The sequence below is a fragment of the Bos indicus genome, chromosome 27, assembly GCF_029378745.1.
Source record: "Bos indicus isolate NIAB-ARS_2022 breed Sahiwal x Tharparkar chromosome 27, NIAB-ARS_B.indTharparkar_mat_pri_1.0, whole genome shotgun sequence".
Taxonomy (NCBI): domain Eukaryota; kingdom Metazoa; phylum Chordata; class Mammalia; order Artiodactyla; family Bovidae; genus Bos; species Bos indicus.
Window position 1 is genome coordinate 42,335,243 of NC_091786.1, and position 576,716 is coordinate 42,911,958.

At 45.0% G+C, this 576,716-nt stretch overlaps 1 protein-coding gene across 2 annotated transcripts; it reads right to left on the reverse strand.

Moving 5' to 3' along the window:
• Positions 1-357: 357 nt before the first annotated feature.
• Positions 358-374,619, reverse strand: LOC109553440 (ubiquitin-conjugating enzyme E2 E2). 2 transcript variants are annotated; one of them, XM_070781549.1, is made up of 6 exons: positions 374,464-374,619; positions 368,942-369,125; positions 357,890-357,940; positions 85,696-85,828; positions 55,117-55,264; positions 358-1,125 (listed from the first exon to the last, which is right to left on the reverse strand). In XM_070781549.1, exons 2-6 carry the CDS (start codon positions 369,115-369,117, stop codon positions 1,028-1,030), a joined length of 606 nt encoding a protein of 201 aa, XP_070637650.1. In that variant the 5' UTR covers positions 369,118-369,125; positions 374,464-374,619; the 3' UTR covers positions 358-1,027. The 2 variants fall into 2 exon arrangements, with proteins under 2 accessions (XP_070637650.1, XP_070637651.1); XM_070781550.1 differs by lacking the exons at positions 357,890-357,940; positions 368,942-369,125; positions 374,464-374,619 and adding an exon at positions 207,391-207,425.
• Between the last annotated feature and the right edge of the window lie 202,097 nt (positions 374,620-576,716).

Below are 576,716 nucleotides of genomic sequence, written 5' to 3' on the forward strand. Positions count from 1 at the left end.
AAATAAAGTCAAAAGTGGTTTAACCCAATGATCAGCCCAGCCCTCAATTTCACTAGAAGCCTATTTTTGGAGTCACATATTTGAACTGTTGCGTCAAGAAGGTGGTAACAGAAAAGATGTCCGTACAAAAGTGACGTCCAGCCAATACGCAAAACAAGAGTGATCTGAGACAACCATAAAATCGTCAGGCCACTGACAGCTGGGGAACCTCCTCAGCTGGCAACTCAACTGCAAAGGGACCTCCCAGGTTTGAGATGAAAAAACACACTTGAACCTGTAATTGAATTAGGCAAGCCTCACTGCGCGGAGCGCTGTGTCGGTCACCAGGATACAAAGCAAATGCCGGGTTATCAGAAGTGCATTTATCAGCCACAGTGATTTATTGAGCGCTTTAATAATCCAAGTGTACATCAACTGATCCACAGTCAAAAGCGCCAGGTCCCTAAGAAATGTACAAGCACTTGCAGTAAATCAAAATACATATTATTTTGTTCAATCCAGCAGCCTTCGGTGTGGGGACAGAAGGCTAGTGATAAACAGAGTCTTCAGTAATGCACAGTGATTGTGATTGAAGCGTTTGTACAAAATCTGGTTCCCAGTAGCATGCACCCACCGATAAAGACTTCAGTACAAAAAACTTAATCCTAAGCGCTACATGGAAGTAGAAACGAGATAGAATTCTGAATTCGTGTCTTCCTGAAGATCACAGAAAAGGAAGAAGGGTCAAAAGAAAATGGACAGTAAGGAACAAAACCACACAGGAATACAAAGCTTGGTAAGAAAGCTCTTATTATTACAGATCCCACATTGTTCGCACTGAAAACCAAAGTTCCCATCCACGTGGAGGGGGGGATTAAAAAAAAAGACCAGATCTTTCAAGTTAATGGAAATTAAAAAGGGAATAAAACAGGAAGGGGTGGGAGCAAAGGAACAGGAGTGGGGCTGGATGACGCTCCATCGCAAGACGGTTCCAAAGGTAACAAGCCTGCGGGCAGCGCGGGCGGCCCGCGCGGAGCTGCCGCCGGCGCTATGTGGCGTACCGCTTGGTCCACTGTCTGGCCATCCGGTCGTGCTCCGCCCTGTTGGTCATGTACTGTGTGGCGATGCTGCCGACCAGCGGGTCAGCTGCAAAGGAAGCAGAGGCAGGTCAGTCGGGCCAGCGCTCGGCCCCCCGGAGCCGGGGACACGGGGTGTCGGGGCGCGGGCGGAAAAGCTGGAGGCTGCGTGCCGCCCGCCCGGGACCGCATCGCTGCAGCCCTGCCGCCTCGTCACGGTCCGGACAAGGCTCCCCGGGCCCCAGCAGGCAGACACCTGCCGCCGTCCCCCCTGGTTTTCAGGGAGCATTTCCTTCCCCGAGAAGATGCGAGTGGGCGGAGCCTGGTCTCCACCCTGATTACTGCTGGGGTTGGGGGCAGCAGCAAGTGAGTGAGTGGGTGACACAGTGTCTCTGTATTTGGGAATTACCAAGCCGGGTGTGTGTGTGTGTTTGAGTTGCTCAGCCATGTCCCACTCTGCAGCCTCATGGACTGTAACCCACCAGGTCCTCTGTCCATGGGATTCTCCAGACAAGAACACTGAAATGTGTTGCCATTTCTTCCTCCAGCAGATCTTCCTGACCCAGGGATCGAACCTGCATGAGCAGGTGGATTCTTTAAGGCCTGAGCCACCAGGGAAGCCCTTATCAAAGTCATAGGGTTCTCTGTTACAAAAGTAGTGAGGATGTTACTCACAGCTGACAACTCACTGACTTAACCACGTCCTCAAACTTGAACATACTGGAGCTGCCACGGGAGGAAGCTCAGCCTAAGGAGGGGGGCTCCAGGCCTGGAGCTGGAGCCCCCTTCTCCCTGCAGGCTCCCGGGACACTCCTCCACTCAGACAGGATCCAGGGCTAATGAAGACCATTCAGAGCAACTGAAAAAACGTCCTTTAGGTTTCTGGAGATCCCAGAAGGCACTGGTTTCCCTCCACTCTTTCATTTCCCTTCGAATTTTAGTTCCTGTACTTTTGGTGTTGAGAATTTGTGTGTATTAGAGCAAGTGGATAAGAAAGCACCAAAAGAGAAAAAAATGAGCAAAAGTTGGTAATAAATAAAAAAAAAATAAGCAAAGAAGATGGCAGGGTGCCTGCGGTCTGATAACCTTGTAACCTGAGGAAAATCCTGAGTAAGACTTTCAATGTCACAGCTTCTCAATAATCAGAGTGTAAGGGAAGCACCACCTTTTCAGAATCTGCGGAGGCTGACGATAACAGCCTCTGAAAGTCCTCCCAACAAACCCCTGCTTTTTAAAAACATTTTGTTACAGATCTAACATTACTAATACACCATTTTTAGGGGGCTGTTTTTCCCTTGGGGCCTCACCTAGTGAGTTGTGGGGTGTTAGTTCCCCGACCAGGGACTGAACCCGTGTCCCCTGCAACAGAAGCACAGTCCCAAGCACTGGGCCGCCAGGGAGCCCCAAGACTGCTTCAGCTTTCACGAACTTCCCTTAAGCTTGCTTGGGTTTGCCCTAAGCTTGTTAAGTTTCTTACACTGACTCGTTATCACGGGTCTGTTACAAACGTCTTGCCTCTCCGCCTGCTCTTTGTGACTCTGGACTTTCACCTGCCCAAAGGGTGAAACTTGTCACCTCAACCAGCCCAGCCAGGGTTCAAGATGACTCAGACCAGCAGTACCAAATGTAGACACAAATATCTGGGATTGGCAAGATATCTTCTTAAAAAATACTGTCTTTCAGTTCAGACTAAAGTAATGACTTTATATTAGAGTCTAAAAAGGGCCAAAGAGAGGTGTGAGTCCCATTTCTGTACCTTTGAAACAAATCATCCAGTTCCAGTTTCGGGAAGGCAAAGAACTTGGGCGCCCTGGACAGAGCTCAGGTCTACACCAGTCAAGTCGGCTGTTTGGTTAAATACACCCAACATGAGAGAGGTGCAAAAGGGCCATCTGAGCTTCCTCACTTAACCGGTCACGGTAAAGGACTGGCTTAAGTCAGAAGAATGAGCAGTGATTTTAATGTTCTAATGCACGGAGGGTGGGCTAACGGGGAACAAGAGTCCGCTGTTCCTTCACAAAGGGAGAGGCAGACAGGTGAAGGACGAGGAACAGGAAGCTCAGGGGTGAGGAAGAGCATTCAGACTATTTCAGCAGGGGCCGAGGAGGAAGAAACCTCACTCACACTGTGCAGACTTCTTTTTGTATATGCTTAAATAATTAGCAGTAAATTCCTTTCAGAGTTCCTTTCACCTTTTCGAGCTCAGTTTTTAAAACAGAAATATTTTTCCATCTGCAAAATTATACATACTAAATATAAAAATAATAATTTACAAAGCCACCTCACACAACACATAAGACAGAAAGTTGTAAGTGAAAACTGGCTGCAAATTCACTGAAAGAAGCACTGTTAACACGCTGACTTCCGTCTTCCAGACTTCTCTTCCAAACATACAAGGAAAAAAAAAAAGGTCAGTCTGCTTTTGCAACCTTTAAAAAAACTCATTATATGGTGAATAACTTTCTGTTTCAGGAATTACATCCTACCTCATCATTTTTATTTTTTTAAATTCAAGTGTAACTGACATGTCAATATTACTATGTTAGGTTCAGGTGTACAACATAGTAATTTAGTATTTTTATAGATTAGACTCCATACAAAGTTATTATATTCCCTGTGCATCATCTTATTTATTTACTTTTTGTAAACTTTTAAAAGGCATTAATTAATTGATTCCTTTTAGTTTTGGCTTCGCTGGGTCTTCACTGATTTCTCTAGCTGCAGAGAGCAGCAGCGTGCAGGCTTCGCACTGAGGTGGCTCCTCTTGTTGCTGAGCGCAGGTTCTAGCACTGGGCTCAGTAGTTACGCCCCCAGGCTCTAGAGCACAGGCTCAGGGGTTGTGGTGGCGGGTTTAGCTGCTCAGCAGCATGTGGATCCACCCAGACCAGGGATTGAACCTGTGTGTCTCCTCTATTGGCAGGCTGATTCTTAACCACTGAGCCACCAGGGAAGTCCGCAACATTTAAAATATTAATCTGAATTAAAAATCAATTTCCTGTTTAGAGATATATGGGTTCTTTCTACTTTTTTTTTTTTTTGCTTAATAAACAATGCTGTGAAGAATATTATTGTGTGTGCATCTTTGTAAATTTATGCAAATCTTAAAAGTATTAATGAAGGAATAAAAGTATAAAATGAAATTTTAAAATCATGTGTTATCAAACAGTTCAATGCTAAAATATTTTGCTGAACAGAAGACAGTTAAGACTACAAGTAACCAAATGAAACTAGGCAATAAATGTGTGTCCATGACAACTGCAGTGCATTTGGAGGAATCAGATACTCCTTGTACAGTATATTTATAATCATGACCTGAGGGAAGATTGACTCTTGCTGTAAGGTTTCATATTTCATGGACAGAGCTACACCAGGGATGAAATAACAGTCTCCAAACATAAATTACTCAACCTTGTTTCTCTATCAATTCCTTTTTACAACAGAAGGAAAATTTCCCCATCATTTTGGCTTCTAGACTGCTACTGCTTTCCCAAGTCTCTATCAATCTCTGAGATGATCACCTGTCAGTCTTCCTCTTTACTAAAGAAAACCCACAAAGTTCATCCATGAATGAGTAAAGTGAAATTTAAGTCTCCTGCATCGTCTGCTCTCTTTCATTCACCATTTGTCTGAATTTCTGAGAAGAGGAGTGTGTTCACACTTGGCTCGGCTCACAGCACAGGGTGAGGTGATGGTAAGCACTCGATTCTCCTAGCTGGCAGGGTGTTGTGTATGAGCGGGTCCCCGTACAGGATTCACGGTGTGGTCAACGGAAAAGCACGGGGGTGGGGGCAGGGAGCGCTTCTCCGCCATCCAGTTTAGGGACCGGATCCTAACCCGCGGCACCTCGCCTGTGTGTAAAAATCAGCCATCGCTTTTTTTGCTGGCACAATGGAAGCAATGAAACAGTACCTGAGTGGAGGCTTAAGTCAGCAAATCCCTCGTGATGGGAGCCCCACTTCTTTTTGCTCCTTCTCTACTTCCTGGGCTCACCTCCGCGTCCCCGCAGGGCCAGGCGCAGAGGGCGGCTCAGTGAAAGCTGGGGGCGCCTAAGGGGGCTGAGCGCGCCAACCCAGCCCTTTCCGGGGACTGCGATTCTGGAAGGGAGAGGCTCAGGGAACCCCTGGGACCCTGTCTGAAGGCCCCCCTCTGCGAGGAACCCCGGACACCGGGAGGCTTCACAGCCCGTCCAGGAGAGCGGGGAGACGCGGGTGCCGACTGCAGGAGGCGGCCTCCCGCTGGCTCGGCGGACTGAACCCGCTTACCAACTCGGGGGACGTGGCTTGCTTGACTCCTGGTCTGGGAAGGTCGAACATGCCCTGGAACAAGGAAGCCCGAGGGCCACAACCGCCGGGCCGGGCTCCGGAGCCGGAGCCGGAGCCGGAGCCGGAGCCTCCGGGCCCACGAGCTGCAGCCGCCGAAGCGCGCACCCAGAACCCGTGGGCCACGCCAGAGAGGCCACCGCGGGGGAGCCCCGCGCAGCACGGCTGGAGTCACCTGCACTCGCGCAACTAGAGAAACCCCGCAACGGCCACGAGGACCAGCACCACCAAAAGTAAACTTATACACACCTGGAAGAACAAAGCGGGCGGGAGGCAGCTGACCGCGAGCAGTGGAGGACGGGCGGCCGGCTGAGCCGCAGAGGGGTTCTACCCGCAAGGCCCCAAATCATTCTCTCCTGGATGGTAGGTGGTACAGGAGAAACCACGCGAAAAAGTTTTTTTGACTTTCTTTCCTTAAGAAAACATGTATGTCCTTAAAGAAACAAAGAAAAGCAGCCCAGGATAAGGGAAAAGGGGGTGGGCTCTGGGTCGAGGCTGCCTGCCTCTGTATCTGGGCTCCACCCATAGCAGCATCAGGTCAGAGAAGGGACTTGGTGCCTTGGTTTCCTCAACTGCAAGACGAAGGCAATGGCAGGAGCTGCCCCACAGCTGTTATAAGAAGCCAATGGACTGAAACATTGTCAGGCACATACAAAATTTCTATTGTTTTCAAAATAAGGACAGCAAATGAATATCCATGTGCATCTTTTAAAAAATATAAATAGGATTATTCTTGAAGACACTCTTCAGATAAAATCCAAAGTCCTTGGCATGTAATTACTGTTGTTGTTTTACTCACTAAGTCATGTCCAACTCCCTTGTGACCCCACGGATTATAGCCCACCAGGCTCCTCTGTCCATGGGATTTCATGTGATTATTAGAGAAATGCCAATCAAAACTGCAGTGAGGTACCACCTCACACCAGCCAGAATAGCCACTGTTGAAAGAACCTACAAACAATAAATGCTGGAGTGGCCCAGTGTTGGGACTCGACGCTTTCACTGACCATGGGTCTGGGTCCAATCCCTGGTGGGAGAACTAAGATTCCACATTCAGCACAGTGCGGTGTGGAATAATGAACGTGCTGGAGAGGGGGTGGAGACAAGGGAGCCCTCCTGCACTGCTGGTGGGAATTTAAATGGTGCGGAGGCTCCTCAAAAAACTAAAAATAGAGCTACCACGTGATCCAGCAGTCTCACTCCTGGGACGAAACTATAATTCCAAAAGATCCATGCACCCCAATGTTTATAGCAGCAATACTCAGAAAACTCAGGACATGGAAACAACCCAGATGTCCACTGAATAAAGAAGATGTGGCACATATATATAGTGGGATACTACTTAGTGAGGCAAAAGAATGAAATGTTGCAATCTGCAGCAACATGATGGGCATGAACGGGATTACGTTTAGTGAAATAAGTCAGAGAGAGACAAATACTGTGTGATATCCCTTACACATGGAATCTGAAATATGACACAATGAACTTAATAACAAAACTGACTCACAGATACCAAGAACAGACCTATGGTTGCCCAGGGGGAGGGGGAGGGGGAAGGATGGGGTGGGAGGCTGGGGTCAGCAGACGCAAAGTCCTGCAGAGAGAATGCACACAGAACAAGGTCCTTCTGTGCAGCACAGGGAGCCACATTCCATGTCCTGTGCCAAACCACAGAGGAAAAGAAGATGAGAAAGAATGTGCACACATAACTGAGGCGCTGCTATACTGCAGACATTAACAGAACACTGCACGTCAACTATACTTCAATAAAACAAATTACAAACCCAACCCAAACCAGCAAGGCCCTTAGCACGGCTCCTGAGAACGTCATGATCTAGACTAATCTTTCTGGCCTCCCCATCCCATGCTGTAACCCGCAATCAGCGGACTCGCAGCTTCTCCAATAGGCCCCGCTCGCTCATGGCTCTCTGCACTTTGCTTCTCTGACTTCCTCTGTCTGGTGGGCTTCTGTGAACGTCTCAAATTTTAGCTCAGACAGAGCCTGCTCAGGGATGTGTCTAGGGGCTTCGTAGCAGACGTCTGTGCCCCATTTCTGTCTGGTCCGTCCATACCTCTATCACTGCACTGAGAATACCACTTTTCAGTTGCTTGTTTGGCAAAGATCCACAATTCCCACTGGAGGGCAACCCACGCATTTGCTCCAGACAACTGTCACTGCTGAGGCCCTACTATGTTCCAGGTCCTAGGGAGGTTGCTAAGCAGACTGCTGCCCTCATGGGACCCTGCCCCGTTCCTCTGTCTCCGCTTCTCGCTTGTTAACACCGTGTCTCTGCGAGGATGTATGAATGGATAGAGGACAAGGAAAGAACACACAAAAATAACAGCCAGAAAGAGCAGTGACTCCGTGAGGCAGGTGTCCCCTTTGTCACACTGGCCTTATGTGCTGGCTCATCACAGAACGTTCTTCTCCACACATGGTTAGCAAGTCAGGAAAGGGGCCCTGGAGGACAGTCCAGCAGCTTTGCTTTCATCTTCTTCCTGGCTGTTTTGGTTTTAGTATGCAGTCATTTATTTTCCCTGGACTGGGTCTTCATCGCTGCTCGGGGGTGTCTCTAGTTGCTGCGAGCAGGGGCTGCCCTTCGTGGCCGTGCGTGGGCTCTGGAGCGCAGGCTCAGCTTAGCTGCTCCACGGCACATGGCCTCTTCCCAGACTAGGGATTGAACCCGTGTCCCCTCCATTGGCAGATGGATTCTTTACCACTGAGCCACCAGGGAAGCCCTGGTGGTTGTTTTCTTAAACTTTATTATTGAAATTTGTGGTTTGTGCTTTGCCATTTCTTGGATTCTTGCAGGCTACAAACTGCTGCTCCTCCAGCTGTTCCATGATCCCCAGGATGAACATTTATTCCTTCAGCTACTACTCACCAAGTCACTGGAGCCTTTCTGTAGGTCAGCATTACAATGAGGTCTAGCTCATTTTTGTGTCTTTCAGGGGACTTTTCTTCCATGGTTTGGTCTAGCCTGGATTTATTTAAATCTTTTATGAAATTAAAAAGTAACATGCTCATTTTAATATATTCAAGAAATAAAGAAACACATATGATGTAAAGCACACTCTCTTCTTCCCTTCACTTCCCCTCCATCTCTGTATCTTTCCCATCTCAAGGTGACCACTGTTAACAGTTGGATGCTCATTGCTCTAGACTTTTTTCTTTACTTATATTTAAACCCAGTGGGAATCACATGATTCTGCAGCTTGCATTCTCCTCTGGGCCAATACACAAGTTGTGTTTCTCTGATAGCACAAAGAGATTGAGCTGATTATTTTTAGTACCTACAGGGTATTCCTTGCATAGTTATTCAGCATTTATTTTTCTATCCCCTCCTGATGCACACTGAGACTAGGTTTGGTTTTTCACTATCAGGACTTTTACTATCTTGTACACATATTTTGAGCACACATTGGAGTCATTCTGGAGGGTGGGTTCTTCTAGGTGACAACATTGGAGAGGAGAGTACAGATTTTGAACTTTTGGTGAATACTACCAAAAGGTCCTTCAAAGAAGGGTGTACAGTCTACTCTGTTTCTGGATATTCTCACCAACACTGCATTACCAATCTTTAATATATATATATATATATTTTTTTTTGTCAAGGTAACAAACAAAAATCCCGTCACGGTTGCGCCTTGCTCTGATCTGATAGCTACTGAGGTTTTAACATGCTCTCATGTTTGCTCACCATTTCCATTTCTTCTCCTGTGATGTGCTTCTTCATGTTTTTTGTCCATTTTTTCTTTACTGATGTGAAGGCATATTTTATATATTATAAATATTAAGCATGCACTTAAGGTCAGCTTTGGCTTCAGTATTCAAAAGTCAAAACTGCTTTAGTTTTTGGAAGATTAAACCGACAAATGCCTCTTTGATGTTATTTTGAGATTTGCTGAACTTGTGGAGATCAAAGATCAGGTTGCTATCATACTTAGTAAACAAAACCATCATTTGGGCTTATTGCTAATATCTGAATACTGGTAATTAGAATACTGGTAAGCATGATGAATGTAACTTGGGACTGAAAATCTTTTTCAGTCAAAGACAAACCATGTGACATATAAGGAAAAGACCTGGAATTCTCTTCACATGTCCTCAGTACAAATGTTCCCAGTGAGATGGATGAGCAGTGATCTACGGAAAAGTCTCCTGGCACAGCAGACGCTGCACGATGGTGCCCGGCAGACTCCGCCACCGGGAGCAAAGGCTTGGCAACAACTGGTGGCTGCCGGCAGAGGAAGCCGCGCGTCCAGGGACTGTGGGAAGCAGGAAGTGAAGCAAGCAATAAGAAATACAAGTGCAAAAATCTTCTGGGGGCTTCTCAAATATTCAGGGGACACTGGCTTTAGACATGCTGCGCACGGCTTCAGTTTGTGGGGGGACTTCAAAGACACTTCACGGTGATCACCGTCAGCCAGATCTTTAGGTCTCTACCTTTGTGCTACTGTTAGAGAAAAAGGAAACTGCACCAATCTGATAGCAAAAGCCCCACTAACAGTAATCACACTGGAATAGACAGAAGAAGAAATCCATCCTTTTCGTCAGGCGAAAACATCGAAATCTTGTACACGTGCAGAAGAGTCGCCTAGAAGATGGTAGTGCCAAGAAATGACACAGTGACGTCGTTATGACAAACTTTAAAAACATATCCAATTTTCTATGGATTAAAACAAAAATTTCTTTTGGCCACGTCACGAGGCTTGTGGGATCATAGTTTCCTGACACGGGCCTCCAGCAGGGGAAGCACGGAGCCCTAACCATCCGACCGCTGGGGAATCCCCTCCAATTTTCAATAATAATACTGTAAGATTACTTAGATTCTTAAGATAAAATTTCATATTTATTCTTCTTTTTCAGAAGATCATTATATGGGGGGAACGTTCACCCTTGGCTTAAGCTGTTCATTGATTTTTTTAACATTGGTTATTTAGCATTCAGCCAAAATAAGTTCAGCCCACCTCTAAGGGAAATATTGTTTATCTATTACATGTGGAGGAAATACTTTCTCCAAAGCGTCTGTCCTCTAACCCGGTGCACAGTGTCTCTTGTCACACAAGGGTAAAGTCCTTCAGTACTTAAATAAGTCAGTCTTTCTTAAATATTTTTTAGAGTGATATCATGCGTACTAGCAGGCTTTCTCCACTCACTCCAGTATTCTAGAATATTCTCCTGTATTTACAGATAGTAGCTGTTTGTGTAATGCTGGTTTTATCACACACACGATTCCCATAAGTGTCCGGGCCTGCTTCTGTGCTCAATATTCCTTCATCCAATTAATCTGCCTCTTGCTTTATTTATTCCTGTTTTCCTTGTTACACTTTAATGGTATGCTTGATACCTGGCAGGATAACTTCCTAGCCTTCCTCATTTCTTTCCTTCACTTGCGTTTCATTTGGAGAACTATAATCTTGAGGTTAAGACTTGGAGCAATTAAAGCTATTTCCCCTGGGGGTACAGGAATTTTTCAGGTCTCTTTGAAGAATGTTATCAAGATTTAGGGCTATCTGAATTCCTCAGGGTCTACTAATTAAGCATCAAGTGAGTAGGGCAAAGTTAAAGTTTTCATACTTTAGAATGTGGGAAAACCAGACTATTAATTACAGGCCTAACTCAGACCAGAAGGTTGTTAAGATCCTTGGAAAGATACATAGATACATATATATATATTTAAAGAATATATATTTGTTGCTGCTGTTTACTTGCCAAGTCATGTCAGACTCTTTTGTGACCCCGTGGACTGTAGCCCGCCAGGCTCCTCTGCCCATGGGATTTTCCAGGCAAGAATACTGGAGTGGGTTGCCATTCCCTCTCCAGGGGATCTTCCCGACCCAGGCATTGAACTTGCATCTCTTGCACTGGCAGGCAGATTTTTTTACCACGGAGCCCCCAGGGAAGCCCATCTATCTGTCTACATATATGTATCTATAGATATGTATGTGCATATATCTGTATCATGTGTGTGGTGGGGCGGGGTTCATAAAATAATTTAGGGAGAAAATCATCATGGCTATGATTTGAACCAAGTGGTGGCTGCGATCCAACTAGATTTGACTTTGAGAATGCCACACAAAGCGTCATACAAGTCTAGCAAGATGTGTCATTACCCCAAAATTAGTACCCAGTGATCCTAAAAGAGGATCCAAGGGCCCCAGCTCCTAGAGGGACATGTGTCTTCACAGGACGTGCTCAGGGAAGACGAGCGGGCTCTGCAGGGCCCAGAAGTCTACCAGACAGTGCAGGAGAGAAGGAGGGGGTCTGCGGGAGGAGGAGGGGGTCTGCGGGAGGAGGAGGGGGTCTGCAAGAGAGGAGAGAAGGGGGTCTGCGGGAGGAGGAGGGGGTCTGCAGGAGGAGAGAAGGGGGTCTGCGGGAGAGGAGGAGGGGGTCTGCGGGAGAGGAGGAGGGGGTCTGCGGGAGGAGGAGGGGGTCTGCAGGAGGAGAGAAGGGGGTCTGTGGGAGAAGAAGGGGGTCTGTGGGAGAGGAGGAGAGGGTCTGCGGGAGAGGAGGAGGGGGTCTGCGGGAGGAGAAGGGGGCCTGCAGGAGAGGAGGGGGTCTGGGGGCACGCGACGCTAACCTGCCGGGAGTGCAGTGCAGGGTGCGGAGGTCAGCACCCCTGTGTCCCCTCCTCCCACCACCAAACTGGAAGAAGAAGGCTTTTTCCTCTTGAAGCCACTGCAATAGGGAAGAACAAATCCGACTCCATACTATATCTGTTCTTTTACTTTAACCTTTGTATTATTCTATTGCTTGTGTTTGAGTTAGGAATGTTGCGCAGAGCCTGAGGCAGAGCCCCTTCTCAAGGCTCTGACCTTGAAGGGTAACACTTCCATTCACACAGGGATAAAAGGCTACATTCATGACAGAGAATATCATCTGTCATGTGGGAGGTTTGTAGGGACACGGGACCTCACCGATGTGGACAGCTGCAAGAGCCAAGGACTCTGATACCAAGAAGTCTGCAACAATCAGCCCTGCGCCTCCCTCCCCTGGCCTTTGATACTTTGCTGAACCGCTTCTGGGAGCTCGGGGTCTGGGGGCATGAGCCACAGCTCCCCCGCATGGCCCTGCAGTAGATCTGTCTCTGCTGCAAACTCCGGTGTTTGCTGTTCGGTGTGTCTGACCCTCTCTCTCTGTCGGGCGCGTGAGCTTGTGCTCGGTACCACCATCGAGGAAGGTGCCGCCAGTGAAGCCGGGCGCCCGTGAGCAGGAGGCTCTGAAGCGCCGTCCCCGGCTGGGGGTTTACGTCGGCCGGCGGGTGTGAGGAGCACCCCCCGGAGCGCCGAGGTGGAGGTCTCCAGCATCCCTGCATCTGATCAGGGGTGTGCCCCCAGGAGAGGGGCCCAGAGCCCAGAGGCTTTTCGGAGGATGCTTTGTGGGAGGGCGGTGGGATTCTGGAGCCGGCTGGCCAGCCAGTGTTTAAATTTTTAGAAAATGAAACAGCCATTCTCAAAAATTAAGTGATATAAAGTTGCAATTAAATGACTTATCAGGGTAATCAATACTTAAAACTCATCATTTCTTAATTCTTTTACCGTTATCATTATTGGCCCCCAGAGTGTTTTCACAAGTCCCCTCCATCTGTCTGGCGGAAGAACAAGGCACGCTGCCGTGCGCCTTGCCCCCGTGAGGCACGCGGCAAGGCTAACAGGTGGGGCTCCGACACCTTCTTTGTCTAACTTTGGCCTTAGTTCCTAACTTAAAATATCACCCAACATCCATGTTAGAACTACTCTCTTTTGTCAGTTACAGCTGCAAAAACCAGGGACTCCCAGGTGGTACATTGGTGAAGAATTCACCTGCCAATGCAGGAGAGTAAGAGATGAGGCTTTGATCGATCCCTGGGTTGGGAAGATCCCCTGGAGAAGGAAATGGCCACCCACTCCCGTGTTCTTGCCTGGAGAATTCCAAAGACAGTGAAGCCTGGCGGGCTACAGTCCAGGGGTTGCAAAAGACCCCGGTCGCGACTGAGCACACACGCACGCTGTAAAAATCCCCAGAGGCCTTTGGCTACATGCGATTTGCACTAAAGAGTACTGTATTTTTTACTATCTGCGAATTGCGTCCACTTCACATTAGTGAGTGTATAATAAACAGGTATGTACTCAAGCATGTGACATCACTCCACTTCTGCCCCCCACCATTTTAAAAAGTCCCCAGTGCCCGTGGGGAAGGGCTTGGCCGGGGAAGCTGGGCTAGGGCAGCCAGTTTTCACACCAGGTGCCTGGAAACTGAGGCCTTCCACAACCCACAAGAAGCAGCATTTTGACATGTGTCATCCGAAGGTATGGACGGCAGGAGGCTGCTTGTCAAAGAAGCGTGGCCCTAGGTAAACAGACCTGTGCTCATCCTCTCTCTGCCCCACAGCCTAGGAGTCAGGCCTTGGGAAGGGAGAGAGGAGGGGTCAGAACCAGACCTGCTCCATCCTCACGGAGGGGAAATGGAATCAGATTTAAATCAGCAAGACAGGAGACTTTAAAGATGGACCAGACTGATGGTCTACTACCTGGAAGTGATCCGAATGCTGCTAAATACTGTTAAGGGATGCAAAAGCAAAATTCGACAAAACTTGGCCTAAGGCAGAGACTGCAGAAAATTAAAGCCATTCTGTATTGATGCCCCCTGAGTCGGCTCCACAAATACACCGCTATAACCTGAAGTATACTGTTGATAAAATGTTTCTCAATACAGCAAAACTTGTTCTCTCAGGCCACACAGCAGAGCCACGTACCCTAAATCAATGTGTGTTTTGAAATGGAAAGCATCTGTTAGCATAGGCTCATCCACCCGGCAGCACAGACGGTCCATTCCCACTGAGAAGCTATCGGATTGCAATTCCAGGCTTAGTTAGGCAATAATTCCTAATGAACTCTCAGAAAATATCCTTACAGTGCTGGACTTAAGACACCGGAGATTCACGTTACTTTCCCACCTCTGCAAAAGAGCTGTGGCTGCAACAAGTAGGAAGGAGTCCACGATGCTGAGATGTCAAAGCTAAATTTTTTAAAAAGCAGCTTTACTGACATGTAATTCACATACCATATAATCAACCCATTTCATGCGCACACTTCAGTGGCCGTTAGTACATTCACAGCGGGACACGACTGCAGCCATAACCCACTTTAGAACATTTTCATTTCCCAAAGATCCCAAAGGTACATCCTGTACCTCCATATCCTCCAGCCCGAGGGGTCCACTCCTCTTTCTGTCTCTACGTATTTGCCTATCCTGGACGTTTCACATAAATGGAATCATCCAACATGTGGTCTTTTGCGACTGGCTTCTTTCACAAAGCATGCATCACTGCTTCATTCTTTTTTACTGCCAAATAATATTCCACTGTATGCTCACACCATATTATATTTACCCATTCACTAGCTGATGGACACGTGGATGGTGCACGCTTTTTGGGCACTGTGAATGGTCTTGCTGTGAACATTTGTGTACAGGTTTTGCATGGACCTGGTTTCATTTCTCTTGGATAAATACGCAGCGGTGGAAGTACCTGGCCAAATGGTAACTCTGCACTTAATCACTCGCCGAACTGCCAAAATGTTGTCTGAAGAGGATTCACATCGCCACAGGCAATCTGTGAGGGTCCAGTTCTCATTCTCACCAACACTGTCAGTATCTGAGGATGCCAGATTTTAAAGACAGAATAGCTTACACCCACTGGACGCCTACCAGGTGTCCAGTTAGAAAAAAAAAAAAATATATATATATATATACACACACACACACACCATGTTCTCTACAAACGTGTTCCTGCCAACTATGGAAAATAAATCCTCTCCAACTGGAGTATTTTTCTCATGGCCTGTGTCTACAAGGGACCAAAGATTATCCCAATCCTGTCTTCCCTCTACTTCTAACCCTGATGGAAGTAAAAATGACAACAACACTCTTCAGTTCAGTTCAGTTCAGTCGCTCAGTCATGTCCGACTCTTTGCGACCTCATGAATCGCAGCACGCCAGGCCTCCCTGTCCATCACCAGCTCCCGGAGTTCACTCAGACTCACGTCCTTCAAGTCGGTGATGCCATCCAGCCATCTCATCCTCTGTCGTCCCCTTTTCCTCCTGCTCCCAATCCCTCCCAGCATCAGTCTTTTCCAGTGAGTCAACTCTTCGCATGAGGTGGCCAAACTACTGGAGTTTCAGCTTTAGCATCAGTATTTGTAACACACACCTTTTCTTCGACCTAAAAAAGTGCTTTTTCGTCCCACAGTCCTTACACGTAGTCCGCCCGCCAAAGACTGTACTCTAGTGCATCTCTTTCCCTCTCAAACCGTCTTTCCTGTCCGCACTGCAGTTCAGCACACAGAACAGGACAGGAGACGGCTGGAGAAGGATGTGAAGGCAGCAGGGCCCTGGGCCACCACACGCGCCCAGTCTGCACCGCCCTGGGGCGTCTGCGCTGGAGTCCACAGGCAGAAACCCCCCGCGCAGCGCCAAAGCCGGACCAGAACGTCAGTGGTTTCGGTGGACTGGATGCTTCTGCCTGTCGCTGAGGGCTGGCCGTGTGTAGCCAAGACAGCCCGGTGAGTCTCGTGGACGCTTCCGCCCTGGGCAGTGCCGCTCCCAGGAGGTGTGGGCTGAGGTCTTTGCTCCGTCTCCTCCTTTGGGGTGGGCAGGGCCTCTTGCGGTCTCAGTCACAAAGACAGCAGACAGTCTGGGGTACTGACGATGACCGTCCCATACGTGTCTGTTTGATGAATGAGTTAATGAGCAGTCCCACTGGTCAGGATGGAGGGAGCTGATTTCTGATAGACAGCCTTCCTCCTTCCCACACTTGAGCCTGAATGACTTTATCCCTATGGGATCAGCGGCTCCAAGTCACTCATATGAGTGAGGAAGCATCTGGGCAGCCCCAGTGTAAATCTCCTTTTGTGATTTAATATTTAGCTATCTCTGCTGCTGCTGCTGCTAAGTCGCTTCAGTTGTGTCCGATTCTGTGCGACCCCATAGATGGCAGCCCACCAGGCTCCCCCGTCCCTGGGATTCTCCAGGCAAGAATACTGGAGTGGGTTGCCATTTCCTTCTCCAATGCAGAAAAGTGAAAAGTGAAAGTGAAGTCGCTCAGTCGTGTCCAACTCTTAGCGACCCTGTGGACTACAGCCTACCAGGCTCCTCCGCCCATGGGATTTTCCAGGCAAGAGTACTGGAGTGGAGTGCCATTGTCTTCTCTCTCTGCTTTCGGTCTAAAGCACGCAGTATGATCGACTTCCTGTAAATGACCTCTTGCTTGACTTCGACTCCTTTTTGTCTCTTTCTGAAGGTTTCAATTCTTCTTTTGTTTAAACTGAGGCACGGCTGATGTACAATATTATAGATGTTTCAGTGTACAACATAGTGATTCGCAATTTTTAAAGGTTATCCTCCATTTTATAATTATTATAAAGTATTATATTCCTTGTGTTGTATAACATACTTTGTAGCTTATTTTATATGCAGTAGCTTGTATCTTTTAATCTCCCAACGTGCCCTTCCCTTCTTCCTTCTCCCCAGGGGTTCTCTGTACCCTTGAGTCTGCTTCTTTTTGTTACTTTCATTAATTTGTTGTATCTTTTTAAGATTCCAGTATAAGTATATCATACACTACCTGTCTTTCTGTCTTATTTCACTGTGTATAATACCCTTCCGGTATATTACCATTCTGTTGTGATTACTGTAGCTTTGTAATGTACTCTGAACTGGGATTCCCTGGTGGCTCAGATAGTAAAGAATCCACCTGCAGCGCAGGAGACCTGGGTTTGATCCATGAGTCGGGAAGATCCCCTGGGAGAGGGCATGGCAACCCACTCCAGTGTTCTTGCCTGGAGAATCCATGGACAGAGGAGCCTGGCGGGCTGCAGTCCATGGGGTCACACGGAGTCAGACACGACTGAGTGATTATGCACATATTAGTCTGTATTCAGTTGTTTTCTATTTTATTGGCATCTTGCCTGAACTTGAACCTCCTTTGTTGTAACCCCTTGGGCAACATGTTATACCAGTGGAGCAAACTTTGTCTATATATACAGCTCCTCTCCTACTTCTGCTTCAGCCAGGTGGGCAGACTGACTTCCAGGATTCAAACCCTTACTGTATCCTTCTTACATAGATAAAGAACCATGTCAAACAAATTCTAACACGTCATAAGTAGTAAATTGTGAATCTTGCTTTCCATTTTTCTACTAGCACAAAATGGGGGATGGATGACAGGTGGACTGATCCTCTGGGGACCGTGAACTGACTAAGTAATAGTCACTGATCTTGGAGTGTTCTTCTGGCACAGCAAGCCTGCCCTGGGCATTTGCGGGAGACCAGGCACAGCCAAGTGCACGCATTCACCAGTGACGCTGGCACAGTGGTGAGGAAACCAAGTCCTGGGGGCGCTGGTCCCCAAATATCTGTGGCCCTTGCCCCCTTCCACCTCTTCAGGGCCTCTGTCATCTCCTCCCGGCACCATCAAAATGCCCTTGAGCATCCCCGTTTTCAGTCTTTTCTCTCCCAAATGAAGTAACTTTATTCTGCAGAGACATGAACCTGGTCCCAAAGGCCCCTCTTTTCATACCCTCTGTTTTCCACTGTCCCTTCTCCCTTGCCATGAGATTCCCCAGGGCAGGGCCAACTATGCATAAAGATTCCTTTTGGCCAATAACCTGCATGATGTCCCAGATGGTTTTTACCCATTCAATTATTTTTCTATGTCTTAATCATATTTTATCTTCAACAGGGGCTGCTCTGATGCTCTGCACTCCTCCTTAGTTGTCAGGAGTCGCTGCTCGAGGAGCCTCACGAGCAGTGACTCCTGACAAGTGGGTGAGTCTGCATCAGAACCGTCGCTCTAGTCTTCCTTAGGAACACCCGTCTCTGAGGATGAAGACAGAGGTCTCAGGAAGGGGCTCTTAAAACACAGAGAGGAGGGAAGAAAAGTAACTGACACATTAAACCCTCCAAAACCATGCTGATTTAGGAGAATCACCTTATCCCATATGGGAGAGGGGTTCCATATGCCCATTGTGGGATTTTTCTAATCTGGATTTTAAACCCTCACAGAGTTAAGCCAACTTCTCTGGAGCCAGATGGGCCCTCTCACCCCCCCAGGGCAGAAAGCCCAGCCCTCTGCTTGTTGCTGCTCCCCTAAGTAGGCCTTGGGTGACCCTGAACAAGCCTTGCTGCACTGGCCACAGTAACACGCTGACCTTTCTTACCTTGACCCCTCTCAGGATGGCGGCCAGCTGCTCTCACTGTAAGGAAACTCCAGGCTACTTTGGGACAAAGCCACGCAGCAAAGCTCTGCAGCCCCTCACTCTTCGGGAGCGTACAGTAATGCAGAACGGGGTCTCTCTCAGTTGTGGAGAAAGAGGAGTCCTCTCACACTGTTGGCGAGAATGTGAGGTGGTGCCCCCACTGCGGAGAATAGTGTGGAGTTTCCTCAAAAAGCTAAAAACTGAACTATCCTGAAAGTCAAAGTGGGAAAACTGTTAGTCGCAGTTTTGTCTGCGTGTCTGACTCTTTGCAACCCCATGGACTCTAGTCTATCAGGCTCCTTGGTCCATGGGATTCTCCAGCCAAGAATACTGGAGTGGGGGTGCCATTTTCTTCTCTAAGAACTACCATAGGATCCAGAAATCCCACTTCTGGGCATATATCCAGACAAATCTAATCCAAAAGATACACCCTTGTTCATAGCAGCACTGCTCACAGCAGCCGAGACAAGGCGAACACGTAAATGTCCATGGACAGGAGCGGATAAAGACGAGGGTAAAGGCGTGGTCCATACACACAGTGGAACACCACCCAGCCATAAAAAGAGTGAAACAATGCCATCTGTAGCAACATGGGCAGACGCAGAGATGATCACACTAAGTGAAGTAAGGCAGAAAGAGAAAGACAAACACCGTAAGATGTTACTCACATGTAAATCTAAAACAGGACACAAATGAATCTGTCTACAAACAGAAAAAGACTCAGGCACATGAAGAGCAGACCAGTGGTCGCCTGGGGGAGGGGGTTGGCGGAGGAGGGAGTGGGGCCTGGGGTCAGCAGATGTGAGCCTTTATACACAGATGGATAGACACGGTCCTACCGCACAGCACAGGGAGCTACACTCCATATCCTGTCACCCTGATGGAAAGGAATACAAAACTTCTGTGTGTGTGTTCAGTCACTAAGTTGTGGCCGCATGGACCGCAGCATGCCAGGCTCTCCTGTCCTTCACTATCTCCTGGAGTTTGCTCAAACTCATGTTCGTTCATTGGGTCCACGATGCTATCTAATCATCTCAGAGATCCTCTGTCACCCCTTCACCCTTTGCCTTCAGCCACCCCTTCGCCCTTTGCCTTCAGTCTTTCCCAGCATCTTTTTCCATGAAGTGATGGGACCAGATGCCAAGATCTTAGTTTTCGAATGCTGAGCTGTACGCCAGCTTTTTCAGTCTCCTCTTTCACCCTAGTCAGGAGGCTCTTTAGTTCCCCTTCCCTTTCTGCCATCAGAGTGATATCATCTGCATATCTGAGGTTGCTGATATTTCTCCTGGCAATCGCTTGTGTTTCATCCGACCCAGCGTTTCACACAATGTACTGTGCGTGTAAGTTAACAAAAAGAGTGACAATACACAGCCTTGTCGCACCCCTTTCTGGAGTGTGAACCAGCGTGTTGTTGCGTGTAAGGATCTCATTACTGCTTCTAACCTGCATACAGGTTTCTCAGGAGACAGGTAAGGTGGTCTGGTATTCCCACCTCTCCCTATATATATCTTTATATATATATATATACACACACACATACATACACATGTATATACATACACACGTGTAACTTAATTACTTTGCTGTAGAGCGGAAATCAACACAACACTGTAAATCAACTATACTTCAAAAAAAAAGTTTTAAAAGACAAAACCAAAACAAACCCACAGAACTGGGCCTCTAGCTAACTGCAGTGCAACTCTGCAAAGCAGGGAAAATGCCCCTTGATCTGGCTGCCTCGTCCCCATCTGGCTAACTCCCTGCCGTAGCCACTTTCCCTTCTTGACACTCACAGATCTTCCTCTCCCAGAGGAAATGATCATATATTGGATCTCAATGCGACTGGCACCGAATAGGCCATCTTTTCCAGAGGTTTGTACCTTTTTAAAGAGAACTCCGGAGACCCCATTTAGCCCAGAGAAATGAAACTGACACAAAATAACTGGAGCAAAGGAGTAGGTGCGTAATTTGGCTTGGACTCAGAGGAACTTGGGGTTCTTCACGCCACAGAGCTGCGAGCCAGCCTGCACTCTGCCGCTGGAAGGGACGCAGTGCAGGCTGTGAGTCCAGCAGTGTCTCTGTCCTCGCTTCATAAGCCTGATTCGGACGATGACTCCTCAGGGAGCTGCCTCCACAAGTCATCACTCATGAGAATCTGACCCACGCTGAAGCTTAACTTTGCAAATAACACTGACGCCTGTGCGGTGTGCGTGCTCAGTTGCTCAGTCATGCCCAACTCTTTGCGGCCCCATGGGCTGTGGCCCGCAGGCTGCTTTGTCCATGGGATTCTCCAGGCAAGAACCCGCCGTAGTGGGTTCCCATTTCCTACTCCGGGGGATCGTTCCTATGACAGTACTTGAATTCTTCCTCCCAGATTCGTTATTAAAATGGAGGGAATGGGTTGGAGGAAGCTCGCTTCCTGCTCTGACCCTGCAGATCCTTTGATGGGTGGGAGACACTGCTCTCAACTCGGAGCCGGAGGCTGGCAGGAACCCCACTCTCAGGGGCCTTATCCCACCACTGTATTTAATCAAGACGGCTTAAACCGTTGGGGGTACTTTTTGGACTGGAAAGGCCACTCTTTTTTTTTTCCTTTTTGGTTGCATCTCATGGCATGCAGGATCTCCCGGACCAGGGACCAAACCTCAGCCCCCTCCAGGGGAAGCGTGGCATCTTAACCACAGGACCGCCAGGGAAGCCCAGAAGGGCCCCTCTTGATGCAGCGTGAAACGGGCCACACAGGGCCCTAATCTTTAAATGCTTGTGGGGGCATGGCTCCGGGTTTTCAGACGCAGCACTTCATTGGGAGTCTTTTTTTTGGAAGCTAAATTTTTCTGTTGAAATGGAATCTGGTAACCAGCAGTAAATTACACAACTGTACTTAAATTCTAAAGTAGTTATTTTTACAGCAGTTTTATGAAGTTTAGTTTATCCCATTGCCCTGAAAGAGGTAATGAATGCTTTGAATAGTTCCACCTATTTTTCTATAATTGGCTACATTTGTTTCCAGTGTAAATATGCTGACGAGATTTGCATGGAGATTACACATCTAGAGCTGTTTTCTTTTGGGGGAGGGTAAGCAGTGAATAGACCCACTGCCCCTAAATGAGGATGCACTCACATGTGCCTGAACAATTACAATTTCACTTGCAAATTAGTTTAAATAACTACTCTTCACATACTTCCCAGGTGGTAAAGAACATGCCTGCCAATGCAGGAGACATAAGAGATGCGGGTTCAGTTCCTGGGTTGGGAAGACTCCCTTGAAGGAGGGAATGGCAACCCACTCCAGTATTCCTGCCTGGAGAATCCATGGACAGAGGAGTCTGGTGGCTACAGTCCATGGGGTTGCACAGAGTTGGACATGACTGAAGCAACTTAGTACACTCATACACACACACCGTGATTGTTTTTAAGAATGATTCTTTTTTAAAATATACAGTTTTAAGATTCAATCAACTGTCTAGACCTGTTAAAATTTTCCCCATTTTGTATAAGACCAGTAAGCAAATTCTGGGCACTGACATATACCATACTGTCTTACTGAGGTTTAGAAAACCAAACAAAATATACAGCCCTGTGGAAAATATACCTCAATGACTATTTGTGGCAAATAAAATGAGTAGAATGGATCTTCTTTTAATTGCATCTACTTACCAACATTTCCCTTATAGAGTATATCTAGTGAGGATTCTTGCATATATTCCTAAATTATCAGTTTAAAATTTACTGAATTCTTCAAAAATGTTTATTTTTTCAGATAAAACATAAAGAGCTTCAAAGAGGAAATCATTAATAGAGGTAAATAATATGAAGTGCTCAGCACATCAGGAGAGACATCCAGTTCTTTATTAAGAGATACGAGGGTTGAGTATGTGTGTGTGTAAGGGTGTGTGTGTGTGGGTGTGTGTGTGGGTGTGTGTGTGAGTGTGAGGGTGTATGTGTGTGTAAGGGTGTGTGTATGTGTGTGTAAGGGTGCATGTGTGAGGGTGTGTGTGAATGTGAGGGTGTGTGTGTGAGTGTGTGTGAATGTGAGGGTGTGTGTATGTGTGTGTAAGGGTGCGTGCGTGTGTGTGACAGTGTGTGTGTGTGTGCATGTGTGTGTGAGGGTGTGTGTGTGTGTGTGTGAGGGTGTGTGTGTTAGGGTGTGTGTGAGTGTGAGGGTGTGTATATGTGTGTGAGAGGGTGTGTGTGTGTGTGAGGGTGTGTGAGTGTGAGGGTGTGTGTGTGTGTGTGTGTGAGGGTATGAGTTTTTGAGGGGGTGTGTGTGAGAATGTGTGTGTGTATGTTAGTGTGTGTGTGTGTGTGTGTGTGAGAGAGGGTGTGTGTATGTGTGAGTGTGAGGGTGTGCCTGTGTGTGTGTGTGAGGGTGGGTGTGTGTGTGTGTGAGGGTGTGTGTGTGTGAGGGTTTTCGTGTGTGTGCGAGGGTATGTGTGTGTGAGGGTGTGTGCATGTGTGTGAGGGTGGGTATGTGTGTATGTTAGTGTGTGTGTGAGGGTGTGTGTATGTGTGAGTGTGAGGGTGTGTGTAAGGGTGTGTGTGTGTGAGGGTATGAGTTTTTGAGGGTGTGTGTATATATGTTAGAGTGTGTGTGTGTGAGGGTGTGTGTATGTGTGAGTGTGAAGGGGTGTGTGTATGTGAGAGTGTGTGTATGTGAGGGTGTGTGTGTGTGTGTGTGAGGGTGTGTGTGTGTGTGTGTGTGTGAGGGTGTGCGTGTGTGTGAGGGTGTGTGAGTGTGAAGGGGTGTGTGTGTGTGAGGGTGGGTGTGTGTGTGTGTGAGGGTGTGTGTGAGGGTTTTTGTGTGTGTGTGAGGGTATGTGTGTGTGAGGGTGTGTGCATGTGTGTGAGGGTGTGTATGTGTGTATGTTAGTGTGTGTGTGAGGGTGTGTGTATGTGTGAGTGTGAGGGTGTGTGTGTGTGAGGGTATGAGTTTTTGAGGGTGTGTGTATGTATGTTAGAGTGTGTGTGTGTGAGGGTGTGTGTATGTGTGAGTGTGAAGGGGTGTGTGTATGTGAGAGTGTGTGTATGTGAGGGTGTGTGTGTGTGTGTGTGAGGGTGTGTGTGTGTGTGTGTGTGAGGGTGTGTGTGTGTGTGTGTGTGTGAGGGTGTGTGTGTGTGAGGGTGTGTGTGTCTGTGTGAGGGTGGGGTGGGAGGAAGGGATCCTGAGACTGAACTGCCTCTGGCCTCTGAGTGAGGACACAGCCACTTATCTGCGTGAACAATGACTGCATTTTCACTTGCAAATCAGGTCCAGCAGGTACCTATAGGGCTTTGCATACTTAAATTACTCAGTCTAGGATAATCCTAAAAAACCAGTAATAAATCAAAATAATCCTGGAGAACTATTCCCTGAAAAATAACAGAATTAACAAGCACTGGCATTGAGCTGAATTAGAGGTTATTTCTAAGGTCCGCGGTGCCAAGCCACTGTGGTGGCAACTCGCGCTAACTATTCTAACAGGCCTTAAAATTCGTATTAGAGTGACAAGTAGATGCTTGTGTCCTTAATTCAACACTGTTCGAAAAAGAAAAAGGGAAGGACGCATAACCGCCTCATGGCAGGACAGACAGCTGGTGTTGGGCAAACACGACCATCTCTTATTACAATGTTGTTTAAAATCGGAAATGAAAATTAGCCCAGTAACTTAATTCTCATTTGTACTAAGTTCAAGTCTCTGGTGCCCGATATCTGACACAGAGAGGCCTCCAGGTAATCCAGTGTGGGGCTGGCAGGTCATGGTGAAGGCTGATCACAGGGCAGGAAAACAGATGTTCCGTGCCTTCCACGTCCACTGGCTCTCTGGGACTCTGCCTGCCCCTGGGAGCGATGCTAAATGCTTAATCAAATGCACGTGGATTCCTCAGAAGGTGCAGGGCTGTACTAACAAGTACACCATCAATCTATAATCAAGTTACAAACCAAACTAAAAATAAGTAATTGTTTCTCTAGGGATGACACAAATACTTTCATTAGCTGGTTATGTTTAATGTCAGAACTGAAGTCTGTGGAGCTGAAAGAGGGTCAGCCGAGTCATCACATGATGCTTGTGCTCTGACTCCAGATGGTTTATCTGACCGATGCCATTTGAAGTTCTTAGGAAGTGGTACTTCACTTATCATGGGGACGGAGGTGTTTATAAACATTTGGTTTTAGCACTTGAACTAGTCAATAGTAATATGTAGATGAGCAGGCTTTAGCGGCCAGAAGTGCTGAAACAGGCAAAATAATATGTCCATCCTGGACAGGCAATATCCAGGTGATGGCTGCTGGGAAACAGCGTCAGGTCCCACAAGTGGGGGCGGCCACCCCCTCATCCACGACACTACCTTCCAAGTCAGATGAAGGACGATGGTCTGTGAGTTAAACACGATGAGTCCACTTCAGGGAGAAGCTGCTCATGAGCTGGTGCCCTGAACTGTCTCTTATTTGAGGTGGTTTGATTTCGGGATGGTCCACATCTCACAGTCTGGACTCACTGACCAGACTTGCCTTTAAATAAGCCTGAGACCCAGGCATCGAAACTGAAAACATGTATTTATAGATATGTCTGTGTGTGTGTCTGCTTAGGGGTGTAAAAGCGTGAGGCAGAGAAGTGGCAATAATAAAGCAAAATGCTGTTTGCATACTTGCATTTATCTGGCCTTTCATCCCAGACTGAGAGAATAAAAGCTGTTAGAGCAGTGTACTTCGGAGGGCGGAGGATGAATGTACAGATCTGACATGGTTTTTTTTGAGACGAACCTAACGTCACGGCGAAGTTTTGAGGCAACTGGGTTTTGTTAGGGCATCAAGCTGAGAGTGGCTTTGGAGGACATATCTCATTAGGTGGAACCAACTCTTGCCCGGCCACTATTGTTGACGCTCCTTTGATAAGACCTTCTATAATATGACCTTCAAGGGATATCACCCCAGAGAATAACAATAAGAAATGCAGTAAGACAGCCATTTTGACAGGTTCCTCTCAGAGACAGGCTGACCTTCTATGGCGATGTCAAGAGAAACAAAAAGCCAGATTGACTTTCTAATGGAATTTGTCAGATCCCTACAATCTCCAAGGAGGGCTGCTTAAGCCTTGTTTACAGACAAGAGCATAAGAGAAATACAGTGAGAGTAACTTGCTATTAGAGAACTGAAAACTTACCCTTGAAAAAAGCTATGGATCAGGCCTGCTACGTTCTTTATCTTTGGAAAACAGTGAATGATTAGAAGTTGAATCTCATCAGCTGTATGGACTACATAACTGATAGGCAAAGAAAGGAAACATTTTACAGAACATACTGATTCTGTTTGTGCTGTTTCAGAATCATAGAATGATAGCATTTGTTTTAAAATTGTGTAGGAGTCTTGGTACAGAGGAAGACTGGATTCTTGAGATATATATGGATTAAGCCACTTGACTAGCATAAAGGGTAACATTCTAAACGGTAAGTGTGCAATACATATTTTAAGGGTGAATCTTTCATTTCTTGTAAACAATGCATGTGTGTAATACTGGTTTCATCTTAAATCTGGAATCAGTTGGTTTTTAAACCCTGACACAATATCAACAATTCTAATCTGTTTTCTTTCCATGTTTATTTTTGAGGTAGCGTTGTTTTATATGGTACAGCTTTGAGAAAGCTAAAAGAATCCAAAGAACTATCGTCAATGACTGGGATTTTTTTAAAAAAGGAAGAGAACAGAGGCATTTAGAAAACTGAACCAATTGCTTCAGAAACAACTGTCAAATTCTGAATGGTGAATGCATGACCCACTTTAAGAGCTACGGCAGTTTGTACACGTAAACGGGAGATTAGCGATCGTGGACAAAAACAAAGGCCCCAGGGTTACGGCTACCGGCATACTGAAGTATTCTTCCAAGAAACTGCAGCTGTCCAGACACTGAGCTGCTGTGGGAGACTGCCCCACTCCTGACACTGAGCTGCTGTGGGAGACTGCCCCACTCCTGACACTGAGCCGCTGTGGGAGACTGCCCCACTCCTGACACTGAGCTGCTGTGGGAGACTGCCCCACTCCTGACACTGATCCGCTGTGGGAGACTGCTCCACTCCTGACACTGATCCGCTGTGGGAGACTGCCCCACTCCTGACACTGAGCTGCTGTGGGAGACTGCTCCACTCCTGACACTGATCCGCTGTGGGAGACTGCCCCACGCCTGACACTGAGCTGCTGTGGGAGACTGCCCCACTCCTGACACTGATCCGCTGTGGGAGACTGCCCCACGCCTGACACTGATCCGCTGTGGGAGACTGCCCCACGCCTGACACTGAGCCGCTGTGGGAGACTGCCCCACGCCTGACACTGAGCCGCTGTGGGAGACTGCCCCACGCCTGACACTGAGCCGCTGTGGGAGACTGCCCCACGCCTGACACTGAGCCGCTGTGGGAGACTGCCCCACGCCTGACACTGAGCCGCTGTGGGAGACTGCCCCACGCCTGACACTGAGCCGCTGTGGGAGACTGCCCCACGCCTGACACTGAGCCGCTGTGGGAGACTGCCCCACGCCTGACACTGAGCCGCTGTGGGAGACTGCCCCACGCCTGACACTGAGCCGCTGTGGGAGACTGCCCCACGCCTGACACTGAGCCGCTGTGGGAGACTGCCCCACTCCTGACACTGAGCCGCTGTGGGAGACTGCCCCACTCCTGACACTGAGCCGCTGTGGGAGACTGCCCCACTCCTGACACTGAGCCGCTGTGGGAGACTGCCCCACTCCTGACGCTGAGCCGCTGTGGGAGACTGCCCCACTCCTGACGCTGAGCCGCTGTGGGAGACTGCCCCACTCCTGACACTGAGCCGCTGTGGGAGACTGCCCCACTCCTGACACTGAGCCGCTGTGGGAGACTGCCCCACTCCTGACACTGAGCCGCTGTGGGAGACTGCCCCACTCCTGACACTGAGCCGCTGTGGGAGACTGCCCCACTCCTGACACTGAGCCGCTGTGGGAGACTGCCCCACTCCTGACACTGAGCCGCTGTGGGAGACTGCCCCACTCCTGACACTGAGCCGCTGTGGGAGACTGCCCCACTCCTGACACTGAGCCGCTGTGGGAGACTGCCCCACTCCTGACACTGAGCCGCTGTGGGAGACTGCCCCACTCCTGACACTGAGCCGCTGTGGGAGACTGCCCCACTCCTGACACTGAGCCGCTGTGGGAGACTGCCCCTCTCCTGACACTGAGCCGCTGTGGGAGACTGCCCCACTCCTGACACTGAGCCGCTGTGGGAGACTGCCCCACTCCTGACACTGAGCCGCTGTGGGAGACTGCCCCACTCCTGACACTGAGCCGCTGTGGGAGACTGCCCCACTCCTGACACTGAGCCGCTGTGGGAGACTGCCCCACTCCTGACACTGAGCCGCTGTGGGAGACTGCCCCACTCCTGACACTGAGCCGCTGTGGGAGACTGCCCCACTCCTGACACTGAGCCGCTGTGGGAGACTGCCCCACTCCTGACACTGAGCCGCTGTGGGAGACTGCCCCACTCCTGACACTGAGCCGCTGTGGGAGACTGCCCCACTCCTGACACTGAGCCGCTGTGGGAGACTGCCCCACTCCTGACACTGAGCCGCTGTGGGAGACTGCCCCACTCCTGACACTGAGCTGCTGTGGGAGACTGCCCCACTCCTGCCCACAAGCCACACTTCTGTGCCGCTATCCTTTCTGTTTCTCTGTAACGCTGTTATAAATACGTTCATAATATCGTTGCTTTTCCTTTCTGTCTACAGTTATCAGGCTCCATGTATTCCCTTTCTTTTCCTTCCAGGGGCCTCCCTAAAAGGAGAGTAAGGACCAGGATGAACACCACTGCTTCCTGACCTAGTGTTTGTTACACTTAAGTGTGACCAAACGGAGGAAAGAAGGCTTCTGAAATTTTAGTCACGCAACAGCTCAGTGTTCTCCTGGATGCCTGAGGGCCTCAGCTGCATGTTCAAGGCCTGGAGTGGAGCTGGGGAGCGTTCCAGACTGCGCTAGCATTCACATGGTAAGAACTGATGGGGAGATGAGGTCAGCTGATGGAGATGCCACAGAACCTTATGTTCTTAAAGTGTGAGAGTGCGATTTGCAAAGAAGTTATTATAAAAAAGAAACAGTGATCCAGACTCTTTGCATATGGAAGAGAACCCAAGCTCCTGGTCGTGCAGGCACCGAGCTGCAGAGTAGAATCATACAGGTGAGTGCAAGTTCTCCGTGTTACCTCTTGACAATCAAGTCCTTGGAAATGCAGACACATCCAAACCTCAAACCTCTCCTTGGTGACCTTCCTCGTTTAGACTGTCTTGACCTTGTGCTCAATAGCTGTGACATCTGAATTTAGTTAAACAGATGTTCACCATCAGCCTTTCCTAAAGCAGGGCATCCCATGATGAGTCAGAATAGGAGGAAGAAAGTCTAACATTTGAAGGAAAACAACACCAGATTCTCCTTCGAGGCCACTGGATACTGCTGTGTCCAGAAAATTGAGGGAATCTCCTCCAGTTAAGCTCCAAGGCCCCCTGGGAGCTGGTACCTGATGCAGAGTATTCTTACCAACATTCTGGCAGGAGCTTTGTGAATGTCCCATTCCAATCGGCTGGGACATAACAAAATGCTAACAACTGGGTGACTTCCACAACAGAAATTGAGCCCTCATAGTTCTGGAGGCTGAAGGTCCAGTTCAGTTTCCGGTGAGGGTTCTCCTCCTGGTGTGGGGACAGCCACCTTCCCTGGGTCCTCACAGGGCAGTGAGAGGAGAAACTAGCTCTCTGATGTCTCTTCCTATGAGGGCACTAATCCTACTGGGCCAGGGCCCCACCCTTATGACTTCATTTAGCCTTAATTACCTCCTTATAAACCCAGTCTACAAATACTGTCATGTCAGGAGTCAGGACTTCTGCACCTGAGTTTTGGGGGAACAGAGCTCAGTCCACGGCACACCCTTAGAGGCTGCTCTTCCTGTGTTGGGGGGTCTGTGATAGCAAGCCATCTTTCCCATCTCCAGCATCCTTTCCCACCACGCAAGGCCCCTGGTCAGTCATCCTTCTCACGTCCTCATCCCCACGTTTCCTTGTTCGAGAGTGTGTGACAGTCTCCCTGGGCGCCCCATCTCTTCAGTCATACCCTCCCCAGTCCAACAGTGTGGTCTGCTATTTCTGCACTTCCTGGATTTCTGACCCACCCTCTATTACAGTCTAAGTGGTTGGAAGAACATTCCTGTAGCTGTGATCTTAGCTCCCACAGAACCCCCTGCAGTGCCCAGCACAGAGCTTTCCAACTTTAGACACTAAAAATAAACGTGCTGAATCGAGGATTCTGTAAAATTAGAGTAACTGATAATAATTGCAATGGCTATTTACTACTAGGCAAATTTAAAATGACTAAAAGTGAACAGGAACATTATTTTATATTCGGAAATTTGTGTGAGGGACTTCCCTGGTGGTTCAGGGTTTAAGAATCCACCTTGCAATGCAGGGGACAGGGGGGTGTTCCCTGGTTGGGAACCAAGACCCCATATGCCCATGTGAGCAGCTAAGCTGCTGCGGAGCGAAGACGGCTGGGCACTGCAAGTAGAGAAACCTGCACACGCAGTGAAGAGCCTGAGTGCCTCAGCCAAGACCAGATGCAGCCGAAAATAAAAAAATTAGACAGAAAATATGAAAAGGAAATCTGTGCACATAGTTTGTGTGAAGGGGTGCATGTCAGGGATACTGGTAAGACTGGGGTGGATGAAGAGCACTCAGAAAAGATGCTGAGCCTGGGTGCCTGTTCACACAGAGGCGTGCAGAGTGCTGTTACGTGCCGAGAGCAGGTGCCCTGTAGCTGCAGGGACCTTGGGAAAGATACTGGAAACTCGGACTCAGCAGAGGTCAGTATCGGCAGATGGTCTTCTGAGGAAAACACGGACTCTGCACAGAATAGATGCAGGAGCATTTATACTTCGCTTGTGTGGGAGGTTCGGATATCCTCTACCTCACTCCAAGCTGGACAGTCCTGAGCCCACGATGAAAACCGTGCACCTGGAGAGTTAGAGTGTGCTGGGCCCCTTTTATACACGCGTGTGAGTGTGCTGCAGCGGGCTCCTGTGATGCACGTCAGACATTGTGACGACAGTGTCCTGTTGGACAGGGACTGGTCTCAGCCTAGCTTCTGGGATCTTGCCCCCAGAGTCCTCCTCCTTCTCATGATCTCTGTACAGATTGAGGGGGTCCTCTGAATTGGGGGGCGGTGAGGAGACAGGGGCCCTTTGTCTGGGGGACACGGATGGGCGGGGGATGAGCTGCCGAAGCTCACCTCTCAGGTCTAATGTGTTTGGCTGTCAAGGACGCAGCCTGCTGTGGGAGGCCGAGGACAGAGGAAGGGCTCAGTCACTGCACGCCACCCTGCCCCACTCCGAGTCAGCGGTGTGAGGCTCCTTCCCAGCCTGGGGGGCAGACACCCAGCAGAAAGGCTGAGGAAGGCCCTCGGGGCCCCCTGAAAGCACGCTGCGTACCCGGCACAGCACGGGCAGAGAGGGAGAGGCTTCTGCCCACGGGGCACCCTGGCGGAGTGGGTCCCGTGGCACACGGCCGGGGAACACACGTGCTGCTCCCAGCCTCTGGGTCACGGGGCTGGGTCACTCATGGTCCAGCTCTTGGACTTCAGTGTCCTTAAGGGCAGGGCCTTGAACCGAAGTGTTTTAACTACCCGCGTCCACCTGCTCTGGCCTAGGACCAGAACTGGAGCTTGGTACGTGTTGCTGGACGACCAAGTGACCAAGCATGGGGCACCCGCGTGGTGTCCGCGCAGAGAAGTGGCATCTCAGTGGTGTGACCCGGAGACCACGGCGGGGGCGCAGGACCGGCGGGGAGGGGCGCAGGCTCCCGTGGGAATTCCCAAACGGAAGCCCCAGTTCTGGCCTGCCCCGGACAAGCCCCCAGCCTCTCGGAGCCCGTGTCTTCATCTGCAAAAAGCAGGGAACACGAATACCCACCCCAGAGTGGTTAAGAGCATTAAATGAGGCAGTCATGCAGGCTGCTTCCCTATCTTGGTAACTGTAAACAGTGCTGCCATTAACTCCGGGGTGCATGTATCTTTCCAAATGAGTGGGTTTGTTTTGTTTTCAGGAACATACTCAGAAGTGGAAAAGAAACCAACTCTTTGGAAAAGACCCTGATGCTGGGAAAGATTGAAGGCAGGAGGAGAAGGGGACGACAGAGGATGAGATGGTTGGATGGCATCACTGACTCAATGGACCTGAGTTTGAGTAAACTCCGGGAGACGGTGAAGGACAGGGAGGCCTGGTGTGCTGCAGTCCGTGGGGTCGCACAGAACTGGACACGACTTGGCGACTGAACACCACCACCACCCAGGAGTGGAATCGCTGGGTCATACAGTAGTTCTGTTTTCAGTTTTCTGAGAAACCTCCATATTGTTTTCCACAGTAGCTACACGAAATTACCCCCCACCAACAGTGCATGAGGCCCCCTTTCTTCCCCACCCTTGCCAACACTTGCTGTTTGTAGACCCCTGATGACAGCCGTTCTGACAGGTGGGAGGTGTGTCCCACTGGGGTTCTGATTTGCACTTCTCTGATGATTAGTGATGTTGAGCATCTTTTCATGTGCCTCTTGGCCATCTGTATGTCCGCTTTGGAAAAATGTTTATTCAGGTCTCCTGCCCATTTTTTAATTGGGTTGTTTGTATTTTGCTGTTTAGTTGTATGAGCTATTTGTATTCAATATTTGTTGAATATTAATCCCTTCTCTGTCATACCATTTGCAGATATCTTTTCCCATTCCATAGGCTGACTCTTGATGGGCAATGTTTCCTGGCTTTCCCTGGGACAATCTGGAAGACACCTCTTTTCCCTGTTGAGTCCAGGGATGACCCTGGGAGATCCCTAAGGATCAGCTTTGGTTCAGAAACTCACCACGTGCAGCCTTCACACCCTGGTACTAAGCAAGACTTACCAAGACCCTGGTCTAAGTTTCTTCCCACCATAAAAACATTTATTTTCACTGGGAGTGAAGTCAGTCAAACAGTGGCTGGTGAAAAGCCAACTCTAGTCACGTGGGTGCATAATTAGGGCATGAAGTCAGATCTAAATTTTATCTCTTGGGCCACACACAGAGAATCTGAGCACAGATTTTCAGGGGGCAGACGAGGGCATGAGGGTCATAATGCCATCACTGATTCGATGATGCCACTGATTCGATGATGCACGGCGCCTCTATAAATGTTTAAAGAACGTTAGACTAAAGAACATTTAAGAAGAAAACCTCAAAATCGTTTAAGAATTTCCATCTTGGTGTAAAAAAACTCTCTGTCCTATCTTGTCGTTGATTCTATGATGGCAATGTATGCCACTGGGATGCCAGGTTAAAGGAAACATGTAACCTGCATTTTGAAAGTAAAAAGGAAAACTGCAAAAGCATTCTAATTATCTATGAGGAAGACCACAAGAGGAACAGGAGGTTACATTTCCTCCTGATACCCAGCAGAGGGAGGGTGATGTTGTCCCAGCGCTTCCTGTTCTCAAGAGGCAGCCGGAGGAGTCACCTTGCTGATGCCAAGGGTAGCAAAACCTCCTGAGGAAAATGGAAATGCTTCTCCTTTAATTCTGAACGGTGTTAGTATTCTTATTTCCTAATGAGTTTCTGACACTCTCTAAATTGAACACAGCACAGGTGAGCAGTAAACAGACACATTACCAATTATTTATAAAAAGAAGCTAGTTCCTCAAGACAAAGAGGGAAACCTCTTAATTTTAGGAATGAATCGTCAGTGACTGGAGTGAATGGAAAGAGACCAGCATTTTAAAACTAGGAAGGGTACAGAGAATGTTTACAAAGTGATCACACTTTACTGCGTCTGAATATTTGCACACTTCTACTACAGCCAACATGAATTTCTGACCAGTTTAACAGCTAATATTTTGGTTCTAATTAAGTAAAAGACATGCACGCTAGTCAATTCTTAAGCATTTACATATCAAGAAGAAAAGAGCTGAAAACATTTGAAAATATTGATTAAAAATTACAATAATGCTTCAGAAACTAACTGAAAAGACTCTATCAACTAAAATTTAATTTCAACTTTTCTCATTTTAATTTACCAATGCTTATTTAAAAATTTTTAGCTATATAAAATTTTAAATTATTTACTTAAAAAATTCAAACAATAAAACAAATGTAAAAGTAAATCCTCTCCGAACTTATACCTTCACATTCTAACCTCAAAGAACATGTTCTTTTTAACAGTTTGACGTGCATTTCCACATTCTCCTATGTGTTTACAGACAAACATGTATATCTCGGAGTGTTTGTGAGTGAGGTCAGCTTTTAAAAACAGATCAAAGTACATCATATTGTGAGTTTTCCTCTTTTATGACAGCTTTAAGCATCTATTTAACCATTCTGTAATGATGCATATTAAGAACTTTTCCAGATTTTTGCTTATAATCTCAAATGCTGTGGAGTATTCCCTGTATGTGTATCAGTGAGCACGTGTGAGTATTCATACAGGATGGACTCACTGAAGTGAGATTGCTGCTCAGAGTTTATGAGCATTTTACATTTTGACAGGTGCCTCCAAACTGTCCTTGAAAAATGCTGTACCAATCCATATACAACAAGCAGTGTATAAATGTGTCTTTCCCTATATACTCCCTGTATAGGATGTTATTAATCTTTCATTTCTGTCGATTGTGATTAAAGAGAAATCTCATTTTGGTCAGTATTTACAAGAGTTTGAATTGCTTGCTTAGGTCATTTTCCCATTTTTCCTACTGAGTCATTGGTTGTTTTACTTGTTGACTTACAGTTCTTCCTACACTAGGAACAGTACCTCTCTGCCCATGATATGTTGCAAGATTGGTATCTGCTAACCTTGTATGGCATTTCTGCCACATAGAATTTCAAAAACTTTTGTGTAGTCAAATCTGTTTGGTTGTTTTAGGTGGGAGGGCAAACCCATCCCTGTTAGTAGAAGTGGAAATTCCTCCATTATTTCTTCAAATATTTTTTATTTCCTGACTCCTTTTCCTGGGACTCCAATTACAAGCATGTTAGGCAGCTCCTGTTGCCACAGCTCACTGAAGCTCTAGTCATTTTCCTTCTTTTGGGCCTTTGCTTCTCTTCCTTTATTGTGAACAGCTTCTACTACTACCTTCAGTTTCACTGATCTTTTCTTCTGCTGCTGCTGCTGCTGCGTCGCTTCAGTCGTGTCCGACTCTGTGCGACCCCATAGACGGCAGCCCACCAGGCTCCCCCATCCCTGGGATTCTCCAGGCAAGAACACTGGAGTGGGTTGCCATTTCCTTCTCCTTTTCTTCTACTGTATCTAATTGCTGTGACTCCATCCAAGGTACTTTTTTAATGTCAGATACCACATTTTTTATCTCTGCAAGTTTCATTTACATCTTTTTTTTTTTTGGTTGCATGGCATGTGGGATCTAGTTCCCTGATCAGGGATGGAACCCACTTTCTTAGGCACACAGAATTCATTTATAATAGGTGTTAGTACCGTTCTTGCCTACTTAATTCCATCATCTCTGTCATTTCTGGGTTAGCCTATATGAATTAGTTTTTGTACTGATTTATGGGTTCCATTTCCCTGCTTTTAAAAAGCCCCGTCTTACTTTATTGGATATACAACACTGTAATTTTACGTTGTTGGGTGGTGGAATTTGTTGCATTCCCCTAAAGAATGTGGTACTTCATTCTAGTATGTATTTATTTAGGCAAAGTTCAATCCTTTTGAGCTTGCTTTCAAACTTCGTTAGGCCAGGTCCAGAGCAGTCTTTGGCACAAAGCTCATTTACCCTTATGTCATGAGACCTCTTCTGAGGACTGCATGCCTCCTGTGTATGGTGAGGTCTTCCTGCTCATGGGAGCCTTCTGTGAGCTAAGGATTACAGTCTACTGCTCTATGGAGGCTCTCCCCCAACCCCAGGTGGCTTCCGATACTAATAAATGCACAGATTCAAATCCCTGTTCGGTCTCTGGAGCTTCCTCTCTGTGAAGCCCCTCTTCCTGGGTCTCTGCCCCACAAGATAAGACATCTTGGTCTCCAAACCCCATCGCCGTCTCCTCCACTCAGGGGGACAGCTGGGCTCTCTCTGGATTCTCCCTCCCTGCCGTGCAGCCTCGACGCTCCTCTAGGCAGTAACTGGGAGCAGCTGTGGGCTTTACTTCGCTTGTTTCCCTGACTGTCGTCCACTGCCTAGTTTTCTAGTTGTTTAAGGCAGGAGTATAAATCTGGTTTCCATTATTTCTTCATGGCCAGAAGCAGAAGTCAACTTTGACGTATTTTAAAAACATTATAAACAGTCTGGACAATAAAGGCTATCTAGTTCAGTAATTAAATTTGTTCAAATCGCATTACAAATTAGATACATTTCACTCCTACCTTAACTAGACATAACCTCTGATCTTCAGGAGTCTGCCATCCAATATGATGTTCTGACATGTTTTAAGCTGTCTTTAGACCTACGACTTGTATTTGGGCTTCCCAGTGATAAAGAATCTACTGGCCAATGCAAGAGATGCAGGTTCCAACCCTAGATTGGGAAGATCCCCTGGAGGAGGGCATGGCAACCCTCTCCAGCATTCTGGCCTGGAGAATCCCATGCACAGAGGAGCCTGGTGGGCTACAGTCCATGGGGTTGCAAAGAGTTGGATACAACTGACCAGGCACACACACAAGAGCAAAGGAACTCAAGGGTGGCAGTAAAGATTAATAAAGGCTTGAACTTGGAATAGGCAACATTTCCTGGGGAGTTCTCTGATTGGATGGGGTTGCATGAGGGCATGCAGTTCGTGCCTTATGCATGCTGGGTATAAAGAGGCAGATTTAGGGCAGAGGATAGCACTGAATATTTGAATAATCTAATAAAGACAGGAGACTACTGCAAACTGAAGTCATTAAGTCAAGCTTGATGTACAATTCATTCTTCCTTTTAGTCTTCCTTCTAGAAAGTAGGTTCCGTCGCATGTGAAACTCCAAATGCACAGAACTAGAAGCCATTTAAAGATCTTATTCAAGAAACCAAAATGTGTTTTTGCCATCTTGAAGGTTATCACACCTTGCACAGCTAGCATGGGCCCATGGCCTTCAGTTTAATACAGTCCATACAATACGCACCACCTTCAAGGGGTTACAGATGCAGAGCCCCCGTGTCTTCACAGTTACTCTGGAAAGGTGGGTCAGAAACATGGTCTTACAAGTGAAGACGCTGACTGATCTAGTGAATGAGAGAGGGGGGCAACAGAACACGCTAGCTTTCCCGACATCGTCAGGCTCAGTGTGATCTGGTCCCCATGACCTGATATTTCATTTAACACGGCGAAGCACAACCTTCGCTGTAGTCATGGTCTGCCTGGCACTGGTGAGTCTGGCGAGGAGGTCAGCGGGAAAGATGCATGTGAAGGTATGTGACTGTGAGTCAGACTCGAGATCTTAGAGAACTCAGGCAAGAACACAGCAAAGATCAGGGCAACAGCTAAGAGCTGAACAACAGAAACCATCTTACACTATGCACTAACTCCAGTGTTTTCATTGTAAATCCTGCCACCAAGGACGTCCCTGGTGGTACAATGGATGACATCCCGCCTGCCAATGCAGGGGACATGGGTTTGATCCCTGGTCTGGGAAGATTCCACCTGCCTTGGAGCAACTAAGCCTGTGCACCACAGCAACTGAGCCCACACGCCCAGGGCCCAGGCTCTGCAACGAGCGCAGCTGCCGCCCTGGGAGGCCGAGACTGCAGCTGCAGAGGAGGTCCCGCTCGGCACAATGGAAGAGAGCCCGGGCACAGCTACGAGGACTCAGCGTGGCCAAAATAAATACCCAAACAAATAAAATCCAGGAAAATGCGGCCATCCATACACAGGGCAAGGACATTAAGAGCATCAAAATGAGATCATCGGGCTGTGTGCCTGACGCTGTTTTGGCAGTGGCACTTACAGAACACGGAGCTTTGCATTTAATATATTTTCCAAACTAGATTAGGAAAAGAAGCTGCTTAGCTGCAGAAAGAGGCCCCGGCATTAAGAAGGGAGGTCCTGGCTGAGAACAGCGCCAGCTCTGGCGCGGTGCTCCGCGCTCATCCACAGTGTCAGCGCTGACACCAGCCCCCTTTTGAGAGTTGGCGGGCCACTCCTGCCTTGGCACACCCGAAGAACAAGAGTCACCGCTTGGCACGTGGAGCAAAATGGAATATTCCAAGGTTGTCCTCGGCCAACAGACGCTACAGGCTAAGTCATCTGGTTATAGAGAGAATAATAAATAAAGCTCTTACAAAGTAAAAATAAATCAAAAAGATAGTTTATATTTACTTCTTTTAAAATTTTTCCTTCCTTTTTTTTAAAAAACATTTTTCTGGGTGAAAGAAAGGTTAAAAAAAGTTAAGGAGCAGCATGGGGAGAAGACAGTCCCTTCAACAAGGGTGCTGAGAAAACTGCACAGCTGTGTGTAAAAGAACGAACCTGGAGCATCGCCTCACAGCACACACAGAAACAAGCTCAATGGGGGTTTAAAGCCTAAACATAAGGCCTGAAACCATACAACTCCTAGAAGAAAACACAGGAATCCACTCTTTGACGTAAGTCTTGGCCATATTTTTTTGGATCTGTCTCCTCAAGCAAGGGAAATAAGAGCGAAAATAAACAAACGAGACCTAATTAAACTTATAAGCGTTTGCGCAGCAAAGGAAACCATCAACAAAATGAAAAGACAGTCTACTAAATGGGAGAAGATACTTGCAAATGATATGTCTGGTAAGGGGTTAACATCTAAAATATACAAAGGGTTCACACAATTCAACCCCAGAAAAACAAACAACCCAATTAAAAAAAAAAAAAGGGGGCAGAAGACCTGAACAGACATTTGTTTCAAAGAGGCCATACAGATAGTCAACAAGCAGATGAAAAGATGCCTGCACCATCACTCATTATCAGGGAAATAAATAGAAATCAAAACCATGAGGTATCAGCTCACACCTGTCAGAATGGCCACAATCAAAAAGACCACAAACGATAAATGTCGGCAAAGACGCGGAGAAAAGGGAACCTTAATTCACTGCTGGTGGGAACGTAAATCGGTGCAGCCACGACTGGAAACAATATGGAGATTTCTCAAAAAATTAAAACTAGACCTACCATGTGATCCAGCAATGCCACTCCCAGGTATATATTAGAAGAAAAGGAAAACACTACTTCAAAAAGGCATCTGCACCCCAGTGTTTATAAGAGCATTATTTACAGTAGGCAAGACAGGGAAGCAAGCTAAGTGGCCATCCACAGACTGAAGAAGATGAGATATTTACATATATACACAATAGAATGCAACTTAGCCATGAAAAGAACGAAATTCTGCCATCTGCAGCGACGCGTACGGACCTAGAGAACACACAGTCAGTAGCCTAAGTCAGAAAGAGAAGAGCAGACGCTGTGTGTGTTCATCGATACACGTGGAATCTAAAAAAATGAACAGATGAATATAACAAAACAGAAGCAGCCTCACAGATGTGGAGTGACTACCAGTAGAGGCGTAGGGGCAGACAGGAGAAGGGAAGGAGGTGAGAGCCAGACTGCTGTGTATGTAACAGACAGGCTGTGCTGTGCTGCGCTTAGCAGCTCAGCCGTGTCTGACTCTGCGACCCCACGGACTGCAGCCCACCAGGCTCCTCTGTCCACGGAATTCTCCAGGCAAGAACACTGGAGTGGGTAACCTTTCCCTTCTTCAGGGGATCTTCCCAACCCAGGGATGGAACCCAGGTCTCCCTCATTGCAGGCGGATTCTTTACCAGCTGAGCTACCAGGGAAGCCGACAGATAAGCTACAAGGAGCGTCGGTATAGCACAGGAAATACCAATATTTGGTAATAACTTTAAAGGGAGTATAACTTACAAAAATCTGAATCGCTATGTTGTACATCTGAAACAAATACCGGAAATTTACTATACTTTGACTGGAAAAAAAGAGAGGTAGGGCAGCAGGCAAACAATAAGGGTAAAAAGAAAGAAAAAGAGAAGACTCAGCAGAAAAACTAGGAGACTGGAAACACAAATAAAAGAGAAGAGTCCTGCTGGAGGGCAAAGGGAGAGAGGAGAAGGGACTGCCAAAGACAGATGCGCCCACTCAAGCTCTGCCCCACAGAAGCACACCGTCCCTGTGCCAGCTCGGTGGCACCTCTGCAGGACAGGGAGACCCTTCGGGCTCGAGGGAGCAGGCGAAGCAGAGCCCGGGCCAGGTGGGCTTTGTGCAGAGGGTCTCTGTTTTTAACAACAAAGCCCAGGGGGTGATGCGCAGCAGAGTCCCAGGGCTCAGGGCGGCAGGTCAGAGATGAGGAAGGAAGGGCTCCTGAAGCTCTAGCCACTCTTTCAGAAGACGGTGTGCGTTACACTACCTTGTGGATAACCTTGGCTGTGGCTCGCTGACTTCCTCGTGACTGCTCTTCCTATCAGGACTCCGGGAAGCGGGGGGTTGGGGGGTCTTTCGAAGGCAGTGATGGCCCGGCTGCTGTGGCCAGGCAGCGATGGAGTATGGCTCTCCCGGGATTGGCTGTTTCTATCCGCAAGAAGAGGAGCAAGTCCAGGGCTCCCCTCCGGAGAGGACCACTCTTCCCTCGGGTTTTCTCACAGAGCCGCTTCGTCAACAAATGCTCTGGGCACAGAGTGTTCACAGACAGTGAGGTCACAGGGGGGGCCTCCCACGGCTGCCCGGGCGAGGTCAGTGCTCTCAGAAGGTGGTCCTCCCTGCCCGCTCGGCTGAAAGGGGGACATGACAGCTACAAGGGGACTTGGACGGGGAGAAAAGCGATCGGGCGATTGGGGGGTCCGCGCCTCAGGCCGAGGGTCCTTCCGAGGCGGGTATTGCGTGCAAGTCACCATCCCGGAGGGCGTTTCATGCTGTGCTGTGCTGAGTTGCTCAGTCGTGTCCACCTCTGTGTGACCCCATGGACTGTGGCCCACCTGGCTCCTCTGCCCATGGGATTCTCCAGGCAAGAATGTGGGAGTGGGCTGCCCCGCTCTTTTCCAGGGGATCTTCCAAACCCACGGATCAAACCTGTGTTTCCTACATCAGCAGGCGAATTCTTTACCTGCTGAGCCATCACATTTTAAAAACATATTCACTTTTAAAATTTACATAAAGTAAAATCCATAAAGCAAATCCATTTACATAAAGTAAAAATCCACTTCCCAGGTGGCTCAGCGGTAAAGAATCCGCCTGCCAACGCAGGAGATGTGGGTTCGATTCCTGGGTTTGGAAGATCCCCTGGAGGAGAGCAGGGCAACCCACTCCAGTGTTCTTGCCTGGAGAATCCCATGGACAGAGGAGCCTGGAGGCCTACAGTCCATGGGGTCACAGAGAGTCAGACACGACTGAGCGGCTAAACAGCAGCAGCGAAATCCATGCTGTCTTTTGAAAAGCAGGCACAGGTGTTTCTGACAATAAATATCATTAGAATGATTCCATCTACTGACGAGTATTAACAGACCACGGCATTACAGATATGGACAGAGAAGGGGAGGGAAGTCTGAATTACAAAAGAAATCAACCAACCAAGAAATAGAACTTGGAGTTTCAGAAGTGGCATAGAGTGAAAATCGAAGAGAATTACACAGACAATTTTCAGTTACTTAACAATCTCATCATTTCCATTAAGACATATTCTAAATGTAGAAAAGACACCTGAAGCAAATCCCTGCCTTGGAATAACAGTGGGAACCTTTCCGTGTGTGTGGAGACCTGGAGACCACAGGGTAGCTGGACAACAGACAGGAAAAATACATCTTGTTGGAATGAAACTGCTGAGCAAAGCCTGACACAGTGATGTCTCTCCTGACACAGCTGTAAATAAACCCAGGCAGAGAATGCTGGGACGTTACGAAATGGTCCCCTTGGACCTACCACAAGAGAAACTTTAATCTCTTATTATATGCCTCACTCTGCCAAAGAGAGTCAAATGATGTGCAATAAAATAGTTATGCTCAATAAAATAATTACCACAGAAACAGAGTAAGTCATAATAAAGCGCGTGGACAGAGGTGTAGAAAAGCAGTGGGGATCATCACAAGGGTTAATGGAGCGACTGTGCCTGAGCATTAAATTAGTGCTGAACTACCTCAGGACCAGAGTGAAAATAAAGACGTGACGACAGAGGAAAGAGGACTCATTTAAAGAGTGAGACACTTATTACTGGCCCTAAACTTTAAAGACAAAACAAAACACCCACAGGAGAGGTTATCTAGGGGAACAGGAAAGACCTTTGACCTAAAAGATACAAGTCTTGCATAAATCTTTCCCTGTCATTTAAAACGAAACTTGCTTTACTCTGAACTGAGGGGCATTAACGAGTCCTTTTTCATCACTGCGATCTTTATCTTTAAATGATCTTAATTTAAGAAATAATTAAAGAGGACCTCCCTGGCGGTCCAGTGGTAAGGAATCCGCCTGCCAATGCAGGCTGGATCCCTGGTCTGGGAAGATCCCATGTGCGGCAGAGCAACTGAGCCCGTGGGCACCGCAAGTACTGAGGCCCATGCCCCTCAACCAGAGGGCAGCCCCTGCTTCCTGCAGCTAGAGAACACCTGAGCAGCAGCCAAGACCCGGCTCAGCCAAAAAGAAAAGTCAGTAAATAAATAAAACATTTTAAAAAAGAAATAATCAAGAAAAAGTTCATTAAAATCTAGCCTAAATGTTCTTGCTTCTTCAGAAATCTCTCAAGTAAGGGAAAGACAGTCTTTGAACCACGGGCTGGACAGAGAGTCCAAGTGAAAGTCACATTTCCATGTGAGGAAAGATGGTGTTTGTTTATATTAAGGGTCTGCTTCACTTTTCAATTTCTTATTTGTGTTTTCAGAGCCTTTCACTGACGAGGATGGAACAGGAATTTCAACAGCTTTAGCCAATATTCAAAAGAACATTAGACATCAGAGATCTGAAGATAATTTAGGGGGAGAAACACACCTCAAATACAGAAAATTTACTAAAGTTTACACGGAGAAATACATCCATTAACTGATTTTAGTGGAGGAAGACTTCAGTTTGGGGAGAGTGGAGAAACGGACAAGCGCTCGTTCCAACCACTCCACCATGCACTACATGCTTCTCTAAGGAAAAAACAGATGAGTGCTGATTTCTAAGTAGGAGAACCCCTGCGTGACACTCTCCAAACGTAAAACGAAGAGAATGTCCATCAGAAGTTGATATGTACAGCAGCTTTTTAATGAGATCGACTTCTACACAAATAAAATAAGAGGATTTTATTACAGAGACAGCAATAGACTTATAACAAAAACTGGTAGCAACTGCTGATCCACGTCTAGATTTATATTAAGGGACAAGAAAATCAGCACAGGGAGTGTTAAGGAGAAGTAGGTCAAAGCCAGGGCTAAGAGCTGAGGTCAGTGAGTCCAAATTTACACCAGATGAGACAAACTTAAAGAACAAATACACTTTGCTGAGTCCCACTGAACTGAATCTTCCCTTGTAGCTCAGACGGTAAAGCGTCTGCCTGCAATGCAGGAGACCTGGGTTCGATCCCGGGGTCGGGAAGATCCCCTGGAGAAGGAAATGGCAACCCACTGCAGTGTTCTTGCCTGGAGAATTCCATGGACAGAGGAGCCTGGCGGGCTACAGACATGGGGTCACAAAGAGTCAGACAGGACTTGGCAACTAAACCGCCAGCACCGCCACCACTGAACTGAAGTCTGCAGAGCCGCAAACGGAAATTAAATACTTCTCTTTAAATGACAGTTGATTTAAGAAAAATTTAGTAAGTATGTATTATTTTTATAAGAAAACACAAGAAAGATAATTCTACCTGAAAAAAGAAAAAGCCACTCCAGATATACAATCAAGGAGTATATACATCTAGAGCCCCTTTCTTTACCCAAGGTGTCCTCATCCACACTATGAAGACACACGTGGCCTGAACTGAGTTCCCCAAATGCAACTTCTGCATATAAGTCAAAGGCTTCTTTGCCTAGTTACAATAACTGTGCCTTTAAATCAGCTTTCCAGAGAACTGAACAGACAAGAAACAAACCCTCCCACAAACAGTCATCTTTCACTTAAAAACTTTTACCAGATTGGACACAGGCTACTTTGAACTCAGATGTGATTGTTGCTGTTGTTCAGTCGCCCAGTCATGTCAGACTCTTTGCGACCCCATGGACTGCAGCACGCCAGGCCTCCCTGTCCGTCAGCATCTCCTGGAGTTTGTCTAAGTTCATGTTGATTGCATCGGTGATGCTGTCCAGCCATCTCATCCTCTGACGCCCTCTTCTCCTGCCCTCAACTCTTTCCCAGCATCAGGGACTTTTCCAGTAAGTCAACTGTTCGCATCAGATGACCAAAATACTGCAGCTGCAGCTTCAACATCAGTCCTTCCAGTGAATATTCAGGACTGATTTCCTTTAGGACTGTCTGGTTTGGTCTCCTTGCAGTCCAAGGGACTCTCAGGAGTCTTCTCCAGCACCATGGTTTGAAGGCATCAATTCTTCGGCACTCTGCCTTCTTTATGGTCCAGCTCTCACATCCTACTGGCCCCTGGGAAGACCACAGCCTTGACTATATGGACCTCTGTTGGTAGAGTAATGTGTCTGATTCTCAACACACTGTCTAGGTTTGTCGTAGCTTTCCTGCCGAGAAGCAATCATCTCCTGATTTCATGGCTGCAGTCACCGTCTGCAGCGATTCTGAGCCCAAGAAGAGGATCTCTCACCGCTTCCACCACTTCCCCTTCTATTTGTCAAGAAGTGATGGGGCTGATGCCATGATCTTAGCTTTTTTAAAATATTTCATCTTAAGCCAGCTCTTTCACTCCCCTACTTCACCCTCATTAAGAGGCTCTTTAGTTCCTCTTTGTTTTCTGCCATTAGAGTGGTATCATCCGCGTATCTGAGGTTGCTGATGTTTCTCCCACCTATCTTAATTCCAGCGTGTAGCTCACCCAGCCCGGCATTTCTCGTGACGTGCTCAGCGTTTAGGTTAAACAATCAGGGTGACAGCAGACAGCCCCCTTTACTCTCCTCTCGATCTTGAACCAATCAGTTGTTCCATATGGGTTCTAACAGGTTGCTTCTTGACCCTCATACAGGTTTCTCAGGAGACGGGTAGGATGGTCTGGTATTCCCATCTCTCTAACAGCTCTCCACAGATTGCCATGATCCACACAAAGGCGTTGGTGCAGTCGATGAAACAGAGACAGATGTTTTTCTGAAATTCCCTTGCCTTCTCTGTAATCCAGCAAATGTTTGCAATTTGATCTCTAGTTCCTCTTCCTTTTCTAAACCCAGCTTGGACATCTGGAAGTTCTTAGTTTGCATAATATTGCAGATTAGCATGTAAGATTTTAAGTATGACCTTCCTAGCATGGGAGATGAGTATAACTGTCCGATGGCTAGCACATTCTTTGGTACCACGCTTCTTGGGAATTGGGATGAGGATTGACCTTTTCTAGTCCTGTGGCCACTGTTGGGTCTTCCAGATTTGTTGACATAATGAATGCAAAACCTTGACGGCATCATCCTTTAAGGATTTGAATAGTTCTGCTGGAATTTGATCACATCTACTAGCTTTACTAACAGCAGTGCTTCTTAATGCCCACTTGACTTCGCACTCCAGAATGTCTGGCTCTGGGTGACTAACCACACTATCACAGTAATCCGGTTTATTAAGATCTTTTTTTATACAGTTCTTCCATGTATTCTTTCCATCTCTTCTTGATCTCTTTAATGTCTACTAGGTCTCTACCATTTTTATCCTTCCCATCAGTCCTGGGTGTTCTTTGGAAGGAATGATGCTGAAGCTGAAACTCCAGTACTTTGGCCACCTCATGCGAAGAGTTGACTCATTGGAAAAGACTCTGATGCTGAGAGGGATTGGGGGCAGGAGGAGAAGGGGATGACAGAGGATGAGATGGCTGGATGGCATCACTGACTCGATGGACGTGGGTTTGGGTGAACTCTGGGAGTTGGTGATGGACAGGGAGGCCTGGCGTGCTGCGATTCATGGGGTTGCAAAGAGTTGGACACGACTGAGGGACTGAACTGAACTGAACTGAACAGAGGCTCAGATGTGATTAACCCTAAGTCTAAGCTAGCCATGGTATTTGGAATGTGACTCCACTGAAAAGACGCATTCTCTGCAGACGCAGAATTATACTGGACAAGGCTGAGGTCAGGGCTAGGGTTAACACACCAGCCTTATGTGACCTTTCCTTAGATAACATGTTCCTAGAGTAAATGCGTCCTCCTATGGAGGACCAGGGTGGCTGGCACTTTTGTGTGTCTTTGCCCCAGAGAAGCAGTGTTATTTGTTCATACACTGTAGCTGGGTGCTGTTTTCTAGAGTTCTTCTTCTGAAAACCCAGCGCTGACTTCCCTGGTGGCATGGTGGATAAGAATCCACGTGCCAATGCAGGGGACACGGGTTCAATCCCTGGTCTGGGAGAATCCCACAAGCCCGGGGGCTGAGAGCCTGGGCTCTGTAAGAGAGAAATCTCTGCTGTGAGAAGCCCCTTATCGCGATGAAGAGGAGCCCCACGTGCCACAACGAGAGGAAGCCCGTGCACAGCAACCAAGGCTCAGTGCGGCCAACAAAAGAGACTGTCCGGTTAAAAAAAAAGACCTCTCCGTTATACAAATTTCTCTCGTGGATCTGAATTAGAATGTGGATGACTGCGTTTCCACCGCGGGAGCTGGTCTGCACAGAAGTCAGGGGCTTGGGTCTGGGGTGATGGAGGGGCTCTCCAGGGACGTGATGTCACCCCACAAGGGCCCGCCTGCTCTCTTGCCCGCAGGCACACAGCAGCAGGCTGCTGTCAGTGGGCGCAGGCACCTCAGTGTCGCATGGGTGATGCGGGCGATGGGGGAGCTTCCCTGACAGCTCAGTTGGTAAAGAATCTGCCTGCAATGCAGGAGACTTGGGTTTGATCCCTGGGTTGGGAAGATACCCTGGAGAAGAGAAAGGCTACCCACTCCAGGATTCTTGCCTGGAGAATCCTATACAGTCCATGGGGTCACAAAGAGTCGGACACGACTGAGCGACTTTCACATCACTTTACCTCATAGGAAAGGCAGTGTTGAATTAGGGGGAAAAACTCTTGCACTTTTAAGAAAAAACAAATGGGGAAGTCATCATTCAAGTTTAAAAATGCTTCACTTGCCTTCTTCATGGAATGTTCTCCAGCAGAAGGTTCTTCAAATACACCTAAAATATGGTGATTTGTTATTTTCCGCCAGGAACACACCTGTCATTGAGAGACATGTGCCTGTGGTTTAAAGGAGCGCCTATACTGCTCGGTGTTCAAAGTCCTCACTAACATGACACAAACCAGAAATTCAACACCCATAACAAGCACTGGGCTCAAGGATCTCTTAAAGGACAAACAGACACAGGAGAAAAAGAGAAAGACGTTATTGCTGTTGGGTAGGAATAATTAGTCTTACATTTTAGAAGCATCTTCTTTTTACAATAAGAATACTGCATGTGCTATTACTGACGGCCCCTTACCCGGGTCAGATATTGACTGGAAGGTGAATTAGAAAGGAAGAAGTTGGGACTTCCTGGGTGGCCCAGTGGGCAAGGATCTGCCTTGCGGTCCCCGGTCATGGAACTGCGACCCTGCACGCCTTGGAGGGGCGGAACCTGCGAGCCGCAACCAGAGAGCCCGCGCACCTCAAGGACAGACCCTGCAGATCAGTGAGGATCTGAGTGCTGTAATGAACACTCGACGCGGCCACAAAGTCAATAAATACTGAAAGCAGCAAGCAAGGGGAAGCACGGACGGCTCCTGAGCTGTGAGGGGGCTGGGCGCTGGTGGGCTTCCGTGAAGTCTTCAGGCTTTCCTAACCACAATATTTTCCCAAGGTATCACAATCTCAAATACTCAAATTAAGAAGGCAAAACATTAAATCACCTAATGTTTCATCTACACACAAGTGAGTTTCTGGGCAATTAGAGGATTTTTATTAAACTTTTCAGAATTATAACATTTCCATATTAATAACAATAGGGTAGCATCAACAATTTGAAACGGGTGTCACTTAAATAGCTTATCTTCATTTCTCCTTATAAAAGAAGACTTTCTTCAGTGGCCTACCTTCCACATTCGTTTCTGAAGGGCGCAACACACGCTGCACCCTTCAGAAATGAGTATTAATCCTATTTATGCACGAAAACCTGTGCTGAAGCTGACGGTTTCCTTTTTTTTTAAAAAGAGTTACCATGAAAATGAATTGTAGAAAGCAGTACTATCTGAGACTACTCAGCCCGTCTAAAAACGTACTTGCTAACCTGTAAAGATACCCCAACCCCAATATAAAGGTACGTTTTGAATCTAGATTAGGTGAGGGATACATTAGGGTTCGTTATAATCATTTTCTCTATTTTTCTGAATGTGAAAAACTCACTTTCACTCCTTTCCTTGATAAAGCAGAGTCTCCAGGGTGCCCAGTCTAAACGTTTACCAATGTTTCCTATGAGTGCTTAGAAGGATTGGGTCTTCACTCCTGTAAAATTTCCACAGTTCATTAAAAAGGCCTGCTAATCAGGCTAACCTTCTTAACTGCACTGAAATGATGAGACTTTGACTGGACACGCTGTCCAAGGACACACCAATCAGACTCCTTACAGAGGATGAGGGGATGACCTCATAATGGTCGAGAAGAGAGTGGATTGGACTGCCCCCCGGGTCCGCCCCCCGCTTTAGGAACGCGGAGAGCAGCTCCTCCTGCTCAGAGAAGGAAGCGGAAGCCAGAGAAGCAGCCGATGCCAAACATAAGGATGTGTTCTCCTTGCTACCACTGGCAGCAGCTTCCCCGACCGCCCTTTGCTTACACTGAGAAGGTGAAACTTCACTGGCACATTCTAAGTTCAGCTCTTCCCATGTGTCAACAAATATGATAAAGCCTAGTTTTTGCCGTTTTAAAAGAACCAGACCTACTAAGGCAATGGATTTAACTAGGAAAGCAACACAGCTTTGGAAGGTTAGGATTTTTGGACAATGATCTATCAAAAAATAATAAACAGCCAATGTTCTTTTTAGCCTAGGCACTTTGGCTGTTCAGGAAAGACAGCAAAGAGATGGTTGTGTTAGAGAAACACTAACTTACACCAAGGAGAAACACTCAAGGTTAGCACACTGTGCCTTCACCTCTCACCTACACGCTGAAGCCCCCAGGCCTTTCCTGCCAACTCTGTCTCAAAGACGAATCTTTTTCACTTGTTTCACTGCACGGCAATCCGAAGTCTAAACCCATGGTTAGATAACTTAAACTCTCCTTTATCATCCTGTATTTCCTGGAAAGTCATTCAGCTGGATCTTTCAGTTTCATTGTTAAATACCAAAATACCTTGTAAAACAACTATAAAGCCTGCCTTTCTACAGAATGACAAAGTAGGAAAACAATCCGTCACATTTATAAATATATAGATCAAGGGGAATATCTCAGAATTGTTATTTTCTGTTTTTTTAAGCCTAATTTATGATGGTATAGAATAATTTCTGTGAAACTTCCTTAATTCACACAACTGAAATATTATTTTCTTTAATGATGCACACACCCCGATTTTATTCATCCTTCTCAATGAAGCCTCAGTTTTTCTAGAGCCTCCACACCCTACACGGCATGTTTCCAATCTGATCTGAGTAAGCCTATGGTCGCCACGGGAGCAGGGTCCCCAGGAGGCAGCAGCGACTCCTGAGCCAGAACCGAGGCCCTGCACACAGTACATTTTGTGGACTTTATTTACTCTCCTGGTATTTAAAATACCAGGTAGACTGATTTAACTACATACAACTACAGCTTTGTTTTTCTTGTATAAGGTGTCCGAGAAGATAAATGACTGCAAATTACAGACTATACCCATATTTGGAAGTCCTGATTAGAACGACTTTTGGAATTCAGCACGCAATATTCTCAGAGGGAAGCCAAAGTTTCACAAAGAAAATAGCTTGAAGTTAGTGTATGTTGTACCATCTCTGTCTACTTTTTAAGTTTCTCGCGTGAATAAAAAGTCAAAGGCATCAGAAGAAATCTGATGTCTACACAGCCATCTGTAATGTCTGTTTTAGAAAAATCAACGTTTCTTCTTGGCATTCCTGCTAAAATAGCCTGCTTTGAAAATAGGTAGGTTATCACTTTTGCAGTTTTCTCTAAATTTCAGTGAAATAAATTATTCTCTGCCAGTTCTCAAGTGCAGGAGTAGAAAGGTTTGTGTTGCTGTCGTAAGCAATGGAATCCTCTTAAATTCCATTTATGTAGCTTTCATCAGTCTAACAGCTCACCACCTTAGTGTAAATAATGACACAAACATCTCTGTGTTAAAATAATTAATCCTGTCTCCACCACTCAGCAGTCACTAGCAACTAAAATTTTTAAATATTTAATAGCAACACAATTTACTATGTAACCATAACCAGGTCAAAGACAAGCAATTAATAACGATCAAAGTTAAGATATCTGAGACGACTGGTGGATAAGGATTGTATTTGTTGTTTACATTGAACAGTCTGTAAGAGATGTGAAACCAAGCTCAGTGATGCTGGGGAAGGGGGGCGCTGGAACACCATGGCCAGGCCACGGGGAGAGGTTCCTTCCTCCACTGAATCCGTCTGCAAGGACCAGAGCTCCTACCAACGACACTGCACTTCGTGTACCCTCGGCTTCCTCACTGTGTTAAGACAGAGGGTTAATTCGCTGCTGTTCTTAGATCTACTTGTTCTAATGAAGATCTGCATAAATCAAAGACTGGGAGTAACCAACCCCAGATTCTTATTTGGGAGGTGATGGAGGGAGGGGGCGGGTGTGATGTTTGTGGGTGCACTCAGGGCACCTTCTGGCCTGGCCGGGGCAGCTCTGCCTGCTTGAGAAGTGGAGGACGAGGACCTCATGGCTGTTTACGGATGCAGGGCCCTACTGTCCAGGCTCTCCACAGGCAGCCTGTGGTCTGAAGCAGGTGACCGCGGATGAGATAAAGGGTGCATTTGCAAAGAACTCAGTATGGATCTTTAAAAGGAAAGCATGTATAGAAAATTCATAATTGCCATTTCATTTTCTTATGCCTAAAAATTTCTGGCAACAATTCCTCAATATCAAATACTCTGTTTTCCAACTTTTGATTATCTCCTAAGAGCCATGTCTTGGGGGGAATTTTTTTCACAATGCAGCATCAAAATCACATTATGAATCAAATAACTTCATCAGAGGACAAGAATCTCATGACATCTCCTGAGGCAGGCACTATCATTAAACCTGTTTTACAGACAAGAAGACTGAGGCAGAGAGGAGTCAGTAATCTGATGCTCACAGTCAGAATCACCAAGAAAGCTTAGCAGCTAAGCAGAAATTTAGAGCAACAAAAGGCCTGGATGGTTCTATTAAGAACATGCAACAGAGACAGAGGCTTAGGTACAAATGAACTCAGAGTGTGGAACAAAAAAGTTTATAACCACCAAGCTGTCTTTCCAAAATTTCCCCATATTATGAAATGCCAGCATCTCCCATTTCAGCACTTAGGGAAAAACAACAGCAACAATGGAAGAATCAAACAAGGTCATAACCCTTTCAAAAGCCGCAGGAGCGCAGCAGAAAGGAGAACTGAGATTAGTGAAGCGATGCCAGATGATACGAAGATTCATGAAAAAGAGATTAATATTTCTGGACACTACTCTGTGAATAAAGCCTCTGGGACAGGAAACTGCTGACCTTTTTTTATTTCATAATTGTCAGTATCCTCAGGATAGTTCGTTTTGTGTGAGGGAAAGCACCCATTATTAATAGTTATAGGCCTGAAGACCATTACGCAGGCAAATTTTAAATAACAGATTTTATATAAAGGATATGCTAAAACAGCTAAGCGTTTGAAAAAAGCCACAAAACAGCAAAAACAAACTTTAAAAGATGAAATTAAGTAGAAGAGAGCTTAAATGTTACATATGCTTGACAGAGTGTTTACAAATAGGAGCGTTCCATGAAAAAATGGAAATGTGTTTACAAGTGTAAACTTCAGCGACTCCTGGATGAAACCGTGCTCACTGTCAGGGGAGCCGGGAGGCTGCTGCTGACCTTTGTTTTTATCAAAAAAAACATTTATTTATTTCGGCTGCACTGGGTCTTAGCTGCAGCAGGAGGGATCTTTAGTCGCAGCAGGAGGAGCCGGTTCCTCAGTCAGGGATGGAAACCGAGCCCCCAACACTGGGAGCGCGGAGTCTCGCCCCGGACCGCCAGGGGAGTCCCTGGTGCGGAGCTTCGGGCTTCTCAGCCTCTACCGCTCCGGCTCTCTGTCCTGGCAGCGGTCACGGCCACCCGCCGGCGGCTAGGCCTGCGTGGGCAAGCAGGCGCCGCGTCGGGCCCAGGGGCCCCCTGCCAAGCGTGGCCAGCCCACGGAGGCCCGCAGGGAGACCCCCACCACGGCCCCGGGACCGAGCGCTCGGGGCACCCTCAACGGCCTGCGCGCTGTCGGACACCGCCCTCTGAGCGATCCTTCCCCAGAGATGAGAGGGTCTCAGCACTCCTAACACACAGCGTTACAGTTTATGGACGGAGGAATTCAGGGCTAGGCTTTCTTCAGATGAAAAGTCCCAACGTGTCAGTTGCCCAGGAGGTGGTGTGCGAGAGAGTCTTCAATTCTACCTTCTCTCCGTTAAATGCAGCCTCCTGGGCTTGGATCGCATCTCATGTTTGTACATCTGGAGTCCTAAATACTCTGGGAAATAACATCAAGAGCAACCCGTTACTGTTTATAATGGGTTTTCACATACATCATCTCCTTTTAAACTCTCAGGAATCCTGTGACTTAGGTACAGCTGAGGATAATCTCTGTTTTATACAAGAAATGGAGGCTGAGCAAAGTTAAACGGCTGGTACAAGGTCACACCGGTAATAAACAGTGGAGCTGGTTTTGAGATCTATATTTGCTGACTCTATCAAGCAAGACAGGGTGTGTAGCCTTACCCTGAAACATTTGCTTTGAATGGGCCAAATTCTTGGAAGAGATAAATATAAATTAAGAGAAAAGTATGAAAAAAGATGACACCCTCGCCCCAGTTTATGTAGGAACAAGAATGATAGCCCTCACAAAGTTGGTTAAACCTGTGTCTTTATTGCAAAACCTATGTCTGAGCTGACAGCATTTCTGGTGTGAAAACAGCTGCATGGATTCAGTGCAGGAAAGTCGTTATTCATATCCTATTAAACCTACATTTGTGATCACATGAAAATAGGCCAGATTGAAGTTCAACATAAATCTGGAGAAAAAAATTGACAGAGAATGGAGGGAAGGGTACCAGAAAACAATGTGAAATAAACCCACCGAACAAAACAATGGACATTTTGACTTGTTTGGGGTAATTTTTTTTTAAGACTCTAGAAGTGTGAACATAAATATACATATAATGATGTACAAATTAGAAATCTTTTTTATGTGTTAAACGATGAATATTTAGTTTGTTACCGTGTACTTTACAGATAAGATTCTATTATGATACCAGATAAGCCATCTCTAGTTGGTGAAACTTAAGGAACATTGTTAGCTTTAGGCTTTTTCTTAATATTCATAGCATGATCTTCAAAATCTGTTTATGTGATTTTGTTTCCATCAAGGATGATTTTTATAAATGCTTTTTTTTTTTCCCTGTGGAATGTATCTGTAATTTCCTGTGACACAGAAAAAGGAAACTAATTTATGGAACAGAAACCTTTCAAGTGCTGAGAGAAGGCTGTTCTGGAACGCAGGAGAACAGTCAGGGTGACGGGTCCATTTCTGTTAATGTGGTTCCCACTAGGGTAAGGCTGTCTCTTGGCACAAGTGTCCTAAGTGTGACCTGATGCCTTATTCTATGTATATTCCATGTATAAGAAATTTACCTTGTGGTCAAAACTGCCTCATAGATAGTAGAGTCTCAAAAATTTATTTTTCTTTCTTTCCCTGAGATACAATTGACACACAAAACTGAGTTTAAGGTGTACAGCATAATAACTTGACACCAAAAGTTTCTTGAATAAGTGACTTACCTCTCAAAATAAATTTTTTCTCTAAAAAACACTGCCCTCCAAGTAGCAGCAAATGCCAGAATTACTTTCTGGGAAGTGCGGAGGCAGACTGTAGTCCTGTGGTGCAACATTTCCCAAAGGAAATACCACATACAAGAAAAGTGTTTTGATGACACAACCTCCAAATGAGGTTACACACCATCATACCAACAAATGGGATTGAAACAGGAATAGTGAGATTGAAAGAACAAAGTGTATGTTCAGTTTTAAATTCGTGCATCACGGTTGAACTACACAATCTGGCATTTGGTATAAATTAACTAAAAAACATTTTATAATCTTGCACAATTATATTTTAGTTTCTTGGTGTTAAGAGCATTGATTTGTTATATATAGTTTACATGTATCACAATTTAACTAAATGTTTTTAAATGTCATTAAAAATAATTTTTTACTACTGAAAAACAGCAAACATACAAAGATGGAAAAGATGACAATTTCTACACGCTTTATTAATCAGCCCGGGTCCCAAGAGATCCTAGTTCCCACTTGCCATTTCTCTCTTGTCTGAAACTTCGCTTATCTAGTGAGTGCATTTCCTGAACTTGGAAGACGGAATCCCAAAAAGTATTAAGACTATTAATTAAACACTGAAAGAAGAACTTCTCACTGAGAATATCGATGAAAACCCCAATGAAAACCCTTTGGACTTCTGTTATTTCCCCCCCAAATCCCCAGATACGTAAACTATTGGCAGTTGGCTTGTCTTGGAGCTAGAAGCGGCTGGGCAGAGCCGCGCACTCACACACCCAGGAAGACCCGGAAGGAGAACTCGCGGCCGGAAGCACACCAGCAGGCAGGGCGTGGCCACGGCCCCGCTCGGGGCCCTGGGAGGCAGCGTTGCCCTGCGGCCTTGCCCGGCGTTTCCTAGCTCAGGAGCTTTTCGGCTCTTAACGGCTCGGCTCGTAAGGACGCACGGTTATGAAAATGCCAAATGGTGACCTCTCCGTGGTGCTGCCTGAGGGGCTGTCGGATTTTAATAGTCCTCATCTCTCAAACGAGCATCTTCTGGTGGGCATCTAATTAAAGATTGCCAAGTCGCTTCAGTCGTGTCCGACTCTGTGCGACCCCATGGACTGCAGCCTACCAGGCTTCTCCGTCCATGGGATTCTCCAGGCAAGAACACTGGAGTGGGTTGCCATTTCCTTCTCCAAATTAAAGATTAGGCTATTCAGTTTGAATTCCTATTTATGATTTGGCAGCAGAATGTGAGGCATTCTTTAAATGCACTTCCCCATATAAAATGATTTTTCATTCACTCTGATTACACACTGTGCTTTCTCCTTTTTGGCAAATAATGGGTTTTAAAAAGACTAATGACTGGACTACACTGAAAAAGAAAGGAGTTACAAATGATGGAAATTTAAAATCAATAATAATAAAAGTAACCGTGCCAGTGGTGGTCCTGGTGGTAAACAGCCGACCGAGGGCTGACGCTGCAGCCTGGCGCGGCTCCAGCCCTCCGCCGCTGGGAATCTTACCGGGGTTGCAGTCTGTCAGGAGGGAGCAGATGGACAGGAGCACTTTAGAGATGGTGAGGGCCGGGCTCCAGTTGTCCTTCAGGATGTCCAGGCAGATCACGCCTTGGCTGTTGATGTTACAGTGATAGATTCTGGTGCGGAAGGTGACCTAGAAGAGAACACACAGCTGCCGTGAACAGCCACGCCGCTGATGTACTTTCATCTTTAAAAAGTTTTGTTGGGAGTACAGCTGACTTATAAGATTGTGTTGGTTTCAGGGGTACAGTCAAGTCATTCAGTTATACATACACATACATTGATTCTCTTTCAGATTCTTTACTCATATAGGTTATCACAGAATATTGAGTTCCCTGTGCTATACAGTAGATCCTTGTTGGTGATCTACTTTATATATAGTAGTGTGTGTATGTTAATTTCAATCTCCTAATTTATGCTTCCCCCTCACCCCCAATCCACTTTGGCGGCCATAAGTTTGTTTTCTATGTCTGTAAGTCTATTTCTGTTTTGTAAGTAAGTTCATTTGTACAACTTTTTCTAGATTCTACATATAAGTGATATCATCTGATATGTCTCTGACTTACTTCATTTAATATGATACTCTCTACATCCATCTATATAGCTGCATGTGGCATTATTTCATTCTTTTATATGGCTGAAAAATATTCCAGTGTGTGTGTGTGTATATATATATATATATATTTAAAAACCACATCTTCTTTATCTCTTCCTCTGGGCATTTTGACAAAGGAAATGGCAACCTGTTCCATTATTCTTGCCTGGAAAATTCCATGGACAGAGGAGTCTGGTGGGCTGTAGTCTGTGGGATTGCAAACAGTTGGACACAACTGAGCACATACACACACACACACACAACACACACACACACATACACCACACACACACACCACACACACACACATACCACACACACACCACACACACACACACACCACACACAACGTACACACACACCACACACACACACACACAACGTACACACACACCACACACACACACACACCACACACACCACACACACACACACACACACACACACACACACTGGACACTGAGGTTGCTTCCATGTCTGGGTTATTGTAAATAGTGCTGCTATGAACACTGGGGGGCATGAATGTTTTCATATTATGGTTTTCTCCAGATATATACTCAGGAGTGGGATCCCTCTTTAAGAACCTCCACTGTATTCTCCATAGTGGTTGTATCAAACTGCATTGCCACCAACAGTGTAGGAGGGCTCCTTTTATCCACATCCTCTCCAGCATCCATTGCTTGGAGACTACTTGTTGATGGCCATCCTGACTTGTAGACACACCTTTTATTAGACAAAATAATCCAAGGGTCATTGGCTGGATCCTGGAGAAAGCAAGGGAATTCCAGAAAAATATCTATTTCTGCTTCACTGACTACTCTAAAGATTCTGACTGTGTGGATCACAACAAACTGTGAAAAATTTTTAAAGAGATGGGAATACCAAACCACTTTAACTGTCTTCTGAGAAACATGTATGCAGGTCAAGAAGCAACAATTAGAACCAGATATGGGACAACTGGCTGGTTCAAAATTGGGAAAGAAGTATGACAAGGCTGTATATTGTCACCCTGCTTATTTAACTTATATGCAGCATATGTCATGCAAAATGCCAGGCTGAATGATTCACAAGCTGGAATCACGATTGGCGGGAGAAATATCAATAACCTCAGATATGCAGATGACACCACTCTAAAAGCAGAGGAACTAAAGAGCCTCTTGACGAGGATGAAAGAGAAGGGTGAAAAAGTTGGCTTAAAACTCCACATTCAAAAACTAACTCATGGCATTCCGTCCCATCACTTCATGGCAAGTAGATCGAGAAACAATGGAAACAGTGAGAGACTTTGTTTTCTTGGGCTCCAAAATCACTGCAGATGGTGACTGCAGCCATGAAATTCAAAGACACTTGCTCTTTGGAAGGAAACTTGAGACCAACCTAGACAGTGTATTAAAAGTAATGTATGGATATGAGAGGAGGACCATAAAGAAGGCTGAATGCCAAAGAATTGATGCTTTTGAACTGTGGTTTTGGAGAAGACTCTTGAGAGTCCCTTGGACTGCAAGGAGACCAAACCAGTTAGTCCTAAAGGAAATCGACCCTGAATATACATTGGAAGGACTGATGCTGAAGCTGAAGCTCCAATACTTTGGTCACCTGATGCTTAGGGCCAATTCACTGGAAAAGACCTTGATGCCGGGAAGGATTAAAAGGCAAAAGGAGAAGAGGGTGACAGAGGATGAGATGGTTAGTTAGCATCACTGACTCAATGCATATGAATCTGAGCAACTCTGTGAGACGGTGGAGGACAAAGGAGCCTGGTGAGCTGCAGTCCACGGGGTCACAAAGAGGCAGATACGACTGAGCGACTGAACAACAACAAACACTTAATTGTTCCTTCGGCACACAAGAAGAATCAATAAACAAAATCTTTATTTCAGAACTTGTCATTCTGGGCACAGAGGACTAAACTCCAGTGGCAAGGTCATGACATTCTGCTTCTGATGAATTCTAATCATTTAACGAAAGTCTAATCATTTAACGAATGTTCTGGGGATTGAGTTTACTCTTGGTGCAACTGCAGGAATGCTTCTAAGGCGAAAACTGACTCAAGGCTCTAAAAAAAGTTCAAAGAAGGAAATGTTCAAAAGTAAAAACTTGAAAGGAAACTTTTCTTAGATTCCAATTATTTGAAGGATTTTGTACATTTAGAAAACTTAAAAAAACATGGCAATATTACAAAAAGGAAATGAATATTATGTACGTTACAATTTAAAAACATGAACTAGAGCACGTATGTAAATAATGCAATTAGTTTATGGAGAAGCTATACTAGTTACAATATACAGACGTCTTCCTCCTTCAATTCTGTATTTTGAATGTACTATTACTGCAGCCTATCTATAATAGCTAGATTACTGCTGTACTTTGCTTAGGCATAATTTTGAAACATGCTTAGAAACATTTTTAAAGAACTTCAGTTGGAAAACTTATCAGTTTTATAACTGGTAGAATTCTGTTTTACAAAAGTCTTATGTAAGCAACAATGAGATTTTAATGCTGTTTATTAACATCGTGTTAATAAATGGTCTCAAATTTATAAGCTGAAATATTAAAAAAAAATCTTGGTGTTCTCAAGACCAGTCCTTCTGGTACCCTAAGTTCAAAGTGACTCTGAACCAAGAAATACACACTGCAGGTCTTCGTAGGTGCTATCACTCCAGCAGAGCTTCCAGGGTCCAAAACATCAGATGTGCTGAATCCTTACGATGTCAAGGTCAGAAAGGACACATCCAGGCTTCTGCAACTGTTCAACATGACGCCTTTCTCAAGCTACATGAGCTTTCCTCGTGGGAACTGCCTGCTCTGTTAGCATCACCCCAGACCAGATAACTTGGCCATCCCCCGACCCCTACACATCCCAAACATGCAGAAATGCTGAAGAAAAAAACACATTCCTCAATGTAGTTTTATAACTATGTTTATAACTAACATTCCTTAAAATGCAAGTATGAAGTTACACGGGGCATCCCCAGATGCTGAAACGGAAACCCAAAAATCACAGCAGGCACAAGGGCCTGCAGTGTCGCTGTCTGGGGTGGGGCTTGGGTTTGATGCCCTCATGGAGGAAGGAGACGGAACCTTAGGTCTGTACGTGACGAGGATTCGGAGCTGAGCTGATTAGTTGCTCAGTCGTGTCCAAAGCTTTGCAACCCCATGGACTGTGGCCCTCCAGGCTCCTCTGTCCATGGGATTCTCCAGGCAAGAACACTGAAATGGGTTGCCATTCCCTTCCCGACCCAGGAATCAAACCTTGGCCTCCTACACTGCAGGCAGATTCTTTACCGTCTGAGCCACGAGCCCTATATAAAGTATGACACCTGAGCAGCCAGCCTTTTAGCAAACGTCTGAACCTGAAAAGGTAACACCTTATGGGAGAGAGCGAGCTAAGACACGTGCTGGGGAAGCCCTGGGGGTGGAATTATCGGCACCGTAACTGGGAGAAAAGTGTCTCCCCTGAGAATGCTCAATTCAGAGCACACAGGCTATGCAAACACTAACTAAAGAGGAGCTTAAATGACTCTATTACTATCAGATCAAATATATGATTAAGGCAAGCCATACAAATATATATTTAGGGCAAAAATGAATAAAGAGAACAACTGCATTATGATGAAATGAATAATTCATCAGGAAGATGGGACAATTCTGAATGTGCTCTACCTAACAACACAGCTGCTGCTGCTGCCGCTAAGTCGCTTCAGTCGTGTCCGACTCTGTGCGACCCCATAGACGGCAGCCCACCAGGCTCCCCCATCCCTGGGATTCTCCAGGCAAGAACACTGGAGTGGGTTGCCATTTCCTTCTCCAATGCATGAAAGTGAAAAGTCAAAGTGAAGTCGCTCAGTTGTGTCCGACTCTTCGAGACCCCATGGACTGCAGCCCACCAGGCTCCTCCGTCCATGGGATTTTCCAGGCAAGAGTACTGGAGTGGGGTGCCATTGCCTTCTCCGTAACAACACAGAGAAAAATATAAAAAGCAAAAGTTGGCAGAATTATACAGAGAAAATGATACATCTACAGTCACAGAGGGACATTTTCACTGAAGTAGGTTTGGTCAACAAGACCAAAACCTAGGAAGGATCCTGAAAATATGAAAAACCAAATTTAAAAAAATCAAGGGACTGAATGAAGATGAAATTCCATTCTCAGCAAATAATCACAAGAAAGTGTTCAACATCATTAGCAACTAAGGAAATGCAACTGAAAGGCTCAGGGAGGTGGCAGTACACCCTGCAGATGGTAAAGTAGAGCAGCAGTCAGTTCAGTTCAGTTGTTCAGTCGTGTCCGACTCTTTGCGACCCCATGAATCGCAGCACGCCAGGCCTCCCTGTCCATCACCATCTCCCGGAGTTCACTCAAATTCACGTTCATCAAGTCGGTGATGCCATCCAGCCATCTCATCCTCTGTCGTCCCCTTTTCTTCCTGCCCCCAAGCCCTCCCAGCATCAGAGTCTTTTCCAATGAGTCAACTCTTCACATGAGGTGGCCAAAGTACTGGAGTTTCAGCTTTAGCATCATTCCTTCCAAAGAAATCCCAGGGCTGATCTCCTTCAGAATGGACTGGTTGGATCTCCTTGCAGTCCAAGGGACTCTCAAGAGTCTTCTCCAAACACCACAGTTCAAAAGTATCAGTTCTTTGCCGCTCAGCTTTCTTCACAGTCCAACTCTTGCATCCATACATGACCACTGGAAAAACCATAGCCTTGACTAGACAGACCTTTGTTGGCAAAGTAATGCCTCTGTTTTTGCATATGCTATCTAGGTTCGTCATAACTTTCCTTCCAAGGAGTAAGCGTCTTTTAATTTCATGGCTGCAGTCACCATCTGCAGTGATTTTGGAGCCCAGAAAAATAAAGTCTGACACTGTTTCCACTGTTTTCCCATCTATTTCCCATGAAGTGATGGGACCGGATGCCATGATCTTCGTTTTCTGAACGTTGAGCTTTAAGCCAACTTTTTCACTCTCCTTTTTCACTTTCATCAAGAGGCTTTTCAGTTCCTCTTCACTTTCTGCCATAAGGGTGGTGTCATCTGCATATGTGAGGTTATTGTTATTTCTCCCGGCAATAATCTTGATTCCAGCTTGTGCTTCTTCCAGTCCAGCGTTTCTCATGATGTACTCCGCATTATAAGTTAAATAAGCAGGGTGACAATATACAGCCTTGACGAACTCCTTTTCCTATCTGGAACCAGTCTGTTGTTCCATGTCCAGTTCTAACTGTTGCTTCCTGACCTGCATACAAATTTCTCAAGAGGCAGGTCAGGTGGTCTGGTATTCTCATCTCTTTCAGAATTTTCCACAGTTTACTGTGATCCACACAGTCAAAGGTTTTGGCATAGTTAATAAAGCAGAAATAGATGTTTTTCTGGAACTCTCTTGCTTTTTCGATGATCCATCCGATGTTGGCAATTTGATCTCTGTTTCCTCTGCCTTTTCTAAAACCAGCTTGAACATCTGGAAATTCACAGTTCACATATTGCTTAAGCCTGGCTTGGAGAATTACTTGAGCATTACTTTACTAGCGTGTGAGATGAGTGCAATTGTGTGGCAGTTTGAGCATTCTCTGGCATTACCTTTGGGATTGGAATGAAAAGTAAAGCATGTTGATACACTAAATGTCAGCGAGGTGCATGCAGAGAAACCGGGTCACTGCTGGCACGGGTGTCAAATGGCACAGCTGCTCTGGAAAGAAGGCTGGCAACTTGTTACAGAGCTAAATATGAGCTCACCAGACATCCCAACAATTGCACTCTTGGGCGTTTATCCCCAAAAAATAAAAACTATGCTCACACAAATATACAGAAATGTTCATAGCAGCTTTATTTTTAATAAGTAAAAATGAGAAAGAACCCATTTGTCCTTCAATGGGTAAATGGTTAAACAAACTGGCACATCCATATCATGAAATACTATTGTTGTTCTTAGTCGCCCACTCATGTCTGACTCTTTGGTGACCCCATGGACTGTGGTCCACCAGGCTCCTCTGTCCATGGGATTTTCTAGGTGTGAATACTGGCATGGGTGCCATGCCCTCCTCCAGGGGATCTTCCCGACCCAGGGATCGAACCCGACTCTCCAGTGTCTCCTGCACTGGCAGGCGAGTTCTTTACCACTGAGCCACGTGGGAAGCCCTCGTGGAATGCTTACTACTCAACAATAAAAACCACCACTCACAACAACGTAGATGGATCGAAAGGGAATTACGCCGAGTGAAAAAAACCGAGTTTCAGAAAGTGACATCCTGTACGATTTCATTCAAAAGCACGTAAGAATATTTATTAAAAGCTGATCGCATGCTAAGCCACAAAGAAAGCGTAATACACTTCAAAGGATTCCTAAGTCCATACAGATCTCCCATCAGAGGACTGCGAACTAAAACACCTATTTTCAAATAATTCTTGGATCAAAGAAAAAAATCAGCTAAGATATAACTCAGTGACAATAAAAATGCTGGGTTGTCAGTACCAGAATTTGTGATTTGGCTAAAACAGTTGTAAAAGAGAAATCTACCGTTTTAAGTGCATATATTAAAAAGGAAGAAAGACATTAATGAGCTAAGTATACATCTAAGGAAGAAAAATGAATAGAGTAAATCCCATGAAAGTAGAAAGAAACGGGCAGAAGTTAATAAAAGAATACCTGTGATATCAAAATTCTGCAGAGAAGTGAGAGTACCTGGCCCTTAAAGTGCTAGATAAAAAGACAGTATTTCTATGATCCAGTGTAAACGATGAGTTGCGTTTGTATATAACACAGTATTTTAAAAACCTATCTGAGTAGAGTTTCCTGTGCTGTACAGTAGAGCCTTGTTGGTTACCTATTGTCTGTATCTAGGTGGGTAAATGTGAATCCCAAACTCCTACCGTATAGTACAGGGAGCTCACTCAATCCCATGTGGTTATTACAGAGTGAATGTATGTATGTGTACAATGGAACCACTGTGCTGTACACCTGAGACTAACACAACACTGAAAATCAATTAAACAAAAAGAAAAACCTATTAGATATTGACTGACTACCCTGGGCCAGCTAATCATCAAAACAACTAAAGGAGGGAAGTATTATTACTGTGCTCACTTTAAAAATAAACTGTGGGAGGTGACAGATGCTAATTAAACTTACTGTGATACTTACTAAAAATATAATCATATATCAAATTACTGCGCCATACACCTGAAACGAACACAATACTGTATGTCAGTGCTATCTGAATAAAATTTTAAAAACCTTTTTTAAATAAAGAAACTGAGGAATCCTTATACTGTTCGCCATTGTTGCTGCACTAATTTACGTTCTTATCATACGACCCAGCAATTCCATGCCTGGGTATTATCCGAAAAAGATGAACACATTGACCTGAAAAGACGCATGTACCCATATGCTCATGAAGGTGCTGCAGCGTCAAGATATGAAGCAGTGTACGTGTCCCTCAGTAAGTGAATGGATAAGGATGTAGCATATACACACACACGATGGATTATTGTTGTTCAGTTGCTCAGTCGTGTCCAACTCTTTGCAACCCCGTGGACTGCAGCACCCCAGGCTTCCCTGTCCTTCACCATCTCCCAGAGTTTGCTCAAATATTACTCAGCCATAAAAAAGAATGAAATCTTGCCATTTGCAACAACAGAAATGGACCTACAGGGTTTAATGCTAATTGAAGTCAGCCAGACAGAGAAAGATAAATCCTGTACGATTTTCCTTACATGTGGAATCTAAAAAACAAAACAAATGAAAAAACCAAGAAGAAATAGTCACAGAACAAACAGGTGGTTGCCACAGGGAGGTTGGTGGGGAGGGGAGAGAAATAGGTGATGGAGACTAAGAGGCCAAACTTGCAGTTACAGAATAAACGAGTCACAGGTGTGAAGCGCAGAGAGGGGGGAATACCGTCAAAACTAGGTAGTATCCTCGGAGGGTGAGAGGGGGGATACCGTCAAAACTAGGTAGTATCCTCGCAGGGTGAGAGTGGGGAATACCGTCAAAACTAGGTAGTATCCTCACAGGGTGAGAGTGGGGAATACCGTCAAAACTAGGTAGTATCCTCGCAGGGTGAGAGTGGGGAATACCGTCAAAACTAGGTAGTATCCTCGGAGGGTGAGAGTGGGGAATACCGTCAAAACTAGGTAGTATCCTCGGAGGGTGAGAGTGGGGAATACCGTCGAAACTAGGTAGTATCCTCGGAGGGTGAGAGTGGGGAATACCGTCGAAACTAGGTAGTATCCTCGCAGGGTGAGAGTGGGGAATACCGTCAAAACTAGGTAGTATCCTCGCAGGGTGAGAGGGGGGAATACCGTCAAAACTAGGTAGTATCCTCGCAGGGTGAGAGTGGGGATACCGTCGAAACTAGGTAGTATCCTCGCAGGGTGAGAGTGGGGAATACCGTCGAAACTAGGTAGTATCCTCGCAGGGTGAGAGTGGGGAATACCGTCGAAACTAGGTAGTATCCTCGCAGGGTGAGAGTGGGGAATACCGTCGAAACTAGGTAGTATCCTCGGAGGGTGAGAGTGGGGATACCGTCGAAACTAGGTAGTATCCTCGCAGGGTGAGAGGGGGGAATACCGTCGAAACTAGGTAGTATCCTCGCAGGGTGAGAGTGGGGAATACCGTCAAAACTAGGTAGTATCCTCGGAGGGTGAGAGTGGGGAATACCGTCGAAACTAGGTAGTATCCTCGGAGGGTGAGAGTGGGGAATACCGTCAAAAACTAGGTAGTATCCTCGCAGGGTGAGAGTGGGGAATACCGTCAAAACTAGGTAGTATCCTCGCAGGGTGAGAGTGGGGAATACCGTCAAAACTAGGTAGTATCCTCGGAGGGTGAGAGTGGGGAATACCGTCGAAACTAGGTAGTATCCTCGGAGGGTGAGAGTGGGGATACCGTCAAAAACTAGGTAGTATCCTCGCAGGGTGAGAGTGGGGAATACCGTCAAAACTAGGTAGTATCCTCGCAGGGTGAGAGTGGGGAATACCGTCGAAACTAGGTAGTATCCTCGCAGGGTGAGAGGGGGGAATACCGTCGAAACTAGGTAGTATCCTCGGAGGGTGAGAGGGGGGAATACCGTCGAAACTAGGTAGTATCCTCGCAGGGTGAGAGTGGGGAATACCGTCGAAACTAGGTAGTATCCTCGGAGGGTGAGAGTGGGGAATACCGTCAAAAACTAGGTAGTATCCTCGGAGGGTGAGAGTGGGGAATACCGTCAAAAACTAGGTAGTATCCTCGGAGGGTGAGAGTGGGGAATACCGTCAAAAACTAGGTAGTATCCTCGGAGGGTGACACTTGGTCACTGGACTAATCGTGGTGATCATTCTGAACTGTACAGAGATATCGAATCACTGTGTCGTGTGTTGGGAAGTAACACAGTGTTGTAGGTCCATTCTACTTCAGAACCAAACAGACTCAGAAAAAGGTCAGATTTGTGGGCAGAGAGGGGACAGGATGAAGGCAGTTAAAAGATACACAGTTTTAAGATAAACAAGCCGTGAAGGACAGGGCAGCCTGGCACGCTGCAGTCCTGGGGCTGCAAAGAACATGACATGACTCGGCAACCGAGCAACAGCAGCAAGGATGTGATGCTCAACGGGACAGGTACAAAGAGCAGGGCTTACGTCACATATGCAAGGATGTGATGCTCAACAGGACAGGTACAAAGAGCAGGGCTTACGTCACATCTGCAAGTGGCTAAGAGAGTAAATCCTAAGGGTTTATGGAAATAAAAACTTAATTTTTTAACAAAAAATGTTTCCTATTTAATTTTGGGTCTATATGAGATGATAAATATTCACTAAACTTACTGCGGTTAAAAAAAAAAAAAAAGAGGCAGGGACAGAGAGGTTAAAGAACTGGTAAGTGGTGGAGCCGGAATTTGAAAACTTTGTTGACCTAAAGTCCACGCTCTCCTGCTCAGCCTCAACACCTCTTTTATTATTTTTTAAACTTAATTCGGAGGCAACGACAGATTCACAGGCAGTTGTATGAAACAATACAGACAGATCACATACCTCCTCCCTACGTCCCCCCAGGGGTAACAATTCGCCTAAGGGCAGCGTCAAATCACAGGAAGCTGACCCCGACGCCGTCACTGACCTCCCCCAGGCATTCCAGCGTTACACGCACTCATGTAAATGTGTTTCTGTGGGCTTTATCACCTGTAGATTTGTGTGGCCGCCACCACCGTCAAGCAGAGAACAAACAGTCCATCACAAATGTCCTCTGTGAGACCCTTCAAGGTCCACGATCACCCCCGCGTCCCTCCCTTCTGAATTCTCAACAACACGACTCTGCCCCTCATCTCTACAAATCTGTCACTTCAAGAACGCGTGATGAACGGAATCACACAGGGTGCTGCGTTCTGAAGCGGGGTTTTTTCAGCATAATGCTCTTGTGACCCATCTAAGTTACTGCATGTATCAGAGCTGGTTGTTTTTACCTTTGAGTCTACTCAACACTGCAAAACAATTTTGAAAGAATATATAGTTTTGGGTGTGAGGACTCGGGCTGGAATCCTGACGTTGGACAGGTCAAGGTAGCATCTGGGGTTCAGTTTCCTCATGTGAAAAATGGGAAAATAACCAGCTACCCCCTTGGTCATCCTCTGTGATGACTGCGGTCTAAGGTGAGTCCTCCCCCGAGGCCAGGCCCCCGGCAGCAGGAGGGCCTGCTGCTCTGCACCCCTCCGGGATCTAAGGAGCATCGCAGCGTCGTGTGTTCGTGCAATAATCTCCCACCTCCTGAACTTTCAACATGTGGTCTCTGTCCCACCACAGACAACAGTCCACGCACAGACACACTGCTGTTCTGAACATGGCGGGAGGTCGTGTAGGAAAGAGTTGAGACAGAGAAGAAGCACTTCAGGAGGGTATTGAGTTGGCCAAAAAGTTAACTCAGGTTTCCGTGTGTGTGTGCACGCTCAGTTGCTTCAGTCGTGTCCACTCTTTTTGACCCCCGCCAGGCTCCTCTGTCCATGGATGCTCCAGGCAAGAATACTGGAGTGGGTCGCCACGCCGTCCTCCAGGGGATCTTTCTGACCCAGGGGTCGAACCTGCATCTCGTGCATTGCAGGTGGATTCTTTACTCACTGAGCCACCTGGGGAGCAGCAAATAAAAAAACCTGAACAAAGTTTTTGGCCAACCCACTATTTCTGACCAGCAGATTCTACACATAATTTAGAAAACTACTGTAAAGAAAATAAACACCTCAGAGCTGGAAAGCTGATAATGACAGTAAAAATGATCAATTCAAATAAGACTTCAGTAATAACCTCTATTTTTAGCTTCCACTTTTCAAACATTTTTTTTGATCAGGAGATAAATAGCACTGTGATTTTACTGAGGAAGTCTGAGATCAGTGAGAAGCACATTCCTCCTAAAAAGACTTTTCCATGGAGACCCAGAGAGGAAATATTTGGAGCCTCTGTGCCATAAATCAGTGAGCCATATGAGGAAGATCCAAAAATAGCAGGGTTACCATCATTCAAGTGGGTGTTGGCCAGAGGCTGACCACGAAAGTGTTTATTTGAACAGCTTGTTACAGTACATTAAAAAATGTCAGTTGTACCACCCTCCTTGACATCTCAAGTGCTCTTCTCTCAAAACCGACTCAAGAGCACTGTCCCAGCAATGAACACACCCTAAGACCAGAGTATCAGCGGCAACATCAAACCCGCAAAAACTCACTGTAAGTGAGGGGAACCACGTGTCGTTAAGACTAAAGTAATAAACAACAGCGAAACAAAACAAAAACCCTCCCACAGTTTAAAAAAGAACCTGGAAACAGATTCCACCTTGATAAGTGGCAGTAAGAGAATGAGAATGAAATATCAATTAGAAACCGCGTGAAGATGACACCCATGTGGCGAACGACGCCACAGAGCATGTTCCATTTGCTTGTGGACCAGAGCAACTTTCTGAGAGCTTCGAGTACAATTTAAATGATTGGGAAAAAAATAAGAAACTTCATAGCATAGACACTGAAGTTTAAGAAAGTCTTTCTCAGTCCCTTTTAAGTATAGACGTGGAAACACGCTCGACTAGACCCTTTTCCCTGGCCTGCTCAGCAAGCTGGGGCTCCCTGGTCAGTTCCCAGGGCCCATTCCAACCACACAGCGATCACCCACTCCAACCTCTGGCAAGACAGGATGCCCGTGAAGACTGGACTAGGGACCGGTCACTAGACTCCTTCTGATAAGCATCCAGTGTGCACAGGACATTCAGGAGCACACGCCGCATCAGGCTCAGCCTGGTTCTTCGCGCGTGCGTGCTCTTTTCTGTTCGTGGCTCTCTCTCTCTCTTGCTGTGCTTCCTTTCCCCCCTTGTGTGGCCTCAACAGTGACCGTGTCTCTCTCGACCCGTTCTGCTGCCTCAAGCTTCAATGATGGTCTCTAGTGGATCCCCCTTTATGGCAGGACTGCGTCACAGTGTAGACGGGGGTCACTGAGTGTGAGCTCATTCTCAGGATACAGGATTTTTCTGCAGAAATCTCACGTGCCTGGGCTGATGGAGTGTTTTGCATTTGCTTCTTCGTGGGCTTATGAACGCAACACTAGTTTGAGAGCAGACTGTGTCGGGTTGCCCACAAAGTTCATTCGGGATTTCCCGAACCTGAACAAAGTTTTTGGTCAACCCAATATTGTTATTGTTGTTCACTCACTAAGTTGAGTCTGAGTCTTGTCACCTCATGGGCTGTAACACTCCAGGCTCTTTTCTCCTCCAGTATCTCCCAGAGTTTGCTCAGATTCATGTCCATTGAGTTGGTGATGCCATCCAACCATCTCATCCTCTGTCCTCTTCTCCTCCTGCCCTCAATCTTGCCCAGCATCAGGGTCTTTTCCAGTGAGTCAGCTCTTCACATTGAGTGGTCAAAGTAATGGAGCTTCAGCTTCAGCAGAAGTCCTTCCAATGAATAATCAGGGTTGATTTCCATTAGAATCAACGGGTTTGATCTCCTTGCAGTCCCAAGGACTCGACTCAAAAGTCTTCTCTAGCACCCACAATTCAAAAGCATCAGTCCTTCGGTGCTCAGCCTTCTTTATGGTCTAACACTCACATCCATTCATGACTACTGGGATAAACGCAGCTTTGACTACAAGAACCTTTGTTGGCAAAGTGACGTCTTTGCTTTTGAAACCTCGTCTAGGTTTGTCATGGCTTTTTTTCCAAGGAGCAAGCACCTTAATTTCATGGCTGCAATCACCGTCCACAATGGTTTTGGAGCCTAAGAAAACAAAATCTGTCACCACCTCCACTGTTTCCCCATCTATTTCCCATGAAGTGATGGGACCAGATGCCATGATCTTAGTTTTCTGAATGTTGAACTTTAAGCCAGCTTTTTCACTCTCCTCTTTCATCAGGAGGCTCTTAGATTCTCTTCAGTTTCTGCCATTAGAGTGGTTTTATCTGCATATCTGAGGCTGTTGATATTTCTCTAAGCAATCTTGATTTCAGCTTGTGATTCATGCAGCCCACCATTTCGCACGATGTATTCTGCAAAGAAGTTAAACAAGCACGGTGACAATACACAGCCTTGAATACTCCTTTCCCAATTTGGAACCAGTCCATTGTTTCACGCTGGTTCTAACGGTTGCTTCTCGACCTGCATACAGATTTCTCAGGAGGCAGGTAAAGTGGTCTGGTATTCCCATCTCTTTAGGAGTTTTCCACAGTTTGTTGTGATCCACACAATCAAAGGTGTAAGTGTAGTCAATGAAGCAGAAGTAGATGTTTTTCTGGCATTTCCTTGCTTTCTCTACTGATGCTACTGCTAAGTCATTTCAGTCGTGTCTGACTCTGTGCGACCCCACAGACTGCAGCCCACCAGGCTCCCCCGTCTCTGGGATTCTCCAGGCAAGAACACTGGAGTGAGTTGCCATTTCCTTCTCCAATGCATGAAAGGGAAAAGTGAAAGTGAAGTCGCTCAGTCGTGTCTGACTCAGCGACTGCAGCCTACCAGGCTCCTCTGTCCATGGGATTTTCCAGGCAAGAGTACTGGAGTGGGGTGCCATTGCCTTCTCCATTGCTTTCTCTATAATCCAACAGATGTTGGCAATTTGATCTCTGGTTCCTCTGCCTTTTCTAAACCCAGATTGTACATCTGGAAGTTCTCAGTTCACATACTTGCTGAAGCCTAGTTTGAAGGATTTTGAGTATAGCCTTACTAGCATGTCAAATGAGTGCAACTGCACAGCAGTTTGCACATTCTTTGGCACTGCCCTTCTTTGGGATTGGAATGAAAACACTTACCTTTTCCAGTCCTGTGGCCACTACTGAGTTTTCGAAATTTGCTCACATACTGAGTGTAGCACTTTAACAGCACTGTCTTTTAGAACTTGAAACAGCTCAGCTGGAATTCCGTCACCGTCACCGGTTTTGCACACAGTAATGCTCATGAGGCCCACTTGACTTCATACTCCAGGATGTCTGGCCCTAAGTGAGTGACCACACCGTCGTGGTCATCCAGGTCATTGAGACCTTTTTCGTGCAGTTCTGTGCATTTCTGCCACCTCTTCTTACTCTCCACTGCTTCAGTTAGGTCCTTACCATTCCTGTCCTGTATCGTGCCCATCCTTCACGAAATGTTCCCCTGATATGTCCAGTTTGCTTGGAGAGATCTCTAGTCTTTCCCACTCTGTTGTTTTCCTCTATTTCTTTGCATTGGTCACTTAAGAAGGTCTTCTTATCTCTCCCTCCTATACTTTGGAACTCTGCATTCAGTTCGTATAACTTTCCCATTCTTCCTTGCCTTTCGCCTCTCTTCTTTTCTCAGCTATGTGTACAGTCTCCTCAGACGACCACTTTGCCTTCTTGCATTTTTTTTCCTTGGGATGGTTTCGGTCTCCGCCTCCTGTACAGTGTTGCACACCTCCATCTGTAGTTCTTCAGGTACTGTTGACCAGACCTAATCCCCTGAGTCTATTCATCGCTTCCACTGTATAATCATAAGGGATGTGAAGTAGGTCACACCTGAATGGCCTAGTGGTTTTCTGTACTTTTTTCAATTTAAGCCTGAATTTTGCAATAAAGAGCTGATTACCTGAGCTACAGTCATCAGATTTTGTTTTTGCTGACTGTATAGTTTCTCCATCTTTGGGTGCAAAGAATATAATCAATCTGATTTTGGTACTGACCATCTGGTGTGTCCATGTGTAGAGTCATCTCTTGTGTTGTTGGAAGATGGTATTTGCTATGACCAGTCATTCTCTTGGCAAAACACTGTGAGCCTTTTCTCTGCTTCATTTTGTACTCCAAGGCCAAACTTGCGTGTTATTCTGGGTATCTCTTGACTTTCTAGTTTTGCATTCATCCAATATTACATATACCAAAATATAAGGCAGGAAAGTTACCTCTTGGTCAACTTATGTTCAAATAGAGGTTTCCACCCTCAAATCAGTTTTTTATAAAAGGAAATACAGAAATTCAACAATACAGCAGCAATAGGATGCTTCGAGGAGTACGACTTAACCGTTCGAAGGCTTGAATTTGAATAGCCTTAGATGTCCACTGGCAGAAGAATGGATAAGGAAATTGTGGCACATATACATAATGGACTATTACTCAACTGTAAAAAGAACACATTTGAGTCAGTTCTAATGAGGTGGATGAAACAAGAGCCTATTATACAGAATGAAGGAAGTCAGAAAGAGAAATACCAAAACAGTATATTAATGCGTATATATGGCATTTAGAACGATGGTAATGATGACCCTATATGCAAGACAGCAAAGGAGACACAGATGCAGAGAACAGACTTTTGGACTCTGTGGGAGAAGGTGAGAAAATAGCATTGAAACATGTAAAATAGATGACCAGTGCAAGTTTGATGCATGAAGCAGGGCGCTCAAAGCTGGTGCTCTGGGACAACCCAGAGGGATGGGGTGGGAAGGGAAGTGGGAGGTGGGAGAGGGGTTCAAGACGGTAGGACACGTGTACACCCATGGCTGATTCATGTCAATGTACAGTAAAAACCACCACAATATTGTAAAGCAATTAGCCTCCAATTAAGTAAATTACTTAAATTAATTTAAATAAATTAATTAAATAAAATAAATTAATTAAAAAAGAGTATTGAAAAAAAGAAATACAGTCCTTTCAAACAGTTAGGAAAGTTTTTAAAAAGCTGAACACTTGAGTTTCCTACAAATGGGTTTTCATGGCTTGGACAATTTTCCAGTCATATAGTCATATATGGATTCAAAAACTGCTGAATCCCAAACAGTTGAGAGGGAAGTGAAGATGATCTAGTATCTAAACAGGAACTTATGCCCCAAATACCACTCACACATTCCCATGTTTTCATTCACTGAGCACATATGCAATACCTGAAGGTCCATTGAAAGCAGAACCTGAAGCTCTGAGTTAAATATTCCCACAAGGGGATCACCTCCCGCCTCCCAAATCAGAGAGTGGAACAGCTCTTCCTGGGGACCCTGAACTTAAAACCATTATGTGGGGCACTGTTGATCCAACAACACTTATTTATTAATTGGCACTGCAAAGAGAAGACATCATTTAACAAATGGCCAACGATCCTACACTTCTAAGACAAGATGATTCATTTCTGCTTTATAACTGCAGAAGTGTCTCATACATAATGACAGTTAATTGCGAAGCGTAACAGCTGAGATCCTTAATGGAGTCCACGTCGAGTGTGTCATCGATGACCGGCCATATGACAGTCGCTGTACAATTACAGTGACATAAACATAAACGTAAGGAGAATGCAGCGCTTTGTGTTTGCTTTGCATTTTTTACAGGTCTCACATTACCGGAGGCAACTCCGTAAGATGTAGCCTATTTACAGTTTTGCTAAGCGTAAAATGAAAGTGATATACAGACTTCTTTTATCCCTTGGAAAAGAAGTAATACATTTTATGTTTGCAGACATAGGAAGTGCCAGTTATTTATCTTAAGAGATTAATAATTCAACATTCATGCAACCAAAAACAAAGTATTCATCATCGCTAGCTGGAAGTGACAATTTGATTTTTCATATAGCCCACAACAGTCTAGAAGTGAACTGCATCTGAGCGCAGTCTAAACTGAAACAATGACTAATTCTGTTAATGATACAGTGAATTAACAGCAATTACAGAGTTGGCTGGATGCCTGAATGTTCAGCGAGTGCTACACGACAGACACTTTCCTCTGAAATCGGCAGAGTAGTCATAAATACCACAGAAGTTTCCAAAGTCTGTGTGTATTCTGGGGTGGGGTGGGGTAATGTTTGTGCCATAAAGTTAAAAAGCACAGCATGTATGTCACAGAAAATGCTGTCTACAGTTAGAATCATAAATTACAAGACGGCCAACGATGGGCCAGGCTCCACTGTAACCAGTGTGCACTCGTCACATAATGTGACCTTCATAATCACACTGTGAGGATGCTGTTACTATTATGGGCGGACACTGCAGCATCAGCCGCCCGAAACGGCTGAAAAACCGCGGCTGCCTCGGCCACCCCGGGGTCCTCCTGCCGACAGCTGGGGAAAGACTCCAAGGGCAACCATTCTTTTTTTTTTATTTTTAGTTTTTAAATTGATGTACAGTTGATTTCTACTGTGTTAATTACTGCATATAACAAAGTGATTCAGTTACAGAAACATACATGCGTATTCTTATAGTCTTTCCATTAAGGTTTATCACAGGGGAGAGTTCCCTGTGCTGTACAGTAGGGCCTGCGGCTGGTCAGTTCCATACAGAACAGATCACATCTACTAACCCCAACCTCCTGCTCCAAGAGGTGGTTCTTTAGTGACCTCTGTGTTGAGGCACCTCAGAAAGATGGAATATGCTTGTCCCCTTACCTCCTCACCCCCAAAAGAACACTGAGAACTGCCGCTTGTCGTAAATCATGTGCCTGCCGATGCAGGAGACGTGAGGGACCGTGGGTTCCATCCCTGGGTTGGGAGGATCCCCTGGAGGAGGGCATGGCAACCGACTCCAGTGTTCCTGCCTGGAGAATCCCGTGGACAGAGGGGCCTGGCGGGCTGCAGTCCGTGGGGTCACAGAGAGTGAGACACGACTGAGCGACTTAGTGCAGCACTGCGAGGCTATTAGCATAGCTCTGCTGGCCTCCCTGGCGAGCACTGAGGAACCACTTAGTTTTACCGAAGGAATGTTTCATATTATAAGGGATTCTTTACATCTCACTCTTATCTAATGGTAACTAGTTCCTTGGACTGCAAAGAGATCCAACCAGTCCATCCTAAAGGAAACCAGTCCTCACTATCCACTGGAAGGATCGATGCTGAAGCTGAAGCTCCAATACTTTAGTCACCTGATGTGAAGAGCTGACTCACTGGAAAAGAGCAGTCTCAAGACTAGCCAGGCCAGGGTCAGAATCTCCGTGTAGAAAGGCGGTCAGTCTACCGACGTACATGCCTATGTATCCACACACGCATGTCTAAGTATGTGCGTATCTATGTATCTATCTACCCTCGGACCTATCCGTAATCCATCCTCCCATCTCTTCACCTATCGGAATCAATTTGATGTGCAACACTGCGTGCGTTTAAAGTGTGCAAAGTGTTACTTTGATTAATTTGTGTTCTGTAACACGACTGCTGATGAAGTAATTATTTATCAGCTGTGTAATTACAGTACAATATTATTGTTTATATTCATCATGGAGATGCATTAGATTTCTGTGGCTTATTTAGTCCTCATTACAGGTTTGAACCTTTAAACACCATTACTCTTACCCCTCCCCTCCGTCCTCTGGTGATCACCATCTTTCTGTTTTTCACACATTTAGTGTTTTTAGATTCCACATAGAAGTACTACCGTCATACAGCACTTGGCTTTGTCTGTCTGACTCATCTCACTTAGGACGATGTGCTCAATACTGTCACACACGGGAGGATATTTTTTTTTTCTCATGGCTGAAAAATAGTCCACTGTGTACATGTATCATATCTTTTTTATCCATTCATCTGCTGATGGGCATTTGGGCTGTATCTGTGTCCTGGTAACTGTGAACAGTGCCACAATAAAAATGAGGGTGCGTGCACCTTGCTGAATTCCTGTTTTCATTTCCTGTCGGTATACACTCAGAAGTGGAATTGTTAGATCCTGTGGTAAGTAAACCCGTTTTTAATTTTTTCGAGGAGCCTCCACAGTAGCTGGACCCGTCTTCACTTCGACCAACAGGGGCTGGGTCTCCTTTCACCACGTCCTCACCAGCACTTGTCTTGTCTGTTTCGTGACAGCCATTCTGACAGGTGAGAGGGCAGCTCACTGTGGCTGTGACTTCCATCCCGATGGTGCGTGAGGCTGAGCATCTTCTCATGTCCTGTTGGCCACCTGTATGTCTTCTTTGGAGAAATGTCTGTTGAGCTCTTCTGCCATTTTTCTATCATTTTTGTCGTTGTTGTTGAACTGACTGAATGTCAATAAAGAATCTGCCTGCAACGCTGGAGACCTGGGTTCGATCCTCAGGTTGGGAAGATCCCCTGGAGAAGAGAATGGCTACCCACTGCAGGATTCTTGCCTGGAGAATTCCACAGACAGAGGAGGCTGGTGGGCTACAGTCCATGGGGTCACAAAGTCAGACACAACCGAGCAACTAACATTTTCACTTTCACTTTATACATTTTAGATACTAACCTCTTGCCAATGTATGCTTTGCAGAGACAGTTTTCATTTCGTAGGCTGTCTTTTCATTCTGTTACTTGTCTGCTGGGCTGGAGCTTGCGGATTTGATGTGCTGCCATTTTTTATTTTCGTTATTGTTTGTGGCTTTGGTGTCGTGCCCCTCCCCCCAAATTATTGCCAAAACAGAGCTTCTTCCCTGTTTTTTCTACAAGTACTAGGGTTGTTATAGTTCAGTTGCTGAGTCATGTCTGACTCTGATCCCATGGACTGCAGCACGCCAAGCTTCCCTGTCCTTCACGACCGCCCAAAATTTGCTCAAATTCATGTCCATTGAGTCGGTGATGCCATCCAACCATCTCATCCTCTGTCGTCCCCTTCTCCTCCTGCCTTCAATCTTTCCCAGCATCAGGGTCTTTTCCAATGAGTCAGCTCTTCGCATCAGGTGGCCGAAGCACTGGCGCTTCAGCTTCAGCATCAGTCCTTCCAATGAATATTCAGGGTTGATTTCCTTTAGGATGGACTGGTTGGATGTCCTTGCATTCCAAGGGACTCTCAAGTTTTAGGGTATCAGGTCTTATGTTTAAGTCTTTGATCCATTTTGAGTTGATTTTTCCCAGTGGTGTGAGATAGGGGTCTTATTTCATTGTTCCGTGTGAGTTTCTAGTTTTCCCAGCACCATTTGCTGAAGAGGTTTTCCTTTCCCTATTGGGTCTTCTTGGATCCCTTGTTGAAATGTCAGCGGATCATATAGTTCTGGGATCTCTAGTCTGTTCCGCTAGTAGATGTGCCTATTCTGCAGCAGTACCTGTTTTTATTACTATGACTTTATAGTATAGTTGGAAGTCCAGGAGCACAAGGACTCCAGTTTTGTTCTTTCTTGACTATTCAGGATCTTTCACGGTTCTGCCCAAATTTTAGGATTGTTCTTTCTATTTCTGTGAAGAATGTCTTTGTCATTTTAATGGGGATTGCACTGAATCTGCAGATGGCTTTGGGTAGTATGGGCATTTTATCAATATTATTTCTTCTGACCCACAAACACGAGACATCCTTCCAATTGTTTGTCTTCTACAATTTCTTTCAGCAGGTTCTGTAGTTTTCATTGTACTGATCTTTCATTCCTTGGATAAATTCATTCCAGTTATTTCACTGTTTTTTATGCTGTTGGGAATGGGATGGTTTTGTTTCTTTTTCAGATGCTTCATCGTTAGTGTGAAGGAATACAATTGATTTCTGTGTGTTGATTTTGTATCCTGCCACTTTACTGAAATCATTAATAAATTCCAACAGTTTTTTGACTAATTCTTTGGGGTTTTCTCTATACAGGTTCATATCATCAGAAAACAAAAGCTATACTTCTTCCATCCTGATCTGCACAGCTTTATCTCTTCGTGCTGCCTAACTGCTCTGGCTGGGACTTCTATTGGTGCCACGCTCAAGAAGAGCACTGAGGGTGGCCTCCTTGCCTTGTGCATGACCATAAAGGAGACACTCTCGGTTTCTCTCCATTGAGTATAATACTACCTGTGGGCCTGTGGTATACGGCCTTTATTGTGTTGAGGTATGTTCCGTCTGCATCCAGCAAACGACTTCTCCTTTAGCTTCAGTTCGGTTCAGTTCAGTCACTCAGTCGTGTCCGACTCTTTGTGACCCCATGAATCGCAGCATGCCAGGCCTCCCTGTCCATCACTAACTCCCGGAGTTCACCCAGACTCATGTCCATCGAGTCAGTGATGCCATCCAGCCATCTCATCCACTGTCTCCCCTTCTCCTCCTGCCCTCAGCATCCAGCCGTCTCACCCTCTGTCTCCCCTTCTCCTCCTGCCCTCAGCATCCAGCCATCTCACCCTGTCTCCCCTTCTCCTCTGCCCTCAGCATCCAGCCGTCTCATCCTCTGTCCCCTTCTCCTCCGCCCTCAGCATCAGAGATCAGTATTTACTGCTCAACACAGAATTATGACCTCAGGGCCTGCTGGTTAGGAACCCACTGGTGAAGAGCCTCCGGTGCCTTTGGCAAACTGGAACATGGGCGCTCAACACCTCTCCACAGTGCCCTTTCCTGCTTGTGTCGCTTCCTTCATCCCCCTCCCAGAACCCGATTTAGAGGATGATCTAATATCATGAATTTATACCACAGTGTGAATTCTAAGAGCAAGTGTTCCTTCTTGCAAGGATTTAGGCAATTAACATCTGTCTGTAATTGGGGAAAGTTCAGTTTGGAACTGGCTTTGGACTCCAGCTCCGCTGTCCACCTCCTGCGTGGCCTGTGTGCACGCGCTCTCCAAGGGCTGCAGCGTTCTGACCGATGAGAGTGGGGCGGGGCCGGGGCGAGTGCTGTCTCTGTGGCAAAGCTGCAAGGATTAGGTTAGGCATACGCTTTCACTGTATGTATGTATGTATGCATGTATACTGTATGTATGCATACGTTTTCACTGTATGTATGTATACATTTTCACTGTATGTATACTGTATGTATGCATGTATACTGTATGTATGTATACTGTATGTATGCATACGTTTTCACTATGTATGTATACTGTATGTATACTGTATGCGTGTATACTGTATGTATGTATACATACTGTATGTATACTATATGTGTGTGTACGTATGTATACTGTATGTATGCATACATTTTCACTATGTATGTATGTATGTATACTGTATGTATGTATGTACGTACGTATGTATACTGTGTGTATGTATACTGTATGTATGTATACGTTTTCACTGTATGCCTACTGCATCACCAGGCATTGCTCTGGATACTGGGAATACAGCTGTGTGCTGTGCTTATGTCTGACTCTTTGCAGCCCCATGGACCATAGCCCGCCAGGCTCCTCTGTCCATGGGATTCTCCAGGCAAGAAAACTGGAGGGGGTTGCCATGCCCTCCTCCAGGGGACTTTCCCAACCCAAGGATCAAACCCAGGTCTCCCACATTGCAGGCGGATTCTTTACCAGCTGAGCCACTAGGGAAGCCCCAGAATACTGGAGTGGGTAGTCTTTCTCTTCTCCAGGGGATCTTCCTGACCCCGGAATCAAACCCAGGTCTCCCGTATTGTAGGTGGATTCTTTTATCGTCTGAGCCACCAGAGAAGCAACATAAATATAGAGCTGACCCTGTGTCCATGGAGCTCACACGCTAACTAGAGAAAGGGAAGCATAACCAACTCAGAGAAATGCAGGATGCTGGGGGAAGAAGTGCTATGGAGAAAAGTCAAGTTTGGTGGTGGGGTGCTCAGGAGCGAAAGGTGCTCAGGAGTTGTCACTCGAGACTCCCCTGGAAAGGTGACACTTGAGCAGACGCCTGCAGGGAAGAAGGGAGTGGACCATGAGGATTTCTGGGCGGACAAAGCAGGCGGAAGGAAGGGCAAACGTCACCACTCCATGGAAGGAGACCGCTTGGAGTCTCTGAGTCAAGACAGACAGCTGGTGACTTCAGTGAGATTCTGGAAGGCTCGGCGTGCTTTTACTTGGTGAGGTGAGAATCACGGGAAGGTTTTAGGCGAAGAATGGACATCTTCTGACTTTCATTATAACAGGACCATGTGGTACCCGGGCAGGCACCAAGGAAGGGCAGGGCCGGACCAGGGGGATCAGACGGGAGCCTCCCCAGCGAGCCAGGCAGGGGAGCAGCTGGTGGCGGCCAAGGCTGGAGGACCACTGGAAAGCGTGTTCCTAGACGGGAGGAGTCTGGGTTTCTTGTGAGCATTTATTTTGAGCCGGTGAGACTGGATCTGGCTAGGCTGTGTGAGAGAGTCAAGGAGGACCTCAAGCTTTTTTGCTTTAGCAACTAGAAAAGTCGGTTTCCATTCATTGAGGGGAGGGCCCTGGGGGACCGGGCTGGGCAGGAGTGGGCAGGGCGTTTAATGATGAGCTTGCTGCGGGAGCTGACTGTTGGGTGCTCAACCGCACGTGTCAGACAGGCAGTGCAGTCTGGTTGCAAGCTCCTGACCCGTGTCTGGGCTTTACATGAACGTAGGAACTCAGTCAAAAACAGGTGCATTCAGAAAATCCTCCGAATAAACACAGGTGAGAAGAGAAATCACAAATTTTGTGATTTAAAAGTGGAAATTTAAAAGTCAGTAAACTGAATAATAAAAATAGGATGTACCAAAACATGTAAGATATAGAAAAGACCATGCTTACTGGGGATAATAGTCTTAAATATATATTGGTATATTGCTGAAAATAGCTTAAAAAACACCCATGGCTGATTCATGTCCATGTATGGCAAAAACCACCATAATATTGTAAAGCAATTAGTCTCCAATTAAAAAAAAATCAATAATCTATCCATTTTAAGAACTTAGGAAAAGACACAAATTAAATCCTTTCAAAAAGGAAAAGGAAAAAGATCATGAAAATGAAAGTAGAGAGCACAGACGAACGAAATAAAACATAAACATATAAAAGGAGAAACGAACACCTGTGCTTCTCCTGAAAGGTCTAAGAGAATCCCCAGTAATGCTGATCAAAAGACAAAGAGCGAAAAGAGCAGTTCTAATGTCGGAAAGTTTAAAAGGGGAAAAAGGTTTAAAAAATAAGATGGTATTATGATCTTCATGCCAAGCACTTGAAAGTATAAATAAAAGGACACATTTCTTTAAAAAAACAAGACTTAGAGAAACGAAATGAAGCAGACAGTCTGTTAGTGCCCCAGCGCGGGGAGCAGCGACCAGGGCGGGGCTAGTGGGGGACCTCCGACTTGCTGGTGGTGCTCAGTTTCTTGACTGGGGTTATAGTTACACAAATGCTTTTCTTTGTGAATATTTATCAGTTTCCACACCTATAATTTGTGCTGTTTGTGTACGTATATTGTATAGAATTAAACATTTCTCTAAAAATTATGTAAAACAAAACAAAACAAAACAAATGAGCACTTGCACGGCACTTCAAGGCAGCTGGGTGTCCTCTCTCTAAGATCACAGAGAGTGAGCAGGAGCGGTTTTACACAGTGAACCACAGCATCCTCTGAAGGTGCCGGGAGACGCTTGTCAGCTTTCTTCTTTGAGCACAGCAGCAATGACAATGAAAACAAGAGATAACGATACCCGGGTTAGAATAGAACTATGGGGAACTTCAGTTACAGAGCGCTCGCTGGCTTTCAGATGCTGGGTATTGCTGCTTCCTGGGTAACCAGTTAGCTACGTTATTCATCATTAGCCTTGACTTACAATTTAAGGTTGAAATATTAATATGATGAGGATAATAAAATGAAAATGTTGAAACTCTGATGGACCTAAATGATCTATTTCATTGTATGAAAGCAAGGAATACCTTTCCTATTAGCTGAGAAAAGTCAGCAAACCATAGTAAATTTTATAAAGCCAAAATCAAACCATAAAACAGACAAGACACTCTGAAATGATCTCTAAGTTAAGATTTATTTAAAAATGTATTTGATGCAATTTGTAATGGAAGAACAAACTATATTTAAAAGTTTTTAGATAGTATTAGTATTGAAGAGTTTTTTTCTCACACAGACAATGTATGCCTGTAGTTTTTCTGTTTATTCTTTTAAACATGCTAGGTACAAATTCTATCATTCCGTTCTGGAAAACATCCACCAACAGATACTGTGCTGCCCTTCCCAAGAGAACAGTGCTTTCCAGTAAGAGACAAGAGCATCAGACAGTGCATTTCCCTGGGGGACAGGTGGCCTGAGACACCCTGATGAAGAAACAGCGGGCGTGTCTGCGCCTCCTGTCGGCCCACTCTTAGGTCTGTATGGAAGGCCCACTTATTTTTTCAAAGGTCCACAGAGAGACAGAAAAAGCCAAATTATGAATAGGCTATGTCTGTGTGTTTCTCCTGTAAAACACAGACCTGAGCTGCTAAAGCGAGAAAGACTCCTCACCCTTAGGCTGCGCGTCACCGGCGTCTCCAAGGCAGGAGCCGCCAGACACAGTGTGCTGCGATCTTTCCAAGGGCTTTTCAGCAAAAAGAATGATGCACGCATATAATATATTCCGTTATTTCTCCTCTGAAATTTTCAAGTACACATTAAAATACTTACACATTAGACTATTCAGAAAGTGCTGGTTTTGAGCAGAGTAAAATTATCTATGACATGAATATTAAAAATGTTATCTCCAATAAGATATAAAACAGTTCCTACTTTACAAATAAGTAGATATCTGAATTATAACATTAAAATGTATGTCTACACTGAAGAAGAAATACAGTATTAAAAGATTGAGACATACTTGAGATTTATTATGCTTTTCTTTTTGGCTATATATACACTATTCCTGGATACAGTTTCACTAAGCAGATATTTTTTTCAGAGAAATAATCCTATCATTGGTGGTGAAGTATTCAGCTAAAGACTTGGCATTAGATACGGCTACTGGGGTCATGAAACAGACGCTGCAGATTTACGAAGAGAGGCATGAACATACTGATGAAAGAAAATCAGCGTGCTAAGACTTGTACTGAGACACAGCATTTGAAAGTACAACCAGGACTTGACTAATTTAAAACTGGTCACGTTTGCTGTTTAGTTGCGAGGTCATGTCTGACTCTTTTGCAACCCCATGGACTGTCTGAAGCCCACCAGGCTCCTCTGTCAATGGGATTTCCCAGGCAAGAATACTGCAGTGGGTTGCCATTTCCTTCTCCAAGTAAAACTAGAATATGAAGTGTAATAACATTACATACTTCATTAAACATTTGTTTTGCTTGCCTTATTAGAATTTTGGGGAATTCTGGAAGAAATGATTGGAATGATTCATCTGAAATCGTGAAAAATTAGGTACTAGAATGTGGGATGTTCAAACTGATGAAGCTCTACTCCCCAAACGTTCCCACGGCAAGAAGGTACATCCACGTCACCCCAGTGACCTTTAAGTGATAAAGTTGAGCACTGAAGTATTTACAAGTTCTCAGTAACGATTCCCAGTCTGAGAGTTTGGGAAAAGGGACCTCAGGGATTCTGTCATGCTACAGGCATAAAGGTTCATTTTACGGTAGATACCTGATAACAAATAGATAGCCAATCAACCCACTCCAGTATTCTTGCCTGGGGAATCCCCTGGACAGAGGAGCCTGGGGGGCTACAGTCCATAGGGCCATGGGGTTGTCCGCGACTCAAGCGACTTAGCATGCACGCAGATGGGCAGTCAGATTTATTCGTGAGCCTCTGCTCTCTCTCACCATTTTCTCTGACAAGTACAGCTACCCTGGTTCACTCTTGAGGGTATCAGAAAATGTTACATAAATCCAAGCGTGTGCCTAAGGTTGTTGGAAAAAGAAAAAAGGATGAAGGCAACAGAGAAATAAAAGCCAGTGCGTGAGTGCATGCTAAGTCACCTCAGTCCTGTCCGGCTTTCTGCAATCCAATGGACTAGAGCCTGCCAGGCTCCCCTGTCCGTGGGATTCTCCAGGAAGAAGACTGGAGTGGGCAGCCAAGCCCTCCTCCAGGGGATCTTCCCGACCCAGGTATCGAGCCCTCGTCTCTTATGTCTCCTGCACTGGCAGGCGGGTTCTTTACCACTAGCGCCACCTAAAGCAAGACTTAACCCCAGACATGGGCTGTTGAGAGCAACAGGAGACCTGAAAGGCCGGGCATGGCACTTCCGAATTATTAGTGAGTGAGTCTGTCTTAGTGAAAAGCTTTCAAGACACGTGCCAACTTTCCCCCTTCAAGTCATACTTCTGTCCACAAAATCTGACTTCTAAAACCGACAAATTAGCTGGTGACAATTTCTTTTAAAACTTCCTACAGGTTTCTAGTACCTGTGCACTTAAATGATGATCCAATACCCAAAGTTTGATTTTCCTTTGTCCTCATGGATTGTCTAAGCAGATTTATCCGCTGGAGGGATTTAATTTTTTTCTGGCAATCTTCTTGACAGGTTCCAGTTCAGCTGTTTGCTTTGAACACTCCCAGGAAAGGGAAGCCCTTTCTCAGAGGTAGAGCTATTCAGAAGCAGGCTGTCCCACGATGGGTCAGGTCTTCCCCCAAGGGAATCGAAATCTGCTTCCCTATGACTGATGCCCGCCCCTTCTATTTTTGTCCCATCCAGTCACCCAGAAGCCAGTCTAACACAACCCACGCCATGGACATCAAAGGACAGCTATCACATTCCTCCCAGGACCTATTTTTCCTAGTAAACATCTCCAGGGTAACTATGTATAATTCAGTGGAAAGGACATGGTCCCTGGAGGCCAAGTTCAGTAGATTCCTGGTTGCTTATTATTAGAAAACCTCTCTAAGCCTCATGTAAGTTCTCTCCTCTGTGAAAGGGAAAATCCCAGTCTTACTAGGGTATTTGGAGGAGGGACAGCTTGGCTCGCGGCTGCCCGATGCAGAGCTTGAGCCAGTGGAGAAACTGCAGACTGCTAACTCTTTCCTTCCCCAGCTTACTCCTGTGTGCCCTCCTAAAAACGAAGAGCTCGGAAGTGAATGAGGCGTTGTAGGCACTGCACGACGGGCTCAGAGTTCCAGAGACTGTGCTCCTAAGAGTATCTGCTTAAGGTCTCAGGACCTTGCAGTTCCCACAGAACTGTACTCAGTCAGAAGCCCACACATTATTACTTATATGGAAACAGAGCAAGTCTCCATTTCCTGTCCTGTATCAGGACCTCGCTCTGATTTTCAATGACATGCTCCCCACTGAGCTGTTTCCGTTCCATCCTGTTGGTTTTGGCCTTTCCTCCGAGCCCGTCAGAGACACCTTTTCAGAAATGGGACTGTCGGACCTACCTGCTTTCCCTCCTTGCTTTGTTTAATCGATGCACTTCTGTCCTGCAGAAGCTGGAAATGCCCACGCTTTTTCTGAGATGTATGTTTCATAGAACAGACTGTATCGGGCTCCCGAGCAGCACAACTGCCTCATCCGAGCCCCCGGCTCCCCTGCCCATCGGCATCTCTGTTACTGAAGGGACTGCCCGGAAAGGCCCGCACGTCCCTGGCAGAGCGACAGGTATGCAGACGACTCGGGGGCTGGTGCAAAGAAGAGAAGGCCGCGAGGTCCCCACCCATTCAAAGGAGGAAATAAAGGTCAGCAGTACTGTGGCTTCACCACTGAAATGGACCAAACGCAGCCCTGGGGGGCCAGGGGCCGCCGGCTGTGGCATCCTGGGTAAGATGTCCTGTGTGCCGTCCTGGCTTCAGTCCTGACAGTGTTAGGATATGCTGGGCAAGTTACCTAGTTTCTCTGCCTGCCTCTCCTATTTGGTAAAACGACAGTCATTACTTCTTGCATTGATACCAAAATAACAGCCAAGTCTCAGTGGAGAGGAAAGAAGAGAAGAAAAATAGAAAAGGGCATGGGAGGCAGGGAGGGGACCCTGGGACGTCACGGGGAAGGTGAAGGCCGAGCCTTGCTTTTTAAAGTGTTCACTCGAACCCACAACATTCAGAATTGAAGCCAGGTCAAATGAAAATTCTGTCTTGGTGGCCAACAGAGAGAGTCAGTGTTCTCTGGGTCTTTCCATTTCCAACGTGGAGAATGACTGCTATGCTTAGACCAGATAACCAGCAAGGACCCTCCTGTAGAGCACAGGGAGCTCTGCTCAACATTCTGTGACAACCTACATGGGACAAGAACTTGCAAACGAGTAGACACGAGTATGTGGATACCTGAATCGCCTCGCTGCACACCTGAAACCAACACAATGTTGTTCACCAGCTGAGCACCAGTCTAAGACAAAACATCTTCAGAACGGGGATGGATCTGAAGTCATCGCACGTCTGACTTACATGCAGCAGAAAGTAATGTGAAGATGCTTAAAGGGAATAATCGCATCCTAAGTGAATTCCATCACCCACCTCCTGACAAGGCTGGGCTCTCGGACTTTCTTTAGTCGTTTATGTATGACTTTTCATCAGCCCGTCATTTTTATTAATGGACAAACACACATTCTCCCTTACTGAATTTTCCTGACACGACTGTTCGGTCTCTTCGTCTAACGTGTGTGCACACGCCTTCGTCTGACATGTGTGCACTCCCTGTGGGCAGCTGAGCTGCGGCGGCCCCAGGGCTCGGGGCTCCCGGCCGGCGCCCAGGCCAGCTCCTGGAGGGGCTCCCTCAGCCCAGGCCACGCCTGGATCTCCAGGCCCCGGAGCTGGCACCAGCCCATCCTGTCTCCTGCTTCCACCCATTAACAGGCTGTCTGATGTTACCTTAAAACATACACCACAAAAAAAGGCAATACGAGAAAGGATGAGAAGGAACAATGAGTTGCGCGTCAAAGGTTGGGGTTAGGGAAGACACAATCATTTTTCCATTTACATACAATCAGTCCTGGGAAGTTGTCTATGCTAACAGAACAGACATGCATCCCTAGGTGTGCATCCTGAAGAATATGTATATATATATAAAAATAAGCGATAATACATATAGCTAAAAATGGATGAATACATCATACTGACCTTGGGGGGTTTAAACGGATAGTCAGGTGAAAAGGTTATGTCAAGAAAGAACACCCCGCCTTCATAGACAGATCCTGGGGGTCCCAATATAGTTGACCTCCATTCATAAATGTTGTCTCCTTTGGGTCCAGCACTGAAATAAGACATACAAATGAAATGTGCTTAGAGATGATAGAAAGCTTGGAATTGTAAAAATATCTATTTATGATAACAACAAATTGAGCCATTCCATAGAAAACACACCAAAGTTAATAGGTCAATTCCAAATGAGGATTCACTTGTCAATATTGTCAGTATTCTATAAATGAAATATGTTGGTATTACTAAGTAATACAGAACCAAGAAGTTCCGTTTTGCCATTCATAACCTCAAACCCATGAAACAAAGGATTCCAAGGACCACAGACCAGAAGCAAAATTTTTAAATTAATTTTTACTGGAGCAAAATGTTTAATAAAGCATAAAATTATTTCTGAGACCCTGAAAGGGTGGTATAAGGTCAAAGAGACAAATTTTCAAAGCTAGAAGGAACGCTAAAGAAAAAAAAAAAATAGTCTAATGCTTTTGTTAACGAAAAGCACCAATGAGGGTGCTGGAGATCAGGAAATGGTCATCATTCACAAGACTCAGCTCAAGCATCACATCTGAATCTTCTTTTCTCACTCCACCCGAAGACTCCCTGCTAAGGTACCCAGCGTCCCGCTAGGGTGGTCTGTGGAAGACAGGATTCGTCATTTTGTTTTATACCTGTGCTTTGAAACTGTTTGCTTTTCCGTCCCTCTCTGGAAGTCCTCCAAGAACAGGTTCTGCCTTGTTCTTGGTACTCAGTAAGTAAGAGTTTGTCAGATGCTGCTGCTGGAATAGCAGCCAAGCGAGGGAAGTTTGGCTACCAGCGGCACACCTTGCTCCCCAGCTGCAGAGGGACTCCGGACGAGAAGAAGACCCACACGAGCCAACTGAACTGTCCCCATTCTTCCCGAGTAACAGAAGGCAAAGCGAGATTATAATTAAGCCCTCTAGTGTTCTTCCTGTCACACCGACCTCACAGTACATCAGCCAGAAATCCCCTCACACCCTGCAGCAAAGTGGGCAACCCTGTTAAGGTGCTTGAGAAGATTTTATTGCCAACAAAGATATGTCTTCTTTCATATTGTGAAATTAGTTCAAATCTACAACAATTTCATTGTTGAGCAGGAGACCAAAAAAGCATGAATCATTATCTATGACAATGGAGGAAGAATACATCAATACACTAGGGAAAAGACAGCCCCTTTAATAAACGGTGTTGGAAAAACTGGACACCGACATGCAAGAATCAGACTGGACTTTCTCACACCACATATACCATTAAACTCACAATGGATTAAAGACTTAAATGTAAGCCCCAAGCCCATAAAACTCCGAGAAGAAAACAAATGCAGTACACTCTTTGACATCTGTCTTAGCAACAATTTTGGGGATGTGTCTCTCAGGCTAGGGGAACAAAAGCAAAAATGAACAAATGGGATTGCTGCTGCTGCTGCTAAGTCGATTCAGTCGTGTCCGACTCTGTGCGACCCACCAGGCTCCCCCGTCCCTGGGATTCTCCAGGCAAGAACACTGGAGTGGGCTGCCACTTCCTTCTCCAATGCATGAAAGTGAAAAGTGAAAGTGAAGTCACTCTACATCAAACTAAACGAAAGCTACATCAAACTAGTTTTTGCAAGTGAAGGAAACTATCTTTGAAATGAAATGGCAGCCTATTGAATGGGAGAAGGTATTTGCAAATGACAAATTCGTTAAGGGGATAATATCCAGAGAACATGAAGAACTCATACATCTCAACACAAAAAAACATACAACCTATTAAGAGGTGGGCAGGGGACCCAAACAGACATTTCTCCAAAGAAGACATCCCAAGGCCAACAAGCTCAGGAAAAGCCGCTCAACATCACTAATCACAAAATGCAAATCAAAACCAGAATGGCTATCGTCTCACACCCGTCAGAGCGGCAGTCATCAGAAAGACGGCAACTAACAGGTGTTGACAAGGACGTGAAGAGAGAAAGGGAACCTTCTGCACTCCTGGTGGGAATGTGAACTGGTGCGGCCACTGTGGAAAACTGTGGAGGCTCCTCAGAAAACTGAAAGTAGAGCTACCGCACAGTCCAACAATTTCACTTCTGGGTATGTATCCAAAGACATGGAGACAGTGATGTGAAAAGAATATGCATCCCAGCGTTCACTGCAGCGTTGCTCACAATGGCCAAGACACAAAAGCGACCTAAGTGCCCGTCAGTAGACGAATGGATGAAGAACATGTGGCGTCGTATTTTATATATATATATATATATGCATTATATCTATGACATATATATATGCATTATATCTATGATATACATATGTATATATTATATCTATGACATATATATGCATTATATGTATGACATATATATATGCATTACATTTATGATATACATATATACTATATCTATGACATATATGCATTATATCTATGACATGTATATATATGCATTACATCTATGATATACATACGTATGTATTGTATCTATGACATATATATGCATTATATCTATGACACATATACACGCATTGCATTGTGTCTATGACATGGGTTTCCCTGGCGGCTCAGGCTGTAAGGAATCTGCCTGCAATGCGGGAGACCCAGGTTTGGTCCCTGGGTTGGGAAAATCCCTTGGAGAAAGGAATGGCTCTCCACTCCAGTACTCCTGCCTGGAGAATTCCATGGACAGAGAAGCCTGGTGGGCTACAGTCCATGGGGTCCCAAAGAGTCAGACACGACTGAGCAACTAGCATTTCACTTCACTTCATCTACGGCATATATATATATACATATGTTGGCCACGTAAGCAATGTTGCAGTGAACACTGGGATGCATATTCTTCTCAAATTACGGTTTTCATTTCTTTGGACACATACCCAGAAGATGTGCATATATATAAGTAATAATATAGGGGCTTCCCAGGTGGTGCTAGTGCTAAAGAACCTGCCTGCAATGCATGAGACTAAGAGACATGGGTTGGATCCCTAGGTCAGGAAGATCTCCTGGAAGAAGGCATGGTGACCCACTCCAGTGTTCTTGCCTGGAGAATTCCAAGGACACAGGAGCCTGGCAGGGTATAGAGTCCATGGGTCACAAAGAGTCGGACAGGACTGAAACGAGCTAGTACACAGCACATACATAATACTATTATATATCACATAAAAATAAATGTATGTATTAAATATAGAAGAAGATACGGAATGTGTGTGTTTATATGTGTGTGTGTGTGTATAATATTACTGAGCCATATAGACGGCAATCTCGCCGTTTGGGACAGCACAGATGACCTCGAGGGCACGACGCTGAATGAAACAGGTCGGACGCAGAAAGACAAATGCCACAGGATCTCACCGACATGCAGCATCTCGAAAACAAAACCAAAGAACACGTGTTCGGAAACAGAACAGACTCACAGATACAGAGAGCAGACAGGTGGTTGCCAAATGGGAGGAAGGGTAGAGAGAGGGGCGGATGGTTAAGCGGGACAAAACTGCAGTGACAAGATAGATGAGTCACAGGTATGAGACGCACAGAGCGGGAAATACAGCCAGTAATCGCAGAATAGTTTCGTATGGTGACAGATGAAACGACGCCAAAAAGGCATGCACCTTAACCAATTTGGGATTATTCTGGGAATGCAAGGACAGTTTAATAACAGCAGATTATTAATGTAATGTACTTAACAACACATTAAAGTAGAAAAAAATCACAATCACAATAGGTGAAGAAAAAAGCACTCAATAAATTTTAATGATAGCTATTCATGAAAAAACTCCTAGCAAATTCAGAATAGTAAGAAACTTCTTTAACTTGATAAAAAGCATATACCAGAAACCTCATAGCAACTGAATATTCAATGGTAAAATATTAAAAGCAAATGCTTTAAAAATTGAGGCTCAAGACAAAGATGCCCACTAAATCCATTTCCAATCATGACTGTACTAGAGCTCATATCCATCAAGGTATGAAAGACATAAATTGAAAAACAAAGTATTTATGGACTGGGATGGAAGAAATAAAATGGTTGGCATTTATGGTATTTATGTACACAGGAGAAAGCTACCCAAATCTATGTGCAATTTACTAAATTTAATAAAAGTTTAACATAGTCGCAGGATATAAGATAAACAGACAAAAATCAACTGCATTTCAACACACCAACAATATTAGAAAATACATTTTAAAATACTTTTTACAATAGTATTAAAAATACAAGGAACCTATGAATAGAGTTCAGGGAAAATATATAAGATTTTTATGGAGAAAGCTATAAAACACATTGAAATACACTCAAGGAAATTGAATAAATGAAGACACCAAGTTTATAGGTAGGAAGACCCAGGACCCTGGGGATGTCAATTTTTCCTTGATTCAATGTAATTCTAATCAAAAGTCCAACAGATTTTAAAAAAACCAAACTGGACACATTGACTCCAGGACGCTTTTGGGACCTTAAGGAAGCTCTTTAAACTTTTCTACGCAGAATGAAAATCTGACAGATGTTGGAACTGATGGGGCTGAGAAAACAGTTTGGTCTTTGGACAACAGAGAAACTGAATTTCTACCTCACCCAGTTGACACTAGTGGTAAAAAACCTGCCTGCAAATGTAGGAGGCTTAAAGAGACGTGGGTTTGATCACCGGGTCGGGAAGACCCGCTGGAGGAGGGCAAGGCAACCCACTCCAGTATTCCTGCCTGGAGAATCCTATGCACAGAGGAGCCCGGCGGGCTGCAGTCCACGGGGTCGCTTTGAGTCAGACACGACTGAAGCGACTTGGCACGCAAACATATAAACCTCTGTTGTAGATGGATTAAGCACTTAAATGCAAGTCAAAAGCTTTACAGTTTGACTAAAGAGAGTGACACGGCAAGCCATAAACTGGGATCATATAAAATGGGCGAAATTCTCGTGTCCAGAATATACTTGCCTAAGTAAGTTATGAAACAGCAAAATCGTGCAGTGACAGAAGTGCCCACTGATAGAAAAAGGTGTAAATTCACCCAAAGGAACACTTCACAGCAGTGAAAACATATAAACCAACATTGAGAAACCTTAAGAATATCCTAACGAATACGAAAAGCAAGTATAAAAGGAATATGCACCAAACAACACTATTTCTACAAAGTATAAAAACAAACAAGAAAGGTAACTGGGGAGGGACAGACACTAAATGTTCCAGAGAGGCATCTCCTGGGGAGAACTGGAGGGCGGAGAGCAGAGCTCAGGAGGAGCTTCAGGGGTTCTGGGGGTGCTCTCCTTCTCAGGATGAGCTATCTGTTTACTACGAGGTTTCATAACTTCCTTAGGTATTAGACATTAACATATTCTTAGATCTGTATCAATTTTTCATATTAAGTATGCAGAAAAAGCCGACCAAGCTGCCACATGAGAACAGGAAGTTGCAGCACTGTGTGGTCCTACCCTAGGAACTAGACATAAAACAATACTTTGTATCATTTATGGATACATATCGGTGTCCATGCCTTCCAAGAAATGAACTGGAAAAACATACCTAAATTCAACAGGGCAGCTGTGCAAGGAACGTGGGAGAGTTGGACCAGGTGATGGGAGGAAACAGATCTGAAGAAGGGTTTAATTTTATTTCGAGGCTTTGATTTCTCTTATTTAAATACTAAAAATAAAATCACAGTTAGCCAAGTTCATCGCCAAGTACTGAAATAAAATTCCAAGGACTGGGGCCCAGCCTTCCCGCCCCATCTGACCACTGGCCTCCTCCCCTGAAGGGGGCAGTGAGGCGCAGACAGAATATTCAGGTCAGATGACAGTGAGGCTGTGCCAACACAGCATCTTGTTGCCAGACAAGCTCACTCATTCAGATAAATAATGCACATGGTTATGTCCCGAGCTATAATTAGACCCAAAGTGAACGGTAAGTTTATTACTAGGAAGGGCTTAAAAGTAAATTATGGGTTTGTAGTTACAACATTACTTCAAGGGACATGAAGAAATTTAATTAAAAAAATATGGGCTTCCCAGGTGGCTCAGACTATAAGAATCTGTCTGCAATGCAAGAGACGAGGGTTCGATCCCTGGGTTGGGAAGATACCCTGGAGAAGGGAATGGCAACCCACTCCAGTGTTCTGGCCTGGAGAATTCCATGGACAGAGGGGCCTGGCCGGCTACAGTCCATGGGGTTGCAAAGAGTCAAACACAACTGAGCGACTCACACTTTCTTAGACCCAACACAAACAGATAAAGTTTATTAGAAGGAAGGACTTAAAAGTCGAGTAAATTATAGGTTTGTATTTACAACACTACTTCAAGGTAAGTGAAGAAATTTAATTTAAAAAAAATGCAAAGAGGAGAGCACACAACTAGGAAACAAGGAGCAGAGACGCAGTTCCCAAATCCAAAGATGTAATTTAAGAATCCCTTTGAGACATTTAAAGATAATTTCCCAAGAATGGCCATCACAGTTAGTTATATAATGTAAGTAATTAAGGAGTCACCAAATTGTGCCTCCAAAGAAGGAACTCGAAAGCAGACGGCAGGAGGCACTCCAGAAAGTGGGCAGTGTCTGCAGATAATGCATATTCCAGTTACGCCTGATGCAAGTTTTATCTGGCTCTCAGTCAGAACTCCAAATTTTACTGCTTCTTCGAAGTCATTAACAGTGGATTAAACAACTCCATTAACAATATCACTCTGAGTTAGTTCATGCTGCCAAAATGTGCCTTTTTGAGAAAATACTAGCAGTGACAAACTATCTGAAAAGATCGGTGCTTTATTTCTAGTTTCTAAAGGTCTCACTGCAGTATAGGTGATGTACAATGCTGTGTCGGTTTCAGTGGACAGCAGCGTGGTTCAGTTATACATACGCACACGCTCATTCTTTCCCAGGTTCTTGCCCACACAGGTCATCACAGAAGACCGAACAGCGTTCGCTGTGCTACACAGTAGGTTTCTGCTGATTCTCTGTCTCATGTAGTGTGCGTGTGTAAACCCCAAGGAGAAATGCTGGGGAGGACAAGGATGAATCAAGAGCTTGACACTGGTGTTTTAAAATGTATTTAACACTAATATTATTTCCTTAATACACAGATTGAGCCTTGGCAACCTGGCCACCTCCATCATCTTAGAAATCGTCTATCTGCACCACGTATAATCCCAAAGCTTATAGCAGAGGTCCATGAACTACACAGCCCTCTGTCACACAATCATTTTAATACATCCCAGCTGAGAAACCTTAGCTTGAGTGTCTACAGTGGTGTTGGACAACATGGTGGCTATGCAGCCATGGAGGACTTGAACTGTAGCTGGCTCAAGGTAAGACGTACTCTCAGGAAAAGACGCTCAACACCCCAACCAGGAAATGCAAGTGAAAGCCGTACTGAGATACCTGTCAGGATGGCCATCATCAGAGGGAACACAGACAGCAAATGCAGGTGACGAAGCAGAACAAAGGGGATATCTGCACACTGCTGAGCGCAGCCACTGTGGAAAAACAGCACGTGGAGATTTCTCAAAAACTAGAACTACCCTTCCAGCCAGCAATCCTACTCCTGGGTATATAGCTGAAAAAACACAAAAACATTAGTTCAAAAAGATACACGCACCCCAGTATTCATCGTGTCATTATTTACAACTGCCAGGATAACAGGAGCAACCTAACTGTCCATCAACAGATGAATGGATAAAGACAACGCAGTACACAATGGATATTCCTCAGCCATAGAAGCGAGCGAAGTGTCGCCATTTGCAGCTACAAGGAAGGACTTAGAGGCATTAAGTGAATCAAGTCAGAGAGAGAGAGATGCTGTAGATCTCACATATATGTGGAATCTAAAAAATACTACAAAATGGCTAATATTACCAAACGGAAGCAGACTCACAGACATAGAGAACAAACTAGTTATACCAGCGGTCAGGGGGCACACAGGGGTGGGGGAGCAGGAGGTGCAAACTCTTTGGTGTAAGACAGGCTCAAGGGTTATAGTACAACATGCGGAACACAAGCCAACGCCTCGTAAAACTGTAATAACTGTGAATGGAAAGTAACCTTTAAAAATTGAATTTAAAATGAAAAAAACTTAAAAAGAATATATTGTACAGCACAGGAAATATAGCCAATATTTTATAAATTGTGAATCACTATGTTGTACATCTGAAATTTATGAAATATTATAAATCAGCTATACCTCAATAAAAATAAAGGAAAAAAGAATTCACAGTGCAAAAAAAAGTTTTTATAATACCAGTAAAAAATAAGATGTGTTGTGAAAATAAAATAAACACCAAACTTTGATGACAATGCAGAAGAAAGGGAACTGCATCATTACTATTCATTACATGCTGAAATGATACTTGGAGTATACCGGGCCAAGATATATTAAAATTAATTTCACCTACCTCTTTTTACTTTTTTAAGTGTGGCTGCTAGAAAATTTTAAATTACACACATGCTTCATATTATATTTCTATTCAACAGAACTGCCTTGAATCTACTTTCTGTGATGGTGGGAATGTTCACGTTTTCATCCTGAGCTGGTGCTGTAACCATCAGCTACACGTGGCCATTTGGCACCTGAAATGAGGCCAGTGAGGATGAGGAAGTGGATCTGAAACCTCGCTTAGTTTCAGTGAATTCAAATCCAAATAGGTCCACGTGGCTCGTGGTCAAACACACGCACAGCGCAGACCCACAGTGACTGGGGTGCGTTTAATATGTCAGGACCTATACGACGTGGAAGAACAGGCTTTTATACACTTTGGCTGGATCAGAAAGGTGAGCATCAGACGTTGCAGTATTTTATGCTTTTAATGATCCCTTCTTCCGTAAACTGGTCAGACAGAGGCTGGTGCCAGGAGACGCCTGTAGCACGGAGCAGCGCTGATGCTGGGGGGCAGGCTCCAAGCCACACGGCCTGTCTGCATCTCAGCCCCGCCCCTGCATGAGCACCTGTGTGTGCGCAGTCACAGCTGACTCTGTGTGACCCATGGACTGCAGCCCGCCAGGCTCCTCCATCCGTGGGATTCTCCAGACAGGAATACTGGAGTGGGTTGCCATTTCCTTCTCCAGGGGATCTTCCCAACCCAGGGATGCAACCCATGTCTCCTGTGTCTTATGCATTATGGGTGGGTTCTTTACTCACTGAGCCGTTGGGGAAGCCGGGATGCCTACTTGACTCTGGGAAAATATGTCATCTCTCTATGCCTTAGTTTTCTCATCTGTAAAATGGGGCCATCACAGCACCAACCTGAAATGTAAAATTTCAGTAGAACTGCACTCACAGAGCTTGGGAAATGGGCTGAGAAGGGCCCAAATAGTAAGTCTCCAAATGTGGGCTGCTGCTGAGGTTGCAGTTCCGCCTGTGGCCACCCACAGAAGCGCACCAGCTCACTCGAAAGGCTAACTGCCTGGTGGTTTCCTAACAAAGGTTTCAAGACCCTAGGACTAGAAAACAGGCTACTGAGACCATGTACACAGGACGGGCATCCTCCTCCTCCTCCTCAGTCTGCCTCCTTCGGGGCCCTACTCTCCACCGCCTTGTTTGCTCACCTCCCACATGCTGAGTCTGCCTCCTTCGGGGCCCTACCCTCCACCGCCTTGTTTGCTCACCTCCCACATGCTGAGTCTGCCTCCTTCGGGGCCCTACCCTCCACCGCCTTGTTTGCTCACCTCCCACATGCTGGTCTCATCGATCACCTTTGATAATCGACCTGCCAGACACTGATGGAATCTTTAACCTGATCAGAAACCTGAGAGTCAACCTGGCCAAGCTTTATTTTGTGTAGTTGATTTACAATGTATTAATTTTTGCTATCGTGAGAGTCCCTTGGACAGCAAGGAGATCCAACCAGTCCATCCTAAAATAAATCAGTCCTGAATATTCATTGGAAGGACTGATGCTGAAGCTGAAACTCCACTTTGGCCACCTGATGTGAAGACCTCACTCACTGGAAAAGACCCTGGTGCTGGGGAAGATTGAAGGCGGGAGGAGCAGGGGACGACAGAGGATGAGATGGTTGGATGGCATCACCGACCCAACGGACATGAGTTTGAGTGCGCTCTGGGAGCTGGTGATGCACAGGGAGGCCTGCTCCTTCCTTCGCCTCTAAGTTTCCACAGAGCCTGTCGAGCCCTACTTCCTAGTGTCTTTCTGACCTGTCTCCTGGCTGTGTCCTCTGTCACTTTCACGGCGGCAGCAGCATCCTCTGTGATTTCCTGCCTCCAGTCTTGCTTTCCTCCCATCCTTCCACTAAAGGGAAGAACAGACAGTCTCCAGAAAACCTTGTAAATGGGATTGTGTTTCCCTGTTTCTCTGGCTTCTCCATTCCTCAGGCACACACGAAGTCGTCCATAAAGATCTGGCTCTAGCTGATTTCTCTGACCTCATGCTTTGAACTTGCCCTCCTCCAACTTACCATCCTCCAATGGTACTGGAACCACCTACAGAAACTCCATGGGGCCTGGGCTCTTTTGGGAGCTTCTGGAGAAGATGTTCTGCAGGTCTGACCATCCTATTTGTCCTTTAGGTCTTAACTGCCTTCTCCTCCAGGGCATCTTCTACCCCTAAAGGCAGGAGTAACGTTCTATGCAAACATGGCATTATAAAAAGTTGTTTATGGGGCCTTTAATACTGGGCAAAGAAGAGTTAAGAAACAACATTATCTGGATCAGAGGAAAGAAGAACTTGCCCTGATGGTGAAGGGGCATCCCTGATCACCGAGAGGGTGCTGAGAGAATAAGCCAGGATGGCAGCTCTTGAGAGGCCCAACAGAGAAAGTCTCTCACAGACTCCCGAGGGTCCCGTGTTTGTTCAGTAATTTTTCCTACAAGACCGGTATCATCAACACCACTGTAACATCTCAGGAACTCAGAATGTCGCAGTACTGAATATATTTAACAAAATCACTCTGCTGTACACCCAAACCTAACACCACACTGTGAATCAACTACACTCATACCTAAAACAAGAAATTTTTAAAAAAAGAAAAGGGGAATCAGGCAAAAGGGTGAAATCCTAAAAGGAAAGACAATGAAAACAGGAAAGAAAAGATCCACTGTGTATTCTAAACTCCAAGCAGAGCTGGACGGTTTCCTCCCGTTACTATTTCACAGTTTCTTTCCAGCTCATAAGAGTCTGGGGCTTATTCTCAAGGTATCCCTAAAAATGAATTGTTACTTTTTGTGAAAAAGTGCTTTAAAAAACGGGAAGGATCTTTATCCTTAATCAGACTTTTCAGATTGGGATGCAAACATGGGGAAACATTCATTTGACTACAGTTGTCGTAGTTTAGTCGGTGACCCCATGGACTGGAAGCCCGCCAGGCTCCTCTGTCAATGGGATTGCCCAGGCAAGAATACTGGAGTGGGTTGCTTCTCTAGGGGATCTTCCTGACCCAGCAATCAAACCATGTATCCTGCATTGATGCTTTCAAACTGTGGTGTTGCAGAAGACTCTTGAGAGTCCCTTTGCCTGCAAGGAGATCAAACCAGTCAATCCTAAAGGAAATCAACCCTGAACATTCATTGGAAGGACTGATGCTGAAGATGAAACTTGAACACTTGACCATGTGATGCTAAGAGCCAACTCATTATTAAAGACCCTGATGCTGGGAAAGATTGAAGGCAGGAGGAGAAGGCGGCAAGAGAGGATGAGATGGTTGTATGGCATCACTGATTCAATGGACATGAGTTTGAGCAAGCTCCAGGGGATGGTGACGGACAGGGAAGCCTGGAGTGCTGAAGTCCATGGGGTTGCAGAGTCAGACACAACTAAGCGATAAAACACTCCCTGCGCTGGCAGGCAGATTCTTCACCACTGAGCCACCAGGGCAGCGCCTCTAACTTCTCTTTTTACCAAATCTTAGATGTCGCTGCTCATCTACCTTGGATCTTTTGTTAACTGTGCAAAATAATTACTGCTTAAGAATCACAGCATTTCCCAGGGCCTGCAGGAGCTAGCAAGATAGTATGCTAAGTCAAAAACTAACCTCCTAGAAGTTACCAAAGAAGGCACACTTTCAGGAGTGTGTGTGTGCGTTTATTTCTCCTAATATGTGATATATTACACTGAGTGCACAACTTTGTAACAGACGTAATTTTTTTTTTTCTTTCTAATTTTATTTTATTTTTAAACTTTACATAATTGTATTAGTTTTGCCAAATATCAAAATGAATCCGCCACAGGTATACATGTGTTCCCCATCCCGAACCCTCCTCCCTCCTCCCTCCCCATACCATCCCTCTGGGTTGTCCCAGTGCACTAGGCCCAAGCATCTAGTATCGTGCATCGAACCTGGACTGGCAACTCGTTTCTTACATGATATTTTACATGTTTCAATGCCATTCTCCCAAATCTTCCCACCCTCTCCCTCTCCCACAGAGTCCATAAGACTGTTCTATACATCAGTGTCTCTTTTGCTGTCTCGTACACAGGGTTATTGTTACCATCTTTCTAAATTCCATATATATGCGTTAGTATACTGTATTTATGTTTTTCCTTCTGGCTTACTTCACTCTGTATAATAGGCTCCAGTTTCATCCACCTCATTAGAACTGATTCAAATGTATTCTTTTTAATGGCTGAGTAATACTCCATTGTGTATATGTACCACTGCTTTCTTATCCATTCATCTGCTGATGGACATCTAGGTTGCTTCCATGTCCTGGCTATTATAAACAGTGCTGCGATGAACATTGGGGTACACGTGTCTCTTTCCCTTCTGGTTTCCTCAGTGTGTATGCCCAGCAGTGGGATTGCTGGATCATAAGGCAGTTCTATTTCCAGTTTTTTAAGGAATCTCCACACTGTTCTCCATAGTGGCTGTACTAGTTTGCATTCCCACCAACAGTGTAAGAGGGTTCCCTTTTCTCCACACCCTCTCCAGCATTTATTATTAACAGACCTAATTTTAAGAGACATAACTATGAAACAGCAGGTAAAAACAGAGAAACTGGGAAGCAGGAAGGAAGAGCTCAGAGAAAAAACTGTGTATCCTCCCTATATTCTTACTTTCTTTTCTAAGCTAATTTCCTTAAGAGGCTCTCACTTGTAAGCACAAAGATACATTACAGGGTCAAAAAAAACCTCATCTTATTTTACATATCTGCGTTGTTAGAAATAAGGTTAGAATTATAAAGACTTTGGAAACCATGTATCAATAATTCAACTTTTTCATCACACAGAAGCAAACACTAGAATGGGACTGGAATCCACCAACTGAGACAATTAGGCATAAAATCAATCAGCAGTAGTTAAAATACTGAATTACAGAATTTTTAATCCTACATGAGCTGAGAGGACTCTAGCAATAGGGTGATGGAGTCAGTCTCAATCTTTCTGAGTCTTTTTCCATGTACTCTTATCTCCTTGCAGAAGAAATGACCCATTGCAGCAGCGATTCTTAGCATTGCTAAGGGGGTGGGTGGGGGGACGAAATAATTTGAAAAATGAAAAAGCTCTTCTTCCACTGGGGACCACTTCAGATTCAAAGCCTTCATTTGAAAGGTGATAAAATGAAGGGTCAGCAGAGTGGATTGCTTCGCCCCAGCCCACACCTAGAGAAGAACAGTGAGCGTCTGACCCCAGCGAGAGCTCTTCCCACCTCACCACTGCCCGCCAGACAGCAGACTTGACCGGAAAAGCCACGTGGCCACTGCCCATGAACTGCTCTGCTCGACACAGCAGACCAGAGGGCAAGCCTGCCCTGGATTTTCCTTCTTTAAAAGGTGGATTTCTGTCTGTATTTCCTGGCTGTGGTGGGCCGTTCTCCCGCTGTGCTGCGCAGGCTTCTCACCGCGGCGGCCTCTCCTGCTGCGGAGCACGGGCTCTGGAGGCTCCAGCATCAGGAGCCGCGGCCCGCGGGCTCAGTGTCGTGGTGCGCGCGCTCAGCTGCCCCACAGCTTGTGGGACCTTCCTGCACCAGGGATGGAACCGCTGTCCCCCGCACTGCAAGGTGGATTCCTAACCACTAGACCACCAGGCAAGGCCTGGACTTTCTTGTACTTCACATCCTGGGCAGGTTTCAGGGCAGATCCAGGTCTGGTAAACAGCCATTTTTATTTCAGCTACCACATTCTCTCTCTCTTTAAATTTTTCAAAGGAGAAATAGTGATCCTTGAGGACTCACTTCATTTCTTTAGGGAAACTACCTTTCCTTGCCACCCTGCTTTTGTCCTGTGCATTTTCTCTCATCTGTGTGGGAACTGAGAGCTCTGAAGGTCCCCAGGCCTCCAGAATTAGCCTGTCTTATCTGCATTGTGAGAACAATTTAGGAGCTAGCCCATAGCCCAGGAGGCACGAACTGCGTCTTTATTGGGTAAGATCTCCAGCCCACCCCGAGAGTCAGACTGGAGGCTGGAGAGCTCTAACGTGCCTCCTGATCTTATCTGCAGGTTAAACAAGCCTGTGACAAGCAGACAAGCCACTGCTGCCCGGGTGCAGTTTACAGGGAGCCAAATCCTTCTCAAAACACTGCAATTCTCCAAAACGTTACCACTGAAGGTGACAGAATGCAAGATTCCCTGGTACCTTTTCAAAGGCAGCTTTATGACTTTCTGACATTTAAATGATACCAAAGTGAAAATTCTATTTGAACCTTCAGAAGGGGCAGAACTTGAGGACAGTTAATGATTCTTAGGGGAGCTAAGATTTATGTGTTTATTTGTATACAGAGTTCCCATCAAGGCAATTTTGTTTCTCAAGTAGGTTAGATACCTCCTATATACTGGACACATTTTCACTGGCTGAGATCGTCTTTGTTTCTTCCACAGGAAAATGGTGAGCAACAGCTCCTTCATGGAGCTGCCTAATTTACTCCAAAAAAGTAAACTGGCTTATTCAGTGTATCCTGCAACCTGCGTGCTTTTCTTTGCATCCCCGACGCTGCCATGTGCCCTAAGACCCGCCGTCACCGCTTTCTTTCACCCGCTGCCTGGAGGCCAAGGTTAGCCCAGAGGAGAGGAAACAAATCAACCCAAACGCTAATGGCAGGCTTCCCTGGTGGCTCAGTGGCAAAGAGGCCGCCTGCCAATGCAGGAGACATGGGTTTGATCCCTGGGCCCGGAAGACCCCACATGCTGTGGAGCAACTAAGCCCGTGCGCCCCAACTACTGACTCTGTGACCTACAGCCAGGGAGTCGCAACTACTGAAGCCTGCACACGCTAGAGCCTGTGCTCCGCAAGGAGCGAAACCACCGTAGGAGCGCCTCACAATGCGGAACTTAACCATTGCAACTAGAGTGGACACAGGAGGGGCTCACAACTCGGAACTTAACCAGCGCAACTAGAGCGATCACCCGCTGCAACTGGAGAAACCCTGTGTGCCGCAGCGAAGGCCAGCACTGCCAAAAATAAACTAAAAATTAAAAAAAAGACTCAAGGCAGAAGTAAACTGCACACACAGAGACTTAAGAAGTGTTTGCTGAAAAATAATACACACCTGGATAGAACACTAGGCTATTAAGACAGCACAGCAGTACAGCAGACGGCTTCAGAGGGACAGAGCCAGGTCTGAGTTCCGCCTCTGCCACGTATTGTGTGAAAGATAAAGTCGATTTCCACAGGCACGGACCTGACAAGTGAGGGGGCGGGAGGGGTAAAAAGCAGGGAGGGGAAAGCGGACTCCCTGTCGGGAGCACAGCAAACACGCCGGCCCGAGCCGAGGCAGGGCAGGGTCTTAAGGGCTGCGACAGCACCTGGGGTCTGGGGGGTTTTCTACTGTGACGCTCCCGGGAGCTGCAGGCTTCCATCACTAATCTCTCTGCCCCCTCCGGAGATTCAACCAAGAAACTCAACACACAGGCTTCCCAGGTGGTGAAGTGGTGAAGAGTCTGCCTGCCAAGGCAGGAGGTGCAAGAGATGTGGGTTCGATCCCTGGGTGGGGAAGATCCCGGAGAATCCCATGGTCAGAGGAGCCTGGGGGCTGCAGTCCATGGGGTCACAGAGAGTCAGACACGACAGCGACTGAACGCACACATATTCAGTGAATAAAGGGGGAATGAGGATAAGGGGAGTCTAGTGCTTTAAAAACAAGTTTGACCTGTTTCTGGAACTTAACAAAAAAAGCCTGGGTCCCACCCAAGACCAACTCAGTCAGAACTGAACGAGCACGTGGGGCTGAGAGCCACCGTCACAGGTTATGGAGCCACCGAGGGTCTCAAAGTGTGGTCCAGAGAGCAGCTTCCCTGGCGGCTCAGCTGGTAAAGAATCCGCCTGCAATGCGAGAGACCTGGGTTCGACCCCTGGGTTGGGAAGATTCCCTGGAGGAGGGAAAGGCTGCCCACTGCAGTGTTCTGGCCTGGAGAATCCCACGGAGTGTACAGCCCATGGGGTCACGGAGAGTCGGACACGACTGAGCGCCCTTCACTTCATGCCACCCCAGAAAGCAGCGACAGCACGCAGGTCCACTGGGCAGAACCTACGTTAGGAAAAGAGCTGTGGGGGGGTGGTGTGGACACCGGAGGCTGACATCGACGAAGTGTCTGAGTGGGGATCACACAGCGAAACCCTGGACAGAGTACGATCTCCGTACCCCAGACGCCGTGCAGGCCTGTTCCACGCCGCTCTACAGAAGGGAACGCCGTTTACCTGTGGGGCTGTCCTGAGGCTTAAATACACATAAGTGTCAAGTACAGCTCCTGGTAAAGAGCGGGTGGTAACTATTACCCTTAACATAAATTCCTTCAAATTACGGCCACTCTGTGAACTTACTCTTAACTGAAACTCAGGCTCAGAGGAGATCAGGGGCTCGCCCAAGGTTACACAGTAAATGCTGGAACTGAGTCTCACACCCTGGATGAAAGAAAGTGAAGTCGCTCAGTCGTGTCCAACTCTGTGCGACCCCAGAGACAGCAGCCCACCAGGCTCCCCAGTCCCTGGGATTCTCCAGGCAAGAACACTGGAGTGGGTTGCCATTTCCTTCTCCAATGCGTGAAAGTGAAAAGTGAAAGTAAAGTCACTCAGTCATGTCTGACTCTTTGTGACCCCATGGACTGTAGCCCACCAGGCTCCTCCATCCATGGGATTATCCAGGCAAGAGTACTGGCGTGGGGTACCATTTCCTTCTCCAGGGGATCTTTCCGACCCAGGGATCAAACCCAGGTCTCCTGCATTGCAGGCAGACGCTTTAACCTCTGAGCCACCAGGAACGTCCACACCCTGGATGGCCTGATTCAAAAGCTCGTCTCCTCCCACCCAGCGCTCTGACAGCCGGGCTCAGCGCCGAATGAATGCGGGATGGCGGCCCTGGTGATGAACTGAAAGGCACAGCAGAGCCCCGCACACTCGGGCGGGAGAGACGGGAACTGGCTACACGGACAGACAGAGACCAGTGAAAGCAGAAGAGCCACTACGCTCCCAGGAAACAAAAATCCAACCTGGACACACGCTTAGCAACTTAGTTAACAGTCTTCCGGTAGCAACATTCAGTTACGATTTAATACTCTTTCCCTCTGGAGGGCTTTAGGGAGTTCACAAAACCTTTCAGAAGCATCATCTTCTTTTAACCTTCACCACAGCTTGGTGCGATGGGATGATGAGCCTCAACTTAGATGATTCCACCTACTTCTTTCCTCCTTAAACCCCTATTAAATCTCATAAACCTGGATTTCCGACTACGCTACAATGGATTTCATGAAATAAAGCTTGTGCTTTAAAAAAATTTCAGATTTTCAGTGACCTGCACAGATTTCATCATCTGTCCTTCTTTCCTTTCATCCCATCAGTAGCAATGAGAAGATAGAGGAGGCTGTGGCCCCAGGAGTGAAGACAGGGAAGTGGCATGAGCCCACCCATCGCACCCGCACCGTGAGAGGAGACGGGCGCCTGACTGGGCCTTGGGGGATCCTGGGACCCATTGCACCTGCTCCGTGAGAGGAGACGGGGGCCTGACCGGGCCCTGGGGGCTCCTGGCACCTGTCATACCTGCTCCGTGAGAGGAGATGGGCACCTGACTGGGCCCTGGGGGCTCCTGGCACAGGTGCGTCCCAGCTGGACATGAAGGTCTTTTATACTTTTATCTGCATAGAGTTGATTTACAATGGTGTGCTGGTTTCAGGCATACGGCAAAGTGGTTCAGCTAAACATATATCAGTACCTATCTTTTTCAGAATGTTAGGCAGAGTTCCCTCTGCCACACAGTAGGTGCCCTCTGGTTATCTATTCTATACGTATGTGTAAATTCCAGCCCCGTTTACCACTTCCCTCACCTCCCCGCTTTGGTGACCACACAGTCGCTGTAAGTGTGTGTGAGTCTGTTTCTGTTTTGTAAAAAACGTTCATTTGTACCATTAAAAAAAAGTTAGATTCCACGTATGAGTGATAACACATGGTATTTGTCTTCTCTGATTTACTTTACTTAGTCTGGTCATCTCCAGTGAATTTAAGAGGTCAGCCCACACGCCAACAGCCTGGTGGAGGAGGGAGCATGGAGCAGCAACAGAAGACTCAGAAGCTCCTCTTTGACGGCTAGCGTGCTCACGAAACCTCACCCCTACGTCATCTGAGCCCTTATGGCGATCAGGCATCCTTAGAAGTCTATACAATTCTGATTCCGTAGCTGAAAAGAACACACATTCTTCAAAGGGAAGCAAATGAGAAGCTCTGGAAACACTTTGCTCCCTGCTTGGCTCCTGGGGTCAGGTTACAACATGTCCACACTGCTCAGCTGTCTAAGGTCAGTCCAGAATGCCCTCATTTTCATGGGAGACTCTGCCGTCAGCCCTTGTAAAACATTTACACAAGTGACTTCCAACACTCAGCTTGCTGATTTACTCTTTTTTTAAAGTGAATTCTTATTGGAGTGTAGTTGCTTTACAATGTTGGCTTAGTTTCTGCTGTACAGCAAGGTGAATCAGCTATGAAGTGAAGTGAAGTCGCTCAATCGTGTCCGACTCTTTGTGACCCCACGGATTGTAGCCTACAAGGCTCCTCCGTCCATGGGATTTTCCAGGCAAGAACACTGGAGTGGGGTGCCACTGCCTTCTCCAGGGGATCTCCCCAACCCAGGGATAGAACCTGGGTCTCCCGCATTGTAGGCAGACTCTTTACCATCTGAGCCACCAGAGAAGCCCTATGTTTCCCTCTTTTATGGATTTCCTTCCCATTTTGGTCATCACGGAGCAGAGTAGAGCTCTTGTGCTGCACAGGAGGTTCTCATTAGTTACCTGTTTCATACACAGTATCAACGGTGTAGAGATGTCAATCCCAAACTCCCAATTCATCCTGCCCTCCTTCCCTACTTGGTGTCCATATGTTTGTTCTCTACCCCGTGTCTCTATTTCCGTCTTGCAGATAAGATCATCTAAACCATCTTTGCCAACTTGCTGATTTACTCTTATACAAAGTTCATTAGTCATGGCATCTACATCCATTTAACAGAAGCTATGATTATCCTTCTGATTTCGGCCACTGCCTTCTCTCTTTGTAAGCAAAACACAGATTTTATTGAAGATGTGTACTTAAGAACCACCAATCTGCAGGGTCCCCGAATAGTTCCCGTCGATGTGGGCTGCCTTTGAGGGGTTTCGGGGCTCTGCTTTTGGCAGGGCTGCAGTGGGAGAAGTAACTTTCACTGCCCATCTCCATCTTCCAGGGGCTGCCGCCTCTGAGGGCTGCCGAGCCGATTTAATTTACCCACTTCTTGGTTTGCATTAACCTTTGAATAATAAAGCACAGCTGAGGCGGCTGTAAGAAACAAACGGAGGAATGAATAATTAAAAACACCTTCTCAGCCCTGGAAAGACCAATCCCTAACCATTAGGGGAGCTTTAATTGTGACTGAACTAAACATTAAAAAGGCTAATTGTATTCTTTATAAACGGAAACAAACGCTAAGGACAGTGTGCCTCCAATATATGTAGTACATAAAAGCAAAGCTCTGAAAGCACCAGTAATTAATTCCCATGGAAAAAAAGAGGAGTCTGAGTCTAGAGAAAAAACACTGCTCCTAAAGGTGGGCCACTCCTCTTATCTACATGCAGAAAAAAAACTGCTACTACTTATGAAAAGCTATTATTCGTTTGATGCAGGTGGACTGGCTGGAATAGCATTTAAAGAAATAGAAATGTTAAAGCTGAAACAAAGGTTCAGAACAGAATATATTACAGGAAAACCCTGTCTTATTTGAATCTGTCAAGTGCTGCTTCTGCCAGCTGGGATTCTTCGTTGCTTTTGATGGATTTAATTTCCCTTTGGGAACCCAAGTCCAAATCTACTGTCATATTTATATGTTAGGACCACAAAACAGTCACTGATATTTTATAGACTTGCTAAAATGCTGTTAGTATCTAATATCATATTCAAACCAAAGAGTACCCTATTTACCTGAACAGCTGGAAACAGTGATCTGTTTCTAGACTTCCAACAAAGGGCAGGACATCTGCCTAAATTAAAGAGGGCAGCTTCCTCCTATTACTGACTTTAAAGTCACTGTTTAATTTTTTTAACTAAAAGTTTGCTCTTGAGCTTAATTTTGCTAAATTTAAGGCTTTTCCTCTACTTCTGTTTATAAGACCATATCGGACCTCCCTGGTGGTGTGGTGGATAAGAATCTGCCTGCCAACGCAGGGGACACAGGTTCGATCCTTGGGCTGGGAAGATCCCACAAGCCGAGGAGCAACTGAGCCCATCCGCCACAACCACGGAGCCTGTGTGCCAAGGGCCTACGCTCGGAACAAGACAAGCCAGCACGACGAGAAACCTCACCCTGCAGGGAAGGGCAGCCCTCACCCACCGCAACCTGAGAAAGCCATGCACAGCAGTGAAGTCCCAGCGCAGCCAAAAATAACACAGCAAAAACAAAAATTATTAAAAACTGAAGTATGCAGAAGAAAAGAAATAAAAATTAGAGCAGAAATCATTAAGCAAACAAAAATAAGACCATATCACTGCCCTTTTGATGATAACCTTTCCCATTACTGGAAGGTTAGGAAGATATGATCTTTTCTTTGGTACTAAGCAATTTCATGGCTTTTACAATGGCATTTAGTTTCCATTTTTATGCCTCTTTTGGTTCATTGAATCTTCTCTAATTTTCTGTACCTCTAACTTAAAGACGATTCCCTGCATGTAGTAGGTAAAAGGATGACGAAATGAGAGCGGACCTGGATTTGCAATTTTAGTCCAGATCAGCTTCTCATCCAGGAGAACAGAAGTCCTCCGTTTGCTCTTGCAGCTTATATTTTCCCCTTGTTTTTAATTCTTTGGACAATTTTAAAGGCTACAGTCCACTTAGTTATCATAAAACACCAGCCGTGTTCCCCGTGTTGTAGGATATGTCTTAGCCTGTCTTACACCCCCGCTCCCCGACCCCCACGAGTAACCACCAGCTTGTTCTCTATTTCTTTGCGTCTGCTTCTTTCTTATTAAGCTCAATAGTTTGTGGGAATTTTAAGATTCCACGTATTAGTGACATCATACAGTATTTGTCTTTCTTGTTCTTATTTCACTTACCATAATACCCTCCATGTTGCTGTAAATAGCATTATTTCATTCTTTTTATGGCTGAGTAATATTCCACTATATATGTGAGCCACATCTTCCTTATCCATCGATTGGTACTGGGACACTTGGGTTGCTTCTGTGTCTTGGCTATTGTAAATAATACTGCTATGAACACTGGGATGTATGCATTTTTTTTTTTTCAAGTTAGTGCTTGTTTTTTTTCCGGATACACATCCAGGAGTAGAATTGCTGGATCATGTCACAGTTCTGTTTTCAATGTTCTGAGAAGCCTCCGTACTTTTTTCCCACAGTGGCTGCACCAATTTACACGCCCACCAACAGTGTACGAGGGTTCGTTTTTCCACATCCTCGCCAGCTTTTGCTTTCTGTGGACTTTCTGATGACGGCCATTCTGACGGGTGGGAGGTGTTATCTTACTGTGGTTTTGATTCGTATTTCCCTGACACCCAGTGATGCTGAGCATTTGTTCACTTGCCTGTTGGCCATCTGCATTTCCTCTTTGGCATGGTATCTACTCAGTTCTGCCTATTTTTAACCCAATTATTATTACTATTCTATATTGAGCTGCATGAGCTGTTTATATATCTTGGACATTAATCCCTTATGAGTCATATCATTTGTAGATACCTTTTCCCATTCAGTAGCTTGTCTTTTTGTCGATGTTTTCCTTCACTGTGCACAAGTTTTTAAGTTTAATTAGGTCTCATTTGTTAATTTTTGCTTTTATTTCCTTTACTTTAGGAGACAGATCAAAAAAAAATTCTGGGATTTATGTCAAAGGGCTTTCTGTCTATGTCACAGGTTACATTCTTAGTGTTTTCCTTTCTCACATCAGTTTTCTATGTAAGGACTTGACTTCCACTGGGACAGCAATCTTGCACTTTCTAGTCCTGCAGGTAACGAGTCACCGTTGGACACAGTTGTTCTCATGACTCTTCTTTCTTTTGAACATTGTACACCTTTGCCATTGCCTTCTAATTGTGTTTTTCATTGTTTACATTTCCTTTGCTTTTTGGTGCATTGCTTCCCTCTCAGAGTTAGTCATCTTGTACTAGTAACACTTGACATCAGTCCACGCCCGGCCCCTGGCTGCCTAAGCCCATGACTTCCATCTCTACTGCAGGCTTATCTCAGGCTGCGCTGTCTGCTGCCCTGAGCAGACCAGAGACCCCAGACACAGACACCGCGTCTACTGTAGGTGCAGCACGGTCAGGAACACAGCAGAAACTCCAAGAATGTTTTCTGATGTACCACGTGAACCCACAAAGAACTGACACTTGTAACACTGAGCAAAGTGCTGAGGGCAGAGTAGATACTGAATGAATATATATATTAAGTTTGTTTTGGGGGAAGGTGACACTTTTGAAACTAACCTTTTTATTTTAAAATTTTAGCTTTATAGAAACATGGCAAAGACAGTTCACAGTTCTCATATACTCAACAGCCGCTTTATTCTATTAATAAAATCTTATATTAGTTTACTCCATTTATTACAATTAATGAGTTCACACTGACTCATCACTGTTATGAACTACAGTCCACAGTATATTGTGAGTCCCTTAGTTTTAACCTAATGTCCTTTTTCTGTTCCAGGATTCCTTCCAGGATACCACATTATTTAGTAGTCATGTCTACTTAGGCTCCATTCTTTATAAAATGGAGCCTTTTTCTTATTATAAAAATTAATAAGATAAGAACTTAAGTTGAGAAATTGGGTGAAGTGTATCTGGAAAGACTCTGTACTATCTTTCCAACCTCCCTGTAAATCCAGAGTCATTCCAAAACAAACAGTTAATTTAAAATTCTGTTATGACAAAAAACAATGTCTTTCTTGGGTTTCCTTTAAAGAAAACTCCTCTGTGTACAAATGCTCAGCTTGAATATGTTAAAAATTTTAGTGCCAGCATATAACTCATTTCTCTACAGTGAGATCTTCCCCCAATACTGTCATATGTGTTACATTAGCTACATCCTAGTTTTACTAATGTTACTGGTAATATGATGCTGCTCTCAAATATTATTTATAAAATCAATACAGTTTTAAATTATTTTATTTTGGGGGAGTGGTGGGGAGATGTGAGGGTGGGGAGATTTCAACTGATCTGTTTTTATACACATTCAAGTTAAAATGTCCAATTTCAGTTTGCTTGATCCTTGGCTCCCTAGCCCCTCAACTCCTCTGTGCTACAAAATTTACAATTTTACTCAGCTCAGTGAAAATGAATATATAGTAAAAGAAAAGTGAGCTGGGATGCCAGTAGCTACTTTGCAGTGTTTAGATCACGGTTATCTTCAGTTCAGTTCAGTCACTCAGTCGTGTCCGACTCTTTGTAACCCCATGAATCTCAGCACGCTAGGCCTCCCTGTCCATCACCAACTCCCGGAGTTCACTCAGACTCATATCCATCGAGTCAGTGATGCCATCCAGCCATCTCATCCTCTGTCGTCCCCTTCTCCTCCTGTCCTCAATCCCTCCCAGCATCAGTCTTTTCCAATGAGTCAACTCTTCATATGAGGTGGCCAAAGTACTGGAGTTTCAGCTTTAGCATCATTCCTTCCAAAGAAATCCCAGGGCTGATCTCCTTCAGAATGGACTGGTTGGATCTCCTTGCAGTCCAAGGGACTCTCAAGAGTCTTCTCCAACACCACAGTTCAAAAGCATCAATTCTTCGGGTGCTCAGCCTTCTTCACAGTCCAACTCTCACATCCATACATGACCACTGGAAAAACCATAGCCTTGCCTAGACGGACCTTTGTTGGCAAAGTAATGTCTCCACTTTTCAATATGCTATCTAGGTTGGTTATAACTTTCCTTCCAAGGAGTAATTGTCTTTTAATTTCATGGCTGCAATCACCATCTGCAGTGATTTTGGAGCCCCCAGAAATAAAGTCTGACACTGTTTCCACTGTTTCCCTATCTATTTCCCATGAAGTGATGGGCCTGGATGCCATGATCTTCGTTTTCTGAATGTTGAGCTTTAAGCCAACCTTTTCACTCTCCTCTTTCACTTTCATCAAGAGGCTTTTTAGTTCCTCTTCACTTTCTGCCATAAGGGTGGTGTCATCTGCATATCTGAGGTTATTGATATTTCTCCCGGCAATCTTGATTCCAGCTTGTGCTTCTTCCAGTCCAGCGTTTCTCATGATGTACTCTGCACAGAAGATAAATACGCAGGGTGACAATATACAGCCTTGACGTACTCCTTTTCCTATTTGGAACCAGTCTGTTGTTCCATGTCCAGTTCTAACTGTTGCTTCCTGCTGCTGCTGCTGCTAAGTCACTTCAGTCGTGTCCGACTCTGTGCGACCCCATAGATGGCAGCCCACCAGGCTCCCCTGTCTCTGGGATTCTCCAGGCAAGAACACTGGAGTGGCTTGCCATTTCCTTCTCCAATGCATGAAAGTGAAAAGTGAAAGGGAAGTCGCTGAGTCGTGTCTGTTGCTTCCTGACCTGCATACAAATTTCTCAAGAGGCAGATCAGGTGGTCTGGTATTCCCATCTCTTTCAGAATTTTCCACAGTTTATTGTGATCCACACAGTCAAAGGCTTTGGCATAGTCAATAAAGCAGAAATAGATGTTTTTCTGGAACTCTTGCTTTTTCCATGATCCAGCAGATGTTGACAATTTGATCTCTGTTTCCTCTGCCTTTTCTAAAACCAGCTTGAACATCAGGAAGTTCATGGTTCACATATTGCTGAAGCCTGGCTTGGAGAATTTTGAGCATTACTTTACTAGCTTGTGAGATGAGTGCAATTGTGCGGTAGTTTGAGCATTCTTTGGCATTGCCTTTCTTTGGGATTGGAATGAAAACTGACCTTTTCCAGTCCTGTGGCTACTGCTGAGTTTTCCAAATTTGCTGGCATATTGAGTGTAGCAGTTTCATAGCATCATCCTTCAGGACTTGGAATAGCTCAACTGGAATTCCATCACCTCCACTAGCTTTGTTCGTAGTGATACTTTCTAAGGCCCACTTGACTTCACATTCCAGGATGTCTGGCTCTCGGTCAATGATCACACCATCGTGATTATCTGGGTTGTGAAGATCTTTTTTGTACAGTTCTTCTGTATATTCTTGCCATCTCTTCTTAATATCTTCTGCTTCTGTTAGGTCCATACCATTTCTGTCCTTTATCGAGCTCATCTTTGCATGAAATGTTTCCTTGGTATCTCTAATTTTCTTGAAGAGATCTCTAGTCTTTCCCATTCTGTTGTTTTCCTCTATTTCTTTGCATTGATCGCTGAAGAAGGCTTTCTTATCTCTTCTTGCTATTCTTTGGAACTCTGCATTCAGATGCTTATATCTTTCCTTTTCTCCTTTGCTTTTCGCTTCTCTTCTTTTCACAGTTATTTGTAAGGCCTCCCCAGACAGCCATCTTGCCTTTTCCCCTATTTTACACAGAGTATTACACAGTATACTACATACACACACACACACACACAGTCCGTGTGTGTGTGTGTCCATCCCAAACTCCTAACTGACCCCTCCTCCCTCCCATTTCCCCTTTGGTAATGCACGTTTATTTTCTAAGTCTGTGAGACCATTTCTGTTCTGTAAGTTCATTAGTATCAGTTTTTTGGATTCCACATGTAAGTGACATCAATGGTGTTTGTCTTTCTCTGTCCGACTTCACTTAGCATGACAGTCTCTCGGCCCATCCATGTTGTTGCAAATGGAATTATTTCACTCTTTAGAATAAATTTTACTGTAAAGCTTATGTCCTTTTATTTTTTTCCAAAAAAGGTGTGGTGATCAGAATACAGACTCTGTAAACTGTTGTTGACAATCTCTGTTTAACCAACGTGGAGTTACGAAAACACCTCTGCTGGATTTGATTTATATTTGACTGCTTTAATGGATCATGGCTTCATTTTTAAAAAGGTATTTTACTCTTTAATAAGGGTCTTCCCCGGTGGCTCAGAGGTTAAAGCGTCTGCCTGCAATGTGGGAGACCTGGGTTCGATCCCTGGGTGGGGAAGCTCCCCTGGAGAAGGAAATGGCAACCCACTCCAGTATTCTTGCCTGGAGAATCCCGGTCTGCTCCGCCCGGACAGAGGAGCCTGGTGGGCTACAGTCCACGGGGTCGCAAAGAGTCGGGCACGACTGAGCGACCTTACTTACTTACTCTTTAATAACATAAAGAAATATTCAAAACATGTTAAATAAAAGAAAAGTAAAACAAAATGAATTTATTGGTTCCTTTATTCAACAAATTTATTCCAAACTCCTTCATTGTGTCTGGTACTGGTCTAGGTAATACATTTAGCACTGAACAAATCCAAAGGCCTCGATTTCATAAAATCTGTATTCTAATGAGGGGAAGATAACAGTGAGCAAACAAGTAAATCTATCATTTGGCTGGTGATGAGAAATAATGGTGAACAAAACAGGTTTGGTGAAGGTAGTGATTCCTGATGACTCGAAACAAAACCAAACCTAAAAGACATATATGGAACATTTTGGTATCTGTGACATGTAGGTATCTATGTCTCTAAGTTACATTTTTTCCCAAACCAAAAAGAATCATATAAAAGCTCCTAAAAATACATTAGCACATAATGAACTGCTTCCTCTGTGAAGTGTAATATGATTTAGTTGTAAGTTCACAGCTGGCTAAGGATTTGCAAAATATCAAGAGAAACTCTCCTAATTCACGTAAGAATTGTTTCTATTTTAGGCTAAAAATTTATTCACTGAAAACACAATTATACTGTTTATGACCAGAGCATGCTAAGTATTCACAATGTGATTTTAAAAATTGTAGTTTTTAAAATGATTATATGTCTTTAGTTCAGCAGCATAACCTTAAGAAAAAGACAGAGAATGTTTTTAATAAAAGGAACAAAAAGGAATTAAATTTCCAGAGATCAATCAATGTTGCAATCGAAAACACTAAACTCTGGGGTTCATCAGTTATTGTTGTAACATTTCCAATGTGACTTTTCATGTAACTTTTAGTATCATGTGGGTAGCAGCAACTCATATGACAGCTTTTATACTACGCAGGATGGAAGTATCAAAGAATAGTTTATTAAACACTGGACAGAGAATGGGAAATCACACCATTTAGAGTCGTCACATTTAAACAGTGGGTGAATGTCTTGCAGTGATGTTCTGCTGCCACTTTCATAAATCTTAATGCATCTAGCATAATAATTATACTTAGTGTCTATACCCTCTGTCAGTGTTAAGAAAATATACCAAGTGAAGTAAAAGACAAATATCATATGATGTCATTTATATGCAGAATCTTAAGAAATAATACAAACAAACTTGATTACAAAATAGAAACAGATTCACAGACATATAAAACAAACTTACGGCGACCAAAGGGGAAGGGGGTGATAAATTAGGAGCTTGGGATTTACATACACACAACACCGTATATAAAACAGACAATTAACAAGGACCTACTGTGTAGCACAGGGGACTCTGCTCAAAACCCTTTAAGCTTCCCTGGTGGCTCTGATGGTAAAGAATTTGCTTGCAATGCAAGAGACCCACGTTCAATCCCTGGGTTGGGAAGATCCTCCTGGGGGAGGGCAGGGCAACCCACTCCAGTATTCTTGCCTGGAGAATCCCATGGACAGAAGAGCCTGGCGGGCTACAGTCCACGGGGTCGCAAAGAGTCGGACACGACTGATTCACTTTGCTGTACACCTGAAACTAACAGAACACTGTACATCAGCTATACTACACATGTACATATACAAGATAAAATTAAATAAAATACCCAAGCCATCAAAACACCAATACTATTTTCAAATTTCAAAAATATCACTAAATTTCAAAAACAACAGCAGTAAGAACACAGAGAAAAGGAAATCAATATTGATAAAACAATATGTTGGATAAGGGAAATCTACTTTACAAAGCATCTTTGTTGGTTGGGTTATTTAGGCAATGCTGAAAACAATGTGGAAAGGGAAGGTGAACTCCAAACACTAATAGAAGAGATTATAACTCACAGTGAACAGGAATTCTTGGGTGTCCCCTGCTTTTTCTTGGGTTTGTAGTGGTCCCTTTCCAAAGCGCAATAAGTTACCAGAGACTCAGTGACTTCTCTGTTCTTAAACTTAGAACCTTACTTAGACTGTGGATGACAGATCAAATCAGGCTTTTAATTCTCTTTAAAAAGGCTCAACTTGTAGACATATTATGAGTATTCATAGGCTCCCCTGTAAAGCTCAGGTTTCCAACCCAATGGCCTTGCATGGTGGTTAAACTAATTTCCATGAAGGTGAAAGATCTGTTTCAATAGTTATGACATTATCACATATTAGTATATTTCTCTTAGAATAAACAGCAATAAACATGCTGTTCCTTTTACTAGAACAGTCAAACGTCAGGAAAAAATGAAAGACTTGCTAATATGTCTGTGAACTTGGCTCAGGATTTCAAAGAGAGGTGTGTGTCTCCCTGAGAAATATAACCGAAACAAGTGAGATCTGCTTCTGTTTCCTGGTTAATCATCCTTAAAGAATAAACCCATAGGAAAGCTCACTCTCATCTCCTGGCAGGTTCCTGCTTCTCCATAAACCCTAACTGACTGACACTTTGACTTATTAAGAACTGCATTTTATTCAACTGCACTGTGCTACCTATTCCTAATAAAGTTATTACCCGTGCAGACCAAGAGAAAGACGTGAAGGAAGAGCTGAAAAGAGAACGGGACCCTCTTCCTAAGAATGTTGCTAAAAACTCCAATCAGGCTGAACCTAGAGCCTGCAAAGTAAGAGGGAAGTAAGTCAGAAAGAGAAAAAGAAGTATCATTTATCAACACATAGATAAGGAATCTAGAAAGATGGTGCTGGTGTTCCTGTCTGCAGGGCAGCGATGGAGGCACAGACACAGAGAACAGACTTTTGGACGCGGCGGGGGAAGGAGAGGGCACAGAGTTGCAAGGCTGGCATGGAAACATGCATCATTGCCCTGTGCAAAGCAGACGGCCAGTGGGGATTTGCTGTGTGATGCCAGGAGCTCAAAGCAGTGCTCTGTGGCAACCTTGGGGGGTGGGAGGGAGGTTCACGAGGGTGGGGACCCATGCAAACCTGTGGCTGATTCATCGTGATGCTGGCAGAAACCAACACAGCACTGTAAAGCGATTATTCTCCAGTTAGAAATAAATAAATTAGAAAAAAAGAAAACTGGTTCAGAGACAAAACCCTCTGAGAAACGCTTTCTCCCAGACAGTAGGAGCAGGGAGAAGAGAAACACCCCAAGAACAGAGACGCCTGCCTGAGGCTCTGTTCGGTCGGAGTAGCCTTTCTGACACTGTCACAGAAATACCAGAAGGGCCTGGAAAGCAGCGACCAGGGGGCTGGAAACACAGCCACCCCAGTGACGGAGGAAAGGGGGTAACAAAGATGACTCCTGCAGCCCATTCCTAGGAGGGGACCTCACGGGAAGGAGGGACCGGACACTGACATGCAGCAAAAACGCGCCAAAGGAGGACGCTAAGCAGGCGCCCAGGCACACTCTGCCGGGAGAGGCTGAGTGGGCACCAAGGCGCACTCTGTCGGGGGAGCCTGAGCGGGCACTGGGGGGCTGGGGGAGGCTGAGCGGGCACCCGGGGGCTGGGGGAGCCTGAGTGGGTACTCGGGGGCACTCTGCCGGGGGAGGCTGAGTGGGCGCCCAGGCGCACTCTGTGGGGGAGGCTGAGCGGGTGCCCAGGCGCACTCTGCAGGGAGCTGAGCGGGCGCCCGGGCACGCTCTGGCAAGAGAGGCTGAGCAGGCGCCCAGGTGCACTCTGCGGGGGAGCTGAGCGGGCACCTAGGCGCACTCTGCAGGGGAGCTGAGCGAGCACCCAGGGGCACTCTGCTGGGGGAGGCCCGTCAAGACGCTGCAGGAGAGCGCTCAGAGAACACACGGTCTGGGGGTCAGAGGTGTTCCATGTACCACCCTCTTCTCTCAAGACTGTCAGCTTCATGAACATAGAATCCTGTGTCGTACCCATTACTATACACAAACGAGAGAACCAAGAAGGACCTACTATATAGCACAGGGAACTCTGCTTAGTATTCTGTAATAAACTAAGTGGGAAAAGAATCTGAAAAAGAACAGATATATGGATATGGTGGCACTAGTGGTAAAGAACCCGTCTGTCAATGCAGGAGACGTAAGAGATGCAGGTTCCATCCCTGGGTCGGGAGGATCCGCTGCAGGAGGGCATGGCAACCCACTCCAGGGCTCTTGCCGGGAGAATCCCGGGGACAGAGGAGCCTGGCAGGCTACAGTCCATGGGGTCACAAAGAGTCGGACATGACTGAAGTGACTTAGCATGCACATGCACGCAGGCATAACTGAAATTAACACAACACTGTAATAAATCAATTATATTCCCATATAAAATAAAAATTAAATTAAAAAGTAAAAAAAAAAAATCCGTATTTCTCAACCTCTAAGTAACAGAGGAAGATTGAAAAGTCACCTGTATCAGCGCTAGAACAGTTAAAAATGATGCTAATTGGAATTTCAGGTATTGCATCGAGAAACAAGAAACGGTAAGAGAATGTTTTATATTCATAATTTGTCACCAGATAAATTTGGGTCTTCTGAAGTTTAATCACCTGTTTCCAGGCAATGCTGCTGCTGCTGCTAAGTCGCTTCAGTCATGTCCAACTCTGTGCGACCCCATAGACGGCAGCCCACCAGGCTCCCCCGTCCCTGGGATTCTCCAGGCAAGAACACTGGAGTGGGTTGCCATTTCTTTCTCCAGTGCATAAAAGTGAAAAGTGAAAGTGAAGTCGCTCTGTCGTACCCGACTCTTAGCGACCTCATGGACTGCAGCCTTCCAGGCTCCTCCATCCATGGGATTTTCCAGGCAAGAGTACTGGAGTGGGGTGATATTGCCTTCTCCTTTACAGGCAATATTTAAGGGCAAATGTATTTGAATAATAAAGGTCATTTGTTTTTATTTCTCATTTATTCATTTTAATTCATTCAAAGTCACAGTAACCAAATGCATGAGGGAAAGAAAAGAAATAAACAGCTTTAAGAAAGAAAGATGGAGAAAATCTTTTTCTGAGCTCGAGAAGAAAAAAAGCTAGCGAACTGGGAAAGTTTTCCCAGGAAGTTTTAGAGAATGACTGAAGGCAATCCCACCGGGATGTGAGGGAAGCAGGAAAGAAGGGTGAGGAGGGGAGACTGCGGCCAGGGGAACACAGTCCTGACGTCACACGTGGGCGGCGCGGCTGAGCCTCGTCCTGACATCACACGTGGGCAGCGTGGCTGAGCCTCGTCGGGCACCTGTGCTGAGCGACCAAGGGTGAACCTGACCACACCTGGTCCTCAGCTCACACTCACAAGGGTGTGGAAGGTGGGTGAGAGTCCCTCGGAAGCCCCCCTAGCAATCAAGTCCGTAATGAAAATTCTGTCTTAATCTCATGAGGCTGCTTGTGATAGACAACAATCAAAAGTATACTGAAGCATATCTGCTGGTGTCTGATACCCACACAGTGCCCGTGGAGAAGCATACTTTGAATCGAATTTTCTTTTTTAAAAAATTGGAGTATAGTTGATTTACAATGTGTTAGCTTCAGGTGTATAGCAAAATGATTTAGAACTAAAGAACATATATGTTCTTTCTCAGCTTCTTTTCCATTATGTAATTTGTTGTTGTTCAGTCACTCAGTTGTGTCAGACTCTTTGCGACCCCATGGACTGCAGCACACCAGGCTTCCCTGTCCATCACCAACTCCCGGAGTTTACTCAAACTCACGCCCATCGAGTCAGTGATGCCATCCAACCATCTCATCCTCTGTTGTCCCCTTCCCCTCCCGCCTTCAATCTTTCCCAGCAACGGGGTCTTTTCTAGTGAGTCATCAGGTGGCCAAAGTATTGGAGCTTCAGCTTCAGCATCCACTATATAATAATCTTCCATTATTACAAGATACTGAATATTGCTTCCTGTGCTATAGGGAAGGACCTTGCTGACTGTCTGTTTTACGTATAATAGTTTACCTATCTCATACTGAGCAGCTGCTAATCCCAAACTCCTGAGTTGCACTTTACAGTAAGAACCAGCACAGCCCTGCGGCTCAGGCAGGTAACAGAGGGTGCGTCTGGTCTGGAGGCCCAGCTGCAAAGCAGACAGGCTGGGGCTTCTGTTGACCTCTGGGGATGATCAGGAAAGACCATGCAAACTGACTGTGAAGAGCAGAGAGCTCCTCAACTCTCAGAAAAACTAATGCTCTTTCTACAAGAGCATTCGGATAAAATCCCGTAAGGACTTTCTTCCACACTGTTTCTTTTTTCCTTTATATAGTTTTCACTTAAACAGAAGTCTATTTCTTGCTCAAGTCGTTTTCACTGTGTGGTGACAGAGTGGAAAGAAGGCTCCTATGAATTTAGAGACCCGTGTCTCCTTCAGTCTAACTCGGGAGTTCTGAACCTCTTCTTTGCTCATGACTCATCCAGCAGGCTAGTAAAGCTATGGACCTCTTCTCAGAATAATGTTTTTAAATGCACAACATACAATGCATAGTATTATCAAGGACACAGATGATACTGAAGTATTTACAATTATTGTATTTCATTATATATTTATTCTATAATTAATTATAATAGTTACCAAAGTATTAAAATTGTTGCAGATGCATTTCCTCAATCAATTAAATGACAACTTTTAATCTAATCTAGTAAACCTAATAATTATTGCCATCTTGAAGTAGCAAAGCACAGATGCTACTTTGAGCTGTCTGGAATAACAGTAATGGGATTTCTACTGGTGTCCAAGAACACTTTGCTGAATCTTTGCACCCGGCCAGCCAGTCAGTGAAGACTGCGTGGAGGATGGGGCCTGGAGGTACCTTGCATTTCTGCCTCTCCATGTCAGGGGCCGGACTCAGTCACGAGGCCACGATGCAAGTTCTGGGAGAATTTCAACACTTCTCTGAGCTTCCTGGTGGTTTGGTTTTGGAGGGGGTTGTCTGAAGCTCATTCTCTACTGACTCCTCGGCAAGGACTCTCGAGAGCAGCAGCTCGCTTCTCACACTGTGTGTAACTCTGTCTGTGCTCAGTACACTTGCCAGTTAAGTTCGACTGGGTAGAAAACTGGCGGCTTACGTTTTCCAGCCTTGAGTACCTTAAATATGTTCCAGGATTCTTCTCCAATCACCTAATTCTGATCTAACTCTGATTTATATTTTCTTTCTCACCCTCTATCATTCAAAACATTTTTAAACCTTGTTTCAAAATAATGGTTTATTGTTTGCATCTGTTTTATAGGCTTTGTGGGGGGCATGTTTTCATGACAGGGATATTCAGATCAGATCAGATCAGATCAGTCGCTCAGTCGTGTCCGACTCTTTTCGACCCCATGAATCGCAGCACACCAGGCCTCCCTGTCCATCACCAACTCCCGGACTTCACTCAGACTCATGTCCATCAGGTCAGTGATGCCATCCAGCCATCTCATTCTCTGTCGTCCCCTTCTCCTCCTGCCCCCAATCCCTCCCAGCATCAGAGTCTTTTCCAATGAGTCAACTCTTCACATCAGGTGGCCAAAGGACTGGAGTTTCAGCTTTAGCATCATTCCTTCCAAAGAAATCCCAGGGCTGATCTCCTTCAGAATGGACTGGTTGGATCTCCTTGCAGTCCAAGGGACTCTCAAGAGTCTTCTCCAACACCACAGTTCAAAAGCATCAATTCTTCAGTGCTCAGCCTTCTTCACAGTCCAACTCTCACATCCATACATGACCACTGGAAAAACCATAGCCTTGACTAGATGGACCTTTGTTGGCAAAGTAATGTCTCTGCTTTTCAATATGCTATCTAGGTTGGTCATAATTTTCCTTCCAAGGAGTAAGCGTCTTTTAATTTCCTGGCTGCAGTCACCATCTGCAGTGATTTTGGAGCCCAGAAAAATAAAGTCTGACACTGTTTTCCCATCTATTTCCCATGAAGTGATGGGACCGGATGCCATGATCTTCGTTTTCTGAACGTTGAGCTTTAAGCCAACTTTTTCACTCTCCACTTTCACTTTTACCAAGAGGCTTTTTAGTTCCTCTTCACTTTCTGCCATAAGGGTGGTGTCATCTGCATATCTGAGGTTATTGAGATTTCTCCCAGCAATCTTGATTCCAGCTTGTGCTTCTTCCAGTCCAGCGTTTCTCATGATGTACTCTGCATAGAAGTTAAATACACAGGGTGACAATATACAGCCTTGACAAACTCCTTTTCCTATTTGGAACCAGTCTGTTGTTCCATGTCCAGTTCTAACTGATGCTTCCTGACCACTCTGCTCTGAATTTTATTTTGCTTGGTTTTTCGGGGTTTTGTTTTGTTTTTCATGAAATAAGTTCTCCTGTACTTTCAAAGGGAGAGACTAGGATAGTTTTTCCAACTTCACGATTCTTGAACTTTCCCTTTTGTTGTTTTCACAAAGTGACTTTTTAAAAAGCAGCCTTCCGCTCCGTGGAACTGTCTATGTTGTCATCAGCTGCTTTTTACCTGGACTTTTTCTGCCTTCTCCCATACTGCCGCATCCTGCTCAACTGGGACTGCTTTTCTCAGTGAGAGGACCTGTCTTGGAAGAGAGCTTTGGCTTGCTCGATTCAAGAGTTCAGAAGGCTCCGGCTGCTTTAGCATCATGTCCACACACCCAGTCTCACGGCTACCCCGCTGGCTCGGTGGACCTCTCGGCAGCCTGAGGGAACTCCTCTTCTCAGACCATCAGCGGCCTGTCTCCTGTGCTTCCTTCCACACGGTTACTGACTCTACAGGAATCTCACAGTTGTCAGCAATCTGCCCTTACCTTGCTAGTACAGGGGTTTGGGGGTCACTGGCTTGATGTGGCTGCTCTCTGAAGGTTGGGGTTTTGTATTCTAGCTGCTGCCTTTCTGGAGAGATTTGTCAACAATGCCACTGCTGCCACCATCTTCTAGGAATCTTTTCCCTTAAGTTTGTATTTTTTCAATTTAAACTAATTATTGCTCAAGGTCTACTTAAGAATACTATGAACCGAGGCTATTAGTCATAGGAAGTAAAACACCAGTGATCTTTGAACTGCAGTTTTGAGAAGCGTGGGCGATGTAGGTGTGTGCGCATCTGTGTGTACACACACCTCTGTTTTCCTTTCTGCGCCCCGCTTCAAACAGAGGGATCCAGTATAGACACTGGACTTCCATGAAATATTTCGTTTGAAGAAAGAATTATGCAGTTAAAACTATCTGAACGTCACTGTTCAGGAATCACCATTTAAAATCAGTACTTAAAGCAAAAGTGAAGTGAACCAACTCATAAAACAGAATTAGTCTTTGCAAAAATAAACTGATGCAAGAACCACATCCAGAGTTGAAGCAAAAAGCATACCTTTTAATAATCTGTCATGTTTTTCAAGGGCTTGTGGAGAAGGTCTATATTTCTTACACGCTTTTATGTTTCTGTTAACAGTTTTTATTGGTCTTATTTCTCCTCCAGTTTACTGCTACCTGAATATCAACTATGGTATCAAATGTGGTTCTTAAGTTGTGCAATTATTTAGAACAAATGTGAAAATTTAAAGTGACACATGCATCTCAGAAATCATTAACCAAGTTTGATTTTTTTCTACTTGGTCTTATATATTTAAAATTGCAATTTCCCCTACAACTTCAGAAAAAATAAAAACCAAACCCTATAGCCAGTATTTGTGGAGGAAGGTGTGATGCCTCCTGGGAAAGGCAAGCACCCTGGCGCATACCACCGAACACCATTTACCTGTGAAACTGGACCCCTGGGCCTGCCTGCCACCCCGGATCAGAGAGATCAGGGTCTGTCACCCTTCTGGAGGCAGAGACCTTCGTGTCCCTGGTGGCACAACCTCCAGAGGGTAAGCAGGGCAGCGCCACGGTGCCAGGCTGCAGTCTGGCACACCAGGTAACAGAGCCAGCTGCAGGGGAGTCATTTGGCCAGAGCCCTGCAAGGCCCACGCTGGATCTGCTGGTGGGCCCCAGTCTACTGGCCGGGACCTCCATGTGTGATGACTGGTTGGACATGGCCTTCCCAGGAAGCCTCTTGTTACTCTGATGTTCTTAAGTTCTCCAACCTGCCTGCCAGGGACCAGCTTCTTTAATCCGAAGACTCAGGTTGGTAGTACCTGGGCCTTGTAGCATTTGCCTACTGAGCAACATGCCAGCTCTGTAAAACCAGGCACCGTAAACCCTTATCCAGAAACCTGCCAGAAACGGCCATACTGAAGGACTGAGTGTGCAGAAAAGTTGTGAAAGAGAAGACTGTAATTTTGTGTCTATTTTAGAAATAGAGTACCTAAGTGAAAACACACAGATTGGCAGTGGTTTTCGTGTGTGTCTTCAGTCGGCAGAATCTCTCTCTGAAAAAGGAAGTGAACCAATGCTATGTTCTCTCAGAGCTTGTTTAATTATGTGTAATGTGAAGGAGAAGTCAAAGGTGACACACGAATGATAAAATATAGCTCTTCTTCTGCCAGCAAGTGCTCATCAACTCGATGGGCTCAACTCTGCTTTAAATTATTACCGAGGTACTCGACCATCCTAAGACTGCAAATATGGGCTTCCCTGGTGGCTGAGACAGTAAAGAATCTGCCTGCAGTGCAGGAGACCTGGGTTCGATCCCTGGGTTGGGAAGATCCTCTGGAGAAGGGAATGGCAACACACTCCAGTATTCTTGCCTGGAGCACCCCACGGATAGAGGAGCCTGGCAGGCTGCAGTCCGTGAGGTCATAAAGAGTTGGACACGACTGAGTGACTCCCACACACAGAATGCAAATACAGCCATTCTTAGTGGGCAGAATGGAACTCCAGAACTCAAGGGGGAGACGCCACAGGGGCCACCAGCATGATGTCAAAGGTGAAGCTGTACGGTAATGTCCATTCTAATTCAGCTGTATCCGTTTTCTTTTTGGTTTTGTTGCAACTGCTTCTATTAGGCAGAGAAAAGATTCCTAATGAGCTTTTAAAATATAATATTCTTAACCTATGATCTTCTCTCTGAGGTTCCTGACATAAGAAATTAAAACTCAAAGGGGTTTTGGTGATTCTCTAACTGAAGTCCATCATTTTATAACTGAGGCAACATATATCCACAGAGGTTTGTTCAAAAATAAACACATTTATGTACAACTGAGTCACTCTGCTGTAACCTGAAACCAACACATTGTTAATCAAGTATACTTCAATAGAAAATAAAGATATTAAAAAAAGATGAACACAACATTTAGTACCTGCCCACAAGACACCAGGCATCAACATGCACACGTTTCGATGTAACCCTAACAGCCCTGTGCCTTGGATCTCATCGGGCTCGGCTCAGAGCGAGGCGATCAGGACACGTATGACTTTATCGAGAACCCACGTGCAGCAGATCAGCTGCAGATACAAGACTTCAGCCTTCCGGCCCAAGTCTGTGTCCCTGTTTCAGCAGCTGTTTGCTTCCCCACTCCCCTCGATCCCCTCAGTTTCACACTAATGTTCAGGGAGCCGCCCAAGGTCATGTAGCCACAGCAATAAAATTTGGGTCCAGGTCCTCTTGACCTCAGGGATTCAGTGCATTCGCTCTTCTCCGTCTCGTTTCCATTACTGGGTGTGAGGCACCTCCCCCAGTGAAGCGGATGGCAACGCATTTCCTAGTGACTCCTATGAGCAGGGAAGGCACTATGGTAGACGTTTAATGAAGCATAACCATCCACGGAGTAAATGGATCAGAATGCGTTATGCCCTTGTTTTATTCTACGATTTTCCATTTTCTCAGTGGGTCTGATTTAATGTCCTCTTTCTTCATATTGTGGGTAATATGGGAAAAATGTGGGATACAGCGCTCCTTGCCTCTGAGCACTTGTAATTTGGCTGGAGAAAGTAAGACCTGAACAAAGGAAGTGGAGGGAAACATAACTGCTGAACTGTACTCTATCGGATAGAAATCCAGATAAAACAGAGTAAAGTGACATTCAAGGGCAATGTCACACAGGGCCAATGAAAAGGTCTGGGAAGAGAGAAGGCAGAGGCCTGGGCTGGGGAGGGCACGGAAGGTGAGCCGGGGGTCAGCATGTCCACGTGGAGCCAGGGAGCCTCTGCAGAAGCTGGTGGGGAGAATGTGGCCGGGAAGGGCAGTGAGGCCTGGAGTATCAGGGCTCCGGAACTGTGATCTAGGGAGTCACTGCCAGTGACAGAGAAGAAAACCCACCGTTACCATCTACCTACTCTGTCCCTCTGCAGCCCCCACATCCACCCGGGTCGCAGCTCCTTTAAGGAGGCGGGTTCGGCCCATTTCCAGTTGGGGGAACCGAGGCGTGTTGCCCAAAGCCACCGGAAAAGCAAGAGCAGGCTCAGGCATCCGAGCCACGTGCGCTGGGCGCCAAACCTCACGCTCCTTCTGCCGCTATTTCTCCATGAAAACCAACAGACCAAACAAACAAACGCTTCACCCAAGCACAAATCTTAGGCTTTCAAATCATTTTCAACCGTAACACCACAGAGGAAAAGCACACTTAAAAGATCAAACGCTGAGGAGAGAAAACCTTGACGCCAGAGGTTTCCCATGCAGGCCAAATCCAAACACTATAAGAACATGTAATGAAGTCTATTATATGACCAGTAGTTCCCATGAAATCCCAATGGAGCACACATTTCATGTTTAACAGAGCACTTATTATTCGTGGTAGCTGACTTTAGTGACGATCTAATTTTTTCAGGGGATAACTGCTTTGAAGTTTTATCTCAGACTTCTCCATAGTAAGATCTCATTTTAATTACCAAGAAAAATAATTGCTGTGTTGCATTCATTTTGCAAACACATCAGAGTAATAAACCCTATGGGGCCTCACTCATTGTGACAGAGCTAGCAAATAATAGATTGCTTATAAGAAAAATAAGGAAACAAGACTCAGAAGTTAACTGTGATTTTGAAACAAGACCAAACATCCTGTCAAGAGTTTACTAGAAGGCAAAGAAGACACAATCCAGCGTTTCCCTGAGAGACTGCCACAAGGCAGGAACCACCAAGATTCATTACACAGGAGGCGCTGCTAAAGGAAACTCGGTAACTGTGTGTGTCACGGACCAGTGCTCTGCACACATCATCTGTACGTGCACCTGTCTATTCAGGTACTAACTCTAGTAGACTTGCTTTAGAATTTTAACTTTTTTTTTTTAAAGCAAAATACCAGGCTTCCCTGGTGGCTCAGTGGTAAACTATCCGCCTGCCAATCCAGGAGACAAGGGTTCAGTCCCTGATAGAGGAAGATTCCACATGTCAGGGAGCAGCTAAGCCTGTGCGTCCCAACTACTGAGTCTTCGCTCTAGAGACCGGAAATCGCGCCTACCGAGCCCCCGGCGGAAAGAGCTGAAGCCTGCGCCCCCGACAGCCCCGCCCCGCAAGAAGGCAGCACCCTGGCAGCCCCGCCTGCAAGAGGGCAGCACCTCGAGAAGCACCACCCCACGAGAGGGCAGCACCCCAAGAAGCCCTGCCCACAAGAGTGCAGCACCCCGAGAAGCCCCGCCCCACAAGAGTGCAGCACCCCGAGAGGCCCCGCCCCACAAGAGGGCAGCACCTCGAGGAGCCCCACCCCACAAGAGGGCAGCACCCCACCAGCCCCGCCCACAAGAGGGCAGCACCCCGAGAAGCCCCACCCCACGAGAGGGCAGCACCCTGAGAAGCCCCGCCCACAAGAGGGAAGCACCCGGAGAAGCCCCGCCCACAAGAGGGAAGCACCCGGAGAAGCCCCGCCCACAAGAGGGCAGCACCTCGAGGAGCCCCACCCCACAAGAGGGCAGCACCCCACCAGCCCCGCCCACAAGAGAGAAGCACCCTGAGAAGCCCCCGCCCACAAGAGGGAAGCACCTCGAGAAGCCCACCCAGCACGGCTCCAGGGGCCTCCGCTTGACACCGCTGGAGGAGTGCCTGTGCCGCAATGAAGACCCAGCATGACAAAAAATGAACAAATTAAAAATAAAAGAGCAAAACATCCATTATTTACGCCCTTTCAAAAAAACACCTGCTGCTGCTGCTGCTAAGTCACGTCAGTCGCGTTTGGCTCTGTGCGACCCCATAGACAGCAGCCCACCAGGCTCCGCCGTGCCTGGGATTCTCCAGGCAAGAACACTGGAGTGGGTCAAAAAAATACCTAGTTTCACCTCAATTTAAAAATCAATAAGTCATGGCTTTGATGTACTCGTTAAATAGTTTTCCCAATAGAAATACTTTAAAATTAACATAGATGATTATACATTTAAAATATGCTTATTTTGTACTGCCAGTAATCATTCTGCACACCTCCATATTTGGTAAAGCACCATACTTCAGAAGGTCAGTTTACAGCTGTTTTCCTGATAAGAGGACAAGTTAAAGTACTCCTCTATCACTGTAAACTGTGGAAATTCACCCAACTCTAAACAGTGTGAGCCTATACACACAAATGCACACTCACGCACTGAAATGAGAAAACTGATCAAACCAGAGATTTTGTAAAAAATTGAGGCATGCTATGTAACTCTCAGTTATGGTTAAATAAGTACATTTTTCCTTTGATAGCTACTGCTCCAAAGAGCTTTTGTGTTAGAGCCAGGAAGCTGAAGGGAGACTGGGATTTGGGGGTGCGAAGGGCAGACAGAGCTCCAGAGGCCTGACCTGGGGGGCAACAGGAGCAAAGCCCACTTCTGTTCACCAGACTATTTCCAGTTTGGCCGCTGCATCAGCAGCAGTGGTCTCTGCGGGGCCAGCGTGTGTATGTGTGCGCTCAGTCGTGTCCGACTCCCTGCGACCCCGTGGGCTGTAGCCCGCTAGACTCCTCTGTCCCTGGGATTCTCCAGGCCAGAACACTGGGGAGGGTGCCTTTCCCTCCTCCAGGGCATCTTCCTGACCCACCGCAGGAAGCTGCACCTCCTGCATCGGCAGGTACCACTTACTGTGCCACCCGGGAAGCCCCCGGGGAGCCAGAGTCATCATTTTCATCTTACCGTCAGGTGCCCCTAACCAGCAAAATCTCAAGGGTCCTGCTGCAGGGCAAAGCCACGAAATCACCAGTTCTCAAATAACTTCAGGACAACAGGTCTTTTGGACCGTGCTGACTTTCAGGGGCGGGGTCTAACACGGGAGGAAGGGCAGTGTTTTCGGTGTGATTCAGAGGACCTGTTGCAGGGGGTCAGAGCAGCCTGGGTTCTGGAATCGCACAGACCTCAGTTCTGTCTCAGTCCTACCGCTCACCAGCTGTGTTACCTATTCTTTCAGAAATTCTGTCTCAGCTCCTTCGGTGGAGATGAGAACATTACCTCCATCGCAGGACTGCTGTGAGGATTCACATATGAAGCCCTAAAGCAGTTACACTCCAATTAAAACATAAAACAGAATGTGTCCAAAAAAGGCAAACTTCCATTATTAAAAAAAAAAAAAAAGAAAAGAAAAGGCAGGCTCTTTAGGAATGCAACATTTAGTGAATGCAACATTTATTGAGCCCCTTCTAGGTGTGCATACGGCACCTCCCCCATAGACAGCAATTGTCCACGTTGATATCTGGCCGAGAACCGGTCTCATTCTTTCCTTGACCTAGAAGGGCCCAGGTATCACTCAACTGCTGTCCTGTCTCCACTTCCGCTGCCTGCCTAGACTGGCGTGGGTGGACCTAGCACCCAGGGGTGCGGCTGGACGGTTAGTCTCCTGAGCTGGGGTGCAGAAACCCCAGGGCTCAGCCCAGGTCCTGCACAGCAGACACGAGCTGTGAGAAGCTGAGTTTTTTTTTTAATCACAGAGCATCACACACCTGTGTGGACAGATTAAAAACCATCAGAGGAGACTCACCGGTTTTTCAAAGTAAACCTAATCATCTCTGGCATTTGCTACCACATAAGGATGGGGGCAGGAGGAGAAGGGGACGACGGAGGATGAGATGGCTGGATGGCATCACCGACTCGATGGACATGAGTTTGAGTGAACTCCGGGAGTTGGTGATGGACAGGGAGGCCTGGCATGCTGCGATTCATGGGGTCGCAAAGAGTCGGACACGACTGAGCGACTGGACTGAACTGAACTGAAGGAGAATTAGATGGGACCGGATGCCATGATCTTTGTTTTTTGAATGCTGAGTTTTAAGCTAGCTGAAAGTATTACTCCTTCTCCAAAATGCTAACAGAAGTTCTTGATACACATTTGGTAACAAAGGCATATATTCATACACAATTCTTAGCAGTATGAAGAATAAGCAGCATATAAAGTAGAGAAAATGTTAAGACAATGAAGACATCCAGTTAAAATCAGTACAATACAGTGGGAGCAACAGGGAGACACTTCTGATTTACGCTGTACAATGATACAATATTTCACAGTGAATGATCCTAATCTTGTATTATTAGAAATGAAAAATATGTTACACTGTATTCCAAATAAATCCCATAGTGGGGTATTTATGACAAATCACTTCACTCCCAAGCTTACAATGCAACCAGAACTGGGTGAAATTACAGTTTATTATAATTTCAGAAAACCCTATATAGTAGATGAAAATCACATTTAATATAAATGTCACATCATATAGTCATTTTCCTCTTGAAGTAACAGTCTTATTGGAGTATTGTGAGCTTTCAGAATATGCAATGTAATCAAGACATTTCAAGTAGACGTGTGTTCACTTCATACTTAAAATGTAACAAATACGCAATAGCATATTCATGGAAATATGATGTATTCTTTTAATACTAGAAATATCTGTCTCAGAGATTTGATGGAAAGAGCACAGTCTTCTGTGGTTTACTGTGTCAGCTAAAAAAATAATAAATGCAAGTCATGCTATTTGATCCACATGACAATCCTTTTAAAAGGAAATAATACAAATGGGAAGAATACCATTGTTCAGAGTATTATGGTCTATGAATAGAGGACTATTTTAATTATTTGACTATTGTCAATTTGTGATTTCCTAATATCAATGTGTAATTTTTTACTTATTTTTATAAATATCTTTGAATCAAGAACACACTGAAGCACAGCTTAAGACCTGATATTCATTTATTGGTCAGTTTCAATTTAATAAAGACAATCATATCTGAATCATAACTACCTAGCAAACGGCAGCTAATTATGGCAAATCAGAGCAAGTATGTCACACAGAGTTAATCGGAACACTTGCTTTAGGTTGGTCCACGTCTCTACAAATGACCCAATTTCGTTACTTTCTATGGTTGAGTAATATTCCACTGTATTTATGTAGACATCTTCATACAGAGTAAAGTCAAGTCAGAAAAGAAGAAAAATACCATGTATTAATACACATATATGTGTAATCTGAACAAAATTGGTATAGACGATCTTGTTTACAAAGTAGGAAGAGAGATGCAGATGTGCAGGGCAGACACGTGGACACCAGGAGGGAAAGGGGAGGGCGGGATGAACGGGGAGGCTGCGTCTGACACACTCACATCATTGAAACGACATAAAACAGCCGACCAAGGACAACCCACCCCACTGCGCAGCTCAGGGGACTCTCCTTGATGCTCTGCGGCGACCTAAATGGGACGGAGATCCAAAAAAGGGGGATACGTGTGTACATATAGCTGATTCAACTCGTTGTATACAGCAGAAACTGACACAGCATCGAAAGCAACCACACTCCATGAAAACAACAAAAGGAACACTGGCTTTGAGGCTGCCTTAAGCTTTGTCAGCAGCCACTTGTGGGTCTGGGGTTCCATTTACAGTTCAGGGGTCATCCAGGTGGCTTCTCCAGCCCTTCTGAACATGGCACGCATTTTAAGAAAGCAATGTTGGGGTGATGGCCTTAAGACCGTTCCCGCTTACACTAACAGAGGCAGTAGGGCTGTGGACAGGCATGGAGTTTGGTGCTTGTCCAGCTGGTTCCCCTTCTACCAACCACTGCTGGGACAGCCTCCGTTTCCTTACCCAGAAAATGGAAATAACAAAACCTATCTTAGCAATTTCTGTGGAAATTAAAGCATTTTGTGAATAACAAAACACTGTGAGAATTTCCTGTGCCTAAAACAGGCTGTGTTCACACAGACACAGCACACGCCAACACACGCAAATGTGTCGCTTCTCTGAGATCAGGACGGTAACTTGGTAATAAATCATTTTTTTTTTTTCCAGATACTTGGTTTTCCTTGAATGCCCTTCACCACCGTCAGCACCTCCAGCCCAAGCTGCCCACATTTTCATGTTCCTTTAAGGCCAAGCTCAAAAACTACTGCTTCCAAGAACACTCCCATGATAACCTAGATGAAAAAAAAAAACAACTCTCCTTTCTGTAACTACCAAAGACCTTTATATTATTATCATTCTCCTTACATTACAGATATTTATCTACTTATTTAATCTCCTCTGATTATATATCATAAAGTTTATAGCATGCTGTCCAACATCTCATTAACCCTAATAATAGTAATAAAAATGGTAAGAAGAAGCTCTAGAAGGCTTGAGCGTGCATACTCAGTTGCTCAGTCATGTTCCACTCTTTGTGACCCCATAGACTGTAGGCTCCTCTGTCCATGGGATGCTCCAGGCAAGTATACTGGAGTGGGCTGCCATTTCCTCCTCCAGAGGATCTTCCTGACCTAGGAATCGAACCTGCATCTCCTGTGTCTTCTGCACTGGCCGGCAGGTTCTTTACCACTGCACCACCCGGGATTTACACACCAAAAATCATACAGATTTTGAGAGACTTTTATATTAACTTATGCAGGAGGTACCACAACCACTTTATGGATGAAGATACAGGAAACAGAGATGGAGAGCCAGGATAACAGTCTGAGCACCAAGCCAAACCCACCGCCCCCCCCCCCCCCCCCGCAAGAAAGCATCCTGCATGGCACATGCAACTGGCATGTCAGGGCCAAAAAAACCCAGGGACCACCAGGCCATTGAGGTGGTTGTGGTTTGGCAGAGATTTGAACCCAGGTCTTCTGAATGCAATTCTTGCATTTTCTGAAGTGCTTTACCTCGTATCTCTGGCTGGCACACCAACTCCAACCATGTGTTGAAGGACTTAACGAAAGGCAGCTCAATGCCTCAAAGTCCACCAATCGCATCTGGTCCAAACCCTAAAAAGACTCAGCAAGTGTCCGCCGCTGGGTGAGGCTGCCCGGCACAGCTGTGAACGTGAGAGCCAGCTTAGGAACCAGCTGGGAACCTTTTAGCTATTCAGAGTACACTTGTTCAGCACAAAATACATGTCATAGCTTTTTCTTTTCCTTGGAAACATTTAAAACTAACAAAATTATCTGATTCATTATATAGAAAGGATGCTGAAAGAAGGGGGCTTCACTCTGGTCTGTGGTTTTCCCAGATCACAGATGTTCTGAGGAATATGGGACAGAAAGTGAAAGTGAAAGTTAGTCGCTCAGTCATGTCTGACTCTTGCGACCCCATGGACTGCAGGCCACCAGGCTCCTCTGTCCATGGGATTCTCCAGGCAAGAATACTGGAGTGGGTTGCCATTTCCTTCCCAGATCACAGAAGTTCTGAGGAACATGGGACTAAGATGGGCAAAATCCCTCTCTATGAGGGCCAGCCCTTCCCCAGGAACAGCCCTGACAGCCTGCAGTGGCCTGAGGCGCAGACACTGCTCCTGTGCGGAGTCTGCGGCAGACCTCAGGGCCCCGGAAAGGCTCCTGCGGAGCTTGGGCTGTGTGTGTGGCTCCCCGCTGTAAAAGAACATTTGCAGTCTTCTTCCCTTCTCCTATTTTGGTTCATTTCTATGTTGCTTCATAATCACATCTGCATTTGTAAATATGTTATGGTTCTTTACCATGCATTCTCTCAAGATTAGAAGCTCAAGAAGAACTAAAATTTATCAGTTAGGCAGATTTTACTGACAATTGAGCTAATTTTGCATGGAATTCAACTATGTGCATTGGTTACAAGTTTCGCTGTCAATATTTCTCATCTTTCTTAGCCACATCTGCTTTGTCAATGAGCAGACTGCTTTTGAAAGAAAAAAAAAATTCATTCTGATGACCACCAACGGCACCTCCAGCAATGGAGCAGGTGACTTCCAGCTCAGATTATATCCCTGCTCCTTGATGCCAACAGCTTGCGACTGGCATCCATCCAAGCGAGAAACCAGTGGGTTGCCATGGAAACAATGGTGCAAACCCGGGCCCACCAGGGTCAGTCTGGGTTTCCTGGACTCTGTTTTCTTCTGGTAAAGGAACCCTGAGCACAGCTCCTGCAGGTCTAAAACCATGGCCGGTGGAACAACAACATTCAGGGATGTGGTCATCCAGTTCTTTCTGCATACAGAGTTCTTGACTCTCTTCAGAAGGAACTGGACTGCACTGTGATGGAGAACCATAGAAAGTTGGCCTCCACTTCTAAGCCAGACATAACTGTGTTACTGGAGCAAGGAAAAGACTGCTGGGTGATTGTGAGGGAAGAGACAAGAAGCTGGAATACAGATTTGGATTCAAGTTATAAAACAATCAGAGAAAGAAGAATGCTTGTATCTGGGAAACACTCATCTCTTTTTCTGCATTGGATAATTCAGAGTGGCGAGAAAGCCTAAGAAGAAGGTGGGAAGGAGGCCTCCCTGGTGCCTCACACCTCGCTCAGCACAGGAAAGCTCCTAGCAGACGGCCAGGTCTAAGAGGGCGCCGGGCGTGCGGCAGCTGTTCCCCTGAAGCAGGAGAAACCCCTGATGTCAAATGAAGGGGGCTGCGAAGCTGGAGGCTACAGTGGGGTCTCGGCCCTGAGGCACTGCCGGAGGGTCCCAGAGAGGCGGTTACCGGTGCTGCAGCTGGCATTTCGGCACGGAGCCCGGGAGCGTTGCGGGGCTCCCTATGGTGCCGGGGGCTCAAGCGCTGCCCAACTGTCACTGTTCTTACAAGACTCCTAAACAAGAGCAGCCGAGTAGGTGCCACGGAGGAGGGCGGACCCTGCATCCTGACCGTGACCTCTGCTGTGAAGCCCTGAATCCCTTCACAGCCCAGAGGAGAACCAACACCCAACAAAAGATGACTGGTTAAAAAAAATCTCTTTAAGCAACTTTCAAATCTAGTAACGTTAATTACAATCACCATTCTGTGTATTACATCCCCGTGAGTTGTTTATTTTATAATCAGAAACTTGCAGCTTTTGGCCTCCTTCAAATGTTTCACCCGCTGCCTCTGGCAACCATCAGTCTCTTCTCTGTATCAATGGTTTCAGTTTCATTTTTATGTTTTTTTTTTTTTTTTCAGATTTCATATGTGAGATCATGCAGTATTGGTATTTGTCTTGATATAATGCCCTCAAGGTCCATCCATATTGTGACAAACCTTAGGATTTTTTTTCTTTTTATTACTGAATAATATTCAATGGTAGACAGGCCACATTAATAATAAAAATTTTGATGATCTCTTGTTTCCATGTCTTGGGTACTGGAAATAATGCTGCACTGAACACTGGGGTGCAGATATATCTTCAAGATAGTGACGTTGTTTCCTTTGCATAAACACCAAGAAGTGGAACTGCTGGGTTATACGGTAGCTCTAGTTTTGATTTTTTGAGGATTCCCCACTGTTTTCCATAATAACTGCACTAATTGACATTCCCTCCAGCAGCAGGTAAGGGCTCCCGTTTCTCCACGTTCTTGCCAACACTTGCCATTTCTTGTTTTTTGGTAACAGCCATTCTTACAGGTGTGGGGTGATGCTTGATTGTAGTTCTGATCTGCATTTCCCTGCGGCTCGTGATGTCCAGAGTGTCTCCCTGAACCTGTTGGCCATCTGCGCGTCTTCCCTGGAAAAACATCTAGTTAGAGCCTCTCCTCCTTTTTTAACTGGGTTTTTTGTTTGCTTTTCTATTAAGCTGTGTAAGGTTTTTAAAAAAATGTATCGTGGATTATAAAGCCAGTGTACCCCAATATAGGACCTCCCAGGTGGCACAGTGGTGAAGAATCTGCCTGCCAATCAGGAGACGCATGATATGTGGGTTTGATCCCTGGGTCAGGAAGATCCCCTGGAGAAGGAAACGGCAACCCACTCCAGTATTTTTGCCTGAAGAATTCCATGGACAGAGGAGTCTGGTGGGCTAGAGCCCATGGGTTGCAAAGAGTCGGACACGACTGAGCATGCACGCATGTCATATACTCCAATATAAAATTTAAAAAAAATTGTTTTAATTTATTTTATTCTACCAGCTACAAGGCAACTGAAGGAGTGAAAAATACATTTCAAGAGCAACAGTCGCAGGGGTCCAGATCGGCCTTTATGGAACTTCTGGTGGGTAGATTTGCTTATTTAAAAAACCAAAAAGCAGGCTTTGAAAATGTAACAGGGGTAACTGATGAGCACAGACGATCTGGGTTTAGTTTCGTGTGTGTGGCCCCACTGCCCCCAACAGTTAGGGCAGAAGACGGAATCCGAAGAGAGCTCTAGTTCAAAGCACGACTTGCAAAAGATGAGGTGAAATCAGAGTTATCAAATCAGCACGTACATAAACTATAGGCAACTCATGATTACCTTACTTTTTGATCTAATACTTACTTGTCTTGTCTGGTAGACACAAAAGGTACTTCCTACTGGTGGCTAGGTTGGTGTTCACGGTTCAGTTAGAACACAGAACTGCTTACATTCGGTTCTGTGGACAATTCTGCCCCTGGACTGACTCCGCGTACCAAGAAGCCTTTGGAAGCCCACCTGTCCAGGTCGTCTTCCAGAAGGAGGCGAGAGCAGAACACACAGCCGGCTGTTCTCGGCGGGGCAGGCCTCGCCAGGGCAGCAAGACCGGCTACCCCATTGAGCTCGTCCTGGTCAAGGCCCCGCCCGTGGCCTCAGTGACTTGTGAGCATGTCTGACACATCCGTCAAGGAGCAAAGCGCACTGCCGAGTGGAACCCAGAGGACCAAAATGCCTCGAACACGCCCCGTGCAATGTGGAGAATCTGATCAAAGCCTAAGTTGACTAGTAAACACGCTGTACGGCTCGAAAGGAGGTCCAGGTTCCCTCCAGCGCTTGCATCTTTCGCAGTTTAAGAAGATCGGCCTCTTAAGACTGTCCCACAGGTCACATGCAGCTTCAACAGCGCTGCCGCTCCGGGTTTGTTTACGCGGCATCACTGCCTACGCACCGGACCACACGCGGCGCGGACGGGAGCCGTCAGGGACCCGCGCAGGCGGCCGGGCCGCGGCCCTGGTGGACGGGTCTCCCGTCCCGACGGCGGGGAAGCCGGCATTAATTAAGCAGGCTCACTCTGCTAATCGGCTTGCTAGCTTCCTCGAGCCTCCAGCTCTGTTGTCTTAAGCTTTCTGAGAATTTATCCCATAATTTCCGTCTTGAAGTTCTTTGAGGCTAAAGAAGACACGAGGTGGAACAGGAGGCTTAAATCGGATTTCAGAGGGAAGGTGGAAAGCTCTCGGAGAAGAGATGTCCTTGAAGGTCTAACCCAGTTCGAAGCTTTTAAAGCAGGGACTCCTTGCATGGGTAGCACCATTCAAAATAAAAATTCTTTTCCAAGGATTTTTGCTCTTCTAAAATAATAAGCTCTTACTAATAACCTGCTATTAATAAGCTATAATAATCTGATATAAATTAATAACTAATACACATATGTATGAAAGAAGTAAACCATATTTAAGTACTATAAAAATTTAAAACATCAGTTGCAAAGTATGAAAATCAATCACATTTAAGAGCGGCTAATGGGCATCAAAAAACTCAGTTGCGTATAAAAAATTCAAACAGAACAAAACCGAGTAAACACTCTGGCTCAGTCTGTGACTCTAACGAATGCCTGGACTTAGCACCAGACGTTTACAGAACCTGCAAATATCTCAGAAATGCTGCCTCCCTACTGTGAAGCTCAAGAGGACAGAAAACTGTACTTTTAGGTTATTTTACAGCAGACCTCTGAGCTACTGGCTTTCAGTCATTTATCTTCCATGAAAGCAGGCCTGTGGAAGCCCAGGAAGAGGGCCCTTAAGGCATTATCAACATCTTAAAACCTGAAAGGGGCTTCCTGCTCCAACGTGCAAACACATCCCGGAAAGAGCTGTGACTGACCCGGTACCCTGCAAGAAAGCTCTGTCAGTTGCTGACAATTAGGAACACCTGTAATAAAAATTCTATTTATTATCTGCTTTGTAAAGTGGCTTACATGCAGTATCTTGATTTATACTTTATTAGGATCTTCAACAATTCCCCTTCCTGACTCAGAAAGGCGTATAAATGGATTTTTTAAATCCCCAAACTACTGGTTCTAGTCATTTAATATTTGTATCATTTAAAAAAGTTATTTTTCTACTAGTTTTATTGAGATAATTGGCATACGGCACTGTATACAAGCTGACTTACATTCACCATGAAATGATGACCACAGTAAGTTTAGCAAACATCCATCACCTCTTACAATACAAAATTAAAGAAATAGCAAAAAATTATTTTCCAGGTGACAAGAACTCTTAGGATGTAGCAACTTTCACGATTGTACTGTTTTTAAGTGAGAAGTAAATATGTAGAAAGAAAAAGCAAGCTAACACTTTAATCATGGGGCTTTTTTTCTTTGAATGATATTTATTCTTTTGAACTTCCTTTAAACCATATTCATACCCATCCTCTCTTTAAAAATAGGTTAAAGACATATGTAAAACAGACAGCCAGTGGGAATTTGCCATAGGACTCAGGGAACTCAAACCGGGGCTCTGGGACAACCTAGGGGGGTGGGATGGGGTGGGAGGTGGGAGGGAGGCTCACGAGGGCGGGGACATGTGTACACCTGTGACTGATCCATGTCAGTGGACGGCAGACACCAACACAATAGTTTAATTATGCTTTAATTAAAAATAATTAAGAAAAAATAGATTAAAGATACAAAGTATTTTCTCTTTTGCTCACAATGAAAAGTAGAAACAAATTGAGAGCTCGAGAATATAGTTTCCAAAATAAATGGATGAATTTAAAACTCTCCATTCATTTTAACAAAAAAGGTATTATTTTTAATAACATGTAGCAAATACACCAACTAGGCTGATTGAACTGACACATTTAAATGTAGGCATTAAGCTAAGATGCTCCCCCAGAGTTGGCACTTACCTGTTACAGAATAGCAGATTCAAACTTAGCTACCTAAATCTTAAGTACACTTCAGTTACTTTTCAGATGCAAAACTGCTCCCCGAAACCTGACCTACCATTTATTTTGTACAGTAGTCATTTTTTCTAAATATGCTATTTTTGAAAAAAATAGGATTTATGGTCTAAGTCCTGTTAAAAAGTAGAGACATTGCCGCCAAAGGCCTGTATAGTCAAAGCTATGGTTTTCCCTGTGGTCATGTATGGATGTGAGAGTTGGACCATAAGGAAAGCTGAGCACCGAAGAATTGATGCTTTTGAACTGTGGTGTTGGAGAAGACTCTTGAGAGTCTCTTGGACTGCAAAGATCCAACCAGTCCATCCTAAAGGAGATCAGTCCTGAATATTCATTGGAAGGACTGATGCTGAAGCTGAAACTCCAACACTTTGACCACCAGATGAGAAGAAGTGACTCATTGGAAAAGGCCCTGATGCTGGGAAAGACTGAAGGCAGGAGGAGAAGGGGATGACAGAGGATGAGATGGTTGGATGGCATCACGGACTCAATGGACATGAGTTTGAGTAAACTCTGGGAGTTGGTGATGGACAGGGAGGGCTGGCATGCTGCGGTCCATGGGATCACAAAGAGTCAGACATGACTGAGTGATTGAACTGAACTGGTGGTCTAAGCAATAGTGCATTCATGTTAAAAAACAGGGTGGAATCTCAGTAAGCTGGCTTGTTCTGGGAAATCCAGGACACACAGTTGGTATCTGAGCAAAGGGGGTGCCCTGTGCTGTGGAGAACAGAATCCATTGGCGTACAACTTGTCTATCTTAGCTAACTGTTGAATCACAGGCATTTTGGAATAAATTGCAGTCCTCCAATTCTTTTCCTCCTTACTGGTCTTACCAGATCTCTCAGCACACACTGTCCTTTAAAAAATGTAAGCATTAAATGTCATTTTCCCATCAGAAACAAAGCTTCACTTCTCCTCTGCCCAACACACAATTAGGCAGCAGCAACTCAACAACCTTAGGGAACATGAATCTGCAAGATGATAGCTAGATCAAGTTAGGATGTCATTCTAAATCAATAATCTGAACCTAGATTTTAATTGGTCAGTGTGTACTTGAGCTTAAAATTTCCTTATTTTGCAAGCATGACCTTTCCCCTGAACCTTCTACATGTTCACAAAAATGTTAATAGAGACGGTAAACATACATTCTCAGCAAGAGAGCACCATGCTCAAATCCAAATAGTTTGCAAAAGACAACAGACGGTTGCCCAGCTGGTTCCAAAGTGTACGCACGCGTGCTAAGTCACTTCAGTCGTGTCTGACTCTTTGTGACCCTATGAACTAGGAGCCTGCCAGGCTCCTCTGTCCATGGGATTCCCCAGGCAAAAATACTGGAGTGGGTTGCAATGCCCTCCTCCAGGGGATCTTCCGGACTCATGGATCGAACCCAGGTCTCTTATGTCTCCTGCATTGGCAGAGGGGTTCTTTACCACTAGCATGACCTGGAAAGCCCTCCAAAGCGTATACACGAACAGAAAAGGAATGACCTGGTAAGAAAGGCAGCTGTTCATGATTCAAGTTCCTGTAAAACATTTCATATCATGTCTCATGCTGACAAGTAAATGCATGACCTTATATTCACACAAAGTTAGATATACCATGCTATTGAATATGTTAGTCCAACAATGGGTATACAATCATTAAACGAGTAGATGAACCCCTGTATTCCACCTGAAATCATTTCTGAACTATTAATATTTTTTCTTCCCTATTTTCAGCCAAAGAAAATATTTCCAAGGCCCACAAAAAACATCTCAAAGAAATGTTGCAGTTTCACTTGCAATTGTTTCCATTTTAAATTCTAACAAAGATCTCTATGATTTAATGTATAGGAATAATATACATTATTATTATCATTATCATACATGATAAAACAAAGCACTGTGATAGGAAAATGGTAAAATAACAGAGACAATAGAATGTTATGTCACAAATTACTCTAAGTTCCTTAAAACTGTAGTCTCATAAAAATGTTGTCTTTATGAGATAACCACCCACATCCCCCTTGCCCTTTAGGTGCTGGTCTCTCTTCCTTCTTTCATCTTTGGCCACCCTTAATGAACCACACATCAATCTTAAAAACCACACCAATAGACATTTCCTGGCAAGAATATGAACATGTTCCTCACTCATAAAAATAATGAACCACTGTACAAAGTCTGAATCAATGTAACACACATCGAGCCTGCTTCTGTGTTTTTTAGTTTAAAGGTAATTTATTACCAGGGCATTACTATATTTTAGATTTCTTACAGTGGAGAGTCTGCCTGCTACCTTGATAGCAGAGACAAGAAATCTTCTACTGCATGATCGAGATTCCTTAAGAGGTGACTCAGTGCAGTGGTTATAAACACTGACTTGCTGGCTTCAGATTCTTGTCCTGCCATGGACCAGCTAGTAACCCTGGCCGAATTACTGTGCATGTCACGCCTCTGCTGCCTCACCTGTAAAATTATGACACTGTTACCTCTCAGGGATATTCTGAAGTTGCCATGTTGTGAGACATACGTGCTATCCATGGCTGACCTGAGGAGTCTTGCTTGGGAGGCATACACAGCCATGTTAACAAATGTAAACAGACGGCATGAGAAAATATGATGTAGGCAATTAAAAAAATAAACTTTAAAAAAATTCAGAATAATTTTATATCTACAGAAAAACTGCATGGATAGCTTAAAAGTTCCCACATACCCCACACATAATTTCCCTTACATCTTATGATGTGAGCAATTTTTAATGATATCCCGATAGTGGAAGGACATTGACTCCAGCAGTTAAAACTACAGATTTAATTCATCTATAATTTCAATAACCTGCCTATCAGAACCAAACTTTGAAACTTCTAAGTACTGCATTTTAAAGAGTAAGTGCTGAATGTAATGTTTGGTAATAGCACTGCACATACTGTACTGATGTAGGCTATTTTATAGTCTCATTTAAAAAGGAATAATAAAATGGGAAAGTGAGTTTAATGTGTACAATTACTTCTGCATATACACTGAAGCTGAAATTAAAACATGTAAAGAAGAAAATAAAGCTGGGATATTTAAACAGATATTAAAACTACTTTATAATCTTAAAGACTGAATACCTTTTCTCAAGATCATAAAGTAATTAAAACTACCTAAGGGCAATATGGGTGAATATGTTTTGAGATGAGAATCTTTAACTTAAATATTTTCTATTAGAGAATCATATTTACAATAATGGATATAATACAAAGAAAATTTTGCTGGATTATGAAAGGAATAGCAGTCGAGGCATAAATGCTGTAGCCCTGGGGGCTTCCCTGGTGGCTCAGACGTTAAAGAATCTGCCTGCAGTGCAGGAGACCCGGTTTCAGTCCCTGGGTGGGGAAGATCCCCTGGAGCAGGGAATGGCAACCCACTCCAGTACTCCTGCCTGGAGAACCTCATGGACAGAGGTGCCTGGCGGGCTGCAGTCCATGGGGTCGCAAAGAGTCAGACACGACTGCGTGCCTAAGCACAGCACACAGCAGTGGAGAGGTACCTCTGTGGAAATGGCCAAAGAGGTGGGACAGCTCTGGCCCACAGACTAGACATGGGCATTCACTGTCCATTTTAGCAGCCACTAGTCGCCCGTTGGCAACCCACTCCAGTGTTCTTGCTTGGAGAATCCCAGGGACGGGGGAGCCTGGTGGGCTGCTGTCTATGGGGTCCCACAGAGTCGGACACGACTGAAGCGACTTAGTAGTAGTAGAAGTAGTAGTAGTAGTAGTCGCCCGTGGAGAGCTAAGTTAAAATTACATCCCTCAGTTGCACGACATCTCAAGCCCTCTGGAGCTGCCCGTGGTGAGCGGTTTACTGTGCTGGAAAGTGCGGGCGCGGAACATTTCCATTGCTGCAGAAAGTTCCATGGAACAGAACTGCTCAAGATGGCACAGAATGTTCCACTCCTGACACCTGACCTGAGCCTCGACCGAGAGCCCTCGCCTCCTGTCCGAACAATTTCTGTTAAACCTGCTGAAAGGAGGCTCCTTTTCTGAATGTTGAAGATGAAAAAGACGAGGGTCTGGCCAATTCTCCCGGCAGACAGACGGACACCGAGAGACCGAGCACGAGCTGAGGTCCCACTGCTGCTGCTGTACTCGCGTGGCGCGGCCGTGGCCGGGGGCTCCTCTTCGGGGGTACACTCCTCCCTAGGGGAGGGGCCCCTGCGTGGGGCCTTCGCACTGGTGGGACCTTCCCCATTATGGGGCTGGGGTTCCTGCCAGTGAAAAACAGGAAATTTCACTGTTAGCCAGTGTTGAGTCTTTCTCTCTATGAGATATTAAAAATGCTGCTTACTGGGTCACTCAGTTAATTCAAAACAGGGTTGGGTGAACTGATTAACCATGATGTGTGGTCATTTCTCCTGGCGCTCGGCCTCCCAGGAGAAATGACCACGACGGGACTGTTCGAATCTCAGATCTAGTCAAACTAGATCTGAGAAGATTACGGTGAACCGCACAAGGGTTTTCCCAATCAAGACAAAAAATAAGGGTTGCTGCTGCTGCTAAGTCACTTCGTCGTGTCTGACTCTGTGTGAGCCCATAGACGGCAGCCCACCGGCTCCCCCGTCCATGGGATTTTCCAGGCAGGAGTACTGGAGTGGGGTGCCATTGCCTTCTCCGAAAGATAAGGGTAAGTGCCTTTTAATTATCAGTCATGGGCAGTGGTGGAAGAGAGAAAATGTAATCAAGCACAAGAAAATCTCACAAATTTCCATGGCTCCTCATTCTCATGCCATCTGATTGTTTAAAATTAGAGTTAAAAATGAGCAAATGTCTGAATTCCATCCATTTACTTCTCCTGACCATTCTATGATTTGGTCGCAGTTAATGGTGACGAAATGGTCAAAGGAAACAAGGACCTGTCATTTCTTTCAAACAGATTTTAGGAAATCAGTGTAACAGCTTGTTGATCCCTCACAGCGTGGCTAGCTATAAACAGCCCCATGAAAGCCTCACGCACAGAATGTTCTCTATGGGTGATGAGCGTCTTCATGGTTTCAGCTGTACTATGCATCCTGACGGTGGCATCTTCCCACGGACATTCTGAAACTGGAAGAGTCACCCTACATCTCTCCGGTTCAAACTCTTTTTGCCAGTGTATTTTATGGGCAGTAAGGTCACAGGCCCAATTTAGTAAAATGCCATAGATTTCTCTGGATAATGGACAACATCACACTTCTAAAAAGCACTGAAACCAAGGCTGGCTGGGACCTGAGACCCTTCGCTGCAGTCTAGATAAACGTCTACGGCAGCAACAAAATACAGAGAAACTAGCAGGGGCCGCGAGCTACGGACACTAAGATACCAGGAGACCAACCCCCAGTGGCCACTTCTGAGGACCCAGGAACAAAAGTGAAGGGTAGCGCGTGGCCCCTGGAGTCGACACCACCATGGGGCGGGCGGGCCAGCTAAGACAGCCTCCAGCCTGAGCCCAGGGCACACCGCACCCTCGCCCCAGGTACGGAGGGTGGCGTCCCCGCCCCCAGGGAGTGACAAGGGGAGCTGGCGCTTGTCCCCTGCTCCTGTGCAGCAGGGGCCCAGTAGGGCCTGGCCTGAGCTCCTGTCTGGCCCCTAGTCGATGTCTGTGGATGAGGGAAGCCAGGAACCCTGGTTGGTAACAAAAAGATGAGAGAATTTCATTTTGCAGCGAACCGTGAGAAGCGGGGAGGAGTGCACAGGCCGTGTGTGCCGAAACCTGTGCTCTTCCCACCAGGCCCACCGGCCCCGGCGCTGTCTGACTGGCTCCTCATCCTCCGAGGGGCGGCCTCCCCCCAGGCTCTGTGATCGCCTGTGCTCCCACCGGGCCAGGAGGGGTCGGGGTGCTACAAAGGGACCTTCTCTGTGGGCCCCACAGTGCGCAGGGGGTGGACATGGGGTCCTAAGCGGGAAAGCCATTTTACATACATCAGATGATACATCTGAATATAAATTACAAACCCAAAATATAACTATAACCCTTTTCAATTCATGATAGAAATGCCTTTCCCATCACTGGAAGGAGTCTAGAATCTAAGTAGTTCATGTGAGCCTGAATGTTTCCCACAACAGGAGCTAACATCCTTCCTGATTAGCTTCTTATCAGTGCCCTCATGGCAGCCCTGCATCAAAACTACTCATTTAGTACACTGCTTTTTAATTCTACTGAAAATCTTAATTGTAGTGAGTAAATGAAGTTTAGCTGCTGTGGCCAGGTAAGGTTGTAAAAATTAAAATTTTGGCACAAGCAGTTTGAAAAGTGGCCCCAGAGTCTAGGTCAAACAAAAACCACGGACATAAACACCAAGATCCATATCAAACATCAAAGGCAGGCACGCCTTTCAGGAGCCGAGCAAAGTTCCCAGGAGTGGGATTGGAAAGCTTCAGAGCCCGAGCTTCATTCTCAAAAGATTATGAGGTTGCTGACCCGGACAGTCTCAATCAAAATTAAATTCTGCTAGACTTCCTGTCTACCCAGAAACACCCTGATATCCCCAGATCAAAACTTCACAACAGGCTTATCCGTTAGGGGAAAAAACTGCCTTAAAAAGAATGGCTTTTAAAGAGAAGCTTATCACAGGGAACTCTACTCAATACTCTGTAATAACATGGGAAAAGAATCTGAAAAAGAACAGACGTGTGTGTGTAACTGAATCACTTTGCTGCACTCCTGAAACCAACGCGACTCTGTGAGTGAACTGTGGGTGTGCTCTGTGAGTGATCTCTGTGAGTGTGCTCTGTAAGTGAACTGTGAGTGTGCTCTGTGTGTTCTGTAAGTGAGCTCTGTGAGTGTGCTCTGTGAGTGTGCTCTGTAAGTGAACTGTGAGTGTGCTCTGTAAGTGAACTGTGAGTGTGCTCTGTGAGTGTGCTCTGTGAGTGTGCTCTGTGAGTGAACTGTGAGTGTGTTCTGTGAGTGCTCTGCAAGTGAACTGTGAGTGTGCTGTGAGTGTGCCCTGTGAGTGTGCTCTACAAGTGAACTGTGAATGAGCTCTGTGAGTGTGCTCTGTGAGTGAACTGTGAGTGTGCCCTGTGAGTGTGCTCTGTAAGTGAACTGTGAGTGTGCCCTGTGAGTGTGCCCTGTGAGTGTGCTCTGTGAGTGTGCTCTGTGAGTGAACTGTGAGTGTGCTCTGTGAGTGTGCTCTGTGAGTGAACTGTGAGTGTGCCCTGTGAGTGTGCTCTGTAAGTGAACTGTGAGTGTGCCCTGTGAGTGTGCTCTGTGAGTGTGCCCTGTGAGTGTGCTCTGTGAGTGTGCTCTGTAAGTGAACTGTGAGTGTGCCCTGTGAGTGTGCTCTGTGAGTGTGCTCTGTAAGTGAACTGTGAGTGTGCCCTGTAAGCGTGCTCTGTGAGTGAACTGTGAGTGTGCTGTGAGTGTGCTCTGTGAGTGAACTGTGAGTGTGCTCTGTGAGTGAACTGTGAGTGTGCTCTGTGAGTGTGCTCTGTAAGTGAAATGTGAGTGTGCCCTGTGAGTGAACTGTGAGTGTGCTCTGAGTGAACTGTGAGTGTGCCCTGTGAGTATGCTCTGTAAGTGAACTGTGAGTGTGCTCTGTGAGTGTGTTCTGTAAGTGAACTGTGAGTGTGCTCTGTCAGTGTGCTTTGTGAGTGTGCTCAGTCGCCCAGCTATGTCTCTCTGAGACTCCAGGGTCTGTATCTGCCAGGCTCCTCTGTCTGTGGGATTCCCAGGCAAGAGTACTGGAGCGGGTTGCCATTTCCTCCTCCAGAGGGTCTTCCCGACCCAGGGATTGAACTCAGGTCTCCTGCATTGCAGGCGGATTCTTTACTGTGTGAGCCACCAGGGAAGCCCAAGTGAACTGTATATAGTCCAATATGAAATAAAAATTAAATAAAAAAAATAGAAACTCATTCTTCTGAATGACAGTCACCTTGCCATCTAGTCCAAGTTTTTCCTTATAACCTTTTTTTCCAAGTCACACCATTTAAAAGCAGGATCAGATCAGATCAGATCAGTCGCTCAGTCGTGTCCGACTCTTTTCAACCCCATGAATCGCAGCACGCCAGGCCTCCCTGTCCATCACCAACTCCTGGAGTTCACTCAGACTCACATCCATCGACTCAGTGATGCCATCCAGCCATCTCATCCTCTGTCGTCCCCTTCTCCTCTTGCCCCCAATCCCTCCCAGCATCAGAGTCTTTTCCAATGAGTCAACTCTTCACATGAGGTGGCCAAAGGACTGGAGTTTCAGCTTTAGCATCATTCCTTCCAAAGAAACCCCAGGGCTGATTTCCTTCATAATGGACTGGTTGGATCTCCTTGCAGTCCAAGGGACTCTCAAGAGTCTTCTCCAACACCACAGTTCAAAAGCATCAATTCTTCGGCGCTCAACCTTCATCACAGTCCAACTCTCACATCCATACATGACCACTGGAAAAACCATAGCCTTGACTAGACGGACCTTTGTTGGCAAAGTAATGTCTCTGCTTTTGAATATGCTATCTAGGTTGGTCATAACTTTCCTTCCAAGGAGTAAGCGTCTTTTAATTTCATGGCTGCAGTCACCATCTGCAGTGATTCTGGAGCCCAGAAAAATAAAGTCTGACACTGTTTCCACTGTTTCCCCATCTAGCAGTGCCTAAAACTGTGGAGAATGTTCTGTTCTCAACTGTAAGAGAAAATTATTTTTTATAAAACTTGGGCTAGCTGAAGCTGCCGCAGAGTCCTGCTGTTCCACTTCCCAAAGGCAGCTGGTGGAGAGGGGCTCACAGACCCACATCCAGCTGCGAGGCTGGCCTGGGGAAAGAGATGCCTCCGTAATTCCTACCAGCTACCATACATTTTAACAGAGGCCCAGAAGACGACTATATACAATATACAATCTGTATTATATACCGCTGTATATGATATTACATACTGCTGTATATAGGAGAAGGAAATGGCAACACACTCCAGTACTCTTGCCTGGAGAATTCCATGGACAGAGGAGCCGGGCAGGCTACAGCTTGTGGGAGGGCAGAGTCAGACATGACTGAGCGATTAACTTTCACTGCTGTATATAATATTTGCCAAATGTAAAATGATGATGAACTCTTGAGAAACACCAAGAAATTTCAGCACTGCCAAGCTGAACTATAACTAGGTGATTTCTCATCGCAGAGAAATCACACTCATTGACTGGGCTCTCCTAGTAGGTAGAACAGGATACATGCTCACCTTTTTATTTGTGCTCAAAAGTGATACTACGTGAGCCAAGAAAATGGATTCCTAGAACTTCTTCACGTTCAGATTTCAAATCTCCTGCACCACTTTTTAGCTCCGAGGTGACTGTTTTATTGCGAAATGTAGTCCTCTGTGTCATCCAGAGCCTTGTTGACAGTGTCTCTCTCATCTTATCTGCTGTTGCCCCTGTAATTTTGTTCCAAGCTGCTGATGCTGTTTACAAGTGTTTTGTTTGTTTTGTTTTTTTTTGTCTGGCTAGGCAATAACAACTAGATTCACAACAGCTACCTGGCCCAAAGCAACTGACATTAGAAATGTTAAAATACCGGGGCGGGGGAAGGACTTCTTAGACTTGCTGAGCCAGAGTAACAGGGCTCCTGAGACCGGGTGAAATTCATCTCCTCTGCTTTCTGCTTCCCAGGTAACAGGTCACTCATCCCTCCGATAGCTATCAACCTCCTGAATGTCATGCAGGCGCTAAGCCGGGGGCAGAGCGCAGAGCAGGGCGAGACACGACCCTCCAGGGCCTTCGAAGGGACTGCCCTTAATCAAGAAACACAGGGACGGCCCTTAATCGAGAAACACAGAGAACTCTTACAAAACCAGAGTTATTTAAGTATTACAGAGGAGACGCACACGGCGCAGAGTGCCAACCGCCTGATCTGCCCTGGCCAGGGAGGCCGGACACAAACACCCAAGGAAGACGTGCCCCAGGCCGAGGGTAGGGTGTGAGGCAGAAGAGGACGCCCTGGGGAGACTGCAGACCTCTGAGGACCGTGAGCGCAGGGCTCCGCACAGCAGCCGTGCTGGGGAACCTGAAACGCCATCGTGTCCGTCTGGTTGGAATGGGGGTCAGCGGGGCGGGGCAACAACGGGGTCACTGCTTGACTGCAAGCGTGTCTCCGGGAGACCCTCAGATGGTTCCCGGACGTGGAGAATGGGCATCATTTGCGTGAGAAGGGCCGAGACTACACCTCTGAGCCTGCCCCCCCAGGTCCATCCCCACTTGACACAGTAACCCAAGAGCAACGGCGCGTGGATGGGAAGACCTGAGATGAGAACGTCACCAAAGTCTTAAAGACCCGGAGCGAGGGCTCCTCACCACACCCCCTTTCTATACTTCCAGTGGCCCGGCAGAACAAAACAACAGCAAGGGACACGCGGACGGACCGCTGTCAGCTCACAGTGGCGCAGTCGGGCAGCAGTGCCTGTCACGCGGGCTGTGACCGCACGCGGCCCGGCTCGGGGGCCCAGCTTCTGTGTGCTGCGCGGCGTCACCTTCGGTGGGGACAGACAGGTTTCAGCCCTGCCCCGGCATGTGATGTGGACTCTCCCGACCTCCCTGAACACTCAGTCTGCAGGGGCCTGGACCATCTCCACCCTCCGCAGCGGCTGACCCAGCCCTCTCCACGGCTGACCGCACGGGAACTGCGGCAAGAGACGGAAAGCACTCCAGAGCGCCGCAGGGACACACGCTACAGCGAGGAGACACACAGCACTCTGCTCGTGTCGTCAAGAAGCCTGGGGCACGGGGACAGGCCGGGGACACGCTCTCAAAGGAAAAGAACAAGCTGCTTCTTTCAACACCGACCGTTAACCAAGGCCACGGGCTTGCTCCTCTCCCAAGGACTCTCTCCGGACACAAGGGTGGACGTCTCGGGCTGTGACTGCAGAGGACTGGGCAGTCCCAGCTGTGCACACGCGTGCGAGCTCTCCCTCCCGCCTGACCACACTCCCCAAGCTCCCGCCTCCTGGGGTGCTGGCCCCCGTTAAGGAACTGCACATAGCCTGCTCCTTCAGGCTCTTTTTCTGGGGCACCTGAGCTAAGATGAGCCTCACAGGAGCGGGGTCTTCACGATCCACGCACGAGCTCAGAGCTGGTGCGTGGGGTCACGGGTGGAGCCGGGGTCATCAGGGAGGAGGCGGGGTGAGAAGAAAAGCGGGCCTAACACGGGGGCCATGAGAAGGACAGTGACTGGAAAAGAAGAGGCACACTGGCCGGAGAGGGGGCGGAAAACTGGCAAGGACCGTATTCCCGGGAGGGAGTCCACCAGGGCAGAGAGTCCACATGTAAGGAGCTGTGGAAGACCCCCTGGAGGAGGAAACAGCACCCCCTCCAGTCTCCTGCCTGGAGAATCCCCTGGACCAAGGAGCCTGGGGGGCTACAGCCCACGGGGTCGCAAAGAGTCGGACGTGACTGAGCGTGAGTGCATGAAGGAGCTGATGCTTTTTGATTATGTCAGAGGCTGACTTCGGGGACCATTTGGTATGATGCATTGTCAAAGGAAATGAAATAATATGCAAATAGAAGCGTGTTGGATGTTAGTCTTCTTCAAACCACGTTCCTCTGGCAGGTGCGGAAACACCCCAGGCAAACTGTGGAAGGAGCCAGAAGCCAGGAAGCGGACCTCTGCCTCTCGGAGGGCAGGCTGGGGGGATCCGGGCTGAGGAGAGGGTGAACTCGTGGCTAAGCCATTCATTTACAAAATTCTGTCTTTGAATGATTTTTGTTTTTATAAAAAGCTTAGATATCAAAAAATAAGATAAAAGGCTTGTAACATAAGCTCCCATAAGGAGATGCTACAGAAGAAAAATGGAACGCTCAGCTCCCTGGGTAGGTATTTCACAGCAAAATTTCCCCTGTTACACACAGGAGAACAGGGGAGTTCATAGAAATGCTTCATATGCCTTCATGAACACCTAGGGTCAGAAAACAAATCTTTCTCTGAATACTCAGAATTAATCACAAAGGCCACAGGTATGGAACAATGTCAACTTCGGTTATAAGGAGCCGCACAGTCTGCCAGCCACAGAATTTAATTTTTTAAAGTTTAGGAAAGTTGTGGTATTCTTCTTTAGCTCATTAAACTTCTCTTTTATTTAATTCAATGTATATAAAAAAAAGAGCCCTGTCTGAATTTCACTCTAATTTCCTGTCCATTTTCAGTCAATACCCCTAATCCTACTATGATTAACGTTTAATGACTGTAACCACACTCCAGGGCTTTAGTGAAATATACTTATGCTGTTCTTCTAACTTCCAGACAGGTTTTATCTTCTGTTTTTACAGCGCTGTGTCGGTTTAGGTGCACAGCACAGCGGCTCAGTTATGCGTGCACACACACACTTGTTCTGTTTCGGGTTCTGGTTTCACACAGGTCGTGACAAAGCACTGAGCAGGGTTTTCTGCGCCACACGGCAGGCCCTCGCTGGCGACGCAGCCCACGCAGCAGGCGCTCGCCGGCAACCAGGCTCACGTGCCGCAGCGTCTGTATGGCGACCTTAAGCTCCTGACCGATCCCTCCGTTCTACATTTCCTTTTCCGTAATCATAGATTCATCTTCTCAGTTTGTGAGTCTGTTTCTCTTTTGTAGGAAGTTCATTTGTATCATTTAAAAAAAATCAGATTCCACATATGAGTGACATCATATGCTGTTGCCTTTCTCCAGAGAGTCTTTATTTTTACAGCATGTATAACACAGGCCACATTTAAATCTGAAGTTATAGTGGACAACAAAAAACTCAAGGAACCAAAATTTAAACCACAAAGCTTTGTAAAAACAGTCTTGAAGTTCTTAAATAAATGTGAAATGTTTTTGAACATGAGTGTCAGAGCAGTGTAAATACACACAAGAGTTTCAAAGCAGCCAACTGGAGAGTTTTATTTGCTGCCACTGCTTTTGGTAATTAAAAAATGCGTTTAAAATTTTTAGCTCATAATATTGGCTTAAGTATTATACAATTAACAACTGTCTTTCAAAAACAATGGCACAAAGCTATACCAAATACACTATAACTTAAAAATCTGGAAAAATGGTACAGCTGCCCTTATCTGCAAAGTGGGAATAGAGACCCAATAGAGAACAAATTATGGATAACAAGGGGGCCTGGGGGATGGGAGGGCCTGGGAGACTGGGATTGACACGCATATACTGTCGACGCTACGTATAAAACAAGTCACTGGGCTTCCCTGGTGGGTCAGTGGCAAGGAATCTGCCTGCAGTGCAGGAGACCAGGGTTCAGTCCCTGGGTGGGGAAGATCCCCTGGAGACCAGAATGGGTACCTGCTCCCGTATTCTTGCTGGAGAATCCCACACAGAGGCATGTGGCGGGCTACAGTCCATGGGGTCGCAGAGTTGGACTCGACTGAGTGACCAAGCGTGAGCATGGAAGAGAGGGCCAACGAGGACCTTCTGCACAGATCAAGGATCTGCACTCAAGGGCTCCGTGGGCCCCAGATGGGACGGAATCCAAACACAGACAAGCGGTGTGTCCACACACAGCGGAGTCACCGCTGCACAGCAGAGACTAACCCAGCAGTGCAAGGAGGCTATAGGCCAATACAAATCCATTAAAAAATCAGGCAGGATCAGAGACACCGGTCAGCAGAGCTGGGGCCTGCTCTGGTCACAGAGAAGACCACGTCAGTGGGCGTTTCTGCACAACACACCCTCTGGCCCCCTCCTGAGAGCTGGCGCACGGCCTCCACACTGAGCTCTCCTCCCCCAGTTTTCTGACTCAGGCTTAATCAGAGGGACGGTACTCCACTGATTCTCATCCTCCCACAGGCACAACGGCTGCGTGCCGACACCAGAGGGGACTGAGTCTTCATTAGAGGCTTCACAGCGTCAGGACGGGTGACTCCAGAGGCTTGAGAGCCGGCCCAGCATCCCTGACGGGTTTACACCAGAGCTCAGCCTCTCCAGGCCATCCTCTTTTTAGAATTCCAACTGAACTGTGAGCAGCAGAGGGTGCTCAATAACGCCTCTAGGCGTTTCAAGTTTCCTGGGCTTGTTTCAGCAGACCCCTGGCCTGTCTAACCAGAGACAAGCCTCGGAACTGAAACATCCAGCTGTCCCACTGGGGGTCACCAAGTGCCAACTCTAGGGAGAGCAGGGAAGGACCTGGGGGACAAAACAGTAGGCGACGTCTTCCCCCAAAATCCAAGTCAATAACTCAAGTCTTTACAGTTATTTAGTATCTGAAAACAATTCTCCTAAAGGCGAAGCTTACCAGTCGCACACAAATCAACCTAAACAGAGACAGGCTGGTGGTTCATCCTTCACCTCAGGGTCTTACCTACCGGCTCTGCATTTCAAAGCCCTGACAGATCTGTTTGGCTGGCACGCTCTGTGATCACTTCCTTTCTGTCAAGAAACATCCTTCTCTCTTTTGATGCTGAACTATTTCTGTTCACACCATATGAACCCTTGGTCTGTTTAGACTTTGAGGTACAGATGTTAACATGGAGATCACGCAGGTTCATCTGACATCTTGTTAGGTATTTACGTAAAACAAAAGAATGTCTGTGGTTAACGAATAGAGCTTTTTGGGCTCTGCAGGTGGCTCATTGGGATAAACTCTTCAGACCAGGGAGGCGTGCAGGCCGTGGATACTGAGACCAGGGGGCGCGGAGAGGGCCTCGGAACTGGAGCCGCAAACCCGCCCGACAAGGTGGCGGGGCCAGATGCATTCTGGCTGAAGATGTCAACCTACTACACGCGTTAAGCTAACAGACTGCCTTTCCCTCTTCAAAGATTGTCAAGGGATGGGGGCTGCGAACTTCTGGGGATGGGTGGTGAAGACAGTTGCTAAGAGGACAGGCCAGAGAGTCCTCCTGGACGGGGGGTGGAGAATCCTCCTGGAGAGAGGGGGGAGAATCCTCCTGGAGAGAGGGGGCAGAGTCCTCCTGGAGAGGGGGGAGAATCCTCCTGGAGAGAGGGGGGAGCGTCTTCCTAGAGAGGGGAGAGAGTCCTCCTGGAGCGAGGGGAGAGAGTCCTCCTGAAGAGGGGAGAGAGTCCTCCTGGAGCGAGGGGGGAGAGTCCTCCTGGAGAGGGGAGAGAGTCCTCCTGGAGAGGGGGGAGAGTCCTCCTGGAGAGGGGGAGAATCTTCCTGGAGAGAGGGAGAATCCTCCTGGAGAGAGGGGGGAAGAGTCCTCCTGGAAAGGTGGGGAGAGTCCTCCTGGAGATGGGGGGAAGAGTCCTGCTGGAGAGGGGGGAGAATCCTCCTGGAGAGGGCCGAGAATCCTCCTGGAGAGGGAAGAGAATACTCCTGGAGAGAGGGGGCAGAGTCCTCCTGGAGAGGTGGGGAGAGTCTTCCTAGAGAGGGGGGAGAGTCCTTCTGGAGCGAGGGGAGAGAGTCCTCCTGGAGAGGGGGGAGAGTCCTCCTGGAGAGGGGGAGAATCCTCCTGGAGAGAGGGCATACCATTCTCTCCAGCTCCCCCAGGATCCCCTCTCATGCTCTCTAGGGTGTCAGGGGCTTTGGGCAGCTGCCAGCACCAAGGCTCACCTGAAAGTCTCCTCTCATTCCCAGCTCTACCTGAATCCTAACACTGACCCGTGAGCACCCCTGGCCTAGCCCAGGGCACAGACCCAGGGAGAGGCCCGCAGGCTGGCAGTCTCTCCTGGCACAGGTTCAGACACATTCTGTTTCCCTTTGGTCCCTGGATCCCTGCATCTGACAAGTCACAATATGTGACAACAATTATGAAGGAATTCAGACACATGGCTTCCTTCTGGAATGTACACCAGGGGACAAGAGTCTTCATCTGCAGAAGGATCTTATAAACATAACAGGTCGTTTAAAAATCACATATAAAAGGTGAAACATCACAAACTCAATGTCAAGAAAGAGAAAATATTTCACTTCTCTGGATCAACCGATTTACAAGTGTTACTGAATTCCTGGAGCCTCCCAGGTGGCAGTAGTGGTAAAGAACCCGCCTGCCAGTGCAGGAGACATAAGAGATGCAGGTTCGAGCCCTGGGTCGGGAAGATCCCCTGGAGGAGGAAATGGCAGCCCGCTCCAGTCTTCTTGCCTGTGAATCCCATGGACAGAGGAGCCTGGCGGGCTACAGTCCATAGCACTGCATAGAGTCAGACATGACTGAGTGACTTAGCAGGCAGGTGGGCACTGAGTTCTTACTCCAAACTTTGTACTCTTATCAGATATACTTGTTGATGAAAATAATTTGACACTCAGTTATTTGGCCACAGTCCACGGGGTTGCAAAGAGTCGGACATAACTGAGCAACCAACACTTTCACTTCCACTTTCAGTCATTCGGGAATAAATCTAATAACATTCACGTTTGCCTTAAAATGAAGACAAGAATAGCTATCAATTGTGTAGTATGATGAATGTTCAAACAAGGATGCAAAGAAGATACAAACCTCATAAGAAGTTAGAAACTGTGGCGCTCTGGGGATGAGCCTGACGATCACAGAACGACAGTCATTCTGACTCTTTGCTGGTTTCAATCTGAGTACAGCTGAAACCAAATATTTCCATTTATGAACTACGTTAATTTTCTCTCTTCCATTTGCACATGGGATGGGCCACATGCACAGGAACTAATTTCATAAATATTTCAAGAAAATATCAAGGTTATGATACATACACTACAGTGAAAAGGACAACCTCAATTCTTTAAACATCACTCACTAAAGAGTAATTAATGACTCAGGGGTTAACGACTGCCCGACATCTGTTGCTGTGCTGTAAAATTTACTCAGCACCAAAATTGTACAAAGACTAAAAGAGCCTGACACAAGTTGAGATCTGTCCCTTTCCACTCAAACCTCCTCAAACAAGGAACCTGTGAACCCAGAGAAAAGACAGCGATGTATGCTCTAGTTTTGAGCACTACTCCTATCTTCTGCCCGCACCTCCACAGACTCCTTAACATCTACAGGACAAAGCCCACGCTCCATTTCTGGTACCCTAAACTCTCCACGACGTGGGGTCCCTCACGCATGCTCAGTCGTGTCTGACTGTGACCCCACGGGCTGTGCCCACCGGGCTCCCCATGCATGGGGACTGTCCAGGAAGGACCCCGGCTCGGCTGCCCCTTCCCGCAAGGACCAACCTTGCTGCCCCGCGCTCCAGACGAGGAGCCCTCTTCTGCAGGAGCCTGGGCCCCTGCCCGCCCCACTCCACACCCCTACCTGTGCTCTGTCTGGAGCTTGTGTGGATCGCCCGTCTCTTCTCTACACTCAAGTCTTGTCTGGATCCACTTTAAACGCTTTAAGGGAACCTATACAGAGTCTATCTGTGCTCCCAACCATCACTTTCAGTGGGTAAAAGAACCCGCCTGACGTGGGTTTGATCCCAGGGTCGGGAAGATCTCCTGGAGAAGGGTGTGGCAACCCACTCCAGTATTCCTGCCTGGAGAGTCCCATGGACAGAGGAGCTGGCGGGTACAGTCCATGGGTCACAAAGAGTTGGACATGTCTTAGCCCGGAGACTGGCATGAAATGACGCTCATCAAATGTCTGTTGAGTTAGACTGACTCCAGCACCAGCTGCACATGCATGAACAGCGTGTCTCCCGCAGCTCCAGCTGGACCACCTCCAGTAACTGGCGCTCAGAGGCACCCCGATCACCCCGCACCCACGTGCCCACACCGGGAGTTTTAATGGTGCTGATGTCACAGCGTCTCCCTGACTGTTCCTTATTGCGACTGAGTAGGTGGTCACCTGTCCAGAGTACAGAGCACAAGGGTGCCAGGAGGCAGAGCTGCAGGACTCCCATTTCCATGGGAGCAGACACACAGTGACGATACAAGCAAGACCAAGGTCAGTGTCGTGGGGGAGGACCCCGGGAGCTGCAAAGGAGGAGGTCGGGTGCTGTCTGCGGGCTACAATCGAGAGGCAGCAGAGACACAGGAATGCTCAAATCTGCCCGGGCGAGGAAGGGATCTGGTGATGCGGGACTCAAGGACTTTCCCCTTCTGATCTCCTGCACCTTACTGGGTTGGTACCTCTTTACTCTTCATGATAAAGATGATTAGAAACTGTTTACTGAGCACTCCCTCTCCACCAGCGACTCACAATCAGCACTTTACATGCTGTCAACTCTCACGACAACCTAATCCATTAAAATATCCCCATTTCATAGATTAGCAAACTGCGGCACAAAGAAATGAATTATCTTGGGGGGGAAAAATCACATGGACGGTAAGAGGTTGACCTGGCAACCACTTGGCGTGGAACAGCCAACAGGGTCAGCTTTGCAAAAGCACAGTCGAGGGATGTGTTCTTAAAGACGACAGCTGGGAAGAGGCCCCAAAGAAGAGGAGGAGTCAGACGTGGAGGAAAGAGTACTACAGGCCGAGGAAAGGCACGGAGAGGGCGTCCATGGTGGACAGGAATCCGCCTGCTAATGCAGGGGACGCCGGTTCGATCCCTGGTGTGGGAAGATCCCACATGCCTCAGGGCAACTAAACCCGGGCACGCCCCCCACCGAGCTCCAGAGCCTGAGCGCTGCGTCCGGGAGAGCCACTGCGACGAGAAGACTGAGGACTCACTGCAAACCAAGAAAAGCCCGCGCTGCGAGGAAGGCCCAGCACAGGCAGAAAAGGACAAACAAGTAAATAAACATGAGATGTAAACCACAGCATGGAAACTAGAAAGGCGAGACGCAGAACACAGGCCGCTGTGGCCAGAGCCAGTGGCAGAGCGGAGGCGCAGCAGAGGCGGGGCCGCCGGGCGGGCAGAGGCGGCTCGCGGCACCTCCGTGAGGACGTCCGCGCGCTCTGATTCGCCTCTCACCCTGCAAGCCTCGGGGCTTCCGAGGCGGCGCCAGTGGTAAACAACCTGCCTGCCGAGGCAGGAGATGGCAGAGACCTGTGATCCCCGGGTCAGGAAGATCCCCTGGAGAAGGAAACAGCAACCCACTCCAGCATTTTTGCCTGGAGAATCCTGGCAGGCTATGGTCCATGGGGTCACAAAGCCTTGGACATGACTGACGTGACCTAGCACGCACGCGCGTGCAATCCTCATTTCTTGTTCTCCACACTAAGAGTGTCAGTGTGTCAATGGCAGGAATCATCTCTCAGGTTTTGAGGTATTTCTTGCTGCATTCAGCCTACAGTGTAAGAATGGGGTGGACGTCACCGTGAGCAGGAGAAGCTGGAAAAGTCTAACACGGGAGATGTGACTGGAGACGCGGGCATTGCAGACCTGGGGGAAGCCAGCTGCACGAGTGTGAAGTGAGTGTGAGAAAGATCTAATAGCAACAACGACGCGAATGGGGAAACAGGAATTTGGGAAGGGAAGGTAGAATTCTTGAAAGAAAAAAAGTTGTCTCTGGGAAGAAGAACACTTGAAATCAAGATACAATTAGCACTTACACTCAAATTTCCTTTAAAAGGAAAAGCTAGTTCTCAAATTCTTTCCCAGATGAGCGTGCTCTAGTCTTCTGTGAGAATACAACAGATACTAATACTACAGTGTGTAAGTTCATAGGAAATGCCCAGAGAAAGGAAAATACTTAGCTCCTAACAAAATGACAACACGTGATTCTAGCCAGGGGAAGAAATGCCACACAGCAGGGGAATAAACGTGGGTGTAGACTGGAGACTCCACGTTACCATCCCGGTTTAGCTGTGAGGTAGACACCGGAAGACAAGGACCAAGGTCATCTGAAAAATCAGGAAGGCCTTGTGGGCTGCCCTCGCACCCCTGCCCTGAGCACACAGACCTCTAGCTCTCCTTCCTGAAGGGCTCAGGGGTCTTCCTGCCTGGCGCATGGGAGCAGGGCGCAGCTGCCTACCTGAACCATCCGAACAAGTCCATCACAGCCTCCTGGGGACCAGGGGCTGCCCCTCACTTCGTACCACAGAGCTGCCCCCTGCAGACAGATGCAGCTCGCCTCCAACCTTCAGGGCCTGCAGCGGCCCCTCCCTGAGCACCCGCCTCATCTCCCGGGGTCCCCTCCCCGGAGCCCCCGCCTCATCTCCCAGGGTCCACTCCCCGGAGCCCCCGCCTCATCTCCCGGGGTCCCCTCCCCGCAGCCCCCGCCTCATCTCCCGGGGTCCCCTCCCCGGAGCCCCTGCCTCATCTCCCGGGGTCCCCTCCCCGCAGCCCCCGCCTCTTCTTATCTTCCGGGGTTCCCTCCCCAGAGCTCCCACCTCATCTTATCTTCTGGGGTCCCCTCCCCGGAGACCCCGCCTCATCTCCCGGGGTCCCCTCCCCGCAGCCCCCGCCTCATCTCCCGGGGTCCCCTCCCTGGAGTCCCCACCTCATCTTATCTTCTGGGGTCCCCTCCCTGGAGCCCCCGCCTCATCTTATCTTCCGGGGTTCCCTCCCCAGAACCCCCACCTCATCTCCCGGGGTTCCCCTCCCTGGAGCCCCCGCCTCATCTTATCTCCCGGGGTTCCCTCCCTGGAGCCCCTGCCTCATCTCCTGGGGTTCCCTCCCCAGAGCCCCCACCTCATCTCCCAGGGTTCCCTCCCTGGAGCCCCTGCCTCATCTCCCAGGGTGCCCTCCCTGGAGCCCCCACCTCATCTTATCTCCCGGGGTTCCCTCCCCAGAGCCCCCACCTCAAATCCCGGGGTTCCCCTCCCTGGAGCCCCCGCCTCATCTTATCTTCCGGGGTTCCCTCCCCAGAGCCCCCACCTCATCTCCCGGGGTTCCCCTCCCCAGAGCCCCCGCCTCATCTTATCTCCCGGGGTTCCCTCCCCGGAGCCCCTGCCTCATCTCCCAGGGTTCCCTCCCCGGAGCCCCCACCTCATCTCCCAAGGTCCCCTCCCCGCAGCCCCCGCCTCATCTCCCAGTGGACTTCAGTGTGTTCAGACTTTCCTACAACCCCACGGTGGGCATCCCCTTCTCATCAAGGAGTGAGAAGGCCATCAAGGCAGCCACTCAGTGACAGAGAGCAAGCGTGCACTTACAACAGGGGCGGGACGGGGTGGGGGGCAAGTCAGGAGTCTGGGGTGCACAGACACACATGACTGTGTGTAAAACAGGTGAACAAGACCCCACCGCACAGCACAGGGAGCGACGCTCAATACCCTGTAATAACCTGTAACAGAAAAGAATCCAAAAAAGAATTCATATGAACATCATACATACATATATATAAAAACAACCATTTTGCTGTATACCTGGGAACACTGTAAATTAACTTTTCTTCAATTTAAAAAAAAAAGAAAAGGCAGGTCTGTCAGGAATGGAACATCTAGGAAATGCAACATTTACAAAGCCCCTTCTAGATGCATATATGGCACCTCCTCCGCTGACAGCCTTCACCATCTAATTTGGAATAACTTATTACACCGTCTCTTATGCGTCAGGCACTGTTATATGCCTTTACATCCCGATCAGGATGGGGTTCTATCACACACCATTCCAATTTTACAGACAAGGAAACTCAGGCCCACAAAGGTTCAGTAACCTGCTCAAGGCCACAGAGCTGATCACACACCATTCCAATTTTACAGACAAGGAAACTCAGGCCCACAAAGGTTCAGTAACCTGCTCAAGGCCACAGAGCTGCTAAGCGGCTCCCTGACTGCATAACTGAATCCTTTGCTGAAACTAAGACCACATCCTACACCAGCTACACTCCAATAAACAAACAAAACACCAGTCTCTCCCTGGATGTGTGACTCAGACCTCAGGCCTCAGGCCGCGGCATTAACCTTCACCGCCAAGCATTTCCTTTTGTGGACGAGGGTTGAGGAGGTTGACCCTGGGCGCTGCTGGGAGCTCTGCGTCCAGGGGTCGGTGCCAGACTCTTGGTCGGGTCTGAGACCACCCTACCCTGTCACCTCCTGCGTCACCACAACTAATTTAAAACCAATCGAAGGTACAATTAGTAATAGCTGACCTGGAAACCACAGGTGTGGATAAAAATGACAGACCGACCAGATTTGGTTAAAACACAATCTGCCTTATTAGAAATAAGAGCATTTCCATTGGGCTTCCCAGGAGGCAGAGAAGTAAAGAATCCACATCAGTGTGGATGTGATTGTGAGATGCGAGAGATATGGGTTCAATCCCTGGTCAGAAGACCCTTGGAGGAGGAGATGGCCATCCAACTCCAGTATTCCTGCCTGGAGAATCCCATGGACAGAGGAGCCTGGCGGGCTACAGCCCGTGGGGGCGCAGAGAGTCGGACACGCCTGAGCACACACGTATCCAGCATTTCAATGCCAGTCAACACCTAAAGGACTACTAAGAGAATTCATAAGGGTTTTGGGGCCAGTGACGAAAGTAAACCTGAAACCAAGACTGTTTTCGAGATACTGAATGGTACGTTCAGCCATGCTTAGTGAGAATCTTGATATGCAAATGTAGCAATTGATAGTGGTAAAAGGCTTCTGGACTAGCTAACACTGTGTGTGCCAATGCTTTAGTTTTAAACAAATGAAAAATCTGGTTGCCCAGATATGAGACAAGGGGGGAAAACGGAGCTAATAAAGCTTCGCTCTGGTGGAATTTCCTTCTCTTCAGAGTTTTTTCTCTTTATCACATCTCAACTTGTTTCAACACACATTCACACACACCCCAATGCATCTGTTTCCTGTCTTTCAATTGTTACATAATTACCTAATTTACACACATTTGTGTTTATGTATTTGAAAAGGAGGAGAATTATGAAATACGTTATCTTATATAGTCATGTTAAAATGAAATTTTAGAACTATACAAGAGGGAGGTGAGAGACTTCCATTAGTAAATATCCTTCTGGACACACAGTGGGTGATCACGTTGAGAGTCTTCCGTACTGAGAGGCTTTTGACTTTTTAGATTTCGGTTAGTTTAGTAGAGCTGATGTCTACTTGCCTCTTTGGGGGATACAAACTTTACCTTCTTCATAATTCTAGTGTAATTCTGAAACATTACTTATAAAGTCTGAGGTAAACCATAATCCAGGTTATGTTACTCAGTAAGCAACTGAATGCCATTTTCAGATACTTTTTAAGTATGCCTTTTTAATACAGCTCCTTGGCTACCACATTCAATATATATGTAAGCATGGCTTAAAGTGGATTACTGCTAACATGTTACAAGTAAATTGCACAGTGATAGAGTTTGTAATAAAAATAAGCAGGACACCCACTGCTCACACACTGTAGGTAAGTATATTGGCTGATCTCCATAAGATTAACTTTTACTCAAACAGGAGCAGTATTTTCCGTCTAATCTATTAGCTTCAGACAATGCATATTAGCTGCAGATTATTGGGAATCTTTATATGTTCAAAGGAAGTGTTTTTCACTATATTATAAATAATTAAATATAACAGTGAGGATTCATCTTTTTAAATGCAAATGAGAAAAAAAGGAAGTCTCTCATTTATCCATACTACAAAACAAGGTAGCTTAAAATTTTTTATCATTGCTTGTCTATATGTATTCCCATATTTTACATCCTGGAAAAAAACAAGACATGATGTGTTTCCATAATTAACTTTTATTTATTTATTTAGGCTGCACTGCGCTGACCTGCGGGATCTTAGTTCCCCAACCAAGGACTGAAGCCAGGCCACCGCAGTGAAAATCCTCAGCCCCAACCACTGGATTTCCAGGGGACTCCTCATAACTAACTTTTCTCAAGGGTTATAAACTGATAAAACAGAACCACTCATGGGTCAGATTTTTCATTTACACTCACTCTGTTAAGTCTACCTTCCCCTTGGGCTGAATAGTTTGTGGGTATAACTTAGCTCCGTATTTAAAATATTTTTTAAGCCATAAAGACAAGGCATTTTCTTGATTCCTTAATATTGCATGGTATTTTCAATATTCAGATATCACATATTCTGGTTAATTATAGCCAATAAGATGTCATCAGCTTATGCAAATCTGCATCACTTTGTTTTAAAAAAATTTAAACCAATTTATAGCGCCAAAAAATGCTCAAAAACCATCTGCATTTACTGTTGACATTAATCCAGAACATTTATCTGCATTAACTTTCTTTAAAACACATCAAGAACTCTACCACCATTTACCTAAAACCACACATCGCAGGACTCCAGCTTCACAGGGTTTAACCAGCTGACTTTCACAGGTACAAACTCACGATGTTTTTGTTTACTGTTGTGAAGCCAGTCTAGTTCTTCATGGGCAAAAAAACGATAATATAGCAATTCAGTTGGTGGAAAAGATACAGTCGTTGAGAACAAGATTTTGTTTGGTATGCTGCAGTAATCCAGGTGCCAGGCATATAGAAAGTGACATTCAGCAGTTGTTTGCTGAAGGAATAAACACGCGGGTACAAGTGTTCTACTATAAATTTTTACTTTTGCTTCCATTAACATCGCATCACACACATGCTTCCATTAACATCGAATCACACACATGCTTCCATTAACATCGCATCACACACATGCTTCCATTAACATCGCATCACATACATTATTCCATTAACATCGCATCACATACATGATTCCATTAACATCGCATCACACACATGCTTCCATTAACTTCGCATCACATACATGATTCCATTAACATCGCATCACATACATGAGTAGAGGACTTATTCACGGCATTGAAAGCTGAAAATAGAGTGTTTAGAATTTCCAGCTGCAGCATAATCAGGAATCTTTTTATCACAAAATCAAACAATCTCTATTCTCACAGGACCACATGTAGAGCTTATCAATTTCATTAGGAACAGTAAAAAAAAATAAAAGTAGCAGTCTGCATGTTACTGTTATCTCAAACGAATCCACATATAAACACATTACTCTAGGGAGGAGCGGGGGAACTTTCTAAAGTACTGAAGTTATCTTTAATTGAATATGAAATATTAAAAAACGAGAAAATTACTACTAAACGGGGACAGAACAGTAGGAAGCACTATTCTCTGACACTTGTCGGGAAAAGGAAGCAGAGAGGAAATGGGAACATGCTAGAGTTGTGTAGAGCTTTACGGCGGAAACTCAGCCACACACGGTAGAGCAGACACCCGGTGAGGGCGGTCATACGATACAAAGCCTGCTGAATACTCAAACCATTAAAATCATCTCACCCAACGAAAAAAAGGCTGTCTCCAGTCTAATGTGAGAATCATTTCTGGAAATTTGCATTTAAATGCTGGTACTATTTGTCACAAATTTTGGCTTTTCCTTTTATTCCACCTTTTACTTACTAAACACAAAGAGTGTTCAAACAAACAGTAATTGGCACTTTACGGCACCTTTCAGTCCACCATCTTAAAGCATTAATTAAGGAGGTATTATTTATCTTATTTATCCTAAATTAGGGTAATCAGAATTAAGAAAGGCAAAGACTCTTGCTTGTTTTCTTGATGCACCAGTTTGGAATTTGAAAGTGCTTGTGATATGATTATGGCATTTGATAAAACAGAGTATTTTATAGAGATGACCAAAACGCTGTTTTCTGGGTTTGGCTGCAGAACATTCATCCACATCTTCTGGAGGAATAGTTGTACATTTCCAAGTGATCATGATTAGTAGGGTTTACTTACATGCTTTTCAGTTTAAGGTATTAGATTTAAAGATGGTTTTACATGAACAGCTTGAAGAACTGTAAATAAGCAATTGTACATCAGAAGTTTCTGATTATCAGCTTCACTATAGTATGTGAGCCAATCTGGCCACATTCTTACTGAAAATATTTTGAATTAATTTTAATTCCCAAATATTGAGGCTTAAGCATCACATAAATGCATTTCTGTTATGCCATCATTTAGAACCAAACTCAGGCTCTTCACCTCCTGTTTGCAAGGCTTAGTACTTCAAACAAATGGAAATTACTTGAGAACAGGAAAGTTTTTCTTTATACAGTGGTTATTGCCAATAAAGTGGCTTTCAGAGAGTAAAATTCTGTTTATACTATTTTATTGTCACTTCAAAGCTCTGTTTTGTATTTAAGAGGCGATCCTCAGATACATCTGAATGGTGATAAATCTCTAAACCTCGCCATGCAGCTCATAAGATAGCTCTGTAATGTGTTACCTAAGAAAAGGACAATACAATTAACAGCTCAAGAAAAATCAGAGAGCTTTTAATGGTTGCAATCCATCTGTAGTAATCATACTATACTGTACTTGAACCATTTCCGAAGAGTAACAAAAATTGGAGACTACATCTCTTATTAAGAAAAGGGACAGTCTTAACAGGAAAATTACAAAAAGATAAACCAGCAGTCTGCTTATTCACATTATAAAATCTATGAAGGTATGCAATTCAATACCTTTCACACACTGAGCTCACACACAAAGCTTGCTGACTTCCTCTTAGGCAGTAAAATCCATCTTCCCCCTCTTTGGACTCAGTATACTCCAAAAAGCAGGGATCACTGTTGCAGAGCAGTAATTTTCAAATAGTGCCCTTGTACGTTGTTTAAAAGACTCCCCTTTGTCCCGTGCCCTTCTCAGAGGAGGAGGGGCCCGTGAGGAAGGATTCAGCTTTGTATGTCCACCCCTAGGGCAGCACTCCAGCTGTGACGTGGTCTAGAGTCTGGGGTCGAATTCTGTTTGAACAAAGAGTTCCTTATGGCCGAGTAATATTCCACTGTTCCTTAAAAACAAAACCCCCACCCAAACCAAGAACCACTGTAACCAGTTTACAAGCTGATTTCCTTCTCCTTCCTCCTGTTTGTTCTCTGACCCACCATTTCTTACACACTCACGTTTCCTACCCTTCAGATACGGGGGCGGGGGTGGGGGGGGAAGTGAACCACTGAGGGCAGGAGGGGAGGGGGGGTTAGGGAAATAAAAGGCGGAGACGGCGCTGCTGTGAAATTCACAGGAGATGCGCAGGAGGGGAGGGGGGTTAGGGAAATAAAAGGCAGAGATGGTGCTGCTGTGAAATTCACGGGAGAGCGTCTGCGAGCATTCTGCAGACGCTCTCAGTGCACCAACCCTTGTGAGACTGAGCGGGCTCAGTGCTCAGACCTGACGCTGCCCACTTCCAGGAGCCGCGTGTGCACGTCAGCGTCGTGTGAGCCCCGCTCCATCAACACGTGTGTGACAAGAGCACCATCAAGGACAGGACTCTGGTGGTTCTAGAAAGCCGGGCGGGTTACTGTGCTTACCAGGGTCACGTGCCAGAGCCGTCGTGAACTGATTAGAGTGACAGGGAAGCTGTATCACTATAGTGTGTTTTCTTGCAAACATTTTAAAGAAAACCTGATTCTATGAATGGGCTCCCCAGGTGGTGCAGTGGTTAAAGAATCCGTCCGCCAATGCAGGAGACGTAAGACACGCCGGTTCGATCCCTGAGTCGGGAAGATTCTCTGGTGAAGGAAACGGCAACCCACCCCAGGATTCCTGCCTGGGAAATCTCCTGGAGAGAGGAGTCTGGGTACAGTTCGTGGGGCCACAAAAGAGTGGACAGTGTTCTCAACTTGCTTTTTTGATGCCTCACAAGTTCCTAGAAATATATCAGTGCTCTACTAGCAGGGAAACTCTCCAATTAATTCACAAGGCTCTACTGAACATCTTTCCCACACTGTTTAGACAATATATTTGATTCCTATAATGATACAAAAAAGCTGGCTACTATGTTAAAACATCTGCTGAATATCTGGAATTCAGCTAGACATTTTCTGGATGATTCTCAAACTGTAGAGTATTCAGCTACTTTTCTTCCTATCTCCAAAAAAACCAGATTTTTTTTTTCCCAGACACAAAGGCATTTTTTTTTTCAGTTTTAATAGCCAAAGTTTCCTTTCCTATTCTTCACACAAAAAATAGGTTTATCCTTATGGTAATTTATTTGGACAGAGAGAGGAAGGAGAAATTGGAGCAATAATCCAGAGGCGAAAAGTACATCATTCACTAGAACAGGGTAAATAGATTTAATGTCTCGTATGAAAATATGATATATGGATGTGAAGGTTAAAATATCCAAATAATGATAGTTTCCTTCCTTAAAAGATAAACTAGGCACCTCAGGATCTATTTGCTCCTCACTATTCATCAGTAACACGACCTGCTCTATGCATCATTAAAAAGCAGACTGATAGCATCTCAATGAAAAGTCCCTTCAGAGATTTCAAACAAATGATTAAACACAGTTAAGCCTTCAGTGTTAGGCACACGACTGAAAACAGCAGGGGAAACCTTGGAGCAAGGACCTCCTGGACAGAAGTCAGTTTGAGTTCTCACTTAGCATGACTTGAGGTGGGTGATGTAACCTCTTTGAGCCTTACTTTTCTCCCCTACAAAGGAAATGTGTTTACCTTGCAAAGCTGCTGTGAGGATTATAAATAATGTGTGTGAAGTATCCAGTGTAGGGGCATGTTCTAGGATAGGTGACAAAACTCAGTCTTTAATCAACTGAATCTTAAACAAAAGAAGATAAAAAGAGAACTGTAAACTATGGAAAAGTTACCAAAACTACAGTAAACATAAAAAAGTAATTACAGCGATACAGAACCTGAAGCAACGTAATCCCGATGTTAGCGCCTCAGAAACTGAACGGAAGCGCATCCAGCCGCGCCCCGACGGCCGGCGGGCGGGACCCGCGCTCCCCAAGGCCTGTCCGGCTCCTTCAGAGACCCCTCCCGGCCCCTCCGGAGAACCACCCCCGACCGCGGCTCCTGCAGAGACCCCCCTTCCCGGCCCCTCCGGAGACCCCTTCAGCCCGCATCTCCTCACGGCCCGCAAGCACGGCCCCGGGGGCCCCAGCCTGTTGAACAGGATGGATTCCCGGCACACGTCCTCACCTTTCTGACAGTCTCTCGTCTTTTCGCTGGGACGTTTGCTCTTTGAGGGCCACAGGCTCAACACCGCAAAGTGCTGTTTTATACCAAAGTCTGACAAGACTACCTTTGCCGTATCTCATGCAACGTCTCATTTCGGTTCTTCAGCCTCCAGTTCCCAGCAAAGATACCCTAAAGACGAATTTCCCAGCAGACCTCGCTTCACAGCTGTAAGCCCCATCGTCTCTACGGGTTTCTGCGGTTTCTCTGCTGAGCTCTGGGGCGCGCTGCGGCAGACTCACCCGGACGGGGGCAGGTGCGCTGGCCCAATCCAGCCACCGGGGAAAACGCTCTGGCAATGGGACCCAGCATTCCACAAAGTTCCTAATGGGTTCTTATGGACAGATGCTTGTGGACTAACTTTAAAATATATTTCAGCACCATTAGGAATCATAGCCAACAAGCTTTCCATGGATGAAGTCGTTTACTCCTCAGAACAACCCTATGGGACAGGCATTACTGACGCAAAAGCACAAGGCAGCAAAAGGTTAAAGAACTCGCCCTAGGTCACACGGCCAGAAACTAATGGAAACAGTAAGTTCAGGCAGTCTGCACTCAGATTTTTTGTTCTTCAGCACCGTACAGACCACTTCCATCTATCATTCAAAGGCCTTGAGTCTCAAAACCTAACCTTTTCCCAATGAATTCCTTGCTGTTGTTCAGTTGCTAGATTGTCTGACTCTCTGACCCCACGGACTGCAGCACGCCAGGCTACCCTGTCCTTCACCGTCTCCCTGGGCTTGCTCAAACTCACGTCCATCAAGTCGGTGATGCCATCCAACCATCTCATCCTCTGTCGTCCCTTCTCGTCCTCCTTCAATCTCTCCCAGCATCAGGGTCTTCTCCAGTCAGCTCTCCGCATCAGGTGCCAAAGTACTCAGTTGAATGTGCTTCCTTCTCTACTGACATTTCCACTGTTTCAGTGAGGCCGTCAGACCCTCTAAACGAAGCTGAGCTGAGGAAAGTGGGCACCCACTGCATGCCTTACTGCAGATCCAGGAGAGAAACGCCCGAGCTGAGCTGAGGAAAGTGGGCACCCACTGCATGCCTTACTGCAGATCCAGGAAATGCCCGAGTGCAGAGACCGAGCGGAGCCCTAGCTCTGGTCCCTTCCTTCTCTGTGACGGCCTCCTCTCCCGTCGGGGAGCGAAACAGCTGCAGGAGCTCGGGCCCTCTGCTCTGGACAGGACCGCCTCCAAGGATGGGGAGGACACATCTCTTTCTGCCCGCTCCTTCACGGACGTGAGGAAAACATCCCCAGACCTTGCTCGGCCCAGTGCCCCTCAGGCCCATCCACACGAGGGAAACGATGAGTGGCTTGGACTAGTCCGTGGGGTGCAGCGGATGTCAGGGTCAGCCGTTATACCCGCTTCGCGCATTCCTCTACCTCTGTCCGTACTGCGCTCCTGTCTAGAAGATTCCCCTCCCCATTGCTTTCTTCCTGGTCTCCATTCCTCCTGACTTAGCCACGCTTTCCACACCTCCCTGCTGCCCTCACGGGTCCCCTCCTTCCCTCCCTCCATCCATCCATTCATCCACCCACCCACCAAGTATGTCTGGAGCATCAGGTATGTGGCGGCCTCTCCTGGAGAAGTCGCTCAGTTGTGTCCAACTCTTTGTGACCCCATGACTATAGCCTACCAGGCTCCTCTGTCTATGGGGTTTTCCAGGCAAGAACACTGGAGTAGGGTGCCATTTCCTTCTCCAGGAGATCTTCCAGACCCAGGGATTGAACCCGGGTCTCCTGCATTGTAGACAGATGCTTTACCGTCTGAGCCACCAGGGAAGTCTCCTGGAGACCAGGAGCTATAATGACGAGGTCGGCAGACACAGCCCTTCCCTGGGGGAGCTTGTGTCCCAGTGCGGCAGCAGACAAAACCCAAACAGCAGACCAAGCGAGAGTTGCTAGGAAGGTAACAAACATGGAGAGGGAGCTGTTGTGGTTACGTGGTGGTAAGAAAAGCCTCCCAAGTCAGGGGTACTGAAGCTGAGACCTACAGCATGAGAAGGTGGCGAGCAGGAGGTGGGAGGGAGGCAGAATGGACTGGGTCCGTGAGCGGGGAAAGACTGGGAGAGGTCCTCAGATAACAGGGAGGAGGTGGAGGGCGAGGGCGGCAGGGCCAGGCCATGTAGGGGCTTCGGGGCACCTTGGGAGCTCAGGGCTGGATTTTATTCCAAGCCTTATGGGATGTCCCTAGAGAGACGAAGTCCCCACCTCTATCTTATGAGAATTGCTTGGGCTACTCTGTAAAGACTGATGGGGGCAGGGCCAAGAGTGCAAGTGAGAACAGGATGCTATGGAGAGGATGCGCTGGCGGGCACTGCGGGCAGGACCCTGTGCTGAACAGCATGGGGGGATGACTGACAGGGAGCACCAATCTCTGGAGCTCTGGCCTCAGTTATTGGGTGGATGGTGTACCACGGAGAGCTGGGCAAAGATGGAGAGTAAATCAACTGCTCCCCTTTCACACATAAAGTTTGAGGTGTCCGTAAAGCATCCAAGTGAAAACGTCAAGTCGGCAGGGGTGCAGGTGGGTCTGGAGCTCTGGGGAGAGAACGGAGTTGGATGTACACGCATAGTAGGTGCACAGACATATCTGAGACCGTCAGCACAAGGACCTCGCCAGGACAGTCGCGGGGTGCGGTGTGAACATGGCATGCCGAGGTGCAGTTTAGGGGGCACTGGTCCTGCCCGGTGTTCTCTGAGCCCCCTGGATCTGTAGTTTCATGTTTGACATGAACTTGGGGGAATCTCAGTCTTCACTGCTTCACGTATTTCTTCCCTCTGTTCTCCTCAGTGGCATTTGCGTCCTGTGAACGCTATGGATATTCCTGGAGTGGTCCCGCAGTTCTTGGATGTTCAGTTTTTTCCGTCTTTGCTCTCTTTGCTTTTACTTTTTGGAAGGTTCACTGACATACCCTCCTGCTCGGAGACTCTCCCTTCAGCCGTGTCCAGTCTCCTGCTAAGCCCACTGAAGGCAGTCTTCATTTCTGTTACTGTTTCTGATCTCTGGGATTCCTTTTTGATTCCTCCATAGAGTTTCCACCCTCTGCTCACATGCCCATCTGTTCTTGCATCCTGTCTCTTTCAGTCATCAGAGTCCTTAGCATTTTAATCACAATTTGTTTTCAACTCCCAGTTTATCATTCCAACAACCCTGCCCTATTGGAGTCTGCTTCTGTTACTCGCCCTGTCTCTTCAACCCATGGTTTTGTCTTCTGGAATGCCTGGTGATTTCTTCTTGACAGATGGCTGTGACGTGCTGGGTAAAGGGAACTGCTTGAAGCAGGTACTGAGTGTGATGCAGTGTAAGGTACAGCAATAGAGGAAGCATTTTCGAGTCCTATGGTTAATTTTGGTTGTTCTGTTGCTCAGCTGTGTCCAACTCTTTGCGACCCTGTGGACTGCAGCAAGCCAGGCTTCCCTGCCCTTCACTATCTCCTTGTCCTTCATTATCTTGCGCAGTCTGCTCAAAATGAAATCATTCTTTCAGTGAGCCTTTGTCTCTGAAACGTGAGCTTCAGTGCGTCTCGGTTCCCCCACTTAGGTAGCACAGGATGACCGCAGCGGGCTGGGGTTGAGTACTTCCCTCCCCCGGGTCTCTTAGGCTCTGATCAATCCCCAGCAGTTTTGGCTCTGATAGTTTCTCTAAGGACATCCTTTGTGATGAAAAACAAAATGCCCAGGATAGTTCAACATGGTTCTTTCCTCTCCCGCTGCAGGAGGTTCACTGTCAGAACCTCGTCCAGTTCCTGGAGGAAACCTCCAAAACTGTGGAGCCTCTCCGACGGGGTCCCCCTGGGGTTCTGAACCCTCAGACTTGTCCCTGGGAACCTCCGGCAATTCATCACTTACGGTTCAGGGCTTCTTACCCCAGTGCTGGTCTCCCCGGACGTTTCTCCTCCAGTCGGTTGTGATTCTCTGTGTTTGTCGGTCTCGTCTCTTCAGAGTTGGGGCAGCAGTCTGCCCTGTGACCCCACGTCTCTGACAGATCTAAGGACAGCTGCGGACTTCTCAGTTTCTTCGACTTTTTACCTGCTAGCACACAGGGATGCCCTGCAGGCCCCGCACATGCTGGACCAGACACTGGAGGCGTCCTCATTTCTCCAATTACAAGTGCGAGGGACAGATGGGAGTTTGGAGACTACCTTGTTGAACTTTCTCTTTTTAAAGACAAGAAAGCATGGAAAGGGGAAGGTTTAATGGCTTGTCCAACTACCTAGAGCTACTTAAAGTCATGGGAACCTGGCTGGACTCCAGAATTTCTTACTTTCTGAAAGCAAAAGTGTTAGTCACCCAGTCCTGTCTGACTCTTTGCAACCCCATGGGCTGTAGCCTGCCAGGGTCCTCTGTCCATGGAATTCTCCAGAAAAGAATACTGGAGTGTGAAAACAGCTGTTTTTTTTTTTTTTTTCCAGTAGTATTATAGTTATGTTTCAAGATAAAAAGGTCCTTACTTACAGAGTCACATGCTGAAATATGTATAAGGAAATCACGTGACGCCTGGATTTGCTTTAAATGAGAAGTGAGGTGGGGGGAGGTGGGGGTACAGTGTGGCCACGTGTTGACGGAGGTGATGGGCAACAGCCTTCATTGTGCTAATCCTGTGCTCTGTATATGACTGAAATGCCCCACATGCACGTGTGTGTGCTGAGGGCTTCAGTCGTGTCTGGCTCTTGGTGACCCTGTGGACTACAGCCCGCCAGGCTCCTCTGTCCACGGGACTCTCCAGGCAAGAACACTGGAGTGGGCTGCCAGGCCCTCCTCCAGGGGACCTTCCCAACCCAGTGATCGAACCCGCGTCTCGTATGTCTCCTGCATTGGCAGGCACGTCATTTAACACTAACGCCACCAGGGAAGCCTGCAATGTCCCACAGTCAAATGGTAAAAACACAGTAAAGTATAAAAAGATTGAAGTAAATGTTGATTTTGATTTCATCATTCATACTACTAGCAGAATTGATGCTATTATTAGAAGGCTTGTGAGTAAACATGGCTTGAAAGCTGATACTTATTTGGCTGAGTACATCTACCAAATCATAGAGGTAAAATAAACTTCACCAACTATAAATCAGACTGAGTTACATAAATCAGTCCCACTTCTCTAAACTTCCCCATTACTTTACCATCTCACACCTATCAGAGTATCTTAGCCTCAGCTGAGATCAAGCTGACACAATACTTCATTCACTAAGAACCTCTTACACAATACTATATCTCAATTCACTTTTTCGTTCTCAAATAAAATATTTTGCCTGCAGCAGAACTTTCATTAATGGTACAATGTGCACAAGATGGTAAAAAGAATGCTCATTAATCCAAACAATAGGATTAAATGTTCCATACTTTATCCTTAGAAACTAGAAGCAGCAGTCATCAAATTCAGTATTAATTAAGGCAAACACAGGAAGAACAAAGGTATTCTCGTCCATTAATATCTGCTCTCCACAGAGAAACGCTGCCCGTTCCTCCATCAGAGGGGATCCGTCCACTGACTGCTGCTTTCGTGCCTGATTGTAGATAAATGGATTCAGTTAGGAAGTCATTTGTACCTTAATGTGATAACTGCAAGTCTTTGCTATCTTTTCATTAATACTGTATTACAAATTATTTATTTCTTAGACCTCTCTGGTTGACTACAGAAGATTTCCATCTTATTTAATTTGGTATCTCCTGTAGAGCTTGGCACAGTAAATAACCACTGAATTAAACAGAATTATCCAGTAGTACTTATCTTTGCAAACGAGTCAGGGAGGAAGAGCTTGAAGAGAAACTCTTAAGATATCCACTCATTCTCGAAATTCTCAGGAGTGCTCCCAACCACTCTTCAAAGAGGCCAACCCCCAGATTCAGGAACTAAGCTGGGCCAAAGGAGTCTTCCTGAGCACCACGAACCGAAGGCGGGTGGGGGGTGGTCCTTGCTTGTACAGATGGGCAGCACCAGGACCTCTGCACTCCCATCTTAAGGTTCAAGAAGGGATGTGAGGTTTACACTCTATTCCCACTGACAATATTCATGAGTGTCCTTATAAAGACTTCACACGTTTTGCAAAAGTGCAATGGCCCTTATTTCAGTTTAAGATATGTGTTTAAAGCACCTGGTACCTCTAACAATAACTGACTTAGAAACGAATGAACGCACTGGTCATGCAAACATTACTACAGGTTACAGTGTTAGTTTGTTATAAAGTAATAAAAAGCAGTTAAGCGAAAGAAGACCAGGAACTCTTATCTAGGCTGGCAATATACTAACTGCCATCCTGATAAGAGAAAAATAACTGTTAAACATTAAAATATGAGCTATGACCAGAAATAGACACTCGCTCCCATATTACATCTTCAGGAAAGATTATGTATATGGAGGAGAAAAATGAAAGTGCAGGGCTTTACTCTCAGATCCTCACTATTAAGATAATGAAAATGTAAGACAGTTCCAGGTAAGCGTTTTTTAAAATCATGTTTAGTTCACTTCCTGTTGCATTGCTAACGAACTATACTTATCTGGGGCGTGAGAACTGGAGGAAACTTCAGTTAGAGCACTAGGTGCACTCATCTAGACGTGCTCAGGAGAACAAAACGATCACAGCTTCAGAGACTGTCAAGCTTTCGCTGAACACTGCGATTCCTTAACATAGAAGGGACCTTTTAAGCAAGAACTGCAAACTCTTCATCATCTACTGTAAGTAGACAAGAAGGGAAAACCAATATTTAAGAGAAATGGACTCGCGACTTCTTGGGTGGTCTAGTAGTTAAGAATCCACCTTGCAACGTAGGGTATGTGGGTTAGATCCCAGGTTGGCGAGCGAAGATCCCAGCGTCACAAGGCGATTAAGCCCCGCCCACAACTGCTGCGCCTGTGTGCCAAAACCAGAGTTCCGGCGCTGCAAGGGAAGATACCAGTGCTGCGACTAAGGCCCGATGCAGCAGAGTAACTGTGTGTGTGTACTACTTTTCTTAACAGTAATGAACTCATTTGCCCAGTATGGGGGGTAGGGGGGAGGGCGGGTATTCACTCTCTGTGAAACATACACGTGAGAATTTGCAGAATAGCTAAGAAACAGGGACCTAGAACTTAGAGATTCAAGAATTTCAGGATAGGAAAAAACTTGAAATGTCATCTAGTCTAAAACCTTCGTTGTATCTTCCTGACAAATCATTCACCACTGGGTAGAACGCCAGCTTCTAGAAACAGTATTTTCCAAGCAAACAGCTGATATAGTCAGCCCTCCATATCCATGGGTTCTGCATCCATGGATTAACCTACCATGGATCAAAAATATTTGGAATTAAAAATTCTAAGAAGTTCCAAAGAGCAAAACTTGAATTTGTTGGGCCCAGCAACTATTTACATAGTATTTACACTGTATTTACCACTGATTACATAGCATCTGCAATATAGTAGGTATTGTATGTAATTTAGAGATGGTTTAAAGGATATAGGAGGCTATGCATAGATTATATGCAAATACCATGCCATTAATGTTCTGACTCACAGACCGACAAATCTGATCTTTTAGTCAACCCTGGTAAACAAACCTACCATCAAAGCCAAATTTTGTGACTGCATTTATTCCTGTTACCTTCCGTCTTTTGGATAAGCATAAGACCATCTCTCAGGCCAGGTTTTAATAGACTGTAATAGCATGCTGGTTACCTAATTACATAAGAATTTATGTCACCACAAACATGTATAAAATATCTGCTGCATTTCTGTCTAAATGGTCTGAGAATTATTCTTCAAGCTAACAGAGAAACGTCCCGTGGACAATCCTGTAGGATGCTCAGACACTACTGGTTTACACAGGATAAAGCAGACCGTGCCCTTTGGGAAAGTGTTACCTTTCAGGAAAGTTCTCCCTGATAAAACTAAACTCATGCTTCCTCATTTGAAAGAAAGCGACAGGAACAAGGACGCTACTGCTTGTATCTGACCCACATGACCTTCTCTTTCCACGTCTGAGAACAGTCCTTATCCTCTTCCTCTGTTCCTGAGTAGCCAGCACCGCGCCTGGAGCATCTGTGGGCCTAATAACACAGGCTGACAGATGCAGACTAAAGACCACTCCTTCCTGGAAAGAAGGGGAGTCTGGGAGACGTCACAGGAGGAGCAGGCTTTAAACTCAGCTGCCTATATACATACCAAGGGATATATCATGACTCAACACTTCGTGACGATTCTTGCCTCTTTGCAAGCGGTTCTGGTGCAGATGGTGAAGAGAACTGTAAAGCGCTGTCGGGGAAGTTAGAACGAGGAGCACGATTGTCCCCAGGCTGCAGATGCAGCGGGGGCCACAGACGGCACGGCCCTGCTTCTCAGAGCTGCCGGTCTCCTGCTCGGCTCTCCAAAGCCTGCACTTCCAGCACCCACATAGAAGAGCCTTGTCCACCCTTTACACACACGTCTCCAGAACAAGATGCGGCTCTGACCATGGAAAAGTAGATTAGAAAGATTTATCCAACTCACATAATCATAAAACTTTAAGGTTAGAAAGACCTCATATATAAGCTTTCTGGTCGGCTCCTTCATTTTATTCAAGAGTGGGGCTCAGTGGCAGTTCCAGCGTTCCTTCTGGGAAATCCATCCCACTCATCCTTACCTGTTTCCTGGGCTTGTGCTCGTAAATGCACTATGTGGGCGGCTGCAGAGGTTACAGGGCGAGTACTGACACTTAGGTACTTTAAATGGAAACAGTTTATCCAAAAACAGAAAAGTGGTTAAATAAATTATAATACTGTCAGAGAGCAGAATATGAAGTCTTTACAAATTATATGTTTGGAGACTTCTTTAATGATATGGGGAAACTGCTCAGTGGAAAATAAAAAGCAAACTACAGAATTAATTTTATCCAAGTTTTATAAAAATTATACACAGGCACAAATAGAATAAAAACTTGAAAAGATATCAACAAGTTGATATTGACCATCTCAGGATAGTGAGATCACAAATGGTTTTCATCACCTTTCTGCAGATTTTCTTATCTCCAAAGACTCTGTAAGGTGGCCCATTTTTCTTTTATAATGAAAGGAAAATTGTATTTAGAATATCACTGGCATTCTTATTGCAAAGTTATATCTTATTATATTCATAGGCATCAAATTAATGAATGATAAAAAATACGTATGGACAGACATATCTCATGTCCTCAATGAGCTCACGTTCAGTAGGCCATTGAACCTAACTTAAACCATAACTTGTTAGAAAATCCTGAGTTCTACAGCAGACGAGGGCTACCTGTTCTCATGACTGATCACGGACATCTGTCACCTCCTAAATGCCTCGTAAGTGCTCTGCTCATCTGTCCTTATGCCTACATGTTGAGACTCAGCAGACTATCAGCCAGCATTTTGTCAGCATCCATGCAAGTCTGACTGCCAGTTTTGAAACCTCTTCTTTGAGGAGTGAGGCTGAGTCTTCAGGGCTTCGAAGCCTGAGCAAGACTGGGGAGAAGGGAGTGTCCCCAGTCCACGGGGTGGGTGTCATGCAATTCAAACGGGCTGAGTGGGCCTCCAGAGAAGACGGCGTCAGTGAAATCAGTGCCCCATGCGGCCCCATGACCACTGTGTATGCGGCTGCTTCTGTCTGTGAGACGCTACACCAGGCACAGGGACCGCAAGGGGAAGGAAAGGGCTCCCCATCCAGCGCGGGTCTCTCTCAAGACCGTGCACACCCGGTGAGCGGGAATCCACTCTGCAGACCCCTGCAGAACGGAACACGAATCCTCCAGGCGCACCCACACCTGCCCTGGCGAGTCCGATGGGGCACCTCCCAGAGCCCCTGAAAGGCCTGAGCGGCTTCCGGAGGAAGATCTGGCAGGAGAACCATCTGCACACACAGAACAAGGAAAGCAGCTCACTGTGAGGGTGACGGGCCGGCAGCTCTATTTTTACATTGGAAGCCTCTGTGCAGCCAGAGATGGGGGAGCCCCAGCGTTAGACGGAACAGCTGGGAAGTACCATTTGTGAGAGAGGAGATGAGGAAGACTAGGGCAGGCGCTGAGGCCTCTAACCTGACGCCCTTCCCACCGAAGGGATTTTAACTGCATTAAAGTATCACCTGCAAAGCCACAGCAGGACTGAAGCACTGCAAAGAGCTGACTCATTGGAAGACTCTGATGCTGGGAGGGACTGGGGGCAGGAGGAGAAGGGGACGACAGAGGATGAGATGGCTGGATGGCATCACCGACTCGGACGTGAGTCTGAGTGAACTCCGGGAGTTGGTGATGGACAGGGAGGCCTGGCGTGCTGCGATTCATGGGGTTGCAAAGAGTCAGACAGGACTGAGCGACTGAACTGAACTGAACTGAGTGAGGCACTGAGCTCATCACCGCCGTGACCGCCCATCCCATCACGTCTTCTTCTACGGTCGTTCCGAAGATTCAGGGAGTCTGTCTATATGCTAACACGAAAGATCTATCCTAACAGTGATTTTAACGCCTCCAGAAAGAGTCTGTTGTTGATAGAATGCCTAGCATAAGATGTGCTTTTCAACAAAGAACACTGTTTTCTTTTTCAGTTACTATCTTAGCTGCCAGTTCTGTGTAAGAGTAACATTAACTTTGAAAATAGGGAAAGGCTTAGATTTTTAGTTACTAAAAAAACTCTCAAGAAGCCAGTAAATTCTATTCTCCTATAAATCTAGGATTGACAGAAGTTACGGTTGTATCTCACCTGTAATTTAAAACACTAACTGCTGATTTCAACCATTTTTGTCTGTGACTCACAGTAGGATACACATTTTCATCACCACCCAGTGGTATTTGCATCTGTAACTGAAAGAAAAGGCTCACAGAATAACACTGGTACATGCAGTGCACTTCTGCGCCATCTCATCCCAAATTACAGTGAAGCAAACTTGTTGAGCCCACTGATTTTTCACAGACCACTCACCGATCATATTTGAAACCTGAAGAATATCAATACGATCATACAACATGCATGCATTAACTGTATACGCAAGTTAACATGTGAAGGACCTAATCAGGAATTACCACTCTGAGAGTGCTTGGTTAGCTTGCTCGGGGACTTTAACTTCAGAGGCAGCTGGACCGAGCGTCTTTCCTCGCATCCAGTATCTCGCCTGCACCCCCCACTGGAGGCTCATCTCTGTGCACCACAGATGCCGGCAATAAATTTCACCAGGGAAATAAACAGTGTCCAAAACACGTGACTGTCAGAAGGAGCAGCCAGGCTTCTCCACCTCGGCCTGAATGGAGTGGCTCCTCAGGCGAGTCCCACAGTCTAACTCCTTCTGAGCTGCAAGCACGGCCATGATCACCTTGCTCCTGCACCAAACACCCTTCTCAACTCAGCACAGTTCGCTGAGGCCTGATCAGACCAGAAAGTTAGCTAATCCCACCATGAGAATGATATTTCCCTGCCTTCGGGCTGTCTGTGCATGTTTAAAACGACAAAGCGGGAACTTGACTTGAAAAAGGCTCTCTGATTGTTTCTGTGTCTGCCTGACAGCACGGGTTTGCACGCAGGGCAACATTTGGGCTGGTTTCTCAGTTCACCTGAAGCAAGGCTGTGACAATCACCCACAGAACCTGAAAAAACACGGACGGTCAAACTGACTTGGATAAATGCGTAACACAGAAAGGTCCCTCAGCGTTACCTGTTGCCGGTACAGCTCTCATACAATACACACATCATATTATTTCATCAAACACTTGACTTCTTTGCAACGTGTTTTAATTTATAGAAGATCTGTATCAAATAATCCTTAAGGAAGTAACATGTGATTTTACTATATTCTAAATAGTTTATACAAATTCGGTTTTTCAAACCACAGAGGTCAGATGCGTATTAAACTAAAATTTGACACAGAGAAGAGAAAAAAGGAGGATAGAAGAAACAGCCACTTAAGAGTCAGGAAAAGCTTCATGTTATCAAGGGCAAAAAACCTAATCTCAGTGGGAACTGTAATAAATTGGAGTCTTAAATAGCTTCCAGTTTGTCTAGTCAGAGTTTAGTATTTGTTTTATAACATGAATCAGGTGCATCCTTTATCACATTAGAATGAGGACTATTAAAGTGAGATATAACTTTGAACACCGCTTTTACCTTCTCATGGAATTAAACAGAATATATTCTACTTTATCTTTGTTTATTGCTCTATTGTTTTCAATATCTCTTTTTTTTCCCAGATAACAGAAGTCTTTATTCAAAAGAATCTAAACACCATGACTGAGTTTCTAACAGTTTATATCTGGCAGAAAATACGCATTGTGTCACTCCTAAAGCATACAGGGAGTCCTAGCATTCTCTGAGGCTAGGCCTTACATACACGTAAATACTTTTTAGTTATACGCACAACCATATATAACAATCACATGTGCTATTAATACTGTTCATGGGGTTCTCAAGGCAAGAATACTGAAGTGGTTTGCCAATCCCTTCTCCAGTGGACCACATTCTGTCAAAGAAAGGCAATGCCAAAGAATGCTCAAACTACCGTGCAATTGCATTCATCTCACATGCTGCTGCTAAGTCGCTTCAGGCGTGTCTGACTCTGTGCGACCCCATAGACGGCAGCCCACTAGACTCCCCCGTCCCTGGGATTCTCCAGGCAAGAACACTGGAGTGGGTTGCCATTTCCTCCTCCAATGCATGAAAGTCAAAAGTGAAAGTGAAGTCACTCAGACATGTCCGACTCTTAGCGACCCCATGGACTGCAGCCCACCAGGCTCCTCCGTCCATGGGATTTTCCAGGCAAGAGTACTGGAGTGGGGTGCCATTGCCTTCTCCAATGCATGAAAGTGAAAAGTGAAAGTGAAGTCACTCAGTCATGGCCGACTCTTCTCGACCCGATGGGACTGCAGCCTACCAGGCTCCTCCGTCCATGGGATTTTCCAGGCAAGTGTACTGGAGTGGGGTGCCATTGCCTTCTCCGGCTAGTAATGCTCAAAAGTCTCCAAGCCAGGCTTCAGCAATACGTGAACCGTGAACTTCCAGATGTTCAAGCTGGTTTTAGAAAAGGCAGAGGAACCAGAGATCAAATTGCCAACATCCGCTAGATCATGGAAAAAGCAAGAGAGTTCCAGAAAAACATCTATTTCTGGTTTACTGACTATGCCAAAGCCTTTGACTGTGTGGATCACAATAAACTGTGGAAAATTCTGAAAGAGATGGGAATACCAGACCACCTGACCTGCCTCTTGAGAAACCTGTATGCAGGTCAGGAAGCAACAGTTAGAACCGGACATGGAACAACAGATGGTTCCAAATAGGAAAAAGTGTATGACAAGGCTGTATATTGTCACCCTGCCTATTTAACTTATATGCAGAGTACATCATGAGAAATGCTGGGCTGGAAGAAGCACAAACTGGAATCAAGAATGCTGGGAGAAATATCAATAACCTCAGATATGCAGATGACACCACCATTATGGCAGAAAGTGAAGAAGAACTAAAGAGCTTCTTGATGAAAGTGAAAGAGGAGAGTGAAAAGGTTGGCTTAAAGCTCAACATTCAGAAAACTAAGGTCATGGCATCCTGTCTCATCACTTCATGGGAAATAGATGGGGAAACAGTGGAAACAGTGTCAGACTTTTATTTTTCTGGGCTCCAAAATCACTGCAGATGGTGATTGCAGCCAAGAAATGAAAAGACACTTACTCCTTGGAAGGAAAGTTATGACCAACGTAGACAGCATATTAAAAAGCAAAGACATAACTTTGTCAACAAAGGTCCGTCTAGTCAAGGTTATGGGTTTTCCAGTGGTCATGTATGGATGTGAGAGTTGGACTACAAAGAAAGCTGAGCGCTGAAGAATTGATGCTTTTGAACTATGGTGTTGGAGAAGACTCTTGAGAGTCCCTTGGATTGCAAGGAGATCCAATGAGTCCATCCTAAAGGATATCAGTCCTGAATATTCATTGGAAGGATTGATGCTGAAGCTGGAACTCCAATACTTTGGCCACCTGATGTGAAGAGCTGACTCATTTGAAAAGACACTGATGCTGGGAAAGATTGAGGGCAGGAGGAGGAGGGGACGACAGAGGATGAGATGGTTGGATGGCATCACTGACTCAATGGACATGGGTTTGGGTGGACTCCAGGAGTTGGTGATGGACAGGGAGGTCTGACATGCTGCGGTTCACAGGGTTGCAAAGAGTCGGACACAACTGAGTGACTGAACTGTGCTATTAATAATTTTCTAGTAGTATCATATATAGATGGTAGGAAGAGAAACTATACAACAAATCAGCAATGTTGCTGACAGTGTGGTTTCCAGACTCACACTAAGTTAGATTCTCTCTCTGACTTCACTCTGTGTGACAGGCTCTAGGTTCACCCCCTTCAGTTCAACTAACTCTCACTGGTTCCTCTTTATGGCTGAGTAATATTCCATTGCATATACGCACCACATCTTTAATCATCTGTCAGTGGACATAATGCATGTACATGGAATCTAGAAAAGGTACTGATGAATCTATTTGTGGAGCAGGAATAGAGACAGCTGAAGGGAACGGACTTGCGGACATGGTGGGGAAGGAGGGGGGATGAACTGAGAGAGAAGGACTGACACACGAACACTGCCACGTGTGAGACACACAGCGAGTGGGGTGGTGCCGCCACAGCGAGCCCAGCCCGGCGCCCGGCAACTGGAGCGGAGGGGTGGGGCGGGCTGGGGGCAGCATCAGGAGCGAGGGCACGCGTGTGTGCTACACATTCACGCTGCACAGCAGAAACCAACACAGCGCTGCAAAGCATTTCTCCTCCAGGGAAAAATTAAGTTAAAAAACATTTAAAAAATTAGGTTCTTTGGGATTGGGGCTATTAACGAATATATTTAACAAGAAGTCTGACAAGTTACTGAGTTACCAAAGTTTGAGAACCACTATACTAGAAGTCTGTGGAAAACACACACAAATTCAAAATATCTGAGTTTTACACTACTCCACAGGGCTTCCCTTATGGCTCAGCTCGTAAAGAATCTGCCTGCAAAGCAGAAGACATGGGTTCAATCCCTGGGTCAGGAAGATCCCCTGGAGAAGGGAAAGGCTACCCACTCCAGTATTCTGGCTTGGAGAATCCCATGGACTGTATAGTCCATGGGGTCGTAGAGTTGGACATGACTGAGTGACTTTCACATACTACTCCACACAATGACTTCCCAGAAATCTGTTGTTATTTTAATGTATTTCCTTCCGAAATGTTTCCTTTCCTTAAGTAATATATAGCTATGTAATCACTTCCCCCCATTTACTTAACACAGTAAGGAAATCCTTACACACACACACACACACACACACACCAGTCAGTTCAATTGCTCAGTAGTGTCCGACTGTTTGTGACGCCATGGACTGCAGCACACCAGGCTTCCCTGTCCATCACCAACTCACAGAGTTTACTCAAACTTATGTCCATTGAGTCGGTGATGCCATCCAACCGTCTCATCCTCTGTCGTCCCCTTTTCCTCCTGCCTTCAATCTTTCCAAGCATCAGGGTCTTTTCAAATGAGTCAGTTCTTTGCATCAGTGGTCAAGTATTGGAGTTTCAGCTTCAGCATCAGTCCTTCCAATGAATATTCAGGACTGATTTCCTTTAGAACTGACTGGTTTGATCTCCTTGCAGTCCAAGGGACTCTCAAGAGTCTTCTCAACAGTTCAAAAGCATCAATTCTTCAGCGCTCAGCTTTCTTTATTGTCCTACTCTCACATCCATACGTGACTACTGGAAAACCCACAGCTCTGACTGTACATACATATATACGTATATACACATACCTACATATATATGTGTGTGTGTATATATATATATAAAAATAAAAAATACACATTTACAGCTTCACCAACAGCTTATGACGCTGCCTATACCCCCACATCCCTGACAAGCTGCGTTTTGTCTTTTTAATCTTTGTCAATCCGACCAACCAGATATGGACGTTGGGGTTTTCTGGTTCTTCTGTCAGTAGTTACTTTGGTTAATTTAAAATATTTCAAGTTTAAAACACAAATAAACCAAATTTATGGTATAACAGCAGCAGAGGTGAAATACTATCCTTCCAAGACTAAATGCCAAATTCCTACAGGAATATATCCAATAATCATTATTTGTGTAAGAACAGTTACCTTTAGATCAGCTTTAATCATAACATAACAAGGTGATGAATGAATTCACCTGCCTATTTGGGTCATCTACCTGGATGCAGGTTTTTTTTTTTTTTTAATGGCTAATCCACTATTTCTTGAGCTACTGACACTGATTCATTGAACCCCTTTCTTTGGCCAAACACAATAAAAATAAATCCCCATTATGAAATTTAACTTGGAAAATACATGGTAACATCTAGCTCATAACCTTTGGAAGTTGAGCGCAAGTCTGTACTTGAGTACTTTCCTTGACAGGTATCACACTGATCCCCCTGCACTGAGTCAGCCTATCAGCACTGTTTTTCAAACCGCATTTGCTCACTTCATGTCTCTGTGGCACAGTTTGGTAATTCTTGTGATAAGTTTCTTATTATTATTTTGTGATAGTGATCTGTGGCAGAAGAAAAGTCTGAAGCTAGCAGATGTTGGTTCATGAGGTTGAAGGAAGGAAGCTGTCCCCTTAAAATTAAAGTACAGCGTGAAGCAGTAAATGCTGATACAGAAGCTGCAGCGAGTTATCCAGGATATCTAGCTGAGATAAACCATGAAGGTGACCACACTAAACAACAGATCTTTCAATGCAGATAAGACAGTCTTATATTTGAACAAGAAGCCATCTAGGACTTTCCTAGCTACAGAGGAGAAGTCAGTGTCCAGTTGCAAAGCTTCAAAGGACAGGCTGAGTCTCTTGTTAGGTGTTAATGCATCTGGTTAAGTTGAAGTTGAAGCCTGGGGCCCTCAAGAATGATGCTAAATCTGCTCTGCCTGTGCTCTAGAAATGGAACAACAAAGCCCGGTGACAGCACATACATCTGTTCACAAAATGGTTTACTGAATGTTTTAAGCCCACTGTTGAGACATACTGCTCAGAAAAAAGATTCCTTTCAAAACATCACTGCTCACTGACAATGTACCCGGTCACCCAAGAGTTCTGATGGAGATGTAGGATATGCAAGTTGTGTTCACACTGGCTGACAACTTCCATCCTGGAGCCCATGGATCAAGGAGTAGTTTGACCTTCAAATCTTATTATTTAAGAAATACATTTCATAAAGCTACGGCTGCCATAGACGGTGATTCCCCGGATGGATCTGAATAAAGTCAACTGAAAACCTCCAGAAAGGACTCGCCATCCTAGATGCTGTTAAGAACATTTGAGAACAGGTGCTTGGAAGCAGCTTACTCTAACCCTCATGGGTGGCTGTGAGGGGTACGAGACTGCAGTGGAGCAAGTGATGCTGCAGATGTGGAAACAGCACAACCGGAATGAGAAGTGGAGCCTGAAGATGGGACTGAGCTGCTGAAGTCTCAGGCTAGAACGGGAACTGATGAGGCACGGCTTCTTCTGGATGAGCAAACAAAAAGGTTTCCTGAGATGGAAACTATTGGTGAAGATGCGGTGAAGACTGTTGAAATGACGAAGGATTTAAACCACTGAACAAATTTAGGTGATAAGGCAGCAGCAGGGTTTGAGAGGATTGACTTCAATTTTGAAGGAAGTTCTACTGTGGGTAAAATGCGGTCAAGTAGCATTCTATGCTGCAGAGAGATCGTTCAGAAGACGAAGAGTAAATCGTCTCATTTTAAGAAATCGCCACAGCCACCTGAACCTTCAGAACAGCCTGATCAGCCAGCAACCGCTAACGTGGAGGCAAGACTTTCCACCAGCAAAAAGATTACACCTCCCTGAAGGCTCACGCCACTGAACATCATGTTCAGCATTTTCAGCAATAAAGTACTTTAAAATTAGGTACTCACATTTGTTTTTAAAGATATAAACTATTGCATACCTAACAGACTCCGTATCGTGTAAACGTAACTTTCATATGCACTCGGGAACCAAAAAATTCATGTGACTTGCTTTATTGTTACTGGCTTTACTGTGGGGGTCTGGAACCAGCCCGCATGATCTCCGAGGGGTGTGTGCACGGTGCATCACGGGCTACAGGGCGACACATGAGCCAGCACCGCCCGGCGTGCAGACCTCTGTGAGCAGAGGGAAGGCAAGCAGGGTCTGCCTCAGGAGACGTCTAAGCTCAACCTAAAGAATGAACAGGGCACGGTGAAGAGCTGGGCAAGAGGGTGCTTCCAGACAGAGGTAACTGCATCTCTTGTGCCCGAAGGTGAAGGAGGACCATTAGAAGTTGAGGAAAGTCAATCCATTCAGACTGACTGAGTCTCTGGGAGGTGAGGCAAGCGGGGGGCTGGGGGGCGCGGGGTGGGGCGTTACCAAATGATAAGGCTGGCCTGACCTTAATGACTACAGCTGGAACTTGAAATTTAAAACTTTCAGTCTTTTCCCTAAAGAAAGGTGGAGAGTTAAAACAGTGTCAGAAAAAGTTACAACCAAAGGGATATTAGCCATACTACTGCAGAAATCAGTATGATATGAACTTCGGATTAATGGCTTGAAACACTTACTTGTTTCTGTTACAAAGCTGAAGGGAAATTTTCGCTTAATGTTAATCACATGATGAGCGGAAGTCTATATTTTTTTCAGTAAGCATCTTGACAAGAGTTTCCCTTGTTTGTCAGGGATCCAGTGTGATAAAGAGCAATGATACTCAAGCTTCGCTTGCATCAGAATTACCTGGAAGGCCTGTTAAGCACAGGTTTCTGGGCTTCCAGAACAGAGTTTCTGATTCTCTAAGGGGCGCGACAGGAGGTCGAACATTCCTGACAAGTCCCCCAAGTGGTGCTGCTTCTGGGGACTGGACCACACCTTGAGAACCACTGCACCCGAATACCAGGTTCTAAGTCTACTTGAATGAAGGTACGAGGGGAAAGACGGTCTCTGGAGTCTTTCCTATCGTAGAAATAGGCATCTAAACTTAACTTAATTGAACCGCAGTTTCTAAACATCTTGAGGAATCGATATCCCAATCTTCCTGTTTCAATCAACTATTCACCCAGCAGGAATTCTACTAATCGTTTACCTCTAACTTTGCATAGAGTGGTTAGATACTTGAACCTTGTCAAAACTGTCCAGGAAAAAAATGTCAGCTAAGAGCATTCTGCCTTTGAAAGTTCTCTAAAACCACTTTAGTCTTGCTGCTGCCACTATTACTAAATAAAACTATATCCTTCCAAAATGAGCTAGTGTACAAATAAGCTGCTTTAGAAGGTAAAGGATTTTTAATAACAACAACAATCTTTAAAAACACTGAAAATAAATTTTATGATATAATGGAAATTATAAACAACTGCAATGCATTTTATTAACAAAGGCCATCTATCTACATTAGAAACAGTTACATATATTAGGGATATTCATATACATTAAAAGTTATCCCACTTAATTAGATATGTGATTATAATCATTGGTAATTCCACACTGTCTCTGGAGGGTCTGCCACTTCCGCGAATGTACGTTAACTACGTACGGGGTCCACAGTGTCACGAACATGTGCTGCTTGCTCAGTTTTAATTATTCATGCACAGAGAAAAACAACTGTGCTTTCACTTGGTTCTCATTAGAATTATTAATTTTAATAACGCGTGGTTAACAAAGATGCATTAAAGCTTTTTATAAACTAATACTAAAATTCTGCATTAATTATAACAGCAACTAACACTCACTGACTCCTTGGAAGGCAGCGTGCATGAACTAAGTGCCTAATCTTCATGCTCAGCCTGTCTTCCGGTGGAAGGAAGTATAATGGAGAACTTAACCTGCCTAAAAGAATACTGCTATTAAGGAGACAGCGAGGACAGTCCCACCATGCTTTTCAGACATTCATGTAGAAGAAACTACTGGCATACTTTTAAGTTGTAATATTGAAAATTTTAAATTTAATTTAGCAAATATAAATTTGACCTCAATCTTTTTTTGCTCCCAACTCTTCTTAGCGAAAGTCGCTCAGTTGTGTCCGACTCTTTGTGACCCCATGGACTATACAGTCCATGGAATTCTCCAGGCCAAAATACTGGAGTGGGTCGCCTTTCCCTTCTCCAGGGGATCTTCCCAACCCAGGGATCAAACCCAGGTTTCCCGCATTGCAGGCGGATTCTTTACCAGCTGACCCACCAGGGAAGCCCAAGAATACTGGAGTGGGCAGCCTATCCCTTCTCCAGCGGATCTTCCTGACCCAGGAATTGAACTGGGATCTCCTGCATTGCAGGCAGATTCTTTACCAGCTGAGCTACCAGGGAAGCCCCCAACTGTTCCTAGGATGCCCTCAGTAACCAACAGACATGCTGGTGAGGCCCAGGATCACTCCGAATCTCCAAGGGAGAAAACAGAAGAGCTTCACCTTCCTCCTCGAGAACAAGAGGGCAGAAGGCTCGCCTCCCCCAGGAGCGCTGGGCCAAAGACCAGCAGCCACGGTGCATCTGGAGCAGAGCCCGGGCCTGCTGGACCCCACTGGGCCCCGTCCTCCCAGCCGCAGGTGACGCCCCTCAGGGGGTGTGGACAGTGCTGACCGCACGCACCGTGTGCGGGGCAGAAGCTGAGGTGCCTTCTTCCGGGCTTCACCTGCAGGAAACACTCTGCTGCCTGACTCCTGGGTTTCCCTGAGCTGGGACAGTTTGCCTGCTCCTGAGTTTCTGGTCTGTGATGTAGCCGCACTTGATCCTGGAGAACACATTATTCTGCCGCAAGCATTCTCTTTAATTTTTCACCTAACTTATTAAAACTGAGAAACTGTATGCGAGTTCCAGGGGCGGTAAGAGGGGCGAGATGGGAAAAAAGGGGGGGCAACAGAAGGAAGGAATGGTCTGTTTGCCGTCTGTTTTTCCTTAAGAATTTTCGCTTCTTTTTTGCCACAGCTCACCACTTGCTGCCAAAGCAGCTTACAGACACCTCTAGCATGCACGCTAACATTAAACATAAATGCGTGTTGCTAGTCTACACTTCACACTAGATCTCACTGCCCCGAGAGCAGGGGACCTGTGATCTGCCCTGTGTTCGTGTTATCCACGCAGACCCCCTTCACTGGGTACACCACCAGGATTCACAGTAACTCTGTATACTTCCGTTTTCCCATCGTTTAAGTGTACGTAACACATATTCTAACTTACTTCATGGGACTTCTGTAAAGGTAAAATCAGTAGGAAAGAAAAACTGAGCGTCCTGCACATTTCCTCAATCATAGCAGTCTTCAACTCGAATCCCCACAATCGACTAGGCTTATTAGAACATTCAGAACACGCACGCCTCATTTTTATGTGTGTGCTAAACAAAAGAGGTGATACCTAGTTAACTCCCACCCTATATTTACTCTCTTGACACGTCTTTCTGAAATCTGTGTCGAGTACATGAGCAACTGAAAATAACAGGAAAAATCAAGAAATCATACCCTAAAGGTTAAAACTGTTATTTAAGGGCTATAGAGAGAAAATAAAACAAAAAAATGTAAGCAAACACTCTCTACAAAGCAAAATCATCTCTCACTTAACACGAGTTCCCACTGTGTCAGAAAACCACTGTCTACTTTTTAATTCTGCAATTAAAAATTTTATAATAGAACCGAGAGGAAATAAAACCACAACTCTGAATCTAACACTGAAAACTAACACTTCTGCTTACCCGTGGATCATGGACTGGGGTTAACTTGTCTCCTTGAAAAAGCTTATGTTCAAGTTGTAGCCCCTGGAACTCGTAGATGTGATCTTATTTTAACACAGCATCTTTGCACCTTTAGTTAAGCTCAAGATTCAGCCTGCAATGCAGGAGACCTGGGTTTGATCCCTGGGTCGGGAAGGTCCCCTGGAGGATGGCATGGCAACCCACTCCAGTATTCTTGCCTGGAGAACCTCCAAGGACAGAGGAGCCTGGCAGGCTACAGTTCCTGGGGTTGCAAAGAGTCGGACACGACTGAGACAACTGAGCACTCTGTCACAGCCCCAGAAGCCTCTCCTTCCGTGATCCACACTGGTTTCCAGTGGTCAGCCCCTGTAACTCTCTCTGCTGCGCTTTCCCCGCATCAGTGATGCTGCACTGAGTGTTTAAAGGTGCAGCAGATACGCGCGCCCTGGTCCCTGCACACTCATCGGCCTGCACTCTTCCTCAGGCGTGTGGCCGACACAGCAGGGGTACACATCTTCCATCACCCTTGAGAAAGCACAGCCAGCACTGGGAACAGCTGCCCAGCAGACAAACCTGTCAGAAACACCCTTCCTAACCAGGAGGCGCCATGAGGCCTGGTGAGGCCCACACTCAGGCTGGCGAGCCGCCCACTGCTCTGTCCCGGGACTGGGGCTCTCAGACCTAACAACTGCCTGCAAAGAGGAGACGAAGCACTGCCCCACCCACAGCGGCCTGCTCTCAGTCACGCTACCCACACTGATTGTTGAGAGCGTTACTTTACAATCCCTGGCAGTGGCCACAGGACTGGAAAAGGTCAGTTTTCATTCCAACCCCTAAGAAAGGCAATGCCAAAGAATGCTCAAACTACTGCACAATTGCACTCATCTCACACGCTAGTAAAGTAATGCTCAAAATTCTCCAAGCCAGGCTTCAGCAGTGCATGAACCATGAACTTCCAGATGTTCAAGTTGGTTTTAGAAAAGGCAGAGGAACCAGAAACCAAATTGCCAACATCCGCTGGATCATGGAAAAAGCAAGAGAGTTCCAGAAAAACATCTATTTCTGCTTTATTGACTATGCCAAAGCCTTTGACTGTGTGGATCACAATAAACTGTGGAAAATTCTGAAAGAGATGGGAATACCACACCACCTGACCTGCCTCTTGAGAAACCTGTATGCAGGTCAGGAAGCAATAGTTAGAACTGGACATGGAACATCAGACTGATTCCAAATAGGAAAAGGAGTTCATCAAGGCTGTACATTGTCACTCTGCTTATTTAACTTATATGCAGAGTACATCATGAGAAACGCTGGGCTGAAGGAAGCACAAGCTGGAATCAAGAATGCTGGGAGAAATATCAATAACCTCAGATATGCAGATGACACCACCCTTATGGCAGAAAGTGAAGAAGAACTAAAGAGCCTCTTGATGAAAGTGAAAGAGCAGAGTGCAAAAGTTGGCTTAAAGCTCAACATTCAGAAAACTAAGATCATGGCTTCTGGTCCCATCACTTCATGGCAAATAGATGGGGAAACAGTGGAAACAGTGGCTGACTTTATTTTTCTGGGCTCCAAAATCACTGCAGATGGTGATTGCAGCCATGAAATTAAAAAACGCTTACTCCTTGGAAAGAAAGTTATGACCAACCTAGACAGCATATTAAAAAGCAGAGACATTATTTTCTCAACAAAGGTCTGTCGAGTGAAGGCTATGGTTTTTCCAGTGGTCATTTATGGATGTGAGAGATGGACTACAAAGAAAGCTGAGTGCCAAAGAATTGATGATTTTGAACCGTGGTGTTGGAGAAGACTCTTGAGAGTCCCTTGGACTGTAAGGAGATCCAACCAGTCCATCCTAAAGGAGATCAACCCTGAATACTCATTGGAAGGACTGATGTTGAAGCTGAAACTCCAATACTTTGGCCACCTGATGCGAAGAGCTAACTCATTTCAAAAGACCCTGATGCTGGGAAAGTATGAGGACAGGAGGAGAAGGGGACGACAGAGGATGAGATGGTTGGATGGCATCACTGACTTAATGGACATGAGTTTGAGCAAGCTCCGGGAGTTGGTGATGGACAGGGAGGCCTGGCGTGCTGCGGTTCACGGGGTCACAAAGAGCCGGATACAACTGAACTGAAGGGAATCATCACGAACCAACACAACCCTACGCCTTCGCTCATGCTTGATTCTCCATCCAGGTAAAGCGAAACCACAAACCTGACAAGCGTATTCCAAGCAGCAAGTGTACCCTCAAAGGAAAAGAAGACAAAACTACAGTACTGTCAAAACTCGGGGCGTCTCTGTGAACCGTGGCCCGGAGACCAGGCTGGTCCTGCTTCAGTGGGCAGGTTTCACTGTCATCAAACACGCCTTCTGATTTCCAGTTCTGGGGTTCAACGGGGAGAACTGCATTTCTGATCCAGGTTCTGCACGTCACACCCTAAGGACACAGCCCCGGGGAGGCGGCCTCAGCTGAGGCCTCAGAGCTGAGCCTCCACCGTCCCTGGGCGAAGGGCGGAAGGGAGGTTCCAATGCCTGCGGCCACCCGGCAGGCGGGCTTCTCTTAAAGAACTGCACCCGTTTCCTAACAAACGACATGTCCAGCCCAAATCAATACTAAATGGCCTTCCTTCGAAAACACTTCATGGGCACAAAACGAAAAAACTGTATCTCCTTACAGACACCGGAGGAGACTGACAACTTGATCTTGGGGCCACAAACATATAACCTATCTAGCTTTAAATAATCCTTTTCCAAAAAATGTGTGGAAAGCATTTCTTTATAGTCTTTTCCTAATGGCTCTGTCTCCGTAAATACAGAATGGTAAGCAGAATTATTTCAGTGTTACCTTAGGAAGACAGCTTCATGCTGTGCTAGTGTGTTTAACAGATCCTCTATCAAGCTCAGACTGCAGAGCACTTCCACTGAGGCCGGGCCCCAAAATCAGGTGACGAGCTTACCTGTACACTTGCTACTCAGGCTCAAATCTCCCAGCCAGAGCCTGCTTCAAAACTTTAATGAAATATATCACCCGATTCCCCCTACCATGAAAAATAAAAAACCAAAACACTACAAATACCCATACATACAAATACCTGCATTAATTTCAGAAGCTTCCCATACCCACCTGGGGTTTTAAAAACTTCTAATAAAGCACTACTGAAGCAAGATTATTATAAAGTCAGAAATCTCTGGAAAACAATGTTTTACGTTTCTGTACTACCGGCAATTCTTTCCAAGGTGGGGAGGGGAGGTGAAGGGGGGGCATAAGTCAAAGACTTGAAAGTTTCAGGTTTTCTGTGGGAAAATGAAAACTTAAGAGTCTAATCATATGAGGACTGGCATTTTCTTCAAAAATACTCCACACACACACACACACACACAAACCCTCAACCGCAAAAGGTGGGAGAAGTGTAGGAGAGAGAGACACAATAGCCCAGCCGTTACTGAGGGTATCGGAAGTCACTTAGGTGCCTAGGGTCTTAATTCCCCACTTTTGTGTGTGTTTGAACATTTTCACAATTTCAAGTTTAAAATTTTTCAAAAAAGATCCCTGTAGCTAATCAAGACATCAAGACGTTAGAACATAATTTGACATCCGTGGACACTGAGACCCAAGCTGTGGTCACAGACACAGAGAAGACCCGCAGGGAATGCGGGCTGTCAGCGTGAGGCCAGACCGTCTCGGGCCTCACCGGGGCTTTAGCTTCTCTCCCCGGACGCCTGACAGGCGGTTCTGGACACAGGCTCCGGGGCGGGAGGAGCGTGTGAGGGAGCAGACGGGCCACGTGCACAGTGGCAAGTCCTCTTTTTGGGGCCATTCTGACAGCCAGGGCTATCCCGAGAAAAAGAAAGAATATGCCATCTTGATGACATCCTGTGGAGAATATCTTTAGCTTATGAAACTGAAGAAAACTATGGATCCAAAACGACTGAGGAGTTTGGGGAGAAAATAGCCTGTGAATTCAAAATATCACAAGTAGTGTTGCTTTAAGATTTAGAATGGGCTTTCCTGCTGACCTTTCTCCCCCTGTGAGGGCGCCGGCTTTGTAAGGAAGCTATGCCAAGAGAGATAAGTGAATTAAATGGAATGCTTGGTGGCAGAGTTTGGCAGGCAATCCATCACCAGGGAAGTCTCAAGCACTGCTGGCTGGGTTTTAAAGCATTGCCTCCAATAATGCCGGACAAGCCTGCCTCTGGGCACGCACATTTTCTCTAAGTTGGCAGGAGAACTTCTTCCTTATTCCGTCTTTCTTACAGTCAACTCAATTATCACAGTGTCAGAAGACAGGGTTAGTGGATAACTCCACAGATAATTTTTAGAAAACTCATTTTAATGGTTAGTTTCCACCTCCTCTTTAACCAAAATCTTTTATTAAGCAACCCAAGCACAGGTGCTAAGTCGCTTCAGTCGTGTCCGACTCTTTGTGACCCCATGGACTGTAGCCCACCAGGCTCCTCTGTCCGTGGGATTCTCCAGGCAAGAACACTGGAGTGGGCTGCCGTCTCCTCCTCCAGGGGATCTTCCCGACCCGGGGATCGAACCCTCATCTGTTGTATCTCCTGCCTTGGCAGGCAGGTGCTTTACCACTGGTGCCACCTGGGACCCTCTGAGCAACCCATGAGTCATCACATTTATTTGTCTGTGCTTTATTATGCCGTGTTACTCTGTAGTTTCAACCGGATGCCTAATAATAATATTAAAAACTCCTACTTCCTAAACGAGTTCCTGAAACCTGTTTCCTCGTTTTTTCCAGTAACCTCATAAATTAGGCATGATTCTCTCCAGTTTTCAGATATGGAAATGGACCCGTGCTCAGAGATGAACAAGATCAGTCTGAGATCAGACAAGGGGTGAGTGAATGAGCCGGGATACAAGCCTGGCGCAGGGCCTGTCCTTCCCAGGACGCCGCCTCACTGCGACAAAGAATGAGCCGGGATACGAACCTGGCGCAGGGCCTGTCCTTCCCAGGACGCCGCCTCACCGCGACAAAGAGGAAGAACACGGACGGAGATCAGGAAAGGGAGGTAGCAGAAGGAAGACAGGAGAAGGAAGGGATATGAACCTGGCGCAGGGCCTGCCCTTCCCAGGACGCCGCCTCACTGCGACAAAGAATGAGCCGGGATACGAACCTGGCGCAGGATCTGCCCTTCCCAGGACGCCGCCTCACTTCGACAAAGAATGAGCCGGGATATGAACCCGGCGCAGGACCTGTCCTTCCCAGGACGCCGCCTCACTGCGACAAAGAGGAAGAACAGGAAAGGGAGGTAGCAGAAGGAAGACAGGAGAAGGAAGCTGCAAAATAACCGCCAAACCCTCTATTTTATCCTGGACTGTAGTTGTTAACCCAGGAGAAGGCAATGGCACCCCACTCCAGTATGCTTGCCTGGAGAATCCCATGGATGGAGGAGCCTGGTGGGCTGCAGTCCATGGGGCCGCTGAGGGTCGGACATGACTGAGCAACTTAGCAGCAGCAGCAGTAGTCGTTAACAACACTGTTTATTTTTAGGTGTGCAGCAAAGTGAACCAGTTACACACCTGCATATCTCTGCTCTTTTCCAGTCTTTCCCCATTTAGGTTATCACAGAAGATTGGGCAGAATCCCTAGTGCTATTCAGCAGCTCCTCACTGGTTATCTATTTTCAATAGAGAAGTGTGTATCTGTTATCCCACCGTCCCCACCCTTTTCCCCTGGTAACCGTAAGCTCCTTCTCAGAGTCTGTGAGTTTGTTCTGTAATCAGTTCACTTGTGTCATTTATTTTGTAAGATTCCACACACAAGCAATATCACATGTACTGTCTTTCTCTGTCTGACTTACTCCACTTAGTGTGATAATCCCCAGGTCCATTCATGTTGCTGCAAGTGGTCTTAATTCATTCTTTTTTATGGCTCAGTAATAAGCCATGAAATTAAAAGACGCTTACTCCTTGGAAGGAAAGTTATGACCAACCTAGATAGCATATTCAAAAGCAGAGACATTACTTTGCCAACAAAGGTCCGTCTAGTCAGGGCTATAGTTTTTCCTGTGGTCATGTATGGATGTGAGAGTTGGACTGTGAAGAAAGATGAGTGTCAAAGAGTTGATGCTTTTGAACTGTGGTGTTGGAGGAGACTCTTGAGAGTCCCTGGGACTGCAAGGAGATCCAACCAGTCCATTCTAAAGGAGATCAGCCCTGGGTGTTCTTTGGAAGGAATGATGCTAAAGCTGAAACTCCAGTACTTTGGCCACTTCATTCGAAGAGCTGACTCATTGGAAAAGACTCTGATGCTGGGAGGGATTGGGGCCAGGAGGAGAAGGGGACGACAGAGGATGAGATGGCTGGATGGCATCACCGTCTCGATGGACGTGAGTCTGGGTGAACTCCGGGAGTTGGTGATGGACAGGGAGGCCTGGCGTGCTGCGATTCACAGGGTCGCAAAGAGTCAGACACGACTGAGCGACTGAACTGAACTGAACTGAATATCTCATTGTACACACGGGGCGCATTTTCTTTATCCACTCATCCTTTGTGTTTAGGTTACTTCCACATGTTGGCTGCTGTAACAGTGCTGCAGTGAACACTGGGCTGCAGGCACCCTTTGAACCATGTGTTTGTCCGGATATATGCTCAGGGTGGGATGCTGGATCACACCGTGGTTCTATTTTTAGATTCTTAAGGAACTTCCCCCCTGTTCTCTACATCGCCAGATCTTTATGAACGGCACAGCCTTGGAGAGATGAACACTGCTTTTACTTTCTGGTTCTACCTTCCGGCAGCTGATACGAAACTTCTAGGTGATCCCGTTTTATACTCAAGTTACTGTCATCGTTCATTTTTTAAAACAAGCATTAGTGATCTTCATGGACTAAAGTATCCTTTAGAAAGTTATTTTGAGTGACATCAGGAACAGTACCGTGATGATTTCTGTTATTTTGATCTAGATTTGAGTTGGGGATAAAGGGCTGCCTCCAACTGAGAGCTTTACGCAAATTTATGAATACCTAAAATGAGTAATGGGTTTGCCTGGTGGCTCAGCAGTGAGGAATCTGCCTGCCAGTGTAGGAGATGGGGGTTCGATCCCTGGTTTGGGAAGATCCCCTGGAGGAGGCCATGGCTACCCACTCCAATATTCTTGCCTGGAGAATTCCTTGGGTTAGAGGAGCCTGGCAGGCTCCGGTCCATGGGGTCGCAGAAGAGTCAGACATGACTTAGCAACAAAACAACAACAAAATGAGTCATCCTGGGAACTACAAATATTCTAAGCAAAGCCAAAACCAAACTAAAGGTGTCTGCCCAGCTCAGTCTCTCTCAGACCGCCCGGTTCTCCTCGTCCGTCCTGCATCTCACCAAAGGCCTGTTCTCAACACCCCCCGGGGCGAGGCCCTGCACATCTCTCAGCGCCTCTCCTTCCTTTTCAGCCAATTCTTACTGATGTTTAGAATTCTTGAGAAAAGTCCTTAACAGAATTTTACAGGGAAATACTAGCCAAAAATGTTAGATCGATCTACATGACCATCTGCCAGAACCCAGACTTTCTACCAGCTGGTAACACATGCTGTGACTGAAAACCCGTTTCTGTCCGAGGACCTGACTTTTGACTGATACGCGCCACTTACAAGCGCTGAAACTTCAGAACTCTAAGAAAGACACCAGCCACTGTGCTGGACGTTTCGCATAACCCTATTCCATTCTCACAGCTCAGTGCGGTAGGTATATCACTCACGCTTTGAAAAACAGACACAAACGCTCAAGGAGTTGGCAGACCTGACCAAGTTTACAAAGCAAAAAGATTTGGAATTCAAACTGAAACCTGTCCAGCGTGTTATACTATACCATGTGACTTACCATCTATAAAATTAATGAAAATAAACCCAAGGATATTATAAAGAAATCCATTGCTATATTTCTCAAAAATTCCTGACTTGTAAGCAGCATCAACTTTGTCCACACTTTATTTCACATTAGAGAAATACCTAACTACCTGAATCAAAGAAGCCAGATTTCTAATACTAACAAAGTGGCTGAACTAAATAGAACAATGGGTAACAGGCTGTGGTAAACTACTTGTATCTCAGGTTCTCTTGCACTCAAAATACCCACAATTTAATATGATTAGACAGCACAGAAAACTGATGGGAATTTACAGGCAAAGTGCCTCTGCCCGTTGCCAAAGGAGTTCTGACTGCAGACTTCACAGGTTTGACAAATCCTAGAACGCGGACGCTGCTGTCCTTGGGGCCGCAAAGAGTTGGACACGGCCAAGCGGCTGAACTGAACTGAGTGCTACAGCTGGCCATTATCTTAAGCATAGAGCATTAAACCTGCTTCTTAAACTGCCAAGAATGCTGACCTCAAAAAAATCTTTGCAAAACAAGGTACCTGGCTGGGACTGCTACGAACACACTGATAAAACAATAAAAAAAAAAAAAAAGAAGAGAAAAACAGTAGCCAGTTGTCACTCATAACCTGTTCAATTCCAAATGCTATATTTCTAACAGTCATTCAAGCAATCTATTCATCAAATAACATGAAAAACAGACTCAGAGCTTAATGTAGGAATAATCGGTCTATGTGATGACGACGATAAGCCTGTGGGTTATGGGGAGTAAGCGTGCGTGCTCAGTTTCGCCCGACTCTTTGCGACCCCACGGACTGTAGCCCGCCGGGCCCCTCTGTCCATGGGATTCTCCAGGCAAGAATACTGGAGGGGGCTGCCATTCCCTTCTCCAGGGGATTTTCCCAACCCAGGGCTCAAAGCCGTGTCTCTTCATCCCCTGCATTTGGCAGGCAGGTTCTTTACCACTAGCACCACCTGGGAATCCAATGGGGAGGAGGTCTAAGGTAATTCTCACCTGTTACAGAAACACTCCACTGAGCTGGGCATTTACTTTGATGAATGCAGAGTTAAGTGGAGAGGGAGGGGCGGGAAGAATAATAGTTCATACAGTTCAAATCTTACTGCAGTCACATAAAAAGCCAATGTTCGATAGACACCAATACAGATATTCATCATATGGTATTCCAACATGCAGAATCTCATTATTACTGAGTTTATAAAGAAATAAGTGTATTATGCCTCGCAGTGTGTAATCCAACATCATTCTCTTAGAAAGTAACGTCACAGGAGGGGAATCCAGAGATTATAGGCAGAGGTTGTTTCTCAGATACAGTCAGTAGTACTTTGCTTCTAGTCCCTGCACAGAACCAAAGAGAAAAGGGAGACGGCGGTGAGAGGCTAGAGAAAGATCCAGAGACGCTCATGAGACGCGCCGACGGCCCACTCTCTGGTTATTGACAGGGCTGAGTCTCCTCCTGCTGTAAGCAGGGCGCTTTAGCTTGTTCTCCGACTGTTTCTGAAGTCACTGCTACTCCGCCAGGGCACTCATCACATGGAGTCACGGGGGATTTACCATGCTGATGACAGAGCCCTGCTGCATGGAGTCACGGGGGGATTTACCATGCTGATGGCAGAGCCCGGCACTCATCACACGGAGTCACGGGGGATTTACCACGCTGATGGCAGAGCCCTGCTGCATGGCTGCAGCGTTACTCCTGTAACCCGTGTGCAGAGCCAACAGCAACTTCTCCATGCAGTGTCGTATCACTTGACGTCCACAATCGACAAACAGCGGAACAAAACATTAGGCTGGATTTTAAAATCAGGCCTCCTCAGTGAACGGTTCAAGGCTCATTTTATTAGATCCCAGGAAAGTGAAACTGAAAATGTTTGAGAGGTGCAGTTTTTATCTGCTTCTGACCGTCACTGCAACGACCATGAAATCCTGCCTATGGGTATTTCCCTGAATGCTCAGATCAAGTACTGCCTTAAGTAATAACTGTACAAAAATAATCACATTGACTCAAGAGGTTAAATCCATTTTAGTTTCATTAAGTTCTGCTTTGTAATCTTTGCCTCATTTTAGGAAAGAATTTTTGCTTATTAATTCTAAGTATAAGCAACCCCTCCCCTTCTAAAAGCAGCCTCCGACGTGCACCCGTGGCCCCAACGCCCCCGTCCCCAGGCAGTCTGCAGCCCGTCCAGCCCCAGGCAGGGCGAGGGGGGCCGGGCTCAACCACGGCACGGACTTGGGTGCAAACAGCAGCGCTTTGAGGCCGCAGGCTCCCTCTGGGCCTTCAGCGGAGTCACAGCCGCAAGGCGTCTAGTGCTGGATCTGAAGGGAGGTATCTTGGAAAATTACTGAAATAAAAACGCGCCTTTGTATTACTGCTAATAGATGCCCATTTAAAAACACATAACTAGAACAGCTATATACCTAAACACAAGTCAGATGAAGTTGTTTTTTCTATTTTGTATCTAATGCAAGGAAGCCATACACACACACGTATGTTTGTATAATATGGTCGAAATCTTCACGACGCTGTGGCTAAAATCATTAACGTACTTTTTATTCATTCATTCATCTTTGGCAGCGCTGTGTCTTCAGTGCTGCTCGGGCTCCCCTCCGCTGCGGGGTGCGGGGCTCCTCTCTGCGGCGGGGTGCGGGACTCCTCTATGCTGTGGGGTGTGGGGGCCCCCCTCCGCTGCGGGGTGCGGGGGCTCCTCTCTGCTGCGGGGTGCGGGGGCTCCCCTCCGCTGCAGGGTGCGGGGGCTTCTCTATGTTGCGGGGCTCCCCTCCCCTGTGGGGTGCGGGGCTCCCCTCCACAGCGGGTTGCAGGGCTCCTCTCCGCTGTGGGGTGCGGGGCTATTCTATGCTGTGGGGTGCGGGGCTCCTCTGTGCTGTGGGGTGCGGGGCTCCCCTCTGCTACGGGGTGCGGGGCTCCCCTCCGTTGTGGGGTGTGGGGCTCCTCTATGCTGCGGGGCTCCCCTCCGCTGTGGGGTACGGGGCTCCCCTCTGCTGCAGGGTGCGGGGCTCCCCTCTATTGTGGGGTGCGGGGCTCCTCTCTGCTGTGGGGTGTGGGGCTCCCCTCTAGTGCAGGGTGTGGGGCTCCTCTCCGCTGTGGGGTGCGGGGCTCTCCTCCACTGCAGGGTGCGGGGCTCCCATCCGTTGAAGGGTGCGGGGGCTTCCCTCCGTTGTGGGGTGCGGGGCTCCCCTCCGTTGTGGGGTGCGGGGCTCCCCTCCGTTGCGGGGTGCGTGGACTCCCCTCCATTGCGGGGTGCGGGGGCTTCCCTCCATTGTGGGGTGCGGGGCTTCCCTCCGCTGCAGGGTGCAGGACTCCTCTCCACTGCAGGGTGCGGGGCTCTCCTCTGTTGCAGGGTGTGGGGGCTCCTCTCTGTTGCTGGGTGCGGGCCGCAGCGGCTTCCCGTGGGGTGGAGCGCGGGCTCTGGGCGCGTGGGCTTCAGCAGCTACAGCACGCGGGTCTGGTCTGGCGGTTCAAGGGCTCCAGAACACAGGCTCGGAAGTTGCAGCACACAGGTTTAGCTGCTCGGCGGCACGTGGGATCTCTCCCGGTCAGGGATTGAACCTGTGTACCCTGCACGGGCTGGCGGATTCCTATCCACGCCACCGCCAGGGACGTCCCTAATTGTATTCTTGAAATACAAAATACCAGCTCCCAGATTAGAGTTCTCGAGGCATTTTCTAAACTTTCTCAATTCTGATCCTTAACTACTACTCATGTTTAAGGAGTACACTAATACTGAGTGAAAGCAGAAAAACCCTGAAAATCGCTCTGGCTGGATGGGTCTCTTAGCCCATCCCCGCTGCACTTCATTTGGAAGCAGCAGCGGTCACCAAGCAGGACCGCTGTCCTGGGGCTGACGTTGCTTGGAAACTGTTGTACAACGCCCTCATCTTATTCTAAGTTTATGTTCTTTGCCAGTAAGGACAGGGTAAGTTGCCAAGGAAGGGGCTGAGAGTGACAGTGGGAGAAATAAATACAGGGAGGCGGGAAGCCAGCTTCAGGGGAGTGTCAAGGGCTTCTCCGCCACGTCCCAGCATTGGCATGGCCGAAGGAGAACCTTTTTGAGGGATAAAGGGAACAAAAGGGGAAAGCTAAGAACAGTACAGATTCCCCACAGCAGGGCAGTTGAGAGCACAGGCTTTGCAACCCACTGGACCAGGGTGCAAAGAAAACGCTCCTTTGTCTCCACTTCACAGACACTTGATCTTAATGAACCCTCTCTGAGCCTCCACATTCTCATCTGAAAAATGAGGATAACAGTATTTATCTCATAGAATTTCGAGAATTAAATTGGATAATACACGAAAATACGCCAAGCAGAGTCCTTGACACAGAGCAAATGAGTCACTGTGCAGAGGTTGCTACCATCATTCTTCTTGCTTTGAGGACTTCACCCATACTCCTTCCCCAGCCTACACAGCACGGGCTCACCTCACACCATCTTTTCACCACACTTTCCAGCCATCCAGCCTTCTTTCCAGGACCTGGCTCCTGTCTTAGGCTCTACACGAGCCTCTCTAAACAGAACGTCCTCCCCAAGACACTAACATGATAGTCCTTCTAAGACCGCCAGGCCACAGCTCCACCATCAGCTCCCGAGAGGCCTCCTAGCCACGCACTCTCTGGGCACACAGCCCTTCTCCAGCAGAAGCCCAGGTTTTACTTGCCGACGGAGCACAAGGCGTCTGCTCCTCTTCCTCAGTTGTCCCTTGAGTCCTGCCACATTAGCCCACAGGCTGAATTCTTCAGCGGTTGTTCACAGCTGCATCTCTTGCACCCAGAAAGAGTCCCAAGTACCAGAAGAAGCAGGAGAGAAGGAGGGAGAAGGGGAGGGAGGAAGAGAGCGAAGGAAAGAAGTCTCAGGGCGGAAAAAGGAATCTGAGGGTTTAAACATCAACACTGGATTGGCCAAAAAGTTCCTCTGGGTTTTCCCAGAAAATTTAGGGAAACCTGAACAAGCTTCTTGGCCAACTTGATACAATTTGATAGGGACTTGGTTTTCTATGTGAGTTGACAGGAAGTGAATTTTTGTACCTAAATGTGGTACTGAAAGGCATGGGATCATGGAAGAAGGGTTTTGGAAGTACACACACACTCACACTCACACGGACATGTGCATCCACTTGCAGATTTCAGGAAGAACTCTGAGAGCGAGCTGCCTGCCGCCAGCCACAGGCTCCCACCCACAGGACACATCAACTCACCCACTGTTTTTCCTCATCTATACATTAAACGGCTCACTTGATTGCTTTCCGTGTGTTTTCTTTTATGACCACATGTGGTTTAGTAGGCGAAGAGATTAGCCAAGAATTCTAATCTGTAGGAAGGTTAGCGTGTCTTTGTAACAGAAATAGGGTTTCCTGACTTCGGTATTCTGGCAAATCTATTTTGCAAAATAAAAGCTCATAAAATCTGCAAAACTACATTAACAGGGCTTCATAAAATCTCATCGGCAGCATTTTGTTTGACCAATGGGATGATAATAGCTCAGACAGGAAGGCGTTGCCGTTTTCACGCTCTGAAATATTAGAAGGTTCAAGAGAAGGGAGTAATCTAAGCAACCTGCTGTGCAGTCGAGGAAGGAGCGTAATTCTCAGCTCAGGTGCCAAAGGAGGATGCAAGTACTTCAGCAAAGCGAGAAAGAGCCCACAGATGGTGTATACAGGATTTTTTTTTCCACTTTCACGCTAGCAAATGTTAACATAAATAAATATATTTCGTAATGGAAATGGTGATGGTTAGTCACTAAGTCGTGTCTGACTGTGTGTGACCCCCTGGACTATAGTCTGCCATGCTCCTCTATCTCTGGGATTCTCCAGGCAAGAATACTAGAGTGGGTTGCCATGCTCTCCTCCAGGGGATCTTCCTGACCAGGGACTGAACCCGGGTTTCTTGCATGGCAGGCAGATTCTTTACCAGCTGAGCCACTAGGGAAGCCCCTAATGGAAATCAGTTCAGTTCAGTTCAGTTCAGTCGCTCATCGTGTCCGACTCTTTGCGACCCCATGAATCGCAGCACACCAGGCCTCCCTGTCCATCAACAACTCCTGGACTTCACTCAAACTCATGTCCATCGAGTCAGTGATGCCATCCAGCCATCTCATCCTCTGTTGTCCCTTTCTCCTCCTGCCCCCAATCCCTCCCAGCATCAGAGTCTTTTCCAATGAGTCAACTCTTCACATGAGGTGGCCAAAGTACTGGAGTTTCAGCTTCAGCATCAGTCCCTCCAATGAACACCCAGGACTGATCTCCTTTAGGATGGACCGGTTGAATCTCCTTACAGACCAAGGGACTCTCAAGAGTCTTCTCCAACACCACAGTTCAAAAGCATCAATTCTTCAGCGCTCAACTTTCTTCACAGTCCAACTCTCACATCTATACATAACCACTGGAAAGACCATAGCCTTGACTAGACAGACCTTTGGTGGCAAAGTAATGTCTCTGCTTTTCAATATGCTATCTAGGTTGGTCATAACTTTTCTTCCAAGGAGTAAGAGTCTTTTAATTTCATGGCTGCAATCACCATCTGCAGTGATTTTGGAGCCTAAAAAAATAAAGTCTGACACTGTTTCCACACTTTCCCTGTCTATTTCCCATGAAGTGATGGGACCAGATGACATGATCTTCGTTTTCTGAATGTTGAGCTTTAAGCCAACTTTTTTACTCTCCACTTTCACTTTCATCAAGAGGCTTTTTAGTTCCTATTCACTTTCTGCCATAAGGGTGGTGTCATCTGCATATCTGAGGTTATTGATATTTCTCCCGGCAATCTTGATTCCAGCTTGTGCTTCTTCCAGCCTAGCATTTCTCATGATGTACTCTGCATAGAAGTTAAATAAGCAGGGTGACAATATACAGCCTTGACGTACTCCTTTTCCTATTTGGAACCAGTCTGTTGTTCCATGTCCAGTTCTAACTGTTGCTTCCTGACTTGCATGTAGGTTTCTCAAGAGGCAGGTCAGGTGGTCTGGTATTTCCATCTCTTGAAGAATTTTCCACAGTTTATTGTGATCCACACAGTCAAAGGCTTTGGCATAGTCAATAAAGCAGAAATAGATGTTTTTCTGGAACTCTCTTGCTTTTTTGATGATCCAGCAGATGTTGGCAATTTGATCTCTGGTTCCTCTGCCTTTTCTAAAACCAGCTTGAACATCTGGAAGTTCACGGTTCATGTATTGCTGAAGCCTGGCTTAGAGAATGTTGAGCATTACTTCACTAGTGTGTGATGTAAAGGCACTGCTTGGGAGGAGAAGAAAATTGAACTGTGCACCTGCGAGGTCAGTCACTCAGTCGTGTCCGACTCTTTGCGACCCCATGGACTGTAGCCCACCAGGTTCCTCCATTGGGTCCTCCAGGTAAGAACACTAGAGTGGGTTGCCATTTCCTCCTCCAGGGGATCTTCCTGACCCAGGGATGGAACCTGGGTCTCCTGCATAGCAGGCAGATTCTTTACCACTGAGCTACCAGGGAAGCCCATGTATTGTGGACAGAATTTTGTAAAGAATTTGAATTGGCTTTTACATCGCTAAATTTTTAGTTTGGATTGTATTTCTCAGTTCATCACACATGGCTGTAACTTCTAAGAAGAAAAAGTGTATCTTCTACTAGTTTTCTCATAATTACACTAACAATGAAGTATTTACTATGAAGTTTGTGTTTCTGAGACCTGATTTCAAGGTTTAAATCCAGAAATAAGATGCATCATCAACGTAGAGGCGTTATTTTTCCTTCAGAATTTCTTGAATTCTCCTGGCAGAAACGACGGCATTTATAATAATTTTCAGAAGATTTATTCTACTGGTAAAGACATAAAAATAAAACTAGGCAAATGTCATTTTGACAAAAATATAGAGGTGAGCTGAAAATGTTCACTTAGCACACATCCCTTTAAAGAGACATTTTATACCAAGTTCACCATGAATGTAAAGGGAAAAGTCTCCTGAACTTCCCACATCTGATGCTGTCACTGCCACGTCTCTCCTCAGACCTGTATTCTTAGGTTCTCGGTGATGCGCCATCCATTCCCCAAAGCTGGACAGAGCAGAAAGACCAAGACTACAAGCTCAGACATTGCCAAATGCAGCGACGACTTTGGCAAAAACCAGGCAGTGCTGAGGAACCCTACTTCCCACGTTTATTCCCACGGATGGTAGCCCATGAGGCTCCTCCATCCATGGGGTTCTCCAGGCAAGAATACTGGAGCGGGCTGCCATCTCCTTCTCCAGGGGATCTTCCCGACCCAGGGATCAAATCCGTGTCTCAGGCCTTGGGAAGAGGGTTCTGTAGCACGAGCCCCACTGGGATCCGTTTCAACGACAGAAGCAGTGAAGGCATCTGAGCTGGTGGCTCTCCCGAAGCTGGCAGTGGGCTAGACCTGTCGTACAGGCTGTGGTTCGCCGACTCCCTGCCCCCGAAGTGCTGTCATTCCACAAAAGCAATCAAGTCCTTGGCTCCGACACACACTTGTCTCTCTTCCTAAACCTTTCCACTGTGCCTCTGAGGATGGTGTTCTCCATTTTTCCCAGGCAGCAGAGCCATGTGAACCATCTGAGGGCTTGTTAGAACACAGACTGGAGGGTCTCATATGCAGCATTTCTGACTCAGTCAGTCCAGGGTAGGGCCTGATAATTCATATTTCTAACAAGTGCCCAGGTGATGCTGCTGGCCCAGGGACCACACCTGGAGAATCACTGCTCCCAACTTCCTCGATATTATCGGCAAACTCCATACGACATCCTCAGTCTCTTTACAACAGAACACCCCTCAGCTCTCTGAACTCACCTGCACGTATCGCCCTTCTATCTGCTATCTCGGGAGTCTGCACTGGCGTTTCTCCTCCCTCACCCTCACCTCCAGTAAAACATGAAGTCATGTCATTTGCTGACCCGCACGTATTTTGATGTGCCCGCTTCTATCTGCCTGCCACCTTACCCTCAGCTACGACCTTACTACTTGTCAACAGTGTGCTCCGAACACTTTTCAGAACGCGTGCACAACGATCCTTTTAAGACGAGACTCTTCCTTGCTTAAAACCACCCTTCTGAAAGCTCTCCGAGGCCACAGGAGACTCAGCCGGGACGGGTCCCCGCCTTACTCTGCCCAGGCTTCCTCCAGGCCGCCACGCCTGCTGTTCCCAGCCTGGGATTCTTTCCCTGTGCAGTCAGCCTGAACTTCTCAGGCCGCAAGGGCCATCCCCAAGAAAGCCTTTACTGACCCTCCAGACCAGGCCAAGTTTCCCTTAATGTGTACTTGTTTCTAACTATCTGTCTTCACATTAAAAAAACAAAAATAACTGACACTTATTACACTAGGCATTTTTCCAAGCCCTTCATACATTTGTTTGTTTAATCCTCACAAAACCCCACAAGGTAGATGCTCTCAGAATTCTCCGCCTTCTCTCCTTTATTAACCACATGGAGGAGCGGGGCACACAGAGTTTAACAGTTCGCCCAAGTTCAAGTCGCTAGTAAGTGCAAGAGCCAGATGCACATTCACGCCCTGTCTCCAGCCCATAAACCCCGCCTCTTGAGCGCAGAGAATTCTACCAGAGTCCAGTGTTCACATGGCCAGGCCCCACGCAGACACAGTCCGCACGGAGTTGGGCATTTATTAGGTAAATGTGTTGTTGAAGGAACTGATTACATGTTAGCAGAATATTATCTATTATTCACTAGTCTGCATTATTAAGGCTTATTTCAAAAAAGGGCTTTCTACCCTGCCAGCGGTCTCAGCAGAATCAGTTACAGACCTTATCTTGTAGCAACTGCAGTACTATCATTATGTGGATCGAGTCCTTTAATTGCTTTCATACCCACATTTTAATCTACTTGCTAAACCGTTTCACCTACAGGCATATGTATATAGACAACCGTATAAGTCAGCATAAACAGAACACTGAGATATTACCATAATCTAGTTATTAAATTTCTGTGAGAATTATTTTTAGAGAGGAATACATATTCTTGTGGAGTATCCTTATATTCAAAGGGTACAGGGCACAGCAGTAATGGAGGGGTAAAATATTGTCTTGATCACTTCATTCCATCTGTTACAGTTTTACTAGTTTAAGATGTGATACACATATCCCTTACAGTCTAAATTCTAACTAAAGTCCCACTATCCAGACTCAGGAAACATAAAAAACTCTTTAAGGTGGAGCTGTTTTCCTTCACTATTCAAGCTCTTATTATTATTCACTAACCACAATCTCGGAGAAGGCGATGGCACCCCACTCCAGTACTTTTGCCTGGAAAATCCCATGGATGCAGAAGCCTGGTAGGCTGCAGTCCATGGGGTTGCTAGAGTCGGACACGACTGAGCGACTTCACTCTCATTTTTCACTTTCATGCATTGGAGAAGGAAATGGCAACCCACTCTAGTGTTCTTGCCTGGAGAATCCCAGGGACGGGGAAGCCTGGTGGGCTGCCGTCTCTGGGGTCGCACAGAGTCGGACATGACTGAAGCGACTTAGCAGCAGCAGCAACCACAATCTAGGGACCAAACATATTTCATAAATAATGAGGCATCCTTCATTACACAAACTCAGGAAGCAAACAGACTCACATGGCAGAGATACCTGAGTTTAATTTGAGATTTTAAATTAAAGAGGGTATGTGCTTTGGTTGTTTGTACAAGACAGGCACAGGCTGAAAAAAAAAAAAGCTGAGATTTTATGTCTCCTTGGGACAGTGATCATATTTCTAAATCTTTTCATCATCCCTGGACACAGCACGTCACAGATATCCCATAAAAAATTTTGATGAGCTCTTGGTGTTAATACAGCCAAGATAAAGTTCTCATTCCTGAAGTTTCGTTTACAGGTACACTATAAATCTATTTTAGACTATTATGAAACCAGTATTTAAAAAATATAGCTGTTCCAATAATGACATTTACAGTTTACAGAACATGCACACACACACACACACACGCACACACACACACGACCCTTCCTCCGCCCAGTCTAAGACAGCTTCTCCGTCATTTCAGTCTCCCTCATCTGGCCAGTTCCTCAGTCTTCTTAGAACAGTGGCATTTATGTAACAGGTAGACCAGGCGCCTTGCAGAGCCTCCTCCACAGGGCTGCGCGTGCCGTTTCTTTGTGGTCAGAGCTGCGTTACATGTCTGGGCAGCATAAGTCAGAGGAGGCGTCACAGGGCCTCCTATGGGGACAACTGATGACATGGACACAAGGTTTGTAGACTAGATAGTAATACGGGTATCAGTGCAATACTCTGATGATTACAAACGTACTCTGATTATATAAAAGTATACCTTGGTTTTTAGGAAATATAGGTCAACTTATTTAGAGGTAAAAAGGCATCACATCTCTAACTAGATTTCAAATAGACCAGCCAAAAAAACAAAGCAAAACAAAACAAGCTTGTCTGTGTGTTTCTAGACAGAGAGAAGGAATAATTAAGTAAACGTGGTAAAGCTTCAATATTTGGGGAATGTGACCAAAGGGTACATAAAAATTATTTTTCCTCTTCTTGCAACTTCCCATAACCCTGAAATTATTTCAAAATAAAAAGGCAAAAAAGGGAAAAATATAAATTAAAAGAAATAAAATGACCAGTGTCCTACAAGTCACCCCAGGAACCCAAATAATCAAAGTTTTTTTAAATGAATTATAGTTGATTTATAATATTGCGTTATTTTCAGGTATATAGCACAGTGATTCAGATATTCTTCAGATTATATTCCATTCCAGGTTGTTACAATATACTGAGTATAATTCCCGTTGTTTTTGCTCAGTTGCTAAGTCAGGTCCGACTCTCTGCGACCCCATGGACTGCCGCATGCCAGGCTCCCCTGTCCTCCATGACTACTACAGTCTATGGGGCTGCAAAGAGTCAGACGCGACTGAGCAACTAACACTTTCACACTTTTCACTTTTTCATATACACAAATACAAACATATATTTATATTACTTATTAATTTATTGAAATGTGATAATGACTTGTGATTCAGATATAAATAAGTATGAATGCCAAAAGCAAAGATATAATGATATTTTTATTAATATAGAACATATGAAAAACCACAGTAACAGTAAATCTGAGTTTTACATACCCTTTCAATGCAAGGTTGTTCAAAGTGGAAAGCATCTACAAAGATAAACCAGAAAGAGATTTTTAAAAGACAGGATTAAAATAAATAACCTTGCTGGGAGTCTGCTAAATCATATACTCCAAAAAAAAAAAGCAACCCCAACAAACTAAAGAAAAATATATCCATGTGAATATAACCTCCATATTCTTAGTAAATATTATCCTGTACAAAGTAAGTAATACTCAATCAGTTTTATGTGAACAATTTCTCCAAAAATGAATTCGAAGAGTGTGAGGAAACCATTCCCACAAGGAGTGTTTTGCAGAGCCCTCTAGAGTGTCTGGAGCTGCTGACAACTGGAAATACCAAGAGAAAAACTGAAAAGCAGGAGGGAAGCAACTGAAATGGCTTCACCAATTTCACAGAAGAAAAATGCTATGCTTAGGATGGCTTTGAAATAAATTTAAGTTTTAGAAAAATATAGTTTAATGGGTCAACAAACATTGCAAACGTATAAGGGTCCACACCTGTGGACCTCAGTTGGTAAATCATCTGCCTGCAATGCAGAAGACCCAGGTTTGATCCCTGGGTTGGGAAGATCCCCTGGAGAAGGGAATGGCAACCCACTCCAGTATTCTGGCCTGGAGAATCCCATGGACAGAGGAGCCTGGCGGGCTACAGTCCACGAGGTCACAAAGAGTCAGACACGACTGAGCAGCTAACACTTTCACTATTTTCACAGATGGATAACTATTAGATTATTTCAGCCATGACACCCATTCAGCCTCAGCCAAAAACCTAGCAGGCTTTGATAAACTGTTATGACAGACATACAGTATTTGGAATGATTCAAGACAGGATAATTTCTGAGGCATGACACACACTCCGTGATGCTTTTGATAAACTGCTCCCCTTTGCCAGCTCGTGCCTTCCCTTCCTTTCCGCCTAGGCCGACTCTACGTGAAGGGACGGTAGGGAGTCTATATGCCTAACGCTGAAACCAGCAAGACACCTGCACATACCCCACGCTGGCCTATCAGAATTAGAAATAGGTGAGCTTTGTGCTTCCTGTCTTATTCAGCTCCCTCTCATCGTACGGTGACCCCTGACACCCACACAGCTCACAGAATCAGCAAAACCTCTCAGTGCCTGAGCAAGTCACCCCACCAGCTTGACAACTACTTTTTCATGATAAGAGGCTTTTAGTTCTCAGCTAGTCAACTCTGGCATGGCAGTTTAAAAACGCATTTTAATTAAAATGATTCCCATAAGACTGAAAACATTTATATAGGAACCAAGGTACTAGGTAAAGAATTACAGAAAAAATCAGGGTGGCAGTAGATAGCAAATTAAGCAAAATGCTTCTGCTTTCAAAAGTATGTATTTTTGCCCACCTATGAGAAAAGGAACAGTGATTAAATAAGTCTTACTAAAAGATCTTTATTTTCTTCTCTTAATAGTCTAACAGGACTGAAAGAATTATAAGAACGTGGTATACCAAGATTTGCAAGACATTTGCTAAGCTATCCTATGATATTCAAGATAGAGAAGTAGGTGGATCTTTAGTTAATTGAAGGACCAAACTCAAACAGTACTAATTAATAGTTTGAGATCAAGTTGCAACTTGTAAAGTGTGACACGCTTTGGACCTTGTCCAGTCCCTTTTAACACTTTTCGGGTAATTTTCACGGAAGAACAAAAACGAGAAATTTACACATGCCACAGAACTAAGAAGGGCAGTTAACATCAGAATTAATCTTTTTAAAAAGACTGTAAATAGATGAAAAATACAATAAAACACAATGAATTCTTTCAGTACTTTTCAAGGTCTCAGTGTATTTCAGATCCTGTGCCAGGAATTTGGTTTATAAAAATTGTAAAAATTTGGCAGATCTGACTCATAGACTATCTTTTCTTACATTTTTATACAATGTTTAAAGGCTACTTTCCATTTATAGTTATTTCAAAACATAGGCTATGTTCCCCATTTGTACAATATATCCTTGAGAATACCTTATACCCAGTAGGTTACACCTACCACTCCCCAAACCCATGCTGCCCTTGCCCCCTTCCCACTGGTAACCACTGGCTTGTTCTCTGTATCTGTGAGTTTGTTTCTTTTGCTTCATTCACTCGTTTGTGGTGTTTTTCAGATTCCACATATCAATGATATCATATAGTACACATCTTTCTCTGACTTAGTTCACTTAGCATAAAACCCTCCAAGTTCATCCATGTTGCTGCAAATGGCAAACTTTTGTTCTGTTCATGGCTGAGTAGTATTCCCTCGTGTGCATACATACACCGCATCTTCTTTATCCATTCATCTGTGGATGGACATTTAGGTTGCTTCCACATCTTGCCTATTGGAAATACCAATATTATGAATACTGGGGTGCATGTACCGCTTCAAATTAGTGGGGTGGGCTTTTTAAACATTTATACACACATAGGAGTGGACCTGCTGTGTCCTATGGTAGCTCTATTATTAGTTTTTTGAGGCGCCTCCGTACTGTTCTCCATAGTGGCAGCACCCACTCACATTCCCACCAACAGGGTAAGAGGGTTCCCTTTTTTCCACGTTCTTGCCAGCATTTGTTATGTGCCCTTTTGGATGATAGCCATTTTGACAGGTGTAAGGTGATTGTGGTTTTGATTTGCATTTCCATTATGAATAGTGACGCTGAGCATCTTTTAATATGATCTCAGGCTCATTTTACACTTTCCCTCCCTACACCTGGAATCAGCCTCTTCTCCAGGGAACTGCTGTCTTTCAGTGGGGAAAGGTAACAGCAAGATCTGGGCATAGGTATACTCATTGCTCTGGGAACTGCCTTTTATGTGGATGGAACAGGAACTGAAATATCATGAGCTCATATTGATGGTAACCATTCAAACTGGACATTGTAGGATTCTTCCCTAGCTTCTTTCATTTTATAACTTTTATTTCATTTGTAACTTTCTGTTATGCTGAATATCTTGAGTTCTAATAACATGCTTATCTGTTTTTATATATAAACATTAAAAATTTTTAAAGTTGCAATACTGCTATTAGTAATAACGAAATTACTGAACAAAGTTCAAGATTTCTGTGAAGTTTCATGTCCTTAAAATGTAACTCACTAAAGATTTCTCACTTTTTTATATACCAAATTCCCACACGTTCTTGGTATACTCTAAGATTTTATATTCTGTTCTATTCTGATCCATTCTTCTGTCCAGGGATAACTGAATCTTAATAGGTATGTGATAAATCAAGTGAATCTCTAACTGAAGGTGGGGAACAGCAGACACAGTTTCTGATACAAAAGCCTCGAACAGGTTCTTCTCTTTCAGTTGTTCATTCATTTTCCAGTTCACACTCTGGCAAAGGAACACACCTAAAACTTCCAAGTTTTGGTTTAAAGTTTCAAAGGAGAAATAATCTTAAAGTTTTGGGAAGACTTGAAACTGAAAAGCATGAATTAGGCATCCAATTCAATCAAAAACAGTATTTGTATATATGAAAATTTCACTTCTGTAAGCTATAAAAATTCGTGTATTGTTTTCAGTTTTTTTTTTTTTAATCAAAGATCAGATAGGAACTACTTAGGAGGAGCGAAATTTGCTTTTGTTTATCCTGGAGCAGAGTTTAAAATACAAAGAGCTTTCAAAGTAAGCTGAATGCCATCAACTCGGAGAGAAATTCAGCAAGTATCCCTTGAATAGCTTTCCTGAAAGAAGTGATTTATTTGAGAGAATTAATAAAGATAGCTTTGTTTAGTGTTACAAAATGGCATAAAGAAACCAGCAAAATGACTGTACAAGGAGATGACTCAATTCTTTATAAAAAAAACTTTTCTAAGTTTTGCAATGAGTCAGTTTAATGCGGGACAATAAAATAACAGACAGACATCAAAACCAATTATGAAAATAATCTACCACCTCAGATATTTGCCTTCTTAGTGTGTTTCCATTTTCTTTCAAAAATGCCAGCTTAGTATTTAAGTAGGATGGGAGCTGACAAAGTCAAAGTATTACATTTTCTAATATATAAAATATTTTATTAATATCAGAGTATTAATATGTAGCTCTTCACTAAATGATGAAATATTACATGTATATTAAAGCATTATTATTAAAAGCTTTAAATTCCTCAGATATTTAAAAAGTAACTTACATTTCAGTAAGAATGCGTTTGTAAACAGACCACCATAATGCCATAAAGCTTTTAGTGAGATCTCTTCTCCCTGAACGTCCTAAAGAGAACGGCTTTCTATGACCAAAAGTATAAGACAACAATGTTAATTAGCATATAGAATATCCCCCAAACAACAGTACTTTAAGAGACTGGCAGTGAGAATTCCACTTGTGAAATATGCTACATATTTTACTGTCAACAATAAAAAATAATCACAGTGTAATTACAGAAGCAGGCAAATGCTGAGAGATACTGTTCAGACAGTGTGACTGGTCCTTATTTACCGATAGTTTTACAGTACTCCACAAATGATCATGAATCAAGACTGCAAAGAATGGCAACGAAATGCAGGTTCCTACAGCCTTAATTTCTTTGAAAAACCGCTGGCAGTTTTTCTCAGGTAGCTGAAGATTATCAGGTAGTTCAGAATACATGTATATAATGTCACATTCCATCCATTTGAAGCTCAATTTCAAGTTTTCATTCTTTTTCCTCTTTATTAACTATCCTTCCCAGGAGCAGTCATTGTAAAGGAAATTAATGGTAATTTTTGTCCAAATGCCCGTTTTGTGTTATTTATTAATCTTGTTATTTATTTGTATCTTGTTACTTCTGAAAAGGAAATGCAATACGTGACAGCCCTTAAGGGTAAATCATTGAAAATCCCATTAAAAATCATGTGGTCACTACAATCTAAAAGCTGTAAGTAACAAGACCACTGAAAGAAGGAAAGGGAATGGGACCCATGTAACAAAGGAGGAACAACAGGCCCAAACACTGGGCTAAGGAAAAGGCTGCTTCTGCGCGCCTCAGCCGTGCGCTTCCTGGCGGCCAGCGCTGTTGGCAGATGTGCGTATTTCTGTCCGGGAACTTTATCAGGCGGCGTTTTCACTGGCAGAAAGCGTAGTATTTAGGTACCGAGGAAGCCACTTCTGGGTGCCAAGCAAATGTTTTCCACTAGCGCTTGAAGTCACTTTACACTTTACAAAGACTCCTCTGGCACTTTCAAAGAGGGATGACAAGGAGTGACGAGTACACACCAGATTCCATGCACAGAAGAGGTAACCAGCGGGGACCCACTGCCGCACAGGGGACTCTGCTCAGTGCTCTGCGGTGACCTCAGTGGGAAGGGACCAGAAATGAGGGCATGTGTGTACAAGCGCAGCTGCTGCGCCCCGCCGTACCGCAGAAACTCACAGGACGCTGTAAGCGCCTGCACTCAGCAGAAACTCAGAGAGCAGTGGTGACAGGGGTGCGTGCTGCCAGTGCTGGAAAATCCAGCTGCACGCTTCCCGACACAGGTGACGAGCGCTCAGTGGAGAGGAGACTTGTGACGACACTGGGGAGAGTGTGATGGGCGACTCCTGCCTGTTGCTTCCCTGCCCCACCTGCAAGGCCCACCCTTACCTCGGTGCTGGAGCTGCTCTTGAACACCGAACAGACTCCAGCTTCAGCGTTAATCTGAAGCAGTAACAGCCTGGGAGGCTCTCTGAGATCAGTGGCTGTCACACTGGTCCCGGGGGTCTTGGAAGGCTACCAAATGCAGCGGGTCCTGAGCTTCCAGGGTTTTAAAGGAAAAGCTCTTTTTCAGTTTACATGTGTTTAAACTCCCACACCTAAAACCTCTTTCAGTTATTAACAAGCTCATCCGAAATGATGTTTACGCCAGTCCCTTGGAAGGCTGCCTTGAGGGAATAAGGTACTGACATGTGAGTGACCAGCCTTGCATACGTATTAAATACCTTTCTTGGAGAAGTGCGAGAGTTACGAGGGCTAAAAAGAGATGCTGATGATCCAGATTGGCGATGAGGAGGCAGAACAACCTTAGGATAAGTTTTCTGGCACAAAAACAAAAGCACCTGCCTACTTCACTTTTCTTTTTTTTCACCTGAGAGAGAAAAAATTAAGAAGACTCTCCACAGAGCTGCCTTTAAATTCATTTGTCTTGATTAGAGCAGTCAGAGTGGTGACTAACAGTATTAAAATTACTTGGAAGTATTTATAACTCCATGTCTTATGATTAGTAGCAACAGTAGCAAGCAATGGTAGAACCAAGTAGCATCTGGTAAGTAGGGAGTTTACAGTTTACAAGAATTTACACTTGACCCCTTGTGTGCGTCCCTTAATACTCATAATAATTCTGAGAAATACAGATATATTTCTACCAGTCAGTTTAACAGATGAATAAATCAAGGCTTACAGAGGTTAAGCAGCCTCTGATAACATACGTACTATAATCTAAGACTTAGGTTCACTTCCTATAACTTTGCAAAGCTCATGTTCTTCCAAAAGCCTCATTTGTTAAATTAAACATTTCAGTTGCTGGTGCATTTTGTCTGCTCAGAAAGAGCAACATTAACTTGATTTTTCTTATTATTTAGAAAAGAAACAACTATTAGCCTTACACAAGGCTTACAATATACACTAACGTTACTAACAAGCCATTTCAGTAAAAAAAACAAGTATATGATTTTCCTTTTAAAAAATACACTAACAGTTCATCTTCTTGACTCCAGTAAAACTTATTAATATTTTTGCAGTGATTTTTTTTTGTTGTTTTTGGTTTCTGTGGTTATAGAAAGCTTCTCAAAAGTCTCTTCATCCTGCTATGTGATCTGAGCCCTCAAGACCCCTTTCTCCGTCATGAATGACGGGGGCAACAGTCGCTGTGATGTAAACACTCTACAGCTGAGTGTCAGCGGTACATACTTACAGGACGCACAAAAACAGACAACATATTCATTTCATCCTGCTTTAATGACTGAAAATTTCAAAACAAAACATAACTGAAGAAATTATAACTTGAGTTTCTTTCAGATCATCTAGAGTGGAATTTGAACAACAGGCATATGTTTCAGACAAGACGACAAGAAATTCATGACAGTCAGTCAGTAAACTATGCTCGCATATTTTGTGCTGACTAAAAGCTGGATACTTCTTGCTCTCTGCTGCTGTGCTGTTTTGAAGTCTCCAGGAGCAGCCCTTCTAATGTTTTTTTCTGGATGAGAATGCAGTTGGCCACACACTCTGGAGAGAGGCAACTGGCTGTGCGATTAAGACAGGAGAACTGCTATTGAGACACGAATAATCCAGATTAGCTGTCTCTTTTGCTTAACATTTAGCTAATTTGTCAAATTTCTCACTGGTTTTCTATAAAGATCTTTACATTTATGATTCAATCAGGACTTTTACTGTGTGCAAATTTGAGAGAAATAAGGCTTTAGTGCTTGAGTTCTAGCAAATATGCACAGAAATGAGTACTAAGCCAGAATTTCCAAACCGGTTTTCTGGTTGTGTGAATGATCCAGGCACTTCTTTCCCTCTGTGATGCTTTGAATCAGTAGTCATTTTGTGGCTCTCAAATATATTTATTTCTCTAACGGTTTGCTGAATCCTTGGAGTTCAAAGACAAAAGAATTAGGCTATCGATTATGAAGGGGGAAAAAGAATGGGGCAAGACTGAGTCTGGTTTTCAGTGGTCTAGTCTATTTTCACCCTTTCTATTGGTCTATTTTGACCAAATCATAGAAATGTTAGGCTTTACTGGGGGGAGGGGGTCGTTGGCTGTTTAGTTGCCAGTGAAAGTCGCTCGCTCAGTTGTGTCCGACTCTTTGCCACCCCATGGACTATAGCCTGCCAGGCTCCTCTGTCCATGGAATTCCCCAGGCCAGAATGCTGGAGTGGGTAGCCTTTGCCTTCTCCAGGGGATCCTCCCAATCCAGGGATCAAACTCAGGTCTCCTGTATTGCAGGCAGATTCTCTCCCGTCTGAGCCACCAGGGAAGCCCAAAAATACCAGAGAGGGTAGCCTATCCCTTCTTCAGCGGATCTTCCTGACCCAGGAGTCGAACCAGGGTCTCCTGCATGGCAGGAGGATTCTTTACCAGCTGAGCCACCAGGGAAGCCCAAGAATACCGGAGTGGGTAGCCTATCCCTTCTTCAGCGGATCTTCCTGACCCAGGAATTGAACCGGGGTCTCCAGCATGGCAGGAGGATTCTTTACCAGCTGAGCTACCAGGGAAGTCTATGGAGTTGCTAAGTAGTGTCCAATTCTTTGCAACCCTGTGGACTGTAGCCTGCCAGTCTTCTCTGCCCATGGGATTTTCCAGCCAAGAATACTGGAGTGGGTTGCCATTCCCTTCTCTAGGGGATCTTCTTGATCCAGGGATCAAACCCACATCTCCTGCATTGGCAGGTGGATTCTCTACCACTGAGCCACTGGGGAAGCCATTTTGGGGAGGGAATGGGGTAAATTTCTGAAATAATATAAATAATATTATTTCTTGGATCAGTAGATTAATACAGACCATCATTTCTTGGGAATGTTAGCAGATGTCATATGCAAATGAGTCCATCTTCAAAAAGCTGAGACACAGGAAGTTAAATTGAAATAGACATCTTTACTACTGGGTGTCACAGAAACATATTTGTTAAAAATGTTCAAAGAAAGGGATATGGAAGAAAGCATTTGTTGGAAATTCACTTCACCATGGAATCCTTTTAATGGAGTATGTACTAACTTCTCACAGATTAGGAAAACACTAAATTCTAAATTAAATTAAAAACCAACCATGCTATAAAACCCTAAACTAAGTGTCTGAAATATAAATCACTGATTGAGACTATCTCAAATTTATAAACTTTGTATTTGAAGGGTATATTAAAAATAGTCTGTACAGGCCAAACTGCAGGTCAGCTCACTGACAGAATATACCTAAACATCAAGAAAAAGTTTTATGTCAGGTTTACAAACGAAGCTTAAAACACAAAGCCAACACTGTGTGTATGTATTTTATATAATGGTTTGTGGAAAGCAGTGCATTTCTTTAAAATGTATTAGTTCATTTGTCCATGACTTATAATCTATGAAATTAACCAGCACCCACAAAAGGATAACACATCACAGAATACACTGTGTGTCTGGGGGCAGCGTGGGTGATGGTAAGTGAATTAAATACCTTAAGTGGGGGGGAAGTAGAAAATTTTCACAAATTTAACAAATCTTTTTATTTTGAATCTATATGAAGTATTTTTATTTAAACCAGGTAGGTATGCTAACAGTTTTATTCAAAACATTGGCTTAGAAGGCGAATTCTTTTAAATGAAATGAAAATTTGGTTTTATTTTAAACAAATGCCCACATACGTAGTAGTCACATGTATTTGAAATAAAGCTTCTTCTTAAAACACTAAGGCTGGATTTTGTTTGTAGGCTCTTTAAGTATTTTTATCTTCAGCACTGCTGTAACTTACATTTGATTTCATTAAAAGAAGGCAAGTCAGCTTTGCCTTAACTATCCTGTGGCAATACAGGAAACAGGATCTTTTAAATATATATTTCTTTTTATTCATTTATTTATTTGGCTGTGCTGAGTCTTGGTTGCAGCACTCCAGATCTTCGTTGCGGTGTGAGAGATCCTTTAGTTTCGGCATGTGGGATCTAGTTCCCTGACCAGGAATCAAACCAGGGACCCCCACGTTGGGAGCAAGTTGTCTTAATTGTTGGACCACCAAGGAAGTCCCAAGAAACATGGTTAGTTTTGAAGGAAAAAAATTACGGATGACTTAGAAAATAATGTTCATTCGAAAAATTATCTGAATCTAGAGACCGATGGTGGTGATGGCTGTATAAAAATTCAATGTACTTAATGCCTCTGCAGTGCACATTTAAAATTATTTAAATGGCGAATTTATGCTGTACATGTGTATATACATATAATCACAATTTAAAAATTAAATTTAAAAGCATCTGGTTATAAAAGTACATTTTTATTACAGAAGATTTAGAACATAGTGAAAAACTCAAGCTAGCTACTGTAGAAAACTCAAACGGTAAACAATTTGATGGGCCAGACTTCCAGTTTTAATTGTACTTGTTTTCGTAATTATACATATGCTTTATACGTTTAAAATAATCTTTCAAGGTTTTTAAAAATATTTAGAGCTCATAGGCTTGCTTTCAACTTATACTTCAAGCTTAGCTTTAATCCACTGTAAGTATGCAGAGTAACAACGTCAAGAAGAGTAAAATGCCGTCCCCGGAAGCTCATTACTTTTACTTGTTTTACATTTGGGCGAAATAAAAGTGAATGCTTAGTTTATTTCTAAGAAAGCAAAGTATACATTAATTCATTTAAAACATTATGCAGGGTAGTAAAATTAAGGGTTATAAACAATGGTTTATTCAAAAGTCATAATAATTATTATGAACAGGGTAAAAGGTAAAGTTTTTGACTTAGCTACTCTCCTGTGTGGATCACAATAAACTGTGGAAAATTCTTCAAGAGATGGGAATACCAGACCACCTGACCTGTCTTTTGAGAAACCTACATGCAAGTCAGGAAGCAACATTTAGAACTGGACATGGAACAGACTGGTTCCAAATAGGAAAAGGAGTATATCAAGGCTGTATATTGTCACCCTGCTTATTTAACTTCTATGCAGAGTACATCATGAGAAATGCTGGGCTGGAAGAAGCACAAGCTGGAATCAAGATTGCTGGGAGAAATATCAATAACCTCAGATATGCAGATGACACCACCCTTATGGCAGAAAGTGAAGAGGAACTAAAAAGCCTCTTGATGAAAGTGAAAGAGCAGAGTGAAAAAGTTGGCTTAACGCTCAACATTCAGAAAACAAAGATCATGGCATCTGGTCCTATCACTTCATGGGAAGTAGATGGGGAAACAGTGGAAACAGTGTCAGACTTTATATCTAGGGGGCTCCAAAATCACTGCAGATGGTGATTTCAGCCATGAAATTAAAAGACGCTAACTCCTTGGAAGGAAAATTATGACCAACCTAGATAGCATATTCAAAAGCAGAGACATTACTTTGCCAACAAAGGTCCATCTAGTCAAGGCTATGGTTTTTCCTGTGGTCATGTATGGATGTGAGAGTTGGACTGTGAAGAAAGCTGAGCACTGAAGAATTGATGCTTTTGAACTGTGGTGTTGGAGAAGACTCTTGAGAGTCCCTTGAACTGCAAGGAGATCCAACCAGTCCATTCTAAAGGAGATCAGTCCTGGGTGTTCTTTGGAAGGACTGATGCTAAAGCTGAAACTCCAATACTTTGGCCACCTCATGCGAAGAGCTGACTCACTGGAAAAGACTCTGATGCTGGGAGGGATTGGGGGCAGGAGGAGAAGGGGACGTCAGAGGATGAGATGGCTGGATGGCATCACTGACTCGATGGACGTGAGTCTGGGTGAACTCCAGGAGTTGTTGATGGACAGGGAGGCCTGGCGTGCTGCGATTCATGGGGTCGCAAGGAGTCGGACACGACTGAGCAACTGAACTGAACTGAACTCTGCTCAAAAGTCTGGTGACACAGGAGGTAGTGTAAACTTCCCTGATGCCTCAATATATAAAACACTTCACCATCCTCAGCCATCAGTCACTAACGCAAGAGGTTGGTTCATCCTTTTATGATACATGGTCTGCTCTTGAGCAAGACCATCTCGTTTTCTAAAATGAGAGAGCAATATGGTTTTTTACTTCTAAAAGAACTGAGATTGTTTAGCTTTTATATTATGGTTTTGAAATCACTAGTTTGCTAATATGTTTAAGTAACACAAGTTGCAGAGAAATAATTGTACCAAAAGAAAAAAGAAAGGAGAAGAAAGGGAGAAAAGAACAACAGTTGCAATAAAGTAGTTCTCATATGTCACTTCCTGAGAAATAAAACTAGATTCTGACTTTTTAAGGATCTATAGGAATAAAAAGCACAAACTTTCCCCAATTCCTAAAGACGGATTAAATTATTTTGTTACGAAAAGACATTTAAAGGGTGATCAGCAGGATTTCTTCCAGGGATGCCAGGAATGGTTCAGTATCTGCAAATCAATCAACGACTGACTTGAAGTTGAAAAACAAAAGTCACGTAATCATCTCAATAGATGCAGATAAAATCTTTGTACAAAATTTAAAATTCATTCATGATAAAAACTCTCCACAAAATGGGTATATAGGGAAATTCTTCAGCATAACAAAGACCATTAGTCCACAGTTAACATCATACTCACAACTCAAGTGTGAAAAGCTGAAGCATTTCCTCTGAGTCAAGACAAGAGTACCCATTTTGGCCACTTTTATTCAACACAGTATTGGAAGTCCTAACCATAGCAATCAGGCCAGAGAAAGAAATAAAAGGGATCCAAATTAGAAAGGAAGAAGTAAAACTGTTAATGTTTGCAGATGCCATGATACTATGCATAGAAAATCCTCCTGACATCTCCAAAAACCTACTAGTCAATGAATTCTGTAAAGTTCTAGGATACAAAACTAATCTACAGAAATCTGTCGCATATCTACACACTAACAACAAAGAATCAGCAAGAAAAATTAAGACAACAATTCCATTTATAATCATGTCAAAGAGAATAAAATACCCAGAAATAAAATTATCTAAGGAGATAAAAAGACCTGTAATTGGAAAACCGTACAACACTGATGAAAGAAATAAAAGATAATACAAACTACAGATTCTTTTCATTTTTTTAATAGCATGTTAATGGATCGAAGGAATTTGTATTATTAATATTGCCATACTTCCCAAGGCAATCTGCAGATTCAATGCAATCCTTATGAAAATACCAATGGCATTTTTCACAAAACTAGAACAGACAATTCTAAAATTTGTATGGAAACACAAAAGACCCTGAATAGACAAAACAGTCTTAAGAAAGAACAAACAAAGCTGAGGAATCACACTCCCTGACTTCAGACTGTACTTCAAAGCTACAGCAATGCACACAGTACGGCACTGGCAAAAAAACAGATACACAGATCAAAGGGGCAGAATTGAGCCCAGAAATAACCCACACTTACAAGGGCAGCTAGTCCACGAAAAAGGAGGCAAGAGCATACAACAGGGGAAAACAGCCTCTTCAATAGATGGTGTTGAGAAAACTGGACAGCTACTTGCAAAAGTGTCAAACTGCTCTTTTACACCATGCCCCAGAGTAGATGGAAAAAGACTCAAGACTTCAGTGTATGGCCCGAAACTATTAAGTCCTGGAAGGAACACAGGCAATATGGAATTTGACATCAGTCTTACTGGTAATATTTTTTGAATACATCCCTTCAGGCAAGTGAAACAAAAGTAAAAGTGAATGTGCACAGTGAACAAAATATTAACAAGGCAAAAAGGTCCCCGACTGAATGGAGTAATATATTTACAAATGATACAGCACATAAGGGTGCATCTGTATATCCCAACTGAACTCAAAACCAAAAAAGCAAACAGATAAAAACTGGGTAGAGGACGACGTCCCTGGTGGTCCCTGGTTAACAATCTGCCTGGTTAAGAATCTGCCTGCCAATGCAGGGACCTGGGTTTGATTCCTGGTTCAGAAAGACCCCACAGGAGGTGGAGCAACCAAGCCCGTTCCCACCACTACTGAGCGTGAGCACCCTGGGGCAGCACTCCACAAGAGGAGCCACGCGAGGAGCAGCCCACGCACACCTGGAGGGCGGTCGGTGCAGCAACAGAGGCCCAGGGCAGCCACAGATGGATAAATATTCCTTTAACTGGGCAGAGAATTACAAATAGACATTTTCCCCTAAGAACACGTATGGGTGGCCAGTAGCCACACGAAAAGGTGCTCAATGTTACGAACTATCAGGGAAATAAAATCCAAAACCACAACTGGATGTCAGCTCACATCTATCAGAATGACTGTTATCAAAAAGACAACAAATGATACGCATGGCCAAGGATGTGGAGAGAAGCAAACCCTCATGCACTGTTGGTGAGAATCTAAACTGATGCAATCTCTATGAAAAACAACCTGGGGCACCTCAGAAAATTAAAAATAGAACTACTGTAAGATGCAGAAATTCCACGCCTGGGTATTTGTCAGAAGAAAACAATAACATTGATTCAAAAATATACATGTACCCTATGCACACCAGAGCAATGTTTACAAAAGCCAAGATATGGACGCAACCTAAATGCCTATCAACAAAATAACAGATAAAGAAGATGTGGTAGATACACACAGTGGAATACTGCTTTTTTTGGTTGTTTTGTACTCAGTCACAAAAAAGAGTGAAATCTTGCCATTTATAGAACACAGACGGACCTAGTGGGTATTATGCTAAGCTAAATCAGTCAGACTGGGGAAGACAAATACTGTATGGTTTCGCTTCTGTGGAGAATCTCAAAAGCAAATGAACACAGCAGAGCAGAAACAGAGTCACAGATAGCGAGAACAAACCGGCAGCTGCCAGAGGGGACTGCAGTGGGGGAGGAGAGAGACGAGGGCAACCAGGAGGAGTAAACTTTCAGTTACGTGATAAATGAGTCACGGGTGTGAAACGCTCAGTGTGGGGAATACAGTCAGCAACTGTAACATCTTTGTTCGGTGACTTACTGTAACTAGAATTGTCACAGTGATCCTTTTGAAATGGCACAGAAACACTGCATTACTATCTGTGTACCAGGAATTAACTTAGTATTGAAGGTGAAACAAATTCATAGAAAAAGAGATCAGATTTGGGACTTCCACATGTGGGAGTGGAGGGTGGGCAAAAGGCACCAGACTTTCAGCTGTAAGACAAACAAGTACTGGGGGTGTAACGCACAACTCCGTGACCACAGTTAACACAGCTGAATGCCACACGTGAAAGCTGCGGAGGGCAAATCTTAAAGAGTTCTCACTGCAAGGGAAAAACTTGTTTTTCTATTTCTTTAATTTATAGTAAATCTCATATCTATATGGGATGATGGATGTTCACTAAAATTACTGTGCTCATCACTTCCATATATACGGGATAAGAGAAACTTTCCCATACTGAGTTATGCGGAATCATTCTGTCTTATGCAGGAGTTAACTTGAATTTTATGCTAAATGAAACAGCCTATTGGTGGCCTATCAAACATACACCATACATCTGCTTTGATTATTAAAGGAAAAGGCAACATTCACCAGAAGGAAAGAACATCTATGTTAAAAAAAAGAATGAACGACTCTTGACCTGGGATGCGGACGGTGGCCCTCCTCTGATGAGAAAACTCCCTTTCCGGCTGCTGAGCCACGCTGACTCACCAAGTACATACTGACTTAGTTGGAAGTCCTGAAGGAATGTCTCCCTGTCGTGTTGATGTTCTTGGTTCTGACAAGACAGAAAACTGATGAAAACTCTTCTTCTCCATGGTCATTTAGGAGGCTCTGTTCCAGGCTAGAGTCCTCAGTTTGGCTTAAGTGAAACTCTTTTCTATTCCTATTATAAACTGCTTATTGACCATTTTCACTGCCATATGTAAGTCAACCTTAAACTTATTGAGTGCTGAATGTCAATTATGTTTCAATGAAGTTGAAGGAAAAAAAAAAAAAGACTGGAAGCAATGCTTTTTGGTATACTTCCACTAGTTCACTACATAACTGGACATGTCTTCTGTGCATTTTAGAATCAAAATGTGCCAGTCTAACTATGTTCATTTAAAATTCCTAACTATGCTCAAACCTAGACATCGTATTAAAAAACAAACCTAGACATCATATTAAAAAGCAGAGACATAACTTTGCCAACCAAAGTCCGTATAGTGAAAACTATGTAGTCAAGTATGGATGTGAGAGGTGGACCATAAAGAAAGAAGAAAGCTGAGTGTGAAAGAATTGATGCTTTTGAACTGTGATGTTGGAGAAGACTTTTCAGAGTCCCTTGGACTGCAAGGAGATCCAACCAGTCCATCCTGAAGGAAATCAGTCCTGGGTGTTCATTGGAAGAACTAATGCTGAAGCTAAAGCTCCAATACTCTGACCACCAGATGCAAAGAGCTGACTCACTGGAAAAGACCTGATGCTGGGCAAGACTGAGGGCAGGAGGAGAAGGAGACGACAGAGGATGAGATGGATGGATGGCATCACCGACTGGATGGACATGAGTTTGAGCAAGCTCGGGAGTTGGCAATGGACAGGGAGGCCTGGAGTGCTGCAGTCCGTGGGGTCGCAAAGAGTCAGACACGACTGAGTGACTGAACAGCAACAACTATGCTCTTATTAAAACTCAGCAAAATCTAAAGTGTGAGTTAGCAATTCTGAAACAACTATGTACATCAAAGCTTGGGCAAATAAACACATTGTGGATATTAGGAAACAAGTCTCTTTTGTCAGAGAAAAGAGCTCCAAATAATTCTTTATTTGTAGGGAAGCTATGATCAACCTTGTAAAGTTGAACTGAAACTGGAGAAGCCAATAGTTTTAGACTGGACATTGATATCAAAATAGGATATGTATACATTACATCTCCCCTAGCTCTGTTCATGAGAGGGCCTGGAAGCAGTGCTATCATGTCACCAGTGAACACCATCTAGTGCTCAGGTCCTGGTTTCTAAGCACTAGAACAATGAACAAAGGAATCAGGGCTCCCTGGAGAAACGGCGACTTCAGGACTGGCAAGGGAGGCGGAGGAAGTATGGGATAAGCCAGGAAGGACTTGAGTGCCAGAAAGTAAGAAAATGTTCAAAAAATGACGGAAGCATATCACAGGACAGAGGAGTTGACTTTAGTGAGCTCTCAGTGGTCAAACCGGGAACAATTTAAACAAGGATAGAAATGACTTTTAATCCACAGAGTGAAAACAGATACCCAGCTACAACTAAGCATGTAAGGGAGAAAAGAAAACTCCTCCTTGCCACAGAACTCCGATGAAACATGTAGAAGAAAGGGTGGAAATGGGAAATCAGCACTGAGAAACAAAACAGTCAGGGAAGACCCAGCCGTTAGTGAAGACTGAGATTGTAAACATGGTATTTACAGTCACAAAGCAAGATTCCAATCACAAAGGAAAACAGCAACTCTACAGCAGAGGAAGCGGATGTCTCCTCCACCACATGGCCAAAGCAGACTCGCCTGAATGGGGCACATGGAGTCGTGTGCTCCCGGGCCTGCTCTGCTGAGGAGGACACATCGCCGCTTTCCAGGGGCCACGGCACACGTTTACCGACAGTGCTCTCCACAAGTGTCAAGGCTGCCAAACAACAGAGGAACTAGGCAGATTAAAGGGACCTAAGGCGACTTGATGAGTCAGTGCAACGGGGGGTCCTGGATTAGAACCTAGACTGGAAGGGCATTACTAGGAAGATTAACAAGATGAGAATGAAGGCCTGTCGATCGGGTAAGAGAGTAATATTAATGTTAATTTTTTTCTTATTTTGATACTTGCATTGTGGTTATATATAGGACATTAACACTTGATGAAGCTGAGATAAGGGCACACGAGCATTCTTTGTGAAGAAACTTTATTTTCACAACTTAAAAAAAAAACCTACTTCAAAATTTAAAAATTAAATAAAAAATTTAAAAGACAGAGCCCCCAATTTAAAGTTTTCTTCCATTTAATAGGTGAGAAAAGATGATACAGTTGAGGCTGGTTTTGTTAAATTTAGCTCATTCTATTGCCTGGAAAATGCCAGGACACAGGAGCGTGATGGGCTACAATCCGTGGTGTCACAAAGAAGCGGATACGACTGGGCTCACACGCACACATGCACATTTCAGATTTAATCATGAAACACTGCTAGTGACAAGCTCTCTTTGCTTTTGACACGTACTTGCTTTTTCTTGGCTCTGCCCCTGACTGTTTACCTGACTGGAGGGTTATTTCAGTCTTCCCAAGCTCTTCTTCAATATTATCTTGGGAACAGGTATACTTTCATTATGTTATCACCACGTATCTTTAAATTACTTTAAGAAAATATAGTAACTGTGCTTTCTCAAATTATTTTCAACTTGAGTTAAAATAATCAAAGAGGTCAGTGTGATTAATTTTGTGTCTGTTTTAGTCATTCTTAATTATTCGGGATAATTAGGTATACTGCAATATTTACACCCACTCCAGTGTTCTTGCCTGGAGAATCCCAGGGACGGGGAAGCCTGGTGGGCTGCCGTCTATGGGGTGGCACAGAGTCGGACACGACTGAAGCGACTTAGCAGCAGCAGCAATATTTACAGAAAAGGGGTTAGGACAAAACGAAGGGAAGCATTCAAAATCTTTCAGTATTTGGATAATACTGTGAGTTTCAGTCATTTACCACTTCACAGGTGGATAAGCTGAGGTCCACAAGCTTAACTGTTTTGCAAAGGGCTGTACAATCAACATACAGCAGACTGCATGTGAACCTAGCTCTGCTGGGCCCCAATTCTTCTACAGCACTGCAATGAGTGAACAATCGTGCTCAACTTCTCAAGAGCCATTACTCTTAAAAAGATTTTGTCTATTTAGTAATCAGGTTTTCAGAATTCAAAACTGTCAACATTTACTTACATTGAGTTGTTAGCTAAAATATAGAGTATAAGCTGGTTTTTGACGAGTGAGCAAAAATAATCTGCATCTACTACGTAACTGTAATCTTTTCTTCTTGGAAGGTAACTACAAACACCTGTCATGCTCTTCAAAGACAAACAGGAAATCTTAATAACTGATGATCATAAAAATAATTACAGGTTGTCATCATTAAGTACATAATCACACCTAATCCTCCTTAAAATAAATCCTCCTTAAAACAAACTAAAATATATGTTTCAAAATGTTAGGAAAAAACCGACACATGGAAAATACTGTTTTTCTGAGGAATGATCCTAGGTGGGTGCACGGTGAGAATTTTCAAGAAAAAACAACACAAAATCTCGAGTCCTGAAAACCCTTGTTGGCCTGCATTGGAAATTACTTTTCTCCCTTAGCCTGCGAATGAATCAAAGCAGGGAGGAACACACGCTGGGGGGCCCTGGACGCACGGCCCTGTGAGCACCCGGGAGCCGGGCTGGGGAGAAGCACGCCCAGGTCCACGGCCCTTCGCGCGGCCCGGACCCCGCGTGTGCGTCTAAGCAGCCCTGCGCTCCTCCCCCTGCTCCCCTCACCGCCTCCGCTTCTGTGCGTCCCGACCTCTCACTGCGGCCTGCACCCCCAGGAACAACCAGGGAGACCCCACGCAGCTTCTCTGGAAACCCCTCTGACTGAACAAATGAAGAGGTCATTGTATCTTTATCACGAAATGATGAGTGCTCCTTCTGAAATACAGACCATGATCTCAAGAATAATACGCTCACAGGATCAGAGGCCTGGCATGGCATGTGTGGATCTAAGTCTTGCCAGCAACCCAAGGTTCCACTTCCCCAATAGGTGGTAACATTGAATACTGGTGTTCGGACCACATGCATACTAGGAAGCCACAGATTATCTTATTGGTCTTGATGTTAATTGTAGAAATAATGGTGAACGTCTATAAAGGACTTCCTGGGTGACAGACACTATTTTAAGCTATTGATATGTATAAACTCATTTGATCTTTATAATTTTAGGTAAAAAGCCCTATACCCATTTTCTGGATAAGGAAACTGAGATGTAATTATTCAGAGCTATACTACTGAGATTCTAATGCACAGCAGTGTAGGTCTTATTTCACTTAGGAACCCTGGCCCTTCACTTGTAATACACACATTTTTCTACTTGTGCCCTTTACCTTCAATGTAAAAGACCACAAGCTAAACATTTAAGCATACCTAAGTTTAGGTATGGGGCTTCTCTGGTGGCTCAGTGGTAAAGAATCCGCCTGCCAACGCAGGAAGCGCAGGTTCAATCCCTGTGTTGGACATGACTTGGCAAGAAAACAACAACAAAAGTTTAGGTATAAGCCTACATTTTATTAGCATCTAAATCAGCGGGCAGCTGCGAACAGCTAAAACTATACCCCCACAACGACACTTACTTGCATACACTACATTCTACATCATGACCTTTGGAGCTTCCCTGGTGGTCCACCGGATGAAAATCCACCTGCCAACGCAGGGGACCCACGTTCAGTCCCTGGTCCAGGATGACCCCACACGCCATGGAACACCAGGCCTGTGCACCTCAACTACGGAAGCGCGTGCACCCAGAGCCCGTGCTCCTCAACAAGCAGAGCCACTGCGATGGGAAGCCTGCGCTCCCTAACGGCGACGGGAAGCCTGCGCTCCCTAACAGGGAGCAGCCCCGCGCACCGCAGAGGAAGCCCGCGAGGGCCACAGACCCAGCACGGCCAAAAGTGGGTAAATAAAATGCGAGTGAACAAGTAAGATGTGATGATAAAAAAATAAATAGATCATGACTTTTCCCCTTTCCTTCCGTCCCTTTCTTCTTTCCTAAAAATGTCTCAATAATTTTAGTAGTATAATCATTGATCAAACTATTTGGAAACACATCTGGCCACATTTCCTCCCTACAAAAAGTAAACAGCATTCCGCTGTATATCACTTTATCCTAATTCTCAAAAAGAAGCAATGAGATGCGGTAAAAGTATGAGAAAAAAAACCCCCAAAGATTAAAGACTAAAAAATTATGTGTATACAGTCCCATAAAACAGACCTAATGACTGACAGCAGGGAAGTGAAAAGGGAAAAACATTTGTTGACTTCCTGCCTAGATTTTTTTTAATTTATTGTTCACAAGAGAGACTTTGAAATGTCAAATATGGCTAGATCGGTAAGGGAGGGAAAGCGCTGATGTAACACTATTTACATTTCTCTAGACTGAAAGGGGAATCAAGGCATTATGAAGTATTTGTCTTAGCTGATTAGATTACATAGAATATTCTCTGTTGCTTTATAAACATTTATTTTAATCTCTGTGAGATTTTGTGAACTAGCCCATGGTCATAAACTGAATTTTAACATTATGTAAATCATGCCTCTGGATGCAGAACGCAGAGCATTCTGTAGTGTACCAATGTATTTATTTATATTAAACTTTGATATTTATTCATACATGTTAATTTTTAATTTCTGACTTGTTCCTGATGCAAAAAATACATGTTTATATTTTTCCATTGCAAATACTATGGAAAGTAAATTAATATTTAGCGTCAGCCTGTGTTGACGAGGTGAATTTGACAGAAAAGAAAGGGGAAACTTCCTTTAATAAACTTTAGGGCCAAGAATACATTTTATGTTATTTGCCCTACTTCATAATTGTGTAAAGCTAAAGCAACTCTAGCCTTACAGTTGAAAGAACTGGTGCTTCTGGACAAATTATAGAAAGAAGCATTTCCTTTGGAGAACTTTTCTCCCATCATTACTTTCTACTGTATATGTGTGAATGAATACCTACATAATGAATATTCCCTTATTTTCAAAAATATCTTAAGGTAATGAAAGTATTAAAAGTCCTTCAATGAAACATATTGCATGACATGGGACTAGCTTATGACCAGTATAAAATGAAGATAAAAGCAAGATGGGCGATTAAATAGGCAATGTATTCCGTTTTTCCAGAAGTCTTCTGAAGTGAACAAGTCCGTTACTTTGTAGGTGTACTTCTGTCAAGTACAGCCTGCACACAGGAAAGGGCCTGACTGTAAGCATACCGTGTGAAGAACTCTCCTACAGGGGGCACACCTGCGGAACCTGTCCCAGGTCAGGAGTGTCCCCAGATCACGAATAGAACATCGCCAACATCTTAGGCTCCCTTTCAGTTACCGAGTCCTGCCTCTTCCAAATGGTCACCATCTGGCCTTCCAACAGCACTGAGGACCCTGGACCGCCTGGGACCACGTGGCTGGAATCATACAGCACGTGTGCTCTCGGGCCCAAATTCTGCTGCTCAACACTCTGTGAGGTTCCATGTTTGCGTAGCTGTGGTTTATTCATCCTTAATCCACTGCTGTAGGAAGCCATTGTGCGAGTCTATCGTAAGTTATCCATTCAGTCTCGTGGTGCTTGAGTAGGTTTCAATTTGGGCTTATGACATCGTTTTACTTTTACACAACAGTGGCTCTAAAAACCAAAAATACCAACCAAAACCGGCTTTCCAAACAGGCAAATAATTTGCTATGCTAAATAAATACTGCACAAGTTTTCTTATACTTTGTTTCCAGTTCTGATTTATCAGGAATCTGCAGATTTGGGGGTGTCTAACCATGTCATAGGTTACGCTCAATCTGTTTTTCTTCAAACAGAAGTGCTTTGATTTATCTGGTTCAGAGATTTTTATTCCCTCTTAATGGTCCTTGACATTTCACAATAGAGGCACCAGCTTACTCTCCCTTTTCAACTTCAGAGACACTTAACTTGTCACAAAACATTCCAGAAAAATTTTCCTGAGGTCACGTATTGGGCAATGCCTGCTGTCTGTAATTAAGAAACTCAATCTTCTGGACTCAGGGATGGAACGTCAGTCTCCCACATTGGAGGCAGATTCTTTACCTTCTGAGCCACCAAGGAAAGCCCATAAAAAGCCTCAGAGCCACAAAACTCTTTGTGCTTAAGTCTTTAAGGTGAACCTGGGCATACTCTGAGAAGCAAGCTAATGTCTCAGGACATTTTTTGTCTTAACATGAGTGAGCATAATCACATCCATTCCTACCATCACTTCCCACTGTCTCTCTGAGTGGCTTTCCTGCAGGATCCCACTGCAAGAAATAAGTGAATGGGTGAAAAATGGAGAGTGAAAGTATGGATGTTAATGAGACAGCATGGGGTGAGTCAAGTGATAAAGTGCGAAGAAATGCAGAGTGAGGTTAGCCTGTGCATCCTTTATTGGAGACAATCTTCACAGAGGATCTTAAGCAAATTATTTAAATGTTATTTACATAAAATATTAAAATATTTAGGCATGTTAAAAATATTTCTCAAAGACATCTCTTTAAAGATAAAAAGTCATTCTCTTTGATCTTTATCCACAAATCGTGTAGTCTTATCACACTGTTCTACAATTGTTTGTTAACACGCCTGGGTCTTCCTCCAGACTTGCACTCCTATGAATGTGGACAGTGCAATATTAAATTTCATATAGCAGAGAACCTAGCACCTCTGTGATTAATAAGTGTTAATGAATGAGATGATGAATTAATTAAATGAGGAAATAATTTTTTGAAAAAGAAAAGTTTGTGGGGAGAGAAAAGAACATTGCGTACGTGAGGTTTTCTTCCTTGGATTTCAACTGCAGACCATCCCCCACTCTGCAGTCCTGGAGGGTGCAGACAACATTCTCACAAGATCCTGGACGCAGAGAAGTTTTAAGGGGTGTTTGGCCACACTGACGCACTTGTCTGCACAGGTCTAGTTCTGTCTCTGACTAGAGCTACCAGCTGCCATTAATTTGCATGTGCAGATCCCCTCCCAAACTGTGCACTACATTTCAACTGACCTTTGCAAACTGGTGTGGCTGCAGCAGATAGAAAATTGAATGACTCTCTTAGCTACACACGGGGAAGGGTTACATCAGTGAATTCTTGATTAACAGTGAGCTGTTCGTTTTCTGGATACCCTGCCCTGTATTAAACTCCTACTGGTTATTAAAATATAAACAGGTTTATGAAGACAACATGCTGAGTTTAGCGGTTCTCAGCACAGTAGATCAATACAATTCTTTTGTCTTCATCATTTTGTTACGCATCATTTACTTTATGTGGCTTAAGAAATAGTAAGGTCAAGTGTACTTCAGAATTTTCATCACAATAACTATTACAAAAGCAATAATTTTTAATTTTTAAAACCTTTAATATTTTGGGAGTACAGCTGCTTAACAATGTGCTACTTTCAGGTGCACAGCAGAGTGGCTCAGTTACACATAAACAGGTGTTCTTTTTCAACTTATTTTCCCTTTTAATTTTTACACAATATTGAGGAGGGTCCTCTGAGTTACACAGTGAGCCCTGATGGTTATCTATTTTATATACAGTAGTGTGTACACGTCAGTACCAGACTCCCAATCTATCCCTCCCCACGACCCTTCCTCGCTGATGACCATTATAAATTTGTTCTCTAAGTCTGTAAGTCTATCTTTGTTTCATAAATAAGTTCATTTGTATCATTTTGTTATATTCCACATTTAAGTAACATCGTATTTGTCTTTCTCTTCTGATTTATTTCACTTAGTTTGATAAACTCTAGGTCCATCCATCTTGCTGTAAATGGCATTATTTCACTCTTTTTTATGGCTGAGTAGTATTCCACACATAGGTACTACACATTTTCTTTATCCATTCACTGGTTGATGGGTATTTAGATTGCTTCTATATCTTGGCAACTGTGAATAATGCTGCTATGAACACTGGGGTACACGTATCTTTTCCAAAGAGTGTCTTTGTGCTTTGGGGGCTATGTATCCAGGAGTGGAACTGCTAGGTCATAGAGCAGTTCTATTTTTAGTTTTTTGAAAAATCTCCATACTGTTTTCCACAGTATATGCACCAATTTACATTCCCATCAACAATGTACAAGGGTTCCCTTTTCTCCACATTCTCATCAGCATTTGCTACATGTGGGTTTCTCTTTTCCATTGACAGCCATTCTGAGGGGTGAGCTCAGTGGGCTTTGATTGGCATTTCCCTGATGATTATTAGTGGCAAGCATCTTCTCATGTCCTGTTGGCTGCATTTCCCCCCGGGGAAAATATCTATTCAGTTCTGCCCATTTTTCAGTCAAGTTGTTTTTTAATGTTGAGCTGTATGACCTGTTCTTGTATTTTGGATAATAACCCCTTACTGGCCTTATTAGTTGCAAATATTTCCTCCCATTCAGTAGTTTTGTTTTTTATTCATTTTGTTGATGGTTTCCTTTGCTGCACAAAAGCTTTTCAGTTTATTAGCTCTCAGCTGCTTATTTCTGCTTTTATTTCCTTTCCTTTAGAAGACAGATCCAAAAAATATATACGTGTGATTTATATTTCCCCTGGGAGTTTTGCAGTATCTAGTCTTACATTTCGGAGAAGGCAATGGCACCCCACTCCAGTTCTCTTGCCTGGAAAATCCCATGGACCGAGGAGCCTGGTGGGCTGCAGTCCATGGGGTCGCTAAGAGTCGGACACGACTGAAGCGACTTCACTTTCACTTTTCACTTTCACGCATTGGAGAAGGAAATGGCAACCCACTCCAGTGTTCTTGCCTGGAGAATCCCATGGACCGAGGAGCCTGGTGGGCTGCTGTCTATGGGGTCGCACAGAGTCGGACACGACTGAAGCGACTTAGCAGCAGCAGTAGTCTTACATTTAGGTCCTTAATGCATTTGGAGTTGCGTTCTATATACAGTGTTTGAGAATGCTCTAATTTCATTCTTCTACATGTACCTATCCCCTTTTCCCATCACCACTTAGTGAAAAACTGTATCTTCCCCATTGTATATTCCTGCCTCCTTTATCACAGACTGATTGACTGTAAGTGCACGGGTTTATTTCTGTGCTCTCCATCCTGTCTCATCGATAAATGTGCATGTTTTTGTGCTAGTACCGTTTTCATTGCTGTAGTTTTGTAGGACAGTGTGAAGTCAGGGCAGTGATTCCTTTCACTCCGTTCTTCTTTCTCAAGATTGTTTTGGCTATTCAGGGTCTTTTGTGTTTTCACAGAAATTAAAAAATTTTTTGTTCTAGTTCTATAAAAAATGCCATTGGTATTTTTAAAGGGATTGTGCTGTATCTGTAGACTGCCCTGGGTAGTATGGTCATTTTAACAATATCAATTCTTCCAATCCAAGAACACGATGTATCTCTCCAGATGTTTGAGTCAACTTTGATTTCTTTCATCAGTGTCATAGTTTTTAATGTATAAGTCTTTTGCCTCCTTAGGTAGGTTTATTCCTAGGTATCTTATTCTTTTTGATGCAGTGGTAAATGGGATTGGTTTGTTAATTTCTCTTTCTGATACTTCACAGGCCAGTATCACCGATGAGCATAAACGCAAAAATCTTCAACAAAATACTCGGAAACCAAATCCAGCAATACATTAAAAAGACCGTATGTCGAGCTTCCCTGGTGGCCCAGCAGCAAAGATTCCACCTGGAATGCAGGAAATGTGGGTTTGATCCCTGGATTGGGAAGATCCCCCAGAGAAGGAAAGGGCAACCCACTCCAGTATTTTTTCCTGGGAAAACTCATGGACAGAGGAACCTGGCTACAGTCCACTTGGTCACAAGAGTCAGACTTAGAGACTAAACAAGAACAATAACATCATCAAAATCAAGTAGGATTTATCCCAGGGATGCAAAGATTTTCCAGTGGTCTGCAAATCAATCAATGTGATTATTGATTGATTGACTGTATTGATTAATACACCATATGAAAAATACATCATATTAACAAACTAAAGAATTAAACACTGCATGATCATCTCAAAAGATGCCTAAAAAGTTTTTGATAAAGTTCAACACCTATTTATAATAACAACTCTCCAGAAACCTAACATAGAGGGAACATAACTCAGCATAATAAAGGCCATACATGACATATGGTTTTTCCAGTGGTCATGTATGGATGTGAGAGTTGGACTGTGAAGAAAGCTGAGTGCTTAAGAATTGATGCTTTTGAACTGTGGTGTTGGAGAAGACTCTTGAGAGTCCCTTGGACTGCAAGGAGATCCAACCAGTCCATTCTGAAGGAGATCACCCCTGGGATTTCTTTGGAAGGAATGATGCTAAAGCTGAAGCTCCAGTACTTTGGCTACCTCATGCGAAGAGTTGACTCATTGGCAAAGACTCTGATGCTGGGAGGGATTAGGGGCAGGAGGAGAAGAGGACGACAGAGGATGAGATGCCAGGATGGCATCACTGACTCAATGGACATGAGTCTGAGTGAACTCCAGGAGTTGGTGATGGACAGGGAGGCCTGGTGTGCTGCGATTCATGGGGTCGCAAAGAGTCGGACACAACTGTGCAACTGAACTGAACTGATAACTAATATACTCAACAGTGAAAAGCTAAAAGCATTTCCTCTAAGATCAGGAACAAAACAAGGATGCCCACTCTTTTATTCAACATGTTTGTGGTTTTCCTAGCCACAGCAATCAGAGAAGAAAAACAAAAGAAATCCATTTTGCAAAGGAAACAATACAACTGTCACTGTTTGCTGAGGACATGATACTATAGATACAAAATCCTAAAGATGTCACCAGAGAACTACTAGTGATCATCAATGAAGTGAGCAAAGCTACAGGATACAAAAATAATACACAGAAATCTGTCACATTTCTAAACCAATACTTAATGTAACTAGTTCATTAAAGTTCAAAAATTAACTTGAATTCCATTTTAATAGCACTGACTACTCACAAAACTAATAGTCATACAAGAAAATGGTTAGAAGAATACTACTAGTCACTGAAATTTTTAAAACTAAAGTTACATGGAGTTTCCTGGTGGTCCAGTGGTTAAGATTCAGTGTTTTCAGTGCCATGGCCCCAGGTTCAATCCTTGGTCAGGGAATTAAGATCCTGGCATAGCATGGAAAATAAAATGAAATAAGATAAAATTAAAATAAAAATGAAAGCTACAGGCATCAAAAACTAGAGTCTGCTAAACTGATAAATGGGCTTCCTTGGTGGCTCAGTAGTAAAGAATCTGCTTGCCAATGCAGGAGATACAGGTTCAGTCCCTGGGTCCGGAAGATCCCTTGGAGAAGGAAATGGCAACCGACTAGTATTCTTGTCTGGAGAATTCCTTAGACAGAGGAGCCTGGCAGGCTACAGTCCATGGGGTCACAGAGTCAGACGTCACTTAGTAACTGAATATCAACGAAAACAAAATAAACTTTCTTTATTGTCAAGTTATACATTTAAATTGCCTTAATAAAACTTTCTTTGCAATCCTTTTTTGAGCAACTGCTGCTGCACATTTGATTAAACAAGATCCTCATGTTCTCATTTTGATTACTAAAATATTTCCTTTCATTATTTTCAATTATTTAACCTGAGCATAGCCCCAGGCGCTGTTTGGGTAGGAGTGCAATAAACTGACCTTAGGATACTGAGGAGGAAAAAAAACCATCTCACCCAAGGCAGCTAGCAGCAACTAAGGGTTTTCAGCTATTGCTGACTGCGTTGATCACGGTGCTGTGACAGAAGGCTGTTCTATGCGATTCATATGTCGTTCTGTGCGAGCACATTCTACTCCCCGGTAATTTTTACGCCTAGGTAACTCCGGGTTTCCCTTTCCGTAAAAGGTACTTTCTAACTATGTGTTTATTTTAAAGCTAATAATTAATAGTGAAATAAAACTGGCAGCCTGTTGAGTTTCAAGAAAAGTTGTCTTTTGTTAGACAAAAAGTTCTTTATTTGACCAAAATAAAACACTCAGCTATGTGAAAATTTGTCCCACATTTGCCAAATGCCTTCAGTTGAGGTGCTAAAATCCTAGAATAATAAAAGATTAGTACCTTTCCCTTATAATTAATCTACTGAGTCCAGATTTTGCTTTCAGATACTATCATTACACGTAGGCTGAAAGTGACATTTTCCCAACTCTCAAGGCATAACTTTCAGTGAAATGTATTTAGCTATTAAAGATCTGCAAGCAGCCCACTGGCAGAGACAAGATACTATTTTTACTGACTGCAAGTGCAGTTTCGACTACAAAAGTGCATACACTCATAAAGGCATTCACTGTTTCACTAAAGACTACACTGTATTTCACATTCATAAAATGTTCTCTTGCATAAATAATACCCCTAAACTGTGTATAGTGTGTTTTTTTTTTACCATCAATAAAATTTTATTCTCAACACTGCTGCTGCTGCTAAGTCGCTTCAGTCGTGTCCAACTCTGTGCGACCCCATAGACGGCAGCCCAACAGGCTCCCCCGTCCCTGGGATTCTCCAGGCAAGAACACTGGAGTGGGTTGCCATTTCCTTCTCCAATGAATGAAAGTGAAAAGTGAAAATGAAGTCGCTCAGTTGTGTCCAACCCTCAGCGACCCCATGGACTGCAGCCTTCCAGGCTCCTCCATCCATGGGATTTTCCAGGCAAGAGTACTGGAGTGGGGTGCCATTGCCTTCTCCGATTCTCAACACTAGACAAATACAAAATTCATCCCTGTTTTCTGCAAGTTTTACTTTTTACTTATCACTGGGTCATGGATGTGCATGCTTGCTAAGTCGTTTCAGGTCGTATCTGACTCTCTGGGACCCTATGGACAGCAGCCCACCAGGCTCCTCTGTCCATGGAATTCTCCAGGCAAGAATACTGGAGTGGGTTGCCATGTCTTCTTCCAGTGGATGGTCCCGATCCAGGGGTCGAATCCAGAGTCTCTTACGTCTCCAGCATTGGCAGGCGGGTTCTTTACCAGTAGTGCCACCTGGCTTATGGACAGTTTTGGAGAAAACACAATTATTTCCTTATTATATTCTGGAAAACTTGGTTCATTCCTGAAAACTTCTGGCTCAACCTGCTTTCTGAAGGAGAAAACGAAGTTACACAGGAGCCCACAGTGGGTACCATAGGTACTAAGGGATTGCAATCAGCGGCCCCACTCCAGCGAAGTGACGCCATCTTCTGATGGCCAGTTACTACTGAGGATAATACAGCTGCATGCTTAATGTTATCCAATGCCCTTTCTTTTTTCAGTCATGCCACTCCCCTCTCCTTACTCCACCCCCACACCTGCCATTAAGACTATCCTCAATTCACCCATGAAGCTGAAACTTACTGCTCAGGATTGCTGCCTACAACCGGGAAGCTTAACTTTGAGTTTGAACATAGATTTTTTTTTCTAAGTCCAAAGCTTGTAAGCCAGACTTTCATGTGGTAAAAAGGTTTTTAGAGAACTTCCAAATTTCTTATTTACATAAGAAAAAACGCATTTGGAGGATTAACTATATTATAATCATAGAGTAATAATTCCAAATACCTTGCAAAGAAAATACCATTCTTTTCTAGAATGTCTAGAAATGTTGGTGGATATACAGAATTCTGAGTGGATGAGCCTAGGGTTGTGGTGGTCCTGAGGAGGGACCAATTTCCCTTCATCCTCCGCAGCTTCCACACTAAGAGCGGGGACAAGACTAGACTCTGAGGAAAGCTAGAGGCTACTCCCCGAACTTGTAGGCTGATGCTTGCTTCTCTGAGCCAAGAGCCTGCGGAAACTGCAAGCCTTTCAGACAGCCCTGTTCGAGACAGAGTGTTGTGTTCTCCGTGACACAGTGGTAATGGACAGAGGATTGAAGTCCCAGCAGGATTTCCCAAGCTGGTGGACAGAGGGCAGGTTTTACAGGGTTCCACACGTTCCCAGGGAGTGCAGTGAGGGCAGCTAGGAGTTTCTAGATTCCAATAAGGAATCTGAAGTGCTGCGGGGACCACAGGACTAAAGCTGACTTAGTATCCAGAGCCAGGGGACCGCAGCAGGGCAGACTGCCTGTGCGTGGCCAGAACCGCACGCCTCTGTCCCTCCTGCACGGCTCCCACAGCCCGGGCGGAGGTGGTGAGAACCGGCCTGAGGCCTAGGGCCCACCCCACAGGCGCTCTCACCGGAAGCAGAGCAGGAGGAGCCGTGACCCCTTCGGCGCTCTCACCGGAAGCAGAGCAGGAGGAGCCGTGACCCCGTCAGCGCTCTCACCGGAAGCACAGCAGGAGGAGCCGTGATCCTCCATCCCCCAACGCCCTCTCGATTAGGAGGGAGGGGGACCCCTGAGAGGAGCAGAGATTTTGATGGACTGATTTATCAGACAAGACAAAGTATTTCAAGTGAGAAAACGCTGAGATACCTTTTTCAAAGGCAAGGTTGACTATTTTATACCATGATTTGGAAAGGCAGCTAAGAACTAGAAAAAGATCACTTTAGAAAACAAAGCTGCTTTTCTTACGCACCGTAGATTGGGACTGGCCAATGTATAACGCTTACACTAGAAAAGCTGAAACTATAATAGTACTGTCATGACCTCCATAGAAACTAAAATCCCTGATCTGCAAGACCTGCACTGAATCATTAATGTGACTTCCTTTTTCTACAGCACCATCCTTGCACGCGTGCACAGATATTTCACTCGTGTCCGACTCCATGCGACCCCATGGACTGTGGCCCATCAGGCTCCTCTGTCCATGGGACTCTCCAGGAGAGAATACTGGAGTGGGTTGCCATGCCCTCTTCCCGGGGATCGAACCCACATCTGCCTTCATCACCTGCATAGCAGGCGGATTCTTCACCCACTGAGCCACCTGGGAAGCCCCGCACGATTCTTAAAGTATTAAAAAAACACCATGCTACCACTCACTGGCCATGTAAAGCAGTATATATGCAATATGTACATACCCTTGACAACTGTATTTTAAAAATTTTAGCTCTCATGTGAATGATTTAATATTTTCTGAATTTTATTGTTACTCTGCCATCTCTTAAAGTTTTTTCAGACAATCTCTGGACTGTCCTTGGAACCAGGGGAAAAGTGAGTCAGAACCTAGGAGGACGGTCAGGAAACAGGACGGAACATATCCAGTGTGGTCAGGTGATCAAAGGGCTTGAGCCCGACAGGCACCTACAGAACAACAGTCACTGATAACGAAGAAATACTGGTCGTGAAGTGGACAAATAATTCTTGCTCATTCAAAATCGAATCCCAAGGACTGCACGGATTCAGCCTGCAGTTCAGTACTGTTAGGTAAGCAAAAGAGGGGAGGTTAGGACTAAGGCTTCATCCTCACCAGACTGACACTGCAGACAAATTCTTCCCTTTCATACGTTCTCTGAACACTTTTTCAGAATTCCCTTTTGTTGATAACTGCATCTCTTCCTAGACCCCAAGTATACTCCTTGACTTCACCTTCTCATCTCTATTTGGAATACTCCCCCCAAAGATTTCCTCTGCTCAGCATCAGGACGCTTTACTCTGGAATGTGTGCGGGACACAATCCTCCCCTTTCAGTAAACCTCACACAAACTCCAAGCAGCTCTGGGAACTAGCCCTCGGAAGAAAAACAAACATTAAATCTCTGTCATCAATCAGGACAGGCTAAGTTATGCTGTGTAACAAATGATATCCCAACTTCAGTGTTTAAACAGCAAAGGTTTACTTCTCCCTCCACACAGCAACGGTGCACCTGAGTGACTCCCCTGGGCTCTGACTCCAACGTCAGCAGCGTAGTCACCCAGGCTGCTCAGAGCCTCCTGCCAGCAGCAGAAACGGAGAGAGTGGTCCGTCTCAAATGGGCCATTAAACGCTTTCGCCTGGCCCAGAACTGTCTCTTGGTCTTGCTCGACTGCAAGGAGTGGGGCGGTATAATGCTTCCATGGACCAGAAGGGACAGGGAACAAGGAACAAGAACAGAGAACTACTCAGTCAGCAGCACACTTGGCTCGGGCATGGAGAGTGGGTGTGTGGGGACTGATGTCTGAGAAGCAATGGAGAGTGGATGTGTGGGGACTGACGTCTGAGAAGCGAGAAGCGGTGACGGTGTTTGTCACCCAAGGTGCTTTTTCCTACCTGCTGTCTCATCACTTACTTTATTCCTTCTTCTAAAGGGCCAGCTTTCATCTACCAAGTCCTGAAAATGCAGTGCCTGGAGAAGTGTGTTCACGTGCAAACACACACACACACACATGACTGTAAGCATATCCACTGAAAATATTTAAGTATCTGATTCCTTTTCAATTTCCAACAGTAGCCATTATAACAGGCAGCTTTAGGATTTTTTTTTATCTTTTAATTTTATATGTGGAGTTTCATTCCAAACAGGATTTCAGGACCCTGGGAGCATAGCCTTTCCATTAAAGCCATTAATTCTACATGAGAGCTCTCAATCACTACAGACGATTTTCAGAAAATAAATATACTTAATGGAGAGATAACTAAAAAGAACTGGAGGAACCAAAGGATTATATCTCTGGGGATGTTCTGACTCTGCTGCTGCTGCTGCTAAGTCGCTTCAGTTGTGTCTGATTCTGTGTGACCCCACAGACGGCAGCCCACCAGGCTCCTCTGTCCACGGGATTCTCCAGGCAAGAATACTGGAGTGGGATGCCATTTCCTTCTCTCCAGATCTGACTCTAGACACTGCCTGATGCTCTTGATTCCTAAACATGTATCATCTATATTTAGGTAGAAATTCCTCCTCTGAAACTGCTACATTTCAAAGACAAAGGAAATCTACTTTAGGAAGGAGAAAACTGATGGCAGAACCACTTGGAAAAGTATCTATATACTCCACATAGGCTTTTGTTGTTTTGTCAGAGTTCTCAATTAGCTACTAATTGCTTTTTATAGAAAGGTCTGTTAAAATGCCCATATGGTATACAACAGTGTAGTTACTCTCCCTGTTGAATCAAAATATCAGGGCCAAATAAACACAGTTTTTAAAAAACATTTTGTCTACAATGGTTCATAAAATTCATTAAGCTCTGCCAATAAAATTAGTGTAGAAACATCTAACATGCTTCTTGCAATAAAATATTCTATATAACAAACATCTTTAAATGAAATGCTGAAATGAGTTTTGAATAGTTCAATCAAAGATGTCAATAAGTACCTTTGTAAAAAACTTAATAGATGAGACCTGCATTTTAGGATTTCTTTTGAGTATCTGAGTATGTCAGAACCAAACTGATAGACTTGTTCTACAACTATAAATTACAAAGCAATCTATTAAATTATATGGTTAAAGACAATCACGTCTTGCTTATAACTATCGCTTTTGCTCTGCTCGTATCTATTCCTTTTACTTCAAAGTACCTGTCAGAATATCACAAGGGAACTGAAAAGAGGTCTTTAAATACCTAAATATTTGTCTCTAAGGAAAGCAGGAAAACACATTCTGAGCTTTAAATGAATGTGTCACAAACCACCCGGGCCTGAGTGCTCGCCTGTGTCAGTAACCTGTTGATTGTACAGGGCATCTCAGCTAATCCTCCTGTAACTCTGCAAACCGAGACTCAGTCAGTCAGTAACCTGGGCAGTAACACACATCTCAGAAGCAGACGTGCCCCTCGTGTGTGCGCTCTCCTCACGCTCTGCTGTTCACGCGCTGTGCGGGGGTGTGTGCCAGGGATGGAGTGACGGGTGAAGGAGCCAGACGTGCCCCCCCCCGTCAGCCCCCGTCACCAGGTCAGCAGCTCACATGTCAGCATCTGCACCGTCAGCCTCACACTTCTGTCGGAGCTCGCGCTCTGCTGCGTCTCCCAGACTCCGGACAAGTGACTACTTCTGTGTCTCTGCTCACGTTTCCTACACCCTTACAGGATCGTGGTGCTGCTCCGGGGAGCGGCAGCTGGCCCTGCAGGCTCGTGTGCATTCCTGCTCGGGTGGGGACGCAGAGACACAGGCAGGCATGGATCTGGCCGCGCCCCAAGAGACGGCCTCCGCCCCTCAGGCCGGGTCAGAGATGAACCGACCCGGGAGGATTTCTGTGCAAGCCCCGCCTCTAAGGAAACAAAGTGCCATCCAGCCATTCCTCCTGCTGGAATCACTTGAAGAGCAATTTCTGAACAACTTCTCTCGACATCTATTACTGGGATGTGTGGACTCTGGAAACTGCTCTGATGGCAGCATTATTTGAAATGGACCCTGATCTACAAATAAACACTTGCAGCTGTTAAAAACCAAGACTTAAGACACGGAACTTTTCGTTCTTGTCTTTCTCTGGACATTGCAAAATGACACATTTTTATCTTTGTGGAATGCTTAGTTGAGCAGTAAGAGGTTTTTGGTTTTTATAAAATTAAGCCTTTTAATTACTTAAAATATTATACTTGCATCCTGAGGGCACTTTGAAAATTCAGAATTCTAATGTATTTAGAAGGCGAAATTTTGTAAAACAGAGATAATGGAACCAAATATGAACTAACTTTCTAAACTATGAAGGTGGGAACAAACCCCCAAGTCCTTAGGAGCACAGAGGACAGTGTGAGCGGCCACGGAGCCAGCCCTGGATCCAGGGCGGCCTTGAGCACCAAGGCTGCCGGCTTACCGGCTCCTGTAACCGGTTCTCCAGGAAGGCGGCCAGCCTACCATGCTCCTGAAGGCTGCCGGCTTACCGGCTCCTGTAACCGGTTCTCCCTGTCAGTCTTCAGCTCCTCATGCAAATTACAAGAGGCATACCCTGCTGGAAAGGCCCCACAGTAATGAATTCCTGGAAAGATCAACCTAGGAATCCAAATAGTACTGAAAAGCATCCTTATTATATAGCAGAGTGTAATTCAGTGTTCCAAACTCTGGCCCTTAGCCATCCAAAAAAGTTTCACAAGCATGTTTAACTTACTTTGTATGGTAAGAAAAAGGAGAGAGTGCTGTAGACTAGAAAGATTTCTGTTAAGAAGAAATTGTTAGAAAAGGAGTCTGAGTGTTTCCTCCTCCCTCCCACCTCCTTCCTCTCTGTGACAAAGAAGAATCGCGTTTCTACCGTGCCAGACGTGGACTGGATGCTATGGAGACAAAGAGCCGTGAGCTGTGGTCTGTATCCTGAGTCTGCTGGGGAGTGGTTCAAAGACACACACAGGCCAAGAACACAGACCCCACCGAGGACGTGACTGGTTGTGCTCCAGGTACTACTGAGGAGCACAGAAGCAAGAATAATGAAATCGTCCCGAGGAAGCCGGGAAGACCTCTCACAGCCATCACAGCAGGCTTTCCGGTTAACACGTCAACTCCAGTGAGCTCAGATGAAGGAGGTGTGACTGTATCTGGGAAGATCACTAGCTTGGGGTTTACCACGGTCATTCCTATGGCATTCTAGCCTGTTCTTCACCAGAGGGAAAAAAAAGCTATTTCAGGCTGAAGATGGACCGATTTATAAATTTTATAGGAAGTAATATGAACTCCTCAGAAGAAATTCCTTTTTATAAGTTGAAGATATTGCTGGATATTCTTTATATAACCATGGCCACTTTACATAAAACCACCTATTTGAGTGTGAAGCAAAGGTAATACAGAGAAACATCTGTATCACTTTATGTAATCTAAAATTTTTAATAGTTCTTATACAAACTTTTATTTCATATAGAGTAGGTACTTGTTTTCTGAGGATAAGTCCATGAAAAGGCTCCTTAACGTGAAATCAATGAAAGCTAGGATAAAACAGAGTAAACCGTGAGAATTATACACTAAAAACGAATAGAAAAATAAGTCGATTTTCACTCAGTTAAGAAAACCTCTACCAAACTGAAACAGTGTTCTAATTAGCAGAACAGTGAAAACTGATTGTTTTATTGTCATGATTTTTCATATGTTTGGTAACACATTATGAGGCTTTTTACTGCGTATTTGGTTTCTACAGGATGATAAACACACGATTTTTTACAGGAAATAGTAAACCGCTTCGCCGTTTTTCAGGGCTTCTCTCGGTCCCCCGACAGGCAGTCGCTCTGCAGCGCTGTTCTGCGGTCGTCCTTGTTGGCTCTCCTGCTTCCTGGTGGCTGGGAACGTGATCTCAGCAGTTCTTCATCGCTTTAATTCAGTTCAGGAAATCTTCTGAAAAACTTCCAGTTTCACTTCATAGTTGAATTAAACTTGCCGTGTATTTGCTGAGAAACTAGTCTCTGATAGGATGAGTGTCTATATAGACAGGCATTGGTGTTAAACAGAAGTAATGTTTGTGTTAGGACTAATTTTTCTAAGTGGTCACTTCATTTTGTGATGGCTTGTTTGCCTAAGCAGTTTTTTCGTGTTATTTTTTTTTTTTTAACTGTGGTGTTTCTTGAGAGTCCCATGGACTGCAAAGGAGACCAAATCAGCCAATCCTAAAGGAAATCAGTCTTGAATATTCACTGGAAGGACTGATGCTGAAGCTGAAACTCCAATATTTTGGCCGCCTGATGCGAAGAACTGACTCACTGGAAAAGCCCCTAATGCTGGGAAAGATTGAAGGCAGGAGGAGAAGGGATGACAGAGGATGAGACGGTTAGATGGCATCACCGACTCGATGAACATGAGTTTGAGTAAGCTCCAGGAGTTGGTGATGGACAGGGAGGCCTGGCGTGCTGCAGTCCATGGGGTCGCAAAGAGCTGGACGTGACCAAGCAACTGAAATGAACTGAATTTTGTAAATGATCACTTCATTCTGTGAAGGCTTTTGTTTGCCTATGCAGTTTTTTTGGAGGGGGGAGATGTTTTTTTAACTGTAGGAACCGGTATAGTGTATTTCTTAATACTTAATAAATAGAACATTTCACTTAATCTCTTTTAATTATCTTTATGACTATATATAGAACTCTGTAAGAATTATAATCCTAACAGAAACCGCCTAGATTATGACAGAAGATGAGTGGTGGTGGTGGTGGCCATCCCTGAAGCTCCTGCTGTGCACGTGCTCCACTGGACAGTGTGTGAAGCTGTCCTCCCAAGGTCAGGGTCAGTCATCCCGACTTCTCAGAGAAGGAGACAGAAAAGTCAGGCAGCTGGTGAGGGTCTTCAAAGTTAAAGACAAGCGATTCCAGCTCTCAAGTTTGTGCTCTGCACGACAATGTTTTCCCTTGGTATAAAGAAGCATTCACTTCAGAGTTTAAATATGGTCTTGGTGCATATTAAATGAAATTCATAAAAACTTCATCAGGCCATGCTGTAAAAATACACTTCTATATCTTTCTGTACGTTGGCTATTCAGAGTCTAGTAAAAATGTTTCCTGCTCAAGCACTCTCTCAATGTTTGTTATTGAGAGAGATTCCACAAATACATTCTCATCTCAGCAGACTCATGAGTCAAAATAGAAGGAAAGCTATGGAGTTAGCGAAATTAGATTCCTAAAACAAACCTCATGGCTCAGATGGTAAAGTGACTGCCTGCAATGTGGGAGACCCGGGTTCGATTCCTGGGTTGGGAAGATCCCCTGGAGAGGGAAATGACAACCCCCTCCAGTACTCTTGCCTGGAGAATCCCATGGATGGAGGAGCCTGATAGGCTACAGTCCATGGGGTCGCAAAGAGTCGGACACGACTGAGCAACTTCACTTTCACTTTTCAAAAAGAAAAAAGACTACCTGACCTCATGAAGTAAATCTACTACTACTAATAGCTTATTAGTATTTTCAAAGTGTCTATTTAGTGGAACCTGTGATTGCCATTGATCTGCCATGATTTTACAATGTGTATTTTTTTATAACCCATTACTCTACAATACTAGGATTTGGTTTTGATATAGTCATGAGCTGAAGGAGGAGATACAGATATTTTATAGTCTTTTATAACAACAGAATCTGGGATTTTATTGTTTGAATATTTTACTTCTCTTTCAAAGAGCAGCTTTGATCGTGGCCTTTGGTCAAAGATTCTGTTTTTATTGTTAAAAAAATAATCTCTTCAACATCAAACAGTGCATGAGGAAGGAGTCTAAATTAGCCTGGTAGGCCATGTACACAGAACTGTGTGGGTCCCAGCAATAATGGCCTTCCTAGAAAAACGCCTCTTCAGATGAGCAAAACTTCAGAAGTTACTGCTTTATTGCATTGGTTGGTTGTATTTTTTAAAAAACTGTTGTCCTCTAGCATGAATAACCAAATAAGGATGTACTTCGTACATACAGCCACAATGCATCACTGAACTGGTTTCTTACATTCTCTCCTAACAGAAACCATGGGATTACACTCTTTAAAGCTGTCGGAATCTTACAAGTTACTGGTTCACATACACACCATCATATTGTTGGTATAATATATCCTCCGAGACTAGCTCTGTGGCTGTTTCCCCCTCTGCATGAATCACCAAGCCTGCTGAGGCATTAGGCACACTTTAGGGATAGGTCCTTAGAAATATGACAGTTGCCACACTGAAATCAGCCAGCCACCATGCCTGGTTTTCTGCTCTGAACAAAGTTCTGTCTTGTGTTAGAGGCAGGCATCAAGGTCCCTTGAGTTGCCTACTTGGGAAGTAAGATACAGAAGGGAGACATTTCACTTCACTGCATCCAGGGATCGTTTTAGAAGCCTGAGGACTGATCTTTCCCCATATGAGCCTAGTTAGTGTAACTGCAGCAGTGGTCATACTTACCTAGGTCTAATCCCTAAACCAAGCATTTACACTGAGAATTTCAGGTCAATTTTAGATTCGTTTTATATCACCTTTAAAAAATTCTCTCAAAAAGAAAAAGTGAAAAGTCCTCTCACTTTTTTGCAACAGGTTTAGTGCCACAACAGGTGTCATAAAAAACCACTCCTAAATCTAAGCCAAAGTGGGAAAGAAAAAACTATAAACATCTTCACTGGACAAATGTGAAAGTGAAGTCGCTCAGTCGTGTCCGACTCTCTGCGACCAACCCCGTGGCCTGTAGCCCACCAGGCTCCTCCGTCCATGGGATTCTCCAGGCAAGAGCACTGGAGTGGGCTGCCATTTCTTTCTCCAGAGGCTCTTCCCCACCCAGGAACTGAACACAGGTCTCCTGCGTTGCAGGTGGACTCTTTATCGTCTCAGCCACCAGGGAATCCCTGGACACGTCGACTTGGGCAAATCTCCCACTACGGGCCATCGGATCTATAAATGTGATGGGATCGACAAGACAGCCACTGAGAAGAGAACCAGGCTGCCGGAGACGGGAAAGGGCTCCTTCGAGTCCATTTCAGGTTCAGACACACTGAGAGCTGAATCCAAGTGTGGCATCACCACTGGCATCTCCCTGCGACAATTCAAGACCAGCAGGGGTTATGTGACCATCACCGATGCCTCCAGACACAGAGACTCTCACACACAGGACGGCAGGCGCATCGCAGGTTTTGACTGAGCTGCTCTTACTGCTGGTGCTGGTCCTGCAGAACGCAAATCAGGAGAGCGGGCAGACCCCGTGAGCGCGCTCTTCACACTCACACACTGGGTGTCAAACAACTCAGCGTTAGTGCTACCAAAGTGGATTCCAGCAGCCACCCTGCAGCCAGAAGAAAACAAGGAAATCAAAGGAAGTGAGCACCCATGTTAAGAAAACTGGCTTCAACCCTGACACAGCATGTGTGTCACCTTCCGGTTGGAACGGTGACGACATGCTGGAGTCAAGGACGAACTGTGGTTCGGGAGATGGAAAACCCCACCAGTGAAGACAGGAACGCTGGTGGGGCTACCCTGCCGGAAGCTCTGGTCTGCATCCCACCACCAACACATCCCACCGACAAACCCCTGCATCTGCCCCTCCGGGACGGCCACAAAACTAGTGGCCAGGCTGGTGCTGTCCCCATGGAGACCTGTGTTTTCAAATCCAGCATGGTGTTGCCATCAACCTTGTAAGTAAAATGTCTGTTAAAGACATTTGTAAGTAAAAAGTCTTACTTACTTAAAGTCTTATTTAGTAAGTAAAAAGTCTGTTAAAATGCACCGTGAAACTTGGAGTGAAGCTCTTTTCTGGGGACAACGTGGGCTTCAATGTCAAGAACTTGTCTGTCAAAGATGTTCATCACAGCAAAGGCAACATGGCTGTTAACAGCAAAGGGAGCCACCGATGGAGCAGCTGGCTTCACGGCTCAGGGAGTTATCCTGAGCCACCCAGGGACAATCAACCATGGCCAGGCATCTGTGCTGACTGTCACACAGCTCACTCTGCTTGTACGTTTGCTGAGCTCAAAGAGAAGCTTGACTGCCATTCGGGGAAGAAGCTGGAGGACGGCCCCAAACTCTGGAAATCTGGTGATGCTGCTCTGGTTGATACGGTTCCTGGCAAGCCTACGTGTGCTGACAGCTTCTCTAAATATCTTCCTCTGGGCCATTTTGCTGTTCGTGACACGTGGCAAACAGTTCCTGCGGGTGTCATCAAGGCAGTGGACAAGACGGCAGCAGGAGCTGTCAAGGTCACCAAGTCTGCCCCCACACTTGGAAGGCTAAATGAGTATTGCCCCTAATACTTGCCCCCAGTCTTCACCAGTGATAGAAGAGTGGTCTCAGAGCTGTTTCTCCCGACTGGCCGTTTAAGTTATAGAGAAAGAGTAGTTAATGATTACAGTGCCTCACTAAGCCTTCAGAGGAGCGCAGAGGCTTTGTGGGTCATTTGTTCACGCATGGGGCGGCTTTCTTAGTTTTTTAAATCAGTACTTTCTGATGGAAACAACCTGACCAAACCCTGTCAGAGGATTCTGAGACCCAATAAAACAAAGTTTAATGGGGGAAAAACCCCCTCAAATCTCTTAGGTATTTCATATCTGTTGCCTTTCTAGACACTAATAGCCCTATTAGGAAGTGCAAAATATAAGCTCTTTCATTGTTAATTACTATTTTACAGCTGTGAAAATTTCTCCAAAGCTCGATCAACTCAGTCGTCAGAACACACTTCTGCTCTATTCCATGTTTTGTTCCCCCCTTTTTTTAGCCAAAAGCAGGATACTTCCTAAATTTTATTTTTTTTAAATGAAGTACAGTTGATTTACAATATTGTGCTAATTTCTGCCATACAACAAAGTGATTTAGTTATCTATCTACACACATACATTCTTTTCCATTATGACTTATTATGGGCTTCCCTGGTGACTCAGTGGTAAAGAATCTGCCTGCAAAACAGGAGATGCCGGTTTGACTCCTAGGTCAGGAAGATCCCCTGGAGAAAGAAATGTCAATCCCAACCAGTATCCTTGCCTGGAAAATCTTAGGGACAGAGGAGCCTTGCAGGTTACAGTCCATGGGGTGGCAAAGAGTTGGACCTGACTTGCTGACTCAACAACAACAAATGGCTTTTCACAGGATACTGAATATAGTTCCCCCTATGCTGTACGGCACGACCCTGTTCATTTTCATGCATTCTATGCACACTAGTTTGCATCTGTTTATCCCAAAGTCCCAGTCTTTCCCTCCTCCACCCCCAGCCCCCTTGGCAAGCACCAGCATGTTCTCTAGGCCCATGATTCTGTTTCCGCTTCATGGATAGGCTCATTTATGTCATATTTCAGGTTCCACATATAAATGATATCATATTGTATTTGTTTTCTCTGACTGACTTCATTTAGGACGATAATCTCTAGCTTCATCCATGTTGCTGCAAATGGCAGCATTTCATTCTTTCTGATGGCTAAGTGGTATTCTACTGTACACACACCGCCCCCCACCCCATGTCGTCTTTATCCCTTCCTCTGTCGTGGACGTGGAGGCTGTCTCCACGTGGAGGCTGTCTTGGAGCTTGTGAACAGTGCTGCTGTGAACACAGGGGAACATGAATCCCTCGGGTTCGAGTTCTGTCTGGATGTATGCCCAGGGACGGCGGGATCACAGGGCCAGTCTATATTTAGTTTTCAAAAGCGAGGGTTTTCTTTGTTTGGCTTTGCTTTGATTCAGTGGCGCTAACGATGCCGCAGCTTTACTGCTCTCTCTTACCCTGTCTGCACTCCTTGTAAAGCTATCTTTTCTCGTCCTGTCACTGCTCCACCAGATCGCCTTCCTGACCCTGTCCTAAGTCTGCCCGTCCCCGCAGTCCAGGCCTTCACTGCGCACGCCCCGCAGCGCGTCACCCTGCCGGCAGGGGGCGCCTGTCCCTCCCTCCCAGCAGCTTCCGGCGCCACACAAAACCTGGAGATGCACGGACTACTTGCAACAAGTGGTCTCTGAGATAATTAAAGAAACATTCAGTTTCTGAATTTAAAATGGAGTAAACCTCATACAGTAACGGGAATCCAGGAAAAGACTGCCCTGGTATTTTGTATATAGCCTTTCTATATAAGTATTCTAAGAGAAACAGGATAGGATAAAATGCCCGATAGTTAAAAAGCTTTCTCAGTGAGTGTCTGCTGTCCTTTCCTAGGAACGGTGCAAACGAAGAATGGATAGGCGTGTTCTGTGAAACGCTGAGGAGCCACGGCGCTGTGAGCAGCCTTCAGTTTTTAGGGACCTGGGCGTGGAGTGAGGAAGTTCATGCTCCAGCAGGGGTGGCCACAGCACCACTGGACTCACAGGAAAACAGAGAGAAAAGTCGGTGGTGAGCTCTGAAGATGGGAAGAAAAAGAGATGGAGGCAAGCAGAGAGTAACTCCAGCAGAAGACACCAGGAGGAAGACAAACAGGCAAACAAGCCTTCCTGAGGGCGGCTTCCTCAGAAAAGCGGGCAGAGCAGAGAAGAAGAACCAACGCTATCACTTACGGGCCTTGAGAAGTTTCAAAGACACAACTAGAACTTCTCCTGTGCAATAAAATCCACAACCAGCTGTGGACGTATTTCTAAGGGATGGGTTTTAAGCTGTTAAATATGTATACCCTATGTACAGTGTTATGAATATTTTATACTTTCCATTCAATGTCGTCGATTGGTTCTCAGATTTTCTCAATTACGTATATTCTCAAAGAGCAAGTTTTCAACCAAGGTGACTATGTCATTGTTATTTAATTATCTACTTACCCGTGAAATAAGAGCTGTTTTCCATTTAGCTGAATATGAGAGAATAAGGCCAAAAGTGGAAGAGAACTGTTCTGGAAACACACTGGGGAGAGGAGAAGGCTACATGCTACAAGCCTGTAATTTTGAAACTGATAACGGTCGTTTATATAGAACTGGAGGTAAATTGAGAATAACTAGTGAACCAAACCTCTGAATAACTACTGACATGGTTTTGAGAGGCATGATGGAACTTCCTGGGGCGGTGACAAGGTTCAGAACTTTGATCGGATTGCTGTTTACAGGGGTTTGTTCCTATCTGAAAAGTCACTGAGTTATATGATGGATAAATAAAACTTCATGTTTATATACTTTGTGGCACATAAATTATACCTTACTTTTTTACAGGCATGCGGAAAACTCACTTGAATTCTAACTTCAGACTAAGATATTATTTTAGCTTGTGTTATTTCTACTGCATATATACCAAGTAGCATCTGTGATGTTACCTTTTAAATGTTCTTTAAAGGGATACCCTAGGAAGAAAAACTGGCCGATATATTTCATTTGTAACTGTCATGAGCTGAAATTGCCCAACAGTAACCTGTGTTTCAGATTCCTGCTGCCGCTTCTACACTATCAGTTGCTGTCAGCAGGGGGTTAACGGGACTCAATTTAACCTTGCTATGTGCACTCTGTTTTGATGTTTTTCTGTCTTTCCTCATTTAACTTCCTTACGTGGTTTCCCCATTTTAAAAATGGAGCATGCACCGTGGGGTCTGTACACTGAACGTCCGCCAGTGCAGATAAGCACGCAACAAAAGCACATTTAAAGATAATATGAAGCTACGAGACCGTTCTTTTTTCCTGGGAGCGCAGAGGCATGGCTGTGAAAATCACTGGAACAAGGGAAAAACAGAGCGAGTCTACTCATGCTGCTCTTTTTCTGAGAAGATGACAGACCTGTTTAACACATGAGAGGACTGGCCAGGCGTGGGTTAGTACCAGGCCGTGTGTCCACACAGACGTGCTTCTCTCACTGTCCGCCTGCAGCTGGCCGCGCCCGCGGGCTGCTCCCCGGAAGCACGCCCTCTCTCCCACACACCACGTTCTCATACCTACTCTGGCTGAGGCCACCCCACTATGTGCTCCCGAGGCCCTTCCCCTCTTGCCTGACCTGCCCCGCTTTTGTGGCCCCTTATTCGTATAAATGTTGAGCCCTCCCTGTTCAAAACATCATCTCCAGCAGCAGGAAAAATGCATGAACTGAAGAGGGATGCTAGACACGTCCCATTCTCCTGTCTCCAGAATCCTGGAGAACTTAATCACCACTCTAATGGTCTTTTTTTTTTCTCTTTTATGTACTTGTTATTGAAATGTAGTTATTGTATAATACTACATGAGTTACAAGTGTACAATAATGATTCACAATTTTTAAAGGTTTTACTCCATTGATAATTATTATAAAATATTGGAGTTTTTTTTTTAATCTTTTTTTCTCTTATTGCAAAATTCAGACTTAAATTGAAGAAAATAGGGAAAACCACTAGGCTATTCAGGTATGACCTAAACCAAATCCCTTACTATTATACAGTGGAAGTGACAAATAGATTCAAGGGATTCTATCTGAAAGAGTGTCTGAAGAACTATGGACGGAGGTTCACAACACTGTACAGGAGGTAGTGATCAAAATCATCCCCAAAAAAAGAAATGCAAAAAAGCAAAATGGTAGTCTGATGAGGCCATACACATAGCTGAGAAAAGAAGAGAAGCGAAAGGCAAAGCAGAAAAGAAAAGATATACCCATCTGAATGCAGAGTTCCAAAGAATAGCAAGGAGAGATAAGAAAGCCTTCCTCAGAAATAGAGGAAAACAACAGAGTAGGAAAAACTAGAGATCACTTTGAGAAAATCAGGGACCAAGGGAGCATTTCATGCCAAGACGAGCACAATAAAGGGCAGAGATGGATGCACCTCATGGAAGCAGAGACATTAAGAAAAGGTGACAAGAACACACAGAAGAACTGTACAAAAAAGATCTTCATGACCCAGATAACCACGATGGTGTGATCACTCACCTAGAGCCAGACCTCCTGGAGTGTGAAGTCAAGTGGGCCTTAGCAAGCATCACTACGAACAAAGCTAGTGGAGGTGATGGAATTCCAGTGGAGCTATTTCAAATCCTGAAAGATGATGCTGTGACAGTGCTGCACTCAATATGCCAGCAAATTTGGAAAACTCAGCAGTGGCCACAGGACTGGAAAGGGTCAGTTTTCATTCCAATCCCAAAGAAAGGCAATGCCAAAGAATGCTCAAACTACCGCACAATTGCACTCATCTCACACGCTAGCAAAGTAATGCTCAAAGTTCTCCAAGCCAGGCTTCAGCAATACATAAACTGTGAACTTCTAGATGTTCAAGCTGGTTTTAGAAAAGTCAGAGGAACTAGAGATCAAATTGCCAACATCTGCTGGATCAACGAAAAAGCAAGAGAGTTCCAGAAAAACATCTATTTCTGCTTTGTTGACTATGCCAAAGCCTTTGACTGTGTGGACCACAACAAACCCTGGAAAGTTCTTAAACAGATGAGAATACCAGACCACCTGACCTGCCTCTTGAGAAATCTGTATGTAAGTCAGGAAGCAACAGTTAGAACTGGACATGGAACAACAGACTGGTTCCAAATCAGAACAGAATTCGTCAAGGCTGTATATTGTCACCCTGCTTATTTAATCTATACGCAGAGTACATCAGGAGAAACCGAGGGCTGGATGAAGCACAAGCTGGAATAGAGACTGCCGGGAGAAATGTCAATAACCTCAGATATGCAGATGACACCACCCTTAGGGCAGAAAGCAAAAAAGAACTAAAGAGCCTCTTGGTGAAAGTGAAAGAGGAGAGTGAAAAAGTTGGCTTAAACTCAACATTCAGAAATCTCAGATCATGGCATCTGGTCCCATCACTTCATGGGAAATAGGCAAACAGTGGAAATAGTGACAGACTATTTTTCTGGGCTCCAAAATCGCTGCAGACGGTGACTGCAGCCATGAAATAAAAAGACGCTTGCTCCTTGGAAGAAATGTTATGACCAATCTAGACAGCATATTAAAAAGCCGAGACATTACTTTCCCAACAAAGGTATGTCTAGTCAAAGCTATGGTTTTTCCAGTAGTCATATATGGATGTGAGAGTTGGACTATAAAAAAAGCTGAGCACTGCAGAATTGATGCTTTTGAACTGTGGTGTTGGAGAAGACTCTTGAGAGTCCTCTAGGTGATCACTAGATCATTGGAATGATCTCCTTGAGATCCAACCAGTCCCTCCTAAAGGAGATCAGTCCTGGGTGTTCATTGGAAGGACTGATGTTGAAGCTGAAACTCCAACACTTTGGCCACCTGATTCGAAGACTCATTGGAAAAGACCTTGATGCTGGGAAAGATTGAAGGCGGGAGGAGAAGGGGACGACAGAGGATGAGATGGTTGGATGGCATCACTGACTCAATGGACATGAGTCTGAGTGAACTCCGGGAGTTGGTGATGGATAGGGAGGCCTGGCGTGCTGCGGTCCATGGGGTCGCACAGAGTTGGACACGACTGAGCGACTAAACAACAGCAACAAAATGCTGGATATATCCCCTGTGTGGTATGTAGGCTTACAGTTTATTAGATACCCAGTAGTTTGTCCCTCTGGAGAAGGCAATGGGACCCCACTCCAGTACTCTCATCTGGAAAATCCCATGGACGGAGGAGCCTGGTGGGCTACAGTCCGTGGGGTCACTAAGAGTCGGACACAGCTGAGTGACTTCACTTTCACTTTTACATTCATGCATTGGAGAACGAAATGGCAACGCACTCCAGTGTTCTTGCCTGGAGAATCCCAGGGATGGGAGAGCCTGGTGGGCTGCCATCTATGGGGCCGCACAGAGTCGGACACGACTGATGCGACTTAGCAGCAGCAGCAGCAGCAGCAGCAGTTTGTCCCTCTTGGCCCCGGCCCTATACTGCCCCTCCCCACATCCTTCTCCCCGTGGGTAACCACTAGTTTGTTCTATCTGCCACATCTGCTTCTTTTGCTGTATTGACTGCTTTGTGGTAATTTTAGATTTCACGTGTAACTGATATCACAGTGTTTTTATTTCTGATTGATTTCACTAACACAACGCCCTTAAGTTCGTCCTTGTTGCTGCAAACAACATTGCTTTGTTCTTTCCTATGGATGAGTAATACTGCATTATACACACGTGCCACATTCTTATCCATTCCTCTATCGGTGGAGTTTCTTTCTGTATCTTGGTTACTATAAACAGTGCTGCTATGAACACTGGGAATGCATGTATCTTTTTAAATTAGTGTCTTTGCGTTTGGGGGACATGTACCCAGGAGTGGGATTACTGGGTCCAGGATGCCCAGTACCCAGTGAGTTCCCTGGTACCCGGGCTTCCCAGGTGGTGCCAGCAGTACAGAGCTTGCCCGCCGGTGCAGGAGGCATGAGAGACCCGAGTGTGATCTTTGGGTCGGGAAGATCCCTGGAGGAGGGAGCAGCAGCCCCTTGCAGTACCCTTGCCTGGAGAATCCCATGCCTGAGGAGCCTGCCAGGCTCGGGGCCACAGAGTCAGAGCTGCTGAAGCAACTCGGCACTGCCATGGTACTTCTATTTTTAGTGTTTTGAGAAATCTGCAATCCCATTTCTCACGGAGGCTGCACCAATTTATATCCCCATCAACAGTGCACAAGAATTTCTTTTTCGACACAATCTTATCAACATTTGTGTAATTTGTGAGAATAGTTGTTCTGGCAGCTGTGAAGTGGTATCTCACTGTGGCTCTGACTTGCATTTCCCACACGATTAAGGGTGTTGTGCTGCTGACCATCTGCATTTCTTCTTCGGAAAGATGTCTATTGAGTTCTTCTGCCCATTTTTTAAACGGGTGGTTTGTTCTCCTGATTTGAGTTGTATGAGCTGTCTATACGTGTTGGATTATGAATCCCTTATCAGTCGTATCTCATTAATGGTCACTGTCTTTCTCTCCAGGGATACTGAGTAAAACACCAAACTGGTGTTTCAAATTCTGGCCATCCCGTGAGAGACGCTCCCGCGGAGTTTAACCAGGAAGGAGAGCCCGGCCTCCCTGTATGGTCCCCAAGCCCCTTCATTCCCACCACGGCTTTACACAACTCCAGCACACGGCTCTCCTAGTCTGGGACCCGAGGTTCCACCCAGTTCATCCTCACGTGCCGGGACGAGATGCTGGACGCGTCCTGGTGAAAATGACAACAAGAACAAGTCCTGGAGAGACCTGGAGGCGAGGAAGACCCAGACCTCACAGCAGCCCAGCCCAGTTTTCCCAAACAGGGACTCTGAAAGCCTTTCGCCACAGATGCACTGCTTTGATGGTCAGGGTGTCTGACGGTGCAGGTACTGGACTATAATGTTTAACAGTCTACTATCACACTGGGCGACATACCTCCTGGTTTACAGGCTGTCCCGGCAGATTTATTTTGAGTAAGTGTTTCCTCTCACTCCCCAAGAGTTTGGCTGATAAATAATATGCTCACTCTAGTCATAACAGTATGAACCTCTTAGGAGAGGCTGGGATTATTTAACAAAAGCCCAAAATACAAGTAAGTAACATTAAGTATTTCAAAGTTAATGTGATAACTATGTTTTAGAGCACTGTAAATGCAGATGTTCACTAAATGTTCTATAAAACAAAACAAAAAACTTTTTGCAAAGAGGACTGTTATTACTGTGATACAATTCCTACATGAAGCCTATAGCATTGCTATATAATTAATGTGGAATAACCATCTAGTACTTCAAGCATTAAGTCAAACTTACATGGCATAAAATCTTTGTAATAGAATGAACATTTCAACTGGGGATTTTTCATCTTTAATAATAAAATTAAATGGTTTAATTTTTCTTGTACCCAGTTCTTTAGAATACGAAGGTAACCAATCATGGGTCTTTCAAACTTATTGAGTTTAAAATCTGACAAATGTTTTATATTCTTTTTATTTATCTTTTTAAAAAGATAGATTACTGCCTATAAATTATTCTATACATTTAAAGGTATAGGTATGAATCTGAATTAGCAAAACATGCTTTAGTAAGAAAACAGTTTGCTTTCTGAGTTGCTACTAACCGACCATCGTTAACGTGCTACGGTGCGCTTCGGTCGTGTCTGAGTCTTTGCGACCCCATGAACGGCAGCCCACTGGGCTCCTCTGTCCATGTGATTTCCCAGGCAAGAATACTGGAACAGGCTGTCATGCCCTCCTCCAGGGGATCTTATCGACCCCGGGATGGAACCCATGTATCTTACGTCTCCTGCGTTGGCAGGTGTGCTGTTTACCACTAGCGCCTCCTGGGAAGCCCCTGTAAAACCCTACTTCAGACACTGACTCCAGTTATTACAGTTAAAGGCCTCCAGGTGTCCCATCTTGCCTTAGTCTATGACATTAAGCATGCATAACCCGTAATTTAATTATCACCTGTTAATATTGGCTTTAAGTTCATTTTTCTCCTTTCAGGATGTAGCTTCAGAGTAAAACCCATTGTCTTGCGACTTAAAGAACCATCCTGTGAACTGCACTCACAGTATACAGATCAGATTTGCTGGGACTTTCAAGACAGAACTGCTGCCTCTTGCCTGTATGGATTGCTAATAAAATTACCACTTTTGTTCATTTGTCAGTCTGACTGTTTAAATCTCTAGATTATATAAAGAGATTTTCTTCCTTTACTATGCTTATATACATTAAAATCCATTCAAGAAGTGGAGAGTTATGTTTTTCTATAATAATAGAAGACAAAAAGAAAAAGAATAAAAAGAAATCTACACTCTTACTCCTACTTGGACATCACAAGATGTGATGCGGCATCCGAGAGCGCGGCACAGGAAGAGGCCGGCTGACCGTGAAACCCCAGGGATACACACTGGAGAAGCAACCAGGCCTTCACGCGCAGGAACGCGTGAGCGCTCTGCCCCGTCCCTTTCTGACACATGTGCATTCCACTGAAGTCTGATTTTGTCAGTTCACCCAAGGCAATCAACTCTGAGAACTTAATCTGTGTTTTCCAAACTCACAAGAGACTGATTTACAAACTAGTAAATCACTTTTTAATTTGCCGCAAGAATGCTACCTAATCCAAGAAACAGAAACATTCACCTGATGGCTTTGAGATGCTGGCACCCTCAGTTCAGGCACTACAGTGGCTACAAGGTGAAAAACACCTGGTCTGTAATTCATTCATAACCTGGTCAGAGGGCGTGGGCCGCAGCACACACACGTCAGATAACGACGACTGCGTGAGCAATAGGAGTGATCGTATATGTAGACAGGAGGCCTCCTCTCTGCTGCAGAGACTCTAGTGGGCAAACCGCACTTCAGATGGGTGTTTAGTGAACGTTTCTCATGCCATTATTAGTAATATTAAGTATCTTTCCCTTTTCTCCGCATGTTTCTGTACGAAGAACCGTGACCAGCTACGTATAATTAGGGCACCTTTGCTCTTGGGTATTTGCAAACACACTTCAAATCTTTTTAAACTGTAACATGTCCAGATCCATGAAACGGCACTTCTTATTATAGTTGTTACTACCACATCAATCTCCTTATTTCTGTACTCTAGAGTCAAAGCTAACGTGTAGGCTGATTCTAGAGTTAGTGTAAAAGGCCAAGATTGCACAGAGTCAAAGTACTCTCACTAAGGATTCCACAAGCAGCCCATATGAAACATGCGGGTTTCATAAAACAGTATCAGTGATACACTGTTTAGTAAAGCATCATATAATAAGGAGTACATAATCCAAAAGTACTGTAATTAAAACATATAAAGGAATGTATGTAAACTATTAATAACTGTGTGCATGGTGCATGCCCTCGGCTATAACACGCACATCTGTATATTTCTTCCACTGAATAGATTTCAGGTGGGCCGCTACCTAACAATGTGCACTGAGATACTTGTCTTTCAAATCACAAGCCAGATGTGCTGCTTTTGCAGGCATTTCCTGTATGTAATTTACGTTTGATGTGTATTCTTACTAGCTTCAGTCTCAAGCATCTCCTCGAGACCTGGGTGTTAGCCATGCTTCTCTCCGATCACTAGATTCACCCAAACATACCATGTAGCTGGCTGGCACTGAGCCCACCTTCTGTCTCTGAGGGTGGACAGCTGACAAGCTACCAGGGAACCAAACCCCTGACCGTGATGGAATCTGCGCTGTTCTCCATCGGCGAACCTGGGGACCCACACACCTGGAATGATGAGATCGCTTCCTTCAGCAAGCACACTGAAGCAGAAGCAGCCGAGTATGTACACTTCAGTCTGCGTCTAAACAATCTACCCTGTGGTTTTGCTTGCTGTAATAAATCTAGGCAATCATTAATGGCAGTTTATGGTACTGCTGCCTGATTATTTTCACAGTGAGATCAATATTATTTCCACCTTTAGGAGACCAGAGTTTGAAGATGTGCAAAAGCCTGGATGTGAGAGACACCAGGAGGATGATTTCCACATCTGCTAGATCAGTCTGTGGCCTGTTTATCTGCTGGATCCTATTCTACGATACTGCACAGAATACTGGGAGGGCCTGTTTGAAAGACGGTCTTAGAATCTGAAGTGGAAAGCGTATGGAGCTCAGGCTCTGGGATCCAACAGTTGTGTGTGAAATTTCACCTGTGCACCTCACTAGCCAGGTGGCCTCTAGCAAGCTACTTTACACTTTTCAAGCCTCAGTTCCTTATCTCCCTTCGGGTTTTGAGACAATTAAATGAAATAACAGATAAAGTGCTTAGTGTAGCACCTGGTATGTTTGTTGGTTAGTAGCTAAGTCATGCCTGACTCTGCGACCCCCTGGACTGTAGCCTGCGAGGCTCCTCCGTCCATGGGATTTTCCAGGCAAGAATGCCGGAGTGGGTTGCCATTTCCTTCTCGGGTAACTTCCTGACCCAGGGACTGAACCCGCATCTTCTGCATTGCAGGTGGATTCTTCACCCACTTAGCCACTAGCTTAATTACGTTATTTTAAAAATCTTAATAATATTTGAAATATCAAGTTTTCAACAGCTTTTACACACCACTTATATGTATGCCTGTAGCAAATGAAGACCTGTAATTAATCGCATTTTTATCCCTAGAAGCAACTGGACGTATGGCTGCACTCTGCTGGGGAGGACACGCACGGCCCTTGCCAATGTCCGACAGCCACGCCTGGCGTCTTAAAGTTGGCCATTCCTCCAATGGTATTTTCTTAATCTGCTATAATGTGAGATTTATGGCTACAGCTGAGAGGTATTTAAAAGCAGAACAGGAAACCACACAAGTTTCTTAAAATAAGAACACAAAGTGAGCTCAAACCCATGATGTTTATTCACCTGTCTAAAAAGGAAAGTCAGCCAGTAAGCAGCATATACTCAAAGCTAACCGCAAACGAGGAGTAAAAGAATCCCACAGTTTACCTTAAGATCATACACACTTTACTTTCACCACTCTATATAGAAGTTTCACTGAAAACGCTTTTGAATTATTTTTAAGGTTTCAAAGCTACGTGTGCTGCACCTGAAAAATGCCACTGTGGTACTGATTACTCCTACAATATACACGTGGACACTAGAGCTGAATATGAGGTGTCCGTCCTTCACAACCTTAATAGCACGTGTGCTATGTAACCAAACCCCTTCTCTGCAGTGACCAGCAGATCAAGCTCATGTCTTTCAGACTAGGTCAGCTGTCGGCAGCAAAATGCTTGCAGGTAGCTCTCAAATTTTTTACTAATGGGTAATAAGTGTATTTACTTAAATTTAAAAAGTGTGTTGATTTTAAAAGCCTGCAAGAGAATTAGTATAGGGCTAGGAGAAAAAGTACAGAAGTTACACAACTTGGCTGAAGCTCTGGAAACTGAACTAATAAACAAAAGTGGATAACTGATATTGCAACTTAAAATATTATTTGTTTGACGGACCTAAAATTTACTTAACAGAAGAGTATTAACGCTAATCCTGCTTGACAAATCTCTGACTCCCCCTCCTACACCTTCAGGAGCAGTGGTGTGCTAACGTCTGTGCAAACTCTGTTGTGGTCTCCGTGCCTCTCACACACAGAAGTGCTTCTTCAGTAACAGTGCTGCTACGTAAGTATTTGTATCTTTGGGAGAGAGGCTCCTTTCGAAAGTATTTTGATACTGTTTTGTCATGAGACGGGGCATCTGCCTGGGGAGTTAGTAAAGCATCGGTGATTTTAAAGTGTCAGTTATAAAGCAGCTCGTCACCCCTGAAGAAATGTTCCACAGAGATTCCCACTTGATCCTCCAGGACTGGGTGCTCATGGAGTTCTCACTATCTCAGGCACAGCGCTAAACTCTGGGTACAGAGAAGAAACTCATTGGCACGGTTCCTACCCTCCTGAGCGACTCAGCTAACGGGAGAGACAGCCAGCAGACAGTTAAATACGCCTGCTGAGGCGGCGGCATCTCAGCTGAAAATCCGCAAGGGGTGAGGGCAAGGAAGCTGGGACCACAAGGAAAGCGTGCGGCGCCCAGGGGCAGAACGGGCTATGGTCTGCCAGACAAGCTCCGAGCCGGCCAGCGCGGCAGGGGTCTGCGGGGCGAGGGGAGAGCGAGACCAGAGCAGGGCTAAAGCTGCTGCTCTACCTTGAATGCAAGGGGAGAAATATTAAGAGCACTGGTGTACCATGAAAAAAAAGAAACTGTTAACACTACAAAACTTCTCTACCGGGAATAAAAAATCCCACCAAAACGTCCTCTTGTTAAGATTTCTGTGAGCAGGCTCTGCTGGCCGAGTCACCGTGGTCGCTGCAGGCAGAGGGCCGCGGGCCTCCCTTCGGGGCCCATCGGGGCTCCTGAACCCCCCTTTCTGCCCTGTGTGCCCGCTGCGGACACAGCACCCGCGTCCCGGGAACCCCGGAGGGAGACCCGGAGCCGGGACCCTGCTGATGGCGGAACAGCAGGGGGCTCGGTGAGGACCCCCCACCCGGTGCCTTCACGTCGGGAGTCCTGCTGAGCACCGGCCCGGGCCTCGGCCTCCAGGCGCGTGTGCACACTTGCGCTGAAGTGCTCAGACGTCCGCCGCCAGTAACGGGGATCTAAGGGGACCTCAGTATACCGACGTGGACATACGGGTGTTTGCTTGCTTTGTTTTAATTACACCTGTGAGTACTCTTTCCCTTGATTCAGAATTGGATTGCTAACGATGTTCCGTATTTCAGGAATACTGCAGCTTACTTTTTGTTTTTGTTTTTTTTTAATGAACAATCATAGGACTTTAAGAACAGTATACAAAATAAATTGCTAAGTGAATTCCAGGCTCTAAATAATTAGCCGGACAGAGCAAACTGTGATACATAACTAGCGTAGCAGTTGGGACCTGCTTGAACTCAACTGCGTCTCCATCCTCAGTAAGCCGGCCCTGTGACCCATCTGAAGGCCCACACAGCACTGTGCCGCTCTGACCGCGTCTGTGAAGGCGCCTGTGCTCCCTGCCCTCTTCACTGCAAGCGAACTTTATTTCATTCTTCTTTTCTAAGGAAGACTTAGATAATCTCCCTGTTGATCTCTCTTATTTTCCCACATTTAAAGCAGTCTGAAGATGGTATTAGCAGTGTTAGTTTCAGAGGTTCATGGTTAGGTTACAATGCAGACTAGCACGGGGCTCAAATCAGATGATCAGATATCGTTTCTTTCTAGGTAAACGTGAAAAGAAATGTTCCATTAGCGAAATGAGAAAAGCTATCCAATACCTCAGTAAATCTATAAACCCTCCTGTCCACGAACAGAAAATGGCAAATGATCATAAGCCATCAGTTTACACCCAGTGTCTCAGAGAAAACAGGTTAAGGGGACTTTTGCAAGCCCAGGATTGAGCTTATTTTTAAAAAAATCTGAAAGGTGGTGACGCTGGTGGTGGATGTGGGCATGTGTCTGTGTTAGTCACTCCTTCCACACTCTGCACGGCTCCTCAGGACTGTCCTGCCAGGATCCTGTGGCTGAAAGGTAGGTAGCAAAGCAGCTCTTGCCGTTCTGAATTACGGAGGATCAGTTCAGGAAGGGACAGATGACTTATAAAACACAACACCTTACAAGTATCACTTAGAAATGCCTGCTGGTACTTTTTTCTTCCAATGAGAATTCAGTACAAAGCCAATTTATTCTTTTTGGGAGCTCGATTCATCAAGTCCTGTTTCAGGTAAGTGACTGACTTTTAGATGGAAATAAAGGCGCTTTCTTCGGTGCCCTGTTGTATTAACAATGTTAGACACCAGTCTCCCAGTGTCTCAGGCCACTGTGACCTGGAGGCTGAGGGAAGACGCAGGCTGAGCGGGAGGGTGGCAGGCGGCTGCCAGCCACAGGGTCCCGCACGGCCAGCGGGCCAGTCTCCACGGTCCTCCTCCTCACTCCCACCCCGGGCGTAACTCGGCAGGGCCTCACTTCCGTCCTTTCTCTGGGTAATAGTCGGCATCTGCTAATCCAGGGCTTCCGCTCCATCCCCCACCCCCACGGCCTCTGGCAACCAAAGTCTGCTCTCTCTGTGAGTCTGTCTCTATTTATAGACAGCTTCATCTGTGTCATTTCAGATTCCGCATATAAATGGTATCATGTTCCGTGTCTCTCTGTCCTACTTCACCCAGTATGATCATCTCTAGGTCCACACATGTCGCTGCGAAGAGCATGATTTCATTCTTTTCATGGCTGAGTAGTATTTCACTGTGTGTATGTGTGCGCATATACGCACACACACATGTATATGTACACACACATACACGTGTATATACGCGCGTGCACGTGTATATGTGCACACACGTGTATATACGTGCGCACCCACGTGTATATGTACACACACGTATATACGCGTGCACGTGTGTATATGTACACACACGTGTATATATGTGCACACACGTGTATATGTACACACACATACACGTGTATATACGCACGCACATGTGTATATGTACACACACACGTGTCTATACGTGCACACCCACGTGTATATGTACACACACCCACATCTTCTTTATCCATTCCTGTCAGTGGACATTTCGGTTGCCTCGCGTCCTGGCTGTTGTGAACCGTGCTGCTGTGAACACAGGGTGCATGAATCTTTTTGAATTAAGAGTACTTCTAGACCAGAAGGCACCTCTACCTTTAGTTTTGGGGGGACTTTCAGACTGTTTTCCATAGTGGCTGCATCAGTTTACATCCCCACAAACAGTGTAGGAGGTACAATAACCCATTTTTTAAAACAGTGGCTATGTCTTCAGAGATTTTATACTTATTGATAATTCTCCGGGATTAACAACTTTATTATCTATAGCTTACGAAATGTTTGACACAATAACATAATTTAAATTATGTTACAGGTACTCCTACTGTTAAAAGCTAAGTGCCTGCCTTTGCTGTGAGCACAGTGAATCACAGCCTGTGAAGACGGCAGAGCCCGGCAGGAAGGAGAAAGCTGCTCTTCTTTCCAGGCAAGGACTAAGCCAATAAAAGCCATGGGCTCTCTTTATTACAGCCCTCCCAACTGTCTTTCCCTCTATAAGAGCATTTTATTTCCCCAGTCGGGGACTTTGCAGGTGGCTGGTGGCTCGCTATGGTAGTGGACTGTGAGCTGCAATTCTCTGCTAATCATATGAGCTCTTCTTTGCTGGGGAAATACCTGGCAGGCAGTGTGTTTCAGGTCAACATGGGTTTCCTCGAACGCACGTAATTAAAATCCATGGCTTGAGTAGCATTTAGGATTACAAACGCAAGGAAATTTACACTTCAAAACAAACAGCTGTTATACGTTTATTGTGTTTTTCTACAGTTTCTTTACACTTTTAAAAGCATGTGCGAAGGACCAGACAAGAGAAGATGTGGCATGTGCTTTTTTTTTTTTTTCCACTAAATTGCTAGAAGGTCAGCCCTTCATTGTGCCAGGAGGTAAGAGGTAACTGGGATAGACACATGTAAACCATAAAGGTATGCAATTCAAGTTAAAGACTTTATATGCTTTATCTGAAGGCCAAAAAGAGCAGTTGAAGAGTTTTATGTACAGTAACATTTTGGGGTTTGGACACAGTGAATTTAAAGTGTCAGAGGAACATCTGTGTGGAAATATTCAGTAGATAGTTGAACATAAACACTAGCAAATATATGAGAAAAGCTATAGATTAGGAGTATAGATTTGGAAGTCCTGCAAATAGATGATGATTAAACACTAGAAGTAGCTGAAATCACCAACGAGCATCAATATATAGAATGAGAAAGAGGTCAACTGGCTTTTAAGGGATAAGCAGAGGAAGAAATCAAGGCTTCTAGTTTCCCCTTAATACTGACTTTTAAAACACCTGCCCTTCTCCAATACAAATTTCAAAATAGAGTCCAAAACGTTCAAACAACTCCGTATCTGCTTTAATGGGAACTAACCTTTTCCTCACTGCTGGATCACGTCATCCTGTGACTCTAGTGGCAGACATTATCTGTATCCTCTGTTCGTTTTTACAAGCTACTGTTTTAGAATCACCTTCTTTTAAACAGCTTTTCTGCAAAGGGATCATTTAATACTTGACTATTTTATCGCCTTATTTCTTCAATTTCTTCCATTTTGCTTAATTAATGGTATGTATTCTCAGTGGTTGGAGTGCCCCAGTGGCTCAGTGGTAAAGAATCACCTGCCAATGCAGGAAGACTCTGGAGACATGCTTTTTCATGCTGTTCATGGGGTTCTCAAGGCTGAAGTGGTTTGCCATCCCCTTCCCCAGTGGACAGCGTTTTGTCAGAACTCTCCGTCATGACCCATCTGTCGTGGGTGACCCCACATGGCATGGCTCATGGTTTCATTAGGTTACACAAGGCTGTGATCTGTGTCATCATTTTGGTTAGTTTTCTGTGACTGTGGTTTTTATTCTGTTTACTGTCTGATGGATTAGGCTAAGAAGCTTGTGCAAGCTTCCTAAAGGGACGGACTGGCTGTGGGTAAAACTGGGTTTTTGCTCTGGTGGGCAGGGAGGAAATCAAGCCTGAATATTCATTTGAATGATTGATGCTGAAGCTGAAACTCCAATACTTTGGCCACCTGATGCAAAGGGCTGACTCACTGGAAATGACCCTGATGCTGGGAGAGATTGAGGGCAGGAGGAGAAGGGGGACAGAGGATGAGATGGTTGGATGGCATCACCAACTCGATGGATATGAGTTTGAGCAAACTCTGGGAGAAAGTGAAGGACAGGGAAGCCTGGCACGCTGCAGTCCCTGGGATCACAAAGAGTCGGACATGACTGAGTGGCTGAACAACAGCAACTGGTGACATGGGTTTGATCCCTGAATCGGCAAGATCTCCTGGAATAGGAAATGGCAACCCGCTCCAATATTCTTGCCTGGACTATCCCATGGACAGAGGAGCCTGGCAGGCTGCAATCCATGGGGTAGAAAAGAGCTGGACACGCCTGAGCGACTGAGCACGCATGTACATTTTTACAGTGGTTATCTTAGTTTTTAAATGTATATTTTAGGTACTTTATGTGTTAAATTGGCACCTGTGAGCCAGTCTGTGAACCTATCTGCTTTTTATTATCCTTTGGAAAAGTGATTCTAAGTTTCTGTTATTTATTTTGAGGAAACTTAGGGATATAACTTGCTTTAAGATAGGGGGCTGGCTATATCTGAAAATATACTTTCCTCTGGATCCTTATCTGGCTGTTTTTTTCTCATTTCTTCAAGTGTGATGTGACACTCTTATGCTACAGAACTTTTAAACTAAATCATTGTATATTATTATACCAATATGACTTACTCAAAGGCACATGGACAGGCAAACAGCCCATGTCCCTATCAATAAAATACAATATTTCTAATGAAAAAGATTTTGGCTTCATGTCACAGAAAACTATGAATAAATTGACTCCACAATTTATCTAAGCACTGAACATGTGCAGAATGATGTCTTATCCTGCAGGTGGGAGGGTCATTTCTACCCTAGAAAACTACATTTGGGCATTTGTTATTATTTTTTTACCCAAACCAACATAATTTAAAATTCTGTCTTTGATAAGTAGTTAAGGTTGCTGCTACCTTGATAATGAAAGATAATTTTAACGGCTTCTGAACTAAAGGAAGTATTTAATTAATCCTTTTCATGATGCCTGTATTAAACTGTCCTTTGAGTTGAACTGCAACTATTATTCATGTATTCTGCCCCCGTTTGCAAGCCATCGCTTTAGGTCCACGCTGTCGTCAGTGGCTTTGGTGTAAAGAAGCCCCTTTGCTTCTGATTACTGCGTTCCCAGAGACGACCGTTCCGGCCGCTCTGAGCCATCTGGCCCTCTGGTGCCGGGCTCGGCGTGCCCTCCGGCACTTCTTCCGTCAGCCTGGGCTGTGATCCCCCAGCTTAGATCCCCGTGCAGCGGCTGTTTGGACAGCCTTCTGCCATCTATTTCCAATCGTGCTAACAGCATTCCACAGAGCTTCAAGGATGATAAACTGGCTGGACTCCAGGGCTCGCTCTGTAATCCTGCCCTGCCACTTAATGCGATGGGTACCTCACAGCTGACACGGAGGAAACTGCTTCAGAAATCAGACACGATCTTTAGCAGAGCCTATCCGCACTTTCACAGGCAGGGTTAAGTTTTGTTTTGATCAACTTCAGGGCAAATACTGACACTATTTCAGAAAACTGCAACATTCCTTAATGTCTAACAGCTTCTCCATTCAGCAATCCATTCTCTCATATTTTTGATTCCTGAGATACATTTACCGATCTGTTATTTCAGGTGATATCTGTACCCTCCAAACAAACAGAATTTAACTGGTTTGTGATTTAATCCACATACTTTCATCAGCATATGTTGTTATTACACATCAAAATATAAAGATCTGACCTTGTAAAAGTTTCTTTAAAAAAATTATTCCCAACATTACAGTCCTTTTTTTATCGGCCAGCCTGCCAACTTTATATGCCAAGACTGGTTTCTGCCTGTCTTGACAGGAACAGGGACTTACAAATCTTCGCTAATTAAGACCTGCTTACAGGAAACCCAGCACAAACACCACAAACTACTAAGAAGAAAGAAACTGGGCCACTCAATGCATATCTCCATCCACACAGCACACCCAGAGAAGACACCACCAGCGTAGCCGGAGTGGCCGCAGGGGTGCGGCTTGACTCTGGTTACTACTAAGCCGAGGCCGCAGAGGTGCGGCTTGACTCTGGTTACTACTAAGCCGAGGCGTGTCCGCTAGGGACAGCATTACAAACAAGCGATGGAGAAGGGCACAGCCACCCACTCCAGTACCCCACCCGCTCCAGTATCCCACCCACTCCAGTATCCCACGGCCTGTACAGTCCACGGGGTCCCGAAGGGTCGCCAAGACTGACCCACCCACTCATTTCACTACAAGCAACTGAATGAGAAAGTATGGCCTTCTATTTAATGAAATCTGCAATACTTTTTGAAAGTGTCCTTATCTAAAGCAAAATTAGCCAATTTTAATTTCATTACATCGTATCTGTACCTTGTTGAGACAGAAAGCATTATTTTCTAGCACAAGCTATCAGCAAAGAAGAAAACCAAGGGCATGGCCATCTGTCTACTGTGGCTGCTTGCCCTGAGTATTTGAGCCTCTGTCTTTAAATGATTCCCACTTTTAGGTCAATATCAACATTGTTGCGAATTGATGTGTTCAGTTTCTGAGTGCTGCCCATCAGAAACTTTCTAAGAGATGAGAATAGTCCTTTAAAGGATGCTGCAGAAGCCCTTTCATTAATCACTCATAGAATCTGGGTTAAGAATCACAAACTAAGGTTGCTGCTTTAAGAAAAACAAATTTTGTCTCTTCAGAGATTACATTCTTTTTTTTTAATTGGAGGAAAATTGCTTTACAATAGTTTCAGCCGTACATCAACACGAATCAGTCATAATTATACACACACACACACACACACACCCCTCCCTCAGGAAGCTCCCTCCCCACTCCCTGAGATTAAATTCTCTAATAAACAGCAGATAATTTAAATCAACTTTCCCAAATAGTTTAGGCTTTATATTAATGAGGTTTAGTATGTATTTTCATGATTATTACTGAAGTCACAAAACAGTTAAATTCTGCAGTAGAAGAGATGGCTTGAGTGGGGAGCTGAACAATGTTAAAGGAAAAGATAGTTAAATGTTAAAGGAAAAGGTGGTGCGTGCAAGAGAGCACCTCTCTTCCTTGACTTGCTGTGCGGGGGTCCACCTCGTGGCCTGATGTGAGCCTTCCTTCACTGAGGATGCTTTTTAAATGAAGGGTCAGAACGATTCAGCTTTAATCTTGAGTCTATCGATTTACCTAGCGCTTTGGTGAACAAGATCCAACACGTCCTGAGAGTCTATTATGTGCCATTTAAACTTTCTGTATTTTAGATCCCATATTTGTGGAGTGGATTAAATGACCCCCTCCTCCAGACCTTTCCTGGTTGTAAACAAGAATGATTTCTTAAAGTATCTTGGCAGCTCTGGTTAGATTTAAAGAAGTGTTATTCTGGTCAGCATGATTTTCAAAATTATAGAGCTACAGGAGAGCTCACTACTTAAAAAGTCACATAAATCTGTTATAATTATACTGAAAACACCTGGTCCAACCTTATCAGGAATTTTATTACATTAAAATGTAACAGTGCATTAAAAGAGATTCTGCTCTTTCGTCAAGGACAGCCTCAACAATGTGTCTCTAAATGAGGCCCTTTTAGGGGGACTTACTGATAAAAGCATTGAGGTCAAGAACAAGGAGGATAATCATTTGGTAACTTTTTTCGTAAATGAAAGTAATAAGACTCCTAATTCACATTAAAAGCAAAATGGGGGAGTCTATTTAAATGTATGCATTTCTAGAACTGAGATCTGTAAATACAGGCATGGGAAAGAGAAGAAGGCATCCACCCAGCTCATTATATTTTCAGGGGCAAACAGAATTACATTCGGAAGACCAGCCAGAGGATGTCACCAGTCCCGCATGATGAGCTGCTAGAATGTGTGGTGGAGACAAAGTGGCCACAGGAACCCCGAGAAATCACCCGCTCGGCCTTCCACTGTCAGAGGGCTTCCTGCAGAAGCACCGGAGCACGCGAGCCCGCTGTGCACACGAGGCGCCCGAGTTCTGCCAGAAGAGAAGGTATTCCGAGCAACAGCTTAACCTGGCCCCAGAGCGGCAGCATCGTCAGTAGCATCGTTTTGTTTTTATCAGGATTACTGTCAGAAATGGAGAAACTAGGAAGGAAGTTAGTGTGATGGAATTTGACTTTTTAAAACAAACTGATTTTCCCCCAACTTGTTGGCACAAAGTTAGCTCACTGCGACCACACAGAATTACTAACACATTTATCTCTCTGGGTCAGGGCTGAATGTCTGGGCTACTCCCCACTCTGAAACTACTTGACACTGCCTTTAATCGTAACTATAGGGAGGACAGAAAGAAATAAAGATGCTTACATAAAGACTGATTCTTTGAAAACCTGAGTCTATTTTGTAGATAAATAACAAAATATATTTGTCTAATGGGTATTATTAGACCAGATCTGTTCGGCCACTGCACTTATTTTCAGACTTATTTAAACGTATCATAAAATTTTTAATATGAGACAGGCATCCGTGACTTTTCACGTTTAAAAGAGCCATTGTCATACAGTTTCGATACAGATACAACTTCTCGAAATAGGCTAATCAGTGCATACTGGTCAAGGATTTTACACAGTGAATTAGGACGTGTGTGCAAGTGAGTGCTCAGTCGTGTTCTACTCTTGCGACCCCAGGGACTGCAGCCTGGTAGGCTCCTCTGTCCATGGGATTCTCCAGGCAAGAATCCTGCAGTGGGCTGCCATTTCCTTCTCCAGGGGACCTTCCCAACCAGGATCAGACTCCCATCTCTTGTGTCTCCTGGCACCGGCATGTGGATTTTTCACCCCTGTGCCTCCTGGGAAGCCCCCAGATTAGGTAACAGGATTTCAAACCTGAGAAAAAGTATTTTCTTCTCTAGATACAAAGAGCTTATACCTTGAATTCTCTGGTCACTCAATTTTCAAAGATTCTGATGTGCTGTCAGACCCCATTATTTTGACATTTGGATCAGAAAATATAATTATAATTCTTATTATTAATGGTCCTGCTGTCTGACTTTCTGATCAGTTACAGCTTACCTAAGCTGTTGTATCAGAAAGCATCCGGAGAGTCCCTGCTGTATGGAAAGCATCTATGGAGGATTATGAGAAGGTAATCTGTTCCATGCTAATACCTACAAGGACTTTTTGGTTTAGCAGTAGAGGCAGGGTTCAAATTGAAACAAAGTGTAAGACACACATATGCAGAGGTCCCTAGAAGGGTGTTTAACTCTGGAGACATGTTCACGCACAATTCATGAAGGTTTGAGGAGCTTGTGGTCACAGATGACCCTGCAGGGTACAGTTTAGAAACTCTAACAGAGGCTGTGAGACCACCATCACATAAGGCCCAAGGTATGCACTCTTCCTTTCTTGGTATTTATTATTTAATTCTTTAAAAAGGCGAACTGGACTGGATTTTTATCATACCTCATATAAACCCTTTGCTTCAACCTCTGCAAAATCCACTTTTCATGGCATCCGTGAAAAACGACCTTTGCACATTTCCTGTAGCCTTTAGTCACTGTGATCATCGTTTCCTTCTTTATCCACAGACACGATTTTCTCATGCTTGTCTTTTCTTGTCCTTATTTCACTGAGACTTAAACGAAACGGCCCGTCAGAAAAAGAGCCGTGGCTAGGCCCCGGCAGTGTGAGAGCGGCGTCGCGGGGGCCCTGTCGGCAGCGGCCCGCGGCCCCTCTGCTGCGCCGGCCCCGGCGAGTGCATCTGTCCTTGCTGTGGCCACCCCGTGCGCAGCGCTCAGCTCGAGTGGGCGTGACGCGCCCGGTCCGCTGCGGCCGAGGAGAGCAGCGGCGTGGCCCAGGGGCCAGGCTCTGTCACTTTTGGTGAGATGTCCCCAGTGAATCCCTCAACGGGTACCACGGTGTGTCACCTGCCCAACAGGAACCAGAGGGTGTTCCCCTAAAGTCACTCCCAGGTCACATTTAGAATCGCTCCACAGCCCCCTCACACTTAAATTACAAATCGACTGCTTTAGACTTACGAAAGGTAAAGAAGTAAAGGGGTTTGGGAAGTGAAAAAACACTTTGAAATTATCTAGCCTGCCTTCCTCTTTTAAAAAAAAGAATTAATCCATTCATTTAATTCCCACCTCTCCACTGTCTTTTATTAAACAGATCAAGTAAATATACACAAATGACCAAACGTTTCTCTTGACATGAAAGCTAAACCATGTTACCCCCTGCTCAGAACTCCCTGGTGACTTCCCACCTCACAAAGCTCACGTCTTCATGATGCCCTCGGGGTTCAGGGTGTCCCCTGCTCCGCTGACCTGCGCCCCCCGCCTGCCCCCACCCCCCGCTCTGTCCACACAGCCTCCTTGTCTAGCATGCCAGCATACCCTCTGCCTGAGATCTTCTCTCCCAGAGAAATGAAACCAACACAGCCTGATCTCTTACCATCTTAAAGTCTCTGCTCAAATGTCAACTCATCAGAGAGCTCTTCTCCCATCACCCTGTCGGAACAAAACCACATCCCCCACCCGTTACCCTTCACTGGCACCCATGTCTGCCCCCTTCCCAGACTGACTTTACTCCACAGCATTTATTCCCTTCTGAATCCAATATAATTCATTTAATGTTCCACTTGCTTCTTCCTCCGCCAGAATGCAAACCCCGGGCCAGTCACGTTTTGTTTTGTTTTCCTTCTGTTTTGTCCATTACCAACCTAGACAGCATATTAAAAAGCAGAGACATTACTTTGCCAGCAAAGGTCCATCTAGTCAAGGCTATGGTGTTTCCAGTAGTCATGTATGAATGTGAGAGTTGGACTATAAAGAAAGCTGAGTGCCGAAGAATTGATGCTTTTGAACTGTGGTGCTGGAGAAGACTCTTGAGAGTCCCTTGGACTGCAAGGAGATGCAACCAGTCCTCCTAAAGGAAATCAGTCCTAAATATTCATTGGAAGGACTGATGCTGAAGCTGAAACTCCAATACTGTGGCCACCTAATGCAAAGAACTGACTCATTGGAAAAGACCCTGATGCTGGGAAAGATTGAAGGTGGGAGGAGAAGGGGATGACAGAGGATGAGATGGTTGGATGGCATCACCAACGTGATACACATGAGTTTGGGTAAGCTCCAGGAGTTGGTGATGGACAGGGAGGTCTGGTGTGCACGGGCTTACAAAGAGTTGGACACGACTGAGCGACTGCGCTGAACTGAACTGATGTCTCCAGCACCTAAACGATTCCTGGCACATGTGAGGTAGTCAACAAATATTTGTTTCATGACCAAAAGGCTGACTCAGTGAATGAGGCGCTCTCTGTGCTGTTTCATGCCAATATTCCATTTTCTAATTTCTCTGTGGTTGGGGCATCCACACAGGTACCCCAACCTTAGTATAAAGAATTTTAAAAAAACTTCATGAAAACATTTAAAACCTAAACCCGGCTTATCTAAAAATAAAAGAAAATCAAGATGGGTATAGAAAAACAGAACAAATCATCAACCATCAGCATATAATTAACATACGTATAACACTCCACCCAACAAGAGCAGATTGCATGAGCCCAAGTCCCCAAGACAGGCCACATCCTGGGTCATAAAACAAATTTCAAAAAGTTTAAAAGAACTGCAATCAGAGTATATTTTCACTATAATGGACTTACACTAGAAATCAACAACACACAACAGGAAAATCCCCAAACCTTTAGATAACAACATTGGTATAAAATAACCCATGTGCCGAACTGGACGTCTCAAAGAATAAAACAGACAGAACTAAAAGAAAATGAAAATGTGTGGGTGGGACTTAACTCCCCACCCTTCAGGTGAGCCGCTCGGACTTCCGATGATTACAGGGTAGGTGGAAGGGGACACCTGGAGAGCAGGACCCAAGCCCCGTGATCAGACGGAACACCAGCAGCGATGGTGTGTTGAGGACACACACCCTGGACACAGGATGGAAGGTGTGACAGGACGTCCAGATGAGGTCCTGGGACCCAAAACTAAGAAAACACGAACAAAACATGAGCCCGACTCAACAACGATGGATCAGCATTCGTTCACTGGCTGTGATAAATGATCATGCCAAATAAGAAATGAAGTTTAAAATCTCACTCACAGGCCCACACCCCCAAATCCTGGTGACCTAAGACTAGGCAAAGAATTCTCAGACTTGACACCAAAAGCATCACCCACTAAAGTACAACTTGATAAGCCAGCTGCTGCTGCTGCTGCTAAGTCGCTTCAGTCGTGTCCGACTCCTAGCAACCCCATAGACGGTAGCCCACCAGGCTCCTCCATCCATGGGATTTTCCAGGCAAGAGTACTGGAGTGGGGTGCCATTGCCTTCTCCGGATAAGCTAGCTAATTCTCGTCCAAAGTGAAAACTTCTGTTCTGGGAAAGACCTTGTTACGAGGATAGAAAGACCTGCAAAGAGTCCAAGGAATCCGTTTATCTTGTCTTATGGCTGTTGTTGAATCTACAGTTACCTGGACCTAAAAAGTTTAATTTAAAAAAACCAATATAATGAAATGGAAAGGTACATACTTAAGGGACCATTAACTTTTTTCATAGTGAATCAATGTTAAGGATTAAATGAGGGTTTAAGACAGCGACTGGCACAAAGTAATCAACGTTATTAAGTCCTATCACTATCGTTTGAAAAGAAACTAGAAGATAACCCTTTCCTTTAAACAAGCATCATTTAAACAGGTTTGGAAAGAATTTAATTGCATTGATTTTTTAAAAAATCATTAAGATATTTAAGCTAGTGAATGATATCAAAGAAATCACTAACCGTCTAAACATACCTGCCAAACACTTCCTTAAGATAACATGTTCTGCTTTGAAAACCACACCTTTATTACATGGTGGCCAACCAACCTATCAATTATGTGAATAAAGTACCCAAGTGTTACAGCATTGCAAAAGGATAAGCAAAAGTAATTAAGCAGTATAACAACGTGGCCCTAACCTTTTTCAGTCAACAGTAAATCTTATGCATTCTCCTTGAGGAACAATAAATAAGCTCTTTAGACAAAAGGTGTGACCTCAAATAAGCTTTCTGTGGCCAGGACACTAATTTGGTTTGATCTTAGAAGTAACTGTGTAAACAAACATGGCTAAATCACTGCGACAGAGGAGTACTGTTTGACTCCGAAGTACTTATTACAGGCCAAATCTGTTTTAAACTGTTTATAAGCGCTTTGGCCTTACAGTCCTCTCTGACTTCCGACTAAGTAAGGAGGCAGGCTCCAGTCCGGGTAAGCCGGGGAAAGGCTGGCTTCCACGGCTTCCTCCCAGACCTGCTGCGTTAGAGTGGACGGGGTTGTGCCCCAGGAGTCCCAACCTTTAACAGGAGTCCTGGGTGTTTCCATGCACAGTTACGACTACGATCATCTGTTCTGTGGCAAGTTATCACTCAACACGAAGCAGGATGCTCTGTAATCATTTTTGTTCTTCCCAAATAGGGGATTTCTCCATTTTTCTGGAGTGGGAGAACTTGCGGTTGCTGAAATACATTAAGACAGGCGAGTATAAATAACACCAACATTACAGACAGTGACAGCAGTAGGGATCTCCTGGAACACCCTTGCTACCAACGGTCATTTAAGGCAAGGTTCTCCGAGAGCGTGCCGGGAGAGGTCTGAAGACGTTAACAGTGAAGCCTTGATGGACATCTTCCTGGCTGGCAGTAACGCCAACTGCTCCGCCCTCTGGCATCTGTGCCAACAGAGGCAAGCTGTCTAAGCCATTGGTCCAATTAGTTGTTGTTGTCTAATTAGCTTGCATACCAAAGGAGACACCAACATTGAGGAAATTCAACAATCTTTCATCAAAACCTAATATTTGAATTCCTTGTATCAACTCATTTAGAGCCATTTGGCAGAGAATCTGCCCTCTTGCCCGCCAACCTAACAATTTTCAGCCTTCTATTGTGCCTTGGACTTTGGCAAAAATATAAGCCCTGCATTTGCCTTTAACTGTCAATTTCAAGGCAAACACAGAAAGAAAATAAACATGCAATTTCATCTCCCAAAACACCTGGTAAAAATGTATTCACTGTTCATTCAAAGCAAAATTTTTGATGCCCATTCTCAGAGGGGAGCCATGTTCATATTTAGAAGCTTCATAAATATTTGTCTACTCGATTTGACTTCCAGCTATAACCAGAATGCTCTATTATCTAGTAGGAAAAAATTCTTACATCTATATGTGGCGGTTTAGACGCCAAGACTCTCACGACCCCATGGACTGTGGCCTGGCCAGACTCCTCTGTCCATGGGATTTCCCAGACAAGAATACTGGAGTGGGTTGCCATTTCCTTCTGCACCTCCATCTATATATTACTACCTTAATTTTCATACCATTAAAAACTAAGGTATATGTCAAAAATTATCCTTTTGTTATTCTCAAGAGAAACCAACATCTAATATAGCAAACAAGATCCTGGGCAAGAGGGAAGGACCAAGAATGAACATCTTGGTTTAAACAGGACATGTGCAGAAAGACCACGGAGACCAGGAGATTCCAGTCAAAACAAACAGGAGTCTACTATACAGACTTAAAGACACGCAGAGAGGGAGAAGGCACTTGTGCAGATTCTGTAATCTGACCTTCTGTCCCTCAGATCAGGAAACCTGCCTGTCAAGATGACTAGCATGCTTCATGCCTTTTTTCTTTTTCACTGTACCAAATTATTCTGAAATGCTTCATTACTTTTCACATTAGGTCACCAAAAAAATACTTGATAGCCTCAATATTTATAGTATGACCACTGTTCAATGCTTATAATAATAAATAACAAGCTGAGTTAATTATTATATACAATAATCACTGTTAAATAAGAAATGAGCACATTCCTATCATCCCACAACTAAGATGAAACAAATATGAAATGACATTTCATGACATCAAAGCCTGGAAAATGTCCTCTTCACAAGCTCCTAGACCACACTAACTCCTAACCTGCACACAGACGTGTTATCTGAACCTTATCATGCTTTTTTCAGACCTGTGTACGATTTCACTCATTTGTAAAATTTTGTCCAGCCACCCTAGGGTTGATGAGATGAAACAGAGCAGGAATTCTGGCTTACTTCACCAGGGCACAGCCTGCTATTTTGGGTGATCGTTCGCTTTTCATTCCAGCAGGACTGCTGCCAGCTGCAGCGCCGTCCACAACGCGATGCCCGCCTAGCGATTCTGTCGCGTGCGCTTGCCCCACGCGCTCAGGCTGTTTCTCTGGTGCACGTGGCTAAGGAGAGACAATCAGTGCTTTACTAAGCGAACGTGACTGCCGTGCCAACAGGAAGAAAAGACAGAAGGTGAAGTCATATGCCTTCATTGTCTTAGAGAATAGGTACAGCAATTCCAGAGTAACAGTCTTATCTGTACTGGCCTTACACAAGCATTTCTCGATCATAAGGTTAAAGAGTTTCTCATTAGTGAAATGATGTGACCAGTGGTGGGAGGAAAAGAGGGGCAGTAGATTACTCCATACTGCAGATTAAATTTTATATCACTAAAGCCGGCAGAAACATTTCTGAACACAAAACTACACAACTTCAAACTTTTTTCAAGCTATCTGACATTAATTATAATCTTTCTCTTACTTCATAATCAGTATTTTTAGTAAGATTAAGTGATTTAGAAAAATCAAGCAATGGAAACCACTCAAATGTTTCTCTTTTATGACTTTTAAAAACATAAAAATCCCAGCAGCTGCTTCAAAGAGTTTTACCAAAGATGAACACAGCAGCAGTGCTGGATGTGGCGCCCTTCTCTTCTCTTCTCCTCTCAGGCTGCAGTTTATGGAACGTGTGAGAAGTGAAAACCCGAGAGGACACTGGACGTGGCGCCCTTCTCTTCTCCTCTCAGGCTGCAGTTTATGGAACGTGTGAGAAGTGAAAACCCGAGAGGAGACTCTGTAAACTTTGATTTACGTTGGGGAGTTTCCAAGAACCAGATGCCCACCCTTTGCCACCTGATACTTATCAGCTAGCAAAGTGTCCGATTTAAGATGCTTGGTCTTTCCCACCCTCACTGAGGTCAACTCCAGCGCCCCCGCTAAATTTTCTTAATGCTTCACCTGAAGTGGGCTTGACCTCAGCCTGAGGTTTATACAGTTATTCAGAGTTTGACCATATAACTTATCCTTCAAAGCAGGACATCTGAAAGTGAGAGGCGGGGTACGATTAATAATTACTCTGGGACGGGAGGGGAGGCGTAGAACAGGGCACTCGGTTCCCCCAGCCCCTTCCTTCCTCTATCAGACCTTCATGCAATGATACGGGCGAGGCAGAAGTGCTTTATTTTCCAAGTAGTACATGATCTTGCATGGGCTGACCATTCGAGTTTCACGCTGGAAAATGAACAAATAAACTCAAGAGGATCTTCACAGCTGCTCAGGAAACCTCAAGTAAGTGGAATACTCTGACTCCTTTGGATGAAGGCTAAATTTGTAAATCTATTGCTTTGGATTTAAAAATCCAAGAAAAGAATGAAAATGGAAATTACTTAGGCTATCCTATAAAATATATTTTAACGTTCTTTACAGAATACTAAAGATCTATTTTTTTTAAATTTTACTTTATTTTTAAACTTTACATAATTGTATTAGTTTTGCCAAACATCAAAATGAATCCATCACAGGTATACATGTGCTCCCCATCCTGAACCCTCCTCCCTCCTCCCTCCCCATAGCATCCCTCTGGGTTGTCCCAGTGCACCAGCCCCAAGCATCCAGTATCATGCATCGAACCCGGACTGGCATCTCGTTTCCTACATGATATTTTACATGTTTCAATGCCATTCTCCCAAATCCTCCCACCCTCTCCCTCTCCCACAGAGTCCATAAGACTGTTCCATACATCAGTGTCTCTTTTGCTGTCTCGAACACAGGGTTATTGTTATCATCTTTCTAAATTCCATATGTATGTGTTAGTATACTGTATTGGTGTTTTTCCTTCTGTCTTACTTCACTCTGTATAATAGGCTCCAGTTTCATCCACCTCATTAGAACTGATTCAAATGAATTCTTTTTAATGGCTGAGTAATACTCCATTGTGTATATGTACCACAGCTTTCTTATCCATTCCTCTGCTGATGGACATCTAGGTTGCTTCCATGTCCTGGCTATTATAAACAGTGCTGCGATGAACATTGGGGTACACGTGTCTCTTTCCCTTCTGGTTTCCTCAGTGTGTATGCCCAGCAGTGGGATTGCTGGATCATAAGGCAGTTCTATTCCCAGTTTTTTAAGGAATCTCCACACTGTTCTCCATAGTGGCTGTACTAGTTTGCATTCCCACCAACAGTGTAAGAGGGTTCAAATTCTAACAGTAAAATCTTAATAGCTACCACTATTCAAGAAGCTTCTACAAAGCATGGTATATTCCAGGCAGTTTAATAATCTGAAGAACTGGTCTCCTTCCTTCAGCCAATATCAGACTGGTATGTAAACTGTGGAATGATTATACAAATTGAATGTTTTCCTTTGCTTTTCAATATATTACTGTTTTATGCATATTTGCTGCTGCTAAGTCACTTCAGTCGTCTCTGACTCTGTGCGACCCCATAGACGGCAGCCCACCAGGCTCCCCCGTCCCTGGGATTCTCCAGGCAAGAACACTGGAGTGGGTTGCCATTTCCTTCTCCAATGCATGAAAGTGAAAATTGAAAGTGAAGTCGCTCAGTCGTGTCCGACCCTCAGCGACCCCATGGACTGCAGCCTACCAGGCTCCTCTGTCCATGGGATTTTCCAGGCAAGAGTACTGGAGTGGGGTGCCACTGCCTTCTCCGTCATGCATATTTACTAAACATAAAACACATTTTATTATTAAATGTAAATATTTATGTATTTTAATATTTGTATTCTTAGGGAACAAAATGAATGTGTGCCCAGCCAACTCAAAATTGCTAAAGTTTGCCTGTTATTAAACAAGGACCCTGCTTCACATTAACTTTGTATCAGCAGATCTAGCTTTCATTAAGGACTAATCCTGGTTAGTGGCAGAAGCAATTGGTGTTGTTAAAATATTTACAGTTTCATTTCAGTTCCACCTTGAAATGTTGAACAGACATAAAACCACAGTCTTTATCATATGTGCCACCTCCTGTAATTCAAAACAGCCAATTCTACTATTCATTATAGAAAACACAATTTAACAAAACACCATAGATAAAGAAAATCATCAGAATCCACTTTAGTCTTTTTTTTCTTTTTAATTCTTTTCCCAAGAGAAAAGTGTGGAAAAAAAATCTTGAGGAAGCATTTCTTAACTACTTCTCTTTCTTGAAATTTTAGTCAATTACAGATAAGTCATTGTTACCTATGATAATGGAAGGCAGACATAATAGGGATGAGGCACAAATAACCTAATTACTTTCATTCTTTTTCACATGTAAAATTTAAAGAATCTGCTAATAAGTGGCAAGACTGAAGGCTCCTGTACCACGGTCTGGTACTGAAGCTTATAAACAGCAGGACTGGTTTGCTGCCAGAAGGCATAGGTGGGAAGCACAGAAACACACGAACTGGTTCATCAGACCCGAACCAGACCTTGCCGGATGTATCCACCTTTAATTCTCTTCATGTTTCACAAGGAACTCTGCTCTTTCTTGAACTCACTTGTGTGGTAGTCGGGCTTTAACTAAGATATTTGTTTTTAAACACATTTAGACAAATATGACAGACTTCAAACAACAAAGCTTCATGTGTAGGAAATTAAATGTCCTGAACAATACTTAATGTTTTTAGTAAAATCACAGGTTGAACTAAGGCAACATTACAATGAAACTGTCTGATTCACATCCCAATTAACCCTAAGAGATGAAGTAGAGCAGGAATAAACTGAACCAGCAAAAACTGGGGACTTCAGAGTCCTGATGCATCAAAACACAAGGGAACATCAGGCAGTGAGCGCTCTAACACCTAACACTGCAGGTTGGTCCAGAGTCCCAGGGGCCACGCTGGGCTTGCACAGTCCATGGCACACATTCATTCATCCATTTATTTTACAAATGTCTTTATTTTTGCTACACTGGGTCTTCGTTGCTGCACGCAGGCTCTCTCTAGTTGCGGCAAGCAGGGCTGCTCTCTGGCTGCGACAGGAGGGCTTTTCATCGCGGTGGCTTCTCTTGTGGAGCGCGGGCTCAGCAGTTGTGGTGCATGGGGTTAGTTGCCCCAAGGCGCGTGGGGTCTCTCCGGACCAGGGATGGAGCCTATGTCCCCAGCACGGGCAGGTGGACTCCTATCCACTGGACCGCCAGGAAGTCCCACCCATATGAAAACACCGACTGCGCTTCACACTGTGCTTCACGTGAGGTCCTGGAGAAGTGCAGAGGTTCATCACGGTTTTTGCCTTCAAGGAGGCTCACTCGTGGTATCAACAAATACTACTGTACGGAATGGGGCAGGCACCCAGCACCGCAGAGAGCACAGAGGAGCACAAGACTTCGTCCCCTCTGAGTGAAGGCAGGCTGCACCGAGAAGGGGGCGCCTGAGCTACAACTGGGACAAGGGCGGAACTCTACTGAAAGGAAGAGGAAAGAAATCCCAGCCTGAAGGGGAGTTGAACTTCTAAGCCTCCCTCCTGGGTTAGCTCTGGGGTCAAGCCAAATAACACAGATTATTCCTCTTAAATTCACTAAAATAATAATCAGTAAGACTTTTGCAGTCATTGGAAGAAATAAGAATGCTACCATGAATGATCAGTGACATGGAGTCAATTATTAAGGTCATAAAATTGAGGCAAGTTAAACTTCAAAACTCAGTTTCTCCATCTATAAAGTGGAAATAATAAAGGTTGTCCGGCCTACCTTCATCAAGTGCCTATAAGGATCAAATATAAAAATACACAGAAAGTTTATCAATATACAGCAATAAGCACAGCAAACTGTACTTTTTAAGACCTAGTAAATCTTGAATTAATTAATTTCTGATTTGCAAGTTCTAAAATACTTTAAATGAGGTACATAGATAAGATTTTACGTTTATACTGACAGCTATTTATGATTTACTGAAACAACAATGTTGAGCAAGACAAGGAAATGCTTTCCACTAGGAAAAAAAAATCAGGACTCTGGCTTAGTTAAGCCTAAGAATCACATTAATGTGCGACAAAATAATGAGTATTACGTATTCTAGTCTGTTCTGTTTTAAGGAAGAATACACAGCAGTTCTTGAGTTCAGCCGCTCAGCTGTATCCGACCCTTTGTGACCCCATGAATCGCAGCAGCCAGGCCTCCCTGTCCTTCACCAGCTCCCGGAGCGTGCTCAAACCCACATTCATTGCCTTGGTGATGCCATCCAACCATCTCATCATCTGTCGTCCCCTTCTCGTCCCACCTTCAATCTTTCCCAGCATCAGGGTCTTTTCAAATGAGTCAGCACTTCACATCAGGTGGCCAAAGTATTGGAGCTTCAGCTTCAGCATCAGTCCTTCCAATGAATATTCAGGACTGATCTCCTTTAGGATGGACTGGTTGGATCTCCTTGCAGTCCAAGGGACTCTCAGGAGTCTTCTCCAACACCACCGTTCAAAAGCATCAATTCTTCGGCTCTCAGATTTTTTTATAGTCCAACTCTCACATGCGTAGGTGACTACTAAGCTTCCTGAAAAAGGAGAACTACACATTGCTTCCTGGCTTTGGGAAGTGTTACCGTTTTCTTCTAACCCCTATAGTTAAATATGCAATCTTAAATTCTAAGGCTTAGATACTTTAGTAATCTCTAAGTATTTCAATTACTTCATCAAAATGATGGAGTGGGACTAAACAAAATCTAAGTTTCAAACATCTAAAATTCCAATGAAAAGAATTAGTAATAAATGAACATATGCAGAGAGGCAGTTCAGTTCAGTTGTTCAGTCGTGTCCGACTCTTAGCGACCCCATGAATTGCAGCATGCCAGGCCTCCCTGTCCATCACCAATTCCCGGAGTTCACTCAGACTCACGTCCATCGAGTCAGTGATGCCATCCAGCCATCTCATCCTCTGTCATCTCCTTTTCCTCCTGTCCCCAATCCCTCCCAGAATCAGAGTCTTTTCCAATGAGTCAACTCTTCACATGAGGTGACCAAAGTACTGGAGTTTCAGCTTTCGCATCATTCCTTCCAAAGAACACCCAGGACTGATCTCCTTTAGAATGGACTGGTTGGATCTCCTTGCAGTCCATGGGACTCTCAAGAGTCTTCTCCAACACCACAGTTCAAAAGCATCAATTCTCGGGCACTCAGCTTTCTTCACAGTCCAACTCTCACATCCATATATGACCAATGGAAAAACCATAGCCTTGACTAGACGGACCTTTGTTGGCAAAGTAATGTCTCTGCTTTTTAATAGGCTATCTAGGTTGGTCATGACTTTCCTTCCAAGGAGTAAGCGTCTTTTAATTTCATGGCTGCAGTCACCATCTGCAGTGATTTTGGAGCCCCCAAAAATAAAGTCTGACACTGTTTCCACTGTTTCCCCATCTATTTCCCATGAAGTGATGGGACCAGATGACACGATCTTAGTTTTCTGAATGTTGAACTTCAAGCCAACTTTTTCACTCTCCTCTTTCACTTTCATCAAGAGGCAGTTAGAGTCCTATAAATGTACAGTAAGGCACAAAGCCTACAAAGCTTTACAGAAAACATTAAACAGTACCTTGGGATTATTCCTCATTATTGATGACATGTCAGAGTGATCTCCCAGTACTTCGGTCTGGGAGAAAGAACCCAGATTTACAACAGCTTTGAATTTTAGAAATCTCTTAAAGTTAGAACTCAGCTTTGCTACTACTGTTGTGTAGTAGCTAAGTCATGTCGAGTCTTTGCGACCCTGTGAAGTGTAGCCCGCCAGGCTCCTTTGTTCATCGGGATTTCCCAGGTAAAAATACTGGAGTGGGTTCCCATTGCCTTCTCCAGGGGATCTTTCCAACCCAGGAATCAAACTTGTGTCTCCTGCTTGGCAGGCAGATTCTTTACCCCTGAGTCACCATGGCTCAGCTTAGTTAAAACTAATCACTACAAGAATGCTAACCCAACAAATACATTCAGAGTTTTTAAAAAGCTTTCAGGATATCTTGCTGGTCCTTTCAACTAACTGAATAAGAAAAAAAAAAATCGCAGCCCGGATAGTGACATTTACATCAAGTAAATAACCACGAAAGAGAGGTGCTACAAGTTCATTATGAAAACGTCCAGCTTTCAGTGAAATGAAGATTTAACTTACATAATTAGCCCATCAAACAATCCAGGCAAAACTTTACTTGCTGAAATGAAACATTATTGAGGATTCTTTCTAACCATTTATTTCTAAATGTTTTCTCTGTAGGTAGAAAAAGGAGGCTATTAAATCAAGTAAGAAATGATTTCAATCCTTTAACAAGGGATTGTAAAAGTTTTCAAAGGTTGATTTTGTTGAAAAATTACACCAGCACTAATGGAAATGATTCCTCTACGGCCTAAGCTCCCTGAGCAGCGACCTGCCATCCAGCCCTGTGTCTGTCTCACTACCCCACCCTCAAAGATACTGCTTTAAAAGTAGTTAATGGGCAAAATTTTCTAGAATGGCTGTGTGAAGAGCTGGCAGAACCTTCGTCCGTTTCCTCCACACTATTTATTAATCTGGCAAAAATTAGCAAAGACAAGGATTCAGAGTCCCTGGAGATCAATCAAAAGGCTTGCCACAAACTGCAATGCATTTATTTAATAAAATCCATGAGTGCTCGGTAATAACAGAGGAAGGCCACGGCTTTCCAGCCAGACCGCGTCCCCAGCCCTGTGCTGTGAAGACCTGTTCCAGCAGGTGGACCACGCAGGTCCCTGGCGTGGCAGAGCCCCGCCCTGTGGAGGCAACAGTCAGCGAACACAGGCAGCTCCCATGGCCTCGGTTCTGGGCTACAGAAGACCCACGAGAAGCGGGCGGCAGGAGGCAGCACCTGTCCTGCCACTCCTGGTTCCCACGACTAGATCTGGGCTGCGGGGGATTCATGCTGGGCAGCAGGATCTGCGTCTACCCCTTCACACACTAGCACACACACCTCTTGCCCTACAGGGAAGCTGCGGGTGGGATGCTGGTGAAGGCCAGCCTTCCCCACGAGCCCAGGAGGGCGTCCGGGCCAGCGGCAGAGATGGGCAGCGCCCTGATGCTGGCCACGGAGCCAGACGCAGGATGCGCAGCCCTCTCTGCCCCCGAGCGTGCTGACCACAGAGAGCAACCAGTTCCTGGGACAGAAAGAATGGCCTCTTCCTCCAAAGGGCTGAGGTCCTAAGCATCTGCGATGGGACCTCATCTGGAAACAGAGTCTTTGCAGATGTAACCAAGTTAAAGAGAAGGTCATTAGAGTGGACCCTAATCCACTATGCCTGGTGTCCTCATAAGCAGAGAGAAGGTGGACACACATGCACAGCGGTGATGGCGGACGTGGAGACCGGCGTGTGCACGCCGACGCACACCGAAGGCGCCGGCCAGTACCCCCGCTCGGAGGCCAGGAAGCGCCGTTGCCTGTGGTCTCAGGCGGGCTGGCCCCGCGGGCCCCTTGGTTCTGGACTTCCGGACTTCAGAACTGTGAGACAACACGTTTCCGTTCAGGCACCCCGTCTGTGGTGACTGGTTACAGCAGCCCTAGAAGCTAAACAGCCGGGAACGAAGACGCTACCCGCTGAGCGCGACGATGACAGACACAGCGTTGGCAGGACACCAGGGCAGGAAGAGAGCCCACCAAAACCACAGTGGTTCCTGCTGCTCCTCAACACTGCACACGACCAGAGCCGTGCCTCCTGAGCAGACTTGAGAGGGCAGGCCGGGCTGCCAGTCTCCGGCTGACCGCAGGGCAGATATGCAACCTCCCTGAACAGCGAGCCTCGAGGACGTGGTTAAAGGAGGACGCCAGCTGCACAAAGCTTGCGCGGTCCCACTGTATGAAACGTCCAGGACAGACCGCCCCCAGGGCCCAAGGCTGGAGTGGATGCCTCGGCTGGGGGTCGGGGAAGCGGGGGTGAGAAAGTGAGAGCAGGGTCCCTCCTTCCTGCCGGCTCAGCTCTGACTGCACTACGGCTCGTCTCCACACTTTCAACCGGTGAGCAGCTTAATGAAACTGTAACCAAACTGTAGCTATTACAGCCTGCAACTTGCCAGAATTAGAGAGAAGTCGCACCTGAAAAGGCATGAAGAGCCGTGTGGGGCCGCCCCAGGGAGACGATGGCCGAGCTCAGAGGAGAGGGGAGCCGTGTGCCGGCAGAGCGAACGGCTCCTCGGGACTGTGAGGGCCGCAGCGGGTCAGCTGGGGCGGACGCGCTGCAGGCCACAGCGCGGGGATTCTCTGCACCAGGCACGCGGCAGTCCAGGTAAAACTCGGGGACCCTGCTTTCTCTGAGCCCACCACCGAACAAGCCCTGTCTGCGGGCCAGGCGTGGGCCCGCAGCTGGGTCCCGACCAGCTGTCTCGGCACAGGAGGACACTCTGCAAAGAAGTGAAGGGCCGCCTCTGTCACAGGGCTGTTCTGAGAACCCACTGTTAGAACACATAAAAGGGCCCAGCAGGCATCCGTCCTGAGGTCAGCACTCTGCAGGTGTCAGCTGAAATGGAAGGAATCACAGCGCAGTACTGAGGTCAGCACACACGTCTCGAGGAGGGTCAGGAGCACAGCACGTAAGGAGGGCGTGCTCACCTGGAAGTCTTCTCATCAAGAGCTCAAGCTCTGGCCGGACGGCCAGGCCCAGTTCAGACCAGTGAGGTCATCAGGGCTAAGGCTGGGAAAGAACAAAAGTAACACACCCAGTGCCTTCCTGTTTATCCTGGAAGATTAACAAGATCATCAAACCAGGCTTCGATCAATTTTGGTTAACACGGTCAATTTAGATTAATCGTAATATCAATTTGGTTTACAGTTATAAAATAAGAAATTATGGTTTGAAGATCCTTTATTCTCTACAAAGTAACAGACTATCAATTTCTCTCCATTTACTGTTCACTGACTTCTCAGAATTAACGTATGTTCTTTTCTGTCATGAAGATACTTTTTAACAACTGGGACAATGGAATGCAATCTTAAAATAATACTCAAAACTACAGAAGGAAATATTAATTTACCCAGACAGTGTATAAGCAGATTGTTAACACAGATACAGTGGCCATTTTAACTCTTTCTTGCCTGTTAGTTTGTAAAGTGTTTCTTTAATGAACATTTTCAAGTTATAACCTGATGAGAATGTATTTTTTATAAAAGAGCATGCATGCTTAGTTGCTCAGTCGTGTCTGGCTCTTTGTGACCCCGTGACTGCAGCCTGCCAGGCGTTTCTGACCATGGGATTTCCCAGGCAAGCACACTGGACTGGGTAACAATGCCCTTTCTCTAGCTGTTTTTTTTTTTTTTTAATAAAAATAAATAAATATATGTTTTAAAATATATGTTAACTAACAGCCCAATGCTCTCCTCCTGAGAAGCACGCCACCCAGTCGAGGGAGCACTGACATTACCAGCCAGTTCCCTACTCTGCAGTGGTGCTCCCACACGCCTCCTGTCAGTGAGGGCCCCTCTCCGTCACCTGAAGGGTCCTGTCTCCCTCCTCTCCCTCCCTACTCTGCGGTGGTGCTCCCAGGCCCTTCCTGTCAGTGAGGGCCCCTCTCCATCACCTGAAGGGTCCTGTCTCCCTCCTCTCCCTCCCCTCACTCTGCGGTGGTGCTCCCACACGCCTCCTGTCAGTGAGGGCCCCTCTCTGTCACTTGAAGGGTCCTGTCTCCCTCCTCTCCCTCCCCACTCTCCCTCCATCAGCCTCTCCATAAAGGACTCAACGTGGCACTATCCTCTCCCTCTGGACATTTAGGTCTCAGAGAATTCTTTAGATATAGGACTTGACTTTTATCCCATAAAACAAGATGAGAAACATACTGGGAACATTCACTACTATCTTTCTGTGGTAGAATCTCTCCAATCTGGCAGAAAGGAGTAATGACGTAGGTTTAGAAAAAAGAAAGAAAAACCAACTGGAGATGCTGGGAGCAGATCTCAGAACCCTACAATATCTGGGCACTAAGAATCTGTCTTGAGTCACAGGGCAGTGACAGGTGGGACGAGATCAGGACAGGAGAAATGCAGACCGAGACGGCGAGTGTGAGTCGTTCGAGAGGCCTGCTTATGAGGGGGCTCAGCCACAGATCAAGGGGACGGGGAGATAAACCCTCAGCAGTGACAACAGGAAGCGAAGAGAGCTGCTCTGAGGATGGGTTTGGTGGGTCAGATTATAGATCTTTCGAATTTGAGGAAAAGGTAGGACACCCAAGTCAAAATGCTGAATTAACAGTTTTCAAAAGAGTCCATGCCTTGGTGCATGCCGCCCTTGACAACACTGTTCCTGTTTCATGTTGGTACTGACAGCAGCGACCATGGCTGAGAGGCAGACACCACTAACGCATGGCTACCCACGTGCCTACAGCCTCAAGTCATGTGAGACGGAGTGTCTGAAGCAAAGATACCTGCCTGTGGTGACTTTAATATTCGCCCATGACTTCCGAGCTAGAGTCTAACGACGGCCCTCCTGCTGCAGGCGGACCAGGCTTAGCGCCTGGCTTCAGGGAAAAGGACGTGACCGGGGAGGCAGTCTGCTCAGACGGCCCCTTCCCTCTCCCCACCCGCCTCTCTCCCGGCCCCTACCTCCCTCCTGAAAGCTCGTCCAGGGGAATTCAAGCACTGTGTCCTGGGGACAACTCTGGAACCTGTGGAGGCACCCATGTGTGGAAAAATGAGGCCTCTTGCCAGCAACTGGCACCACCTCGGCAGGCATGACTGAGCCCCCGTGGAAGTAGACCCTCGAGCCCCAGTCACACCTTCAGGTGATGGTCAGTCAGCAACCCCATGAGCGAGCCCCAAACCAGACTTGGCCCAACCGCTGCGCCTGAATCCTGACTCACACAAACTATGAGATAATAAGCGTTTGGAGTAGTTTGTTACGCAGCAATAAATAACACACATTTCATCATCACAGCTCCAGCACTTCATGCTGAAGACACAGCTGCCACAGGATGAAGTAGGAGGTATCTGAAATTTCACCTAGCACCTAAGCTATCTGTGTTCCTTTTGTGAATATGATCTATGCAAATCACAGTAAATTTTGAGAGACTAACAGATGTCATGTGTCTAACGGGAACAATTCTGTCTTCAAATGAAAAAGACTCAACTTTTTTTTTTTTTTAATACAAGCCATGGTAAAATTTTTATAATGACTGTCAATGATAGCAAAACTACTGCCATTACCTTAGCATTTATTAGTGTAAAAACAATACCCCCCTTGTATAAATCACCTTCCGATTTTATTGTTAATTTAGCTGAATACAATATAGCATGGGATGGATTCTCCACACTGAAGGACGATCACACCAATATGCACAGATCATGCACAATGAGAAAATGAGGGGAGAGTTGGCATCTGCCACCCTGAGAGAGGAAAGCTGGACTGCAGGCTTACCGGGGAGACAAACACGTATCGAAGCGCCTGGCTCACTCCAGGTTCTGTGCACGCCTCACCTCCGTTAGCACTGATGGCCGGAGAAGGCACTGACCACCCAGGGTTCCTGCCAGGAGAACCCCATGGACAGAGGCTGGTGGGCTACACAGTCCCGGGGTCGCAGAGCTGGACACGACTGAGCGACTAAACACACACAGTCCTGGTGGCAATCTAAAGGCAAGGTGTCATCACCGTGTTCTGCTCTGTCAAGCAGATAAGCTTAGAGGTCCTGGGGTTACGGTCTAAGCCAAGTCCTGATTCCAGCACCTACGGACACGCCACTACTCACCCCAAGGCCACTAGTACTTGGGGGCATCTGTAAAAAATGTCAAGGGAGTTTATTCTTGAAACTCACCTTCCTACAAGGAGCCACTTGATTAGTAGGTCAGGAGAAGTGTACACATATGCAAAATTAAACATATTCAAAACCAAACTACTTCTGTGCTCTACAAATCTTTTCCTAATTGTGATTTACGGCTTAAGGTATAGAGTGTTAAGATATCCATTTCTATTTAATTCACTGACAATGCCCTGATTCACTTTGTAAATAAAAATGTGGTTTGAAAAATAATTCTAACAATGAAAAAATCCTGTAACCTTTTTTTCTAATCTTTAAAAAAAATCTTGTAACCTTTGAACAAAAACAACCCATGATAATCCATAAGCAATATTACAGAAGCCATGAGATGATTTTATAGAACCTGTGAAGTATAAAAACATGATTGTTATAACTATTTTTTAAACCACTGTCATGGTTTAGTACTTGCTTGCTGAACTCAACTTCTGGTTTGAAATGAAAACAGCATAAATTCTTCATCTAAATAAACAAATTTCCATCAAAGTAAAGACGGAAAGAGAACAAACACATCGATATATTTGTTCCCTTACAAAGCCCTATTAAAACGACAGAGAAAAACTTGTAAAAACGCATAAATCCCTCAGCCTGGAGGTAAGGAGAAAAGAGGTGAAAGCATTACGTTTGGGGAGCTGGAAAGCACAGAAGCTGGTAACAGCGATTTAGCAGATTTCAGAAACCCGGCCCGTAATACAGACAAGTGACAACAACCACCGGGCATCAAACAAGACGGAGCAACTTGAAGAAAGACCGTATATACAGAGGAGAGACTATTATTAATGTACTCAGAAAAGATATTCACAACAGAGTAAGTACGGTATTCTTTTAATTCACAAAATAGAAAGAGGGGACAGAACGTTACGCAGAACAAATTTAATCAGATATGAGCACCACTTCTACCCCAAATATCTCCAGATTAGCGCACCCCCTGAAGGCCAGCTTCTCTGATGCTTTTCCGGCATTTCAGAGCATAGCACCTCTTTATTAAACAGACTTCCCACAAACGCACGGAAAAAGTGTCAGTTCTCCTTAGTTAAGTCAAACAATTAAGACTTCCTTAATTTTCTTGATGAATTAATGTTTAATAATAGAATCTAGTTTAAAGAATATCTAAAATCTAATATTTAAAATGTAATAACGTGTATGTACAGCACATCTGGATTCACGGGAGACAGTCAGAACTCTCCGCACAGTGCACGCCTGGCTGAGCGGGGCTCGGGACCCAGCGTCCACGGTTGGCTGGTGGCCCTGGCTCTGCAGTACCCACTGGCTCATTGCTTGTCATTCCAGATGGAATGGCAGTGCCGTGAGAAAGTCAACCAGGAGTAGCGAAGTGGAGAGAGAATGTATATACCTGTCTGGCCATAAATCAGAAATCAGAGACGCTGAGCAACAGCAACATTTGCAGCCAAGAAGGAAGGACTGTAACTAGGTGATTTATTCACCTCTTTGATGTGTTTTGACTGGAATCTTATTGATATCTATAATCTAAACCACAACATTTTTACCTTCTTTGATAGACGTTTAACATTCAGACAGACACCATTCATTTCTGAAAATACGTGAATACATGTCCTGGGCCAGGAGTGGGGGCGTGGAAAGGGGTTTAAGGAAAAACTCTTACACTGTTGGGGGTTTAAGGAAAGAACTGTGCTTCCTTCCCTGGAAGTCACTTCTGTTCTCCGACGTACATCCCAGAATTAACAGCTGTTAAGGGAGTGGAGGCATAGAAAGCTCAAATGACTTGCTGAAGAACAGAACAGACAGCTTTGGAATTAGATTTGGGCACACAAAGCAGCTGATCCTCAATTGTTATTATTTCAATAAAATAAAATACACTTAAAACTTTATTTAAACTCCTTCAGTAGCCTGGCAGGTTTCTAGTGTAAGTTCTTGTAAACTCCGTTTTCAGTCTCTTCTGTTTTTCATCTACCATTAATTTCTGAAGGCTCATCCAAGCATAGTTATTAATATGATAGTATTATCTTTTGAACAAACTAATAACAAAGGCCTAGGGTTAGAAAATGACAAAGGTTTTCACACTAATGTTCTTAGAGAATAGCGAAGTAAATGAAATGAGCAAGGTAAAAGAATGGTTATATTTTATATGTCAGAAGAAAAGAAAACATTAAATACTGTCTCCTACAAGAGATATAAATGCAGTTCTCAAAGTGTGGTCCACAGACTTCTGAACATCTCAGGGACACTTCCAGAGGGCTAATGAAGTCAAAACTAGCTCATAATAATACTAAGACAGCATTCGCCTTTTCTCGTTGCATTGACATTAATAATGAGGATGCCAACGCAACAGCAGGTAAACTGTTGGTGTCTTACCTCAAAAGCTAAACAATGGCCCCAAACTGTACGACCTGCAGGTAAGAAAGAAAAATCGGCTCCATTTGTTCTTGTTAAAGCAATAAAAACCATCAGAAGTATTAAATATTTGCCCTTGAGCATGCATACCTTTCTACTGCATACCTAGAAAGATGGCTGTGTTGAAGCAAAGCACTTGTGTATCTGGTAGAGCTGCGACCTGGATTAGCTACTTTTTCCACGGAACATCATTCTTCCTTGAAAGAATGACTGACTGATAAATCATGTTAATTCAGACATGGGTATATAGCAGGTATTATCTAAAACAGTAACTGAATGAGCCTGTCATATTAAGAAAATCAACTTAAAGTATTGGTTGCCAGTAATAAAATTTGACCCTCCCAGCAAAAAATCAGAATTTTGGAAACCACATCTGCTGCCAATACTTAAACAATTCTCCTGCTGTGGTCGGTGGTCACGTGGTCAGTGGTGATGTGGTCAGTGGTGATGTTAGAGAACCAACAGTTGTTGATACTACACAGTGAAATCTATCAACATTTGGAAAGTCTGCACAACACAAGAGTCTCAGTAAGGCCCAAATGACCAAAATTCATGTCACAAAATCACGCAAGGGTAAGAGAATTGTTGAAAATACAAGAAAATAGCAGAGATTAAATGTGTGTGCACACAAACACACACCCAGTAAGGGAATAAATGCATGCATGCGAAGTATAAGACAATCAGTGCACTTTCATGTAACACAGTAGGAAAAGTCCACTGATGTGGTTTTGGATTCTACACTGCAACTAATGCACAAAAACCACTATTTTTCAACTTTTGGTATATGATCAAAGAACAATATCCACAATTACCTGAACAATCTGTTAACGCGTTCTTCCTTTTTCCAACTATATATGTGTGTGAGGATTTTCTTCATAACCTTCAAATGAAATGACATATAACAACAGACTAGAAAACCAGAATGCAGCTGTGGTCTAGTAAGTCAGACATTAAAGACATTTGCAAAGATGTGAAATAATGCTGTTCTTCAAGGGATTTTTTTAAAATATGTTTAAATTAACATATTTCTCATAAAATCTATGTTAACATAGAGTGGGTTTACTATTGCTCTTTTAAAAAATTAAGTGTATTTTAAATGTGTTTAAATTCCTAATTCAGCAAATATCAACAGATATAATCCAAAAATTTTTATGACTGTAATATCCTGAGACAAAAATAAACTTTAGAACAGCTGATTTATAACGTGGCATAAAACAGTGGTTTTTGAGTGTCAAAAATTTTAAAGGTCTCTATGTTTCTAAGGTTGATCCCAATTATCTTTATTTGAAAATATTTAACCCTTTTGCTACAATGTCATCATGTTTACGTTGACATGTCCAAGGTCAGTTTTGTTCTTAAGTAAACAGTGAAGTCAAATACACCCTACACTGAATATAAAATGTCAATTCTTCCATGGAGGATAGTATTAACTGCTGAGCAGTAGAAACGATATTGCTCCACGGTCAAGGAATAAAGATAAGGAGACCCTTTCAGAGCAGAGGTGCCAATAAGCCCAGTGCCCTGGCTAGACCAGCTCACAGGACTGCATCCAACAGCGGGAGCTCAGCTAAGACTAAGAGCATAACCACTGCACTGGCCGGAACGCGGCCAGAGCAGCAGGGTTCAAGATTCCTGTGAGGAGCAGCACAGGGGTCTCCAGGGCCAAGAGGGCCACTGTCCCTCCACAGGCTTCGGCAGACGGGGTCACCCAGCTCTGCTTCCAGCCCTTGGAACAAGCTATTGTGACCCTGGCTCACTAACTGACTTCTGCTTTATTCCCAGTGCCTGCAGCCTGAGAAGAACAGTAACTCTGTAGATTTAAAATGCTACACTAGTCACTGGAAAGGCATCACCCCGCATTTATGCAGATGATGGATCTACCATACAGATTATACTTCAAACCGTCCTCATCACCTAAGGGCAATGTTTCTCAGTTGGAAAGAAACACACTGCATGACTTCTGAAGCGGAATTAAATATGGAAATTTGTACCTAATAATAAAAAATAAATTGCACTTCTTTCTTTATCTGATGGCAATACAAATAAAAGTTAAGAGTTTAAAAATGTGTCTGTGTGTGTTTAATGTGTTGGTTCTAAAACCAACATAAAAGGAAAAAAATCTTCCCCAGAGAAAATTTCTGGAAAGCATGAAATTAGGCTATTAAGATTGGGGCAGGGGAGGGGGTTGCTAGAAAAGGAAAAGAAAATGACATGGACAGGAGACACAACCAGTAATAAAGCACCTCCCAAAAAGGGAGATATCAAGGGACCATTTCATCCAAAGAAGGGCACAATGAAGGGCAGAAATGGCAAGGATCTAACAGAAACAGAAGCAAGTAAGAAGAGGCAGCAAAAATACACACAAAGGAGGAACTATACAAAACAGGTCTCAGTGACCCAGATAACCACAATGCAGTGTTTACTCACTTAGAGTCAGACACTCTGGGGTGTGAAGTCAAGTGGGCCTTAAGAAGCATTACTACAAACAAAGCTAGTGGAGGTGATGGAATTCCAGCTGAGCTATTTCAAATCCTAAAAGATGATGCTATGAAAGTGCTGCACTCAGTATGCCAGCAAATTTGGAAAACTCAGCAATGGTCACAGGACTGGAACAGGTCAATTTTCATTGCAATCTCAAAGAAGGATACAGTCAAAGAATGTTCAAACTACTGTAGAACTGCACTCATTTCACATGCTCGCAAGGTCATGCACAAAATCTTCCAAGCTCAGCTTTAACAGCACATGAACCAAGATCTTCCAGATCTACAAGCTGGACTTAGAAAAGGCAGAGGAACCAGAGATCAAGTTGCCAACATCTGTTGGATTGTAGAGAAAGAAAAGGAATTCTGGAAAAACATCTACTTCTGCTTCATTGACTATGCTAAAGCCTTTGACTGTAGATCACAACATACTGTGGAAGATTCTTAGAGATGGGAATAACAGACCACCTTACCTGCCTCCTCAGAAAACTTTATGCAGGTCAAGAAACAAGAGTTAGAACCAGATACGGAAAAATGGATTGGTTGAAAATAGGGAAAGGAATATATCAAGGCTGTATGTTGTCACCTGCTCATTTAACTTATGTGCAGAGTGCATGCGTGTGTGCTAAGTCACTTCTGTTGTGTCTGACTCTTTCATGACCCTAAGGCCTGTAGCCCACCAGGTTCCTCTGTCTGTAGAATTCTCCAGGCAAGAATACTGGAGTGGGATGCCATGCCCTTCTCCAGGAGATCTGCCCACCCAGGGATCAAACCAAGGTCTATGAAATCTCCTTCATTGGCAAACGGGGTCTTTACCACTAGTGCCACCTGGGAAGCCCATATGCAAGCAGAATGTAGGGCTGGTTTAATCACAAGCTGGAATCAACAGTGCTGGGAGCAATACCAACAACCTCAGACATGCAGATGATAGGACCCTAATAGAAGAAAGCCAGAGGAACTAAGAGCCTCTCGATGAAAGTGAAAGAGGAGAATGAAAAAGCTGGCTTAAAGCTCAACATTCAGAGAACAAAGATCATGGCATTCGGTCCCATCACTTCATGGCAATAGATGGGGAAACAATGGACACAGTGACAGACTTCATTTTCTTGGGCTCCAAAATCATTGTAGATGGTGACTGCAGCCATGAAGTTAAAACACTCTTGCTCCTTGGAAGAAAAGCTATGACCAACCTAGACAGCATATTAAAAAGCAGAGATATCACTTTGCCAACAAAGGTCCATTTACTCAAAGTTATGGTTTTTCAAGTAGTCATGTATGGATGTGAGAGTTGGACCAAAAAGAAGGCTGAGCACTGAAGAATCCATGCTTTTGAACTGTGGTGCTAGAGAAGACTCGAGAGTCCCTTGGACTGCAAGGAGATCCAACCAGTCAATCCTAAAGGAAATCAGTCCTGGGTATTCATTGGAAGGACTGATGTTGATGCTGAAGCTCCAATACTTTGGCCACCTGATGCGAAGTGCTGACTCAATGGCAAAGACCCTGATGCTGGGAAAGACTGAAGAGGGGAGGAGAAGGGGAAGACAGAGGATGAGATGGTTGGATGGCGTCACCGATTCGAAGGACATGAGTTTGACCGAGTTCAGGGAGATAATGAAGGACAAGGAAGCCTGGTGCGCTGCAGCCCTTGGTACTGCGCTGAGTTAGACATGAGTTAGCGACTGAACAATAGTAAGTTGGAGTAGTAACTATCCTAGTGGGCAATATAGCTTGGTAAGGTAAGGATAAGATTATAGAGTCTCTGAGAATCTGAAAGAGAAACATATTTGGTAGGCTCCTACCTAATCAGACCCACTGGATTTTTTGAAAAAAGAAGTAGAATGGGTAGTTTTGTTGACACTCGACTGGAAATTGCTGTAGGGCACATCGTGGACATGAGGAGCTAAGCTACATGGAGATAGGCTACAGAGCAAATGCTGGCTGCAGAGTCTCGGGCATTCCTGGGCCAGAGGCCTGCTGTACGGATGACACGAATCAGCAACTTCTCAGAAGTCTGAATTATCAGGAAAAGGATTAGGTCAAGGAAATGAAAAAGAACTAGATTGGGAAGAAAAGCAAGCTCAATTCCAGACATGATAATTTTAAACTGGTTAAGAATAGAAATACTGAAGTATCAAAATGGCCCAAAAGTCCAAAGAAACTTCACATGAGACCGAGTGTGAGAGAGGTCAGACAGGGAACAGGAGAGGCAGACACTTTTGGAGCGGAAAGGCCCTTGAGCGAGTGGCTCCATCATTCTGGGCAGATGAGTGCCTGCCTCCTTTTCAAAGTTCAGCCAACAGATGGACGAAGAACTGCAACGCCCAAGTCACCAGCCAAAACCTGAAAAGGAACCCAAGCTTAAGTTTTCCACCTTCTATTTAGAAATGTTTGAAGCCATGAGAATATGTGAGCTCTCCAAGACTCAGAGCAGGGGTCACAGGTCAGAGGTCCATAGTCATGTTTGCTTGGACTGTGGTTAAAAAAAAAACAGAGAGAGGAATGAAACAGTTGTGGCAGAAGAGTGACATATTTCTCTCCCTCTATCCTAGTGGGAAATATACTTTGGTAAGGTAAGGATAAGATTATAGAGTCTCTGAGAATCTGAAAGAGAATCATATTCAGCAGGTTCCTACCTAATCAGAACCACTGGATTTTTTGAAAAAAGAAGTAGAATGGGTAGTAGAAGAAATAGTAGAAGTAGAAAGAAACAGTTGTGGCAGGGGACGTTTATTTCCCATCTCCAGCAATATTCACCCCCAAACAATATTCATGTAATAAATTACAAGGCATGCACTTGCTGTGAAATGCAGCTGAAGGCAATCTCGAAGACACTGCTCCCTGTAGCACGGTGGTGTGTACTGTAATGCAGACTACAGACCCAAGGGCTGTGCAGCACACCAGCCACGAACACCCTTTCCAACCAGCATGCGTGGGCATGCTAAGTCGCTCCAGTCATGTCTGACTCTGTGCGACCCCATGGACCACAGCCCACCAGGCTCCTCTGTCCATGGGATTCTCCAGGCCAGAGTACTGGAGGGGGTTGCCATTTCCTCCTCCAGGGGATCTTCCTGACCCAGGGATCGAACACACGTCTCTTTACACCTCTTGCATCACGGGCAGGTTCTTCAGCACCAGCACAACGTGGAAGCCCTTCCAACCAGCATACCACGTCAACTGCCTCTCCCTGGGGTATCCTGAACTTCAGCTAACTGCCAACATTCAAAACCTGCAGTACTTCATATAAAAGTTTAGAGTCCCCACACTTTCCCTAATTAGAAGGTCTGATTACAGCCGACTCCTTTTTCCCCACGTGAAAGGAAGCCAACAGCAGTACTTCCATCGGCAGGGATCTGCTTTCTCATCACCTGTCCCTAACGCAGACCATTCACTCCTTCACATCACTAACAGAGACCTCTTTGAGGGAATCTGCAACCTTCAAAGAGACAGAAGTGGAGGATTAGAACCTCAGCTTCAGAAAAAGACTTTGGGGCATGAAAGGAAACCAGCAAAGGGACCAAAAAACCTGTTTCAGAGATCAGCACAGCACTGCAGAAATCGAGGGAGGAGATGACTCCACTGAGCCAAAGCAGACACTGGAATCCAGCAAGGAGGAAGGCACTGGGCCTGCGGGGAGAGACACAGCTGCTCTGTAGCATCACCCAACAGTGAGTGAAGGTAGCAGGACCAGAGACAGGGGAAACGACACCAGCAGCAAAGGAGAGATGGGTACTATATGTAAAAGGCTTACACATGATTGTTTAACTGCAGATATTCATATATATTTGAACAGAAAACAGTAAGAACAGGAAGTTATGAGAAGTGGTTTTAGACTCAGTCTCAGGCAGAAGGAAACAAGGAAGTTTCTGTATTCAGTAGAGTAACTGACTTCACAGAGCAGCTTTGTCAATCCGTTCAGTTCAGTCGCTCAGACCTGTCTGACTCTGTGCGACCCCATGGACCCCAGGCCTCCCTGTCCATCACCAACTTCCAAAGCTTGCTCAAACCCAAATCCATTGAGTCGGTGATGCCATCAAACCATCTCATCCTCTGTCATCCCCTTCTCCTCCTGCCTTCAATCTTTCCCAGCATCAGGGTCTTTTCCAATGAGTCAGTTCTTCCCATCAGGTGGCCAAGGTACTGGAGCTTCAGCATCAGTTCCTCCAATGAATATTCAGGACTGATCTCCTTTAGGATGAACTGGTTGGATCTCCTTGCAGTTCAAGGGACTCTCAAGAGTCTTCTCCAACACCACAGTTCAAAAGCATCAATTCTTCAGTGCTCAGCTTTCTTTATAGCCCAACTCTCATACCCATACTTGACTACTAGAAAAACCGTAGCTTTGACTAGACAGACCTTTGTTGGCAAACTATATCTCTGCTTTTTAATATGCTGTCTAGGTTGGTCACAGCTTTTCTTCCAAGGAGCAAGCATCTTTTAGACTGAGGCAATAATTACCTGCCTTGCTATAGTTAAGCTACAACATACTTGAATAGAATATCTTTATAAGAAATAATGATGAAATAAAAAGATACAACAAAACCCCTCTATTGTGAACTGAACAGACAGATGATAAAGAGCAAAGGAAACCAGATAAGTCATTTCTTGATTATCTTTTCTTATCTGGTAGAGTAATTAAGATTATAATCAAGGAAGTTAGAAGATAACATCATCCCAATTGAAAAATCAAAGTTTCTCATCAATAAACCTATGTCAAATAGTCTACTATTTTAAAATTAGCTGACCACACATACAAATTACATCAGGAAAAAGCATATACTAAATACTAGTATTTTTCCTAGTTTCACCAGACACTGATTTATTCATTCTGACTCAGTAAGATCTGCTTTTTACCTATCTTTATGCTGTGAATAATGTTTTACATTAAGTTAAACATTTAAGTTTTTTCTTCTACTAACATGCAGTTGAAAACGCCTCACTCAGAATTAAGATCATGGCACAATTATTGCGAAACTATTAGTTTCTTAGCATTTTTATTCAGTGACCTAGTAAATTAAGGTGATGGCACCCCACTCCAATACTCTTGCCTGGAAAATCCCATGGACGGAGGAGCCTGGAAGGTTTCGGTCCATGGGGTCGCTGAGGGTCGGACACGACTGAGCGGCTTCACTTTCACTTTCATGCATTGGAGAAGGAAATGGCAAGCCACTCCAGTGTTCTTGCCTGGAGAATCCCAGGGACGGGGGAGCCTGGTGGGCTGCTGTCTCTGGGGTCGCACAGAGTCGGACACGACTGAATCGACTTAGCAGTAGCAGCAGCAGCAGTAAATTATTCAAGGTAAAAAAAAAACAAAAACATGCTTCTACTTTATAGATTATGCTTATGAGCATCCTCACTGCCTAAAAAATAAGTTTCTTATTCAAAAGAATCATTATTTCTTATTCAAAAGAATCATTATTATATGACTTCTAAAGTGGAATTAAAGAATTTTATACCAGAGAATAAGATTCTGATTTAAATACAGCTCATCTGACTTTTTCTTTAACAAGCTGTGGGAAGAATACTCACAGACGATTCATTTCTCATTTTTGTGAATTCACCGTTAAGGTCCCTCTAACAGGCCTAGGACACGTTTGCTCTCCATCTTTCTAAAAAGACTGTGTTATCTCATGAAACTCTGAGGGCTGACCCCATGCTGAAGGTGCTGTTAGGCACTACAGATACAGTGTCAGACAAAATGAACAGTTTCGTATCTCTGCCCTTCCATGTGTGTGAGCACCCAGAATCAATCTGAGTGGTTAAGTCAGGCTCAAGATGAAGCTCACTGCGAGAGGATCTTTAGAATAACGTATTCAATGTGACACAGGGTAACGTCTTAAATGAAAGAATTACCTGGAAAGCAGATCAAACATAGAGGGACTGAAGCAGAATTGGGGTAGGAATGTGAATTCTTCTTTAATCCTGTTTTATTTAATCTGTTCTGCTCCTTCCCACACAACTGAAATTACCGCATAGACGAGGACAATACAGCAGCTGAGTGCTCATTACGTGACTGGCACCGTGCCAGATGTTTATTGCTCACGCAAGCACCACACCAGGGGTGAACTATTATCCTGATTTTAAATATGACTCCAAAGAGGTACAAACAGGTTGCAGAGCTTTGTCGAGGCTTTTTAAGGGCTACACAGGCAACGAGAGCAGAACAGGGGCTTGGCCACCAGGCTCCTCCAAGGAGCTCCGAAGGCCGAGGCTGCTCCCAGCACAGGGGAATCTTCATGACTGCCTGCCACAAAGAGCTGGCAGGGCTTGAGACACTTGAGAGACAAGCGAAGGGCCTCTGAGAGGTGAGGGAAGTGAAAGAAGGCTATCCTTTTATCTCACTCCAAATTCTACCAGTCTCAGCCTCGGTACTCCTCCTCTTTCTAAAAGGCCAGGAAGAGAAGTTGTTTCTCCCTTTACAAAAAAAAAAAAAAAGCCCAGGACCTGAGGTAGCATGGGTATGTACGCCTGCACACGAGCACACACACAGAAATACACTTCTAATACATTTCCAACACTGCTTCACAAAGAAGCGAACTCCAACGTAAGTCAGAAACAGTAACAAATAGTGAACAGTCCCATAAATAAACCTGTAAGTATTACAGCCTCACCACATTACCTTATTTTTCTCATCTTGCCTGATATGATACATTTGAGAGCCACTTCTCTACCTCACAAATCTGTGGATGTAGCTGCTGTCTCAGTGAGCATGGTCAGCAGGATGCTGCTTATATGCGCCTACGCACTCCGCATTTTAGTTCACCTGCGCTGCATACCACAATCCTAACTGTTAAAGCAAGTACATCAAAATGGTAGAGGAAAACCCTACTACTACAACACATGAAAAGATAAGACTTCCCGCTTTGCTTATTATACTTTCTGAACAGCTGACTTTATTATCACTGATGTGTAATATATAATTATATATATTATCATAGAATGTAACCATCATTTTTATACATTTTTGCATACTGTTCTGTAACTTTGTACTCTGAGGTCAAACAAGGCAGAATCACCAGAGTAACCTGCAAATCTGTGTCCTGCACAAAGCGCGTCAGTCAGTCCAGGGAGCCAGTGAGGGCTCGGGTTCCGGGCTGCCGTGCAGAGTCCTGGCACCTTTCCCTAACTCACAAAGGCCTCCCAGCTTGCTCAATTCCGATTCCACCTCAAGGGGCATTTGTATCCAATCAGCAAAAATCCTGCAGAGGCAAGCAGCAGTTGTAAGCCAACAGTATTCTGCAAGCCCATGAAAATTATTTTAAAGCCCATATTTCACAGAGATTCCAATACTAAATCACAACGATGATCACCCTGTCCTTTCCTGTAGAGTGGTCTTTCAGACCTGCCCTGAAATCACCAGGAATGCAGTGTCTTAGTCCCATTTCAGACCTACTGGAAACAAAATCTGCATTTTTAACAAGCTCTCCAGATGATTCTCACCCACATTCAGTGTGAGAAACAGTGTTCCAGGCCATGGACCCCACGTGTCCTGAACAGAGTCAAGAACAGGCCCACCATCTAAATTAAATACTCTCTCACTTACTGTCCTGACCTAACAAGACACATCAGCTACTACCTAGTAGGTCCCAATCTGCTCAGCGGAGGAAACATATATTTGAATTTTGCTATGACAAATAGTTATCTTCCCTGGTGGCTCAGACGGTAAAGCGTCCGTCTACAATGCAGGAGACCCGGGTTTGATCCCTGGGTTGGGAAGATCCCCTGGAGAAGGAAATGGCAATCCACTCCAGGACTATTGCCTGGAAAATCCCATGGACAGAGGAGCTTGGTAGGCTACAGCCCATGGGGTTGCAAATAATTCTTATGCATGCTTTCTAAAATCCACCTTTCATGAGTAATTTAATTGACTTTAAATGTCTTTTATATTCACCCTTTTGTGAACTCAAATTTTTCTTTAGAGATATTTAACTGAATTCTCTTTAGTCAATTTTGAAAACACACACAAGAGAAATTAAAGTCTATCAATCATCTTTATGCAAAAAGTATAATCATATCTTAAGGAAAAATTTTTTATCACATTAAGAAAAATCACTTTTAGAGAACTATTACGTTCCTAAAGTAGAAATTTTAACTACAATTTATTACAACCTGATAATAAAAGGCTTTAATTGTAATGTCACTGGCACCTGCCATTTCTTTATAGCGTCATAACTTTGTTGTTGTTCCATTAAGCCGTGTTTGAATCTTCGCAACCCCATGTACAGCAGAACGCCAGGCTTCCCAGTCCTTCACTATCTCCCGGAGTTTGCTAAAACTCATGTCCATTGAGACGCTGATGCTACCCAACCATCTCATCCTCTGTTGTCCCCTTCTCCTCCTGCCTTCAATCTTTCCCAGCATCAGGGTCTTTTCCAATGAGACGGTTCTTCACATCAGCTGGCCAAAGTATTGGAGCTTCAGCTTCAGCATCAGTCCTTCCAATGAATATTCAGGCTTGATTTCCTGTAGAATGGATTAGTTTGATCTCCTGGAAGTCTTAACTGAAATAATGTAACTATAACTAAATAGTAAGATATACTAATAGGAAGTATTTCTATTAGAAATGGAAAGAAATACTAATAAAGCTAAATAGGAAGCACTGAAAGTGATACGATCTTCAGCTAATGTGCATATTCAAAACATACAAGGAGAAATGTAAAGATAATCAGAATGCCGTTCTAAACATCGGGTCTGGAAATGGGCCCTGTGTTTTATCACTTACGGCAGCATCGCATGGCATTTTAAAGTGACAGTTTTATTAGTTTTTCATCCAGAATCACACATCACATTTGAAAAATGATACCTGGAAGTGGCAATGTGTAAAACTGCTTTTTGCTCAGAAAAAAATTTCTATTAACATTATAATATCATCTGGGTTCTGAGAAAGTCAATCAAAGCAACAAACTCTCACTGTGTGGGAAGGCTGCTGAGCTAGTTGTCAATGTTGGGTTTTTTTCTTTCCAATTTTACATTACAGGAGGTCACTGGCAGACTTTCAGGCTTCCCAAGTGGCCTGCCTGCCAATGCAGGAGGAGTAAGAGTGTATCCTCTTATTATACACCCTTAGTCCCTTCAGGAAGACTGGGCAGCTTACAAACAACAGAAGCTAACTCACCACAGTTCTGGATGCTGGGAAGCCCAAGAGCAAGGCACCGGGATGGCGGCGTTCTGGTGAGAGCCTGAGTCACGGGGCAGTGGCTGCACCCTGCGGGGTGGAAGGGCCAAGGGGGCCCTGTGGGACTTTTATGATCACAAACCCCGTTCGTGACACCTCCACCCTCACGACTGAAGCACCTCCCAAAAGCCCCAACCTCCTGATGCCTCATGTCAGGCGTTAGGATTTCAACACATGAACTGGCGGGCAGGTTGGGGGACACACACATTCAGACCATAACCCCCTTCTTCAGCTCCAACAATTACCAGTTCACGACTGACCATGTTTCTGTCCTACCCCATGTATTAATTCTCATTACCCCCATTCCAATTATTTTAAAGCAAATCCCAGATACATACTGAAAATATTTACAGGTGAAATTATACCTTATCTGTAAAAACCAAACATGCCCCCTATTGAACATACCCAAAGTATCATCGGAGAAGGCAATGGCACCCCACTCCAGTACTCTTGCCTGGAAAATCCCATGGACAGAGGAGCCTGGTAGGCTGAAGTCCATGGGGTTGCTAAGAGTCAGACATGACTGAGAGACTTCACTTTCACTTTTCACTTTCATGCATTGGAAAAGGAAATGGCAACCCACTCCAGTATTCTTGCCTGGAGAATCCCAGGGACAGGGGAGCCTGGTGGGCTGCCGTCTATGGGGTCGCACAGAGTCAGACACGACTGAAGCGACTTAGCAGCAGTAGCAGCAAAGTATCATCTCCTCTCTTACACAAACAAACACAAATAATAATGTCTTCATATCATCAAATATCCAATCAGTGCAAAGATTCTTTACTGAAGCACTCACTGGGAAATAATAAAATTACCTTACACTATTTTAGCAAAATTTCTTGATAAAATGTCCAAATATTTTATTAGCACATGTGAAGCCAATAAGAGATAATTGTTAAATCACATATATTTTATTAAAATTAAATATTATAACTTCTCTTTAATGTAAAAAAAATGTTTTTCATATTTATGCTTCATAATACATAAATATTATGTAGTTCTTACCCAAATTCTAACTCTATAAATACAGTTAAGTCTAAAATAGAAACATTATGACTAATGGCTACTTTTAAAAATAGCAAACCAGGTAAACCAAATTTTGATCACTTACTATCTAGTCAAGGCTGTGGTTTTTCCAGTGGTCATGTATGGATGTGAGAGTTGGACTGTGAAGAAAGCTGAGCACTGAAGAATTGATGCTTTTGAACTGTGGTGTTGGAGAAGACTCTTGAGAGTCCCTTGGACTGCAAGGAGATCCAACCAGTCCATTCTAAAGGAGATCAGCCCTGGGATTTCCTTGGAAGGAATGATGCTAAAGCTGAAACTCCAGTACTTTGGCCACCTCATGCGAAGAGTTGACTCTTTGGAAAAGACTCTGATGCTGGGAGGGATGGGGGGCAGGAGGAGAAGGGGACCCCAGAGGATGAGATGGCTGGATGGCATCACTGACTTGATGGATGTGGGTTTGGGTGAACTCCAGGAGTTGGTGATGGACAGGGAGGCCTGGCGTGCTGCGATTCATGGGGTCACAAAGAGTTAGACACGACTGAGCGACTGAACCAAACTGAACTGAACTATTTGGATTGCTTTTAAGAAATTTCCCTTACTGGGAATTGGAGCTGAAATACAGTATTATTAATTCAGACAGTACTTGAATTACAGTCAACCAGTCACAGACCAGGTTTATTCCTAACACCGCTCCAAGGACAAACTGCCCTACACTGTACACAGCCCCTCGTACCTGTGCTCTTAAGGGTTCAAACTGCAAAGATACCTTGGGCCGTGATTCTTGAACGTCTGGCCTGCTCAGGAAACAGCAGGAGGGCCTGCTGAGACAGGGTCCTGGCCGCACCCAGGAGCTTCTGTTGATAACCTGCCCTCCTAACAAGGCCCAGGTCTGGAGACCACACCTGGAGAGCCACTGGTCTAAGGTCGTGAAATCTGTAAGATCTGTCAGACAATATGGGGAAAGAGCAGGTGTTCTGGCAGAAGATGAAGGTGGGTTCACATCTCAGCTCTCCCCTCTTGCTAGTTACAAATTTTGAGAGCAAGTGACCCTTTTCAAAGCCTGAGTTTTATCTACAAAAACAGTTTCAACTTTCTAGAAAGAAAAAGAAAAAAAATAAACAAACTTGTACTGGTTGCCTTGGGGGCACTGTGGACCCATGACCTATTAGTCTGCATTCTCAAGAGTGGACAGAGGAGGGTGGCATTTATTGACTTCTCTTGATATAAGACTTTTAATGACCAAAAAAACAGCCTTTTTTAAAACTATCGTGACAGATTAGACCCCCCTCTGGAATCATGAGGCTACCATTTAATCTGAGAAAGCATGAATTTTAGCTCCATCCAAGTTCTGCCTACTCTAATACACTAACATCACTATCTTACAGAGCTAATCCTCACCCCTACAAACTAACCTAGCTCATTATCAAATTAATTTACTGTTCCATTTTTTTGAATTGAGGCTTCTATAAATGTTTATGGAATACGAAGAATAAAAGCTGAATCTATTTTCATATTCACTACTTTGACAATACACTGACTCTACTTTTTAACTTCACTCTAGTTTTTAAATCACGTTTGTTGGCATATAAAAATAGAATTTTTATCCTGAAGGAGGACTAAAACTCTAAATTTCACACTGAAGAATACAAGGCTTGGGATGATCAACTACAGATTACTGCTAAGTATACAAAGCAAATTTTATTTACAACTTAGATAAAGTGATTTCAAACTCTGTGGGGTATTATCTCCTATAAAAAGCCCTATAATTTATCAGCTATCAACATGAGAATTTTATATGTGTGTGCTTTTGCTTATATCAAAGTGTGGTGGGAGAAAAGCAAAGAAGATTGCTCACAATAGGATAGAAGCTGATGCATAATTACATTAGAAGGTAAGCCTGTGAGTAATGGTCATACTTAATTCATTACAATGAACATTCATCCTTGGCCAGCTATACTGGGATGACGGAACACCCTGGATGAAATATTGTAAGGGGCAATGTAGTAAGTAATTTCTCAGAGGCTCCTACAGTGATATATTTTTTTAGAAATTCCATTCACAGCAGTGGAGTAATGTGTACAGGACAGGAGATGCTTCGAGCAGCGCAGAGGAGAGGGCTGTGCTTTGGAGTAAGACGGAGGTTGGTTTGAGTCTCTGCTGTTTCTTCCTTGCTGGTTACAAAGCTTTGAGAACAAGCGACTATATCCTGAGCTTTATCTGCAAAATTAAGTAATTCCCCCCAGCTTCCAGGATCACTTGGAAGACCAGACTAACACTGCACCTACAATAAAGGACGCACTTCGTTAGTGAGCAGTGAGCCCACTGCTGGGAGTCGGCTCATAGCCACTTCTTCAGTAAAAATAATTCACACTACTTTATACTTCATAGATTTCTAAGGGATTTAACAGACATGTTATCATTAATGGAATTTTCAGAAACAGCTTTTCTTAAATTTATTTTATAAGTATAGTTGAAAGAACAGTTTTCTACTCACAAGATTTTCTGGTTATTTATTCTTAAGATTAAAAATAAATTATAGAAAATTTAAGAAAAACAGATGCTATTTTCATACAGTGTTTAGTTCAATAAATGATGGACCACAATTGTAATTTTTAATATTAGGAAGACATGATGGTTATAAGTAGATTTACCTAAGTGTGGATATACAGGTATACCTACAAATATAATATGAATGTAAGTAGCTGTAAGTGTATATAAGCAAATATACTTAAAAATGAAATCTTCAGAAGTTCTTCCTCTAGACAAAAATACAACTTTTTCATTAGAAGTTTTACATTCAACCATCGTAATACATGCTTTCCATATAATATATCCCCCATAAAAACTAATGTTTCTCGTTAATGTATAAATAAATAAATAGCATGTTTAGAAGATAAAATACATTTCCCCATTCACACTCTACTAGAGGCCAACCACAGTAATCCTTGCTTGCCCATGAGGGATTGATGGCTTATTAAACTCTGGATCAGGCCAGCCATTCACACAAGCCACAGTCATCAGAACAGGACTCCACACCCTAGTCAAAAGCAAGCCAGCAGAGGGTGAATGGAAGAGAAACCCACGGCTGAGGAGACAGCCGGTGTGGGAATCTGGTCACTGCAGGCTAGATGGTAACCGACCCATCAGACTCTCTATGGGAATTCTGAATGTAAAGTGAGAGAAGGTAACAGAATCAGTCAAAACAGAAAAGGAAAATAAGGAGCAGACAGAGAAGCTGCATCTCCTTTATGCAACAAGTATTTACTGAGCCCAAGCCGAGGGTGACAAGGCAGGCAGCGGGTGTGAGGACAGTCACGCCAGGTGCCACTGGAAGAAGGCTGCACTTCTGAGCGAACAAGACGGTCAGGTCATCAGGCCTGCCTCGAGGTCAGGCGGCTTCCCGAGGAAACAGCAACACCACACTGGACAGGAGCTAACGAGATGGGAAAGAGCAGGCAGTGAAACCAGGCAGGGCCAAAGACGCCGCGTGCCCACGTCTGGCCTCTTCACGATGCTCAGAGCTCCCGAGCTGAAGCGGTGCCGAGGGGTCCTGGTCTGCACCAGCACCTTCTGCGGGGGAGAGGGGGCTCCAGGGTGTGCACGGCGCTGGCATTTCCCAGCAGAAACCAGCAAAACTCTCACCGGGAACAGACTCCCTCAGGGATGCGGCACTGACTACCAGAGGCAGCTGCACAAGAGAGTTAAAAAAGGAAGAGAACAAAACACCTCTCCGAACCGTTTTACAAATGGACTTAATCACAGGGACTGCCCCTGGCGAGATCAAACAGGTTACAGCGAGTCCTTTGGTCCCTTGGCCTCCCTGGCTTACGAGCTCCATCCCATCCCAGCCTGTCCCACTGTGCTCCGTCCAGTAGGAGCTCCATCCTCTCCCACTGTTCTCCATCCTATAGGAGCTCCATCCTCTCCCACTGTGCTCCATCCTATAGGAGCTCCATCCTCTCCCAGCCTGTCCCACTGTGCTCTGTCCAGTAGGAGCTCCATCCTCTTCCATCCTCTCCCACTGTGCTCCATCCTATAGGAGCTCCATCCTCTCCCACTGTGCTCCGTCCTGTAGGAGCTCCATCCTCTCCCATCCTCTCCCACTTTGCTCCATCCTGTAGGAGCTCCATCCCATCCCATCCTGTCCCACTGTGCTCCGTCTTGTAGGAGCTCCGTCCTATCTCACTGTGATCTCTACCAAAGCCGCCTCAGAAAAGGAATTTGGTATTAATCATTTCAGTCTTAATACAGCAATAATTCAAACCTGTTTTCTCTCCCAGACTTATCTGCATTTATGGCTTCCTAATAGGTGAATGAAGTGCACTGCTGACTACTAACTGATTTTAAGCATCAGTGAGCAAGTGGTGACAGAGATCCTGAGGAGAGAGGGTAAGCATTTCCTGAAATCACACCTCAACGACTGAACAGAACATATTACTTTATCACCTGTAAAGAATAATACATTTTTTTAAAAATGGCAGTTGTTTTAAAACCATGCTTTTAATAGAGAATAAATTAAATGATGAATTTGTTTCTACCCAACCTCCAACCTTTAAAAACTTACCCAAGATCTGATTGGCAAAGTGTATGTAAATTCTAATAACATTAAAAAGTAACAATTTAGTCTAATGAATGATTTATCACCCCATGATCCAAAAAAGTCACAAAATGAACATGTGAATATCCGCTTAAACTATCAGTAGGTCATAAATCATGTCTAATATTGCTATGTCTGGTTCTATACTGCTAGGATTTTAGCAATTATGGTTTTAATGGTATATTTATGCAAAAGTTATTGCTGTATTCTACCACAAATCAATTCCTTTTATTCTAAATTAGTTTCAGATTTCATAAATTATCATTGATCATCTCATTACTATTTATAATTTAATGCAGCTAAGCAACCGCTCAGTATCTTTCGGAAGTCACACCTAGGAAATGTACACAGAGTTCAACAGGCGCCTCCAGGTCTAGACACACATTAAAATAAAGTGACAGTGACAGTAGACACACGCTCACTGTAAACTCCTGCTTACTGGCCATCAAAACTCCTCAAACAATCCCTCTTGAACCTGAAATATTTTTACTCTCACCTGCAAGATTACAGTTAAGATTACATTTGAGTAAGTTATCTGACTGAACATATTTAGGGACTTATCAAACCTGTAAAATTTACGTTCTCTCACAGTGGGGACCTGTTGGGGATACTGTATCTTCTTTAAATGACACATATTGCTTCTTTTTCCTAAATTCAATATATTTAACTCTCTGAATTAAAATTAGTCATGACACTGTACTAATTAAGTTAGAAATCTTAAGCAACCTGAGAAATTTAACATACACTGTGTCTTATACATGCATTTAACATAATTATGTGTTAACATACAAGGCATCTAAGAATACTTTAATGTACATTTATTTGGAAAACTGATCTCTAACCCAGAGGGTGACAATTGCCCCACATAATCTGCATATCTTTTCGCTCACTTATCAGCTATTTTGTTACCTTAATTCCAGACGATAACATTTGACTGCAGAAGATTTGAACACTCAAAGTTTTACTAGCTCAACAGCTTTAGAAGACTGACTAAAAGCTGGATGTCACACCAAGCGGAATAGAAAATTCTGTGCATACACTTCATGCTACACAATTCAGAAATTCAGACTATTTTTGTCATGCTTATTTCTGAACAGTTGAAAATTAGTCCTTAAAGCTTAATTAATGACTGTTATCCTCAAGAGAGATTCTCAGCACATCAAAACAGTGTTTTCAAGGAAGCTGGTATGTTTGCTGTTCTGGTCAAAACGGTAGAGTCCTGAATGGCCTGACAAAGCAGGCGATCACGGCCTTAAACACTCCACGGCTCAAGCTACAGTTACGAGCAGAATCAGAATTAATCACAACCCCTTAATTTAGGGCTCCTTCTTATGTATCATTCATTAACTTTTCATGAATATATTTTTAAAAGCAAAAAGGAAAATAATTATTTTTGCAATGACTAATTTCTCCGAGAAATATTTATGTTGCTCCAAGGAAGAGTCATCAGTGGTTCGGGTTCTAGTTCTTAGATGGGTTGACTAGTCTGAGGTTTACACAGTAAATATAATATATGGATACAAATGTTGACTTTTGAAGCCCGCAGGAAATCGTAAATGCTTGAAACCCACACTATCAATTATCAGATGAAAATCTAATTAGCATGTCCAGCTTTTGGCAGTAGCCAATCTTTGAAAGCATCAGTCAGGATTTTATCAGGAAGGATATTGGGAAGGCTACTGTTGTGAATACAATAGTTGCACACGTTGCTGTGAAACAATGAACACATTTGATACATTTTTTAGTTCCGTATTTAACACAGCTGATTAAAAAGCTAATTTCATTCCCCTTCTGTATTAACTATTCTTCTGGTGTACAGCTGCCAACCATAGTTAAATCTGATTAGGCCCCACGTTGAGTTAATCAATTTGATAACATCAGACATTATTAAGAAAGCACACACGATACGGTCACAATGTCTACTATCAAAAGCATGTGGACCACAGCTTTTGTTTTCCCAGAACACTGCAACTGCTTAAAGTAACCTAGCCTTATTTTGCTTTGTTTTGAAAAGAATTTTAAAAGAACAAAACTTCTCTATTTCTTCCTTAGGTCAATACAAAAAAATTATTCTGTAACAGTATTAATACCATGATTAACTTTTTCTTTGTCAGTGTTTATATAATGAAATAATCCCCAAATCACAGTCACGACCAGAAATGAAGACCAACAAAAATACAAATGCTCACAACGTGCAATAGTATCCCATGATAATATCCTGAGAAATTTTTCTATTTTGTTTTTGCTCACAATGATTAAAGACTACTTCAAAACACAACCCACTTTCCCCCCTTGTGATTTTTATAGCTTTGCTACACTCAGGTTTAACCACACAGTCAAAGGAAAAGGAACGTGATCATCTGATCACACAGTCTGCCACGACCCACATATATGTGTTATATGTTACGACACTTGCGACACAAGATTCATTCATTCATGCTAGCAGCAGAAAGCAGCACGAGATACATCAGTGCTGTATAAGCTTCCTACCTTGTTTTTCCTTCTGAGGCCATCAGATCAGATCACTCAGTCGTGTCCGACTCTTTGCGACCCCATGAATTGCAGCACGCCAGGCCTCCCTGTCCATCACCAACTCCCGGAGTTCACTCAGACTCACGTCCATCAAGTCAGTGATGCCATCCAGCCATCTCATCCTCTGTCGTCCCCTTCTCCTTCCGCCCCCAATCCCTCCCAGCATCAGAGTCTTTGCCAATGAGTCAACTCGTCGCATGAGGTGGCCAAAGGACTGGAGTTTCAGCTTTAGCATCATTCCTTCCAAAGAAATCCCAGGGCTGATCTCCTTCAGAATGGACTGGTTGGATCTCCTTGCAGTCCAAGGGAATCTCAAGAGTCTTCTCCAACACCACAGTTCAAAAGCATCAATTCTTCGGCACTCAGCCTTCTTCACATACATGACCACAGGAAAAACCATAGCCTTGACTAGACAGACCTTTGTTGGTAAAGTAATGTCTCTGCTTTTGAATATGCTATCTAGGTTGGTCATAACTTTCCTTCCAAGGAGTAAGCGCCTTCTAATTTCATGGCTGCAGTCACCATCTACAGTGATTTTGGAGCCCAGAAAAATAAAGTCTGACACTGTTTCCACTGTTTCCCATCTATTTCCCATGAAGTGATGGGACTGGATGCCATGATCTTTGCTTTCTGAATGTTGAGTTTTAAGCCAACTTTTTCACTCTCCACTTTCACTTTCATCAAGAGGGTTTTAGTTCCTCTTCACTTTCTGTCATAAGGGTGGTGTCATCTGCATATCTGAGGTTATTGACATTTCTCCCAGCAATCTTGATTCCAACTTGTGTTTCTTCCAGTCCAGCATTTCTCATGATGTACTCTGCATAGAAGTTAAATAAACAGGGTGACAATATACAGCCTTGACGAACTCCTTTTCCTATTTGGAAACAGTCTGTTGTTCCATGTCCAGTTCTAACTGTTGCTTCCTGACCTGCATACAAATTTCTCAAGAGGCAGATCAGGTGGTCTGGTATTCCCATCTCCTGAAGAATTTTCCACAGTTTATTGTGATCCACACAGTCAAAGGCTTTGGCATAGTCAATAAAGCAGAAATAGATGCTTTTCTGGAACTCTCTTGCTTTTTCCATGATCCAGCGGGTGTTGGCAATTTGACCTCTGGTTCCTCTGCCTTTTCTAAAACCAGCTTGAACATCAGGAAGTTCATGGTTAACATATTGCTGAAGCCTGGCTTGGAGAATTTTGAGCATTACTTTACTAGCGTGTGAGATGAGTGCAATTGTGCGGTAGTTTGAGCATTCTTTGGCATTGCCTTTCTTAGGGATTGGAATGAAAACTGACCTTTTCCAGTCCTGTGGCCACTGCTGAGTTTTCCAAATTTGCTGGTATATTGAGTGCATCACTTTCACAGCATCATCTTTCAGGATTTGAAATAGGTCCACTGGAATTCCATCACCTCCACTAGCCTTGTTCATAGTGATGCTTTCTAAGGCCCACTTGACTTCACATTCCAGGATGTCTGGCTCTAGGTCAGTGATCACACCATCGTAATTATCTGGGTCGTGAAGATCTTTTTTGTACAGTTCTTCTGTGTATTCTTGCCATCTCTTTTTAATATCTTCTGCTTCTGTTAGGTCCATACCATTTCTGTCCTTTATCGAGCCCATCTTTGCATGAAATATTCCTTTGGTATCTCTGATTTTCTTGAGGCCATGAAAAGAGTCAAAGAAGGAGAACGAAGGAGGCCGGCACTAACAGAAAGTAACCTCTTTGTTGCTGCTGTTGTTTGCTGCTGTTCGACCGCTAAGTCTGTCCAACTCTTGTTACCGCATGGACTGTAGCCCGCCAGGCTCCTCTGTCCATAGGATTGCCCCGGCAAGGACACTGGCGTGGGTTGCCATGTCCTCCTCCAGGGAATCTTCCTGACTCAGGGATCGAATCCATTTCTCTTGCATTGGCAGGCAGATTCTTTACCACCAGGGAAGCCCAATCTCTCATTACTTTATACTAATAATTTTCAGTTAATTATTTTTAACTTACTTCAGAGCAGAACAATTTTCTCATATTCAGATTTTAAAAGTTCGTTTCTTGAAACAAAAAAACTAGAAAGCGTGTGCTTTCTGCAGGACTACAATCCTAAGAACTGGGAAGTAACTTGCGCTCGTCTCTTAGGCAGGCAAGCACTGAAGGAGCTTCTAGAGGAGACCAGCGCCTGAGTCACGGAGCCGCTGCAACCACCAACCTGCGCGCAAGCCAGGCGGCCGCCTTCCTCCCACCGGCATCGTGAAGTAAATAACGGAGAAAGGGGAAAACTAAAATAAAGCAAAACTACGCTCATCCCTGCTTGCCTTTCCCACGCTGGGTCTCGCCCACCTCCCAAGCCTTCTGTATCCTTCAGTGAGCCCCTCACGTGCCATCCCATCTCAGGCGGTCTGTGGGGGTCTGAGGGAACGGAAGCAAGCATTACTATGAACTGAAAGAAGCTCAGTTCAGATTTTTAATGAATCTGGGTCTGGCGGACAACATATTCTGTTTCAAATGCAAACTCAGTCTTCTGGACATTGTGACAAAAGGGAAATGGGAGTTCTCCGATGTCTAGACCTTGAACCATCCCTTCCCTCTCTGGAAAGCCATCCCTTCAATGCCCGCCCCCAGTACTGTGACTGGGGATTTCTTAAGTGTCTGGTTTCTGTTTAAGAAATTTAAGCACCTCTATCTATCATACTGATTGATAAAAGGGTTGCTGGAAATTATAAGGCAATAGAAGATGTCATACATTACAAATCCATTGTCCACACAGCAGCCAAAGTGTCCTTTTTAAAAAGTAAATCCTCTTGGGACCCCTCCACATAAAACACACAAAGGCTGCCCGCTGCTTTCAGGAAAAAGAACAAACTCTTTCTCAAACCCAGAGAGACCCTGTGTGATCTAGTCCAGGCTCAGTCTGAGCCCCTCCACACCAGATGCCTCAGAACCCTAGTCACGCAGATCTATTCTGGCACCTTCCATCCGCATGCTGCCCCCTCAGCCTAAAACCCTCCTGCTCCACTCTGCAGTTCAAGTTAGCTGCAAAAGTGTTTTTTCAAAGAAAATTTCTTCCCTACCACCTCTTCCCGCACCCCATGTGATACACTTTCAAAATAGCCCCAAGAACTCTTTCAGAGCCTTTCTCACAGTGATCATTCATAAAAGGAGAGGAATTACTGCCGCCTGTCCCCAAGTCTTTTCCTCGGGAATGTGGGTACCAAGGAAGTCAGTCTTGAGATCCCTGCAGCCCCTGCCTGTGGGAACTAAGAAAGTCAGTCTTGAGATCCCTGCAGCCCCTGCCTGTGGGTACCAAGGTGGTCAGTCTTGAGATCCCTGCAGCCCCTGCCTGTGGGAACTAAGAAAGTCAGTCTTGAGATCCCTGCAGCCCCTGCCTAGCACAGAGCTCTGCACACAGGAGGCGCGCGTCGCCAGCCTCCTGACAGCAACATCACCACCTGTCTCACAAGGTTATTCTGAGGATGAAATCAAACAACCCTCTGGAAGCCCAGGTTCAGACCAGCACTCAGTGCAAGTCAGCTGTTCTTATCAACATTTATTTTTATAAGAGTGAATAAATGAGGGCAACTAGGAACACTTATTAAAACTGTTCAAAAAGTGGACACTGAGACAGCTCCACTCCATTTCCTTACTAACTCTCCAGTATGTATTGTAAAAAAATGAGAGCTATGCAGAATACTTATCTAAAAGAATATCCATTGCATCATTTTTAAGTAAAGAATTGCAGTCATAAAGGACAAATTGTGAAACATACGACGAATATGTGGACTTTGAAAACCATTTTCTTAATGAATCTAGGCATTTCCTCAACAATATGAGTCTTTATAACTTAAAAGGCTACCACATTAGACTAGTTTTTTACATTCCAAACTGCAGTTGATGTTAAACACGAGCCAAGACCAGAAATTAGCGCTACATGTAGAAGAAAAAATACAGCAACCTAGCAACTCATTGCCGCTACACTTCCAAAAGATAAAGCCCTGTCCTGTATGTAATATTTGACCCTCCTCCTTTCATCAAAGTACCTTCCCCATTACATCACAGGATTTCTACACAAGAATGAGTTAAACATGAGAACAGTCAAGTTTATCAATATCTCACTCACTCTTAACAGCATGTACTATGTCAACTTCAAATGAAAATAATTCCAGAAAGTGGGAAAACTATTTCTAATTTAGCAATTTCAGAAGTTCATTCACTTATGTCATGATGCTGTAGAATTATCACACTGCATTTTATACTATAAAATTGTTCTAGTCATGCAAACCATCAGTGATGGCTAATTTTATGTATCACCTTGACTTGGGTGGGAGGGGGCAGACGTTTAGTCAAATGCTATTCTGAGGGTGCCCGCAAGGGTGTTTTTAAATCACATTAACATTTGCAGCCCTGGCTGGTAAAGCAGACTGCCTTACCTAATGTGGGTGGTTCTCACTCAAACCTGAACAGAATAAAAAGGCTGAGCCCTCCTGGGGTAAGAGGGAACCCTTCCTGCCTGATGGCGTCACCAAAGACATGAGTCTTCTGCCTTCAACTCCACTGAAGCATCAGCTCTTTCTGGCTCCAGAGCCCGCCAGCTTTTGGACTGAAATGGCTCTGCTGGGACCACGGATCTGGAACTTCTCAGCCTCCGTCATCAGGCGAGTGAGCCGATTCCTGATGACAAACGAGGCTGTGTGTGTGTGTGTGTGTGTGTGTGTGTGTGTGTGTGTGTACACGCGTGCAGACATGCACGCATCCTGCTGGCTTTGTTTCCCTGGATCCACAACGCCCCCACTTCACAGTCCTCCCACACACACCGGCTCCAACACTCACCCTCGTATCCCCCGCAGGCCCATCAGAAGGCAAGTTCCAGAGACTCAAGGCGCACGTCTCCTGTCCTGACTGCCCCGTCTCCTCTGGAATGCCACTGTGTGCGATGAGGCACAGGTGACAGAGGCGTGGAGACGGTGCGATCTGCTCCTCCAGGGCGCTCACCGCTGGAGGACGCATGTGGACCCGGTCAGGGACAGCCTGCTGAACACTGCTGGCGGGTCAGGACGACTCCGCCATGCGGACATTACCCCTGGGCATGGGTCTGTGCAGACGAGGGGCACGCCCAGCCTGGGGCTCCCCTGCACTGCTGTCGAGGCTGCGCCTGGTGTGCACCTTGGGGCTGGAGTGGGGGCTGGAACCAGGCTCAGGGCCACAGGAAGCCTCAGCTGGGGTGAGGGTCAGAAAGCTCCCTCTTGCGATGCCATCCCCCGTCCACTGCCCCCTGCCTGGATGCGGAAAAGCGGTGGCAGGGGAGCCCACTAGATATAAGGTTACCCTAGCTTGCTCCCCAGAGGGGAAGTGGCAGAAAAGGCGAGGAGTCCTGACCGCAGAGACAGGGCCCAGCAGGAAGAGCCTCTCTAGCCTCTGCCGCTGGCAGCTACGAGGCCGGACGAGCAGCAGCCACCAGGCCGGCACCTAGAGAGGGCCCTTCTGGAGCCCCAGCCGTACAGAAGGGGCTCCACACGGAGACCCCACCTGGTTCCTGGGGTTCCCATGGCCCTGTGTCATGACTCCTGACTACCAGGCCACCAGGGCCCAAGAAAACACGCCATTCATGTATAAAGCAGGTTAAAGAATGCACCCCACCCTCCTGCCGGGCCCCTGCCACGTTAAGCTACATGCCGTGTTCCTCCGTCTACGACTTTTCTCTCCAACCACGTCCAATGACACAGGCTTTCGGCTTTCTGCCCACGGAGCGCTCGAGCATCACGTACAATCCACCTCAGCCACTGCTGGAATATTGGGCTTGGTGCCCAGAACAGACGATGCTCTACTGAAGGCCCCTGCAGGGCAGTGAGCATCTCCCTCTGTCCTGTGCCCCTCATCCAGCCCCAAAACCCTCTCCCTTTGGAGGGTGAGCTCTGATCTGGGCAGGCGGGCCCTCTCCAGTACCATCTCTGAGCGTCATCAGTATTTCTTTATTTCAATGTGTCCCAAAGGCACCGTGGCCCCTAAGGCCTTTGGTCTCTCACTTTTAACTCTCCCTGCCAACCTTAAGTGGGTTTCCCAGGCATGGCCCACCCCACACCAACACCCTGTGAGAGAGGAGCACACAGCTTCCTTAGGGGAGGCTCCCGGCCCCCTGCACACGCACCTCCCTGGATGAGGAAGCCCCGGGGCCCAGGGCAGCAGCAGAGTCAGCTGCTGGGAAGAGAGCAAAGGAAGCACTCGCATTTTCACCAGCATGCCCGCTTCTGCGTCACCCTCCAGCCTATTCCACCTTCCCGGCTGGCTCGCCTAAGTCCCCTCCCACAACAGCTCCATGTCCAGGGTTAGGAGAGAGCCGCTGCTGGGCCCACTTACCTTTCCAGGCGGGTCACCACTCGTGACTGGCCCCCCTTCACCCCGCTTTCCTAGACCTCATCCGCATGTGTGCGGTGCTGTGTGACTGGGGAGGGTGGGCAGTGGGTGGGAGAGCCCTGCACCTCTCGGGGGGCTGGTCTGTTGGCCACCGTCTGCAGCCGCGACCTGAGCCCCAGCCCCTCCAGGACCCATCCCCTGCACCTCAGATGCACGGCGCACTGAGCGCCCTCGCCCGTGCCCCGGATGCTCGGCGCACTGACCGCAGCCCCTCCAAGCCGCATCACCTGCACCCCAGACGCACGGGTGCAGCCCTGTCGTCCGCACTTCACCTTCACCTTCCCTTCCTTGCTGGTTCCCTCGCCGAGGCATGTGAACGGCCTCAGGCTTCCTCAAGTCCTTACACAAAGTTCTTCCTTCAACCCCGGTCTCTCCTTCTCCCCAGGACAGCGTGCGCCTAAGGCGCAGGCTACACAAGGAGCTGCCAGTTCCCCGCCCTGCGTTCCTTCCCAGCCCAGAGCACTGAGGTTTACTAAACCCCTGACGCTGCAGATGACACCACCCTTATAGCAGAAAGTGAAGAGGAACTAAAAAGCCTCTTGATGAAGGTGAAAGACGAGAGTGAAAACGTTGGCTTAAAGCTCAACATTCAGAAAACAAAGATCATGGCATCCAGTCCCACCACTTCATGGGAAATAGATGGGGACACAGTGGAAACAGTGTCAGACCTTATTTTGGGTGCTCCAAAATCACTGCAGATGGTGACTGCAGCCATGAAATTAAAAGATGTTTACTCCTTGGAAGAAAAGTCATGACCAACCTAGATAGCATATTCAAAAGCAGAGACATTACTTTGCCAACAAAGTCCGTCTAGTCAAAGTTACGGTTTTTCCTGTGGTCATGTATGGATGTGAGAGTTGGACTGTGAAGAAGGCTGAGCGCTGAAGAATTGATGCTTCTGAACTGTGGTGTTGGAGAAGACTCTTGAGAGTCCCTTGGCCTGCAAGGAGAACCAACCAGTCCATTCTGAAGGAGATCAGCCCTGGGTGTTCTTTGGAAGGAATGATGCTAAAGCTGAAACTCCAGTACTTTGGCCACCTCATGCGAAGAGCTTACTCATTGGCAAAGACTCTGATGCTGGGAGGGATTGGGGGCAGGAGGAGAAGTGGACCCCAGAGGATGAGATGGCTGGATGGCATCACTGACTCGATGGACGTGAGTCTGAGTGAACTCCAGGAGTTGGTGATGGACAGGGAGGCCTGGCGTGCTGCAATTCATGGGGTCACAAGAGTTAGACACGACCTGAACTGAACTGACGCTGCCCCTGCTAAGGCACCGAGGGCCTGTCCCTGCAACACTGGGCACTTCGGTCCTCTCTGACGTGGCACTTCTCTGCTCACTCCACAGACCTGAAAAACGCTTTCTTACTGGAAATTCAACTTCTTGGCTTCCATGCCAGTCCCTGGCCTGAGAGAATCACCCACTCAAGGGTGAGCTTAATCAAATGAACAACTGTCACGATGTTTCTTGTTTATACTTCTCAATTTTCAAAACAGAGATGTTACCCAGGATCTGCTCATTTAAAGTACACACAAAGTATACTCTGGGATTTCTGAAGTAGAAACAAAGACGGGATTAAGTGGCAAATATGCAGTCATCTATTTCATTCCTCTCCATATTGTGGATTTTAAAAAAATTTTTACTGAACTCCAGTTGCTTTACAATGTTGTGTTACTTTCTACTGCCCAGCAAGGTGAATCAGGAATACACACCCATACATCCATTCTGTTTTGGATTTCCTTCCCATTTAGGTCACCACGGAGCCCTGAGCAGAGTCCCTGGCTGTGCAGCGGATCCGCATCAGCTACCAATTTCACCCAGAGGATCAGCAGTGTGTGTGCGCCAATCCCAACCTCCCAGTTCACCCCACCCCCACTTCCCCCTTGTGTCCGTAAGTTTGTTTTCTACGTCCGTGACCATTTCTGTTTGCAGGTAAGTTCACCTGTACCGTTTCCCTGGGCTCCACGTATAAGCAACATTACACGGCATCTCTCTCTCTCCGACGTACTTCACCTGTATCGCAATCTGCAGGCCCATCCATGTCACCGCGAATGGCATTAGTTCATCCTTTCTACGGCTGATGGTGGAACGGCGGGGGCTCGGTGAGGACCCCCCCACCTGGTGCCTTCACGTCGGGAGTCCTCCTGAGCACCGGCCCGGGCCTCGGCCTCCTGGTGCGTGTGCACACTTGTGCTAAAGTGCTCAGATGCCTGCCGCCAGTAACGGGGATCTACGGCTGAGTAATACTCCACTGTATATGCACACCACTTCTTGATCCTTTCCTCAGCCAATAGATATTTAGGTTGCTTCCATGTCCAAGCTACTGTAAATAATGTGGCTAGCATACATCCTTCCAAATTATAGTCTTCTTCAGGATATAAGCCCAGGAGTGGGATCATATATAGCTCTATTTTAGCTTTATAAGGAACCTCCATACTGTCCACAATAGTGTCTATACCAATTTACATTCCCACCAACAGTGAAGGAAGGTTCTCTTTTCTCCACACCCTCTCGAACATTTATCGTTTATAGATTTTTTGATGATGGTTATTCTAACTGGCAATACCTCACTGTACTTTGATTTGTATTTCTCTAATAATTAGAGCTTCCCAGTTGGCACAGTGGTAAAGAATCCATCTGCCAATGCAGGAAATGCAGGTTCAATCCCTGGGTCGAGAAGATCCCCTAGAGCAGGAAATGGCAACCCACTCCAGTATTCTTGCCTGGAAAATTCTATGGACAGAGGAGCCTGGCACGTACGATCCATGGGGTCGCAAAGAGTTGGACATGACTGAACACCCAGACACAATAATTAATGATGTTGAACATCTTTTCATGTTTTTTTAGCCATACATGTCTTCTTTGGAGAAATGTCTATTTAGATCTACCACCCATTTTTGATTGGGTTGTTTGTTTCTTTAATACTTAGCTGCATGAGCTGTTTGTACATTCTGGAGATTAATCCCTTATGTGTTGCTTTGTTTGCAAGTATATTCTTCCATTCTGAGGGAGCAGGCTGGATTTTACAAATGGATCGAGCCACTCCATGCAAGCGTGAAAGTGAAAGTCGCTCAGTCGTGTCTGACTCTTTGCGACCCCATGTACTATACACTCCATGGAATTCTCCAGGCCAAAATATTGGAGTGGGTAGCCTTTCCCTTCTCCTGGGGATCTTCCCAACCCAGGGATCAAATCCCAGTCTCCCCCATTGAAGGAGGATTCTTTACCAGCTGAGCCACAAGGGAAGCCCAAGAATACCGGAGTGAGTAGCCTATCCCTTCTCCAGGGGATCTTCCCAACCTAGGAATTGAACCGGGTCTCCTGCATTGCAGGCAGATTTTTTATCAGTGAGCTACCAGGGAAGCGGTCCACAACAACATGGCATCTCAGTGCCCTGATCACGCTTGGGCATTCTGGCCTCATGGTTTGTTGTGGGATTAAAAAAAAAAATCCTATTAAACCCATTACCAATATACTGTAGGCGGTGTTATGAAGAAATCATTTCCACTATCTGATCCCAGTGAGTCTCCCTTGGAGGCTCCCACAAACGGGCTCTATTTGAGCATTAAGTCCCAAGCAAAAGATTTTAGATGGTACTCTCCCTTTTACCCTTCCCACTTTTTTTTCTTTTGCTCTAGGAAATTTAGAGTCAAATTCATGGTTGAGTCCCAAGACTTGTGGGACTTGAAGACATGAGCATTCAATGTTTCCTTCTTCTTCCTCTACCCCTACTGATTCTGTAGAGATCGGGAGCAAAGGTTAGATTTCCGAGGTTAGCATCCTACCTCCATCTCCCAGAATGTTACATGTCGGCAAGTTACTCAATTCCTGTGAGTGTCACTTTCTCAAGTGCAAAGCACAGGTAACTGTAGTCCCCACACATACGGGTGGTATAAGAAACACGCACCTAGCTCACAGCAAGCGCCCGATACACGTCAACTACGCTACCACTGTGGTTGCTGCTGCAGAGACGCGAGTACAGATGCGAAAATAAGCTGCAGTCTGGCTTGCCCAATCTAGAGGCTTGTTACTGAAGAAGAAAACAAGCAACACAGGGAGGTGGGAGGCTTAAGCCTATCTCTCCTAAAGAAAGGCAATGCCAAAGAATGCTCAAACAACCGCACAATTGACTCATCTCATCACACGCTAGTAAAGTAATGCTCAAAATTCTCCAAGCCAGGCTTCAGCAATATGTTAACCATGAACTTCCTGACGTTCAAGCTGGTTTTAGAAAAGGCAGAGGAACCAGAGGTCAAATTGCCAACATCCTCTGGATCATAGAAAAAGCAAGAGAGTTCCAGAAAAGCATCTATTTCTGCTTTATTGACTATGCCAAAGCCTTTGACTGTGTGGATCACAATAAACTGTGGAAAAGTCTGAAAGAGATGGGAATACCAGACCACCTGATCTGCCTCTTGAGAAATCTGTATGCAGTCAGGAAGCAACAGTTAGAACTGGACATGGAACAACAGACTGGTTCCAAATAGGAAAAGGAGTACGTCAAGGCTGTATATTGTCACCCTGTTTATTTAACTTATATGCAGAGTACATCATGAGAAACGCTGGACTAGAAGAAACACAAGTTGGAATCAAGATTGCCGGGAGAAATATCATTAACCTCAGATATGCAGATGACACTACCCTTATGACAGAAAGTGAAGAGGAACTAAAAAGCCTCTTGATGAAAGTGAAAGTGGAGAGTGAAAAGGTTGGCTTAAAGCTCAACATTCAGAAAACAAAGATCATGGCATCCGGTCCCACCACTTCATGGGAAATAGATGGGGAAACAGTGGAAACAGTGTCAGACTTTATTTTTCTGGGCTCCAAAATCACTGTAGATGGTGACTGCAGCCATGAAATTAGAAGGCGCTTACTCCTTGGAAGGAAGGTTATGACCAACCTAGATAGCATATTCAAAAGCAGAGACATTACTTTGCCAACAAAGGTCCGTCTAGTCAAAGCTATGGTTTTTCCTGTGGTCATGTATGGATGTGAGAGTTGGACTGTGAAGAAGGCTGAGTGCTGAAGAATCGATGCTTTTGAACTGTGGTGTTGGAGAAGACTCTTGAGAGTCCCTTGGACTGCAAGGAGATCCAACCAGTCCATTCTGAAGGAGATCAGCCCTGGGATTTCTTTGGAAGAAATGATGCTAAAGCTGAAACTCCAGTACTTTGGCTACCTCATGCGAAGAGTTGACTCATTGGCAAAGACTCTGATGCTGGGAGGGATTGAGGGCAGGAGGAGAAGGGGACGACAGAGGATGAGATGGCTGGATGGCATCACTGATTCGATGGACGTGAGTCTCAGTGAACTCCAGGAGTTGGTGATGGACAGGGAGGCCTGGCATGCTGCGATTCATGGGATCACAAAGAGTCGGACACGACTGAGCGACTGATCTGATCTGATTATCTTTAATGAATGTAAGTTGGATTTTGCAATCTGTCCATCTAGTTCCATACATTTTCTACCTGTAACTCTTGTTGATACTATAAAGCAGAAAAAGGTAAACAAATTCAGTGAATTTTATTTCTGAATTGGGAAAGTTCTCTAGACAACTTTACCTGAAATCTTTCACAGAAATCTTGCCTTTAAGAAACTGGATCACCATGAATCTCTTCAAATATGCTAAATCATTCAACAAGCAATTTCCACAGGGTAGCTATGATGTAAGGTAATTTTTCTACATGCAACCATACACATGCAATAAGCTTTGGTCATCAAATTCTACTCTAAAAAAACATTTCAGCATTTGAATGATTTTTTTTTTTATAATACTGTTCTTTCATGAGCAGAAATAATATAGTAACAATGCAACATTTTCACTAACTATTTAGAGAAAAGGGAAAAAAACTAATATCTTAGAAAATGATGCCTCCAAAATTACTTAAATTTTACAAAAATGAGCAGATCTTGGGATCACACGTGAACACACACACATACTTGCAAGCATCACAAGGAGACAGTCTGTGCACACATGTGTGCATGCCCCACCCCCCACACACACACACACAGATCCCCACGGACAGTGGTCTGGTGATCTAGAGCCTTGTGTTTTCAGGAGAGAGGAGATGGCCCTTCAGTGGGCCAGCCATGACTCCTAAAACCCCACAGAGGTACTGGTTGATAACATTCATGTTCTACGTATTTCCCATCATCTAAAGTGCCTTTTCATGACTCTGTGCCCACTGCAACACTCATTTTAAAACCAGATGTCAAATGCAAATCAAAACTACAATGAGGTATCAGCTCACAGAATGGCCATCATTAGTAGTCTAAGAACAACAGGTAGGACATGGAAGCAACCTTGATGTCCATCAGCAGATGAATCAATAAGGAAGTTGTGGTACACATACACATTACTCAGCTGTAACAAGGAATGCATTTGAGTCAGTTCTAATAAAGTGGATGAACCTAGCGCCTATCATACAGAGTGAAGTCAGTCAGAAAGAGAAAGACAAATATCGCATATTAGCACACATATATGGGATCTATAAAGATGGTACCAACGATCCTATGTCCACATAGGGGAGCAAAGGAGACACAGATGTAAAGAACAGACTTCAGACACAGTCGGAGGAGACGGCGGGATGACTGGAGAGAAGAGCGCAGAAACACACACATGGCCGTGTGCACAGAACAGCCGATGGGAGCTGGAGGTGCGGTGCCCCGTGACAAGCTGCAGAGCCGGGTGCGGAGGTGGGCAGGTGTCCAGCAGGGAGGGTCACGTGCTCGCCTCCGCCGGTTCACGGATGGCCGCGGGGCAGCCTGTCAGGCAGGAGCCCCCTCCACCACGGGGAGGCCATCCACCTCTGGCCTTAGGCTCAGTAGTTACTTTCCTTTAAAATAAACATGTCTTTTTAACGGAGCGACTTCATGATGGAACTGTACACCTGCTCTCACACGAGGCTGCGTGTCAGGCCGCCGTCCCCGGGCGGCCTCTGCAGAGTGGACGGCGCAGCATCTCCCCGGAAGGGACATTGCCAAGGGAGGCGGCGGCGCGGGGAGGCCGCCCGGCCGCCGTCCTGGGCTCTGCAGAGGGGGCGGCAGGGGACGCCCGCCGGGAGAGAGGGTGCCCGCCTGCGCCTCCCCGACGCCGGCCTCAGGGAGACGCGCTGCGAACAAATCTGTCTGATGACACGCCCGTCTGCCCCAGCACCTGGGCGAGCCCCCTGCAGTGGCCCACGGGCTCAGAGCGGAAGCACGTGTCAGCGGGAACTCGCCAGCTGTGACACCGGGACCCCCGGCCGCGGTCCGCCAGTGTGGGAGTACGCGGAGATCTCCGCTAAAACTGCTCTAAAAATAAGGCGCATTCAAAAAATAATTTGCAGGTACCAAACAGCACCCCAGACTTCATTTGTATTAAAATGGTACCTTAAAGTTGCCAAAGATTTTCCGTATTTCAGGGTAAGTCTTTTACTGCGTATAAGTCAAAAACATTGTCCTTATGGGAGGTTACATCCATTTTTAGAAGACCACCACCAAAAGAAATATGATAGTTAAAATCAACATAAGCATCTGGGTTTTGGTAGCTTTACTGTCATTATTAATAAAAAATACTGTAGAAAGGCAAAGTTCTTTAAAAATGGCCATTCAAAAGCAGTACATTAATAGGTGACTTTTTTCGATAGACCATGGATCACCTTGAGTTGTTTTTCTCCTTTTTACTATCACTGCTCACCCCACTCACAGCAAGATCATTTCCAGTGCCACGACTCATCCTCTCTCGTGTTCCAGCCTACCCTGTGGTGACATCTCCCCCTCTCGTCTACTCATCATCGTCTCTGCTCCTCCGGTGCAGCACCGACCACTCGGCCCCTGCCGCCTATTCACGTGTCAGCCGCTGCCTTATCTCCAGGGTGTTCGATTACACGCTCTAATCTCTTACGTGCAGTTGCCACCCTGTCCTGCCGACACCGGTCTGTCCCTGTGCTGGGCTCAGCCTCCTTTATCAGGGTAATTAACGCATAATTTACAGAGCAATCACATGGTTATATATGTACTGTCAGCTCTTCTCATTAACCTTTTCTTTTTAAATCCATTTCTAACACTCATTTCTCCTTGGAAGGGATTTTTGTTTTTAATGGCAGTGGCTGAACACATGAGAGAAGCAGATCTGAATAAAGAAAAGCAAAAACACAGAATATAAGGAGTTATATCAGGGGTAGATGTCATTCTGATTATCAGTCTTATAGTCCTGGAGGATGAAGAAAGATGAGGTGAATGCCAGTCTGTATACTATACATTTTCTACAAAATACTGATACTTTCTCCAAATTAAAAACGGAGAGATGAAAGTGAGAGTGACATGTTTAGTACTAGATACTGAGTATTTTCTGGCTTCAAATGTACCTTGAAGCTAAAAACAAAAAGTAAGAAGCCAGAGAGAGTCCTAAAAACTTTCCTTCCCTTTAGCAGGGTAAGGCGTGCAGCTGAGCAGCAGCGCTGTGCCGTCCAGAACCCCCCTCAGGAGCCGGGCGCTCAGACGGGAGCTGCAGCACCGGACCTGGGCTCGGGCTGTCACCGCCGGGGCAGGGGGCAGGGCGTGCAGCGCCGACGGAGAGGAGCTGGGTGGGCACGGCCACCAAGATGGGTCTCGCCCGGAGCCAGGTGCTGCCACTGCGTCCACCCCACGGACGGACAGTGAGACCAGGAGAGCTCTGGCCCGGCCTCTCCTGAAAGATGCAGACGCACAGAGGAGCCGTGGCTCAGGACTCACCCACAGCTCTCCCGCGGCCCCGTCCACTCGAAGGAAAGGCCCATCCAAACACCCATCCCCCAAACCTCCAAGGGAAACGGAGAAACAACCAACTCGCTGCCACTGTGTACTTGATTCACAGCTGCCAGACAGACAGATTTCTACTCTTTTTTAAGTGCCTTTTGTTCTATCGAAACATGCAGATGCGTTAGCAGAACTGAAATAAGCTTCCTATTACTCAGGCTAGACCAGATGCCATGCTAGCAACCTCTGGCGGAATAAAGCGGACGTGGACCATAATAAGGAGAAAGTGATTCTGGGGCGGTGTCAGAGTCTGAGAGTGTGTGTGTGTTTACATGCATGAGCCTTAGAACAAGTATATAAAGATTCTAAGTAAATAACTAAATATCAAAGCAATATCTAATGCACTGCATTAAAAAGTAGAAAGAACTCAGATCAAAACAGGCAGCCAGGCACTGACCTAATTTAGTAATAACATTATTATGAAGAATTTACATACACCACTAATTCCAAAAGGAGTTTGTTAACTGCATTAAAAGAAATTGATGTTAACCTCATACTTTTCTCACTTTTTGGAGTTTGTAACTAAGAACTAAAATGCTCTTGGATAAAATAACATATCCTTCAGGAATATAGTTTAAACTAACTTGTTTCTTGTCCAAGAAGTTATTTTAGTGTATATTACTAATAAAAATGCACAGAGGCATATACATCCAGTTATGGAATATCTTCTAAAATAAAAGACTAATAAAAACAGTAATATAAGTCTCCAAGCATTCAACATGAGATATTTAAATAGCTAAAATAAACAATTATCATATTAATTAGAAATGATTATAAATGCAATCCTATTCATTTTAGCAAAGTATTTACCATACTTGGGCTTCCCTTGTGGCTCAGCTGGTAAAAACTCCTCCTGCAATGCAGGAGACCTGGGTTCGAACCCTGGGTTGGGAAGATCCCCTGGAGAAGGGAAAGGCTCCCCACTCCAGTATTCTGGCCTGGAGAATTCCGTGGACTCTATAGTCCATGGGGTGGCAAAGAGGTGGACACAACTGAGCGCCTTTCACTTCACTTACCACACACACTGCAAGTGCACATACACGAACAGAACTTTGTAATCTAAAATGTATAAGAACAAAAGAAAAATCAGGCGGCATGATTCCCATGCCGGTTTTGTTCCTAAGAGCAGACAAACAGAAGGACCTCCACGGCTGCCTCACAGGGTAAGGATGGGCAGTGTCTCTGGCTTTTCCTGAATTAACTTCAAAGCCTGGTCTGGGAAAGTAAGTTTATTAACAAGTACTCTCAAAAGCTGCTGTGCTTTAGTATCTCATCCACAGCTCCTGGAAATTTACCCAACACTAAAACAGTTTAGATTAAAAGAAGCTAAATCTGCTGAAAGTGAAGACAAAGACCCTATTTGTGATTAAAAAAAAAAAAAAAAAAAGCAAAGGATTCAGAAGCTCATTCTTCCGTGAGACAGAAAACGGAGAGCTCCAAGACCTACCCACCACTTCCCACCAAGACCATATCCATTATTTGGGAGCGTCATTTCTCCCTATTGTAGCTCTTTCTATATCTGTATTTCTCAACTCTCTTTAGTTGCCTCCCTGAATTCCTGAATTTTTGCTTTCTGCTCATACAGCATATCATTAATAAATAGGAAACTTTTACCTTTTAAACTGTGCTGTTTGTTTTAAAATTAAATAAAAACCACCGCTTAAATTGTCCTTACCGTCTCCCGACAAACTGCTCTAGATGTGTCGAAGCTGGCCAAGTCATGTGAGATCACAGACCACCTAGGTGGCACTGGCTTAATCCTCTCATCACCAAACTTCTTTTAAACGTGGTCATACGTTTACTGACACATGATGCACATGCAAAAATGCCTTAAAGAAACCAACAGAGCCGCCCGCGTCCCTTTAATTATCCGGCTACACCTGTGTTTTCAGACTGCTCTTCTCCTCACTCCCACCTGCCCCTAACTGGCACTCACCCCTCGAGCCAGGCTCACACACAGCCTCCTACAGCAAGTCCTCCGGGTCACTCTTCCGGCCGCCTTTCCAGGCATAATCAGAGCCCCCTTCCCCTCCTGTAGTCCTACAACATCTGATGGTTTCCTTTAGAACAAGAAACACCACGCTGTCTGGAGTCAGGACTTCGTGAAAGGAATTTTAATAAAGCTCCCCAAAATCTTGATGAACAAATTTAAACCAATATACTGGATTTTAGTTAATTCTCGTTCCCCACACTGGACTACGTGTTCCCTGAGGACAGAACCATCTTCACCTCTGTGCACTAAGTCACCGGCACAGACTAGCAGGGGCAGCTTCTCGAATACTGGCTACCAACTCTCCTTTCACTGGCCCCACGCACCTACTTATTTACAGCTCCAGAAATGCACGGCAACCTGGATGTCCCTTAAACCCAGGACATTTCTGTGCCTTTACTCATGTCATTCCATGTTCCTTCCTTTCATTTATTTCATGGATCCTCTGCTGCCTTCCAGGGATCCATGAAAAAAATACTGCTTATTTCGTGACCTTTTATCATCCTCCAAGGCTCACAGCCTGTCTTAACCTTTGGGAAGTCTTCCCTGCATCCCTCAGTCAAAATTCCCTCTTTCCCATGGTTTCAAGTCATTCTTGATGTAAACACTGATGGAAGCATTTAATAAAGCGTGACTGAGCGCAAGGTCTAATCAGATACAAAGCTCCCATGGAGCTGAGACCACATTCTTCATTCATCCTCACCCCCAGATGCATGCCTAGGAGGGTTTATAAGCGTTCCACAAATGTATTTAAATAAACGCCTAGCTGACTATTCCCAGCACAACAGTACAGGATGTAAATTTATGGTTCTACCATCAAGATGTGAACAAAAAACAGCATCTCAATGAGTTTTAGATTCTTAGACATTTTCAGTGCCTTTAAAAATTCAGTTTATTTCATTAAGAAATATTAACTTTTAAGGTTCATCTGACTTTACAAGAATCCAGTATGTAGAAAACTGAATTTCAAGAGTCTTCCCAGAGCACTGAATTTTCTCTCACGCGAATAACATATTTCTTTTTATCGTAGTTCTATCCCAATAGACTAGCAGTTCCTTGAGAACAAGAACTAAACTGTCCCTCTGGGTCGTCCCAGTGCACCAGCCCCAAGCATCCAAATAAATTTATATTAAAAAAAAAAAGAACTAAACTGTCTTAAAAATATAAATCTACATTTAACTTTTTAAATTAGTGTAACACTATTTCAGAGAAACAAGAAGGGAGGAAAGGAGAGCATCTGTAACTTCATTACTTGAACCCAGATTAATTAAATTAATTAGAAATTAAATTTTCTTATTTTCCTTTCAAATATTTAAAATATGTATATTTTATAAACTTATAATTTTGATATACAGTATCATCTACTCCCTTTTACATGCATCTTTTCATATTGTTATATAGTTTGCCCATTGGTTTTTATTAGATACATAAACATCCAAAGGATTAACTTTAGCCATTTCTAGTCACATAATATTGTTTACTTTCACATTTCACTGTCACACATCACAGTCCTTATTTTTAATTATTTGCCATAAGCGGGGGTCCCTTGTGTTAAATTACTGAATCAAAGGTTATGAACGTTTCTCTTGCTGCTGACGCACAACCAACATGTTTTCAGTTAGAGCTACATCTTCCTCTTAGTTTCATTTTCTTTTATATTTAACCCTTGAGCTAATAGCTAAGAAGTATGTGTCATCTCTGCCAGCTCCCACAAACCTACTTCAGAACCATTCACATGCCATTCACATTCAATAAATGTTCAAATACTCCTCACTAAGAGATAAAATGTGGAAAATATTACCCATTATTATAATCTTACCAGTGTCTTTATAGGCTGTTCAATCAATATGAATATAAAAGTAGAATACACTTTATAAAGAAGGACAAGACAATGCTGCAGATCTGTTCTTGCTATTGTGGGAATATAAATCATATCGTTTAAGAAAATCTGTTTTTCTTGGCACACCAAATTTTAATGTGTGTGGTTAAGTCATACAAATTCTTTTTCCACATACCAAGCCTGCAGAGTAGCAAGCTGGATGGTAGCATGGGATTCATTTTCCACAGTCTTCAGTCTTGGATCTCTGTTACTCACAGGGTTCTATAACCAGGAGTGATTTGTTATAATCCACACCATAACTCACACTGCTGTGTAATTCACAGACACAATCGCTTTTATTATAATGACACTTTGGTAGTGGTATTTTTTTTGTCAGTCATCAGCTCTTCGGGAGAAAAATATGTATTTACATACAACTTATAGATTTAAACAACCAAGACATCGCCTAGTGAAAAGCAGATGGCTTTACTCCCTTTTTCCAAATTGAGTAATTTTATTTTGTTGCAAAAGAACACTCAATTAGACCAAAAAGCCTCTATAATCAAAAACATAATCCATGTGCCCCTTAGATTATAGCACATTTCTGTAGAGTACCTGTCAGTATAACTTGCATTTGAAAAATATGAAAACCACTTAAAATGACAGCCGTGGAAGTTAATCTGAGTAGTGAGGCTGGCAGCACAGGCTTCATTTCCTCCAGTGGATGTAACTTTTACCTGTAAATGTGCGGGTCTAGCTAAAAATGGCTGGTAACCCTACCCTGTGTATTTTGGGAGTTGTTTCTCCTAAAATAGAAACAGTCCGGAAAAATGATTAGAATGGCTAGAATCTTTTCTGTTTACCCACCAAACAAAAGAAGAAGATGAAGGAATATGGTTTACATGTATATATATTACATGTATAGCCAAACTCTATACATGTAAACCATATTCCTTCATCTTCTTCCTTTGGTGGGTAAACAGAAAAGATTCTAGCCATTCTAATAATTTTTCCGGACTGTTTCTATACATTTAATGGCTTAAAATGTTAAGTCAAAATATAAATTAATTCATCATTTTACAAATAATTTACTATTCCCTGTTTAAGGGAATATTAAAGGAGTATGACAGGGCTGTCTGCTGTCATCCTGTCCGTTTAATCTATACACTGAGCACATCATGAGAAATGCCAGGCTGGGTGAGTGACAAGCTGGAACCAAGATAGGCAGGAGAAACATCAACAGCCTCAGAAGTGCAGATGATACCACTCTAATGGCAGAAAGTGAAGAGGAACTAAACAGTCTCCTGATGAGTGTGAAGGAGGAGAGTGGAAGGGCCGGCTTAAGACTCATCGGCCCCATCACTTCACAGCAGATAGAAGGGGAAGAGATGGAAGCAGTGACAGAGCTTCTCTCCTTGGGCTTAGAATCACTGCAGACGGTGACGGCAGCCATGGAGTCAGAAGACGACTGCTTCTTGCAGGAAAGCGATGACAAACCCAGACAGTGTTGAAAAGCAGAGACTCTCCTCTGCCAACACATATCTGTATAGTGAAGGCTGTGGTCTTCCCAGTGGTCATGTACGGTTGTGAGATGGTACAGAAGGCAGAGCACCAAAGAACTGATGCCTTCAAACCGTGGTGCTGGAGGAGACTCCTGAGAGTCCCTCGGAGAGCAAGGAGACCAAACCAGACAATCTTAAGGGAAATTAACCCTGAACAGTCGGAAAGACTGATGCTGAAGCTGAAGCTCCAGTGTTTTGGTCATCTGATGTGAAGAGGCGACTCATTGGAAAAGTCCCTGATGCTGGAAAATATTGAGGGCAGAAGAAGCAGAGGACATCAGAGGATGAGATGGCTGGATGTCATCAATGGATGTGAACTTGGGCAAACTTCAGAAGATGGTAAGGGACAGGGAGGCCTGGCGTGCTGCAGTCCATGGGGTCACAAAGAGTTGGACACGACTGGGCTACTGAACAACAACATTTAAGGCAATAAATTTAAGAGGGAAAAGCTCCTTTAAAAGAAAATAAATGTAGTAGGTACATGATTTGCATGAATACATCAACTATTCTTTATGCTCCTAAGACTCCGTGCCTTTTAAAATTACAGAGAACTGGTTGATAAAATTAACTTACTTGTCAGAGAATTTTCTGACAAAACTGAGAAACGGATAATGATTTGAATGTATAGGTATGATTTACAATCAACCTATTGCCAAAAAGGTTACAAGCAGATTATAACAAGAGACTTTGTGAGACCATTAAAATATAAAATGAATAGCCAGTCCAGAGAACAATGGTTCCTCACCTTTGAGCAGCAGGTACAAGTCACTGAAATTTTGATAAAAGCCAAGGAAACTCCCCAAGTTCCCAGGTGAACACACAAATAATTTTTCCTATCATTTCAAAGGGGTTCATGCACTCCCTGAAGCTGATACATAGAGGATGGTTTAAAACCTCCAGCCACAGTGAGCTAGAGGAGAAATTTACCCCATCAAAAGCCTAGGTTAATAAAGGTACTGTGATTAAATGAACTGTAACTCCAAGCTCCTTTGCAGCCAAAGCAAATATTAATAGAAAGCACAACAGGCTAAATAATTCTCAGTGGCTGACAGAAGGAACATGCCAGTCTGCAAGAAAACTTCACTCTGAAACCAAACCCCTGAAAAATCTGTCATGTGAGTTCTTATAAAAGGATGGTCAAACATCTGAACAGACAGTGTCACGGGAGACGCAGATGAAAAAATATTTACCATATAACTGCATTTAAAAAGACTGGTAAGATATTACGGAATGGTACTAAAATATAGAACTAACCAGCTTTGTGATAATCTAGTTTGATATAAGGTAGAAATGAGGTGATGTCACCACTCTCCAGCCTCATGTTCATTAGAGCCTCTGATACAAAATGAGAAAATTTTCACTGAGTCTAGATCTAGCCTAGACAGCATATTAAAAAGAAGAGACATTACTTTGCCAACAAAGGTCCGTCTAGTCAAAGCTATAGTTTTTCCAGTAGCCGTGTATGGATGTGAGAGCTGGACTATAAAGAAAGCTGAATGCCTAAGAACTGATACTGTGGTGTTGGAGAAGACTCTTGAGAGTCCCTTGGACTGCAAGGAGATCCAACCAGTCCATCCTAAAGGAAATCAGTCCTGAATATTCATTGGAAGGACTGATGCTGAAGCTGAAGCTTCAATATTTTGGCCACCTGATGTGAAGAGCCGATTCATTGGAAAAGACCCTGATGCTGGGAAAGACTGAAGGCGAGAGGAGAAGGGAACGAGAGAGGATGAAATGGTTGGATGGCATCTCTGATTCGACGGTCATGAGTTTAAGCAAGCTCCAGGAGATGGTGAAGGACAGGGAAGCCTAGCGTGCTGCAGTCCATGGGGTCACAGAGAGTCGGACACAACTGGGCGACTGAACAACAACAACAAGGCCTAGTCTAGCTCCTAAAAGCAGGCACTTTCCACACTGAAGGGGACATCTGACACCTTAGGTTAGGTTAACACATCAGATCAGATCAGATCGGTCGCTCAGTCGTGTCCGACTCTTTACGACCCCATGAATCGCAGCACGCCAGGCCTACCTGTCCATCACCAACTCCCGGAGTTCACTCAGACTCACGTCCGTCAAGTCAGTGATGCCATCCAGCCATCTCATCCTCTGTCGCCCCCTTCTCCCCTGTCCCCAATCCCTCCCAGCATCAGACTCTTTTCCAGTGAGTCAACTCTTCGCACGAGGTGGCCAAAGTACTGGAGTTTCAGCTTTAGCATCATTGCTTCCAAAGAAATCCCAGGGCAAGCTCCCAAATGGGGTCTCTTGACCCACTCAGAACTGTGAAGATTAGACAGGGTTGGCAGGGTCTGACATTTGTGTCTTACCAGCTATTATATAATCCTTCAAGAATATATACATTTACAATTTATTTAACATGACAGGCTGTAGATGTAACTATAAATAAGGGCCATAAGTCTGAAATGGTTTAGAAATGTTATGCTGATGAAAATATAATTAAAAACTGAAAACAAATAAATACTTTACATTAAAAAAAGAATACATATATTTAAAACTTTATGTTACTATAGAAGCCTTTTTAACTTAAGCCAGATTTAATTAAAATGATCTGATTTTTACTTAATGTAGACATTTACTGTTAACATCACTACAATCCCTAATCTTAGCTAATTTATCTATATCTATCCTGAATCAATCTCTTGCTTCCCACTTTTTCTCTCTGGTCAAAGTTTTAAGGAGATGGAAAATATACTCAGTTCAGTTCAGACATTCAGTCATATCCAACTTTTTGCGACCCCATGAACTGCAGCACACCAGGGTTCCCTGTCCATGACCAACTCCCAGACCTTGCTCAAACTCATGTCCATTGAGTCAGTGATGCCATCCAACCATCTCATCCTCTGTCGTCCCCTTCTCCTCCTGTCTTCAATCTTTCCCAGCATCAGGGAAAATATACTAAGCAGTCTTTAATGAAAACAGATTGATTAAAGACTTATTTCTCTGAGTATCTCACTGAATGTCCAGGATTTTTCAAAGCCATTTGCTCTCAAATGCCTCCATTTGGCTTCAGCTCTGTTGGTGAGTTAATCTTTAATTCACGTAAAATTACAGCAAAATCACATCTTACTCCAGAATTAGATTCTAAAGTCACCATAAAAGGAAAAAATTGTACACAGTCAAAAAATTACCTCTGAGTACCTCCTTAAACCAGAAAGAAATGGCAACCCACTCCAGTATTCTTGCCTGGAAAATCCCATGGACAGAGGAGCCTGGTGGGCTACAGTTCATGGGGTCGCAGAGAGTCAGACACGACTGAGCAACTAAACAAGCAGCACCACCTCCTTAAACCAGCCAGGACAGTGACATCCGCCAGCTGGGCCGGCACAGCCCGTTTTCCTCGAGTGCTGCTGGGGCACTGCTCATCCTGCTGAGAACGGATGAAGGGGAGAGCATCTCTCATCTCCCACTGAGGGACACACACGCACCGACGAGAAGGCAGCAAAGGCCCAACCGCTTGCACCTGCTCTCCTTAAACAGCATGTCCCCCACGCATGCTCTCCTTTCTTCAAGGGAGATTAAGTATGAACACCTGAATCTACAAAGGTTAATTATGACACAATGATGTGAGAGAATGTTTGCCTAAAAATTCTAAAAGTATCAACAGTTCTGATGCCATACAACCTCACTGTTTCTAACTTAGCCATATAACGTGGCACTTTTTTTTTTTTTTTATGGTTTCCATATACAAACTGGTCAGGAGATGTTTTTGTGCTGAATGTTCTAAACTTTCAATATTCCACTTAGCTGACAGAATTCAGATTCTGAGGAACAATTTCAAATTTCACCTGGTCCCCTTAACCCTTCCTTCAGTCACGGATTATAGTATAAAATTAAGCTGAAGTCTTAAGGAAATTCCAAAAAAATTCCTTTCCTCTCTATAAAAATGAGAGGAACACCAGTGAGGATGTGGCGTAAGTCGGATCACACTGACTGGTGTGTATTCCCACGTCTAAAAATGGAATCGGATGCCTGTCATTCAGGCTGTCACCTGATGGAATCATCTACAGCAATGTGTGAGGGCCGGCGCATCAGGTCAGTCAGTGATCGCCCTGCTGATGGAAGAGAATGTGTTTAACCACACACACACACACACACACACACACACACGGCAACATGATCTGCGCTTCTGCAACAGAGAGAAATAAGAACAAAGTCTGTAAGAATTGGGCACCGGAGAAAAACACACTTGCCTGGTACAGGCAATGGACTCTTCTGAAGCTTTACGTTGATCAAACGCTTTGCACAGCAATACCATTCTTTTAAAATGCAACACTAAGACTTTCACAACTTAGAGTTTTAGGGTTGCTATTTGGGCACAATGGAAAACCAAACTGAATTTGCTAGTGATTTTTCACAAGTATTGTTTCTCTTCGTAAAGGGGCGGGGGAGTAAACGTCAGCAGAATTGTTTTATTAGCTAATTTCTGGGAGAGAGCTGAGATGGGAAGTGCCTTTGCAAAGGAGCCTCTATGTTCAACTCACTGTCGTGAAGATGCCTTTCCAACACCCTGAAAGAATTCTTCCTCTTCAGGCCCAAACATCTCTGCCTCAAAGTTGACAGACTCATAGATATAAGTAATACATAACCAGCTTATTTTCTGATTGAAACATCAGACAATAAAGAACAAGATAATACAACTGCAGAACAGTAACTTGTAAAACTGTGACGCACACTGACTGAGATCGCCCACCCTGGCCAGACACCATAGTAACCATCTGCACGAGTTGTTTTAAGACAGGAGGGCCTGGTGAGGAACAGGGAACTAATAAGCCTCCACCGACCAGAAGAGTTCGGGAAAGGTCAAAAGGAGACACCACCTGTCAGACCACCTCCCAGAATCCTTCTCTCTGGCGTCATCTTGGCTGAATGAGGCAGGCGCCAGCCCGAGACTACAAGCCATGAGACAGAGCAGTTCTCCTGGGTTCCCTCAGCCTCCTGTTTTCCGCCGGGCGCCCTTCCCAATAAAATCGGTTTTGTCAGCACATGTGTCTCCTTGGACAATTGATTTCCAAGTGTTAGACAAGAGCCCAGTTTTAGGCCCTGGAAGGGGTCCCCTTTCCTAAAAGAAAACTAGTATAGTTTTATAATATTTCAGCAATTAAAAAATTCTTTTTTTTGTTTGTATTCTTTGGGAATTGGCTTTTTGAAAAATGGAAAAAAGAGTAAGACTAGAAAGTCCACTGTGGTTACCTCCTCACTTAACAGCAGTGACTGAATACCTACCAAGTGCCAGGCAGGGACCCAGGCGTGCTGTCACACCCCCTCATGTAATTCTTGGGGAAGATACATGCCATTATGGTTTGAGAAGATTTAATGAAGTGCCTCATCTTTAACTGATTATATGACCAGGTAGTCTATGCTCAAAATACATTTTATTGTCTATTTTCAACAACTGGAAGAGTCTCGTTACTCCTTTCGAGTCCTGTCCTTTTGTTTATTCATTGAGCCATCCATTTGTCCATAACTGCCCAACAAGATCTATGTATGTAAATTCTCAAAGACAGTTTCTGTACTTAAAGAAGCATGGTTCTTCCTTACCTGAGAAAGGTTCAAGAGGGAACAAAACCAATCATTTGGCAGATCTAAAGAAAAGTTTAAGGTGCTCAGGTAACAGATATGGAAGTGTCCTTTAAAACTATAAAGTGCCTTTCTAATGCAATGTATTATTACTGAACAAAACTACTTGCTTCCTCTAATGACTTTAATCTCTCATGCTATTATTATGAATATCAAGAGTCCCTTACTAACCTGGATTGCTACTTTCAGGAACCAAATAGATCAGATCAGATCAGTCGCTCAGTCGTGTCCGACTCTTTGCGACCCCATGAATCGCAGCATGCCAGGCCTCCCTGTCCATCATCAACCCCCGGAATTCACTCAGACTCACGTCCATCGAGTCAGTGATGCCATCCAGCCATCTCATCCTCTGGCGTCCCCTTCTCCTCCTGTCCCCAATCCCTCCCAGCATCAGAGTCTTTGCCAATGAGTCAACTCTTCGCATGAGGTGGCCAAAGTACTAGAGTTTCAGCTTTAGCATCATTCCTTCCAAAGAAATCCCAGGGCTGATCTCCTTCAGAATGGACTGGTTGGATCTCCTTGCAGTCCAAGGCACTCTCAAGAGTCTTCTCCAACACCACTGTTCAAAAGCATCAATTCTTCGGCACTCAACCTTCTTCATAGTCCAACTCTCACATCCATACATGACCCCAGGAAAAACCATAGCCTTGACTAGACGAACCTTTGTTGGCAAAGTGATGTCTCTGCTTTTGAATATGCTATCTAGGTTGGTCATAACTTTCCTTCCAAGGAGTAAGCGTCTTTTAATTTCATGGCTGCAGTCACCATCGCCTATCCAATTCCTTCTTTGATAAGTTCAGTTGTGAGCATTTCACTGATGACATCCAACACCGTGCCAATCTACTCAAGTTTGAAGAAATTATGTCCTTTGAGGGTTTCTAGCCATTTATTATGGTTTAGTGGAAAGAAAATGGGATTTAAAGTTAGGATTTGAATTCTGGCTTCGTGTGAGTTTCAACAATGTAAGCTCTCTGGGACTCAGTCTCCACAACAGCACAAATAGGGTACAGACGCCCCGAGACAGACGCACGCGGATTAACTGAGGAAGAGCACAGTGTTCGGCGCAGTCACAGGTGAGAACTCCGCATCTCCCTCGTACCTATTTTAGAACAATGTGCAACCTATTTAGCATTATCAGTTATATTTCCTCCGTTACCAGACAGAAAATACGCTGTAGGGCTTTTTGTTGTGTCTTCATTTAGGACCCTCCATTCTCATGTAAATAGAACTGTGGTCTCAGTATCTTTCACTATCTTAACTTTCTTTGTGTGTATCCCCACAGTGCCTTGTGGGGATATTGGCTAAGCACACTTAACAGACCATAATAAGTAGGCCCAAAGGGTATTTTCACTTGTAAATGTATTTAATAAAGAGAAAATAAGGCAGAGTATCTGAAATCTGAACTTCCCCAGAAAACATAGACTGAGCAAAACCCTAAATTCTCTGCACACTATCTATTGCAAATGTATTACTATTTAGTTACTGGAATATATAATTTTTCTTTAGGTCTAATTCAATAAAATCAGAAACCGCCCCCCTCCCCCAAAAAAAACTTGTCTTTGAGTGAATTTCATTACCCATTTGTAAAAAGAGCTCAGGCTTTCAGAATTGAAGTATACACAACACTTCTCCAATACAATCATTTCTCCAAGCAAAATTTCCATTATTTCCTTGCAACAGTGTAACAGAAATGGCCATTAAAATCAGACATTTTAGCTCGTATTACCTGAAAAATGTAAGCGGGTGCTCACGCATTTACGAACTGCCCACTGAAGGCACTACTGCGGCCGGGCGGCCTCCCACGCCGCTGCCCTGCACTCGCCTTCTGCGTGCTCCCCTCTGAAGCACTGTTCTCGTACTCAGTCAGCTGTGACAGACGAACCTTGTGTGGGTAACCATGCTGGCGCACCAGCAACAAAAAGTGGGCCCTCTTCCACGCTGACTGTAAAAATCTCCATTAAGGAAGCTGCTGCTGCTGCTGCTGCTGCTGCTGCTGCTAAGTCACGTCAGTCGTGTCCGACTCTGTGCAACCCCACAGACAGCAGCCCACCAGGCTCCCCCATCCCTGGGATTCTCCAGACAAGAACACTGGAGTGGGTTGCCATTTCGTCCTCCAATATTCAGGAAGCTAATGAACACTAATTGTGAGAAGTAGACTACACAGTCACGTGACTTGTTAAAAGGGAGAATGTGTATTAGAAAATAAAATTTCCACAAAGCTAAAGACTAACAGAACAATGAATAAACTATTTATCATCATCAGTTATACATCCTCTTTTACCGACAGCAAATACTCTGTAGGTTTTTTTCTTCATTTAGGACCCTCCATTCTCATGTAAACAGACCTGTGAACTCAATATCTTTCACTATCTTAACTTTCTTTGTGAGTATCTCCACAGTGCCTTAAATATTGGCTAAGCACATTACTAGACCATAATAAGTAGGCCCAAAGGGTATTTTCATTTATAAATGTCTTTAATAAAGAGAAAATAAGGAGGAATATCTGAAATCAGGATAGATTATACAAATATGCAAATATGAACTTGGCAACATACGGTGAGAATCCATTACTAAGGATCATTTAGTCTTAAAGTTTCTGCATAAGGCATACTCTTAAGTTTCTCCTAAGTATGTCTCCAAAAAATCAAAAAACAAACAAGCATACTGAAAATTTTTTCCTGTAACAATATACTTTTTTTTTCCCATATAAAACTGAGAGTATATGTTTTCTATGAAATCACCCTTAATAAATATAATAATAATGAGAACGAAAGCTGCACAAGTTTAAAAGAAAAAGCCTGGCTGGAGAGGGAACTGCCAAGTCCGCACCACAGACACACAGCAGCACCTAAAGCAGCAAAAATGAAAACGGACAGACACGGCCTGAGGAAAAGTCCTGACGCAGCACAGCGCCACAGAAACACACGCCTTCTCTAAACTGGCATTAGGTGGGAGGAAATCTGCTGCGTCTTCTTGTAGTTAAGTAAACTGGCATCAGGTGGAGGGAAATCTGCCGCGTCTTCTTGTATTAAGGATTCTGAGAGAACTATGTGCTAAGAAAGTCTGGCCGTGTTGGGCTAAGTCGCTTCAGTCGTGTCCGACTCTCTGTGACCCCAGAGACTGTGGACCGCCAGGCTCCTCGGCCATGGGATTCTCCAGGCAAGAATCCTGGAGTGCGTGGCCATCTCCTACTGCAGGGGATCTTCCCAACCCAGGGGTCAAACCCGACTTTCTTACGTCTCCTGCTTGGCAGGTGGGTTCTTTTGCTGCTAGTGCCATCTGGGAAGCTCCAAGAAAGCCTTCAGGGCCAAGAAAAAGAAGCATCAGTTACAGAGAACCAAAAAAACTGTAATACCATAAAGGTATTCAGATGTTCAATTAGCCTAACCAATGCCTGAAAAGATGCTATAAACTTGCCAAAACAATTATGCCTGAATAGTAGAATAATGTTTTTGCTGAGCCAGAGAACGATGTTAAAATTAACATTAAATAAACTATTTCCTTAAAAAAAGCCATTAACTTCAAAATGAGTATACACTGCTCTTTAGAGGAAAGTCAGAGTATCAAATACAAAATAAAGAATTAGGTAGAAGCTGGGGGAGGGGAAACAGGATGTAGGGTAAGGAGCCCAGTATTTGAGGTCTGATAAGAAAACTGAGGCTTGGAAATTGAATGAAACATGTTTAGAAGAGTGAAATTATAGTATGTGCCATTATAAAACTGTTGGAAGCATAAAAAATAAACCATGAGAACCAATACATAATAAGTGCTCAACAAATGATAATATTGTTTGTTCATATTACTGGATCTTGTGCAGCACGTGAAGAATAATTTTGTTCACCAAAAACCCAAATCAAAATAGTGTCCACTAAAGTATTGCAGTTCTCTCTCTTTTTTTTTTAATTTCACCAGTCATTTGATCTTTTTTATTTTCAAGCAAAGCACTTATGGCAAGTTGTAAGAAAATCTGGTTTTAATTGCTTTTATTAACCAACTTATTAACCTAATATCATTTTAATGGTAACAATTCCATTTTTCTCAGCAGAAAGATGTACAATGTACTGCTTCACTTTTCAGTCTGACAATTAACCTTGATATTCACCTGCAAAGTGCTCCATACTGTCAACAGAATGAAATTCTCATCAGCTAAATCACAGAGATCTAGTAAAGTGGCGAAGGCTGTTGTTCCTGTGACATTTACATTCATAAGCAAAGAGGACTGTAAAAAACAGTTTAAAACGCATTTCCATAAACTAGAAAAAATAATCTCGGTGTTGCAAAGGACACCTCAGCTCTGTGGACCGCTCATGAGATACCGGACAAGACAAGGCAAGAGCAAGCTGCCACCCTGGCCTCCCCTGAGGGACAGAGCTCTGCGCACAGACTACTCATCTGCAGCTGCGCTGTATTCGTGGGAGATGACACCCAATAAACTAAAACAATGCTAAAGGCCATCAGACTTGGGGAGCAGAGTGATGGAAGGGTACACAGCGGCGGCTCCTAGGGTGCCAGTAATGTCCTGCTGGCAACATACACTCTCCTGAACATGTAAACCATCAGTGCCCTCAGAACACTAATACGTTGATGGGAAAGCAGGGATCACAGGCAAATCACAGAAGTCATTGTTGGAGATTGGGTAAAGGAGATTGGGCGAGCTATGGCAGAGTGATGAGAGCAGCTCAGTGCGCTGGCAGCTGAGAAAAGAATGAAGATCAGGGAGCCAGTCAGGCAGCTTTTGAAAGAAGAGCCATCCAGGCAAAGGACAGAGGCTCGCAGAGACCTGGGGGGAGCACGCCTGGCGCGTCTGAAGAACAGGAAAGAGCTCCTGCAACAGGAGCACCGGAGGCAAGAGGCAGCGAGGTCAGGGAGAGGAGCGGGACCTGACCACTAACCATGTCACAGGCCGCTGTGATGGGAGTCCCGGCAGGAAAACGCTCTGACCTCCACCTTAAAAGGACCATTCTCTCGTACTAAGAACAGAGTGCACAGGACAGACAGAAGTGGGGAGAGCTGGTGGGAAGCCATGGCAATTAATTCAGGCAAGAAAGGGAGATGGCTCGGACGACAAGGAAGGGAGCAGTGGTTAAACTCTAGGGATATTCATTCTGAAGGCAGGGCTAAGAGAATGTGTGGACAGGATGAATGTAGACAGAGGAAGAAAGAAATCTAGGATGACTCCAGGGTTTCCTGCTAACTGGAACGGTGAGCTGCCTTTAACTGAGATGAAGACTGTGGGTGAGCTGGACTTGGACTGGAAAACAGGGGTTCAGTTTTGGACCTGTTCCTCTTTTGAGGTAACTAAGAAATATTCAAATGGAACATTGAACAGGCAGCTAGACACAGAGGTTAAAATTTAAGTGGCAGAGTTTATTTTAGAGGCAGCTAAGCAAAAATAAATTTTAAACAAGATTAAATCTTAACTATTAACATCAACTTGACTAATCAATATAATAAATTTTCACTATTACTAATCTTCATTTAGTACCTCCAAGTAATGCTCCATCAATAAAGATTACATGAAAAGTGAATGTGGGCAAACGGAAAAAATACTTAGGCTATCCAGTCAGCTTAAATAATCACAGCTCAACAATACAGAAGGCTTAATTCGGCCCTCCAGCAGATGTATAATGCTTAGAGGTGAAAATGCCCAAAGACTCTGTCAGGCTTTGTCCATATCTTTCACTGCAGACACAGTAAGCCTGGCAGATTTCTAATGGTGTCGTAAACAGCGCTATTGTGCACCAAAGAAACAAAACTATTTAATGATAGGTTTCCTCCCGAAACAAAACAACTGGATCATGCCTGTTTATTAAGGATAACATGGTACAATCAGAACTGAGTACTGATGTTAAATAAGAATATTGCCATGCAGCTACACACACTGCCATATTCAGGCATTACCCAAGTCAGCCGTTTACCTAACAAGATTTTTTTTGGTTATAAAGGTGAATGCATTTGCACAACTTTAAAACAAAACAAAAAATTAAACCCTGTAAGAATCACTAAGTTAACTGACATGGGGAGATTGTAAGACTGTCAATGAAGTAAATGAAAAATGGGAATTATCAATTAATAAGGGCTTCCCTGGTGGCTCAGCCAGTAAAGAATCTGCTTGCAATGCATGGGACCCCAGTTCAATTCCTGGGTCAGGAAGATCCCCTGGAGACAAGGTAGGCTGGAGTGGGCACTCCAGTATTCTTGGGCTTCCATGTTGGCTCCGCTGGTAAAGAATCCACCCGCAATACAGGAGACTTGGGTTTGACCTCTGGGTTGGGAAAATCACCTGGAGAAAGGAACGGCTACCCACTCCAGTATTCTGGCCTGGAGAATTCCATGGACAGAGGAGCCTGGTGGGCTTCAGTCCATGGGGTAGCGAAGAGTTGGACACAACTGAGTGACTTTCACTTTCACCAATTAATAAAATATGAATATTTAACCAATTATCCTAACCTTAAATATTAAGCAATAAGGTATAAAGGGAAATTACTGATGCCTACTCTCTCAGTCAATATTTGCAAAACTTAACTGGTTGCTCTACCATTAATTTATACACACACACACACACACAATATATATATATATATATATATATATATATATATAAACCAGGGATAAGGTTGGCATCATGGAGCAAGAACCCTATATACCTCAAGAAATGGAAACTGGGGAAAATTCGTGGGAATTATACTTTAAAAGAGGAATAAAAGCTGAAATCATACTAATCAAAGGTTGATTGTAGTAATAGTCTGTTTTCCAACTCCTTTCCAAAGGGCTCATTTAGCACTTCTACACATGAAGAGGATATTACTTCTTTCTTCAAAATCCAATTATCATCAACCAGGCAGGAAGTATCAGCATACCTTTCAGAACTGACTCTGCTTCATCGCCCAGTAACAGCCCAGTGACAAGCTCACAGACACTTCGCAGAATCTGAACTTCCTCTGATCTCATCCTTTTCCTCTTAGTTCACCTTCCTCCTCTCACGGGCTCTCTTAAATCTCCTTCCAACCCCACTCTATTAATTTGACTAGCTTTTTTTTATTCTAAAACTGAATGTTTTCAGTGAAAGAAGCTAGACACAAAAGGCCACAGCTTGTAGGATCCCATTTGGGTGCAATGTCCGCAGACAAGCCACAGACAAAGCCAGCCCGCGGCTGCCAGGGCCTGGCGGTGGCAAGCACAGGGGACGACGGCTCTCGGGGTTTGGGTTTCTGTGGGCGATAAAAACGCTCTGGGAGTAGTTTAAGGGCTGAGGCTGCCCGACTCCGTGAATACACTAAACCACTGGATTACGCTCTCCAAAAGGGTGCATATGTCAACTTAACAAAAGATAGTATCCAAAGATCCTTTGAAGGCATTAGGTATAAGCCCAACACACCTCACTAACTCAGCAGTTCTTTACCAATCCCTGCATTGCAGAGGAAGGCCCTAAACTAATAAGAAAATATTAAACTTGTTATATACTGTTTCAGAGGGGAGGAAAATGCAAAACCCATTTTAGAAATAGAAAAAATTGAAAATTTGAAAGGATATTCCAGTTGCTCAATGAATTCAGTCACGCAGTATACACTTCATGTTCAATAAAACACAACTGGACAATTTTCCAACATACTCTTCTTTTCCTAACTACTTCACCAATCCTGGGTATTGGCTTTTTTAAAAAAATTATTTATTTGTAATTGATGGATAATTGCTTTACAGTATTATGTTGGTTTCTACCAAATATCAACATGAATCAGCCATAGGTTTACCCACGTCCCCTCCCACCTAGGTATTAGCTTTTAAAAACACTCTTTCCCCTGATGTTTTCTGGGGGACAATCAGACCCACCCCTAAGGTTCACCCTGACCATCCCAGCCATCACTGATTCTTAACTGTCAACACACATACGATCTGCCTCCGACAATTTAACATTATACAACTCTTCATATTTGCAGAACGCTTTAGTGTCCTAGAAGCGCTCATACACATCATTATATTTGATCTTTTTATCAGCCTGTGAGTAAGTAGAGCAAGTAAAGATAAAGGACTTGTTCAATTTCTCAGTGGCAGATCTTGGATTAAAATTCAGAGGTTCTGAATCCAATGAGAAAGAGGTGCTCAAAAGGCTTTTGGTGAATAACAAACAAGACTGCTGGATTAATTATTTTACTATTTTAATAACATCACACTTCCTTTGTATACCATTTGATATTTTTCTCTATTTCGAGTGAGTCGGTCTTATTTCAACAGTTAAGATTCTCATCTCTGAAAGTTAAGAATCCCACATCCCCAGAGCACTGAGCCCTTGGAAATGAGGTGATTAAAATGCCAAGCTGCCCGTTTACACTGAATTTAGTCATATAGACATGGCTGTTGAGCTTATCATGAGAAAAGACAAACTGGAAAACACTGAAAATTTTTTATCTTAAAAAAAGATTTCCCCTCTCCTCACAGGAAACTATGAGTGCTTAAAACCAAGCTTGGGTTCATATTACAAAAATTTTATATATATATATATATATTTAACAAATGCATTATGATTCTGTTTATTAACTGCATCGTATAGAAGAGATACTGACCACCAAGCATCTAGTGTCACACATAAGACATCCATGCGTATGCCTAGTATTTTAGAGAAAAACAAAACATTTAGTTCTCTGCCTCAATAATTTACTAATGCAAAAAATATTGAGTGCCTCTTACATGCAATATACCATGTTGAGAAGATAGTGAATTACATGTCATATGCCTTCACCATCCTCAAAACAAATGAAGACAGTAAGTGCATATAACCCTTATAAATATTGATAACTGCACAATGGCTAACAACTCCTGAGCCCTATGAGCTGGGGCCTACTCTTGAGTCCTTTACACACACAACTCACACAATCTTCACAGACTCATGGCATTTTACAGGTAAGGGAACTGAGAGAAACCACGGAACTAGACCAAGAGGATAAATGTGTAAAACCTAGGCAGTCCCTGCCGCGGAAACGGCTGTGCAGTACTGCCTCTCTGACCCGAAGCAGCGCGTGCTGCGGGCGTGCAGGGGGCAGTCAGCGAACGAAGCAACGTCTGAGCCAGGCCCTGAGGTCCCGATAGAAGACGTGGGAAAAGGCTACGCCCGGGTGCCGGGGACGTGCGTGCTGCGGGCGTGCGGGGGGCAGAGAGTCAGCAAACGAAGCGACGTCTGAGCGAGGCCCTGAGGTCCCGGTAGAAGACGTGGGAAAAGGCTACGCCCGGGTGCTGGGGGTGCGGGGGTGCCAGGTGCCGGGGGTGCGCGTGCTGCGGGCGTGCAGGGGGCAGAGAGTCAGCAAACGAAGCGACGTCTGAGCGAGGCCCTGAGGTCCTGGTAGAAGACGTGGGAAAAGGCTACGCCCGGGTGCCGGGGAGGGAACGGCTCTCCTGCTCTGCTGCTGTGTCTGACCCCTGCACACCTGGATGCAGGCAGGCACGGCCACAGGCCAGGCCAGCCACACACCCACAGGAAGCGTCCGTGAGGACAGCGGCGCCACCCGCGCTCCAAGAGCAGCCTGTGCTGATTCCCTCGTACAGCAGCCCTGACGGCCCTTTCTCGGCGCCGGAAGCGAAGACCAGGGCGTGCTGACCACACGCAATCTGTGCTCCCAGAGGATGGGAGCCAGCCACATGCAAACTCACAGGCCGCCAGCAGTGGCTTCTCCAGGAGGAAGGCACCCGGCTAAGAACAGAAGACGACAGGGGCACACCCCGCTGCGGTAAGTCCGCAGTCACGCGGGCTGCGAGTTCTCAAAAGTCTCCCTAATAAAGTAGTCCCTGAGCATGACCGGCCAGCGTTCAGATGGGCAGGACCTTGCACCCCAAAGGGAAAAGGCATGCCTTCCTGAGCCCAATTATGGAGTCTGCCTGAAAAGGTAATGTGAATCATCTTGGGAAATTATAAAAGAACTCCTCTGGAAATCTCAATGCAACGTGATGGTCCTTACTCACTTATCACTTTCCTGGTGGGAAAAGTAATTACAGTCTTCACTGTTGCTGTCTGGTCAGTAAGTCTGTCAGACTCTCTGTGACCTCATGGACTGCAGCCCACCAGGTGCCTCTGTCCACGGAATTTTCCAGGCAAAAATACTGGAGTGGGCTGCCATTTTCTTCTGCAGGGGATCTTGTTGACCCAGCGGTCGAACCCGCGTCTCCTGTGTCTCCTGCACCAGCAGGAGGGTTCTTTACCTCTGAGCCATCAGCCAACAATTACAGTGCTACTCCACTTTTCATTCACTTAAAATTTTCATTCATAATCAATTTAATTTTTTCCTTCTGGCTGAGTCACATGTAGGATCCTAGTTTCCCGACCCAGGACCAAACCTGTGCTCCTGGCAGTGGATGTGGCATCCTGACCACTGGGAAGCCCCCAGGACCACCAGGAACCGAGGCCCGCCCCCTCTCCCCCGCCACGCCCCCCCCCCCCCCCCCCCGGGCCTCACACACCTCCCCCTGCACGCACACACACACACACAGACCCTCCCAGCCCGGCCTCACAAACCTCCCCCTGCACACACACACACACACACACACACACACCCTCCCGGCCCGGCCTCACACACCTCCCCCTGCACACACACACACCCTCCCGGCCCGGCCTCACACACCTCCCCCTGCACACACACGCGCGCGCACACACACACACACACACACACACACACACACACACACACACACACACACACACACACACACACACACACACACACACACACACACACACACACACACACACACACACACACACACACACACACACACACACACACACACACACACACACACACACACACACACACACACACCCCCTCCCCGCAGGCCGGCTCCTCCGCCTCCTTCAGGCCCCTCCTCCCGACTCCAAACCCGTGGTTCCAGACGGCCTCGCCTTGGGTCCCCTTCTTTCCCCACACACCCTTTCCATGTCTTTACGATGACAACTTTGAACTGGTATTTCCAGCTCTCCGCGGACTCCAGCTCATGACCGGCCGCCTGTCTGACGTCTCCACCTGGAAGTGCTAACCGCTCCCAGTTAACACGGCCAGAGAGGGCTGCGAGCCCGCTCCCTCCGCAGTCCTCGCAGGAACAGGAGCCCCCCTCTCCCCAATAGCCTCAATCTCGATCAGACTTCTCCCACATCCCCACACCTGCCATCACCCCAAGCCCCACCACTTCTCCTCCAAGATGCGTCCCAGTCCAGCCCTTCCAGAACGCCGTCCTGCCTCCCCGCCGACGAGCAACCGGCCTCCAGCCCAGAAGCCTCATGAGAACCAAACCGGCTCGACTCACTCAGGCCAGCCTCACTTTGCACTCGCACTTTGCCCCCCGCCCCCCGCCCCGCCCCATCCCAGGATCCCTGCCGCTCCCGGCCGCGGCCAGGGGCCTCCTCACCTCGGGAACTCTCAGAGCATCCCCTTCCGCTCTCGGTTTAGATGTCACCTCCTTATTAGAGCCTTCCCAACCCAGAGGACAGGTAGGTCCCACACTAAAATCCGGCACCTGCGTGTTGTCTCATCTGTTCCCTGCCCCCTCCCTCCCAGGGCAGTCCTGGATTTCTGCAGTGACCTCCCAGTCTGCCTTCCCAGAAGCGCCTCTGCGCTGCCCGGGCTGCACGCCCCCTCGCCCCTTCGTCTCCTTGGGGCGAACTGCACCCCAGCATGGTGCCGACCACACAACCGGCTCTTAGGAAACACTTGTTTGGTGTTAAACGGCTATTCCTGGAGGAGGGCATGGCAACCCACTCCAGGATTCTTGCCTGGAGAATCCCATGGACAGAGGAGCCTGGTGGGCTACAGTCCACCAGGTCGCAAAGAGTCAGAGACGACTGAGCGACTGTTAATTTCAAAATACACCCTACTCAGCTTATTTTATTACTCACTTAACCTAATAATAGCTATTTTTGGAATACAATAGCACCTTACATACTCTTATTCAAGAACATAATTTTATTTTGCTGTTTCTCAGGCACCGATACCATTCGGAGCCTATTCAAAGGCTTGCCTATTAATCTCTGGCCGGGTGCTTTATCAAACATGAAGGTTATTCTTATCCCTGTGACAAATTCTTACTCTTTAACAACACGGCAGTGTGCATGTCTGCTCTCTCCTCCTCATCTCAATAAGCACTTATCCGAAGCTGCAGGGATCAGGGTGTGAGGAGACCCCCTCTTTCCCAAGCCTCCTGCAGACCACAGGGCATCAATCAATACGCCAGTCCCTGACTCTGCCCACCTTATGAAGTGAATGTTGCAAGCACACAAACATCCATGTAAGCCTGCCCGATCTCCTACCTGGACAAGCGTGCTGACTCAAATTCAATCTCTGCCTTGTAGACTAGTCAAAACTCCCCAGCTGGACCTCCCAGCTCATGGGGTCTGACCACAGAGGATCGGAAGGTCACCGGGTGCATTTCCATCTGTGTGTCCAACTGAACATCCATCTGACTACCTTCCGCACAGAAGAGTAGAAATCTGCTCAACCTAAGTTTACTGTCTCCAGAATCCACTGTCAGGGGTCCCCAGCCGACTGATTACAGAGCTATACGAAATGTGGTCATGTCTCCAGGCAAACCCCTACTTCCTAAAAAGATGGCAAACAGGAGAGTAACAGAATATTCCCAGTACGGAGAACGATCACATCAGAACCACGCACAGCTCTACTTCTCCATCAGTCACCAGTCCACAGACCCACACCTCTGGCGAGCACAAAAACAGGAAGAACTGTTCAACGATCTTTCCTCGCTTTAGACACATCTGGCTTGTAATGTGAAAAAGGAGAAAGAATCAATGAGACAGCTACCACTTGTTTAGACAGTCACCACACCCACATTTACATTTTGGGGGAGGCTACCCTGAATTTATTACTTAAAACATTTTATACATTATTCCAATACTATCTATAATCCATATGCCATGGTTCTTAAATGCTGTATTTTCACCTTAGATGACATAGGAAATTATTAATTTCCCATTAATGCATGTAATTAAGAATGGAATAGGTCTGCTACACAAATATTCTTCATGTATCATCCTTTTCTTATATATTTGAAAGTTATAAATAGACAAAGAAATAAAAGCCTCACTTACTAACTCATATATAGAACGTATAACAAATTAGCTGTTTTAAATAAAACAGCCAGGCCAATAAACTATACAAATTATGAACCACAGGCTCCAAGAAGGCAAAGGAGAGGGAGAAACCAACTCGCGATCCACGGATGAGGGAGATGAAGCCGAGTCCAGTGGCTGGAAACACGTCCCAGCGCTGCCTTGCATCTGAGACCTGAAAACGCCTCTGAAATAAGCAGACGGACTCATTTTTAATTCCTCCAGAGAAGAGGCACACACTACCTACCTCCCGAGCTGTCCATCATCTCTCTGGATGGCTCCGGACGAAGATGAAGACTTTGTATCATGAAGGAAGCGGTTTCCTTCTGATTTAACACAGCAGCGCTAATTCCACACCCTGAAACCCCATGGAGGGAGGCGAGTCTCTCTTCCGTTTTCTGGCTCTGAAAACAGTTAAACACAGCTACGGTGCCCCTCACTCCCCCAGCCGAGGTAACTCCAGTTCCCTTCCAATGTCCTTTCTGATCGCAGATAAGGCTTCCAATTTTCCTTGTTTACATTAATGGTATCTACATTTTCTAAGTGTATAAAACATATCCATTCTGTCAGTGAAATCAGCAACACATCGACTATCAGAACTGAATGCTGGACTGGGCTCTGTCATGAAACTGTGTCCTCATCAGAGTGCTGACTTCTCTCTGGTTGGAGGGATGCCAGACCATACGCTTTCCTGTTTCAAAATCCTATGAGTCCACCTAAAAACAATGCTTTCGATGTCACTTTCACTTTGTTAAAAAAAATAAAAAAATTTTAACCATACTATATAATACTAATATTTATATGGGTCTTTTACTTAAGGGCATTTTGTGTGATGCTCTAAAAAATTCGTTAAGGGTCGCTGGCTCTTAGAAAATAATGGTGGTTGGTAGGAAGGGTGGGGAAAGACAAATGCATAACTGTAAGTACCCTTTAACAAACTCAAAATGACCTGCTCGTTTAGTCTCACCTAGCATTAAGTGAAGCATAAATGTGAGCGTGAGACATGTTCATGTTTCTAAGTCTGTACTATGTGACACAGTAGTTCCTAGTCATCTGTGGTCTCCTAAATTTGAATTAAATTTTAGTAAAATTATAAATTACTCAGATTAGCTATCGTTCAAGTGCTAAATAGCTACTGCGCTGGATGCCAGATACAGACTACTTCCATCCTAACAGAAAGTTCTGTGGGTCAGTGCTGTTCTAGACAACTCTCCTGTGTCTGTTCTGCAAAAGGAAGTCAGCACAGCAAAGGCTCAAATCACCTGGGCTCTGGAGCCTGAAATCTGCGTTCTGCACTGCACCGCTGTATAACCTTGAACAAGTGAGCTAACCTGTCTGAGTCTGTCTTCCCACCTGTGAAATCCTACCTAAAACCAGAGCCTCCCTCCTGCAGACTCAGGAAGATTAACTGAGGCAACGCTGGGACTACAGACCTCGCAACACCGCCGCCAACACTGGAGCGTCCACGGACGCCAGCTTCCGAGCACAGCAAGTATATCCGTTCCCTCAAGGGGCCACCGAACATCAAGTGACTGCAAACATGTGAAGTCCAGAGACTAAAGAAAGAACTCTCAGCCAACTGGGTAAGTCAGATAAAGGAGTCATAACATCAGGAGACCTGAGAGCAGTGGGGTGCGGGAGGGGAAGCAAGGCAGAGACGGGCTCGGGCACCAGGGCCCCTTCTCCTGCGGATGGTTCTGAATCATTGCCAGGCCTCCTCTTCCACGTGCAGAGAGTGCAAGAAAGGATGCAGTGTGCACACATGCTCAGTTGCTTCAGTCATGTCTGACTCTTTGCGACCCATGGACTGCAGCCCGCCAGGCTCCTCTGTCCAAGGGATTCTCCAGGCAAGAAGACTATCCACAGAATGAAAGAAAATATTTGCAAACCATATATCTGATATGGGACTTGTAGTCAAAATAAATAAACAGTACTTACACCTCAACAACAAAAAAGACAAAGCAACTTAAAAATTGTCAAAGAATTTGAATAGACATTTCTCTAAACAAGACACAAAAATGTCCAAAAAGTATATGAAAAGATAGTCATCAAGATCGTTATTCAACAGGGTAACAAATATCCAGACCACAGTGACGCAGCACTTCACACTGACAAGGAGGGCCGTCATTAAAAGACACGGTAACAGTTGCTAAGGCTTCGGAGAAACCGGAACTCTGATACTCTGCTGTTGGGAAGGTAAAACAGTGCAGCCACCCTGGAATGTTCCGGCAGTTCCCCGAAAGGTGAAACACAGTTAGTGCCTGACCCAGCAATTCCACTCCTAGGTCTAGCTACACCCAAGAGAAATGAAAACAAATGTCCACACAAAACCTTGTACACAAATGTTCACAGCAGCATTATTCACAATAACCACAAAGTGGAAACAATGCAAACTTCCATCAACTGATGGACAGATACATAGGATGTAATATAGCCCCACAATGGAATATTATTCAGAGTCAGAAGTAAAGTGCTGATGAGTGCTACAACATGGATGACTCTTGCAAACACTGTGCTTCATGAAAGAAGCCAGTCGCAGAAGACCACATATTATATGATTCCATTTGTACAAAATGTCCCAAGGGCGAATTTATAGAGACAGAAGAAGACCGATGGTTGCCGAGGGCTGGGTGGTGGTGAATTGGGAGGAAATGGGAAAGGAATGATTGCTAAAAGGTATGGTGTATCTTTTGGGGTGATCTGAATGCAAAATTGATTGTGACAGATATAAAGCAGTGAATACACTAAAATTCACTGAAATTTATACTTCAAATTACATCTCAATAAAGCTGTTACAATTAAAAATAAAGCAGAGCCTGTGTTCAATGAGTAGATAATTGAAACACAGCAATAAAAGTAAAAACTGCTAATATAACTGAAATACATCCTCTTAAGTATTTTCTCCTTTTATTTGCTCAAATAGTAAATCAAAAACCAAAATCCAAGTGAATCATTTTACCACAGTCTCTATTTTTAAAAAGTAGCAAAGATCTCTGTCATTTCCATGCTTATAAAGCTAATATAAATTTGGGCAGTATCCAATCATAACGGAATTTGAATCTAGCTTCTGTGCAATACAGAGACACAGGTTATCCTCAGGATGACACAAACTTTTATTTTAATTCAGAAATTTTTCTAGCTAGCTGCCAGTCTCCCACTAGCATTGAGGAATTAGAAATGAACACACCAGCACATTTACAGACTTTGGGTCTGCATTTTTGACGACTGTGCGGAATCCTCAAAGTCACGGCACAGTCATCTACAGGCTAAGCTGGTGTGCAGGCCACTGAGGCAGTGAGCAACTGCAGCCGCCAGCCAGCACCCCCAACTCAGGGTGGGACCAACACGTGGGCACCTGCAGAGGCCTCGGAGAGAGCCCTTCAAATTCCGCGGGCCAATTATGTTCTCATCGCACAAACTGAGACTGAGCAAAGCACCTCTACCATTTACAGACAATACTCTTAAATATATAACCAGATTTCGCCCAGATTATGTACACTTTCCTATGCCTATGATCCTACAGACCCTACAGTTTTGTGAACAGAAACTTTTTTCTTAGATAAATCATAAAGTTTTGGTTTTAAACATTAATTCTGTTATAAAACAATTAACTTAATCCAGCCTAAAAAAAAAAAAAAAATTACTGCACTTTTACCTCAAAAACAATGACCAAAAAAAAGTGAAAAGAAACCCAAAAACTGTACAGGCAGGTATTTTCTATACAAAGAAATAACTGATCATCAAAATATTTTGTGCAGACTCTTAAAAGACTTAAGTCTGTTGAAAACCTGTGCAGGGGGAAAGAAGACCTTGGACAATAGACCTTGGACAATACTACCGCAGAAGACAAACACATGCTGGTTCCTGTACTAGGAACCCCAGAGTCGCTTAGCGGACATCACAAGAGATGCACTGAAGTTCCGAGGTCTCATCTCTAACCCGACACAACCACAGAACGGGGCTGCATTACCGCCTCAGTTTGAGAAAAGAAGACTAAAGCACAGTCCAGTGGAACGCTGTACACACGCACCCTCACCGAGACTCCGCGGAGGTCACACCCTTCTCCGCTCTGACCACCTGAGCCCGAGGCGCCTGCACACACTCTCCATCCGTGGCAAAGGAGCTGGCCCGCCCAAGCCCCCAAAGGGCAGGGCTGCGAGAGGCAGGTGTCCTGGGAAAGGACACTCGGAGACGAGGTGGGCGGGACTCTGACTCTCTCCGGCAGATGGGTTCGGTTCACCACACTTCTATAAACTCATTAGTCATTCATACACACAGGAAGGCAGCACAGGACTCTAAAAAAATCAACTACAGAAGTACTGTTGACGTTAAGTTTGTGCCAAAAATAAACCAAATTATGTTCTAACTTCTCTTTCTGAAGATAGTTACTGCATTGTCACTAAAATATAGGTGAGCAGATTTACTGTAAACCACAATCAAAAAAATCCAAAGACCACGGTAATCCTCATGGGAGCAAGCACATGGCCACGGATGGCCGTCGATGTGAAGGGCGGGGCCTGCATGGCCGTGAACATGAGGGGCGGGGCCCGCAGGGTGCGTGGACGTCAGGGGCAGGGCCCGCACGGCCGTCTATGTGAAGGGCTAGGCCCGCATGGCCATAGACGTGAGGGGCGGGGCCTACAGGGTGCGTGGACGTCAGGGGCAGGGCTCTCATGGCCCTCTAAGTGAGGGGCAGGGCAGGGAGTGTCCACGTGAGGGGGCGGGGCCCTCAGGGGGCGTCGACGTGAGGGGCGGGGCTCGCATGGCCCTGGACGTGTGGGACAGGGCCAGCAGGGAGCGTCTACGTGAGGGGCGGAGCCCGCATGGCCATCAAAGTGAGGGGTGGGGCCCGCAGGGAGCGTCGACGTATGGGGCAGGGCCTGCATGGCCGTGGACGTGCAGGGTAGAGCCCGAAGGGAGCGTCGACGTAAGGGGCAGGGCTCGCTCGCAGGGCCGTGAGCGTGAGGAGAAGGGCCCGCAGGGGGCGGCAGGATCCCCCACTTCCAGGCAGCCCAGCACAGAGGACCCTCTGCCACAGGGGAGCCACAAACATGAAGAGGGGCACGACCTTCGTCTCTGCCTGATCAGTCCATCAGCTATCTGGGGATCAATCAAAGAAGCTGCACTGGTAGTCCTTGTTCTGAAGCAATCTGAGCTATCCAGTCTTCACATGGATAAAAGGATTTCACTGAAAGTTTCCATAAGCCAGCAAATCCACCATACAAGGTATCTTTCTACAATGTTATATGTCAGTATCTCAATAAAACGGGGGGGGGGGGGTATACAACTGAGTAGGTTTCTTTCTTGAAACTGAGGGGCTAATTATATGTGACATCAACATTTTTTTAATGAAAAACTATTACAAATATTTTGCTTGCACAACCAGTACACTTTAACTAAGGCTCAATGAAAAACTAAAGCCCCAAATTTCCATAGTTAAGTGTTTCTTTTTTAGGCTAAACTATGATCTAACCATTTTAGTTAAGGAATAACCATTATGTAATTTTTTTCCTCAGAATTTTCAGTTTCCATGCACATTTATAATATATTGGTTTAATCTAAGTTAAATTATCTGTAACAAGTCAAAGCTAAATTAGAGTAATGCACCAGGAAATAATATATCTGATAGCAAAACTGCAAACTCTAATCATTGCATATTATACGTGGATTACATTCATCAAAAATGAGCCCTAAACAAGCTCATTAAAACAAAGCAATTAGTTTATTTTGCCAATAATCTGTTTTCAGAGTTTAAGCAAGTGTATAAACTAAGTTCACATATTTACCATTTCAGTTGTTTGTAAAAAGGTAACAGAAATACGTGGTAAAACACTATTTTTTTTTTTTAAGATTCAAACATTAAAACAAATACTACCCTACGAAACAAGAGACTTTAAGTTTAATTCAAACTGAATTTTTTCCACAAATCAATCCATTTACACAAACTGGCCACCAAAGCTTAAACAAAATGTGACATCTGAAACAGCTCTGATGTAACAGCCTAATTGTGACAAAAACACCTGACTACTCAACAGCTTTTCCTAACCAAGAATTATTTGTTCTGGTTGAGTGAAATATTCTTTGATCATTATTACTACAAGTTTATATACTCTATGTGACTCTCACGTAAAGAACTATAATAAATTCACTACAAACATTAAATCTTACTAGAATTTTTCCTACACAAAAACGGCTGTCAATTAGTCATATAGCCACCTACAAATTTTTCACTTCCATTAATACCCAGAGCTGTTACTTTGCTTTCATATTAAAATAAGTTCAGTAAAATCAGAAATCATACCAACAATGTACTCAGTATTGAAGCTCGTCCTCTCACCTCTGACGCACAGCGCTACCAACTTTAACTACAAAACTCCGCACTGGCTTGGTTCCAACACTGAACTGACATCAGAATACAAACAAATGTCTTCAAGTAGTCAAACAGCCATCTTCCAACTACTGTGCCAGATCCGAGATACAGCAGAAGCTAACTTCCCTCCTTCTCTGTGTACATCATTAATCAACTCCAAGCAAGCACTTTAACTTCCCATCAGTAAACTCCAACTAGAAAATTGAGGGTATGTGGTCATAATGGAGAGAGTGTTTTAAACTTAACCTCACTGCCTCCAATCACCACAACCCAGGACTATAAGAAATAACGTAAACCATGAAGAAACACTGTTTAATGTTCCAGCACTTCTAAAATCAATTTTCAGCAAGATAACAACTGAATAAATTATCCAACAGCAAATATTTTAGCCACAGTATTACTCTATCATGAAAGAAATCAGTTAAAACTCCAACACCTCTTCCACCAAAAGATCACTGTATGTGTTACCCTATAATTCCATTATCTTACTGTTATTGCATTACTCTTTTTTTGGCAACTCCATCTACCACGACAAACAGACTCGTGAAGATTCCATTCTGCCTGGAGACCACCACAACCACTGTCTTCACAGTCACTTAAGTCCAAAACGCAACCATGTTTTCCGTTGACACATCAGACCAACAGTTCAGTTACACCTTCTGCAAAAGATACAAATAAATAAAAATCCATTAAGTACTTACCTACAGTTGGGAGGTGGGTCCAATGTAATTTCTGCAAGTTCCTTCTGAATTCTTGAAAATAAAGACAAAGAAAGTTACATTAAAATGTCTCTACTCTTTTAATATTCCATTAAATTTTACACTTTTACACTAATCTTTACTATTTGTGTGCTTTTAATTTGAAATACTATCATTGTATAAATCATCATACACAGTACCAACAAAGTAGCGATTTCTGCTGGTTTCCACAATGCATCTATAAAGAGTTAGGAGACCAGCCACTATCTGTGCCTCCATCTCTAACCAACAGCATGACTTAAATCAAAACTTTAAGCCACTGTTGTGCTGTGCTGTGCTGAGTTGTTCAGGCATGTCTAACTCTTTGCAACCCCACACACTATAGCCCAACAGGTTCCTCTGTCCATGGGATTCTCCAGGCAAGAATACTGGAGTGGGTGGCCATGCCCTTCTCCAGGGGATCTTCTCAACCCAGGAATGAAACCAGGGTCTTCTGCATTTCAGGCGGATTCTATACCAGCTGGGCTTCCAGGGAAACTCAAACCACTGCTAACACTAAGCATACGCTTTCTGCAAAGAGGAAATAAAAGAATTTTTATTTTAAAAACCCGTTTTTACCCTCATGTGTTATTTTCATCTTTTATTTTTTACTTCACCTAACCACCTATATGAGCTTCCCTGGTACTCAGTGGTAAAGAATCCACCTGCCAACGCAGGAGACGTGGATTTGATTCTGGGCTAGGACAATCCCCTGGAGAAAGAAATGGCAACACACTCCAGTACCCTTCCCCGAATGAAATTTCTGGTACAGATATAACTATCGCTTTTCTAAGTCTTGTGACTCAAGGTGGGCAAGATGTTAGGAAATAGTTGTTGTTTGTTGTTCACTGGTTAAGTCCTATCGGACTCTTTTCGACTGCATGAACGGCAGCACGCCAGGCCTCCCTGTCCTTCTCAGTCTCCTGGAGTGTGCTCAAACTCATGTCTATCGAGTCGGTGATGCCAGCCAACTATCTCATCCTCTGTCGTCCCCTTCTCCTCCCACCTTCAATCTTTCCCAGCATCGGGGTCTTTTCCAATGAGTGGGTTCTTTGCAGCGGGTGGGCAAAGTATTGGAGCTTCAGCACCAGTCCTTCCAGTGAATATTCAGGATTGCTTTCCTTTATGATTGACTGGTTTGATCTTCTTGTAGTCCAAGGGACTCTCCAGAGTTTTCACCAGCACCACAGTTCAAAAAGCATCAACTCTTCGGCATTCAGCCTTCTTTACCCTCCAATTCTCACATCGATACATAGACCAAGACTAACAAATCTAATGCCAAAAATAAAAAACCTATTAATTCCGCTGTCCCACTGAGACTTCAGAGATTCTACAGTGTGTTCATGTGCACTTAAAGTACATACGGCACAGAACTAAATAAGAGAAGTCTCAAATATCTGATACAGAACACCCTCTGTGGATTTCACACAAACGTATAAATAGAACAGACACTTTAAAGCAAAACAGGTTAAGTCCAGGTTAAAGGCAGCAAACTGAGAGCACACACATTCACCTCCACTCCTTCAGCACCCCAGGGTGACGGCGGGGGCACAGATACAGAAAGCGCGACGAGGAGTAAAAGACAAAGAACGGGGGTGGACACCACTGGTGGAGAAACTTCACTGAATTTGGAAGACAAAGTGCGTGGTATAAATCAAACCATATACCAGGTTGAGATGGTCCAGAGGGCATAGAGCATATAAGGGTATAATAAAGATATGCTACTCTCGGGAGGAAAACAGAAGTCCCACAAGAGAAACAACTCGGTAAGAAAATCACAGAGCGAACAGGTACGAAACTAAAACAGAAAATACTTTTAATCAAGTAACAGATACTTGATTGGGATAAAAAGGAGGTATTTGCCTAAATGCTATGATTCACTGTGTAGCATTAAGATACTAGTTCAGTTGCTCAGTCATGTCCGACTCTTTGGACCCCATGGACTGCAGCACGCCAGGCTTCCCTATCCATCACCAACTCCCAGAGCTTGCTCAAACTCATGTCCATCAAGTTGGTGATGCCATCCAACCATCTCATCCTCTGTCGTCCCCTTCTCCTCCTCCCCTCAATCTTTCACATCATCAGGGTCTTTTCCAATGAGTCAGTCCTTCACAGCAGGTGGCCAAAGGATTGGAGTTTCAGCTTCCACATCAGTCCTTCCAATGACTATTCAGGACTGATTTCCTTTAGGATGGACTGGTTTGATCTCCTTACTCTCCAAGGCACTCTCAAGAGTCTTCTCCAACACCACAGTTCAAAAGCATCAATTCTTCAGCAGTAAGTTTTTTTTATAGTCCAACTCTCACATCCATACGTGACTACTAGAAAAACCATAGCTTTGGCTAGACGGACCTTTGTCAGCAAAGTAACGTCTCTGTTTTTCAATAAGCTGTCTAGGTTGGTAATAGCTTTTCTTCCAAGGAACAAGCATCTTTTAATTTCATGGCTGTAGTCACCATCTGCAGTGATTTTGGAGGCCAAAAAAATCAAGTCAGCCACTGTTTCCCCATGTATTTGCCATGAAGTAATGGAACCAGATGCCATGATCTTAGTTTCCTGTATGTTGAGTTTTAAGCCAACTTTTTCACTCTCCACTTTCACTTTCATCAAGAGGCTTTTTAGTTCCTCTTCACTTTCTGCCGTAAGGGTGGTGTCATCTGCATATCTGAGGTTATTGATATTTCTCCCAGCAATCTTGATTCCAGCTTGTGCTTCATCCAGCCCAGCGTTTCTCATGATGTACTCTGCATGTAAATTAAATAAGCAGGGTGACAATATACAGCCTTGACGAACTCCTTTTCCTATTTGGAAGCAGTCTGTTGTTCCATGTCCAATTCTAACTGTTGCTTCTTGACCTGCATACAGATTTCTCAAGAGGTCGGTCAGGTGGTCGGTATTCCCATCTCTTTCAGAATTTGCATAGTTTGTTGTGATCCACAAGGTCAAAGGCTTAGGCATAGTCAATAAAGCAGAAATAGATGTTTTTCTGGAACTCTCTTGCTTTTTCTGTGATCCAGTGGATCTTGGCAATTTGATGTCTGGTTCCTCTGCCTTTTCTAAATCCTGCTTGAACATGTGAAAGTTCATGGTTCATGTATTGCTGAAGCCTGGCTTGGAGAATTTTGAGCATTACTTTACCAGCGTGTGAGATGAGTGCAATTGTATGGTAGTTTGAGCATTCTTTGACATTGTCTTTCTTTGGGATTGGAATGAAAACTGACCTTTTCCAGTCCTGTGGCCACTGCTGAGTTTTCCAAATTTGCTGGCATATTGAGTGCAGCACTTTCACAGCATCATCTTTCAGGATTTGAAACAGCTCCACTGGAATTCCATCACCTCCACTAGCTTTGTTCATAGTCATGCTTTCTAAGGCCCACTTGACTTCACATTCCAGGATGTCTGGCTCTAGGTGAGTGATGACACCATCGTGATTATCTGGGCCGTGAAGATCTTTTTTGTACAGTTCTTCTATGCATTCTTGCCATCTCTTCTTAATATCTTCTGCTTCTGTTAGGTCCATACCATTTCTGTCCTTTATCGAGCCCATCTTTGCATGAAATGTTCCCTTGGTATCTCTAATTTTCTTGCAGAGATCTCTCATCTTTGCCATTCTATTGTCTTCCTCTGTTTCTTTGCATTGATTGCTAAGAGATCCTAAGACTGGACCGATAGGAAATCTGATCCTAACACCCCGGCTGGCCTAGCACGAAACAGGTAAACCTACAGAGTTTATTGGCCTTTTATTATCGATAAAGCACAGGTAAGAGGTTGTAGTTACACACTGTAAAATGGAACTACTACTAACCATGAAGATGTAAAGTCAAGTGTAGCTAATAGAAACCAACTAAAAGTGGATGGTAGGGGGTGAGTAGACAGAAGGAAGAACAAAGGTACTAATATCCCCATTTTACAAAGTCGGGAACCAACAAGTACTGCTGAAATGCGAAGGAATGAGCAACAGTGGCTTAAATATACTATTTCATTTAGAAAGACAACCAATACTCTTTTTTCTTAATTATTTATTTTAATTGGAGGCTAGTTACTTTACAATATTGTAGTGGCTTTTGCCATATATTGACAGGAATCAGCCATGGGTGCACATGTGTCCCCCATTCTGAACTGCCCCCCCACCTCCCTCCCACCCCATCCCTCCAATACTTTTTCAAAAGTATGAGTGTAATTAACTGGGAGGAGGGACAAGAAAGCAGGTGAACAAGCTGCTGAACATCCTCAAAGTTCACAGCAAGGAGACAAAAGGTATTATTTAACAATTCAAAAAGTAGGTATATTACTTAAGGTCAAGCCATAGTCAGCTAAAAGGAATTGTGACAGGGAAGTATTTGAACAGAAAACTGTTGCTTTGTAATAAGAATGTCTCTGTACTGTTACCAGAAACATGAAAAACTTTTACAAAATTTTTTTATTTAAGCATAGTTGATTTACAATATTGTGCTAGTTTCAAGTATACAGAAAAGTGATTCAGATGTGTATATCCAAATGAGTGTGTGTGTGTGTGTGTATGTACAAACACATACTTTTGTTTTTAAACTCAGAGAACCAAAAGAGCATGCTTAAAGTGTCAAAGAAAACAATTTTAATGTAAAAGAACTTCCTAGGGATTTTCAAATAATTCATCTTGCTTTATGCTTATACTGTCCCTTTTGGTTTAAAAAACTGATGTCATAATTTTGTCGCAGAATTCTATAATGGAACTTGAAACCCCTCCAGATGTCTATCATTCTAAATCTAATTATTCAATACAAAAAGCAATTTACTGATAAACCTGACAATTTTGAGCAGTGAGTCAGTGCATTACAATATATTTTGAGCCACTGCTACCAAAGAATGGCTGTATTTCTCTTGACAGAAAAGATTATACTAAGAATTGCTATTTAAACGGCTGCAAGATGTCCTGCTGTTTTCAATGACAGCAATTCAATTCTATCTCAAAAGTTGTGATCATGGTATGTATTAAGTTTCTCCGCCTTGACATGTGGGGTAATAAGGAAGGCAGCTATTTCAGGCACTGTCCCTTAGGGTGAGGAAAAATGAAAAAGTATCAGTAATTCACACTTACAGTGCACTTTTACATGATGATCTTAGGCTATTAAAAGTGAATTAAATAAATCTCACAGAATTCTTTAAGTACTACCATTTTATCAGTTCCCATTTAGGAAACTCAGGCTAGTAACTGCACGCTGTTCAGGTGAAAAGACAAGCACTTATCTTGCTAAGTCAAACAAACAAAACAACCTCTCCTCTCTCGTATGAGAATTTTTAAGACAAAATTATTTCTTTAGACACAAATGCACTAGACAACTGTCTATATCTCCAATTTCTGCCCAGCAGTGCCACTTCCTTGGTTATCATGATACGTAAGTCAGCAACTGCACATGGGTACTGAAACAAGTCAGAAGCAAAATGCAAACTAAATTTCAGTTTGTTCAACTTCACCTAAAACCTTAAATGTTCCAGGAACGGTAGGAGTGTTACATGTGACTGTCATCTGCTAAAAAGAAAGAGGAGTGGGGGGCAGGGAAGGGGAGATAATGATGACTCATTCAGACTGAACTGAAGACCACGGCACCAAAACTGAACCAAAGTGGAGAAGACATGAAGCACTCGTTTTAATGCCAGCATACTGGATTAATGGTTCAGAAAAATGAAGCTGTACATATACCAAGATGTTTCAAACACAAACACATATTTGAGTTTCAAGAAAACTCAGTAACTCACTCAGGGCCAAGGAGAACATGAATATATGGACTTGGGGATTCACAAAGGTATTTTCTTAACAGTTATTTAGAAAAAAAACTTCATCCACTTAGATGACTTTCTGTATTCCCCTATGGTCTGCATTCCTCAAAACCTTCCAAAATGAACTCATTCTCAAAACATCATGCAACTAGTTACTAAAATTTCTTAAATCTCAAAGCAATCTCTGAATTAACTTAGAAAACACAGAGCCACTGCAAGTAATAAATCCAGAGCTTAATTCTGAGTGGTGATACATACTATTCATCTGTGATTCAAAAAAACTGCTCAATTTTTAAGACAACCTAAATTAATGATTCTGCACATCAACAGTAAGCTGCATCCTGATTTCAGGAACATTGAAAATTTTAAATGAACATTCAGAATCAATAAAATACAAAAATTACAAAAGATAATCTATAAAGAGTACTTCATTCTCATGTGGAAAAGAAACAGATTGGCCCATGTATTATAATAAAATTTCACAGTGAAATGCACTGAAATCAACCTTCCAGCCTAACAACAATTTAGAGTCTAAAACCAAATATCATTTCTAGGACAATGTTACATTGTATCCAATAAAATCACATAAAATTATGAAGAGAACAGACCATGCTAAAAAGCATTCTGATTTTTTAAGAAATAATTTCATGCCATGGAAGAGCAAAAATGCATCAAGAAGTAACTGTAATCTCCCTCTTAGCTCTGAAACAGACAGAAATTAATTTATACTATTGTTTAAATAAAATTCCAATTTAATATTTTCTGTATCCAATGTTACTTTTCTGTAACACCTGAAAACTGAGATTTTTTTTTCAAGAAAACACATTTCTATACCTAATGATTAATTATACAATTACAGCATATTTTATGCAACTGAACACCTATATGCAAAGTACTTTTCTTGAGTTACTATAAAATGTATATATAATGACAGCATCTGTTACTATTTTAACAAAAAGCACTAAGTCCTCATAGCATTAACACAAACTTCATTTTCCTAAATTTATCACATGGACTTAGTAAAATACTGCTGCAGGCTTGAACTGGCACAAAGGCTAAGAACAGCAGCATCAGTGTATGAAACCCTTCTGTGTGCCAAATAAGTTTTATCACTTTCCACCCTCACACTGGCCCTGTGAAGACGGGCTACTGCTGTCTCCATTTTACAGATGAGAAAGATGAGGCTTGGAAATGTTAAACTATGTATCTAATCACAGAGCAACTAAGCGCCAGGACCTAGACTCTAGCCCAGATTCTGCCTCTACAGTGCAAGCTCTGCACTGCTGATTTAACTCTCCCACAAAATGACACTACTTGGAAAAGATGTCTCATCTGCATAAAAATCAATTATCAATAATAATAAATTAGAATTTTATTGTGAAACTACCTCCAACTTTGATCTTCTGAACACATTAGTACTAGGATTCTAATCTCTGTGGAAGATCCAAGCCTCGCAACAAACTCTAGGTTCTAAGGCAGCCAGTACATAAATACTATGCTAGGCACAAGGTGAATTAAAAACATGTTGAGTCCCTGTCATCAAGATTCCCAATATTTTCCCTCAGTTGTTAGAACTTAGGCAGAGGGACTTCCCTGGTGGTCGGGTGGCTAAGACTCCATGCTCCCAATGCAGAGAGCCTGGATTCCAGCCCCAGTCAGGGAACTAGACCCCACGTGCTCTACCTGCAAAGACCCCGCATGCACCACTAAGGCCCGGTGTAGCCAAAAGAGACGCCTGCTCAACAAAAGAAAAGGACCTAACGCAGAGACGGGCAAAACCAACTTCCACTATCAGCTAAACTGGGAGAAGGAAAGGAAGAGAATTCAGCTTTTAGTATTGGGTTTTTGATTTTTACCTAAAAATCTGCCATGAAACAGCATTTTATATTCAAAAAAACAGTAAATGCCTAAACCCCCTCAGATACTCAACCATAAGCCACCCAGAAACTGTCTAGAGGAAAGTCATCAGTCACAGTTTGAAAATCACAGATTCACAAGAATAAATTTGCCAACGGAGGGATTTTTTTTCAGCCAGGAAGCAACTCAAAAGACACTTCTTACTTTCACCAATGCCATACTAATTCCTATTATGTGCCCATCAGACACTGTCCTGGATTCTTCACACACGCACTCAAAAATAAATTTTATCCCCAAGTTAAACAGCGGGAAAAAGGAAAACTAGGTTTGAATATGTAATCTCAACTTCGTACACATTGTAGGAAAACGAAGTAAAGAATGACCCTTATTGAAAAAGCCTCATCCAATCCTCGCTTTCACACACGTCCCCGTTCCCTCACCTCCGCACAGACTGCGGGCTCTGCTCCATCGCCCAGCAGGATGCTCTGCCGTGCTCGTGGTGGCACCCTGACACGGCAGGGCGGGGGCGGGGGGGCGGCGGGGAGACCCCCGAGAGGCAGACACGGGGGCAGGGCAGACCAGCACACCCCACCAGCGGGCTGTCCTCCCCGCTCTCCAACAGCACACTCACTCTCAGGGGCTGTGTGCTTAGTCGCTCAGCCGTGTCCGACTCTTTGCGACCCCATGCGCTCCTCGGTCCATGGGAGTCTCCAGGGGCTGCCACGCCCTCCTCCAGGGGATCTTCTGGACCCGGGTCGCACACATTGCAGGCGGATTCTTTACTGTCTGAGCCACCTGGCACGCCCTCAGTTAAGCAGGCCACGGTCTGTACCTGAGTATCTCTTGCCCGCACACACCCACCTCACTTCCTTCCTTCCTCTAAATGTCTATTTATCCAGCCCCACTCTGTTCTACCCTAGTCCACCAGCATTCCCTGCAGGCAGTCATTCTCTGCTGTGACTGGGCAGCAGAGGTGTGGGGCCCGTGAGCTGAGGGCCCTGGACCTGCGCTGTGCCGGCAGGAGCACACGGAGCCCTTCCTGCCACCCAGTACAGACGTCGGAGGGGTTCAAGTCTCAGGCTGTCTGACTTCCTCATGGCTCCTTCAGCAGAGGGTGGGCATCGGCCACACGCTTCCGGGAAGGGAAACTGGCTACCCGAGGCCCTTAGAATGGCCAGCGCACCGTCGCTCTAACAACTCTCCCCAGAAAGGCATGGCCCGAAGTGGGCCTGAGAAAGGTCTTCCCAACCTGTGGACCAACTCGACCAGAGAGAACCAAGGTCCTCCAGTCCACATGGGGTACAACCTCTGGGATGCGTTCCCTCATCCACACCACCAGCAAAGGATGAAGCTGTAATTCAATGATCAGACAGTCCACAAGGCTCAAAATTCTCAGACGGGGTATCACAGGACCAGGAAAGACTCTACTAGATTCAATTCACCTTTAAAGTATTTACCAAGAGATATTCTATCCTCCCATCAGGTGGCCAAGGTATTGGAGCTTCAGCATCAGTCCTTCCAATGAATATTCAGGGCTGATTTACTTTAGGGTTGACTGGTTGGATCTCCTTGCAGTCCAAGGGACTCTCAACAGTCTTCTCCAACACCATAGTTCAAAAGCATCAATTCTTCAGTGCTTAGTCTTCTTTATGGTCCAACTCTCACATCCATACATGACTACTGGAAAAACCATAGCTTTGACTTGGGCCTTTGCTGGCAAAGTAATGTCTCTGCTTTTGAATATGCTATCTAGGTGGGTCATAGCTTTTCTTCCAAGGAGCAAGTGTCTTTTAATTTTATGGCTGCAATCACCATCTGCAGTGATTTTGGAGCCCAAAAAAATAAAGTCTGTCACTGTGTCCATTGTTTCCCCATCCATTTGCCATGAAGTGATGGGATTGGAAGCCATGATCTTAGTTTTTTCAATGTTACGTTTTAAGCCAGGGTTTTCACTCTCTTTCACTTTCATCAAGAGGCTCTTCAGTTCTTCTTCACTTTCTGCCATAAGGGTGGTGTCATCTGCAGATGTGAGGTTATTGATATTTCTCCTGGCAATCTTGATTCCAGCTTGTGCTTCATCCAGCCCAGTATTTTGCATGAGGTACTCTACATAGAAGTTAAATAAGCAGGGTGACAATATACAGCCTTGACGTACACTCCTTTCCCAATTTCGAACCAGTCTGTTGTTCCATGTCCAGTTCTAACTGTTGCTTCTTGACCTGCATACAGATTTCTCAGGAAGCAGGTAAGGAGGTCTGTATTCCCATCTCTTTAAGAATTTTCCACAGTTTGTTGTGATCTACAGTCAAAGGCTTTAGCATAGTCAACGAAGCAGAAGTAGATGTTTTTCTGGAATTCTTTTGCTTTTTCTGTAATCCAACAGATGTTGGCAATTTGATCTCTGGTTCCTCTGCCTTTTCTAAATCCAGCTTAAGCATCTCAAGTTCAGGCTTCACGTACTGTTGAAGCCTGGCTTGGAGAATTTCAAGCATTACTTTGCTAGAGTGTGAGATGGTGCGATTGTGCAGTAGTTTGAGCCTTCTCTGGCATTGCCTTTCTTTGGGATTGGAATAAAAACTGACCTTTTCCACCTGTGGCCACTGCTGAGGTTTCCAAATTTGCTGGCATATTGACTGCAGCACTTTTACGGTGTCATCTTTTAGGATTTGAAATAGCTCAGCTGGAATTCCATCACCTGCACTAGCTTTGTCGTAGTGATGCTTCCTAAGGCCCACTTGACTGTGGACTCCAGGAGGTCTGGCTCTAGGTGAGTGATCACACCATCGTGGTTATCTGGGTCCTGAAGATCTTTTTTGTATAGCTCTTCCGTGTATTCTTGCCACTTCTTAATATCTTCTACTTCTGTTAGGTCCATACTGTTTCTGTCTTTTATTGTGCCCATCTTTGCATGAAATGTTCCCTTGGTATCTTGAAGTGATACCAATTTTCTTGAAGAGATCTCTGGTCTTTCCCATTGTATTGTTATTAACTCCCGCATTGCTCACTTTACTAACAGTGAGTGGAGATAATCATCCAGTAACTATTTCAACAGACTCCCACTTTTATTCTCTGCTGCTCAATAAAATAAATGGTCAAGCAACCATAAAACAAATTATCACACTTTTACATGCACTTTCCTATTCATATTCACCTAACAATACATACGCATACACTATGGATATGTAGTTTATAATTCTGCCATGCTGTTTAACTGACCTTAAATACCAGAAAGTTCATATTGCATACAATTAAAATCATGAAAAAGAAATATAATCTTGAAGAAGAAAAAGTCCATGAACTTCATGGTCCATATCCCAGAAAAATGATTAAATGCAAGAGAAAGACAGAACTTCAGGTCATAAATTGATACTAAAAGCAAAGAAGTTACCCTAACTGAGGTACCTTTTAGCACTAGTAGACAATTTAGCAGCTGTTTTGCTGGATATCTTCCCTTCCTTTTTCTTGGGCTGAACCTGTTCTCTCTCTGGTTCCTGTTGGACGCTTTCGCGCTGGTCTCCATCGGAGCTTCCTCCACTAGTGCCTGGACTGTCGTCAACTCTTTGTGCCTCAGTGGACATTTTAGATCCTGGATTAAAGAGTCAAAAAAAATAATTTACTCAGTTGGGGGAGGACTGCAGAAAGGTCGCCTGAGAACAGAGAGAAAGTGAATCTTACAGGAACCAAAGAAAAATCACTATAAAATTAATGACTTGGTCACTTTACGTAACAGCTTTGGGAAATGCCAAAACTGTTCCTTCATCCATTCAAAATGTACTGAGAAAAGAAATGAAAACAAATATATATACACAATATGTTCACAGCAACATTATTCACAGACCCAAAAAGAGGAAACAACTCAAATACCCATCAGCTGACAACGAACAGATAAACCAAATGTGGGATTATCCGAGCAATGGAATGCCATCCAGCCACATACAGGAATGGAATACAGCACGTGCGAGCTACATCGTGGGTGAACTTTGAAAACATGACGTTCAGTGAAAGACACCAGGCACAAAGGGCCGCAAACTGCACGACTCCATTTGTTCGAACCGTCCAGAATTGGCAAGTACACAGAGACAGAAAAGTCAGTAAGTGACCGCCAGGGGCTGGGAGTGAGGGAAGAATGGGAATGGTACAAAGTTAATGGGTGCAAAGTTTCCTTAAGGGGTGATGAAAATGTTCTTAAATTAGATAATGGTGATGTACAACTCTAAACATTCAAAAACCACCAAGCTATACATTTTAAAAGAGTGGATTTTGTAATACATGAATTACATGTCAATAAAGTGTTATCGGAAAAAAAAAAATTGTGCTCCCCAACCGGGCACTGTGCGGGGCTCCTGGGTCCTAGGATAGCAAGTTGATTCGGGGGTAAGAAAAGTTGCTAGGTGCTGTAAGAGAGGTCAGTAAAAACGGCCACAGGATCAGAGGAACAGGGCAAACGCTGGCACCAATACTACAGGAATACATCCTCCGGCTGGGCTACGGTTCAAATCCTCTAAGTCAGTCAACTGTTTTAAGTAATATCACTTTTGTGATAACAGAAGAACACAGAGGCCTCCGTGCTTCTAAATAGAAACTGAGCCGTAGGACGGTGCCAGCCCTGATCCCACGATACACCAAGCAACCAGGTTTCACAGGTGATGAAGACTGTACGGAGACACCGAAGGAGCCTGTCTTTCCCGCCACGGCCAGGATGAAATACACCTCGAGGCTTTCAAAGTCCCTTTGCTCCACAAGCAACTCTGATTACCAGCTCAGTCTTCTCGGTATCTTGGTACATGGGTAAGCTGTCACAATCTAGATAATGCACAAAAAATTCCAGTTCTCTCTTGGCAACGATCATTCTATCATAATCGATTTCTGAGGACATCCCCTGTGACCCAACTAGCTTAGAGTTTACTGACAAATCCAAAACCAAACTGACAAAACCCAAGCGCAGACTGTCACCATGTTGCTGTCCCCGCAGAACCACCGGAGCTGGCACACCTACCTTCTGGGGCGCCTCTGCAAACACAGAAGCACCTTTAAGGAGCGACACCAACAACATAAAGTCACCTTTAAGAATCACAGATAAATGGGGACAAAAGATGCTATGTAACTCTCAGTCAAATTAAGACTTCAAACTGTATTTGATAAATCAAAAATAAGACTTAACATGTAAAAGAAAGATACCTCAAATAAAGCACTGCTTGATTACTACAACTGGTCCAAATGTAGAGCGAGCTGACAATAATGAAATTCTTCCTCACTGAAGATTCAACTTACAGCTCGCTCTATTTCACCTGTAGCTTGCTCTAAATCAAAGTGATTTCATAACACAGAACTTGAAGTGGTTGAAATGAGAAAGGTTAAGACAAACCCGAAAGAGAACTGAGGGAGCGGGAAGCAGAGGGGGCGAAGAGCCAGCAGAAAATCCTGAATGCCTTCAATAAGACATCACAAGATACAGCCCCATCACCCTCAGCAGCTCCCTTTCTTCACGCCAAACAAAAACAGGTCTGCCCGGACAGCTCTGAAGTGGGAGAAACCCAACGGGTTTCCCTCCCTTTAAATGGAGCACAACAGTCTCCTCAGCTGGAGCACTAGAGTCACTTAATAGAATCCCAAGATTTTATATCAGTATGTTCCACATCCAGCTGGAACAGTCCTGACATGTTTCTTGCTTTCTTTTTTATTTTCATTTTTATTTCACTTAAAATTCTCATCCTTGGATTTACCGCTGATTTTTTTTTCAGCTTACTTCAGTAAAAAAATAATAATGAGTTTAAACCCTTGTAAGTATGTACATAAGAGCCTGTGACAACAGCTGTGCATGGGAGTAAGAAAGAGAGTAATTCTTAGGGAAAGGCCCTCACATGCAGCAAAACGCTGCTGGCAATATTTTGAGATATGTGAAACGAGTGAGAAATCCTTTTATGTCTTAAACTAGAAGCAATCCATTAGATGACAAATGCATGAAAACCAAAATGAAGTAAAATTCTTTTTTACTGAAGCTCCAGTTTTAGTTTGACAAACTATGCCTAGAATTTCAGTTGTATATTCCATTAGTTATAAAGCTACATATTTGTCTTAATATTCTTATTTATGTGTAATTACATAATATCTAATAATGCCATGAGCATATATAATTACTTAGAAGACTACTCAGTGATATAATCTGAGCCACAGTCTGAAATCCAAATTTCATAAACTGCCCCACAGTATCAGAAAACTAAAATTAGTCTCACTAGGAAACTATTAAAATACTCAAATAGGTGTATAATTTCTACAGTTTCACAGTAAGGAAAAAAGAGTTCCACTTTTGACCTAAGAAGCCTTATTTCATCCAAATCAACCAACGGATGATAAATTCACCTAAGGCCACAAATAACCACTATAAAAGAAGCTTTCAGAAACACAGTTTTCATATCCTGTTCAAATACTAAGAGTAAGGGGAAGTTCTGTGGGTTTTATTAATAGTTTTTGAATGTCTAATTACAGAAACAGTGTGGGGAAAAATTACCGTACTACTTAGGTGGCAACTAATTTTTATGAAGAAAAAACAGTCTGTACACATTTTAATCAGCTGCAAGACTGGTGTTTTGTCTCTCTAAAGTACAAATGAGTAAAAAAAAAAAAACTTTCTGGGCTTCCCTGGTGGCTCAATGGTAAAGAATCCGCCTGCCAATGCAGGAGACATGGGTTCAATCCCTGGTCTGGAAGATCCCACATACTGCAGAGCGACTAGGCTCATGCACCCCAACTACTGAAGCCTGAGCGCCCTAGAGCTGGGGCTCCTCTGAAAGAGAAGCCACCGCGGAGAAGACCAGCACAGAGCAGCCCATGCTCAAGGCAACTGGGGAGAGGCCCCTGCAGAAACAAAGACTGAGCACAGCCAAAAATAAACAACTTCTTTTTTTAATTTCCTGAATTAAAACTCTCTCAATGTTATCTTCAAGGGACTCCTGTGTCCCCAGTACAGAGGGTATGGGTTCAATTCCTAGTTAGAGAACTAAGATTCCGCAAGCCGCAGGACACATAAAATAAAAAAATAAAAAAGAAATACATGAAGTGAATGTTATCTTCTAAATCAGCACTTTAAAATTATCTTTTAAGATGAATTCTTAAATAGCTAATTGGATCCAATTAGCTAATCTAGAGTGAAGATAAACTAGAATCCCAGGGTTATAAACAGGGAGCTACTCTTCCATGATAGTTTCAAAGATAAAGATTTTTACTTTGCACTCAAATACTCATTTTCTAAACATAAGATAGTAAAATCGAACTTTCCTCAAAGAAGTGTTACATTAAAAGTCTGAATATTGTTCTTTCTTCAACTCAAAAATTATCTAAAAGGGTATTTAGCTGTGTATTCTATATTGTAAATTACAGTCCCGGAAATTAGCAACGTATGAAAATAAACTCACATGTTCCATAGAAATGAGATGATTTGGTGATAAATATGATTGATAACATAGAAACAACTATAGTCACTCCGTGAATCCAGATTACCGTCCAGATAAGCCTCAGAACTGCATCTCATAGTATAAAACTGCAGAAGCAAGTGTTCCTTTGAGCTTTCACCAACAGGAAAACGCTTAATTCTGTCCCATTTCTTGCCATTTGCCTTCCCAGCCACGTTTCTAAACTTTTGTAAAACGCAAAATTAAATTATTTATACTACTTTTAACTTACCTGCAAGGATATTTATGCAGAAAATAATAGGAGAACAGCCAAGATTTGAGGGGAAAAGTGCTATGGTGTGGCGATGAACACCTTTCTATAATGGGGTATGATATTATACGAAAACCCTCCATCACTGGCATCAGCCCACAGACAGAACTCTCAAGAGCCAAGGGGCATCCAAAGTGAGTCAACACAAATTTGTAGACTCCCAAGGTCCAGAACGAATCCTCACCTATTCAGAAACATACTTTTTTAAGAATCGGAGATTAAAAGAAAAAAAAAAACTAAGAAGAATTTAAAATTTTTCTGAAAGGCGAGATGGCAAGATACTCTTAAGGTAAACCCTAGCATTTCCTTTTGCACTTTTAAATAAAAAAATATTTGCGTAGACGCTCAAGAATACACAATGCAAAACCGTGAATCTGGGCAACATGCAAATGGGTCTAACAGCCACCGAGCACAGGACGAGAGATCCTTGCAAAGCGGCCTTAATTTCCTTAAGAGAAGATGGATTGGACATTTCTGGTCGGTCGGGGGGGAGCGGGGGGGGGGGGGAGAAGCCACAAGAAGCTCCGCTTTATCTTCATTAGAAATAGTAAAGGGCAAGGGGATGAAAACACTGGGAGCGAGGAGACAGGGAGGGGGGGAGAAAGAGGGGAGGCTGGGGGTGGAACCCGGCTTCGAACCGAGCCAGCTGGGCTGCGGAGGACCGAGCCGAGGAAAACGGGCTCGGACCGCGGACTGCGGGCTTCACAAAGCGGGGACAACACACGGCCCGCCGCAGGGCGGACGCCGCACGGCCCCCGGCCCGGGGGGTGGGGGGACCCGCAGGGACCCCGCCGGCGGCGATGACGGGGGGCAGGTCCGCAGGGACCCCGCGTGCGGCCGGGCCGGCACTTCCCCTTGACACTCGCTCGTCCTGCACTTTCCCGGAGACTTGGTTCCGGGAGCGCTGGACAGGGAAGGGGCGGCGGGCGGCCAAAGACTGGGACGCGAGGTCCGAAGGGGGAGGGGGCGCCGGGGGGAGGGGAGGGAGGGGGAGGGGCGCGGGGCTTCCGGCACCCGAGCGAGGCCGTCCGCGCGGTCGCGGGATCGAGCCCCAGCCCGGGGACAGGGCGCTGAGGGGACGCGGGGGGCAGGGGCGCCGACGAGGCCCCGGGGATCGACGTCCCCGCGGGCCGTCCGGTCTCCGAACCTGCACCCCCGCCCCGCACAGCGGACCGCCCGGCCACGCCTGTGCCCGCCGGACTCACCCCCGGCGCCGCCGCCGCGCCCGGCCGTTCCAGCTCCGGCTGCAGAGCCTGCTGCCCGCGGCTGGCGCTGTCGCCGCCCCTGAGTCCTGGAAGTGGAGCCCCCGCCTCCGTGAGCCGCCGCCGCCGCCGCCGCCGCCGCCGCCCGGCCGTCCGCGCGCGCGCCCGCGGGGGAGCGTGCCCGCGCGCGCGCCCGGGAGAGACCGCGAGACCGCGAGCCCCGCGCCAGCCCGCCGCGCCGCCCCGCCCCCGCCCCGCGCCACCCCGCCCCCGCTGCGCGTGCCCGCGAGGGAGCGTGCCCGCGCGCGCCCGGCAGAGAGCGCGAGAGCGCGAGCCCCGCGCCGCCCCGCCCCCTCTCCGCCGCGCGCGCCCGCGGGGCGCCGAGGGAAAGTGAAGTGACAACCGAGCCCCGCGAGCGGACGGCGGCGGGGGCGGGCGAGGGACGCCCCCCGGGACAGAGAGCCAGGGCCCGCGAGGCGCGGGAGGGAGGCTGCCGGGCCGATCGGGAGGGCCGCGGGCACCTTGACGGGCGCGCGCGTTAAAGGGACGCGCTGCCGGGTGCGGCTCGCCCTGAGGCGAGGCAGGAGCGGCGCTTCACCGCCTGCCGCTGCCGCCCTGGCGACGCCCCGGCTCGGAGCTCCCTCCCGGCGGCTGCGGCGTGGACCCCGGGCGCACTCCCCCGGGACGCGCGATGCCCACTCGCGCCCGGGGTGGAAAACTTCCCGCCGGCCGGCCGGGCTGAGGCGGGCCCCTCGGCCGGCTCTGCGGCGCGTAGGGCCCTCCGCGCCCCCTGGGGCCCGGGCTGTGGGGGCCGTGCGAGTGGGGGGCAGTCGGAGGCTGTGGGAACAGGAGCGGGGCTGTGGGTGACCCCACGACACGGGGCGTGTGTGTTAGTCATTCAGTCGTGTCCGACTCTGCGACCCCACAGACTGTAGCCCCCCAGGCCCCTCTGTGCATGGGATTCTCCAGGCAACAATACTGGACTGGGTTGCCATTTCCTCCTCCAGGGGATCTTACCCACCCGGGGATCGAACCCAGGTCCCCTGCTCTTCAGGCAGATTCTTTACCATCTGAGCCACCAGGGGAGTCATGAGGTCCCCCGAATAACCGTTAGAAAAGCACAAACCTATGTCTGCTGTGCAAACTCTGCTTCCACACAATTCCCCCACCTCCACCTTCGCCGCAGGTCCTCTTCCGGTTGATGGCTATTGCTGCCCCTAAACATGTTCTGAATAAAGACCCTGAAGCTGTCAGTGTATGTGGACAAAATGTCCTGCCCAGCAGACCTGAAGACAGCCCCGCGGGTGACTCAAAGGACAGGAGACAGTCGAGGTTCCCCGAACATAGGTCTAGAACGGAACATCCTTTTATCAAATGTCATCTTTAAGAATTGACAGGTACTTTGTAATTTCCCTGAAGATTGCTTCTAGTCTCCATGAATCACCACGGACCAAAACGTGGGTGTGCTCTTGTATACCAACTCTGTGTGTCACTCAAGGATATCAACAAACCTGATTACCCTTAAACTCTAAAATGTGTATTGGGGGATTAGAAATCACCATATCCTGGGCTTATCATCAATTATGTAGCCATCTATCTCTCTCAAATGCTGCAGTATATTAATAGGAAAAGATGACATAAAATGCATTGTATTTTTTAATATTTAGAATATGACCTAAATAAGCCATTTCGTAGATTGTCTGAAATGCGGTATATAACTTATTTTACCTCATGAAATCCTTGTGTATTAATGTTCTCATTTTATTGACTGTGTTCCTGTATGTTTTGCAGTTGTCTAGTGAGGATACATGAGAGAATCCCCATTTCTTAGGTCTCTGTTTTCTCCAAATAAGCTACTCTTTCCTATACTCTAAGGTGTATTTCCTGTTGGTTTCTGTATGTTCACCATGAATATTTTGTAATGAAGTACTCTTCTATTACAGAAAGTTATCCAAGCCTTTTTCAGTCCTGGTCATTGGCAGCAGAGGGCCAGGCACGCAGCAGTGACAGTGTCTAACCTGAAGAAAGGAAAAGGCTTCACTGCTTAAATGCTGAAACTGATAGTTGCTACAGGACTTCATTTATCTGTACTTGTTTTTTTTTTTTGATTAGAGAAGGCAATGGCACCCCACTCCAGCACTCTTGCCTGGAAAATCCCATGGATGGAGGAGCCTGGTGGGCTGCAGTCCATGGGGTCGCTAAGAGTCGGACACGACTGAGCAACTTCACTTTCACTTTCCACTTTCATGCATTGGAGAAGGAAATGGCAACCCACTCCAGTGTTCTTGCCTGGAGAATCCCAGGGACAGGGGAGCCTGGTGGGCTGCCGTCTATGGGGTCGCACAGAGTCGGACACGACTGAAGCGACTTAGCAGCAGCAGCAGCAGTTGCTTTCAGATCAGATCAGATCAGATCAGTCGCTCAGTCGTGTCCGACTCTTTGTGACCCCATGAATCGCAGCACCCCAGGCCTCCCAGTCCAACACCAACTCCCGGAGTTCACTGAGACTCACGAGTCCATCGAGTCAGTGATTCCATCCAGCCATCTCATCCTCTGTCGTCCCCTTCTCCTCCTGACCCCAAACCCTCCCAGCATCAGAGTCTTTGCCAATGAGTCAGCTCTTCGCATGAGGTGGCCAAAGTACTGGAGTTTCAGCTTTAGCATCATTCCTTCCAAAGAAATCCCAGGGCTGATCTCCTTCAAAATGGACTGATTGGATCTCCTTGCAGTCCAAGGGACTCTCAAGAGTCTTCTCCAACACCACAGTTCAAAAGCATTAATTCTTCGGCGCTCAGCCTTCTTCACAGTCCAATTCTCACATCCATACATGACCCCAGGAAAAACCATAGCCTTGACTAGACGAAACTTTGTTGGCAAGGTAATGTCTCTGCTTTTGAATATGCTATCTAGGTTGGTCATAACTTGCTTTACAATGTTCTATTGGTTTCTGCTGTAGGACAAAGTGTATCAGCTATATGTATACACACCTCCCACTTGAATGTCCCTCCCACCCCCAACCCTGTTCCATCCCTCTTGGTCATCACAGAACACCAAGCTGAGCTCCTGTGCTAAGCAGCAGCTTCCCACTGCTGCTGCTGCTGTTGCTAAGTCACTTCAGTCGTGTCCGACTCTGTGCAACCCCATGGACTGAAGCCTACCAGGCTTTTCCGTCCATGGGATTCTCCAGGCAAGAACACTGGGAGTGGGTTGCCATTTCCTTCTCCAATGCATGAAAGTGGAAAGTGAAAGTAAAGTCACTCAGTCATGTCTGACTCTTCTCGACCCCATGGACTGCAGCCTACCAGGCTCCTCCATCCATGGGATTTTCCAGGCAACAGTACTGGAGGGGGTGCCATTGCCTTCTCCAGCTTCCCACTAGCTACCTGTTTACACACGGTTGTGTATATGTATGTGTACATGTGTCAGTCACTCAGTCGTGTCCAGTTCTTTGCAACCCCATGGGCTATAGTCCGGCAGGCTCCTCTGTCCTTGGAATTCTCCAGGCAAGAATACTGGAGTGGGTAGCCATTCCCTTCTCCAGGGGACCAGTGTGAGGTGATACCTCATTGTAGTTTTGATCCACATTTTGCTAATAATTATTGATATAGAGCATCTTTTCATGTGCCTCTTAGCCATCTGCATGTCTTCTTTGGAGAAATGGCTGTAGATGTTTTAGCTGCTTTATAGTATTCGCTGAGTTTAAGTAGGGCATTGTAATACAAATCAGCTACCTTTTTCATTGGTTCAAGGAATATTGCGTACCAGGCACTATCTAGGTGATTGGGACATGACGTTGAATAAAAGAGAAAAATATCCCTGTCCTCTCAGAGCTTTTCTATCCTTTATACACGATATTCAATTCCTTGGCAGATTCCATCTACATCTGCCTTCAAAAATACACATGGAAGTATTCACTGTTTGCCATCTCCCTCCCCACAGCTAATTCCCTGGTCCAAGCCACCAGCATCTCTCCATAACGGCCTCTGACTTGATCTTTCTATTCCCCCATGCACTCGCCCACGCACCCCAGCCCCCAGGCCCCACCCAACAGTCCAAGTGATCCTTTACCATATAGGTTAGGTTATTTCTCTCCTCTTCTCAAAACCTGGAGTGGCTTCTTATCCTAAAGAACAGCCAAAGGATGGCAACAATGGCTACAAGCCACCCCAGGATCCCCCTGCCACCCCAGCCAGAACCCCTCCGACCTCACGAAGTGTGGCTTCCTCCTCTCTTTTCCCCCTGCAGCCACTCTGGCCTCCTTGCTCATATGGACCACACCAAACATTACCCGACCTCAAGACATCTGACTTACAGTTTGCTCTATCGTATTCTTTCCTCCTCCAGCATCTCTTATCTAATCTCTGCTTTATTTTTCTTCTTAAAAAAATTTTTTTTATTTTGTACTGGAGCATGGCCAATTAACCAACAAAGTTGTGATAATTTCAGGTGAACAGCAAAGGGACTCAACCATACATATCCATGTATCCATTCTCCCTGAAACTCCCCTCCTGTCAAGGCTGCCACATAACATTGAGTAGAGTTTCATGTGCTGTACAGTAGGTTCTTGTTGGTTATCGATTTTAAATATGTCTGCTTTAAGATCATCATAATAAATCTGAAATAATATATGAAATAATATATTTTTTACTTATTTCTGTTAGTCCCCCCCTTCTCCTCTGCTCCTCTGTCCCTCTCCCCTCCTCATATAAGCACTTTGGGAAGAAGGATTTCATTGGCCGGGGATCATTACTATATATATTCAGTAATATTGGTTGAGAGAATGAAACTGACCTCTTTCAGTTGCTGGTGTAATAGGCGTTACTCTAATTTCTTCAATAATAATGTTAACATGTAGCATGTTCTTAACTGGCACCAGGCAAAATTCCAGCACTTTATACATATACTGACCCACAAACAGCCCATAAGGGTGGTTTCATTCACTCACCCACTGCACAGATGAGAACACTGAAGGACAGGGAATAAAGTCACTTGGCAGAGTCACACAGCAGAGCTGGGATTTGCAATCAGCACTTCGGCTCTCGAGTTAATGAATGTCAGGGCACTTCAGCGTGAGTCCAGTGTTAAAAACATAGATTTGTACATGCATCCTTTTTTTTAAAGATAAGAGAGAAGGACCTACTAAAGGATGCTCTGAAGAAATATGCAAGAATTCCAAGAATTGGCTTGTTTTCCCTCTGACATATACCAAAACTGAGCTATTCACCTGTAAGGAAGGTTCAGTTGGAAGAGCTAAACACAGTTCTTCCTCTGTCTGTTCAAAGTGAATGGCAGACATCCTCTTCCCCCACCATCCATAGCTTTTCCACGGAAACTCACAACACCCTATATCTTAACCCACAAGTTAGAGAGTATCAGTTAAGGCAGATGTGTGTGTAAATATCTTTATAAAGAGCATATGCAAATTTCTCTTAGTTGATCTCTCAAATTTTATAATTAGTATTGGATGAGTAATAAAAATCGTTTTGCAAATGCTATCAGCAAGCTTCTGGATATTTTTTCCCCTGATATATAGACTAGATTTTTTGCAGTGAAATCCTATGCAGGCTGACCAATCACTTTGAAACTGCTAAATTATATGAGGACTTCTTTTAGTCCCACTATTTAGTAGAATAAACATCACACTGAAATTTTTTTAATTCGCTTAAAAAGATGGTGTAGAGGGATAAATTGGGAGGTTGTGATTAATAGATACACACTGCTATGTATAAAATAGATAACCAACAAGGGCATACTGTATAGCACAGGAAACTCTTCTCAATGCTCTGTAATAACCTGTTTGGGAAAAGAATCTGAAATAAGAGTGGATATTTGTATATATATATATATGTGTGTGTGTGTGTGTATGTGTGTGTATCACAGATTCACTTTGTTGTACACCTGAAACCAATACATTGTAAATCAATTACACTCCAATATAAAATATAAATAAATAAACAGAAAAAAATTCAATTAAGCCATCCACACCGCATGGTTCTCCTTTCCCCTACCATGAAGCGTGTGTTCCCATTATGTTTATCTTCCTCTGTTCTCACGCTTCATAGAATCATAAAAGATAGAGGAAAATAGGGGAAAGGGAAGAAGACAAGGCCACAGCTTGAGTCTCATTTGCCCAACCTGGGATTCAGAATGTCCGGTGTGCACCTGCTAGTAAAGCAAGCCCTTAGGGAAGACATTACTATGAAGGACCAAGGAGTGACCTAAGAAGACTTGACCGTAAGGAAGAAGGGTTTGGAGACTTAGAATGCTGCTCAAGTATGATGAGAACATCCCTCTGGGGAAAGGCAGTTTTAAGGCAGACATAAAATCTGTTGCCATCTGATTATCCCAACTCAGTCCTTGTAAACTATTAGTGAAGTCCAAGAGGAAGAAAACAGGAACAGCTATTTGCCCATAAACTCCGTTCAGCATTATGGGACCCTGGCTTGACAACCATGGCACAGTGGAGCACGAGAAAGGGAGGTGTTGCCAGGTTGTCAGAACAGTGGACGTGGGACCAGTGGGACGATGGCTTGGCACAGTGGGCAGCTGTGGCCCAGGGCGGCCTCCATGGAGCTGTCAGGGATAAACTGTCAATTATCTCCAGGATCTCATAGGCTTTGAGGCGTCAGGAAGTGTCACCACTGACAGGATCCAGAAGTAGAAAGAATGGGTTCTGTTATGACTACCTGTGGGAATATACCCAATAATGCCCTGAGTACATGGGATGGGGCTTCTGAAGAAGTTCAAAGCTCTTGGCAATCGTGATGCTGAAAACTGAGCCTCTCTACACCAGTACCGACCCGAATCTCAGAGACAAATTTTGGGTGAAGTAGAAAAGAATAGCTCTGTTGCTTTGCCGGGCCAAGGAGGACACACTGGGCTAGTGCCTTGAAAAAGTGTGTGTCCTGACCTGGGAGGATTTGGTGAGAAGTTTTACAACAATGGTTCAAGGGCCCAAGGGTGGGGTTACTGAAAAGGATCAGGGTGTGTGCAGGGCCTGCATTCAATGGTCTCCCGTTAAACTTCTCTGGTTCCTTTAATCTGGCCTCAGGTGTCCTCTTCCATTTGTTGGGGGTTCTGTAAAGAGCTCAAGTTCGGTTCAGTTCAGTTGTTCAGTCATGTCTGACTCTGCAACCCCGTGGACTGCAGCACTCCAGGCTTCCCTGTCCATCACCACCTCCGGAGCTTGCTCAAATTCATATCCATCGAATCAGTGATGCCATCCAACCGTTAGGCAGGTAGAATAGGGAAAAAGAGACAAGGCATGCCCAGATGCTGGCCGCCCTCCAGAGAAGCCCTATGGCAAACCCGGAGTCCTTGAGGGACAAGGCACGAGACAAATGCCTGATCTGTAGACAGGCAGGGCATTGGGCCAAAGAGTGTCCAAACCGTGACAAGTCTCCTAGAACGGCTTGCCACAAATGCCATCGACTGGGACATTGGGCAGCACTCTGCCCTCGGGACCCAAGAGCCTCAAGGTCAAGTGCCAAGCCTACCCTCACGATGGTTTAAGAGGACTGAAGTGGCCCGCTCCAGCCAGCCCGCCTGTCACAGATAACCATCACGGGGCTGGAGCCAAGGGTGCAACTGGATGCGGCAGGTAGGTCCGAGAATTTCTGGGTTGACACAGGGGCTACCTACTTTGTCTTGATCTCCTACTCTGGAGCCTTCTCCTCCCAAACCTGTACCACTTTGGGTGCTACAGGAAAAGCAACTACTAAAAGATTCACCTGAGCTCTTTGTTGCTGGAATAGACAAATATTTTCCCACCAGTTTCTGGTGGTCCCTGAGTGTCCTACCCCCTTATTGGGAAGAGATATACTCACTAAACTGGGGACCACCCTTGTGGTGGGAAGTTTTTCAGCCCCCAGAGCTCTACAGCTCCTGGTTACTACTGAAGAACCCATTACACCTTCAATAGAGAGGGACCAAAAACTATGGGAAGACAAAATTAACCCCCAGGTGTGGGACAGGGGATTCCTGGACGAGCCCACCAAGCTGAGCCGGTCATCATTGTCCTCCGAGATCCCACTCGGTTTCCTAACCGGAAACAATACCCTCTCAAAAGAGAGGCCCGGGAGGGACTACAGCCTTTAATAAATAAAGTCCTTGCTTGTGGGCTATTGGTCCCCACCAGTTTGCCATGTAACACCCCAATCCTCTCAGTAAAGAAAAAGGACGGAACCTGGCGACTGGTTCAAGATTTCCGGATCATAAATGAAGCTGTAGTCCCCCTCCATCCCACAGTACCCAGTCCCTATGTAATCTTGGGAGAAATCCCACCCAGTGCCAAGTGGTTTACAGTCTTAGATCTCAAAGATGCATTTTTTTTTGCATACCACTGGCTAAAGAATCCCAATATATTTTTGCCTTTGAGTGGGAGGACCCAGGATAAAAACACCAACAGATGACTTGGACAGTATTACCTCAGGGGTTCAGAGATAGCCCCCACCTATTTGGACAGGCCCTTAGCCGGGATCTCCTAGATCTGGACCTGGGACCTAATGGGAAAATATTGCAATACGTAGATGACCTACTAATCTGCTGTCCAGATGAGAAAAGTGCTCAACAACATGCAATTCAGGTTCTAAACTTCTTGGCAGAAAGGGGAGATAAAGTCTCCCGTGCTAAGGCACAGATGGTCGAGACAAAGGTCACTTACTTGGGAGTTCAGATTACACATGAGTCCAGGAGGCTGTCCTCTGATCGGGTACAAGGAATCCTCCAGTTGCCCTCCCCCACGACTTGAAAACAATTGCGAGCTTTCCTGGGGCTAACTGGTTATTGTAGAATCTGGATACCCAACTATGGTCTAATTGCCCAGCCCTTATATGAAAGCTTAAAGGGACGAGATGATTCAATCCCACTGATGTGGGGAACTCCTCAAAAGGAGGCAGCTGCTGCTGCTGCTGCTAAGTCACTTCAGTCGTGTCCAACCCAGTTCGACCCCATAGATGGCAGCCCACCAGGCTCTCGCGTCCCTGGGATTCCCCAGGCAAGAATACTGGAGTGGGTTGCCATTTCCTTCTCCAATGCATGAAAGTGAAAAGTGAAAGTGAAGTCGTTCAGTCGTGTCCGACTCATCGACCTCATGGACTTCAGCCTACCAGGCTCCTCTGTCAATGGGATTTTCCAGGCAAGAGTACTGGAGTGGGGTGCCATTGCCTTCTCCAAAAGGAGGCAGAGGCTACACTAAAACAGGCCTTAACTCAGGCACTTGCCTTGAGGTTGCCAGACCCAAAAAAAGCATTCCAATTTTATGTCCATGAAAGAGAGGAAATAGCCTTGGGAGTGTTAACTCAAAGGTTGGGATCTGAGCCCCAGCCTGTAGCTTACTTATCCAAGAGGCTTGATCCAACTACCCGAGGTTGGCCCCCCTGCCTTCGAAATCTTGCAGTAATTGCAATCATGATAGAAGATGCTTTAAAACTCTCCTTTGGGGGCAAACTAACTATTTTTACCAGCCACCAAGTGAAACAACTCCTAAATGGGAAAGGCCATTTATGGATGTCTGATCAAAGAATCCTCAGATATCAAGTAATGCTGATGGAAAATCCAGGCCTCGCTATATCCCCTTGTGAGGTTCTTAACCCAGCCACCCTCCTCCCTACCCCCGAGGGCTCTCTCCCCTTTCACTCTTGTCTAGAAACCTTGGACCACTGGACAAAACCCCAAGAGGGATTGTCAGATCCTCTGACCAATCCTGAGGAAATCTGGTACACTGATGGAGGCAGCTTTGTCTTGGATGGAAAAAGGAGAGCCGGAAAAAGTAGTCTCCAATTTTGAGACCATAGAGGCTAAGCCTCTGCCACCAGGTACTTCAGCCCAATTAGCTGAGCTCATAGCCCTGACTCAAGCTTTAGACCTGGGAAAAGGAAAAAGAATAGCCATTGACACTGACTCCAAGTATGCCTTTCTGGTGCTACATGCACATGCGGCTGTTTGGGAAAGAAAGGGGCCACTTGACCACCCGAGGGTCCCCAATCAAATATGGTGATCAGATTTGACTCTTGGAGGCAGTCCACCTGCCCACTGAGGTTTCAGTCTCCCACTGTAAAGGACACCAAAAAGGGAACATGGAAGCGGCACGAGGGAACCAAGCAGCTGATCAGGCAGCTAGGAGAGCAGCATTACAGAACCATGACCTAATAGGGATTGCCGCCTTAGTTCCACAGACTAATTTGCCAGAAACTCCTTCATATACTGAAGGTGAGACTCTTAAAGCTAAGAGCGAGGGCTTTCAAGAAGATCATATGGGATGGTTCCAAAAGGAGAGACTCCTTTTTCTACCTGGAAACCTCCAATGGAAGTTGGTTAACTCCTTAAATGCCACTACTCATTTAGGAGAAAAGGCCCTCCAAAGATTACTAGAAAGGTCCTTCAGAGGAACAGGCCTCCAAACAACTATAAGACAGGCGGTCTCCTCTTGTCCCATTTGCCAATTAAACAACCCCCAAGGAGCTCGAAGACCCCAGCTGGCCCAGCCCATCCAACGACGTGGGGCCTACCCAGGAGAGGACTGGCAGATGGACTTCACCCAGATGCCAGTTTCTCAAGGGTATAAATACCTATTAGTCATGACAGAAACATTCACAGGATGGATTGAAGGCTTTCCCACCCGGAGGTGATTAAAAAACTGCTCCATGAAATCATTCCAAGATTTGGTCTGCCCAGGTCATTACAAAGTGACAATGGGACATCATTCACTTCTAAGGTCACCCAAGGGGTCTGGAAAGCATTGGGCATTACTTATTATCTCCATTGTGCCTGGAGGCCTCAGTCTTCAGGAAAAGTAGAAAGAGCCAATCAATTCCTAAAATCGGTGATAAAAAGATAACCCAGGAGACCTCCCTGGGATGGAAGGAGGCTTTACCAATAGCTCTCCTCCGCACCCGCATTGCCCCTAAAGAACAGTTTGGTCTTAGTCCTTATGAGATGCTATATGGGAGACCTTTTGTTTATGTCAATGACCTCTTCCTAGATCCAGAGGTTCAGACCCTGCGGTCTTATACCATGGCCATTGGGCAATTCCAACAGGATATACGCTTGTGGGGTATGAACCAGGACCCAAAAGATTCTGAAGAGTCACCACTATATGCTCCAGGGACTCAAGTCCTAATTAAAGTCTGGAAAGATGGGTCCCCAAAGGCTCAACTCCAGCCCACATGGAAGGGCCCCTACCCTGTAATACTTTCTACCCCCACAGCAGTCAAGGTACCAGGACATGACTCCTGGATTCACTACTCATGAGTCAAGCCATGAAAGAAAACAGAAGAGGACACTCAATACACCTGTGAGTCCCTGGGAGATCTCAGATACCTATTCAGAACTACCAATGAGTGCCATTCTAATGAACACACCCAAAATCTGGTTTCTGGGGATAAGATTTCTCAGGATAACTCTAAGGAGCCAACACAGCTTGACAGAGACTGTACTCCAAAACAGACAGGAGATAGATCTTCTGATCCCTGAACAAGGAGGGACTTGAGCCATCCTGGCCATGTGAATTTAAAATTGACCAATGTCCCTACTAGTCCTTGTTATGCTATATCGATGATGCCTATGATTATTCCATGTACTGTCAATTGTCTAACCTGTTTTGTCTCTGCCCAGGTCAACCAGCTACAACATTGCAGTGCCAGTTCAACAAAGATATAAAACTACAGCTGACCACGGAAAATATCACACACCCTTGGACACCGCTATAAGGACTCTGAGGATTGAGACTAGCAAGAGGGGGAGGCCCAATACCCCTCACTGTCCCAGTTCAGCAGGAAGTAGCCAGAAAGACCTTGATGCCCCTATTCCCAAAGAATTGGGCCTCCCATCTCTTGAGGGGGGAATGATAGGTAGGTAGAATAGGGAAAAGGAGTCCAAAATGGCGGTGGCTAACAGACAAGGAAGGTCCGAGGACCAGAGTGAAAACTTCAGGCAGAACAAACAGCACTCCTGGCTAAGCCCAATTTGCATAGGGCAGGCCCAGGTGGAGGAAAAAACATATAAAAGGAGGAGCCAAAGCGCTTTCTCATGGACTCTCTCTACCGCATGCGTGCGCTCTTTTCTTTCTCTCTCTCTCTCTCTCACTCTCCTGCTACCTTCTAAATAAAATAGAGCTGTAACACTGATTTGCCTAAGAGCTGTAGCACGGTTTGTCCAAGACCCGAGAGCTGTGACGCTCCGAGGGCTTTAATGTCCGTCGCTCCAAATCTTTGTTGTGACGAGACAAAGAACCGAGGAACATACACTCGCGTGACACAACACAGAGGATACACTCTCATCCTCTGTCGTCCCCTTCTCTTCCTGCCTTCAATCTTTCCTAGTATCAGGGTCTTTTCCAGTGAGTCAGCTCCTTGTATCAGGTGACCGAAGTATCGGAGCTTCAGGTTCAGCATCAGTCCTTCCAATGAATGTCAGACTGATCTCCTTTAGGATTGACTGGTTGGATCTCCTTGCAGTCCAAGGGACTCTCAAGAGTCTTCTCCAACACCACAGCTCAAAAACATCAATTCTTCAGCACTCAGCTTTCCTTATAGTCCAACTCTCACATTCATACATGACTACTGGAAAAACCATAGCTTGGACTAGAAGGACCTTTGTTGGCAAAGTAATGTCTCTGCTTTTTAATATGCTGTCTAGGTTGGTCATAGCTTTACTTCCAAAGAGCTCAAAGTTACTGTTGTGTGTATCCCTGGAGGGGAACCAGGACCCTGCCCAAGGCTGCACTAATGTTTCTTGACTGTTCCTCCCTTGTCTCCATATCACCTTCCCTCCCTGATTGACTGTAGTTGGAATCTGCCTTTTGGAACTCCGGGAAGGTCACGGAATCTACTCCTTGCAAACAAGAAACAGTGGACACAGAAAGGCTCCCGTGCCCAGGAGCCTCACAGGGTCCTGCTCAGGAGGATTTTGCAGGATGTCCAATCCAATTACTACCTCATTTAGAATTCTTTCAAGATAATTTACTTGAATGTCTCTAGAGATGGGACTTCCTACCTCCCCCATAGCCAACTCCATCATTGGACAGTTGGACATCCAGTTTGGACATCTCTCTTCTCCCCTAAATTGCTTCCCAATTCTTTTCTCTTATGCTTTTGGGACTATAGAGTTATGCTACCAGCTCTCCTGCAAGAAAGCTCTTTCATTATTTAAATATGGCTAACTTGCAACCATAAAATTAAAAGAGGCTTGCTCCTTGGAAGAAGAGATATGACAAACCTAGACAGTATTAAAAAGCAGAGGTATCACCTTGCTGACAAAGGTCCCTGTAGTCAAACCTATGGTTTTTCCAAGTAGTCATTGAGTTAGTCATATGAGAGTTAGACCATAAAGAAGGCTGAGGGCCTAATTGGTGCTTTTGAACTGTGATGCTGGAGAAGACTCTTGAGAGTCCTTTGGACTACAAGGAGATCCAACCAGTCCATCCTAAAGGAAATCAACCCTGAATATTCACTGGAAGGACTGATGCTGAAGTTGAAGCTCCAATACTTTGGCCACCTGATGTGAAGAACCCACTCATTGGAAAAGGCCCTGATGCTGATAAAGATAAAGGGCAGGAGGAGAAGGGGGTGATAGAGGATGAGATAGTTGGAGGGCATCACCTGCTCCGTGGACAGAAGTCTGAGCAAACTCCAGGAGATGGTGGAGGTCAGAGAAGCCTGGCGTGTTGCAGTTCACGAGGTCGCAGAGTCAGACACGGCTTAGGGACTGAACAACAACATGCCCCACGGGATTCCCAGGTGACGCAGTGGGAAAGAATCTACCTGCCAATGCAGGAGCTTCGAGAGACAGGGGTTCAGTTCCTGGGTCAGAAAGATCCCCTGGAGAAGGAAATGGCAACCTGCTCCAGCATTCTTGCCTGGGAAATCTCATGGACAGAGGAGCCTGGTGGGCTACAGTCCATGGGGTCGAAAAGAGTAGAACATGACCATCCAACTGAGCAGACAACACGCCTGGTGAGTTGTTTCCTCCCCTAGGAAGCATTCCTCTTCTCTCCAGTTCTTCATCTTGTGACACAGGTTTCTGTTCCACCACCATTTAAGCCCCTCTCCTCCAAACACACCCTGACTTGTCTATGTTCCTACTGAAACATATTGTCAGGAACTGAACCCAGTATCCCAGGAGGGGCCGCTTAGCTGGGAGCAGAAGGAAGGTACGTGTCATCTGCTATTTGCATCCCAGGAATCCCTGATTCCAAACTCCACAGCCCAGGAAAGAACCTCGGTGTATCAATTCAGTGCATTCTAAATCTTTTTCTCTCCAATTAGCATGCACCCACCATAGGGTTACAGAAAATAAGATTCTCGGCATTAAAGAATAGTGACACATTTACCTCTTTCAGAGACTCTTGGTTGGTTATCTCAGAACTGCAAGGACGAAAAGAAACGGGACTGATGACAGGTCCAAGTTGTGTACTTTTATCCCAAGAATGTGGGGATGTAGCCTCCTTAGAAGATTTCAGATAAGATTGTAATTTTTTGAAATTATATTAATATCATGTTTTCACTTTAGTAGTAAAAACTATTAAGTGATTTCTTTTGAAATTGTCACCCTGGGCTTCATCTCCAGAGCACACACAATAGCAGATCATTATTATTTTCTTTTCAACAAGAATTTGCTTTTACCAGCAAGAAAATTGGTTGGATAAATACACTTACATCCAGCACGTCTTCTGGCAAAGCCATGAATAATTAATCCGAGCGTGGCTGACTGCAAAGACAACTGTATTACACTAACACTATGAACACTCTGTTGATGAAACTTTTCCCCCTCCACATCACAAATTCAGTGTGCCAAACATTTCCCATACCTTTCTGCTTTCGTTCCTAGTAGCTGAGTTGCATATATAAACATGCCTGTATTTGTGTTGTGTTTTGAAACACCAGGCTGATTCTCACTTCTTCACCTTTGCATGTTTTTCCTGAAATGTACTGCTGTGAAATAAAGCACTCTGAAAGTTGGTAAGCATCAAAAATCGTTTATTTTGCTCATGAATCTGAAATTCAGCCAGGGTTGGTGGGTTGGCTTATCTCTGCTCCCTGCAGTTTGACTAAAGACTGGCGCGCCTGCTTTCCCGATGCCTCATTCACGTGGCTAGCAAGTCCGTGTCAGTAGCTGGCTCTGAGCTCAACAGGACTCATGGGTGGGCCCTCAGTTCCTCACCGCTGAGAGTCTCTGTGGGCTTCTTAGCTTCTTCACAGCGTGGTGGCTTGGTTCTAAAAGCAAGCAGCCAAAGAAAACCAGACAAAAACTAAATGTTGGTTTTTAATCTAACCTCAAGTCACAAAGTGTCATTTCTCCATATTGTATTTATGGAAGTCATTCATAAATCCACCCACGTTCAAGGGGAAGGGAATTAAATGTCACATCATGATAGGAGAGTGGAAATTTCTAGAAGGTTTTATGAGGCTAGAGATATTGCTGCAGCCTTCTTTGGAAAATGCAGCCTACCACAGATCCATCCGCCCCTTTGCTGTGAGCCCCTTTCCCGCTTTGTTCTCTGCGGAGCCCGGTGCACCCCTCAAGGTTTGCCCAGACATGACTCGCCTCTGCTGTGTCATCGATACACATCTGCCTACTATTCCTCGTTGCACAATGCCCTGCACTTCTTTATTTGTATCTAACATGCCCGCTGGACTATGAACCCCTCGAGAACTAGCGCCGCAAACACCGTTCCTTGGCTCCCTGTCGGCCGTCACCAGCGTGCCCAGCGGCAGGTGAAGAAGGCGTCCTAGTACTGGGCGGCCTTCCACGCGCCTTGCTGTCTCTCCTGTTCAGTCCGCTGTGAGTTCTGACCATGGACCCAGCTCGGTGGGGCCCGTGACCCGGGGCTCTGCTGCTCCAAGTGTGGGCCGCAGCCCGGCGGCGGCGCATCCGCCACCTGGATGCTGTCGGGGTGGCCGTGCCTCGTGCCTGCTCTTCCACCCGCTAAATCCACATTCTAACAAGATCCACGCTGACGTGTCTGCATGTTGAAGTCCGAGAGGCTGTTTCAGAGGACACTTCTGGCTCCCTTCTGAGGGGGTCTAGGAGCCCACGTCTCGGCCTCCAGTGAACAGAGCTGTTTGCTACTGAAATGGCTCGGAGAGAGCTCTTCCTCCGCAACTGTTTATTCTCTGTCCTGCTCTGTGCTGCTAAAAGAGGATTTTGTTTTTAGTGGTTGAAGGGCTGGCCAAAAGGAAGCTGTTTGTGACGGGGCGAGGAGAGAAAAGGTTGGAAGTTATAGCCATGGGCTGGGACTCACACACAGAGAGACACCCACAGACAGACGTACTCACACACACACACACAACACACACACTCACACAGACACACACACCACACATAGACACACTCACACTCAGATACACACATAGACACACACTCACACTCAGACACACACACATACACACACTCAGATACAGAGATACAGACACACACACAGAGACAGACACACTCACACACAGACACACATACACAACACACACTGACACTCAGACACACACTCACACTCAGACACACACCACACACAGACACACACACACACACACACACTCACATGGAGTTCCTCACTACCCCGCTCATGGAAAGAGAAAGGAGCAGCTGGCAGGCTTCCATCCGCACCCTTGTCCAAGCTCACAGGCAGCCCTCTCTGGCAGGACTTTGACAGGGTTTATGCTGAAGTTTGGAGAAGGCAATGGCACCTCACTCCAGTACTCTTGCCTGGAAAATCCCATGGACGGAGGAGCCTGGTAGGCTACAGTCCATGGGGTCGCAAAGAGTCAGACACGACTGAGCAACTTCACTTCACTTCACTTCACTTCACACTGAAGTTACAGTTCAGCAAGAGGAGAACAGCCGTCTTGAGCAGACACTGTTTAGCTTTCCAATCCATGAACATGAAATGCCCTTTCATTTTCTTGTGAAACTATTGGTCAAAGAGTCGTGTCTGACTCTTTGCGACCCCATGGACTAGAGCCTTCCAGGCTCCTCTGTCCATGGGATCTCCCAGGCAAGAATCCTGGAGTGGGTTGCCATTTCCTTCTCCAGGAGATCTTCCTGACCCAGGGATTGAACTCAAGTTTCCTGCATTGCAGGCAGATTCTTTACTGTCTGAGCTTACCCCCACCAGGGGAGCCCTTCATTTACTTAAATCTTCTGTAATTTCTTTCAATGATGTTTTATAGCTTTCAGTGTTCAAGTCTTGCATTTCTTCTGTTAAATTTGTTCCTCACTATTTTGCTGTCTTTGCTTTTATTGTGAAGGAGTCATTTTCTTAATTTCAGTTTCTGTTTTTTCATTGCAGGCATATAGAGATATTATTAATTTTTGCTCATTGCTCTTGTAATCTTATTAAAGTTCTTTAGGAGTTCCGGTAAAATTTGAGGGGATTGTTCTGGATTTTCATACAAGATCAAGCCATCTGCGAATGAAGATAATTTTACTTCTTTTTTTCCCAGTCTGGATGTCCCTAATTTAAAAAGAAATTTCGTATTGCACTGTAGAAACCGGCGTAAGGTTAAATAACATTGGCAAAAGCAGACATCTTTACCTTGTTTGTGATCTGAGAAGGAAAGCATTCAGCATTTTGCATTAAGTGTGATGTTAGCTGTGGGGTTTTTCTGTCCTTTATCAGGTTGAGGAGGTCCTATTCATAGTTTCAGAGTTTCTGTTATGAACGAATGTTGGATTTTTTCCGAATGCTTTTCTGTGTCTATTGAGACGATCATGTGCTTTTGTCTTTTATTCTATTGATCTAATACATCAGAATTCTTTCTTTTTTCCCCCCATTAGTAATGTAGTAATGTGTCATCAGGAATGTTTAGGGCTTCCTGAAGTTCAAAGCCAAAAGCTGTTAAAGTTTCACTTCCTCTCTTTGTCTTAGAGGCAACTAATTTTCTACCCTGAAATAAAAGCATCTAATTGTCAAATGTTCCTGCCAGCCTCCTGCTGGGGCAAGTCTAGTTTCTCTTCCTTCTCTTGAACTTTCAGTTATCTCAGGTCTTTGTTGAAATATTCTAAAAAGAATTAGACTTCCGAGGAGCAAATGGGTATAAATTGATATAAAATTTAAAACCTTATCGGGTAAAAACTACCTTCAATCTACCTCCTTCTCTACTGATACTTATGAAAATCACCTGCAGTCAAAAGGAAATTGTCTCCAGAGATTGCTTATCTAGAAAACAGTTGTAGAAACAGAGGTGAGGTCTGGAGGACAGAGATGATACTGTATAGATAAGGATTCTGGAAAGAATGTGGTTGGGTGAGTATGTTAATCATGTTACTCAGATTCTTCACCCTGATTGATAGCAGCCAATATTTACTGAGAGTTCACTTTGTATTTGGACAGTTCAAAGTGCTCTAAATAACCTCATTTAAATATCACAGCACACTACGAGGTGAGCATAGCCCCATTTAACAGCAGAGAAAACTGAGTCAGCTTAATTTGGCACCTTGTCCAAAGCCATGCATTTAGTAAGTGCTGGAGCCCACATGTGCTTGACTCCAGCCTACCCACCGAATCTCTGTGCTGTTTCAAAACAAAGCAAGGGAAAGGTTAATCCTAGGTTCCAGTTCTTTGCAGCTTCGATGGGACAAAAGTCCATGTCCCATACACAAAAAGACTCCAGCCTTTACCACTCAGTCTGATCCTTACCAGTAAAACTGATCCCTTAAGCTCAGTGTCAGGAGTAGTGTGTGTGTATGTGTGTGTGTGCACGCGCACACATGCATATGTTTAAGAAGACGAATGCACAGATAGTCAGTCAGTCATATCCAACTCTTTGCAACCCCATGGACTGTAGCCCATCAGGCTCCTCTGTCCTTGGAGATTCTTTAGGGAAGAATATTGGAGTGGGTTGCCATGCCCTTCCCAACCCAAGGATCAAGCCCAGGTCTCCCACATTGCAGGCAGATTCTTTACCAACTGAGCCACGAGGGAATCCCAAGAACACTGGAGTGGGCAGCCTATCCCTTCTCCAGGGGATCTTCCCAACCCAGGAAGTCAACCGGGGTCTCCTGCATTGCAGGTGAATTCTTTACCAGCAGAGCTACCAGGGAAGCCCAAGAAGACAAATAACCTATTTAAAATGTGCAAAAGACTTTAGCAGATACTTCAGAAAAGAAACTATATGAATGGGAATAAACGGCACACAAAAAAATGTTCATCATCATTAGTCATGAGAGAAATGCAAAATCAAATCACCGTGAGACATCCCTACACACCTATCCAAAGGACTAAAACGGAAAACGCTTTCAAGAGAGTCTATGAGGATGTGGAACAACCGGAATGCTCATTCATTCCTGGTGGGAATATCAGTGAAACGAGCACTTAGGAAAACTGTTCAGCAGCTCCTTATAAAATTAAATACATATATACTATGCTGCTGCTGCTGCTAAGTCGCTTCAGTTGTGTCCGACTCTGTGCGACCCCATAGACGGCAGCCCACCAGGCTCCCCCATCCCTGGGATTCTCCAGGCAAGAACACTGGAGTGGGTTGCCATTTCCTTCTCCACATATATACCATAGGACACAGTAATTCCATTCCAAAGTATTGTTGTTCAGTCACTAAGTCGTGTCTGACTCTTTGCAACCCCATGGACTGCAGTACGCCAGGCTTTGCTATCTCTCACTGTCTCCTGGAGCTTGCTCAGATTCATGTCGATTGAACTGGTGATACTATCTAACCATCTCATCTTCTGCTGGCCTTTCCTCCTCTTGCTTTCAGTCTTCCCAGCATCAGGGTCTTTTCCAGTGAGTCAGTTCTTTGCATCAGGTGGCCAAAGTAATGAAGCTTTACCTTCAGCTTCAGCATCAGTCCTTCCAATGAATATTCAGGACTGATCTCCTTTAGGATGGGCTGGTTGGATCTCCTTGCTGTTTAAGGGACTCTCAAGAGTCTTCTCCAACAACACAGTTCAAAAGCATCAATTCTTCAGCACTTAGCTTTGTTTATGATCCAACTCTCACATCCATACATGACTACTGGAAAAACCATAGCTTTGACTAGATGGACCTTTGTCTGCCAAGTGATGTCTCTGCTTTTTAATATGCTGTCTAGGTTTGTTACAGCTTTCCTTCCAAGGAGCAAGCAAAGTATTTACCTGCCCTCTCCCTAAATTAAAATATACGCCCAAGAAAGAATTGTACACAGTAAAAACAACTTTGTTCATCATAGTTCCAAAGTGGAAACAGCGGAAATGTCCCTCAATAGGGTAATATCTTTACATGCAATAACATGAATAAACATGTTATAACATGAAAAATCACATGAAAAAATGTTTATATCAAAAACATTCTATTTAGAGAAAAAAAAAGCCAGAGACAAAAAATATTCATGGTATGAGTCCATTTCTATGAAGCTCTAGAGCAGGCAAAATTTATCTGTAGTGGTTAAAAGCAGGTCAGTGGTTGCCTGGGACTGGAAGATCAGGAGTGGGGTAAAATCAACTGAAAGGGGACAGGAGGGACATTTTGGGGGCGAGGGGCCAGCTTATGTATCTTGAGAGTGGAGAAATTTGCACAGGTGTATACATATTGTCAAAAGGGCTTTCCCGGTGGCTCAGCAGTAAAGAATCTGCCTGCAATGCAGGAGACGCAGGAGACACAGGTTCCATCCCTGGGTTGGGAGGATCCGCTGGAGGAGGAAATGGCAACCCACTCCAGTTTTCTTGCCTGGAGAATCCCATGGACAGGGGAACCTCATGGGCTGTAGTCCACGGGATTACCAAAAGTCAGACACAACTGAAGTGACCTAGCCCACACTCAAGTCGCTCAGTTTCTAAATAAATTAAAAAAATAAATAAACAAAAGAGACTGCCTGCTGTAGAGCTGCTCCGCTGGTATCTGTTGGAGAGTCATTCATTCTACGGCTACATTTCTATGCGCATTATTTTGTCTTTCCTTTTTCCGTTTGTTGAACTTACTCTCTTTAAGGGAATGAGAAGGAGAAGGTCAGGGAGAAACAGAAAGGTGGGTGGGATAGGGTGAGGGGCCCGGAAACATTCAGACATGATTGATTGCTTAATTATGTTGTAAAGAAGTTACTGCTGAGAAAGAAGAATGCAAAGTCCTTACAGGGGTAGGGAGGTGGGGGCTGGGGTGCTTAGAGGTCCCGGAGCAGGCCTGACACCTAGACTTAATTTTCTTTTCATGAGTGTGTCCAGTAGCTCTGGGAAGGGCTGTACCTGTAACGAAATCAAGTTTCGTTAATTTAGCATTTATATTCTATGTAGCAAACCATAGCAGTGGCTTTCAAACGTAATGTGCAGAAGACTGTTGTGATGAGATGCAGATTCCTGGGTCCCCTCCTTAAGACTCTGCTTCAACCCATGTAGGATCTGCCTTTTATGGTTGGATACACTTTCTCTGAGGATGATACTTTGAAAAACACTGACCTGCATGTTATAGGTGAGAATGAGAAAGTGTCTTTTTTTTTTTTTAGTGATATGCAAGCTTTTAAAAATTTTTTATTTTATATTACACTAGAGTCGCTTTACAACGCTGTGTTAGTTTCAGGTGTACAGCACAGTGATTCAGCTACGCATACACATGTACCTATTCTTTCTCAAATTCTTTTCCCATTTAGGTTATTACAGAATATTGAGTAGAATTCCCTGTGCTATACAATAGGTCCTTGTTGGTTACTTTATATACAGTGCAGTGTTACTGATGCTGAAGTGGAAGCTCCAGTAGTTTGGTCATCTGATGCAAACAGACGCCTCACCGGAAAAGTCCCTGATGCTGGGGAATATTGAGGGCAGAAGGAGAGGGCGTCAGAGGATGAGATGGCTGGCAGCATCACTGATGCAATGAACATGAACTTGGGCAAGCTCCGGGAGCTGGGAGGGGCAGGGAGGCCTGGCGTGCTGCAGTCCATGGGGTCACAAAGAGTCAGACAACAGACACGACTGGACGACTGAACAACAACAAGTGTGTATATAGGGCTTTCCGGGGGCACAGTGGTAAAGAACCCATCTACCAATGCAGGAGATACAAGAGGCTCAGGTCTGAACCCTGGGTCAGGAAGATCCCCTGGAGAAAGAAATGGCAACCCACTCCAGTATTCTTGCCTGGAAAATTCCATGGTCAGAGGAGCCCGGTAACCCATGGGGTCACAAGGAATTGGACACAGCTGAGTACACACACACACTGTGCGTATATGTCAATTCCAAACTCCTAGTCTGTCCCAGCCCTTTCCCCTTTGTAACCATGTTTGTGAGGAAGCATCATTTTGATCACTGTAGTCCCTCCAGTGGAAGGAAAAACAAAAATGGCCAAAAGGAACCTTAGATTCAGGAACGCATCGGTGTCTATTTCAGTCGGGTCCGTGTTTGCCCTTGCGTACGCGTGCACAGTGAGAGAATGCTGAGGGCGCTGGGACAGAGGTTAGGAGGCTGGGAGTCTCCTGATATAGGAACATATACCTCGCTACTTATCACACTGACCCAGACCTGCTTTAGAGTTTCTTTTCTTTACTAGCACGTGCCTCAAATCCTTTTTCCCCAAAGCCCATCCGATCTGTAGAAAACGTGAAGCATTTGCTGGCCTGTTCCCCTAATCCATCACAGTACAAAACAAAATGATAAAAAAGTCTGGGTGGATAAAGGAAATCAATACCCGTTTCCTGTTCTTTACCTTGAGATCCTTTGTCTGGTTTCAGGAGGCCTTCAACAGAATGAGAAACATAGCTCGAATTCCCAATCAAAATCAGATAAAACATAGGTGATAAGACATTGTGTCTCTTCTTTCTGCAGATAAGAAATTTGAGTTATGCCAGGTCAAACTGCTGAGCCCTCTGCAGTGTCTTAGTGATTCGAGGCTTCTTGTGCATCATAGTAATTTATAAACAGTCATAAGCTATTTCAAAACAAAGCAAATATTCCAATAACAGAATGTTAGCAAAATAAGGCAAAAAGTTAATTCGCCACAGATTACAGGTAATCCTATATACTTTCCAATTTAGAGTGTGACTTTCTTTTAAAATCCCTGAATACTATTAAACTCTAGGTCCCTGACCAAATGTCAATATACTTATGCTTCCCACAGTTTGTACATCAGTAATCATAAAACAGTCTTTGCAAAATACTTTATAAATTGCCTTTATTTTAAGTGGTCTATGATTTTTTAGTAAATCATGTTTTAAAAAGTATGTACATCTCTTATCTAGACACTTAGAACATTGCACACTTAATACATGGATAACTTTTTCTTTTCAAGTAAATTATGAGGATGAAGAGAATAATCAACAGAGCATTTCATTTTCATTTTCAGAGCATCTCAGGGACATCAATGTCGCTACTTGGTATCATATCTAAGTCCTTTCTTCAAAACGGTCATATGGTGGAAGAGAAGAAACCCCCTCCTTGCCTTTGTAAAGAAATGTGTTCAGTATCATCCTTGTAGACAAGATCAATAAAGTTATAGGAGACCCTAGAAGAAGGTGAAGAAAGCCTCTTTATAGCAGGTCTAATAAAGCTGTCTGTCTGCCTCACAGTGCCCTCTTCATATCTGCGTGTGGGAACCAACACTTAAGCGTGATAAAACTTGGCTTCCTTTTGTTTCGTTTACCATTATAAGAGGAGGGTTGCACCCTCAAATTGTTGCCCATAAAAGAGGGGGTTGCCTAAAGCCCAAGTCCTTAATGGTGTTTCTCCTAATATGAGGGTCGCTCTCAGTTTTAAAATTTCGAACAAAAAAAATACTCTTTGGGAATCAGCTGTTAGCCTGAAATGATTCTCTTTCACATGAGCCTTAGATGCTGATAGGAGTCACCTGATGAAACAAGCTAAAAATTTTAAAAGGAGATAAATACTTTTAACACTGCAATAATTACTATTAATATTACTGGGAGTATAACTCCACAAATACTCGTATTGGGTATCATGGTAAAAGCTCTTTAAAATTACTCTGAAAAGCAATTCATAAAGTTATTGCGTTGAGGAGACGCACTTACAGGGCATCCACTTAGAAGATGAACTAAAAAGAAACTTTGCCAACATCGGGCCAGTAAGCATATGGGATTTAGGAGACAGTCTCTAATAGCACCATCCGTGGGTTCTAAAAGTGCTCTTTCAGACGATGTAATCTGTAAAACTGTTGGATGAAGCTAGGATTGGTTCTTGTCATGACAACGATGCTGCGTTTTGTTCATCTATCGATACTTTAGGATTGTCATGATCCAAAAAAATCATTGCTTGTCCTTGGGAAAAGGGTGAATGTCTGTGTTCTTTTGTAAGCATTTGCTTATAAGAGAATGCGTCATCACGCTGAGAAAGGAGCGATTAGCCAGTTTGATTACTTCCCCTTCCCACATGGAAGGATAGACGGTGATGAGGAAGTGAAGCCGTCAGGTTCAGAGGCAGCCTGAGTGAGTCCCCCGTGAGCTTATTAAAGGCTGACGGACCCAGACTTCCGGCTCTGAGTTCTCCATTCACAGCCTCGTCCATCCAGTAACCATGCTAATGCTCACGAGCTACCTGCGTGCTTTCGTTCCCAGTAAAACCAGCTGCACTGTCTTTGCCGAAAGGTTGCCCCAGTGAAAGTGAAAGTCGCCCAGAATCCTCTCCAGAGGATCTTCCCAACCCAGGGATCAAAACCAGGTCTCCCCCATTGCAGGCGGATTCTTTACCAGCTGAGCCACCAGAGAAGCCCAAGAATACTGGAATGGGTAGCCTATCCCTTCTCCAGTGGATCTTCCCGACCTAGAAATCGAACTGGGGTCTCCTGCATTGCAGGTGGATTCTTTACCAACTGAGCTATCAGGGAAGCCCCAGTGACTGGAATTCAATTTGCCCGCTCGTGAGGAGTTGGGATGCCTAAGAATTTAAGTTTTCCCTGATGGGTATGAGGGTATAGCTGTGACAGCTTCCTTGCCCACTGAGGGGTCAGCTTTGACAAAGTACTTCTACTATCAGTCAAGCTCCCCTGCAGAACTGAGCCAAAGTGAGCGGGGCAGGACATTGCTTGCTAGCCTTGCAGGGCAGGACGTTGCTGGCCTCTCTTTCCTGATCTCTGGGAACACTTCCTAACAAGTCACTTGAACACATCTTCATGCCAGGGTCTTTCTCTAGGGAACCTCTCCTCACACAAGCAGTTCATTGCAGATCCTCGCGATGGCCTTGCCTGGGTCACTGCAGGGCAGCCTGAACACTTGAATAGTGACGACCATCCCTGGAGCAGGAAAGGAGATGGGCTTTCCTTTCAAGAGTGAAGGTTGCCCAGATCTCTCCTCCAGGACCCACACGCTCAGGTCCCCCACACGGGCCCACGTCCCCCTGCCCCTCGCGCCCACGTCTGCCCCACCGCACGCCCACGTGCCCCCCACACGGCCATGTACCCCCCCCCCAAGTCCCCTCCCCGCACTCCCACGTTCCCCCCTCCACGCCCATGTCCCCTCCACACGCCCATGACCATCCCCAGCTGCTGGGAGGTCTGGCAGCTCACGTCCTTCTCTGGGAACCGCCGTTATCCAAAGGCCCGCCCGCACAGCACGCCAGTTCGAAGGCCAGACTCCTCACCTCCCTGCGGGACCACTCCTCCGGGCTAGCCTGGCCTAGCTCCCGGCCTGTCAGCTGCCGGCTCTGCTGCAGCCCAGTCTCTCCCCCTGCCCATGCTGCTCTTCTTAGTCCCCACAGGTGGTCTCAAGGACACTCTTCTGTAAAACTCGTGGTAGGAAATCTATCTCGAAGCCTGTTTCCTGGGGAAATGGACCTAAGACATTCTTCTCCCCAAAGAGAAAGAAATGCCTGGACTCCAGGGTTTAGAGATGTCTGTAAACAATGGCTCAGAAGTGGCTTGCCCAGGGTCACAAACCTGCTAAAGAGTGAGAGTCTGACTCCAGCCACCTACATTTGAATCTGGATTCTTTTCCATTTGTGAATAAAACACCCACAATACTTGGTTAAGTTTTTGTTTTGAAGATCAGCAGTGAGTTCCTTTTATTTTCATTATTTAATAGTATATAACTATTTATTTACTTACTTTTGTTTTCCCAATGAAAACAGCACTAACTAACACTCTTTGGGATGGTGGACCACGTGAGCTCTTCTCTACAAAGCATGTATGTCTTTCTTTGTGCTCCCACCAAGGTCAAGACAGGTGTGTTCTGGCAGTCAAGGCTCAGAACCGCTTTCAGAGCAATACAGGGTGCTCTTAGGATAAGCTTCTGTAAGCTGAAGAAAGTTTCCATTATGTACTAATGGTAACATTTCCCTTCCCTTGGGAACAAATGGCCAAGAGAACAACAGCTTAAGGGAGGAATGTTCATTAGCTGCCCAGACAAGCTCCAGTTCACTGCAGTTAATGACAGAAGATAGACACAGAGATGAACATGGGTAAACACACACACACACACACACACACACACACACACACACTCACACACAATGGGTCCTTGCCTCCCTTACTGGGTTCTGTCAACCTGTGAGCAAATGGGACAAAGTAAAACATGTTCTTTCAGTTATCTATTGAGACTAGCCATGCTGTGACTGCAGGAAATGAACAGGATTGTGCCCCGTGTTTTGCCAGACATGACAGAGTATCAATAAAAAGAAAGACATAATCTCCTCTGCTGTGAAGCCTTAGAAGAAAATGAATTCTGAAGAACCTGTTCTTGATAACATTGAAAATTAGGTCAACGGTATTTTAACGATATTTATTAAATGCATTTCATTAGTACTGTCGCGATGGGCGAGGAAGTGGTGAAAAGGAAGAATGAAACATGGGAATACAGATTTGGCAGCAAGAATGACCGAGATTGATCACTCTGCTACTGATTGGTCTTCCCTAACTGAATTGATTTTCTGACCTACTGTGGCAATTCTTCTCTCCTGAGTTCCTAGACGTGGAGTGACAAAGTTTTGTCACTGTCCAGTGAAACTTTCCTACGGGTGATCATCTCTAGGCATACGCGGCCACTGAGCAGTTGAAATGTGACTAGTACACCTGACGAACTAAACGTCCATTCTAATTACCTTAAATTAGATAGCTACACGCGGCCATGTGGCTCCTGCAGCCTACAGTTATGTGACAAGTGAAATCTTTACTCCCAAGCATTTATTGTCAGGACTCGTTTCAGACATGAAAATGACTTTCTTTGGGATGTCCTATGCTAGGCCTGGGCTTCCCAGGTGGCACAGGTAAAGAATTCTTCCCAGGTAAAGAATCTGCCTGCCAATGCAGGAGTTGTAAGACGCGGGTTTGATCCCTGGGTTGGGAAAATCCCCTGGAGGAAGAAATAGCAACCCACTCCAGTATTCTTGCCTGGGAAACCCATGGGCAGAGGAACCTGGCGGGCTGCAGTCCGTGGGGTCGCAAGGAGTCGGACACGACTGAAGCGACTGACACACGCGTGCTAGGCCTATTTGGGATATGCTTCCCGCTTTATACATATTAGCTTATTTAATTCCCAGTGTAAATCCATGAGATAGTTACTATTATCAACCCTAAGTTGGAGGCAGCAAGTCTGTGGTGCAAAGACTGAGGATTTTGTCGACTCACAGTGAGCAGAGATCCGTAGTCATGGCTGTTCAGGTACTAAGGCATCATGGTAGACAGAGACTGCTCAGCGTGAATTACGGAAAGGTCTGCAAGAGGTAAGAAGAGTGAGGGAGACTGAGAGTCTGGGACGTGGGCAGAACACCACGGTTCCACAGGGAAGGGACAAGGGCTGCGTTATTACATAATTAATCATAATTAATATAAATATGGTGGCCACTAGACACGTATGGCTATTTAAGTATAAACGCTTCTATTAAAGTTAAATCATTCAAAAATTCAATCTTTCACTCACACTGGCCACAGTGCAAGCACTCAGAAGCCTGCTGTGGTAATAATGACTGTATTAGAGAAGAAGCAGGACATGTCCATCATCATGGAAAGTTCTGTGGGACAGAACGGAGTCAAAGGGTAGTTCAGGATGGCTGTATCTCCCGACCACAGAGGTGGTGAAAACCCTGACATAAGGTGAACATCTCTTTCGTCTTTCCCCAAGTTACCAGCAACGATCGTTGATTTCATGAACATTCTGTAGGAATAACTGTAAAGTAGGAAAGGACCTCTCTTCCAGACCAAGATGATGTGGATACGGAACGTAGAGTGAGCCTCCTACTTCCGAACCCCCAAGCGGTGAACTTTCAAAGATGCGAACGTGTGATCTCATGCCCAGTCACGTAAGTTCCCGTATCTGGTGAACGTGGCCACATGTGTGCGCCCCCTACAGGTGGCTGTGCTTTTGTGCACTTTACTGTACGGTACCGTAAACATTGCAGTAGTGCTGATCGTTATTTCAAGCCCAGGACGTCCGGAAGCAAGTGTAAAGCAGCGGTGATGCAGCTGGTTTGTTATCATTCTGTGGTTGCTCAGTTAAGTCCAACTCTTTGCAACCCCATGGACTGTAGCCTGCCAGGCTCCTCCGTCCGTGGAATTCACCAGGCAAGAATATTGAAGTGGGTTGTCATTTCCTTCTCCAGGAGGTCTTTCCCACCCAGGGATCGAACCCGCGTGTCCTGCATTGCAAACGGGTTGTTTGTCTCTGAGCAACCGAGGAAGCCCTGGTCGCAGTTGGTACTACTGTACTTTTCAAGGTACTGTACTGTAAGATTAAAAATGTTGTCTTTATGTTTGTGTTTGCCTTTTATGTATTAATTACAATAGCCATTTAGTGTTGGCTGGCTAGGCTAACTTTGTTGGACTTATGAATACACTGGACCTGAACACACTCTTGTGTTTGTATGTTGGGGCATTTACTGTATTTCAAATGCAAGAGGCTGGAGTCTGAGATGGTCATGTAAAGTTGGAAAAAGCATTGTTGGAGTGAGAAGGGGGCTTGAATGCCCATAAACTGTGAAGTTAGGGGAGGGCTGGTGGTTTGAAACAATTTCTACCAAGACTGGTGGATACCCTCCTTCATCCAGCTGACAATATTCATATAACTACGCATAATGTGAAAAGCAGAGTTATATTCTACTCTGTTCTTGATCTTGGGAGGGTGGTTTGTTGTTTGTTTTGGCCACAAGCTAAAATCCTGCAAGCTGTGCAGCGGGAGCCAAAACAAACAAACAAAAACCCCAAAATAATTCAGATAAAAGGAAGTGGGTAAGGAGTTAGATTAAACAAGATTCATTCTAAGTTGATAACTGATGAAGGGAAGTGATGGATACCAAATCATTACACTGATTTTCCAACTTTTTTATATGATTGAAATTGCCCACTAGAAAAAGTCAAAAATTTTTAAATTGTGTCCAAAAATGCAAAGGATTTGGCTTATCTCAGGGGCCAGCCAACTGTGGTGCACAGGTGAAACCCAGCCTGTTGCCTATCTCTGTGAACAGTTTCATTAGAACACGATAAACGACACTGCTCACTTACGTATTGTCTGTGGCTGCTCTTGTGCTGCAGTGAAAGAGCTGAGTAGTCCCAACAGAGACTGTGCAACCTGTAAAGCTGAAAACATTTGCCATTTGACTGTTTACAGAAAATGCTGGCCACCCCTGGCTTACGTGAAATTGAAAATTGAGAAAATTATGTCCTACTGTTTTTGTGTCTGTGTAAAAAATCCTCCTACCAATGCAGGAGATGCAGGAGACAAGGATTCGATCCCTGGGCCGGGAAGATCACCTAGTGGAGGAACTGGCAGGCCACTCCAGTGTTCTTGCCTGGAGAATTCAATGGACAGAGGAGGCTGGCGGGCTGCAGTCCACGGGGTCACAAGGTCACACACGACTAAGCAACTGAGCAAGCACCCACGCACGTACTTTTCATACATACCATTTTTATGTGTGTGTTTTCAGATTTTTTCCGTTTTTTGAATACTGTTAGAGGGAAGATTCGGAGAAGGCAATGGCACCCCACTCCAGTACTCTTGCCTGGAAAATCCCATGGACGGAGGAGCCTGGCGGGCTGCAGTCCATGGGGTCGCTAGGAGTCCGACACAACTGAGCGACTTCACTTTCACTTCTCACTTTCATGCGTTGGAGAAGGAAATGGCAACCCACTCCAGTATTCTTGCCTGGAGAATCCCAGGGATGGGGGAGCCTGGTGGGCTGCCATCTATGGGGTCGCACAGAGTCGGACACGACTGAAGCGACTTAGCAGCAGCAGCAGAGGGAAGATTAGAATTAGAATATCATCATCCGGTAACTAATGAGTTAACGGATATAGACAATAGTTATCAGAAATAGTAGTTTTCGGCACTGTTCATCAGTGTGTAATGCATAAGAATATTGATGCAATATACAAAACTCCTTATGGGTGAATACTTTAAACCTCCGTCCTAAAAAAACACGCCCACGTCATTCCAATGTCTGGTCCAAGCTGAAAACTTTAATCTCCTTCCCTTTCATTTTTCATATGAGAAATGAAACAGTTAAGTCTTGGAAGAGATACCAAAATAATAGATACCAAAAAAATTCAGAGAGCCAAACATGTCTCATTATGCAAGGAATTCTTTCCTCCCTCTTAACTGGAGAGTTTTTAAAAAACAAACCTTTTATGATTCCTAGCAAGGTATGCCTTACATCAGTTTTCTCAATTCTGAAGTAGTCTATAGACCATTTTGGTCAGTAAAATATTGTGTCTTGCAACACTATTACCCACCGAGTGGAGAGAAAAAGGTATGCAGTTAATGTGAGTACTGGTTATACAATGATGGTTCCTATGTTATGTCTGATTTTTAAAGAAGTGGTAGTACAGAGGGTGGAATGTGTCGTAATATCCCAGAGACCAGCTCTCTGAGGGATTACTGGTTTAGGTAGTGGTTGCTGTTGAGCAGGGGAGTGGCAGGGAAAACACTTACGGGAATCTAGGGTTCTCAGGAGCTTGAGGGAGGTAATACTGGAATAACTGAAAGGCTTGGAGCTGAAAGGCTTGATTCAAGGTGCCTTTGGACACACTTAACCTGTCTGAGCCTTAGTTTCCTCTGATGGAACAGGCTAGTTTCATAAGGTTGTTGTGGAAATTGGAGTAATGTATGTGAAAGGATTTTGTAAACTCTGTAACACTAGGTAAATATAAGGGGTCATTACTAGGCTCATCATTCTGCCAATGAGCTAGAACCTTCTTTGACAGTTGCCAAGTTCACGAATGTAAAAAGAAGTATTTGAGAGGGGAGGGGAAAAGGAGGGGTGTATTGGGAGTTTGGAATTAGTAGATGCAAACTGCTATACAGAAAATGGTTAAACAACGAGACATATTGTACAGCACAGGGCACTATATTCAGCGTCCTAGGATAAACCATGGGCTTCCCTGGTAGCTCAGCTGGTAAAGAATCTGCCTGCAATGCAGGAGACCCTGGTCAATTCTTAAGCTCCGAATAGCCCCTGGAGAAGGAATAGGCTACCCACTCAAGTATTCTTGGGCTTCCCTGGTGGCTCAGACGGTTAAGAATCTACCCGCAATGCAGGAGATCTGAGTTCAATCCTTGAGTTGGGAAGATCCCCTGGAGAAGAGAACGGCTACCCACTCCAGTGTTTTTGCCTGGAGAATTCCATGGACAGAGGAGCCTGGTGAACTACAGACCCTGGGGTAGCAAAGAGTCAGACATGACTGAGTGACTTTCACTTTCACTTTACTTTCAGGATAAATCATAATGGAAAAGAATATAAATATATGTGTGCGTGTGTGTGTTTATATATATATATATATGTATGTATGTATGTATATCAGCATCACTTTGCTGTATAACAGAAGTTAACACAGCATTTTAAATCAACTAGACTTAAATAAAATAAAAAAGAAATGTTTGGCTTTCTTGCAGGTGGGTGATTTTTCACTGAATCGCGGCTGTAGCACATTTCATCCTGGCTAGACAATCCACGGTGGCTTTTTCGACCAAATAGCTTTCTATTTATTCCCTTGTCCCCAGGGAGCACAGGAGGAAGAGGTTGGGGTCTCAGGGAGAGGAAGCGTAGAAGGAAAGCAGAAGCAGGAGTTCAGGCTGCCTTTTTAAGCAGCAGCGTTTCTCTAATTTGGCAGAGAGGGTAAAACAAATGAACGCAAAGGTAACCTGTGAGACGGAATGGAACCGAAGGGGGCGGGGACTCAGAGAAGGTCGACTGTCTGCAGGCGTGGGTTGGCCGGGGCCGGCCTGGCGCGCTGCAGCCAAGCGCCGCGGCTCGGCGCTCAGCACACTCCTGGGCTCCTCCCTCTCATCCCCTCCTCTGGCTCTGCAGGGCACCTAGCAGAGCGCTGTGCACACAGCAAAGCCAGAACTCAATACGCATTTGTGACATGAATAGTCCTTCCATTAAAGCTGAAAATTGAGAGTTGGCTACACATATTTCTTTCCTTCTGGAGAAGGATTTGATAGCTCAGAGGAAGGCTGGGCCATTAAAACAACATTGAAAATTCAGTCCAGGTTGAGGTGATTAATTATCATCCTGTTTTTTCTGGCTTGGCCAGACACCATCACTACATTTCTGTACACCTAGCGTACAGCTAGAAGCTACTGGAGACTGAAGGAACAGCCTAGGAAACCATTACTGTTGTCTACAAATTTGTGGAGATTTACTTTTGATCCTCTGTCAGCAGCTGAATTCTTGCTCTTGTATAGAGTCTAATTGCCACTCAAAGCAGAATATTTTTAATTGGCGCATCCTTTCTGCCTTCAGTTCAGTCCTTAGTCGTGTCTGACTCTTTGCAACCCCATGGACTGCAGCACACCAGGCCTCCCTGTCCATCACCAACTCCCGGAGTTTACTCAAACTCATGTCCATTGAGTCGATGATGCCATCCAACCATCTCATCCTGTCTTCCCCTTCTCCTCTCGCCTTCAATCTTTCCCAGATCAGGGTCTTTTCCAATGACTCAGTTCTTCGCATCAGGTGGCCCAAGTATTGGAGCTTCAGCTTCAGCATCAGTCCTTTCGATGAATATTCAGGACTGATTTCCTTTAGGATCGACTGGTTGGATCTCCTTGCTGTCCAAGGACTCACAAGAGTCTTCTCCAAACCACAGTTACACACTTCTAAATGTATGCGTGAAAGCTTTGCTACTTTATTTTTATTGAATTTTAGTTGATTTACAATATTATATTAATTTCAGGTGTACAGAATAACGATTCAGTATTTTTACAGATTATACTTCATTAAAGTTATTATAATGATAAAGTAAAGTGAAGTCGCTCAGTCGTGTCCGACTCTTTGCGACCCCAAGGACTGTAGCCCACCAGGCTCCTCCTTCCATGGGATTCTCCAGGCAAGAGTACTGGAGTGGGTTGCCATTTCCTTCTCCAGGGGATCTTCCCGATCCAGGGATTGAACCCGGGTCTCCCTCATTCCAGGCAGACGCTTTAACCGCTGAGCCACCAGGGAGGCTCCAATGGTGGCTATAATTCCCTGTACTGTACAGTATGTCCTTGTTGCTTATCTACTTTATTCACAGCAGTTTGTGTCTCTTAGTCCTATGCCCCTAACTTGCCCCTCCCCCAGTCCTCCTCCCCACCGGGAACCACTAGTTTGTCCTCTGCATCTGTGAGTCTGATTCTGTCTTGTTACATATATATATATTTAGATTCAACATATATGTGACATCATACGATATTTGTCTTTCTCTGTCTGACTTCCATTTCCTAAACAAAATATTCTCTAGGTCCACCCACATTTTGCTGCAAATGCCAGTAAGAGCTTTCTCCAGAAGGTCACTGCTACATTAAGATTCTCTGATATCTTAGATATTTAATAATACTATTGGTATTACAGTTATTAAATAAATATTGCATGTTATATATGAAATACTGAGCAAGTTGAGGGGATGTAATGTCCAAAATGGTGATTAGAATTAATAATACTGTATATCAGATTTGAAAACTGCTGAAAGAGTAGACCTCAAAGGTTTTCAACACACAGTCAAGGGACTTGTAACTGTAAGATGATGGCTCGACTTACCGTGGGCATCATTTCACAAACCACACAAATATCAAACCACTATGTGTACACCTGAAGCTCATATAATGTTATACGTTAATTATATCTCAATTAGAAAATTATTTGACAGGGCTGTAAATTGAATATGCAAAAAAAATAAAATAAAATAAAAAGCTGAGCAGGATAGCATTGGTTTCTGAGGTTTAACGCAGGTCATCCAGGTAGTAATGGTTCGTTTTGAGAAATTTCGTGCTCAGGACTTGCACAGATCCATAGAGCCTGGGATGGGATTCTGGTTTGGATGATTCATAGAGGAAGCGTTCCCAGAAGGATGGGTTCACGGAAGCTGGATGGGGTGAGGAAGGAGGTAACAAGGATGTGGCCTCAGCCTGAGAGGGGCTTCAGGCTGATCCTGTGGGATGCAGACAGCACGCACTGCATGGGTCCTTGAAATGGTACAAGGAGTTTGAAAGCTGAGTTTTGTGGTCATCTTACTTGAGTAATGAAAAATCGTATGAAGAAGAAAAGAGTTCCGGAAGCTCAGATGAAGTAGTGTTTCCTGTCTCTGAAAGAGGTTTTGTTCTTCATGTTTTATTTGTTTGGTTAAAATAATCTGGAAGTGATGTACTTTTCCTTTCCACCGTGGTTTATCACAGGGTATCAAATACAGCTCCTTGTGCTGTGTGGTGGGTCCTAGCTCAGCCGTTCTGCACAGCAGCCTGCCTCTGCCGTCCCACACCCTCGCTTCGTCCCAGCCCCCTCCCTTGGCAACCACAGGTCCATCCTCTGTAGCCGTGAGTCTTTCTCTGTTTTGCAGCGAAGTTCATCTGTGCCGTGTTCTAGATTCTGCATGTACGTGGCATCGCGTGGCGTTTATCTTTCTCCGTCTGACTTCCTTCACTTAGTCTGGTAATCTCTAGGTCTGTCCACGTTGCTGCAGATGACATTGTCTCATTCTCTTTAATGGCTGAGTGATACTCCAGTGTGTGTATGGCCACGTCTTATTCACCTGTCACTTGTCGATGGCCATTTAGGTTGTTTTCGCGTCCTGGCTGTTATGAACAGTGCTGCTGTGAACACAGGGGTGCACGTATCTTCCTGAACTACAGCTTTGTCTGGATATGTACCCAGGAGTGGGGTTCTAGGACCATATGGCAACTGCATTCTTTTTGCCTGTGCTGGGTCCTAATTGTAGCACGTGGGATCTAGTTCCCTGGCCAGGGATAGAACCCAGGCCCTGGGCACTGGGAGCGTGGACTCTTAACCACTGGACCACCAGGGAAAGTCTCCGTTTTTAGTTTTTTGAAAATTACAACTGTTCTCCATAGTGGCAGCACCAACTTACCTTCCCACCAATAGTGTAGGAGGGGTCCCTCTTCTCCACCTCCTCTCCAGCATTTGTGATTTGTAGACTTTTTAATGAAAGCCGTTCAGACTGGGGTGATGTGATACCTCATTGTTTTGTACAGTTTTGATTTGCACAGAAATAGTATTTTAACCTCTTATTCTTTAGGCTGTTTTAAGAAAGAAATTGATGGATGTGGAAGGACTGACCACACTAAACAGCATGGCCTGAAGCACTGCTCTCGGAATAAACTGTGGTGCATAGATACGCCTGGCAACTGGGGTTTGCACATTCAACTTTTTAGTTTATATTAAAAAACAAACTTTAAAATTTAAAAATAATTCATGATTTAGTTGGTACATAAAAGATGACAGTCAAATAGTAGCTCACGAGATGCATATGAGAACATTTTTATGAACATCAATAGGACAGATATTGTAAGTGTCTAGCTAGGAAACTCCACTGGCCTGAGTGGACTGAATGTTGCATGAAACTTCTTAGCTGAATACAGTCCGTGACGACTATGTCAGGATGTGTGTGTCGGGGGCGCGTTGGCAAACGTGGGATAGGACTGTGAGAACGATGGAGTAGATTGGTAGATTTTTCTAGACCAAATAGAAAGTATGTATATTTTCTATACAGTTAAATATAGACTGCCTATTCTCTGTGTAAGTACTCTATATAAATTCTCTCTCTATATATAGTACATATATAGCTAAATAGAGAATACATATATTAAATGCACAGCTAAATAGAGAATATATACATGTGTATATTCTATGGGGATATTTATATCTGCATACAGTGTCATTTCATATCCATTTTGGTGCTAGTGTTTGGAAATAGCATTTGTTACCTAAATTTGGTTAAGAGAAAAATAGAGTAGGATTCATACAACATTTTGCATGTGATAAAATTTGCTAAAATTACACACATTATTGCTTTTCTTCCTACCCCTTGTGATTTAACTTGTAAAAATCACTCAATATTTTATTTCATGTCTGAAAGTGTTATTTCTTGTATTTTTATTTTTATTCTTCCCATGCTTATTTATTATTCCATAATTCTTGTTTTCACATATGTACACAAAAAAGTATGAGAGTACAATATGAAACAACAAACAAAAAATCTGAAGTATGTGTAATACAATCCAAAATACTGGATATCCACAGAAAAAGACATGGGAAAAGGCATATATCTGGACTCAGAATTAAGATACATTTCCCTATGAGAACTACAAAATATCCTCAAAAATAGGGAGAGGGGAGTTGATGGCCTTTGGAGGGGTCTTAGAGCAAGCTGGAGTACACAAAGAATGATCAAGAATCTCAGAATAAAGGAAGATTTTGCTTCAGTCACTCAGTCGGGTATGAATCTTTGGGACCCCGTGGACTGCAGCACGCCTGACTTCCCAGTCCTCCACTGTCTCCCAGAGTATGCTCGAACTCATGTTCTTTGAGTCAGTGATGCTATCTAACTGGAGCTTAGGAAATATTAGAAAGATGAAGGTTTTCCCCCAGAGGTAAGCAGGATCATGTGAGATAACCTTAGGGAATTTGCAAAGTGCCAGAATCAGAAGGGAGTTTCAATAATGAAGAGGGGGCTGAGGGCTTCAAGGAGACACAGTAGGTAGAAAAGGGTCCAAAAGCTTTGGCGGGAACAGAGCTGAAGTCAGGCTGAGACAAGGTCCTGCTGCCACTGCAGAACCGTCTCTAGTTTACAATCTAAGCCAAATCATGGTTCCATGCTTAGTAAAACATAGTAAAGAAATAACTGAGGGCTTCCCTGGTGGCCAGTGATAAAGAATCTACCTGCCAATACAGGAGACGTAGGAGACATGGATTCCATCCCTGGGTCAGGAAGATCCCCTGGAGGAGGGCATGGCATCCCATTCCAGTGTTCTTGCCCGGAGAATCCCACGGACAGAGGAGCCTGGCGGGCTGCAGTCCATGGGGTCGCAAGGATAACCATCCTTTCCTAGAACTGGAGCAGGACTCGGCTCCTCTCAGCAGCCTAGGTCCTGCAAGGCTCTGCCTCTGTGGTCAGGGACACCCCTCCAAGCAGATCCTTGCTCTTTGGCTGCGACTTTGTCTAGGGACCCTTTGAAAAGCTGATTCCCAGTCAAGTCACAGAGACTTTCCTCTCCCCACCCCTCAATGCCCCGGAAAAGTCACCAGAATTGTGCGTTTTGAGGTTGGAAAGGGAGAGCCGCCCTTCACTGTGGGCCCCTTGAGAACCTCTGGGGGTCTGAAGGCAAAGGAGAGGCGGTGGGACCGTGAGGCCAGAGTGCAGAGAAGGGAGAGGGCCGGAGGCCTGGCCACCGCCGGGGCAGGTCTGCAGGGTGGAGTGCGGGCGGCTGCAGGGTCTTCAGCTATGGGCACACTCCCAGAGTAAGTGAGAGAAGGCTTCCCAGGACGTGGGCAGAAAATGTGAGAGCTTCTCCTTTTCTCTCACCTTCCCAGGTGATGCAGTGGTAAAGAATTCCCTTGCCCATGCAAGAGATGCAAGAGATGTGGGCTCGATCCTTGGGTCAGGAAGATCCCCTGGCGAAGGAAGTGGCAACCTGCTCCAGTATTCTTTCCTTAAGAATCCTATGGACAGAGGAGCCTGGCGGGCTACAGTCCTTGGGATCACAACGAGTCGGACACGACTGAGCGACTGAGCACAAAGGCACAGTGATGAACACAGGGGCCCGATGCCTTTAGTGCATATGCTCAGTGCCACCTGCAGTCTTTGGGAGGGGGTCTTAGGGCAAGAACTGTGTATGTTCAGAAGGGAGGATTGACTTTGGCATCTTTGCTTCTTTGGATGTTTCCGAGGATGTAATTGGTGTGTTGTAGTTGCCCAGTTAATTGCATACGTACATTATAAATCTACTTGAACCCTTATAAGATAAACTACGGGATCAGGTAGATTCCTACCAAGAAACTGAAGACTAAACTCTGTGCAAACACCACCAAAAAACCCAGAAAGGAATAGAACTGAATCCACTTCTCCTGCTCCCAGACACACTCGGGAGGTACAGGCAAACGATGATGATCTACCAGGACCTGACAAGGTCAGCCAAAGTCAGCTGTCATCCTCAAAGTGACTACACGACGCGACATACACACGTCTTCATTAATGTTGGTCCTTGGAAAAATAAAAGTGAATGGTTAGCTGCTCAGGCGTGTCCAACTCTTTGTGGCCCCATGGACTGTAGCCCACCAGGCTTCTCTGCCCATGGGATTTCCCAGGCAAGAATACTGAAGTGGGTTGCCATTACCTCCTCAAGGGGATCTTCCCAACCCAGGGACTGCAGCTGCGTCTCTTGTGTCTCTTGCATTACTGGCAGATTCTTTACCACCAGCGCCACCTGGGAAGTCCCAGAAAGGATGAGATTTCTGGAAAGTGGGATTGGACAAGATGACAGGCAGCTATGAGAGCCTGGGACCAGAACAGGTGGCTCAAGATGCTGCCATTTGATGGGATCAAAAGAGAAGGCTGGAGAGGTGGAGAAAGACAGGAGCATGGTGGCCCTGACGGTGCGTTTTGGCTCTGTCTGTACTTACGTGGTACCTAGCATTGAACCTGGGCTTCTCTGGTGGCTCAGCTGGTAAAGAACCTGCCTGCAATGCAGGAGACCAAGGTTCCATCCCTGGGTTGGGAAGATCCCCTGGAGGAGGGCACGGTAAATTGACTCCAGTATTCCTGCCTGGAGAATCCCCATGGACAGAGGAGCCTGGCAGGCTACAGTCCACAGGATTGCAAAGAGATGGACACGACTCAAGTGACTAAGCATAGACCAGCACGACACAGCATTGGACGCAGGAAATATCAGACATCTGCTAAGGAAAAGGTGATTCAGGTCTCAGCAGAGTCTAGGATTGTTTTATTTAAAAAATAAATAAAGAAAGAAACTTGTCTTCAACCATGGCAGTTGCTGAAAATAACTTCTCTTGCAAAAATATGGACTTTCTAAATTAAGAGAAATGGTTTTTGCCCTTTGTTTCTTTCACATTTCTGAGACCACTGTTATGTAAGCAGTAAGGTTCTCTCCTGTAAAAGCCCAAAGAGCCATTAATAGATTTTTGCTGCTTACTCAACATCCTTTTCCCATTTTCTGTTAAAAGAGCCTTGGTTTTTTTTGGAGGGTCATTCCTCTCTTTAATCAATTCATGTGTAATCCATCTTTTGGCTCCATGAGTGGACATGTGCAAGACCCAGGACTAGACGAAAAGAGGACTACATCTCCTGGCCATGGCACTTTGTTTAGAGAGGGACACAAGTGAGGTCAAAGAGAGAGAAGCTTGGAAGGTATCTTGGAATGAGGCCAAAGAGGCTCTTTCTGATGGGGTAGCTAAAATGACAAAGTGTAAACCCATAAATGCTGCAGGTCCTATCTTAGTAAAGCCTGTCTAGAAATGACGCCAAGCCAGAGGAAAACAGTCTTCTGCTAGAAACATTAGATTCTTAATAACATTGCCTGTGGGCCTAGATCAAGCCAGACCTGAAACCAACAGAACTCTGGACTTTTATGTTCCAAAAGCCAATGAATTTCTTTTTCTCCCCTTGGTTGGTTCTTCTGTTACTGCCTACGCACAGAGTTCTGTATTCCCAGGCCCTGGAATTGTGCTTAGAGTGGATGGATCCTCTTCTACTGCTGCCTGGGAAGCTCTCCCCGATGATCGTCTGCTCCAAACAGGAACAGTGCAAGAGCCCAATTATGGCCAATGACAGGGGTTCCTAGGACAGAAGCCGGTCCTAGTCATCCTTCTTTAAGGTAAACACTGACTTGAGAAGTGATACATATTTTTAAGGTTACTATGAAACTTTGAACGCTTAAAAAAAATTATTTTCCAATTTTCCCTTTCTATTTCTTTTCTGAGGACAATGGTAAGAAAAGCTCTTCTGCTTTAATTCTTGAGCTTTCTCGCTGTCTGTTCTTTCTCCTGACCTGCCTGCCCTCTCCCTCGCCCTTGCACAGACCTCACCACAGCCCTGCCTGCCGTGACCGCATCCCAAGGATCCACACCATCACCCAGAGCTCTGATTCTGAGACTGTTCTCGCTGACATGGTTGTTCTAACTTTGCATCTTTTCCACTTTCTTACTTCCTTTGAACTCAGTTCTGTCTGCATTCATTCCACAAATATTTATTGAGCATCTACCATGTGACCAGCCCAGTGCCAGGCCTTTCCAATTCATCAGTGACTAAAACTCCAAGATTCTTTTTCTCCTAGAACTTACATTGAAGTCTGGGGATACACAGAATATATAATAAATATAACAAATAGGTAAATTAGATAGTATTTTAGCAATGAGGGGGAAAGTAGGGAAAAAAAGAACAGAAAAAAATAGAGTTAGAAGGATCAGAATTCCTGAGAATAAGAGCGGTTGCAATGAAACAGGTAAACTGAGAAAATGAGATTTGAACAAAGACTCAAAGAAGTCACCCTGGAGATCTGGGGAAGGGATTCCCAGGAGGGTGAGGAGCCAGTGCAAATCCCCCAGGGCAACACAGGCCTGGCGAGGAGGTTGTAGGGCTGCAGGAAGAGAGGAAAGTGGGGAAGAGATGAGGATGTGCAGAGGGGAGAGGTAATAGACGAGTGTCATGTCAGAGCGGGGTCGCACTGTGGGCCCAGTGAGAAGTTATGGAAGCGCGTCAAGCAGAAAGGGATGTGATCTGACGCATATCTGAAAAGGATTCGTCTGGTTGTGGAGTTGAAAATGAGGTCCAGAGAAGCAAGGATGGATATAGAGATGCTGGTGGCCCGCACCAGGGTGAGGGTGGTGGAGGTTTGGGATTGACATACAAACACTACTATATAAACTAGATAACCAACTAGGACCTCCTGTATATCACAGGGAGCTCCACTCAGCACTCTGTAATAACCTATGGGGAAAAGAATCTGAAGAAGAATGGATATATGTATATGCGTAATGGACTCACTTTGCTATATACCTGAAACTAACACGACACTGGAAATGAACCATCCTCTACTATAAAATAGAAATTAAATTAAAAAACAGTGCCAGAATTACCAAAATGTGATGCAGAGACCCAAAGTGAGCAAATGCTGCTGGAACATGGTGTCAGGAGACTTGCTTGAGGCAGTGTTGCCAGAAGCCTTCAACGTGTAAAAAACACAATACCTGCGAAGTACAATAAAACAAATAGAATTAAAAAAACAAAGGCAGCACCATCAGACTTGCTGACAGATTAGATGTGGAAAAGGTGAGAAAGAGCCAAAGAAGACTAGGGTTGAATCACTAATTGTTAGAGAATTGAAGTATCACCTCACAGTGGTCAGAAGAACCATCATCAAAAAATCTACAAAGAATAAACGCTGCAGAGGGTGTGGAGAAAAGGGAACCTGCCTACACTGTTGGTGGGAATGTAAATTGGAACATCCACTGTGGAGAACATTATGGAACAAAACTAAAAATAGAACTACCAGGCGAGCATGCTCAGTGGTGTCTGACCACCAGGCTCCTCTGTCCATGGGATTCTCCAGGCAAGATTACTGGAGTGGGTTGCCATTCCCTCCTCCAGGGGATCTTCCCCACCCAGGGATCAAGCCTGCATTTCCTGTGTCTCCTGCAAGCTGGTGGTTTCTTTACCACTGAGTCACTAGGGAAGCCCAGAACTACCATATGACCCAGCAATTCCACTACTGGGAGTATATACTGAGAAAACCATAATACTAAAAGATACATACACACATACACTTCAATGTTCATTGCATTACTATTTACAATAGCCAGGACATGGAAACAACCTAGCTGTCCATCAACAGACGAATGGATAAAGAGGATGTGGTACATACATACAATGGAATATTACTGAGGCATAAAAAGGAACAAACATGGGTCTTTTGTAGAGACGTGGATGGACCTAGAGACCGTCATACAGGGTGAAATAAGCCAAAAAAAGAAAACAAATACCATGTGTTAACAAATATCATGTATGTGGAATCTAGAAAAATGGTACAGACGAACCTATTTGCAAAGCAGAGATAGAGTCATAGAGAACAAATATATGGACACCAGGGAGGTGAAAGATGTGGATGAATTGGGAGATGAGGATTGATGTATATACAGCACTATGCATAAAACAGATAATTAATGAGAACCTACCGTCCAGCACATGGAACTCTACTCCTTGCTCTGTGGTGACCTAAATGGGAAGGAAACCCCCCCAAAGACGGGATATGTGCACATACAATTGATCCACTCTGCTATACAGAAGAAACGAACACAACATCGTAAAGCAACTTGTACTCCAGTAAAGATTATGTATTAAAGGATGTATGGGGGAGCGTTTGCAAGGGTAGAGTGGCCATGGGCTGGAGAAGGGAAAACTGGGGAGGGCACCCCTTTGAAGAGAACAGTGACAGCTCAGTTCAGGACAAGCTGAGGAGGAAGTTGGAGATGATGGGTGGACAGCTGAGCTCTCGGTTTCAGGAAATAGGTCTGGCCTGGAAAGATAGATTCCGGAGTTGTTACCATCTAGATGGTAACTGCAACCTCACTGGAAACTTCCTTTTGTTTGATAAGGTCTTTCTTATCAAATAAGCTTGCTCTAACCCTCCTGCAGGACTTGGATGCAATCTCAAAAACGACAGAATGATCTCTGTTCGTTTCCAAGGCAAACCATTCAATATCACAGTAATCCAAGCCTATGCCCCAACCAGTAATGCGGAAGAAGCTGAAGTTGAATGGTTCTATGAAGACCTACAAGACCTTTTAGAACTAACACCCAGAAAAGGTGTCCTTTTCATTATAGGGGACTGGAATGCAAAAGTAGGAAGTCAAGAAACACCTGGAGTAACAGGCAAATTTGGCCTCGGAGTACAGAATGAAGCAGAGCAAAGGCTAATAGAGTTTTGCCAAGAAAATGCACTGGTCATAACAAACACCCTCTTCCAACAACATAAGAGAAGACTACACATGGACATCACCAGATAGTCAACACCAAAATCAGATTGATTATATTCTCTGCAGCCAAAGATGGAGAAGCTCTATACAGTCAGCAAAAACAAGACTGGGAGCTGACTGTGGCTCAGATCATGAATTCCTTATTGCCAAATTCAGACTTAAATTAAGAAAGTAGGGAAAACCACTAGACCATTCAGGTATGACCTAATCAAATCCCTTATGATTGTACAGTGGAAGTGACTAATAGATTCAAGGGACTAGATCTGATAGAGTGCCTAATGAACTATGGATGGAGACATTCGTGACATTGTACAGGAGACAGGGATCAAGACCATCCCCATGGAAAAGAAATGCAAAAAAGCAAAATGGCTGTCTGGGGAGGCCTTACAAATAGCTGTGAAAACTTTTGAAAAGATGAGAAGCGAAAAGCAAAAGAGAAAAGGAAAGATACAAGCATCTGAATGCAGAGTTCCAAAGAACAGCAAGGAGAGATAAGAAAGCCTTCCTCAGTGATCAATGCAAAGAAATAGAGGAAAACAACAGAATGGGAAAGACTAGAGCAAGAAAATAAGAGATACCAAGGGAACATTTCATGCAAAGATGGGCTCAATAAAGGACAGAAACGGTATGGACCTAACAGAAGCAGAAGATATTAAGAAGAGGTGGTAGGAATACACAGAAGAACTGTACAAAAAAGATCTTCATGACTCAGATAATCACAATGGTGTGATCACTGACCTAGAGCCAGACATCCTGGAATGTGAAGTCAAGTGGGCCTTAGAAAGCATCACTGTGAACAAAGCTAGTGGAGGTGATGGAATCCCAGTGGAGGTATTTCAAATCCTAAAAGGTGATGTTGTGAAAGTGCTGCACTCAATATGCCAGCAAATTTGGAAAACTCAGCAGTGGCCACAGGACTGGAAAAGGTCAGCTTTCATTCCAATCCCTAAGAAAGGCAATGCCAAAGAATGCTCAAACTACCGCACAGTTGCACTCATCTCACACTCTAGTAAAGTAATGCTCAAAATTCTCCAAGCCAGTCTTCAGCAGTACATGAACCATGAACTTCCAGATGTTCAAGCTGGTTTTAGAAAAGGCAGAGGAACCAGAGGTCAAATTGCCAAAATCTGCTGGATCATCAAAAAGCAAGAGAGTTCCAGAAAAACATCTATTTCTGCTTTATTGACTATGCCAAAGCCTTTGACTGTGTGGATCACAACAAACTGTGGAAAATTCTTCAAGAGATGGGAATACCAGACCACCTGACCTGCCTCTTGAGAAACCTGTATGCAGGTCAGGAAGCAACAGTTAGAATTGGACATGGAACAACAGACTGGTTCCAAATAGGAAAAAGAGTACCTCAAGGCTGTATATTGTAACCCTGCTTATTTAATTTCTATGCAGAGTACATCATGAGAAACGCTGGGCTGGAAGAAGCATAAGCTGGAATCAAGATTGCTGGGAGAAATATCAATAACCTCAGATATGCAGATGACACCACTCTTCTGGCAGAAAGTGAAGAGGAACTAAAAAGCCTCTTGTTGAAAGTGAAAGAAGAGAGTGAAAAAGTTGGCTTAAAGCTCAACATTCAGAAAACGAAGATCATGGCATCGGGTCCCACCACTTCATGGGAAATAGATGGGGAAACAATGGAAACAGTGTCAGACTTTATTTTTCTGGGCTCCAAAATCACTGCAGATGGTGACTGCAGCCATGAAATTAAAAGACGCTTACTCCTTGGAAGGAAAGTTATGACCAACCTAGATAGCATATTCAAAAGCAGAGACATTACTTTACCAACAAAGGTCTGTCTAGTCAAGGCTATGGTTTTTCCAGTGGTCATGTATGGATGTAAGAGTTGGACTGTGAAGAAGGCTGAGTGCTGAAGAATCGATGCTTTTGAACTGTGGTGTTGGAGAAGACTCTTGAGAGTGCCTTGGACTGCAAGGAGATCCAACCAGTCCATTCTGAAGGAGATCAGCCCTGGGATTTCTTTGGAAGGAATGATGCTAAAGCTGAAACTCCAGTACTTTGGCCACCTCATGCGAAGAGTTGACTCATTGGCAAAGACTCTGATGCTGGGAGGGATTGGGGGCAGGAGGAGAAGGGGATGACAGAGGATGAGATGGCTGGATGGCATCACTGACTCAATGGACGTGAGTCTCAGTGAACTCCGGGAGGTGATGATGGACAGGGAGGCCTGGTGTGCTGAGATTCATGGGGTCGTAAAGAGTCCGACATGACTGAGCGACTGAACTGAACTGAACTGAACCATTCCCCTTTGGTAAACATAAATTTGTTTTCTAACTCCAGGAGTCTGTTTTATAAATAAGTACATTTGTATTGTTATTTTTAGATTCCATGTATAGCGCCCTTGCTCTTGAGGAAAGCTGGGCCTCTTCGTCTCTATGGAGCCATCATGGAGCTTCATCGTCTCTATGGAGCCATCATGGAGCTTCATAAATAGGCTGTCCACCACTCGATGTTATGGTTAGTTTGTTTCTCTGTAATTGTCTTTGCGGAATATGGAAATGAAGTCCGGTTTTCCTCATTCCTTGGGAAAAGGAGGGTTTATTTTTTTTTTAGTTCAACTATTTAAATATATACAACACAATTATTTAAGAAACGCGTAGGCGTTTTCATAAGGAGGGTTAGGTGGTAGAATAAATTCAGAGACGTGGAGGAGAGGATAATCGTAGCCCAAAATGGCGGCAGAGTGGATAATAAGGGCGTCTGCAGTGTGGACTTGGGTGGTTTGCGCTTGAGATGGGTGAGCCGGCATGAACGTCTCCGTCCAGCCTGACTTCAGTACATGGTTTCACCCTGAGAGCTGACGACGTCTTCCGAGCACCGTCAGATCTACTCCTCCGCCCCGAGACACGCCTCGCGAGGCCCGCGGGGGAAAAGTCCCCGCGGAAGCCCCGGCTGAGCGCCGCGCGGGAGGCTGTGCCCGCGCTGAGCCGGGGGCTGGCTGAGCGCCGGTCCTCTGCGCCCGGCGCCGCACGAACAGAACGCACAGGCCACTGGAAACGGATGGTCTCCTCAGCTGTCAGAGGACATTCTCCCTTTTTAATCGATGCATTAAAGGCTTATTCTTTGGGAACTTAGCTGTCCCAAGAGGATATGATCCAACCCGATTTACTCGTTGGAGAGATTGGTTCAACTGAGAGAGTGTTCCTTAAAATAGAAGGGGATTTTCACTTTGAGGACCGGCAGGTTTTCCCCTCTTCTTAGTCACAGATGTGGTGCTCTCGCCGACACGCCCTTCCTCCCCCTTCTGCTTCCTGACTCGTTAAAAAAACACCAGGGAGCGAACTTCTGATTTAAAACATTTTCTTCACGCGTTTGATGGCAGCCTGGTGTCTTCTGCTGACTAGCTTTTAGGAGTCTAGTAGTTCTAACTCCAGCAGTCCTGTGTACATGCTGCTTGTGGAGTCTGGGACGGATCATATATTCAAAGTGACGCTGAAATTAAAAACAAACCAACCAACCCGGGGGCTCTGGCTTGTGGTGAAGGAGCAGCCTTGGCAGTTGAGCGGGCGTTACAGCTCACAGCGGTGCTGGAAGGTCTCACCGGCAGTGCTCCCTTGACAAGGCTACCCCCTGGGATACGGTGAAATGCTGTTGTTGTTGTTCAGTCGCTCAGTCGTGTCCAACTCTGTGACCCATGGACTGCAGCACAGCAGACTTTCCTGTCCTTTACTATCTCCCGGAGATTGTTCAAACTCATGCCCATTGAGTCGGTGATGCCATCCAACCATCTCATTCTCTGTCATCCCCTTCTCCTCCCACCTTCAGCCTTTCCCAGTATCAGGGTCTTTTCAAATGAGTCCGCTCTTCGCATCAGGTGGCCAAAGTATTGGAGCTTCGGCTTCAGCCAAGACTTCGTTAATTTTCTTATCAAGTATACCTAGCCTGCTTTCTACTTGTTCTCACAACTAGCTTCATGGCCCCAACTAGCCATGCAAGATTTGGAAAGCCTTTTCACATCCCTGGACTTCGGTTTCTTTTAAAATGTTGGATACATTATCTTTAACATTTTCATCAGCTCAAAAATTCTCTAATTTCTTATCTATGTTTTTATGTTCTAATGCATTTGACTCTGGTCTTAATTTGTAAGCTAATCTTGGTGTTTAGGTCTCATTTAAAATAAATGTCACAAGCAGAGATGGGAGGAAATAGTGTCTTAAGTACAAGAATTAGAAACTCATGAATTACAGTGAAGCTTAGATTGTATGCTTAGTTGCTCAGTCATGTCTGACCCTTTGTGACCCCAGGCACCATAGCCTGCCAGGCTCCTCTGTCCATGGGATTCTCCAGGCAAGAATACTGGAGTGGGTTGACATGCCCTCCTCCAGGGGATTTTCCCAACCCAGGGATCAAACCCAGGTCTCCCGCGTTGCAGGCGGATTCTTTACCATCTGAGCCACCAGGGAAGCCCAAGAATACTGGAGTGGATAGTCTATCCCTTCTCCAGAGGATCATTCCGACTCACGAATTGAACCGGGGTTTCCTGCATTGCAGGCAGATTCTTTACCAGCTGAGCTACCAGGTAAGTGAAACTTTAATTAATTGATGGCAAAGTTATCTTCAGATCATTTTGCCTCAGATGTTGTTATTGTTTAGTTACTAAGTCATGTCTGATTTTTTGTGACCCCATGTGACCCGCCAGGCTCCTCTGTCGATGGGATTCTCCAGGGAAGAATACTGGAGTGGGTTGCCATTTCCTCCTCTAAGAGATCTTCCCGACCTAGGGATCAAACTTGTTTCTCCTACATTGGCAGATGGATTCTTTACCACTGACCCACCTGGGAAGCCCCAGATGACCCCTGTTTAAAAGGCAATAATATTATTTGGAGGGCAAACAAAGAAGACTGTAGATGTAATTGTGAACGCCATGCAGATAAACAAGGACAGTGGTAACACTGATGGTTGTCTTTTATGTGAAAGCCACTCTTGGAATTGTATAACTGTTTGTTAAGGGTATTACATAGTGGAGAGTTTTTCTGGATGTCTGTGTATTGTCATATTGGGAATTCTGAAATAAATCCTGTCATAAATGAAAAACAAAGATACCATTTATTCTAGAAAGTGAAAGTGTTAGTCACTTAGTCACCGACTCTTTGTGACCCCATGGACTGTAGCCCACCAGGCTCCTCTGTCCATGGAATTCTCCAGGCAAGAATACTGGAGTGGAAAGCCATTCCCTTCTCCTGGAGATCTTCCTGACTCAAGGATCGAACCTGGGTCTCCTGCATTGCAGGCAGATTCTTTACCATCTGAGCCACCAGGAACCCCATAATGATAGAATATTAGAGAATAATTGATATAGTTTGGAAATTGTTACAAACAAGAAGACACATTGAGACAGTTATTTTGACTAATGTCTGTATCTACTCATAAATTAAAATACTGAAAAGAGATTATATAAACATTAAGACAAGTTGAGACAGTTATTTTGAATAATGTCTATACTTAATCATAACTTAAAACCCTGAAAGGAAATACAAACACAGCCTCTTTCTTTAATGGAGGACATTACAGGCTGCTTGAGGGTCAGAATAAACCACAGGTTTAGCTGTGAAGTAAGCTGTTATGATTGTTAAGGTCAGAGGTTCACATTTTAAACAATCTGAGCATGGTAGTATGTGTTTTCCAAGCTAGTGTTTAAAAAAATGTTCATAAATATGTATTCCCAGGATATAGCTATTAGAGGAAGTCTTGTCAACTTTCATGCACTTTCATGACAGATTGGTTTTCTTTTTTTAATACAGAGGCTACACGGCTGATTCAAAGCTCAGAGCTGTTCAATAGCGGTTATATGATACTGTGACAAGTTCTGTCTGTGCTTGTTTAAAACCATTCCATAGAGGATGCTTCAAAGCGTGGCACCAAGTGACAGCTGGAAGAAAGCTGCTTCGTTAATAGCTGCCAGTTCTTGCCCATTCCAGGCGGGCTGCAGCGCCTCTGTTCAGCCCAGGCATCTACTGTTGGTACCACCTAGCTCTAAAAGATCAGTTTACATTCTGTACAAGTATAAAGGAATACCTTCATGCAAGCGAAGTTCTAGCTTATACAAAATAAACATGTGTTAAACAAACAGAAGCAATGGCCAAATAGGAAACCACTGTCTCTCCCTGCAGATCTCATAATGTATTCCCTTTTACAAAATGTAAATAAAGAGGTTCCATTTCAGGGTCTTTTCAATAAACCCCAGCTGAGAGAGGAATTCTCATCTCCCACTTTTCCTCCTCTGCGTTGTTTTCCTTTTCCCTTTCTTCCTTTAAAGAAAGCTTATTGAAATGTAGTTGTGTTAATTTCTGCTGTACAGTGAACTGATTCAGTTATATAAATGTGTGTTTGTCCGTATATATTATATATATATGGACACACACACATTCTTTTTTGGGGTGTTCTTTTATGTCTTATCACAGGTTATTGAATACAGGTCCCTGAGCTACACAGTTGTATCTTGTTGTTTATCCATTCTGTATAGCATAGGCTGCACCAGCTAATCCCAGACTCCCAATCCATCCCTCCCATACCCTGCCTCCCCCTTGGGAACCAGCAGTTTGTTGTCTATGTCTGTGAGTCTGTTTTTGGTTTGTAGATATGTTCATTTGTGTTCTATTTGAGATCTCACATGTAAGTGATATTGTGTGGTGTCTGTGTATCTCTTTCTGACTCACTTTGCTTAGCATGATCATCTCTAGATCCATCTGTGTTGCTGTGAGTGGCATTATTTCATTCTTTTTTATGGCTGAGTAGTACTTCACTGTGCGTGCGCACACGCACACACACGCACACACACACGCGCGCGCACACACACACACACACACACACACACACACGCCCTGTGTCTTCTCTATTCATCCCTCTGTTGATGGACATCTATTGGCATGTCTTGGCCATTGTGAAGACTGCTGCTGTGAGCATAGGGGTGCGTGTATCTTTTCAAGTTATAGTTTTATCTGGATGTGTGTCCAGGAGTGGGGCCCCTGGATCCTACGGCAGCTCTAGCTGTAGTTTTCTGAGGACCCTCTATTCTGTTTCCACAGTGGCTGCCCAGTTTACATTCCCCCCACATCTTTTTTATCCTTTTGGCGGTGGATGGACACTTAGACTGCTCCCGTGTCTTAACTGTTGTGACCGTGCTGCTGTGAACACAGGGGTGAGTGTAGAGTTTTGAATTAGGGCTTTATCTTCTTCTGTTTTCTTTTTTGAAGATATAATATTTATTTGTTATTTTTATGTATTATTTTTATGTGGTTAATTTTGGCTGTGCTGGGTCTGGGTTGCTGGGCAGGCTTTTCTCCCGCTGGGGTGTGCAGGAGCCGCTCTCTGGTTGGGCTGCACGGGCTTCTCATTGTGGGGCGTCTCTAATTGCAGAGCGCAGGTCTAGGTCACAGCAGATTCAGTAGTTGGGGCTCCTGGGTTCTCGAGCGCAGCCTCACAGTTGGGGCTCACAGGCTAACTGCTCCTTGGCGGGTGGGACTTCCCCTGGCCAGGGATCAGACCAGGGTCTCCCGCGTTGGAGGCGGATTCTTTACCTCCGAGCCCTTCTTCCATCTTCTTATCCTCTCGCTGTTCCACCTTCTTTCCCACTGACCTTCTATTTCTCCTGCCTCTGCTATTTCCTCTTCTCTTTTTCCCTCCTGTTCTTTTCCTCTCTCCTGCATTTACTTCTTCCCTCTGTGCTTCCAATTCTGCTTCTTGTCTGCCTTCCAGTGTTGAAATCACCACAGGCTAATAGAGCCAAGTACATTGCGTCTGCGAGACGTGATTTGATGTCTACTGCAGAAGACTGATATCGAATTTTCTGCAGCCAATTATGAGAAGTGAACTGCTGGCTTTTCAAAGTCCTATCCTAATCAGAAATGTATTATATAAAACCAATACATGTGAAATGCAGGGTGGAATTATAAACACTTTTTTAAAAAACAAATACTGTTCGCTAACAGCCACTAACGACTATACAGACTTAGCCTGTTAAGTGAACAGCAAAGAATTAGCTTATTTCATTCAGCTGTAAGGAGTAGATAATTCATAAATTATACTTTTTTGTTCCAGTATATTAACAGGAAGCTTTTGAAGTAACACTATCTCAGATTTAGAACAAATTAGGTTCCACTGAAACAAAACAAATGCAGAAAAACAAAGCCTGGAGTCATGTTATGCGAACCGACCCCTGGGATCCATCTGGGGTCCAACCTCAGCTCCTTGAGAAAGGCAGAGCTGGCCAACGGATGCAAGCTGTCCGAATACAGAGAAAGCAAAAGGCTATATTCTGTTTACATTAGTCCTTAGGAAGCAAATATTGAAATAAAGAAGTTCTGATGCCAGCCTCCGTATCTCTCTGTTAACTAAAGGATGCTAAGTTTTTACAGGGCCCAAAATATTTATTTCTGTCTTCTTTTCCCTAGGAATCTCAACATTAATATCTAGATAATGGCAAGCACTAAAAATGAGAAATTCGAAAAATACTACCTTTGGGTTTAAGATACTACTTTATTTAGACTTTGTCTGTGCTAGGTCTTCATTGAGGCACACAGGTTTCTCTGGGTTCAGTCTGCAGCCTTCTGTGGCCCCACACCAGCTTCGGAGCACCCAGGCCCAGCTGCTCCGTGGCACGTGGGATCCTAGTCCCCTGATGGGGGATCGAACCCCGTCCCCTGCTTGGGAAGGCAGATTCCTACCCACTGGACCGCCAGGGAAGTCCCAAGACATCATTCTGAAATACAAAATAGAAATGTGATCTAATTTTAAGACTAATGTAACTGAAGCGTCTATTTCAAATCTATAAAGGCGGTTGGTCAGGAATCCCAGTGTTTTCTGACTGTTCAGCAGGTCTTCCTCTCAAGTCTCTCAGGAAGGTGCCCAGCTAATCCATGGCACGTTGCTCAGTCATCACTATTTATTAAATATCCTCTACTCTACTGGTTATACTATAATTTGTAAGCCATTGTATGAAAACCACATCAGCAAATGGCCTTATAAATATTAAATAGCAAAGTCATTTAATTAAGATTGGCCTATGGTATTTTTTAGATCTAGATGAAAATGAGTTTCTGGCTTCTTTAGATACTAACCTACACTCCTGGGGCTAGCCTAAACCATTTGCTTTCTCAAATTATGTTGATGGCCTGCTCTTTTAAAAAAAATGATTTTTATTTGGAAATAATTTCAAGTGTACTAAAAGCTCAAAGACTAAGAATAGTGGGGCTTCCCTGGTGGTCCAGTGGTTAAGGATCCGCTGGCCAATGCAGGGGGCATAGGTTCTATCCCTGGTCACGAAACGAAGATCCCACGTGCCGCAAAGCAGCTCAGCCCTTGCACCACAAGTACTGAAGCCCGCGTGCTCTGAAGTCCGGGCTTTGCAACAGGAGAAAACAGCGGGATGGGAAGCCGTGCACCATGATGAGAGCAGCCCCCACTCACTGCCCTGGAGAGAGCCTGGCCTCAGCAAGGAAGACGCAGTGCAGCCAAAAAAAAAAGGAGTAAGGACAGTACAGATGAGAGCTTTCCTCTCCCAGTTTCGCCTGTTACTTGCGTTTTACGCCAGAGGGTCCTTGTGCACCCTCTGCGTGTGTGTAGACTGTGTGTGCAAGTGTATATACGTGTGGTGGTTTAGTTGCTAAGTCGTGTCTGACTCTTTGCGACCCCATGGACTGTAGCCTGCCAGGCTCCCCTGTCCAAGGGATTCTCCAGATAAGAATACTGGAGAGGGTTGCCATTTCCTTCTCCAGGGGCCCTTCCCCACCCTGGGACTGAAGCTGGATCTCCTGCATTGCAGGCAGATTCTTCACCAACTGAGCCACCAGGGAAGCTCTGTATATATGTGTATGTGGACATGAGTACATGTATCTTGTGACTTATTTAGAAGTCAGTAGCATACGTCGTGGCCCCTTAGCAGGTAAAGCCCGAATACACAGGGCCTTTCCTCTGGATTCTCGTCTTGTCCGTGGACCCAGTTACGCCCTTTTTAGCCCCCTTCTCGCTCCCCAGCTTGGTTCCCGGTCCGGGATCCAGTCTAGGGTAGGGTGTTGCACTGTGTGCTCATGTCTCAGTAATCTCCTTTCATCTGGAACGTTTTCATAGCCTTTCTTTGGGGTTCGCCTGATGTTTCCTAGTAATTAGATTTAGGTGATGCATTCCTGGCTGGAATATCACATAAGTGATGCTGATTTGCTCACATTAATGATGTTAATTTCCATCACCCTGTCAAGTGTTGTCCTGGGTCTTCACTGTAGAGTTACCATTCTTTTTTTTGCCTTACAACTAATAAGCAATCTGTGGGAAACACGTTGAGATCATGCAAGTATTCTGCCCCTCCTTGAACTTTCTCCTAGATTGAGCATCTGTTGCTGATTCTTGCTTGAACTCATTTTCTCTGCGATGGTTGCAAAATGTACAAAACTCCAATATCCTGCCTTTACCAGTTGGCACTTGACATTCTGCTGTAAATAGATCTCTCCTTTCCCCCTCATTTCTTTATGTGCTTATTAAAAGTAAGAGCTTATAGATTCCTTTTTTCTCTCAATAGTTTATAATTCATTACTGTCCTTAAATGTTTGGTACTCACTTAACCCAGAATTGGCCAGGAGAACCCCCTCAAGCTGATTCTCATGTCTTTGTGACTTGGTCTCACGAATTTTGTGAGCACGACCTTATCACATATTCCAAGCTCATCTTGAATCTATTCCCTGGCTCCAGAACTGGCTATTTTTCAGGAGCCCTGTTTCCTTTTAGTGGGGTCCATGTGTTCATTGCTACTGAGGTATCTTTGCTCCTAGGGCCTTTTGGCAAAGTTAATAAAACATATGCATGCATGTACACATATACAAACACAAACTCACACATCCACACACACATGCAGTGGTCCCCAGCCTTTTTGGTACCAGGGACCTACTTCGTGGAAGACAGTTCTTCCACGGACAAGGAATGGGGGGACGGTTTTGGGGTGATTCAAGTGCATTACTTTTACTATGCGCTTCATTTGTAATCTGATGTTGCTGCTGATCTGACAGTAGATACCGGTCCGCGGCCTGGAGGTTGGGGACCCGTGCACACGTATACACGTGTGTATACATATGTGCATATTCATGAAAAGACACACACATACGTTAAAAATCACGGCTCACCAGTGTCTCCAACAGAGAAGGCAATGGCACCCCACTCCAGTACTCTTGCCTGGAAAATCCCATGGACGGAGGAGCCTGGTGGGCTGCAGTCCATGGGGTCGCTAAGAGTCGGACACAACTGAGTGACTTCCCTTTCACTTTTCACTTTCATGCATTGGAGAAGGAAATGGCAACCCACTCCAGTGTTCTTGCCTGGAGAATCCCAAGGACAGGGGAGCCTGGTGGGCTGCCGTCTATGGGGTCGCACAGAATCGGACACTGAAGGGACTTAGCAGCAGCAGCAGTGTCTCCAAATCCAATCCATCTCCAAAGGGCTTTCTCACCCTCTGCCGTTCTGTAACTTGGGTGTCGCTTCTTCCACACTGAGAACCACGCCTCCTAGAGATGGTGATACTTGCTCCTTTAGTGCTCCAGCTTATCCAAGATGCTTTCAAAATGACTGCATTCACACCATGACAATGACAAATGTACAAAAAAACAATTCAGCTTTGGCGTGCAGTTCCCCCCACTCCACAATCTTGTACAAGACTCAAGTCCTGTACGTATATATTTGAAGTCAAATACTTTGCTCAAACGTTTCTCAAACTGGTTTTCTCCTTTTTCTTTCCCAGTTACTATGAACACGGTATTCACTTGAAATTATATAACTGGATTCATTACTGTGCTCTGCTTTCAGTTTTAAACATTTTTGCCCTTCCCATTGTTGTTGATTTAATTTTTGACTATCTAGAGGAGTAACATGGTTCCAAAACTCAAAACTATATAGAAAGATATAGTCAGAAGCATCTTTCTGTCCTGTATCCCTTTCATCTTGCCCCCTCCTACCTGTGTTTTGCTCTCTTATTCTTCCTGTGTTTTTTTGCGAGGAGGTTTAAAGATAACAGATAAATGCATGTTATTTTAATTCCCCTTCTTCTTTTCTTAAAGGGAGCATTCTCTTCCTACCTATATACTTTATTGCATTTTACTTTTTAAAGTTTTTTTTTTTCATCTTATTAATATCTCCTTGAGATAAATTTGCATCAGTTCACAGAGATAATTCTTCTTTTTACAGCTTCATAGGACTGCTGTGATAATAAGCCAACCTTCTCTGCTTGGGCTTTTATGTAGTTTCTGATGTTTGCAATTACAAATAAGGTGCACTGATTGACCTTGTGTAGGTGGTCTTTCCATAGTGTTGTAGGATAAACTCCTACAAGTTGAGTCGCTTACATAGTTTCATTAAATATTGTCGAAATTGCCTCTTTCGGGGAATTTGCCTTCATTGTACATTCTTACCAGCGATGTAGGATCTTGCTTCACGATCCCCAGAGCCTCACCAACCAGCAGATCATGTTGTCAAGCTTTTTAATGTTTGTCAATATAATAGATGAGGATTCCCAGGGGGCTCAGTGGTAAAGAATCCATCTGCAATGCAGGACACTCGGGTTCGATCACTGGGTGGTGAAGAACCTCTGGAAAAGTAAATGGCAACCCACACCAGTATTCTTGCCTGGAAAATTCCATGGACAGAGAAGCCTGCCACCTACAGTCTATGGGGTCACAAAGACTCAGATTCATTTGGAGTTTGTATTTGGTTTGAGGAATTAATATAGTTTTACCCCCCCCCCCCCCGCAAATGTTCATCCACTTATCTCAATCAGTCAGTTCAACCCCTCAGTTGTATCCGACTCTTTGCGACCCCATGGACTGCAGCACACCAGGCCTCCCTGTCTATCACCAGTTCCCGGAGCTTACTCAAACTCATGTCCATTGAGTCAGTGATGCCATCCAACCATCTCATCCTCTCTCATCCCCTTCTCCTCCCGTCTTCAATCTTTCCTAGCATCCGGGTCTTTTCAAATAAGTCAGTTCTTTGCATCAGGTGGCCAAAGTATTGGAATTTCAGCTTCAACATCAGTCCTTCCAGTGAATATTCAGGACTGATTTCCTTGAGGATGGACTGGTTGGATCTCCTTACCGTCCAAGGGACTCTCAAGAGTTTTCTCCAACACAGATAGCTGGGCCCACCTCCCAGTTTTGATTCAGTAGGTCTGGCGTGGGGACCAAGGATTTGCGTTTGTAGCAAGTTTCCTGGTTCCCACTTTCCCTCCCAATCTCATCAGACAATGTGGTGTAACACAGTCTCAGAAACCAGTGTTGCTTGAGTGGTGGTGGTGGAGGTTTTGGGGGCGTGTCTGCATGGTTCTTGTGTCTGCAAAGCCCCTGACTGAGCTAAGGGGGAGTGATGGAGATGAGTCAGGTCTGTCCTTTTGTTCAGAGCTCACACGCTCTTCTGGCTCCGATGGTGCAATGAGCCCTGACCGTGTTTTGCATAACAGCTCACCACTGTTGCACTTAATGGAAATGTTGCTAGATTGTGACAATTATCTCCTTTCAATGTAGAGCAGTTGTTCATGACATTTTTTAGATGGGCCTGTTTCCACAGGTTCTGGGAAGAAGACATTCTAGGTATTGTAGGCTAACAACTTCCCACTTTTAGCTTCCTTTTGAAAATAAAATGCCCTCATTAGGCTTGACAGTGGTGAAATAGGGAAAAAGCTTCAAGGACCCGTCCTTTATTGGAGCCCAAATCATCTACATGCAGATGACATTAAAGCTGGTGTCTCATGCCCAGATTGCTGGGTTCTGCAAGCCTCCCCTTGAATTTTCCATGTGTACGTCAGTCTCCTTCTGGCCAGCCCAGAACTCATCCTCTCTTCTGGAGCTTTCCACTGCATCTCCACTCTCTGCTTTGGTGACTTGACTCACCATCTGACCAGTTTGCCAAGCCAGAATCCTCCCACAGCCTCCACTTTCCGGGTCAGGCAGCATCCTAACACGGTTGCTGTATCTTTTTTCCATTTCTCAGCTCTTGCCTCCCCAGGCCTTCTCTTGTCTGATGCACTGTGCTCACCTCCCAGCCGGTCTCCTGCCCATCACTTGGTCCCAGGCCGAGCCCACCTCCTCAAAGCTGCCGAAGGACTCTCAACATTCCCGTTGAGTTCCAGCACTCCTTTCCTTTGCATGGCTTTCAGGATGACATTCAAATTTCTCAGCAGGAACAAGTCTCCTCAAGAATTTGCTTCAGTTTCTTTCTCCTTCAGAGCTCACTGCCTTCCATTTCATGTCATTCACACCAGTCATAGAGAGCCGACTGAAGGTCAATGAAGGCCTTGTTCTATTTTGAATCTTAATACAAGAAACTTTTATTTTGAAATAACTTCAAACTTAGAGAAAAATTCCTGGCCAGTTCAAAAAAACCCTACGTATTCCTCACCTAAATCTGCCAGTTGTTAACATTTTTTTCACATTTGCTCCATCCTTCTTCCTACCACCTATCTACCTGTTTACCTATCTCTTTTATGCTTCAATCAGGATACCTTTATTAAATAAAATACTATTTAAGGTTGTTTCTTTTATAAATTTCAGTGCATACATTTGTAAGCCACCACCTGCAAATCAACGTCTTTACAGGACAAAATAAATGAAATGATACACAGATACATAAGCTAGGTTATTTTTTTACTCCAATAATATATTTGTGTAATTTTCATAAGACCCCCCAAAAAACCCCAAACCTTTGCCCTAAACTATCATTAAGTCCACATGGCATGTATTTCTTACACTAATATCATTAAGAGGAAAGATCAAGTGTTTCATAAACCCCTAGGTATCATGATTCAAAGTATGATATAACAGCCACTCCAGTTCAGTGGCTCAGTTGCTCAGTCATGTCTGACTCTTTGTGACCACATGAACTGCAACACACCAGGCCTCCCTGTCCATCACCAACTCCCAGAGTCCACCCAAACCCATGTCCATTGAGTCTGTGATGCCATCCAACCATCTCATCCTCTGTTGTCCCCTTCTCCTTCTGCCCCCAATCCCTCCCAGCATCAGGGTCTTTTCAAATGAGTCAGCTCTTTGCATTAGGTGGCCAAAGTATTGGAGTTTCAGCTTCAGCATCAGTCCTTCTTATTTAATTTTGATAAAAAGTTCTCTGACGTAGTATCTTTTGTGCTCTTTGTTTTCAATTTTAATAATTAATCTATTTTATCTACCTGTCTACATAATACTGTTTTCTGAACCATTTGAGAGTAAGTCATAGACATTAAGCCCTTTTTATTAGTATGTAATTTCTAAGAACAAGGCATTCATTTATACAATCACAGGGCAGTTATCAAACTCAAAAAGTTTAACAATAAAACAGCATTATATTACCTAATCTATAGCCCTGATTCAAATTTTGCCAATTAAAAAAAACATTTTATTGGAGTATAGTTGATTTACTGTATACCTGTGTTAGTTTCAGGTATATAGCAAAGTGAATCATATGTGTGTAAATATATGTGTGTATATATATATATCCATTCTTTTTCAAATTCTTTCCCTATCTAATTTATTACAGAGTATTGAGTAGAGTTTCTTGCCCTATACATTAGGTCCTTGTTGATTATTTATTTTATATATAGTAGTGTGTATATGGAGAAGGCAATGGCACCCCACTCCAGTACTCTTGCCTGGAAAATCCCATGGATGGAAGAGCCTGGTGGGCTGCATGCAGTCCATGGGGTCTAGGACACGACTGAGCGACTTCACTTTCACTTCTCACTTTCATGCATTGGAGAAGGAAATGGCAACCCACTCCAGTATTCTTGCCTGGAGATTCCCAGGGATGGGGGAGGCTGGTGGGCTGCCCTCTATGGGGTTGCACAGAGTTGGACACAACTGAAGCAACTTAGCAGCAGCAGCAGCAGCAGCAGCAGCAGCAGTGTGTATATGTTGATCCCAATCTTCCTATTTATCATCCTCTTCCATTTCCCCTTGGTAACCATAAGTTTGATTTCAAGATCTGTGAATCAGTTTCTGTTTTGTAAATAAGTTCATTTGTATCATTTTTTATTAGATGCCACATATAAGTGATATCACATGATATTTGTCTTTGACTTACTTCACTTATTATGATAATCTCTAGGTCCATTCGTGTTGCTGCGGATGGCTTTATTTTGTTCTTCAGTATGTCTGAGTAATAGTACATTACTCATTTTCTTTATCCATCCCTCTGTCAATGGACATTTAGTTTGCTTAGAGAAATTCAAACCTAAACCACACAGTGAGGTATAACCTCACACCAGTCAGACTGGCCATTATTAAAAAAATCTACAAAAATAAATGCTGGAGAAGGTGTGGAGAAAAGGGAAGCCTCCCACCCTTGGTGGGAATGTAAATCGGTACAACCACTGTGGAGAATAGCATGGAGGTTTCTTGAAAAAAACTAAAAACAGAGCTACAGTCTGACCCTGCAATCCCACTCCTGGGCTTACATCTGGAGAGAATCATGATTCAAAAAGATACGTGCATCTCAGTGTTCATTGCAGCAGTGTTCACAGTAGCCAAGATGTGAAACCCCACCATTGTCTGTAGCACGCCTTGTTGTCCTCTGTGGGTAGGCTGCATACAGTCCCCATGTCCCTGGATTTCTGATGCAGACAGTCAGTGTTTTATGACTTTCTGGCCCCTCCTACTCTCTTCCATCTGCCTAGAATACTCTTCCTCTTCTTCATCCAACTCGTTCTGACTTCTTCAGAGCTAGCATTTGGAAGCCTTTGGCCACACACTTCTTTATCTGACTTCACAATCTGACTTTCTCAAATTGTCTCTCCTGTGATGCCTCACAGAAACATTCCTTCCTGTATCAACCACACCACTTTTCTTATTTGACTTGTAAGCCATGTAAGGGAGCTTCCCTGGTGGCTCCAATGGTAAAGAAACTGCCTGTGATTCAGGAGACCCAGGTTTGATCCCTGGATCAGGAAGATCCCCTGGAGGAGGAAATGGCAACCCACTCCAGAACCCTTGCCTGGAAAACTCCATGGACAGAGGAGCCTGGTGGGCTACAGTCCATGGGCTCACAAAGAGTCAGACGTGACTGAGTGACTAACACTTTCACTAATACTAACACTTTGAGGGTGAGGGTCAGGCTTTGCTTCCCTTTTTATCACCAGTACCTAGCAAAGTGCTCAACACAAAGTTTGTGCTCAGTATGCGTATTTTTAGTATTTTAGTAGGTGCTGCTCCATGAATGAGCTTTTAGCCCTTAAGGGGAAGTACCCCTGATAGCCAAGTGAAGTGAAGTGAAGTGAAGGTCGCTCAGTCGTGTCTGACTCTTTGCCACCCCATGGACTCGACAGTCTATGGGATCCTCCAGGCCAGAATACTGGAGTGAGTGGCCTTTCCCTTCTCCAGGGGATCTTCCCAACCCAGGGATCAAACCCAGGTCTTTCCCACACTGCAGGTGGATTCTTTACCAGCTGAGCCACCAGGGAAGCCCCCTGATAGCCAAAGAGCTTCTCAGGTTGATACAGGTGTGGGAAAACGGACCAGGAGGAATGTGAATTGCTTTTACCTCCTTGGAAGGTAATCTGACAGTATCTAACATAATTAAAAATTTAAAGAACTTTAAAATTCTTTATCCCATTTTGGGGGTTATATCCTGGGATGAAAGAACTCCCAGGACATAAAGACATGGGTGCAAAGAGCGTTATTGAAGTGTCATCTACTGGAACATCATACCGGAAATAATTGAAATGTTCGTCAGCAGAATAGTTGAATGTATGGCAGAATGCCCCTATCTGGGAGTGCAAATCCGATGCTCAGTGACAACTTAGAGGGTGTGAGGGCGTGGGAGGTGGGAAGGAGGCGCAAGAGGGAGGGAACATACATATACCTATGTTGCCATATGGCAGAAACGAACACAATATTGTAAAGCAATTAGCCTCCAACTAAAAATAAATGATTATAAAAAAGAAATGAATATTGTGCCACATCTGTATAATAAAATGGAATGAGGGCAGGCAGAACTAATATGCTGAACCAAAGGAGCCAAACAAGGAAAAAGATCAAATTTTCTGATCCGTTGGTAGGAAATTATGAAACAGGCAAAATCAGACCAATGGTTGATCAGAATGGGTGGGATTGATTAGGACAGGTTTGACTAGGAAGGGACACAGGGAAACTTTCGAACAGGGTGGAAACATTCTACTTTTTGATTAGGAGGTGGGTTATATGCTCTTGTCAAAACTAATTGAACTGTACACTTAAGTCCTGTGTCTAATAATATTAATAATACAAAGAGAATGTGCAAAGGCCCAGAGCTAATTGCTCTGTTTTGGGGGCTGTATCTTATTGTAAAAAAAAGTACATGTACACAAGGAAGTTTGTTTTAATAGTATTTATTATTGTAAAACAGGGCTTCCCTGGTGGATCAGAGGTAAACAATCTGCTTGCAAAGCAGGAGACCTGGGTTTGATCCCAGGGTTGGGAAGATCCCCTGGGGAAGGGCATGGCAACCCACTCCAGTATTCTTGCCTGGAGAATCCCATGGACAGAGGAGCCTGGCGGGCTACAGTCCATAAGGCTGAAAAGAATTGGACACGACTCAAGAGACTGAGCACCCATGCACACATAGTAAAACAAACAAACAAAAAAAACCCCAACTTAAAAACATCCTAAATGGTCATCTCTCGAGAAATTAAAGATATTTTGCTAGAGATATCACAGAGGAGGAGAATAAAGTACAACCTAAAGGCACTGTGATAAGTGACAAAATACGAACTGATGAGTAGTGTGTGTAGAATGTTGTTGTTATAAAATGTAAGAAAATCTTTCTTCTAAATGTTTGTACAGCATATGGATGACGTATGAAAGGACCCACATGCAACTAAGCACAGAGAAGCTACTGAGCACGTAGTCCTACAGCTTGTATTACTTTTATAATTGAAAACACACGAAAATGATTCGTCACAAACAATCACACAAGGAAACAGGAGTAAATAAACCGAAACAGAACTAGTTGGGACGTTACAATTGTTACTGGACTGAAGGCTTAGTTCATGTTTGGTTCAATTCCAGTGGTCATTCCATCCCAGCTGTCTTTTGCCTTTTTTGTCCTTTGTCTGATTGTCTTTTGTTGCCTAACAGTGCTGAATGAATAATATGAATAAGCAATACCAAGAGCTCCTGAAAAAAATCAGATGGAGAACATGACATCATGGTCCCACCGAAGCGAAGCACGTGAGTGACTCAGGAGCTTAAGACTGGTGAGCCACCCAGTTAGCAGATGCAACAACTTTTGGCAAATATGATGTCTGTTATGGAAATGAGTCAGAGATGTTCTCATGTGTCTTGTATTTCTTTGACTGAACCTTTTTCTTTCTTTTTTTTTTTGAGGGAGACACAATTACGATGTACATAGAATGGACAAAACGAAAACAAATAAACAAATGTGTGTGGTCAGGCTTGGCCGTCTGGCTAAACCAGTCCCCAGACCATCACACCCAGCCCTCTCTCTGTTTCTCTGGAAGCAGCGTGTTCAGGAGAAAGATAATTAAAAAGGGAAAGAGAAGAAAAAGCTCAGGCTTTAGGGTTGGAGAGCAAGGGGTTTGAATGACGGCTTTCCACTCAGGAGTGAACCTAAGGCGCGTATGTCGCTCCTCTCAGCCTCTCCTCCTCATCAGAGATGACGGTGAGGTTCACTGTCCCTGAAAAACAGCCCAGTGCCTGCCCTGTATTAGGTACTTGAGCTTGTTAATGTATCTTCCTTTCTAGTCATGCCCAACAATATCCTGGCTTTTTCCTTCTGGCAATTCTGATCTCAGGAGTGAAAGTAACTCGGAACAGAAGGCTGCGCCCAGCCACGTGGGCGACGTGCTGAGTCCCCCGTGCGTCTGACATCAGCACGTCTCTCAGTGGCTCTGCAGCTTTCCGTGGTGAGGCTGACTTTCTCGGCCCCCAGGTCCACCTTTCGGTCTTGGGCTGTGCGGTTTGAGCTGCACGGGATCCTCGAGTCTGTATGTGTGATAAAGGAGATAGCAGCTTATACTAAAGTGTCTGCCTGACTGATAACAGATCAGAAACAGCAAGTGGCTTTTGAAGTTGAAACACTGACTGTAGTGGGAAAATGAAAGGATCTCACATTCTTTGATCAAAGGATGATATTTTCCAACTTGGAAAAAGGGACGGTTCTGCCTGCAAGGCCTCCGATACTGTGTTCCCTACCTACCCTAGGGAAGAATATTCAGGAGCAGAGCTATTATATTGCTCCATAGTTTTAAACTATATTCATAGAGATACAGCTCCTCAGTCATTTTACTTTCTTTTCCCAACGCCTATCTTCCAATCTGGCCTCTAGGCAAACTGCCCTGTGATTCTTAATCTAAATGACATTTAAACACTTCTCTGGCTCTTTGGTCCTTGATGAACATTCGCTACTAAAGAGACAGCAGACTTTTAAATAAAGGCAAGGCATTAGCTAGAGAAAAGGATGCCACGTTGAAGCAGGTATTCAGTGGAATGATTTTTTAATCACTTGTTTACTCTGTGCTGGGTCTACGTGGCTGTGCAGGCTTTGCTCCCTGCCGTGGAGAGTGAGAGCTGCCGTCTAGTTGCGGTGCTCCGGCTTCTCACTGCAGCGTTTCTCTCGCTGCAGAGCGCGGGCTCCAGGGTACGTGCGTGCTCGTGGCCCCCGGGCTCTGGAGCCCGCCGGATCGGTAGTTGTGGCACGCGGGCTTAGTTGCTCCGTGGCACGTGGGGTCTTCCCGGACCAGGGATCGAACCCGTGTCTCGTGCATCAGCAGGTGGATTCTTTACCACTGAGCACCAGGGAAGTGCCCGAGTAGAATGACTTCTGGGTGTCATTCCACAGGACACGGTTTCATGTTATTAATAAAGCTAGCTGAGGGAGAGGTATACGTGTGCAAAGGGCAAAGACGGTGCCCCCGAGTCCACAGTCAGTGAGGTTGCCACAGGCATCCAAAATGAGGAGCAGGGGTCATGGGTAGCAGACTAGAGAGGAGGTGGATGGAAAAGATACAACCTGAACTTAACATTAATTCCAAAAATTGAATTTCATTTTATTAATTAAAATAAAGACTATGTTCTACCACAGGCAGACTAAGCCTTTTTGCAGAGGAGATGTGAAGTCCTTATTGATGTTAGATTTTGTGGGTTGCTGGTCAATGGATCATGAATGCCAACTTTGTACCCAGTGTGGGCACACACAGAGGCACACACGCCTATAGATTTGTGTCAGTGTATTTCCACGGAGATCTGGCTTTTCCTGGCCAGCCCTATTATTTGTTTCTTTTCAACTACTCAAAGTGAAAAAGTGAAAGCAAAAATCTCTCAGTTGTGTCCGACTCTTTGCCAGCCCATGGACTTTATAGTCCATGGGATTCTCCAGGCCAGAATACTGGAGTGGGTAGCCATTCCCTTCTTCAGGGGATCTTCCCAACCCAGGGATTGAAACCAGGTCTCCTACATTGCAGGGGGATTCTTTACCGTCTGAGCCACCAGAGATAGATCCAAACCAGAGGTATTCTAGGGTTTCCCCTCTTCTTAAGTACTTAACCTGCACCCATGAGAGGGCAACAGGCAGGAAGGCCAGGAGTCTCCCAGTGGAGGAAATAGGCTGCAAGTGTCAGACATTTTTTACCTCTCTCTTAAGCAGCAGGAGGGAACAAACTAGTGTTATATTTTTTCCCCTTCTCTATACAAATTTTAAAAGAGGTTTCTCTTAAAATTCTGTGTTGGTGGGAATGCAAACTAGTACAGCCACTATGGAGAACAGTGTGGAGATTCCTTAAAAAACTGGAAATAGAACTGCCTTATGATCAGCAATCCCACTGCTGGGCATACACACTGAGGAAACCAGAAGGGAAAGAGACACGTGTACCCCAATGTTCATCGCAGCACTGTTTATAATAGCCAGGACATGGAAGCAACCTAGATGTCCATCAGCAGATGAATGGATAAGAAAGCTGTGGTACATATACACAATGGAGTATTACTCAGCCATTAAAAAGAATACATTTGAATCAGTTCTAATGAGGTGGATGAAACTTGAGCCTATTATACAGAGTGAAGTAAGCCAGAAGGACAAACACCAATACAGTATACTAACGCATATATATGGAATTTAGAAAGATGGTAACGATAACCCTGTATACGAGACAGCAAAAGAGACACTGATGTATAGAACAGTCTTATGGACTCTGTGGGAGAGGGAGAGGGTGGTAAGATTTGGGAGAATGGCATTGAAACATATGAAATGTCATGTATGAAACGAGATGCCAGTCCAGGTTCAATGCACGATGCTGGATGCTTGGGACTGGTGCACTGGGACGACCCAGAGGGATGGTATGGGGAGGGAGGAGGGAGGAGGGTTCAGGATGGATTTTCTTTTAAAAATTTAAAATAAATAAAAAAAATAAATAAAAATAAAACCAGCTTGAACATCAAAAAAAAAAAAAAAAAAAAAATTCTGTTTTGCCACAATGACACCTGGTTCCACCTAAACTTAAGTTTTCTCAACCCTTGAGCTAACCAGTGCATTTTTCTTATGGAAATGTTTGTCTTAAGCTATGTTAATGTGCTATGCCTTTACCCAAGACTCTGTCTTCAGGTTGGTTCCCCCTACAGCTCAGAACAGACTTGACAAACAGTACGGTATAATCATACATTGTTCTCCTAATCTATGTTAATGAAGCTATGTATTTGTATGGGAATCTGCCTTTCTTCAAGATTCACGTCAATCGTTTTATGGCTCGGGATGACTCACCTGGTGCCAATGTTATCTCAAAATGCATCTTGTGGGTGTGGGGCCTGGTGCCATTCTCTGAGTTTTGAAACATTTCCTTTCTTTAATTAGCAGACTGCTAGTAGCTGTATAACATCCGACTAAAGACTAGCAGATGGGGGGAGGGGGGAGGTGGCAGTCTTTCTGCCCCCTTCTGATGTCTGTGCCAGAAGCTTTCTCTCTCTTATACCTTAATCAAACTTTATTACACAAAAGCTCTGAGCGATCAAGCCTCATCTCTGGCCCCGGTTGAATTCTCCTCCTCCGGAGGCCAAGAATCCCGGCGTCTTTTGTGGTTCAGCAGAGAATCTCGATTCTCTGTCGCTCCTCCTTCCAGCGGCTCTTCAGTCCCGTCCTGTCCATATCGGTAGCCACTTGCCACATGCTGCTCTTGAGTACTTAAAACATGGCTGGTCCAAATTAACCACTTTAAAACTGAGTTTAAAACACACAGTCAATTTCAAAGAGTTAGTATGCAAAAAGGAATGTAAAATATCTCAGCGACTGGTATAATGTTTAAAACATATTGCAACATTGACTATAATATTGAAATTATAATATTTTGGATACACTGAGTTTAATTCAAACAATTTTACCTGTTTCTTCTTATTTTTTAAAAACTTTATTGTATTACAGTCAATTTTCAATGTTTTGTTCATTTCTGCTATGATTCAGTTATATATACATCTTTTTAATATTCTTTTCCATTATGATTTATCACAGGATATTGAATATAGATCCCTGTGCCATCCAGTAGGACCTTGCTGTTTATCCTTTTTATTTTTTAAATGCGATGACTAGAAAGTTTAAAGTCAATGTGGTTTGCATTTGTGCCTCACAGTGTATTTTTATTGAACAGCACTTCCTTAGGAATTTTCATCTCTTTCTTTATGGAAAGGAGTTGGGGATATCCAGAGTGGGTTTCCCGGTGGCTTCCCCGTGGCTTCCTCTGGACCTGCTGTCAGTCAACCTCTGTCCCTTCACAGACAGTGCTGTGGAGCTGATAAGGGCACAGTGTGGAACCAGATTGCCCAGCCTCAAATCCGGCTCTGTCTCTCGTTAGCTGTCTGATTTGGGGTGAGTTTCTGTATCTCTCTATGCCTCAGTTTCCTCATCTGTTAAGAGGAGTATTAATAGGAACTACTTCATACGATTTGTATGAGGATACATTGAGTCAGTGTATGAAGCACTCGGGACTGTGTGTGGCTCAGAGAAAACACTGAATTATCGTCAGCTACTTTATTCTCCCTTAAAGCTTCCGAGGGAGACAGTCTTTCACTCTCTGCCTCTAAGGAGATTTGAGTGTCGTATTTACGTCCCCTTTAAGCATGTTCATTTTCTCTCTCTCCTTCTCTTCCAGTTTCATTTTTTAAATTTAATTTTTATTTTATAGTATAGTTGATGTACAACGTTGGGTTTCAGGTGTACAGCAAAGTGGATCAGTCATGCATATGTCCATTCTTTCTCAGATTCTTTGCTCATGTAGGTCACTCCAGAATACTGAGTAGTCTCCTGCACGCCATACTAGGTCCTGGGTGGTTGCCTTTCAGCTTTAAACAAGCACCACCGACCTCAGCTTGAAAATTCTTCTGAATATCCTGGGCCTTCAGTTGACTCCTCTATTTGTCACCTTCTCATGCACTTCGTTTCCTTTGTGCAGTGTGGTTTTTCTTCAAGAGCCTGTGCCACACACACTCTGGCTGTGTGGTTCAGGACCCAGGGCTGGGAGACGGAAAGGGTCAGGTCATTTCTTTGGGATGGGGAGCAGGGACACCAGCCCCAGAGTGTGGACCAGAGCTGGGGTCCCAGCAAGGGGAACAGTCAGCACACGTGGTGGGGAGTCAGCAGACAGAGGAAAACTCTCCTAGGGTCTGAGACTGGACGTGCGGAAGAGGAGAAAGTGGGTTCTGGCCAAGTCTCGCCCTGGGGACCCCGATAGAACAAGGCATACTGTCTGAGGTGGCTTTGGCTCACCTGTAGGCATGGGAATGGCCAAAACCATGCCAACTTGTCCGTATAAATTACAAAAGCCAGTCAGGGGCCTTTTCTCATCTTCCTGGGCCCTCTGACGGTTGGCAGACATCCTCACTGTAGTTGTTGTTCCTTCCTTCAGCTAAGTTGTTCCTTCTCTCATCTTGTCATGCGGTGGGTGAAGGAGCCCCCAGCCATTCTGGGCCCTCAGTAGGTCAGGCCAGTAGACAACCAGGGGAGGACTAACCTGTCAGGTAACACCTGGATGCAGAATCGACCAGGGTATGTTGCCTGCAGTCGAATAATCAAGGGACACGGTAGCTGGGGGAAGCCGAGACCCACCCCCGACTCTTGTGATCCCGTGGACTGTAGCCTGCCAGGCTCCTCTGTCTATGGGATTCTCCAGGCAAGAATACTGGAGTGGATTGCCATTTCCTTCTCCAGGGGATCTTCCCGACCCAGGAATTGAACCCAGGTCTCCTGCATTGCAGGCAGGTGATTTACCAACTGAGCTATGAGGGAAGCCCGAATTTGATGTGGCCTAGGGGTAAATCTGTAGACTAGGCATGGATTGAGTCCTGGGTGCAACTATTGGGTTGCCCAAAAAGTTCATTCAGGTTTTTCTGTAGCATCTTACCCAGAAAAGCCAGAGAAAGGAAGACCCAGCATCAGTCTGGCCTTTCTTTAGGACCATGATTCTCAGACGTTGGTGGCCTCAGAATCACCCAGGCCCTTAATACCATGTTGCTAGGCGCTGAATCCGTCCACCAATGCAGGAGGTGAGGAGACGCAGATTCAACCTGTGATTCGGGAAGATCCCCTGGAGGAGAAAATGGCAACCCACTCCAGTATTCTTGCCTGGAAAAAAAATCCCATGGACAGAGGAGCCTGGCGGGCTACAGTCCATGGGGTCGCAGGAGTCATACATGACTGAGCATGCGTACAAAACCCTATCTACAGAATTCCCCAGTCAGGAGGACTGGGCTAGGTCAAGAATGTGCACCCCCAACAACTCTACGCATGACATGAATGCTTCTGGTCCCAGACGAACCCTCTGGGAGGCATGGTTCAGCCCCTAGGCTGTGCTCAGGGAGGCCCCCTAGAGTGTGCTTAGGGAGGCCTCTAGGGTGTGCTCAGGGAGGCCCCCTAGAGTGTTCTCAGGGAGGCCCCTAGGGTGTGCTCAGGGAGGCTCTAGGGTGTTCTCAGCGAGGCCCTAGGGTGTGCTCAGGGAGGCCCCCTAGAGTGTGCTCAGGGAGGCCCCCTAGAGTGTGCTCAGGGAGGCCTCTAGGGTGTGCTCAGGGAGGCTCTAGGGTGTGCTCAGGGAGGCTCTAGGGTGTTCTCAGCGAGGCCCTAGGGTGTGCTCAGGGAAGCCCCCTAGGGTGTGCTCAGGGAGGCCCCCTAGGGTGTGCTCAGGGAGGCCCCCGAGTGTGCTCAGGGAGGCCCTAGGGTGTGCTCAGGGACGCCCCCTAGGGTGTGCTCAGGGTGGTCCTAGGGTGTTTACAGGGAGGCCCTAGGGTGTGCTCAGGGACGCCCCTAGGGTTAAGCAGCTGAAACTTCCAGAGGTGGCTGCTGGTCTCCTCCCCCCAAGTACAGTTCACGGTCCGCACGTGCAGAACACCTTAGAGTGCTAGCCACCCTGAACCGATAGGGTAGCAGGTAGAATCCATGGGGTAACAAAGGGTCGAACACGGCTGAGCGACTGACGCACGCACATGCACAGAAAATCGTCAGCCTGCCTCCCTGCTGAGGAGTTTCAGAGCCCCGAACCACATCCGGCCCGCAACCGCCTTTGCGGACCCTCCGCACCGAAACTGCTGCCTCAGACTCTTCCCCGGGCTCCTCTGCTCCGCCTTCTGTTCCTCCTCCTCTAGCTTTCACAGCCTCACCTGTTTGCTCCCTGAGCCACTCCTCTGCGCAGGCGGCGTTCCGTCCTCCATCTGAAACACTCGCGGTCCCTGTGAGTTTCTCCAGTGACCGCTCTCACCCCCTTCTTCCTGTTTCCGTTCAGAACTGTCCCACGGGGAAGGCTTGCCTTTCCCTCCTGTTTTTTTTTTTTTTTCTTTTTTCTTTCAGTAGGGCAAAGAATCTGGCTGTTTTTGTTTACATCTATTTCCGGAGACAGGCCTAACTCCTCTAGCAGTAAGGGCGCCAAATGATGGCTTAGGATGGCCTGGGCCTCTGTAATTTCCCTCAGCCTTCCAAAGCCACTGCACTTACACGTACAATTAAGTACAAAGAGTGAGTTTGCTTTGCAGTAAAATCGTGAGACAAATTCCACAGCCATTACTTATAACTGGTTTGCATCCCTACGTCCTTCTAGGGAGCTGTTCCTGACCTGTGCCCTCGGGCCCACATAGGGAGGAAACATTCATCTCTCTAGCTCAGATGTCCCGTGCAAGCTACAGGGACCAGGGCTCTGCACACGACTGATGAGGCTGCCGGAAACTTCCGTCTGATTTCGAGTCTCCTACAGCAAGAGTACCCTAAAATTTCCTGATGGTAAGAACAATCTGGACGCCCATTAAAAAGCAAACAAGCTTGATGCGCCTCCTGTAATTCGGGTTCAGGCAGTCAGAGGGTGGGGCTCAGGAATCTTGCCTCTAACAAGTATCCCAAATGGAATTTTGAGGCTATCCTATAGCATTTAAGACAGTGTCTGGCAAAGCAGTTGTACTCAGTAAATCTTTGCTGAATGGAATTTCATTTGCTTATCTCCATCATGCTAACTTTGCTTAACAAATAACTTGTGCTTTCATATTTTCAAAGAACCTCATACCACTATGACCCTTTCAAGCATGCTAGTCCTGCAAATTGTATCAAGATAAGCATTGGAATTCAATACTCATTTCTTTCTTGAACTTCTAATTTTGTGTTGGTGTATAGCTGATTAACAGTGCTGTGATGGTTTCAGCTGAACAGGCAAGGGACTCACCCATGCATATATGTGTACCCTGCTGCTGCTGCTGCTAAGTCGCTTCAGTCGTGTCCGACTCTGTGCGACCCCATAGACGGCAGCCCACCAGGCTCCCCCATTCCTGTGATTCTCCAGGCAAGAACACTGGAGTGGGTTGCCATTTCCTTCTCCAGTGCATGAAAGTGAAAAGTGAAAGTGAAGTCGCTCAGTCGTGTCCGACCCTCAGCGACCCCATGGACTTCAGCCTTCCAAGGCTCCTCCATCCATGGGATTTTCCAGGTAGGAGTACTGGAGTGGGGTGCCATTGCCTTCTCTCATATGTGTACCCACTCTCCCCCAAACTCCCGTCCCATCCAGGCTGCCACGTAACATTGAGCAGAGTTCCCTGTGCTGTACAGTAGGGCCTTGCTGGTGGTCCATTTTATATATAGCAGAGTGACATGACCATCCGAAATTCTCTAACTATCCCTTCCCCCCGGCAACCAGAAGTTCATTCTCTCAGTCTGTGAGTCTTCCTGTTTAGTAAGTTCGTTTGTATCATTCCTTTTTAGATCCCACAGGTAAGGGGTGTCATAGGCTGTTTCTCCTTCTCTATCTGACTTCCCTCACTCGGCATGGCTCATCTTTATGGTGGACTCCGCCTGCAGGTTCCTGGGTTGGTTGCATTCAAAGTCTTTACCATCAACTGTAAGGCCACTGATTGTCTAACCTTGCCAGGGAAATTTGTTTCATTGATATAAATGGACTTTTTCATCATTTACTGATCATGAACAGTGTGTTGGCAATTTACCCTATTAAAATCATGATGTTAGATTTAGCTTCCTAGATCATTTATGAAGCTAATTTAACAGTAATACCAAAACCTAACAAAGAATCAAAACTGAAACACCATCAACTCCTCTTATAGACATGGATGCAGAATTCTTAAATATAATTCAAACAAATAAAATACAGCATTATATTAAAATAACCATATGTTAATATAATTAACCAATAAGTTTCAGAAATTCAGAGATGACATGAGAAATATATCAAAGCAATCAATCACATTAATAGTTGAAAGGAGAAAAAAATCAGATGCTGCAAAGGGTTTGAGAAAAGTCAGTATCTATTTTTTTGAAGACTCTTACTAATGGGATAAAAGCGACATTTATATCAACATCTTGGAATGCTTACTTCACACAGTACATATGACAAACGACAGCTACCACCTGAGGCATCGCTATCAAAGTCAGGGGCAAAAGCAGGATCCTCACTTGGCACCTCTTCCATTCAACATTCTTCTGGAGTATTTAGTCAATGCCAAAAGATTTGAAAAAGAAACACGAAGTGTAGGTCAGATTGTTCTTTGATGGTAATTTGATTACTGATCCCAAAGAATCAACAGAAAAATTTCAAAAATCATTAAGAGAATGATAAAAAAAAATCAGTAGTTTTCCTTTTACTAGATAATAACAAGATGGAAAATGTAATGACTCCAATCATAGTAATAAAACCGATATAAAATGCTTAGTTGAAAACATAATATGGAGTATAAAATTTATGCAGTGTTAAGAATCTGCTTTCCAAGGCAGGGGACGTGGGTTTCATCCCTGGTTGGGGAACATGGGTTCAATCTCTGGTGAGGGAGCTAACGTACCACATGCCGCAGGGAAACTAAGGCTGTGTGCTGCCACTAAGAGGCCTGTGCCCCGCAGCGAAGGCTCAGCAGAGCCAATCCCCACCCCAAAGACACGACCCCCAAAAAACTCGTGTGAACTTTGTTATATGAACAATTGAGTTGAAATATGGAAAATATATTTTGAGTTTCGATTGAAAGACTCAATATTAGAATGTCAATTAGCCTCAAATTAATTTACAATTTTGATGTATTCCTCCTGAAATTTTATTGGTAGCTTTGGGGGAAAATGAATTTGTAAAAAACTTTACATGGAAACAGTAAATGGATACAAGTATCCAAGAAATTATTGAGACGGAATATATGTGTGTGTGTGTGCGTGTTTGTGTGTGTGAGATAGAGAGTAGTTGTGTGGATATAAAAGCACATTTCAGAGTTACAATACTTAAAATAACAGAGCACTGATGAATGAGCCAAAGAATGCTCAAACTACTGCACAATTGCACTCATCTCATACACTAGCAAAGTAATGCTCAAAATTCTCCAAGCCAGGCTTCAACAGAATGTGATCTTCCAGATGTTTAAGCTGGTTTTAAAAAAGGCAGAGGACCCAGAGATCAAATTGCCAACATCTACTGGATCATCGAAAAAGAAAGGAGTTCCAGAAACACATCTCCTTCTGTTTTATTGACTATGACAAAGCCTTTGACTGTGTGGATCACAATAAACTGGAAAATTCTTCAAGGTATGGGAATACCAGACCACCTGACCTGCCTCCTGAGAAACCTGTATGCAGGTCAGGAAGCAACAGTTAGAACTGGACATGGAACAACAGACTGGTTCCAAATAGGAAAAGGAGTATGTCAAGGCTGTATATTGTCACCCTGCTTATTTAACTTATATGCAGAGTACATCATGATAAACGCTGGGCTGGAAGAAGCACAAGCTGGAATCAAGATTGCTGGGAGAAATACCAATAACCTCAGATATGCAGATGAGACCACACTTATGGCAGAAAGTGAGTAAGAACAAAAGAGTCTCTTGATGAAAGTGAAAGAGAGTGAAAAAGAAGGCTCAAAACTCAACATTAAGGAAACTAAGATCATGGCATCCGGTCCCATCACTTCATGGCAAATAGATGGGGAAACAGTGGAAACAATGACAAACTTTATATTTTTAGGCTTCAAAATCACTGCAGATGGTGCCTGCAGCCATGAAATGAAAAGACGCTTGCTCCTTGGAAGAAAAGCTATGACCAACCTAGATAACATATTAAAAATCAGAGACATTACTTTGCCGACAAAGGTCTGTCTGGTCAAAGCTATGGTTTTTCAAGTAGTCATGTATGGATGTGAGAGTTGGACTACAAAGAAAGCTGAGCACCTAAGAATTGATGGTTTTAAACTGTGGTGTTGGAGAAGACTCTTGAGAGTCCCTTGGACTGCAAGGAGATCCAACCAGTCCATCCTAAAGGAAATCAGTCCTGAATATTCATTTGAAGGACTGATGCTGAAGCTAAAGCACCAATACTTTGGCCACCTGATGTGAAGAGCTGACTCATTGGAAAAGACCCTGATGCTGGTAAAGATCAAAGGCAGGAGGAGAAGGGGACGACAGAAGATGAGATAGTTGGATGGCATCATCGACTCAATGGACATGAGTTTGAGTTAACTCTGGGAATTGGTGATGGACAGGGAGGCCTGGCGTACTGCAGTCCATGGGGTTGCAAAGAGTCGGACATGACTGAGTGACTGAACTGAACTGATGAAGTGTATAGGAACAGATGACTAGAATAAAATGGATAGATTCAAATGTCCCCGTTCAGGTAGGTCATATAACATAATAGTGTTAGTGTGTTAGTCGTTCAGTCATGCCCAACTCTTTGCGACCCCATGGACTGCAGCTCATCACGCTCCTCTGTCCATGAGATTTTCCAGGCAAGGATACTGGAGAGGGTTGTCATTTCCTTCTCCTATAACATAATAGTGACGTTTCAAATCTGGTGGTGGAAAATGATTTGCAAATGGTGTCCTGTGAGGTCTTGAAGGCTGATGCAGAAAATTCCCTCCTCTCTTCATTTCTTCTCACTTCTGGTTCAGTGGACACCGCAGCACTTTTATTTTTAATACATACAGTGGCTTCTCATGTAAGATTTTGTTTGAAGAAAGTGTTCCACTGTTTCAAAAAAGAGTTTTAAAAATCAAATAAATAGGAGTTATTTGGTCCAGAGTTTAGTTATATGGGAAGGAATAAAGTTAAGATTTTGCATCGCCAACATAAATTCTAGGTGAATTATGGAATAAATGTTAGAAATTAAATTCATTAGAATACTAAAGAAGACAATGTAAATATTTATATGATCTTGGGAGTGGGCCAGTCTAAGCATATAAACAAAGTAAAAGATTGGAAAATATCGATAGGTTTATTATCTAAAAATCTAAAAACATTGTATGTTAAAAAGCATCAGAAAGGTTATAACTCAAGTGACAGATTGGATAAAACCACCTGAATTATAATATTTTAAAAGTCTTAATAGAATATCATTATGTAAGGAAAAATTCAACAGCCCACTAGAAAAATGGACAGGCAATTGGGAAAGCAAGAAATTCATATGACAAATAAATATAAAGAAATAGCATGACTGCTATTGGAAAAATGAAAGTAGAAGCAGATACTATTTTTGTTTAATCAATTTGGCAATGGCTCAGGGGTAAAGATCAGCCTGAAATGCAGGAGACGCAAGAGATGCGTGTTCAATCTTTGGGTTGGGAAGATCCCTGGAGCAGGAAATGGCAACCCACTCCAGTATTCTTGCCTAGGAAATTCCATGGACAGAAAAGCCTAGTAGGCTACAGTCTATTGGGTTGCAAAGAGTCAGACACTAAATGACTGAGCATGCATGCAGCCAAGAGCAAGGGGCTGCCTGATGGCTCAGGGGTAAAAAGCAGAAATACAGACCAATGGAGCAGTAGAGAAAGCCCAGAGATAAGCCCACATCCTACTGGCATCTTACCTTTGACAAAGGAGGCCAGGACCTACAATGGAAAAAAGGCAGTCTCCTCACTAACTGGGGCTGGAAAACTGCACAGCTACATGTAAAAGAATGAAATTAGCACACATGCTGACACTAGACACAAAGAGAAACTCAAAATGGGTTAAAGACCTAACTCTAAGACCAGAAACTATAAAACTCTTAGAGGAAAACATAGGCAGGACACTATATGATGTAAATTGTGGCAAATCTTCTATGATCCACCTCCTGGAGTAATGGAAATAAAAACAAAACTAAACAAATGGGACCTAATTAAACTTAAAAAGTGTTTGCTTGGGAAAGTGAAAGAAAGTGAAGTTGCTCAGTTGTGACCCCATGGACTGTATGTAGCCCACCAGGCTCCTCTGTCCATGGGATTTTCCAGGCAATAGTACTGGAGTGGGTTGCCATTTCCTTCTCCAGGGGATCTTCCCAACCCAGGGATCGAACCCAGGTCTCCTGCATTGTAGACACACGCTTTACTGTCTGAGCCACCAGGGAAGATTAGGTTGGGAAAGGAAACCATAAACAAGATGAAAAGACGACCCTCAGAATGTGAGAAAATAATTGCAAATGAAGCAACTGACAAAGGATTAATGCCCCCAAATATACAAGTAGCTCATGCAGCTCAATATGAAGCAAACTACCCGATCAGAAAATGGGCAGAGGACCTAAACAGACGTTTCTCCAAAGAAGACATACAGATGGCCAACAAACACATGAAAAAATATTCAACAGCGCTGATTATTAGAGAAATGCAAATCAAAATGACAACAAGGTATCACTTTACACCAGTCAGAATGGCCATCATCAAAGTATCTACAAACAATAAATGCTGGAGAGGGTGTGGAGGAAAGAGAACCGTCTTGCACTGTTGCGGGAATTTACTGGTGGGAATGTAAACAGACACAGCCACCGTGAGACCTGTGTGGGGATTTCTTAAAACTAGGAGTAAAACTACCATATGACCCCGAAGACCCACTACTAGGCATATGCCCTGAGAAGACCATAAGTTAAAAAAGGTGCATGTACCCCAATGTTCATTCCAGCATTATTTACAATAGCTATGACATGGAAGCAACCTAGATGTCCACTGACAGACGAATGGATAAAGACGTTGTGGTAAATACATACAAAAGAGTATTACTCAGCCATAAAAAGGAATGAATTTGAGTCAGTTCTAGGGAGGAGGATGAACCTAGAGCCTGTAATACAGAGTGAGGTAAATCAGAAAGAGAAAAATAAAAATCGAGTAATGACACATGTGTATGAAATCTAGAAAAATGGTGCTGACGAACCTATCTGCAGGGCAGAAATAGGGATGCAGACTGTGCCCTCACTTGTGGACACAGTGAGGGCACGAGAGGGCGGGACGAACTGAGAGAGTGGCATCGAAGCGTATACATCGCCACGTGTGAAACAGACAGCTCGTGGGAAGCCGCTGGAAGCACAGGAGCTCAGCCCGCTGGTGACAGCCCAGAGGCTGGGACGGGGCGAGGGTGGGAGGGAGGCTCTACGGGGCGGGGCCTTACGCATACTTATGGCTGATCCGACTCGCTGCGTGGCAGAAATCAATACAACCTTGTAAAGCAATCACCTTCCAATTAAAAATTAAAAAAAAAAAACAAAAACGCTTTACATAGGACTGGAAAAAAGAATGAAAGTGTGTATTCAAATGTTAACTTTCTAGAGCTTTTTTTGATGTGCACCGTTTTTAAAGTCTTTACTGAATTTGTTATAATACTGCATCTGTTTTATGTGTTGCTGCTTGGCCAGGAGGCATGTGATCAAATTCTCTTAGCTCCCTGACTAGGCATGGACCCCTACTCCTGCACTGGAAGGTAAAATCTTAACCACCGAGTCACCAAGGGCAGTGCTCAGTTTTCTCTAATTTTGAATATTGGATTTTTGGGTGCTTCTTTTTATTCTTTTAGGGATTTCTTATGTTTCTCAAAATTTCTACCACAAACATTTGCTATAGTGTTAATCATAACTTTTTTTTTGGAAATTACTTAGCTATGTCGTATCTTAGCTTTTCCTTAATCCCATAGTGATTTTGGATTGACATTCCACCTGTAGTCTTCCTTCTTCCTTTGTTGTGCTCTATTGTTACAATCTACATTTTCTTCATAAAGAGAAGATGGCATTTTAATTTGCTGAGACAAATGTGGAGCAAATCATTTACATCTGTGTTTATAATTTTGCATTTATTGTATGCTTTTGGGAAAACAAACCAAAATAAAGTTTCCCATTTTTTTTATTAGCTCCGTAATTACTTTCTGCAGTATTCTGCCATGATAGCAGAAAGCTTAAAAATGTAATTAAGAAATTCTCAACCACAGCAGGAATTTTTCCTGGAAAAAAAGAACCTTCAATATGCAACTCAATGATCAAGAGAAACTGGACCTTGAAGGCTGTTTCTAAACCTTGGCCTCTGAGGGCGAACGATTCATACACGCACCACTTCAAATCTGTGCTGATTATAGTCAAAACAATTCATCTTTTGGTCATTACCTTATTATTTGATGTAGCTGTTGCACGGGTGATTTGCATATGTTTCCCTCAGATTCTTGAGTTTGTCTCCTTGCATTTTGCAAAGTCTGCCTGTTGCACCATCTCAGGGAATCCAAGAGGCAGCATAATTGACAAATCCTGGGTAAAGTAGTTATCTTCCGATTAAAAATAAATAAATAGATTTTAAAAAATTAAGAAAAAAGAAATCTGTAGTGTGGACTGCTGATCATCGGCTTCGTTGCCCGCCCCAGGCGGAGCAGTTGCCTTGCTCCGGTCCTGTCTGAGTCAGGGAGCGACTTTCTCTCCCTGCTTACCTGCCGGCCCCCTCCCCAGCCTCCTGCCAGCCTTCCTCTAGAGCTGATTCTGCCTGAAGTACGGCCCCCCTTTTTTCAGGATGTTGAAGTCTGGTTTTAAAAGGGGCCATTGGTAAGAGCTCTAGAGAAAAATGTCTCTCTTGTTCTTTAAAAGAAACTACGTAATATGTGGGGCTTCCCAGGCGGTGCTGGTGTCAAGAATGTGCCTGCCAATGCGGGAGATGCCAGAGACGGGGCTTCCATCCCTGGGCCAGGAAGGTCCCCTGGAGAAGGAAAGAGCAACCCACTCCAGTGTTCTTGCCTGAGAACCCCAAGGACAGAGGAGCCTGGTGGGCTGCAGTCCACGGGGCTGCAGAGAGTTGGACACGACTGAGCTGCTAAGTACACACACACATGTAATGTTTTACTGTGGGTAACAGAGATTAAACAAATCGAAGTAGTTTTTTTACCTTGGAAGGTGGGGGGAGGTCAGACTAACCTCCTATCATCCAGGATAATAGGATAAAATATCACTATTTCAGCTCCTTTGGAGGGCATAGGGGGAATTGGTCATTTAGAGACAGTTTTATTTCATAAAATAGTGTGAGAGTTAAATAACTGTTTTAGATAAAGCCTGCACATTTCAATGGACAAATAAATAGATACTGTCAGAGATATTTATTACAAAAATCTATCCTCATATTTTATTTAGTCAGAGTCGTTCATAACCTAAAGAAAAACGCTGCTGGCTTGAAACGTTCATAAAGTAACAAACAAATACCCTTGGGCGCAGAGTCTCCCCACATAAATTGATTTCTAAATAAAGATTCAATTTAGATTTAAAAGTCTTGTATGCACCCAGAGGTATCTATTACATCTGTAATTTCCTTCTGGGGTTCTGGTGCTTGATTCTGCTGCCATCAACTTCTTATTAGCTGCTTTCACATGGAAGAAGCAAAGCTTCCAATTAGCACAGCTTTTTTAACGAACATGTGTTGGAAATCCCTGCCAAAATATATCTTACATTGATCCGGTCTTTATCAACCCCCTTTTTTTTTTTGCTTTTACTGTTTGGGTTCACCTAGCCTTAGATTAGGAGGAGGCAATGGCAACCCACTCCAGTACTCTTGGCAGGAAAATCCCATGGACGGAGGAGCCTGGTAGGCTGCTGTCCATGGGGTCACTAGGAGTCGGATACGACTGAGCAACTTCACTTTCACTTTCATACACTGGAGAAGGAAATGGCAACCCCCTCCAGTATTCTTGCCTGGAGAATCCCAGGGATGGGGGAGCCTGGTGGGCTGCCGTCTATGGGGTTCCACAGAGTTGGACACGACTGAAGAGACTTAGCAGCAGCAGCAGCAGGCTTAGATTATGATACTCCTGAGATAAAATTGAAAAATGAGAAAATCTTTCTTTTTCTAGTCATTGGGAAATACCAAGATAGCCTTACATCTTGGTTAGATTACATTTTAAACATGCACAGTTATTATTACCAGACATTGTTTTCAGCTTGGTTGTGAACCTTCCATCCTCCTGAGGGTGCAGGTGATGCCGAAAGCTTTCAGACCAGAGCCGCATCCCCAGTGGGTGCCTCACCTGGGGTCCTCGCCCCTGTGGCCGGTCCTCTGAGAGAGCCGCTGAGCCTGCAGGGCATGGGACGGTCTCGGGGCCACAGTGCATTCACTCGGGGCCACTTTTCTTCATCCCTCTGCATTCCTGGGGGCACAGTGGGAAAGAATCTCCTGCAGGAGACGCAGGCTCGATCCCTGAGTCGGAAAGAGCCCCTGGAGGAGGAGATGGCAACCCCCTCCAGTATTCTTGTCTGGGAAATCCCACCGACAGAGGAGCCTGGAGGGCTACAGTCCATGAGGTCACAAAGACGTCGGGCACAACTTAGCGACTGAACAACGGTAACAACAACCTCTGCTTTGATCAGGAATAATAAGAGTACCTTCTTGAGTGTCTATGTGATGTTTTTCCCTTTGACATCAGTGCTGGAGTACGTGAACTACATGCTTTTCCCACTTAGAGTCACACGTTTCCAATCCATTAACACAGCCCGGAAGGGCAGGTGTTCTGTTGGCTGCCTGGCTGAACCTCAGCCCTGCACAAACTTTTGGCCCAGCGTGGCCTTTGTGCTGACTTCCTCACGAAATGGAGTCACGTCAGGCACATCCTAGGGTCTGGAATTTTGTGGAAGGTTGGGAGGGTTTCCGGCACATTGTAGGGTATTTCGTTTGTGAGGTTCTCATCACACTGCTCTCTTCCTGAGTCTTTCTTCTGCTGGTCTCACTGCCAAGAGGGGTTCTTGCTGCCCTTTATCCATGTCAGCTGTTCCTCTTCCCATACCCCACTCTGTTCAGGGTTTATCACTCAACAGACAGTGAAAATGAACTTGAAGTCAAGGATGTGTCCTTCAGATGTGTCTGTCTAGGCCTGGAAGAGTAACCAGTGCATCACAGTGAACTCTCAGTAAATATTTGAGGGATAAATAAATGAACAGACTTAATTGCTCAGTTGTGTTTGACTCTTTGCGACCCCATGAACTGTAGCCTGCCAGTTCAGTTTCTCAGCAAGAATACTGGAGTGCGCTGCCATTCCCTTCTCCAGGGGATCTTCTTGACCCATATCTCTCTGCATAGCAGGCAGATTCTTTACTGTCTGAGCCATGAGGAGATACCACTAATTGTGAAGATTTACTCTTTTTACTTTGAAAGGAGTGGAGAGTTTCTTCTTTGGCTTTCTTTCCTGGTTTATCTCTACTGTTGTCAGTGTTTATGGTAGTAAGGTGAAATGGGAAAGTAAAGCAATTAAAAAATTTAAAGAGCAAATCATATTGAGCAAATCATTCATTCCTTCAGCCAATAATTTTCAAGAGCCTGCTAGAGGCTGGCAAAAACTCTCCTTGACCAAACTTCAGCCAGGCTCCTCCAAGCTCTCTCTTCTGCTGTTTTTGTTTTGATCACGCTACAGGGCTTATGGGATCTTAGTTCCCTGACCAGGGATTGAACCCACGCCTCCTGCATTGCAAAGTTTAACCACTAGGCCACCAGGGTCAAACCACCAAGCCCTTTCCTTGACTAGCTTTAACCTTGGTCCTCATCCCATCTGTGGTCTCTGAACCCAGTCTTAGCAAAGCATCCTGCCAACTCATCCTCTATACCCTTGATATCTGATCACCCTGGTCTGCCTTCAGCAAGAATCCTGTTGGCTCAGTAAATTAAGAATCCCTCACCCTGATATCTCCTCTTGGTAATTATCCATCTTCTATCCCCTACCTTCAACATGCTCACTGACTGTAAATCCCCAGCTGTCTTTGCCATATTTGGAGTTAAGCGCCTCTCTTTATTGCAATACCCATATTGAGGTTATCTCAGATGAGTGTCTTCTCTACTGTTTTAACAAATGTCAGAATAATTCTTTCGTTAACAGTGTCAGGCAAAACAGATAAGTCACTAGTTTTCATGGAGCTTAAATTCTAGCTGGTGTAGACAGAAAATAAGAAAAAACCAAAACTTAAAAAAAAAAGCATAAAACAAACATAAAAAAATAACAAATGGATTAAGGCTTCCCTTTATTTGGATGGAAGGCTTTTTAGCTTGGGCTCTCACAGAGGACCACTCCAGGGAGAAGACCTGTCAGTTGAGAGCTGGAAGACAAAGCCAACACTCAGGATAGTAAAAAGGGTCCTGCAAGGCCCAGAGCAAGGCTGGTGTGACCCCCCGGAGGCTGGGTCAAGTGGAGCCCTGGGGACACCCTGGAATGCAGCGTAAGGAGGAGGGTAGCACAAGGTGACACCAGGAAGCATACAGTAGTCAGGCTGTGATGAGCTTTGAAGGCTGGGTAAGGAGTTTGGGAAATCAGATTGATTATATTCTTTGCAGCCAAAGAAGGAAAAGCCCTGTACAGTCAGCAAAAACAAGACCGGGAGCTGACTGTGGCTCAGATCATGAACTTCTCATTGACAAATTCAGACTTAAATTGAAGAAAGTAGGGAAAACTGCTAAACCATTCAGGTTGAGTCTAAGTCAAATCCCTTACGATTATAAAGTGGAGCTGACAAATAGATTCAAGAGATTAGATCTGATAGAGTGCCTGAAGAAATATGGATGGAGGTTCGTGACATTGTATAGGAGGCAGTGATCAAGACCATCCCCAGGAAAAAGAAATGTGAAAAAGGAAAATGGTTGTCTGGGGAGGCCCTACAAATAGCTGAGAAAAGAAGAGAAGTGAAAGGCAAAGGAGAAAAGGAAAGATATACCTATTTGAATGCAGAGTTCCAAAGACTAGCAAGGAGAGGTAAGAAAGCCTTTCTCAGTGATCAGTGCAAAGAAATAGAGGAAAACAATAGATTGGGAAAGACTAGAAATATCTTCAAGAAAATTAGAGATACCAAGGGAACATTTCATGCAAAGATGGGCTCAATAAATGACAGAAATGGTATGGACCTAATGGAAGCAGAAGAAATTAAGAAAAGGTGGCAGGAATACACAGAAGAACTGTACAAAAAAGATCTTCATGACCTAGATAATCATGATGGTGTGATCACTCACCTAGAGCCAGACATCCTGGAATGTGAAGTCAAGTGGGCCTTAGGAAGCATCACTATGAACAAAGCTAGTGGAGGTGATGGAATTCCAGTTGAGCTATTTCAAATCCTAAAAGATGATGCTGTGAAAGTGCTGCACCCAATATGCCAGCAAATCTGGAAAACTTAGCAGTGGCCACAGGACTGGAAAGGGTCAGTTTTCATTCCAATCCCAAAGAAAGGCAATGCCAAAGAATGCTCAAACTACCGCACAATTGCACTCATCTCACATCCTAGCAAAGTAATGCTCAAAATTCTCCAAGCTAGGCTTTAACAGAACATGAACCATGAACTTCCAGATGTTCAAGCTGGATTTAGAAAAGGCAGAGGAACCAGAGATCAAATTGCCAACATCCGTTGGATCATTGAAAAAGCAAGAGAATTCCAGAAAAACATCTGCTTTATTGACTACACCAAAGCCTTTGACTGTGTTGATCACAACAAGCTGTGGAAAATTCTTAAAGAGATGGGAATACCAGACCACATGACCTGCCTCTTGAGAAATCTGTATGCAGGTAAAATAGCAACAGTTAGAATGGGACATCGGAGAAGGCAATGCACCCCACTCCAGTACTCTTGCCTGGAAAATCCCATGGACGGAGGAGCCTGGTAGGCTGCAGTCCATGGGGTTGCTAAGAGTCGGGCACAACTGAGCGACTTTACTTTCACTTTTCACTTTTCATGCATTGGAAAAGGAAATGGCAACCCACTCCAGTATTCTTGCCTGGAGAATCCCAGGGACAGAGGAGCCTAGTGGGCTGGCGTCTATGGGGTCGCACAGAGTCGAAGCGACTTAGCAGCAGCAGCAGCAGCAGCAGCAGAACAGGACATGGAACAACAGACTGGTTCCAAATAGGAAAAGGAGTATGTCAAGGCTGTATATTGTTACTCTGCTTATTTAACTTAGATGCAGAGTACATCATGAGAAATGCTGGGCTGGATGAAGCACAAGCTGGAATCAAGATTGCTGGGAGAAATATCAATAACCTCAGATATGCAGATGACACCACCCGTATGGAAGAAAGTGAAGAACTAAAGAGCCTCTTGATGAAAGTGAAAGAGGAGAGTGAAAAAGTTGGCTTAAAACACAACATTAAAAAGACTAAGATCTTGGCATCTGGTGCCATCACTTCATGGCAGATAGATGGGGGAAAAATGGAAATAGTGACAGATTTTATTTTTGGGGGTCCAAAATCATTGCAGATGGTGACTACAGCCATGAAATTAAAAGACGCTTACTCTTTGGAAGGAAAGTTATGACCAAGCTAGATAGCATATTCAAAAGCAGAGACATTACTTTGCCAACAAAAGTCTGTCTAGTCAAAGCTATGGTTTTTCCAGTGGTCATATATATATGTGAGAGTTGGACTATAAAGAAAGCTGAGCGCCGAAGAATTGATGCTTTTGAACTGAGGTGTTGGAGAAGACTCTTGAGAGTCCCTTGGACTGCAAGGAGATCCAACCAGTCCATCCTGAAGGACATCAGTCTTGAATATTCATTGGAAGGACTAATACTGAAGCTGAAACTCCAATACTTTGGCCACCTGATGCGAAGAACTGACTCATTGGAAAAGACCCTGATTCTGGGAAAGATTGAAGGTGGGAGGAGAAGGGGATGACAGAGGATGAGATGGTTGGATGGCATCACCAACTCAATGGACATGAGTTTGAGCAAGCTCTGGGAGTTGGTGATGGACAGGGAGGCCTGGCATGCTTCAGTCCTTGGTGTCGCAAAGAGTTGGACACGACTGAGCGACTGAACTGAACTGAAGGAGTTTGGAGTTTGTTGCATGTAAGGTTATTGTGGGCTTAAAATCTTTGAGTGTCTTCTGAGTTTGTCACATTCCGTCGCTGTTGGTGGTGGGTCTGAGAAATTGTCAGACTTCTTCTCACTTTTACTGAAGCCTCTCTCTCCCTGGAGTTACTGGTTTACATAAGATGACTCAAAGAAGAGAATTATTGCTCAGGGATATCACTGTTTTCTTTGTTGTCTTTAATGCTCTGTGGCAGAGTAAAAAAAAATCTAGCCATTATGCAGGTTTCGCTTGGTTGCTTTTAATTGTTTATTATATCATCAGCTTCTCTCTGGGACCCCTTACCTCCTGGAGGGTCTTTCATAATATAAGATAGTCTATTAATTGTTTTCTTTCTGCTTGCCTAGTCCTTGCTGATATGAGAAAATATTGAATGTTTTAAGCCATCCCTACTAAGTTTCATAACCTGGTCATTCAAAACATTTACCTTTTAATTTCGTTTTCTCACATTCTTAATTCTTCCTAATTATTGTTAGAAAAGATTGTCATATTTAAGTTCATGATGTTATCATCATTCAACAATTCATATCATTTCCAAAAAATTTCAGAAGTCTTGTGATAGCCTATTTACTTGAAGAGCTTACTATTGTATGAAGTTTTTGTGAACTATTGTGATTCTAATAGCCATTTCTCTCTGAGTCATCGGATGGTTATATGTTTGTTTAACTTTATAAGAAACAGCTGAACAGCTCTCCAAATCAGGACCATATTTTCCTTCCATCAGCAAAATCTGAAAGTGCTAGGAATACCTCACCCTATTTGTAGGACAGATTATAGAACTGCCTGGGTGGCGTGCTTCAGGGAGGATTATCTCTGCAAGGTGCCAATGTGTTGACCCATGAGACGTGTGTGTGTGTGTGTGTGCGTGTGTGCGTGCACACACGCTCAGTCACTCAGTTGTGTCTGACTGTTTGCAATCCCCTGGATGGTAGTCTGCCAGGCTCCTCCATCCATCAGATTCTCTAGGCAAGAATCCTGGAGTGGGTTGCCATTTCCTTGTCCAGGAGATCTTCCTGACCAGGGGCTGCACCCACGTCTCCTGCATCTCCGGCATCGGCAGGCAGATTCTTTACCACTGTTCCACCTGGAAAGCCCCCTTCCAAGTGGCCCAGAATTCTTCTTTTTGAAAATCACTCTTCATTTCACTCTTTTAAATAATATAGTTAGGTAAACCGAGAACGAACTTGTGTCTAATCTTGTATGAGGTGCTAAGGAGGGGCAGAGAATTGCACGTTCTCTGTGGCCCAGCTAGCTATGTCTGATGACTCCTTCCAGGGCAGGAGCAGAGAATCAGACTCATGTTGGTTTATTGTGGTTTTCTCCCTCTGGCATTGTCACGCGTAGCAGTGAGGTTGAAAGAAGGTTGGAAGTAATACTGCTTAGAGCTACAATTGATGCCAAGCTTTAGTCATCACTGTGTTAATATTTAGGGCTGAAAGCACTCTGGGAATTTGATTTAAATCACCTGCTTTTACAGATGAAGAAAATGAAACCCATGGCAGAAAGTAACTTGTCAAGGTCATTCATCTCATTGTTTACCCCAGCCAAGGCTAAAACTCAAATCCCGACTCATCTGTTTGGTGCTCGTTTTGATTCTACTTAAGAATATCCATTATCCGTTCTCTGAATAAGCCTGGAATTTTCTTCATAGTTCTTTGTGAAAAACGTGCTTTTGTTCAGAAGTACAGGTAGTGAAAGATAGAAATTGTTCAAATAGATTTTTAAAAATTGTTGCAAAATAAGAAGACACTTGTAAAATAGTTTCATGAAGTAACTGGGTCTGAAAAGTTTTGAATTTCCCCCCTACTTCAATCTATATAATGTTTTTATGCAGTTGCCATGGGAGTGCATATGTTAGCTGCCAAAACCCTGAAACAGATCTTGGATGTTAAGCAGGTAAGATTAAGTCATAGCATTTAATTCTTGTTGAACAAAATATGACATCTATTTGAAGCACCATGTATGTGCTGGAAAACTGTTACTTCTGTTCTTTCCATGCATCTGGGTAATTTAGACACCTTTACTGGCCTATTCAGATGCAACAGTAGTTTTCCAAAGTTCACATTTGTGGGAGCCCTGAAAGTGGTTCTTCCAAAAAGACTTAAACAGCAGTCCTTCAGGCTAGCACTTTTCAAGCACTGTGTACTTTCATATCAAGAAAGCCATCTGTGGTCTCTGAATAAACAAACGCCATTTGATTTTATCACGCTGTTGAGTGTGTGGTTCAATGTACTATAACCACAGAATTAGGAAGTGGATGACAAGTGATTTTTTTCAAGAGCTCATGGGCTTTGAAATAAAACCAATAAAACCCTAATGCTGCCAATAGCTTTCACATCTTACTTAGAACAGTTCTATAAATTAAACCGTGTACTAGCGTCCTCTGTAGAATGAAGTCTTGTATAATCTTCCTTCTATGAACTATCTATTCAACTTCAAGTCCATCCAGCTATCTGGATCTTTGGCTTTTTCAGAACACTTAGTGGGGGAGACCGGCTTTCCCTGTGGGAATCTCCTATATTTCCGTGTGGGCAGAGTGCCTTTGCTCCCAAGGGATGATGCCTGCACCACTGTGTGCACATTCCTCTTCCATGGAAAATAACAGACATTCCCCCATGCTTAATGAACCGATAAGTTAAATGGAACCTGACCTAGCATGTGTAAAGATGAACAAGTACATTAACCAGTAAGCTTATTGAGATGACTATAAATCTGGCTCATGTTTTCCCCAGGTCAGTCTAGATCAGGGGTCAGGAAACCTTTTCTGGAAAGGACCAGATAATAAATATTTCTGGCTCTGCTGGCCATATGGTCTCTGTCACAAGTACTCATCTCTGCTGTGCAAAAGCCTCCATAGACAATATGTGAACAAATGGATATGGCTGAGTTCCAAGGAAACTTTATTTACAGAAACAGGTGGCACACCCACAGGCTGTAGCTTGCTAACCCTTGATCCAGCGCCAGGATCGTGCTGTAAATGGATGCAAATTATGAATGAAGACACAAGCCTCAGGAGGCCTTTGGCTTTTTTTTTTGGCACTTTTCTGCCTTTGTCCATGGAGTCAAGGCATTTTTATCTCATATTCTTACACGAGGATAATGTGAAAGTCCCTTCCATGTTTGTTCAGGAAAGCATGGGCCTTGAGAGGCAATCCACTTCTGTCTATGCTGTGTTCTTTAGAGTTTAGCATGCTGCCCAGGATTAATAAATGTTAAATAAATAATAATCACTGCCCTACCCTTTATGGAGTCTCCTTTGGCACCCTCAGAGGTGTTAAACAATGTAGGTTTTACAACATTCTGTTACATATTGTCAGCAGCACCTTGCTGAGAAATCACACACAAGAGAGAGTCAACTGCAAAGTTGTAAGTATTCCTGACAGGCTGTTCCTGCACAGGTTTGGTTTCTCTTAAATAAAGATGAAAAAATCCTTTACACAGCTGGTACAAAGAGCAGGATACGTGGAAGCACTGAGCATGCACACCTCCCCAAAGGCACTTCCCTGAAAGTCAGAACCTCAGTGAGCGAGGCCGATGATCCAACCCGAGCTATGCCTGCCCAGGGGCGATCAAGAATCTAATAGCACTGCGGGAGGAGGGACGGCAAATCCTCCTCAGAAACGCAGAATGTCTTCTAATAAACGTAACGCTCTCTTTCATGATGAATTCAGGAATTTCACTTTTGTAACCTCACCTAGACAGATCCCCTCTGCAGTAGATGACCACCCACTCTAGGATTCTTGCCTGGAGAATTCTACGGACAGAGGAGCCTGGCGGGCTGCAGTCCAGGGGTCGCAAAGAGCTGGACATGACTGAGCGCACACACACACAAATACACACACTAGAAAGATCCAAGTTAGTAGTCTCATGTTTTTGCATTTGCTCTGAAGATGAGCTTTTTTCTTTTTTAAAAATTGTCTTGAATTATAGTCCATTTACAGTGTTGTATTAGTTTCATGCCTAAAGCAAAATGATTCTGTCGTCCATGTGCGTGTATTCAGCCTTTTACGGATTCGTTTCCATACAGGTCATTACAGAATGCTGCGTGCAGTGCCTGTGCCCTGTGCCCTCTTTGATCATCGATTTTATATATAGCTGCGTGTATGTGTCCATCCCAGCCTCCTGATTCATCCCTCCCGCCTTGTTTCTCCTTTGGATATCTTTAAGTTTGATTTCGAGATCTGTGTTTGTGCATCAGTTTCTTTGTATCGTTCTTTCAGATTCCACGTGAGTGAAGGCACTGACATTTGTCTTTCTCTGACTTACCTCACTTACTATGCTCTTTGTTCATCGTGAATGTGATTTTTTCTTTTCCACTGTTCTTAGTGCAATGGTTCATTTTGTCATTCTGATGTCCTCCCGGATTCTTTGCTTCAGCTGGACTTGTGCCCAAAGCAGCAGGAGACACTGCCTCATAAAGCCGCAACATTTTATAAGTCCTGGCAGGAAAGTTTATTACTTCATCCCTAAGCAGCACGGAGAACTGCTGGGGCGCTCCGGGGAGGAGAGCCGCGGGAACAGCTCGTCCCGGGGAAGCGCTGCGGCCGTGGGGCGGAGTCAGCCCCAGGCTGAGCTGCCTCTGCAGCTTCGTGCCTTGGGTGGTGATGAGCGGGATGAGCCGTGAAGGTCTTGGTGCTGTGAGTCAGGATGGAGGTACAATTTGGGAGACGTACCCAGCCAGCAGGCAGGACTGGGGCCGGTCAGGAAGACTCTGTGGGTTGATTCAGATAAGTGATTTTGACAGTCTTAATACAAAATAGCATGGCTGGTAAAGACACAGTTTTATATATATATATATATATATATATATACACACACTTTTTTTGGATTCTTTTCCATTATGTTAGTTACTCAATCATGTCCGTGTGTCTGACTCTTTTGTGACCTCATGGACTGTAGCCCTCCAGGCTCCTCTGTCCATGGGATTTCCTGGGCAAGAATACAGGCGTGGATTGCCATTCCCTTCTCCAGGGGATCTTCCAGACCCAAGGATGGAGCCTGGGTCTCTTGCCTTGCAGGCAGACTCTTTACTGGCTGAGCCATGGGGGAAGCATCTTTAGAGTGAACATGCCCTGTGCTCAGAAGGTGGGTTGTCGTTGGACACTGACCACAGCTCCCTGCGCTGCACAGTAAGCCCTGGTTTTTCTTATGTCAGTCCTGAACTCCTTATTTATCCCTCCCCCACCCTCGTCTTCCCCTTTGGTAACAAGTTTATTTTCTGTGTCTATAAATATATTAAAAGATAACTAAGATATATAAAGGTTTTTTATTTTTCTGTTTGAAGAACCTCTGGCCCTGAAGTAGACCACGGAGACCTAACGCAGGCTCACAGTGGGCCTGTTTCAGCCAGGGCTACTCGCTGGGTTCCATCCGCCCTTCAGATTCACTGAACTAAACCTGCCCTGTGCACTTCCTGAAACTGTCAGCAGACTGTTACTAACACTCTGAAGATCCCCCTGTTGTGTTTCACTGTGGTCATGTATCAGCAGTGGCCTGTGCTATCATCAAGCTCTCCTGTGTTTGCCCTTAAGGATAAGGAGGTTTAAGCACCAAATAACATGTTCCAAGTATTTTATTAAAAAAAGGAGGAAATGACATTTATTTATTTAAAAAGTTTACATCTGTTTTAAATGTTTCTCCAAAGAAGACATACAGATGGCTAACAAACACACGAAAAGATGCTCAACGTAGCTCATTATTAGAGAAATTCAGATCAAAACCACAATGAGATATCACCTCACATGGATCAGAATGGCCATCATCAAAAAAAATCTATAAACAATAAATGCTGGAGAGGATGTGAAGAAAAGGGAACCCTCTTGCACTGTCAGTGGGAATGTAAATTGTACAGCTACTATGGAAGACAATATGGAGGTTCCTTAAAAACTAGGAATAAAACTACCATATGATGCCACAATTCCACTATGGGGCACATACCCTGAGAAAACCATAATTCAAAAAGGCACATGTACCCCAGTGTTCACTGTAGCACTATTTACAAGAGCTAGGACATGGAAGCAACCTAGGTGTTCACTGACACATTAATGGATAAAGAAGCTAGGGTACATATGAACAGTGGAATATTACTCAGCCATAAAGAGGAATGAATTTGAGTCAGTACTAATGAGGTGGATGAACCTAGAGCCGATCATGCAGAGTGAAGTATGTCAGAAAGAGAACATCAAATGTTGTATATTAAGGCACATACGTGGAGTCTAGAAAGACCGTACTGATGAACCTATTTGCAGGGCAGAGGTGGAGACGCAGGCAGAGAACAGACTCACAGACCTGGGGAGCGGGAGATGGAGAGGGTGGGGCAGTGGAGAGGGCACCGTGGAAACATAGGCACTGCCATCTGTGGGACAGACAGCCGGGGGGATTTGCTGTAGGACCCAGGGAACTCAAACCCAGGCTCTGGGACAACCTGGAGGGGTGGGAGGTGGGAGGGAGGCTCACGAGGGCGGGGACATGTGTATACCTGTGGCTGAGTCCATGGTATGTTAGAAACCTATACAATATTGTAAAGCAATTAGCATTCAAAAAAAATAAATTAAAAAAATTATGAAAAAAATAAATAAAAATTATGTCTGTTTTGCCACCAGCAACAGCCATGATGAAGAGTCTTTTATATTTGCTTCAGGTTCTTTTGTGAATGAGAAAGCAAGCGCAGCTGTTCACTTGGAAGTTTTCTGTCTCCCCTTCCTGTCCCAGGATAGTTAGGTGAGTTGGGTGTATCAGTCACGGGCCCCACTTAGGGCAAATGAAGTGCAGAGTCTTCAGTGAAGAGGTGAGTAGACAGGTGTGGGCAGAATGTAGAAAATCACAAGGAAGTCAGGGTGCTGATGCCCTTGGCCCAAGGGGAGAGAGCGAGCAGGTCCCAGACCCCAGAGGAGAAAAAGGTACAGGTCAGAGGCCTCGAAAGGAGCTGTGCCCTTTGGTTGAGGGTCGTGCCTGCCTGAGGCGGTGCTCAGGACAAAGGAGTGGATGGACACCCCAGCTTCCCCTTTCTCCTGCCCTCTGACTGCTTGGCAGACTCCCTGTGTCACATCCAGCCTGGAACCAGGGGCACTTGTGGTTATGCAGACCAAACTCCCAAGGCGAGAAGGATGTTGGGAAACGGGTCAGCGAGGCCAAATGCAGAAAGACACAGCAGTGTGGCCCCTGAACCAGTACTGACACTCGTCCTCAGGCATAAGAGTGTGATAGTCAGTGTGACAGGGGCCCTTCTGCTCCATAAAAGGCCACACAGGAAACAGTTTTGATTTTGAAGGCCACATATAGTCATTGTCGTACATTCTTCTTTAAAAATTTCTTTTGTTGTTGTTGTTTAGTTGCTAGGTCATGTCCAGCTCTTTGCGACGCTATGGACTACAGCACAAGCAGCCCTGTCTTTCACTATCTCTCAGAGTTCATGTTCATTGAGTCAGTGATGCTTCCTAACCATCTCATCCTCTGTTGTCCCTTGGAGTCCTTGCTGTCCAAAGGATTCTTGAGAGTCTTCTCTGGCACCACAATTTGAAAGCATCAATTCTTTGGTGCTCAGTCTTCTTTTAGAGTCCAACTCTCACACCTGTACATGATTATGTGGACCTTTGTTGGCAAAGTGGTGTCTCTGCTTTTCAATATGCTGTCTAGGTTTCTCATAGCTTTCCTTCCAAGAAGCAAGCATCGTTTAATTCTACGGCCGCAGTCACGGTCTGCAGTGATTTTGGAGCTCAAGAAAATAAAATCTGTCACTGTTTTCACTTTTCCCCTTCTATTTGCCATGAAGACATGGGACCAGATGCCATGATCTTAGTTTTATGAATGTTGAGATTCAAGTCAGCTTTTTCACTCTCCTCTTTCACTTTCATCAAGAGTTTTTAGTTCCTCTTCACTTTCTGCCATTAGGGTGGTGGTATCTGCGTATCTGAGGTTGTTGATATTTCTCATGGAAATCTTGATTCCAACTTGTGATTAATTCAGCCCAGCATTTCCCATGATATACTCTGAATACAAATATGCAGAGTGACAATATACAGCCTTGATGTACTTCCTTCCCAATTTTGAACCAGTCCATCGTTCCAAGCCCAGTTCTAACTGTTGCTTCTTGACCTGCATACAGGTTTTTCAGGAGACAGATAAGGTGGTCTGGTATTCCCATCTCTTTCAGAATTTTCCACAGTTTGTTGTGATGCACACAGTCAAAGGCTTTGGTATAGTCAATGAAGCAGAAATAGATGTTTTTCTGGAGTTCCCTTGCTTTCTCCACAATCCAACTAATGTTAGCTGTATGATCTGTGGTTCCTCATCCTTTTCTAAATCCGACTTGAACATCTGGAATTTCTTGGTTCATGTACTGCTGAAGCTTGGCTTGAAGGATTTTGAGCGCTACCTTGCTAGCCTGTGAAATGAGCACGATTGTACCATAGTTTGAATATTCTTTGGCATTGCCTTTCTTTGGGATTGGAATGAAAATTGACCTTTTCCAGTCCTGTGGCCACTGCTAAGGTTTCCAAATTTGCTGACATATTAAATGCAACACTTTAACAGCATCATCTTTTAGGATTTGAAATGGCTCAGCTAGAATTCCACCACTTCCACTAGCTTTGTTCATAGTAATGCTTCCTAGGACCCACTTGACTTACACTCCAAGATGTCTGACTGTAGGTGAGTGACCACATCATCAAGGTTATCTGGGTCATTAAGGCCTTTTTTGTATAGTTCTTTTATGTATTCTTGCCACCTCTTCTTAATCTCTTCTGCTTCTGTTAGGTCCTTACCATTTCTGTCCTTTATTGTGCCCATCCTTGCATGAAATGTTAATTTTTACAAAGCTTTAAAAATGTAAAACCCATCCTTAGCATGTAGGCTGTATAAAAACAGATCATGGCCTTGACTGAGTCCACGGTCTGTGGTTTGCTGACCCCCAGCATATATTACTCATTTTGTGTGTTAAAAATGTTTGCATGATTTATATGACACCCTAGTTCTTTTCTAGTGCTCTGCAACAAATGTCACAGACTTAATGCCTTACAAGAATACCCAATTTATTAGTCACATGGTTCTGTAGGTCAAGTTCCAAATAAGCACACAAATGAACACTTAGGGAGAAGCAATTGATATCTTCATTAGTGGCTTTCATGCTGGAAATCTACTACAGAGGACTTGCCAATGGGCAACAGTTTACTGAACCAGACACAAGGCTGGATTTAGCCATTGTCAAGAGTGAATGTCGGAGAAGGCAATGGCACCCCACTCCAGTACTCTCGCCTGGAAAATCCCATGGACAGAGGAGCCTGGTGGGCTGCAGTCCATGGGGTCGCTAAGAGTCAGACACGACTGAGCAACTTCACTTTCACTTTTCCTTTCATGCATTGGAGACAGAAATGGCAACCCACTCCAGTGTTCTTGCCTGGAGAATCCCAGGGACGGGGGAACCTGGTGGGCTGCCGTCTATGGGTTGCACAGAGTCGGACACGACTGAAGTGACTTGGCAGCAGCAGCAGCAGCAAGAGTGAATGTCAGACAGAGGAAACAAACTTCTGGTTATTAAAGGGGAAAGAGTCAGGGGAGGGATGAATTAGGAGTTTGAGATTAACAGATATACTCTACTAAACGTAAAATAGATAACCAGCAAGGACCTACTTTATAGCTCAGAGAACTATACTCAATATCTTGTAATAATCTACAAAAAAAAAGACTGAATAATGAATATATATATGTGTGTGAGTGTGTGTGTGTGTGCACACTCAGTTGCATCACTGGGTTGAACACACGTCTTGCATCTCCTGCATTGGCAGGCACATTCTTTATATATAATTATGTAATTTTATTATAAATATACATATATATAACATATATATATTATACATATACCAACCTCTGATATCTGTACACCTGAAACTAACACAACATTGTAAACCAAATATACTTCAAAAAGAAAGAATAATATGAAGCTGCTGCTGCTGCTGCTAAGTCGCTTCAGTCGTGTCGGACTCTGTGTGACCCCATAGACAGCAGCCCACCAGGCTCCCCCGTCCCTGGGATTCTCCAGGCAAGAACACTGGAGTGGGTTGCCATTTCCTTCTCCAATGCATGAAAGTGAAAAGGGAAAGTGAAGTCACTCAGTCGTGTCCGACTCCCAGCGACCCCATGGACTGCAGCCTACCAGGCTCCTCCATCCATGGGATTTTCCAGGCAAGAGTACTGGAGTGGGTTGCCGTTGCCTTCTCCAATATGAAGCTGAAAACATATAAACATAGATAATGTACTTGGGCCAGAAAAAGAACGAACGCATGACACTGCTGTGAGAAAGCACATGCTCTATTCACACAGGTGTCGCTAACCACCTTGGAACCAGCGTGACGTGATCCTTGTGCTTGGGAGACTTACCACCAGTGACAGAAAGATGTTTGGTCACTCTTTGAAAATGCCTGAAACAGATGAGAACAGAAACGTGGGAACTGGGATGCTTTCTCCTGGGGTGGGCTGACAGGGTACCTAGAAGGCAGTAAGAAAACAATGAATGAAACTGGATTAAGCAGAGGAGATGTGTGTATCTCACGTGGTAGGAAGTTCCAGCAGAGTTCTGGAGCAGGGGTGAACGATCTGCCTGCCGATGCAAGGAGACGTAAGAGACGTGGGCTCCATCCCTGGGTCGGAAAGATCCCCTGGAGAAGAAAGGCAACCCACTGCAGTACTCTTGCCTGGAGAATCCCGTGGACAGAGCAGCCTGGTGGGCTGCCATCTGTGGGGCCGCTGAAGGGTCGGACATGAGCACAGCAGCAGCGGGAAGTTCCAGAAGGTTAAGAGGAGTCAGCAGCTGGATTGTGTGGTCAAGGACCCGGGGACTTTCTCCCTCTTCATTCTGCCCTCCTCAGTGCTGGCTTTTCCTCAGGTTTCAGCAAAATGGCTGGAATAGTTCCAGACCTCGTGTTCAGACAGAGAAATTTCAGGCATAAGGAGCTATCTCTCTTTTAGAAGAGGAGAAGCTTCCCCCAGAACACCCGTCCCTCAGTAGGATACTTTTCATGTCTCACTGGCCAGAGTTGAGCTGTGTGCCGGTTTCTGAACTAAACACCGCCAAAGGGAGCGACATCACCATTAGACCGTAAAGTTTATCTCTAGAACTGGAGTCGGTTTTCCCTGAGACACTCAGCTGCCTGCAGAAGTGATGAGCATCTGCACAAAGCCAGAGTCTCGTTAGGGAAAAGCAGGGGGTGGGCAGAGCAAAGGCTGGAGCCCGAGGACCGTCCCCTCTGTATCCGGACTTTGCTAATACATGTCCACTGCTTTCTTCATATATGTTAAACGTGCCCGTAGCCCACACTATGTGTAAGTTCTCTGCAATTATGTATAAGTTGAGGTGCAGTCATCAGGGAATATAACTTTATACTTGAAAGGTATTTAAGCAGTTTTCATTTCAGTTTTGCAGGTTTCTCGTCATATTTTAGAGTCAATACATCTTTTATCGGAGGTCCTCCCAGAGCCGGCAGACTGTGGACCCTGTGACTGAGGGAGCACTTTCTGGCTGGAAGTAGGGAATGAAGACAGGACTTGAGTCATTCAGAGGTGGTGAAATACACGCTCATCTATCCATTTTGAGTAGAAAGAGAAGGGAACCAACTCTTTTATTTCACAATTCATGATAAAGCTCAAAATACAAAATTCTGAAGGTAACACTTCAAGTTTTACAAAAACCACATTGACAGCTTTTAAAATGGGAGGACAAGAACAAGAACCATGGACACCATGGAAGTATCAATAGGCAAGGAGATCCCGGGACACCAGGCTGGTGGTTTGGTGCTCTTGTGCTAAGTCGCCTCATTTGTGTCTGACTCTTTGTGACCCTCTGGACTGTAGCCCTCCAGGCTCCTCTGTCCATGGGATGCTCCAGGCAGGGACCCCGGAGTGGTTGCCATGCCCTCCTCCAGGGGATCTTCCCAACCCAAGGGTTGAACCTGCATCTCTTAGGTCTCCTGCATTGGCAGGTGAGTTCTTTACCACTGGTGACACCTGGGAGGATAGGTTCTAAGTGGCAGATCTTACACTAAGTCCCCTGCACTCATTAATTCCATACTTATTTAGTGAGCAATGCTTTGTGGCAACATACCTGAAAGATAGGGTGAGGGATTTAAAAAAGCATGTAATCAAAATTATTTTTTCTAAGGAGGCTGCCATCTTGAAAAGAAGGATGGATGTGATCTGGACTATTTAATGTCCAAATTCAACTGAAACCTTCTGATATAGGCTTGTGTGTACCAAACAGCTTTTGTTTTCTGCTCTTAGAACCTCCTACTTTGCACAGTAGTTAACCTTTTTCTGCTGGAATATTTTTATTGAAGTATAGTTGATTTACAATGTTGTGTTGATTGCTGCCGTACAGCAAAGTGATTCAGTTGTACCTCTACGCATTCTTTTTTAATATTCTCTTCCATTATGGTTTATCATCTGGATAGAGGTCCCTCTGCTCTGTGGTAGGACATTGCTGTTTATCCATCTTGTATATAAATATAAAGGCTTACGTCTGCCGACCGCAGCCTCCCCACTTCCATCCCCCGCTTCCTCTCCCCTTGGCGACCCCCAGCCTCCCCCTCATCCCCCCTTCCTCTCCCCTTCGCGACCCCCAGCCTCCCCCCCATCCCCCCCTTCCTCTCCCCTCGGCGACCCCCAGCCTCCCCTCCATCCCCCCCTTCCTCTCCCCTCGGCGACCCCCAGCCTCCCCTCCATCCCCCCCTTCCTCTCCCCTCGGCGACCCCCAGCCTCCCCCCCATCCCCCCCTTCCTCTCCCCTCGGCGACCCCCAGCCTCCCCTCCATCCCCCCCTTCCTCTCCCCTCAGCGACCCCCAGCCTCCCCTCCATCCCCCCCTTCCTCTCCCCTCGGCGACCCCCAGCCTCCCCTCCATCCCCCCCTTCCTCTCCCCTCGGCGACCCCCAGCCTCCCTTCCATCCCCACTTCCTCTCCCCTTGGTGACCCGCAGCCTGTTCTCTGCGTCCGTGTTTCCGTGTTGTGGATATGTTCGTTTGTGTCATATTTTAGATTCTGCATATAAGCAGTATCATATGATATTTGTGTTTCTCTTTCTAACTTGCTTCACACAGTACGACAAATCTCTAGGTCCACCCATTGCTGCAAAAGGCATTATTCCACTGAGTAGTAGTCCACTGTGTATACGTAACACATCTTCTTTATCCATTCTTCACGGGTAGACACTTGGATTGTTTCCATGTCTTGGCTATCACACAATAGTCACCTTTCAGCTGCACCTGTATCTCCCTTACTAACATGTAAGCTCTTCAAGGGTAAGGTTTATGCTTTCCGTATCTTTTAGTGCCTAGAGTAGTACCCTGCAGAGAATGTCATAAAGCCTATGTTAAGTGCACAGAAAATAATATGGCACCTGGCTACAAAACTGACCAACTAACCAGCCAGGCAAACCCAAGCGAAATAACCCCAACGAGCTTAATACGCCTGGTTGCTCCCTCAGGGCAGACTTGTTAGGCAACTGAACTGACATGAAAGAGCACTGGCTTTTTAAAACATATATACACATATAAGTCATATATGTCATAGATCAGATCAGATCAGATCAGTCGCTCAGTCGTGTCCGACTCTTTGTGACCCCATGAATCCCAGCACGCCAGGCCTCCCTGTCCATCACCAACTCCCGGAGTTCTCTGAGACTCACATCCATCGAGTCAGTGATGCCATCCAGCCATCTCATCCTCTGGTGTCCTCTTCTCCTCCTGACCCCAGTCCCTCCCAGCATCAGAGTCTTTGCCAATGAGTCAACTCTTCGCATGAGGTGGCCAAAGTACTGGAGTTTCAGCTTTAGCATCATTCCTTCCAAAGAAATCCCAGGGCTGATCTCCTTGCAGTCCAAGGGACTCTCAAAAGTCTTCTCCAACACCACAGTTCACAAGCATCAATTCTTCGGTGCTCAGCCTTGTTCACAGTCCAATTCTCACATCCATACATGACCACAGGAAAAACCATAGCCTTGACTAGACGAACCTCTGTTGACAAAGTAATGTCTTTGCTTTTGAATATGCTATCTAGGTTGGTCATAACTTTCCTTCCAAGGAGTAAGTGTCTTTTAATTTCATGGCTGCAGTCACTATCTGTAGTGATTTTGGAGCCCAGAAAAATAAAGTCTGACACTGTTTCCACTGTTTCCCCATCTATTTCCCATGAAGTGGTGGGACCGGATGCCATGATCTTCGTTTTCTGAATGTTGAGCTTTAAGCCAACTTTTTCACTCTCCTCTTTCACTTTCATCAAGAGGCTCTTTAATTCTTCTTCACTTTCTGCCATAAGGGTGGTGTCATCCGCATATCTGAGGTTATTGATATTTCTCCCGGCAATCTTGATTCCAGTTTGTGTTTCTTCCAGTCCAGGGTTTCTCATGATGTAGTCTGCATATAAGTTAAATAAACGGGGTGACAATATACAGCCTTGACGAACTCCTTTTCCTATTTGGAACCATTCTGTTGTTCCATGTCCAGTTCTAACTGTGGCTTCCTGACCTGCATACAAATTTCTCAAGAGGCAGATCAGGTGGTCTGGTATTCCCATCTCTTTCAGACTTTTCCACAGTTTATTGTGATCCACACAGTCAAAGGCTTTGGCATAGTCAATAAAGCAGAAATAGATGTTTTTCTGGAACTCTCTTGCTTTTTCTATGATGTCATATATAGTCGTATCTAACTGTTCTTGTTTAAACATGTTGGCTTTTCTCTCCCAGAGCAGAGCTTCCAGTATCCGTAAGGGGAAGCCTGTCTTGCGTAAAGGACGCCTTGTCACCAGTGAGTTTCAGTGGATCGCCCGTCTCCACCCCAAGCCGGGCACGCTGGGTGCTTCCTCCTGGTTCTCTTCCCTGGGCTTCGTGTGTAAAAATCGTTATAGCAGTTTGCTCCCCGCTGAGCTAGAATCAATTTAAAGCAGATTTTACATATTTATTTTAAAGTGGGCTGTAATGAATTTTGGAGCCCGTATTGATTCCACTGGTCTTTGTGATGACACCCTGACTGCTGCCTTTGTGGTGTTGCAACTGCACGGTAGAGGAATGGGCCCTCAGATGCTGCCGGCGCCTACGCTTTTTATGTTGCAATTGCTTGATAATAATTCGATTGTATCTCTGCCTGATGCTTTAACACTCCTGTCTTCCAGATTGCTCTTACTGAAGAGCTGTTTACCCCAGTGGGTTGCTACACTCTAATGAAAATAGACAAAGCAGGAAAGCGCGTGGCTGCACACACTTCTTTGTGTGACACTTGTCTGGCTGACTTTTGCAGACACCCTATGGAAGTTCCAGTTATCTATTGCTGTGTAAGAAACCACCCCAAATTTTAGTAGCATAAAGAACAGCCATTTTACCATGCTTATGGATTTTCATGGGCGTTTCAGAGATTTATAAAGGGCAGAGCAAGGATTTGTCTCTACTTCGTGAAGCTTGGTGCGCTTGTTAGGAAGACTCGGACAGCTGGGGGTGACATTAATAGCTGGGCGCTGAAATTATCTGGAGGTTTCTCCCATCACAGATCCGGCTCACAGGCTATGATGGCCTGAAAACCGAGCTCTCCTGGGTCTCTCCTGATGTGTGTGCCGTGTGGCCTCTGCATGTGGCTGGGGCTTCCGCGTGGAGTAGTGGCCTAGAGTACTTGCTCTTCTTACACTTTGGGGCTCCGCGAGTAAGCGTTCCAGTGAGCAAAATGGACGCTGCATGACTTTCTCTGACTTGTTACAGAGTATCACTTTTGCTGTATTATTTTGGTTACAGGCGAGCCTCTCAAGCTAGCCCAGATTCAGTGGGAGGGAAGTTAGACTCTTGTCTCTAGATCCCAGGAGCATCAGAAAATTTGTTGCCATCTTTAAAATCTTTACAATGAATGCTTTATCCTATTGTTGAATCTGGTTTCCATCATTCTGAATTTAAGAAAAATATTTATTGGTTAACAAGCAAGTTCTTTAGCAACTATTAAAACATAATAAGGCATGGCAAGGAGCAAGGTAACAGAAAAATAAAAAACCCTTTTTTTCTTACAAAAATGCTTGCAATTTAATCAGAAAGATGGTATGCAAATATATAAAAACCTGAATAACAAATTTACAAAGGAAAGTATCAAGGAGTACAAATCAATATGCTCTAGATCTCTGCAGTAATAGTTGTGGAATTTTTGTAACAAGCAAATATTTTTGGTCTCACTTAAGTGAATGTGTCTAAGATAACTACTTTTCCCTAGTGGCTCAGTCGGTAAAGAATCCTCCCACACTGTGGGAGACCTGGGTTCTATCCCTGGGTTGGGAAGATCCCCTGGAGGACGGCAGGGCAACCCACTCCTGCATTCTTGCCTGGAGAATCCCATGGACAGAGGAGCCTGGCGGGCTACAGTCCATGGGGTCACACAGAGTCGGAGACGCCCGAGCGACTAAGCGCACGAGCACAGAGGTGAATGTCACTGAAGAAGCCTTTACAAAGCTCACTCGCGACTCAAGAAAGTCTATGAAAGGAGTCAGAAGAACATAGAACACTTGAGTTGGAAGGAACTTGAGAGGTTATTTATTCTAAATGTTTTAATATGTAGCTGAAGAACTGAAAACCACAAATTTATTATCACAGGCGGTCCTGGAAGGGGGACAGAATACTGTCTTACTCAGCTGGGAATAAGCATGGGAAACATAACTTCTATATTTCAGTTAAATCTTAAATTAGGTCAGTCTGATTTTATCAGTCAGCTCTGGTCTTTATACTACGGTAACAAATCGCCCCCAGATTTCAGCTACCTTCCTTCTTGCTCATGCTGCAGGTCCAGGCTGGGTCAGACTTGGCTCCCTTTGGTGAAGATCTTCTCTCCAGGGCCGGGCCCACAGAGAAGCCTCTGTTTGAGACATTGCTGGTTGACAGAGGGATAAAGAGATCGTGGTGAAAAAATACTGGCTCTTAAAGCTTCTCCTTGGAAGTCTCATCAGAGGAGCAGAAGGTGTGACTTCTCTCCAGGGAAGGGCTTGCCTGCAGGGAGGGGCAGCAAGTATTTTGGAGACTGCAGTTCATCGCAGTGATCCGGGCTAAGTGTTTAGTGAACAGCAGCCTCCAGTGAGTGCAAGTGCCTCTTGATCGCCCCAAAGCCCATCACTCCGTCAAGGGTGGAAGTGAGGCTGTGACTCAGATCGCTCAAAACCCAGCTCAGCGTGCGAGTCGCTGACAGCTTTCCTTTCATCTTTCTGCTCAACGTTTGTTTCAGGACCGTCGGTCAATGCAGTCGCTGTGCCACGTGTACGGACTCTTTTCCTAAGGGTGAGGGTGAGGCTGGTCCTGCTCCTTCCCTTTCCTTTCCTCTCCTTCCTCCTCCGCCTTTAACTCCTCTTGTCTCCTCCTCCTCCTTCTTCTGCTTTTCAGCAGCCTTTGTTATAAGCAGTCTTTGCAGCTTTCATTTTGATTCATTATTTTATACTACACATCAGAAAGTCATGTATCTTTAACTTTTTTTTTATTTTTAGTTTTATTTAATTTTACTTTTTTGCCCACCTCCTGTGGCATGTGGGAGCTTAGGTCCCCAACCAAGAATCAAACCTCTGTGCCCTGCAGTGGAAGCACAGAGTCGTAACCACTGGACCCCCAGAGAAACCCCCAATTTTTTATATTAGGCTGTAGTTGATTTATAATGCTGTGTTAGCTTCAGGTATACAGCAAAGTGGTTCAGTTATATACATGTATCTATTCTTTTACAAAGTCTTTTTCCATTTGTGTTATTTCAGGATGTTGAACTGAGTTCTCTTTGCTGTCCAGTTGGTCCTTGTTGGTTATCAATTTTAAATACAGCAGTGTGTACATGTCAGTCCCAAACTCCCAGTAAATCAGCTGTTACAACCTTATGCGTTTTATTTGTGAAGAGGGGACTTCCACTGTAAACCTTTTTTTACTGACAGAATTTGTCCTTGAAAATATGTAAATTGCATTACTAGCTACATGTCTCCCATAATTTCCTTGTTCGTCTCTAAATTATGTTTAGAGGATGCATGATAGATGATGTATGATTTTCAATGTTTTATGGAAGAGTTTGATGCAGAGATTTTGTGAACTGTTGTGCTCACGTTCTTCTTTGTCAACTAATCCAGGCATCCAAGCTCAAGGGGGAGCGGTGTGGCCAAGATGACAGAGTATGAAGGCCTTGCCTCTCACAGGCATCAAAATGACAACCATTTACAGAGAAACTATTGGTGAGAAAAACTGGAAGACTTGCCAGAAAGATCTTCCACACCTAGAGATATGAGGAAGGAGTCACACCAGACAGGTGAGAGGCGTGGAGCTGTGGTGCAGCCGAGACTCATGCCTCTGGGTACGGACACACAGACGGGAGGACCCTGACAGCTGCGGAGCGTCTCCTCCTAGAGTGAGAGGTCCCAGCCCCACACAGGGCTTTGTGGCCTGGGGGGTCCTGCACTGGGAAGACAGGCCCCAGAACCTCTGGCTCTGATGGCCAGTGGAGCTTGCACACAGGAGTGCTGGAGGGCCGTAGGAAACAGATACTCCATTTGCTAAAGGTCTTCTGTAAAATAAAATCTCACAAACTCTGAGTCCCAGTGGAAGGCCTGAATTGAAAGGATCTGTGGGTCAGACCCGCCTGCTGATCTTGGAGAGCTTACCAGGGAGGCAGGAGGTGACTGGGTCTCCCCTTGGCGACGTAGACGCTCATGGCAGCCAATCTTGGGAGCTTGTCCAACCACAAGGACGCTGGTGTAGCAAGTGTCATTTGGAGTTCCCCTCCCAGCCTGTTACCATGAAGGCTTTCCTGCCAGAGGCCCAGGACCCAGCCCCAATCCACCAGCAAGCCAACCCCAGCCCTCGGCCCCCCGTCTCCTGCAGCCAGCTCCCTGGGACCCTGCCCCACTTACAGACGGCCAGGTGTCTTCTGCAAGAGGAAGGCACTGCAGCAGACTGGGCCACAGTAGATGCCACCACGACAGGCAGGCCCCCTGAGAGCACGTGGGCCACCCGAGAGCACAGGCTTCTGGTGACGAGAGGAGTGCGCTTTGGGCCCCTCAGCATGTTTCCTAAAGAAGACCACTTCCCAAGAGCAGGAAAGGTAGCCGAACCATCTGATAGAGACAAAAACAGAACTAGGAAAACTAGGTGACTCAGGAATATTTCCCAAGTGAAGGAACAAGTTAAAACTCCTGGAGAAGAATTAAGTGAAGTGGAGATAAGCAGTCTACCCAAAAAAAGAGTTTAAGGTAATGATCATGAAGATGCTCTGAGTTTGGGAGAAAAAGGGACCATACTGCCTAAAGCCATCTACAGATTCAATGCAACCCCTATCAAAATAGCAATGGTACTTTTACAGAACAAGAAAAAAAAATAATTCTAAAATTTGTATGGAAACACAACGACCCCAGATAGCCAGAGCAGTTTTGAGAGGGGAGGATAAAGCTGGAGGTATCATGTCCCCTGATTTCAAACTATACTGCGAAGCTATTATCATCAAAAGAGTCTGATGCTGGCACAAAAACAGGCACACAGATCAATGGGACAGAGAGCCCAGAAGTAAACCGTCAATTATGTGGTCGATTCATCTACGATAAAAGAGGCAAGAATATATATCTGTCAGAATGGCTGTCGTTAAAAAGACAGCAAATAAGTGTTGATGAGAATGTGGAGATAATGTTGGTGGAGTTGTAAATTGGTGAAGCTCCTGTGGAAAACCATGTGGAGTTTCATCAAAAAATTAAAAAGAGAACCACATGTGACCCATCAGTTTCACTTCTAGCTATTATTGGAAGAAAACAAAGGCACTGTTTGAATACCTGCAAGTACTCTGATGTTCACTGCATCATATGACAATAGTCAATGGAATAGCCAACATGGAAGCTTTCCATCAACTGGGCGATTAGATAAAGGAGGCGTGGTACATACACACACAATGGAGTGTTACTAAGCCGCAGAAAAGAAGGAAGTCTTGCCATTTGAGACAACGTGGATGGACCTAGAGGGTGTTATGCTAAGGGAAATGAATCAGAGAAAGCCAAATACCATATGATTTCACTTATACTGGAATATAAAAAACAAGCAAATGAACAAACATAACAAAACAGACAGACGAGTAGCTACAGAGAAGAAACAGCTTGCGGTAGAAGGGCAGGGGGGGCGGTGGAGGATGACTGAAACAGGTGGGGGGGGACTAACAGCAACGCGCTCGCAGTTCAAAAGTGGATGAACCGTCGGGTGAGACGTACGTCGTGGGGAATGGCGTCAGTAAAACCGTAATAGCTTTGCATGGTGACAGACGGTAACTAGACTTACTGCGGTGATCGCTTGGAACGTTTAGAAATAGCAAATCACTATGTTGTGCTCCTGAAACGAACACAGTGTGAATAGCCGATACTTCAGTTAAAAAAAAAAAAGGTAATTGAGAAAAGAGAACCTTTGCAATTTACTTTATATCATTGCCTGGCTTTAATCTTAGGATAATAGTCAATTCCACTAGCTTTAATGCTAAATATCATCTATGTTTGCTGGCCTAAAGAATTTGTTTTATCCTCTCCAAACAAACAAACAAACAGAAACGTAAAGACAGCGCTTGCCGCCGGAGCGGGTCCGCAGAACCAATCAGATTGTCTGCCAGACGAGAAGAGCGGTGGGGTTTCACCCTCAGGACACTTTTGTTGGCAACCTTTCACGTGGTGTCGCCAGCTGCTTCCGGACGCAACTTCCATTCACCAGTGAGCACTTGGAGCCTGCTCCGCCTGCCCCCCGGAGAAGGCAATGGCACCCCACTCCAGTACTTTTGCCTGGAAAATTCCATGGACGGAGGAGCCTGGTGGGCTGCAGTCCATGGGGTCGCCAAGAGTCGGACACGACTGAGTGACTTCACTTTGACTTTTCACTTTCACGCATTGGAGAAGGAAATGGCAACCCACTCCAGTGTTCTTGCCTGGAGAATCCCAGGGACGGGGGAGCCTGGTGGGCTGCCGTCTATGGGGTCGCACAGAGTCGGACACGACTGAAGCGACTTAGCAGCAGCAGCAGGAGTCCCCTCCCCCGCTGCTTTATGTAGACTGGAGGGGCAGAACTCACCTGCTCTTTCTCAGGGCAGGTGAATTGAGTTCTGGCTTTTAGCTGTAGATGGTTGGGTAAGTTGCAATATAGCTGTCACCCACTAGCCCTGTGCTGACCTACAAGTAGGAACTTCTGTGTATTTTGCTAAGAAAACATAAATCCCATGAACTTTTTAGCATGGCCAAAAGTCAAACTGAGAAAAACCTTTCAAACTGACATTAAAAAACCATTGCAAGACTCTTTTCACATCAGTCAACGAATTATAAAGGGAGGGATATTAACTTTAACAAGGGTACATCATGAGAAACGCTGGGCTGGAGGAAGCACAGCTGGAATCAAGATTGCTGGGAGAAATATCAATAACTTCAGATATGCAGATAACACCACCCTTATGGCAGAAAGTGAAGAAACACTAAAGAGCCTATTGATGAAAGTGAAAGAGGAGAGTGAAAAAGTTGGCTTAAAGCTCAACATTCAGAAAACGAAGATCATGGCATCCAGTCCCATCACTTCATGGGAAATAGATGGGGAAACAATGGAAATAGTGTCAGACTTTATTTTTTTGGGCTCCCAAATCATTGCAGATGGTGACTGCAGCCATGAAATTAAAAGACGCTTACTCCTTGGAAGGAAAGTTATGACCAACCTAGACAGCATATTAAAAAGCAGAGATATTACTTTGTCAACAAAGGTCCATCTAGTCAAGGCTATGGTTTTTCCAGTGGTCACGTATGGATGTGAGAGTTGGACTATAAAGAAAGCTGAGCGCCGAAGAATTGATGCTTTTGAACTGTGGTGTTGGTGAAGACTCTTGAGAGTCCCTTGGACTTCAAGTAGATCCAACCAGTCCATCCTAAAGGAGATCAGTCCTGGATGTTCATTGGAAGGACTGATGTTGAAGCTGAAACTCCAATACTTTGGCCACCTCATGCGAAGAGTTGACTCATTGGAAAAGACTCTGATGCTGGGAGGGATTGGGGGCAGGAGGAGAAGGGGACGACAGAGGATGAGACGGCTGTATGGCATCACTGACTCGATGGACGTGAGTCTGAGTGAACTCTGGGAGTTGGTGATGGACAGGGAGGCCTGGCTTGCTGCGATTCATGGGGTCACAGAGTCGGACACGACTGAGCGACTGACCTGAACTGAACAAGGTCCCTATTGACCCATCAGCTCCCTTTTCAGTTCAAATTTCAAAATATTTTCTCAAGTGGTCGTGCATTTGACATGTGGGAGTAACATCTGAAGGGAGTGCTTTTGGAGGAGCATAATCTATAGCAGAAGCAAGCTGACATCCAGGAGCACTCACAGGAACTGGGAGCTGGCTAATGAAGGAAGCTCTGCAGTGATCCAGGCCCACGTCTGCATTCCCCAGGGGCCTCAGGAGCCGTTACTGTAATCATTTCCCTCTGTCTTTGCAGGAAAAAGACTGAAGTGTGCCATGGCTTTGGGAAACCATCGGAGTCAGTATTTATTTACAGCTTCTAAGAGAAAGCTATGAAGGAAATGTTTGAGTACTACGCCAATCATTAACCTGATTACAAATTGGTGGGTGCCTTTAGAATATCACTGGCATGTGTTAAGATTAATTTTAAACTTGATCTAAGAGCTGTAGAGTTCTTAGCTTCTGCTTTATATTATCTAGGAGGAAAGGAACAGAACTGATAACAACTTCAGTTTTTCTTTTGTGCTCGCCTGTTCCCCTGGCATGGAGACCACTGCACTTCTGTTGCTTGTACTCTTCACTCAATTTGCATTCAGCTTCTATGTATAAACCCGAGCTTATTCTAAGATGGTGGGGAACGAAGAGACAACTTCTGTACTTCTGGATTTACTTTATGTAGCATCTGTCAAGAAAATGCTATATCTCTATCTGTATATAAAGTATTATATATGTATGTATTGTATAAACATTTTAAAAAGACATTTATTAAAAACTGGAGGTTTTGAGTGCCCAAAGTAAAACCTCAAGAGCTTGCCCAAACTCTGAGATCATGGGATGGACTAGGAGCTGTTTTTCAAATGTGCTACTTCTCCAGATGCATTACAGCATATAGGAGTGGGGTTTCCTGGTAATGAAATGGGACAAAATCCCAAGAAACAGATTTTAGAGTAAAGGAAAAAGAAAAGAGGTGAGACAGTGTGAGCAGTTAGCTTTAGCTGTGTAACAAAAAACAAAACATTTTCAATGGCACTCTTTCAATGGCCAGGGCAGTCCTGCTGAGCTCAGACTGGCTGGCGTGGCCTTGGCCCCAGGCTGCAGGCTCCATTCACGTCTGACCCAGGTGGCTCTCAACCTTCTCCATTCACGTCTGAGCCAGCCAGTGGGCTGCCCAGAACTTGTTCATTTCATACTGACAGTAGAAGCTCAAGAGCATAGCCCAACCGCACCAGTCTCTGCGAAGATCATGCTTGTTAACACCACATTGGCCAAAGCAAGTCTCATGGTCCCTTGCAAAGTTAAGGGGGTGCGTATACAGTTCTCCCGTAAGTGGAGAGAAAGGGGTGGCTATTAGATGAAAAATGATCTGCTGCTAAGTTGCTTCAGTTGTGTCCGACTCTGTGCGACCCCATAGACGGCAGCCCACCAGGCTCCCCCGTCCCTGAGAAATGCCATGAGAAATGATCTAGCCCTCCACAGATGATCTGCATGAAATCCTGAATGTATTGTTCTTTTATCTTGTGTTAAGAGGCTGGCTTGATGCCTTAGTTATTCAGATGAGGCTAGAGAGATAGGGAGGGACTCCTAGGCCATGTAAATAACGAAAACAACGATGACAATGACGCATGACGTTTATGAAGGCAGGATGCTGTAGGCCACGCTAATGATGCGTAATAACAGTAAAAGTAGCATACGTACTTACCATGCCTTAGACGTCGTTCTAAGCATTTTACAAAAATGAACACATTTAATCCTTGCGGCAACCCTATGAAGCAAATGCAGTTTTTAGATGAGGAAAATGGGACACGTAGAAATGAGGTGGCTTGCCCAGGGCCACTAACTCTATGAAGTGGTGTGCAGAGATTTAAATCCGAGAGATCTGTCTTGAAAGTCTGTTCACAACCCTCCCCCTCTTCCTGTGGTTTTGTGAGCTGTGGGCTGACACAATCTAATTTACATTTTGAAAGATCGTGTTAGATTCTTTTGGTAGGAAGAAAGGAGAAAAACGTGGAAGCGATGTCTGTTAGAATGTCATTTCTTGAAGTGTGGTCTTTGGCAGCAAGTCTGACTGTTCCCTATGAACGACAAAGTCGATATAGAAATGGACCGGAAGCATGTAGGAACTCAGAGAAAATCCGACGTTGTTTCAAGACTCAGGTGCATGACCATTTTCCTAGTAATCCGTTTTTACTGAGCATTACAAAAGTGTGGGTTCATAATGGATTGGAAATTCAACACAAAATGGAAGAAAAGAAAAAGAAAAAATGAAAAACAACTTCTCCTTCAGCCTGAGAACCCTTGGGAAGAAGGTGAGTGTCTTCATCCGGGCTTGTGTTTAGTGACCAGGCCTTCAACCAGGATGGAGCCTGTAGAGATCAAGAGAAGTGGATGGATTGGGTGAAAATTTGAAGGGTGGATCTGTTCTAATTATCAACATCTCACAGAGGTTAAGAAGGAGGTCAGACTTAGTCAGACCAGTGTGCTGTGTGCAGCAGTGGTTTGAAGGAAAAATTGTAAAGGAATACAATTCTATTTGGAATCCAGGAAGTAGAAACTTAGACGAAAATTTTGGTGGTTTTCCGGGCGGGTGCAATGTTTGCTTACAGTTTTAGGGTGATCAGCTTGGTTTGCCTGGGACTTTCCCAGTCTGGGCGCCAGAACCACATCGTAAAAGTCCCTTCAAGTCCCAAGCAAGTCAAGATGGTCGGTCCAAACTTGATTTTATATCGTAAATTTTATTTTTATATTAATGCATATCTTTTCCCAGTTTGCTAGGACCCATCTCGTGAGGCTCTCCATTCTTGGAATAATGGAATGAGAAAGGAGGATTTAGTAAGGTCCCCTTAGAAGAGATTTCAAAAGTGGAAAAGCTATAAGAGACAGGAATAAAATGAGATGCGAATTATTCAGATAGCTCCGGGAATCTTTTTTCTGCAGCCAGGTTTCACACACAGTCTTGACTTTTCTGATTCCTCCTTTTCCAGAGGGCAGAGGAAGGAGCAAAGGAAATGACTGGGTTACGCAGGAGAGCTGGTCGGGAGCATGAGTGTGCTGGACACGGAAAGAGAGTGTGAGAGGCTGTGAGAGTGTCAGCTCAGAGTGTGTGCAAGTGGAGAGACAGAACATGGCGGCAACGACCCATGGCCTCCCTTCAGCTTTTCAGAGATGCCCAATTAGCTAATGTGCTTCAGTCCTGGTGCTGTTTCAGCTGCCGGCTCTGGTACAGATCGGGTCCTCATGAGAGGTCCAGGTCTTTGCTTTTGAACGTGACATTTCTACTTTCTCTTGGACCATGTCCTCGTTCTCGCCTTAGGGGACTATCTTCTTTTGGAGGACCAGATATATCTCCTAAATTCCATATGCATATTAGGGGTCTGCTGAAAAGGATCATGCCGAACCATGATCTCATCACCTTTTCTCAAGGGCCAAGAGCGACTGTGGGACTAAGACCACACCTCTACTTAGCCTGATAGCACCATCATTTGAGGTTTCCTCCCTGAACCCTTGCCCCCTTAACATCCCCACACACCGCCCATCTGGGTCACCTATTTCCATCATCGAGGGTGAAGACGATGCTTCATCTGGATTTGAGCATGCACCCACTAAGCAAAACCTCCAGGCCTAGAAACTCTTGAGTACTGACACCAGCTCCAATCAACACTCTTTGGACATTCAATACTGGATTACTGGTTACTCCTCCTCAAGGGCCAGCCCTCTTGCTGGACCAGGTCTCCTGCCACAGAACCGGTTTCCTCTCTTTTCCACCATGTATGCGTTCGCAGGATCCATCATGGCCTGCCGCACTCCAGTGATGACAGCTGGCCCTTACAAAATGCAGAGGACAAGGGTCAGCTGTGTAGCCACCAGACAAAGGAGGAAGGGGACAGCTGCCAGGACACATGGTACAATGTCACCAGAAAGCAGAAGGGGCAGGACGGCTTGACTCTGTGTGCTCTTCCGGCTTCCCTCTCAAGAATAACTGTCAACTGCAGTTAGGAGCCCGATGGGCTGCCGTCTATGGGGTCGCACAGAGTTGGACACGGTGACTTAGCAGCAGCAGCAGCAGTTAAGAGAGGACTGATGTCTGGGACAGATGATGAGCAGTAAGAAGGCACCTTGGTATTTAAAAGGAAATTGTCATACGTTCAAGGAAATTACTCCAGGATACTGACAGAGTTTTCATATGGGACTATTTAATCTTTTTTCATTTGTATTAATATGCATTTTATTATATAAGTAATACATTAATATAATGTACTATTAGTATAGTACAACAATATACTAATGTATACTGGATGACTGTGATGAGTTCTTTAAAATCTAGCATCCAGTGATACCTGTCCCAAGAGCATTGCTGCCTGGATGAGTTTGCTAATGGTGCTCAATGAAATCTTTCTGTTGTTCTTATCCACTTAATAGCTTTATCCTCAACTCTGGAGACTGAGGACTTCCCTGGTGGCTCAGATGGTAAAGAGTCTGCCTGCAATGTGGGACACCAGGGTTCAATCCCTGGATGGGGAAGAGCCCCTGTGGAAGGAAATGGCAGCCCACTCCAGTACTCTTGCCTGGAGAATCCCATGGACAGAGGAGCCTGACAGGCTATAGTCCATGGGGTCACAAAGAGTCGAGCTCGACTGAGCAACTACACTTTCACTTTCTGGAGACTTAGAAGTTGGTAACATTATCAAAGACACGTGTGGAGAGATGGGTAATATCCAAGATTGCAGAATCAGGCATTCAAGAGCATCTCAGGGGACTCCAATAATAGACCAAAACAAATAAGGTAAAACTTAACAAGGATTATTTAAAGTCTAGCATTTGGGGGCAAAAAAATCAATTGTACAAGTGCAGAAGGAGGGTAATCAGGTCTGACAGCAAATTATGTGAAAAAGACTTGAGGGTTTGAGTTGATTACAAGATCAATATGAGCCAACAGTGTTTCCCTTATAAAAACAAAACCAGAAAGTATCAAGTGCAATCTCAGGCCATGTTTGTATAAATAGAGTCCTAGTAATGGACATAATAGTCTCAGGAAACTTTGCACCATGAAGAGAATATGGGAAGTATTTTGGCTTTGTCTTAAGCATTTTATTTAGTTGAGATTGTCACATTTTAAGAGGCGCATTAGATACTAGGCAGAATGTTAAGGATACCAGAAACAATTTGTTTTTGCAAACTATGTGTTTTGGAAGCCGACAATGTTCTTGGCCCTGTGCTGGGTGTTAGGGGTGTACTAGTGAACAAGTGTCTCCCTGTGTGCATGCTAAGTCACTTCAGTCGTGTCTTTACAACCCTGTGGACTGTAGCCGGCCAGGCTCCTCTGTCCATGGGATTCTCCAGCCCAGAATACTGAAGTGGGTTGCCGTTCCCTTCTCCAGGGGATCTGCCCAACCCTGGGATAGACCTCACATCTCTTACCTCTCCTGCGTTGGCAGGTGGGGTTTTTACCACTTGCATCAACTGGGAAGCCCAAGTAAACCTACCAAAATGGCAAAATCCATGCCATCCGGAGTCACCAAAGGAAGTAGGGATGACTCACTTTAAAAAGGAATTTATATATGTAAATACATGTATATTTCTCCATCATAAACTGGCATTTTGAAAGTCGTTTTCGCTTATTCTTGGCTGTTCTGGGTCTTCCCTGCGGCGCGTGGACTCCCTCTGGTCGCAGAGAGAGGGGCTACTCTCTGGTTGCGGTGAACGGGCTTCTCATGTGGCAGCTTCTCTTGTTTCAGAGAACGGGCTCTGGGACACGCAGGCTGCAGCATCTGCAATGCGTGGGCTCAGCAGTTGTGGCTCCCAGGCTCTAGAGCACAGGCTCAGTGGTTGAACTTTCCTGGGCTTAGTTGCTCTGGCACGTGGGATCCTCCTGGGTCAGGGATAGAACCTGTGTCTCTTGCATTGGGCAGGAAAATTCTCTACCATGGAGCCAACAGGGAAGCCCCTGAAATATTTTATGATGTTTGGTTATCATACAGATTTTGAGCAGAAAAGTTGAAAAGTTATAGAAAGTTGAAAGAAAGTGGAAAAAAGATCACTTATAATCCCACTGTTCGTTGGTACTCATGTTTTCCCCTGCTTTTAGTCTATGCTCTTCTTCAAGAACCCAGAGCCAGTGTGGAGAGAGGCGTGAGTGCTTTGCGTGGCCATATCTGGACGAGCTTTATCATTTTCATCCACAATGGATGGGTCAGAACTGGCACAAGTCCTGTGAAGGAAATGTAGTCTAGCTTAGTCCCAGAATTTTTTTAAAAGGTATTTTCTACCATAATCGGGACCATTTGTTGCGTCCTTGGCATTCTAATGGGCTTTGCTTTGTTTGTGATTCAGTATACCTGCTATTAGAAGCATCATTCTTTATTTAAAATTATTTTTCAGATCAGAGTGAGTTAAGTTGCCTCTGTCTTTCTATAGTTGCCATTTTCTCTTGGCAGTTTTCACACAGCGTTCTGTTTGGGCTGACTTTGGACTCCTGTGAGGGCTTCACCTCCTCGTTTCCTTAAGCGACCCTAACCTGGGTGGTTTTTACAGTCTATGTCTCACCAGGCGCAGCCCAGTGTACGTGGCACTGCTGTCCGGGCTCGTGAGATTGCTTTGACATTCGAGGGGGAAGCCTATTATCTGCCCTTCTCTCTAGCCCCCAAGTCTTCCTTTCCAGTCCCACTTGCTGTTTCTCTGCTTCTTCAATTGTGCTGTAATAACGTCTTCTCTCGCACTCAATTCCAACTTGTCACTTTCAGAGAGCAACCAGGTCCCCACCTTCTGTGGCTCTGTTTGCCTCGTGATTCTTCCTTGGGCTGATCCCTGATCCTTTTCAGTCACTCCGGACAGGCTTGTTGAACTGGATCCCTCCAGGCTTCACTAAGGGGATGACGGGACGTCTCTCCTGAAACTGTAAATTTGGGCATTTCCCAAAGCTTGCAAAACAGCATTTAATGGAGGGTAACTGCAGCGCCCCAACTCAAAGACAAAGGGAACCAAATCCTTTCGATGATAGACACAAGAGAACATCCTTGTTTCCAAAATAGTGTTGTGGCTTAATAACCTAACAGGTTGTTCTTACCAAAGGAGTGATAATTAGGTATGTGACCTGTAATTCTTTAGAAACATTTTCCAGTATAATCTGTGTGATAAGTCTGCATTTGTGTTCATTTTAATCCAGACACCAGAGGAAGTTGCTGAATGACACCCTCCAGAATTGAGTGGCCAGCATTTAATCAAGGGGCTACCTTCCAGAGATAGCTACTCTGAGCAGTTGACTTGATTTCTGATCGATACCACAGGGTTTGTTAATGAGTACCTGAGGGGCTAGAAATAGAGTTTTTTTTTTTTTTGGTGAAATTAGTGGTCTAGATAGAGGAATTGTCTAGAAGACAGCCCTGACTCTTACACGAACAGGGCGAGGCTGAAATTCAGGTTGGACATGTTTGGTGTGCTTACGCTCGTGGTTTTTAGTCAGCCTCCTTTCTCCTTGGGTGATTGTGCTGTATGTGACGTTGAATATGTGAGCATTGCATCTTGGAATAAGATAAGATAAGAATAAGAGAGCCTGCAGTCTGTAACCTTCGGGATGGCAACAGGCTCTCTGCCTCGGGTTAATTTTAATTGTTTTTAAAGTTTAGTATGTATTTTATTTTTGGCTGTGCTGGGACTTCCTTGCTGAGCGGGCTCTACGTTAGTCGTGGCGAGCAGGGGCTGCTCTCCCGTTGCGGTGCAGGGATGTCTCATGGCGACGGCTCTCTGTCGCAGAGCACAGGCTTTCTTGGTGCTCCTCAGCACCTGTGCCACACGGGCTCGGCGGTTGCAGCTCATGGGCTCTACAGCGCAGGCTCAGCTCATGGGCTCTACAGCGCAGGCTCAGCTCATAGGCTCTACAGCGCAGGCTCAGTAGCTGTGGCACAAGGGCTTAGTTACTCCGCAGCCCGTGGGTTCTTCCCAGATGGAGCCCGTGTCTCCAGCACTAGCAAGCAGATTCTTTGCCACTGGGCCCCCAGGGAGGCCCTCTGCACTGGGTGATACATGCTGCATGATCACAGTTGTTCAGCAGCCCTCAACAGTGCCCAGAGTGTGGTTCCTAAGCTGTCCTTTCCAGCCAGTAATTGGAAAGTTGCTGGTTGCCTAACTTTGTCTGAGAATTACAGGAGTCCGGGTGTTTGAATTTTGGCATACTGGCTTGGGAAAGACGTTACTATAAGGTACTGTCAGACCTCCATAAAGGCAGAGAACCAGAATTTCATCCAGTTTAAAGACAGGGTACATAAGTATCTTGGGACAGCCTGCTAATTAAAATGGCAGGGTTCTGTCAGAGCTTGCTTTCTTTGTTACCTTGTAGAGAGATTTTAAGACAACCTAGAGCTGTCTCCTGTCTCTCATTAGGGACTCTTCCCCTGCAGTCTCTGGACCTTTTGTGTAGGTAGAATTCAGAGTCGGTGGTCTTGGATGTGAAAACAATTCCATTTTCATCTTCACTAACTCTAACAGAAATATAGAATTTCCTCCAGTTATGAGTGTAGGCAACACACCCTGGCATTGCTAACTTCCCTTTGTCACTAATAGAAGCCACATTTGTGTTCATGACATTGCTGATGTTGTAGATATCTCAACATGTTATTTAATCTCATTCAGTTCAGTTCAGCCGCTCAGTCGTGTCCGACTGTTTGCAACCCCATGAACCACAGCACATCAGGCCTCCCTGTCCATCACCAACTCCCAGAGTTTACCCAAACTCACGTCCATTGAGTTGGTGATGCCATCCAACCATCTCACCCTCTGTCGTCCCCTTCTCCTCCTGCCTTCAATGTTTCCCAACATCAGGGTCTTTTCAAATGGGTCAGCTCTTCGCATGAGGTGGGCAAAATATTGGAGTTTCAGCTTCATCAGTCCTTCCAATGAATACCCAGGACTGATTTCCTTTAGGATGGACTGGGTGGATCTCCTTGCAGTCCAAGGGACTCTTAAGAGTCTTCACCAACACCACAGTTCAAAAGCATCAATTCTGCAGCGCTCAGCTTTCTTTATAGTCCAACTCTCACATCCATACGTGACTTCTGGAAAAATCATAGCTTTGACTAGATGGGCCTTTGTTGGCAAAGTAGTATCTTGACTTTTTAATATGCTGTCTAGGTTGGTCATAACTTTCCTTCCAAGGAGTAAGCATCTTTTAATTTCATGGCCGCAATCAATCTGCTGTGATTTTGGAGCCCAGAAAAATAAAGTCAGCCACTGCTTCCACTGTTTCCCCATCTATTTCCCATGAAGTGATGGGACCGGATGCCATGATCTTCATTTTCTGAATGTTGAGCTTTAAGCCAGTGTTTTTACTCTCCTCTTTCACTTTCATCAAGAGGCTTTTAGTTCTTCTTCACTTTCTGCCATAAGGGTGGTGTCATCTGCATATTAATCTCATGATCACTTTGAAATTACAGCAGTAGTAGAACCACTAGTAGGTTCAGTTTTAATTTATTAATAAGGACTCTTTGTATTTTTATATCACAAATATTAAAAAAATTTTCAGCAACTGTATTTCAATATATTTTGCTTTCTTTTTAATCCCTATGCCTTTTACTTTATGCATTTAAAAATGTCATTCTAAGAAGACATAAAAATGATTAAGAACATCTGCTTTCTAAAGGCAATTGATATACATATTTTCAAAATATGAAGTGTAGTTAATTTATAGTGTTATGTTAGTTTCAAGGGTACAGCACAATGATAGCTTTATATATACACATGTTTTTCAGATCCTTTTTTATTATAGGTTATTACAAGATAACAAATATAGTTCATTGCCTTGAATGCATGAAGATGTATGTATATATATAGACACACACACACACACACACACACACGATGAAATATCACTCGTCCGTAACAAAGAATGAAATGTTCCCAATTACAGCCACATGGATAGACCTAGAATTATCACACCAAGTGAAAAGGGCACTTGATATTTGCAGCAAAACCCCTACTAGTTGTTCAGGACTAAAGTGAAAAAAGTCAGTTCCCAGCGGTGGACGATCTACAGGGTGAACGGGTGCTGAGAGAGTAAGGCCTATGGAAACAGTGCGGGCGCAGGTGAGAGCCCTCAGGTTGCACCTGGGCTGGATGATTCTAGGCTGGGTTAGAGACGTATCAGGGTTCTCGCATCCGAGGAGGTACCTCTGGGGCTGGGGCACAGCTGCACCTCTGGGGCAAGACCTGTCCCCTTGCTTGGAGGGGAGGAAGATGGCGTCCGTCTACTTTCTTTTCCTGCCATGCAGTCTTGCTTTCATATCTCAATTTAATTTTTTTGTGACAGTTTTTCATTCTTTATTTTTATTTTTTAATTGAAGTAGAATTGGTTAGCAATGTATTAGTTGTAGGTATATAGTAAAGTGATTCAGGTACATATGGATATGTGTATACATATGGGTGTGTGTGTGTATATATATGCTTTTTCAGATTCTTTTCCCCTATAGGTTATAACAAAATATTGAGTAGAGCTCCCTGTGCTATACAGCAGGTCCTTGTTGGTTACCCGTCTTACACACAACAGTGTGTGTGGTAATCCACACTCCTGGTTCATCCCGCCCCGACTTCCCCTTTGGTGACCCTAGGCTTCTTTTCTGTATCTGTGAGTCTGTTCCTGTCTTGTAAATAAGTTCATTTGTATCATTTTTATGGTAGATCCCACATATACCTGATGTCACATGGTATTTGTCTTTCTCTGTTTTCACTATAGTTTTTAACACCATCATGTAAATGTATTAATCTAGAAATTACTGAGAAGGTACCGATTTTGGAAAATGCGTTGAGAAGGAGACACCCCTTTCCATCTATTCTACTTTTGGGAAGTAAATTCTGGGAAGTAAATAGAATCTATAGGACTATAGGGAATGTCTTTCAAAATGTTTTACAGAGCAGCTTTCTATTTTAAAGAAAAGAAAGAAAGTCTCTATTGAGTTTGTTGCCATACTGCTTCTGCTTTTTGTTTTGGGTTTTTGGCCGTGGGGCGTGTGGGATGAGTTCCCTGACCAGGTGTTGAACCTGCAGCCTCTGTGTTGGAAGGCCAGGTCTTAACCCGTGGACCACCAGCTTGTCCATCCATTTCACTTTTCAACTTAGGAAAACGCTGGACTTGACCAACTGAACTGATTTTACAAGTCACTGCTACGTCAGAATATGGAATTTGAAAAAAAATATTACCTAGGTCAGGTTTGTTTTTTGATTTCTAGACATAGTTCAGAAATGACGCGCTCCATTTTCTCTTCCTCTCTGTAGCACTTATTTGTGAAACAAATTGAGGGGAGGGGGCTAGCTGGACGACCTGACGTTAAGTACTTCTTAAGTGCTGATAACATTACATGTTTTGTTATCTTGTCTACGCCTCTAGCCAGACTCGAGGAGTAGAAAAATCTCAGCTTCATAAAGGCTGAAGTGCCCTTTCCTTTTTCTTTCTCGTTTCGTGTCCCCAGCACATGAAAGAATGACCGCTATCTACCAGGCACCCAGGAACGAAGCTGAATTGATCTCCTCACCTCCAGGAATTCTGAAGTTCAGAGGGATGTGTGACTCTCTCAGTGTCTCAAGGATTCAAGGAGGGGCACTGCGGCTTACAAGGACCTGCCCAGTTCCCAGGTCGTGGGCGTGTGCCAACAAGAGGCGCCCTGTGCGTGTGGACTGCTTTGTCATGCTGGGACGTTTGGTGCGGTGGGGAGACCGGCTGGGCCCCTTTGCTCAGTTCCTGTGTCTGGACAAATGTCTCCTTGAGCAACAAAATACACAGATACTCTAAGGGGCTAAAAGTAACCGAGTGCATGTGCAGTTGGAGCAAATTACGGACAAAAGGTACAAAAAGACAAAACAGCCCAACTGCCACTTCTGAAGAGTCAGGAACAAAAGCAGGGCCCTGCGCATGCCCGCTGCACTCAGCACCCCCAAAGGTGCAGGCGCTTCTGAAGAGTCAGGAACAAAAGCAGGGCCCTGCGCATGCCCGCTGCACTCAGCACCCCAAAGGGGCAGGCGGACCATCTAAGACACCCTCCAGCTCACCCCTGGACACCCCTACCCCATCCTCACAGGGAAGCAGCTCGCCTCTCCTTGGGGAGTGAGCAGGGGAGACGGTTATTTGTTCTCACTCTTTCTGCTGCAGCAGGGCCCCCCTCCGCCCCGCAAAGCCTTGTCTGAACTTCTTGTCTGGCCTCCAGTCAGTTTCTATTGATTAAGGAGAACAAGAACCTTGATTGGTAATTGGTTTAACACTCTGTTCCCAAATAAGATCTGGTCCTGAAAGCTTGGGCTATGTTTTTGTATTCTTGATTATTTGTTCATGCCGAGGCAGTCAAACCCGAGAGCATATGAATAATTTTGGTCACAAATCATATATTTTGACTAAAAATTTTCCCCATCACCACCCAAAACAAATATATAACTCTCCCCTTGGCAGACTGGCTTTTGCAGTTATCATGCCGCTGACTTTACTGGAACTGGGACTCACCAGGTAAACAGAGTCCAAGTCATCCAAGGGGTGAGTCTGAAGATGGGGCACACCCTGGTGGTTCTTCAACAAGGTCTAACCTGGTGGCATGGAGTCTCTGGGATAAGGTCACTGTTTATGCTTTAAGAAGGCAGAGACCTTCTCTACATCGAGACCAAATCTTTCCAAATAAAATCATTCTGGCCAAGAGAAACACTGAGCCAAATTCCCAGCATCTTCTTTCTGCCATCGCTCAGAAAACGCGGGCAAGGGGCTTTCTCCAATAAAGATGGTGCAGCTGCCAGCTGGGTTAGAGCCCCTGCCCCGCTGCCTAACAACAGGCAGCTCTCCACCCCGGTGACGGGCAGGGGCGGGCAAGGGCACCAAGACGTTCAACAGCCACTCACAGGCTTCTGAGATGGAGCAGCTCAGCAAGTCCTGAAGCAGCATTGCGTCTAGCCACATGAAAAGAAATTTTATTAATGGCTTCGAAAAGTTTGATGGTAGCATCCGAGCTGAGAATACATTTATCAGAATGTGAGGGTGGCAAACTGCTTCCGGCTGAGCCTGGGATGAACATCAGGGAAGGACACTCAAGGCATAGTGTCTTACACCTTTATTTTCTTTTTTTGCACGCAGTCCATTTATCGGGGCGAGCTCTTAGAATCCATGTCTATTGAAGGAGTGAAGGAGACAGGCTTGTGCAGGGCTAGTAGTTGAATTGCAACACGGTCAACACACAAAGGCCTTAGTTAATCCTGTGTGAACTCCAGCTGGGAGGAGCCTTCAGAGGGATCTTGAATTGAGGAGGGGATGGTGGGTCTTGTTACTGTGACAGCAACAGAAGTGGCAACCCATTCCAGTATTCTTGCCTGGGAAATCCCAGGGACAGAGGAGCCTGGCAGGCTACAGTCACGGGACTGCAAGAGTCGACACAACTTAGTGACTAGACCAAAATCAGAACAGGTGTTTAGGTGCCATTTCCACCTTAGACCGGCCTCTCACTAGTTAACCTGCGTGTTTAGAAGCCGTAGGCAGTGCGGTCCCCCATTGCGGGACTGCAGCGTTCACTCTCCCAGTTGCCTGGAGGGTTGGCTGCCTCCGGTCCCCCATTGCGGGACTGCAGCGTTCACTCTCCTAGTTGCCTGGAGGGTTGGCTGCCTCCAGCCAACCAGCCAGTCCCTCTCGCGGACTTGTCTTTGGCCAAAGAAGGATGCCTCCCAAGGTCATATTCCTTCTGAGAGCAGCTTACATTTACAAATCTGTAGCTGTCTTATGCCTTTAAATGTGGGTTCCCACTGGCTTAATGCATGGTGGAAGGTACAGTTTTGGATACTGAGACCACCAAAATCAGAATGTTTGTGTTTACGGCTCAGTGCATACTTCATTCTTAGAAAGATCTTTGGGAGAAATGAATAATCAAAATCTGATGAACACAAAATCCGTGTGAAAGGACTTGAGCTTCCTGAGGACATATTTTCCTGGAGAAGCACTGTCCCTGTGTCTTCGTTTTCCATCACAGGGCTCCACCTGCGCTAGAGGTCAGAGACGGGACTGGGGCCAGTCTTCTCTGACCACATAAGGGCTCGTCTCTGGCTGAGTAAAAAGAAGGTGTTAAGAGTTCCTCTGGATCTCCTGCAGGTTCAGTTTCTGAGCCCTTCCGCTTTGCCTGCTTGTTCCAGGCAGTGCTTCTGGACCTCGCGGACCTTACTCTTTGGGGAGGACCCGACTATTAAGCCGTTATCCAGTTTGATGCTGACTGGCTCCCTCAGTCTCTGTCTCTTTGGTATTCGTTTCTCCCGTGAACAACCCCAAAGCACTTTATAGCAACATTCGTGTTTGATTTCCCGTGACTGGGCTTCTACCAATAGTCCCTATTTGGTGATGGTTTGCGCTTGGATTTGGGACTCAGAAATGTGCATTAGCATTCTCTTCTTTGCTGGTACTGCCGCCATACTGATGAATAGAAGGGAGTGAGCGTTTCTCTAAAGTCTACCACGTGTCAGGCTGCACTGGAGGCTCCAAGGGAACGGACTGAAACAGAAATTGGCCAAAAAATTTCAATCATAGATGTTTGTCACCTATTGGTAATTTTGTTCATCATGATGGCAGTGTTGCGTGTTTTAATGTAAATATCTGTGTCTATCTATCAGAGATGATCAGGGCTTTTGAACTACTTTTATGAACCTTGGGATACTTACAAGATGACACAGCGTTTCTGTTCTTCTCTCACAAATTTGAAGTTTATGTATTTTTGGCCACTTAGGCCTGCTTATCTTGTTTGGCAGTCTCTTATGAATTTAAGTTTTGTCTCTAGCTCCAAGTTTTCCAGATGCAAACTCTTCAAATGGGTGCTTCCAACCACCAGTTCTTATAACGATAAACTTTGTGTGTGCTAGTGGAGAAGGCAATGGCATCCCACTCCAGTACTCTTGCCTGGAAAATTTCATGGACGGAGGGCCTGGTGGGCTGTAGTCCATGGGGTCGCTAAGAGTCGGACAGGACTGAGCGACTTCACCTTCACTTTTCACTTTCATGCGTTGGAGAAGGAAATGGCAACCCACTCTAGTGTTCTTGCCTGGAGAATCCCAGGGACGGGGTAGCCTGGTGGGCTGCCGTCTATGGGGTTGCACAGAGTCAGATGTGACTGAAGCAACTTAGCAGCAGCAGCAGTGTGGTTTTACACATTATATTTTATGTATTGAAAATCACAATTGTGGAGAGCTATGCCTTCATTTTCTCTATCATCTTGCTTTTTGAGATCCAAAATTCATTTTTACCTGATGATGGTAACTTATTTAGATAAAGTCTCACCGTTTTGATAGCATATTTCTTTTACATATAACAGCTTTAATAAGAAAACTTTATCAAAAAAGGTTTGAAGGAATAAACATTTTTGGAGGCATATATCTGAAAACAGCATTAGATTATTAATGCTATTTTAACATTCGTAGATCAAGTATTTCAATACCGACGGGCATTGTTGAGTTTTTTACCATAAGCATATTCTCTTGGCCCATCAGGGGGCTGTAACAGAATGCAACAGACCCAGTGGCTTATAAACAACAAACATTTTTTTTCTCACAGTGCCAGATGCTGAGACGCCAAAGATCAAGGTGCCTGTAGATCTGGTGTCTGCTGAAGAGCCCTCCTCCTAGCCCATAGACACGTCTTTTTGCTGTGTCCTCACGTGGCAGACCGAAGAAGGGAGTTCTCTTCTGTAAAGAGTCCCACCCTCATGACCTAATCACCTCCCAAATGCACTCACATTGGGCGTTAAGATTTAGCATGTGAACATTCAATCTATATTATGCACCAGTATTGACTTTGACTTGATATTACCATTTTCGCTTGAGTAATCTGGTGTGTAGGCAAAATAGCCAGCACTGTTATCATTGCAAGTTAAAGAATTTTAAAGCCATTTTGTTGTACAGCAGGAACCAACCCAATATTGTAGCATAATATATACTCCATTAAAAAATAAATAAATTTTTTTGAAGAAAGCGGTTCTCTATCTCTAAACTTGCTGCTTTGCAGTTTATTTTACCATTACCAAATGTAGTAGGAATTATTGTGTCCATTTCACAGGTAAGAAAATTAAGGCTCGGAGAAGTGAAGTAACTTCTCAAAGGTCTCTGACACAAATCAAGACAAAAATCAAGAGACTGAATTCTTATGCATTTGAACACTGTTCTTCAAATCTCTTAAAAAGCATAGTGACCTTCTTCAGATTGACAGGTTTTTACAAGTTCAGATGATTGCATTCCGATGGACTGCATACAGCTTAGAGCTCCATGTTCTATACCGTCTCTCAGAGCGTCTCTCAGAGCTCCCCAGTTCAGTTGCCCATGGGGATAATCTGCATGTAAGGCACTCTGCGGTGGTGGCTATAGACAAATGCTGGTGTCCTCAGCCCGGATCCATGTGTTGTCATCTAGTGGATGACTTGGTGGCATTGGGAGGTATGCCCTGGCTGAAGTCCGTGGCTCTGGTATAAGAAGATGGTTACCATACTCCTGGCCAGTTATCTCTTCCTTCATCTTGTCTCCTCTATTTTCATTTCGCTTGGTTTCACACTTCACTCCCCACCCAGTGACCTGACGTTTTTTCACTGGTGATGCATTTGGGGCTGACTGCACCCGTTTGGTAGAATATGGATGTCACAGGGATCCTACCCAGGGGTGAGGGAGCTCCTGCACTTGTCTGCTAACTCTTATCCATCATGGTTTGAGGGCTGGGAGAAGCATGAATTCCCAGCATCTGTTGCCTATAGGGACATACAGATGTGAGCAGTAAGGAGCTGGCCGGCCTGCCTGTGCATTTTAAATGCCAAAGAGATGGGACTCCGATGCTGAGCACATCTCCTACCTGTGGGTCTCCTGAAGTAGCATTTAATTATTTAGGGAGTGAATATATACAGTCTATCTAAAGTCATCTCCAGGAGGAGAAGATTAAAACAAGGATGACAATATTAGAAGGTGAAGATCATTGAGGGGCGTATAGGAAAAACTTTCTAGGGGTGCCTTCCTTCGCTTATACCCACAAGCATAGTATTCTTCTGCCATCAGACATGTTTTTCCCCCACACCAAGTAATCTCTGTGACATCAGCTGGATGTCCTGCAATTTAATTAAATTCTGATACTGATCTGAGTTAGTGCAGCTCCATACGTTAAGGGCTAATCCCATAAGACTGCCCTCATTTTAAAAGTCAATAGTAAGTAGTAAGTCTCCAGGTTACTCTCATTTTCTGATTAGGCTACAAGTCAGAGGTCCTAAGACCCCTCCTTGGATTGAATCACATGGTAGAACTGCTCAGAGAACTCAGGAAAACACATTCACCAGTTTATTGTATAATAAAGGCTATGATAAAGGATGCAGATGAATAGCCAGATGAAGGAACATGCAGGAAGACTGGAAGGGTCCCAAGCAGCTCCTATCCCTATTGGGATGCCCCACCCCTCTGGCACGTAGATCTGTCAACACCCTGGAGGCTCTCTGAACACCATACTTCAGGGATTTTTGTGGAGGTTTCATCATGAGGGCATGATCTATTGTTAACTCAGTTCTCAGCCCCTCTCCACTCTTTGGAGAATGTTCACAGCAAGTCTAGGGGTTACACAGGGTAACACCATGATCTTTTACAAACACCTATCCCAGCAGGTTGCTGTGAGAATTAAAGTTACACACATATAGCTTCCCAAAATTTATACTTTCTTAGGATTAACATCAATGGGGATACTACTAGTTGTTAGATACTTCTAGCTGGACATGATTCTTGGAGGGAGGCATTTACGAGAGCATCACTTAGAGAAGACCAGTATCCCAAAGGGTTCCACTGGGTATATTTTTGAGAGACTGCATTAGAATTTTGCCCATCATCTAAAATATGTGGGTTTCTTGGCTCCATTTATATCAACCCTATTCACCTAAACCTTAACAGACATTTAGCAATCCTGATATTAAATTCAAGAATAAAGCAAATACCAGTGCATTTATTTAAGAGGGAGAAAGAACCAGCTGGATTTACACGTGTACGACGAGAAACAGGAGCCAGGTTCTAACCCTGTTATAAATCGAGAATTTGGGTGGGAAGGGCACACACAGATGAATTCACAGGATCCTGCCAACATTGCTACTTTAAAAATAGCCCTCACAGTCTCTCTGGCAAGCAAAAGTGAAACTGGGCTCCAGCCTCAGGCTTGTAAAACCACCGGAGAGTGAATCCAGTAAACAGGCACATTCCGACCTGGAGCCACGCCTCCTCCCCACACTCTTCCACCGTCCTACGCACCCCAGCACTTACAAAAATATTCAAACTTGGTTTATGAAACCATGACCTCAACCCACACTCACCACAGCCACAACCTCTTATCTCCTCTCTTTGGCCGTTTCCCAACACCCTGACTTCTGCCTGGCTTCGCAGGCCTCGCGAGTCAGAGTAAAGCTCGTCTTCAGTGGAGTCGTTCAGAAAGGACGTCACATGGGATGGCGCCTGTGTTGCAGTGTTCATGACCTTCACCCGACCTTCATCCATGTCTGGGTCCATTCTTTGGCTTCCACAGAAGGATGAGTCAACCAGCTGGGAATCCCTATGGCGGCGTCCTTTGTTTATTCCAAATATTTTGAATTCTATTCCATGCCAAGGAATGTGCCAAGCACCAAGGATACAGCAGGGCATGGTCCCAGCTCTTAGGGGGAGTCTGGCAGGGAGACAAACAGGCACACAGGAGTGCCAGGTACCGTGCAAACACACAAGAAGGGAAGCAGGCAGGAGTGGTCAGGAGAGGCTCCTTGAAGAAGGTGACTGTTCGCCTTTCTTCTGTAAAGTGAATGTGGAGAAGGCAGATGAGAAAGGAATGGAGGGAATAACATATGCAAAGTCCCGGGGGGCACATTCCATATTAATGTGCCAACGAGGCTATTCTGAGAGTTAGGAGGGCACTGAATCCATGGGTCCTGAATTCCTGCAGGAGTTAAGGAAGCCCAGCAGTGCTGGCAGAGGCAACGGGCTGAGACCAGGCTGAGCTACACTGGGCGAGTAGAGCACATTTGAAATTTGAGTTTGAACGTCTTTAGGAACTAAGAGTTTTTTTTGTTTGTTTGTTTTTTGCGGTTTGCCCTGTCCTGATACTTTCTAGTGCTGTCAGCGAGTGGTTTACAAATTACGCTGCCTCCCTGACTTTTGGCAGATCCTGACTCCTCACTTCAGCCTCTCAGTTGTGTCTGACTCTTTGCAACCCCATGCAGGGCAGCACGCTAGGCCTCCCTGTCCATCACCAACTCCTGGAGTTTACTCAAACTCATGTCCATTGAGTCGATGATGCCATCCAACCATCTCATCCTCTGTCTTCCCCTTCTCCTCCCACCTTCAATCTTTCCCAGCATCAGGGTCTTTTCCAATGAGTCAGCTCTTCGCATCAGGTGGCCAAAGTACTGGAGTTTCTGCTTCCGAATCAGTCCTTCCAATGAATCTTCAGGACTGATTTCCTTTAGGATGGACTGATTGGATCTCCTTGCACTTCAAGGACCCTCAAGAGTCTTCTCCAACACCACAGTTCAAAAGCATCAATACTTTCTTTATGGTCCAACTCTCACATCCATACATGACGACTGGAAAAACCATAGCTTTGACTAGATGGACCTTTGTTGGCAAAGTAATATCTCTGCTTTTTAATACACTGTCTAGAATGGTCATAACTCTCCTTCCAAGGAGCAAGCGTCTTTTAATTTCATGGCTGCAGTCACCATCTGCCGTGATTTTGGAGCCCAAGAAAATAAAGTCAGCCACTATTTCCCCATCTATTTGCCATGAAGTGATGGGACCAGATGCCATGACCTTAGTTTTCTGAATGTTGAACTTTAATTTTTTCACGCTCCTCTTTCACTTCCATCAAGAGGCTTTTTAGTTCTTCTTCACTTTCTGCCATAAGGGTGGTGTCATCTGCATATCTGAAGTTAGTGATATTTCTCCCAGCAATCTTGATTCCAGCTTGTGCTTCATCCAGCCCAGCATTTCTCATGATGTACTCTGCATATAAGTTAAATAAGCAGGATGACAATATATAGCCTTGGCATACTCCTTTCCCAGTTTGGAACCAGTCTGTTGTTCCATGTCCAGTTCTAACTGTTGCTTCCTGACCTGCATACAGATTTCTCAAGAGGCAGGTCAGGTGGTCTGGTATTCCCATCTCTTTCAGAATTTTCCACAGTTTATTGTGATCCACACAGGCAAAGGCTTTGGCATAGTCAATAAAGCAGAAATAGATGTTTTTCTGGAACTCTCTTCCTTTTTCTGTGATCCAGCAGATGTTGGCAATTTGATCTCTGGTTCCTCTGCCTTTTCTAAAATCAGCTTGAACATCTGGAAGTCCACGTATTGTTGAAGCCTGGCTTGGAGAATTTTGAGCGTTACTTTGCGAGATGAGTGCAACTGTGCGGTAGTTTGAGCGTTCTTTGACATTGCCTTTCTTTGGAACTGGAATGAAAACTGACCTTTTCTGGTCCTGGGGCCACTGCTGAGTTTTCCAATTTTGCTGACCTATTGATTGCAGCAGTTTCACAGCATTATCTTTTAGGGTTTGAAATAGCTCAACTGGAATTCCATCACCTGCACTAGCTTTGTTCACAGTGATGCTTCCTAAGGCCCACTTGACTTCACATTCCAGGATGTCTGGCTCTAGGTGAGTGATCACATCATTGTGATTATCTGGGTTGTGAAGATCTTTTTTGTATAGTTCTTCTGCATATTCTTGCCACCTCTCCTTAATATCTTCTGCTTCTGTTAGGTCCATAGTATTGTGGATCCTTTATTGTGCCCATATTTGCATGAAATGTTCCCTTGGTATCTGATTTTCTTGAAGAGATCTCTAGTCTTTCCCATTCTATTGTTTTCCTCTATTTCTTTGCACTGATCACTGAAGAAGGCTTTCTTATCTCTCTTTGCTATTCCTTGGAACTCTGCAGTTAAATGGGTATATCTTTCCTTTTTTCCTTTGCTTTTCACTTCTCTTCTTTTCACAGCTATGTGTAAGGGGTCATCTCCTTGATTTTTAATATAAAGAGCCTAGTTGCTAGATATGTAGATCATTCATTGAAAAAATAATGATTTTGAAACTATGATGGGGACTAGATATAAACTGGTTATTTTAACTTTCATGGACCATACAGTCTGAAATAAAAGAGAGATAAGTAAATAGCAAACAGGTGTATAATATTTAAATTATGATGAATTTTGAGGGTATATTGTCACCCTGCTTATTTAACTTATATGCAGAGTACATCATGAGAAATGCTGGACTGCATGAAGCACAAGCTGGAACCAAGATTGCTGGGAGAAATATCAATAACCTCAGATATGCAGATGACACCACACTTATGGCAGAAAGAAAAGAACTAAAGAGCCTCTTGATGAAAGTGAAAGAGGAGAGTGAAAAAGTTGGCCTAAAACTCAACATTCAGAAAACAGATCATGGCATCTGGTCCCATCACTTCATGGCAAATAGATAGGGAAACAATGGAAACAGTGACAGACTTTATTTTTGGGGGCTCCCAAATCACTGCAGGTGGTGACTGCAGCCATGAAATTAAGACACTTACTCCTGGGAAGCAAAGCTATGACAAACCTAGACAGCATATTAAAAAGTCGAGATACTACTTTGCCAACTAAGGCGCATCTAGTCAAGGCTATGGTTTTTCCTGTGATCATGTATGGGTGTGAGAGTTGGACTATAAAGAAAGCTGAGCACTGAGGAATTGATGCTTTTGAACTGTGGTGTTAGAGAAGATTCTTGAGAGCCCCTTGGCCTGCAAGGAGATCCAACCAGTGCATCCTAAAGGAAATCAGTCCTGAAGATTCATTGGAAGGACTGATTCGGAAGCAGAAACTCCAATACTTTGGCCACCTGATGCGAAGAGCTGACTCATTGGAAAAGACCCTGATGCTGGGAATGATTGAAGGTGGGAGGAGAAGGGGATGACAGAGGATGAGATGGTTGGATGGCATCATTGACTCAATGGACATGAGTTTGAGCAAGCTCTGGGAGTTGGTGATGGACAGGGAAGCCTGGCGTGCTGTGATTCATGGGGTCACAGAGAGTCGAACACGACTGAGCAACTGAACTGAACTGAGATGTAATAAAGATCTGCATTAGACCGGGCCTCTCTGAGGGAGACCATTCAAGCAGAGACTGGATGAGAAGAGTTTTTGGAAGAGTGTATGTTTTTCAGACAGCAAAGGTGAAGTGGGCAAGCTAGGACTTGCACAAATGTGCTTCTGCTCACTGAGCCATGCACCTTGGGACTGGGCCATGTCTGACCAGAAGGAGGGGTGTGCAGGTTACAGAACGAGGAGCAGATGCCCCTGGAGAAGGCCCTTGCTAGGGGAAAATAAACAAACAAAAAAACAGCACATGTTTTCACTTGGGAGAACATTTGTCCCTTTAAAAATACCTGGGAGGGTAGAGTTAGGGCACAGATTACTCTGCTCATGTCATGGGAAGTCCAGTAATGCTGAGGAAGGCAGTTTGTGGAGACCAGGGTGGCAAGGATACACCAAGGAAGATCTCTACTTGGAAGGCCCAGTGAGACGCGTCGTCTGGCTTCTGGGTAGATCAGTGCCCTGGGAAGCTAACATGTGGTGATACAAAGAATCAAAGGAATGACACCAGCCTCAGACTGATGGATCTCCAGCTGCATGGGAAAGAGGAAGGAAATCGAGGGGAAATGTGCAAAGCTAAGGAACAGAGCAGAAACCCAGTCACCAGAACTGGGTCCTAGGATCAGAAGAGAAATAGGACAAAGCTTTCTGGTCTTGGTGTTATTGGTTTTGGGGCCTTTAAAATCTTTTCATATGGAAATTCAAGGAGGATGAAGCTTGGTTTGCACAAAGGAATTAAGCTCCTTCAGAATGGAAGATTAGACGGACAATGGAGAGGTGGTGATTCAGGCACATCACAGCATAACCTTCCCATCTGGTGCTTTAAACAAAGCATAAAGTGAATTTAGCTTGCCATGACTCAGTCTGGGTGTATCAGTGGCAGCTGTGCGTTCTTCTCTTGACCGCATCAGACGCTCCTTACCCACCGCCGCAGGTCCTCTCTGCCACGCCTGTCCCTGGGGCTCTCTGCCATTTGTTTTCCCAGCTGCTATGGCAACTACACTCTCGTGGGTACAGCCCAACCATGCCCTGCTTCCCGCCCCAGCTGAACATTGCTTGACTGCCTCTCTGGGCTTTCCTTGTAGCCTCTAAGCTGTGAGATGTGGTGGAATCTGACCTGGTGTCAGGCTCTGTGCAGTTGGAAAGTGTGGGAGAGTCAATGTTCCGTGAAGGAAGCTCGGGTCAAGGTGAGATGCAAGCTAGCTGAGGAATTCTTCCTTCTACTGGGACACAATGATCTACGGGTCTCAGAAGATGATTCCATGAGCCAACTCTGTGACCTTCCTTCCTTGCTGCACTCCCTCTTTGTCTCAAGTCTACTTCCTGACATCGCAGCTTTAATGAAGTAGTAGTATATAAGTTTTTGCTTCAGGCTCTGCCAAGATAAAATTAGTTCTAGAACTGTGCCAGGGTTAGTAGCTTATCAGTTAGTACCTGCACAACCCAATGTTAGCCAACAGCTATATGTGGCTATAGACCACTCAAAATGTGGTTGGTCCTAATTAAGATATTGTGTAAGTATAAGATACATGGGCTTCCTTGGTGGCTCAGATGGTAATGCAGGAGACCTGCCTGCAATGCAGGAGACACAGCTTCGATCCCTGGGTCAGGAAGATCCCCTGGAGAAGAGAATGGCAACCCACTCCTGTATTCTTGCCTGGAGAATTCTGTGGACAGAGAAGCCTGGAGGGCTATAGTTCATGGAGTCACAAAGAGTTGGACACTATTGAGTGACTAACACACACACACACACACGCACAAGATATGTCTTGGAGGTGGTACCAAGATGTCAGAGTAAGACTTTGAGCTCACCTCTTCCTATGGGTACACTAACATTAAAACTATTTAAAACCAGTTATTGATGAGAAGGACCCAAGGAATAGGAAGCAAGATTTTCCACAACTAAAGATATAAAGAAGGAAACACACACAGATGGGTAGGAAGAGCGGGCCCATGGTGCAGTCAAGACCCGCCCCCCTGAGAAGACCCACACGTGGGAGGGTAATTGCAGCTGCAAAGCCTCTCTCCAGGGCGTGAGGGGTCCACGCCCCACTCCAGACTCCCCAGCCTGGGAGTGCTGTACCGGAAAGAGGAGCCCCAAAGCAGCTGGCCCTGCAGGCCTACAGAGCTTGTGTGCAGGAGCCGTTGGAAACAGACTCTGCTCTTAAAGGGCTCACGCACATCTCACGCTCTCTGAGTCCCAGCTCAGAGGCAGGAATCTGAAAGGCGCCTGGGTCAGGCTCATCTGCTGGACTCCCTCTCGGGACAGAATTCTGGCGGTGTCTCTTTGGGGAGCTCATTCCATTACGAGGACACTTGTGTTGCCAAGTGCCATTTAGGCACCTTTTCTCCAGCCTATTGACGCGGGGCTCACCTGTGTATCGGAGGTCAGCACCAGTCCGGGGCCCCCCAGGCCACACGCCAGCTGTGAGGAGGCCCGGCCCCGTCCACCACTGGGCAAGCGGCCCCTGAATGAAACAGGACCTGGCAGCCAACTCGGGGGTGGGCAGAGCCTTCCAGTCTTCTCACAGCAGCTGGCCCGTCACAGCAGAGGAGCCCACACAGCAGAGCATATGGAGAGTGCTTACTGTCTCCATAGGATGTCTCCTCCATTGGCCTCTTCTGCAAGGTCAGGAAACATAACCAAGATGCCTATTGAAAGTGAAAATCACTCAGTTGTGTCTGACTCTTTGTGACCCCATGGACTATACAGTCCATGGAATTCTTCAGGCCAGAGTATTAGAGTTGGTAGCCTTTCCCTTCTCCAGGGGATCTTCCCAACCCAGGGATCGAACCCAGGTCTCCCACATTGCAGGCAGATTCTTTACTGTCTGAGCCACCAGGGAAGCCCAAGAATACTGGAGTGGGCAGCCTATTCCTTCTCCAGAGGATGTTCCCAATTCAGGAGGCAAAACGGGGTCTCCTGCATTGCAGGTGGATTCTTTACCAGCTGAGCTACCAGAGAAGCTCAAAGATACCTACTACATGGAGATAAACACAGGGGCAAGGCAAACATGAAGTGGTAGAGTAATACATTGCAAATGAAAGAGCAAGACAAAACTTCAGAGAAAGAACTGAACAGAGTGGAGATAAGCAATTGGCTTGATAAAGAGTTCAAGGTGGTGATCATAAGGATGCTCAGTGAACTTCAGAAAAGGAGTATGGATGAACACAGTAATAACTTGAACAAAGAGGCAGAAAATATAGAGAAGAGCCATACAAAGTGGAAGAATATAATGACTGAAGTAAAAAGTGCACTAGGAGGGACCAGTAGGATATTACATGATACTGAAGAATGGATCAGCAAGCTGGAAGACTCAGCAGCAGTGATCACCCTAGTAGAACAGAAAAAATTTTTAATGAGGGTAGTTTAAGATATCTCTGGGGCAACATCAAATACATTAGCATTGGTTATATCATGGTGCCAGTAGGAGAAAATAGAGACTCTGGGGCAGAGGACTTAATTTGAAGACTATAGCTGAAAACTACTCTGACCTGGAAAAGGAAACCAACATCAGATCCAGGAAACACAACAGTGCCAGAGAAGATAAACACAGTGAGCTTCAGACCAAGATACATTCTGATTAAAATGGAAAGTTAAAGATGCAGGGAGACTGTTAAAAGCACCAGAGAAAAGCAGTGGTTATGCACAAGGGAACTCCCGTAAGTTGATTAGGTGAATTTTCAGCAGAATTTTGCAGGTAGAAAGGAGTGACATTTTATATTCAGCATGATGAAAGGAAATACATGATACTATGTATTAAAACCCTAAAGATGCCACCAAAAAATTTAAAACTAATAAATGAATTCAGTAAAGTTGCAGGATACAAAGTTAATAAATTTGTTTCATTTCTATAATAACAGCAAACTGTCCGAAAAATAAATTTAGATAATGATCCTATTTAAAATTGCATCAAAAAGAATAAAACACCTAGGAATAAATCTAACCCAGGAGGCAGAATACTTGTATTTGGAAAAGTACCAATGCTGCTGCTGCTGCTGCTGCTGCTAAGTCGCTTCAGTCGTGTCCGACTCTGTGCGACCCCATAGACGGCAGCCCACCAGGCTCCCCCGTCCCTGGGACTCTCCAGGCAAGAACACTGGAGTGGGTTGCCATTTCCTTCTCCAATGCAGAAAAGTGAAAAGTGAAAGTGAAGTTGCTCAGTCATGTCTGACCCTCAGCGACCCCATGGACTGCAGCCTTCCAGGCTCCTCCATCCATGGGATTTTCCAGGCAAGAGTACTGGAGTGGGGTGCCATTGCCTTCTCTGAAAGTACCAAAATAAGACATTAATTAATGAGATTAAGGATGACATAAATAGGTGGGAAGGTATAACATAGCCATTGATAAGAAGAGTTAATATTTTAAAAATGATCATACTACCCAAGGCAAACTAGATTCAGTGAAATCCCTATCAAAATACCAAATGCATTTTTTTGTAGAGCTAGAACAAATGATTCTAAACTTTGTATAGAAACACTAAAGACTCAGAACAGCCAAAATGATCTTGAGAGAGAAAAATATCTATAGGTATCATACTTTCCGATTTCAAACTATACTAATCCTAATTTGAAAAGATATATGCCTTCCAATGATCATGGCAGTTCTAGTTACAATTGCCAGGGTATAGAAGCAACCCATGTCCATTAACAGATGAATGGATACAGAAGATGTGAGGTATACACATATACACCCACATACACACAGTGGAGTATTATTCAGCCACTAAAATCTTGTCATTGGTGGCCCCACAGATGGATCTAGAGGGTATTATGCTAAATGAAATACATCAGAGAAAGACAAATACTGCCTGATTTCACCTATATGTGAAATCTAAAAGCAAAATAAAGCACAATGAAAACAGATTCATAGACATAGATAACAAACTGGTCACTGCCAGAAGGGTGGGGCTTGAGAGAGAGGATGGGAGAATTAAGTGATGGGGATTAAGAGGCATAAACCTCCAGTCGTAAACAAATAACTTACAGTGTGTAACATACAGAGTAAGGAATGTGGTCAGTAACACTGTAATAACTTTGCATGTGAATAGATGGTTAATAGAGAGTGTGATCGTTTCAGAATTCTGATCTGTGTGTGTGTGTGCTGAGTTGTTTCCGACCCTCTGTGATGCTGTAGACTGTAGCCCACCGGGCTCCTCTGTCTGTGGGATTCTCCAGACAAGAGTACTGGAGTGGCTTGCCATTTCCTTCTCCAGGGGCTCTTCCCAATCCTGGGATCAAACTGGAGTCTCGCATGTCTTCTGTGTTGGCAGGCAGAGTCTTCACCACTGAGCCACCTGGGAAGCCCATTTCATAATTTATGCAAAGATCAAATCATTGTGTAGTACACCTGAACTATCATAGTGTTGAATGTGACCTATATTTCAATAAAAATACATAATCATATTTTGGACACATGAAAAAAGGATTTAAAATATTTTGTCAATAACTGCTTATACTTATTACATAAAATGGTAATATTTTGGATATATTGAGCTAAATTAAAATACTGTTAACATTTATTTCATCTGCTTCTTTTAACATTTTTTATTATAGCTATAATACTTCCATTGGACAGCCCTTGTATAAAATTTGTGGAATTTACCTCTTTCCCCATTGAAAAGTTTTCGGTACTTGTTTTCTACAGTTTCCTCAAGATTAGTAATCAACAGTGCTTTCCCTGGTAGCTCAGATGGTAAAGCGTCTGCCTGCAGTGCAGGAGACTTGGCTTCGATCCCTGGGGCGGGAAGATCCCCTGGAGAAGAAAATGGCTACCCACTCCAGTATTCTTGCCTGGAAAATTCCATAGATGGAGGAGCCTGGTAGGCTACATACAGTCCATGAGATTGCAAAGAGTTGGACATGACTGAGAAACTTCACTTGTTCACTGGTTAACAAGTGATAATTCCAAACCAAGGGAGCGCTTTTATAGGGATCAAAAGAAGTAGTGGCTTATGCAGTTTGTGTGAATATTCAAGTGACCACCTGTATTTGTAATGCCTAATATGTAGGGTGTCGGGTTTATAACGTGGACAGTACCTGAGCAAGGGCTTCTATTCAATGCCTTACTGAGCACATCAGATTAAGTGCAGCAGATGCCGAGAAGGCTAACAGTTTTATAAGCGTTAATCTGTATATTTTATTACATGTATTTTTCCAAGCTATAATTGAATATCTTGAGCGTAGTGCCTAAGGATTAACGTTTGTGCTTTTTTTTTTTGGTGTTCACTGCTATTATCAATTACATGTTGTGATTTGTCAGGCTAAATTAAATTAGTTGCAGGATTTGGCCCCGATCCTCCTCTTGGAATTTCCTGTAGCTTTCTTGCCCAAGGTATTCCGTCACCAAGCTCTCCAGCACGTGGCACTGGGGATGCGATACTTGCTGTCCAGGTCAAGTAGCTGTGGATGCTGCTCTGTTCTATAAAAAGATAAGGTTCTGGCTTCGAGGCACATTCCTTCCGTTGGAATTTGGTTCTGGCGGGAATGAAATACTGTTCAGGAATAGTTTGGGGAGAAGCGGCTTGAGGGACAAGAGTTGAGTTTGTGTTTAAAAGGAATGTGACTTGGGAATGAGGGCGGAGTAGAGGATAAGGATTCAGCTTCAAGCTGAGCAGGAAACTGAGGGAATGGACGTTGAAGATTCAACAGGAGCAATGGTTTTATACCAACAAACTGATTATTCGTCACAGTTCCACTCTATTTAAATAGAAGATTTCAGTTTCAGCTGTAGATCAACACGGCTGTAGAATATGTTACTTAATGTTTTTGGTCGTCAACTTATTGTTGAAGAAAATCCAGAAAACATACCATCCAGGAGTTTGAAATATTGGTGGAGGACTATTTATAACCAAGCTTGATTCTAAAGCTGATTCACAATATTGTCCCAACAGACACAATATTTAGTTGATCCCCTGAGGCAGGTTTAGAAGTGAGTTCACACGCCATGGATTTATTAATTTTCCATCTTTTCTAGCCTGTACATTTCATTTGCTTTGAAATTTTGTCTCTTTTCCTCTCAAATAAAAAAAGTGTGAACTCAATGTAGAGAAACAATTCTGTTGAAAGTTTTATTTTGGTAAGTGAGAAATTAACAAAAAGTTCGTTGAGGATGTGCTCGGGGAGACTTCCTGAAGGTCCAGGGGCTGAGTCTCCAAGCTCCCAACGCAGGGGCCTGGGTTTGATCCCCAGTCAGGGAACTAGATCCCACATGCTGCAACCAAGACCCCATGAAGGGAAGTAAGTAAAGGTTTTTTAAAAGATGTGCTTCATATATGAAACGTTACATTAGGATTAACTTTATTCAAAGGCACAAGTAAGCAGAGAGCTGGGACAATCACAATAAATCAGATGTTTTGAACTAAAGTCCCTAAACTATTTTGTAGCCCTTTCAGGGAGTTTAGAGTTACGGGCAGAACAGCAAGAGAAGAATAAATGTTGAGCCCCATTTTTGTCCCACATGAATCTTTATGCCAGAGAAGTTCATCACAAAGTTGATTTAAGCCCATTCAGCGACCAGTGGAACTGTGACGGCACTTCAAGGGCGGTCACAGTCCCCCATGGGATCCAGTCAAGTCCTGTCTGGTTTTGTTTTGTAAAATAACATCTTTTAAAAATTACTGTTACCAACTTTCTCTGCTCATAAAACTAAGATTACCCTGTTCATGACCCAGAGACGTAGGTTATCACGGGCAGAAAATGTGAAAGGAAATGAACTATAGCTTGGATTTGTTTGTTTATCAACCAGCTGAAAGTACAGAATTGACAGCCAAGATCATCATGGCGGTCACTTTTGAAAAAAAGAATTAGAGGGGTGGTATTCATGCTAAGCTTAGAATATAGTTCTTGGCCAACTGGGGTCAGGAAGCAAGGGGAAGGTCCAGGCCTTGGTGTGTGGCCAGCCAAGGTTGAGCGTATTTCATCATTGCTGTCCTCTAGCCTCCAGATAGCCCCCACATAGTAGGCCCTCGTAAATGCCTGTAGGGGTGATGGAGGCTGGGAGTGAGCTGTCCGGGAGCATTGCAGGCCTTGCAGCAGAAGTACCAGAGGTGTGATGGGTGTGAGCCAGGAAAGCGGGCAGGAGACGCTCATGGGGCCGTGGAGCCAGGGGAGAAGCTGAGCCTTTGTGGGCCCTCCTGGACCTTCAGAACCGCACGTGTGCTTTCCTGGGAGGCTCCCTGGAGACGCTCCACAGGAGAGACGGATCACGGGAGAGACAGATCGAGAGGAGGCACGGGAGAGACAGCTCGAGCGGAGGCACTCAGAGCCACGCAGATAAGGAAAGCTTTCAGTCGCGGCTGTGTTCATGGGAAGCAGAGAACACATTCTAAGACCACAGGAGGAACCTGGGCAGAGTGAAGTAAACACAAATCTACTGAAAGCACTGAACAAATGCTAAGTTCATCTATGAAGAAACCCGTTGAGTACTGAGCCTTCAAAAGGAGATGACTAAGATCATAATGGCATTTGCAGTATTTTTTCTAATGGTTTTTCAGTTTTAAACATAAAATGACGTTTGGACCATCACGTTTAATGTAAGACACCACCGAGGAAGGTGGATTGAAGGTGAGGGAGGAGACTGAGCGTCTCTGGGGCCAGGTCTTTGGATGAAGGCTTTGCAGGTATGGACCTCTCTGGCCCTCATGATGTATCACTCACAGTGCCTCACTGAGAAAATGCCAGAAAGCCTCTTTTCCCTTACAATAACTCTAGAAGTAATAGGCAAATACATGGCTTACTATGTTTCAAATACCAAAGAATTTCTCTTCCATCCTTGTTACTTTTCATAATCTCATTTTCCCTTCATGTATTACACACATGCTCAGTTGCTTCAGTCGTGTCCTACTCTTCGACCTTATGGACTGTAGCCCGCCAGGCTCCTCTGTCCATAGGATTCTCTTGGCGAGAGTACTGGAGCGGGTTGCCATGCTTTCTTCCTGGGAATGTTCTCGACCCAGGAATCAAACCTAAGTCTCCTGTGTCTCCTGCATTGCAGGCGGATTACTGAACCACCTGAGAAGCCCTTTAGATATTAACTGCTGCTGCTGCTAAGTCGCTTCAGTCATGTCCGACTCTGTGCGACCCCATGGACTGCAGCCTACCAGGCTCCTCCATCCATGGGATTTTCCAGGCAACAGTACTGGAGTGGGGTGCCATTGCCTTCTCCCTTAGATATTAACGATTGTTAATAATTAACAATTCAATGCACTTCTAATTCTTATTTGCATATATATATATACTTCACTTTTTAAATGTAAAGATTTATTGAGGAGCACAATTAATTGGAGCATAAATATGAAATAATTTCATTTTTTAAAAAGTGACTTTTCTTTTCTTTTTGACCGTGCAGCTTGTGGGATGTTAGTTCTGCAACCAGGGATCGAACCTGTGCCCCCCGCTTTGGGAGCGCAGAATTTTAACCACTGAACCACCACAGAAGTTCCAAAAATGGATATATTATTTTAAACCTCCCTTTTTCTTTTGGTGCTGAGTGGGCTCCTTAATGAAATCTCAGCTCCTCTTCATAAGTTTGTTATGTTCAGTGGTTAGAATGGTTTCATTTCAACATTCAGGATTCTATTTATTTGAAAACGTCAGTCTCAAATGCAGTTCAGAGAAGGTCTCCTCCCCACGCCCAGGGAAGGCCGGCAGTGCGTGCGGTTCCAGCTGGTCCCTGTGGCCGTGCGGCTGGGGCTGGCTGGCGGCCTTTGCTTCCTCGGCTGCGTCCGCTACCCTAGCCTTCGTGAGCTCAGTGATGGTGGGAGTCCGCACACGCCCCTTGCCGGAGCGCTTGCTTCCGCTCAGCTCTGCAGGCACGTGCAGCTCCCGGGCTCGCCTGGCTACGTCTTCCGGACAAGCATGGCGTCCGCCGCCATTCTTCCACAGGCCACGCCTTCGCCTCCTAAAACACCCAACTCGGGTGCTTCTCAGAAGGGTTCTGCAGTCTCAACTGGCTGAAACCGTCTTGAAGGCCGGCAGACACCTGCAGGAACCTCCTCTTCCATGTCCTTCAGAAATCGGGACCCTGAGGGAGAGGACTTCTCCGGGGGTCCAGTGTGTTCCCAGTGCCGGGGCGGGGCGCGGGTTCGAGTCTTGGTTGGGGAACTAGGACAGTGCAGGCAGGGAGGCCAAAAAAAGAAAGAAACCTGAGGGGTGGGCTCTGGACCCTCTCTCCGCTGGTCTCTCGCCCCCCACCCCTCCCTTGGCCTCGGTCTCCAGGCGTCTCCTCCGGCATGGGGAGCGGGGCGCCGTCCTCAGCTCTGCTGGCCGCGCACACGTCCAGGTAGGAAACCGACTGCCCGTGTCTGCGCCGTGCCGCCGCCCCCGTCTTTCCAAGCAGCCCCTGCAGCCGCCTCAGAGGCGCCCCTGTCTGAGGTGGGAGGAGGCGCAGCCTTCTGTCCCTCCTGCGTGGGGCGGGGGGAGCGCACTCTCCTCAGGAGGGCTTGCGGTCTGAGCCTGCTGGACCCCAGTCGCGGTGGCCCCTCGTCTCCAGCTCCCGGTGCCTTCCTCTGCCCACCCGGGACGCGCTCCCGCTGTGTGGCGCTCCCCTTGACCCCGCGCTGCTCCCTTAACCGCACCTGCACCTCTGAAAAGCGTCCCTCTGTCAAAATAGCCTTCTTTAGATTCTTTCAGTGGGTCCTCTGCTTTCTGTTGACCATGATGAACATGACCGCGTTTTCCCCTTAGCAGAATATCCCCAGGTCTTCGATGTCACCAAGTACACAGTTACTTACAGATGCACGACTGAGTCAGATAACCGTCAGACAAAAGCCAAACTGAAAGGCCTTCCATACGAAAGAACCAGATTGTCCTCTCTAAGGTCACGAAAGACAGAAGACCAAGGGATGCTCCCAGATTAAAGGGAGCTCAAAAGACCTGACAAGTGCACGCCATGCCCACTCCTGGGGCAAAAAGAAACAAATATTTTCATTTATCTTTATTTTGAAAAATTAATTTTATTGAGGTGTAGTTAACTTACAAGTTTATTAGTTTCAGCTGTACAGCAAAATGACATATATCTGTATAGTATATATATGTTCTTTTCCATCATAGTTTACCACACTGAGTATACAATTCTTGGTGCTGCACAGTGGAACCTTGCTGCTTATCCATTCTGAATGTAGGAACCTGCATCTGCTAACCTCAAACTCCCAACCTATCCCTGCCCACCCCCAAGCCCCTTGGCAACCAGGAGCCGTCTCTGCCTCTGTGAGTCTGCTTCTGCTTCACTGATAGGTTCATTTGCGTCATATTAGACTCCACATAGAAGGGATATCATATAGTATTTGTCTGTCTCTGACTTACTTCACTTAGTATGAGCATCTCCAGATCCATCCATGTTGCTGCAAATGACATTCTTTCATCTTTTTTAATGGCTGAGTGATATTCCATGCATATCTGTGCCACAGTTTTCCTTTTTGCAGCCCTCTGTCGGTGGGCACTTAGGTCACGTCCACGTTCTGACTAGTGTAATAGTGCTGCTATGAACACTGGAGTGCACATATTCTTTTGAACTATGGTTTTCTCTAAATATATATCCAGGAGTGGAATTGCCAGATCATACGGTATTTCTAGTTTTCTGAGGAACCTCCAGACTCTTTTCTATCGCGGCTGCACCAATTCGCGTTCCCACCAGCAGTGTAGGAGGGTTCCTTTTGCTCTACGCCCTTTTCAGCGTTTGTTATTTGTAGACTTTTTAATGATAGCCATTCTGACTGAGCGCTGAAGAATTGATGCTTTTGAACTGTGGTGTTGGAGAAGACTCTTCAGAGTCCCTTGGACTGCAAGGAGATCCAACCAGTCCATTCTGGAGGAGATCAGCCCTGGGATTTCTTTGGAAGGAATGATGCTAAAGCTGAAACTCCAGTACTTCGGCCACCTCATGCGAAGAGTTGATTCATTGGAAAAGACTCTGATGCTGGGAGGGATTGGGGGCAGGAGGAGAAGGGGACGACAGGATGAGATGGCTGGATGGCATCACTGACTCGATGGACGTGAGTCTGAGTGAACTCCGAGAGTTGGTGATGGACAGGGAGGCCTGGCGTGCTGTGATTCATGGGGTCGAAAAGAGTCGGATACAACTCAGCGACTGATCTGATCTGATCTGATTCTGACTGAACTGAGGGGGTACCTCATTGTAGTTTTGATTTGCTTAGGAAGAAATGTTTTTAAATTTTGCTGTAAATGACAGATTTGCTTGTGTGTGTGTGTGTGTGTGTGTGTGTGTGTAGAGAGAGAGAGAGAGAGAAAATAAAGCAATTGTAATAAAATGTTCGCATTTGGGGATTCTCAGTACAGGGTATGTGGAAATTCGTTGTACTGTCTTTGCAACTTCTCTGTAAATCAAAGTTACTTCAGAGTGAAATGAGCATACAGCGTACATGACTGCTGTCTTACTGCCGGCTATTTATTCAGGTTGCCTCGCGTTTTTCTCCATTGCAAACCACCTTGCAGCGAAAAACCTCCTACATACACATCTTTCTGTGTTTGTGCCAGTATTTGTTGAATGGAATGGAAGAAGTAGAGCTGTTGAATCAAAGGTCAAACACGTTTTGAATTTTGGTAGATTTTGCCACGTCACCAAAGACTTGCCGTAAATGCCTACAATCTGCTTTATATTGCTGCAAAAATATGAGAAAAGTATTTAAACAGATGATAACCTGTACAGATGAAGTCTTTCAAACGGATGGAATTTAAGTCACTAGAGTTTAGGAATTTAGGCAAATCTAGGTTATTATCATACATGTTAACTGCTTTTCTGCCCTTTATCACCAGCATTTTCAATGTCCTGTGGATTTCCTTTTGCCTGGGGTTTGTGACCCCTTTTCTTGTGGCCTATTCTCTGAATTCCATTTGATCAAAAATGCTAGTTAATTTTACTCAGGAGGGCAAAAAAGTTAACATACTAAAAAAATTTAAAAAAAAGAGAAAAAAAAAGTTAAAACATTACTTTAGAAACAAATTGTACCTGACTTTTTGTATCAAGAATGACATTGCTTTCTTCCAAGAACATATATAGCCAAGGGTTGATTGACAGTTCAAATCCCTTGCAAGATCATCAAGAGATCTAATACTGAGGTTGAGTTTGGAGATGTGACAAAATTTCTGTACAGTTTAAAGAATGCATTTACTCATTCGCTCGTTGGCTATGATCACATGTTCTAGCTGGAAAGAAAGTGAGAGGCCCTTGGGTCCACTGACGTCCTTTGTAGAAGTGGAGACTGATTTGCAGAGTTTGATATTTGAACTGGAATCACAGTGCTGATAATGCAACACAGTGGCTAAGTGCCAGTCTTCCTTTTTTATTTTTCTTTCTGACCACGCTCTGCGGGATGTTGGATCTTAGTACCCGACCAGGGATCAAACCCACACCCTCCACATTGAAAGCACAGAGTCTTAACCACTGAACACCAGGGAAGTCCTGTGGTTTTCGGACTTTTTAAAGTGCTCTTTTCCTGCTTTATACCTGTACTATCTTAAATATCCTCTGTCCATGGGATTTCCCAAACAAGAATGCTTGAGTGGGCTGCCGTTTTCTTCTCCAGGGGATCTTCCTGACCCAGGGATTGAACCCGAGTCTCCTGCATTGGCAGGCCGATTCTTTAGCACTTAGCCACCAGGGCAGCCTCATAAATGACTCATACAAAGCCCCTAACCAGGAAATATAACTGGGAAACTGGGTATTTCTCTTTGTATTGCTGGAAACTGAACCAGAACATATGAAAATGCCATAAATACCAGAAATATATAGTGTGCCCTCAAAAAGTTTTGCCCAAATGGTAATTCTAGTGTGCTTCACATACACAAGGTCAAATGTTTCTTTATTTGGAAATGATTAGATTTTCCTAGATAATTAGTGTAGCTGAAACTTGGGTGATTCGGATTCTAATTCTCTTGACAGTGGCATAATTCAAACTAAGATTATGTCATTTAGCTTTTATAATTGAAATAAACATTTCTTTGAGTGTTTATGCCATAATGAAGAAAGATAACCTGTTATACAAGTATCAACACTGACCCATCTTATCCCTGCCAGATCATCCACTTTGGCTCTGGAAGTATGTTTTTGTATCCAGTTGCCTGTGGGTGTATGTAACACTCTGGAGGCTCAGAAAGTCTCATATATAATCTTAGAGTTTCAAGGCCACTGTTAATAGATTCTATCTGTACCGGCTTCGTTACTCTGGTGGGGTTGCTTGCAGAGCATATTAGGATTTGAAAAACTTTCGTGGATACAGTAGGAGAAAATTTTGCAGCGGGGGGTGTGTATTAGTTGCTCGGTCGTGTCTGTTTCTTTGTGACTGCATGGACTGTAGCCCACCAGGCTCCTCTGCCCGTGGAATTCCCCAGGCAAGAATGCTGGAGTGAGTGGCCATTCCCTTCTCCAGGGCATTGACTCAGGGATTGAACCCGGATCTCCTGCATTGTAGGTAGAGGCTTTACCATCTGAGTGACCAGGGAAACCATGGTCCTGGGAGGAGGGGGGTTACTAACTTGGCCATGGGGTTGATCATTGAGAGTAAGAGGATGGCCGTGAGGGAAAAGGCAAGTCTTGATCCCAGAGAACCCTGGGGTTTGACCCTGATTTGGCTTGCTGTGATCGTCTAAGGTGATCCATCTGGTTCGTGGGTGGCGGTAACAGGAGTTTCTGTCAATGGTGATACCATTAATTGGGTGGCTCCCAGTCTGCAGTGAGTATTTTTAGGACAAAAAGGACTGATAATCACTGACACAATGTTCTCTATTTAACACAAAATGCTTAGAACTAACACAACACTGTAAATCAACTATATCCCAATATAAAATAAAAATTAAACATAAATTAAAAAAGGATTTGCATGTGTTTGACAAAAGAAATACAAACTGGCAAAAGATCCAATGCTAAAAATATAAAAAAAACCACAAATATTTGTTATATCCACTTAACATTCATTGATAAAATTCTCTACACAGGTACTTTATAAAAATCAGAATGCCCTAACTATAAATAAAAAAGAAAAAATGAACGGATACAATTTATTTTAATATAGAATGCTTGCGTACAAACCCTGGGAACAGTGTTCCCCAAACTTACCTGCGTGCACATCTCCTTGGGATCTTGTGAAAAGGTAGATTCTGGCTCATTAGGCGGTAGGTGTGTTTTGTTCTATGCTCAGTCCTGTCTGACTCTTTGTGACCCTATGGACTGTAGCCCACCAGGCTCCTCTGTCCATGGACTTTTCCAGGCAAGAATACTGGTGTGGGTTGTCATTTCCTATTCCAGGGGATCTTCCCGACCCAGTGGTCGAACCAGCAGCTCCTGTGTCTCCTGCATTGGCAGGAGGATTCTTTACCATCGTGCCTGAGGATTCGAATTTCTGGTAACTTCCTGATTATGTCAGTGCTGCTGGCACCTGGCATACACTTGGCCTTAAAAGGTATAACCCAGAAGAGCTTGTATCCACAAATGCAGCCCTACACAGGCGTGTCGAGTCGGCAATTGAATTATCAGGAGAGACATTGCCATTGAATGTGATTTCTCAGGTAATTCATAAACAAATCTTGCTGAAAAACCTGTTTGACTTCCCTTGATTTGCACAGCTAGTTGCATTCTTGCCCAAATACTTTGCGCTCCTGTGTGAAACACAGCTGGGTTCTGGACTCGCATAATGATGGATGTTTTTTTTTTTTTCTTTTTGCAGCCAAGTGCAAGCTGCTGCTGCTGCTAAGTCACTTCAGTTGTGCCCGACTCTGTGTGACCCCATAGACTGATGGATGTATTTTTCACCTCCAGGAATGCCCAGTGGGATGCTTGGCATTTTCGTAGCGTGCAGGGCCCCTCTTTGTATGCAAGGTTATGCCACGGATGGCAGAACGTTATTATCCTTGACTCCTGCCTATCAATAGCACACCCAATCCCGTGACAAACCCAAATCACTCCCACAAATTTCCCAAGTCCTGTGGGGCACAGAATGGGATTGCCAAAGAGTGTGAATTGAGACAGAGTGCTGATCTCAGTCTGCTAATTAGTAACCAAGGCAGAAACCCATTGTGAGGTTGGCCAAACACACCAAGGGCTAGCGGCCACCGCCGCTCAGAGACAGGTAAGCCTGGGCGAGGTTGGGCAAACACACCAAGGGCTAGCGGCCACCGCTGCTCAGAGACAGGTAAGCCTGGGCTCTTTGTGATGTGTTGGCCCATTTGCTTCTGACGTCAGTACTATTGGGAACGCTGTTGGAGAAGGAGTGGGCTGGAACAGGAGATGCCTCTCAGTGTGATAACATCTGCTGCTGGGGGTCTTGTTAAAATGCAGGTACCGATGCGGCAGGTCTAGAGAGGGACCAGAGATTCTGTATTTCCAACCAACTCTTAGGCGATGCCAAGGCTGGCTGCTGGGGCAATGTTTGCTCCATTTGCTCTGAACAGCAAAAGCTGTAGCACCTAACTTGGTGAACTGGGGCTGTAGGTTGAAAAGAGTGCCCAGAACTGAGATGAACTGTGTGCAGTCAGAGTAGACAATCATCATCCCCTGTTTCTACCCCCTCCGGAAACATCCCTTTTTTCTTACTCCTTGTTACTTCTCAAAGCAATGCCAACCAGCAGAGGACAAAGAGCTAGCTTGTTTGCAAAGGGCTCCTGATTCCTCTCTGGAATGTGGAAGCGGCGGGTGACGCTTTGTTTAAAGGTCATCTTTAGGTCTAAAAATACAGAATAAAGGGTACAGAGATTCTATGTATGTCATCCAAGGACTTAATCAGGTGTAAATGTCATACTGTTAATGGATACTTAAAAGCCAGATTTCCTGAAGATAACGTCCAATTCAAACAATTACTGACGATTGAGAATGTTCTCTGAAAATCTGTTAAGGGAAACTGGTTATTTGGTTCCAGAGTCAGGAAGATGGATTACAGCACGCATGCTCTAAGTCTCGCCTCCTGTGCTCAGGGTGCGGCCAGCAGGGTAAACCAGGCGCAAAATTTAAGGAGGCACCTGTTCTCTGGGTCGGGCAAGGGCCTCCTTAGTTTTCGCCTTGGATGCCTCACGTGCTCACCCTAATTCTGATTCTGCCAGTGCCCATGACAGACATTGCAAAGAGATGATGCTTGTGTTGAGAAATGCATGGTGGGTTTGTCAGTTACATCCTTCATACATGGATGAATCCATGTGTCTGTGGTTAATTACCTATTGTCTGGAATACTGTCATTCATACGTTTTGTGGTCACCACAATAAACCCCATTAAAGCCATGCTGGAAGACATAAAGATGGAAAAAAAAAATCTCAACAATTCTTTAAACAAATTTCTCCTTCTCTGTATCTAACATTTTCCCTTGGGCTTCTTACAAATAGAATATCATTTTACCATAGAATTTCATAGCTTATATATTATTTTGAAAGTTAACCTAGGGGGAGAATCTCCAGGTTGAGTGAATGGAAATGGGCAAAACAAACCCCAAACAGAGCATCCACTCAAAACCACAGATCACACCCCTTCCCCACACGACGTGTCGTCATGATTGAATTATGAAAAATGTGCTATTTTTGAAAGAGAATGAGATCCCAAAGGCCAAAACCAACACTTGAAATCCTTTTCTTGGAAAAGGCCTTTTATAATATGTTGTGGCTGATTTTCAAATGCTTTGTTGCAGATCTGCTGCGTTAGAACCTCTATGAGTGAAGTGTGGACGTTAAACTCATAAGGTGGCAAAGGAACTGCTGGTGTCCAGGCACGACTGAGAGCAAGAGCTCTAGGGTGTGTCTATTTTTAGGCTGGCAGAAGATGTCCACACTGTCAAAACAAAGTTTCGCTTACTATGCTAACTAAAGATATACTAGTGGTGAAAGTCTTTTTCATTTAATTTATGGAAAAATGACCTTATAATAGCAATAACAAAAATAAAACCAACAAATCCATAACCCTGATAAATGGCTCACTTGCTTTCATTTTCTCTCTTTGCAGCTGGTCTGTCCTCGGGTTTCAGAGGCCTGTGACCTTGGCAGTGACACAGGGTCCCCCGCTCAGAAGAGCCCCACAAATTCCATAGCTGGTCATGCTTTATCCTTGGATGATTCTGCATGAAATTTTACATAGCTCTGCGTCCAGGGTTGATTGGAAGCTGTGCTCGCTTTTTACTCAAGAATATATGATAGGTATTTTTCGTGCCATTTTATGCTGTCATATCATCTTCAAGACCATTAGTTTTTATGGTTATATAATACCAGATTATATTTAGAATTAAGCTCACATTCCCTTACCTTAATTTTACCCATATTAGATTGCTTCTTGATTTTCATTAATATGTAATTCTGTACCAATGAGAATCTCTGTGTATTCAGCTTTATCCTTTGAAAATTTTACTCAGGACACTTTGTTTGGATAGGGACCCCTGGGCTGGGCTGATTATACTTCTCAGCTTGCCTAGGACAGAGTTGGCTTATGCCTGATGTATTCATTAACTGCACCCCCTTTTGATCTGAGAAGCGCTCCCATGTGGGCTATAAATTTCATGGTTTTCTTGGCTGTGGCTGGTATTACGCCTATTGCGCACTTTTAGAAGGGAGAACTGATAAAATCAAATGGTAGTAATAAAATATTTTATATAACATTGAGCATAACCACTTTAGAAAATAAAATAAGGGGAAAAGAAAAGCTTCTTGGGCTTCCCTGATGGCTCAGTGGTAAAGAATCCATCTGCCGATGCAGGAGACACAAGTTCAATGCCTGGTCCAGGAAGATCCCCCATGTCACAGAGAGCTGAGCCCATGCACCACAACTGCTGAGTCCGGGCTCTAGAGCCTGTGAGTTGCAACTGTCGAGACCGTGCACAGCAGCTACTGAAGGCCCTGTACCCTAGAGACTGTGCTCCTCAATGGAAGAAGCCACTGCAAGAGAAGCCCGCCACAGCTGGAGAAAGCCCGCTCAACCCAACTAGAGAAAGCCCGTGCACAGCGGCAAAGCACTCGGCCAAAAATAAATAACCGGAAAATAAATAAACCTATACAAAAGAAAACTTTATTTAGAAAAGATTATCGAAATAGGTTTCAATTTTTCCACACAATCACATAATTAAGAAGAATGGGACGAATTAAATGGCAATAATATTTGGGGGCATTTTTTAAATTCTTAGCAGGTGTGTGACTATTAGTGACCCATGGTGGTGAGAGATACCACTTAAAAATCAAGATGTTATGTTTGTTTTTAAAATCCACAGATAATGTTGATATTGTATTAAAATTTCATTATTTTTGATACAACCAACATCATCTTAAAATTGGTGATAATTTCAGGATGGACTTTAAGGGTTATCTCTGCCATATCAAGGAAAAATAGGACTTTGCTAAATGAGGAATAGTATACATAAGAATATAGGAAGAGATGGCTGCTCACGTTGGAGCATAAAAACTGTAAAGAGCATCAATAATTGTACTTACATAACCAAAATGAAATGACTTGGTAAGCAGGGCTTTGTAGCTGGTTGGATTCATGCTTTGACTTGCTAGTTCAAATAATTCTTATCCATTAAATCCGAGTCTCCGCCAAGTATGATTAGTATCAATACAGCTAGTTCCAGTTAGTATATGAACATGACCTTGGCAAAGCCTCACTTAAAAATAGGGCATCATCATTACATTAATTCTTCCCATTCCAGAAGACTTGTCCCTTGAATTTGTTCCAATTTTTTTTCACATTTTTTGAGAGATTGTATTTTCTGGATAAAGGGAAAAAAAGCAAACCATGCAAGTGTTGCTAAGACTTGAGTTTGGCTGTGACCTTGGTGAAAGCAAAGTGCGGTCCAGGATTTACAGGGGAGGGAGCTTTGGACTGTCTCCTCCATCCGGAAAAAAGACACGTGGAGGTTGGGGGTGTTTGCCGGGGGTGGGGGGTCATCTGTACTTGCCTGCAGTGTGAAGGCCGCTGGGGAGATCAGAGAGGCTGCTCCCGGAAGATTCCAGAGCTTTGAGGCTTTGATGGAGTGCACACACTGCCAAGTCTGAGACAGCATTATTTTAATCTTATCTTCTACACCGATTAGCTCTGTGACCAGGAGCATGTTCATCTTCTCTGAAACTCAGTTTCATTGTGTATTGGTAAACACATTTCTCCCCACAGTTCCTGAGTAGTAGGTTTAGACCGTGTCCTCAAAAGAGCAGGGAAGACAAGGGGTGCCTGGGAGGAGAGGCAGCCAGGAAAAACCAGGCAAGCTGGAGTTTTGTGTGATTCTCCTCGGGGAGAACAGATCCCCGTGCTGGAGGGGAGCAGGCAGGAGACCTCTGGGCCGGCGTAGCCCCTTGATTAGCGGGATCAGAGCGGATGGCTCCTCTCAGTGGGTCCTGGCCTCGCCTTCCTCCGCGGTGTTCCCCAGGCGGTTCTTCACGTCTGTGTCTCCATTTCTTCTCTGTAAACTGGCTCATCAGTACTATTTTTCTAGATTCCATATACATGCGTTAGTACCCAGTATTTGTTTTTCTCCTTTTGACTTCACTCTGTATCATCTGGAGGAGTGGGATGGGGTGGGAGGGAGGTGCGAAGGGGAGGGCCACATATGTCATTATGACTGATTTGCGTTGATGTAGGGTGGAGACCACCGCCGCATTGTAAAGCAATTATCCTCCAGTTAAAAAATAAACACAAAGAATGATTAAATTTAAAAAACAACAATAGCGGATGGTTGACCATTTTACCCTTGTTGGGGGCAGGTTTTTTTTTATGTCAGTGTGATGTCAGAGGCTGTGACTTGGAGGTGATCAGTAAGAAGCAGCGGGGAGAGGGAGCACCCTCACTGTGAGGGCAGAAACCAGGAGAGGGGATCGGAGTGCCTCCAAGGAGGGGTCCATTTGGGCGATAAACTAACTCCGAGCCTGGATATCCATCCTAGGCCTTGAGGTTTTGATTCAGGGGCCTCTGAAAAGCACCGTTCATTCATGAAATCCAGCATCATTCTGTTCTTTATTTATTGAGTGCTGACCAGGTGCTCAGGGTTTAGGCTGGGGACACTCACACAGTTCCGTGAAACCGTTAAGGCTGAGTGATGACCCCTCCTGGCTAGGCTGGCCTGTTCTGCAAGGGACAACCAAACTCTTCTTTCTAGGAAGCAAGGCTAGATGTCGTGGGCTCCTGGGTCTGGGGATGGATCAGCCTTGCAAATCTAACTCGAACCTTAAGAGCCAGCCTGCTTCACTGGTCCTGTCCCACTCAAGCTGTTGGGCTGCTCTGATGGTCCTTTCTTGGGAAAGGGGACTGGAGACCTCCTACCAACACCCTCATCCTTCTTGGTCGTCGTCCCAAAGGACTCGCTTTGGTTTCCTTGGCGTGAGGTCAGCACTCTACTTCAGCCGGTAGACTGAGAACTCAATGCCTCATCCCGGTTGCTGTCAGCATGGCTTCCTAGGACTAGGAGGCCTTACTCCTTGCTCCCGTGGTCTCTGACCATGCCCCGAAGTCTCGGTTGTTTTTTTCTGTTTTGTTCACCATGGATCTGAGAGCCTCTGGCCGTTGACACCTGCCTGGAGGCAGATGAAAATAGATACAATGTGCTCAGGTAGTTAGTGAGCAGAAACACAAGGAATTCAAGCCCAGGTGAACTGACCCCAGAGTCTGTTCATAGATGCACGGCTATTGGTTATCTCAGCTCCACTGTCTAGCCTCTAGCATTGCTTGTTCTTGAGGAAATCCAATTCAGCCCACAGGGCATTGCTTTGTCTGTAGTCTGGTTTTCCTCCTCCCTCAGGAAGCTTTTAGAATCAGAAACATATTGCTACAGTTCTAAATTCAGTGTGTCTTGATTTAGGTCTTTTCCTCTTTCTCTTTTCCTCCACTCTTTCAGCGAGTGACTCCTTTCAATTTTTTCAGTTCTGGAATTTTTTTAAAAAATTCCTTTCTAAGGCTGACTTTCCCGTTTATCCATCCTTTTTTAATGGAAAACGAAATCCTACATATTTGACCTTCTGGACCGATGCTCTAATTCTTTTCTCTCGTGTTTTTCATCTTTCAGTCTTACTCTTTGGGGAATTTTCTCAATTCTCTTTCTGTTGAACTTTTAATTTGGGCAAATATTTAAATTTCAAGGAATCTTGCTTGTTTTATATCATCCTGATCCTGTTATTTTGAAAAATAGGTTTAATATTTTGTCAGTTTTTTCTCATACCACTGACTAGGAAGTGTTGAAGTTCTCTTTTATTTCTAGCACCGTTTTTTCTTTTTTTTGAAATGAAATTCTCTTTGTACATACTGGTCTTTCTCTTTCACATGGAAAACTTTTTATAAATACCTGGTGATTCCCGATTGTCTCTTTACATTTTAAAACGAGGTCCTGAAGGTTACTTGGGAGTTCTGTTGCCGAGTTGGAGCTTATTGATCGGTGTCTCTGGGTAACAAGTGATGTAGTGGGAGCTGACCTGCCCTGGAATTCCCCAAATGTGAAAAAGTGGAGGTGCTTTATATATATATGTATTTTTTAAATAAAATTTTAATGTATTTTCACTTTTAGTGACTCATATTTTCTCCAAAGTATTCAGCATCACTGTTTTTCTCCAATGCTTTTTTTTTTAAAATTTATTGGTATATAGTTGATTTATGATTTTGTGTTGGCTTCAGGTGTACAGAAAAGTGAATCAGGTACACATTTACATGTATCCATGCTTTTTTAGATTCTTTTCCCATTTGGTCATTATAGAGTGTTGAGTAGAGTTCCCTGTGTTATACAGAAGGTTCTTATTGGTCATTTGTTTTTATAAACAATGTTCTCTATAGCAGGGAACTCTACTAAGTATTCTATGATGACCTCTAAGGGAAGTGTTTATGCCAATCCCAGTCTCCCAGTTTGGGGCTCTTTATCTTATCCAAAGCAGACGTTTCCAATTTCTTGCCTGGGAGAGCAGATCCCTGTGTGAAAAATCCCATGTGAAGCTGTGGTACTTGTCACATCATGTATTGGCTGCTCTAGCCTATATGGCTGAATAACACATGTCCCCAGAACTTAGTGGCTTAGAGCAATCATTTGTTACCTCTGAGGGTTTCCATGGGTCAGAAACTTGGTAGCTGACAGGTGGTTTGGGTTTGGGACTGCTTATAAGTTGGGGCCATGGTCATCTGAAGGCTTGACTGGGGTTTTAGGATGCGCATCCACGGGGACTCGATTGTATGCTGGAGAGTCGGTGCTGGAGCCGGTCTCACCACGCGGCCTGACCACAGAGCTGCTTGAGCATCCATACAGCATGGCTTCTCCACAGTGAGCAGTCCAGTAAACAGAGCGGGCGTGTGCAAAGCCTCTGAAGACCGAGCCTCAGACATCATCCCTTGGCACTTCTGCTGTATTCTGCTGCTGCTGCTGTTGCTGCTAAGTCGCTTCAGTCGTGTCCAACTCTGTGCAACCCCATAGACAGCAGCCCACCAGGCTTCCCCGTCCCTGGGATTCTCCAGGCAAGAACACTGGAGTGGGTTTCCACTTCCTTCTCCAATGTATGAAAGTAAAAAGTGAAAGTGAAGTCATTCAGTCGTGTCTGACTCTTAGGGACCCCATGGACTACAGCCTACCAGGCTCCTCCGTCCATGGATTTTCCAGGCAAGAATACTGGAGTGGGGTGCCACTGCCTTCTCCGGGCTGCTTTATTCTACTGGTCCCTAAAGAGCCGTTCTCTGTTTAACGGGGCAGGAGACTAAGCGAACACCAGGAGGTAAGTATTGCTGGAGTCGGTCTTGTACGACGGGCACCATGCGGACTTCCCACTTGTCTCCCTGTGTTCAGTGGTGCGTCTTACTCCCGCTTTCTGATGTAACTTAGTCTCTAATTCAGGGCCCTGGAGGCTCTGCAGGAAGGCAGGCATCTTTGGGCCTTATGTTCACATCTGCCTCTGTGTACACGTTGCGGGATTCCTCCTCCCATCTCTCAGGGTTTTCTTGAAATCAACTGTCAGCCAGTAGATTCCCTCCTGTTCTTTTTCTGATGGTAGATGTATATGTTTTCCATCACTATCATTAGTGAGTTATTAGGAGGATGGAGAGAGAAATGTATTTGGTCAGCTTAATCACTTTTAACTTGAAGCCAGAAACTGTGTTTTTAATACAGTTTCCCAAATGGGACATAATTTTATTTCATGGGCTGATTTTCTGATTATCTCTATGAATAAATTACCTTTCCCTAATACCTAAGAACAACCTGTTAGTCCAATTGTTATTAAAGGATTTTAAAGAAGCTTCAGTTTATCTATAACACATAAATAGTACTGGGTGCTGTGTGCTACTTGACACAAGTTTTTTTAGCCTTATTTTGATATTAATGTAAGATCAGGACTGCAGTTTATAATAAGGTTCATGCTGTGAAGTAGACACTGTGTTTCAGAAGGTAGGAGAAGATGAGCTTGGTGACTGGGGATCCTGTCACTTCTGAGGCTGCAACAACTCTGTAATGCATCTTTTTCTATCGTTAGAAGCATCTCCTTTCATCACCAAACACAATTTGCTTGTAAATATTTATAGCTCCCCCTTCCCCAGACTTTTTGTTACAGAGGGCTTCGTTTACCCTGATGTAGTCCTCTGTCTCATTTTTCTTTCTTTTTTGGTTAATAAAGGATACACATTTTTCTTTCAAAATCACTAAGAAATTAAGTTTAGAAGAGCCAAAAATATCTGATATTAGAGATAGGTTCATGTTCAAATTTTTATTTCTTTTTTTTTTTTGTTTAAAAAGTCTAGTGATGACTGAGCGACTGAAAGACAACTAAACAATTTCAGTTGATGACTTAGAAAGCAATTTAACTTTGAAAACAATTTAAATTGATAACCTAGAAAACACACACAGCCAGAAATAAAAATAATAAAAATCAGCCATAATTTTACTGCTTTCTTCTTGGTATATATCCCTTTGATTTGTTTTTTGTACATATGTGCTCATTATTCTCTCTATTAATTTTGTCACTTAATGGTTTATTATGACCATCTTTCCTTATTAAGAAATATAAGCCAGCTATTTGTCAATTATACTTCAATAAAACTGAAATTAAAAAAGGAACATAAGCTTAAATGATCAATTTTAATGTCAGTATTCAATTCCATTTTATGAATAAAATAATGTATTTAATGCATTCCTTATTGATGGATATTTAGGTTTCTATAAAATCTTAGTTATAATAAACAGTGCTGTGATAAATATTCATATATGTTTGTGTGTGCACACAAACATATCCATACCCTGACTTTGACTATTTTGGAAAGGTAGATCCTTTGAGGTAGAATTTCTGCACTGTAGGCTATCAGTCAGTTCAGTTCAGTTGCTCAGTCATGTCTGACTCTTTGTGATCCCATGGACTGCAGCACGCCAGGCTTCCCTGTCTATCTCCAACTCCCAGAGCTTGCTCAAACTCATGTCCATCGAGTTGGTGATGCCATCCAACCGTCTCATCCTCTGTCATCCACTTCTCCTCCTTGCCTTCAATCTTTCCCAGCATCAGGGTCTTTTCCAATGAGTCAGTTCTTTGCATCAGGTGGCCAAAGTATTGGAGCTTCAGCTTCAGCATCAGTCCTTCCAATGAATATTCAGGACTGATTTCCTTTAGGATGGTTGGATCTCCTTGCAGTCCAAGGGACTCTCAAGAGTCTTCTCCAACACCACAGTTCAAAAGCATCAATTCTTCAGCACTCAGCTTTCTTTGTAGTCCAATTCTCACATCCATACATGACTACTGGGAAAACCATAGCTTTGACTAGATGGACTTTGTTCACAATGTAATGTCTCTGCTTTTGAATATGCTGTCCATATTGGTCATAACTTTTCTTCCAAAGAGTAAGCGTCTTTAAATCTCATGGCTGCAGTCACCATCTGCAGTGAATTTGGCGCCCAAAAATGTAAAGTCTGTAACTGTTTCCATTGTTTCCCCATCTATTTGCCATGAAGTAATGGGACCGGATGCCATGATCTTAGTTTTCTGAATGTTGTGTTTTAAGCCAACTTTTTCACTCTCCTTTTTCACTTTCAAGAGGCTGTTTAGTTCTTCACTTTCTGCCATAAGGGTGGTGTCATCTGCATATCTGAGGTTATTGATATTTCTCCCGGCAATCTTGATTCCAGCTTGTGATTCATCCAGCCCAGCGTTTCTCATGATGTACTCTGCATATAAGTTAAATACGCAGGGTGACAATATGCAGCCTTGATGTACTCCTTTCCTAATATGGAACCAGTCTGCTGTTCCGTGTCCAGTTCTAACTGTTGCTTCTTGACCTGGATGTAGATTTCTCAGGAGGCAGGTCAGGTGGTCTGGTTATTCCATCTCTTTAAGAATTTTCCACAGTTTGTTGTGGTCCACACAGTCAAAGGCTTTGGAGTAGTCAATAAAGCAGAAATAACTGAAGCCTATCCCTTCTCCAGTGGATCTTCCCGACCCAGGAATTGAAACGAGGTCTCCTGCATTGCAGGCAGATTCTTTATCAACTGAGCTATCAGGGAAGCCCATGAGATGTTTTAGGTGAACAAAATAGGCAACACATAGTTTGATTCTATTTTTTTTCATATGTGCACACATAGGAAAAATTCACCGAAGAATCAGAAGTGACTATCTCTTAGCAGGGCAGCCCACTCCAGCATTCTTTCCTGGGGAATCCCATTGACAGAGGAGCCTGGGGACCTGTAGTCCATGGGGTGCAAAGAATTGGACACGACTGAGCGACTAAGCACAGCACACATGATGGGAATGGAAGGCGTTCCGTCCCGTAGAACTTCTGGGATCCTCCAATTATTTAGGGACAAACATTACTTTAGCCTTTTTCTGAGATAGAAGGTTAGAGTTGGGAATTGTCCCAAATAGGGTCCACTACACTTGTAGCTCTCCTTCTGGTCAAAGCTGAAAATTGGGGAGGTGGGGCAAATCTCCTTGCAGCTTTTTAAAAATCATCATTATTGTTATTTTTATTTGTTTATTTTTTGGCTGCAGTGCCTGCATGCAGGATCTTTGTTCCCCAGCCATGGATTCAATTGTGCTCCCTGTAGTGGAAGCAGATAGTCCTAACCGGTGACCCACCAGGGAAGTTCCTCTCTTTGCATCTTCATACAAGTTCCAAGGAGACCTTTATCCACTGCTGTGGCTTCGAAGATGAACAGCTGTCGCCAGGAGAGAAACTCTTGACCCAGAAAGCATTCAGTGCCGTGAGTGAGATGTGGGAGTTAGCTCTGGTACAACCATGAAATGACATCAACTCATTTCTGTCTCTGGTGACTTGGGGAGCCCAGAGGAGTGGTCTCCCTGAGATCTTTTCAGAGTTCCCATGAAGTCAAAACTATTTTCATAGTTATACTAAGATGTCATTTGCCCTTCACTCTCATTTTCTCATGAGTATGCAGTGGAGTTTTCTAGAGACTAAATGATGTGTGGTATTTCAACAGAGTGAATGCAGAAGCAGATGGCATAATCCAGTTGTTATAGATTAAGCCAAGCATTGAAGAGATTTGCAAAAAGATAAAACAATGCTATTCTCTCGCTGCTTATTTTGTTTTGGAAAATAGAGTCATTTTTCATTAAATATGCTACTTATGGTATCAGAATGAACTTATTATTTTTAATTTATAAATGAATAAGTCAATATTTCAAATTTTCTATTTTAATTTCAAATACGGTAAATTTTGAGAAATATTTACCCACATGAGCAAAAGTCTTTTGGGGGTCCTGGATAATTACTACAGTATACAGAGGTCCTGAGATGAAGCAGTTTGAGAACCAATGATGTAAAGAAAAGAGACTAAACCAAACCCTAGGAAATGGTAGTGCCAAGAGATGCAGAATTTCTACTGACCCATGAGCGTTTGACAGACTGTATTATTATGGATACTTGATTCCAAACTACTTTTAAAGGAGAATGAATACATTCTAAGAGCACTTAAAAATTTCCCTCAAACCTTTTAAGCAAAACCAGACACAAAGCCAAATAATTAATGAAAAAGAAAACTTGGACTCAGGCTTCTAAGAATTTAGCAGGACAGGAATTGAGAGGTAAATGATCATGCCTTGTAATAGTTCAGTTTTCTATGTTTTAATTTATTTTTAAAAAACTTTTTGATGTGGACCATTTTTTAAAAAGTCTTTATTGGATTTGTTAGAATATGCTTCCGTTTTATGTTGTTGTTTTTTTTTTTTTTTTGTCTACAAGGCATGTGGGATAATAGTTCCCTGACCAGGGGTCAAACTCACAACCCCTGCGTTGGAAGATGAGGTCTTAACCAGTGGACCACCAGGGAAGTCCTGGTGCAATCCTTTAAAATACGGATACGTTTGAATTTAACTAGTGAGCTTTGAAGGTTTCTGAAAAATTCCTATTTTTATTTTGAAATTGTCATCTAGCTAAATTCATGAATACTTTGTTAAGCTCCCTTATTCATTTTTTTCTGTATCTTATGTGCCAGCAGTTAGAATGCATTGTTTTAACTGATAGGAAGAGAAACAGCGGCTCAGTTACCAAGCCGATGTAAGTCATTAAAAAAAGATAGATTCTCAAAATAGCGTGGATGCTTGTGTATGGAGATTGATAGTATGTTTAACTACAACCTTTCAGCAGCGTGCCCTGATCATATGCCTGATTCATCTTAATGAGTCATGATTAACAACAGGACCTGTTTGTACCTGTTTAGTTTGTGAGGATTGGGTAACAGTAGGTGAGAGATTCCAGTGGTATCATTAAGATTCAAGAGTCTTTACAAAGGCAGGTCTTTGGAATAACGTTTCATGAGTTGCCCATGTAGTTTTCAATCAGTGACTAACCTCTAATTATTCTGTAAGCTCCTCCTGAAGCATGCATTTCTTAAAATAACATTGATCATGTTTATATTGCAAAAAGAATACATATTCATTGTAGAAAATATAGTTAAGCATAGAGATGTGAAAGAATTAAGTAAGTATCAGAGGCACATTCTTCCCACAAAGATCACCCTATTAACAATTCGGCATGTATCTGGTTAGCATTTTTGATATGCAAATATACACATATTTTTTCTTTTGCAAAAATGGGATCATACTGCAGATACCGTTTTGTAACTTGCTTCCCCCAAAACAGTATTTCATTAACATTTTTCTTTCAAGTATACATTTTTTTTTTTTGGCTCAGATGGTAAAGAACCTGCCCGCAATGCAGCAGAACTGGGTCCAATCCCTGGTTCAGGAAGATCTCCTGGAGGAGGGCATGGCAACCCACTCCGGTGTTCTTGCCTGGAGAATCCCATGACAGAGGAGCCTGGTGAGCTACAGTCCATGGGGCTACAAAGAGTGGGACACGACTGAACAGCTGGCACTATTCTTTTCCTTAGTACTCACATTACCTAAAGTTCTCCAGATATTTCTACTGCTGTTCTCTTAGATTGTAAGAGTATATCATGCAGTCTTGAAGGTTATATCACTCAAGGTTTTCATTGCAAACAGCAGAAATTGACACTGGCTAAATTTCCCAGAAAAGGAGTTTACTGGAAACATTGGCAGCTCCCAGGGTGGGGGTAATAAGATGGACCAACCAGACTCAGAACATGGAAAACAAACGCCCACAACGATGAAACACTAGAGATTTCTGCATAAATATGTGCACATTTAAAAATTTAGTCCTGTCTGCTCAACCCTGCAGAATTTACCCCATTCACTTAGAATTGAGAGGAAATAGATGTTCGGGAAATGTCAAAATGGAAAAGATGAACAACTGATACAAACAGGAAAGACTCGTGCAGATCAAGCCAGAGGGGCCATTATGTCATGAGACCAACAGACCAAAGACCCCTTGGCTGGCTACGCTGGGAGTCAGATTCGAGACAGGCTGACTTCTTTTCTCCCCTGTGGCAGTTGACGGGGCACACGCATTGCCCTTAATTATGGAAGTGGTGGGCAGGACCACACTGCGGGCTCCCTTGAGGAGGTTTTGAAAGCTGGAACTGGGGCTGGACGACCTCAGTGGGCAGTGCTCAGTCTGTGGCAACGTGGAAAGGCAGCAAGGCTGAGCCCAGCACGTGAAGGGTCCTCCGAGGTGAGGCTGTGCTGTGTTGCAAGGCAAGTCGCCTTTCATCTCCCACCCCCTGCCTCGAAACTGCTGTCTGAGACCCTGTGTTAGCCTGACTGATACTACAGCTTGACATCAGGCCTTTTGAAATAGAAGATGAATTCTTGGGGGTATGAGAGGAAATATGCCATTTTGAAAAGTCATCTTCTACCAGAACCACTGCTTAAGGGCATCCTCCAGCCGTAAAAATGACTCGGAGAAGAGATAGGGCCTTGAGAACGGAATTTGTCTTAGCTTTCTTTAAAGTTCTGAGGAGGTCTTCTAGAGACAGTTACCCTTGGCTGGTGCAGTAAAACTGAGCTCCCGGAACTGTTCTTCACGGGAGAGGTTGTCTTCCCTGTAGCGCTGTGCTCTTAGTGGTGGCAAAAAATAGAAATCCCTCCTCCTCCCCCGCCCCCAACCTGCATCCTCCTAAAGGTGAGGCCCTAGTGATGCTTAACTCAAAATGGGAGCTTGCTGAGGAAATTAGTGCCCTAGTCTTTTTTTTAATCAATGTGTTTCATCAGAAAATAAGGCCTTCAAAGAGTTGACACTAAAAAGTAAAGAAATGGGCAGTTAAAGAAATAGGAAAAAAAGAAGCTACAACTGCTGCTGAGCATCTCCTGGACCCCTTTGCACACATCTTCTCAGTTCACGCTCGGGTGCCTTCATAAGCAGGTGTTAGCGTTTCCATCTTACAGAGGAGGTGGCGGAGGTTCAGAGAGGGAGAGACTTGCCCATGACCACAGATGACAGCGAGGCGATACCAGATGCAAATTGTGCTTTTCCCCACTGCAGACCGTTTCAACACAATCCTTGTGTTTGGGAGAACTATCAAGGAAAAGCAAAGTGGTCAAGGACACTGTGCTGATGGGGAGAGAGGAGAAGAAGCATGACCATTTCACGACATTTGTCACTGACCTTTGTTGGTGTTAACACCTGTATTTGTAGTTGACCACAATATAACATAAAGGGAAAATTATATAGATGTAAAGGACTGATTAGCAAGGAGAGATAAGAAAGCCTTCCTCAGTGATCAATGCAAAGAAATAGAGGAGAACAACAGAATGCGAAAAACTAGAGATCTCTTCAAGAAAATTAGAGATACCAAGGGAACATTTCATGCAAAGATGGGCTCGATAAAGGACAGAAATGGTTTGGACCTAACAGAAGCAGAAGATATTAATAAGAGGTGGCAAGAATACACAGAACTGTACAAAAAAGGTCTTCATGACCAAGATAATCACATCCTGGAATGTGAAGTCAAGTGGGCCTTAGGAAGCATCACTATGAACAAAGCTAGTGGAGGTGATGGAATTCCAGTTGAGCTATTTCAAATCCTGAAAGATGATTCTGTGAAAGTGCTGCATTCAATATGCCAGCAAATCTGGAAAACTCAGCAGTGGCCACAGGACTGGAAAAGGTCAGTTTTCATTCCAATCCCAAAGAAAGGCAATGCCAAAGAATGCTCAAACTACCACACAATTGTACTCATCTCACATGCTAGTAAAGTCATGCTCAAAATTCTCCAAGCCAGGCTTCAGCAATACGTGAACCCTGAACTACCTGATGTTCAAGTTGCATTTAGAAAAGTCAGAGGAACCAGAGATCAAATTACCAACATCTACTGGATCATCGAAAAAGCAAGAGAGTTCCAGAAAAACATCTATTTCTGCTTTATTGACTATGCCAAAGCCTTTGACTGTGTGGATCACAATGAACTGTGGAAAATTCTGAAAGAGATGGGAATACCAGACCACCTGACCTGCCTCTTGAGAAACCTATATGCAGGTCAGGAAGCAACAGTTAGAACTGGACATGGAACAACAGACTGGTTCCAAATAGGAAAAGGAGTACATCAAGGCTGTATATTGTCACCCTGCTTATTTAACTTCTATGCAGAGTACATCATGAGAAATACTAGGCTGGAAGAAGCACAAGCTGGAATCAAGATTTCCGGGAGAAACATCAATAACCTCAGACATGCAGATGACACCACCCTTATGGCAGAAAGTGAAGAGGAACTCAGAGGCCTCTTGATGAAAGTGAAAGTGGAGAGTGAAAAAGTTGGCTTAAAACTCAACATTTAGAAAACGAAGATCATGGCATCTGGTCCCATCACTTCATGGGAAATAGATGAGTAAACAGTGGAAACAGTGTCAGACTTTATTTTTTTTGAGCTCCAAAATCACTGCAGATGGTGATTGCAGCCATGAAATTAAAAGATGCTTACTCCTTGGAAGGTGGGTTATGACCAACCTAGACAGCATATTAAAAAGCAGAGACATTACTTTGCCAACAAAGGTCTGTCTAGTCAAGGCTATGGTTTTTCCAGTGGTCATGTATGGATGTGAGAGTTGGACTGTGAGGAAAGCTGAGCGCCGAAGAATTGATGCTTTTGAACTGTGGTGTTGGAGAAGACTCTTGAGAGTCCCTTGGACTGCAAGGAGATCCAACCAGTCCATTCTGAAGGAGATCAGCCCTGGGATTTCTTTGGAAGGAATGATGCTAAAGCTGAAACTCCAGTACTTGGCCACCTCATTGAACTGAACTGAACTGAACTGAAAGGACTGATTATTTACTGACTTTATTCTTAAAATTAAAAAAAAATTATGTGTCTTTGGCTGTGCTGGGTCTTTTTTGCTGTGCTGGCTTTTCTCTAGTGTGGGCAGTGGGGCCCACTCTCTAGTTACGGTGCAGACTTCTCACTGGGGTGTCCTCTTCTGTTGTTGAGTACACACTCAAGAGCTCAGTTCAGTTCAGTCGCTCAGTCGTGTCTGACTCTGCGACCCCAGGGAATGCAGCACGCCTGGCCTCCCTGTCCATCACCAACTCCCGGAGTTTACTCATACTCATGTCCATTGAGTCAGTGATGCCATCCAGCCATCTCATCTTCTGTCGTCCCCTTCTCCTCCTGCCCCCAATCCCTCCCAGCATCAGGGTCTTTTCCAGTGAGTCAGCTCTTCACATCAGGTGGCCAAAGTATTGGAGTTTCAGCTTCAGCTTCAGTCCTTCCAGTGAACACTCAGGACTGATCTCCTTTAGGATGGACTGGTTGGATCTCTGGCTTCAGTAGTCGTGGCCCCTGGGCTCTGGAGCACAGGCTCAATAGTTGTGGCACGTGGGCTTAGTCGCTCCACCACATGTGGGGTCTTCCTGGACCAGGATCGAATCCGTGTCTCCTGCATTAGCGGTTGGATTCTTTACCACTGAGCCATCAGGGAGGACCCTACCAAATTTATTTAACAACATGCTCACTAACTGCTAATATGAAAACTCTCTCTGTTGCTCAAATATTCATCCTCCTCACATGGTCAGAAACGTGCTTGTGATGCTCCTTCCCACTGTCTGCTAAGCTTTGTGAATGGCCCTGTCTATGTATCTACTGATCTTCCATCTGTCCCTTTTCTCATGTGTATACACATGTTTATATACACTCGAACACATACACACACACTCAAAAGGAGGTTTTAATTCTTGGAACATCTTTAGGGTTTGGTATTTGAAGCAGTATAATGATATTTTTTGATTTTGAGAAAAATTCTTGCTCATTGGTAAAAAGTTTGTAAGTGGGACAAAAATCAATATCACCCAAATTTTATAAATTGGTGGAAACCACTGTTAGCAGTTTGTTCTGTTTCCATGTATTCTAAAGACTGTATGTATGGGGGAAACGTTTCCATTTTGAGATAATTGTAGAGTCACAAGAAGTTAACAAAAGAGTACAGAACTGTCCTGCATACCTTTACCCAGTTACACCCACTGGTCACATCTTGTATGCTGCTAAGTCGCTTCAGTCGTGTCCGACTCTGAGCGACCCCATAGACGGCAGCCCACCAGGCTCCCCCGTCCCTGGGATTCTCCAGGCAAGAACATTGGAGTGGGTTGCCATTTCCTTCTCCAATGCATGAAAGTGAAAAGTGAAAGTGAAGTGCTCAGTCGTGTCCGACCCTCAGCGACCCCATGGACTGCAGCCTTCCAGGCTCCTCCGTCCATGGGATTTTCCAGGCAAGAGTAACTATAGTCTAATCCCCAAATCCAGGGAATTGACATTGGTAAAACTCATGTGTAAAGTTCTGTCAATTTAATCACATGAATATATTCATGCAACCACCCCCACAATGAAAATTGTCTATGTAATTTTTTTAAATGGGAATATTCTGTGTAATACGCCTTATAACTTTTTTCTTCCTCTAACAATACAGTACACTGAGAACCTCTTTCAGTGCAGTGAGTCTCTCTCCTATAATGATTATATTTTTGTGTGTGTCATATTCTATTGTGTTGATACAAAGCATCTTGGACACTTCGTTTATAGTAAGTAGGATTGGGAAGTCAGTGCTATGGCATGTTGAAGATACTTGTGGCGTGCTGATACTCACTTCTTGAGGTAGTGTATCAACTCCTACTCATGTGAGCAGACTGAAGGGCTTGCTCACTAACCAGTGCCTTGGCCAACGTATTAGTAGTAAAGGAAATCAGTACCTTTTTGATAAGCTGAAAAGTGTTGTTTTATTGTGCTTTAACTTGCTATGCGTGATTGATAGTAAGGTTGAATGTTTCTTATGCTTATTGAACATTAATGTCTTGATTATAAATTTTTATTCCTATACTCATGCCAGTTTTTTCTATAGAGGAATTTTTTTCTTTATATATTTGTAAGCATCACTTATCTATGAAGGACATTACCCACTATTGCATACATAGTGATTTTTTTTTTTTTTTGGTAGGTTTGTTTGAATTTGTTGCTGGGTTTTAAATTTTGTTTATAATGATTTTGCTGTGCAGAAGTTAATAATTTTCTTAAATCAATCTTTTTTTTTTTTTTTTTTTTTTAGTTTCTTCCTTTGGAGAACCCTTTTCCACACTGAAATAATCAAGTTGTTTTCTTTTTGTTCTTTTAGGATTTTCAAAATAATGTTAAACCTTTAAAAATCCTTGTTATTATAGCATACAATACTCTTACTCCTTGGAAGGAAAGTTATGACCAACCTAGATAGCATATTGAAAAGCAGAGACATTACTTTGTCAACAAAGGTCCATCTAGTCAAGGCTATGGTTTTTCCTGTGGTCATGTATGGATGTGAGAGTTGGACTGTGAAGAAGGCTGAGTGCCGAAGAATTGATGCTTTTGTTTTTTTTTTTTTGCTTTTGAACTGTGGTGTTGGAGAAGACTCTTGAGAGTCCCTTGGATTGCAAGGAGATCCAACCAGTCCATTCTGAAGGAGATCAGCCCTGGGTGATCTTTGGAAGGAATGATGCTAAAGCTGAAACTCCAGTACTTTGGCCACCTCATGGGAAGAGTTGACTCATTGGAAAAGACTGTGATGCTGGGAGGGATTGGGGGCAGGAGGTGAAGGGGACGACAGAGGATGAGATGGCTGGATGGCATCACTGACTCAATGGACGTGAGTGTGAGTGAACTCCGGGAGTTGGTGATGGACAGGGAGGCCTGGCTCCTGTGATTCATGGGGTCAAAAAGAGTCGGACACGACTGAGCAACTGATCTGATCTGATCTGATAAACTAAGTATCTAGTTAACTTTAATTGTAAATTGTTATCTATCCAAGCAACAACTTTTAAAATCCTTTCATTAATCTGAAATGTCTCGTTTATCATATATTAAAATCATACATATGCTGCACAAAGGATTGAATGTGGGTTTGAACTCATAATCAGTTGCTTCATCTCCTCGCTCATTCATTCCTGCATTGACTCATTCCACAAACATTCAGTCAGTCCCCACTCTGTGCTTTAGATGCAGTGGTTAAAATGATGCTCAAGATGGGCAGGTACTTGTCATAGGACTCTTTCTTTTAGGAGTGGGCTGGGGAAAGCAAAAGGTTATAGCAAAAAAGTAAAAAAAAAAAATGAAAAACTTGAATAGAAGGTGTATGTTGCTGCTGCTGCTAAGTTGCTTCAGTCATGTCCGACTCTGTGCAACCCTATAGACGGCCTCCTACCAGGCTCCCCTGTCCCTGGGATTCTCCAGGCAAGAACACTCGACTGGGTTGCCATTTCCTTCTCCCATGCATGAAAGTGAAAAGTGAAAGGGAAGTCGCTCAGTCGTGTCCGACTCTTAGCGACCTCGTGGACCACAGCTTACCAGGCTCCTCCACCCATGGGATTTTCCAGGCAAGGGTACTGGAGAGGGGTGCTATTGCCTTCTCCGAGAAGGTGTATGAGGAGTAAATACGACTGCTCCTGACCTCACACCCTAGCCCGAGTCTCCATCATGTCTTGCCTGGATTACTGCAGTGATTTTCTAATCTGGCCTCTTTTAGTCTATTCTCCTGGCAACCACCAGAGTAATGTTTCTAAACCGCAAGCCAGATCACCCAGTTCCTCTGCTCCAAACCCTCCAATGGCCCACTCTTCCTTTTCTGTTGCTAGGTAACAAATGACTACACAATAGCAGCTTGGACCAGAGCCATCTGCATCTCATTGTTTCAGGGGTCAGGGGTCAGGGTTGGTGGGAGCCCTTTTAGCATCCGTCTGCCACTGAGAGAAGAAGGCAGGGGCTCACGTGGCCCCAGAGCCCCCTCGTGCTCACCCCTGCCCAGCACCCCTCTCTGGCATGGTCCTCCTCGCCCCTCCTCCATGCCCGTGGGCCCCAGCTGGTCCTCAGACCCGCCAGGCACCGTCCAGCCTCAGGGCTCCTGCTCTGGCTGTTGCCGCACTTCCTACACACACGCTCCGCTTGCCTTCCTCTCCTCCAACTCTTTGCCCGTGTCACCTCTCCGTGTCCCTGAGCACCCGCAGAAGGATGCTTGTCCCCCTCCTGACGTGGACACCCGAGCTGCCCGTCTCTCGTACCCTGTCCTGGCTTCTTCCTTGCACAGCTTCCAGCAAGCTGTTGCTTCCGAGACGCTGTACTTGCTGCACTTACCCTTTATCACCTGTCTTGTCCCCTGAGAAAGTGACCTCCGCAGAGGCAGAAATCTTTGTTTTCTTCCTGGTGCCCCCAGATGCACCTGGCAGAAAGCCAGCATTTCATATGTAAGTGTTGAATAAATGGGGATGGCAATGACTTGAAGACATTTGAACTGAGTTTTGAATAAGAGGCCTTTTCTAGAAAGATTAGTGGAAGAAAGATCATTTCATGCATACTTTTGAAAAAAAGATTTTATGTGAAAGCTCTTCCAAGCACTTTCCAAACATTACTTCATTGAATCCTCTAAAAACCCTGTGATTATGTGCAGCTATTATCCCCATTATACAGATGAAGAAATTTAATAACTCACTCAAAGTCACACTGTTAATATTTAAATAGAGAGCCAGGCAGCATGGGACTAGAGTCTGTATGCTTAACCTCTATGGTTTGCTGCCTTCATAGCCACTGCAAATATCCCAAGGCTCAAAAAAACGTGGCGCTTTTCGGGCAGTGAAGAAGCCCAGTGTGGATGGTGTTTATCTAGGCATGAGCAACATGGTATGAATTGAATCCAGAGATTAGGCAAAGATGACGACCTAGCCAGCCTTACAGACTGGGGTATGGAGTGAGGAAGAGATTGTTCTGATTGCTGGAGGTTTTTTAACAGGGCAATGATGTGATTTGATTTAGGTTTAAACATAATTTGCTCTGGATACTGGCTGGAGAAAGGACTTGTGACGGTGAAGAAGGAGGTAATGAAAAAGCAATTATCATGAACAATTCTGTTAATTCTGTTTCTCCTAGATGTATTTTTTTAACGTTGTATTAATTTAGAAATACCTCCTTGAATCTGTTTGATTCTTAGTTCTGTCAGCTAATGGAATATCTTTGCATTTTTATTATGTTGTGTCATTCTTTGCATAGTGAGCTTTATGAAAATTGCAGATGATGCACATTATAACTGTAAATAATTTACTGAAATACGGTTGATTTATAATGAGTTAGTTTAAGGTGTATAGCAAAGTGATTCAGTTATATGTATACATATATTCATTCTTTTTTATATTCTTTTCTTATGTAGGTTATCCCTGTGCTATACACTAGGTCCTTGTTGGTTATCTATTTTATATATAATAGTGTGTGTATGTTCATCCCAAGCTCCTGATTTATCCTTACCCATCATGTTTCCCTTTCAGTAACCAAAAGTTTGTTTTTGATGAAAGCGAAGAGGAGCTAAAGAGCCTCTTGATGAAAGTGAAAGAGGAGAGTGAAAAAGTTGGCTTAAAGCTCAACATTCAGAAAATGAAGACCATGGCATCTGGTCCCATCACTTCATGGGAAATAGATGGGGAAACAGTGGAAACAGTGTCAGACTTTATTTTTTTGGGCTCCAAAATCACTGCAGATGGTGATTGCAGCCATGAAATTAAAGGACGCTTACTCCTTGGAAGGTGGGTTATGACCAATCTAGACAGCATATTGAAAAGCAGAGACATTACTTTGCCAACCAACAAAGGTCCGTCTAGTCAAGGCTATGGTTTTTCCAGTGGTCATGTATGGATGTGAAAGTTGGACTGTGAAGAAAGCCGAGTGCTGAAGAATTGATGCTTTTGAACTGTGGTGTTGGAGAAGACTCTTGAGAGTCCCTTGGACTGCAAAGAGATCCAACCAGTCCATTCTAAAGGAGATCGTTCCTGGGTGTTCATTGGAAGGACTGACGCTAAAGCTGAAACTCCAGTACTTTGGCCACTTCATGCGAAGAGCTGACTCATTGGAAAAGACTCTGATGCTGGGAGGGATTGGGGCCAGGAGGAGAAAGAGACGACAGAGGATGAGATGGCTGGATGGCATCACCGCCTCGAGGGATATGAGTTTGAGTGAACTCTGGGAGTTGATGATGGACAGGGAGGCCTGGTGTGCTGCGATTCATGGGGTCGCAAAGAGTCGGACACGACTGAGCGACTGAACTGAACTGAACTGAAGTCTGTTTCTGCTTTGTAGATAAGTCCATTGTGGATAAGTATCATTTTTAAATTGGATGCCATGTGTGAGTGACGTCATGTGATACCTGTCCTTCTCTGTCTGACTTGCTTCACTTAGTACGGTCATCTCTGGGTCCATCCACGTTGCTCCAAGTGGCTGGTTTCATCCTTCTTCACAGCTGAGTAGTGTTCCGTCGTATGTATGTGCCACGTCTTCTTTCTCCGTTTCTCTGTTAGTGGGCATTGAGGTTGTTGCCTGGGTGTTGTAAATGGCGCTGCTGTGAGCACTGGGGTGCCTGCATCCTTTCAGATTACGGTTTTTCTCTGGATGTATGCTCAGGAGTGGATTTGCTGGCTCATGTGGTAGTTTCAGTTTTAGTTTTCTGAGGAAACGTCAGCCTGTTCTGCACAGTGGCTGTACAGTCTGCATTCCCACTGAGAGTGTGGGAGGCTCCTCTCTCTCCACACTTCCTCCGGCGTTTACTGTGTGTGACCTTTTTGATGGCGGCCGTTATGACCAGTGTGAGGTGATGCCTCGCTCCAGTGTTCGTTTGCATATCTCTGGTAATTAGTGATGTTGAGCTTCTTTTCTTGTGATGTTTGGTCATCTGTAGTAACAGAACTTTTGAGAAGACAGAAAGGCATCTCACACACTGATGTTCAGCAGCAACCAATTCCTAACACCCCGGCTCGTTTTCAGACTGCAGTCTGTGTTTAAAAACAGATTTCCTGAGGCATACTTTGCATGCTGCGTCTTTTACGCAGGTCCAGTGAGCGATTCCCTGCTTTTTAGTCTGCCTGCTGGGCAGCGCAGCTGCTGTCACCGTCTCATCTCAGAACTTTCCGTCACACAGACGTCGTGCCCATGAGACTCACTCGTCTTTCTCACCATCCTTCCGAGAGAGCCATGCATTTACTCTGTGCCTATATATATATATATTTTTTTTTTTTTTTTTCCTGACATTTCACATGACTGGAGTCACAGAGTACATAACCTTTGTGTGCAGCATCTCTCACTTAGTGTCGCTTTTGAGGCCCATCCGTGCTTTGGTGAGCATCAGCACCTCTTTGCTTTTGATTGTTGAGTAGCATTCCCCTGCATGAGGATACTGTGTTTCGTTTGTTTCCCATCAGTTGACAGTAAATGGGTTATTTCCACTTTTGCTTGTTATAAATAAAGCTGCTTAAGACATTGCCATGTACCTCTTCGTGTGGACATGTGTTTTCATTTCTCATGGGTAGAGATTCTTTTTGAGGAGCAGAATTTCTGGGTCTTTTGGAAAATCTTCATTTAAATTAATTTTCAAAGTCTTAAATAAAACTAGAATAGCCTGCACCATGAGTTTATTTTGATAAGTTGTCATCTCCAAGTAACTTTGATTATTTTTTATTAAATGTAAATTTGTAAAGCTAGCTTTGTTATGTACTTGACATTTTAACTTAATAAGGAATGTCTTTGCATTTCATAATGTTTCAACCATTGAGAAATAATTTCTCCATGCTCATGGGTTTATTTCCTTGGTACTCAATTTGTGATTTGATTAAAAATGTCTTTAAAAACAAGATGTTCTCTAAATCATTGTTTTAGGCCACGGACCATATGGAGTTATTTCTGCCTTTAAAATACTCTTCCATGGAGAAGGAGGCTTGAAAACCACAGAGTGAATATCTTTCTTCTTTGTTATTTTAGCTGCTGACATTTTAAATTGAATTTAGCAGTGGCCTTATATTTTTAAAGTTAATGAAGTGGATTTCAGGTTCAGTTAACAGTAATTTAAGATGACAATTAAATTATTAGTGAAGCTAATTATTAAGTGGAAAACTCACGGTAATACCCAAGCTAATGATGAAATAAAATCCTAGTTCCAAGAGCTGTGCAGACCGTGAGCTGAATGGGGTATAGATTTTTTAACCAAGCACAGTGGGAAGGTTGACAGGTGACAGTGCCACGTAAGGTATTATTTCCAGCAGGCTGAGGTTTAATATTTAGGTTCACGTCTAGATCTGTTTTATTTATCTAAGTCACATTGGGTGTGAAACACTGTTTCACAACGTCTTAAGCAATGTCTCTAAATATAAACACATCCATTATGCTTATCCCATTTATCGAAAACTCACATGACAAGCGCAGTAATTGCCATATTTATAATAAACACAAAGTAAGAAAAATGCTGCTAGGAACTCTCCCTGTAGCTTTATGTTGGTAAGCAAGGACATGCATTTCCTTGAGGGCTTTGCTTGGAGCAAAACTCCTGGATAGTGAGTGATGCCGCAGCCAACGTCATAGATGAGCCCAAGCCTTTTCCCCAAGTGGTGAAAGCGCTTTTTTTTTTTTTTTAAATAACTTTTATTGGAGTGTATTGCAGTATAGTTGCTTTACAATGGTGTGAGTCTCTGCTGCAAGGCAGAGTGAACCAGCTCTGTGTGTACATATCCCCTCTTTCGGGAGCTTTCTCCCATCCGGGTCACCACAGGGCATGGAGTGGAGCTCCCCGAGCTCTCCCCGCTGGTGTCTGCAGGTCTGCCCTCTGCTTCTTAGCATGTTCACCATCCACGTGTGAGCGTGTCTGCTGCTCCTTCTGGTTTGGATTGGGAGAGCTGTAAACCAGGCACGTTTATCAACAGTGAAGGGGTGACTGAGACATGATTCGCTATCTCCAATGAGACAGCAAATGGCGTTGAAAATGAATTGTTGGCTCAGTTCAGTATGCTTGCGTCTCAAAGCATGATGTTCAATAAATAAAGCAAGACACAAAGTAAAGCATACTGAAAGATCCCTATATTTGTCATATTCAAAGACAAGCAATAAATGCTGGAGAGGGTGTGGAGAAAAGGGAACCCTCTTACACTGTTGGTGGGAATGCAAACTAGTACAGCCACTATGGAGAACAGTGTGGAGATTCCTTAAAAAACTGGAAATAGAACTGCCTTATGATCCAGCAATCCCACTGCTGGGCATACACACTGAGGAAACCAGAATTGAAAGAGACACGTGTACCCCAATGTTCATCGCAGCACTGTTTATAATAGCCAGGACATGGAAGCAACCTAGATGTCCATCAGCAGATGAGTGGATAAGAAAGCTGTGGTACATATACACAATGGAGTATTACTCAGCCATTAAAAAGAATACATTTGAATCAGTTCTAATGAGGTGGATGAAACTGGAGGCTATTATACAGAGTGAAGTAAGCCAGAAGGAAAAACACCAATACAGTATACTAATGCATATATATGGAATTTAGAAAGATGGTAACAATAACCCTGTACACGAGACAGCAAAAGAGACACTGATGTACAGAACAGTCTTTTGGACTCTGTGGGAGAGGGAGAGGGTGGGATGATTTGGGAGAATGGCATTGAAACATGTATAATATCATATATGAAAAGAGTCGCCAGTCCAGGATCGATGCACGATACTGGATGCTTGGGGCTGGTGCACTGGGACGACCCAGAGGGATGGTATGGGGAGGGAGGAGGGAGGAGGGTTCAGGATGGGGAACACATGTATACCTGTGGCAGATTCATTTTGATATATGGCAAAACCAATACAATATTGTAAAGTTAAAAAAAAAAAAAAGACTGCATTAAGCTGTGGTGTCAGAAGTCAGGACGGTGGTTGATCTCGGGGAAGAGAGGGCCTCGAGGTGGGAGAGGGCAGGAGAGGCATCTCTGGGTGCCCGCAGCCTTCGCTTCTGGACCTGGACTTCTTCTTTTTGTGATGTCTCTGTGAGCCCCTTGCTTACGATCTGCACACCTTCGTGTGCACATGTTAAATAAACCAACCAAAAATAAAAGGCAAGTAGGTAGTCAATGCAGAAAAACATTAGTTTTTATCTTCTTTTGATTTTAATTGTAATATTGATTTGCACTGAGACAGAATCCTTAAAGCAAAATGTACCATAAAACTCTTTTGCATGAATAAAATTCCTTGATATAGGCTCTGAATTTGTCATTCATGTATTTTGAAACAAGTTGAACTGTTTCCTCATATAATTCTTTTATACATTTCCAAAAATAGCTAGGATTTTTTTTTTTTTTAGTACTTTGCAAGTTAATTTGGAAGGCATTGACATCTTTATGGATGTTTTCAACTAGGTTTATCTATGATGTTTGTCTATTTGTCTGCTCTTGTGCTGGTTAGTATTAGTCATTTTTCTTTTAAAAACTCAATTATAGTCACATCATTAAAATACAAATGTGTTCTTATTGTTAAAATTTTAAATTTTATAAATAAGTCTATAATCTCAAATTCGGATATACCTTTTTCTCTTCCGCAGGACTGGCCATAGTTATCAGTCTCCAAATAGCTAGGTGTCTAAATTTTCTTCAGCATCTCTATGTATGTAAATGTGCCCAGGGAACACATATGGTATCAGCTCGTCTTTTTTTTGCCCACATGAACTGTACCAGGTAATGCTCATTTGTGTATTTTGCTTTTTATTTTCCCCTCCCAGCAATATGCTTTAGAGCTCTTTTCATGAAAGAAGATTAGAATTCCCTCATTCTTTTAATTTGCTGACTGCTGTCAATAGAATGGATATGCAATGGATTATTTATTCATCCTATTAATGAACATGTAGACTGTTTCAGTTTTTATGATTATAAACAGTGCTAAACCATAGCTATATACATCTCTTTATGCATGCTTCCAAGTCTTTCTCTAAAGTAGACTTTGAGAGTTAGAACCGGTCAAATATTATGCACATATGAAATTTTGATTAATACTGCCTGAATTCTTCCCTACAATTATCTTTCCAATTGGCATGCCTTCTAAGAATATTTTAAAAGTATTCATTTATATCCTCTCATCAAAACCTCATATATTAAATATTACCATGGGGAATGGTAAAAATGAATGATTATTGTGCTCATGGAGTTTGTAATTGAATGTGATTAAGTACATAAATATTTGTAATATAAGGCAATGCAAATAATGCCTTAAAGTCAGCTGAAGTTGTGCAAGCTGTAGCTTGTGGTGCTTGGCAACAAGCAGAGAGGATACCTTACCTCTGGAGTCCGTAGTGACTACTTCCCAGCCAAAAGGGCTGACTCAGAAACCCAATTTGTTGGCTTCTTGGGTGGATTCAATTTTCAGGAATAGATTCACAGTAACCAAACTTATGGAAAAACAGAAATACCAAAGAGTCCAGACCTGCTCTCCAGCTGTCATCTTCTGTCCATGGACACCCCACACAGAAAGCCAAATTATCATTTAAATGCCAGGTAGCCCAGTTTTTAAGAAAATATATCCACATGGCAGACCATTTGGCATATAGCTTCTGTGAAACTTCTCAGTGGAGAAACCTGATTTATATTCCTGATCAGTGAACGTGGAATGAGGAAGAGGGGAAAGAGTTGGGGGAGTTACGGGAGTCACCTCCTCCACAACATGGGCGCACCTGCCTCGGCTCTGCAGACGGCTCCTTGGCAGAGACACCCTCTCCCCTGGGTACCGCTGGGCTGAGTCCAGCCAGCGTTCACCTCGAGTCTTCTCTCTTCTTCCAGACTCTCAAGGATGGACAGTCCTCCTCCTGATGGGCACACACTACAATCACGTGTTATTCTCTGGAAGCAACCCATGCTATTTAATCCTAATGATAAAATCAATAATTATAGTCAGAGATGCTCATTTAAGGCTTATGATGTGCCAGGCACAGTTCCAAGTGCTTTAAATACATTAACTCATTTAATCCTCTTTAAAATGTCTTTCTTGATCTCCATTTTTGTCCGTCATGTGTTGGTTTGATAGCTTATTTATCCAAAGGAGCCAACTTGTTTATTTTATTTACACGTTCTTGGGGTGACCCTCAATATAGATGTAACATATGGAAACACAATTAAAATAGGGCAGAAATACTAAGTAGAAGAGATTCTTTTGGATTAGGTCAATAGGTGAAATTTCTCAAGAAGGAAGAGATGATGCTCCAAAGCATGAGTTGAATTTTTATTGGCAGTGATAGGATAAGATTTCATGCCTTAAATAAATGAATTTCCCTGCTTAAAAGTGAAATTTCACTTCCCTGGAAAGTTTACTGACTTGAAATATCTAATATCTCATTAATGTCTGATAAGCAAGATGTATTTGATTAAGAATTTTGCTATTTGGAGTAGAGGTAGAGAGAGAATACAGGTATTTTCCTGTACTGTTTTTGTTGTCTGGTTAAACTATAGAATTAAAACTGTCATTGGCTCTGTGAGCTTTTTCTTTCTAAATGTTTCTTACACATTTGCAGCACAATCTATATCTTAATGAAAATGAGGCTCAAGAGATGCTCTTAGGATCCAGGAGGGGAAATTAGAATGCTTTGCCCTTGATTACAGCATCTGTTATTTCCTAGGGAAAAAAGCATCAGTGGTCACTTGTAAATTGTAATTCTGACCTACATTGCAGAGCTGGCAAATTTCCTTGGGAGCCTGATCAATAACACACTGTTAAAAGGGAACCTTGCTAACAGCTTTTTCTGAAAAAAGGTTGACAGTCAAGAAAACAATTTGTTCAATTTCATCTACTCTCCTGGAATTCCCATGAAGTAAAGCTGCTCCCTATTTCGTAGTCACAAAAGCATTTTGTTTAAAATGATAATGTTGATGTTTATTACATTTTAACATGAAAGATATACATATCAAATATGAAAAGGACCTCTGGATTCTTGTGGTAGCAGGCTGGCCTTGTCTGACATCCTTCTCCCAGCTTCTGGGATGGTACCCTAAAAAGATTCACCAAAAAATGGCAACAGAAGAGGTAACTAAAAGGAAGGCAGCCAGTCAAATCCTGCATGAGATGTTTTCTAATTCTAATAAATTAAGAATCCTATTTTTGGACTACGCACCACCTGCCCACTTTGTGCATCTGAACTGTGCAAAGAGGTTCAAAGATGATGGGAAGAGATCTGAAGTCAGCCCGCATTTAAAGTGGGCCATTCTCTGAGTTAGGAGTTTTCAGTCTTGGCACTGTTGACATTACAGTCAGGATTAAGGCTACAGCTAGGATTAGGGTAGCAGGCTGGCTGGGTCTGACACCCTTCTCCCTGCTCCTGGTATGGTTTCCTGAAAAGATGGACAGAAGAAAAAAAACAGAAGAGGAAGCTAAAAGGGAGACAGTCATGTCTGGTCGCTAGCCCGGGTCATTCTTTGTTGTGGGGCTGTTCTGAGTATCGTGGGATGTTTACAGCATCCTGGTCTCTACCCACTAGATGCGAGAAGCGCTCCCCACTCTTATCTCTGGTTTTGACAAAAGCAATGGTCTCCAGACATTGCCAAACTCCTTGAGGGGCAGAACAGCCCCAGGCTGAGAACCAGGACTTAAATGACTAGCGTAGTCAGAGCCGGGGCAGCCCCTCTCCCACCTCTCTTTCATCACTGTGCTGTGTTTAGTGGTTCAGTTGCATCCTGCCAGGCTCCTCTGTCCATGGCATTCTCCAGGCCAGAACACTAGAGTGGGCAGCCTTTCCCTTCTCCAGGGGATCTTCCAACCCAGGGATCAAACCCAGGTCTCTCGCATTGCAGATGGATTCTTTACCAGCTGAGCCACCAGAGAAGCCCGTGGTATATCTTTTTTTCATTTTTTATGAAAGGAACTGACGAGGGACAGATTGAAGTGCTCTGAAGCCTGGGGCACCTTGTTTCTAAAGAAAGTTTAAGGGAACATGTTTGGACCCCAAATCGTCACTGCTGGTAGAAGCTAAAGTAATGGTTACTTTTGAGAGAGGGACTCTCGGTAGGGTGGGGACACAAAAGTGACCTCTCCAGTGACAGAAATACTCTGTGCCCGGATCTAGGGATGGGGATGCATGTTGAAAGGTCATCAGGCCCAACTGTGCAGCTGAGTGCACTTTGCTGTGTTTAAGTGATGATTCAATTAACAAACGCATCAAAAGAAAGAAAGGCACAGGGCAGAAAACCCAACTCAGGCACAGGAAAAGGGCAAAGGATCATCTGTTTGCGGATTAACATACAGAGAGCATCCTTCTGAACGTGAAGGGCCAGGTGCATGCTGGTCGCCCGAGCTTGGTTAGGGGCGGGGGTGACTCCTGGATTCTCACGAAGTCCGTGTGGAGCTCCACAAGCCCCGTGAGGCGAGGGGAAACCTCTTATGAAAAGCTGGTGCTTGGGATTGGTAGCTGCAAGCTACTACATATGGAATGAACAAACAACGAGGGGATACTGCACAGCACAGGGAACTGCATTTAACATCCCGCGATAAGCCGTACCGGAGGAGGATGCGGAGGAAACGGGTGTGACAACGCAAGCAACTATGCTTCAGTAAAATCAAGTTTTTAAAGAAGCAGGACCTGTTATTCAACCAATTGCCATAGCCTAAGAGAAGTTTCAGGAAAATGCAAAGACAAGGGATCAGTTTTAAGGATGCAACACCTCCTAAATGTCTGTAGGTCTCGTCCTAGGAGACCTGGGCAGCAGGAGTCCTACCCATAGCTCTCCAGGTCCTGACTCTCCAGGCGCTGCCGGGGGTCAAGGGAGTCCCGTCAGTGGCTTCAACGTAAGGCTCTCCTGCCTCCTGCGTTTGTGTCAAAGGTGCCTTGATTCATCCATTTGCTCATTTCTTAGTTAGTTCATGTATTCATCCGGAAGCACTTATTTATGATTGTTTTATTGGAGTCTAGGTGCTTTCCAGCGTTGTGTGAGTTTCTGCTGTGCCGCACAGTGAATCAGCTACGCGCACACGTGTAGCCCCTCCTTGGGGGTTTCCTTCCCATTCGGGTCACCACGGAGCGCTGAGCAGAGCTCCCTGAGTTACACCATGGGTTCTCATTAGTCATCTATTTTAAATATAGCATCGATACTGTGTATACGTCAACCCCAAGCCCCTCCCCCCTGATTCATCCCACCACCACCGCGTCCTTCCCGCTTGGCGTTCTTACATTTGTTCTCTATGCCTGTGTCTCTATTTCTGGTTTGCAAATAAATCATCTATACCAGTTTTCTAGATTCTGCATATATGTGTTCACATATGATATTTGTTTTTCTCTTTTTAATTCACTTTACTCTATACTGCAGTCTCTAGGGCCACCCACGTTTCTACAAACGACCCAGTTTTCTTCCTTTTAATGGCTGAGAAGCATTTATTATTTCATATAGACTGTATTCCAGGCGTTACTTTCTGGGTGAGGGCTATAGAGGTATATGAGACAGACAAGATCCCTCTTCTCTTGCAGCTTATTTCCTAGTGGAGAAAACAAACCAAAACAAACCAATAAACAAGTATATATTAGAGAATGATAAATGCTATGGTGTAAATAAAGTCAGGACATGGGATATTGACTGGCCGTGGTGGGGTAGAGAAGGCGTAGTTTTGTCTATGCAAATGAGAATGCAAAGTCTTTAAAGACCCTAAGGTTATGAAGTGCTTGGCGTCTTGCTAGCTTACTGGTATCTGCTTGTTCCCTCCTAAACAGACCCCTTCTCAGGGAGACTGAGTGTCCCAGCTCCCGTGTGAAAGGCCTTGGGTAACAGCCCCAGTCATGGTGGCCCCATGCCCTTGACAATGATTGGTCTAAAAATCTGGGCCTAAGTACATGGGGTTTTCCTGTCTGCTGGGTTTGGTTCAGGAGGGAGGCCTGGATCCAGCCTGAAGTGGGAGATGGGCCCGGGGAGTGGGGGCCAGTTTCTAGAAACATCTGGGAAGTTTACCGACCCTTAATAGGGAGATGGCCTGTTTTTCACTCGCTGAGAAAGAGGAGGCAAGAAGCTGTGGCCATGCAGGAAGTGGGCTGTCTCAGAGCTGAGTGCGGGAAAGCGAGGGGTCTACCTGGCTCTCAGGGACGTGAGCGAGCCCGAAGCACACACTGCAGGTCTGCTCGGTGGGCTGGGCCTTCACCCTGCATGGCTGGAGCTCCTGTTCATGCACAGAGCTGGAGGAAGGGCCCTGGAGGAGCGGCCCTCAGCCAGAGACAGGGAGAGGTGGTGGACGACTGAAACAGCTCTGAGCATCCCTTGTTCTCCAAGGAGGGACCACTTACACTGAGCCCTGGATGACAACAGGAAGACATCTGCGAGAAGAGTGCTCCCAGCTGAGGCAGAGGTCAGCAAAGACCCTAATCTGGGATCTGTTTTGGCCCATTCACGAGTCAGCACAGAGGAGGGAGAGCATGACCAGCGTCTGCAATCAGGGAATCTGGCTGAAGTCCTTGTCTGTTCTTAGAAAACCATTTATGTGTGCATTTGACTGTGCTGGGTCTCAGTTGTGGCTTGTGGGATCTAGTTAGACCAGGGATTGAACCCAGGACCCCTACCTTGTCAGCCGTGATATTCCTGTTGGAGCTCCCTGTCTTAGTCACTGGGCCATCAGGGAAGTCCCTAGAGCTCTCCTCATCTTTCCTGCAATTTGATCTCTGATCTTGAGCAGTTTGATCTTGAGTGGGAGCTTCCTCTCCTTTCAGTGGGCTGAACCACAGCACCCCCAAATCAGGGCTGTAATTGAAACAGTGTAGACGCTCCTGTGTCCTTATCTTTTGTAGGAAAATGCTGACTCGGGAGATAATGATTAGGAAATGAGAAGATGCAGAAACAAAGAACAGCTGTTGGGCTAAGAAACTGGTAACAGTTTAACCTATAATTGTACCACATAACATAATCACCAAATCCCCAGGTCCCTGAAAGATACAGATAAAAGCTGACACACATTCCTAAGCTGCTTTTACAGGAAGTACACCTCCCTCCAGATGAAAACTGCTGACCACCAGAACATAGACCCTAGACTAGTTGAAACCGGAAGGCTGATGATGCTTGAAACGTCACCTTGATGACAACCAACCCAAGAACGGCCCGTGAGCTGACCACATCCTGCTCCTTGAACACTATACAGGTCCTCAGGACCCCTTCAGGGTGGATCACAGTCTTCAGGGCACTAGGCCACCATGGCCCCCTTTGTCTGTCAAAGCAGTAACAGCTGCTCTTTCCTACTTCACCCAAAACTGTCTCCGTGTTTGTGTCTGGCACCAGTGAGCAGAGGCAGAGATTCAGCAACATAATGAGATTCAAAAGAGCTCCTGAGTGTTAAATATCTGTTACGGCCCTTGGCCCAGAGAAGCTGTTCTCTCACCTGGATCAGGTTTGCTCACAAACGTTCAGTTTGCCATGGATTTTACATTTGTGTGTGTGTGTGGTGGGGGGTCATTGTCAGGAGGAGCAGAGTAAGGTCTCACCCAGCTGAACCTTGGGACAACGAGAGCAAGCCGCCACGGATCAACCCCGAGGAACTGTAGCTAAGCACCTGTCATAGAGGGATTATCTGGATCTACTTAGAGCACAAGATGCTCCAGAGTTCATCTCCTTGTCAGAAACTCTGGAAGCAGGCCTTCAGAGCTTGTGCAGTGTGGGATGAGGGTGTCATTTGGGCCAGGACACATCACCTCTCCGGTAGCCCTGTCTGCTGCAGACTATCAAGAGATAATCTGTCCACATCCATAAAGCTTGTGGCTCACAATAAACACTTTGGCCAATTTGTCCATCAAATAAAGTGGAAAACTCACTATGGACATGTTATTGGGAGAAGCTGGAAATTCTGATATGCTTTCCCTGGAGCACTCATGATTAATTACCTGGTGGACCTTTACAGGTTCCTTGTGCCTGCTTCAAAAGCTGCTCTAAGTCTGACTTTCTACTCCTAATGGAAAGAAGCATCCAGGAAAGAGCCTGAGCTTTCCCTGATGTCCAGGGTCATCAACAAAATTCCCACTGCCGTCAGCTGTGTTCAGTTTCCAAGGAAGCCACTGGAAAATTGCTTATGTTAATTGCACAGATGACAGTGCGCCATGAATTCAGAGCATACCTGCAGAGAGGAATTCCACCCAGAATGCTTTTAGCAGAGTGCTATCAAGATGTTGGCTTTAATCACGTGTATTCCTTTATAACAACAAAGACCGAGAAAATGTGTTTCGACTCGCCTGTCACTAGTGATATTTCTGTTAAAGCTCCCTGTCGGAGAAGTCTCATAAGATAATAGCAACGGCCAAGTAATATTTGTCTAGGGCAAGTAATATTTTTCTGACCTCTAGGAAGCTCTGAAAGTAATCAAACCTCTCCATATTCAGTCAAAAGCTATTTCGGGACGATTTCTGTCTCCCATCATGGACTAATTTTCTATAATTATGGACTATTAAAAATGAAATGAAGAGATAAAGAAGGATTCAATCCCGAGCTCTGGCAGTTACTCATTCTTTGACCTTATTAATAATCATAGTAATAATGACAGTTAATATTTATGACAGCTTACCGGGTCCCAAGCCTTATGCATAGCACTTAACTTACACCCGCCTCATTTAACACCTGCACAAAGCCTTTGGGGGGCAAATGTATTATCATATTATTTGTATAGATGAGAAATAGAGACTCTGAAAGGTTAAGACTCTCCTCTAGGCTCACAGTCTTAGAGAGCGCCTGGGTTGCCGTTCCAGCCTGGGCCGCCGCCCGGGGGATCACTAGTCACGGTCTAGAGTTCGCCTCCTCCGGGCCTGAGGGCCTCAGCTCTGTCTTCTTGCTCTCCGATGTAACTGGGGAGGCCAGGGCGTGGCGGACTGAGTTTCCGGACTCGGCGTGGGGGGAGCAGGAGTGGCTCAGCTCTGATGTGGGGGGGCGTGGAGCAGGGTGAGCCTGGAGCCGGGGCTGTGGCCTTGGGGCAGCGCCGGGAGCAGACACGCCCCTGAGGCGCCCTGTCCCCGCCTAGTGACCCACGTCGGGGACCAGCTGCAGAACGCTGTGAGACCGAGCAAGGGTGTTCGGAAGGCAGACGGCAGAGATTGCCTGAGGCCGGGCGACTTAGAAACGGAGGCTTGTCAGAGGCTGTCTGGGGAGGGGGCGCGGCCGGAGCTGCCAGGGCGCCCAGCACGGATTCCGGCGCCCCTGCCTCCGCGCACCGCGTGAGGACTCTCGGAAGAGCCTAGGGCAGGCAGTTTGCAAACTCTCCAGTGAGGACTTTGAGTGCAAAGCATCGTCTGTGTCTGCATGCCGGATAAGACGAACCTGGGTGTCTGGTTCTCCCCCAGCAGCCAGGCCATGGATTTCTGGCGCCGGACCCCTCAGCTGGGCTTAGGCCTAGGCCAGGGGTAGGCAGATGGTCATGACGGGGAAAGAAAGAGCGGCCCGATTTTGTCACTGTTCTGAGGGAGGGTCTGTGAGGGAACCAGAGGAGGACCAAGCCCACTGCAAGTTAACGTTTGACCGCGATGGTCTCTGGAGGACACCACGTGGCCTGGTGACAACTGGAATCCAGGACCTGGAGCCCGTGCGGCGGCTTGTATTCTGTAGCCGCAGCTCAGCGTCATTCGTTCGTGGCGGAGGGGTGCGCCAATGCTGGGGGGCGCAAGGCGAGCAGCCAGGAGACCCTGGGAGAATCTGAGACCCCGGACCTTGGGACGCAGGCTGGAGACGGGCAGTGGGGGGTCCTGCTGCTGGCTGGCTCTTCCAGCCCCGGGAGCTGAAGTGAGCAGAACCCAAAGGCAGCTGGCTTCCTGCAGCCGCTGCGGGCTTGCGTCCAGCGGGGTGGTGAGGCTTGTGTCAGAGCTGGCTGGCGGCATCGGGCGGGCAGAGGCGCAGCTGTTACCTGGCACGGAGGCCAGGCGCACGACAGGCTCGCTGCGGAAAGCCAGAGCATCTGTGGCTCCACCGGGGCTGGAAGGACCCGTGCACTGCGCTGCTGGAAACGCCTTGGCTCCCACTGCACACCGTGTAGTTCAGGCGGAATAGGAAACAGACACTGACACCAACCAGCCCTCCGCACCGGAACCTGCCAGAGAGATTCCAGGGACAATCGGGAGATACCGGAGAACCCGGTCTTTCAATCTGCGGAGGAAACACTAAGCCAGGGTCAGCCTGACCCTCCTGTAGGATGAATGAGCAGGAACCAGCCAGAGGAGCTTGTGGAAAGACTCCGAAGCAGGGAGACACTGAACCCCCTCTTCAGGATGTAGGAAAAAATGGACAAAGAGTTCAAAATGATGACAGATGGAGAGCTTAGCAGAGAGGAGTGATTAGACAGAGGTAACTGAGGTTTCTCAAAAAAGGAGACCAGGAGCTTCCCTGGTGGTCCTGTGGGTGAGGCTCTGTGCTTCCAGGGCAGGGCTGAGGGTGTGTCCCTCTGATGGCCTCTCTATGGTAGTAGACGTTAGAAGAGCATACATTAGGGGAACAGATGGGGCAAAGATTTGGTGTAAGAACAGTGCAAGCCACAGCCCTGTGCTCTCTATTTTGTAACAACCTGTAAGGGAGGAGGGGCTCCCAGGTGGCACTAGTGGTAAAGAATCCAGCCACCAGTGCGGGAGATGCAAGACATGTGGGTTTGATCCCTGGGCCGGGAAGATCCCCTGGAGTAGGAAATGGCAACCCACTCCAGTATTCTTGCCTGGAAATTTCCGTGGACAGAGGAGCCTGACAGGCTACAGTGCATAGGGCTGCAAAAAGTTGAATATGACTGAGCGACTGACCACATAAGAGAAAAGAATCTGAAAAAGTATATAAAAAACTGCATCATTATCCTGCAGACCTGAAAATAATACATTGTAAATCAACTATGAAAGTGAAAGTGAAAGCTGCTCAGTGTCCGACTCTTGGCAACCCCATGGATAGTCCATAGACTTTTCCAGGCCAGAATACTGGAGTGGGTAGCCTTTCCCTTCTCCAGGGGATCTTCCCAACCCAGGGATCAAACCCAGGTCTCCTGCATTGCACTCGGATTCTTTACCAGCTGAGCCACAAGGGAAGCCCCCCAACTACAATTAAAAAATACACTTAAAAAATTTTTTTTAAATAATGGTGCAAGCATCTTACTCTAGCCAGATCTATCTGTCTATCCATCCATCCACCTCATTCCATTTCTGAAAAGGTAAGCCAAGTAACTAGCAAAGAAAGTCTCCTGAAAAAATGACTCAAAGGTGAACTCTAGCTGACCTAAAGATGCGAAATGCAGTGATGGGAAACTCATGGGAAAAAAGGCATGCGTAAATTCAGCGTGAAGAGTGTGTTCAGCGTGGCTCTAAACCAAGTCAAAGTGTCAAAATCGGAAAGAAACGCGTGTAATAGACGTTTGTCAGGATAGGTTACGTGTATTCTCCCAAAGCACTTGACACGAAGCGCATGCTTTATAAACATTTGCTGGATGAGTGTCACGAAAGTTTAGTATTATAAACTCTGAGGCGCTTGATCAGGCTCCCTGAGCGAACAGCTTCAGGCTTGCGTTAGGAAGTCCAAGTGTCTGCTTCTGAGAACAGACGGTGTCTTTTTCCTGTAAGCGTCGCCATGTCAAGGGCCTACAGGAAAAAGCGTCTTTCCTGGGTTCTGACCGTCCACCGTGAGATCCGGCCCGGTGACCTCACACCCATCCCTCACCTTTGCGTCAGGGCGACTTACCAGTTCTGGTTTCTCACTTTGTTCTCCTGGATTTACATGACTCAGAGTCACGTTAGTCTGGTTTTTCTTGTACAGGGAATCAACTGCAAACTGATAGGTAACCATGATTCTGTTGGGTCTTTTAAAAGAATTAATTAGTCAATTAATTAATTTGGCGGCACCAGGTCTCAGCCGTGACGGGTGTAATCTAGTTCCCGGCTCAGGGATGGAGCCCGGCCCCCTGCACTGGGAGTGCAAAGTTTTAGCCCCTGGACCACCAGGGAAGTCCCTTGATCACGATTCTTTCAAGATGACTACTTACCAGTGGGCCACCAAACTGGCTGCATAGGCGTCCGTATCGGACACCCCGTTTGTGCCAAACAAGCTGATCCTCTGCATAGAAACAGCCTGCTCCGAGGGTGGGGGCTCAGATGAGCAATCCACGGTGGGCTTGTGTTATGAACAACACAGGGTGGTCTGCTTCTAGCCGCTCTAGAGTGAGGGCAAAGCTAGCAAGAACGATTTGCCTTGTTTGTCTCTGAGGATCTTAAATGAATGAGACCTGTTCTGGATTGGGGATTAAGACCAAAACCCACCCAGGATGTTGTAGGCAGGAAAGTTGATTGTGGAGATGACGGATTCCAGAGTCAATGTTTCACAGACTCCAGAGGTGATAGGATTTTTAACTTGAGCTTTATTATTATTCACATATATTGCATTATCTTTTTAAAAAATGTTCAAAATTCTTTTACCTATTACTTTCCATTAGGGTTTATCCCAGGATAGTGAATATTGTTCCCTGTGCTATACAGAAGGACGGTTTATCCATTCTGTACACCATAGTTTGCCTCTGCTAATTCCAAACTCCCATTAGGAGCTGCCATTAGGACTGGGAGTTTGCTACTCTCGGCGGCCGGGCGTGTTTCCTGGGGTAAGCACGTGTCTGGAGACTGAAGGTGCAGGTTAGGTGCTACTGGTCCTACACGGGGCACAAACACACGTTTTCTCTGCCCCCCGGAACTTGCACTCCAGTAGGGACACCAGTAGGAGTCATGTAACCACCCAGGCACCACTGATGCAGTCGTTTATTCATCCGTTCATCCACTATTTTTTAAGCACCTGCCATATGGCAACCCACTCCAGTGTTCTTGCCTGGAGAATCCCAGGGACGGCGGAGCCTGGTAGGCTGCCGTCTATGGGGTCGCACAGAGTCGGACACGACTGACGTGACTTAGCAGCAGCAGCAGCATGTGCCAGGCAGGCACTATTTTAGGTTTTGGGGACTCTGATTCATCGGTAAACAAACAGGACAAGAGGATTCCTGCCCAGGGTGGCTTTAGAAGGTGCCAAACTCTCCAGGCTGGAGCTACCTTTCCCAGAATTTCTTTCTTGGTGCATTTCTGGGATGGGAATGGCCCCAGAAAAATGTGTGACAGTTGTGTGTGGTGAGAGCCCAGCTCTCTGTGGCACCGTGTCTGAAGGTCGCTGCGGGGGGCAGCTTGTGACACGGAGCAGACCTGCTGGACCACTGTCCCGGGGCTAGGGTCACCTGTAGGCTTGCTGGGAATCTCTGAGGCCTGGGTCCAGCTTGCTGCCACATGAGGGCAGAGGACCAGTTTCTGCTGCGATTCCCTTTGACACCGGCTGGAGGCAGGTCCCAGGCAGTCCCTGTGAGCTCGACCATGCCCCTGCTCCCACGCACGCCCAGGTCTCCTTCCTGACAGCCGGGGAGCTGGACTCCAGGCACACCAGCCTCCACCAGATGCAGAGGCGATAGCCCACAGGGCCGTACCACCTGCTCCTGCAACCGTACAAGGACTAACCCCTGACATCCATCCTGTTCTCCCGCGGCTCTCCTGCTCTGGCTGAGCCTTGATGGATAGCCTGCCCTTGTGCCGTTGACACCCTGACATTCTAGACGACTGCACAAGGGCAGACTATCCGTCGGGGTTAGTTATTAAGCAAATAGCTTAATAAACAAGCAAATTATGCAGTAAGTTTAAGAGGGGAAGGTGTAATGGAAAGAAAATTAAAGAGCCAGAGGGGCCCAGGGCGCCGGGGGCAAATGCGGGCAGACAGGTGTTATGGGAAACAGGGCTGTCACGGTGAGCCTATCTGAGAAGGTGGGGTGTGAGGGGATTGGAGGGAGGGGAGGGACCAGCCAGAGAAAGACCCCAAGGGCAGGAAGGCACAGGGCGCTCCTGGGCAGGGGGACGCCTGAGCACTCCCGGAGCTCCCAGGAGGCCCGCGTGACCGAAAAGAGGGGGCGGGGGGGACATAAGGGGTGAGGCCCCGGAGGCTTTGCCTGTGTAGCATGTGTGCCTGCGTGCTAAGCGGCTTCAGTCCTGTGTGACTCTCTGCAGCCCCACAGACTGTAGCCTGCCAGGCTCCTCTGTCCATGGGATTCTCCAAGCAAGAGTGCTGGAGTGGGTTGCCAAGCCCTCCTCCTCTAGGGGATCTTCCTGACCCAGGGATCGAACCCACGTCTCTCATGTCTCCTGCATTGGCAGGCGGGTTCTTTACCGCTCCAGCCCCCTGGGAGGGGACAGCAAACGCAGACGGCCGCATCTGGCCTCCTGCCTGTTTTTGTGCGTCAGGTCTTAGGGCACTCAGTCGTGCTTGTTCATTTCCGCAGCATCCACAGCTGCTTTCTGGCTGCTGCGGCAGAGCTGAAAAGTTGTGACAGAGACCATATGGCCTAAACAAGCAGAAAGAGTCACTCAGTAAGTTTCCCGATCCCTGGTCTAGAATCCGATGTTTTGCTTTTTACTCTGAATGAAGTCTAGAGCCATTTCAGAGCTTTGGGTGGAGGAGAGCCATGCTCAGACTTCCCTTGAAAGCAAAAGTTGCTTGCTCAGTTGTGTCTGACTCTTTGGGACCCCATGGACTGTAGCCCACCAGGCTCCTCTGTCCTTGGAATTTTCCAGGCAAGAAGACTGGGGCGGGTTGCCATTTCCTTCTCCAGGAGGTCTTCCCAACCCAGGGATCGAACCCGTGTCTCCCGCATTGCAGGCAGATTCTTTACCATCTGAGCCACCAGGGAAAGCCCTTATTTCAGGGTTATTCCTGCTGCTGTGTTGAGAGCAGACGGGAGGAGGCAAGGGCGGAAGCGGGAAGACCCACTGGGAAGCCATTGCAACAGTCTAAGCTGAGATGGGAGTGGCTTGGGTGAAAGCGTAGCAGGAGGGAGCAGAAGAGGCTGGACTCTGATTATCTTCTGAAAGCTGAGCCAGGCCGACAGGCTGTATCTGGGCTGTGGGAGAAACAGGAGTCAACAACGGCATGATCGCAAGCCAGCTTAAGAGCCGCGTCCCCCTGAGAGGCCTTGGGGACGGGGGGATGGGCATGCGCCGGTCTCCCCGCCCAGCTGGAGCGGTGCTGCTTCGTCTGTTCTTGGTGTTGGAAGGAAGTCTGGTTCTGTTCTTGGTGTTGGACTTCCCACTAGAAGGAAGTCTGGTTCTGTTCTCGGTGTTGGGCTTCCCACTAGAAGGAAGTCTGGTTCTGTTCTCGGTGTTGGCCTTCCCACTAGAAGGAAGTCTGGTTTTCAGTCTTGGCTGTGTGTTAGAACCACTTGTGAAGTTTGGCAAGGCCTGATGCCTGGGACCCACTGCCCCCACCAAAGTCACTCCACTGGCTTCCCTGGTGGTTCAGACACTAAAGAATTTGCCTGCAATGCAGGCGACCCAGGTTCGATCTCTGGGTCTAGAGGATCCTCTAGAGAAGAGAATGGCTACCCACTCTAGTATTTTTGTCTGGAGAATTCCATGGATAGAGGAATCTGGTGGGCTATAGTCCATGGGGTCATAAAGAGACGTGACTGAGAGACTCACGCTTTCTTGACCTGAGCACTAGGACTCATAAAAGGTTCTCAGATGATTCTTGGATCAGCCAAAGTTGACTGCTCTGATATTTTCTTTGAACAAACTTTCTATGCCTTGCTTTTTTAGATTTGAATATTGCTTTTTTAAAATGAAAACATTTCTATTGGAGTACAGGGGAAATAAATTTTTATTTACGAAACAGAAACAGACTCAGATCTTGAAATTAACTCTATGCCACTTGAAATGATGGAAAAGTGTTGGTTTGACGTCTAAAAGGGCGCAGTGGAGTTCTTTCTTCCTTTCCTTTTTCTCTTCCAGCACTTGGCACCTTCACAACACCTCCTTGAATTCCTTTGAGGAAATTTTCCTTCTCCCCTTTGTTCTTGGCCTCGCTGGTAATAACGCCTGTCCCGCCGTCTCTAAGGTGAACTTCCTGGGTCTCCTCGGCTTTTCCCTGGTGCAGTCGGATGGCAGCTGTTTGACTTGAGCCCAACCCGGTGGACACACGGATGTCAGAGATGGTGCAGGTGACGCTACAGCAGTGGCCAACACGCTGCCAGAGTCTGGGCAGGATTTCCCGCCATCAGGTGGTCGCTGAGTCCTGCTCCAGGCTTTATGGTCCTCAGTGTCCTGGTTCTTTCCATCCATCCCCAAACCTGCCGCCCCCACTTCCTGTGGCTTCTTTCAGGCCCCTTTGCCCTACCCTCTACCATGTCAATAAATCCCCTATTGCCTAAGTTAGCTGCAGTTGCTAATCAAGAACCTTCCCGAGGCAGAATGCCTGGGTCGCATTCTTTGCTCCATTTGTGAAGTGAAGTGAAGTCACTCAGTCATGTCCGACTCTTTGCGACCCCATGGACTGTAGCCTACTATGCTCCTCTGTCCATGGGATTTTCCAGGCAAGAGTACTGGAGTGGGTTGCCATTTCCTTCTCCAGAGGATCTTCCTGACCCAGGGATCGGACCCAGGTCTCCCGCACTGTAGGCAGACGCTTTACTCTCTGAGCCACCAGGGAAGTCCCTGCTCCATTTGCACCATGACGTTATTCCAATCTATTCATTTGGCAACTGTGCCCTGTGGCGTCTTTGATGGAAAAGAGCAAACAGCAGAAATAAGAATCTATTGAACTGGGCTTATTCGATAGGGAACAGACAGATATGAGTTGGAGCCCGATCCTTCAGAGCTTATAACAAACCTTTATAAAATGAGCATAGCTGCCAATAATAACCAATAATTCCCAGGTGGTGCAGTGGTAAAGAATCCACCTGCCAATGCAGGAGACGTGGGAGACACAGATTCCATTCCTGGGTCAGGAAGATCCCCTGGAGGAGGAAATGGCAACCCAGTCCAGTACTCTTGCCTGGAGAATCCCATGGACAGAGGAGCCTCTCGGGCTACAGTCCATGGGGTCACAGAAGAGGTGGACACAATTGAGTGACTAAGCACACAACACATTAACCATCTACTTCTTGAAATACAGGAATTTGATTTGATATTCCAACAGACGCAAAGTCTTTGGTTGAAAAGCCATGTAGATAAAATCTTCAAACTGATGAGTTAACAAGACCTCTGTCTGGAGCCATGTGTCCAACATCCAAAGGAAGAGGGATCTGTGTTGGCTTTAGTCCTGTAGGAAGCTGGCCGAGACAGAGTGCAAGAGATTTAGTGTAGGAAATACCCATGGTAGATCAAGAGGAGCTGCCATAGAAGCCACTGGAAGGAAACCTCAGGCCAGGCTGAGGGGCTGGCACCTGCGAAAGGAGAGCGGAGGGGAGGGAGGAGCCTCGGGAACCCTCGGGTTGCAGCACAGCTGAGAAGGTCTCGGCTCCAAAGCCACGGTGGCCAGTCAGAGGGGTCTTGCATCAGCTCAAGGAGACGGTGGAGCGCCGGCATCTGTGAGAGCAGCCCCGAAGAGCGACCTGATGTGGATGGTGGGGCGGATCTCAGAGATGCAGCGGCCGAAGGTGGTTGGCTAACCATGTTTCCTGCTGCAAGTTCTTTCCTGGAAGATGTGAGGAGCACCCTTCCATGGATAGTATGCTTCTAACCCTTAAGCTAGAGGGCCAGAGGAGGCAAGACAGGATTTAAAAAAAAAATTCCTTCCTTCTTTCCTCTCCTTCTTCCCTCCCTTCCTCAATCTCTCCCTTCCTTCTTTCCTTTCCTTTTTTTTTTCCCCCACCTTTGCAGAATCTTAGTTCCCCAACCAAGGGTTGAACCTGTGCCCTCAACCTGCAGAGAAAACATGCAGTCCTAACCACGGACTCACCAGGGAATTCCCAAGGGAGGAAACTCTTGTCTTTCAAAAATCAAGGTCAGCTCCCCCGACCTGTCCTGATCATTATTCAAGACCACTTAGGGCCTGAGGACTGTGTATATGAGGGGAGGGCTTATTACTATGCGCTTTCTGTCTGCAAGAGGTCTTAGAATCCACTGTTTGAGAAGGATGAGGCATTTTGCAAAATGAGTGCATTTCCTTCCCTCTAGGGAGGGGTCAGAGGTGGACTCTGGAGGGAAGAAGAGGCATTCTGCTTCTCAGAATGGGGCCGCTGGGAGTGGGTAAAGACTCCACATCTTCCTGTCTGCTCCAGCTGTATTTCTCTTGTTTTTTCCTCTCCTGAGCCATCCCCTGCCCCTTTTCTACTGAATCATTCCTATCATCATGCAAACATGCTCTTGAAAAATTTCCCTTTGTCCCAAATTCTTCTGTAATCATCCTCCCATTATTCTACATCCATTCAAGCCCAAGCTCACCAGTTTTCTCTTGTCCTTTTACACATATTCATTCTTCACTCTATCTGACTCTAATCTCACTGCCCCTTAAAAACTGCAATTGTCAAGGGCACCAGAGACCTCCATGGAGCAAACTTAATGACCAGGTCTCTGTCTTTGCCTGTGTGGCCACTGGCAGCTAACACCGCCGAGACCCCCCTTCTTCCTGAAACATCTACCTTCCTTGGTTTCCCATCTCCTGTTTTCTCCCCATCTCTCTGGCTACTTCCTCTTTAAGTGTCCTTAGCTGACTCCTCTTCCTCAGTCAAATCTGAACTCGGTACTTTATCTGCGGTCTGAGCTGCATGCTCCTTGTCTCCTCTGCTCTCTCCAGTGTTTCTTGGTCGGGATGCCTTGGGCACTGGTGCTTATGTGCTGAGTCCCTTCAGCTGTGACCGACTCGTTGCCACCCTGTGGACTGTAGCCTAGCAGGCTCCTCTGTCCCTGGGATTCTCCAGGCAAGAATACTGGAGTGGGTTGCCATGCCCTCCTCCAGGGGATCTTCCAGACCCAGGAATCGAACCCGTGTCTCCGAAACTGGCAAGCAGGTTCTTTACCACTAGCACCAGCTGGGAAGCCCTTTGGCCACTTGGGGAGGGACGTTCTTTGTTGTGTGAGGTTTTCGTGGCATCGAAGGACTTGTAACATCCCTGGTCTCGAGGTACCTAACTCCCACTGAGACTGTGAGCTTTTCATCTGTTTCCCAGAAGCAGAATGTGAAAAGAGGTGTTTGTGTCAGTTTATTAGGAAAGAGCTCCCCGAAGAATCGGAAAGGGTGTGGGGGAAGCAAGACAGGGAAGGCGAGAAACTGAGACTCGAAGATGTTTTGGGCCAAGTTCCAGCCTCAGACAGATCCCTGCAGTAGCTCAGAGTGTAAATTACACCCCAAGGTTGTTCTGGCTTGAGATGGGGAGCTGGGTTTTCATATTCCTACTTAAATCAGTCATCGCCTAAGAACTGCTGTGTGTGTGTATGTGTGTGTGTGTGTGTGTGTGTGTGTGTGTGTTGGGTACCATGATGTGTGGTGTGAGGGCTCAGATAGGAACTCGGAAGAGCTTTCAACTCTCCATGTTTGCAGCAACACAGTCCAGTAGCTCAAAAGGAACCCCTGAAGAAAGTTGCAGATATGAGCCCTTAGAAGCAAAGCACCTTGAAGCTGGGGGAGGGATGCTCAGAGCTGGTCAGGAGGATTCCCAGGACCTGGGAGGAGCAGGGACAGCATCTGTTGTAATTGTCTAGAATGGGAACGTGGATGGAACGGGGTGGGTGGAGGCTGAAGGTACAGAGGAGAAGAGGGGAGAGTGCCTCTCACCCATGAGAGTGGTTCCTGGGGGTCTGCTTTGTGGAACATGCTCAGGTGAGCACCTATAAGAAGACAGCTGTGAGAGTCTCAAGGCGAGTTCCCAAGAGCTGTGCTGGCAGAGCCTGCATCCGGCCTCCTGGTCCAGGAATCGCTCTCTGGGGTCAGTTGACCATTGTCTGCACCAAGGCCAGGCCTGTGAACGCCCGTCATGGCCTGGGCTGGTCCCATCCCAGAGCCCCTGCACCCCACCAGCCTCCACACCTGTCTGCAGGTGAGTTCCGGCCTTCTCCTCACTGGGGGCAGCCAATAGGAGCGTCTGATTTGCTGTGTCTTTCAGACTGAGGTTTCGTAATTTAAAAATCACTAATTAGATGAGGTAAACATGGAAAGAATAAATTCTTCTGTTAAAAGTGAGGAAACTGATTAATAAACCATTATACGTACAAGTTTTAAGAGAGTGCATGTAAATACACCACAAGTTGGAAAGAGAGGAAAAGAGGGAGCGTGCTGCTTCATTATGTGGAAATCCTGAAAAGCAGGGAGAGAATAACCACCTTCAACCCTAACACCCAAAGGCATCTGATTTTAACATTTTGATTTATTTCTTTAGGATATTTTCCATCTATGCTTCTTTCATATAATGCTTTCCCTTTCTAATGCTACAATAGAAGCCTTTGCATATGCTATAGACTATTCCTGGAAAACAGTGTTTGAAATTGCTGCATAATGTGCATATTGAGCGTTGCTCAACGTTTTCCCAACTGGTGAATGTTGGAGGTTTTTATGCTTTTGCGTTATAAATATCTCTGCAATGGACAATATCACAGAGGTCTGTGTGTGTGTGCTTTGGACAACTTCTCCAAGATACCTTAGAGCCTGTTGTGGTTTTACAGCGTGTCTTTCCCCTCCTCTTGGGTATGAGAATGAGATAAGCTTAGTGACCTGCATCTCATGAGCAGGCTATGGCAGAAGTGATGGGTGTCACTTTGGAGACTGGGTCATAAAAGGCCTGCGACTTCTTCCTTGCTTTTTCTTGGGCCATGTGTTCTGAGTACGCCAGTTGACGTGTTATAAGGATGCTCAAGCAGTCTTGTGGAGAGGTTCGTGGGGTGACCAGCCTCCAGCCAGGCAAGTGAGTCATTTGGGAAGTAAATCCCCCAGCCTCAGACAAACCTTCAGATGGATGTAGCTCTAGACGCATGGGTTGACTACAGCCTTACCAAAGAACTTGAACTAGGAACACCCAGCTAAGCTGCTCCCAAAGTCCTAACGTGCAGAAACTGTGGGATTTTTTGTTTTGGGGGTAATTTTCAATGTAAAAACAAATAACTAATATAAGGCTCTTGATATGTTCAAACTGCCTTTTCAAAAGGTTATACAAATTTATACACTCATCAAAAACATAGATAAAATGGCTGCTTTTCTGTGTTACTTTTGCTACACAGTTTGTGCTAGAAAGCAAGGTCTTTTATTTAAAATTGTTTATTTCTTAAAGAAGGTGGCAGAGGAGGAGATCAAGATGGTGGATAAGGAGGATGCTGAGCTCACATCCCACCATAAACATATCAAAAATACACCCCCGTGTGGAGCAGCTCACCCTAAAGACAGCGTGGAGGCCGATAGAGGGGCTCTTCAACAACCAGCATGTAAAGAAAGAGCCAGGCTTCCCCAGGGGCTCAGCGGCAAAGAGTCCACCAGCAATGCAGGAGATGGGGTCAGGAAGATCTCCTGGAGGAGGGCCTAACAACTCACTCCAGTATTTTAGCCTCAACACCAGGGGAACTAATATTACTAGAAGTAGGGAGCCTGGTGGGCTGCAGTCCATAGGGTCACCAAGAGTCAGCCACAAATGAAGCAACTTAGCAGGTAGGCAGGCAAAATCCATGCAGAGCAGTAAATACTAGATAAGCAATAAGGATCTACTGTGTAGCACAAGAAGAAATAACCAGCATTGTGTAATAACTTTAAATGGAGTATAATCTATAAAAAAAATCTTGAATCACTATGTTGTATATCTGTAACTAATATAATATTGTACATCAACTGTACTTTAATAATTAAAAAAATAAGGTAGCAGAGAGCCTTGTACTCAAAGGAAGAGGGGGGTGTGAAATGTCAGCCCGTGGACAGTGCAGCCAGGGGATTAGTGAGTGGTGTCTTAGGGTGGTGCCCCTCTCCACAGGAGTTAGGAATCTTCCCGAGGAGGCAACCAGGTGATAAAAAGGACAGGCAGGATGCCGGAGAGAAATAGCTACGTATGCACATCTCAGTAAGCAACTTTAGAGCTGCATAGAAAGAGCGCCATCGCAGGACAGTGGGCTTTGTCAGAGCAAGAAAGTTCAGGACTCCTAAAAATGGCAGATCTGGTGATGTGGCTGGGAGCCGACTATGAGCTCCAGGTGATACAGTGGAAGCCTCTGAATGATGGTAAAGAAGTCAGGGACTGGATGTGAGTAAAAGCACTGCTAAACCATGCAGGGGGAAGAGCTCTGGGACCCAGAGATAAGGAAACTGGGGCTAAGAGAGGTGAAATGACTTTTATCTAAGTCACTTGGTTGATATGATGCATCACTTATGTCTATTCTCAACAATAAGAACTAGCGTGGGATCTCCCAGGAGGCACTTAGCAAAGGCTGTGGGATGGCCTTATCTGTTTATCTCTATGAGCAAATACAGTCGTTCAAAGAATTCCAGAAAAAGCAAACAAAACAAAACACCCTTATTAGTTAATTCAGCATTGCAGTGAAATGGAGTTTTGAGCCTCAGCCCCGGTCTCCTGCCCAGCTCTGTTGCTGGGCAATGCACTGCGCTCGATTTGTAGGAGGTTACCCCAGGGACGGCAGTGTCATCAGTTGCTGAACACAGAAAAATGGGATTGTGGAGAGAATTTCTAAATGCCAGAGTGAGTTCATTGCTCAGAGAGGATACAAATGGGCTTGCTGCTTTTAAAATCACATTTAAATACACTGAACATGAAAATACAGAAAATGTTTTGATCCTCTGGTTATAATTTGTAGTTTATGAATCATCTTAGTCAACTTTTCTGGAAAACAAAGAAGTTGGTTTCACTCCTCAGTGTCGTGTTACTTTACATGTTGGTTGACCACACCCTCATTAATCTGTCTGCAGTGACTCAGCAGTTTTCAAAAGTCCTGGAGTCAGGGAAGTGTTTGTAAGCCTTTCCTTGCTACATAAGTCATACACATAAAAGTAATCATTGTCATATCAAAATAGAATCATCCCTTAAACAAAACCCCAAATTTCCATTTTTCTCTACACTCCTGAAAAATTAAAAACAGAGGCAGATTTGCAGCAACAGGGATGGACCTGGAGATTGTCTTTCTGAGTGAAGTCAGTCAGACAGAGGAGTGTCGTGTGACTGGAGACTGTCATTCTGAGTGAAGTCAGACGGAGGAGTGTCGTGTGACTGGAGACTGTCATTCCGAGTGAAGTCAGTCAGACGGAGGAGTGTCATGTGACTGGAGACTGTCATTCCGAGTGAAGTCAGTCAGACGGAGGAGTGTCGTGTGACTGGAGACTGTCATTCCGAGTGAAGTCAGTCAGACGGAGGAGTGTCGTGTGACTGGAGACTGTCATTCCGAGTGAGGTCAGTCAGACGGAGGAGTGTCGTGTGACTGGAGACTGTCATTCCGAGTGAAGTCAGTCAGACGGAGGAGTGTCGTGTGACTGGAGACTGTCATTCCGAGTGAGGTCAGTCAGACGGAGGAGTGTCGTGTGACTGGAGACTGTCATTCCGAGTGAGGTCAGTCAGACGGAGGAGTGTCGTGTGACTGGAGACTGTCATTCTGAGTGAAGTCAGTCAGACGGAGGAGTGTCGTGTGACTGGAGACTGTCATTCCGAGTGAGGTCAGTCAGACGGAGGAGTGTCGTGTGACTGGAGACTGTCATTCCGAGTGAGGTCAGTCAGACGGAGGAGTGTCGTGTGACTGGAGACTGTCATTCCGAGTGAGGTCAGTCAGACGGAGGAGTGTCGTGTGACTGGAGACTGTCATTCCGAGTGAGGTCAGTCAGACGGAGGAGTGTCGTGTGACTGGAGACTGTCATTCCGAGTGAGGTCAGTCAGACGGAGGAGTGTCGTGTGACTGGAGACTGTCATTTCGAGTGAAGTCAGACGGAGGAGTGTCGTGTGACTGGAGACTGTCATTTCGAGTGAAGTCAGATGGAGGAGTGTCGTGTGACTGGAGATTGTCATTCTGAGTGAAGTCAGTCAGATGGAGGAGTGTCGTGTGACTGGAGATTGTCATTCTGAGTGAAGTCAGTCAGACGGAGGAGTGTCGTGTGACTGGAGACTGTCATTCTGAGTGAAGCCAGACGGAGGAGTGTCGTGTGGCGTCCCTTCTGCGTGGGATCTAGGAACAAATGGTACAAGTGAGCTTACAAAATAGAAACAAACTCAGACTCAGAGGAGGCGCTTTTGGTTGTGGGGTGGGGGCGGTGAAGTGGGGTTGGGGGGAAGACGGGGGAGGGAATACTTAGGGAGTCTGGGATTGACATGTACAAGGACATACACACGCTACTATATTTAACACGGATAACCGACAAGGACTCAGTGTTACGTGGCAGCCTGGGGGGCAGGGGAGTCTGGGGGAGAGTGGACACATGGATATGTGTGGCTGAGTCCCTTCCCTGTTCACCTGAAACTGTCACAACCTTGTTAATCAGCTGTACCCCAGTACAATCTAAAAAGTTTAAAAATATGAGGAGGCAGTGTTCTTACATTAAAACATCAAGAAAGCTTTGAACAAAATGTGGTGTGTGTAGGTTTTCAAATAGCTTCACATATGAGAATGAATATGCACAGTATAATCAACTGCTTTCTGATTTCTCTGTTTTCAAAAGCTCATCCATTTCTTGTCCTCTTTATTTTGAGTTTATAGAGCACTTAGGAGCCACTTTGTGAGTGAAAATGGAAAGCTGTGTTGCCTGTTCAGTCACGGAAGTCCAGAGCTGTTGACTGTGCTGTTTTTGCACCAGCAGCACACTCTGAGCTCACAGTCGGGCGTGGTGGGGGATGTATAAACCAGAGCAGGACTCTATGGTCTTTACCGCCCATGTCCTCAGCCTGCTTCATGTCTGGAGAAAACCTTCGCCAAAGAAAAAGCTTGATCAGAGAACAAAATAATGCCATTTGCAGCATAGAGGCAGATGAGCATGCTAAATGAAGCAAGTCAGAAAGCAAAAGGCATCACAGCATGTGATGTCACTTACATGTGGGATCTGAACTATGACACAGATGAGCCTATCTATGAGACAGAGTCAGAATCATGGACAGAGAGAACAGACCGGGGGTTGCCAGGGGGAGGGGAGGGTGGGGAGGGTTGATTGGGAGTTTGGAATTACCAGATGCAAACTACGATGACTACGATGTACAGAGTGGATAAACAACAAGGTCATACTCAGGGAACTGTATTCACTATCCTGGGAGAAACCACAATGGCAAAGGATATAAAGAAGTGTGTATATGTATATCCATCCACATATATACATGTGTGTGTATGCACAACTGCGTTACTTTTCCGTGGAGCAGAAGTTAACATAGCATTGTAAAGCAACTATACGCCAATTGAGAATTAGAAAAATATATTATATTTTGGGAAAAAGGAGAAGAAAGATGAATTTCACAATTAATACAGATAAATCGTGCACTTAACCTGGCAACAAATAAACGAAGCAAATCTGTGATAACAAAACCGCCTCCCTCCACTTCCGGCAGCTGAGGTGAGGAGGCCGGAGCCCACTCCCGGGCAGGCTCGCCTTCTTGCAGTCCTCCGCTGCTGGCTTGGTGGTCTCCAGTCCCCCTGGAGCCCGCCTGAAGGGTCTCCCTGCGAAATCTCTTTCCCTGGCCTCCCCCAGGTTGAGTCGGTCCTGCCTGATGCGTGGTGGTGTATTGCGAGTGACGGTATCCCTTACCCTACCGACAGTTATTTACCCGCCTGGCCAGTCTTCGAGCTTCCCGAGGGTACAGCCTTGTCTCCTTGGTGACCCCCGAACCGCACGCGACGTGTGGAAGTGAATGAAGAAGGGCGGGGATCAATGCCAGGCCAGGCCTAGCAGCTAACTGGAAGCTCTAAGGTGGGCTATGGACCTCAGAGCCTGTGACCCAGGTCGCTTTGTCTTCTCTTAAAAATATCCACTTTAGGAAATTCCTTGGTGGCTCAGTGGATAAGAATCCGCTTGCCGAGGCAGGGCACATGGTTCGATCCCTGGTCTGGGAAGACCCCCCATGCCTTGGAGCAACGACGCCCGTGGGCCTCAACCTCTGAGCCTGTGTCCCAGAGCTCCGGGTCCACAACGAGACAAGCCGCGTGGTGGGGAGCCCGCCCGCTGCGGCGAAGAGGCGCTCCCACTGGCCACACACGAACGCCCTCGCAAAGCAGCTTTAAGACCCAGGGCAGCCCAAAATAATGAATTAACGAAATCACAAAAGAATAAGACCACTTCGGTGCGTGCTTGGCTGGCCCACGCGCAGTCCTCGTGAGGGAAGAAGCTTGACGGGGTCTCAGTGACGCTCATCCCTTCATCTGACTAGGGGAGGGCCAGGTCAATGCTTTCCTTCACAAAAGCAATGCTTTTTTATTTGATTTGTCGTTTATCAGCCTCCGAGTAACCCACTCCAGGTGGAGAGAGGGAGGTGAGAGAGGGGGTGTCCTGGGGGGACTGGAGGGCTGCCCAGGCTGGCTGTCCCGGGTGTCATTGTCCCTGCAGGGCCGCCACGTTCTCGGCCTTGCACAACTGCGATATTTCACTCAGTGTGAAAGGGATCAGATAATCCAACCCACAGGACTGATAAATATACCCCAAGACCCCAAACTATTCATCTACAAGGGAAAATCTCACCAGAGAGCAGAGGAGAAATTCGTATTAGCTGCAGAGCGTGTTCCGACTGCTCTAGGAAAACGTGTGTAGGAGAGAGATGTCCAAATCCCAGCTGCATGGAGGATCAGAGGACGGAAAGCGATGAGTGTCACCGCGCCTCGAGATGAGACGAGCTGCTGCCCTGGTCCCTGAGCCGCCAAGCGGGCTGTGTGTTTGTGCTCAGAGGCCCTGGATGTGGCACCCGTGAAAAAGTCCTTGGATTTTGACTCCCTACTTACATGATCACAAAAGGAGCAGTTTCTGCTAGCAACAGGATTTCTCCCGACAAGGCAAACCGAAACTGTCATGTCTCCAGTTCCACATTAAAATGATAATCCAGGACACCTGGATTGGACTTCCCTATTTACAAATCCCTAGAGTTCTACGTTGGCGTGCGTTAATTGCTGCATTTAGCTAATCTCATCTATCATGTATTAACTCAATAATTTCATTCTTACAAAATAAATAATGTAACAAAATGGTTACATTATTTATAGGCTTGGGGGGTCTGGGCTTTGCTTCTTACTTTGACAACTTGTGCTTCTGATGAGTGGCTTAAAAATGAAGTGAAATGAGAAATACTAGAATTCATGGACACAGGTAAATGTTTTCCATGTATTCTGTGTACTACGTTGGAATGTAAAATGTTTTTCTGCCTCTGGATCAGTGTTAAAGACATTTATAAACCCCACCCTAGAGCTTAGATCTTCACTCTCTACCTTAGAGAGCAGGATGCTCTTTGTATATGAAGATGTTAGAAAATTTAATTTTAGACGAAACTTTCGCCTGGAGGGGGAAGAGCCCTGTTATTGAGGGGATGGTCTACGTTCTGTGTCAGAGGTCTGTAGAAATATCCCGTGTTGATAATGTGTGATAGGAGGTAAAAAACAGCTGCAAGATATGCAAGCCAAGTGGAAGTGAGAAAGCAGCTGAGAGGAAAGACTTCTGACACCGGCTGGTCACTGCTTCTCTGCAACTCAGGCTTCTCCTCTTGTCCTGGGACTTGGGGTTCCAGACGGTCAGAGCAGAGCTGCGCTGGGTTTAGTGAGTTCCGAATGATACAAGGTCGTGGTGATGCCTGCTCAGATTCAGCCAGTAGGAATGAATAATGAGATTCTCATATGAAATTTAATTATCTTAGGAAATTGTTTTCTTAAGCATGAATATACAGAATATATTTGGGCATTCTAGATAATTGCTTGGCAAACTCTTAGAGATGAAAATGCATTTTACTTTTTCCTTTGGAGTCCGGTGTATTACATTGTGCTAATGTGTTCATGGACAGGTAGTGCTGAGTATTCTAAACGTTAGGCTGCATCCATCCATCCATCCATTTGTCCATCCATGAAGGTACCCATCTGCCCGTCCACCCATTCATCCATTTGTCTGTCTGTCCATCTGTCTATCCACTCGTTTGTCCATCCATCCATCCATTTGTCCATCCATGAAGGTACCCATCTGCCCGTCCATCCATTCATCCATTTGTCTGTCTATCTGTCTATCCACTCGTTTGTCCATCCATCCATCCATTTGTCCATCCATGAAGGTACCCATCTGCCTGTCCATCCATTCATCCATTTGTCTGTCCATCCATCTGTCTGTCCACTTGTTTGTCCATCCATCCATCCACCCACGCCTTCCTTGTTGAGCACCTATGTACTCTGTGCACGCAGTTTGCCCTCTTATTGTGTATTTTCAATTCCAGGAAATCTTAGGTTGGGTGGGAATTTGAAAGTTGTTTGAGGTAGCCCTTATCAGATGAGTGTATCTTCTCTATAGCTCTCCTGGCCAGTTTTTGCAATCATGGGAATCAGTTCAGTTCAGTTGCTCAGTCATGTCCAACTCTTTGCAACCCCATGGACTGCAGCACGTTAGGCCTCCCTGTCCATTACCAACTCCCGGAGTTTACTCAAACTCACGTCCATCGAGTCGGTGATGCCATCCAACCATCTCATCCTCTGTCGTCCCCTTCTCTGCCTGCCTTCAGTCTTTCCCAGATCAGGGTCTTTTCCAATGAGTCAGTTTTCACATTATGGACATACACCTTCTGAATGAGAAGGCTCTTCTCTGTGTTTCTTTTTCACTAATTCCCCTCAGAAGCCTCTTGTTTGACCCCCATACAGCTAAGGATTTTGAAAAGCTGCTTTTCACCTACTTGTCCATCCCAGTTCCTGAGCCAGTTTCTCATTGCCTGGTTTCTGAGCTAATCTTAATCTATCCTGATGACACGTTAGGATCTTCACTCCCATCCAAGGCTGGGATCAAGACTGCGGCTGACGTCTGGCAGGTGAAAGGCGTGTCCCTATCCCAGGCCGCACCCTTAGCGCTCCCACTCTGCTGCCCAGCCTTGCTCCTCTGTTCCCCTCTGATTTTGCCTCGAGGTTGATACCCCAACCTGAGTATCATACTGACTGGGGCCCAGGCCACCTTCCAGTCCTTTCCCATCGTCTATCCCCAGCCATTGGATGGACGGATTCAAGCTGAATCCTGCCCACCGCACTGCCCCCAGCCCAGCACTGTGATACCCACATCTGCTGTGCAGGCGGAACCTTGGGCACTGATGCCATCTGAGACTGAGTCTAAACAGCCAGGTTCTCTGAGCATCGTAATCTAGGTTCTTGGTTTATCTCCTGAGGCCAGTTCAACTCTAGCACTCTATTCTGAATTTCTCTGCCTAATCTTATCTTGGAAGCTCCTCTGTGAGTCTCATCAAGTTATGCACGTTGGTTCTAATCCTCCTGCTGCTGCTGCTAAGTCACTTCAGTCGTGTCCGACTCTGTGCAACCCCATAGTTGGCAGCGCACCAGGCTCCCCTGTCCCCGGGATTCTCCAGGCAAGAACACTGGAGTGGGTTGCCATTTCCTTCTTCAATGCATGAAAGGGAAAAGTGAAAGGGAAGTCGCTCAGTTGTGCCCGACTCTTAGCGACCCCATGGACTGCAGCCAACCAGGCTCCTCCATCCATGGGATTTTCCAGGCAAGAGTACTGGAGTGGGGTGCCATTGCCTTCTCCCTATTGGTTCTAATTCTAGCCCACGGGGCCATGTCTATGGAGCAGTTTATAGATTTGAAGATGCTCATTGTTTTGATTTTCTCTTGCCCCCTAACAAATCACCATGGCTCAACACAATGATGGTAACTTTTATTGCTAATGATCTTGCAGTCTGGCCAAACTCAGTGGGGGGAAAGCTTACTTTTGCTCCATGTGGTGTCGGCCAGGGTAGCTTGCTGAAATGAGGATCTATATCCACGTGGTTCACTTAGGTGGGCTTGCAGGGAGCCCTGCGGGGCTGCTGGCTGGCCCCTCAGTGGTGCTCTGTGTGGGTCTGCCTCTGTGGCCGCTTGAGACTCCTTCTAACAGGGTGGCCGGATTCTAAGTGGGAGGGATAGAAGCTGCCAGTCTGGAACTGGCACCATGCCACTTTCTCCCCATTCTCTTGATCAAAGTCGTTGTAGCGTGAGCCCAGATTCAGGAGGGTAGAAATACAGCTCTATTCTTTTTTAAAGGATAATACAAATAGTTTTTTATTAAATGCATTTCACATGACTTATAAACTTCCATTGGAAACAACTCTCCTGTGCCATAAATAGGTATTGTAAGTGTACAAATATTTAAAAGGATTAATGCCTAGAATATATAAAGGACACTTGAATAAATGGAATAAAGTAAAGGAACCAATAGAAAGTAGCACTTAGAAGGTGTGACCATAAACTTGGAGAAGAGGAAACCCAGTAGCGAATGAAGTATGTGAAAGATGTTGAACTTCATATTAAGTAATTTGAATTAGAAGAAGATAACATTTCAGGGCTGTCAGATGTCATGTATTTTGATGATGATATAATTTTGTTTCTTGGCCAGCACATGGAGAAAAACAGACCCAACGTCATGGCAGCAGAGAGAAGTCAGTTTGTAAAATACTTAGTCATTATGCTGTACACCTGAAGCTAACGTGTCATATATTAATAACGACTCAATTAAAAAGAACATTTGTGAAATACTTCCTTTACAGACAGAATCTGCAATGTCTCATTTAAAGATCATTTTGAAATGTTCTAAAACCCTAAATTTTATTCCTAAATGCATGCCACAGAGAAATTCCTGTGTGTGATAAAAAAGACGCACCGTAAGCTCCGCTTCTTGATTTAGGGACTGGACGAACATCTTGCAGCCGCTTGCAGTCTAGCCCGTACCCAGAGGCTCGTCTTACCTCACTCTCCCTCGCCACCCCCCATCCCATTCCTTCAGTCTTCTCTCAGCTCAGAAGTCCTGGTTGCTTTCCCACTACCTGACGTGGCGTCAGCCCAAGTTTTATCAAGATGCACTGACTTTATCAGCATTAACTGGAACAACAATAATCTTGGTCATGCCAGAAATTGAGATAACCATGACAGATGCTGAGATGACT

Coding starts and splice junctions, on each gene's coding strand:
- LOC109553440 (XM_070781549.1), bottom strand. CDS start 369,117: ATGTCCACTGAGGCACAAAGAGTTGACGACAGTCCAGGCACTAGTGGA. Junction 55,265..85,695: donor ATCCGTTTAAACCCCCCAAG/GTCAGTATGATG, acceptor GTTCTCTTCTAG/GTCACCTTCCGCACCAGAAT. Junction 1,126..55,116: donor CCTGACAGACTGCAACCCCG/GTAAGATTCCCA, acceptor CTTCCTTTGCAG/CTGACCCGCTGGTCGGCAGC.